The sequence below is a fragment of the Eutrigla gurnardus genome, assembly GCF_963514095.1.
Source record: "Eutrigla gurnardus genome assembly, chromosome: 15".
In the NCBI taxonomy this organism is placed as follows: domain Eukaryota; kingdom Metazoa; phylum Chordata; class Actinopteri; order Perciformes; family Triglidae; genus Eutrigla; species Eutrigla gurnardus.
Window position 1 is genome coordinate 19,606,572 of NC_139938.1, and position 471,695 is coordinate 20,078,266.

At 42.5% G+C, this 471,695-nt stretch overlaps 5 protein-coding genes across 13 annotated transcripts in view; 1 reads left to right on the forward strand and 4 right to left on the reverse strand.

Annotated features, from left to right (window-relative positions):
• tecta (tectorin alpha) overlaps positions 1-3,780 on the reverse strand; it is a 19,519-nt gene extending 15,739 nt beyond the window's left edge. The window contains exons 1-5 of one of the 5 annotated variants that reach the window (XR_014598440.1): positions 3,375-3,780; positions 1,373-1,437; positions 1,145-1,281; positions 779-1,066; positions 1-120 (exon numbers count right to left, since the gene is read on the reverse strand). The exon at positions 1-120 is cut by the window's left edge and continues 18 nt beyond it. Coding sequence is in view for 4 of the 5 variants with exons in the window: in XM_084029329.1 (XP_083885455.1) it covers positions 1-120; positions 779-1,066; positions 1,145-1,281; positions 1,373-1,436 (609 nt within the window). In the remaining variant the exon portion in view is untranslated. Of the gene's footprint in view, positions 121-778; positions 1,067-1,144; positions 1,282-1,372; positions 1,438-3,374 lie in introns of those variants that run through there. The other 4 variants (XM_084029329.1, XM_084029330.1, XM_084029332.1 and 1 more) reach the window with 4 other exon arrangements.
• Positions 3,781-7,387: 3,607 nt separating this feature from the next.
• Positions 7,388-17,878, reverse strand: LOC311026039 (tubulin-specific chaperone cofactor E-like protein). Its single transcript, XM_084029346.1, has 8 exons — positions 17,802-17,878; positions 15,324-15,466; positions 15,109-15,248; positions 14,830-15,011; positions 13,589-13,845; positions 13,370-13,496; positions 13,173-13,289; positions 7,388-10,264 (listed from the first exon to the last, which is right to left on the reverse strand). The coding sequence occupies exons 2-8, from the start codon at positions 15,454-15,456 to the stop codon at positions 9,919-9,921; spliced, it is 1,302 nt and encodes a 433-aa protein (XP_083885472.1). The 5' UTR covers positions 15,457-15,466; positions 17,802-17,878; the 3' UTR covers positions 7,388-9,918.
• Positions 17,879-19,353: 1,475 nt separating this feature from the next.
• On the forward strand, positions 19,354-31,353 carry plekhb1 (pleckstrin homology domain containing B1). Its single transcript, XM_084029347.1, has 6 exons — positions 19,354-19,599; positions 21,008-21,160; positions 21,637-21,739; positions 22,396-22,435; positions 22,511-22,601; positions 31,197-31,353. Exons 1-6 carry the CDS (start codon positions 19,563-19,565, stop codon positions 31,328-31,330), a joined length of 558 nt encoding a protein of 185 aa, XP_083885473.1. The 5' UTR covers positions 19,354-19,562; the 3' UTR covers positions 31,331-31,353.
• Positions 31,354-32,174: 821 nt separating this feature from the next.
• sc5d (sterol-C5-desaturase) lies at positions 32,175-36,165 on the reverse strand. 2 transcript variants are annotated; one of them, XM_084029461.1, is made up of 5 exons: positions 36,108-36,165; positions 35,370-35,588; positions 34,450-34,582; positions 34,241-34,341; positions 32,175-33,822 (listed from the first exon to the last, which is right to left on the reverse strand). In XM_084029461.1, the coding sequence occupies exons 2-5, from the start codon at positions 35,577-35,579 to the stop codon at positions 33,358-33,360; spliced, it is 909 nt and encodes a 302-aa protein (XP_083885587.1). In that variant the 5' UTR covers positions 35,580-35,588; positions 36,108-36,165; the 3' UTR covers positions 32,175-33,357. The 2 variants fall into 2 exon arrangements, with proteins under 2 accessions (XP_083885587.1, XP_083885588.1); XM_084029462.1 differs by having other exon boundaries at positions 36,136-36,154.
• A 23,239-nt stretch (positions 36,166-59,404) lies between these two features.
• cadm1a (cell adhesion molecule 1a) lies at positions 59,405-389,573 on the reverse strand. Of its 4 annotated transcripts, XM_084029343.1 has the most exons (12): positions 389,428-389,559; positions 158,782-158,799; positions 139,515-139,661; positions 127,264-127,416; positions 126,247-126,384; positions 120,071-120,229; positions 114,631-114,727; positions 109,585-109,757; positions 99,919-100,005; positions 89,029-89,061; positions 66,601-66,729; positions 59,405-64,255 (listed from the first exon to the last, which is right to left on the reverse strand). In XM_084029343.1, exons 1-12 carry the CDS (start codon positions 389,498-389,500, stop codon positions 64,137-64,139), a joined length of 1,326 nt encoding a protein of 441 aa, XP_083885469.1. In that variant the 5' UTR covers positions 389,501-389,559; the 3' UTR covers positions 59,405-64,136. The 4 variants fall into 4 exon arrangements, with proteins under 4 accessions (XP_083885469.1, XP_083885470.1, XP_083885468.1 ...); XM_084029344.1 differs by lacking the exon at positions 158,782-158,799 and having other exon boundaries at positions 389,428-389,573; XM_084029342.1 differs by lacking the exons at positions 89,029-89,061; positions 158,782-158,799 and adding an exon at positions 319,859-319,954 and having other exon boundaries at positions 389,428-389,557.
• Positions 389,574-471,695: the final 82,122 nt, after the last annotated feature.

A 471,695-nucleotide genomic window follows, 5' to 3' on the forward strand; every position in this document is an offset into this window, starting at 1 on the left:
CAGTCCCGTTAACGGATCGCCGCCGCTGGCCGTCCCTGTGCTCCACGTGATTTCTCCGTAGTTGAACATGCTGAAGGACGCCACGCCATCTGAGATTAGTACAGTTTGGAATGTGTTCACCTTTTAATTAAAACAAGAGGATGAAAATCATTTTAAAAAGAGAAAAACGGACATTAAAAAAGAAGAATGCAGTGATAGAGACTAATCCTTTTATCTGATTTAATTGTATTTTGTAGATCTGGTCGCTGATATTTTTAGTTTGAGTGTTTACAAAAGTAAAAACAAGGTTGTTAATGTTATTTTAAATGCATAAGTAAGATATAATTGCTGCTTCGACAGCGTTTTAATAACTATATTTCAAAGTGTATATCAAACCTGCCTCTGAAATGTAGACAATGGAATATTAAGTAAACAACTGTTGTAACTTTGATGTCTTAAACAGTTCACAAACTTCAATTATAACTCAAAATATAAAATGTCTTTGGACAAACAATTAAAATCAATGACTAAATGCTTACTGGGCCAATAGACAGATGTCTGTGATGTTTTTCAGCAACCTAGCATAGCATTTATAGATAACGACCATTGCTATGCTAGCTTGCGGGTGTAATATAAATTGTAATAGAGAGAGGTAGAATGTAAATTCTCTTGTTTAATATGCTTCCATTGATCAAACAAGGCAGAAATAAAACAGATTTAGAAATGTACTTAGGCTAGCAGTTTCCCCTACTCTGTGCTAAGCTAAGCTAACAATGCGACTGTGTGGAACAGAGTTTACCGGGGTGGTCTGGCTTCCTCCGTAGAAGGTGACCTGGTGCCATGTTGCGATAAAGACCCACGTGGCTGTGAAGGTCGGCGTGCTTTTGAAATACCTCCGGACGTCCTGCGTCGCCCGGTCCAGGATGTCCGGTTCGGTGGACTCCCGGTAGAACACGTCTCCACGGATACCGTTGTGCACATCGGCCCAGAGTGGAGCGATGAAGGATCTGCTGTCGCTCAGGGGGAACGCCTCGGGTGTGAACTGGCTGACCTGCACGTTGAAGGAGATCACGCCGTTGTTGTTGACCTGTAGAAAGACAGCGTTGCATTTTCATTCAAATAGATTCTTTTAAGATTGACGGATTACTTATTAATCAAGGCTTACATAGATGGAGCGGTAGGGGACATTGAAGAAAATGAATTGAATGAGCAAAGTGATTTCAGCCGAACTCCCGTCGTCCATCTTCGGGGTCTCCAGATCCCTGTGGCCGGATCCATACGGATACAGGATATCCTTACTAGCTAAAAGGAGAATAAACGATCAGAGCTCATTAAATGGAGTTTTCCCTCTACCCTAAAAGATGAAGGACTAGATGTGGAGGATGACTCGTACCTCTGGTCTGAACAAATATGCTGAAGAGCTGGAGCAGAATGAGTGGACAGCCGGGCCTGACCATTCTAAGAAAAAAATAGAAACAAAATTAGATTTCTGAGTCACAATAGCGTATCGCATTTTCCTTAAAGTGAATGAAAATGCAGGAAGACATGAGTCATAGGAAAACTTCTTTGACAACGAGGCCATTAGGTAAAAGTGGAGAGGAAGGAGAAACCATCAAACCAACGTCACGTTACTTCTTTAAGATCCCGCTCCCAGGGCTCCCTCGAGGAGACCTGAAAAGGGCCCATTATTCACCCCGGAACAATGCGTCGGGATCACATTTTGCCTTTACGGTCCCATGTGAGCCGGCAACAGTGGACTACGGAGGCCTCTATGTGCCTCGATTCCCCCGCAGGTGACCGAAGTGGCCCGCTCTGCTCCTGAGTCTCCATGTCTGAAGCCGCGAGACCCTCATTACCTCTTCTGTTTGGGATCCGTCCATGCCTTGTTGGCGAACCGGGGAGAGGAGCGTACAAACACCGGGGCACTAATGGCTTTACGTGAGTTGGTTTGAATTGCCCGAGGTCCTTGGCAGTGGCCCCTTGGGGACTGTTCAGTTCTTGGCTTGGCGAGCTGCCTATCGGCAAAGTGGAGTGTACAGCCAAGTTGGCAGATTTTTCCAGCCACCATAGCAACATTTATGTGATGATGTGATGTGATGAAAAATAATTAAACTTATAAGCTCTGGATATTTCCGGCCTTGTGAGAGATTCTGCCTTTCTCAATGTGCATTCTTGTCAATCAGTGTGTTATTTTGGATTTGGGAAAGTGTCATTAAAGGACCCCAGCAGTATCCCAGCATGCATTTCACACCAACCGGTGGTTAAAAGTGGAGCCAAACACATGGCATTTTCGTTTTCCATTCCATTTCGTTTTTGTCTTCTTATATGTAAATAAAGCGACACGTGTATAGAATTTTCAATGAGAATGAACAAAGGCAGCGTATTGCATGATGTTATTTCTCATTTTATTATTGTTCGGATGGCCAGCCATCTTTATTCTAAATAATGATCAACGAAATACCGTCAAGTTTCCTATATTTGAATTGTCTTCAATACTGTTGAAACATAAATCATCACTAATGTTGAATGCCGTTCATCTTGATGGTAAATTGTGTTCAGGTGGGCCGACGTTGGTGAGCGCCGCTGAGAGAGGTCTGCTCTCATGTCGTCAGACTCTCATCACACATTGTCAACAGAAAGATTAACACAATTGCCCTTTTGACTCTCGTAGCTCACCATCTTATCTGACTGGCATTAACTTGGTGCCCTTTTAGCGAGGCAATTAAGATAAAGCCCCCGGGACTTAAAAGAGGAGCGAGCCACTTGAACATGTTCATCTCTGGGGGGGTCAGGCTCAAAGAGAGACAACTATTATGTATCAGGTTAGCCACACAGTTAATTAAACATTAATTTACTCTGTGAAGGACAGTTATTTCATTTAGGTAATTTTTTTTTTTTTTTAGTTTAAGTCAATTGTGCTGTCAGTGGATTTCTTAAAAATGAAGAAATTACATTTAAATAGTCTATATTATTTCTTTCTTTGTGTCTCAATACTAAAATTAGTCGAAATGTACCTGCATTAGTAGACCTAAACGGATCCTCAGAAACAAACCAATCTTATTGTTTATTTTTCTCTTTTGTGAAAAATGAAAATCACACGAAAAGAAACATTATTTGGTTGAGCTGCTCATAGTTCAGATCCCCTTTGTCAGGGGTCAGAAGTGGACTTTTACTGAGTTTTAAAGGGTTTGTGTTAGATTATATTAGCACAAGCAATAGGAACATCACCAACAACAGCCTTTATAGCAGATCATGTTTTCTTAACAGAAATAACAATTATATGACCTAAAGGAAGCATCAATGCATTATGAGGAATGTTCAGGGTTCTTTTACTACACAGTCCGGTCAGAAATAATGAAACTACTGATTAGAAGAGGAGGAAATGAGGCTCTCACCTGCCTTCAGAAGATGGACATCTAGTTGCTCAATAGTCTGACCTGGCAGTTAGAGCAGCGTCCCATCCAGCTGAGGACCATCCACAGGGCGGCGGTGATGGAGGGAGTAAAACTAAGCAGGGGGGGTGGGGGGTGATGGTTGCCGGAGTGATGAAAAAAGATGAGGAGATGTAGAGGAGCTGGATGTCCAAATAATTCTGCCCCTAAATCCAGCTCAGCAGGGGTTAACCAGCTGACACGAAAACAATCCAAAAGATTTGTGTTTGGGTGTTTAAATTGTCCTTTAAGATGGGAAAAAACAAAAAAGTGAAGATTGAAACCTGTTGAAGCTGTGGAAGGAGCGTTGCCCAAAGAAGCAGGTGCAAACTTTTACCTGGGATACTGTTCAACTTAATCTGAGATCAGTGTTTGGAGGACGGGGGGAGGTGGGGAGGAGAGGGAGGGCCAGCACAGGAATCTGAGGAAGAGAGAGGGAGTGGAAACGGAGCAATGTGTAAGAAGGGGAGGGGGGGGGGGGGGGGGATGATGGAGGGAAGTGGAGAACCCAATGAGAATTACTGACGTGTTTTTTAATGCAGGAGATAAAAGGAATGTTTTGTACAAAGAGAGGCTCTCATGCAGGATGAATGTGGAGCCTTTTGGGCAGGAGCCGTCATTTACACCTGCAAAGTGCCAAATGATGATAAAATATGTCTCTGGCGGAAAACACTGCCGCCTTTATTTCTTTGTGGAACAAAAAATGTTTGAATGCCACAGTCTCATTAATGTCTCAAGCAGCGTCTGAACCAGTATTTAAAATATTTGGGGATGAAGTTCTATGGGAATGGACCATGCTATTTTATTTGTTTGACGTCTCCTAGCAAGTATAAAATAGAGACTCTGCCTTTGAATTGGGCCTCAATTGTGGCAAAGACTTTGCCAGGGTTCATTCGGTGCAGGTAGGGCAGCCTCAGGGCACCTGATCAAAAAAAAAATGTTCCGAAGTAGTACAGTCTCACTCTGGGGCATTTATGGACAAAAACCAGAAACGCACACACAGTCTGAAACCTTGCTTTTCATGCTCGGTGGTAGGTAGAGTTACAGAATTAACATCAGTCACTTTGGACACTGTGTATCCCCCCTTAAAAAAAAAAGAAAAAAAAGAGGAACAGCCTCATTCACAAGGTTATACAAGACACTTTATTTCCATAGATGCTGGAGAGATAGCGTGGTGAAATCTCAGGTGGATCCACACCGATAGGGTCTGGGAAGGAAAGGGCAGTCAGTCGGGTCTTTGTTGCGGGAGGACAGTGAAAGTAATTGGAGAGGCGGGGAGCAAGATGTGTGAAAGGCTCGGGGGGTCTGAGGGTCAGGCCCCGGGCTCCCATTAAGTAGCGGGGAGGCTCTCTGCGGAGGCTTCTTTTATACCTCCCACGTCTTGTTGTGTAAATGTTCACATACTTTAACCAACCTATGAAAGAAGCGTCACACAAAGAGGGACCAAAAGGAAAAAAAAAAAAAGAGATCGACAGTTACAGGTGACCGACTGGGCCAGGGGGTCTTAACGATGGGGGGGAGTTCGTGTTTTGGGAAATGCATAGGAAGGAGAAGTGGGAACGAGATCGAGATGAGCCGATACTCCTGATATCTCGCACTTGTCCCTTCAGTGAGCCTCAAAACAACTCACTGGGAACAGAAAACATGACAGGAAGTCATGATGCTCTCTTTTTCTTCTCAATACTTGGGTGGTCGACTCAAGGAGTCAGGTGGCAGAAACTTGCCACCTGAGTCTTCAGCGTAACGGAGCCTTTTAGGCTACGCTTGGACAACAGGAAAATCCAAATTGTTGCCCAAATCAGATCTTTAAGACGAGATGCCCTCTCATGCTGCCAAATTGCGATACAGGTCGGTTGGGTATCTCGTACGACTTGACTTCATTCGCATCATTTCAACCTGAGTATGTGGTTTTTGTCTGGGGGTCTGTTGGTTGTTTGGCCAAAGCAGAGATAACAGTGGGAGCGGGATGGACATAGGGATTTGTGCTCAGGGTATAGTTCAACATCAAGAAACAACCTCTCAAGGAAGATACAGGGGGATGTCAATGATGCTGCAATGTCAAGAAGGGTATCAAGGGTTTTGAATCCTGGAGAAGGGGCTACAGCAGGAACAGATGAAACTAAGTAGTAGTGAATGGATTGCCTCATCCGAAAGGGTCGTCAAACCATCGGATGCAACGCTAGGCTGGGTTTCAATGCAGCAGTGACACGGATGGGCAGAGAAATGGATAGGTGGGGAATATGGAAAACTTGGAGGAGCTTTGAGGATGTTCGTTTGCCATGAAGAGAAACCCAAATGTTTTCCACATCATAATTCCACGTCATCTCACGTCCTTACGGAAAGTGCAAATTCTACCTTTTAAAATCGTTTGCAAGTGAGACAAAATATTACATAGTTTTCTTTATGCATCCAGGAGGGCACCGTGTGGGAACAGGGTCAAAGTATCCATCGTCACATGTTCTGGAGAATCCATCAAGCTTGACCTTCACAAAGAAGGTCCTGGACTGGATACCCGCCGAGCTCTGTTCGGAAGTCACCCAATCCATGGAGTGGGCCACTCTAATTCAACCCTTATGCCCAGCGGTTGGCTGTGCCCTGCCCTCCTCACAACGGTCAACCTCCTTCCAGTAACCCAAACCTTCTTACCCCGATGACTCCTTCACCTAGGCACACAATAGGCCCCGTTCAGTCCACACCCCCCTGCCCTCAACCCCACTTCATAGTGCAATGGGGCAGATCAAGGGGCAGATCAGAATACCAACTGTGCAGCCGGGTCCCGTTTATGCAGCAAGGTGCAAGGTGTGATCTAGCCCCCATCCAACTTCCAACCTCAGTCTGACCTTGACTTGAGAGTCTGTACTTTGGCACAATGGTGCTTTAAGCTAACATTAACAATGTCAATGCTAGCATAGTATGTCCACCATCTTAGTTTAGCATGTTAGAATGCTAACACTTCATAATTAACACTCATTAACGTCATTAGTTTTGCAAGTATTTGATCACAAACCAAAGTATTGGATGAAAATTCATGTTGGTTCCGAGGTAACATGAATGTCCGAACCATTGTCGTGACAATCATTCCAATAAGTAATGCCAACCTGTTGGAACCACTAGCTGAAAAGTTAGGGGATCACCAAAGACATGGTGATACTGTGATACTGAAAGAACCTCAGTAGTTACTTGAAGGGGAATTTCAGATTTTCCTTATTCCAAACCAGGGGAGTCACCAAGGTAAGACAGCGTATACTATATTTGTGTATATCAATGTTCAGAAGCTGGTACTTGATACATTCCAATAAAATGTGAAGAGACACAAATGTGTCTCTTCACTACCTTTCATTACCAAACCCTGAGAGGGGGGGTGGGGGGTCCTGCTGATGACGGTGGTTGGTGGCATAGATATCCCACACAGGATTAAGGAGTCATGCTGCTGGAAGCGGAGGAGGGGGGTAAATAAGAGGGAATGCCCCAGAAACACAACACTGCCTGACACGTATGGAATGGACTCGACTCAATCACGCTTGCCAGATTGAGAGAAGATCTGCAGAATCCCATCTTCTCCACGGCCAAGAATTCAGCCGGTGAAACGGAGCCGTGCATTCCGAACACGTACATTCAGCCTGTAACGTGATCGATGCCCCGACTCCATACCTCGGCTTTCAATCAAGACTCTGAAACGGTATACTGTCGTCTACACAAGGTGCTTTATACAATACCTATTGGAACCCCTTTCGACTATGTTTTAACTATGCAAATACATCCAAAAATTGATTTAAGGGGGTTATTGGGTAGCATTTCGAGGCATTTATAAGCAGAAATGGAATATAGTATTCATAATATGTTTTCATTAAGGTATAAATCAGCTGAAAATTATGAATTGTGTTTTCGTAAGCTTTGAATGAGACAGTAGACAAAAACTAGTGCGAGCCTCTCGGGATAAATAATTAATAATAAAAATGCTGGGATAAAAAGAAATATTTATAATTTATTTCTTAAAGAGGACGAAAGCACCATCACACAGTACAGGTGTAGATATGGCAATATGATCTCAAGAAGACAAGAATTAATCAAGAATCAAGATACACATTAACGGCACGAGGCAAAGTGTATTACAGATTAGCAACTATCTTTTATATTTTTTTCTTTATCTGTAAATATTCTTTGTATTTGGTTTCACTGAAGGATAAAAGTGAGGGTGAAAGAAAAAAAAATTACAAATTCCCATAAACAACACTGTTTCCCTGAAATAACAACAAACATATCAAGAAATATCAGAAAATGCAAACCACCATTTTACCACAATATCACTTAAAAAAAAGAAAATGCGTTATGCTCATCCCCGTACTTCCCATGTAAGCAACGTGTGTTCCGATATACCAATTTTCCCTCTGCATTCTTCTAATCCGCATTTAAAAAAAAAAAGTTGAACTGGTCATAATTCCCTCTTTAATTTCTATTTTATATTACTTTGAAAACATACCTTTCAAACACCTGTATTTATTCAAGTTTCTAGCCAAAAACAAAATTTTACATGATTACGTTTGAACACATCGTAATAGCGTTTTCTAATTTTTACTGAAAAGAGCTTGAAAGCATTGTGATGTAAAAGCTAACGTTAAGAAGCTCTCCTGTCGATTTCAACACAGATTAGTTAACAGGGTGCATGAGAATGTTCATGTTGTATTGTACTCATAATTTAGTATAACGCACGTAGGTCAAGACAGAAAAAAACGCACAACATATCTCCAGTTATCGACTACACACTGAGTAACTTTGCGTCGGAGGAGCGATCCACACAGGACGACTGCGCCTCAATGCATTATCACACACTTTCAGAAACACGGGAAAGCTCATCTTTCCTTATGTGTTCTTTACATTTTTTATCCTGGATGCTCACTTCACCCAACGCAATTCAAACAGCACTCTAATATTTAAAACACATGGGTTGTACAAGACGTGTACTTTTTTGCCCCTTCAATTTGGCAGCATTTGCCACTGGAAAATATTTAAGTCTAGGTAATTCAACAGTTCTATGCCATTCGTTCTTTGTGGAATCGGATCGATACTTGCTATCGGCCGATACGCAAGTTCAGGGATCGGAAAGGACGAAATGGTATTAGAACATCTGAACAGGAGGCGATCCTCAAGTTGTGTAGAAGTTTAGAGATACCTCACAAGGTTCATGGAAGTTTCAGGTTATTGGCTTTCTGCAGTGGAAGAGGTTGTTAATTGCAGATGGATGGTAAATGTGCTTTTCTATCTATGGTTTGATGAGCCAACGGCGAAGTTCAGGACCTTTACGCCCTGTGAAACGGCAGACAGAAGTGTCAGGTTTCGCCAGACGGAAGTAAAGGAGAGAAACTGAGGTGAGAGGGTGAGGGGGGGGAAGGGGTGAGGACCTATTGTAAACCTAAGCGGAAGTGTCCGTGACATGGCGGCTGGTGTGTGGTTACCACACCGACTGGGCCTCGGCGCTTCTCGGCTGCCTCTGCAGGGAGCGAGATAGAGCTGCTCCATTCATCATCCGGACAGCCAGAAGACCTGCAGTAACTTGAGCAGCAAGTCCCAGACCGGAGCTCACCTCAGACCCGAGCTCACCTCAGACCCGTCTTTCTGCCAGCGTGTCTATGCAGCGGCAATGTTATCCCCAGCACAATGCATTTGGGATTCCAGCTCACAGGGGTTATCTCAGGGTATTTCACTGCTATATAAGAGTCATGGAGAAAGATTGCGATGGGAAGAAGCAGGGAAAAAAATCCGTGTTACTTTTTCCAAAACACTCATGTTCCTGGAGGAGAACATTCTCCTGGGAAAATCTAGTCGGCTTTAATTAAATTAAAGGATCTGAGCCTGAAAATGTAAATAAAATCTAAATAATTCACCCCAACATGATAGTTATTATTTAAAGGTCACGTGTAGACTTTGTGTGTGTTCCAGTCAGGAAGCACGACACTAATTGTTTTGGCATCGTGTTGGCTTTTATGGAGACAAATTGCATTATTTTCACCCCAAACAGCCCCCCCTCCCCCCTGAGCATAAAAAGTTGCACTGTTCACAGTAAACAGGCCTCAAATGAATACGTCTCATGCGTGGCGCAAGCACCTTTTCATCCCAAAATCTCAAATCTTATCAGAAAAACACATCAATTTCACATCAATATGCCATTTCTGCATTCAAATTGGTATTCACGGCACCGTTGTTTTTTTTTGTTCTATCTTTCTGCAAACTATTTGTGCAACGTCTGGTTTTGCATATTTGTCACATGTGAGATGTAAACTGCAGTCTCACCTCAAGCGAAACAGAAATGTGAAGCTTTGTGAATGTGGAACTCCTATGTGCAAATATACTATTATATAGATTTTGTTCAATAATGGAGGACAGCAAACATCTTTTACATTCAAGGCTGAAATACTGCTTCCTCTTTAAATCCAAAAAAGAAAAAAAAAGGAGGCTCAACTAAGTACGTGTTCATGCGACACTCCTGAAGGTCCCGTCGAAGCCTTCCGACTCAAATGTGCGAGGAGCTGCAACGACTTTTGACCCGCGGCACCACCAGGATCTCGTCGCCATCGCGGATGCTGTAGGAGTGGAGGGCCCGGCTGCCGCACCTCAGCTCCTCCGGCCCCAGCATCTCCGACATCTCCCGGTTGATGTAGAAGAGCCGGACCCCGTTGGTGGGCAGCTGCAGCAGAGCGCGCAGGTGCTTCCTCAGGTCGCCCACCGTCTGCTCCAGACGGAGGCCGACGGCTTCCACCCTGTCGCCCCAGCGGATGTCCACCATGGTGCAGCGGGGGCTCAGGTCCACCTCGGCCAGCGGGGCCAGCGGGCCGTACTTGGAGACGAGGATGTGGTACCTTGGGTGGAAGCATGTTCACGTCACTGAAGGGCTTTTTGTGAAGGTAATAAAAAAGTAAGTACGGCCTGTGAGTTGACCGACAAAGCCAACGGGCCACGAGAGGCGACGACCAGACTCTCGCTGGATACACAGACAGGAAGTCTGGTATCTCGTTAAGCTCGTTATGGCCCAGTTATCAGCATGTGTTCCGTCTACTGCCACTAGTGTACGCTATTAGCTGCGTTTCCATTCACATCATTTTATGCACATTTTTGTTATATGACATGAGAAGTGCTGTATGAAAAAGGCAAAAAAAGCTTGAGGTTGATTTTGCCTTTGTTAAAAAAGAGTTGATGGTGCCGAGGACGTTTTTTTTTCGAACCGTTAATTTACACGACTGATTGCTGTCTTCCTAGCTTAGCTAAACAAGTAGGAAGACACTTCTATCCTGGCTCTCTACAAAGTCCAAAAAGTCAAATAATACACCTACCACCACTTCTAAAGTTCCACACATAGCAAAGGAGAGAATGCTAATGCTACATACGAGTAGCATGATGTAATGTGTGCATAGCTATTCATAAATACAATACAACATGCTAATCAGTGAGCTTTAGGTGTTGGTATGTGTTTTTTTTTTGTTTCATGTACTGTTTTTTGCTAAAATAATAAAATGGAAAAATTACATGATTTATTAAAAAAAAGTCTCTTTCCATCTGCCATTATTACGTCTCCTCTTTTCCAATGAGCCAACGTCTCCACTATAACTCAGATCCTTCCTTGAATTTAAGGCATTTCCAATCAGGTTGAGCATAAAAACGGGGTAAATCTAAACTCACCTTGTGTGGCGTCTGAGAGGCAAAAAGAAAACACTTCGAGTTCTCTGCCTCTTGCCCGCCGTGAGAAAGCTTCGCAGACACCTCAGGGGAACGGGTTTTGAGATAAGGACCCAGGAACGATTAAATAAAATCCAGGAGGGGAAAAAAGGCCTGCGCTTTCAAAGCTACTGTAACAGCTGGGCCAATCAAAGCGATTTCCCTTCCCTCCCCAAAAACTCCCCATACAAAGCCAATCCCCTGGTCTTTGGGGGGGAGGGTTCTGGCAAAACTAGTGGTCCACCCTGGGAATTCTCCTCTAAGGCCACAGTACACAAAGTGCCATTCTAAAAGAAACCATTTAACTGAGAGGCTTCATTAAATGGATTTAATGGAACTGAATAATGCTGCAGGTGATAACCAGTCAGCTTTCCAATTGTGTTTTCTGGCATTTTTCGATAATGGACCGTAAAGTAGCCGAAGAGCCGGTTTTGGAGCTGGCACAGACACTATCTGTGTTTCATCTAACCTCATTCTCTCATTTCCCAGTCCTCTAGTTGAAATAAGACCTGCTTAAAAAGTGAAAATGTTGATTTCCCCCTCTTACCTCCCATACAGGCCCTCAAAATCCACCATCCCAGTCCCCCTCTACCGGATTCTCTCATTTCTTTTTCAACCTAGTTCTCTCTTTCCTTGCAACTAATCCTTCCTGTGCAGCCGACACTTCTTTTATATTTGTGTTTCCTCGTCCCACAACCCCTTTAGCCCTTTCCCAGATTATCCCCAATTCTCTGCACCTCCGTTAGAGATTACTGAGGTGTATCAGTCGAATGTATGGTTCGAGCTGCGTTTATAGTTACTCAAAGCCGGAGTCAGACTGCGACCCACCCAGCGGGGCTCTGATCCCTCAGGGTAGCGAGAGTCACGGCCCCAATCCCGGAAAGGTAAGGGGATAGTGGTGCGTTCGCAGCTCACCGAGTGTGTCCGACACCCTCATAGCACCCACATGCAGGTCCCTAACCTCCAAACTGAGAACCCAAATACATAGACGTTCCCAAAGCAGGAAGTGGGAGGTGATATGATGGACATGACAGGAAGCCTGATATGGTTTAAAATATGCACAGCATAATCAGCAAGCGCATCTTTTATCTTGAAATGCAAAAGAGCGCCTTTACTTTGAAATAATTAGGAAGCCAGGAGATCTATTCCAGCTCCGATGACATCAGAGATGAGAATAAAAAAAAAAAATTCTCAACTTAAGGTTTGAGGTTGACAGTTCAGGTGTATACGTAAAAAAAAAAAAAAAAAAATCAACCTGCTGCTACCTTGTGTATCACTTTTCCCCAATCAGAGAATTTGCAGCACAAAGGAGTCATTGAGCAGGGAGAGACTGGATGCATTGTCTCACAAAAGGTTAGTTTCCCCCAGTCAGAGACTACACCTTCCTTCACAATCCCTCCGCAACATTCGGCTGAGGTTAAGTGGAATGCAGTTGGTGGAGAGCAATAATTTCACTGAGGAGTTATTCAAAATATTATGTCAAATATGTGAGGACAAAGAGGAGGGTTTCTTATGGATATGAGCTATGAAAACAACTATTATGGCGTAAAATACCATCAAATATGTGTTCAGAATCATGACACCTAATAACAAGGTGCATAAAGTATTATAAGCTCAGCATTCATAACGCTTTATACCTCCAAGGATAGTGTTTATTGTCCCAGAGGGGCAATTTGGTTTGCAGTAGTCAACACAGCCAATACACATCATAAAATAATTATAATAATAAAAAAAACATAAATACATATAACATACAGTCGATGCCATCCTGATAAAATTGCAATGGGATATGAAGCACTAAGAGTCCATCAGTCCTCATTAAAGTGATAGTTATAATGTGAATAAATGCATTATAATGTGTTATAAATGTGCTTATGATGCGTTACATATACACGACCTTCATAGAAAATATTCTTACTGCAGGTTTATTGTGATTTTACTGCATATTTTAAATCATATTCCTGATATTCGACTCTCGTTAATGTGTTAAACTTGTAATGTATGCTATAAACCGGCGTGTATTATAATGATAGTATACTGTATGAGTCTGAGTACCTCTCGGGGAGTTCTTGTTCGGGACAGTCCTGGTAATACCGGATGAAGAGCCTCTCAGCGTCCTCCCTCTCTCCATTCGACACTGTGCTGCCGTTCAACATCACAACGGACGGCAGCCTGCGGGCGCGCACATTTCGTCAGTATAAATATAATATATATAATATGAATAAGGACTTGATGCGTGTGTTTATACTCACTGTGCTAAAAGGAGGCTGCGTCTCTCGTGGGAGGTGTAAGGCTCCAGTAAAGGAATCCCCTTTGCTTTGACTTCCTCCAGCTTGGGGAAGAAGTTCAGCCTCTCGATGTCCTCCCATTTACTAAGCCCTGAATGAACAACGACACCACAGATGAGTTTTAGGAGCCACAGAGATGTATGTACGCAAATAAATCCACAGCACAACGCTCCTCTCCCAGACCCGAGTTGTTGAGGTTGATGCTGCGCAGGTCGGGGAAGAGCCGCTGCAGCGTTTCCCGAGAGTCGACCACGCGGTCCAGGCTGTTGTTGGCCAGAACCAGGGTTCGCAGACTCGGGTACATCCGCCCAAACTTCCTGACCTCGGTCCAGTCCTGCAGCCGGTTGTCCGTGATCTGCAGCAGGCGTAGCGACGGACAGGAGGACTGGGACTCGGACACAGCGTTGTAGCCGTTCAGGCACAGGAAGAGCTCCTCCAGCCTGGGAGACGAGGGGGAGGAACATAAAGCATCTTTAATACATATCTTTTTTTCCTATCTATAATCTCAACATCTTTGCAAACGAGGGAAACCTCAAATATTCACACACACTGTTGACCAGTGTGTTTATTTATCATTTCTTGTATTCTACTATATTACCTTTTTTTAACTGTTCTGTACATTTGTGTTATACTGTGTACATAATCTATCATTATTGTGTTTTGCATCTGCTGCTGATGCTTTTGTTATCTGCACTCCCCTTTTGCTGCTGTAACCCTGCACATCCCCCCACTACTGATTAGGATTATCTTATCTTATGCTTTCGAGAATAAATAAAGGTTTGAAATTCAATTCAATCCTAAGGCTAAATCTGCATCTTATGACTTTGTTGCAAATTCATAAAAAAGGTGATTTCCTGTGCAGTTTTCAGCAGATATTATTTAAAGTTTACAAGAAGGAACTTTAATTTTGTGTTGTTTTTGGCGACCCCTGTGGACAATATTGGAAGTGTTTCAGAGCGCCAGAATCCCTTCAGAAAACCTGTTACAGGAGCAGGCTCCTTAAGTCTGCCCTGTGCAGTCCTGGTTCTGGTTCTCCCACGCCTCCCTTCCCATCAGCGGACCCAGTGGGGACCAGTTGAGGCCCCGATGGGATCTGAGCTAAAGGAGTTTCTGAGGAGCCTGAATGATTTTTTTAAGAAATCTGACAAGGTGGCACTGATGGCAAATATTAACAATAACCACATAGAAAAAAAGTCAAATTGTCGCTGATGGGCTTGGTTTACTTATGGAGGCATCAGTATTAATTTAGCGTCTCATAACCAGGTGAAAGAACGTTTGGTGTTCTCGTGAGTTTACAGCAGCAGAGACTCCAAAACGATGCTGTTTTTCTATCTTTGACACGATCCTCGCCATAGAACAAACAAGGGAAACACATCGGCTGTCCACTGGTCTCCATCTGTCCCGCGTACGCCTGCATCACTCACTCCGGCGTGTGACGCGTGAGCGTGTGCACGCTGTCCCAGCTGATGTGCGTGTTGATGAGGACGAGTTGTCGGATCCTGGAGAACACCTCGGCCATGCTGGGCTCCAGCTGGATGCTGCTCAGAGGGTTCATGCTCAGATTGAGGAAATCCAAGTGGGGGATGTTGGAAACAATGGCACTGATCTGGCAACGAAGGAAATAAAAAAATAAAAACGTTTGAGAGAAGATACATTTGATTTTGTTGCACAAACGAATGCATGAGTCTTTGCAGGAGCCTGACCTCGGCCCAGTCGTTGAGCTGATTGTGAGACAGGTCCAGCTCTATCACGTGAGCACAGAAGGCTGCGATGTCCGACCGGTCTCCAGCTTTAACGATTCCAGAGTCACTCAGCACCAGGATGCTCGGCATGAACAGGCGATCTGCGAACAAGCCGGAGTTAAGTTGAGCAGACGTCACGCGGCTTTTTAAGAGAGTCAAAGGTTCATCTCCCTCACCTTTCACGGGGGATCCCGGCGGGCTGGGCATCACCATGACTCCTTGGCCGTAGGGGAAGTTATCGGGGTTATATTTCTCGCTGAGGACTTGGACGAAAGTGCGCACCTCCTCTTCGTCAGAGGATGACTCCATGGTACCAGCCCTGAGAATTCAAGGAGAGAAGAGAAGTTGGTTAATTTCGTCACAACAATTACTGTACACACAGAGATGGGTTATTGTCGACAGCACTTCCCTGTTAGACTGAGCCCTTAAAGACTTTTCTTTAAACGGGTCACAAACGTATGGTTTAATTTTTAAGGCTGAAATCATTTATTTTTACCTTTAAAATCTCTTCTCCAAGGGAGACCTGGCCAAGGTAGCATCATACAAAATAAACTGTATAAACATGATATAGAAATAATTCTCAAATAGGAATAAAAATGGGACAATATTTTTATTTTATTCCATAGCAACAGCAAGTATTTGTCAAATTTGTTACCACACAAATTTTTGTTGCTGTGATAAATAAATATGTTTATTAACGGTGCAATTTTAATGAAAGCAATAAATAGCGTATTTGTGTATTTAATATGGAAAACAAGTCATCATTGTTACATATAGACGTTTATACAGGGCATAAAATATGTATAAATTAGTTCAACAAGCCCCTCCCCCCCCTCCACTGGGTCTTGTTGGCAGACATTTTCCTTCTGTGTCGAGGTCTAAAAATAACCCATCAACATTAGAATAACCGAGCAGACACAGAAGCAGAAACGTGAGCTGCAAAGCCAGAGCAGGTGCACAGTTATCACCTCTGCAGCTTAACCGTCTGACCCATTGGTCAATTAAGAGATTATTGTTTTTTGGTGGTCGATCTCATTGATCATGTTTGAAACAATTATTTTAGTAAGGGCTGGGGAGCATTGCTTTTTGATGCTTTTGTTTCGGATTTTAATATATAAAGAAAACCACTGGGGAGCTACAGAGTTATAAATGCACCCTCCCTTTAAGGCACAATAAGGACTATTATAACTCCAAAGATAAATAATTAAAGTACGGAAACCTTCCTGTCAAATCTGGCAACCATTTCTAAAACTCATAACTTCAAATAGCAGCTAAATAAATGTAAAAAAGCATAAGTGATGGTTATTACTGCAGCCTCAGTTTCATTACTAATAAGTAGTACGAGGAGCAGTAGTAGTACTAGTATCAGTAGTACTTTAGTCCAGTTTAAGTACCCGATTGAATGCATTAATCAATTAGTCATTAGATGTTTTTATTTTATATTCAGTATGATTTTGTGATGACATCATTCATAGCAGCACACGACCTGGACCTTGCAAGTCCACAATCCAGCACCCAGGACTCCATTCAACCCCCCATCAGCCCTATCGGTTTCAGACAAACGGGGTCTGACCATCTTATAAAAAAATAAAAAAAACTCAGGTGTGTTTTTGCAAAACGTCCCAAGCGTTGCGTCCGGACTCTGTCTGATGTTTCTGTCACAGATAAGTTTCTCGTTTCACAGATCTCGCTGATTCATCATACCTCTGATGTAGACCAAAGGAAAGCCACACATCAGATCTCCTCCAGCCGCTGAGAGAAAATGTTGACGACAACTTTGATGAAACGAGCAACTGAGGGAGGGGAAGGGAGCTAAAGTGGGGTTTGGGAAACCAGAGAAAACTACACTCTTTACGCTCATGCAAATATAAAACGTCTTCATGGTAAATGACACACTTTGCTCCACTGAGGCTTGCTTTATGTGTGAACATATGCCAGACTAAAAAGGTGATATTTAACATTATAGAGACGCCTACCCATTTAAAAACCCGTACATACTAAGTTATAGTTCTGAGGTCATCAATTCAACTCCCAGGCACTGATTTTTCTTCGGGCAAACCGAACAAAGAAAGTTATTTCTCGTAATAAAAGTTGAACTATTTAAAAACGACTCGCTGCTGCCCCCCGCGGCAACAACGCGAAACCGAATTTAAGTTACACTTTTACACCGAGTAACGAATAACGTTTAATTGCCGTATTGCGGCCGAATTGATTGGCGACCCACAACGATTCGAAAATGATCGAGAATATCACCGTGTCTCTTATATACACGCAGTACCGTTAAAATAGTGGTTTCGTTCGACGGGGTTAGGCGAAACATTCTTCAAGCAAGATAAGCACGGCACGTTAGGGGGAGGGAGGGGGGACGACCGAGGCCTGGTTCTTCAATGTCGCTCATGAAAAAAAAAGGGAAAAAAGCACAAAATAACGTATTTAAAATTGTCATTTATTCGTTTTACTGCAACACACGAGCTGTCGGGTACAAAGGTGTGCAGACGGTGCATTCACCCTTTAGATAAGATAACGAGACTCGGTTGCTGCTGGATTCGCGTCATTATCACGACTCCCACGTTATGTTTTTGTTGCTATTGTATTTTTTCCGTTTTTTGTTACAACACATACGGAATATTACGTCGAGGACATATTGCACTCACCGTCCCCGGAACCCCCTCGCTGGCCGTGTTTGTTTTTGTTGTTCTTCGGGGGTGACAGTTTAAGACACGCCCACTTTTCCGGACGTGACGTTGTTTAAATGTCTTGTTTTGTTTCCTCGTCAAAAAGCCATGCACAAAGAAAAAATAGTTCGGGAATGAACGAGTCACATGTGAAATTTAGTTATACGCTGACAAAATAAATATACAAATGAGAGTTTAAAGTTTAATTTGAGTTAGATAAATACAATACTAATAATAATAAACACCAAATTAAGGCGTATTTATATTTTAAGTTCCATGCAGTAATGGGAAGAAACCAATTATTTTTAGGTCATAAACCTCAAAAAGCGTCTGTCTCTACATGTTGGCCCTGTGATAGACTGGCGACCTGAAACAGTTCACAATGTGACATTTCATAAACATATTCGCTGTATATTTGTTTCTTGGCTCCTTTTCTTTACAATTTTGAGAATGTTAAGAGTATTTTTTTTAGTATAACAGCCAAACCTACTGGGAGGAAAAACCTGTAAATGCTGATCTGTGTCAATACTGCTCATTTAAACTCAAATAATCAGAATAAACTCAAATAATCAGAATAAACGGCGGCCTCTATTGCCATCTAGTGGAGAGATGAGAGCACTGCAAGAGGGGAAAGCATCCAAATTATAAAAGGTTAACTAATCTGACTAATCTGGATCATTTTGCTGTGTAAAAACAAGGTAATGTCTTGGACACGTTCTTGTTTAGTGACCACAGAATCATTTTAATGAAATAATGTGACAATTAGAAACTAGAAACACGCTTTTTTAATCTACAGAAATAAACAATTCTAGTTTTGAGATTACAAATTAGGTTAAAACATAATTTCATGCGACTGACTTTCTGAAATTACTGAATATAATCTCCCCATCGCGGGATCAATAAAGTTGTTCTTATCTTATACTGTATATGTATTATGTATATCTTAATTATTTCACCCTGCTGTCAAAATGTTTGCATTATCATTTTATCCATGTAAAAAAAAGGTGAAAAATTTTCATCACAATTCCAAGGGCTCAAATGTAAGAAATCTTGTTTTGTTCAGAGATTACCACATGCTGCCACCAGATGTCACTGTTGTGCACTGTGTAGCAATAAACAAGAGAGTACTACTCAATATATGTGCAGCGTGTGAATCCGAATATTTTCCAGTATATTCCAGTGTTTTCTCTAAGCTATAAAAAGGAAATTATGTCACCGGTGTATCACAGGCCGCCATGATGTGGCGGTGACGACTCATAACTAACCTGGTGACAATTAGGCTAATCCTCACGTTGTTATTCAAGTGCTGGATTAACTTGTGTAACAGCATGCTACATATGTGTGCATCAATGGGACAAAATCCACCTGAATTTATGAGCTTGAACCAAAAAATATCCAACAATACCAACAAGGTGTAGCAGAGAGTCAACAGGAGAAATCAGTCCAGAAAAAGAGTGAGGAAGAGGAGACGGGATGAAGGGGGGAGTGGCCAAACTCTCTCCTAATCCAGAATGTTCCAGTGAGTCAACCTTAGTCCACATTAATCTGCCAGGACGTCAACGTCTGTGGGACGGAGGGAATTATAAACAAAGAGGAAGAGGAGTCCAAAACCAGCCGCCGGATCTTTTACGTCTTCTAAAAAATACGTAAAACTTTAATCTTGCTTCTCCTGGATTATAATTTGTATTATTATTATCATTATTATCATCATCATAAGGACTGGAAGGGCAGCCGAGACACATGGCGCTCCTGAGGTCAGGCTGGCTGTGGCGGCAAAGTGAGTAGTAGACTTATTTTTTTAATGTTTTCTTCAAATAGAAGGACGAGATTTTATAATAAAAAAGGAGCACAATTCCAATTTGTGGATTTGAAGAAACAGCGCTTTCTTGTTCTCCCCACTTTTCTCTCATGCGATTGTGCCAAGTTTTAACAAATATATACAGTATGATAACTGTTAATATTAAATCAGTACTTCTTTAAAAAAACAAACATATTAAAACACATGTTTATAGACTTGCTTTTATGTGGTGTTTCTAATTTTCCTAATTTCTAATTAGAATTATTAGAATTTCTGACATGACTGGACTTTCAATGGGTTCACTGAGCATTTTCTATTCAAAAGGTCAAATCTGTGGAGTTGAGAGGTTGCAGATTGCAAACCTCTCTATAGAGAGCCAAAGTTTTGGTTTGTCCGTTCAGGGCCACTGTAGGAAAAAAACATGGCGGGTCAACACACTGTTCCTTTAAGTGAAAAGTGGACCAGTTATGAAACTCCCAACTTTCTGTTACTTCTAATCCTCCTTTCACGGTCATGTCTTTAAATTGTCTAACGCAGACAGTTAATGGGATTGTATCTGCCGGGGAACAAATCTACACAACAAACACACAAAGCCTATAATGAGACAATACGACGGCGTATCAGGGCTGCTGTAGGGAAAAAACAGAGCCAAAAGAGGGGCAATATTCAGAGAAAAAAAGGGCAAATATACGAGTTTATTACGATGCTAAGAACCAGCATGTATGCTAGCTAACATGAATGTCACATTTATGTTTCTAATGAATCCAATGTGTGACAACGCCTCGTTAAGGTCCTTAGGGTGATGATGTTAATGCTTATTGTTGTTTTTTATTTATAGGCTATGAGGCCAAATTGTCATCTTATGGGTGTTTATTGATCAGGCGGTTTGGCTAAGATGCTAGCGGTATCTAGCGTGCAAGATGCTTGTTACCGCTAAGATGCTAGCAGGAGTTAAAGATGCTAATTGTAGCTAACGTCTTAGCCCTCAAATCTGTGACTTAAACTTGCAAATTTGCAACTTTTTTCTCTGAATATTGCCGCCCCCCCTACTCCATTTGTTTTTTACTAATCTTACTCTTTGATCTCTCTCTCTCTCCCTCTCTTTTTCTGTCTCCCCTTTCTCTCCCTTTTCCCTCTCTCTCCCCTATCTTTCTCTCTGTCCCCCCTCTCTCTCTCCCCTCCCCTCTCTCCCCCTCCCCTCTCTCTCTCCCCTCCCTCTCTCCCCTCCCCCTATCTTTCTCTCTCCCCCTCCCCTATCTCTCTCTCTCTCTCTCTCTCTCTCTCTCTCTCTCTCTCCCCCCTTCTCTCCCCCATCTTTCTCTCTCTCTCTCTCCCCCCCATCTTTCTCTCTCCCCCCCCTCTCTCTCCCTCCCTCCCTCCCCCCCAGCTTCTGTCCTAAAACGCTGGAAGTTGAACTGGTGTGACCTTTGGATCGATGGGAGTCTTTGCTTCTACAAGACAGACAGCAGGCGAGAGCTGGAGCACCGCGTCGGCCTGAAGACGGCGTGTATCGATGTGAGGTCGGGCCTGGAATGTGGAGGTAAAGTCATGAAAAATACAAAGAAAAACATTTAGTTCAAACTCACAAAACCCACGACTTCTTCTTTCAAACGAGAGTAAAGAAAACAAAAATACACATTTCATGTCCGTTTACTTCTAGATTTCTCCTGCAGGCAGAATTAGTTAATGCCTCATTTGCATATTCAAACACAACATTTCAGAAAACCTGTACGACAATATAACAGTTGTCTTAATGTTATATCTATTCGTTTTTTTTTTACTCTTTTCAATTTTAATAGTTTGTTTGTCTATTCATTAAATAACTCGTTGCACATATTCTAAAATATTAATTTCTTATGCCTTTAAATATGTTTTCAAAGGTGAGCATCCACACGTTTCACTGTTTATGTGGCTGATTCTCTGTCGTAATCAGATATACAATATTTTATATAATTAAAATGCACTATTTATTGTGTATTTCTTTGAGGTTGTATTTACCTTGTGTTGGTGCCGTAGGTGTGACTCCACCAGAAAGTAATCCCAGGGAGAACCTCATCGTGGTCCAGCTCACAAACGGGTCCACGGTGAACCTGTGTGCCAACAGCGAGGACGAGTCCATGTAGGTGCTCGCCTGGTTGCCGTCACTACCGTTGCATTGTGTATCCAGTGTTTGCACGCTGTAATATTTTAGTGGAAGTAGTATGCAAAAAAACTATTCGATTGCTATTCAGAGGGCCACGAGTCGATTATTAAACGATTCACGTTTGCATTTTGAATTTAGAATTTTTCCTTCAAATCTTTCAAACCAGTTTCTATTTGTATGATACAGTTGAACTGCCATTACTTATATTAAATGTGGAAAGATTAAGATTACCCCCCAAAAAATAAAAAATACACTTTTTTATCATTAATAATAATAATAATAATAATAATAATAATAATTGATTATTAACTTTAATACATTGATGCAGAATCGTTCAACAAAGCGATGCATCATAGAATCTATTATTTCTCCCACCTCTACTCTTTAACTAAACTTTTTTAAAATCCTGAGTAACGCGCTGCTTTTTAGACTTTTTAGAGATATGGAGATAAAATATGATGATTTTTTAGAATATGATGCACTGTAGATGAAACATCACAATAGCATTGATAAAATGAGTTAACATTAGCACAACCTTAAACATCAACAGCAGTTAAATGCAACATCAACATTAATAGATTAACCAACATCATGTATAACAGTAATTCATTCCCTGTTTGTGTGTTTTTCAGAGCGTGGAAGCTGACCCTGCTGGACACCCGGAGAAACCCGGTGAGTGACCCTGAGGCACGCCGTTGTTCACGCTCGCCTTTGTTCGTTTGCTGAACGTGTCCTTTTTTCCTGCAGGTGTTCACGTACGACCCGTATGACGACTCGTACCAGGCCGTCCCCATCAACAGCTACCACACGGTCTACATCACACCCGGAGCCGGACCAGGTACAGAGGTTCTCCATGGGGGGCCGCTCTACCACGGCCCCCTTTTTGCTCAGGTCATGTAGGCTGGTACCAATAATATTAATATTTTGTGCATGGATTATTTTGAATTTCATCAGGGACAGAAAATGTCCCCCAATTCTGGAATGTTCCATTTATGTTTTTATTTGTATTTTTTTTTATCTCTAGTCTGTCAGCTCAAAAAGCCCAGTGCATTCTGGTTGTTGTAGTTTTTCTACCTTTTGAGCTAAAAAGGAATACACAGCCATTTCTGCTCAGGTCAATACAAATATTTGCACTTTTCTTCCGCATAGTTTTATGAAAAGACCACATTTCCAAGAATGAAATAACAAAAACACATTTTAGAGTTATATTTGGTGCAATCTGGGAATTTAAACCTCACAACCTCAGTATTCCCTAAATCCTGGCTACGGCCCTGCTAGTCATCAGTAATCTGGATGCAACAACATTTCCTTTAAACATAAATATATATATATTTATACATAGCATTCAACCATTACCACCACCGCGGGTGTTGCATTCATTTACACGTTAATCAAATACAATCAACAGAAGAACCCAGACAGCAGAAGTAAGTCTGTAAGTAAGTAAACTAGACCGCTGCCAACAAACAAACACACACACACACACACACACACACACACACACACACACACACACACACACACACACACACACACACACACACACACACACACACACACACACACACACGAACCGGAACTCTCTGCAGGCGGATCCCGTCCTCCCCTGGACCTTCCGTTCCAAAAACTCAACAAAAAAACTCATTATCCATCTGCTGTTTCTTCTTTTCCACCGGTACTCGCTTTTTTACAAATCCTTTGCAACACGCATCAAGGTCTCCTTCTTTCCACGTAGTGTTACCTTCACACACCTGCAGGGGGCGTGGCCTCATTAAACTCTGACGCGTTCGATTAGAGACACATGGAGGAGCTCGCGGGAATAAAGTAGAAGTAGAATTAAAACTGCGAGCAGTATCGTGACGGGCCCGAGCTCATATGCGGTCGTGGAGTGCCTGCGGTCACAGGGCAGTGTCGTGGACGCTGCCCTTGGCGCGGCCGCCTCTCCTGGCGCAAGTCGAGACACAAGCGATTTGACACCGAAAGGCATCCGTCTGTCACGTGCGGTCGTGGAGTGCCTGCATTCACACGCGTGGCAGCCGCCTACCTGTGCAGCAGCCACCTCCTCGTGGCGCGAGTTTAGACACAAGCGATTGACATTTAAAGCCATCTGTCTGTCACATACACACATGTTCATGCCTTCCTGACATCTTTCCTCCTCCCCCTAGTGTGACCTCTCCTCCTCACCCTGTGTCCTCCTTGCAAGGTGAGATGAGAGGAATTAGTTATAAAAAAAATCAGGTGTGGCTTTAACTTGGAAAAAATGACTAAATCAATGACATTTCCTGTCACCAGTAGGTGGCGCTCTGACTGTGAGTGAATATCACAGTGCAGATGTGTTCAGGAAGGAACTCTTATCAGGTGTGCAAAGTTTGGAGCAGATCAGAGAAGAAACACTGAAGTTATAATGTTCATGGCAGAGTTCAACTGACAGCTGTGTGTGGTGCATGTGAAGTGTGACCTCTCCTCCTCCCCCTGTGTCGTCCTTGCAAGCTGAAATGAGAGGAATTAGTTATAAAAAAAATCAGGTGTGGCTTTAACTTGGAAAAATTCACAAAATCAATGACATTTCCTGTGGCCAGTAGGTGGCGCTCTGACTGTGAGTGAATATCAAAGTGCAGATGTGTTCAGGAAGGAACTCTAATCAAGTGTGCAAAGTTTGGAGCAGATCAGAGAAGAAACACTGAAGTTATAATGTTTATGGCAGAGTTCAAGTGACAGCTGTGTGAGATGCATGTGGAGATGTGTGCCATCTCTCCTCCTCTCTGTGTCCAGGCTGAAATGAGAGGAATTTAAAAAAAGGAATTAAAAGTGGCATGACTGTTGATCTGGTGTGATCCAAAGTGAAACTACATTTCAGTCACAGAGCTCACACACATGTTCATGCCTTCCTGACATCTCTCCTCCTCCACCTAGTGTGACCTCTCCTCCTCTCCCTGTGTCCTCCTTGCAAGCTGAAATGAGAGGAATTAGTTATAAAAAAAATCAGGTGTGGCTTTAACTTGGAAAAAGTGACTAAATCAATGACATTTCCTGTGCCCAGTAGGTGGCGCTCTGACTGTGAGTGAATATCAAAGTGCAGATGTGTTCAGGAAGGAACTCTAATCAAGTGTGCAAAGTTTGGAGCAGATCAGAGAACAAACACTGAAGTTATAATAGTTTTGGATGTTAATGACAGAGTTCAACTGACAGCAGTGTGAGATGCATGTAAAGTGTGTCATCTCTCCTCCTCTCTGTGTCCAGGCTGAAATGAGAGGAATTTAAAAAAAGGAATTAAAAGTGGCATGACTGTTGATCTGGTGTGATCCAAAGTGAAACTACATTTCAGTCACAGAGCTCACACACATGTTCATGCCTTCCTGACATCTCTCCTCTTCCACCCAGTGTGACCTCTCCTCCTCTCCCTGTGTCCTCCTTGCAAGCTGAAATGAGAGGAATTAGTTATAAAAATAATCAGGTGTGGCTTTAACTTGGAAAAAGTCACAAAATCAATGACATTTCGTGTCACCAGTAGGTGGCGCTCTGACTGTGAGTGAATATCAAAGTGCAGATGTGTTCAGGAAGGGACTCTAATCAAGTCTGCAAAGTTTGGAGCAGATCAGAGAAGAAACACTGAAGTTATAATGTTTATGGCAGAGTTCAAGTGACAGCTGTGTGAGATGCATGTGGAGATGTGTGCCATCTCTCCTCCTCCCTTTGTGTCCAGGCTGTAATGAGAGGAATTAGTTATAAAAAAAAATCAGGTGTGGCTTTAACTTGGAAAAAGTCACAAAATCAATGACATTTCCTGTGGCCAGTAGGTGGCGCTCTGACTGTGAGTGAATATCAACGTGCAGATGTGTTCAGGAAGGAACTCTTATCAGGTGTGGAAAGTTTGGAGCAGATCAGAGAACAAACACTGAAGTTATAATATTTTGGATGTTAATGACAGAGTTCAGCTGACAGCAGTGTGAGATGCATGTAAAGTGTGTCATCTCTCCTCCTCTCTGTGTCCAGGCTGAAATGAGAGGAATTTAAAAAAAGGAATTAAAAGTGGCATGACTGTTGATCTGGTGTGATCCAAAGTGAAACTACATTTCAGTCACAGAGCTCACACACATGTTCATGCCTTCCTGACATCTCTCCTCCTCCACCTAGTGTGACCTCTCCTCCTCCCCCTGTGTCTTCCGTGCAAGCTGAAATGAGAGGAATTAGTTCAAAAGAATCAGGTGTGGCTTTAACTTGGAAAAAGTCACAAAATCAATGACATTTCCTGTCGCCAGTAGGTGGCGCTCTGACTGTGAGTGAATATCAAAGTGCAGATGTGTTCAGGAAGGAACTCTTATCAGGTGTGGAAAGTGTGGAGCAGATCAGAGAACAAACACTGAAGTTACAATAGTTTGGATGTTAATGACAGAGTTCAGCTGACAGCCGTGTGAGATGCATGTAAAGTGTGCATCTCTCCTCCTCTCTGTGTCCAGGCTGAAATGAGAGGAATTTAAAAAAAGGAATCAAAAGTGGCATGACTGTTGATCTGGTGTGATCCAAAGTGAAACTACATTTCAGTCACAGAGCTCACACACATGTTCATGCCTTCCTGACATCTCTCCTCCTCCACCTAGTGTGACCTCTCCTCCTCCCCCTGTGTCCTCCTTGCAAGCTGAAATGAGAGGAATTAGTTATAGAAAAAATCAGGTGTGGCTTTAACTTGGAAAAATTCACAAAATCAATGAGATTTCCTGTGGCCAGTAGGTGGCGCTCTGACAGAGTGAATGTCAAAGTGCAGATGTGTTCAGGAAGGAACTCTAATCAAGTGTGCAAAGTTTGGAGCAGATCAGAGAACAAACACTGAAGTTAAAATAGTTGGGATGTTAATGACAGAGTTCAGCTGACAGCAGTGTGAGATGCATGTAAAGTGTGCATCTCTCCTCCTCTCTGTGTCCAGGCTGAAAGTACAGGAATTTCAAAAAAGGAATTAAAAGTGGCATGGCTGTTGATCTGGTGTGAGACATGAGACTGCAGCTGCATGTGAGATTCACAGTTCCCCATGTGTCACTGATAGATCTCTGACTCCATCTGGTGGTCGCTGTGCGCCTGTGTCTCTCCCCTCTATGCTCCCCGAGTGAAGATTGAGTGAAAACCTGGCTGATTTACACACTTGGCGAAAAACATTTTTTTTACCTACTTTATCATGACTTGAGGCGGTGGGTCCAAGAGGCTTTTTTGTACAGCTCCACTTGGGCTATCTAGGAAAAAATATTTTATGCGTGTACGCCCTACCTAGAGGGGGGGCTGTTGCTGAGAAGATGGGCATAAAATCGGTCACATTTCATTTTGCCATTAGGTGGCGCTCTACCTGTCAGTTAAAATTGCAGTGCAGTTGTGTTCAGGACGTGACTGTTGACAAGCATGAATATTTTGGAGCAGATCGGAGAAGAAACGGTGAAGTTATAACAGCTTTGATGCCAATGGCGAAGGATGAAAATAGTAGCGCAGTCATGACGTCGGCGTGGCCACGCCCCAATACTTTCGGAGCATCTTTAACTTGCGTTTTCTCCTTTAGGCCTTTCCAACCACATATCAAATTTTGGTATCTATCAGATCAACGGTATAATGATTTTTTGATTTTGTGTGACCCCTGTGAATGGCCAAAAACAGGCAAAATCAACCAAACACTGCAATAATTGGGATTTTCTGGAAGTGGCAAATATGACTCCATTTAGATGAAACTTGACATACATGTTCTTTCAAGCGATGTCAACATAGGTTTTGAGTTTCGTAATTTTAGGGGCAAAGGTTATAGAGTTATGCTAATTGCATTTTGGTAGCCACACCCTCTAATGTTCATTGGCCGATATCTCCTGATTAAATGCATATTTTCAAAACCTTTTCGGACCATATCCATAGCTAGGTCTAAAGAGTATGCGTACCGAATTTCGTCCAAATCGGACCAACGGTGTCCGAGAACTGCGCAACGTCCTGTTTTTCATAAAATCCAAGATGGCGGAAAAATTCGGTAGGCGGACTTTGGTACTCCAAGAGGATTTTTTGTAGGGGAGACATGTTTGCACATGTGTGCAACGTTTCATGTCAATCGGAGTTACGGTGCGGCGGGGCTGGCGATTCTCCACTCTAGGTGGCGCTAGCGAGCAACTTTTTCGTGGGTGAATGCGAAGACGCCAAATTCTCAAATTTTTCGCCAGACCCTATAGACACTCCAATTTGCGTTCGTTTCCTTTCAGGCGAACACCCCTAAAACGCAGCTCGAACATGTGTAAGAATAATAATAATAATAATAATAATAATTAAAACTGCGAGCAGTATCGTGACGGGCCCGAGCTCATATGCGGTCGTGGAGTGCCTGCGGTCACAGGGCAGTGTCGTGGACGCTGCCCTTGGCGCGGCCGCCTCTCCTGGCGCAAGTCGAGACACAAGCGATGGACACCGAAAAGGCATCCGTCTGTCACGTGCGGTCGTGGAGTGCCTGCATTCACACGCGTGGCAGTTGCCTACCTGTGCAGCAGCCACCTCCTCGTGGCGTGAGTTTAGACACAAGCGATTGACATTCAAAGCCATCTGTCTGTCACATACACACATGTTCATGGCTTCCTGACATCTCTCCTCCTCCACCTAGTGTGACCTCTCCTCCTCTCCCTGTGTCCTCCTTGCAAGGTGAGATGAGAGGAATTAGTTATAAAAAAAATCAGGTGTGGCTTTAACTTGGAAAAAGTCACAAAATCAATGACATTTCCTGTGGCCAGTAGGTGGCGCTCTGACAGAGTGAATGTCAAAGTGCAGATGTGTTCAGGAAGGAACTCTAATCAAGTGTGCAAAGTTTGGAGCAGATCAGAGAACAAACACTGAAGCTACAATAGTTTGGATGTGAATGACAGAGTTCAGCTGACAGCTGTATGAGATGCATGTAAAATGTGCATCTCTCCTCCTCTCTGTGTCCAGGCTGAAATGACAGGAATTAGTTATAAAAAAAATCAGGTGTGGCTTTAACTTGGAAAAATTCACAAAATCAATGACATTTCCTGTGGCCAGTAGGTGGCGCTCTGACTGTGAGTGAATATCAAAGTGCAGATGTGTTCAGGAAGGAACTCTAATCAAGTGTGCAAAGTTTGGAGCAGATCAGAGAAGAAACACTGAAGTTATTATGTTTATGGCAGAGTTCAAGTGACAGCTGTGTGAGATGCATGTGGAGATGTGTGCCATCTCTCCTCCTCCCTTTGTGTCCAGGCTGAAATTAGAGGAATTAAAAGTGGCATGGCTGTTGATCTGCTGTGATCCAAAGTGAAACTACATTTCAGTCACAGAGCTCACACACATGTCTCTGCCTTCATGACATCTCTCCTCCTCCCCCTGTGTGACCTCTCCTCCTCCCCCTGTGTCCTCCTTGCAAGCTGAAATGAGAGGAATTAGTTATAAAAAAAAATCAGGTGTGGCTTTAACTTGGGAAAAGTGACTAAATCAATGACATTTCCTGTGGCCAGTAGGTGGCGCTCTGACTGTGAGTGAATATCAAAGTGCAGATGTGTTCAGGAAGGAACTCTAATCAAGTGTGCAAAGTTTGGAGCAGATCAGAGAAGAAACACTGAAGTTATTATGTTTATGGCAGAGTTCAACTGACAGCTGTGTGAGGTGCATGTGGAGATGTGTGTCATCTCTCCTCCTCCCTTTGTGTCCAGGCTGTAATGAGAGGAATTAAAAAAAAGGAATTAAAAGTGGCATGGCTGTTGATCTGCTGTGAGGCAGATTGAGCTGCATGTGAGATTCACAGATCTCCATGTGTCACTGATAGATCTCTGACTCCATCTGGTGGTCGCTGTGCGCCTGTGTCTCTCCCCTCTATGCTCCCCGAGTGAAGATTGAGTGAAAACCTGGCTGATTTACACACTTGGCGAAAAACATTTTTTTTACCTACTTTATCATGACTTGAGGCGGTGGGTCCAAGAGGCTTTTTTGTACAGCTGCACTTGGGCTATCTAGGAAAAAATGTTTCATGCGTGTACGCCCTACCTAGAGGGGGGGCTGTTGCTCAGAAGATGGGCATAAAATCGGTCACATTTCATTTTGCCATTAGGTGGCGCTCTACCTGTCAGTTAAAATTGCAGTGCAGTTGTGTTCAGGACGTGACTGTTGACAAGCATGAATATTTTGGAGCAGATCGGAGAAGAAACGGTGAAGTTATAACAGCTTTGATGCCAATGGCGAAGGATGAAAATAGTAGCGCAGTCAAGGCGTCGCCGTGGCCACGCCCCTAAATATTATGGATATGTTTGGCATACTTTTTGTCCGTAAGGCCTTTCCAACAACATATCCAATTTTGGTATCGATCGGATCAACGGTATAATCAGTTTTTGATTTAGCGTGACCCCTGTGAAAGGGCAAAAACAGCCAAAAACAGGCATAGCTGGCAATATTTGGGATTTTTTCGAAGTGGCAAATATGACTCCATTTAGATGAAACTTGACATACATGTTCTTTCAAGCGATGTCAACATAGGTTTCGAGTTTCGTAATTTTAGGGGCAAAGGTTATAGAGTTATGCTAATTGCATTTTGGTAGCCACACCCTCAAATATTGATTGGTTGATATCTCCTGATTAAATGCATATTTTCCAAAACCTTTCAGGCCATACCCCCAGCTAGGTCTAAAGAGTATGCGTACCGAATTTCGTCCAAATCGGACCAACGGTGTCCGAGAAATGCGCAACGTCCTGTTTTTCATAAAATCCAAGATGGCGGAAAATTTTTCCAGGCGGACTTTGGTACTCCAAGAGGATTTATTGTAGAGGAGACATGTTTGCACATGTGTGCAAAGTTTCATGTCAATCAGAGTTACGGTGCGGCGGGGCTGGCGATTCTCCACGCTAGGTGGCGCTAGCGAGCAACTTTTTCGTGGGTGAATGTGAAGACGCCAAATTCTCAAATTTTTCGCCAGGCCCTATAGACACTCCAATTTGCGTTATTTTTTTTTCAGGCGAACACCCCCAAAACGCAGCTCGAACATGTGTAAGAATAATAATAATAAACATTCGAATAACAATAGGGCTTCGCAGCCCGACTTTGTCGGCGCTCGGGCCCTAATAATAATAATAAACATTCGAATAACAATAGGGCTTCGCAGCCCGACTTTGTCGGCGCTCGGGCCCTAATAAAGGAAGCAACTTTTTTTTTTAGCAATGTGAAAGTACAATATTAGGAATGTTCATAAAACACAATTAAAAAGCAATGTGTTATTGTTTTATACATGTTCATAGGCCAACACCAACAATAGCAGCAAATGCCATTAAAATGCATCTTGTAGTTCATTTTCCAGTGTGATATTAAGCAACATACCTTTTTACACTTTAGCCACTGTTAATCTGGATTCTGCAGGGTTATTTCTCAGCTGTCAGGAAAACATGAGAAAATAGGGTAACGGTTGTCTTCCCTCCGTCTTTCCTGTCCAAGGAACCCACCAGGTGGTGGTTCAGAGGGACCCGTTTGATGGAGTGTTGGAGCACCTAGCGCTGGGATTACTGGCCGGCATGGCAGCCGGGGCCGCCATGCGCTCCTTCCTCTTGATGCCCTTCTTTTTCTGCTGAGACGATCTCAACGCTGCACACAGACTGGGAGGATCATCATAATGGAGAACGTCTGCTGCTTTTCTGTTTTTGTTGTTGTTGTTTTTTGCATATCAAGACTTAAGAAGCTGAACATTATTCTAATGTTATGATACATCCTTCCTGCTTGTACAGCACATTTAATCTACGAGTATTTGCAAACACCGGGATGTCGATTTTGTATGACTTTTCTTTAATCTGCTGCCTAAATTTTACACTTCATAGTTTGATCAAAGTGTTGCCTGTACGAGGAAATAAATGGATGTATTGAAATATAAGCAGGGATGGTGATTTTTCCTCCCCTTAAACACATTGCAGGGTCTTCATCCGCAGACGAGTCTCCAGATGAGTTTAAAAGTTAAGGATCCACAGCAGTTCATACACATGCTGATGAAAGCTCAGGATCAAAGGTCTTAACTGGACCTTGAGGTGGTTGATAGTTTTTCAAGGTCAGGAATGAACTTCGATGGTTTAACTTTTCAGTGAGAATTCTCAAAAAAAATGCTGTTAAAATGAGAACGGCTTCTGAGCTTCCTCGATTCGCTTGAAAGCTCCAGACAAATGAGTGAGTAGACCTCGATTTTCTTTGTCAAACTACATTTCTGAAGGTCAAAAGTGAACTTTCCCACCCAATACTTTGTTGAAGTTTCCATTGTGTGGATACAGAATCAAAGGAATTTAAAAACTTTTGGAGTAAGCATTTTTGTATTCATCATGTATTTCTACTTTGTTTGTACCACATTAATACAGTATCCAGAGAAAAGGTGTTTTATTCTCATACTAATGATGATGCAATCACCTAAACAGACAGAGAGAAGCCATGAAATGTGAAATTAATATAATCCTTTACATTTAAACTCCACAAATTAGAAAATATTTCTTTTTCTGTCAAAGCGGTCGTTGGTTTGCCATATTTTTCAGATTCAGTCAGAACTTCTTCTACATGTTAAATCTAAAACTGATTCACAGTCCGGCTATGTTCACACTGCTGGTCGGATATGATTTTTAAAATTTGGCTGCTCACATTATACACACATTGGACACATTTTTAAATGTGGTCAAATTCTGGTTCTAGTCTGAACAAGAGATCAATTACAGTTATGTAGAACACGTCGCATAGAAGAACGGTTTCAATTAAAGTTTCTCTAAGTTTTAATGTCTTTTTTATTTATTGATGTATGCAACGTAAAAAGTTACGTAAGTGCTGATATGGCAGAGGTCACACCTGTATCTGATTTAGCACCACATATGAGAGTGGCCCAAATCAGCCTTGAAAAGACAAGAGTCTATGTGTTCTGTGCGATGCACATTGTTATGAAAAATAAGAGATCTGAATCACATTTACACAAAAAAGAAAAACCCTTTTGTGATGCTCCTCAAGTCTCTTGGCTCTGTTGCCGGGCAGCAAAAAGCAAAAGCACATCTGGAATCACCGTATCACCTTGATTTACTCACAAGGACTTGCATTGCCTTCTCTACCGATTGGTACGTGAGAACGAGGCGACTTGTCTCCTAATAATGACCTCCACATATTACGAAAGTGCATTGTCAATTACGTTTCGGAAGGAAAGATATTTGAACTTTTTTGACGTCTCGGTAATACGTTTAACCAGGAAGAGGTCGGGGTGGATGGATGTGTCAAACACTCGACTTTCACCCAGGAGACCAACGTTCCTGTCCCATGTGAAACCAACAGGTAACGTACCTAAACAGTCATTTTCTTGGACCTGAACATAATTAACAATGCAGTTTCGAAAAGTGCCATAACACACTATAAACTAATTATAGTTCATAACCGTCGAGATTTCACGTATCTGTGTGTTGCAGAAGCTCACAATGCCAACATCGTAGTCCAGAGTCCAGAGGAAACCATCTTACATTCATCTCATTGACTAGTATTTGAAATCTCGCAGCTTATTTGGCAAATACAGGAACTCTAATTATGCTCCGATTTGTTTCCCAGCGAGCCATTGTCTTTACAAAAATAATGATCATCCTTTAAATTACTGTCACTCCTCCTTACAGGTGACTCCTCTCTGAGCAGGTCCACTTCTTTGCCCGTTGACCTTCGACCTGTCGTCTCCCAACTTTCCCTCGGCTTGAAGTTTCCGGATCAGATCGTGGGGCCCCTTCCCCATCAGGGCCGACGGGTGCCTGTAGGAGCCTCCCAGGCGATCCCACAGGGTGAAGTACTGGCCGTAGTTGTAGTCGAAGAAGAGGTGGTGGTCGGTGTGGTGGGCCGAGCCGTTGATGGCGCCCGTCAGGGTGCCGGGGACGCGGTAGTCGCCGTCGTGGATGGAGATGGTCCAGATGTTGACGAAAATGTAGAGGGCCAGGTAGAGCACCTTGTGGAGGGGGAAGAGGAAGGGGTAGATGTGGTACGGGAGGCCCTGCATGAAGCCGTCGACGGGGTGGAAGGCGTGGCTGGCGAAGGGGGACGGGATCTTCCATAGGTGGTGGGGTTTGTGAAACAGCTGTTTTTGTCAAAGTGAAGAGATGAAGTGAATGTGGGCTAACATTAAGTCCATAAATTGCCTGGGTCAATATCACCTGCTGATATTATTTGGTGAATATGTTTGCAGGTAATTGACAAGAAATTGCAGAATAGAAATAACACCTGGACAAATAAAGTGATCTGCATAACAAGATACGAGTTAAGTATGAAAATCTGTTCTCAGTCATTTTGGGTGAATTAACCCTTTAAACGTGCCTATTGTCTAAAGTGAATTTCTGATTGATACTATCATATAAGCAGCCAGTCAAAGTTTTAAAAAGCACGTATCTAACTTTCCATGATTCTACTGTATCAAGTAAATAAATGACGACGTTGAATTAATTGCACTATTCAGCCTTTCAGGCAGCTAACGAGTTCAAAGAGAGAAAAGAACCCACCTTGTATATAAGCTTATGATGGAGGAAGCGATGGATCCAGTAGATACACATGTCGGTGAAGAGCAGGAAGAAGGTCATACTCAGGAAGAGACCGGCCCACCCTGAAAGCACACGGACCAAGTCACCGCCACGAACGGATTTCATCTCCGTGGAAACCACGAGATAACAAGAAAAAGCTGAAAGCCGACGAGGTCGTTCCTTCAACTCACCCAGCGGAGATTCGTCGACATTGTCGTACAGTTTGCTGTATCCTCGGACTTCGGCGAAAAACAAGGCCACCGTTGGGAGGCTGATCCAGGGGAGGGAGGTCATTGCATACTTGATCTCCCGCTGAACCTGGTTCTAAAAGGAAAAAAAAAAAATGAATTCAGTCAATCAGAAAGGAGGGAAATGTAGAAACATAATAAGATATGAAGGTTGGCGACTGGCAGTAGTTGAGAGTTTCTTGTGTTTCGCCGAGTGCAACATCATGAAAGAATCGACTTCAAAGACATGCAAAACACGGATTTTGGAGAAAGATCAAGGAGGGGGGCTTTGACAGCAGGCTGTTCATCCAGCCTTCTAGTGTGGCGCTTCAGCACATTCATTTAGCCATAGTGAGACTCGTTAAAAGGTATAATATTCAAATAAATCTAACAATAAAAACAAAGATAATCCCTCGAGCGGGGACGTAAAGCCCTCAGCCAACAGCGTCCCAAGGCTCACAGGCCTGGCAGAGAGCAGACAGGCCAAGGGAGGATGAATCCTTCCTTCGGCTGCATTCATTCAAAATCAAACACCTTCCCACAGGTTTGTGAGGACGAGTGTGTGTGTTTTATTTGTGCTTTAGAGCGTAACCGCCATGAAACAATCAGAAAATGATGCTTCACTGTTTGCTCTCCATAACGACGGGCCCTCGTTTCATTCACTCTCTAGCTCTCCCTCCCTCCCTCCCTCTTGCTCGGCCGCTGAGCCGGAACGGAGCGGCACCGTTTGAATGCCGTGTTTTCAAACAGCAACCGACAACGTGACGACACGTTGCACTTTTCATTTGGACCTTAACAAGACGACCGAAAGGGCTTCACGTCGACACAAATAAACGATGTTTGTCAGGCGTGCGAAACGCACGGATAACGAAAATGGGATTCACCTCGAGGAAGTGTGGGTGTTTCATCAGATCGTGGTCGAAGATGAAGAAGTAGCTGATGGCCCCCAGGCCCAGGTACAGGACCGCGGCCCCCAGGTTGGTCAGCACCAGCAGGCTGAGGATCTGCCGCAGGGCCCCGTCCTCGGCCCACGAGGCCGGGTACACATACGGGCTGAGGACGTAATAGTCGGCCACGTTCAGCACCAGATCCATGGTTTTAATCTGGAAAGTACAAAAGGGAGGGAGCACATATTATTAAAAGAAAAAAATGATGCAAAGAAGACTACATTTCCCACAAGCCCTGTTGTTTGCCTGTTCATGTAACACTTGCCAAAGTGCTTTTTATGCATTTATGTCGTATTAGCATTTATTAAATGGTATAAAACACACACTATCATATATATTATGTTACACATATGATTTAATAATCGTTCATGTGATTGTTAACAGAGCTGTTAATGAATGATTGACAGAATATAAATGTCAAAACATTAGAAAAGGGGTCTTTAAGTGAGAACACGTCCATATATTCAGATGGAAGCAGGACAATTACGCTGAAATACGTGGACGTTACGTTGATTTTATAATCCAAATGAGACATTTATGTAACTTCCTGAACGACCGTCACGTTAGACAACTTCACGAGCAGTTACTATATCATTATCAGCGCACTGAATGCATTAAAAGACACCGCAGGCGTTAGCGAACAGTCAATATAGTCAATATGATTTTAAATCTTACATTTTTTAAACCGCAGGCTCTCCCGTACCTTGTGTTGGTTGCTCGTATTCCGGGACAACGGCGGAGGGACGCGTACTAAGGTGTGCGAGCGACCAATCGGCAGCTCTTGCCCCGCCTGCGTCACAGGAGGAGCATCCAATGAGCGCGCAGGGTTTCATCACGGCAGGCTTGTTGTGATTTCCCATTGGCCGAATCGGAGGATCTGATCATGGTGCTACAGGAACAGGTCTAGCGCCGCTTAAAGGGTCTGCCACAGCTGGATCAGGGGTTAGGAACGCCCCCCGACCCCCCCAAGATTGTGACACAAACCGAGTTGAGTCTCTATGCTGTGTTAATATAGCAGACTGTATATTCTACGGTGGTTTAGTATGCTCAGATACACTTAATTCACCAAACTTCCTTTACAAACGTACGAGTTTAAGGTTGTATTAAAAAAAAAACCGTACATAATCTAGGGAAGAAAAAAAAAAACGTAACCACACTAACCTTTGAAACCCACTCTTCAATTCGGCTGCTCCAAAAACAGCCAATATTGTTTTTTTAACCTTCGATAAAGCGTCTTGTATAATAGCAAGGCAAAGTAATTTCTTATTAGGCAATTACTTATTAAAAACAAAGATGCCGAATTTTCCAGAACATAATTATACATAAAAGAAGCCTTAAATTAACACCCTTGAGTTGTGTATTTTAGCACATCAGCATGGCAAACTTACTCTTGCAAGATTTCTGAATGAAGTTTGGCGTGCTGGTATACGACATTGGACTTTGACACAGCACGGATAGCTTCATTATTTTAATATATAGTTACCCACTGTTATTTGCATCTACAAAACTAAACGGGTTTGTTTTTAAACGGCAGAGATGTGACAAATTGCTTCGACTCTGCTGTGTATCTGATACCCAACCCTGCCACTAGGTGTCGCCAGCGCTCTAAAGTACGAGAGGGAGTCGCCTCAGCCTTTGACACCTTGCACTGTTCATATACAGACACCGTCATACATGAATATTAGTGTGATTCCACTGGAGATGAGATAATTAAAAACATAAATCTTATGTTGGACATTCTAATCTTTTAGGCAACATGAATATTAGGGGAATGTTATAATAGAGGGGAGGTTACAGCCCTCCATATACCCCACGATTTTATTCTATAGGTTTATAGGATTGATTTGATGATGAGAAGTCAGCTCAGCTCCAATGTAAGGATACTCATCTATGTTGATAAGCCACCAACAGAAGCTTTTAATTATTTGGCTCCTTCAGGATGTCACCTGTTTATTTTATGTCTCAGAAGGTATCTCATTTTTTTCAGATTCATATTTTTTTTTTTTTACAAAGTTACTCCACAGGTTGCTACTTCATTAGCTTGAAAATACAACATACAGTACGTTTTTTGGTCACGAACGGGGAATTTGCCCCCTCTGATTGCCGTATTAAATGAAAATGTTTTTTAATATATTCGTGGTCACATGCAATAACAAATGCATCGTCACTGGCGGCGATTCCCTTCCATGACAATCAGATCGGCTGCAGCTGCCCTTTAAACAGCATCAAGCTCTTCTCCGTCACTCCACTCGTGGCGATGCAAGGACGGCAGATGGCCACACTTTATGTTTATTGATACAAAGCTGTAGGCTGTCTTGTGTCATAAACACGACTTCCTCTATTCATGCACATCATGATTAAATGGCTGCGTTTACTGGGCTTTTATTCAAAGTGCCTTACAATATGTTTGTCATTAACCCGTTCACACACAGAGACACAGACTGTGTGCAACGATGCCACTCTGACCATCCGGTGCAGTTTGGGTTCAGCGTCTTGCCCAAGGACACGTGTGCAGAAGGAGCCGAGGATCGGACCACCAACCCTGTGATTAGTGGATTTGAGCCACAGTCCTGCACTGCGATTTGTCTTTTCTATGCAAAGGAAATTATAACTCAAGAAAAGGATGAATCTGAAGTGTAAAATGCAGCTTAATGAATACAACAATGTATATGAGGAAAAGCAGCGTCTCATAAGATTGCCATTCAATTAATTACATTAACAACACATGGCATACCATTCCTTCATTTTTCAGTCGGCATCACCTGCTTTGCTTGATTATATCAACGTGTTATTCACACTGAATGCAGCGGTAACACATCCTGTATCTAAAGAAACTGTTTCTTTTAACAGCGTTCGTTTGAAGCTGCTCGACTCAAACTTTCTCTACTTTCTAAAGAGAGTTGGTGATTTGAGCAGAGCTGTCTCACGGGCTGCGAAGGCATCACACACACACACACACACACACACACACACACACACACACACACACACACACACACACACACACACACACACACACACACACACACAATCAGGATATCTGCAGAGAGACAACCCTCATGCTGAGACCCAGATAACCTGCTGCTCGTCATCTCCTCAGTAGGCAACAACATTGGATGTGTCACTATGGGAAAGGTAATCATCAAAAAAAAGGTGGAGAAACTTGTCACAAGTGGAGACTGCTTCACTCCGACACCAATCGTATATTTGATGGACTTGTCACTGCGGTTGATGGGACTAAGATTAATATATATTATATTATATATATATATATATATATATATATATATATATATAAACCCAGGTTCGGTTTTACCTCCAGATTAAGTGATTTAGATACAACCTCATAATAAGCCTTGTTCCCATAGCTTTGCAGACATAGCATCATAACCAGTAATGAAAGCCAATTTCCCCTCCAAAATACAACATCCATCCATCCATCGTCTACCGCTTATCCTGTATTCAGGGCTGGAGCCGATCCCAGCTGACATGGCGAAGGCAGGGAACACCCCGGACAGGACGCCAGTCTATCACATGTAGAGACAGACAGCCATTCACACCTACGGGCAATTTAGAGTCACCAATGAACCTATCCCCATCCTGCATGTCTTTGGACTGTGGGAGGAAGCCGGAGAACCCGGAGAACCCGGAGAGAACCCACGCTCACACGGGGAGAACATGCAAACTCCACACAGAAGGAACCCGAACCCGACCCGGGAATCCAACCCAGGACCCTCTTGCTGTGAGGTGACAGTGCTACCCACTACACCACCGTGCAGCCAAAATACAACATATACTGTATATTTGTATATATACACACACACACACACACACAGGGTCGCCCATTGTAGGAGCCAAAATTAGTTTGTCTGCTCCTTTGGTTTCTATTATTTACGGTAATTAACACCCGGGTGTGGTTTTCCCTTTATTTACCTGTTCAGTTGCACTGCGGTGCTCTTTAGACAAAGAGGGTGAGCGAGGCTCCGATATTTTCTTTTCACCGAGTCGTATTTGTGTGGTTTTTTTTCATATTTTAACATAATTTGCCTCAATAAATACTTTACAGCTGACCTGGAGTGATGAATGAATTCAACGAGCGTGTCACAGTTAAGAGCCCGCTGAGCCTCTTAGCAGCATTAAAAAATTAAATAATAGTCGCTACACTCATTAAGTTATAATTATCACCCATAAAGTTTGCAAATGTCTGTTTTTGATAGCGCCAAAACAAATGTAATACGTGAATTAATTTCACCTGGGTAACTGTGACACAAAATTGAATCATTACACATGGTCAAAAGTGATTTTTATATATATATTTATATAATTTTATATAGCATGATAAGCTAGTTTCCCACCAAAATATGAGCAAAGCACCAATAATTGAATTTTACCCATATAAAACCCAAGCAGACTTCATCAGCAGCACCCGGCTAGGTATTGATATCGCCTGATGTGCATATATTGACACATTAGAGTGCTTTCTCAGCTGCACCCAGGAGTACGAGATCCAGGCCAACTCATCTCAGCGCTCACAGTTCAAGACCCGTCGGAATTGGACAAGATTAGCGGTTTCATCCCGGTCAATAGATCGGTCCAATCGCAGTTTCATCGTGCATATAAAAGCAGCCAGCTACACGAGAACCACTTCACCCTCCTCTTTGGATATTTGGATGCTGCTGGCCACAGCTGCTGTTGTTCAGTCGGTTCAGTCGGGGGTTTGGAGCTGCATCTGCTCATAAATAACACAGTCTCATCAAATTTCATGGATGAGAATTAACTCCGAGATGAGATCGTGTTGTATGAATACTGCAACACGTAACGTCCCTCTACCGTGGATGGCATTCATTCAAGCACAGGTCCGCTTTCCGGCGTCACGTCGGAGGTTCAGGTGAGATTTTTTAAAAGGAGCTTCGACGAAGAAACCCAGAGGAAACGTTGAGTCAAGCCTCCGCTCAGCATCGTTGAATATATCGGTCTTTTTGCTCGCTAGGTGTTTGACTGCTCATTTTTTCGGTCAGGAAACACATTCCCTTCACATTTAGCACGTTTTTCTGCACATTTTTGCATGTTTTTGTGATCATTTCACAAAACATTCAGACTGACTACTTAGTACACCACGCTGTGCACGAGATGGTGAGTCACATGACTTGGGACGACAGCAAGTTTATTTGAAAGTAAGAAATACAGATTGTTACTGAGGCTGTTTGTACTCTAGATGACGCACCACCTGCTGCATTATGGGTAGAGCAGCAGATGTATTATAAAGAGAGAGAGAGGGAGGAGTCAAACAAACACGGGACTTTTGTCCAGGAGGCCGCTGTTCGTGTCCCGTGCAAAAGTATTTATTTATTTATTTTAAAGTTGAGATTTTGTCACATCACTTACGTGACTTTTAAATGTGTAGTCTTTCTAAATATGTTCAGTCTTATACTTTAATTTAAAATGCAAATGCTCTTTTGATGTGCAAAATTATCTTTTAAATAGACAAACAGATGTGCAATTCTGTCGTCATCGACTACCGTATTTTTTAAAAACATGTTTTGGTGTTATGTTAGGGAAAGATGAAAGGGTTAATAACAAAAGTAATAATGGAAAAAATGTATTTTGCTGCGATTTCGCATGATAAACTTCAGTCGTCAGATTTTCAACGTCAGATCAGAATAGTTCAATATATAATTGGATGAATACCACATCTGCAAATCCAAATAGCCTAAATGTGACCTCCCACAATTTGAATATTTATTCATGTATTTTTTTTTAGGGAACTCTTCAGTGAGACAGTTTTGCTGCGATGAGATTTTCGCCCCTTAAAAAAAAAAACACACTGTGGAATTTAACAACTTAAAAAAAAACATATTAAAATGCAAATTGCCTTCTGGACACAACATGCTCCACCCATTCCACTTTGATGATTAAAGTTCACTCATCTCACAGGTGGCACCGTCGTCTCTTTGAAGCCGTCTATTTGTAGATCCTGCGCACCCCGAGAGCTGCAGTCTGATGTAACTCGTCCTCCAAGAGCGGCAAAAGAAAAAGGCCTTTTTTTGGAGGGGGGGTGTTGCTTTGGCTACTTCGTTCTCTTTGTTCTTCCTCATCGTTGAAGGCCGGTCTGCGGCCAAAACACTGTTTGTTTTTTTCACTCTGATTTGAATAAGCCAAAGGTAATAAAATCCTTTCTCTTTGCTTTTATTTCAGTTTTTTCTCTTCTTTTTAAAAATGTTTTTATTGCTTTTTTGATGTGTTGCCATGAAAATATCAAATTAAAAGTACCTGAGAGAACCATGCTAGCAGAGGTTCATGCTTGTAGAATGAATTGTTTTTAAATTGGTTCAAACTCAGCTTAGTATCTTTCCCCCCTCAGTACATATTATGGTCCTCATAAGTAATTGTCATGTTTATAGCAGCGACGCTGGTTATTATTTCTGTAACCGTGTTACGTTCATAAGTTGTAGTCAGGAAACTCAATTCTATGACCATTAAGATGTTTTAATGATGAATATTTGAGTTCTATGGATCATTTAATCATTTCGTTTTCCCAAAACTCCAGGGATATTATTTTAAAAATGCAGGAAGACCACTGACGCTTGAAAAATTAACTGTTTAACTTGATTCTGACATAATTTTGACCCAGAAATCCAAGATGGCCACCATCCAGTACATCCATACAGTAGGAGCAGTGGCGGTTTCTCATATGGGCAGTATGGGCAGCCGCCCAGGGCGGCATTCGTGGAGGGGCGGCATGAGCGCCCGCACAAAAAAAAAGGTGCGTCTGCTGATGCTGAGAGAGACTGGTTCACAGCCGCGGAAGCGCCACGAATAGGCGCGGCCGCCCCGCGCCGTGAAGCGATCGTTTCGGCTTCTGCTCTATTTTTTGCGCGTGCCGCGAGCGATCGTGTCAATTCTGGCAGGAAATCACACAAAGAAACACGAGACAATCCGGTCAATTTTCAAAATTAAAGCAATTTTCAAAATAAAATTATCATTATTAAGTGTATATAGTACAGTACAGTATGTATGTCCAGTTGAGTTTAGAATGTGTTCTCTACCAATTAACAATTTGAATTTCCTTTTTTCAAAACAAAAAACAAACAGAAAGGAACAGCTGAAGAAGAATCCATTAACTACAGCGACGCCTCGCCGACTTTTATTTCACTTTATCGTCGCCCTATACATCTTCACAGAAGCCCTTCCCTTAAAGAGGAACACAAAGGAAAACAAAGCGAATCCTCGCCGCTAACACATGAAACACATTAAACTCTCTCGTTGTCACGTGAACCGTCTCGGCCCACAACAAAAGGTCTGGAGATGAAATAGACTAATTTCGCTGTCATCGTGGCCTTTCCCCCAGTTTCACAGAGTGAAAGTTAGAGCCTTCTTTTGGTTAGATCTGTAATCACTATCCAATCCCCCCTTGAGGAGAAAAAGAAATTTAATTTGACAAGGAGGTAATGAACCCGTGCAGCCATTATCTTAGATAACCCATTTGAGAGACTGGTTGAGCACTGATGGAAAATTCTATTAAACATAGCTGGCTGATTTCTCTATTTTGTTCAGTGGCAGAAAAGCCTTTTTTTTCCTCTTTTTTTTTTACCCTTGCCAATTTACTTTGAACTCTCAGAGTTGCCAAGGATCATTATATCAAGGCGCTTCAAACACTCACCCCTTTACTTAATGATTCAAAGGCAACAACCCCAGACCGTGGGCTAATAACCTCTGTGATGCATACACAAGACACCTAGGCAAGCGCGAGAAATACTTCTTTTTTTTATACTTTAACTTTCTCTCAGGAGTTTGAATCAGAGCAGGACTGCAGTCTAAAAAAGGTGCAGCTTTTACAACTTTCTCCTTTTTCAAATCCACTTTAGCTCAGACTCGTCTCGGCCTCAATTAAATGCTGACTCTGCGTTTTTTTCCCCCTTCCAGTGAACTTCAGAAGGATAAATTTTCTCCTTGGTTTATACTTTAAGAGTTATTTTTCGGCATACTTATATAATTCAGTTATTAAGTAGCAATGTACACGGAGAGATCCGCCTCATTTGATGCCCACAGCATAAAGAGAAAAGCTGCTGACCGTCCAGATGTGGTCACTTCTGAACGACGGCGTATTAGGACAAAAAAAAAAAAAAAAAACGAGGCGGGAGAGGGGGGCAATATTCAGAGAAAAAAGTTGTGAATTTGCAAGTTTATAAATTTGCACATTTCCCACTTTATAAATATATATAGCCGATACATAAACAAGTTGCTTGGTTCCGATGTTTGCTGTTGCTATGACAACAAGTGAAAACGACCGCTAGCATCGTAGCCCAACCACCCCGATCAATAAAAACCCATAAGATGACAATTTGGCCTTTTTAACAAGATAGCATATTTAATGCTACTATTCATAGTGAATTTTGCTGCATTCCAAAAGGAGAAAGCAGCAACCATTTATTTAGACGTTGAGCGACATCTATGCTAATTTCACGCGGTATAATCATTCAATATTCATGCACATTTGCGAGGTAATGTGCATCGTTTAGGAATTCAGACGACGTCTGTCTGAACAAACAGATGTAGAATTCGACGTGTCCTTGATTACCTTTCATAAGACTAATTCGATGCAAGATCTCAGTAAATGAAGACTCATTTCAAACTGATGCCACCCCCCCCCCCCACACACACACACACGCACACGCACACGCACACACACACACACACACACACACACACACACACACACACACACAAACAGATGGAAGGAAAAACATAGGTTCTTGGAATGAGGATATAAAGAAATGCATTTAATGAACGAGTCATAATTAGATCAATCAGCTCAACGTCAGAGGCAGAGTTGGATTATCTGCTCTGTGGTGTATGTTTGCCTTTAGTGTGTGTGTGTGTGTGTGTGTGTGTGTGTGTGTGTGTGTGTGTGTGTGTGTGTTTGCATGGATAACGTGATGTCCAAACAGCGAGAACACACAGTTACCGCTGCTGGTGCTGTTCGTTTTTTATTCACATCCTCGTGAGAACGTGAAATTAGCCCTCAAAATGATCTATTTGTGGGCAGCCACACAAGAATCCTGCATTCAGGGAGTTTTAATACAGTTATGTAGGTTTTTTTTTTTAAATGTTTATAGATATTATATAATGAACAATGTATTATGTTTTTAAAGAGGCCAACCCAAATGTGAAAGGTACAATTATTGTTAAATTGTTAAAAAGGATTGCATTGTCCAAATATTCTGCCTCCTCGGGACGTTTGGGCAGGATTAGTCAGGACACGTTGTTCTGGGCTAAAAAGTTACAATTAAAATTGAAAACATTTGTGAAATTACTAAATTAATAAGCTATGAAATAGGGCAAAAAAGGTTGCTGCATGTTCCAGGCTTCACATTCAACTTATTAAAACATGTAAGGTGATTTAACATATTCATATTGAAAACAATGTCTGTATTTAGTTGGCATTAATAAGAGTTGCCAAGTGTCTGAAACATGACAAACTCATATTGATTATATACCCAAATCAGAATTCCAGTATTCATGACACCTAACCAAACCACAAATATGATGTTTGTGAAGAACTCCTCGTCTCTTCACATGGCTGCTCAACCTTATTTGAACCGAAGATTAGACCTCAGCTGGGGTGGTGGTGGTGGTGTGGGGGGGGGGGGGGGGGGGGGGGGGGGCTGTGTGGCTCACAGCATGAATGTTGAAATTGTGAAATGGTAAAAAATCATGAAGCCATGTGTGCTCCATTTAATATTTATCAGCTCCTGGATGCGTGTCAGTATTTATTTGTTCATTGCCTCCTTGTATATTCATGACATGAATAATGCCCTGTATGTTAATCAGATGGCAGACCAAGAGCAAGGGTTTCTCAAAGCATCCTTCTGGAAAAATCAATCATCTGCACGGCCTCCTTAGCATCAAACAACTCGGCAGCTCCCCAGACAAGCTCACAGCCGAGGAGAGCTGCAACCATCTCCTTCCCACATATTGCTGGACCGAACCACGGGCACTGATTAGCGGCATCCCTCCCCCCTGATATATGCTTTGTGCCTGATTTTAATGAACTGCTTTGCATTAGCGAGCCCCTTCTCTCCCTCTGCACTTGCCACTACTTGCTCTCTCGCAGTCTGGCAAAACCGAGGCCGAGCTCCTGTGGAAGAAGGGGGGGAAAAAATAAAATAAATAAATTAAAACAAAATTCAGTCAACACATCTTTCAGTAAGCAGCCAACCAGGCGCATTCTGAGCCAAGACAGAAATATTGACAAAATGTCTGCTAGCCATCTTATTATCTTGCCCAGGGTTGCAGTTGGCAAAATAGCACATGCTGGAGGCAGCGGCGGGGTGTGTGTGTGTGTGTGTGTGTGTGTGTGAGTTCCCATGTGTGTGTTCTCCGGGTAGAAAGAAGCCAATGTTTGTGGAGCTTGCAACCCCGACACCCTGTTGTTGTACCGCTGAGCTTTGAGTGGCGCGCCATCATCTGTGGTATTAGTGTTTCTGGCTTGCGATAGCGAGCTCCAAGCAAAATACCAAATGAGAACACATCTGATAATTGAGTGATTCACTCGCTACGTTCCTGCTCTTGGTTGGAGAGTCCATGGTGCGTCGCTGTGGCAACATTGGAGCCAGACACCAGATGCTTCGCACCAGTTGCTCGGCTGAGAACATCCAAGAAAAATCGAGAGAATCGGTTGGACGTTGAGGATGAGAGTGGAATGTTAACATCAAATCATTTTAAAAGGACACTTAAGGTTTTATCCAATCTAGTCATACAGCGAGACCTACAGTTATGATTTGTTATTATGATCCATAATAACACCGTACCCACTTCAGTTACACATGAAATATAGGAACAAGGCTACATCACTTTAACAAAACCAGAGAAACACAATCAGACAGATGATAACACTTATAAGACATGACCTCCCCCCGTCCCTGAAGAGGAAAGGGCTGACTGGCATCACATGCATCAGATGTCGTAAATGCTCGACATGGACAACATAAAGACCCTGGACAAAAAGAAAGATATACCCAGGATGTACAAATTGATTCAGTAGCTACAAGGTTAGAAAGCTTTCGAAGCGAGGGCCAATCACAATGTGAAAACGATCGAGACGAAAATGAAATAAAAAGGAACAACACTGTTTCTGTAAGGCCAGGTCTATATTCACTGTTAGTATTTAAGGTAGTATTTTAGGTATTTAAAAAGCAGCATGCCAACACTAGTTAATAATGTGCTCATGTGAGCTCCACAATCTCCTTCCAGCCTCTCAGGTAACTTCAAATAGTTGCTTGTGTAGAAGAAACTGAATTACCTCAGTTTTAATGGCATCTCATCCTAATATTCCGTTCTCTCGTACTGATCAAGTTCCCTGCTGATATCTGGTTTGATTGGGTTTAAACATTTTACTTTGATCCTGAGAGAGATCCCGGACCGACTCCGAGAAACTTCACACCTCAGCTATCTCACATTGATTCATCAAAGCCCGATGAGTGGCCACTGTTGTGACATTGTGTAGAGAAACCAGTCTCGGGAAGTCTCCTTCTTTAGAAAACAGATGGGTACGGAGTCAATGCGAATCCACTCATCACACCTTGCTGTCTTCTGTAAACTCCGTATGTAACTCTGGCAAGAGTCCCACTTTGTCAGAAAGGATTCTACAGCTTTGTTGTCAACTTCTTTCTCCACGCACAGTGATTCAATCTCATCTGAACCAGCCACAGAATTGGACTTGAAGAGTTTTTCTTCCACAAAAAACAGCCAGAAAATGCAGTCAATGAGCTACAAAAACACACACACACTGCAGATTAACACAAATTCATGACATGTAGAGACAGACAGGTAACCAGTCTATCAAAAGGCCTGACATGTAGAGACAGACAGGTAACCAGTCTATCACAGGACTGACATGTAGAGACAGACAGGTAACCAGTCTATCAAAAGGCCTGACATGTAGATAAAGACAGGTAACCAGTCTATCACAGGGCTGACATGTAGAGACAGACAGGTAACCAGTCTATCACAGGGCTGACATGTAGAGACAGACAGGTAACCAGTCTATCAAAAGGCCTGACATGTAGATAAAGACAGGTAACCAGTCTATCAAAAGGCCTGACATGTAGAGACAGACAGGTAACCAGTCTATCACAGGGCTGACATGTAGAGACAGACAGGTAACCAGTCTATCACAGGGCTGACATGTAGAGACAGACAGGTAACCAGTCTATCACAGGACTGACATGTAGAGACAGACAGGTAACCAGTCTATCAAAAGGCCTGACATGTAGATAAAGACAGGTAACCAGTCTATCAAAAGGCCTGACATGTAGAGACAGACAGGTAACCAGTCTATCACAGGGCTGACATGTAGAGACAGACAGGTAACCAGTCTATCAAAAGGCCTGACATGTAGATAAAGACAGGTAACCAGTCTATTAAAAGGCCTGACATGTAGAGACAGACAGGTAACCAGTCTATTAAAAGGCCTGACATGTAGATACAGACAGGTAACCAGTCTATCAAAAGGCCTGACATGTAGAGACAGACAGGTAACCAGTCTATCACAGGCCTGACATGTAGAGACAGACAGGTAACCAGTCTATCAAAAGGCCTGACATGTAGAGACAGACAGGTAACCAGTCTATCACAGGGCTGACATGTAGAGACAGACAGGTAACCAGTCTATCCCAGGGCTGACATGTAGAGACAGACAGGTAACCAGTCTATCACAGGCCTGACATGTAGAGACAGACAGGTAACCAGTCTATCAAAAGGCCTGACATGTAGAGACAGACAGGTAACCAGTCTATCACAGGGCTGACATGTAGAGACAGACAGGTAACCAGTCTATCCCAGGGCTGACATGTAGAGACAGACAGGTAACCAGTCTATCACAGGCCTGACATGTAGAGACAGACAGGTAACCAGTCTATCACAGGGCTGTTATGTAGAGACAGACAGGTAACCAGTCTATCACAGGGCTGACATGTAGAGACAGACAGGTAACCAGTCTATCACAGGCCTGACATGTAGAGACAGACAGGTAACCAGTCTATCACAGGGCTGACATGTAGAGACAGACAGGTAACCAGTCTATCACAGGCCTGACATGTAGAGACAGACAGATAACCAGTCTATCACAGGCCTGACATGTAGAGACAGACAGGTAACCAGTCTATCACAGGGATGACATGTAGAGACAGACAGGTAACCAGTCTATCACAGGGCTGACATGTAGAGACAGACAGGTAACCAGTCTATCACAGGCCTGACATGTAGAGACAGACAGGTAACCAGTCTATCACAGGGAGACATGTAGAGACAGACAGGTAACCAGTCTAACACAGGGCTGACATGTAGAGACAGACAGGTAACCAGTCTACTACATATATTTGTCAGGACTTCAGATTTCCGATGAAGCATCGGAGACAACCATGACTGAGCCTCCGCCTTCACAAAGAAGGTGCAGCAGAGATGCCCTTCATGCCCTTTCCATCATCAAGGTCTTCTTATTCAGAGCTGTAAAAACAAAATTAAATAAAAAAAGAAAGTCCCTTCCTCCTCCGTGACATCTCGCACATCACTTTCACCAAAACAGAGAAAAGCAGGAGCTGTGAAAGGATGAATGAAAGTGTGAGGTCTGCAAAAGGTCTCCAGAGAATCAATAAGAGGACAACGTGCACAAAACTAAAGAAAAATTGTTGAAAAGCTATTTTATTTTTTCCGCCGTTGATAAATACTTCAACAGTGTAACCCATAAGTGAGCGGGCTTAATAATTGAAAAGGTGGCAGCTAAGTTCAAGGGCTGTTTACACGCCGAGTGGATGAAAATATGAGTCAGAGTTCAATTCACCGACTGTGTTTTAAAGTATGAACGTGGAAAATAAATGACAATTAAATGTTTTTTTTGATAAATAAATACAGCAATAGTGATGAAGCAATAAAAACAAAAGAAAAACTGAGATTTTTATTTCATTTTCAGGAAGTTTTTAAGGAAGTGTTACTAAATGTCTTCAAAATTCTAAATTCTCAAGATGAAAGGTCAAACATTGGTATCAAAGCAGCTTTATTTGATTAATAAAAAAAAGTAAAGGACTTAGGGATCATGGATATTGTAATATTACAAATACAGTGTTGGTTGGTCCACTTATATTACAACTAATATTATTCACTGAATATTTTTCATATTCCTGCCATTCTTAATAACTGCCTATTCCTTGCAGAGATGAATGAATCAGTGGATGTTCGTATGAAACCAAGTCCTGGTTGATTTTTATTACTTCTTACGTAAACAACAGCTCCACAACGAGCATACTTGTTTTCCCTAAAAACGTATTTTACTGTATTGTTGTAGTTTAATTGCATTGTTAAGCACCTTGTGTTGCAATCTTGTATGAAAGGTGTATAAGCTATATAAATAAATAAAGTTTTAAGTTTAATATATTGTCTGTATTAATGCAAATACTTTTGTTGCATAAATACGTCTATTTTGTTCTCTTGTTTTGTATATTCGTGATATCCGCGTCCGTGACATGTCCAAAATAGACACTAGAGGGCGACCTAGAGCGAAAAAGTTGGGAGTAAAAATGTGTTTGTCAAGAAGCTTCCCATCGATACCAAGCTAATATCTGTGCTTTAAGCTGCACACAGGCTTTAATTAGCCTAGCTTAGCATTAAGACAGGATGCCTTATTAGCAGTTTAATGTTTTTGTGCTTAAAATAGCTCATAAACCTATGCATCTAGATGCCATGAGAGAAACTGCAGTCTTCCACAGTTTGATGCTTGTCAAATATCTTTTTAAACAAGAAGAAAATGTTTGTGCACCCGTCCATCACATTACTGTTCAAAAGATAGAAAAGATTAGATTAGTTCTTGTTTTGTTTAACTGACATACCAAATATTTAGCTTATAGTTTTCACATCGCTGCCTTTTTTTAATTACTGCATATTTCTCACAGAGATCAATGAATCTCTGAACAGACCATCTAATGCTCGCTGATGCCGTTGCCCTGCTGGAGGAGAACATTTCCAAACTGTCAACTCCTCCGTGTAACTCCTCGTCTTTTGATCCCGGATGAGGCTCTAGTGACTTTGAAGGTAAAAGAGAGAGAGAGAGAGAAAAAATAAAATAAAAAAAGACGGTAACTCCAGTTGATTTTAAAGCGGCGGAGGGAGGCAGCATTAATTAGGGATATGTTACCCGAGTGCTTCTCAGAGCTCCCATCCATTTTCTCCCTCGGACACCAGTCATTTGAGATGTCTTATGCTTTTTGGGACGCTGCCAAACACTTGGAGGGACTGATTCGATTCCCTGAACAATGTACGCATTCACCATCCGCTCTCTGCACGGCTCCGCCGAGACCGGAGGCCGTCAAGTATGTACAACAAATGCAATAAGACGAACAGATATTGATTCTCGTGTTGTTGCAACAGCTCCGGTGGTGTGATCCACACGGATGAAAGGAAACTACTACAACAAGATGACAGTTTCATACAAACTACAGCTGAAACTTGGAATGTGCCACCGAAATGACACCATCATTGATCACCTTGTTAGTAAATGCTAGCATGCTAACACACAATATTAGGCTACGTTACTTGCAAAAGCATTCAAGGGCTGCGGTCGAATAGTCCAAAAAATAGGTCCTAACGCGCCTTTTCCTTGACCTTGGGGGGGAAAACATCACAAGGTCAAGGAAAGGTGGGAGGAGACACTTTAAATGTTGCTCTCACAAGGGATTGTGGGGCGGCATGTTCTCCTTTCCTTTGGTTAAAGTGATGGTTCTGCAGTAGTACACATAGGGTCTGTACTCACAAAACGAGGCATTTGAAAGTTTGTAAGTACACCAGGAGTTTATTTAAAAGAACACTTGCCTGATAGCTTCTATCCTCGGCTACTAACGCTAACTAACGCTACCGCAGCATAGGCGCTAATTCCGTGTTTAGCTAGCCGATGCCGTGACACGAGTTTCACGCGAGAGTATGAAGAAGTTTCGCAGAATTTTTATAAATGCTTGTATTATCAGGTTAACAAGTGTTGACAAGTGTTGACCTTTCGCTGACCATCGCTAAAAATACTCCCGAGGGGGTATTTGGCTGGATGTCTTGGTGGAAATTTTACTCTGAACCATCACTTTAAGGAAGATCTGTTGTATCCGATGCTAAAGGAGATCTGAAAGGATCATTGGAGCTCCTTTCCTTCAAATTTAGAGAATTCAAATGGCTCTTATCATGGCTGCCACTTGCTTACTTCCAAGTCACTTCTTCAGTTAGGACTCTTCCGAAGAGAAGAAGACTATTCAACCACAGCCATAGTTTTCTTCTCTAGGTTGACCATATGTACAAACCCCCAAACAGGAAGCCTTAGGTGTAGCCCACCATAAACGACCAAAACACCGTTTATTTCAAATCTGTAAAGCAGTAAACACAACACCTAAGGATTGCATAGGTGCAATAGAATAATATCTTATACCATTTAAAATAAAACACAAGGTATCTGTTCGAGCGCCAGCTAAACGGATGACGTATTCCTTGTTTTCACCTGTGGGTACTTTACGGAGGAGGGAGCGAGTCTCCTGGAGCTCTTTAGGAAACATCAGCCTCCTCGATGGTATGACAGCCGAACCCCACACACACACACACATACACACACTGGTTGTGTCAGAAAGAGCCGCAAGCGTCATAGCAACAACGTTGACAACAACAGCAGGTTGATTGATTGACACACGTACGGACGTACGGAAGTGAGTGTTGAATTAAGACGTGCGGTGCATTATTTATGCTTTTATGTCGGTTTAGCTAATCATGAGTCGGGAAGAACTTGTTAGACGTCCAAGTTTATTTATTATTGTTTTTTTTTATTGTGGTGACAACTGGGATATTTGAGTTTTTTGTGGATACTTGCAGATTTTGGGACTCGGGACATGTATCTTTTTTTTTGCCATAATTGTTGAGGGTTTACGACTGCACTAAAAACAGCAATATTAAATACAAAATGTTTATATATATAGTATCATTTTATGGATTATGCATGACTGTGCAGTACTCCAAAGTACCCCTTGGGATACTAGTACCCCACATTTGAGAAACACTGCGTCATAGCTTTACACACCACATAAGTGTGCCTGATATAGTACCACATTACATCACAGACTCCAGACTACATTATATGCACTAATGTGTTGCCATTCTAGAGTAGTTAAAGTCCTTAAATGCCCTCAAATGTGTTTCTTTAGACTGAAGACTGTGCACATAGAGGCAACAGCACGAGCAGCGAGACATAGCTGCAGCTGAACAATTACCACCTCAAACAGTAATGGTTGTATCCCGAAGGCTTGAGGAATAAGCATCCGCCTGGAAAGTTGCCCGTTGAAATCCTCAGACTGACAGAGAGGCTCCGAGAGCAGAAAGTGAATGACTAGTGCTTTTTGTGTGTGTGTGTGTGTGTGTGTGTGTGTGTGTGTGTGTGTGTGTGTGTGTGTGTGTGTGTGTTTGCATAGAAGACAATACAAATAAAGCTTAGGATGAATTGGACCTACTGTGAAATTTGATTGGGATGAATGGACCTTGATGTTCTTTCTCTCCGTCCTCCAATCTCTTTTAATTTACTGGTGTTGTGGAGGATATGGTTCTCATCATTAATCAGCAAGACAAATGAATCCCCAGCTGCCTCGGCATGAGAGCGAGCAAGAAACAGAGAGAGAGAGAGAGAGAGAGAGAGAGAGAGAGAGAGAGAGAGAGAGAGAGAGAGAGAGAGAGAGAGAGAGAGAAGAAAGGAAGGGGGCGGGGTATATAAATCAAGTCTCCTTTGATTAATTCACCTTGGTCTAGAGGACATGGCTAATAAGATCCATTAGGTTGATCTTCTGGATTGTCATGTATTGTGCTGGATGTCAATAAAAAAGAGGCGAGATCATTCAAAATGGTTAATTATACTGAGCCCTAATTAGTAATGTTCAACTCAAATTACAATCATTTACAAAGTGGGTAATTATCTAGAAGTTCTGCTTTTTGAGTGGTGTGTGTGAAAGCAATCAATATGTCAGTCAATACGTCCCGGTTGGAGGTTTCATTGGAGATATGCATGCATTTAAGTGGGGAAACCGTCTATTTGTGACATCATGAAATTCAATATTTTCTTCCCCATGTTCCTTTATATGCTATATTTTTTGTATGGAAGAGCAGGGAATTGTTGTGCACTTTCTAATGTGGCCACAAGAAGGCGCTGCAGCACCAGTTTCAGAGGCCATGTGCAGTGTACCACAGAAGGATGGGGGATTCTGACGGGCAGAATTAGGGTTCAACATCTGAACAAAATTTGCATGTCTCAAAAGATAACACCGCAGTATCCAACACCAAACAAGAAGTCCAATTCTGCACACAAGTTTTTAAAAAATGTTTTAATTTTTTTTTTTAAGAAATACAGAATGCCGTGCACAGAACATATTCATGTACGATCAATTCACCTGAGGTTTCCACTTCTAATCAATAAGGGATCAATATGAGCCCAGCAAGATGAACATGAAGCGTTTTATTACTGATGCAAAATAATAGAAAACAGCTATGACTCTGAGAGAAAATCATTTCTGAATTTCCCCTTGTGTTAGAAGACACGTGGAAAATTTGACCTGCAGCACAAATCAAGAGAAGTCAGGAATGATCGTTTGTGTTAGAAAAGAAAAGAAAAAAAAAAAAACATCTACCATTATTAATGACATGCATTATTTAAAATCACTTATGGGAAGATAAACAGCTCAACATTTGCTTTTAATTAAAACAACGTGGAGTATATGTTTTATCTTCACAGCGTATTATTACTTGAATTATTTACATATTTAGCTGTTTAACACCGAGCCAATATTTCTAGAGGGCAAAAAAAAAAAGCAAAAACAAAACAGCACCGGGTCGCCGGTTAAAATAAATAAAATGAACTTTACAGCAATTAAGAGGTAAAGGGAACATCCTCATGAATAGGAAAGACGTATTAATGCTCCAAAAAAAGAAGGAATACAAAGTAATACATCTTTGGCTGGCCTTATGGCTTCTGTGCTCTTTTCTGGGGGGGCGACAGATTAGTCAACTTTGATCAACCCCTCGGGATTACGAGGGAGTCAAGGTTTGACCGGAGGTTAAAATACTGCAGGTCTCTGGCCCTGACATAAGCATGGCCGTGGGGCTTCCTCTCCGTAAACCCAGCACCGCCAACATGGCCGTTCCATGGACTTAGAAAAAGGTCTTCAACAGAGGCACAAAGGTCTTCACAGCCTCAAAGATATAGGAAACCCACAAGCAAAAGAAAGCCATTTAACATGGTGAAGACTTGGATGAAGGTAGCTCAAACACACAGAAGGTAAAGACGAACCACGGCTTCACTGACCGAAAGCCTTTGGCTTCATTTTAGACCTCCAGGGAGGAAGCACACATCTAACACAACACATGAAGCAATTGCATTCTCCATAACTGAAGTAATAACCCTCACCTGAGCCTACTTAGCTACCTAACGACGTGCACATGTGTGTTGATGGTCCAAAGAGTCCAATCGAGCTTCTCACGAGGCCCAGATCCGTCCTAACAACCACAAACAAGTCTGTCAGCACTAAAATCAGGAGACACCGTCCACTTCTACGTCTTTATTACTCTCCTAAAACCTGCAATGAACTCTTACCTGATCCAGACCGAGGAGGACAAACACTCCAGTCCACCTCATGGATACACTGAACCTCAACGGCCAACAGTAGGCGCCAGACAGTGAGGAAGTGACATCACACCAGAGCAAATCACCAGATCAGGGGTGGGGAGGGCTGGTGGGTGGCTAATGGTACATCCAATATAAGTCAAGTGAAGTGAATGAGGTCAATATTCTTCCTTCATTGTGATTAATCAGAGAGATTCAGCACCTTTTTCATGTATGAAACCAGATAAGAACCGTCTCTATGCCCCCCCCGACGAGTAATATCAAATCAACACGACAATAGTCAAAATGACCCGCTGAGCACAAATTGCATTATGAAAACTAAAACAATCACAACAAATGCTGAATGGCCACAGAGCAATTTCCTGATGTTTGAGGTGATGTTTTTACTGGTAAGTGGCTGCGTCTCTGGTTTCACAAATAATAACGGCAACTACTCCAGTGAAGGGATTCGTGGCTGAATGGAAGTCATGTTTTAACAAAAAAAACAAACAAGCATCTCTGTGACAGGAAGGTGTTGCATTAAAAATAATAGGTGATAGAGAGTTTTTTAAATTTTTTTATCCGTATTGGTGACAAGTTGAAATCTTTCCGGCCAATGGATTTAAAATAAAAAGTCACAAAAAGAAAAGGGAAGGAATGGAGTTAGTGTTTCACGGACATTATTGTAGCAGTGATTTCTATTGTTTGTCTCTTTGAAGGAATAAACACATATATTTATTTTTTGCTTGATACCCTGATTGACAAATTGTTCACTCTGTGGTTAAACTAGAGGAAAGAAATTGTTGCAACATCATTTTATTGATCAATGTGTTTTCTTTTGTTCAGTTTAACCAGAGAAATGTTGTCATTCCATGCACCTGTTCCACTGAGTTATTATGTCTTCCTTCAGATTACCTTTAATAATTTAGTGATTTACCCCAGATGTTCTAAATGTGTAGCATTTTGTCCTCAATCGGTTATTGAGATGCACTATTTAGAGGTTTATTTTACCCATTGCATGCTTTATGCCTGAACAGAGGTCTGTCCTTGAAGCAGACGAGCAGGACGATGTGATGGAAAGAAAGAAAAGAAATAGGGAAGTGAAGGTCTCTCTGGAGGACGCGAGGACGATGAATGGACGAACACTTCTTTCAGTTGTAGTTATGCAGAGATCATGGCCCCGCCGTTCAATATTGCAAAAGTCAAAAGTGACTTGAGCGTGAGAGAAGATGTGTTTACTCTGTTAACATTCATCCAGACCCGTGATCTCTTTCTGACCTTTCTCTGAGTCAGAATGCAAACTCTTTTCCCTCTCCTATCCTGCCAACATGGGATTTCCAAGCTTGGGTTTCTGCTTTTCAGCCTCTTTTTGCTCTCCAGGCAGATTATATTCAACCAACGCCTGTTCAATGCTCCTCGTACCAACTCGTTCTCACTCCCAACTTACTGAGGCTCAGTGGCCAAAAGCTCCAAGTTATAATGCTCAAGGCATCTCTTAGCGTTAGCGTCAATATAAGGCCGTATAACGTCTTTTCAAAATAAAACTTCCGTCTTCACCGGAGGTTTAGATTGAGGAAGAAAGGTCTGATTGCAGATCGAGGGCAAGTAGCTTAATTGTTGTACAGGTGTCCTATTTTCCAAAGCACTCTTAAGGGGTTGCCATAACCAGAGTTTTAATGGGTCTGCTCCCTGCTCCTTCCCGCCCCTTACAATCTCACAATCAATAAATCATTCATAATCACTTAGGCTGGTTCACCCATATATATATGCTTTGGCCATCTAATCTAAAAATATGTGAGTGGTAACAAGGAGAGTGTTCATTGGCTCAGGATCAAAAGACATGGCTAATCAAATAATAATGCTGTTGCCATGCACATGTAATGGATAAATACTATATTATTCATTTCATGGTACTGCAGCTTTGACTTTTTTCAGCTTGCAAGGTTAACACGCGATGGCAAGACTGCCTCACTGACCTTTTCGCTACCGGACACAAAACACACAACAAAATTATTACACTCTGGCTTTATTAAGAGCGGCCGTTTTTGTTTCTATCCGAGTTGGTCAAGAATACTGAGTAATGAGTCTATAGGAGTCCAACAGGCATGAACATTACTGCGTGAGCTCAGAACTAGGTCTTCTATGAGCGATAGCTCGCCTCGGGCCTTCACGTTCTAATCAATAGCCGTATCACCTTTACTTATTTAAGGTGTTGGCTCATTATGTACAGCACTTGAGGTATAATGAGAGCCCGAGGTGAAAATGTAATTAAAAAGATAATATCTTCCTCTACTCCAGTCATCTACTGAATACTGAATATTACAGATGTGTTAATGTCCACAGTAAAGCCTGACTCATGAGCGTTAAAGACATTTTTTTTGTCTGTGAGATAGCTCGCCCTCATCATGTCAATCCCATCTACTGGGTTGGAATCAATAACACTATCTCCCTTAATTTAAGATGTTAGTTAAAACGTTTCACTGCACTCACCAAAGCAGACGGAGCCGAGATTGATTTTCAGAGTATAATCCCTGTCGGATTTATTCAAGCTTTCACGGAGTTCCTCAAGGTATCACCCTTTATTTGTGTTAATTAGGAGCGCTTGCTTTATACGGCATGTTCACACTGGTTTATGGATGTCATAAAGATTTCATGACATCGGTGCATGTCAAGGTTCACTTTAGACGGGAAAAAAGAGGAGGAAAAAATCACTTTCAGCATCACCAAAGAATAAATCATGTGTGTGCGCGTGTGTGTGTTTATAAAATATATATACACACAGACACACTCCTGGTCTGTAATAATCATTATGCAAGAAAATGATGCCAATTTTTGTGATTGGCTCTTTTGCAGCCACCCTCACTTGAAAGCTAAATGCTGCAACCTCTTGCTACTCTTACTGCTACTGTCCATGAAGCATTTCACAAACACAACCTACAAGAAGGTGACGTTTTAATCCTTGCCGCGTAGCGTTCCCTTGCGAGGAGTTTCAATCAAAGCCTGATGACCGTAAATTAACACAATAATCCATCGTGAGAGACCGTAGTAAGGGCAGTCTGTTACATTTTGAGGCTGAGCCCAAACGCTTATTATAACATTCACACCAGTTATTTAAACCATTACCAGGTAAAACTTGAAAGCACCAGATACATTTGTAAATCACCCTCCATTCTTGTAAAAAAGAAAAAGGAAGGTTAATTGTACTGGTGAGGGACAGTCTACCAGAATATCCTGCTTTGGACATTTTCTAAAATTCCTTGAAATTTGTTTCAAAGCAGGAAGTACTTTGCTATTCTTAAGGCCTTTACAGCCCGGGGGTGTGACAAATGAAGAACATGAAAATTTAAAATACTCTCTCTGTACTACTATTCATAAAGCAGTGATGCATATTCGCAATTGTTGCAACACTCTGATATGAATGGATTTACACAAGCAAAGGACCAACAACTGAGATCCTATTGACCAGCAGGGTCTGATAGTCAGTCCGAGGTAAGTTTATTTTCTGTTTGCCAAAAATCTGAGATTTCTTTTAATTTATCAGAATCTGTAAATACAGTCGTGCTTCATCATCTGTAAAAGGTTACTGAAGATGAAAAATGTGTTGCTGTGTGTCGATAATATCTCCACGTGTGGTGCTTCACCATAATAACATTTGGAGTAAAAAAAAAAAAAACCAACACTGATTATTTTGGACATTAATATCTTTTCTTTTTTATTAAGACAAGAACTCTTCATTGTTTTTGTAAAAATGTCTGATTATGAACCAATACAAAATGTGTATGGGAATGTGGAACTCCTTAATCTCCATTAATACACATTAACATTTCCCAAGAACAGCAGAGAGACAAAAAATAATCGATCTAAAAACAATGACTGGTGACACAATGAAAACTTTTTTCGGGACTCAAACGTGCTTCCAAAAGGCGGCGGTGTGTTGAAAGTGGCAGTAGTAGTAGTAGTAGTAGTAGAAGTAGTAGTAGTAGTAGTAGTAGTAGTAGTAGTACGGCCACAACAAGTTTCTGATCCTGCTTCATTCCAATAAACAGTGTACTCTTTATGACCTATGTCAACACAAAGCAATACTTAACACATCTTTTACAGTGCACCAAATATTAAGAAACATACAGAAAACATGTACAACATATATGCAAAATACCACCAATTTTGCCTCTTGGGTCTAAAATTGATGGGTTGCGCTTGATTTCGATGAGGATGCATTGTACTTGCTTTGATGTCATTGGTGGGGGCCTAAAGTTTTGCATTCTACCTGAGATGCGGTCAGCAACGCATGAACCAGAGACAGGACATTATCAAAAGTTTTTTAATGTGGAGAAAACTACACCAGTTACACTGTAAGACCATTTTGACTTTACTGGGCATTTAATAGAAAATACAATTATACATACAGTAACCTAAAATATCATTCTGCTATTTATTTCAAATTGAATCCTCATTATTTTCTGAATATTTAAACCTACTTGAATGTCATCTTTATGTTGTTTTGCTCATGGTCCTTTTTTCATGTTGGAACTTTGGGAGAGCAAAGTGATAGTACAAGTAAAACTCCTGCCGTTCCAACACACAACAGATTCAATATGCACAAATAAAATATTAATGCATCAGCCTTAACGGAGAAGACAATACTCAGTTCTATTCCTTTATTGGCAAGTACATATTTTTGAAGTCTGATTTAAATGGAAGCTGCCCACATGTCACTGAAGCGAAATAGTGCTCACTGTAAAATACAAATCACACAATCTCAGTCTTGCAGATGAAGAAGTGGCATCTGCATTGCGATTCATAAAGCAACGATAACAAGTCAGTTAATAGTTTTATCAGACACCAGACTGTAAAACATCAAACCTAATCAGAACCCTTCCCCACCCCCTCCCATCCATGTAACAAACACAAAACAGTGTCATCAGCATACAGTGTTAACCTAGTGGTAATTCCTTTTTGAGTTCAGAACTTTTTTTAAATGAACTCAAGTTCTAACAGGAAAAAAAGAAATAACATTTGGAAAGAGTTGGACACATCATCTTTGATCTTTGTCTGCAACATCCCTCATGTAGCTCCCATCTATAAGTGCCATACCCAATGAAAAAAAACTAAACAATAAGTCGCCAGCTACCACCCAGCCCTCCGGCTGTCTTTTAAAATTACAGGAAAAATAAAAAAATATCAAACAACTTTAAAAAAAAAAAGCACAGATGTGCTCAGGAGAGTGAAAATACAAAATGCACTTCACAGGAACCGTCTCAACTCCCTTTAGACGAACGCCGTCTCGTATGTTCCCATACAACGAAACTGCACTCTCACTTGAGTTTCTGGGGAAACACATTTTTCTTCAGGATTACTTGTTACTTGGTTATATTTTTCAGCAACAAAACTACTTGGGTTAATATGCCGCAGTGTCCTTGGGCAAGAATGTCACCCCCCCTCCCCGCCAAGGCCATACCATCGATGTGTGGAGGTTAGTTAATCGTGATGGGCAGGTGGCATGGCAGCCATCACTGTATGAATGTGTGTGTGTAATGTAAAGCGCATGGTCAAAAAGACTAGAAAAGCACTATATAAAGGCCATTTAACATTATATTCCATTTCTGTTAATAAAGCCCCCTAATGGTACGTACTGTTCCTTTAAAACAAGAATGTTTGTGACATTATTAAAGTTATGCAGTCAGTTCGTCAAGACTATGATGAGAATGGTATTTGTGAAATATTAAAAAACAAATGCGATCCGGAAGAAGATACGTTTCCCTAGCAATGTAATTTACAGTGCAGTTTAAATTGTATGGGAACATCATTTTTCGGAAACCGGGCTGTTTTGACAATCTCAATATGGAAATACTGAATGTTGTCTTCATGCATGACTATGATATATTAAAGCTATCATATTTTGACGTGTTCGCACATTGACAAATTCCAATCAAGCATGTTAACATGGCAATAAAGTACCGAATCTTGGATAAACGTGTCCACACAGCAAGCAACACCTTTAAGTCCAAATGGTGACTAGCGATACATAAATTAAAAACAAATTAAAAATAAATATGGAACTATAACAATAGTCATTTCTCAGGGACATGGGAAATAGATAAACATGCTAGCACGTAAAATAAGCTTTTACGATTGGGCGCATTGCAATATCTCTAATAATATATGCATCATTCATTCAAATATTAAAGTTCATCAGTCTTTAGTGCCTTCAAGACATTTATGTTTTGTTCTGAACTTAAAGAATATCTTTATCCACATTTGCAGCCTGGTTCTCGTTGTATTACTTCATTTGCTAGTGTTGTTACTGCTTTGTTTTGGGTGCCCTGTTATGGCTTCATGCTTTAGGAATTCTCACTAACTTTTAACTGTTGATAACGCAGCTGAGTGCCTCTCTGACCCCCCCACCCTCTGCACCCACATTGGGGGGGATACCAGTTTGCCGTGTGTTCAATGAAAATACCTGTACACCTGCTCTGCGGCTCACTTTTGATTGTTTTGGATGTCGTGTTTTGCTAACCGCTAACAGCTAACGGGGCTACCAGTAGTGCATCGCTGCTAAGCAGTCAGCTAGGTGAGTTTGGTTCCGGCGAGGTCATATGAAGTCTATTTTACAATAACTTTTCGTGGGGATAAACACGATCATCGTCACTTGTTTTTGAGTTTTAATAAAATGTGTTTTATGTGGCGTCGAGATGGGGGGGGGGTTGTATTCACGCAATCACACAGCTCACGATTAACGATCGCAGCTCACCTGTGTAGATATTTCTAGATTACATTTCATCGTCTGTGTAGAACCGTAGAAGCTTAGCTGAAACATTTTTAGTCATTAACATTCATGCAAACAGTATAAATACACATACTTTTGATGTGCAATAGTTAAACTCTTTATTGTTGATGCAGCATCTATTTTTTTATCTTAATTTGTAAAAATGTGTTTCGGTACATCATGATATATTTTATCAAGAAAACATTCCAGTGAATCTTTCTTTTTTCTCTGACGATTTCATATGTTTGTCCAATTGATTCTAATTTTACTTCGGAACAATTTTGAAACTTTGAACAACCAGGACAACAAGCAGGAATAAGTTCCTTAAAAAATACACTGTTGCCTTTGATGGTATAAGTTTATCATTTGCATTTGTAAAATGTTCAAAATGATGCATCATTAATTGATCGATTAATGGAGCTGCTTGCTGCGTGAACACGAATGCCACAAAATAAAGCCTCGTCGCCATGGTAACCAGGGCATCCACGTACCGCACCCCAGAGCATAACATGTGTATTAAGTTCAGTTACTAACAATTAATTACATTTGGCATTCCTCACTGCTCCCCAGCTGGCACAAGCTAAAACAGATCCTCGTTCAGTTTTGGCAGGTGATACATAAAGCAAGACGGAGAAGCATAAGGAATGAGTTTTAGCACATACATACATGCATGCAAAAAAAAATTGTTTATGCACTCAAGCTGGTGCATCAAAGCAAAAGTGATGGAAGTGGAAAGACTGGCCTGTCTCAGAGCATTTCAGGTTGAATACATTAAACTCACAATGAGTGTGACACAATGAAATCCACGAGGGTACTTCCATCGTCATTCTAGTAGGTTGTAAAAAATACTTCTTAGTAAGGATTAGTGTACAATACAGCTGTGATTCCATTGGCTTGATTTACATTGGATCGTGTGTCTATGAGATAACAATGTCTTTTTTGTGCAGCTTACGTATTCCTCAAATCAATTTGAATGTGTTTGGTTGACGCTGTTTATCTTTTTCAGCATAGTTATGTACAATAATAGTGGCGTCTTTCGGCAGCTGGTTGGCCAATATTAATAGCAACTTTTTTTCCCCCCAACGCCTTTTTTTTAATTCATTGAAGCGTCTTGATTGAATCAAAAAAACAATTTTAAAAACAATTGACATTTTCTAATATTCTCGAGTGAGAGCAGATGGAAATCAATTGAATCACATCACTGCAACTCAATAAAAGCTGGTGGGGGAAAAAAACCAAAGCTTCCATCCAGACTCGTAGAAGACTAATAGTCGTGAACAGAGGAGGAAATCAAAAAGAATGAAATGGCAGCGCAGTGAGGAAAAGTAATGTACTACTTCTCTTTAATAAGAAAGAGCAAACTGAGGTGTGAATTTAAAACAAAATCATTTCATATGCTGCCATTCTTTTTGATTATGTTTTGAATGTGGTTATTGTGTTCTGGGGGGGGGGGCATATACAGTACATCAAACATGTTTCCCATGTATGTCCTTTGTACAATGATATGTAAAGCATTCCATGCAATTTTTGGAGCTGTCAAAATGTTGGGGAAGAAAAAACAAAAACAAAAAAAAGAGAGAGGGAAGTAATGGCTTGAGAGAAATCACAGTATACTGCACTGAGTTTTGTTGTGCAGAGGACGCGCATGTGTGTGTGTGTGTTCGTGTGTGTGACACATTTAGGGAAATTAATATAGTGGCTGTGTAATTTTACCCTCATACAAAAAAAGCCAACAGCACATAGATTTTTTTTTTTTTTTTTTGAGTGGGAGAGATGAAACGGGCGGGGGGAAAGGGGGACAACGAGGTTATGCAAATGAGGATCAACACAAATCCAAAGTATGGATAGAACAAGGCACAGAATTTTCTGCAAATGGTTGAACTAAATGAAATTCGTACCAGCAGTCAGGGAGGTGTCGAATGGTGAAGCTCTCTACAGTGATTTCTGGCAACGTATGGCGCACCCTTCCCACCCGCGATCCCATCCCCCTTTTTCTCTCAGTTTACCGAAAACCCCAACCCTCCCAATTTTTTATTCTTTTTTTTTTATTTGAATTTTTTTTTTTTTACACACAAAACATTCCATCTACATCTGCAGACTAGACTAAACAACGGCTTAAAACCAGGCCTTTCTTTTAAACTCCCGTTACTCTTCTACTCCGCCCTTTCTACTCACTAAAAAGTGATCCTTAAACAACTCCCCCCCACTCCCCCACCCCCAAAAAATAACAGCTTGGCGTCCCAAAGAGGACACTCCAGTGAAGGGGTCCTGTTTTTGATTAGATGTAGTACTCTTTCTTTTCGTCCGAGTTGGTGTGGCCTCCCTCTGCGTTGATGATGGCCGTGTCCGCGTCCGCCGCATCGTCTGCTCCTTTGGCTTCGTGTGTGAAGTAGGTACCTGAGTCGGGGGGAGCAAGGACAGTGTCACGGACCAGGTAATAGCCGGCTGCGTAGATGACACAAAAAAGATTCAAATGTGCCTCGACATCCCACAGCACCTAATTATGTAAATCCATCTCCATGTGGCCATTTTTACCCAAAAATCCAGCAAGCTGTAATATTCAGATTATACGTAATTTTTTCTCTCTCTCCTCCTTTTCATTCAAATTGGCACAAGAAAATCAGGGTTTTAAAATGATCTCGAGTGTTGGGAAGAGCATCGCTCACACCTTCAAATTAACCTTGTCAAGTTCAGGAGGAAGGGGGGGCTAGCGAGTCCCCTTCAAACTGAATTTACAAGATTTATTCACACGCTTTCACGGGAGAGGTTGATAACGAAGGCCACTTCAGACGCAGAAATAAAAGCACGAATGCTGCTTGAATAGATGGAAACAAGACGGCGCCGAGTCACATGGATGGCAACCTGGGATTTGTAAAAAGATTGCATGTAATAAAAAAAACAAATCCGACCCCCTCCAACCCCCCATGTTCAATGTTTCTTGTATTGAATCATACATTGTACATCCTCATTCATCATTTTACTGTCCAACAATTATTTGTTTATTGCTGATGAACAAGGATGGTGGGAGGTTGATCGGGTTAATGATTAATATCTCATACGTGGGTGTTTTTGTATTGCGCTCTCATCTATAATTACAATGTGGATGAAAAAGTTATTGCCTTATATGGATGGAATACAATTACAGATCTGTTGGAGATTTGAAGTTTTTGATGCGTTGTCGTAATTAAACTGTTTAAAAACAAATGAAAAGGTGTCAGAGGTTTTGCTACAGGTCACTTCAAGTGAGCATTTTGTTTGAATAATTAATAATTAATAATTTCAGATGTAGTTAAACACCCTGAAATTCTCTATATTTGCATCTTATTTTTGTGTTGAGCAATATATGAACAGGATGAATCCAGTCTATTTTTTTTGTAGTTTTGGTGATCATTTCTATCACAACAGAATGCTTGAGCATTTAAACAGTCAGATTACAGGATTTCTTATTCAAGGTTTAAAGTGTAGCTCTGCTTTAATTAACCACTGGCCACTTCACAGGTACACTTGTAAACTCTGAGGCAATCCAATCAACAGCTCTGTCATAAATCCTGAACATAACAATGTTCAGTTGATTAACAGAGAGGTATTAATGTTACTTTAGTACTGAGAGAGGTGTTTCTAAAGTTTTGCACACCACTTTACAATAATAAGCTTGCAGTTGCATTAACAGCTCCATGACAGTGTCAACAAAACTGAGAATTATCTTCTGCTAAATGTAGAATTCATGACACAATCGTGGTTTGTATTAAATTAAGTCTTGTTACGTAAAATAAGTATTCTTTTAAATAACTGTTAACCTGAATGTATGGACTTTACTAAACAATACTACAGTAAAAAGAAGATAATATAGACTTGGCTTCACATTGGACACAACCAACGGTCTCCTGGGTGAAAGTCCTGTGTTTGTCTAACCCGTCCAACCTAGGCTGACTTTCTTGCAATTTAAACTTATTGCTGTCTAATTAATCATGGTACGGTGTTCGTGGGTATCAAACACTGACGTATGGTCCTCCCTTCTGACATTTTAGAACAAGTGTTTTTCAGATCGGAATTATTATTTATTTTTTGAATCATCCAGCCTCTGAGAGGAAACACAGAGTTAAACAAAAGAAGAAAATGCCTCTTATACAGCTTAAAATTGCCTCATTTACAGTATTTCCTATTTAAAGTGGTTAATGTATTCAATTCCATTTCCTCCCGCGTAAGAAATATCAAAGTGTGAAATTTGTTATAGATTATAATTATTTCTGTTATGAGGGCAGCATACGAGATGCGTTTCAGCAGGGCTTCATGAACAATGTAATTTAACTCACCATCAGTAACCCGTAGCCTCAATAGTTCTCTATCCGTTTTTTTGGAAAGGGTTAAAAAAAAAAAAAGTGTTTGTCATGTAGTCTACACCGTGATTTCTGGAAGCTACCTGCTTGAGTTTGTAAAGTAGTGATGTATCTTGCTGGATTTTCAAACTCAATTTGTACATCCTGTCCCGTGTTGACGAAATAAAGCGGAAAAGTCGTATCTTTATAACCCACCCACCTCTGCTTTCCCGTAACTACGGTAACGTGGGTGCGTTGAGGTGGTGTGTTAATGTCTGATTGCACCACTTTACTGGCGCCCTATGAATGTCGTGCTCGCCCTCGGACGCCGAGGCTACCATCCATTCATTCGCTGTAATATGATAATCTTCCCTCATGCAGCTTTAGTCAGTAAAAATGAAATGCATTCGTTTTCAGGTGTGGTACCTTTGTGTCTTGCGAAGTAGCGCCCCAACACAATGAGTAGACAGAGCATGGCGAAGACGACCACAGCGACCACTCCCCCGATCACGGCGTGGTCCACCGTCCTGGGCGCTCCTTCTCCGGCTCGTGAGTCTGAAGGCAAAACGGGAAAAAAAAGTGACTCAGTTTGGATGGACAACTGTTCCATTATGGGATGTCTGTCAGCTAAATGTGTTGATGCGCCTGCAGATCATCACTTAAATGGACGGTTGAGGTGTTTTGTAATGGGGTTGTGTGAGGTACTCATCGATAGTCATTACCGACGGTAGGAATTGGCGAAGCTCCAGTTTTAGAGAAACAGACAGGAGTATCGGCACGGGAGCATAGTAATGTACTGCCGTGGTCGGGGGCAGCAGGGAAACGCATTTTAGCCAATTAAAAAAAAAAAATCTATATCAGTTTAAGTGTATGCTATATTTAGAAAAAAAAATATAAGATGGAGAACTGAACTGAAAGTTAATATCTTATCATACTGTTTCTGTCCGCTGGCTTTGAAGCGTAGATAAGTTCAGTTCGCATAAGATATAAGCGTACACTTAAACTGATGGTGACTAAAATACATTTTGCGGCGGCACCCGTAACCAGCTGTACGTTTCTTTGCTTCTGTGCTGGTTCTCCAAATCCACTATGAAAGTAGCTCATACAATCCACTTCAGAACATGAGAAGTATCCCTTTAAATGCAGCGACCTTGGATCGCCTAAAAGCTGCTGCTTTAACCCCTGAAACATGTCGACGCCATTAGCAGTACGGACTGAAAACATTTCTGACCGTGTGGCCGAACAAGCTTATAATCCACCTACTGCACCTCCACCTGCATAAAACCACAGCTGCCCAGTCCAGAGCTCCTCTACTCATGAAAATGTTCCAACATTTAATACATGGTTGGGCAAATATAAACTATATGTCACAATGCTTGTTCATCAAAGAGTACAATATCTTTGCCAGACAGACATATTCACATGGATCCCATCATAAAAAAGTGAACTTATCCTTCTCTTAAACCTAATTTTACAGGTTTATCCCTAAACTTATCCATCACAACATACAACATAACTTAACAATTTTAATTGCCCTGTAAGACAACATTCTAAGTCTAAGCATGTGGTTTAGTGGTCTGTACCAGACTGAACTTGTCTGGTTGTTGTTTTCATTAAAGTTTTTTATTAAAATGTTGTTCCTGATCTCATTCGTTTTTAGATTTTAAATGAACTCGGGTATTATGCTGCAGTATGTCTTCTTTCGGTATTGTTTGTTGGCAACGAGGAAGTTATCCTCGCGGGACCCATTTTGGCTCCGTTTTTACCTGGCTGACATTTTAATATCCACTCTGCAAAATTGCCATGACGATAACGGTTTGGATTGCAATCAGGAATTGATTAAAACCGAGCGGGATAAGAATGACCATATTCCTGCTGGGCTGTGAGAAATCACTCGGGGACAGATTTACTAAGAAAACGGCATTGCGTAAATGTGCGCCGTCTTTTTTTTTTTTTCCACATACGAGTCTGCAGCCGCAATCTGTGTGTATTCAGCGGCTGATTTACTACGGCAGCAGCAGCTCATTACCCAGTCAGCTTCTGGTACTGCCCTCCAGACGCACTGGGAAGGAGAGCTCATTGCTATTACTCAGAATATTACTCAATAAAATTATGATTTTGTAATCTCACTCTGTTAATTCATAATAGCTTAATTTCTTCCTGTATCTAATGATCAGCTTTTAGGCAAGGCGAGGCAGTTTCATTAATAAAGTAAGTTTCCTACAACAGAGGTAGAGTTATGATGATAGCTACAGGAACCTGCGAGGTCCAAACCTACCTGAGCCCGAACCCCAACATATATATTCACTTCCTGCTACCGAATGTTCTACACAGACCCCAAACTGTCATTGCCATATATATTAAATGTAGATTATATTGGATCTTATGCCATTTCTCCTCATTAATCTCATATGTCTTTTCTTAACAAAGGTAGGTTTAAAATGCTGCATAGAGAAATAAAAACGATATAAAACAAACCCAGCCCCACATTTTATTGTATGATCCATCTTCACTTAAATGCATATGCAATGAGGAGATGCAACATGCAAACTATGAGCCCGATGGGTCTGCTTGATATATACAGCACATGCCGGGCCAGAATGCATCACATCTACATTCTTCTAATAAATACACGGTGAATCCAACCTTTGATATTTTACCGATTTATCTATTTGTTTTTTTCCATCATCAGAAGCAACTACGCACACAACAAAACGTTGGTCAACTACTCAGTGCGTCAAATAAAAAAACAACAGGTTATGGTATCCATGACAACCAATAAGCACATCCATTTGTGGATGTGCTTAGCCCTTTGCATGCACAAAGGAGGAGCGCATCTTATCATCAACATGCTGTGGTGTAATGATCGGGGGATGGGTGGAGGTGGAGGTGGTGGAGGGAAGACGACGAGTGATGCATAGTATCTGATATAATGTATACATTACTAATGCATTTTGGTGCTTTTAGCTTATTAAGATACCATTAGGCCGCACGCTTAACCTTCGAAGCTAATGCCTTTTTTAAAGACAAGATGATGGGCAATGTCAGAAAAAAAAGAAAAAGTGAAGTCAGGACACCCAACGCCAGCTACATCTTAGCAATCGGTTCACATGGAGGAAACCATCAGCCCCCACCGTCCATTAGCTAGTAACTCACTAAAACTCAACACGCTTCTCCGGCCCCGTCTGATTCTCAAGGGATTTGCTGAGTGAGCTCCGGGAGAAAGAAGCAGCGAAGGGGCCACAATTTATTAACGGATAACAGAAACAGCGAAATAGAGAGGGAAACATCCCGGATAACATCAGCTGCCGCCCACCTCTACACCACCGTGCTATAACCCTGCAGGAGAGGGGGGGAGGGGCAGAGCAGTGTTACCCGTCAAACTCAACAAAACATTACCTGATGGATCTAATAGGTTATTTTGACTTCAGATTTTCTTTTTCAGTGCCGGGCAGATTCAATTAAACTGCGCAGGAATCCCTCTGACATCCAATTCGCTCTTGTCAGGCCCAACTAAAGCTGTGCTTTAACACACTTTCCTATTACGATGTTAATGTGGACTTTGGCTTTGGGGGCGGGGGCTAGAAATGGAGAGTGTGGAGAGGGTATCGAGGGGGCAGCGTGGACGATCGTCTATATATCAAACAGTCCTGGTTTAAATTCATAGAAGAGGGAGGGACCAGAATAAACTCTACGTTGTCGATTAAACTGCTTCTTTAGAGTCTCAACTGGTCATTTGGGCCGGTCTGGCCTGTTGGTGGTGCTAGAGGTCAGTAAAAGGTTGTATTATTCTGAAGGAGCATGAAAATACAACAGCAAACCGCAGGTTGCTTTATAGTTAGAAATACTTAGGGTGCCCTGGTACGACACCTGGGGATCACCTCTCATTTGTCAGTTTGAACATTGGCAACGTCAATGGAATATGACGGGTGGCACAGCTGCATCACCTGTCCGTTGTTTGGTTATAACTCACCACAATGTTTTATGATCTGTCAGATGAGCATGAAAACTCTCCTTTTAAGTCAATTCTGAAAAAAATGCGTTGCGCCCTCTTTTCTACGTCACAGGTGCTGAAACTCTCCTGTCTCCTGTCTCTTTAAGGAATTGAGGCATCCATCAAGACGGGAGCGCTGAGATCAATATCTGGATCAGAGGCATGAGGATGGAAGGGAGTGTAGACGAGGAGCGCCTGGTATCAAGGCTAAGTCCTTACAGCAACGGCACGGGTTCGATTCCTTTGCTGTATGTTATCCACTCTCTGCCTTTCCCCATCACTCTCTAAGCTATCGCTATCCAATAAAGCAGAAATGCCCCAAAATAAATCTTTAAGAAAAATCCTTGAGTCTGACAGCTTGTTCCAGCTCTTCATTGAAGTTATATGATGCGTACACTGAGAGGAATATTCAAAGCCAATGCGCTTCTTCTTTTTTTAATAACCATTCCATCAAAAAGATGTATTGTACATGTCGTTTTATTATTTTTTACCCATTTCGCCAAAATTCAGCCCGACTTGTTTGCTATCTTTGGGAACTCTGGGCTCTCCACTAGAGTTTAGAAAAATAAAGTTCTGTGAGTTTAGAGTGTGGTTTCTAAATTAGCTGGCAAGCTGATGGTTTGTGATGGCCAAATAATTGAACACAGTGAGTAGAAATAGTAACCCAATACAACTTTGTATGCTGCGATTGGAAAATAACTTACTTGGTTGGTTCTCATTAAAACTCAAGACGCAAGAGCAAAGTTGTTATTTAAAAAATAAGGATCCTTATGTTTCACTGTCAGGTATTTGTAATTTTGTTTATTCAATGTTGTTGCCTTTCTTCCTTTATTAACTGACTTACTGTTTGTTAATTTTCTTGGTGTGATTTGAATATATATTTAGAAATAAACCCTGAGTCTGGAATATGGGTGTTAATGAACCCAGCAGTTTTCCTACTCGCTTCATTAGAGCTGAACTTTTGTGCAAATGTTTATTTTTGTCGATTCGTGTTGCAGCTCTTTGTTTGTACCCGACTAAGAAATAAAGGTAACCTACATGTCATAACATGATTAAAAAAAGTACTGTTGCAATGTTCTCCAAATATGGAATATAGAGAAAACTACAAAAACAGTTTTTATTGGTTGTTGTCACGGAGATTTGTGTTTGTGTGGTTTTCATGTTGCATGACTTTAAACACACGGCGGCCGCTGTTACAGGAAACAAAGCGGTACATCTTCATATATTACAGTCATAATGTAACACATTATTTAACCAACATTTTAGTTATTTTTGCCAGATTTGAGTCATTTATGGTTTCACAGTAAAATTGGTGCTGCTAGGAACTCACAGGCCAAATGTCCACCCACGATACTCGCCTCGGGCTGCCCCTGCTGTCAAATCACTGAGCGCTACCGGGCTGCCTGGCAGATATTTTGAGCCTTTTATGAACATTTTCTGTAAATCAGCAGATATGCACACTTTGACTGAGGGAATTAACTACAAATCAGAGTGCTGTAACGTTAAACAAGGGGAGTACCAGGGGAGGCCCGGAGGCCTGACTGACTTTACAATTACTGGCTAACTCATCAATCATTTCATCTCCTTATTGGAGACGTTTTGACGAAATAAATAGATCAAAAAGATAATTTGACAATGACCATTTCAAAGCCCCTCGCAGCTTTTTCACACTCGAAGGTTCAGGGTTTAAGGCCTTCAAGGTACATTGGGACTGCTTCTAGATTGAGCCTTCCAGAGGAGTCGGCTGCCATCTTAGTGAAGTTTGACTGACTTGCACAAGGTGTTTGTGACCAACAGCTGGTTGGAAGCAATTACCACCAAACAAGCCAGTCTACCCAGCCTGCTGAGCCCGGTCTTATAGAGCACCATGGGGCCTTGGCATCCTCCATTTATCTGCCTGTAAAGCATGGAGCTCTTCAGTCATATAATCATACTGATCAATATTCATTGTGTTTATTGCTATTTTAATGTTATATTTAATATTCAACATGGCCAAAACCACCTGATCTACACTCACACAAGCAAACAGGTGCTCGATTATATTATTATATCCATTTCTGTCTGGACTTAACCCCCGACACACAGCTCAGTCTCCCCTTTGTGTGCCTGAAATATAAATGACCAATCTCAGACAGGCCTTCAGACAAAGTGTCCACGGGGCCAAACCAAAGCAGTCATTTTGAGAGTGGTCATTTTGGCGTGGAAGGGGGGGGGTTAGCAACGCTCACCTTAAGTGGTAACCGTGGAGTATCTCATTCTCAAGACATGTCGACAGTAGCCTGATTTGAGACGGAGGAGATCTCCTAATTGGATCTCCTAATCTGCTAATTAAGCATCCGTGGATTCGCCGGCGTTGCCGCGCTGCCTGCAGACGGAAGGACGAGCGGGGATACGGCGGGGCGACGCGGGTGGGGGGTGTCATAAGAGCGCGGTGGCTTGTCAAGATCCACTTCCATTGCTCACAACACTCTTGGTTAAAGAGTGAATGTAATTAAAGTCCCCATGAACCTATTCATTGAACCTATTTAAAAAATGTCAGTTAAATCCTCTGCCTCTCGGGGAAGCGTACAACACCGCTTACATACAGAGCGACTCGGGCCGTAGATTTATTGAGTCTTCTTCAAAAGCGTCAAAAAAAGGGGTTTATGCTTTGCAACGCTATTAAAAACAGCAGCTAAAGGGGTCAAATAAAGTTGAAAGTGAAATGATTAAAACCAATGTCATAAAGTTTTGACTTCAGCATTGATTTAAGAGACATCTCCGGTTTTGCTGGGCTGAGTCTGAAAAGTTGTAGTCTGTTATTTAAAGGCCTCATTACTTTTGATGTGTAACAGTGGCTGGGAAAAACAAAAAGTACAGCCTCTGCCTGAGGATCTAAACCTGACAACGTGATAGTAAAGTATACTCCAGCCATGAAGAATTGAACTTGTGTACATTTGGAGGGAACTCAGAAGACCGGTATATGAAGAATGGTGGAAATGATCCAGCATCTCAGAAATCTAAGTCCGTATTTATTTGGGCTCTAAAAATGATGAAATCTATATCCTTGTCCACTTCTTATCAAAGATAGGAAGCCTGATGATCATCATTATGTGGAAAGTTGGTGGCAGGCCCCATTATGATCATGGCAGAGGGATGATAATGTAGCATGAGGATAGATGTAACCAGACAGCATTATAACCATCGTATGACTCCCCCACTTCTATGTTCTTACCTGTAGCACTTTGACCACAGCACTGTTGTTCTTAAGGTATCCTTGCTGAACAGCTACTACTTTACTCAGATGAGGACCTGACACTTGTTTCAATTTTTTCGCTCTTACTTTATTGGCGATGATATGTTGAGGTTTCTTTCTTTCGATAAAATGTACTTATTGTATGTCGCTTTGGACAAAAATAAATGCCCTAAATGTAAATGTAAATTTAAAGCTTTTGGCCGAATGCAATCTGGGAACGCACCGATCTGGCCGTGTAAGTCTTCTATCAACTCACGTTTACAGACTTGAAACAACGAGCTGCAGACGTAAAAAGGAAGCAGTTTTTCCATTTGGTTACACCCGAAGGCTTATGGAGATTGCGGCAGATAAAAATGGTCACTTCACAGGGGCTTTATAAATACTTTAATTTTGAGCTATTAGAGATTTTGTTGGGAGTCGCGCTTCAAATGAGAGTACACACTCCTGCGGGTTGGGAGGTGGGCCGTGACACCATTTTGCCGTAATTCAATTAGACAAAGCAAAGACGGCGGCGACACTTCACTTCATTATACATTCACAAGGTTTTCATTTCATAATTATTTCTTCCTTTTCAGTGAAACGACAGTTGTAATTACAACTAGTATGTATTTATACTGAAGCTTTGTCTACTGAACGCCGAGTATTCAACTTCAGCTTTTCACTTTTCTGGCATGAGGTCCTGCTTCCTGCTTTTAAAATAACTCAAACACAAAAAAATACCTCTGGAAATTATATTGAATATTTGTCAGATTACATCTGGTATTTGTTCTTTTTGTGGTATTCCAGAGCCGCGTGCGTGTAATGAAACCTAATTTTGCTGCCAAACAATACGGGAGTAATATGAGAAGGAAAGCCAAATGTTCCATCTCCTTGCAGAAATAAGGCAGTAAAGTGCAAGAAACCCTGCACCTTGTTTTTTCTCTCTCTTTTTTTCTGATGGAACTATTCATCATTTATCTAATCACGTTCCAAAATGTAATATAATTATGGGCTATAACTGTTCTCAGGATATTAAGCTGTATCTAGGCCACGGCTAGCTCAATAAACACCTTCTAATAATGGCTTTTAGTGGTCTCAGGAGTGACTTATTCTAACACATTGAGGACTCTCTATAGCTCCCAAGGCCAAATGAGTTTGCAGCTTGTTGCAGAGATGCACATCAGTCCTGTTAATGGGGCCACTGTTTGCAAAGAAAAAAAAAGAAAGAAAGAAAGAAAAGAAACCCAGCAGAGCTTCGCCATCCACCAGACTGCCCTTTCTTCTCTCATGCGTGATTATCAAATCACCCCCCCACCCACCAAACGCTCTCCTCCCACCCCGCTGTCACCGAGCTGCCGTGGTCGAAAAACTGTGAAAAGGTACCCAGAAGCTCGGTTTGTGTTTCAGCCATGTTCTTCACTCACGTCTGCTTGAAAGCGTGATCTTTTTTACTTTAAAAAGAGATGAGGTCAAATTGAATGACTGACAATTGGGGATATAGTCATTAGAAAGAAGAAGTCATCCAAATAAAAACTGTTTGATCCAAAGACAAAAAAAGAAAGAAAAAAAGAATCTTGTCACAGTCAAAGTGACAGAAATGTAAGGGCATTGATGAACTCCCTAAGTCGTGTCCTGTGCCTCCTCCCCTGATCCCGGTTCAGTGATAACAACATCAACAACAGAGGAGACTGTTGTGTGTGTCTCGGTGTAGCGAGACAGAATAGTATCAGTGAAATTACATCGGGGGCTTTGTGTAGATCTGTGTACTCAGCGGAGACATCCACGGGTGAAGGAACTGTGCCAAGGAAATGAGGGGCTAATCCTGGAAAAGGAGCCTGAGACAATGGCTACATTAACATACAGGCAGTAAATAGGGACTGTAGTCAAGGTCATGCACGGAGACGATCTGCCTGCACCAAGCTTTCACATCTTACTTATTTCCATGAATCAACAAACCAAAGGGTGGTTGTGATGATTTGCAGCATCGGCAGACGTGCGTCGTGATTCTAGTTAGGAAACACGTAAGTAAATGATCAAATAAGCGCCTGATTCATAGGAGCATTTTCTAATCTTTAATCCAAGTTTATGTTTAAAAAGTCAAACTACATTGCTAATACCTGAAACAGTTAGTTCCCCCCCTGAGTTGATTTTAGGTTGGAACGAGACTCGGTTTCACCGACAAGGATTCATTTTTAAACCCGATTACTTTTTTTTGTTGTCTCTCTTTAAATGTCATTTTAGTTCTTACTAACTAGACTTAAACCTAGATCAAATTCGTTGCACCGAAGCTAAAATGTATACTCTTATAACTCTATACAACTTGATCCTGGATTAACTCCAAACTTTTAAAACAGCTGCCTTTTCGAGAAGAATTGATGATCATTATTGCTGCTAATGCTAAACTCTCTCAAGATACCAATTCACCAAGGAAACTGGACCTGAACACGAAGAACACCTCTTTTTTTTACTGAGTACAAAGAGTTTCTTTCTTACTGAACCATTTCCCAATGTTTGCCTTTTATGAGTTGACCATATAGCTCCATCAAGCCTGTTTTTCTCAAAGAATGAGAAATTAGAGTTAACTATCTATCTAGTGAACAATGTAAGGTTTTGTTAAGGAATACAGGAATTAACGATTGCGCTGCAAACCACCTTAAGGGGCTAACAAAACCACCAAAACCACCATCTTCATCCCCTTTATAGAAACACAGTAAAATACATTCAAATGATTCATGTGCAGCTCGCTGGAGTTGCTTGTTGCTGGATGCACAGCAGTACTAGCCAGACATGTGTAGCTACTGCCCACATTTCCCATCATGCAGTGGTGGACTGAGTTTTAAGCTTTCTGTTTTCTCTTATTGGTGTTAATTTTGAATTCTGACTCGTTTGCATGGCAAAACGAAGAAAATAGACCTTTATTTATCACATTTGAAAGGCCAGATTCCACTTGATACCCGCAGTCCAACACCACTTCTTCTGTTAAGACAAGCAGATTCATTCTGCCGTGCCACTTTTTTTTTTTATAGTTAGACTGTAGGCTAACTCTCTCTCTCACACACTGTGCATAAAGAAAGGCTGCCACCAGAGAAAACAGACATATGTAAACAACGTCAAGAAGTCTCAAAAGGACTATTATAATTGAAATTTCCATGTAAGTGGTTAATCACAGCTAAAATAAGAGTGCAGTGTCTGTTAAGGGAGGTTGTTAGCGTGCACACGGTCCTAATTTTACCCGAACTTGCACAGTGTGATTATTCAGAAGCACCGTATCAAAGGTCTCTGTGAGGTATGACCTTTTGTTGCACAAATTGCGGCTGCTTAGCCAAGAGAGAAGGAAAAAAATAAGTTGGAGGCCTGGCGGGATATTTTCCTTTGTTATCGTGGTCCCTGTTTGGTTGCTTTGACGTGCTACTTCGGGTGTCTTTGAGGAGCAGTGTTGTGGCACAATCTCCGCCAGGTGTAGCAAAGCAGACAAAAAAAACCCAGGAGCGATAATAAAATCCCTTAACAGGGCTGAGTGCATGGTGTCGGCCTCTAATCCGAGCCTCGCCTCAAAGGAAGTTCAGACCAGCTTACATGCATGGATGGCGTCGAGGGGGAAAGAAAAAGAAAGAGAGAAAAGAAAATCTGCTGTATTCCACTTATATAGCTCACATTATAGCCGGAAGGTGAATTTCAGCTAAAAGTGAGTAAAGCCAGAGAAATTGTAATGTATAGTTTATGAATAGATTTGGAAGCAAAAACAAATCCATATGGTTTCATGGAAGCGGAATTAGGAAAAACATTTACTCCCGTATTCTGCCAATACCCAAACCAATGAGAGAGTGAGCGACGCATGGGAAGGAAGCGTTCGCTGAGAGGAAATGAGGGGGAGACCGCGGCGACTCTTGCAATGGCAATTAATAATCAATTTCAATTTCCTCCTTGATGTGATTTTTATTCTGTTTCTGTGGAGTTGTTTCCTTGCAAAGTCTCATAATTGATTTATTTTGTCCTGTTTGTCCTCCGTCGCCACACTGGCCCGGGTAACTGAAACAATCTCAGAGGAAAGTTGCAAAAACTTCCGTTGCTGTCATGGAAACACTGGCTTTCTGAATCAGTGACCTCTTTGAAATTACTTCTTAAAACACACTGATGTCGCCCATTTTAACTTTTTATTTGTATTTTATTGTCTTTTTACCTCATCTCTACTAATGTGTTTATTGTATTTGTGTAACTGACCATATTTATAGTCAAAAGCACTTTGTCAACTAATAAAAAATAATTATCACCCAAGAAATGAATATAATATGAAACAAATTGGATCTTTACTTAATTCATGATGTCTGATAAATGTTTAACCATTGCCCTTCAGCCAACGATACCAAGCATCTAACTATTGGAAGGATTGCGGGGACGATTATGGTCCCCAGATGATGTATGTTAAAGATTACTACCACATGTTATGTGTATATAATTAGCATTGGTATTGCTTGGTACATTGTCAGCGAGGGCCTGTGAGAGAGAATGTGGGTGTTAAGACGTCAGCAGGTAGCAGAGCGACAGATGGGGATGATCGACAGACAGTATGTGTGCATCTGGTGGCTCGACGCAAACCGTTTTAATATCGGGAAGGACATTAGAAAAGGATACAGATTAGAATACAATGACACGACACTATTACCAATGAATTCGATATTAGATTATTTTGAACATCTGCTCATGAAAAAGCATGCTAGATCATTTAGGTCATTTAGCAGACGCTTTTGTCCAAAGCGACTTACAATAAGTGCATTTGTCAAAAGAAAGAAACCACAACATATCATTGCCGATAAAGTAAGAGCTAAAAAATAAAAACTAGTGTTAGGTCCTCGTCTGAGTAAAGTCGTGTAAAGTAAAGTTCATGTTTGAAACATTAATGCAAACGGAGGTGAATCAGTGCAATAGTTTTATATTTAGATTTTCTGAGACACAGTTTAATTAGAAGCATGTAGCATGATGTTTGGATGGAGGACGAACCCAGGATGTTGAGTCTGACATTTATGTCTGCTCTATGATGGCTGGTTAGCTCACATAATCAGATTTTAACTTCAACATGGTCAAAATAATTCACAATAAAACATTAATTATAAAAAATGGTAAAAATGTCCTTTAAGCCATGACGGACCGTTCGTCACCCTCATGTGAAGATATCCCCCAAAGACGGGCTCAAGCCACAGAGTGCCGGAAAAAATATACCAGAAAATAAACTAAGTTTAGAATACTTGTTTTGTTCTGCAACGTAATCTGCACAAATCAACACCACTTTTATGATTTTTCCAAACCTGAACGCTAGCTCCAGAAGCAAAAATGCGAAAGACTTTTCTATGGTTTCCAGATCAGTGAAAATTCGGATACGCTACGTAAACATATCCCGGATTTATGTCTGCCATTGAGTATATCTTCAGTAGCTAGCGTAGCATTAAACATGCTAATGCTAGTTAGTGATGTGCTAACTCTGCTAATGTTAGCGCCCAAGGTTTTTACGTAGAAACATGATGTTTTAGAAATGTATACTTCCTTCCAACCTCCCCAGATAACCATCAGCACCATTACACAAGGTTTTACCAGAACTACAGAGAAATCCACAAAACCAGAAGACGAAGAAGAAAATGCATGAGAGTCTATTGAGCAGAGCCGGATGGTTGGCAGACTTTGGCCGGAGCTCCTTCATGGATATTTATCATGAATTGACATCAGAGAATCTACTTTATCTTTATCTTCTTTCTATTGGGTTTATTGCTTTCCAGGTTAAACGAAAACAAAAGCATTTCATCGTCCTAAAAAAAAAAAGATTTTGTATGCACACAATCATCAAACTAAAGCTCCGGCTGTCAGAAAAACCAACCCCAAACCTGCCACAGTGTCCCTTTAACCTAGCAGCATGTCAGGCAGGCCGTGACGTCGGCGACGCCATCTGTCCCTTTGATCGTCACTCAGCCCCGAGATCACCTTGTGCGCCGGCGTTCTCCGAGGTCCTCAAGTCAAAAGGACGGCATTTTGGAATCTGGCCAAACCTTCAAACACATCTGTCCGTTTCCCCATGCACTTAGCACCAGAAATGCACATTACAGATGTGGAGAGCCGACATCTCTGCCCCTCGAGCAGCAGCGACCGAGAGCCTGAAGAAACAAGCGCTATATTTGCCGAACATCAATACCCCCGATTCAATACCTGATGGTAATTTGGCACACCGTGGCCCCGTCACTTAACGAGCGCCTTGTCTCTTTAATGACAACCAAATGTGACAGCTGAGTCCTTGGATTAAAGAGAAAGGGGGTCCCCATGCTTCAACCTGCCACAATCCCGCTGTGAGCAAAGTGGCCATTATACTGCCCGCGTTTCTCTCCGCTATGAGATCTCTCCCAAGCGCGGCTCAATTATCCCGCTACTTCCACGCCGCCCACTGACAGCCGCGTTTGGCAGGCGTGTCCTTTCCAAACGTGCTCACCTCTTCGGAGGGGAAATTAGTCAGAGCGGCTAGCCATCAAGGTAAGCAACTGACATCTTCCACCGGCGTGCCCTTTTCTGTAAGAGTGAGGAGAAGGAAGTGCCAGTGCAGACGCCGCACACGAATAATCCGACGCCGCCACGCTGGCGCCAAACTGGAACGCGTGTTTTTTTTTTTTAGAAAAATGACCTGCAGGGAGTTAATTTACCTCATTCAGGGTAACATGACAACAAAGGAAAAATCCTCCACAAAGCAAAGCCCTGATTATTTGACTGTGCTGTTGATGTCCCACAATGCAGCTGGACAACACTGACAACAACAGTGGAAAGTGTTGGCTCAGAAACACTAATACATCTTTTTACCAGCTACTTCTGGAAGTTTTACCTTTGAAATGTTGCAAAGTTGAGTAATTCATGTTGATGGTTTAGTGTACTGCAGTATGTAGTATATTATTGGAACATACTAATATTGAATTATTTTACTTTTATGGGTATTTTCTATAAAAGCTTCACACAAATCTGATTTTAAAACTTTTTTTCTGAGAGTATGATTTGTTGTGGAAACTTCCTGCTCAGCACCCGAAAAAACAAGTGCTTATTTTTTAAGGAGGCATTGTCATTGCTCCGATGAATTGGTAAGTAACTAAGTAAGTAAGAGAAAGGCTTTGGAATGGTTTGTTCTCTCCTTTATTCCACGAGTTGAGCTGGAAGAGCACATTATACCGTGTGGGCATCCTGCATTTTTGTTTCCAATGAGCATAAATCTGCAGGCCTCAAGAGTAAAAATGACTTTTGTACCAAGAAATCTGTGTTTATCCACGCGTGGAATAAAATCTGTCATTATGTTGGCATTTTTCCACATCGCCAGTCCGCTACAGCTCATCCCAGAACCTCTTCTTCTTCTTCTTCTCCTCCATGTTTAATTTGTTCCCCGCCTGCCCTCTGCGCCTCTTCTCCCCCTTGCCTGGCCTATTTTCGAGGGAAATGGACAATCTCGGCGAAGTGCCTTCGAGCTCCGTAGTGTCTCAGCCTCTTCCTCTCTCTCTCCTTCAGTCGCAACAAGCAGGGCATCGCCATGGCAACAGCCGTCCAGAGGGAATATATGGCGAGCCGGGCAGTCAGCGCTGATGCCTCGCTAACAGGCTGGTGTCACACGCGGAAACGTCGATGTGAATTAGACGCAGATTTTCTTGGGGAGGATTTGCCCTGTTGACACCCAAATTATGAGTGCTGGAGCCACGGCTGAGTGGAATGTTTTTAGTTTTTTTATGAATTTAATTAGCTGAAATCAGTCACAAAATGAAGTTTATTTAATACTGTTTGGGAGTCTTAGTGTTTAAACTTTAAGCCTTTCATAGCGAATTGTGATTTCATGAAAACAAACATTTTGGTTAAAAATGTCTTGACAACGTTAAAAAAAAGACAAAAAAACAAGATTTGAACAGGCCAAATGATTGGTTTACATCACGGTATATACAGTCTATGGTATCTCATTGGCTAACGGAGGACGCGGTCACATGATAGTGAATTGTGTTGCAGCAAAAGTTGTGCCAACAGCTCAGACTAAAGCAGTTAGGGTACAACAGTCTAACTCCTGTTGGGGTAAGCTCCTGCAGCAAATAAAACAGTCCTACCTTAAATGATGCTTTTACTTGTATGGCACTCAAACAGTGTTTTTATGCCCATACTTGTAACCTGGTTTCTCTGCATGTAAACAAAGTGTTGGTTATTGATATAAAAGTGCTTCACTCCGCCTCCAGAGCCACAGTGAGTATTTGTTTTAAATGTGTGGGTTGGACTATTGTTATTGGAACTTATTAACTTTCTCTGTATAAAACATAATCATCATTAGCTGCAGCTGCGTTTCCATGGCATCAGTGCTTTGTGAAATGTGAGCATATTTAGACATCTCACAGTTTGTATTGAGTTGTTTTTTGTATAACTTCCACAAGCCTACGTACACTGACCCTCTGTACCTCTGGGGACACAATGCTATTGTAATGTTTTTACCACTGCATAGTCACTTACACATGACTGTCGATAATCACTGAATCAGGGCTCGACATCCAAGTCATAACAAAACTGACTCGGGTCAAATCCATGAGGGTTACTGAACAAGCGTCTCCTCAGGACTGTGTGGGTGTCTGCAGCCTGTGCTTGATTGGTATTTATGGCTCTCCTTGTTTTAAACTCGCAATAACTGATTTTTTTATTTTTATTTACTGATTCTCGTGGGCAGCAGCATCAAGCTGTGAAAACGACGTTGGGGGGATATCGTCATCTTTAATGATGATAATTGAACTTGCTGGCAAACAAAAAGCAACATTCATTCAGAGTCGTGTTTCTGATCACCTGGTGGATCTAAGGCCGATAGTCGCTCTCTTTTAGCTCCACTTTTGGTCTCCACCTACTCCCGAGGGAAATATCTGACTGATAGGCTTATAAAAGCTCCACTCTGTTCACCGGCTAGCCTCTGACTGCGACTAAAAACAAAACAGAACCAAACCAAACAACCAGTAAAGCCGGACGTCTAGATAATGATCCAAAACTCACGATAAAACTCCTTGAAGTCGAGTAGCGCTGCAGATTTACCTGATAAAACTCGGCGGGGCGTTGTGTGAGGGTTTGGGCGTGTTAAGACTATTCAAGAACCCTACAAATATGAGAACATTGGCTAATTCATACAATAACAATGTAAATTATACAATATATCATTGATCACCGTCTGTTTAAGCTCTATGCTTAAAAGAAATGGCGGAGATACATGTGACTGTCTGATGTTTCAGTATAATAGACTGTTTTTTGTAGTGTTTTTGAACGCTTGCTTTTGGTGGTTGTAAATAGACCTTTCGGCCTTAATTCCATTTTGCCCCCACGGCAGCAGACGGATGAAAAATGACAGAGATGAATATTTTCTTTGATTTTGGATTCAGTTGCCTTACATTGTTGGTATCTAACCTTTCTGAGGTCATCGCCACGATGCTGTCCCATTGGTTCAGCAAATTTGGATGGTGCAACTTAGTCTAAATGACCATTGATTGAAAGCACAGTATTAAAAGGCTGATTTCTACTAACATAAGTTATATATGGTGATTTATCGGAGAAAACCAAACAACTCTATACTGAATCAATCATTTAGTACCCCCCTAAAGGCTGAATGGAATAACATCTTGTTCTCATAATCATGTTTTTCTGCCCCTGTGAGATTGGCAATCCCAAACTATCTCTTCAGAATGATGAGTCAAGTACTTGACTACTCTGGGAAAACTCTACGCTTCATTTATACAACTGGTTCTTTTCTTTTTGTGTGTTTTGGCATAAATTCAACATTGAGATATACACAGGATATATTTCTATTTGGTAGTTTGTATGTATATTTGGTTTGCTGAGTTGTTTTCATCATTCTATAGATTATTACTTTATATTTATGTTAAGATATTGATTACCGTTAATAGAATTTTCAATTAAAAATGTTTGCCATTGAAATAACATTTACACTGGTGTTATACATGCTGGTTTAAAGTGACACGACGTTAACTTCAATGTACTAGTAAATGTACGATCAATACAGTGAAAATAACTGAATGGGTACAAGGTTGCGTTTTCCAACCTTGGCAAGGAACAAAACGGGCTTCTGCAAAGAGAAAGAAGTCGGGTTGTTAAACTCAACGTTAACACTTGATCTGTATTTGATATTATATGTACGTCAAAATGCCGACCTTGAATACATTCAAAGTGAATGGCGTCTCGTCAACAGTCTTATTGTCACTCTCACAGTAAGATATTTGCTGTTAACCTCCATAGAGGAGCTGGATTTATGGTTTTTATGTCCCGGAGGGAGAAAAGGTGCGGGTGCTATTTTCAGAACAAAGACGTTTTTAACCTTCAAGGGAAAAATGAGCTGGAATAATTTGACGTCTAAATGGGATCAATGTGTTGTGAGCTCGTATTTAAGGTTATGCCTGCATTTAAAGAGATGTTTTGGAGGCTGTGTTTTGTTTTGTGCTTGTTTGGCATTTCACAGGTCAGAACGTGATTCATCAGCTGGTACGGAGAAAAGAAAAACGCCTGATTGCACATCAACACGAGCCATGTTGGCATAAGTGAGTGTTAATTATATTTAAATATTCAATGAAATTCACCTGAAACCTTTCACTGATGTTCATTCACAGAATTGTGTATGCACATTAGTGAAATCCCGTCGCTATCAATCCAGCGTGAAGACTCATTCATCTGGTTTAAGCCTGTGTTCTTTTGCCCTTTGCAAATATTTTACAAGAGCAATACTGTAACCGAACCTGCTGATGTACAACGCTCAGTAATGAAACATTAATTACATCTATTACAAACACGAGTTGTCAACCAAGTCAATCAAATGACCTCTACGGTGTTTTGTTACTTAATAATTCTCTTAAACGTCATTGTCATTTTTAAATACGAAGAACCTGTGAGCAAAGAGTTGTTTATTTCTACATCCAGCAGACGTGGAACAACATCAAATCATTCATTTGAAGTCATGTTTGTGGCCTCCTGGTTAATGTAAGTCTAATATTCAGTCGCTTCCAGCTCCGTTTTTTGATCTCTACCCAACTCCTTGGGGAAATATCTGTCTCTTCAGCTGTTAATGTTACACTATGTTTACCAGTGAGTGTGTCTGTCTGCTTTTTTTATTTATTTATTGAAAACAGCTTCCTGCTGTGGCTGAAAATGACATGTGACAGTGAACCTGAAGAGTAAAGTTGTGGACAGCAACAATGAGCCGGAGCTCACTGTGAAGCGCTGGCAACGAGCCCTTAAGTATATAAGTATAGGTATAAATATATAAGTCACCTGGAAGAAATTATGAATTGTTGTAGTCCTATTTAGAATATGGGGTATGGTGCACTTTAGTCTCTTGTGGCCGAAATTAGTATTACAACAACAAACACTATTCACTGGCTGCAACTTTTTTTTTCAACCAGTTTCACAGAAGCTTTTTTTTTTTTTAAGGAAATCTTAGAAAGATTATCCTGGCAAAACCAACTTCTCATCTGCTTTTACGTCATAAACACAAGAGAGAAAACTATTTAGGTCAGACTTGGAAAATAGATCAGCCTTTTTTCTCTCTCTCTCACTTCCCTCTCAGGGTTCGAAAAGATGCACATACAAGTTAATAAAGCATAAAAAAACCCTTTTGGATTCAATTGATTCTGAGCTGGAATGATCGATCCCAAACGCTTGATATGTTCAATGAAAGCTCGCTACACAACGAGAACTACTTTCTGCACCCAACGTTTGGTATTGGACGTCAATCACCCGATGAGAACATAACTACTGCAGTTTGAGACAGAGACCTTGGGAGAGAGCCTTCCTTTTACGAAAAAAAAAACACACATAAATAAGTAAGTTTCATAGTTTGCATTCTGAAGTTTGTGGGTAGAAGTGAAACTTTTTTATGTAAATCTAGGAAGTCGGTTGGATGGATGGCTCGTGTTTTATTAAAAATGTTTTGAAAGGAAAATCTTAAGATACCTCATGCAGCTTAATCACTGGCCTTGTGATATCCACAATCTTGATTTTATATCGCTGCTGTTTACTGCATAATGCCAACATTTCAAGTAAGATGTCTAGCTTATATACAGTAAATATATTCAATACGGCTCACTGAATTGAAATTATAATTTAAAAAAATGATTATAAGTTGAGGAGACACTATAGTGCAGCAAGAGAGAACCACATTTGATTAAAACTATCAAGTGTTTCTATTGGATATATCATAACAAAATATGCATATTGCAAGAGTGCAAACCTTTCAGCCCATGTTGGACTTCTTTCTGTGCCTGATGAGTCACTCCATGTGGGTTTACTCTGCAGGTGCACCGAGCCAATCATCTTGGGCTCCACTCAGCACACATGCAGCATCTCAAGTTATTACGAACACACCTGGACCACACGAATCCATAGCATTAACACAATCTCACACACTGATGTATATGCATGCAAATGTTAGCTTGTACACTGGGGGGTGGGACCGACTGGAAACAGGTGGTATCTAATTCTTCTACCTTGAAACACTGCATTGAGTGGCCTGAATGAAGAATTCAGTCTTCATGCGTGTTCGATCCCTTGATGATGGACTAGGGTCACCTGTAGAATCGGCCCAGGTGTGACTCACAGTGCATGTCTCTTCTTGCACTAATGAAAGTCCAACATAGACTGAAACATGGGGACCTTTGCACTCCATGCACATTCTCCCTGTCCAGCCCAGTGATGTATCTAAGAGAAACATTTTAAATCCAGACTCTACTCCGAACCTCTTTTTTTTTATGCATTATTTTCCTGACTAACCGCACCAGAGACGAAGACCAACCCATTTTGTTAAGGTGGTGAGATACAGTGTAACATCCGGAGCAACCATTCAAAACTTCATAAACGTTGAGAACACGTCATCCCAAATAGGAGAATAAAGCCAATCCGAGCTGCCAACATCGTTTACAGGGAGCCTCGCTACCGCTGCAGGCTAGCTGTCTGTTTGACACAAGAAGTCAACGGGAGTCAGGAGCCTGAACTGCCTCACATCCCACCACCATCACTGTGATTTATTAAACGTGCCATCTTTTTGCCGATTACATCATTAATTCAATTAATTCATGTATGAATTAGAATCTCTGAAACTCTCGTGAGGTATCAAGATTACTACCTTTAACCATATAAACAATGTGTTCTGATTCACTTTTGCATTTATGCAACAAGGTAATCTCCGTAACAGATTCTGCATTCATATGCATATCATACCAATAGCCAATGGATTCGGAGAGCGGCAACAAGGCGCTTCATAATTAAATCATCTACTCTTCGTTATTGCATAATAATGGGACGGGAAGATGTATTTCCCTCATACCGTTGCTTTGTCAGTGCCCATTGGTTGAAGCAGAGCCATACCTCTAGCCTCAAATTTGGCGCATTGATCCGTCAACTAACTCAAATTTAAACCCAGCCAAGTCATTATAAGACGCCAGAGTAAAAGAGCGAGACAGTCCACGTACACACAGGTGACCTCTGTCCGTGTTCTGTGTGCAATTTAGAGTCACTTTGATCAGTTGTTCGTCATGTTTTGTTGCATGAACCAAATTCCCTGTGAAGATGGAAGTTTTATTTTGAAAAGACACAATACATGTACTTGTATCAACGCAACCTAGAGGTTTGAAGCTTAGAGTCGCCGACCAAGCGATGGTATTTGCTGCTTTTTTATCACAAGATGGCTAACCAATTATAGTTGTTCTTTGCGATGTAAAACTATGTGCACCCACAGCTCCATTTAGCTTGTTGGTGAATCACTTCAAACGTAAATATCTTGCACAGGACTTGACCTTTCCATTCCCGTATCGCTCCTCATTAACAGTTCTAACCTGCAGACGCAGCATATTTAACTCCCACGATCTGTAGATCCAATACAGTCATCTTTCAGGGGCAAGAGATGGTGATCGCTAAAATTTGCCTTCATGTAACTGATGAAATCAATTCTAAATGTATGGCATTTAAACATAGTTCATAATAAAACAGTAAAAAATATCAATATAATACACTTGACTTGACTCTGACTGTAAAATTAAATGGATCACTCACGCACTCAGGCTTTAAATGCTAATTTAATAATAATAAATAATAAATCTGCAGTATTAGAGGCACTGTGACTCATGCCATGAATTGTAAAAAAAATAAAATAATAAAATTGCATAACAGCAAAAACCTGGTCATCGCAACTGCCTCGACTGCTTTTTTTTATAATTTAAAAAGATAAGATGGCTGCTTCTGATATATGTGAGACACTTTAGTTGTTTACACCTCAGCCAGCCCTGAGCCCATCCAGCCCTATCTTTCAGTTTGATTAAATCTGACCATCCGATGAAAAGAAGCTAAAAGAAAACAAAACAATTAAATCATGTAAATGGAACTTTCTGTTGCAAATAAGGCTGCATTATCATCCCAGAAAAATAGGCATTAGAAAGGGGTCTCCGGCCCTCAGGTGCCCCTAAACCTGCAAAGATTCTTTGTGGTCCGTGGTAATTTAATTAGTGTGGGTTTATTTCTCTTTCAATAGACATAATGTGATGCATATTTTTAAATACAATTGGTCTTAACTAAATAACCCAGTGGCACTGATTGGGTTTGTGATTTTCATGGACAGGATCTCCCGAGAGTCTCTGGTTTCCGGAACCCAGTTGTGTAACCGCTCTTTGCAGACGATGTGACTCTATTGACTCCATCAGACAGGGACCTTCAGCGCAATCAGGACCTCCAAGTCTGAGGTCATGGTTTTGAAGTGAGTCACTGACCCAAGCAAGGAAGTATGTCAGGGTTAAAATGGAGCATGAGATGAACAGGCGGTTTGGAAAGTCTCCTCGCGACCGACCCCAGATAAATGGAAATCAGTGGATGGATGGATAAATAACCTCAAAATGGGGTGTAAGGGGGCCCGGACTGTTTTTATTTTCTGCATGGGCCCTTGTAATTTGACATTTATAGCAAGTGAGGTCAGTTTAAAATGTCCTGATAAAGAAACCTGAGCTCAATAGCAATTTTGTGACCACACGTTCATGAATTTGCGCACTCAAATTATGAAACTGCTGCCAACAAAATAAGGAAAAGATGGCTCGTAAATTAGGCAAATGAGAAAATGATGTGTATCATCTTCATTCAAACTAATGAAAACCAGCAAATGAGGTCTATTTTTTTTTTTTTTTTGCCTCTGCACAGAATGATCTGGAATATATAATCAGTCCTGGACTCAGAGTGGGGTTTTTATTCCCACTGTGGCACCTTCAGGGTTGTGCCGTAATTGGCTCGTCGGTGCAACCATTTCACAAGTGCAGGTCTAGCCAAAAAAAAGGGGGAAGGGGTTGTTTATGTTATGCATGGCTCTATGCAGTGGTAGTGATATCAACATTATTTTGCAGCACAATCAATACAACAAAAAATCAAACGCAGCCTGTTACAGATCAGGCGCTGTGTGGCCTCAAAAGAACAGGTGAGTTGGATCAATAAATGGCTGACACACAGCTGATATTTCCTGGCTGGGCAGCCGGGCACAACTATCAACCGTGCAGCAGTGAGAGTGTAAGCATGCTGCAAACAGAGAAACACAGGTCAAAACAAATAAAAAAATAGACATAAAGAGGAAAAAAGTAGAGATACGAACCATGAGCTGCAGGTTCAGTGCTGGGCGCAGTGTCTGAGCACACAGGGAGAGGACATGGCAGTTGAGGAGGGAGGTGTGGAACAGGAGGAACAGCATGCAAATAAAAGGAGAAATGGGGGAGGAGGCAGGGAGGGAAGGGAGGGAGCGGGGCAAGGGGGGAGAAAACAAATGACACCCATAAGCAAGCATTCAGAAGACCAGAACATGACAAAAGACATAAGGCTTAAGGGAAATCAAAGGGAACCAAAGGCAGTGCAGAGATAAACATAAGCTTACGCACACACACAAAAAAATACACTTTGCACTGCACACACTGGACGTTCCACTCAGAGGGGGGTGGGGGGGTGGGGGGGCTGCTGCTGCTCGAGGAGATATGGAAGAGACTATTATCGTGTAGCTTTGGTGTGCAGAACTGGACAAACTATCAAGAGGGAAATCATTGTGCATGCTTGTCCTAATGTAGCAGTGTATGACTTGGAAAACATTTCACCATTCTTTAAAGGGGAGGGATTGTACAACGACGTGTTAGGGCCACTTTAGGAAAGAAAAAAAGTGGAGGTGAGAGAGGGGGCAATATTCAGAGAAAAAAAATCCCACATTTTTGAGTTTTTTACAATGCTAACAAACCGGCATTTATGCTAGCTAACTTCCCATGAATGTATGTTCATTTATTTCTCTAATGATTACATCCCAACGTGTGATAATGCCTCGTTAAGGTCCTTAGGGTGATGATGTTGATGCTTATTGTTGTTTTTCTTTATATGGGGCCAAATTGTCATATTTTGCGTGTTTATTGATCGGGCGGTTGGGCTAAGATGCTAGCGGTAGTTTTCACTTATCATAGAGGAAGTAAACAAGTTGCCTGACCGGATGTTTGCAGCCATCACCCTAAGGACCTTAACGAGGCGTTGTCACATGTTGTGATGGATTTACTAGAAAAATAAATGTGTACATTCATGGGAAGGTAGCTAGCATAGATGCCGGTTGTTAGCATCATAATAAAGTAGCAAATCTGCAACTTCATAATCTAGCAAATTTGTGAAATATGCCCCCCACCTCTTTTGGCCCAGTTTTTTTTTTCCCCCAACAGTGGCCCTAATGCACTGTCGTAGGATTGTGTTTCGTATGGCAACAAGTCTTTAACAAAATAAAAGTGTTTCGCATTGACTGAGATATTCCGACACATTCTCACTACCATGTCTTCAAATATAGCAGCTTGGTCAAAATACAATTATAACACAGGGTTTGCTTATGCAACAAAAGTACTAGGTTAGTTGAAGGCAACAAAACTACTTGATAGGCTTAGGAAAAGATTGTGGCGTTGCGTAAATAAGAACGCTAGTTACATGCCGTTGGTTAAGTATGGAAATAACAACACAATTCAGGTTATTTTAGTCAACTTGACTTGATTTTATCTAGGTGAAAGTCCTGTGTTTGTTTGACTCAGGTGGGTTTACATTGGAGGCAGTTGAAGACGGTGGAGAGGGGTGCTGACCAAGCTGCAGTATTTGTATTTATAAGTTGGGAGTGAGAAATGATGACCTTTTAAACACCTAGTTTTTATTTTATAGTCCCAGTTCCCTCTAATCTCAGTTGTGACTGTGTGCTGATGTCCACCAGACAGTTAAAAAACAAAAAAAAACAAAAGTGGACATGATTGTTTGATTGCGTGTTTGAAAAAAAAGAAAAAAGAAAACAGGTTTCAGATGCTGTTGGGTGACATTTGACAAGCACTCGTTTTCAAGCGTAGCCTCCCACTCGAGTCTAAAAACCTTCATGTCTCCATAGATGATGCTACATCTGTGCTGCTGCTGCATCTTCAAACTGCTTCAGCAGTTCTGTCAGCGACACAGCTGGGCAACAGGAAGGTATAGACTGCACTCATTTCAGTTTCTTTTAGGTATCTGATGAATCCTGAGGCTGGTATTTACATCTTGAATATTCAATGTTAAAACAATCAAATTTGTTTTTGCTTTTTGCTATCGTCGTAATAGAAGTTGCACATATTCAGAGATCTTTCAGATTAGATTCATCATCTTGAAATAGCTGAAGCTTTTTATTAAAATGAAAGAGTAACTGCATCTGTTTGAGACCCATCAGCTTGCCACAAATTGAGACTGGTCTCTCGATTAGGCTAATTTTCTATTAGATCAAACCAATGCACAAAACAGACATGAACCACAGTCAGCATGCATTTGCAATTCATCGCAGCTACAACTGCAGACTAATGCACTCCAAGGAAATAGAGGCAGGGATTGCACCTGAGACTGGAGGAAACAAATGCCTTTTTAAAACACTTCTAAGAGAGATGCTTGCCCATCGACAAATGGGGCTTATCCAACAAACAAAAAAACACACATTGCTTAAAATTTCAACTGTTTATCAAAGCGTTTGTGCATCCAAGTGCCAACATTTTAACACGTGGTAAAAGTGTTGAAATTCATTTGAAAATTTTAACTCCAGAATATGGCCATGAAAAACCCATCAAAACTCCTTTCGAATAGGACAGTTTCAACAGCTGCGATGTCATTTTCAAGAGGCTAAACGTACATTAGTGTGCCTCTGGTATCCTCGGCCTCAGCGGAGTCACAAGAAAGTGCCGGGAAGCTATTAACACACACACAGATAGATGTTTGTGTAAGAGACAGAACGGCATGCTGGGTATGGGTGATTGTTCAGGGAGCAGCAGGGCCGATGCCACACCTCGGGGGTGTCCATCTCAGAGTTAGGGAGGCCTCCGAGACCCGATTCAAGACACGGTCCTCAGGTTGCGGAGATGTGTCTGTGCTAAATAATGCCGAGGGTGATTTCTTAGGATGGTAGGGTTGCACTTTGTTAAGAATGATGATGATTTTGTACTTCTGCAAGAGAAGGTGTTGACAATAATAACTTTTGATGATTAATGATCTCAGGCAAAAAATAAATACTAAACAAAAAGTGGAACTAAAACTCAGAGGGGCAGCTTGTCATTTAGAGAATAACTATTCCACCTTAAAAGTTCAACCCCCCTTAATTGAGCTTGAGCCTTTGCTAACTTCAGGTCCTATATATATATATATATATATATATAAATCATCGGACTTTGTGTGCAAGATTTCTGTGCGTAACAAATTTTCTTGTTTGTTGGATGAAAACAAATTTTCTTGTTTGTTGGATGAAAACTCTACTTTAACCAGAAGGCGGCAAACGGGACACATGAAGTTGAGTTTTTTGGATTTATTCGCCGACAAATAAATATAATATTACCCACGCTGCACTGCTACAGCCTTACTGCCAACTTCAGACTCATCGTCACACTCATGCTTGCTCGCTCTTGACCGGCCGGACACTCGCTAACGCTACGCCGGGCTGCAATATGCTGGCTGAATCTCTCAATATGCCAGACAGACACACAGCTGACCACCTACTGTGTTCATGACATCACGGCTGCTAACTTTCCGTGGACTCGGTTGCCCGTTTTGCTTATTTACTTACAGCTGGTATTAAATAATGGATGACGTGCATCGGGTTATAGTTTAGTGGTATCACATGTCTAGCTCATTTTCACCTTAATAACCTTTGCCAAAAGGCTAATCGATATATAATAGACGCGCATTGTCTCTAAGTGCCAAGTCATAAAGATCAGACTGTGACAAGATTATAGATCAGTAATTACTTTGCTTTCCAACGTAATCGAGAGATGACAGAGTGTGAAATGTTTGCAGCGTAACAAAGAAACAGCTGACCGGTTATCAATAGCGGCTGTTTAATTAATTGCGTTGACATTCTTTGACATGTATTGGTTAGTTGCAGCCTATTTTATGCGGTCTTCAGTATAAGAAGCCACAAATACGATGAGGCTGTCGAACGATGTTGCCTGGAAGGATTTACGGCTCCATAGGAATTATAGATTCCGATTGTAATGCTATGAGACGTCAATGTCAACCGGTGATCTATTGAAGGGCTTGACTGTTTTCCCGATGATGACCATGCTCACCTTTATTTTTAGTCCATTTAAAAGTTTTTTAGATCCGTTGTTTAACTTTTAAGGCAGCAGGTTGCCAACGCTGCAGAGATGAGTTATTTAGCATACATCTGCAGGTATCCTGTATTCCTTTGTTTAATGTTATAATCTCTACTCTACACACCTGTTTACTTTGAGAGGTATCCCAGTTTTCCTATTGTGTTGAGGAGATATGCATTCGTCAAAGTTTTCCTGTCAATTTATAAAGCGATGGACTCGTATTGTACTACACAGTGATGTGTAATACTTTAAGTACATACTGCGATGTCGAAATAATGTTTGCGTTTTAAGGAAAGGAATGAAATCTGCACCGAGCCGTTTTGCATTGCTGCGGGAGCAGAGGTGAACAAACAAGAGACCAGAAGGCAATTAATTGGATACATATTGTTTCCTGCAGGAGCAAATAAATGCCGGAAAACAATCTCCTGAGTCATCTGCTTCCGTGCCCTTTTCCTCGTCTGTTTAACAACCACACCGCAGGAGTTCACCAAAATCTCACACCACGTCCCCGGGTCCACGTTATCACGAGTATTAACAGGAATGCTGATTGAAAAAAAAGTGTATTTTATGAACAACTGGGGGAAATGTACGACGCCGCATTAGGATCACTGTAGGAAAAAAATTTGGGCAATATTCAGATCATTCAGTTGCTTGACCGGATGTTTGCCGTTGCTATGACAACAAGTGACAGCCATCACCCTTAGGACCTCAATGAGGCGTTGTCACACATTTTGTTGTATTATTAAAAATAAATGAACCTGCTTTCATGGGAAGGTAGCTAGCATAGATGCCGGGTGTTAGCATCGTAATAAAGTAGCAAATCCGAGACATCTTAGCGCGCTAACCGTCGAAGATGCTAGCTTAAACTTGATGTCATAGCAACGGCAAACCGGTCAAGCAACGCGTTTCCTTCCTCTATGACCTCTATTATAAAGTAGCAGATTTGTGACTTTTTTTTCTCCGAATTTTGCCCACCTCTCTCAGATCTGTCCCCCCCCCCCCACAGTGGCCCTAATACGTCGTCGTAGGAATGACTGACTGGTGGGATGATTTTGGTTTTCAGTGGGATCAAACCTTTTTTTTCCACGGACCCGTCCAGCAGCCATGTAATGGCTCCAGCAGTGTTCACTGGCTTCAAAATGAATCCTCCGTCCGCCCTGCAAGCCTCGGTCAACAGTGAAGGCAGCGTGGCCTGGTAACCCTCATTACACTGTGGGTGGCAGCCATGTGGGACCATTCAATATGTCTGCCACTGAGTGATTGCCTGTCCTGTTTTTGAGCAGCCTCCTCCTCATCCTCCATCTCTGGCTTCACAGGTCAACTGAGACGTTGGCGGTGTCCTCGCTGACATTCACACACATGAGGGCGGCGGGCGGCCACATCGGCTCCATTACTAGCCGCCACGCTCCCCCCCGCCCCCCCTTTTTTTGGTTGGACTCGCTGCGACATGACATCCAGCTCGACACCCAGAGATAACTGCACGCCAATCATCATTGTATTGGCAGAAATGGATTAGGAGGAAACCCCGCGGTTCTGAAAAATACCAACGAGCTGCCGGGTGCCACCCGCTGGCAGCTAGATTACTTTTTTTGTGTGTTAGATCCATTTTCTCTAACCTGCCTTACCAACTTCCACTTTAGTCTGTGTTTTCCGAAACTTCCCAGAATTCCCTCACCCCAGAGCTCTGCTGAAAGGGAACAGTATATTTCTACATATTCTTCTAGAAAAACAGGAGGGAACTATTTCTGAGTAACTAACAACATGTATCGACTTATCAGTTCTGTTGTTATTGATTACTTTTTTTGCCTTTTACGTGGGACAGAGGCAACCTCAGCGATACAATACCTGCTACCTGGTATGTTTAGTTAGGCTGGACACCCTCAGGCTTACTTTCGCTGTTACATTGCCAGAATCTTTGGCTCCAATCAGAAACGGCCATTCTCTCCTGGCACGCTATTGGCCGGTGACGTGACGATGACGAAACATAAGCGACACGAAGCAGCAGTTGTTGTCCGGAAAGTTGCTCTGATTGGTTGTAGGACTATCCAATTGCGTACAGAGTCATTTGAACGATGCCCATTGATCCCGCCTCTTGAGCAGTAGAAACAAAGCGCAGCTTCCCCAGACTAATGTTTAATCTTAAAAGATTGACCTTAGTATGGTGAAAACCAGACTAATGTTTAGTAGGTCTCAGGGACAAAAATACAGATATTCACAATGAATGGTGGTGAGCCTCTGAACTTTCAGACCATCCTCATGAGTTTAAATAAAAAAAACAAAATGTTTTGGTGATTTATGATTACATAACTCCATAACTAATGACATTGCCATCAACCTCAGATGTGCACTTTTTGTTTAGTAGCAAATTTGAGCATGTTAAACTGTGGTAGTAACATCTTAGCATGCTGAAGCTTAGTATTGACAAAGATAATATAATAATATGTCAAATACAGGATTAAAACCATAGATTGTATAAAACATGGGGCTAGCTAGAAGCTTTAGTGTTTATATGAGTATGTGTGTAAATATGGAATCAAATGGTTGCAAATCTGTCGTTTTCAGATATATTATAGCCGATTACCTCCTGGCCTTTCTTAACAAGTTTCATCTCATTTCTGTTCATTGTGGAGCACATTCATACCTCCAAAAGACGACACACTTCCACATCAAGAACATGCATCGGCCTCCAGAGCAGCGTTTTCCATGATGCCGACTGCTATAATATCACCGATGCCCTCTGTAGAGGCTGCATGTCACATGAGCACTTATCCTGTCGCAATTGACCTTAATTAAATGACTTATAGCTGGCTGCTCTCATTTCAAAAACAAGACGAGGGGATGAAACGGAGCAAAGTGGGAACAATATCGCACATTATTTGCTCAGGCTGTTATGCATGGGGCAGGTGTATCCCACGCTGCTTTAATACTCTCCAATCAGGTCTTAAGCCCCAGAGATGGCGAGTAAAGACACAGTGGAGGAGCCGTCGGCACATCGAAATTCATAAAAATGTGCTAAGTCACAACACCAGATGGTGTTTGTGTAATTTAAGACCCGGACGAATGTAATAGATATTTGTTTCCCCCCCTTCCCTTCGCCTCCTTTGTCCTCCCGTCTATAGTGTGGGGTTAAATTAATTGGTTGTCAGCACCACTTATGGTCTTTCATCAATTAAAAGTAATGCTATCCTAGCCGTCTAATTGTTTTATTTGCACGAGGTGCACATTTATTATCTATTTTCTCTTCATTGGGGGGATTAAGCGGGCATTGTTCATTCGGCAGTGGGTTGCGTTCAGGCGGGATAAAAAATTAATCTTATTGTGTTGATGGCGGAGAGAGAGAGAGATAGAGAGAGAGCTGAGGTAATGAGACCGAGAGAGAGACAAATATGTGGGAGGATGAATGTGGACAGCTGTGTGTTTGTACTTTTTTGGGTTGGCTCACATTTCACAAACGACCACCGGTTGCCCCCCGACGACCACTGAAAGCGATAAGACTGTGTTGCCTTTTCACGGAAACATCGGAAATACAGAATACGGATAGCAAAGCACACAGGAGAAGAGACAGCGGGATACCCAGAGAAAAATCCTGGAAGTCGTTTGAAGAAACGAGAAGAAAAAAAAAAAAAAAAAAAAAAAAGACCGGAAATGGAAAATAATTTCCCCCCTAATTGCAGGAGCTGCTGGGCAAGATTTCTCCCATTAAGACATGTATTTAGTAGTGAAAATAGCAATATAGTCATTTCCCCATGTCACTTTCTAAAGCCTGCCAAAGCACTTAAGAGCCATGTGTTGGGGGGCGCTAATAGATTTTTTTTTAAGTGCTCTGTTCTGTCCCTCTAATGGGTAACTGTAAAAAAACACAGGGAAAAAAACCCTTCAATCCCACTCTGATAGATTCATTTGGCAGTGGGCAGCACGCTGCGGGTAAATGAAATCAACTGGCAGAGTGTATTATGGCCATATGAGTCTGCTGCCGTCGGTCTATATACACAGTCATAATGGAAAGCCCCCCGTAGTCGAAAGCAAAGAGAGAGAACATCTGGCAGAAACTGTAAGTGGGTTGTTTTAACCTGGAAAAAAATTGGCAATGAAGACGCAAGGTTCTTGCTTTATCAGGTGGAGCCCACACATCGAGAAAAACATGCCAACATACTGTACAAAGTGAGTCTTTGTACTTTACTTTACATTAAGTATGAAATTGGAGACAGAAACACATTTAATCACATCGCTCAAGGAAACTAGGATGTGAGGCTCCAAAAGCTACTAAAATGAACTATATTTTCTGTTTTCCAACATGCTCGAGCATTGAATACTTTAAAGACAGAGAAACGTTACATCTTGGCCATCGTTTCTATTCGTTATGGTAAACTGCATTTTGGCAAAGCAAACCGATACGTCCGAGAACACGGAAAACATCATTTAATTTGAAGAGTCAGCAAAGTAGTGCGATAAGCAAACAGAAACCACTCAGAGAAACTCATAATCATATTCCAATGCGTCACACCAGTGAAAATGCATTTTAAATGATGCTTATTGTTATAAAGTATGATGAATAGTTGTGATTGCTTATTACTATAATGAGCAGATTGTAGACATGAGCATTATAGAAAGTGTGACCAATATTTCTTATAAATAATTTTTTCCAAATGCAGGAATTAAAATGAGACAATGGTACTTTTTTTTGTGGCCACAAATGGCAATTACATTATAACGGAACTAATCCAATCAGGACCATCGTTATCTCAAATTAGATGACATCATGATCTACTGTCATACTACGCCAAATAAGGTCATAGCAGCAAAATGAATGAGTGAATAAAGTAAAAAAGTGCATCTTTTTGCTCATGAATTCAACTTTTTCTGTTTCTAATTCACAGTTTTTAGGAATTAAATACACGTGTTTGCTATTGTTAACGTAGCTATCAAGTAACTAAATGAAGTAGGATTCTCAGCAGGCGCATTAGGAATAATCAGCAGAGATCAGACCGGCTATAATAAGAACGGGCCTGCGCCGCTCCAGACTCCTTGATCTGAGGCAAAGAAGCTATCAATCAGTGTGCATAGATAGGTATTCTCTTTAATCCAATCAGATGGCATAATCAGGCACAATGCCTGTGATTTCTGCCAGCCTCGTGAGATTTGTTCCAATTGAGCGGTCTGTCAGAGAGGCTTTGATTGCATTTTGGAGCGTGCGGCGGGGCTGATTCCTGGGTTGAGGCATAAAGTGATGTTTTCTATCTGCACCCTTTGGAGATTTACGCTCACAATAGCCGCCCCGAGCTGTGTTTTCTGAAAGAGCGAGATAAAAATGTGCTTCTTTAAAAACATTTTTTAAGTAATTTTCAAGTGCTCACGTTCACTTATTGTTCATTCCAACTCTTACCACCACCTGGAGTAGGATGTGTAATGTACATAATAAATGGGTGAGGTGGTTCATTAAAAAAAAAGGCATCCGTGGGTCGTCATTTTGCAGCTTTCTATTGGTTTGCTTTGGTTTTTCCCATCCCATTGATTGGAGGGAAATAAAACAAACCTGTCATGAACCGATTCATGTTAAAAGTTAGTCCTCTAAAAAGAAGGCGATGGGAGTTTTGTGTCTTTAAAAAAACTATAATTAACTGCAGGGATTCAGGAATCCTGAATGCCCAGCCGGGGAAGAGTCTCTAGATTTTTATGAGATCAGGGAGGTGGTGAAGGAAGGGAGCCAGGAGTGTGCGATGTGGGATTGGGGTGAGTAGGGGGAGAGAAAGCTGCTAATGGCGGACGGAGAAGAGAAAGGAACCGGTGACGAGTGATGGTGATCGGAGGAAACGGCTTCAGGTGTGCAGGATGATTGACGGGGGGAAGGAAGTAGGTCAGCCACGTCCAGGCGGGTCACACAAACACTCAGACAACAGAGAAAACAGAAGAAACACTCGGGGATCCTGAATCCAGTATTGATGGGCGGCAGATTGCTCGGAGAGGTTGAGCTGGCAACAAAGCAATGCTGGCAATGCCTTGGCCTACTATTTGTCCTCTCAATCAAAAACTCCCGTACACACCCACACAGGGGTTTGAAACGCATCACAGCTCTGATGACTCATGATTCGTGACTGCGATAGATGAGGTTGTTTAATCGAAGTCTATTTTTATCCGTCATGTTTTTATGTTAACCAATATTTCACAGAACAGTTATTTTCGATAGGAATCATAACGAGCAAAGTCAAATCCAAAGTTTATACCTTATTGTACTTGCATTACTTTAATGAACAATTATAACAACATGATTATTATTATTATTAGATGCACTTACCAAAAGTGATTCTGTGATAATAGTTTAGCAAAAATGTTTTTATTAATAGTTGATTATACTTATAAAAGGCGCATTAAGTGAGATTTTCCTCATAAAAAACAACGTGTAGACTCATCCAACAGTAATCCCTCTTAACCATGTTTTTTGTGAGCTGATGAACTTAATCTCTGCCGATATTTTCTCTTTTCTTTTCATGTTGCTGCGTTTGGGACGTTTCTTGGCATCAACCTCTATAAAAAATGTAACGAGCCGGTTCAAGAACGTGAGGAAAGTACGGAAATAGTGGACAAAGCGCCGGGAAAAACAAACGCAAGTAAAGCGAGCATGAATGGCTTTTCGCCCACGGTCAAACACACGTTCCCGCCTCGGCCATTACATTTTAACCAGTTATACAACAGATAGAGTTTTGGAATTGATGATGGAAACCGGGTGACCTTCACCAATCATTGAAGGAACACATGAATAGGACCGCCACCGTGCCGTGAAGATGGATATACATGGAGTGATTCAAGGCTGCGTGGGTGGGATAAGGTAGCGCGCACACACACACACACACACGCACAGATACACAGGTTGTGTGAGGGTGATACTGTACCTGGATTGGCTCCGGGGGAGGAGGAGGTGGTGGTGGTGATGGTGGTGGTGGTGGCGGTGGTGGGTAGGGGGGTAGTGGTGGGAGCATCTGGATGAGAGGACAAATACATGACAAACACAGGGGGGAAACAAATGAGTATAAAAAGCCATGATGATAAAGTAAAAAAAAGTCACCGCGAAGCGATGGTATCGCCGCTTTGATGTATGACCGACAGCTCAATGCGGGTGTGTGTGTGTGTGTTGCAGACCTTTTGATGAATTGAAGTGCATTAAACACTGTGCACACAACAATGACACTGCAACACATCATCGGGTCTCACGCACCGACCGAGCGGATCAGACGCCGCGCTGAGAACTCTTTTAGCGGCTACTCGCCACAACGCCACAAAACGCTGAATATCAGCCCGGCGGTTTCGTTTCCATCGATAAAAAGCGTCCAATGACTAAACACATGTGGGCGTTGTTGTTATGCAGCGAGTTTGTCTCGATAAAACAAAACGTGTCGCCGCATTCTTAATATCTCCGAGGAGGAGGAGAGTATGACGTCTGTGAGGATGACGAAGAAAAAGCAAATATTTGATGGAAACAAAACTCAAACGTGATGACATGATACATGGCAGTGCACAAAAAAACAGAAGGAGGGTAATAGTACACACACAATACAAATAAAAAAATAGTTGCAAGATGTTTGTGCAGGCGTTCATGACATCATAATCACAAGAATAGGATGGATGTGAGGTGACCTTGACATTTGCCCTCCAAGAAAACAGTAAATCCTTCAGTCCAGGTGGATGTTTGCACCACATTGGGAGACATTTCCTCCAGGCATTCCTGAGGTAGAGGATGGAACAGATGGACGGATGGACGGACTCCCAGCTAACACAAAGCCGGCGGCCACAGCTGTCGCTGGCGCCACGGCATAAGAATAAATGAACAGGCATCAAGCGGGTTGTTGAGTACACAATCTTTGACCACCCTTTTTTTTTTTTTTTACTTCATTATCCAGGTCAGACTCCCCACCCGGACAATGACCAGAGGGAGATATCAAAAGTGACATTTTCCTTGTTGAAGTGGCGGCAGCACCGATATGAAGCAGCTGGCGGCGCCACTCAGTTAAAGACCTCCCCCCGTGCTGCTCCGATCGTAAAAAAATTGTTGGGGGTTATTGAAATGTGCCGTTTCTGGGCTGTTGATGAGGGCGAGAGTGCTTGAATGAAAATATGCGTGGAGATGAAGAAGGGGTGATGGTGATGTGTTTTTTAAACTGGACGGCTATAAAACTAAACACGCTGCAGCTGTAAGGCTTATTTCTTGCACGCGGCATAAATGACATAATTTTTAGCCACAATAACAGCAATGATTTACAGTTCTAACTGCTTCTACTTTTCAGGCCAGCGACCTGTAAGACAACAAACTGACTCACAGGTAGAAATCATAAAAAGAAAAAGTTTTCATTCCGGTTTCAGAAACTTTTGCTAAAAACCTGAGCCAGTGGAAAATGGAAGATTATATTTATGTTCTATTTTTAAGATGACCTTCTCCATTTTGCACAAGTGTACTTGCAGTTTAGAAGGACAGTACTGAAAGATGGACCAACAGATTCATTCTTCCTGGGATTTGTTGACTAAAATGAAAATCTTATGAATATCAGCTGTAGCATTGAACTCAATTGCCACTTAAGACATAATTCAAGAACTATATAATGGAATAAAAAATTGATTTTATATTTGACAAATAATAAACAAGTAATCCTATTCTTTATTGTGAATTCGTTTTTTTTATGAGCTCTACTTCGTTATTATTTTGAGAAATTCCATTATTAACAATAATTGAACAAAACACAATGTGGATACTCAATGTGAAAAAAACAGGTTTTCTAAGCACCGGTATGACTCGTCTGCTTCGACAGTCATATGTCACACTTATTGCTGTTACATTACTGAATTTATAGCAGTAATTCTGGATGTTTCAGGTGAAGGTGCTTCCTCTATGAAATCACTGCAAATTGAAAAAGCAACACATCCCCGAAGTCCCACTGAAGAGATAATAAAAGTTGCTCCGTTCTTTGTCGGGCATGATGTCTTCCCCTAAGGGCGCTTGGAGGTTGTTTATCACAAAAAAAAGGGAGTCTTCGCTAAGGGCAGAAGTTGTTATTGCACAAATGTATGCACAATTTTACTAAAGTATCCATTTCATGCACTTTAAAATTAAAAAATAAATCAAGTCATTTAAACACAAGGCAGAGAGGTCCGTGTAGCCCCTTAGAACTCTGCCTGAAGCAGATTTTTAAAATGCAAATGAAGGCCTTCAGGTGATCTGGGATCAGTATTCAACCTCCGTCGACTTATGGTATGTTTTTTAATCTATCAGCGATCCTGTTCTTTTAAAGACAACCTTGACAAAACAACGGGCCGACGTGCAGACGAAGGCGGGGAGGAAGGATCCGCCGGGGAGTCGGCTGGCAGACGACACACAAGCTGATGAGTTTCACACATGCTTGAGAGCCGCAACTTCAGCTCTGGGGTGGTGCCGTCTAATTGGTTTTCATCCCATCATGAACTGTGTGGGTCCAGCAGATGTTTGGGATCATCAGTGTCAACATCTCATTAAAAAACGTGGCAGTCCAAAAAATAAATAATCATACAAAATAAATAAAAGATAATTGTCTGAACGTACACTACATTTCTCTTCTTTTTTTTTGTGGATAGCCGGAGCAATATATCAAAGAACACTGGAGCTTATTGACTTTCAAATGTGACAGGCAGAATGTGTTTTTCTTCCCGCTGAGTCACCGGCCCTTGTTTACTGATGAGGCTCATGAATCAGTGTTTTCTGCTCTGATAGAATGGAGCAGGAAGACACTGCCTGACAGGAATCGTTTCCTGCTAAAGCCGGTGAGTTAAAGGACGTCATGTGACGACAGGATGAGAGAAACACTCCATAATCTGCCCGGCGCTGGTAATGACACCAAAAAATACAAAACTACCTCCAGCACAGAGGAACGAATACACGAGCAGAAGTATAACTTTTTAAAATCCATGAACCTACAACTCGTTATCCTATGATGCACCACACAATGACAACGACTTATTTATCATTTAATGGAACAAAGCCTACTCAAACACTTTAGTATAGTATAGTAAACAATCCTTTATGATGCTTAAGACTTAATCATTTGTTAAGTGTTATATAGTTATATAGTATAGTATTTCAAAGTATAGTGCAGTATAGTACAGGATTGTACAGTATCACATTTACATTTGTGCATTATTTTAATAGCATATTATAGTGCAGTATATAATATGGAATTATACACTAAAATATGGTATGGTATAGTATAATAAGGTATAATATGGTATAGTATCGTAAGGTATAGTATAGTATGGTATAGTTTACTATGGTATAGTATGGCAAGAAATAGTATGGTATAGTAAAGTGTCGTATAGTTAGGTATAGTATAGTATAGTAAGGCATAGTATGGTATGGTATAGTATGGTATAGTATGGTATAGCATAGAAAGGTATAGTAAAGTAAGGTATAGTATGGTATAGTATAGTAAGGTATAGTATAGTATGGGATAGTATATTAAGATATAACTATATAATTTAGTGCTGTGTAGTAAGGTATATTATAGCATTACACTGCAGTGTAATATAGTAGGATAAAGTGTTGTATAAAGTATTGTATTTAAGTATATAATACTTAGTAGTACTAGCATAGAGTAGAGCATGGCTATGTTATGTAATGTAATAACATGTAAAGGAATGTCAGAAATACTGTATATCAGCTTTTAGATTAAAGGACTACTTGGTTTCCTCTTGATATCTTTTTTAAATTATTAACATTACTCAGACTTATCTTGTTTTCGCTGAAGTTAAGATATGATGTGATCGTTTGGGGCAAAATACTTTAAAACACATTAAAATGAATGTGTGAGCATTAGAGAATCTGTGAATGGTGCTGGATGCTACCTGGTGTAACGGTGTAACCTCATCAGAGAGTATTTTCTCCTCTTTTGGCTTTGAGTGTTTCTCTGCTTTGTTTAATTTCTCCGACCTGCTTCATGCACTGTAATATTGATTTGCTGTTTTGTGTCCGTTTAGCGCCTCTTAGCCCTGCAAGGGGTTATCTGTATTTTATTCCTTCACAAGGTTTCTCCTGTATTTTCCTGCATTTTTGTTTGTGTAAGATTTTCCTTCCTTTCAGGAGGCGTCCTTGGCCCCCGTATAATCCGAAGCAGTGAAGCACCGACAACTGCTGTGATTAAAGGCTTTACATTGTGAATTTTACACGTGACTCAAAGTGACATTCGTGGACATCGATTTGGGGAAGAGTATGAAATATTGGCGTGTGGTGTTTATCTCTCAACTCTTGCCTTTATCAAGTAATAAATATCACGAATTAACATATGAATAAGGGTTGGTCCAATTTCCGGTTTAAACGGTTCGGTTCGGTGTACGGGGCTTAACCGGTTTAATTTTTGCAAACCGGTTGATTTGTCCTTATGAGACGGCATCATTGCACTAAATCAAACATGTATTTCATTAGTAATAGGCAGCAATAATGACAAGTGATTAAAATAATAATAATGCGTAAAGCGCTCTCAGGGAAGACACCGTTGCGGCGTTACGCCACAAAGAAAAGTTCTTTATAAACGGTACGATCGCGGCATATTTTTGACTCCCCTTTCCGTGATTACTGCGCAATATTCTGTGTAAAAAACTAATGTATCACTCTGGAGGGTCTGATATGGCGAGTGCGACGCTGGTTCGGTCTGGTCTTTGGCTTAGTGTCAGACTGGTTTGAAAATGTTCAAACTGGCCTGATGGTTCTTAATCGGCTTCCTGCTTTCTTAGAAATGTCGATCTACTGGGGTTTTTTCAAAATAAGATGCTGCTGGGCCTCATGTACATGTCCACAGACTTTTATTTTGGAAACAAAATTATTGTCTCCATAAAATATGTTTGGGATTATTTGAATACATTGGGGTCATTTTGAGTGGATACATTTGGTGTCCATCCATTAAATATAATATTGTGTAAAAAGTCAGTTACACTGCCAGCTGTGACATCATTCTTTACATGTGGTGATCAGGGAGATGATTGTTGGGTCCTAAAGTGATACATGGCAAAGAAATCCAAAGTGTTTAAAATCCATGAGAGAAATCAAATTCAAAATTCAAAAACGCAACTTCCTTGCAAATTAGTTGTGTTTTTTTGTGATGAATTAGGTTTTCCCTTCTCGTGGCATGTTGCAGCAGCAATTTCACTTCCACTCAAGTGTAATTTCAGCAAACTAGGAGTGCTCGCAGCTTGAAAAGGATGTTTTCTGGGGACACTTTGCACCTCCGGTAGGAAACACTGGATGCCACTTAAAGGAGCCGACGGAGAAAATCCCATGCGCTTTAAATGGAAAGAAGTGGAAAGTAAGTGGAAAGAGGACCGAGAGCGGTCACAAAGCATGCAGCTGGTGTGCAATAACGTAAGTAGAGGAAGAGAACCGGGTTATTGGGTGAGCAGCCGTCTGTAAACAACGGAGAACCCCTCGGCACCGTGAGGGGAAACCCTAATGTTAGTGTTTTCTTGCCCTGTGGAGCAGGAGCGGCAGTACAGACTGCATTCTTTTGGCTGTTAACATTGTTAGTGTCAGCCGATCTCACGGCGCTCTCAATCACTTCGGGTCACAATACTCGGGAACCAGATGCATTAGTTGAGGCCACGGCTGCATTTGTTTTGGCTGTCAAGCAGGAGAGTGGGGGTGGGGGGTACTTTATCATTAAATCACACTGCTCTACCATGCAGTTTGGGGATCTTGTGCTGGTATCTTGGCTTTTTTTTGTTATTATTTTGTGTTGGATAATAGTTCATATTCAAATTTGGATAATGACGATTTCACAAAGATATAGCAGCTGTATGTAAATTATACGTGAACATTTCAACGAAATCACTCTTGGAGGGGATTTTCTTATGATTATCATTATCCTTGCTTGTAGATATTAGATCAGAGTACAAGTACAGAGGTAACCGAGACAGTATTTGCACTACTTTGCCCGACTTTCTGAAATCGCCTCGTATGGTGTTTACATACATTTTGAGGATTAATATAAGTGTGTTTTCATTTGAATTCTGAGGCTATGGTTTGGTGCAAAGGTGCAGGCAGTTACAAAGTTTTACCTCTTCTACTCACTTTTAACTGAGTTAATATACAGAGAAAGAACACCAGCTCCTCCAGAACAAATCAAAATTACTCAAGTCACGTGGTGACGCGCATGTTACCATGGCTACCAAATGACTACAACTACAGAAGCTACTATAAAAACCACCTGCTTCTACGATCCCGTCAGATTAAAACGAGTTAAATCTCTATCGCTGATATGGATCCAGAGATTGCTTTGGTAACAGTTCTGGTGGAATTATTAATATTTAATGTATCTAGCCCTCACAGAATCAGAGTGGTTGGTGATTTTTTTGCTTTCTCACCTCAGGTTTTCAGACAGTCTAAATATTGGAGATCATCCGACGGCTTTCAAAGAAGCCCAAAATGAGTCACGGTAAAAAGGGGAAACTGCACCAGCGTTTAATCCAAACACATTAGCAGTGAAAAGCCCCCTTACAAGCCAAACTAACGGCACATCACCACTGCACCAGTGTACATGCCGACGCCTGTTCTGGTCGACCACGGCGGTGTGTGTGTTGTGGTGGTGGTGTTGGGGGGAAGGCTGGAACATAATGTGGGAATCAGCTTCTGACAACTCAGCCACAACATCCTGTCTTCCCATTAGCAAGGCGAAGGTTCGGCATGATTTGCTGTTAAATTACAGTCGGCATTAGTGGTGTGGGAGCCGCGGACACATCAAAGTCATCAAAAGACTAGCTCTAAAAGGACAGAGGCCTTCTGTGGTTTTAATGGCTGTTTTTTTTTTTCGTGCAAGGCTTTTAGTTGCCCACATGTTGCATTACCGTGTTTATCTTTGTCTTTCCTCTCACCACGGGTAGTTGAGGGGGGCGACTTCCATCCCTCGCTGTGGGATTTTGTTGTTCTCTTTTGGAGAGACAGACACGTACAAAAAGCCTGCTACAATTACCAGAAAAACTCACTTACTTAATTCAAAGTAACGTGGCTTTGTGTAAATACGGTCGGATTTTTTTTAATTACGTGTCCTGTAGTTTGATCTGATTCCAAACATCGCTTCTGACGTTAATACTTCCCCATTTAATCTTAAACCGTCACGTCATCGAGAGGACTTTGTGAGAAGACGTTTATTTGTTGTTTATCCTTTACCTCAGCCTAGCTTTTAATCCGAGTTCTGACTTTAGCTCAGCCGAAATCCTTTTCCCCTAAATTGCAGACTTACTCTTAAGGAAGTCAGTGCTGGAAAATGTCTTCAATCTGAGATCTATGTGTCAAACTGGTTCCCAGACACACACACACACACACACACACACACACACACACACACACACACACACACACACACACACACACACACACACACACACACACACACACACACACACACACACACACACACACACACACACACACACACTGAGGCTTACAGTGCACTGTTAGAATAACAGCTGTAATATAGCAGGTGGCAGTAAGCTGTTTCCTGATTTTCGACGGCAGCTCTGCTGTTTTATTGCACTCATCATTAGCACAGCAACTCGCTCTGCAGTAAATAACATCCATTCAGCTGGTGTCCGTCAGGCATTGAGTCCTTTTCACTCCGCTAATTCCCTCCCGACAAAAGCAGCCAAATAATTTCTCTGCGGGCTCGGGGTCTACCCAAAAAAAAAAAAAAAAAAAAGTGATAGTGAAGTAATTTTGGGCTGGGGAAAATGAGCACATTAGAGTGTAATGCCCTGCTCAGGGGAGGAAATGTTACTGGCATCAACAGTATAAGAGCATGTTGAGATAATGCTTATGAGGATGAGAGGAAAAAATGCAGAGGAAGAGAGTAGGATGCTTTACTACTAACGGGAAGCCGAAGAAATAAATCTGGCAGAAGTAGGTGGAGGCAGTTTCAGGATTACCTCAGGTTTGCAGGAGGCAGGATATTCACACACACACACACACACACACACACACACACACACACACACACACACACACACACACACACACACACACACACACACACACACACACACACACACACACACACACACACACACACACACTCATCTATTGATCCTCAGCCAATTTGTGTCTGTGGTGCAAAGACCAAACCGGTTTACACCATGCTGTTGGTTTAGCACGACATCCTTTGTCGATGTGACTGAAAGTGTCTTTTGCCCCGGGTATGAAAAGGATCGACTGCAGCCATCGTTTTGACAAATTTTTTTTACTACCTTAAAATGTATCAAATACCGATACAAGGCCAACTTGACTCACAGCAGCATGAATTACAATTAATGTGGAGCTTCTTTCCAGATTTACTTTCTACACTAAACTACACACCACGCCCAATTTGCCCTCACATCCTCTTTTCTCATCATCTATATTCACCTTTTTGGTAAAGTTTAAACTCTGGAATCGTCTAAATGGGATTTCTTTTTACCAAATTCACACCCTAAAACACAAGATGTCTAATGTTCCTACCTGATGAATGTTAATTCAAGGCCTTCTCCACACTGCCAGGATAAAACATAGATACAAAAAAAACTCTTTCATTTAAAAAAAAAAAAAAAAAATCTTTCTGAAATCCACAGTGTCAAATGTGCACGTAAATGTAAACTCCTCTTCAGGTCATTAATACAACCAAACAACACGCAGAGAGAGAAACAACAGCGAGGACACGACCTCCTCTTTGGTAGCGGAAAAATAGCTCCGTGTAAAAACATGTCAAGGAGCCTCGTTGGTGTGGGTGTGCTGCTGCAGGCGCTGCTGGGGAGATAAAATATAATCCAGTTTCGGAGTAATTGTAACAATGAGTTTGTGCACTTATCTGAGGCCAAAACAGTTATGACTGTATTTCTTTTTGTTTTTGTGTGCGTCTTAATGCAGCCTCAGGATGCCACTTTCCTTTGGATGCAGATTCGGTGCCAGGGCAGTCGAGCTAACAAAGTGGACAGAGCGAAGCCGCAAAGCCACGAAGCCATGAAGCTTTCTGGTATTGGCCCAAGATCCAAAAAAAAAAAACAGTGAGGGATTAAAAGTACACTGCAGCAGCTCCCTTATTTAAAAAAAGTCAGCCTGCATATTATGCTAATAGAGCCTCAGCCTTAGTAGGTGGGCTTGTTAATGTTTTAACGGGGGGTGAAGGACCCGGTTGGTTTGGGTCAACCCCCGGTGGAGCGGTGTCGGAGGCTGCTGATGTTTCAGAGTCACGGTCGGGGAGGGGGGGGGTTCAAAACCTCAGTCAGATAAAGGATCAGGCTGCACTTATTCAACATCTCTCTCTCTGGTACTACGGGGTCAAGAGGGGGAGTAGCAGGTTAACAATTTGGTCAATTTGCTAACAAGGTGAAGGAGGGCGAGCACCCCCCCCCCCCCCCCCTTGACCTCCGGTATGCTGCAGCTACTCGGTGCCAACAAGTCACCAATCTGAATATCATCACTCTCCTTCTGAATGATTCTAGTGTTTAAAAGGTGCTCTGGACAAGATCTCAGGGAATAAAATAGTTAGGTAGGAAGAGAGGGATCAAGTGTTGGAGCGGCGTACCATAGACGTAGAGGATGTAGTCGTCGAAGGACTCGCCCACCGTGTTGGAGGCCACGCAGCGGTACGTCCCGTTGTAGGACTTGTTGAGGTTTTCGATGTAAAGGTCGCCACCAGTGATGACGGCGTGGGACGGCACGTCGTCGTCCACCTTCACCCAGCTCACCCGCTGAGGCCTGAGAGGACAAACCAGAGCACCGGTTAGAGACATTCAAAATAATAACAACACAATGGAATCAGTTAACAATATTAACTATAGAAACTTTTCTTCCTCTGGGAAACATGGAGGTGTTCAGTTGGGGCAATTATCTAATTATATCACACAAAAGTTTGCATGCAAATTGTATCAAGAAAAGTCGATTTATCAAAATCAATAGGATTTATCCTCTAAGGTGGTGTTTCTAAAATGTGTTCTTCTTTGAAAGAGAATAACAAATTAACTCAAAAAATAAAAATAAACTCATACTAACAAGCATAACTGTCGGCCTTAGTTTGGGATGGGACGAAAGGTCAAAGGTCGGACGCTTCACACTTTAAAAATCCCTTGAACCTCTTTGGCAATGCTTTTTCTTAAAACACTGTCATGTTGTTGATCTCAGAACAAACGGAGGCTTCAAACTTTCTTTCAATCCGTCTAAATCAATATGTTTGGCCTCAACTTTTAACAAGTTGTTTTGTCACAATGTGAAGTTGTATGAAAAAAAAAACAAATGTTACAACAAAGGATGAACAATTTGTACCGACACTGACTCAAATAGCTGGATCGGCTATCTGCGACAATGGGGCCGATCAATAAAAGCTCTGTCAGCACTGTTTGCAGTTGTTAGCACTGTTAGCTGCAAACCCCCCATGTTGAAAACCATGTGGCGGCACTAGAGATGGTCTGGATTTTGCATTTACTTCCTACACAAAAAAAACTGAATTTCCAAGCTACTGTTTAGCAGATAAAAGCCAATCAAAGAGAGGAAAAAGTAAAGGACATAAAAAACATATTAAAATGACATCCGTCCCTTTGTGTTCAGCCAAAAGCAACAATAACTCTGCAGCAGCTTTGTCCTTTAAATTGCAGGCTTTCCGTGCTTGTATTGGGTGTTTTGCTGTGTCGACGGGCACCTATCTGAATTTGTTCCCTTTTCTACCTTGACTGAGGTTTATAGCGGGGTGACAGATTCTATTTTTATGACAATGAGCCCAGAGCCACTGGGGGTGACGAGAGAAAAAAAGAAGACAAAACACCTCTATTTTGCTGTGGCAACTTCCAACGGCTGCTGCCAGTGACTGTTATTTCCCACGAGCGCGGCGGCGGCGTGTGCTGATGGTCTCTCTTGTTGCATTTTGCCGTGGCGCTTTAACTTGTTTCCCTCCATTTGAAAAAACATTTGGTGTGGAGGGAGCGAGCAAATAAGGAGACGGTGGGGGGCGAAAAACAAAGATGATGTGGAAAAAAATCCAGGAAAGGAAAATAGGAGCTGGGTAGAAAGCAAACAAACCACCGCACTGTGCTGCGGTTGTGTTTGTGGCGGACGGCTTGAAAAGAGAACGCCGCGTCTATTACAAGTGGCTCTCCAGATGAAATGAAATGCAAATAAATAATAAATAAACAAACAAGTTGGAGTGAGAGACGTGACCTAGAAAAAAAAGGTGGATGGGAAGGTGGTGAGGAGGGGAAAAGTGAATGTAGAGGAGGAAGATCGAGGGAGAAAGAGGAGAGAGGAGGGGGGGGGGGGGGGGGGCTGCAAGGAGAGCGGAAGGGCAGGCGTCTGGAATACAAATGGCCGCCTGCAGCCGAGGCCCCCTGTGCTATCTGCTGGTAATGACTGCACAACTCTCAGCAGCTCTAATGAAAATGACTTCCAATTCCCGGCTCACTGTATTGATTGTGTTTTCATCTTTATAAAATGAATACGGGTAGTTAGCTTGTCTCCATGCCAAGTATGAAAGCTGCAGGGGGGTGGGGGGGGGGGAGGTCTGAAAGAACACGGCGTTTCGGTGCAATGCGTGTGTTCCTGCAGGCGAACTGAAAGTGAATGATTCCAACTTTGATTTAACGACGCCATAAGGTTTAAATTTGCCGTTTTGCAAACACACATAATCTGCCCGAACCTGCAGAGCTTAGTACGGGAACTGTCCCGTTAATGTTTGACCTCTGACCCCACCCATGAAGACATAAGCTTCAGTTTGCACCTCAATATATTTTTTCAAACTATATTTTTTGTTGCATTTATAACTCAGAAAGCAGATATTACAATCATATGCTGCATAATTCGGATTTTTAGGAAACAGATAACGGCATCATCCAATCACGTCGTGCAGAACGGATATTCGGTGTTAACACCTTACAGCAACACAGAGGCTTCATAGCCCCGAACCAAGACGGCAGCGTAGACCAAATCCACTCCTTTCATTCTCACCTTTCACAATAAAAGCTCTCGACGTATACACCAACTCTAACTCAAATTCCCTCGGAGCATTTCACGAAAAAGAATCTCAATAAAATAGCTTAAAGCAGATACGGTTATAGAATAATTTACAGACAAGACGACCAAATGTTGCTTCTGATGCAACTGCAAGATGGTATACATAGATTTAATATGAAACATTGGCAGGCCAGTGTTTATTCATCCATAACAGAGTGATCTGTATTGTGCGCTCAAACCTCAACAGAACTAAACACATTTAAATGACAGATTCAGTAATAATCAGTCATCATAACAATCACACCAATTTCCTCAATATTACGCCTCACAAAAAAAAAAAAAAACCTATGTTTTGAATTTCAAACACCTTTACATCCAAAGGGCTTGGAAGGTGGATTCTGCAAAGCTCAGCTCGCTTCAACTTCTGCATTCACAATAGTTCAAATGATTCCAAGTTTTATTTTATTTAAAAGTTATCACCATGTAAATTTAAATGTTTCTGTCCATTCATAAGCTGCAGCTGTTCCACATGAAGACGAGGCTACACAATAAGCTGTTATGTCACCTTTCGTAAACTACACTTGCAAACATCACTATTCATGGGTTGCCAATAAATCTGTTGTGGATCCAAACTTACTTAAGCTGTTTTGTTAAAAAGCAAAGTGTTTGATGCCAACAATTTTTGCCATGTCATGCCAATCGAATCGACATCTGTTGATGCCGATTCATTCTTTCCTTCTTACTTCTAAAAGGGACGGTCGTCATGACGACGACGTTGTTGTTTTAATGCCGGCTCAAGTGAATCAACGACTTTACCTCGGAGTTAGCCGGCTACAAAAGCTTGTAACGGCAAACGTAGACATTTAAAATGGCCGAAGCTCTGACGGCCATGCTGCGTTGATTTGCATATCGGCTCCTATTCTATTTCTAGGTAAAAACCTATTTTCTATAAGGTTGTCATTTACTGCCTTATTGACTTGAAAAACCCCCGCTGCAAGGCCACACCTGCAAATTGGTCCCCATCACTGTTCCTTATGTAATATTCATTGCTCCGGGGCCTCATCTGATGATTGTTTTGGCCTGTTCAAATTTGAGCTGCCTCGTCAACAAACTAATATGATTGATACCAACAGCACCGATGGATATCAGCGGGTCTCCGAGTCTGAGGACCCGAAGCTCTCTCACCCCCCACACCTCGTATCACAAAGAGCTGCCACCTATAGGAAGCAACACCGTGGATAACGGATGATAATGAGTGTTTTTGTGATGCTTCGGGGGCCAGAAATGTCACAGAGCTGATTAACACTGATTAAGGCCAAGGCAAGTTCATTTATCCAGAAGACGTCTTGGAGACGGTTCTTTGTGAACGGCTCGGCGTACAAACAATCTTTGAATCTGAGTCACTAACCCCGACTGCATCAACATACTCTCGAGTGTCACGCCGTCTCCTAGATACCATGCGAAAATTAGCACGTCATGAAAATAACACCTTGCCTATTCAACCTCGTTTCCTTGCTGCCAGATATTACCATTCTGCTCACTGTCGTAACGACCCTTTCTGCTCCGTCCCTCGCCTTTAAAAAGAGAGGGGTAATTAAACACCTGCTCAAAATATCACAGTACTTCTGATGTGTTTCATAATTACAAGCATGTTTCAAATGTCCTTTTTGAAATCCCTGCTAAAAGAAAATAGCAGTTTCCATTACGTTTATAAATATTTATATCCAGGAAATGTCCAGTTTTCTTTGCTACACACTGATTCAACAATATATTCTTTGCCCATTACACCATAACCCAGATCACCACCTTTGAGTTAACTTCTTTTTTAAATAAATGACTAAAAAGACAAGGGTCAAATCTATTGATATAATATTCATATTCACACCATAAAACTGCAATTAATAGTCTGGGCTTTTATTTTCTTAAATCACTGAACTCAACTGGTGTATATTTGGGACAGAGACTCTTTATAGGACAGACCTTTAACTCCTTTCTCCCAAAAAAACGGTGCTCAGCTATGATCAGATTGTTTATTTTCACCAGTACGCATTAAAGTCAGGCTTTATCAAACAAGGTATTAATTATGAATCATTCATTTAGCTCTGAAATGCTCTTTTAAGGTTCTTTTATCCTCTTAAAAAGAGCTCATTTGGCATTTCAACACGGAAAACTAAGAAGAAAGGTAAGAAAAACAAGTGTAGCAACGGTGAAGGAAGCAGAAAAAGAAATACTGTTTATGTGGGTTAAATTGCAGCTTTGTGTTCTAAGTGAAGTCAGCAGACGGTGAGCAACGGATTTCATAAGACAACATTCACAACTTGGAGGAATGTTACTAAAGAAATGCCTCGGTTCTTTGGATTGGTCGACCCGTATGGACTAAAAGGACTATAAATGATTGATGAATGGACACATATTCAGAGAGTCACCACTTTCTGAGTCTTGTTTCCTAGGAAATCAGAGCGAGACATCAGAGTGAGACAAAACAGATATTTGCACAAACAGCTGCAACAAGACGCTTCCATGCAGACAAGGGAGTGGAGGTATTCAGATGAATAAATAAAGGTCTTCCTCCACCCACGATACATTTGAATGAGTTTGAATGTGCGGCGTCGTGTTTGTGTGTGAGCCGTACTGAGGTTTGCCTTTGGCCTGACACGTCAGCTCCAGGTTTTCTCCTTCCCTGGTCAGACCCTGTGGAAACTCCACCACGATCTTCACCTCGGGTTTGTCTGAGAGAGAGAGAAAGAGGGGGAGGGAGAGAGGGAGAGTCAACAACAACTTAACACACAATGCGTCATCTATCTTCCCTCTGCTGTTCTGAAACATGAAGGTAGAAATGTTTGTTTTGGATGTTCAGCTGCAGAAAGTGGATTGTGAGGAAATACGCTAGCTACACTGCTACATTTCATAGAAATATTAAAAAAATTACTCTCCTACATTTAGTTTCTACATAATTATTTTTAATGGTAGCAACGTCAAGTTCTGAAACTTTCCCCGAGTGTTTTGCTTTCACGTCGTCACATCAGGCGCCGTCGTTCAGCGCAGCGGTTGAGTGAGTCATTAGCTGATTGGCGTCGGCTAATTCTCCTCCATCAGGCTACCTGCTGACGAGCAGCATCCAACCACATTCATAGCGGCGTACGGCACATTTTTAACCTCCATTGTTACTCAGCTGAAACAATCAGCAGATTACACACTACTGTGTGTTCTTCTTGGCAATCATCAGAAACTTATAATCACCTTATAATGGTGATTATATATAGCTTATATGAGTGATTATATGACTTATGGGTGAAGTATTATTATACTTGACCTTTAAAGTCATAAAAATGCTTTATAATGTGTTTTTTCAGAAAGCATTATGAATGAATGAGTGATTAAAACTATTATTACACTGGTATGAACAGATAATGCATAAGTACATTTATAATAGATTTTATGAGTGTAAGTGTAAGGGCAAATGCAAATGCATTTTATGGAATTGCTGTAGGTAAGTTAATATGCAGATCATTTGACTACAATATTATATATTATATAATTTCAGTACTTTCACAAAAAAAAAAAAAAAGCAACCATGATGGATCTGAGGTAACATGATGTTTTCCTACTACACCTACTCCCCAAACCTCAACCTGCTGTGTCATTGCATCAAACCACTGCTGTGGCGTTTACCTTAAACTTTAAACTTTTTTGATGGTATTTTTATGGTATTTTTAAATCACACCGAAACACGAGCCCAAGCTTTGGGGAATCGTAGATGCGTTGCAGAAAAACCACACGTAGCCCCGAGTGTGCCCGAAGACGTTAACCGATAAAGCTTCTACACACAACACCGTTGCAGAGTTGAGGCGGCTGAAAGGGAAAATGTAAGAATTTCTGTTTTGACACTCAGCGCCGTGCTTTGACAGCCACCGCTGTGCTATTCTTTGCGAGCGTGTTGTTCCTATTGTTCCCCTTGAATGTTGCCGGTGTTATCAAAGCCTTTTTCCTCATCGTGGTGCGAGAGATGATCCTTTATTCTGGACCGAAATGGAAAATGTTTTATTCAATCTGTCATCCGGTGGAGAGATTGAATTCGGTGTTGCACCTAAAATGTAAGACCGAGACGAAACAAGCACCACAAAGGTCTTTTTAAGGCATCCCGGTGGACAACGCAGACTGGCTAATCGTAGCATAGCATCTGCTAGCTCCGACCACTATCAGGCTCTTCGCCTTAGACTTAATCATTTCAGGTTTTCTTCAATTTCAGGCCACTTTAATGGATTTCAAGTATCCGGAGAGGTCGTTAGGAGATATGCATTTCTAAAATCTCATGTTACTACTCACTAGCTAAAATTAGCACGGAACGTGAGCAACGCTACGCGAGCTACAGAAGGTATACTGTATGTATACTCATGCTGTTATTCCTTCATGTTATTCTCTTCTGTCTTAATAATAATTATAATAATAATACATTGCTTGCACTTGCAGTGCACTTTTGATTCAGTGAATCTCATAGTCTTGAAGTCTGTAGCTTTAGCTAGACTTCTGTAGATCTTTATCTTTTTTGACGATGTTTAGTTGCTGCAGAATCAGTCATTTAAACTCAAATAGTAGTGTTTGTTGTTTGCTTCTCTCTCAAATTGCTCTTTTAGTTTTCCCTAAATCTTATGATTTACTTACAGTGAGTGCACTTAGTGACAGTGTGGGCTCCATGGTGGCTCTCACAGCGTGAAGGTCGGGCTTAGCCAATTGTGCATGTGTTAAGTGAATGCATTGTAAAAAATTTTTTTTAAAAAGCCATCGAAGATGACAGCATCCATAGTTTAATTAACCTGAAGACCACTTGAAGGCTTTAAGCACATTGTGCCCCATCTTGTCCATCCCCCCTAATGTTATCTTCTCCATCAGATGCTCTGGATAAACAGCTGAGTCATCTCAAACCAGACTGATTGCTGAGTCAGCATGATGTAATTATAGTTTTCCTATTGTTCTTTTGTTTTATAGCCTAAATGCAGAGTTAGGCGCTTGCATTTCTAATCAGCCTGCAGACTGAGCGAGAGAGAGCCTGAGTTATGATTTCAAAGCCCGGCCATAAAGTTTCACACCGCCGTCCGACCTTCTCGGCAACAAACAACACGTGTCTGGCCATCCATCTGTCTAAATCACACGCTGTCAGTGGCCTGGCTTTCAGTCTCCGTGATGGACAGCGGACGGGCAGAAAGCCAAGTCTTCTGCTCAGTGGGCATGCATGGGTTTCGACAGCAACCCTTTGGTTTTGATTCCACTCCAGGCGCTACAAGGCATCCTGCAACTTCTTTTTTCCCCTTCTTCACCCACAACGTCATTTGACCTTGTCATCTTGTAGCCGTAAACATGAAGGACGCCAGGCATCTGTAAGTTGTTTTGATAGCCTCAAGTCGTTACGTCTGAGCTTTTCTTGTCTCTGCTTGATGGATAAAACAACCACACACACACACACACTGGATGCCGCCACTTCAGTGGAAATGAAATAGTGCCTACAGTATGCAAGAAGGCCGTTATCATTATGCAAACTGAATTATTTGCTTTATTGTGGTGCCTCACCTTCTAAGCACTCGAGACGGAACTATCCATCTCTCTGCAGCCGGGATGACCTTAAGGCGGGAAAACCAACCAGGCGACGGAGCAAAAACAGCTTGCTTTGCTTATACACATAAACATTACAGGCTTATTTAATTATGCCATCCCCCGACAATGGCCTTTATGGTTTTCTCTTACTACACAATGCACTCCATTCCACTCCCAAATTGCCCATACGGGGAGTGATTGAACTGTCACTGTGTGTCATGGCGAAAGTAATGGCACGTCGTTTATGGTTTGGTGGAAGGGACCGGATATGTAACGGGAGTCATATGGGAGACCGCGTTATATCGGTGCTAATTATGGGACAATTTGAAACTGTGGATCATTCTGCTTCTGGGACCATTTAGAACACGACGTTCCCTTTGGTACGAGATATGAACCTTTTCACTTGAGAACCTCACTAAAGAGTGTTGTGGCCTGTTAAACTTTGCTTTAAGTCCTGTATGTATTACTTATATCTGACAAAGTCAAATAGAAAAACCAGATGCGATGTGAAATACCGTTTAGTGGACCAACATTTTTAAAAAATTTTAAAAGCTTAAACTGTAAATGTTGCACTTTGCATTTTAGATTAAATATGTTTTTGTAGTAATGTTGGAGCCTTACAGAAATAATAAATATGTTTGTGTGTAAATGTTTTCACTTCTTCTCCTGAAAATTACCGAACCGTGACCCCAAAACTGTTAAAGCCCCAGTCGGCAACATTTTTTTTGATCATATTCACTGAAGCCGACACTACGCTCCGATAGACCAACATAAATCATCCGGTTTTAGAAAAAAAGCGTGCCTCTACGTGCAGGTAGAGCCTGTTGTTTGTTTTGCAAAAATCGACAGTGCCCAGATCATCCTGTCCAATCAGCACGCAGGGCTGTGTTCGTGCACACACAGAGCCCCTCCCCCATCGGGTGGTACCACTATCACAGGGGGGAGGTGGAGGGAAGTAGCAACAAGCTTCCGATTCCTCGTTAAAAACCAAAACGAGGAGGTCCAAAACATAAAATAAAAAATAAATAAAATAAAATCTAAAAATAAAAAAATAAATTACAATGAATTGCTCTATTTTTAGTCAGTGCTTATAGAAAGGAATTTCCTTTGGACAACTAAATAAATCTTACTTGCAAATTACAGATTCATAAAATAAAGAGCGCCCCAAAGAGAGGTCAAAGAACAGCAATGTATAAATAATCACCTGTCATTCTCTGCTGATGTTGAACGCAGACCGTGTGTTCTTCAGTCAACATGCTCCAAATGTAATATTAAACGGAAAGAGAAGCAGCCGCGCTGGTCTGCCCGTTCCAGTATGCACGGAGCAAGACAGCAGCCGGGGTGGTGCATGTCAGCTCCCCGTTATCAGAGGCAAACAAAATGCCATGCTGCCTTCAGATGAGCTGATCTCCTCCTCTCGCTCTCCCAGGGAAAGGTCAGATAGCTACAGAGGAGCTTTTTTTATTTATTTGTTTTTTAAATAGAATGCTAGGACATGCCAGAGGCTAAAAGACATAAGGTTACAGAGGCATACAAATACATAAATTCTATCATTTCAAATCAATGAAAAGATCTAAAACTGGACATTACAAAGGCCTCGTCGGAGCAGTCGGTTCGGTTTCATTCCTCGATGTTATGGTAAGGATGGATCTGATACTCATCTGCGGTGGCTCATAAATGTGCTCTATTGCCAAATAAAGCAGTTATAGCCATAAAAATCACCTGACCTCCATTAACCTGTTCCACTCCTTGCAGAGGCCAGAGTCCTCGGCTGCCTTTACTGACTTCCAGAGGCTTTAGTAGGCTAGACCGAAAAGTGCAGGTATCATATAAAAACTGCAAGGAATCCACTGATACCAACCAGGTCAAGCGACGCAAGGATTTAAACCTTTAACTCAAACAAACATATTCATGGAGCCAAATGACAGACAATACTGTGATGATTAAATGAAATAAGAACATCTTGTCTGAATGTAACTGCAACAGAATGATTAGTTCTATTTTATCGACAGAAGTCTAAAAGAAACACGACGCCTTACGTCAACGTATTTCTCTAGAAGATGTTCATAAATGTGCATTTTTACCGCCTTGCACTCTTTATTCCTCGGGCACTGAGATCGTTTCCCTCCAACGACATTGCTGAAGTTTCGGTGGGTGAAAAATATGTGAAATTGATGTCATTTAATTAGTGGAGATGGAACTGTCTACTCTATTGCAGTTCCCTTTTTTTTTATTCATCATAACCTGTGCACGGAGATCATTTCCCTTCACTGGCACTGTCAAACAGCAAGGTTTAGTTACGGGAGGGGGAGAAGTAGTAAATTCATGCCATTTAATTAACGGGATGGAATAACCTTCTCTATATATCTAGTTCAATTTCCAACTGATTGGACACTTGAAAATAATTTAAAAAAATAATTGCATTATGCAGCTTAAATAGCCAATTCCAAATGTGTATTTCTTTACTGAGCAGAAATACTTACACTGCACCTCCAGGTACTTCTGCGCCTGGAAGTCCTTGACTGCAGGATGGTCGACGATGCACGCCACGGGAACGCCGTCGTCCTCCTTACTGACGGTGAACGTCAGCCGGCTGGTCACCGTGTACATCTTGTCGTAGGTCAGCTCTACTTTGGGTTTGCCTACGAAGGAAAAAATACAAGCAGACTTAAACTCTGGAACGGCCTTCTGATTATCTTACGCTCCGTGGCCTCTGTGGATGCTTTCAAACTCACCAGTTTAAAGTATTTGGAACGAGTTTCCATGAGTGAATTGTTGTGTTTTGTAAAGTAAAAGGTCCTTAAAAAGTTCACATAATAATACACCTTCCAACGAGATCGCGTTGAATCGGAGGAATGACTGAAGGTTGAAAAACACGGAGGCTGTTCTAGAAACATTACAGGCATCTCCATCCATCCATAGACACTTATCCTTTTGCAAGGTTGCCGGGGTGCTGGCATCTGTCCCAGCTCACAAAGGGGAACAAGGGGAACGTCCTGGACCCGTTTTGTCGGGCTGAGCGCGGGTTAAACACAAACACACAACCATCTTTCTTCCCTTTTTCTTTGGAGGCGCTGAATTCTGATCCATAAACTCTAATTTAATCACAGCACCACTTGTGGACTCACCGTAGTTTGTTCGGAGTCCTCCTTCAGGGCTCCATTGATTTGGTTTGTTTTCTGCACTAAAAGTCCTACGATGAAAACCCGAGCTCCAGAGGTCTACGCTATTGAAGGGAATAGGAATCCGCATGCATTGTTCACAACATATTTTTTAAAATATAACCAAAAGTTCATATTTTAGATTTGTTCAAAACTTTTCTTTTTGTGCACCGCTGAGAGTACTTTCCGAACAACTTTTTCTTTTTTTTGTTGAAGGGTCAGTCCACTAAGTTTTCCTTGAAAAAATAACAAAGCCGAAACCTTTTGGTGTTACGGCTGCCAGGGAGGGAAAAATATAAAATAAAAAAAATGTGATAAAGACAGCCATTGTTTGGCTGCGAGCAGAATGTCTTTCTTCCGCTGACCTTCCAAAATATGTAAAGTGGAAGTGAGGAGGGTGTCCTTGAGAATGGTCAGAGAAGGTGAGTCGGCTAACAATCGCCTGCTGTCAGAGGCTGCCGTGTGACTGTGAATCACTCATTAGGTTTTATGAAGCCAGATTTATTGTGTGGCCACATCTCGCCAGATCCGAGGCCGGCGAAAGTAACCCTCCTCTGATTAGTCCCTGCTTTGTCATATCACACACACAATATGTTCTCAGAAGCAATTAAGAAGACACCTCATCACAGTCATACGAAATAAGAGGGATGGCTGCGGACGGCACCGTCACAAAGACAGATTTATCTCTTCTTCTTTCTTTTTTACCCCTTTTGTCCTTCTCACTAAGTATGTTGCACGTGTGTGTTTGTGTCCAACACAACGGGCAAAAAAAATGTAAGAATCGGTCTTAATGTGAGCGGTTGCATCCATCAGCGGTTGCTGTTGTCGCCGTGGTGACGGGAAAGCCCAGCTGTGTGATGTGCCTGGTGTGAAAGGAACAGGTTGTGATGAATAAACACCACTGGAGGCTTCCGATTCATGAAAGCACACGTAAAGCTGGAACCTGAAGGGGTTCAATCGAAATTCAAGTCCCGCGTCTATGGATTCCATGATGAATCACAATACGCATCTACAGAAGCTGCACAAAGGTATTCAGGAAGACATGTTTATTCCCGCCCCCTTTTCCAACCAATTTCCATTACTAAGTATTTAAAAAAAAAAATTGGCACCCAGAGAGCGTGCTTCTGCTCTGAGAAACCGTGGATCTATAAAGGACACAAAGAACGGGAACCACAGTGGGACGGTGAATTCACTTCTCCTTTTTATCTCCTCGCCCGGATTGAGGTTTGGTCACATGACCACATGAGCAGCCTCTTGCTCACTATTCCTTTTAAGGAAGCCAGAGGAGACGGAGCTGTCTCGTAAGAGGGACATCTGACAGAACTCTGAATATGAATGCGTTTAAAACAATGACGCTCTTGAGGGAAACATGAAACAAAGATGCATCAAAAACAAGCCCACTCTCCGGAGGTGTAACACTGGGTTCATGAACATCGCAGCACGAGGAAACGCCCAACCTCTCCACGGGGTCGTGAACTGTTCATCCTAACTTTTGATTTTTTGTACTTCTGAACAAATATAATTGATGACACGTTATTATAAAAGTCTCCTTTTGATTTACAAAATGTGATTTTGAGAGGGTAAACGGTCCCAGAACGATTACACGTTCAGAAGAAGGAACTATAGGTGAAATAATATTAATAATTTATTCATAGAAATTCAGAATGTAATAGCGATTGCTGATAGCTCTTTAGGTTTACAAAATGTGATTTTTTTATGTCCAGAAGAAGGCAACTATAGGTGAAATAATACAAATTATTATTTATAGCAGGTTTTTGTCGTTATTTAAAGCCTAATTATAAAGTTCATAATTTATGTCAAATTGCATAGTTTAAAAGTAAAAAACTTGTAAAAAAAAAAGAATATTTCCTAATATTTGTATTCACAGTAGAAATTCAGAATGTAATATTTATTATTATTATTATTATTATTATTATTATTATTATTATTATTATAAATACACAAGTAGAACCAAAGCTTTCTCTTTTTGTTGCCGATCATTCTGGTGCCCTGGTTTTGATGATGAAGTATATTTCTGTAGAACTATCAAGTAGGTGGCAGCTGTGTGACGTTAGCGGAGCAGACCTCTTCCACGTGAAGTGTGTATTGATGTCATTGTGTGTCAAGAACACTCTGAGAGACGGAGTCTGTGGCGAGGCCGGCCGAGGTGAGCGGCTCTGAAAGGCAGCGGAAGGTCGAGTGGAAGTAAGTCAGCTTAAAGTGTTGTGTAGTTCCAAACATACACACTCTGTCGGCCATCTTTCCCTCCACGTTATCATTTAACTGCATTCTTACAGGGCGGGAAGGATGGCTAAATAAATATAGATGTTGCTTTACTTTGCCTAAACAATGTTCTATTATCCACCCATAGCGTCTCCGTGGTAACGGAAATCACACCAAGCTTGTCTCATAAGACTCGAGGCCAATGGCTGTTCTGGTGCCTGTCAGTCAATCAATGCCATCCCTGCTTGCTTTCCTTTTCCTTTTTTCCCTTCTTCCTTTCTTTGATCTTAAAACTTGCAGAACAGCATCACCTGGAAAGTTACATTTCCCTCTTTTAAGTTTAAGATCTGAGGGAATGTCAGCCTGATATCATAGAAATATGTGAAATGACCACTACCTTTATTTTACTGCCGCCAAAAAAATGACAAAAACAATCAAATAAAGCAGAAGTATTGTATTTTTTAAGTCAAAAGCCACTATTTTTTCTTCCTGGAAAATATAACATCAGCTAGTACTAACCAAATCTTGATTAAATCAAATGTCTGTTGCCTCAACCTAAAAATCTAACAACAGCATAATAAGTAATAATCGTAAAAGAAAAGAGAAGGTGAGAATGGTGAAATAATGGGTCTGTGAATATTAGGAGAGCTGGTTGGATTTATATCAGCAAGCATGACAATTGCAACCTTTAAATGATATTTAAGAGAGCCCGATTATCCCCGCAGGTAATTAAGTTAAATTCCGGGGACGTTTTAATTAGAAACAAGTCGAAGTCACGGCCGGAGGTAATTTAGGTATTTCGGTCCTAACTCAGCCATTTCCCTTTTCTTTCCATCTTTTTAATTTTCTTGCACTTCTTTTGTCTTTCACATTTTTTTTTCAGCAGCATCAGGTGTGTGTTTTCACAACGTTGCTGCGGCGTGAATGTATTTGCGAAGAGCTAGCGTTAACAGTATTTGCACAAGGCCGAGGGAGTGTTACGGCCAGCAAATTGCATCTGTCAGAACAACAAAGAGTGCCGAGCCTTTTTCTGTAAATGGCAATCCATCTGTCAGAAAACAGCTCGGGCGTCGGGGGTCGAGGGGTCGAGGGGCTTTGTACTACACCGTTTTCCTGCCGTTTAATACAAAAAAGGTGTAAATGAGGATTGTTTGGAAGCACGGTTAAAGAGCTGGTATAAAGAGCAGGAATGTTACTAAAAGCATATAAAGTCACTGAGCGATAAAAACACGGTTTCTGTGCGACGCAGTGCCGAGACCCCGTTTAAAGAAGAAAGAAGAGGTGAATCAGGATTTAACCAGCTCCCACTTCACTATGTTTACTGTGCTACTGTTCGCTTCCAAGGCTGCCTAAACACTGTTGAGTAAGCCATTCATTATAAGGGTTTATAGCTATATTTCTGTTGGGATTTAATGGCCATATATTCAGTTACTGGGTGTCGGGACGTTTTCACTGAACAGAATTATAGGGGACATTACAAATCTTGATCCTGGTGTTCAAAATATTTAAATACAAAATGACTGAATCCCTTCATAACTGAATACAGTCAGCCATACTTTAGATAGCTCCCCATCATTAAGGCATTTACTTACAGAATGAGAATCAGAAAGGAGTTTATTGCCAAACATTTTCACATACAAGGAATTTGCCTTGGTGTTGAGTGAGCACAATAATTACAAAGAAGAAACAATAAACCTGAAGTTTTGCCAAGAGAAACATTAACAGAACAAGGTTAAGTGCTCTCAGACCACACATGGGAGCGTCCCAGAGTCGAGCAGATCACCGTGGGTTTGAAGAGGTGAAGCTGCTCGGGACCTTCCACACAACTTCTGATTAACACCTTTGTTTCAAAGCCTTTACAAAAGTGTGCTGTTTGGGCTCCGAGGTCGAGCCGCCTGGCAGGAGGCCTGTTCACCCCCTCGAGCTCTGCTCACACTTCTGAAGCTCCGCCACCTTTGATGAAGGCATGAAAGTTGTCGTGGTGCCAACAGACTCCGGCCACCACTGCACATCTATGTTGCTTTAATGGAAAAATAGTCAAAGTCACAGCGGAGCTCCATTAAAATAAAAAAAATAACAGCATTGATGCGAGCACTAAATAGGGAATGCCAGCATGAAGGAAGCTGTTCCCTCATTATATACATGGCATGAGGGCTTAAAAGACGCACGCATGCAGAAACGTGTGTGCAAACAAAAGGAATTGCAACACCAGTGGCAACGTTAGGAAAATAAAAGAGCTTTTTCCCCAACAGATGATTTTCATTTCCCATGGCAAAAAAAAACAGTCTATACAATGATTTACGATGACCTTTTATCGCTCTAACAATTGCCTTTTCTGTTGGTTTGTTCAACAAACCGCGGACAGGATGACAGGCAGCCTATGAAGTGTGTCATTTGGTGCATACGAAAAAATTGCTTTCACCTATGTAGCAGATTTATTCATTTCCAGGTTTCTTCCCTCTGTGGAGAAACGTGAGGCGGACGGCGCTATAAAGGCGGATGTTCAGAAAGGGCATGGGGCCTCTTGATGCCCATCGGTGGGGCCTTTTGCTTTGCTGGTGTGTAAACACACAATTTGGTGTGATGGTTCTGAAATGGTTCGGCCCTTTGAGCCGGCCCTCTCCACATTTGTGTCTTATTGGTTTAGCGACTAGATATTAGGTTAGGTTCCACCTGGTCCTCCTTAAAAGGTGAGGGAAGCGGTATATTTTAGGCATCACTGGGTAAAAACTCCAAGTGGTCTACTAAAATCTGAAATTCTGCACATCATGTTGGCTCCATTTCCAGGCTTTATCCCGTGATATAGTTGGATCTTTGGCTAATCGGATGGTGAACGCACAATGGCAGAACGCACAATGGCAGAACGTCCTGCAGACAAAGTTGCTATTCTGGCACTGGCAACAACTAACTGCACCGCAAAGCAACCCAAAAAAGGAAGGTATGGGTTGAAACTCCTGATGGTCTAAGTCTTTATTCGAGCCAATGTGATCCAGGTCAGAATCCACCTCGTTGGTTTTATTCAAGAAGTGGGTTTTTGGTCAACTTCATGTAAAACATGCCGATTAATTTGCTTATCATCACTCACAACGGTTGAGTTAACAGGTGAAACTACAGGAGGAACAATCAGAAGATTTTCAAAGCAGACAGTACTGTATTGTCTGTACATGAGTGCATTTTATTTTGAAATTACCTTAAACCGCGACACCGTGTAACGGGAGGAAACACCTCGATTGGCGATCGCGATTACGTCTTTCCGTGTGCGGCACTGAACCCACCTGGAAGCTCTTTGTCTCCCTTCATCCACCGGATGGCGGCGGCGGGCTTGCTGCTCATGGCGGTGCAGGTCATCTCCGTCTCGTTGCCCTCGCTCAGGACCTCATCTCGGGCCTCGATGATGGGGTTACCTGGAGGAACTGTGACAGGACACAAACACGGCTCTGTAAACACGGGGAGGCCATGTAGTCCGTCTACAGCCGGAGCTTTACATGATGAGGAAACAGCCGAGCATGCTTTTAAAAAAAAGAAATATACCCTTATTTTTTTTTTCTAGTAGACATTTTAGTGGATCATATTTGAAGCCTACATATTCATTAATATCTTGATATTCAGGGATCACTACTGCTCACTACTAAAACCATATAAAATCCTACATATTACATAAATAATACATTACATTACCGTGAATCTATGCACACACTTGCAGTTTATTCCACATTTGAGGGTCTGGTTCATTATTACAGTTCAATACGGCTTCGGATTCTACACAACCCTACAGCAGAGCAGAGATCTTCAACAGGGGGTCTGGGACCCCTAGGGAGGGACTGCAGAGTCACAGCAGGGGGTCCCCAAAATGATTTTTTTCTCCCAAAATGTCAAATATGTCCAAAAATACACCATCTAATAAGCAAATATTAATGTTAATTGTTGTGTTAACGTGAAATTGTGATGTAGAAATGCCAATATAGAATTACAATATGTTCTATATTAATTAGGAACATTATTTATACAATATGTAATTGGGGGTCTCTATAAGACTTGGGGGTCCTTGGCCTAAAAAACATTGAAGACCTGCTCTACAGCATTAAGACAAGAATAATCGAGCACATGAAATCATGAGTTTCTGTCGGAGTCTCTTTGCAGCTTTCCGTCAGCCGTGTTGCTCAGCATGCGAATATGTGCCGTCTCCCCCCATCCCAACGTTTACCAACTGCCTCCTACCTTCCCCCTAAACTAATAACACTGAGTGTTTGTGTGCATCTTTGTGTGTGTGTGCGTGTGTTTTGCTGTCGTACTTAGCACGGTGATGTCGGCGTAGGCTTCCTGCGGGGGATCCGTGTAGAGCTGGCAAACATATCGACCCTCGTCTGACAGCGAGACGTTAGACAGCGACACCCGCAGCTCGTTGTCGGAGAAGTTCACCAGCTGAAAGCGAGCGTCTTTCAGTGCTGAGGGAGGAAAAAACACACATATTTAACACACATGTGTAATCACATGCAACGTTGACTGGGACATCACATCTGGATTGAATCAGTAAAACATGCACTCTCAGAGGTAATTCATGCAATCTCTTTATGTATTTGGACAGTCTTTCTTCTCTTGCATCATGATGAGAAATATAAATGGACCGACTGAACTTCATCAGAAGTCGATACTCGCCGTGATTGACTGTTTGAGGTCTTCGACCCGCGACATCAGATGACCCTGCAGTGCCGTACTTACTTCTACTTCTATTGGTTTCTTTTTTATTATTATTATTTTTTCTCAGTGTATCGAGGTCAGAACAGCTCACTTTTAACATTCTGACTTTTCTTCCGTCAACTTTCCTCGCAACCAAAATTCACCATTTTCCGTCGACCAAGAAATATATACGTTATATATACACGTTTTTTAAAAGTTGTAAAATTTCTGTGACGTGCATTGCAACTTTGAGCATCAAAGAAGCTTCCGGAGGGGGAAAAACAAACTACTTCAATCATTGGTCGGCAGCCAATCAGGGACACAGTATGCAGCGATGGAACAGAAGCATGAGACACAACAAGTTAATAACTCCCTTCCGTTTGAATCTGCAGAAATACGGTACATCTTAACAACATGCCGGTCGATCTAACAGTGGAATCGAGAACAAATCCATAAACCCCGTCTCGTCCTCGTCCGTAGCCTCTTCCATCTCCCCCTTACCTTGTTTGCCCATCTACCTAACACTCTCCGTCAGCCGTAATGTAGGATGACAACATGTGGCCAAGTTGAAAGCCGACCCGTCTCCAATCCCCCCCTTTGATATGCTGATGAATTCGGCTCTGATTGACGGTAACTCCGGGCTCTTTGCACTCTGCACTCTCCTCGTGGATCCGTGCACTCATCTTCTGATTTCTTTTTTTTTTTTATTCAAAGCTTAAAGCCTTGAACAGGGAAACGTCTGACACAGAAAACCTCATAACCACCACAAATAGATTTTGAAATGTTTTTTTTTTTTTAAAGGCACTAGGCTACATTATGTTTTCACAGATGACGAACAGAAGGACGATATGCTGCTGTATGGCAGAGCAGTATTTTTTGCATTTAATGTAAAGGGAGAGACACGGAAACAGGAGAGAGAAACCGGGGAGAGGGAGAAACTAGAAAACTCATCATCAAAATTGATTCTGTGCATCATTAAACATGAGCATCAGGCACATTATAAGTGATACCATAAGGCCGACTGGAGATGAGACTATTGTGTCACCAAATTAAGGAAAGAGATGTGGAAAGAAATCACTTTCTTTGGCTCCCGTCTCTAAAATACATTATGTAGCGGAAGGGTGGGGGTGATATTAGACCGGGTTCCTACACCTTTTCCAAAGTCAAATTCTTTTTCCAGCATTTCAAGGTGCATTTCCATGCTTATTCAGCACCTTCCAGCTGTGGTAAACTACATATTCGTATCAATACAACGCAGTATTCAGTCTATTACAATATTATTGCACTTGTTCATCGCATTAAATGAGATGTCATCATCCTATAAACAACCAACATGATGTTTGGAGACAGCTTTTTACAGAAGGACCACAAATGAAAGGAAAACTAATTCCACTAACAGATCCACAGAAATATAATCACCAACTATTTCCATCATCAAAAGTCATTTTTTCATACAGAAATGCCAGTATACAAAATGCTGTCCCTCAAATATGGAGATCTTCTTTTCTCTCCCAAACCTTGAAAACGCCACACTAAAATTCAAGTGTTTTCAAGGATTTCTAGCAACCGTACGAACCCTGATTAGAGTGTGAGTGAGTGAGTGTGTCTGTGTGTCTGTCCATGGCTAATCTTGCATTCTGTTGTAGCAACCTGCATACTATTTCTGGTGAGCAGTTATAGCTGCATGCTCCAGCAGCCTCTCGTGTTTGTGGTGACTCAACTTTTTCCAAAACACCTTTTTTTGCCTTTTATTTCTATTTCTATACCGTCATCAACTCACCTGCCGACTCACTCATTTCTAGGGGCCGCTGGCGAAAACCAAGCTGAGTGCATCTCCCACCCTTAATCACTAATCTGCAGCCAGAGACACAGTCAGGGGAAAAACGTTGACTCAATGTCTACGGGGTTCAAGAGTTTGCCCAATTTCTTATTATTTTGGACATGTTTGGCTATCGGCTAACAGCTAACGGAACGAAACACACAGTCGACTGCATCTGAGCTGCCAGAGACGCAAGTTATTCTCTGCCTTTCTATCGGGCACCGACCTCATGTCTGCTATTGTAGAAAAAATAGACTTCAAGTCACGGTTACACCTGTGAGACGGAGCTGAGAATTAAAATGAGAGCGAACCTGAACAGCGAGGCGTGGGTTTTAGCTGATCGTAGGTTGTATTTATTCAATCAAACATGAAGGCAGTATTCAACGTGGACACACCTGTAGGAGCTCTTCACACTTCTGAGCAGCTTTCTAGTTTAACTCTATAATTATTACTACAATCATGGCTACTACAATTATATTTAAAAGGCCCTTCCAGGCCGAGCAATGGAAATAAGTGGTGTTGGATTTATCATTTGTGATAAATCATATGATTTAATAATTGCTGCTCACTCACTGACACTTTTTTTGTATTATGTATAATGCATAACGATCACTGTAATGCATTATAATGTGATTAAAGTGGTTATTTTTTGACACAGTTACATTATAATTTTAAAGTCTTATGAAAAAGATTAGAAATACACTAAGATCTGAGCAAAATATGTTAAAACGTATGAAGTATTACGATTCTGGTGCTTATCTGTCACAGTTATTGCATTGTGAAAACTCAAACAATAATATAAGTGGAAGTACAAACATGGCGGGAAAAACTGAAATCTGAAAAATGCAGCGTATGAGTTGGTTATTTATCATGCAAACGTTTAATCTTTTCTACACACATCGTTCCTCGCATTAGCCCCCCCCCTTAAAAAACTTAAATGGTTGGTTTCCATTAGAGGGGCTATTAGATTCTTTTATCCGAGTACAATGAAGCCCTTATTGTAGCACATGAATAATACACCCCTAATTATTGTAGCTCATTCAAAAGCCTTGTTAGCCTTCATTAAAATGAGAGGTCAGACTCTAATCCTAATGATTTAATTGAATTATGAAAATGCTGCCAGATTAAAGCATACTGATGCTGCGGTATACAGATGCATTGAAGAGAGCGTTGAACCTGTTTTCAGAAGCTTCTTTGGCGGTAAAACTTGTGATGCTACCGCTTCAAAAGCTCCGTGGTAACGGGAACCTGCAGCAGCGTGAGCATCTTACTGTCGGTAGTTCTGTTATTCAAGGGGAAACAGTCGAATGGAAGGAGATAGAGTCTAGAACAAGCTTAAAAGGAGACGTACCAAGCTAAATTTCAGGTTCACAAACATGTGTTTACATGCTTTTAATATTCAACAAAATGATTTATACTGTTTATCTGATATTTGTCTGAAACGCTCCAATTTAGCACCTTTCTTTTAAAGCCTCCTGAATAAGTCTGAATGGCACATCTGGAAGGCTTGTTGGATCTAATACTCTGAAAACGTTTTTCATGACATATAACATATCAAAACACCAGAATCGTCGACCAAATCGGAGAAATCCGTGGTGATTGTGAGCTCTTGAAGCTCCAGAATATTTGAAAAAATGTCAAATATTATGCAATGTTACAAACCCCGTCCCCCCCAAAAAACAGTCCTTGGTCTGCAACTGGATTCAGAACAGCAGGAAGAACTCGTCACTTGTTCCTTCGCCGATGGCCTACCCTTCCATCAACTTGACAAAAGTCCTTGACAGTCAGACATAATCCATTCCACAAAAACCTTTTCTCAGGGATCTCCTAATCCTCTTATGCATCACTTCTAAATAAGGCGTTGTGGTATATGAGCATGAGCCGAATGAATAAATTCCTTCTAATAAACACTGAAGAAGAAACGCTGAGCCACTGTGGCAAGGACACCCCCCCCCCACCCCCACCACACACACACACACACTGTAGTCTCAAAGAGAGATACAAGGACGGGCGACGGAGAACAGCCTGGTTCACACAGCAGGACTCAACACAGTGTAGAACTACAGAAACACAAAAAATGTCCGTCCTGGCAGAGAGAAGGTGAACTATATATATATTTATATATTTCCCTCCTCTCCGTGTGCTTTGGACAAAAAGACGGTGACCTTTCGCTTCATGCCGTCTTTTGCCCTCTTCTTCTTCTTTTGTTCTATCGTATCTGATAGCAGGACGAGGACATCACAGATGTCTGACAAAAGGAAGCCGATTTGGAAGAGAAGTCCGTCCGAACTCTGAAAGGCTGCACGTTATCTGATGTGTGGAGTTATAGCGATGGAGCTCATTTAAAAGCAGCGATAAGACGTTACAGTAGGAGACATTGGGAGGCAGGTGACAGACTTGACGTCTCCCTATTTGAGTCACTGAAACGCCGTGTCACTCATCAGGCAGATAAACAAACCCTGAAAACCTCTGTGCAAATATAATTTCCTCCCACATTTTTTACAGTGTAGACGGAAGAAGAAAAAGACCGATATCTCTTTCCACGCACACTTAGCGTGTGTATTGTATTATAACGGACTCGAAAAAAGTCTCAGATGACACTTAGATGTTTGCATTAGAGCCGGCGGTCGTCTCATGTTACCAGCCGGCACTTAAAGGTAAAAAAACAAACACTAAAAGAGCACTCCTCAACCTGAGAAGGACAAAGTGCTTTCTAAAGCCTCTCATTCACCCACACACACACTCTGATGGCAGTGGAAGATGGCTACTCATCAGGGAGAATCTGAAGTCGAGTGTCTTCATAATCATCATCTCGTGTTCATAATTGAGGCGACAAAAAGAGGCAACTTTTCAGGAAAACAGGCGTTCTTTAAGAGTTTGACCGAATGACCAGCGCTGTGGAGACTTTTCTAGTGACTCTCCTTTCAGCACCGATCGCTCCCCGTGTTCAGCATTTCAGAGGGTTCTCTGCAGATGAAACCTCTCATTGCCCATTTATTGATTATTAACCTGAAACCATAGAATGAATATTCTGTGGTTATAACAAAAATGATGTGTTTTCACAACAAGACGATGTTCTGCACAATCTTTTTGAAGTTTAATCTCCCAGAAAACAAACTTTAATACAAAACTTAAGAGAGTTGGGATCACTACATCCTCTAATGCCCCCCCCCCCCCCCCCCCACACACACACCACCTCGTCTATATCTTGTGCTGAATGCATGATTTCATATTCATCTTGCATGTTCCGTCGCAACTCTTGATTCATTTTCGTTCTTTCTGCATTTCATTTGAATCTTTTTTTCCGAGGATGACCCCCAGAGAGAGAGAGAGAGAGAGAGAGAGAGAGAGAGAGAGAAAGGGGATGATGAGTGTGCCTCGCCTAAGTGTCAGCAATCAATTGTGATTAGTGGTTGCCGCTACTTTTTGAGAGGCTCCAAAGTTTCTTTTTGTTGTCGGGTGTCAGAGTGGGTGACACTGGGTGGGGAGGGGTTAATTGTATTCTTACAAAAAAAAAAACCCTCCTCCTCCTCCACCCTAGGTGAAGTCCAGACATCCAAATCCCTGCCTCGTCACCGAAACCCAAATTATTGGGACATTTTTCAGATTGCTGATCGTAATCAAAGTCTCTTTTCATGCTCCTGATATTTGGCATTATAACAGTTCTCTTCTTGATTTTAGTTCATTCTTCTCTGCACAACTTTTTCATTAAATAATCTCTCAACACTTGTTTCTATTGTTTCGCTCTTACTTTATCGGCAATGATATATGTATATGTGGTTCTTTCTTTTGACAAATGTACTTATTGTAAGTCTCTTTGCTAAATGCCCTAAATGTAAATGTATGTGTTATAATAAGTGTATATTGTACCAGCTCTGTTTACTTTATTCTGATCCCTTTCCTATTTGTTCGAGAGGCAGCATTTCCTCAATTATTTCCACACCAAGTTAGTTAGTCATGTTTTCATTCAACCGTCAAGCAAGGTTTTTCTAAAGTGACACTTCAAACGCAGCTTATGAACCGCTAAGAAAACACATTTCCTGCTGCACACTCAGATTTGGACGCCTGATTCTTCATCACGTGACGCGACATCCCTGAATAAAAACATCTCATGTTCAAAATCCTCTCCGTATCCTCACATTGTTCAATTAGCAAATCGGAGCTCCGGCAAATAAAAAAGCGCCGTGGGCGAGCGAGCTCTTCTGCTTTGGACGCCAACACATAGAGCGGCGTAGCGAGAGTGAGGGAGGAGGAGGAGGAGGAGGAGGAGGAGCAAGGCCAAGGACAACTCTGATGAAATTGATCTAATGAGACACGAGCAACATACATTTTAGCCACCTTTAAGAAAGGTCCACCTATGAATAATCAATATCAGTCTACGCTATATTTAGAATATTTCCAGCACTTTGCCACGAGAGAGCTGTGTCCATATATGCTACATATATATAGATATGTATATCTACATACAAGTAATATGAGCTCTCAGAACAGGGATCTTCATCTGAAACCTCCCCTTTAAACTCAGCTGGGAATCCAACCAAATTCTTCTCATATTCAAAGACGGACGCACAAGAAGAAGAAGAAGAAGAAGAGCCACTCCAAGCACTCGAAGCCAACGAGCGAGTTCAAAGGCTCGTCTATCTCGGCCATCTTCGTTCCAGCCACCCCCCCCCCCCCCCCCCCCCCCCCCTTCCACTTGACATTAACATGCCGGACCGCTTTTGAAGCACGCAGACGATCTGACACTGGAAGATCGTGCAGCCGCCGACTCAGAAAGAGCCAAACAACATGCTATTAACCGTCGGTTCGGGAAATGACACGCCACCGAGGCCAGTGTGCGTCTCCCTCGCTTTTTTTTTTTTTTTTTTGATGGTCCAAAGTAACACTGCCGCCTATTCATGACTCAACATTTATCATGATTGTGCAACAAAGCCACTGTGGCACTTCAATCGCTCTCAGATCAGGATTCATTTTGAGTGGGGCCGCCTTTGTACCCATACACTTGTTTATATATATATATATATATATATATATATATATATATATATAAAGTGATTTCAGTGATCCCAGTTCGCTCATTCCATTCCTTAAATTAATAATCAGTCTCACTTGGACTCTTTGCTTCTGCGGGTCAAATAGTGTCCTCCGTGTGGGGATATTTTTCTATAACGTATTATTATTATATTCCTCTCTGAGCTGCCTCATTAAGCTGTTTTCACAGAAACCCTTTGAGTGTAACCTTGCTGGCCTTCTGTGGACGGATCACCCACTGATCCAGGAGCTGCTCCTCCCTCCTCCACAGGAGAACGAGGGCAGGGTGGTGTGCGTCTGCTCAACCCTTCTGTTCCTCCCTTCATAAGTCGCCGTGGTGTGGCTTTTATTGAAGATACTTTTCGGTAGCGGCTGCTAAACGGAAATGAGCTCTGTTTGTATTAGTATATTAGTATAGATATATCTTTGTTCATACAGCATCTAGCAGAAAACAGTTTGCTATGTAAAGATGTGGTGGAGTGATGTCATCATGACCACTCGTTGTGTGATGTAATCAAGCAGTAAATCACTGATGCTGAGAAATGAACCCAATGCTGCAGTTCCACAAATGGCCTCTTGAGGCTTGCTCAATCCAGAGAGAGACCCCATGATAAAAAATAGAGAAAGAAAAAACATTACAGCTGAAATAAACTGACATTTACAAAAAAACAAAACATGGTTTTGTTCGAGCTAATATTAAAAAATATATTTTTATTTAAATTTCTGCTTTAAATTATATTCGGGTTTACAATTAGGCATAAATCAGATTAAGATATTATAGATACATGTTGGAATTTAGCACATTTAAAGATGCCATGAAGATATGGATGGTCCAAAATGTAATATATCCATCTTCTTAATCTCATCGACATTTAAACGTTGATTAAATAAAGTAAATGTATCATGGGAACTACTTTGTGCAGACGTGAAGAGCAACGGAATTGCGACCGATAGTGGAGTTTAGCCTGCGTGTGGAACTGCAGCCATTTTCAAAGCTCTCTTCCTCCCCTCTATCTCTTTACCCTCTCTCGCTCCACCGATCCACCGCTGTGGTTGCAGACGGAGATGGCAGATGTGATATTTTGAAGGGGGAGCGATGTTGTATGGAGGCTGCCTGGTGGATGCCATGTTGTAATGAAGCAGTGCAGCTGTGGCGGAGATGCCTGGGAGGGATCACAGGAGATCAAGGAGCCCCCCCCCCATCAAAGAAAAAAACACCTTGCCCTTGACAGCCAGCTTGTGGGAGTCGGCTGACTGCGGCTCGGCACAACGGCAGATAAATACCAAGCTTGGTTTAGCATAAGCATGGAGGCTTCCTGCGAGTGTGCCCTTGTATAGTATGTAGAGGGTGTGTTTGCGAGGCGGAGAACATGACTAAGGAGGGCTGGGGAGCGTGGAGGAGGGCCTGACACCCATCTCACCGGGAAGGGTGGGGGGGTCTCTTGTGGATCAGAAGGTGGAAAGAACTAAGTCACGAGTGCCTGCAGTCAAAACAAGTCAAAACATACAAAAAAGAATGTTCTCTGCCTGCAGACGGCGACGGTCGGGTGAGATGCAGTTTATGAACATTAATGTACAGTTGTATCAAAAGAATACAATATATTTTACTGTGGGGATTTGCATATTCAAATTGAATTTATAGTGTTTTGATGAGGTCAATAATGTGTGTTTTAGATAATTTTGTTCAGTTGTATCCATCAGTAAACTTATACCGTTTGGAACAAACCCAGCGATATATCCCTCCAGCTGATCGACTCATTCTGGATTATATGTTAGCTGCATACTTCCACATCCATCAGACATGGAACAACATTAGCATTAAGGGCTGATTATGCTTCCGCGTAGTGATAACGCAACGGCAACGCAACGGCCACGCAGTTGCTTGGAGACCGTGATGGTTCTGCGTTGGGTTTACGTGTCGAAATGCAATTCAAAGCCACACCGGTAGAGGGCGCTATGGTTTTTGTAAAGACTGACCGACCGACCGAGACTCTTGGCGTATATCATCGTAAGCTTCGTTATAGCGTATTTGTTTACTTTCCGGCTTTAAACGTCCACAATTTTTCAGAACTTGGTGTTTTATTTCTTTGTGCAAAAGCGAGAAGGTGCAAACAATAAAACGAGGTGAAAACAATAAAAGTAGCCTTTTAAAAGTTTAAATGGCGGTGTTTGTGAGTGGAAACCGGATATTGGTCTCCAGCGGATGTAGTTAGCGGACCAATCACAGCCAATGCCGCTGCGTTGCCGCTGCGTTGGTGTTGCGTTGCCTCGACGCGCGTCTAGGATTTTTGGGAGGTACACGTCAGGCCCTTGCGTTGGACGTAAGGGGGTCCGCAAGGACGTAAGGGGTCCGCAAGCCCCCTTGCGTTGTGTCGACGCGGAAGCATAATTCAGCCTTTATTTTAAACCTGTGTTAACTTGTGTACTGTCAACATTGCATTTTAGCTCTGATTTTGGTCTCAACCTGAGTTTTAGTTGGTTTTATGTGGAAATCAAAAGGGCGGCCGGGCTCAAAGATGGGTGTGGTGCGTTCAAGAGCCATGGACGTAGGAGAAGGCCCCCTCCCCACGTTATACCCCTGGCCCGGTTGTGTCACGGCCCTGTGATGCCTATTTTACAGAATTTCTGTTTTGTACTTAATGCATCAAGCTGACTACCAGTAGACACTTATTTTACTTTTTTATTTTTAGGTGTTTAGAATCAGATTAATATGATATTCTCTGGCAATGAAATTGGAATGTGAAAATTGCTTAAAAATTCTAAATAAAAACAGCTTTTACCCCCCTACTCTCATCATCTTTGCTTAGTCGTGCCAATGGGTGGGAGCACAAAGACACACACACACACACACACACACACACTGGATTTCCCTGCTCCTGCAAGGAACGTTTGATTTGCCGAATACATTTTGGAGGAAAAATGTGATTATGTCTACAGACGTCATTTGTTTACGAATCGAGGACTTTGTACTGAAGTTAAAAGAAGGATCTCTGGGGGGGTCCTGGTTTTGGCGTAGACAAGCACATGACTTGAGTGAGTCATGAGTCAGTGGTTCACGTCCTGTTTGGTCTTGGAGTCCCTGGTCCGAAATGGACACTACAAACTAGGTTTTTCCAGATGTTCTCACTATATTCAGGATCATCCACAGCTCTCTGTTTCTAATGCTCCGGATCTTTTTCTGGCGATGATGACTCACCGCTCCGCTCCATTAAAACATTTTTTGGGAAACAGACATTGTTTAACTGAAGTTTTTTCCTACTCAAGCAAGCCGACATAACAGAAAGCGCTCGCAGCCTATATTTAGATGCGACGGGAACTCTGCTAAAGCCGACAGAATAGCAGCGGGCCGGGAGTGGTGCCGTCGGCCACGAGCCCGGTGCATTCTGGGTGTTTTCCACAGCACTTTTGACATTATATTTTCTTCGTCATGAAGCACGGATTTCAACAACATGCTACTGTAAAGACAGCCTAGTTTCATATTAATAAAGAGCAGGTGAAATACTTCTTTCAAGGTCGGGAATTATTATTTTTGGGTTTTTTTTTTAAATGGAGTTGGGGTTAACTAGTATGCTATAACCTTTAAAGCCTTTATAAAAACGACTCCACTAATACAAACTTCAACTTAATATTAGAAAATATAATTTTCTTCCAAACCACTTGGTCTGATTATTTGTATATGAACATATTTTGGGGAGGCAGCGATGCTTAGAGCTCTGTAAACGATTGATAAAGGGATTCATGAATTATAGATTTTGAACTTAATGCTACTGTTATGTGGTCCTAGTGGTAGTAGTAGTAATACTACAGAGGTCAACAGTATTTATACTCAACATTTCACCCTTATGGGCTTCAAACATAATTAGAGAAAGCCAAACCTGGCCAGACAGTGAACACAACATAACAATTAGCGGCGTGACACGATAATTGGACAGGATAAGAATAAACACAACAGGTCATTAAACGTTTAGGGGATACGAGCTGCTTTTATTAAAGCAGACGTGCTGAAAGCGAGCGGCGTTCGGTTGACTGTGTTAACCTCGTCCCGTATTAATCCTGCTGCAGACATGTGGGTCAAACTTAATGCAGCTCCCTGGAAGAAGTGCAAGTAATGCCAGAGAATATTAATCAATGTTGTGCAGCCATTCACACATGATTTGGTTTTTAAAACTACACGTTTTATTTATTTTTTTATTTATCATATTTGTCTTCATTCATCAGCTTTGTCGTCAAACCGCGGCCACGACTTCGTTTTTTTTCCTCCCACCAAATGTAAATGATATGCCAAACGTCTGTCTAATTCTATGACTGCCTGCAAAATGAACCAGTGAAGCCGACATAAATAAATGCCTCACTGGGATTGATTTCCATGTCATCCGATCGCATCAAACCGCCGCAGACTATAATTAAACACATTCCATATCAATCACATAAAGACACCACGGAGCTGAATTCCTCTCTCGCAGCCGACAGAGTCGACTACCATCTACTTTATCCTCCGACAGCCTCATAATAACCCCTTAGATGAGGTATGATGTGGGTTTTTTCTTAAACTGTACTGTACATCAATCGCAGGAAGGTAATCTGCAATGCTTAATGAAATTACAACCGAGGCATGTCAAAATGTTAAGTTGCCTTTTCTTTTATCGGTTCAAAATGAATGCTTTTGGACTTTTATTGTGAAGGTTTCTTACTTCTAAATGGTGCATTCATGCCATGTCGGCAAAATGGCCGAAAGAAGACAGGCTTTCAGCATTCAGACACTATTTCAAGATGATTGGCTACCCCTGCAGTCACGCCAGATAGCTATTTAAGCCTTAACTGCCTCCATTTTTTTAATTGTTACATTTTGAACCCTGACCCTCATGTTCTGAACAAACAAAACGGACTACAAATCTACTTCTGGTGGGGAACGAGGCCAAACAAAAGCTGAAATCGGTCGCCTCAGTGACCGCTTTGAATAAAACAGGCGTTTAAATGACTTTGGCTTTGATTTAAAAGAGATTATTTGGCACTCACGTCTCATGTCTCTGAAGTAAATGGTCTGTCTGTTGGGGTTGAGCAGCTGGATGACGGAGTCGTCGTTGTTCTTCACCCGACAGCTGATGATTGCCATCTCGCCCTCCACCACCGACACATTGTCCGTCACCAGGTTCTGACTCACCACTGGATCAAGGACAAAGACAAGGGGGACACATGTGTTACCAGGAGGCCGTTAAAACTTGACACCTTCTGAAAGAAGAGAAGATATTCCCACATAGAACATCATTATAGGGACTTAGAAATGAGTACACATTGGATTAGAAGAAAGAAAGGTGAAAAGGTGTTTTTTTACTTGTCACAGTAGGAATAATAATAATAAAACAATAATAAAATTGGCAAATTGGGATGGAGCTGCTTTTGTTTCAGGTTTCTGGTATCTGCATGCTGGTTCGCCATCACACTTTCATTGGAACACCTGAACAGAACGGTGTTATTATTAACACCTGTGCTTTTCCAAAAAAAAAAAAGAAACTGTGAAAATGTGTGCTGTGAGTACAAAGACTTCAATAAACCATTGGGTCAGTTAATAATCTGCTTCAAAAGCATTTTTGTTATACAGTATGTGTTGACATTTGTATTCCATTCCAACAATCAATAAATCAAACGCTCTGACATAAAAAACATTCACGTTTGTAATGATAATGTGGAGGGAGGCCTGACGTGATGGGTCGTCACGGTTGCTGACTTGGAGGGTTAGGAAAGCAGAAACACTGTGCTGTTCATAAAGCCATTCATTCTGGTGTTGATCTGTTTTTTACTTTTTATTTTTAATGATTCAAATATAACGGGGGAACAGATCACAACCCTGCAGGCGATGCTGCGGGACAGAAGGACTCGGTGACCAGAGATAAACCCAACGAGCAGACCATTCGGTCACGGCTGTCATTGCTCATCGGCTGCAACTCGGATTGCTACACTTCCTTGTTTCCACAAACCACAACGTCTCTCTCTGCCTCGCGGAAAATGAAAAATGGATTCTCTCCGGCTCCACGCTACTTTGATTTGAGAAACTACAGTAATAACATCTCGGACTTTTGCTTTGGGGTTGCAGCCGCTGTTGCGGTTGATGGTAAGCCTTGAGTGGCTTTGGTTTATTTTTAATGATCGCTACAAAACCAACACCTGGCAGCTCGCCAGCGGTGGCTGTTAGTTATCGGTCCCGGCGCAATATATCACCGGCGGGAAAACAGCACACACACACACACACACACACACACACACACACACACACACACACACACACACACTCTAACACACACTCTAACACACATGCTCGAGGCTACGTGGAGCCACGAACAAACACAAACAGCCAGTCAAAGTGAAAGGTCAATTCTATAATTGTGGATATCAACTAACTATATTTGAAATGTTTATGCTCCTCGCTAACGAGGCAAAATACTGCACGATGCCTCGGACCGCTATACAGGAAGAAGCTGCTGTTCAGGTCTACATCTTATTAACATTAAAAAACAGTTTCAGTACATCCAGGGAAACAGCAGAAATGCTGAATCACTCTTAACAAGCCTTTTGTAGTACAAACTCCTACAAACTGTCCCGAGAGGTCAGGCTAAATAAAACGCCAAAATTTGTCCCGGACACCCTACAAATGCTAACTGATGATTTGTTCCAATGAATCTGAGAAGTCCTCATTGGAAACTGTTTGGAAAAGGGCAGAAATTGGTTGAGAAATCTGTCTCGAAGTACGAGAACATCTTTTTTTCACTGAGAAAAGCCTTCAGCAGCGTTCCCCTTGGGATTGTTGGGATACAACTGATGCTATTGAAGAATCTATGCTATTCTCTTAAGGAGCCACCATTGTTGTTTAGCATGAACGGCCGTCTCTCCGTCCCGTCTGGTACATACCTAGAGATGGGTTTTCCCAGGTCGGACAATTTCCAGTCTGATACGGTGTATTCTTGAAAATCCAATCCTTCATAATCAGGTGGTTCTATATGAAGTTCAAACGTATACTTGGGAGTTCTTGTAAATCACTTTTAAACGTGTTAAATTTACTCTTTATTCAGAGATGCAGGGTTACATAAAACACGTGGACTGCTAATGATACACCAGATCATGCAAACTATTTTGCCAAGCCTGCAATTGAGGTTGAGAGAAGAAGGGGAAAAAAAACGTATGGGTAAAGTCTTTGTAATTCCCTCCTTACACTCTCCTCCTACATCGTTACAAAAATAGCATCACAAATAACATCTTCTCAGAGAGGCTAAAAGGGCCGACTGAGGGGCGGAAAAGGGAAAGAAAAAACAGAAACTAAGAGAATGCAGGAAACATCAACTGCTAATTTGCATGCCTCAGTTGTCAAGCACCTCTAAATATCCCTGCCATTTAGGAGACAAGGAGGATGAGGTGGGAAGAGAGAAATTGCATCCTCTGATGCTGACAGATAAGGATAGACAGCTTAACAAACGAGATTCAAATGAGCATCCCTCAGTGGCCCGAACACAGCCCTAAATAAATGAACCTCGCCGTCTTTAATATTCAAGACGGAACCTCATTTTTCAAACATATGCAGAGGTGGGCGGCGAGGTGGGCATCTGGTTATGATAATCGGCTAACACGCTACAAAATGCATTTCAAGGCATCCACTGAAGGTTACAAGGCGGCAGCGGGGCGCCCGTGAGGTTGTCTGCCGGGTCTGGGTTTAAGGCCGGCGGAGGGAAGCGGGCGGACTTCCGACGGCGGCTGCGTTGTCAGCTGCTTAATTGTTCCCGTTGTGCTTAATAAACAAACTCTGACACTTCGGGAGACGGTGCCGGACTTTACACTAATTAATAGCCAACAACAACAACCGTGGGCTGCCGTGGCAACCTTGGCTCCTGTCAAAGGTGGAAAGAAAAAGCACTTCCTGGCGAAAGCTGTTTAAAGCTTCAACACAGCCTTTTTTTGTTATTAACATTTCAGTGTATCGGCTTTTTGGCATGAAATCTTGAGCTGTGTGTCGGCACTTTGAAAAACAAAGGAGACTGTTCCTAATTGGACGAACCCCTGTTGTCTATTGAAGATGTGACCAACCTACTACTACCGTTTTAACTGTTATATAAAGAATTGCTAATTCTTGCTAATTAATGCTAATTAAATATTTATCAATATAAATGTTATTCGTATCGAAAATGAGCAAAGATTTTCCTGCCAAAAGTGTGTGGATGATTTAATGACAGCGGCCATTTTTGAAGACTGCCTGCAGTGGAATGATAATCCACTAGAGGGCAGAATACATGTATCAGGTCATACAACAGGGTTTTAAGGAAAGTATTGATCATGTTGATAAGATAGAGGTCTCAGAAACTCGGGTACATATGATACAAATGGTTTTATAACGTTGGTTTGTTACTTTAACACAATATGGGTGTTGCTAATTCATTGTTTATTATATTTTCTTCATCATATGTTTCTTTAAACTGACAATTATAAGGGTAATTTAACTGGTGGTAATTAGTTTACTTGCCTTGGCCGCATTAATACTTTTTTTCCAGGCACAAAAATATCAAAAGCCATCCATTTGTGCCAAACGCAGCAATTTTGTATGGGATGCTATATGGATGATGACCTGCCATTAAAGAGAAATGGAAAAACTAGCAACAGGCAACTACACTCATTTAAAAGCTGCCTGTTGAGTTTTTGACCACTAATGGCACAATGGAGGGAAAACACAGGGTACCTCCAATGTTACAACCATGATCATATTTTAAATCGTATGAGCGTTTTGGTGAGAAGACGGCTCAGGGAGACGCGTGACAAGCGTCAGAGCTTCAAGTTTCCAAACAAACACACTCACGTGGAAGCTTTCAGCGAGACGGCTTGAGAACGACGGAAAGATAAACTCACATAACTGAAATGGACATTATGATAATGACAGATCAGAGATGGTGGGAGTAAAATATAATTGGCAGTCTGAGCTGCACTTAATGCATTTCCCTCCAAATGCTCAATTTGCCTTTTTATTTTTATATCTCCTCATTAGAAATTAGCTCGGGCGTTGACACACAGATACAAAAGGCACTTGAGGGTAGAAACATGACCATGATCTGCATCAGGTGACTCCGACACTCTCCTCCGCCGTAGGGTTGAGAAAAAGAAAACACTGACGCTTTGCCCGGCTTCCTGTTCACACAGGCAAAACAACCAGAGAGCAGCTGCTGGATGGTATTTGATTATAGGATAGTCAAGTCGCTGGACAGTTCTGATTCACTGACGATGACAAAATAATTGCTTCGCAAGGACTTTTTGAAGAACAGTTGAAATACACTGTAAGTGCTTTCGTGGATTCAAACTAAATTTGCAGTTTTGACAGCTTAACAATAAATTTACCGTATCCATGTTCTTTTACTCTTTGTTTACTGGATCGGCACATTTGCACAGCAACAGTTTCAGAGTCCGTATCGAATGGTAGGTATGGTATCAAAACAGTTCAAAACCACCCATCAGTGATTACAACAAGTCTTTCGTAATTTCATTATCACAACATACTGAAATGAATAAAACCACCATCTGAAAGGTAACAAAAATACCATTATCTTCCCTTACAAAGGGTGGATGTACCAAAACCGTCCGTTCAGCTCTATATGGTATAATATATTTATATATACAGTTTTCTTTCTTACTGGGTTTGTGGTTATTATTATTATTATTATGACCTTGTCATTTGCAAGTGCCTTCATCATTTCAAGTGTTAATTGAAAAAAAAAAAAAAAATTCTGTCTGTGCTTTTCCAATGGTAAATATTGTGCAGTTCAACCCTTAAGGCCTTTAAAAGGCATTTCATGCTTTGACATTTACAAACAGATATGGTTAAAAAATTGTCAAAGGGTAACATTTTAAGTTTTATTGCCGTCCACCTTTTTCCAACTTTATCCGATGGCCAGTAACATATTCAGCCCATGGCACTGACAGTAAGGGGGGGATGGATTTCAGCCTTTGGCTATCCATGTCAAAAAGTCGAAGCAGCCAATCGGAGATTAAAGTTGTCAGACAATGACACTCGGCAGCGCGGCGTACAAAGCTAGCCCGAGGCCCGAACTTCACTTAGGCTCGCAACGGAAAGGAAGAGCCACCGTGTCCCATTTGACGGAGCTAACAGCTGCATGTTTCCATTTGATTCAGAAAAAAAAAAAAGGATGAATAATCAGTCGGGTCACACAGATGGCCACCGTGACACTGAGGAAGATTTTCAGCAGGAAAATCAAAACCCGCTGTCAAAGTGACATCAGTTTGATTTTGTTAATAAAACATTTTTTTTTTGCTCAGGATTGAAGGATAAAAGAGTTGCGAAAGAATATTAAATATCAATCGGGGCACCAGTCTGTCAACGCGTCTCCCCGTGGTGTTATTAGTCGTAATAGCATTAGTGTTGCATTTTTCATAAGTTCTACTCTTCGACATACATTTATTCATACGGCGCCTCAATCACAAACATGATGCAACGCACAGAAATCTTACACGCTATGCTACATGTTCTTAATTGACGCACTTATCATCTGCGTGTCACGCGCTGCTTGTGATCACCAGAGATATTAATTTTCCCTTTTGACAATTCCAGGAACGCGTGTGAGTTCATGCTTCTTGAACAGCAGACAATCATTTTCTTGTTGGTGCGGCTCCCCGCTGATAAATTGTCAAATCTTTGTGTGCTGAGTGTTTGTGTGTGTCTGCTAGTGTGTGTGTGTGTGTGCGTGTGTGTGTTTGAGAGAGAGAGAGACAGAAAGCGAGAGTGACTGGTTGTGTTTCGCCAATGTCTGATTGCAGTCGGTGCTGTCTGATTGAATGCTTGTGTGTGTGTGTGTGTGTGTGTGTGTGTGTGTGTGTGTGTGTGTGTGTGTGTGTGTGTGTGTGTGTGTGTGTGTGTGGACTGCGAGCACGTTGATTTTGGAGTACAGCATCGTTACGTATCACGGGACCATTGTTTGCCATAATAACGGCTACAGACCGAGTAACGATGCAGTTTACGTAGAAGAATGCGCACACAAGAAAACAATGATATTAAATATGAATTATGTTTGCAGTCAAACTATCCATTATTAACAGTTTTTACACGCCCAACTCATCATATACGGACACTTTAAGCTTCTAACTATGGCGGTCCAGGTAACACTCTAGGGGCGGTTTTAGGCGACTCAAGGACGGTGCATCAGTATACGCCTACATGCATATTTTCAAAATAAACTTCCATCTTAAGAGGAAGTTAAATGGATGAACCAGCTTTTGGACTTCTCATGAGTCACGTGACGACTAGCGTTCCAAATGTATAAGTTTACACGTGGAATGCGAACAGCCATCACCTGGGTGAAAGTCCTGTTTGTTTACAGAACGGATAGCCAGACCTACAACAAGACCCAAGTCCAGTTATTCTTTTAGATGTATTAGAACGCCAACACGGAAATCTATGATTTTACTTTTAAATGACTGATTGTGATCACGTTGTTAAAAATAAGACGGAGCAGGAAACTCGAGCGGTCAGAGGAAAGGATTATTTAAAAAAAAAAAACAGCAGGTTGGTCAAACTTGTTTGCAGGACAAGACAATGCAAACTCATCATATATGAAGCTTTAACCTTCAAACTATGGCGGCCCAGGTAACACTCTCGGGGTGGTTTTTGGAGACTCAGGGACGGTGCGTCAATACGAGCTTGTTACATGCATATTTTCAAAATAAAGTTCCATCTTAAGAGGAAGTTAAATGGATAGACCGACATTACTACGGTGCTTTTCTAGTCTTACCAACCATTCAGAGGGATTTACGCTACATGTCTACATCCACCACATTCCACACCGATAGAAATCTTGGGTTCAAGGTCTTGCTCAAGGACCCTTCGACAAGTGGACTGCTTGAGCCAGAACTTTGACCAACCGTGCTTGCCGTAGTTGTGCCTCCACGTTGTCAGGTGTCAGCATTTTCATTATAGCTGACAGAACAGATAGCCAGACCTAAGACAACAAGAACCAACCACGGACATCTAGGATTTTGCTTTTTAAAACCATATTTGATGCATGACATGACCGGAGCCTTCAACCTGATATCTCTCTGAGAACAGAACAACCCTTCAACCGAGCTGCAAATGCTGCGACAGCTAGATGGAGCCGGGAGAGAAAAAAGGTCAAGATCCTTGTGTTGTCGGATCACTTCAAAGTAGAATCCCTCTTACTGAGGATTCGAAGGAGACGGATCAGTTCGGCTGTGTGGACTGTTCATAGAAACATAACATAGAAAGATAGCAACCTAGCTGTGCCAACGGTGTTATCCAAAATGAGATTATAACCAGATAAATCGCTATGTTACATATATTTAATGTGTTGCTATAAAAATAGATAGCAAATCCAGTTGGAGTATTAAGACGTGGCAGCCTCCAGCACCTTTGAGCTGCCAGAGCTGCACACAACACTCACAACTGAAGAAGTCGACACGGCATTTTATCTGTTTTCCAACATGTTTTTTTTACCTGTTCAAGATTTATGCGTTTTGTTGAGTAACCACGGTGATGTATTGTTCCATCATTGATGTTTTGTGTACCTAATAATATGTATTTAGGGGTTTTATTGAGCAGTGAACGGGTTTTTTTATGGAGCCCTGGTGGGCGGCACATTACAATGCATCATCCAACGACTGTTTAGCATTTTTGTCATTAACTGAAAACAAACAGCTGCAGTTTTTCAAATTCATAATCCTGAGTGCAGTAAATTAATCCTAACAACAATGGAGCCATTACAGAGGTGATTGAACATATTCACATTGCTGTGGCCTTGAAGTTTTAAAGGGTTTGTTGTCCAGTGATACATTGTGTTTTGAATTAATTTTCCCAGTTAGAGATATACAAATTAACCATGGTAGCCTACAAGTAGGTTTTAGGAAAAGAAAAATCTCTTTATTAAGAGTTTTGTTAATAAATATGAACACATTTTTAACTTTTGAATATGTTTTATTACGTACGATTACAAGCACATCTTTTCTCGCGTTGGCAGCGACGTGTTTCTGTCATCCTCCGACATGGAGGAATTTAAATAACAAATGTTTCCACCCTAACTAATAAAACATGTGAAGTACCAGCAGACAGGATTAAGATACGCCGTCCATCAACCGATAGAAGGCGCGCTCTAACATCTGCCAATGTTGGTCGCCGTAAAAGTTGTAATGAAGACGCTTTTTCAGTGTCAATATCCTCTTTTCCAGTGCGACGCTGCATTATTCAACCGTGTAATCCATAATAGACCAAAGCTCGAGCTGAAACCCCCTTTGAGATCCGCCTTGAATGTAAGATAATGCATCAGACTGAATTGCTTATAAACTGCTTTGCTTTAAAGTGTCGTGGATCCTGATGCCGACGGGTCACCCTCATGACAGTTATAAATATAAAGCTCTAGAAATATACTTACTTCCACAAATACACATAATAACCTCAAATATGACGTCAGATTTCTGAGCAGGCAACATTGGGGTCGATATTGGGGAAACATGCATTGGCGCTGGATGGGAATTCATGGGATCATCCTACGGGGAGCATGAATGTTTGTGTACAATTTAACGGCAGTCCATCTAATGCCTCGTCTCCCACCGCACGGCTCACTTTATGGCACCGGATCCTCTCCTCTGTTTAGTCTTCCACTGCGGATAGATAGTAAAACGCCCTCAGGGATCGCCATAGCGACGCCGCATGACTTGCTGAATCATAGTCTTGGAGATTATTACAGTCTGGACCAAAGTGGCGGGGATTAATAACTTATAGTCAGCACTCACTGGCTTTGAATAAAATAACTTTGCATTATTGTAGGAGACATTAATTAAAGCATCAGCAATGATAGCAAAGCTATATTCCAATAACCCCAACCACACACACACACACATAGACACACACAGCACCTCTCCCACTGCTGCTCAGCGGATTTGTGCCACCTTATGTAAGAACGGGGTGTGAAAAGCTTTATAGGGTGTTACATGTTCGCACTGAGCATGTAAGTGGCTTTTGTGCTACCGCTGCTGATGTACGCTGCACAAAAAAAAAGCCTTTATCTGTCGCCGGGCCTAATGAGTGCAAAAGCAAATTTCAACAATGCCAGTAAATACAACAAAAAAAGGGATTTTTTTTTACGGCTTTAAGTGGGCTGCATTATTGTGGTTTGTTTCTAAATGGCATGAAATAAAAATGCCAGCACTCCCCCAATCATCTATTCATTTGCATTATTTTACAACCTACGTCCGACCACTTTCTCCAGTTTATTTATTTCGTGTTCCCCCCCCACATCTCTGCAGCGATTTTCAAGCAGATTCCTGCGAGTTGTACAAACATACATTTCAAGCGTTGCAGCTTCATGCAAATAATCTCATTAGATAAGGGAAGCTGGAACGCCTGGAGTCAAAAATATGCACGTCAGTTAAGTCCAATGTTGCTCAAATGTAAATGAGTCTTTGGAAAATTAGGCAATTATAGAGCAATTATTGATAAATATGCAACAGCTGTCCCAGAATTTTTTTTTTTTTTAGAGGGTTGTTGCAAAACATAACGGCTGCTCTGAGGAATCGATTGGCTTCCAGAAGAAGCTAGTTAGAATGCCTCGCTCGCGCCCCCTAGAGGCTGCAATGTTTACCATGAGGGGTTGCACTAAGGACAGGCTAAACAATGATAAAATCAATAGAGTTCACACTGACACCATTCCACGGCATCCATTCAGCCTCAGGTAGTTTCTGCATGGGAGGGAGGTCCTCCTGTTTCCTGGTTCATATTCATATTCACTCCTATAGAAGCTCTGATAGCAGCAGTTAGCTGCGAAGCTGCATCAATTGTGCCATTTTTCTAGTTCTAATTTGAGAAGATGTCCTCGTCCTTCATCGTGCATCTTAAAGACTTGTATCCATCAAAGTGAAGCTTTGACCAGAGTCAGTCAAGGAGGCTCCAAAAACCAAAAGGCCATCCTCTGAAGACAATATCCAAACCAAACTTCATGGCAAAAAGTCAGAATTTGTTTAGATATCTTGATCTAAAATGTTAGATTAATTGAGTCATGCAGGAACCTCATTTTTAGCACATTTCACCCTAAAATTAAAAGAAAAACTAATTATATAGCGTTTAATGCCTCTAATTCCAAAATAATAAGTAATAAAAAGTGATTGTGATGATGTTAGTTCTCATTTCCAGCTACAATAAACCCATGTTTTATATTTTTGGTGAAATCTAAGCCGACGCTGCTTTGGCTCCAGATCAGTTTACATGCTCTCCGGCTCACCAACGAGCCACTTAACATCGAGAGTGCATGCTGTTGGAAACACAAAAAGCATATTTACAGCTCAGAAAGCTTTGCAAAGGAAAAGTACCCCGTTACGCTGGAGGAAAATGTCATGTTTATACCACTGGTGACTCGTTAGAATTAGCTGCACTTTAAAAGGCCCGGCATGTCGGATTCCAGGCTTCGTCACTGTGTTTCGTTCGTGTATGATCACCTGGAAACTAAGAGCGCTTCTGTTTTCTTATGAGCTCTTTGTATCTACATGGATGTTTCTACAGTGGCCCTTAAGGACAAACCAAAAAGTCAAGATGCTAACCGAGCTAGGACCTATAAGGCTTCTCCGCTACCAAGCATGCTCCTGGCTTTCTGAGGTCTGGTCATAGGTAAGCATGGTGGATAGCATGGTGGCACCCAGCAGCGGGAGACTGTTGTGCCTCGCATTGAATACGGAGACCTGGATCTGTTCTGGAATCCCGGATCAAGCCGGGATCAAGCTGCAACTCGGCGGGGGGACCAGAGGACCGAGCACCGGGGCGATTCGGTGGGTTTATACAACGATGACTAAAACAACGTTTCCCCGATGTCAAACGTTTAACGTTCCATTCTTGTTACCTGCCCCTCGACTCCAGATGCAAATTTAAAGGAATTGTTGCATAATGATGAGAAAATGCTCCTCGAAAAATCCTCCTCGTGGAGCTACGCTTCACCGTGGGGGGGGGGGAGGTACGCAACATCCTCCACTCGTCTCCTTCAGGGCCGTTACGTAAACCAGGTGAAACCACTTTACATACCATTTTCCTGCAAATTAACATCTAAAGCAGGCATTCCTTGCTTTCTCTCCCCCCCCTCTTCACCTCCCTTCAGGCTCCCCCTCTCTCTGCGGGGGGGGGGGGGGGGGGGGGGCACTGTGCAGGATTCGAATGAAGAAATCAAGAAGTAAACAGAGGAGCGGCGAGGGAGGGAGGCAGGGAGGGGGGATGGAATGCGGATGCTGCTTGGTGTCACTAATGATGAGGAAAATGGAGGGTCATGCGGGAGCCGTGTCTGGATGGAGAGAGAGAGAGGGAGCTGGCGTACTCGAGTCAAGATCACTTCAGGGGAGGGCGGGTGCTTTGTGTACATGTGTGTGTGTGTGTGCGTGTGTGTGTGTGTGAGTATCATCCTGCCGTTCTCTCTCTCTACCTGTTCGAGTCGTGTGCGCTGACATGTGCTTACATTACACGGCGGCGGTACATGCCTTTACTTGTGTGAAGTCAAAGCAGGTTATCCATGAGTGAGCGTGTGTGTGTGTGTGTGTGTGTGTGTAGGAGTGGAGGGGGCGGCAGCCAAGTGATTAATGCGTCAGAGAGGCAGCTGTGGTCTGGGCTCACTCATTTGGAAATATGTTTCAGGGAAGAAAGACAGAGGGGAGAGTGGTGAGGGGGTTGGGTTGCTTCTACATCCTTTGCCAGATAAACAAAAGTGAGCCGAGAGCCTTCACCGGGGTCGAACGGGGCATCGCAGGAGAGAGAGAGAGAGAGAGAGAGGGAATGAGAGAGAGGAGGCGGCGAGGTAGAGGGCACTGCAGCATCTTCTTCCACCCGTCAACGTTCATCAACGTCTCTGTGAACGTCAGAGCTTCAACCACGCAGACAGACCGTCCATTGACTTAAACAATACTACTATCAACCATCTTTACTCATTATTAGGAACGCAAAGTTAGTCTGTGTTTGTGGTAAACATTGCAATTTACGTATATTACGTATAATATAATATAAATATAATGTATATAATAATTATATATTATAACTTGTGCAACAATCAACTGTTAAAATAACATTGCATAACTGATAATAAGAAAACGTTATTAATTATAATTTTGTTTGTTTACAATACAAGCTATTAACCTAATTAATTAACCTTTAAGCTGTTGATTAACACATGATATTGTCAACAACAAATACAAATACATCTTAATAGTTTTTTTTCATGTTTTATCTGATTAGCATATTTTAATGTATTTGATTTAGTTGAGTAACGACCAGTTTTACAGATGCAAGTGTTGTATAGTAGGACTGCCCCTTCCCTAAGCCCCGCCCCCTGACACGACTCCGTCACGCTGTCACTAAATTGCATTGCCTGAAGAAATCTTTTCAGATTTAGAAAAACGGAAAAGGCAGTTTTGAGGGAGAAGCGGCCAGCAGGGTCCGGGATGTCAGACCGACTCAGCCACAACAACAGGTTCAAGGATGGAGACAGAAACCGATCCAGATCTCCAGAACCTGGCGAGACCAATTACAAGCAATCCAGGCCGACTGATTGAATTAGTCAAGTCTTCGGTAAGACAGCAAATGTCGGCGAGATCATTCAGTTTAACTGCCAGTTATGTTCCTGGCAGATTATGAGCTTTGAAATGAGTCCGAACACTTTAATTCTTGATTAAAATGAGGCTCGTATCGCCGTTGGCAACCGAAGGAGGTGCTCGAGTCCAACTTAGTGAAACTGGAATAAAGTCGAGCAGCAGAGTGTTTTTTTTTTTTTTTTTTACTTCTTCTCTGGTTAGTGAACACCAAAGATGCTCATCAGACGACGCAGGTGGAGAAACATCTGGTATGGGCTACTTTGCATCCCGACTCAGCGTTTTTTTTAAATGTGAGCGGCGAGTCGTGTGGATATTGTGCTGAGTCATGCAGCTGCCGAGCCGTGAGCGAGAGAGTGGAATATATCTCACCACGGAGGTCATCTCGGAGGTCCGTCTGACAAACATCATGACTAACAGGCTGTGTGATTACTTGAAGGAGCGATTGAATATGTAAATGAGTCACGCAGGGAGTTGAATAATTCAGACGGATTCAAAAAGGAAAGAATTAAGCAGGCGTCGAGTTAGTTTGCTGTTTGTTTGTGTTGCATTAGCACGCTGCTGGCTGTTTGAAGGAAGCTCTCTGTGAAATAATTGGACATTTTTGACTCGTATTTTGATATATTTCATATTTCACACCAGACCGGAGACGTCAGCAGCCTTTCAGCACACGGAGCGCTGTAGCAGTCTGCTGTAGTGAACATATTTGAGTCTGTTTCTACAGCAGGTTGAATTTATTGAAGTACTTTCCACAAGCAAGTTTTAATTTCCCAAATGTTTTCCCTTTTTATTTCTGCACTTCAGTCGTATTGCAGTGCCGCACACCGATTGGCTGCCAAAAAAGGTGAGGGCTGCTCACAGTCGTTTATTATTATGACAATTTAATTAGTACAAATAATTAAATCATTACAAAAATGACTGCGTGTGACCCTCTTTTGAGAAATTACATATTATTAAGTTTGCTAATCAATGAATGAATAATTTAATACGACCCCATACTGTAAATACCAGGCTGAGGTTGAATAATCCAAACCTATGATTAAACAGCTCCTATAACCTGATTTCATTTAAGCAAAATTAATCATCGTCACAGTGAAGCCTGAGACGGTTGAGGAGGGGGAAAAAAAGACACTTTCTCTGATTTCCTCTCGTCAGAAGCACTTTGCTGCTCAGAACAGGCTGAAAGCTCGGCCGGCGGTCTGAACCACTCGTAGAAACTTTACACTCGACCTCGGGTCCCGGCGATGCGCCTGCCATGACACGGCTGCATCACGTACCCGAGTCTCAGCGGACGCCGGTGAAATACACTCTGGTTGAGGTGAATAAAACCACCAGGGGGCAGACTTCACCAGGAGGCGAGGACGGAAATATATGAAGGAAAATAGTTTTAGTATAAATATAAATATATAACACAGCATTCCCGTGGATTTGCAAATTCTACTTTAATGCATGAGTGCATCTTGTGTCGACTACCTCTATGTTATCATTCATGAGGTCACGTTATGTTAAATTTAAGTTTAAAGGTGCAAGTGGCCTCGTTTTGATTGCCTCTCAATGGCTCTCAACATGGTGACGGCAACGGTGCTAACTGTGGCTACAAACAGAGCTAACGGTCTAAACATCATTGTCAGCTGAAAGTCACCCAATGAGGTAGCAAACAGGGAACATGCTTGCTCACATGCACTAAAAGTAAGCAAGGAGGAGCTCAGATAACAACACACACAGCGGGACAGCGAGGTAGACGTTGTTCCACTATATCTTTGTATAGTTGTTTGCTGCTATTAATTCTCTTAATATTAATATCTAAAGTATCGCTCGTTCAATCAGTCGCTCTCTCAAGGCGGTGACGGCGAGCACCATCGCAAATGTTTACGTATCGTTAACTGCCGAAAGATAATTACTTAATAATTACTTCACTGTGATTACACCTCGTCTGCTTCATGGAGACGCAAAGATTTGAGGGATGCATCAACACTGTTGGCTTTGGTCTTTTTATGGAATTTGTTGACAATAATTAAACGATTGTCAGCCCAATCTTTTAACAACATGTCAATCAAATAAATCAAAAATCAATAAAAAAATCGACCAAATGAGAAAGTCCTCTAACAAATTCTCTGTGGTGGACTCGTAGTGGACTCGGAGCAGACCCACATCACAGTGTGTACCCTCGTTACTGATGAGCGCAGCCCTGCAAAGTGTCATTTCACTAGTTATGTTTTAGGGAATGCAAGTTTCATCATCTTCTACATTTTTTTTATGAAACGCCTGAGCTCCCTTCCTCACATCACGCGGGAAGTTTTGATCGGCCACACTTTTGCTTTGTTAAACCCAAAAACCAAACTGTAAAACGTGGACCTTGACGAGTTTTAGGAGTCTAAAAAAACCCAAACGTCATTAATTATTTATCCATTTCCTCGCCTCTTGGTGACGCTCTCAGCAGCAGCACGTATTGACAAATGCAGATTGTAATGCATTGGACTGGGGGACTATTGACATTGCAATAGCAGAGACACATCATGCGGTCGGGAAATGTTCTTGGTGCAGAGAGAGAGATGACCTTGCTGAATACATATTCGGAGGACGGGCTGATAGAGCTTCAGTAGCCTGGGAAATTGAACCTGTGTTATAAAAAGGGAAAAGCATACAGGATGACAAGCAAACACTGTATGTGTGTGATTGATTTAGTCATTAATCTGAGCCGTGTGTGTGTGTGTTTATAGAGCTATTCTCTGTGCACACACGGATAAGACTCCTTGTGTTTAACGGCTGCGTCTCTCAGCCAACCTCCATCCTCTCATGTCTTCCATTCTATTGATTGGCACGCAGGAGGACAGCAAGGCTTGTTGCTGGTGGCGGGTCAACTAAGGAAGCACCGGAACCTCCGACTGGAAAAACACATTTTTATGCTTGCTGAACAGTTCTTTTTTTATTTATTTTTTTTAGTACGGACCGTTTTTAGTCTACTCCAGTCATGTTAAGGACATAAACTAGTTCTAAATTGAAAATGTACTACTACTGTACCACCACCACCACCACTACTACTACTACTACTACTACTACTACTACTACTACTGTTAGTAGTACCACTACGATTACTACTACTACTGTTAGTACCACTACTACTACTACTGTTAGTAGTACCACTGCTACTACAACTACTGTTAGTACCACTACTACTACTACTGTTTGTACCACTACTACTACTAATTTTATTACCACTACTACTAATTTTAGTACCATCACCACTACTACAACTACTTCTAAAACGACTACTACTTATATTACCACTGCTGCTACTAATGTTAGTACCACTACTACTACTACTGTTAGTACAACTACTACTACTACTACTGTTAGTACCTCTACTACTACTACCACCACTACTACTACTACTGTTACTAGTACCACTACTACTACTACTACTACTACTACTCCTCCTGTTACTACAACTACTACTACTGTTAGTACCACCACTACTACTACTACTGTTAGTACCACTACTACTGTGAGTACCACTACTACTACTGTTAGTACCACTACTACTGTGAGTACCACTACTACTACTGTTAGTACCACTACTACTGTGGGTACCACTACTACTACGACTACTACTGTTAGTACCACCACTACTACTACTACTGTTAGTACCACTACTACTGTGGGTACCACTACTACTACGACTACTACTGTTAGTACCACCACTACTACTACTACTGTTAGTACCACTACTGTGAGTACCATTACTACTACTGTTAGTACCACTACTAGAGTTTTTCAAAAACATGTTTGGCGCTTTGAGCACACAAGTGGTAGAAGAAGCTGGACTCATTCATAGAACTACAGGTAAGATGAAATACATGCGTTTTTGATTTTGGGGTGAACTGTCTCTTTAACAGTCTTGGACTTCGACTGTTTCCAGAGAACGATCAGCTGATTGGTCTGGTTTCATTCTCACCGTGTGTAAAATGACACTAAATCACACACAAACGATGGATCTGAATAAATGAACAGGGTGAGACAGCGAAGGTAGACGCTTCCGCACAGAGTACCAAGAATGATGAGAGTAATAATTTTGAAAATAACCATTATTCTGCTTCATTATTCGTTTTCTGGGCCATAGATCCTAAACTCATCGAGATGCAAGGCTGATTTTGGCTGCACATTCATAAAGCATATCCATTGGAAATATTGCATTTTTTTGTTTATATTATATCTTGTTGCTTTTATTAGTTTCTATTTCAGCTTTATTTACTGAGCATTTAGAAAACACACAGGGAGAACTCTCATTGGAAAGTGAGAATAAACAAAGATTAATCAAAAGCCAATGCAGTCCGAGGTTGGTTTCTATTTAAGAAGCTGTCTGAAACTTTTAATGCCTTTTTAAATTGCCCCCTAATTAAGTTTAAGTGCAGAATTGTGCCAGTGAATTTGCAGACAAACAACTGTAAATGTTAACATCTGTGTGACTGGACCAAAAAACGGCCATCATTAATCAACCCATCTTCATCCGTCCGTCAATTTTTCCAATGTTAATTTCAAACATATTGGATTTAAAACCTTTAAAAACAGGCTTCACTGCCAATATTGCAACATTTCTAACCCTCTGAAGTGCTGCAATCATTGGCAAATAGTTCAAAAGGGCTAAGAGAGCAATATTTGGCAGCCTACGCTCATTTGGCACATCCACCGTTTCAGTCCAACGCAACGGAGAGACGGATCTAAGACGAACCTGAGCACCGAGAAGACAGCTTATTAGAGCAACCCAGTTTGAACTAGTGAAATATTTCTTTAGTCTTGGCAGTTTTGGAAAAAAAGATAATACGGGGAGGACAAAACAATATTTTCTAAATCTTTCACAGCTGAGGATGAAACGTGAGCACTGATCTGGTTCAGGTCTGTGGCTGAGATCCGGCCTGTGAAGGACTGGGCTCCGTCCAATCGGTCCCCCGAGGGAAGATCTCTTACTGTTCAATTCTAATTCATGTTCTTATAAATATCTGTCACTGGCAGGGCTAATTGGATTAAAAGGCTCGGTGGAAGAGGGACATGGAGAGCGAAGGAAGCTAGAGAGGCAGACTTGATTTACAGCACACCATTATTGTTCCCGTAAGGGCAGCAATGGAAGCAAATTATGACCGGATAAATAATGTTTGTTTGTTTTAATTCAATTGTCATTGTTATCAATCAAAACCTTTTTATAGACCATAAAATCTCAAAATGCAGCCGTTGTTTTATTCACTTCAACTAGAGATGTGAAACAGGCTTAATCTTCATGACTCATTTTAACTGTTTTTACATTAATTTTATGATATTTTAGTAAGTTCCTGTTTCCTGAATATCTCAAATTGAATGTGTTCTCTGTCATAACCCCGCCTCCTGCAAAATCCCATGCAGCTAAACTGCAAACACGTCCTTGAGACTTGGTTAAGTTAAGAAAATAACATTTTAAAACATTAGGTTTTGGTTTAAATTCAAATTCATTACATTATAAGGACGTTTGTTAGAATAAGTGAATATTGACTTTGGGTCTCACACCAGACACTTACAGTGGTCTCCTGAGTGCAAGTCCTATTAATATGTCATTTCTAGAACTTCCACTTCAGAATGTTTGACACGCGTCTATTCCTCTCAGTCAGCCCAAGAGTGACTTCCACAAATGGGTTTAAACAAATGGACATCGTGGTCACTACAGTTACACTACTTTTAATTATACTCAATCCCAGCAGCATTTTCATTTTAAACGTATGCAGAAGTTTCCAGTTTAACTGACAGTAGCTTAACAGCCGAGGAGACGCTGCTGGAATTAATTAGTGGGAGAAAACAACATTTATCTCACAATTACAGATTTGAAACCGGCCATCGTCTATTTGCTGCTGTGTGTTTGTGCATGATGGACTAAACGGAGCTGAGAAGACCATAAGGATGCGTTCAAGCTCCCACTGTTTTTAGACCGTTTAGCAATTTCGACGGGACCACGTCAGCATTTCTAGAAGTGAGCAACACAATGAACAGACTGCTGGTTGTTAACAGGAGAAACACTTCCTGTACGACTTTGCTTCTCCTCCGAAAGCTTGTAGTGTTCGAAATGAACAAGTTTGTTACAAACATAGTAGCTAATTGAAATGACGGAGCGATGAAAATCAACACCAGAGCAGTGAAAGACACGCGTACTGCAATTAGACAACATAAACATTTAAAACTAGTAATTTAGACCATACAAAGTCAAAAGTGATTAGGAGAGAAGCAGGTCCAGCTTCTCATTACAATCTGACTCCTTCCTGCTTCACCTGCCAGAACGCTGGGTTGCCGTCCACTAAAAACATAATAAACAGTGTTTAAACCAGAAACTCCATTCCAGCAGTGTCATTCAACGTTTTGCCATTTTGACAAAAATGCTGTTTTGTTGTGGAATCAAACTCTTCGGATCATTGACTTCCAACAGTAGTGGTTTAACTGCAGTGCACACTGGGATGCTACAGCCAGTGCTGTTTACAACATGGGCAAGAACCAGTCAGCAGCAATAGGAGCAACGTGAGACGTAGAATAAATTATCTGTGGAGAATGAGAGAGAGCCTGATAGAAATCTAAAGAGAGAATGATACTAGATGCAGAGAGGAAATGTGTTCTGGAAAGCTGGAAGAAGGTGAGGAGAAGGACAGGAGGCGTAGAAGATGCTTACCTGGTTCTTGTGCAGCTCCTGGGTTGTAGAGGGAGGGCGGGTGTGGAAGGGATAGAAGGGAGGAAGGGGGGAAAACAGAAAGGAAAGTTAGCATTCAAAGCCCCATAGGAATCAAATCGTCCCATTTGCCAGTGCAAAGAGGCGCATGCATGTAAAGTACAGGAGGAAGGGAGGCAAGAATGCAAAGTCATTCATGCGGTTTTCCCTCTGCAAGAACAAAATCATAAAAGACAACAGGTGAGCTGAGAAACAGACAGTTTAGAGGAATGTTTTAACTCCAAAGGCACGTTCATTTATAAATGGACTTTGATATACATGTTTCTTTTTCAAGGTTACACAGAAACATTGTTGGTATTGATCATTTTTCATCTGTTTTAGGCTCCGTGCCACACGTCTACCGAATCACAAACATCCTCGGTATGACGATACAGCCAGACTCACACACACATAGCACACACCACAACAACAACGCTGCCACCTTCCATATATCGGTGGAATGAAGGAGGAAAAGTCAGCTCAAGTTAATAAGTGCGTGGGAGATGATACCCAGGCAACGGCAGCGACCACACAAACAGCAGAAAGCCTCCGAGCCAAGAGACAGGCGAGGACACGAGCCCCCCAAATACGACCACAGCATGCTTTCATATAAACAAAGTAGATACAACATGTCGAAGTGAGCTTTTGAGGTGCTTGTTCTTCAGGTGGATTTCTGAAGACCGGCTAAAACAGGCTCTGCATGTGCATCAAATCCAGTATCGCAGCGAGGGAGCAGCGGTGACCCTCGGTACACAATCTGGCATGCGTTTGAGGCCCCCGCTGTTGAAGAACATCTTTTTTTCCAGCCAAGAGAGCATCAGGATTCCAGCTACGCGGCAGCTTTTGATTAGAAAACCTATTTCCTCTTCAACTTTTGCCAAAATTCAATCACGGTGATGTTCTAATTACCATTATCCAGAGCAAGACGGAGAGGCAGAGATTGAGTGGGTGTGTGTAAGTGGGGGGGAAGGGAAGGCAGACTCTGCATGTAAGCCGGGAGAAAATCGGAGGGAAATGCGGTGTGAAACAAAGAGTAGAATCCTAGCTTTAACATCGTCGTGGTGTCAAAAACATCGAGGATCGAGCAAGATTTTTAAAATTAGCAAAAAAACTAACAAAAAAACCCCACAATGTTGCCATCTCTTTTCCAATGAGAGTAGCATCATTAGCACCAACAAGCAGAAATCAAACAAGAAATGTGCAGAGTTGGCAAAACTGCAGTGCATCCCATCCCAAATTTATCATTATGAACGTAAACATGTCATAGACGCAGGTATTGTTAGATTTTTTTTCCCCCTTATGTGTAGTAATATTGCTGTAGGAGAATGCAAAGAGAATTTCCACAAAATCAAAAATACATCATCCAGTCGAGCTCAGCTTGCTCCAACCACTCCAGACATAGAAGTCATCTTCATTTACGAGCTCCCGCATGAACGACCGTGGCCAATTCTAACACATGCAATTTGAATACATTCTGAGCAAATCTCTCTCTCTGTCTCCCCCCGAAATATTAAGGTTGATGGAGTTTGGCAGCCTTCGATTTCACCTGAAAAGCTTTTTACCAAGGCTATAAAAAGTGGAGTGCTCACCTGAAGACTAAAGAGTGAGTGGTAAAGTCTCCCGGCGGCGGTTGTCTCCCGCTTTAGCATTCAGCCTCAGACACCCGAGGAAGCAGCAGTAACAAAAGTGCTTCGGAGAGCCACACAGAGTCATCCCGGGCCACCTTCGAGTTCAGGTTCACGCGGTGTGATGTGGGGAGACGGGGGGGGGAGGGTTTGCTTTGGGGAGATTACACAGCAATAGACGGGTGCCGTGGAGCCGCCCCCTCATGTTAAGTAAATGGCGAGCGGGTGAAGAATAACTGCATGGTCGCTTTTGCTCCTTATGGGTCTTGTGGGAGCCGTCGATATTCCTCCTAGCGCGACCTACAACCTCCAGAGGTGAGGTTAAACGACGAGCACTGCACAGATGCATTAAACATGAGCCGTTTTTTGGACGTCAGACCACTCCAGAGATGATAGGGACATTAACCAAGGTTTCACCGGGGCCTGAGCCGCATTTAATGAAGGCCTCTACTACCTCCCAACGTCTCTCCTACATTTGACTCGCAGCCAGGAGAACAGTCTGAGATAACCCGGCTCCCGTCGCCCGAATGTCTGCCTCTTTCTCCTCCTACACGGTCATTCTCCATCTCCACTTGTTACAGTCAGCCAAATCAAACTAGCAGAGACAGATTTGCACTTTGTTCAATAGAATGATAGGAATACAATATTTATACGCATCACAAGCCCAAAATCACGTGACGTAATGTATAGCAACCAGTAACATATGATGTAAACTTGGCAACAATGCTGAAAAGAAGAACCAGCTGGATCCAGAAACTCCCCTCCTTGGATTCCCTGTTAAACATAATACTAATGCATATCACAGTAAATTGTTTAACATCTTGACATGCTGTGCCGGGAAAAAAATATATTACTTCAATTCAATTTGCTGTTAGGCTCCCACCATCTCCGCTTGGCATGAGAATAATGGAGCATATCCTGCCCGACCTCCCGACTTGTCAAACGCACTCCCAGAACAGCTAACTTCTAACAAAATGTGGAAAACCCCTTTCTTGAATATTTGTGAGTGCGTTTGCCGTTAAATATAGGGCTTTAAATCAAGTCTATGAGGCCTGATTTGGCCGGAGGAACACAGTTAGACGAGGCAAAGATGGAAAGCTATAAGATGCAGCAGGCAAAGCTCCGGGTTAACCAGAGAAAAAGGCGAAAGAGTGAATGACTACTCATCCGTCTACAGTCCAACACATTTAAGCCTTAATAAACAGAAACACAGTAAAGGCCAACACTGCTGATATAAAAGCTAATAGTTGGTTACTGCTGAAACTGTATTCCCCATTGATTTCAGTCTAAAGGGACCCAGAAGTGCAAAACAAAAAACGCTGATTCCATTCCTGGAGACTAAACATATTGATATGCTGCAGTTGAACAAGGCCTTTACCTCCTATAAATATCAACATGTTTAATTTGAAAAAAAAAACACACACATTTTGCATTCATATAATAATATCCATCCATCCATCCATCCATCGTCTACCGCTTATCCTGTATTCTGGGTCGCAGGGGGGCTGGAGCCGACCCCAGCTGACACTGGGCGAAGGCAGGGTTCACCCTGGACAGGTAACCAGTCTATCACAGGGCCGATATGTAGAGACAGACAACCATTCACACCTACGGGCAATTTAGAGTAATCATTTAACCTATCCCCATCCTGTATTTGGATTGGAAGCCGGAGAACCCGGAGAGAACCCATGCTAACACTGGGAGAGCATGCAGACTCCACACAGAAGGAACCCGAACACGACCCGGGAATCAAACCCGGGACCCTCTTGCTGTGAGGCGACAGTGCCTTTTGGAGCCAACATATATATATATATATATATATATACTGTATATATATAAAAAACTCCCAGGTGTTATGAGAGATGGGTTTACAAAAAACCCAGACAGAGCAGCTTTCATCTGTATTCATCAGGTGAGGGGGTGAGGGGGGGGCGGGCACTCTACAGAGAAACACAACAACAACAACAATGGCTTCCTTCGGCGTTCCACCGCAGCGCAGCACGCTTCCACGCGCGTCATCTTGAAAACCGCGGCTGCTGGTTAATGGCCCGGAACGGCCCATTGAATGTCTATCAAAGAAGGACGTCGCCGGGATGGATGCACATGCTGACAACCTCCCTCGCTCGCTGTGCGATCACACAAACACACGCTAACACTCTGTCGCCTTTGTACACTCCTACACACACACACACACACACACACACACACACACACACACACACACACACACACACACACACACACACACACCCCCTGCCTCCAGTCAGTTTAAGTATAGCAAGCAATAACGTGTTGATTAAATCTGTGATCAGCTGCCTAAGGGGCATGAAATTGGACATGATGAGTGTGGCACATTAAAAACTAATTATCAATAGCACCAATCCTATTGTCTTTTTCTTTTTAAACCAGTCACGGCGGTAAATCAAGTGTGGAGAATGGAACGCCGTGTGCTCTATCACAAAGAGCTCTGGGGTTACAACTGTACCTGGATTCCGGATTTTTTTTTTTTTTTTATAAAATATGAATCTATTATTCACTGCCTGTAGCACTTCCTCATTGTATTACAGACATTTTACAAAATATTCTGCCAGCAGGGAGTCATGCCTTTTCACCTGTAATGCTTCACAATTTTAAAGTGAACTAGAAATTAAAAAAAAAAAGAAAAAAACAACAACAACAAAAAAAAATCTTATTTGCGTTCTCCAATACTCTATCGTCCCTCTGGCGTGGGTGTGATTCAAAGTGTTACATGTTTTCTTTGGATGAATATGACTTTTTAAACTCGCCTACTCAATCCACTTCATCATTTGGCCTCCGACTAACTTTCTGGATTTGAGAGGTTCAATTCCACTTTGGAAACGAAGGACGAAGTTCGGAAATGTTGAGAGAACCAAAGTCTGTATGAGAGGAGGACGACGTCAATGAACTGACCCACCTCTATCTCCTTTTAGGTCTCTTTAGTACGTAGCCTCTTGTTAAGGATGCTCAAGACGGCACCCGATGCGGTTGCTAAGAAACGTGTAATGCAACTGCAAACACTACATTTCACTAACAACGTGCCGTGGGAATCCTTGCCAAAAGGATTCTGTCATTTGATGAAACCTATGAGGTATAAACCTCGCCTATTCTCCTTCTCTCCTTCCTTCCCCCCCATTTTTTTTTCTCTCTCCTTGGATGTTGCTCACCCATCCACGCTCCCTTTACCTCCGGCTGTCTCTGGGACCCGCCGATTAGAGCGCTGGGTGCCGTCCTGCTGATAAGGCTGAGAACCCTCCCTCCCCCTCCACCAATGGCTGTGTCCTTAGGGTGCAGGGGAAGAAAGAAAAAAAAAGGGAGTAATGTCCCTGAAAGCCTCAGTCCCCACCATTCACCGAGTCATGGGTGGTGGCGTCGTGCATCTCATGACTGAGCAGACACAAGCCAGCGATTTCTACGGCGGAGAGGAATGGGAAAACGTAAAACGGCTCATCATATGCATCCATTTATGAGTGAAACTCTACATTGTGGAGTGTGTGTTTACAGCACCATCTGGTCGACGCTGTACACACTTAGCATGGAGAATGTAGGACAAATGCCGCTGCTCAAATGTGGATTAGCTTCATTTCACGAGAGCCTCATTGTCTCAATTTCTATCCAGCTGCCATAAAAGAGGGGAAAACACAAACGTAGCACAGGTTCTTCACACTGAGGGTAATTTGATATCATTTAACACATTTGAAGAACTGTAGCTTTCCATTGTTAACTCTCGCTTCACTGTGGCGGATTTCAAGGATAACGCTGCAGCTTTTCTGTATTTTTGTTATTTCCAACAAACAAAATAGACTGGAAAAATCTTCGGCTCGGGCCGAGTGCCAAAGACTGCAGGGATGTTGGGACCAGTGTTTGGTATTTTAATGGGATGTGTTGAGGACATTTAAATATTGAACATTTTCATTAAACAACCATCACTAGACAGTCACTAAATTGCTCTGAATAAGAGAAAGATTTGTCCAAAAAAGTAAGAAATAGAAATATCTAATGACCACCCAAATATTACCATATACTCAATGATAGAATTGATAAGGAGATGGACACTGAATCCCTGTGGTGTTCTAGAAGAGGAAAAAAATAATGTAAAAAAAAAGAAGAAGACTTGACCAGGCTTACCACTGGGGTCAGGGAAGGTCCACAGCCATTAATTTTAAATGAGCGAAATGGATTTGTGGTAATAGAAACCCAATGGCTCCAGACACGATTGGGACTTGGTGGCGCGAAGACACCAAAACGACGGTGTGATAACGCGAGCGCTCGACTGTATGAAGCGGAAGGAGTCGAGAAAAAACAGATTCTGTTTTTTTCTTTTTTTCTGCCCTCCACGCACATCTGAAAGCCTTAAGAAGTAAATGCATTAGAAATCTATTTGGAGGCGTTCGAGTGTAACGGAGCTGAAGATGTCAGGTAAACGCTCTCTTTTTTCTTTTTCTTTTTGTTGGGTCAAAATTGCCCGTCTAATTTCATTTTTTTTTTGCTTTGGCTCACCTTTCATCGCCGTGGCAACGTTTCGCATCTGCAAAACAAGAGACCTCGTCCAGGTGGGAAAAAAAAGGAATTGCAGTTTTGGCAGTTATTAACGTAAAACTGTAAAGTTCAGGGCGTTTTTGGAAAATGGAGAAGATCTGGGATTGGTGTGGATCGGGAGAAAAGCCAATCTCTGGTGTTAAACTGCTCACGTCTCTGTGCTTCGACAAGGTGTGAGAAAGTAGTCCCCCCCCTCCGAAAAACATAATGCTGTTGTTGGAGTGTTGAGTTTAGACATGCTACTATGACACTTTCCACTAAAAGAAAAATGTAAAAAAGTTTTGCTCTCCATTATTCCGTGAACTTACGATGCAACACTAACGGCTGTTTTCCACTTCACATTTAACGCGTTCACACCTTGCAAACTGTGAACGTCGGGAAAAAAAAATATGTTTCACAGCGACAAATATTTCCCATATGCCACCGTAAGGCAGCCTTTAATCTGATAACATTTTGAGGCATTGTTTTGATATCCGACCAACACTTTGTGGTTTAACGTTAGCGTTCGGGGGGAAAGTGACGAACAGATGTTTCAAAATGAATATGACTAACTTTTTTCATATAAAATGGTATGAAGAGAAGACGCTGGTTTGATCCTGAAATGGTTTGTTGGTACATTTTTAGTTTCATGTTCTTTTTTGAATCCTTTCCAATAAAACCGGTGATTGAATTCCGACTGTAAACGTCCTAACACGGCTATTGCGTATCCATGGCAACACTGAGTGACATGAGCAGCACAAGTCCCAGGTGAAACGGAAGTGAGAGCGTTTTTAGCTTCTGGTTTCTGACGTTCGATGACTCGTCCTGCACTTTGGGTGTCAGGATAGTAAACGTAGCAGCAGGGGGAGAATGTGGAGGTGGAATACGTCCAATCGAAAACCTCGCTGACCTTTATCTGGCCGTGACGCCGCGGCGAGGGGAGCAGGAAGCATGGAGGCCTTTCGTCAGCATTAACTCCCACCCAAAATAATCAGCAAATTCTCCCTAACATCTCGTCTTCCTCCTGATCTAACAACATGTGAGAGTTGTGTGTGTGTGTTTTTGTGTGTGTCTATGTATCTGTTGCAAAGGCTCTGACGTGCATCCCTCTCGTAACCGCACGCGCTCAACTATTCTGTTTCCCTGTGAAACACATCACACAGCACTCTCATTCATCCGTCCATTATCTATTCCTGCCTTTCTTTTCACCTCCCGTTCAACATCACAAGGGGATGGAGGCAGTCCCAGCATGCATTGCATGAAAGACGGGACGGTCGTGGGCCTATTTTGTTGTTGTTATCCACAACGACGCCGAGTGACCAAGATCTGCACTGAGGCAGAAATTGCATGCTGACCCTTTAAAGTCGTTGGTAATGATTGTGTAATATATGTTTGTGTGTGTGTGTGTGTGTGTGTGTGTGTGCTGTTATTGCAGCAGTTTTCAAGATTAAAAAGCCCCAGTCCGAGCTCAGAGGCTATTACACCAGGCCACTCATTCCCTCCCACCTTGCTTTTGACTTAATTGAATCAGCCGCCCCCCCCCCCCCCCCCCCCCCCATATCAGATATTCCTTAACGGAATACTGAAACCTATCCACCCTTTTCCTAATACCATTAGGGGGATACGGGAGAGCAAGATGGATGCTTTAATCCTGCCGGTTCAGAGCACACAAAAGGAGAGCGTGCCCTGCAGTGAGACATTAGCCACAACATTCGCCGCTAAGCCACAATATTCCTCCTCCGAAGCAGCAGAAGAAGAAGAAGATGACGGCGTGCCCTCTCGCTGCCTGACTGAAAGCCACAATAACCAGAGCTCATGTCCCCGTACACGCAACAGCAACAGCAACGGCAACTCATTGCTCTGCTTGTTATAATAATGATGCAAAGACACACTGCAGCATGTTTGGGTCCCACGACTGTACTACAGTATTCTAACCACACGGGTCCGCCTGTGGGTGAAGCTGGCTCTCTGCAGGACTGCATGTCCGATCTGACATGACGGTGATGCAGATGAACGAGGGCCGGGGCGGACCTCCTGTCGCTGATGTATTGTTATTTCCCCTATCTATTTTTCCTGCTGTGTCAAACTTGAGCCCGAGAATGAGGTGAGGTCCATTATTCCTGGCCAGCTCAGGCACAAACTAATCCTCTTATTTGGGAGGTCAGCGCCGATCATTATACAGAGGGGTGCCATTACAGCGTACACTCCAGTGAGCAGATTTCCCTCTTACATAAATATATGACTCAGGGGACTGCTCTTACTCTCTCTAATTTATCCCTCCTGCTTCCACTTCTTAGCTCTCGTCTCCCTTTTTCTTCCCTTACCTCGTTTAAATCCCCCCTCGCTTATCGGCGGCCCCCCTTTTCCGCTTTATACCTTTTCACTTCCCGCTCATCCCTCTTTTTCCCACCCTCATTTTTTTTCCTTTCAGGATGTCCAGAGTGGCGTATGATTGAATCTGCAGGGAACGCATGAGCAGGAACAATTAGCTCAGTCATTCAGCATGTGGATGTAGACGTACAGTAGAATAAACATGATAATAACAATAATAATAGAAAAGCAGGACGATGAGCTGAACTGTATGAGCGCCGGGAAACAAAGTACACAGGATTTTGTTCCCACCGGCCTCTGGACAAAGACGAGATGCTCTCGCTATGCTCGCCAAAAAAACAAACTCATGACGGCGTCCACGTTAATGATCTCATGTGAGGATTCTATTGTCGGAAACTAAGTCACATCTAAGAGGATGACGTAAAAGTAGAATTAAATGGAAGTTGTTGAGGCGTTTCACTTTGTTCAGATAATCAAATTCATTTGGTTACGTCCCAAGAATGAATGAATTATTTTGCAACCTATCAACTATTTTGAGATATTTCTCTGAACAATGCTTAATAAACGACCTGCTGGCAAAGCTAAATGAAACATAAGTGGATGAACAAAGCTTTTAGGAATCTGGCAATCCACCCAACAGTTAACTTAAAAGTAAAAACAAGACACAAAGTCACCAACGTCATGGAGATTCATCCACTGTTTCATAGAAAGTGAGGAAGAAAGCCGATGGATGGACTCGCCACTGCTTAAAAAAAAGGCTCGGCAGATAAGGAGCCTTGCTGATGCATCCATTAGCAATAAGTAATTTATTGTTATTGTTTAGACGCTTTATGTGCACATTCAAAATGTCTTTGTGAGCGGAGGCGGTGTCTGCATCCCTCAAGTCGCTGCCACAGATGGGACGGCAGCCTGGTGTGAAACAATACATTAATAACAGCGCCTTGGACCTGCTCAGGCTGTTATATAAGTGCAACAAAGCATGACTCCGCTGCATTTATGAATATGTATTGGGCAAAACAAAAAGCAACACTGTTCTTCTAGGGTAAGGAGGACAAGGGTTTTCTTCTGTCCAATATATAAAGTATATTAACTGTAATATATATATATATATATATATATATATGTATGTGTGGAGGAGCTGACACTTGCAAAGAAGGACCATAAATACTTTATAAATACCAATTACCTCAAGAAGTAGGCATGAAGAGAAGAGCAGCTATTTCAGCCAATTATGAGGCTCCTCTCTCAAAGGGTGGAGGGAGATGACTCCTTCCTTTTAAGCTTCCTCACTGAAAGGAGAAACCTCCTAAATAATGTTTCCCTCCACCTTCATGTCAGGGATGAAAGGCCCCAAATGTCCCTTGAGTGAAACCCCCCAGAGGACTTAACATGCATCAATAACATTTCCATCCTTGAAGATGTTGGGGGGGGGGGGGGGGGGTGCGGCTACACGTTATCTTCCTCGCCGACTTTTGAGGCTCCGCACTTTTATTTACCGCCCATCTCAAAGGTCCTCCCTCCGTGCAGGCCGGAGATGGAGATAGATGCAGAACAGAAGAAAACAGAAGGAGGGGGAATAAAGGCACATTGTGGTCGGTGTGTCGCCTGCTTAAAAATAGGACAGCTGCCTCTTGAAGGAGCCATCAGTCTTCATAGGGGCAGCCTGTCTTCGTTTCCACCCTCGGCAAAGCACACGGGGCTTAACACACTTACGTCGGAGGATTTGCCGAACTTCAAGGTGGCAGCAATTCCCTGGGCTGCAGGGGAGGGGGGCAGCGTGAAACCACCCCGAACAAAAGCCGACTCCTCCGTCTGCCGGAGCAAACTTTTAGCCCCAGCAAGCTTTCGGCAGCAGTGTTCGTCCTACGTCTAAGTTTTGATGCATTTATTCTGAAAAAAAAGTGAGGAAGCGACACTTTTTATCCGTTTGTAAGATGAGCCATCATAAATGTTTTAAATTACAGTACGAGTCTGGACGAAGAACTGCTGAACAAGTAAGACTCTGGTGCGTTCCCAGTAGAACAAAGTGATGGTACAGTCAAAACCAGCACACATTTAGGGAACCGCTGGGAAACAGTCTAAATAAATGATGATTTTTTTTTTTTTGCATCTGCTTCTCAACAGTAGGACACATTCACGCAAGACGCAACACACTCGTACACAACAACCGCTAACACACACACACACTCAGTGTTAACAGTAATAGTCACCTTGTCTCCGTTGCAATTTCGCTAATAAACATTTCTGCTGGAGCCAGCTGTCAATATCTCACTTTGTTTTTCCACTCGGCGAGGACATCTCTCCCATATACAGATATGGTTCACCATTGATCCATGAAATATTCACCCAGAGTCCCGACCCGCGTTCCAACTCTACCAGAGACATTGTGTCTCGAAGGATGAGGCGAGTTGGAGCGTCTCCAAAGTTAAATCTTTATTGGCCAGCTTTTGCTTCCCCCCCCCCCCCCCCACCATGTTCAAATTAAACTTGTGGCATTCGGCTACGCAGCAGCGATTATGGAGAAAAGGTTAGCAGATATTGCATTGAAGTGACAGTGACTCATCTGCAGCCGGACGGCGTTTTTTGCACCAGCTAATTAAAGATATTGACCGCGGGGACGAGACGTGTTGCCAAAGAAGGCGGGCAGGGGGGGTTTTAAGCGCCACTCACATGTGGCAACGGTATAATTTCCATCAGGCCGCCCACGCAAACGGGCACCTGGCGCCCGCTTCCACCGAGAAGTGGAAACTTGGGATACTGAACCCAGAAATGCTTTCAAATTGAAGGGATGGCGGTCACTGTGATATCTCTTCAAACCAGACTGATAGAATGACCTAAAAAAGGAGGAGAGTTAAATAGCCGGGTCTTCAGAAGTCAATGGCTCTTTGAAGCGGAGGATATCAGTACGCCTACTATGAGGAAGGGCTAATTAGATCATTGACATTTTGCCTTGTGGCACCTGCTGGCATTAAGTGCACAAAGTATATAGCTAAAAAGCATTACTTAAAAAAAAGCCCCCAAAAAACACTTTCCAGTTCCACTTTCAGCTACACTTAGGGCCTCTTTGGTTGAAGCACCAGAGCAGATTAGGGGGAAAAAACTAAAATTTTTACATTCTGGCAACGTGACTGACTTTCCTAACATTTTCACAACCACACGACAAAAGAGAATAATACTAATCATAATAATAAGACGGTCCTAACCAACCCCCTTGAACACCATATTGGAAGGCAAATTACTGTTGAGAAGACTGAACTGCCAGATGTGCCTCTCACACTGCAGAAGCACAAAGAAGAGGAAGGAAAAAACGCCAGCATATGCTCCACGCCGAGGAGAACTTAACTGGTACAGACCTCTGGTAAGTGGATTGAGAGAACTCCCCAGACACACACACACACGGCCTACTTGGTACAATATGGCGAGCGTATGTTTGGACCGCGATGATGAGCCGACACGATGGTCTGTGATAAATTAGTTGGGCATCGATGGTGCAATAGATTCGAGCAGATCAAGGGAGCGGACAGGGAGTACGAGCAGATAGGACACGCTCCATGTTTCAACCATCCTTCCCAACGATGTTACAAGGATCGGATTTGTCTTGGGCAATAATATTTTAAAGCGTAGGTCGTTTTTTGGGCTTGTTTTTACAGACTGAGATCACAAGAAGCTGTTCTGGGGTGAGAAATTCAAGACCTGCAACCAGACGCTTGAGTGCACATTTCTGTGGAAAAGGACAAAACAGGGTACAAAGGCAACTGTAACGTTTTTCAGCTGGGATCCTAAACACACTCTCCTTTACTGGCGGATCCATCTATGACTTTTCTACCCTCAGACATGGAATTAATGCACTCCAGCTCTGCTGCTTATTTTTTTTTTTGTGAAATACAAATTCAGTTTCACCCCAACCCTTTTGATCACAACAGAAAGATTTGTGAAGATACAGGACACCTGCTGAAGTCGGGGAATCACAGGTCGACTATCAAAACTGAACCCGAACCAACAAACAAAACATTCCGACAGCCGAGTGACTCGAACAAAAGAAAGAGAATCTCGCAGATGGCCGATCCAAGGGAAATTTTCTTTAACACTTCCTGCGGTTGACTCAGCCTTTACCACGCACATCTGTCTTTTCTCTTCAGAGCTCTCGCACATTGTTTCTCACTTTCCCTTGTCATCCAAAAGCAGAGAGCGGCAGCATCACCAGACACGGTGCCAGCCCAAATACACATTGCCGTAACAGATGTTGCCGCTGACACCGGCCTCGTTGACGGATCTCTGTTCTCGATGCGCTTTAGGTGATGCGGAAATCTTTTTTTAAATCCAAGCAGATGTTTTTGATACAACTAATTTGGGGTTTTTGGATATTACTTGAGATATTGGTGGGGTTTGAGAAAAGGGGGTGGACGAATGGTCTTATGGGCCAGTCACGTCACGTTCAGGGTTTTTCAGAGGTTTTAATGGGGTTGGAAGAGGTTTCAACATGTTCCAGGGGGGAACTGGAGCACATAAGTGAGTGAGAGTGAATGTGCTTGCCCTTTTTTATCGTGTTGTGTCGGCCTGTCATTCAGTCGGGGTTTGAGTTCTCAGCATGACAAGTGAGAGTTGTTATTTCTGTACATCGACTTGCAACGAACCTGTACAGCCGTGTCGATCTCATCCGTGCTCGCAGACATTTTTAGCACATTTGTTCTCACGTGGTTGTGGCACTCTCAGGAAGGTGACTTCACTGTATATATACCGCCTACAAAGCACTGGTTGTTATTTCAACTGCGGTCAGTGAACACAGCACCAAGCCTATTTGAATCGCTAACTGCATCCTTCAGAGGACGCGTCCTTCTCCGTCTACGTCGGTCGGGTCCTCTGAAGACCAGTAAGGCCACACTGACAAAAGAGACGGTCTGGTCTACAGAGGACTTCCTGTTTGCATCACCTTTGCCGCTCCGATCGCCTAGCAACCAGCTGCGGTTGACTAGAAAGAGCATAGAAGAGGTACCTAACTTATTCTTTTTATTTGATATCATGATGGAGGAAATGCTTCACTGCCATCAGCAAATTGGTATATTTCAGGTGTCAAGAGTGCATTTTTTCTAGATTCCCCGCTGCCGATCCGCTAGCTTGATGGAAATCCAATCGTCACATCGTCAATCTGGTACAGAGCTACTGAACTTATCTGAAAGCAGTTCAGTGCCGAAAGAGTCCTATTGGTCGAGATGCGCTGTACCTGGTGTTTTTCCTTTTATATGAAACTAATGGACATTGCTGAGATATATTTTTTTTTAAAGTCCATTAACGAAAGTGTGTATCTGGCTCACTTAAATCCGGCGTTCCAGTAATTTATTTTTTTTGGTCATGCTGATGCACGCCGGTCAAAGAGATGTTGACTGGAGGCACTTAGTGTCGGAGCCGCAGCCAGAACGAGCAACGCTGGCTGTCACGGACACTGCCAATCTCCAGGCTGTCCTCGCTGCTGTACACCTGCCATTCTGGCATATTCTGCATCCTGCTCTAATTCAATTTACCACTCAAAGCCATTTCAGAGCCTGTCACACAGTCTCCCCCGGACACCAGGCAGTTGCATCTAGAAGGCCTGAAGGGCCGTCGGTAGATACTGGAAGCTATGAGGCGTGTGTGTGTGTGTGTGTGTGTGTTGCTGGGAGTTCAGGTGAATCTATTGAAAGAGGCCTTGGTTTCATTAGAAAACAGATTAAGAAGGATGGGGGGGGGGGGGTCAATATCCAACAGCTTTGGATTTACAGCCCTACTTACAAAAGGCATTAAGATTACAGGAAGTGATAAAAACCATACGATTCCAGCTTCTTTTGTTTCAGCAGAAAAAGAAGAGTTGACTACCGTAATTAGACGGGACCTCTGTGGGATTTTCTGGGGGGGGGGGGTCTTTGCTGGCGGGTTTGATTGAAGTTGTTTATGTGTTTTCTTTGTGCCCGTTGTCCTTATTGAGCGATTTGCTTTTATTCTGCAAATCTAATAAACCTTATGTACAAGATGCCTCGGGGTTTTGCACACACATTTAAAACAGATTATCGAAAATAAAAAGCACTGCGGTGCCTGAAGGCGTATTCTAGTTGTGGTCCTCTGTGATAAGGGGGGCACAGGAGGGGGGGAGGCGGAGGATGGGGGGGGGGGGCAGTTGACAGGCAGACAAAAGGAAAGAAAAACAGCCACTCAAAACCACTAGAAAACATACCAACATTATCTTCTCCTACCTCGCGCCAAACAACTCCAAGTCAAATATATAATCACATAGGTGTGACGGGACAGGCTATGTATCACTGTAAAGGTCAGCAGCAGCTTAAGTAACCCTCTTGAAGCAATATTTATCAAAGTATAACAGCCATATAGAGTGTATGTGTTTCCACTTACTCCCACGTACAACAATCAAAACACAGATGGAGGCCCTACCACCTTAATACGTCATTCAGAGTGTGTACAGTAGTGATGGGGGAGGAGAGCCGCGGTTCCTCCCAAACACCCGCTGAAGCAGATCCCCAGTGGATCACAGCCACGGCGCGTTGGCCTGACGAGCACTTAGCTGCCGCAGGCCAGAAAGCCTGCTTGCATCATATAGACTGCAGTCATATAAGATGTTTGAGACCGACGATCACGGTTATGGGAACTTAAAGATGAAGCTACATCCCTCGGCAATCCTACTTTACATACAATTCCCCAACTATTTCACTAAGTGTCAATCACAGCTGTCGATCATGATGTACAGCCCCTTCTTCTAAACCACTTTACCATCTTGACTAACGTGACATGTACTGCAAATAGCCACCAGGGGGCGATTGAGGTGTTTTTAGCTTTACTTTATTTTTATACATTTTTACTGCTTAATTATTGCATTATAAAAAGGAAGCTATTTGAAGTTAATTCACTTGAAAGTGACGGTTCACCCCCAAATGAAAAGTACATATTTTCCCTCTCACCTGTAGCGCTATTTAGGATTCTATTTATCAATATCTGCAGTCAGGTCTGGGGATTAGTAACCCCGGGTCATGATTTCTGGAAAGTGACATTGCCGTTGATTTTTTTCCACGTGTGATTTTTCCAGGTAAAAGGAAAACAAATATGATTGATTTTCTGTGCCTTTAAGCAAGAAAATCCAGATCTGAATGGTATTTTTTCCCCCACCTGTAGCAGCTTGGTTTAAACCAAGTCCTGTTTGTATCAATAATAATACATTATTATTAGTATTTAAGTATTTCTCGGTGCTGATGTGGATTTCATTGATTTTCGTCTGTTTTTATTCTCTATTCAGTTGTAAATGTATTTGGCAGTAAGTCTGGAGGAGCTGGGGGAAGACGTGTGTGAGGTGCATTGTGGGGCGAATCATAAGGGGAGCTTTGAGTTCTCCTGCAGCAGGGGGAAGGAAGCCCCCTTTTCTTGTGGGATTGCTGCAGTCACAAGTTAAGCCAAATAAGTCTGGTGGATGTTACCTTGAAGATGTCCTGAAGCTTCATAGCTCACTCATCTGTCACACTCCAAATCACTGGATGCCAGAGAGCCAGACGAGTCGATAGATTGAACCGAGTGTGATGGAACATCAACCTCATCCCCGACACGGCGCATTCGGAGAAGACGCAAACGCAGATTGACAGTACGCTCCGGGGTGACGGGAACCCAAGCGGTCCCAAGTGGATTTCACAGCATTCAGAGAGACATAATTCAGTATGTGTTTCTATGCAGAGTTCTATGCAATCCCAACAAACACACGTCAAGCCAGTATTAATCATACGCACTTTACTGCGTTGCGTGAAAAGTATCAACATGACAACTTGCTTCATTCAGACGATCCAAAAGGAGCAAACACATGACATGTGGGGTGAATTACCTGCGATTGATTCATTATATCATCATGCATGTCACACGGCATCGTGGGTACTAAATCAGAAGTGCAAAGCCGGATAAAAAAAACAACAAAACAACATCAAGCAATTTCTGCACGCTGATGTTGGAGGCACAACGTGCTTATTAAAAGCTGATTTTTTCGAGATTCGGCACACTGAACCAGCCGACTGACTAACCGGAGTGTTCAGATGCACAGTGTGACTAATCCATATTAATCCAACATGACAGCGGGAAACTCTCCAAAATCAATATCTCTGATTGATTGCTGTCCAACGGTGTAGTGCCAGTGCTCTCACGCACTCAGAGAAAAAATGACAGCCGACAAATTCAAAATAATTTTGCCGTATGGCGTGAAAGAGCCTCCGCACAAATAATCCTGTTAGATGGTGTAAAGGTAGACGTTTATTTTTATAGAAAGGCGATAATGAACAACCATCACGGGCCTTTGAGTGCAACCCCCGCTGAATAATGTAGGTCGGTTTAACATCACACGTGTGCTTTGAACTAAGAGAATGTGAGCTTTAGGGGGTTTCTGCTCAACACGATTTCATTTTCATGTGAACCTGGCAACCTGATCACATGATAGCCTTCCAAGGGTTCAATCCTTCCGGTGAAACGCATAATGAAGAAGCTTCGCCATTAGGACGGCTGTGATTTCCTTTCACGCCGAACCAAACGACGCAGTAGTTCATGTGAAATAGGCGTGACGTGTCTAGTGATACCTTTATTGTATAATAAGTTACAGAATCGCACTGCAAACGTCGGAGGTAAAATACCGTGAATAGATGAGTTCATTAAAGTAGATTCAAAGATTCAATGGAAGGGTAGAGAAATAAACGTAGTAAAAGTGGTAGTAGAATACATATTTCATACATTCTTAACATAGTAATACTGCATTATAATCTGCCTATAGCAATATATAGTACATCGAAAATATCAATAACAATAATTAAAACAAATAACGTTTTTTATAATGGCTTTGAAAATGACTGATTCTTGCTTTAGTGAAATTACATCTTCCAACTTTCTTTGTCTTGATCTTGCATGTATTCAATTATATTTTTCACTTTACTGAAAGCAAACAATAACCACTTAGGATATATATACTGTGTATATATATATATATATATATATATATATATATATATATATATATTTATATATTAACTATAGTTATAGAGTTCCTATATATTTAGATGATAATGCATTATAAGTATATTTGTAATGGAGACATGGGCATCATATAAAGCAAAGTGACACAAAAGTGGCCAAACACACACACACACACACACACACACACACACACACACACACAGCCACACAACTGCACACAGGCACACACACACACACACACACACACACACACACACACACACACACACACACACACACACACACACACACACACACACACACACACACACACACACACACACACACACACACACACACACAATGACCTCCTCTAATTTTCCTGTCCTTTCAACGTCTTCCTCGAGGTCTCAATCCGCCACCTGTCATATCGGTGTTCTGGCCTCTCTTGTGTGGTGATAAGAAGCAGGCATCACAATTGTCATTTCACATTTTCACCAACTATTTTTAGCCCTTTCAGTGCCCGACGCCGACGCATCTCCTGGTAAGGAGAAAAAAAAAGAAAAGTGTCTGCTCACACCCGTGAGTTGCTTTTGCAGTTATCAGAGCTGTCAAATCAGCCCCGGCCCGAGGCTATGGAGAGCTGTTCTGATGGATATGTTTGCCACATACCCGGTTCAGTTTGTTTGGCAGCTTTGGAAAGTGAGTTTGGTGTGCAAACACATTGTACCAATCATTCCCATTTAACTGGCAAAGCATGAAATAAGAGGCGAGGCCGTTCGGGGAGTCTTTTTCTGTTTGCAGGCGCAGCGAGGCTCCGCCACGCACAAGAGGATGCCGGTGGAGATTTCATCAGCGATTAGAAGCCACTCCATTTGTCCTTTTAGATGTTTTCCTATTTTTTTTTTTTGTATCCGTGGTGAGCTGATAGGTGTCTTGGTGTGTATTACGGCAAGTCTACTGAACACTTACACACTTCTAATGGGCTAAAAGTCACAGTAGATAGTCATTGTGCCCGCGCACTGTATCACACATCTGTTCAGCCAATGAAATGGCTCCTACCAGACCAGAGCAGGAAGCAAACATGCTGTGTTCAGCAAAAAATGATCAATGCTGGTTTAACTGAACCAAAGCACAATTGTATCTTTTAAGGCAGAGGTCTTGCAGAGACCATTTGATGAATGAGTAAGTGGTAAATTATATTTGATTATAGTTCTACATGCTTATCAAATCACACAATGCACAAGAGCCTGAGATCAAATCAGCAAAAACTAACAATTACACATGATGTCTACCTCTTGATATGAATGCATTTTTTATGATTCAAATGTTTATTTTCATGCAATTTTCTTTCGATTACTTTGACACAAGTAGTTGAGTTCAGTTGCCTTTTCTATTCTGCTCTGTTTTGTTGTGAAAGTGACGTGAAAGAAAAACATGAAAACATTAAATGGATTATTGGATCTGTTTGGCCAATGATGCACTTATTACACTGGCTTTGAAGGAAGAGTCTTACCATTTTAAGGTAAATTGGTTGGTTGAACACAATGTCAGCCAATTCATGGTCTCTTTTATTTCTTGGCTGCTTTTTTCCCTCTCTGCAGGAACACCTTTGTTCCCGCCATTCTGCCTCGCCCATATAAGGAGATTTAGCAAATCATATCTACTCATATTAAACCACACATCACCTTTGGTGTATCCAGGCAAAGATCATGGTTCAGGTGAAAACTAGGACGTTTGAGTTGTAAAATAAGTTACGTATGCAAGTTAAGTAACCAACAAACAAACAGGACACGGACGGCTGTTTGCTGGGTGAAAGTCGTGTGTTTGTTGACCCAGCCTTCCTCCACGTCATCCTCGCTATGCAGCCTTTCTCACTCTTTATATAACATCACCTGATGTCCAGATTACTTGAAATAGCACACGAGAAGCAACAATTGCAAAGCGACAACACGCAATAGCCGCATTCTGACTTCCCAATCGACCCGGTATCAGATTTACCAAATCATCTAAACCGTTCCAGCCATTTTCTCTGCCTGTTGCCTGTTATGACCTCCACCTGTGTTTTGGAGGTTGGGCTCTCCACCATAATCACATATTTGATACCTTTGCCTCATGTTTCCTACCTGTCTTTGGTCTGTTTTCAACCTTGAAAAAACCTGTTTCATTTCACCGGCCTCGTGTCAGAGTCGGCCTCTCGGGTTCAAACCTGTTTTTAGTGCTCGCCGACAAATAGAGATGAAAGTGAGGAAGTGTTAAACGACAATTAAGTGTGATTTCTGGCCCGTGTGTTGAGTCCACGGTCAACCGACATAGTTACCCACTGCTCCTCCAAACCAACTAAAGCAACTAAAGATTTCAAATCACGCCGTCCTCCTCGGCCTCGCTGTGCTCTCACATCCGACATGTGAAGGAGTGAGGATTGGCAGCTGCTGCTATAACACATATGCAGTAAATGTCGACGCTGCAAATGAGTGCAAGCCTCGTACAGCACGCAGCGCATTACACACTGATGTGTACTTTAAAGTGGCAGTAAAAAGTCACGTAATTATAAAAAAAAATCTGTCTTATCAGTCTCAAAAAACAAAGAGTGGTAACAAACAGATAAGTGTAAGCCCCTCCCCCCTCAGGTGTCATGCTATTGATTTGACCCGCCATCTAAATGAAAAACTGGTGATGATATCATCGCTGCTACGGGGTCCGACTCAGCCTTTCTGGGCCCCGATGGAGCCGTTCTGGGGCCCCTGAGGTTTGAGAAACATTGGGATTTGGATTCAAATCTGGCTACTACATTTTAATTCTGGCTGGTTTTAAAGAGGGTTCAGTCAGGTCATCATGAATGGTCTGATGTGTCATGATTGTATTTTCTATTTCTCTGTATTTCCCTGTCGTGCTCTCAGTTTTGTACATATTTTTTGTTGAGTATTATGCATTTTTAAGGCTCATCTACGGCCATGGTAAATTAGCTATGACTTCTTCACTTTATGCTCTGAACTTGTCCCCATAATAACAAACATTAAGTAAAGTAATAACGTCTCCTAAACTATTACATTCACATATAAGTAAACTGCAGTTTTCTGGCCAGATTATGGACACAGATTTAAACAGTTTGAAACACAGATCGACGTTGTGAGTTGAACCAAAACACACAAAAATAAGTGCTACAAAATTACTTCGTTAGGTTATAAACTATAAACAGCAGCATCCTGGTAGGAAGCCCCATTTTTATTTTGTGTCCAATCTATTTCATGGGAAGAGAGAAATAAGAGAGAAAGAAAACTGCTTGAGCTGTAACCGCTGAGTAAATATGAGAAAGGGTTTGTGAGAGAGAGGAAGAGGAGAGCGAAGCCGCCCCCTGGCCAGAGTCAATAGTGATCTTAGTAAACATAAATAGGCTTGGATCAGTTACATCCACACACGGACACTCGACAAGGAGACTATTGATCAAAAACCCACCAAAGGGAGAACTACAGGACGGAGAGGAGCGAGATTACAAACCAAACTTTTGGTGGATTGTTGCATAGTGAAAAGAAACAAAGAAAAAAAAAATTATGTCTATTCTCAAAGTTTAACCAGAAAACACATGCAGTGGAGTGGAATGCATAACAGCGTCCCACATACCGAGGTCGTGTTTCCTTCGCGATCTGAAAACCGTTGGATATGTTTTTACCCAAACTTTGTTTTTCTGGGTTCCCTGAGAAATACCAGACGACTGCAGCAGATCACATCAGGCTTTGGCTAATTATAAAACAGGATGAAAGACGGAAAAACAGAAACACCTGTGCGAGGAAGTAAACAAAACAAAACCGCACAAACAGAATTGAAAACTAAGAAAAATATGTAGTTACAAGCCAACTGTAAAAGTCAACATTGGATTGCGTGTAAAGTAGACGACCCTTCGATTGTTTTCCACATTAACTAACTCATTAAATGTGACCTCCTAACTGGTCTTCAGGTCTCTGATCTGGAGCTGGACCTCCTCATGACCCTATCAGACCCTTCAAAAGGAGCCCCCCCACCTGAGGGTGGCGACGTGACGCAGGGTGATGGAATCGGTAAATTACAGCGAAAAAGGGCGTTTGGATTTTTACATTCACGACCGCTTCCCTCGAAAACCTGGTGGCTCACAACTTGCAATCAAATGCAATCAGATGCAAGAAAGCCGCCTCACACAGGTCTTCCGTGTAGTGGGGTCTAATTAAAGCTTCGACCCGCGAGGTATCCTCTCCCACTTCTGCTGTGGAGGACTGCTGAGGGAGGGAGCGAGCCCCCGCTAGTGCAAAGACAAACAGACTTATTAAGTCAAACAGGCCTATGGTGCTGCTTGATAAATGACAAGAGAGACATGGGGAAAAGGAGGAGGAGGCTTTTTGATGGTGGAACAGAGGGGGGGAGAGAAAGTTCTCCACCAGGCAAAACCACTCTGGGTTTATAAAACTGGCTTATTAATGCTCAAAACGCAACGCCTGTATCTCCATTCAGATGCTCTCCCTAATGGAGGAGGGGAGGAAAGAGAAACACTGGCTCTCAGGGCAACACTCCGGAGAGGAGAATTCTCCGTCTAAGCCTCCTCGGCTGGCACCGAACCAACGCTGCAATTTGAGACTAAATCACAGAAAAAAAGGGAGGCAGAAGAGTGCACGCAAAATGTGCAATTTATTCTGTCGCGGTCGCTCCGCAGTCTCTCTGCAAAATAAAATTATTCCTCGGTGCCGAGGAAAATAGGCACACCGCCAGACATTTGTCTGCAGAATAAGAAGTCAGTGAACACAGAGCTTACTCCGCGCCGCGCTCCCCTGTTAGCCGTAATACTTTCGCCCCGCCGTCGCCCTGATTTGCCCCGGCCCGACACCGCCGTGAGTCTTTCAAAAAGTTCAATCAGTCATCCCAACTGCTTGCTGGTGACGGGCCAAAGAGAACAACATGGCCACAAATCAAAGGTGAGCCTGAGAGCCACTCTTACAGGAGCCGGGCCGGGGAGATGTATTGCTGGAGGCTTTGAAATGCAAAGGAGGAGAGGGATGTGTTTACATGATGACATTGTGTTTATCCATCAAGAGCAGATTGTGGAGAGAGGCGGCGTTGTTGCACTATTTGGAGATGGCGGATGACTGAGCACCGGAGAGAGGCCGGGTGGCACGGCAATCTCACAGCCGGGTCCCGCCGGTGATGGAGGGCAACAGTCGGATTTGGTGCCACGTCTTTCTCCGGCTCCGCGGCCGCTTTCCTTCATTTCCCACCGCCGAACAAAACAATATTCAGAGGCAGGGCTCCCTTTCTGATTTCTGCGCTGCTGTATAATCACACCCAGAACGGTTCACATATTTTAGCTATAGTATTGGAGGGAACACTAAAAAGAAAAAAAGTGTATCCGTGGGGAAAAACTGCAGATGAGGGGAGAATTTTCCTCCAGATTTCAATATAATTCCACAATTTCTGTGTTGTGGACAGAGTGAAGTATCTTTTGTTGTTGTTGTTGTTTCCTCAACTTAAAGTGCAGTTAATATACATATATAATTCATATATAACAGAAATATCAGAGGCTTCCCTCCCCGATCATCAGCATGCAGAGTTAGACACCAGGTGGTGGGAAGTATTCAAACATGAGACACATGCTTTACAGCTGGACTCCTCGCTCTTATTAGACAGAACCCGCCGCCTTAATATACCAAAGCCAGGATGATGAAACACTGAGTTATGACAATGATCTCAACACAAATGTGAGTGACATCATGAGTGAGAGCATAAAGTCACATATGATGGTGAAAATGCCGTTGACTATTTCACAGATAAGGTCGCTAGATAAGCTACGCCCTCTTGTCAGGTTTCAGTGCTGTTCACATATTCGGTGGGGTTTAGTATCCGGGCAGACCATCAGTTTATCTGCTCTGGAGTTTGACAACAAACAAATAGAGATCAACCGATTACAGATGTGAAAATCCACCAAAGTGAACAGACAGGCTGCAGTCGCCTTACAGGAAATGTAAACGACCAACATGCAACACATGCGGTTATTAGACATGTTGGATTTCCAATATGTGAACGGCAAAAGGTGATAATTTCACATGTGACACATTCGATTCCAACGTGTGAAAAATATACACATAAGCGTGAGCATGTGTTGTTTTAGGACTTCTTCACGTTGGTTTTTACACCTGTGAACGGCAGCATGTGTGATTATTTTATGTGTGACACAAATATTTTGTCATATTGTACACCTATTTAACAATATATACACGTTTTTCTTCATAGTCTTTACATCTAATAGAGTGTACTTCCTGGAAAACAGAATATGACGCGTGATTACATCATCTATAACTAACCGATAAAATTGTCACATCCATTAATCAATCTACAACTTGGGCCCTGCACAGAGCTAGAGGAGGTTGTGAGCTTATCAACAATCAATTCAACGTTACGAACCGCCTGCCGATCCGGTTTCACTAGGAAATGTGTTGCCTTATGGAAGGTATGTGACATTAAAAGGTGTTACATTTGATGTTCAATACATCAACATAGGAGCAAACAACTTGATTTTCACTGTGGAAAGATACAGTGAAGTAATGTCTACCTGAGCGGAGAAGGAAGTCACTTTCCCTCTGTGTGTGTTGTTATCTGCTTTGTTGACATAGGTTCTCTTCAATGCCGATAACGCCGACCCGACAGAGAGCGTTGATGCGTTAGCTTAGCACTCACCTTGCGGTTCCCCCGCAGTCAACCACCGTTAGCTCTGATACCACTTGTACTGTTGCTCGCACCGTTAGCTCTACAAGCTGCACATGTTGAGAGCCACCGAGAGGAGAGATGAACGCTTGCAATCCCATATTCAGCACTTTTAAATCCCCACTTTTGAGAAAGACACAGGTGAACCTGCAGGCGAGTGATTATTTTTCGTGCGAACGCGGTCACTGTTCTGAAACCGTGGAGAGGTCTGCGGTCGCCCGCTGAACAAGTTGCATTAGCGGGAAGAACAGATGGGCAAACTTGTCATGCAGCATTGGGTTAACTGACAAGCTACGCCAAAGTCTTCTCGGGGTGCATCGCTTTCCTTTTTCCACACCGTGCTGTGTAATGGCCTCATAGACGAGGCTGCTCTGCACAGACGCTGCTGACCTGATCACTCATCAAGGCGGAAATTAGCTTTCTGGCGGAGAGAGCACATTATGGGAAGAAAGTGGGACGATTAACAGGTTTACACCTCCAAACTCGGCAGAGTAAATATATGAAAGAGCTCAGCGAGAGATCACGGGCTAAACAAAGAGAAGTTTTCTAGCAAAAGCTTGGGAAAAATATCTTCCATTTTGTTACCTTTTGACACCTTTTATGCTTTCAGAATATCAGTGTAAAGTTGAAGATAAGCTGCCGTGGTGTTGAGGTGGGATTGGGGGAAAAACACGATTAGCTTTAGAAAATGTTGTGGACCAAGATAAGGACAAACAGAAGAGGGTTTAGATGACACTCCGTCTTGGAGTCTCGTACACAGCGTGGTGACCGAGGCGGTGGCAGTTTGCCGATCTCCCTGAAGGCGGTTCCCACTGAGAGAACGTTCTAGATGGGACTTTAATGTGGGAAGTAGCACAATGCAACACATTGTCCCAAAATTTAGATTTGGCCAAATAAAAATGAAAAAAAAAAAAAGAAGAAATGTGTTTGTTACCTAGCTACTTATGATTAAAGAGGCAAACATTTCTCTCAAGGCTGTAGACAGGTATTCTAGGACACACATGAACTTCATACAATCAAAAGGAGAAGAGAAGGAAATTGCCCGTCAATATTAAGTTACTCCTGGCGTGCATTCAACACCAAACACTATTTAGCAGCTTTAAGAGAGTGCATCTGTAGTTTTGGAGTCTCTCAGCTCTCATTTGCAGCGATCACAGATGATCCGAGCGAGAAACTTAAGAGTGTGAAACATAGTCGGCCACCTCTCGCTGCCATCTGGGCCCCTCCGCCGCGCCGGAGAGCCCTGGGGCAGCTGGGAAGCCGCCATCCTCCGCTCGCGTGTTTTGTTTTTGTTGTCGAGATGCTTCGTAAATGATACGACCACACAATGCACGGCTTTGTCACACGAGTCTGGGACTTGTGTGACAAAGCTTCATACGAGAAGTGTGATCGACTGTAAATGAATGTGACATTCGTGCAAACTTGGAACACACAACATGCTTTTACATACAGATAACTAGCTTATACATGCTGCCACGCTTGTAGAGGGAACTGTCCCTGGAGGCTTATGTGAGAGCATGTAAACGCATCAACATCCTTCCAGCTGGGAGAGAGAAAGAGTACGCCAGAGATTAGAGCTGCCATTCAAAGATAATTCCACATATTCCAGCCAGACGAGTTAATTAACGGAGGCCACGTCCATATTTGCCCACAGCGATAGGTAGAACACAGGAGATACACAACTACGCCGCCGTTGTTCACTTGACGACAGCGTTCGGCCTTCAAACAAAGGTCTCATTTTTGTATCTCGGAATATGTAATTACGTTGTGTTTGCTCTACAGGAACACACAATGGGTTTTATACGTGTGATGAATTGACAGAATTGTTTTTTTTTTTTTAAACCTGTCAAACAGTAGCCGAGGTAGTCACTAATCATGCAGGAGCATTATTTATTTTGTGTAGGTGCCATTTTGTCGACAACCCTGAAACCTCCCCAACACTAATTACATATTAAGTCGATGCGTCTGAGCGAAGGTATTCAACCCGCTCCTCTGAGGGCTAATGTAGTTTGTTGGCTTTGATTCCCCCCCCCCCCCCATGCGTAAAAGATGTGGAATCCTAATCATCCGTCTTAACTCCGTCCTCCACATCTTGAAGCTGGATGTTCGATCGGGTTGATGCCCAGATGAAGTCGTGGCTAGCTCACCCCAATTTAAAGCAACGGGCCGCATTCTCCAGCAAGCAATGAGGTAGGAAGAGAATACCTGATAGGTTGAGACAGGTTTAAAATCTTTGGCGATTGTTGCATAAAAAAGGGAGAGGAACATTTTTTCTCTAAATCCAATGTTCATATTCAGAAGGTACGTTTCTCCAGGATAAAGTGACTTTTAACAAATGTTAAGTGTGTATGTAAATGTTAAGTGAACCATTAATGAAAATTGCCAGGATACTATATTTTTGAAAAAGAAAAGGAAAATGTTGAGCAAATTTTTCGAATACAGATAAGGCACATTTTCATCAACTGCTTTAGAGTGAATTAGCTCTATATATGATGTATCACCAATTGATGTAGACTACACTTCAAGCATTGCTGTGATCCGCCAGCAAACAGAGCAGAAGAAGTACTGGTTGCAAACTTGCAAAAACATATAATAATAAAAAACCACCTTGGCTGATTTAGGAGAGAAAATGCAGAGAGGTGTTCAGGAATTTGTATCTTTCATGCTGTCTGGCGATGAAGACAATATACATCCACAAAGTTGTTCCAATAGGCTATTTAGAGCATGAAGTTGTTTCAACAAAGTCAAAAACAACTTAACATATGGTGCAATATTATAGTGTGAGCCTGCTACCTTAAAGAGTGTGGTATAGAGAGTTAACATCACCTCTTAACGTTAATCTGCCTCAGTTGAACACACTAGGCTCAATTTAACCCATCCAGGAATTTCTGCTGAGTCATGCAATGGATTTAATGATTTAAATAATGAGTAGTTATGAGCGAGCATCATCACTTTGAGATCCTCATCTGCAAGTAATTGCCCTGCATTCACACTAAAGTGGGTGTTTTGCATGTATTAAAAAGTTGTTTCACATTGTTCCACATTCACGCAGGAAGCACAACTTTCCTGCATCGTGAGATCATCAAGCTCTTCCTCGGAGGCTCTATTATTAAGTAGACCCTTGATCTCACCACTTAGTGGACGACTGAGTCAGCATGCAATGTGACCTCCATGATGCCTAGATGACTATCTGAAACTCTGCTGAATATCAAAGCGGCGGGGCGCAGCATGCTGCTCTTTGATGAGGGAAGGTGTGAACAGAGTGCATGAGTATGCATTTCCTTATTGCCAAGCTAATGCAGATGCACGGGGGCTGCTTGACCATGTTGACGTCATGTGACAGGAGGCAGTGTGCGGTAACCAGTCTATCACAGGTAGACATGTAGAGACAGACAGATAACCAGTCTATCTCAGGGCTGACATGTAGAGACAGACAGGTAACCAGTCTATCACAGGGCTGACATGTAGAGACAGACAGGTAACCAGTCTATCACAGGGCTGACATGTAGAGACAGACAGGTAACCAGTCTATCACAGGGAGACATGTAGAGACAGACAGATAACCAGTCTATCACAGGGCCGACATGTAGAGACAGACAGGTAACCAGTCTATCACAGGGCTGACATGTAGAGACAGACAGGTAACCAGTCTATCACAGGGCTGACATGTAGAGACAGACAGATAACCAGTCTATCACAGGGCTGACATGTAGAGACAGACAGATAACCAGTCTATCACAGGGCTGACATGTAGAGACAGACAGGTAACCAGTCTATCACAGGGAGACATGTAGAGACAGACAGATAACCAGTCTATCACAGGGCCGACATGTAGAGACAGACAGGTAACCAGTCTATCACAGGGCTGACATGTAGAGACAGACAGGTAACCAGTCTATCACAGGGCTGACATGTAGAGACAGACAGGTAACCAGTCTATCACAGGGCTGACATGTAGAGACAGACAGGTAACCAGTCTATCACAGGGCCGACATGTAGAGACAGACAGGTAACCAGTCTATCACAGGGCCGACATGTAGAGACAGACAGGTAACCAGTCTATCACAGGGCTGACATGTAGAGACAGACAGGTAACCAGTCTATCACAGGGCTGACATGTAGAGACAGACAGGTAACCAGTCTATCACAGGGCTGACATGTAGAGACAGACAGGTAACCAGTCAATCACAGGGAGACATGTAGAGACAGACAGGTAACCAGTCTATCACAGGGCTGACATGTAGAGACAGACAGGTAACCAGTCTATCACAGGGCTAATATGTAGAGACAGACAGGTAACCAGTCTATCACAGGGCTGACATGTAGAGACAGACAGGTAACCAGACTATCAAAGGGCTAACATGTAGAGACAGACAGGTAACCAGTCTATCAGAGGGCCGACATGTAGAGACAGACAGGTAACCAGTCTATCACAGGGCCGACATGTAGAGACAGACAGGTAACCAGTCTATCAAAGGGCCGACATGTAGAGACAGACAGGTAACCAGTCTATCACAGGGCTGATATGTAGAGACAGACAGGTAACCAGTCTATCACAGGGCTGATATGTAGAGACAGACAGGTAACCAGTCTATCACAGGGCTGACATGTAGAGACAGACAGGTAACCAGTCTATCACAGGGCTGACATGTAGAGACAGACAGGTAACCAGTCTATCACAGGGCTGACATGTAGAGACAGACAGGTAACCAGTCTAACACAAGGCTGACATGTAGAGACAGACAGGTAACCAGTCTATCACAGGGAGACATGTAGAGACAGACAGGTAACCAGTCTATCGCAGGGCTGACATGTAGAGACAGACAGGTAACCAGTCTATCACAGGGCTGTTATGTAGAGACAGACAGGTAACCAGTCTATCGCAGGGCTGACATCTAGAGACAGACAGGTAACCAGTCTATCACAGGGCTGACATGTAGAGACAGACAGGTAACCAGTCTATCACAGGGCCGACATGTAGAGACAGACAGGTAACCAGTCTATGGCAGGGCTGACATGTAGAGACAGACAGGTAACCAGTCTATCACAGGGCTCACATGTAGAGACAGACAGGTAACCAGTCTATCGCAGGGCAGATCTGCATGGGAGTTATTGTGAATATCTGTGGTCCCCAGATGATGATCCCTTCCTAATATGGACAATCCATGAGTGTTTTTCCCTCGAGAACCAACCTTTAATGTCAAATGCACTAACAAAATACGGTAACTCACAATCCAAAAGGCAGATTGACATGAATAATGGCATCAGACATAAGACTGGTGCCCTGCATCAACATGGATGCCCCTTCATATCCTTTTATATGCACTACAACACAGGGCTGACTTAACAGACATGATCCAATCAAGCAAGTAATATAAACCACAATGGTATCCAAACTCATACGACATCACCGGGAACATGGAGCTCTTTTCAAAAGGAAAGGAGCTCCATGAATGTGGCGTTCATCAGACACATACACACCTATAGTGAGCACACCATCTGGGTAATCAGCAGTCAGCATGACCTTCCCACTCCCACACATCTGACCATCATCACCCAATGCCGATCTGCCAGAACACCCGCCTTTACAACCACAAGCCTTTTGCTGCCGTCGTCATGTGGCGGCCCCTTCCAGTTCATTGAGTTACCCAGACAATAACCCTCAATATAACGCTGATATGAACATTTGCAACGAGATGCAACATCCTCAAATAAAATGCATTAGCACACATGGATGTCATCACAGCGTTCATAAGTGAGTCTCCCGTTTCCAGTCACACTTGACAAAAGCCGAGCTAACGAGAAGGAAAAAGCCAGCGGGGATGATGAAGGATGTCGGCCGCAGGTGTGGATGAATACTCGGCGCCGTTGGTTGGCGGGTGAAAACACGTGGGAGAGGTGCTGACACAGCATGAGCGGCGCGTTTGCAGGCCAATCTTAGGTGTGGAATGCCACAATTTCTAACAATGGAATGCACAAAAGATATTTCGGGGGAAAGAAAGAGAGCTCTCTCTCTCCGCCTTTGGTGATACGAACGTGACTAGGAAGCAGAGAGTTTTGGAAAACAGCAACGTGAGGTTGCATTGGGTTTTAAAGACTGAAGGGTTGATCAGAATTCTCAGAATCATCAGAAGGTTTTCACGCTTATTTTCATGTGTCACATATAAACACGTGTCCCATATTATTTACAATCTTTCTTCGTGTCTCTAGGTAGAAAAAAATCTGTATTTTCCTTCGATGTCAAGGCAGTGAGCTAATTTTCTCTTTTGTTTTCATTTTATTGATCCGTTCAGGCCATGCAGCTGCAGAACATGCTCAACTGTCTGCTACTAAGAAAACACGGCAGAAAAAGTCAATGTTATTGTATCGAAAGAGCAATTCTTTTAATTAGCCCGTTGCTCTTTCACATCGGAATTTATATATATTGGATTATACCTCATGTAACCTGTGTTGGCATTCATTTTATGAACTATGATCACTAAATGGATCATATCCTTCATCTGTGTCATTTATATCCTCACTATAATTATGCTAAAACACCTAACACAATGTAACATTACCACATTCATACATAGAAGAGAAAAAGCAAGACGGCCATTGCCACCTTTTTTAGAGAACAGCCTTAAAGATCTTGGTGCCGCTGGTTTTTATTTTATATGTAAATTATTCCAGTCAGTTGAACAGGAAATCTCAAGAAGAATCTCAAGAAAGTAGGGCCACTTTCTCATTCCTGTGCCGGTAACAAGCTCACGGTGGTAGCAAGTTGAGTGGGATCGCAGTATTCCACACACGTTGAATTAAACTGCATTGATTATAATAATTCACACCAAAAGAAATAAGAAGAAGTCACACCGAATTAAAAGTATTGGTGTGAGAAAGAGCTCAGCAACAGTGATGGCTGAGGATGAGAAATCGGGGCGTTTGCTCCTATCTGGCTTCGACAGCCAGCCAACAGCAGATACAATAGTGCAGGATTTTATAGACAGCGAGGCCTCAAAGGAGGGAGGCCAAATACCATTGATTTGTGAATGAAAGAGCAACTCAATTTGGCAACCAAAACGGCCAGAGGATCCTTCTAGTCGCACGGAAACAAAACCGATGTCCTTCTTCATTCAGGCCTTCTGGAGATTTTGGATTCAACTATAATGTGATGATTCGCCAACCCCAAGAATAAAATCTGCATGTTATCTGAAGAATTCCCTTGAGATCCAACAAAGCACACAATGGGGGGCAGGCAGAAGAACGCCAGGCCAGCGGTTTCTTTCAAACAGGTCAATTCTTTGTGAGAGTTCCTGGAGCGTTGAAACCTGAAAATTATCTTGCACCGACACAGTCTTAAGATGTGTGCTATGGTCGAGAGGTCATCAATGTTTTTCTTTGTAAGCTTTGAAAGATATGCGAGACAACGAATCAGAAGATGGCTCCGAGATAAGGCAGAAGTCCCTTCGGCTGCAGAAAGACAATAGATAACATTGTTTTTCCACCTTTGGTCATAATCCAGCAGTGTTGGCTACTCTCATGAGATCCCCGCCATGCATTCGAGATATAGCGCTGCTGAAAAAGGACAAAAAGTGCTTGGTTGCATGCTGCTCATAAAAGACACAAAAAGATGGAAAATAATGTTTATGTAACTACTTACTTTCTTGCCAAACCACTGTAGCAACAGCTGCTGTAAGATGTATTTCAGCAAAAAGCTGTTCAACCGTGTGGATTCAGACAAAACATACTGTGGTAATGCCATTTCTGGCAGGATAAGGTCAACATAATTATGAACTCATTTATGTACAGTTTTCAAACTCCCAATTGCCTTAAAGTTATGAAACATGCAATCTATAATTGAAAAAAAAAAAAAAGACGTAGGCTTGTTGCAACTGAAGTCAATGAACTAGACTAAATGTTTATTGTGTTCGTACAATTCAAATGGAAATTGGTGAATGCAGCACCCGTACAAGCCACAAGATTGGTTCTCTGTAGCTAAAGTACTTTGGTCGGTGGTGTTAAATTACTTTTCCATGTTCAGAAACACTTAAATGTTTTATTTAACCCCATGTTATGACTCGTTTTTATTCCACCGCATCGATTAATATCACAAAAAAGAAAAAAAAAAGAAAGAAAAACAGCGCTGTGATCGATACGAGTTCTCAAAGAAACCTGTACGATTCAGGATGCTCTTGAGGGTATTGATTAACCTGGAGTTGCTGCACTGCTTATCGCACCTGACAACCGCCTGTTACATCCTAATCCACACATTTAATAGCAAATAACAGCCCCGTTCAATGCCATGGATTCTCTCACAAGATAGTCCATCACCTCCAACACTGCTTCCATCACTAAATGTGAAAAGGGTTTTCAGACAAAAAGACCCCTCAGAGCAACCTTCACCAAGCCGAGCCCCGTCTTTCATTTAGCAACTGTTATACATCCCTGTGCATCAGCGGGTTCTTCCACTGGACACCCAGCCCTGGACGGAGGTATAATGAACAATGCCCGCTGCTAAGTAACACTAAATGGGTGGAACTGAATATTATTTTCCTTCTCCCAAGCCACTTATCCGTGACCTCCGATGACAAGGCTTTAAGAGAGCATGCAAAGGTGGATTCACAAGGAAGTGAAGAGAAGGGTATAGTGCTGAGATAATCCCATCTGAACAGATATATGCTCTTTCCATCAGCATTTTATTCAACAAAATATCACACAAAAGAGACGCTGTTCTTTCTCAGCACTCAGTTCACACATATCGACCATTCTGCGTAATGACAAATGTATAAAACAGTCAACCCGGTCGAGAACGTGTACTGGAAAAGGGCATCGGCAAACAGCTACAACTAACGATTGTTTTCATTATGGATTAGTCCGTCTTTTATTTGATTTTTTTTTTTTTTTTTTACGATGAATCCTTCAGTTTATAAAACATCAGTGAGAAAAATACCTGGCCCCACGTTCCCCGAGCCAAATGTGACATTTTCTTATTTCTTTTCTCCATTATCATATTTTCTGCCATCCAAGGACAAACGGCAACACGGCTTTGTTTCCTGTGAATCGTGCGTGTCCGTCCGTCCACGCAGTTTTTGTGGTGATTTTACATTTGGAAATCAAAGTATTCCACTGAGAATGGGCTCATGTGGATGGGTCGAAGACACATAGGACATGTACCCTGGGGACCAATGTTTGTGTCTCGTGTGAAAGTGCGTTGGCCTTAGTTTTGCTACGTAACGTAAGTGATTTCATGTTGTTTTGTTGGCTAAACGTAGTAGCTATTTCGCGCTAACATAAACCTAAAAATGAAGTAAACATATGTTGGAAGTGTTTTTTGAAAAGACACTTGGCATGGAATAAGTGGACAGAAGAACGATGCTAAGGAGTTTACCTTGAGCATCATAGTTTGACGCTGACCAAGCGACAGTATTTGATGAGTTGGGAGCCAGAACGTGTCGGACATAAATCAGGTCGCATATTCACCACAATCTGTCATTTACTACGAGGGTTCTTCTTTTTTCTTCCCCCCCAACAGCTTTGAGCTTTGGACCAGATCCCTCAGACAATATGAACTCGAGGCTGACGTAACGCCTTTCACACGTCACCTCGCCTTCCAGACACAACTGATCCGCTATTCAACTGGCATCTGAGTCTCAGAGTGCTTACTTAGCATTTGCTTCACAGTAGCTGCTGTGATAAAGTGTTGCGCTGCATTGATTTTGTGCCAGGGGTGGGTCTATTCTGGTATGCTTTAGCCCCCCCTCCTCCTCCTCTTACCACTACCACCCATCCTCCTGTGCTTTTTTTCTGCTTTGGATAGCACAAAACAAAGATGTGCAGCCTCTCACACCTTGCGTTGGGAGGTCACCCTTATCGGGCCCCTCCGGCTGTCTATAATTTTTACGAGCTCTAACTCACCGTTGAGAGGGACAGTTGACGCGGTGGTGAATGCTGCACACCCAACAAACCCTTGAACTCGCAATTAGTGCACGCCGATACAAAAATCCTCCTCTTTCTTTCTGTATTTCTTCTATTTGAAGGACGAATAATAAGTGTGTCTCTAAGCGAAAGATGCCTTCACACTTGTCGGGTTAAATAAACATATACGTGTGTCAGCATGTGATTATGAGGATTTTGCCTCATAATAATGAGGTCACAAGGGGTAAAAAGAGTCAGTTGTGCTTGAAGCCATTTTGGATTTGTCTACGTGTGGTGACTCCTTGCAGTAGTAGAAAGATGACGACTGAGTGAGCAGAGACCGGACCACAATGGAGGCTTTTGTTTTTGTCCAAAGACCACAGGTGTCTGAACACACAGTGCAGATAGTCGTGGGTGTAGCTGCCCATGTATGCAGAACAACAGGACGCCATGTTTCAGCTCGCACAAACAACATTAAACCTTTACCCAGACACCTCACCAAGCCGCGGCTCCAACCATAGACCCTGTTACGCCTTCACCCACTGGTTCGTATACTACTGTTTTTGTCTCGGCATCTCTGCAACCAAACCGAATGCCAATTGAGCAACCAAATAGGTTCCAATCAACTTTCATGAACTAAAGACACTGTGAAAGGGTTCAAGTTGAAAGAATAAAACGCTCTAATGAATAATCTGCTTCATGTTTGTTTTGTTTTTTTATCCAAGCTAAACCAGAATGGACTAAATGAACATCATGCTAGATAGATAGATAGATAGATAGAAGACTTGAAACTAGCGACTGATTTTTTTCGTATTTTTTGCGACCAGAGAAGTCACTTCACACTGGATATTAGATATGACTTTAAGGCGGAGGCTGCCTGTGGAAAAATACAAAGACGTGCTACTGCAATGAATATAATATTGTGTCCTTCAAGAACTACATTTCTATTAAAACGAATGTTATGATTGAACGTATTCATATTGCATTGAACACAGGATTGTTCATTTTCATTGAATATGCTTGAAATTTACTGGAAATGCATATAATACATGTATGACATGAATGCATGTTACATCTTGAGGGGAGCAAGGAGTTCATAGCAGAAGGAGAAAGGACAGACGTAAATGTACAGGGATGAAAAGAGCGGAGGGGGAGGTGGAGGATGGATGGATGAATGAATGGATGGGTGGACGGACAGATGGGGGTTAGGTAGCTGGAGGGAGGTATGCTACATATTGGCATCGATCCACAGGAGGGCCCATCAAAAGATAGAGTGACATTTATGGCGCGGCCGACTGTGCTGGCCCGCCCTCAGCGGCCGCCGCCGAGAGCCGTGACATTGTCAGCTGTGCTGGGAAACCTGTCACTGCTCTCGCCTGCTGCTGAGCCGCGGACATTTTCTCTATAGATCCGCGGGGTCAGAAGGCGGCGGGGTCTTGTTAGCTGCAGAGGGTGATATACTCGTTCTGTATTAAACATGGATTCGGAGCCAATGAAAAACAGCTGGAGTGCAACCTTTTTTACGGCTCCCATGAGAAGTTGCCATGCACGAGTAATGAGCACATATATTAAAAGTAACACCCACCGTGGATAACAAGGCGTCTTCAGGCTGCATCAAGCTAAAGCTGTTAATACATTTTTAACGTCAATGATGCTAATTTATGGGTGTGGAACTGACAAAAGGAGCTTGGTGTTTTCTTTTTTCATCAAAGAAAGATTTGCTCGTTTCATATTAGTACGTGTTTTCTGTGTTTGAGACTTTGGGGGTTTCTTTCCTGTGATTCCCTGAAAACCAATCTGATTTCATCATGACTTCTGCCAATCAATCACTTTGTTGCTGTCAATGATATTTTGGGATCCATCCATCTGGGCCCGGTTTCCAGATAACGTCCACTCTTAGCGCGCTACGAAGACTCCTACGTTATGACTCACCAAAGTTGTTTACCTATATAGTCGTGGTCTCTTAGGAGTCTTCTTAAGAAACACTCCTTACGTCGTACGAACACGGCGCTGTCCAGAAAGAAAGTGCTGAAATCGATTGTTCAGAGTTCGATTTTCCATTTCATGCGCAGGTGCATGACAGCACTCTATTATAAAATGTAGGCTATTGCAGTGTTTGCGAATAAAACATCACTAGAAATCCTTCTAGGCCTAAACATTTATTTAACCATGGTCGAACATACTACCATAGCCTATACTGATTTAAATAAAGATATAATAAATATAGAAACAGCAGAGGAGATTGAGCCAATTACATCCTTAATTACATGCATATTTGTTGCCGTTGTAGTCGAAACTTATGCAATATAGCCGCGTCGGTCAATATATCCATGGGATTGAAGTTGATCCCTTCGAAATTAGGTATTCCAACTAAACGGCTCCGAGGACGGCGACGTCTTTGGTTCAGGATGCGTTGTATCGCTGCCATAGTTTTGCCACCGTTCACAACCGTCACCGGCGTCCATTTATGCCATGCCTTGACATTGACTAGGCATAATGGGCTAATTAAATTACACTGTAATATACCTAGGCTACTTCTGAGGTTGAGGTAAAGCTTAGCCTTGTGATGAAATGCATGCACATTTTATTTTTATTTTCTTCATGAATGACTTAAAACCACTGGTGAAACACAACACTGGCAATGTGCAGTTCCAATGCGTAACGGGGATTTCTGGATTACCGTACAGTGGCGGCGACTAGCGTCAGGAGCTGAAACATCGCTACGGTAGAGCTAAGAAGGCTCTAAGAGTGCTCCAGACCACTCTCACCAACGTATGACGTACGAAAGAGATTCGTAGCAAAGAACGTTTCGGGAAACACGCGAAATGTTAAGTAGGAACTCTAAGTTACGAATGACGTAGCGTTAAGAAGGCTTCGGGAAACCGGGCCCTGGACCTTATATTCCCACATTTTGGCCTCTAAGTGACAAAAAAACGTAGAAAATGGTCCTGTATTGAAGGGGTTCATGATTTTCTTTACTGCTTACTCGACCCGGTCTGTTTGGTATTGTCCATCTCCATGTCCATTCTTCTCATGACACTGAGAAACTTCCACATTACACTTACTCTCCTCCTGACTGAGGATGTCTTTCAGTGGACGCACATCGACCGTGAGGAGCGATTACATCACAGCATGTTTAATGGCCGCCAGCTGCAGCATTATCCCTCAATTCTGGACTAATTTCAGAAAATGTTTTCCCCCAATTAGTCAATTAGACACAAAAAAACATCTGAAATAGGGTCTAGGTTAAAAAATACCAATGTCCCCTGCAAACAAGCTATTCATAAGGCAGTATTTCATTACGTCTAATGGTATTTACGTCTATCATCCTCAGTCCCTTAAAGGAGTCATCACCTGGTTTTATACGTATCCAGCCCCCCTTGGATCGCTTTGGATCAATTCGTAAAACTTATTAGAAAAAAAAAAAAAAATTTTAATCAAACATTGAGCTTGTTCTGACCCTTTTTCGTACCGCGATTTTATCACGCGAGATTACGCGCGAGGTTTTGACTGGTCCGGATGTGCATTGTATAATATGTAATGAGGCGCGCGTTGATTCGCCGCAGGAAGGACAGAGCCGGGGGGGCTTGCCTGCATGCAGACTCCAAAACATAATGGCGGCGCTTCGGCGATTTCAGGTAGCGGACGGGGCGGGGTTGGGTGGTGAAAGAGGGGTGGGCTTATGCAAGTAGCCGCCACGGTGACGTCACCGAAGGCGCAGAATCAAAATCTCGTGCTTTAGGAATGCACACCCTTGTGTGCTATTCCTGTTCGGAAAAAGAGCAGAAGCGAAAAAACGGCGCCACTTTCAAACTCCAGCCTTTCAGGCAAGTTTCAACTGAGGTCAAGCACAGATGTGCATGTTTTAACAAGAGAAATTGCGATTTCCAGGTGATGACTCCTTTAAGCCCCGGACACGCCGTGGAGGTTTAATCATAGCTAATATTTTTATTAACTTGCACATGTTTGTCTATCTTCTTTTGAGTGTTTCCTTTAAAGCCATCATCAGGTAGTTTATTTGTAATCCAATGGTCGCATCACAGCTGGTTTTAATCAAAAACATTCTGAGCTTCCTTCATCCATTACAACCAAATATGAGTTCTTATCCTTGGTCATTTTAAAATACACGTCTTCCTTTACTGTCAATCATATTAACCTCTAAATATCTAGAACCGTCTGTTAAATACCCTTGTCCTTGTGCCATCTTGTGCTGTTTCTGCAAATAATACTGAAAAGCTGGATTTAAATGTCTCTGATCAGGATGGCTGTAATCGTCCACACCTCGCTCTCGCTTCCTGTCTGGATTAAATCTTCCCGTCTCCACTCTTGGTTATTTAATTGCAACCGGTCAACTGGAAACAGTCTTAGCTGCCTCTGTCTATGACACTTTCTCTGCCAATTATGTATTAAATCAATTTTAAAGTAGACAATCGTTGATGACATTGCCATGAAACCAGCCAAACCCAAAGCCCTGCCCCGGATAAATGACCATACAAGAGATTTTAAGAGGCGATGTAAGAGAGCTGGAAGCAAGAAAAAAAAGAACTTAAAGCATCTGTTGATATCCCAAAAAAAGCAATTTAAAGTTATTTTTAGTCGTCATATTTAATGAGTACCTGCCATAAACCCCCGGTTGTCATTTCAGGCGATCAGCTGAGTGGTAAACGCTACTAGCCAGCGTATGGAAGCATCCACTGAGACTCTCTGAGCCGCTTCTCTTTTCTTTAATAAAGCAGATGACATTAGGCTCCAGATCACACGTATGACCACAGATTTTCTCATTTGCACTGAACCCCCATCCCAGTATGTCACACTTAAAGCAAATTAAAACGCTAGCAGTCAAGGAGCTAATCCCCCCTCACACACACACACACACACACACACACACACACACACACACACACACACACACACACACACACACACACACACACACACACACACACACTTAAATTACTCCACCTGTCAATTAGACATCACCCCCACTAGAGCCCGGAAAGCAGTATTTCACTACTAGTGACCCACAAATTCTCACCATTATCAACTGCTCAGTGTTGCCGTAAAGGCTGTAAAGAAAAGCTAACCTAACATTTGAGAAAAGTCTGTTTCCTCTAAATGAAGCAAAGCAACATCTTTGATGTATCCTTTATTATAAAGTAAGGTAACCAAATTTAATACACCAATGCATTCATTTCGACTAACTTCCCGTTCTCCTTTTGTTGCTTTCCTGGTTGCATCATCGCCCTCATCGCTGAATATGTTATGGTAAAGCCTGTCACCGTTTCTGTGAGCGTACTGAAGCTGGATTACCAGACAGGCAAAAGCATGCAACTACCCCTGGGAACCCAAAACCGCCAATGGCCCCCAAAAAGGCCCCCGGCTCTCAAAGCACAGTATAAATATCAAGTAAGGCGGGTCCCTGCATTGTTACCTGAAGAGTAGTCCTGCTGTGGAAACGAGCTATACTGAAGGTGCCACTGGGGAAAACTTTTAAGGGAAATGGCTTTACGGGTCAGTACATCATGAAATGGAATCATTTCTTGATATATCTATAAGAAGATTGTCTGTAGTACGTGTCCCTGCCTGCTGTCTCCAGCTGCCCATCAAAAAGGTTTCCCTGTGAAAGAGAATACACGGAGCCCGTTCAGCTGCATCCAGTCGATGTGGACCTTTCATGTGTTTTTCTGTCCTTCTGACCAACTGGAGGAAAAGAAAAAAAAAATGCATCCCTCCGAGGAGAGCATCTGGCAACCCCCAGGGAGTTACCTTGCAACCCCCTTGGGGGTCCCAACCCCCGGGTTGAGAACCACTGGGATAATGAGGGCATTTAGTGGTATCAGGTGTGTAAATGCAAAGGCAATTGATCTGTTATCATAATCCATATATGTTGCAAGTGATTATGAGGTCAAAATCCAGGGCTGAAATACTGATCTATACTATAATACTGACTTAATTGTCTGTGAAAATCTATGAAGCTTCCGTACAAATAGGACTTAATATCAGACATAAATACATGAAGCTCAGTCTTAGATACAAGGCATTATGCACACACACACACACACACACACACACACACACACACGCACTACTGTATGTGTGGGATCTGTGTTCTATCACTAGCAATCAGAAAATGATTGCAGGGAGAGAAACGGTGGATAACAAGCATCGCTGTTCAGCATTCCTAAGCAGCCTTGGCTGTCAAGGGCATTTATAGACTGCAGAGGTGGGCGCTCTCACACACACACACACACACACACACACACACACACACACACACACACATACACACACACACACACACACACACACACACACACACACACACACACACACACACACACACACACACACACACACACACACACACACACACACACACACACACACACACACACACACACGTTCGGTAAACTGACTTCACTTCAGTGCCGTACTGACAAAGTTTAAAATCCGCTGTGAGAGATTTACAGCGTTGTGTTTGTTTGTTTTTGTCTCCCCGACTCCTGTTTCTACATTTCAATATCTCAGAAGCACAAATATGTATGTTTTTCTTTTTTTTTTTTGCAAAGATCCTTTCAGCTTCAGGTCATCTGGTGCAGCTTTCCTCAAAATGAGCAACATGCTGGATTTTAGCATTGACAAAATACTTTCTTCACAGTTTCTCATTTCTCACAGATTATCAAAGAAAGGCCGAGCATCAATATTTCATTTGATGCCAACGCTGCCTCCGCGGCAGACACGCCGAACAAACAATATTCCAGCATTATTGTCAGTAAATTTGTGATGGAGGGATTCGGTTTCATTCACGAACAATAATCCCTGCCAGCTTCAACGGAACTTATCCGGAGGAAAGGAAATGATAAAGTGAGATGTCTTACTTATTGTGCAGCTGGAGCCAATACATTTGTGATTGCGGGCTTCTACGATCCGTCAATACAAAATATAGAACTGAGCCTCAGCGGCTGCAAACAGACACTTGTGTTTTCTGTCCAGACCTGCTTGATTACATATTGTTCTCGTCGACTCACAAACCAAGAATCCAGCTATCTAATATGTTTTCTAATCAATTAAGTTCCTTTCTTCTGTAGTATCATTAAATACATTTACATGCAAACTCATATTCCGTTATTCAGAATAATAATCTGAATTTTACATGTAAACATCATATTCTGCTTGGAGTCCAACAACAAGTCTGCCACCGGTGGAAAGCTTAAAAAATAAAAAATAAAAGCATAGTTTGATGCAAATTAGCAGCTTCTGCTGTTGGACTGGACAACATATTAGACATCAACCCATTTCAAACACAGCCGATATGAAGCAGTGCAGCTCCTCAAACGTAGGATGCCGGTAAGGACAACAAACTTAATCGGAATACGTCTCTGTGAGGCTGCCGTGACTCAAACTTCCTATTAAAATCACTTAGAGACATAAATATGACTTTGAGTGCTTCTGAAGTGTTTTCTTCTGAGCATCCGTCACTGGAAACTGTAATTGAGTGTTGGACCTTTTTACTCCACAGCATCAGTTATGTGTTCAGAAAAACACGAGCTTCTTATCCTCTAAGACTAAATCTGGCAGGAACATTACCGGTCAGTCAGGCTTGGCCCTGGAGACAGAACTGCAGCCAGATTGCAATCCCTCACCTTGATGCACAACTGCCCTCCCCAAGCCGGGGCCGGACCCCCCACCCATCCGAAGACGGCACCCGGAAATGAGTGATGAGACTCCGGTTAGGATCTGCGGGAGGGCCGGGGATTGAGCGGGAACCGGCGTTCTGTCACGGCGCCGCCGGAGGGGACCTTTGGAAACGGCGATGACACCTCATGAATATCAAATGGCACGCCCGTGCTTTTTAGCGTGACACACCTCACACTTCCTGGAATTAATTATCGGTGGATAATGTGGCGGCGACATGGTCGACCAGCGCTCCCTCGACTTTTCAAGGTGTTCTGAACAACTTTTTGATGCTCATGGACTCGGACAAAAAGGGAAGGATGATTTTCATTTCTCTCTCTTGAATTCCAGAGCTAACAAGCACATCAAACGGTTCCACGGCGGCGTGATCAAATGAGACGCAAATAGCAAAATGTGCCACAATTATCAGATTTGGACTTTTTCAAAAGAAAGACGGGTATATTGTCTTCGACGCATGTGTCCTTCTGCTTCAGCGGTGGACCTCGCTGCAGTTCAAAGATGAGTTGATTAACTTCCAGAGTGGAGTTACGCTTCCAACGTATTGGCAGGAAAGCATCCCCCCCCCCTCCCATCCAAGCCTGTGTATTAGCCAACTTCATTAATATAAAAGGCGTTAGAAGAGAGCAGAGAGTCACACCCTGGCCACTTCATCACAGCAAGGAGGGAGGAAGAGGGATAGTGTGTGTGTGTGTGTGTGTGTGTGTGTGTGTGTGTGTGTGTGTGTGTGTGTGTGTTGGGCTGCTTCAAAGGCAGCCTCTTGGACAAGATCAGTGCTGTGACCCTGTTCCAAGCCCATCAACAGGCTGTAGGCTGGCAGGTTTCTGGAGTGGAGACGAGCCTTTAATCTGGGACAGATGAGAGCGAGAGAGAGACACAGTGAAAGACACACACAGAGGGAGAGGGAGAGAGAGAGAGAACGAGGGGGGGGTATTGGGTGGGTCCAGCTAATGGAGGGAAGCCAGGTATCAAAATAAAGGTTTGCATGTAAACTATAGAGATAGGAGGGGACGGATAGTGACCTATGCTTTTATTGACTAGTACAAAAAAACATTTTGGTAGTTGTCACGGTAACCCACGCGTCAGTGACCGGGACTTGAGGTGGCTGGTTAGCTAGTTAGCTTGGGGAGTGATATAGAGGGACTGTTAGCATGGCAAAATCAGTAGGCTAGCAATGGATAGTTAGCTGCCTTGCTAATCCCGTCTCACTTTTAATGCTACAGAGGTTACAGAAAAATCAACCGACAACAGTAGGAATGTTGTTGTGTTCATAGATGTAGTAGCCTATATTTCCAGCGGCTGAAAGGTCACGACCCCTTCCGTGCTTTCAATGTGAAGGATCTGCAGGTGATGAGGAGTTTCATTGACAACATTTTAGGACTTTACACACCGGTAGCTTTTTTGTTTCAGCTGAATTATTTGCAAATTAATATTATTTCATGAGTACTTTCACACAAAAGTAAATATTAGACTTGTGGAAGGGGGGGGTTCTGATTTTATAAATATATATATAAATATATATATATATATTTCCACTACTTCCATAAAAGCCCTAGACTTACAATAATCACAGTAGTGTTTTGCAATTTCTTTAGTTTATTCTCCACGACCTCCAGCGTCTAAAAACCTTCACAGGGATTAAATGCGACTGAAATTAATTAGTGAATGAAAACAGAATTCCTCTTAAAGAAGAGTGAAGCGTGTTGCCCGGTAGGGCAGGAGTCTGTGCTCTGATGGATTGATTTAACACTTGCAATTGGATGTTATGTCGTTTCCATTCGGCCATGGTGCCATTGTATTTTTTTTTTTTTATGTCTAAAGACGAGGTTCTACGGGAAATGTCAGCAAGGGTCGAAACATAAACACGGAAAGAATGTTTTTGTGGCAGCGTCTGAAGGGTTGCCGGCCCCCCAACGAGAAGCCTGCTGCGAGGGGAAGAAGAAACCAGACATGTCTGCTGGAGAAAACACATGGAAACAGAGACGGGGGGTCGAGTACGATATGCTGGGAGATGAAATAAATAAAAAAAATCATTGACATGAGAATGAAAGCATGACAAGAATACAGAGAGATTTTTAAAAAAAAGTTAAAGAAGTGAGGAGGAGGAAAGGCAATGCTAAAGGAGTACCTTGTGTGTGTGTGTTTGTGTGTGTCTCTGTGTGTGTCTGTGTTTGTGTTATGACAGGACAAAAATAGAGATTAATGGAGAAGCAAAAAGCCTCCTCTGCCTCAGCAATCGTGACTCACAGGAGAGTCGGGGGCTCAGTGTGTGTGTGTGTGTGTGTGTGTGTACATTTAATGAACAATAACCAACCCTAACTCATGCACCATCTGCATTAAGAAAGGAAAGGGAAAAGCATTCACACACACACACACACACACACACACACACACACACACACACACACACACACACACACACACACACACACACACACACACACACACACACACACACACACACACAATGCATTTAGGGTGACAGGTGAGAAAGGGCGAGCGAGAGAGAGGGCGAGAGAGAGACTGACTGTGTGCAAACGCTGACATATTTCCACACGTTAAAATAGTATTTGCATTTGAAAGTGTAAACACATGAAGTATTAATGACGTTCCATCAAATATTCACACCGATGTGTGTGTTTGTTTTTTATTTTGTCTTCCTGCTCAGGATTCCGCTCACGTTTACACGGCATGTTTACACGGCTGCCTCGTCTACGTGGACAGATGTATGATGTCAAAATGTTCCAGGGAGTAAATATGCGTTGTGTAAAGTGTTCATACTATTCTTATGTGTCTGCAAGCATGGAGGGAGGTGGATGCTGTAATGATTAAAGGAAAAGTCAAGCTTTTGGGTGAGAATACAAGATGAATTCATCTTAAATCCATGTACAGAGTTTTGACTCAAACTGGAATTACAAATGCCTTTTTTACCCCTTTAGATTACATCATCATGCACCTATTAACAACAAATGCTGAACAACAAAAATACCGCCTTAAAAATATGATATCAAAATCCAATGTCTTATCCTTCCTGGAGAACAAACACCTGCTTACATCAGCTAGCACCGACTATCAAATGCCATTTCAGCTCCACTTTAACTCAGGAAGAGGTTAGCCTAGCTTAGCATAAATATTAGCATAGCTTAGCATTAAGACAGGTGGCTAAGACAGACAGCTATCCAACATGAAGATATGCCTCCATATGTTGAACCTATTCAACAAACCTAAAATAATAAACCTATTTCACATTGTTGAGGGTTAAATATCCAGTGTGAGGGGGTTCTTTATAAAACCGCAATGTCATGAAAGGTATAATCGTTGACCTTCCAATGAAAATGTAATATTGGGCAGTTAAACGTCAAGGATTTGGTGTTATTTATTTGAGAACAGATGTGGAAACCTACAGCGTGTAGACTTCCGAGTGTAATACTCCGTATGGAGAGCGCTGCACCTTCTGAATACTATAATTGGATGATGATAAATCAGTAGTTTTCACTCTACCAAAGGCTATTTTGGCTGCTTGACTTCTTCATAATAGAGTCATTTTTCAAAAAGGGGCCATGAAACAAGGATGTGTCTATTTAGGAAGGACCAGGGGCGTTAACAGTAAACAAATGCGATGGGGAAGCAGGTCGACCTTGTCTTCTCCATCTGGGTTTGCTGTCTGAATAGTTCGCTATTTGGGGGGTTTTTTCACGCCAACATGCCTCACTCTTTGTACAATGACTGCGTTACCACGAATCCCAAAATCTGATAGAAAGTGTAAAAGGTATGACAGGTCCAAACCTTCTGTTTGACATCTACAGTTCTGAGAAAGCCAAGAGAGCCAGGAATGGACAGGACACCTCCCTAAACTTCTATAGCATGAAACACTGCATTATGGAAGTGACCATAAAGTTGATGATCCACCATTGAAGCTCATGATCTGCTTGTTCACCTCGAAACAAGCAGAAAGTCGCATTTCAGACCAGCGAAGGGAAATGAAAGTAGCTGTACATCGTCACTAAACGGCGGTTCACTGGTAACTTGGAGAATTCAAACCTCTAAACCATGAAATAGTATCAGCTCCTTCCTTCTGGACTGGAAGTGGAACTGTGGGCAAGGAAGTGCCATGCGATCGGAGACGGACATCGGCTCCTCTCGTGTCGTGGTACTCTCTCGCCGGATCGACCGGTTAATATATTATAGGCACTTCTATCCTTTGTCTCAAAGCGTGCTAGGCAAACTAAATACAACCTACAGTCTGATTGGGTTGATGCTTTTAATGAACTTTGGGACGTTGATGAGTCAATAAGTATTTTTTTTACACAGCACTTAGCCCACTGAGGCTCACAGTCATGCGACACTTACAGCCTGGGATGTGTTTTATTCCCACCATTAACCGAGTTCTGCTTCCAAGTAGGAAACCACGATATTTCAGTGACACTTCCTATAATACATTATAAACATACTGAATGTGTTGCAATCTGCTTCATTTATAACTATCATAACACATTATAAAGCATTTTGAAATGAATTAAAAGTACGAGGATGAAAGTGCATTATAACTCCCATAGTTGTAATATAGCATATTATGTCTCTAATACATTATAATCACTGTTATATTACATTATATTGTTATTATAAGTAACTCTAAGTGACCACAGTTTGCTTTAAGTACAGAGAAAATAAGGAGATGTTAAATACATTTTTACTTTAATTAAGCAAAGAATGACAACTTAGAGTAACCTTTAAACACACTATTGTTATTAGTGATGCATTATTAAAGATTATAATCTATTACAACTATGGGAATTCTGAAACGGTGAGTTATGATATGTAAGTAAGTATTGTGATACTTGACTGTTTGTCATTATACAATATTTTATAATGTGTTAATATTATCATTATAGATGTGGGGGTCATAGACAGACTTACCAAACTACTACAAGCCCAACATCCCACCGCCACTAAAGCAGGTTTCCATGACTCTCTATCACGTCTGCTACTTAGTGACACCAAGCAGCCTCAACACAAAGATCTTCTCATCTCCATCCCAAACAGATTATTTCTACAATCCCCTGGTGCAAAGCTTGCATCACGACGGAAACCTTGGAGTATTAACTTCCAAGCGGAGAGCGGTATCTCCACCCGGAGAGCCACATTAATGCAGATATCTACCATTAAGCGCGTGGATGGCGTGCATAACAATGCGGTGACGTAACGACGTCAGTCAAGCCGGCTTGACTCCCGTCACACTGATGCAACCGCAGAAAATAGTGGTAGAGATGATTTTGAAAAAAGTACCCCACCCACCCACCCACCACCACCTCTACGGGGTGAAAACAAATTGGCATTCCTCCATGTCTGGGAAAGGAAAGGAAGAGGAGGAAGGACAAGAGAGTGAGGGGGAAGCTGCCTGCCACTCATCATCCAAGGGCCAGCGAGCATGGTTGAAGTCTGCAAGGCACAGGTCACCTGATCCATGTTTAATATGTGTGTGTGTGTGTGTGTGTGTGTGTGTGTGTGTGTCACTCCCACTATTGTGACTCATTCCTGGGCATCACTGCAGGAGCTGAGGATGTGTCACATCAACCACAGGCCAGTGAGCAAGTCTGGGGAATTGGGTTTACTAACTGTGTGTGTGTGTGTGTGTGTGTGTGTGTGTGTGTGTGTGTGTGTGTGTGTCTGTGTGTGTGCTCACAACATGGAAGACCTCCTATATGTCTTTTCCCATATAGAGGATGCATAATATCAGACTGTGATTGCCGTGTTTACTCACGGCGTGCGAAGCATGGCATGTGAAGGGTGGCATGTGAAGCGTAGCATGTGAAGCGTAGCATGTGAAGCGTAGCATGTGGTGGATCCTGTAGGGGGCGCCGACTGTGACAGACGGTCACTAATCAACTCCCCCACGATGACAGCATCTCCGTCTCAGCGCCGCCGCCGACAAACATCCTCATTTATCTCCAGACATTGTTTTCTCTCTTTTTTTTTTAACCGCCCTCTTTTATTAACACACATGCTTGATGTTGATTTTAAACACCGTTTTGAAGTTATAATGACATTGCTTCCACTGTTATTTATTCAAATAAATATATAAATAAAATGGTGATGCAACGCATCCTCTAAGCCCGTGGTTTGTTTGGTTGTGCTGCGTTCAGGCACAAAGCACTCAATTTGTTCCCTCGACGTGGAACATAATTGCTCCTCCTCATATTCTAGTATTTTCTTTCATATGAGGCTGGTGGTTTAACTGGATTGTTATATTCTCTAAGGTGCCACCATCTTTGTTGTAGACTTGATGAATTTTCACATCAGTGGTTAATTAGCCTTTGTGTCGTGCGTCATTTTTTTCCAGAACTTAACGGGTCGTCATTTATAATTCCAATTACATGAAGGCCATTTACTGGGAATTTTATCCATTTAAAACTTTTTTATAATTCATTAGATTTTTTTTTTTTTTTTTAATCAACTTATAGAAGACTTTATCCATCAAGAGGAGGAGGGAGGAGGGGAGGAGCTGGAGTCTAATAAGAGCCGAACAGACGTCCCAGGAGGAGGCTAATTCATTTAGACGCTGATGAGGATTGTTTGAAAACAATGCACACCTTCTCGACCAATCAAAACGCAGTATTCATCAGCGCTATGTGATAAACAATAGGTCACATTATTCTGGGTAAAAATAAATATCTTGCGAAACTAATATGAAACATGTTATTGACTATTTTCCATCGATTCAAATCGGCCAAAAACAACAGCTTTGTGTTTTTGTTGTGAGTCGGCCATGTTGTTGCGCTCTAGCAGAGCATGGCGAGCTCGTCTGTGATGAATGCAAAGCTGTAAAACTGACAGGAAACCGTGTCCACGCGCCGCTTTAAGTGTTTGTGTACCAAACGTGTTGCTGACTCATGTTAAAATCATGACTCAGCAGGAACTAAAGCACATAATTGCCCAAGAGCAGAAAAAAAAAAATCTTCAATTATTTATTCCGTTCGGCAGCAGATCCGATCTAATCCTGGCTAATCTTCTGGTAAAGCCATGTCAGCAGCATGTCAAATGTGGTGAGATCACTGTGCGTCTGCGTGTGTTTGTGTGTGTGTTTGTGTGTGTGTGTGTGTGTGTGTGTGTGTGTGTGTGTGTGTGTGTGTGTGTGTGTGTGTGTGTGTGTGTGTGTGTGTGTGTGTGTGTGTGTGGCATTTATAAGTGAATGCAGAGTTTTTCACCGGGTGCGTTACGACGAAGCCCGGCAGCTTTATAAGTGTCTGTATCGTGCACGTGATATGTTAACTCATAGTCCCAAACCATGACTGGCTTCTTCTTTTTTAAAATATTTAACAGAGCATATGCAGCAGACTGGGGACCCAAAGCCAATCTTATGTAATGAGAGCAATTTGTACTAAATGTTTATTGAATCCGAGAGTAAGAATCCCGCGCTAATTCCCCCCCATTGAAAAGTCTGAGTGAATGTCGCCGATGAACATGAATCCGACGCTCCTGCAATAACAGGAGGACGGCGGCGATCCATAATTAATACAACGTCAAGCACATGTTCAACCTTCAACACGAGGGGAATATGCTAGCCGACCTCCTACACATGCAGCAATAAAATGATATTTAATGTTCAGGCGCCTTTTTTTTTTTGCTGCTTTTTTATCGGCATCTATCTCTTAACTGCACGATTATGGGGGTTTTTATTTTCATGATCTTTGTTCATGGTTGTTACAGCAGTAAGAACAGATATGTGTTGTTATGGCTGCAGATAAAAAAGATAGCATCTTGCTAAAAGGGATTAATGTCCCTTTGGTGGTAACTAGAAAACATCAGGTGTAGCCAAAAAGAAAGGGAGTCCAACGCTAATAAAATGTTTATAATGAGGGCGCTTAAGCCGAGGCGTGAAGGCGATAAATGCATCTAGTGTGGAGGTGAGAAAGATAGTAAGTAGAAAGCCAAACTCCAGATCGTTCACTGCCACGGCCCTCTTTAAACACTCTCGCCCAGGAAGGAATCCTATTGATCAGCTGAGATGAGGGGAAAGCAAAGCAGCTGCTTTTTTTTCTCTCTCTCTCTTTTTTGGCTCCGGTACTCCATTTCAACCATATCGCAGACTTTTTTCATCATTTCCATAAAAAAGGTTTTTAGAAGCACATTTGTGGGATGCAATTTGATGCGAGGCCCTCGGTATGATGACTATGTGCTCATAAAATAAACTGTTTTACAAGTGTTATAATTGACCCCTGCAGGGCGTTTGAGGCTTTTACTGCATGTTTTTCTTGGTATTACGTACGATTGATTCGCACCACGCCGGAGTTCGCACATTAACGTTAACGTTTATTGACCATAAAGCAAACGCCTTCTTCTTTTTTTTTTCGCTCCTCCGTTCTGTCAGATTAGCATGAAGGAGGAGGACAAACAATCATGGTGAAACGGAGCTGTGTGGTATTCCAGGATTTAGCCAAGCCCGTCACCCAAAGCTCACATTTTGGCAAGCAGAATGCCGGCATACAATTAACTAGACCGATATTTGACTGAAAGCTTCTCTGAGAGACACAAACATGGCTCCGAGGTGAAGTTTTATTTATAAATGGCATCGAGTTCAGGGGCCGCCTGTCACTCAAAGTGGCCGAGCCCTTAATTATACATGACTTGATGTATAATTCAAATTGGTGAGTGGTAGAAGAATTCACCCCCATATACAGTTGTAATGTAGTGGGATGTTAGAGCAACACTATTTTTATTTCTACCAGCCTGTAAACTTTTTATTTCTGCTGTAAAGTTTCAGCTTCTATGAGAATATTTTTGAGTCGGCCTCAAGTGGCCGTTTGTAGAACTGCAGTTAGGACTAATTACTGAGCACCAGAGATGGTCGCTTCGTCTTTATCTACGTACATTTGTAGAAAAGAACCACCCAATCGCAAGATCTCAAGCCTCACCAGTCCAGCTTCCCGTTCTATCTTTTTAGATTTTGTCTGGGAAGCCATTATAAAAGGTATGTTTTCATCCACTCGTCTTAATGCACGTTATAAAATGTGGCTTAACATTCACATTCACCAACCGACCTCGACATGCCCAAGGACACTTTGGTACGTGGACCGGACGAGGTCAGGGTAAAGGCTGTGATAGCAGTGTTTCTGCTGAGAATGAAATGGAAGGGGTTTTTTTTCTCTCCAGTGAAAAGATGTTCTACTCCCGACGTCCTTTTGGCAAGAGTTCACAGAGGATTCAACCGAAAGTTCTTCCCCTTTTTACAAACAAGTTTCTCAGATGGTTCAATGTTAACAAAATTGGCGGTTCTGGTTTACCTTTACATTGCGTTTAATATGTCCGTTCATAACGTGATTGGTTGTCTATTTCAACTCAACCATCCAGACATCTCAGTGGAGACTAGTCGGTGCTAGAAAGCTCTCTTGATAACAGCCCGGTGTATTTTTGTGCCACACCAAAAGCTGAATTGACAGCATTCCACTTTTTACACAAAATACTGCATTCCCCCTACATGTGGAGCATCACGCTGTCAGCAATCTCTCCCCGTCTCACACACACACACACACACACACACACACAAAGATTCCTGCAAGTTCAAAAGATTGGAATAAGTAGGCTTTCAGATGTAGAAACAACTCTGCAAAGCAACGGCAAGAAAAAACACACGCACAAAAAAAGGGGAAGTGAAACCCAGTGACGCGCGTCATTTGGCAAAATGACAGCTCCTTAGTAAAAGGGAATTGGCACCGCTGTTTTAACGGGTTCCCCGCCGAATGTTATTGCCTCCGCTTCATCTCAGTCATTGTTGTTCTCAGTCACTTTGAGCCAAGTAATTGTCAAAGCTGAGCACCTTTCAGCCCCTGCAGAGAAGGTTGCACCGCCTTGTCAGTAAACAGCAGTGTACTTTGAATATCTAATGTCGTACCCCCCCCCCCCCTCCTCCTCCTCCAGATAAAGGGAGCGTTGCTGATGGTGGGTGGCAGCAGTAGCTGAAATAAATACAGGTCCAAATATATATATATATATATATATATATATATATATATATATATATATATATCCTAAAGCAGAGGTCTTTTTTTTCTTTCAGAAATAAGCATTTTATGGAAGTAATGTATTCCCACATTCTGGGAAAGAGTTTTAGATTTCTGTTAATCTTTGTATTATGTTCTAGAAATATATGAATCTGGCAGCCATTATTATTTTAATGGCTTCATTACAGAGTACATTTATACCTGGTGCTATAGGCTGCACATTATATTATAATTGACCCGGTTTAAGCAACACAATTTTATATGATATGTACTAGGGGGGGACTTTAGCCTGAAATGTTGAAGACCTCTACCCTAAACCAACCCACCCAACAGAAGCAACAAGTGGCCAGACTGATGTCTCACAAAGTTACAGGTTTTAACACCAAAGATGATGCTGAGGGATGAAGGGCCCTAATTCAGGATGAGAAAGACAGAAGAAAACACGCGAGAACATATCGCTGACCCCGATTCTAGTTCAGCAGGATGGATCCAAAGAGCTCTCATGTAAGATGCGATTTCTTGTAGACTATCAGGCAGAAATCTCTAAAGTGTCGGTCTCAGGGGGGAACGCAAGCCAAAGTTTGAGAAGCACTACATGTTACATATTCGGGGAGGCCTTGTGATCTCATCGTGAACCGACGCTCGGCGGAGCGGAAACTCAAGCGAGGTCGGGAGCGCCGCCTTCTCATCCGCCGCTTCAAACGTCGACATAAAAGAGGAGCTTCTTTTAGAAGAAAGCCATCAAAGTGATTCATCTGCATGATAAAAAAAAAACATAATTGATGTTGATGTATAGTGTTTGTAATGTCTTGTTGAAAAGGCACTTCATATTTCATATGTCGGTGTTTGTTTGCAGCTGCGATATTAGGTGACTGGTAATAAACAATGAGGCGTTCAGGTTCAGGTAAACGGGTTGGCGCAAATAGCTTTGTATTACTTTTGTACATAATGTCAGTGTTACGTGACATTTTGCATCTTTGCAGGCCGTGACTGGAACACATGCGACAGGAAGGCGAGGGCAGCCGGCGGGGTGCGGCAGCCAATATTGGCGCCCGCTGGTTTCATATACTGGTGTAGTCCTTCTCTCATTCTGTGGCTCATTTGCTGCCAGAATGCCGGCTCAGCAAAAAAATCAAGACCGTGTCAACTAATCCAGCTGGAAAGGGGGGGCAGGACCAGTGGCTAGCTCCCAGTTCACTACGTCTATAGATGTAGCCTTTTGTCAAGCTATATATCAAAATGACAAACACAATATATATATATATATATATATATATATATATATATATATATATATATATATATATATATACACACACACACACACACACACACAGGTAAAAAAAGAAAAAAAGACAATCTACCCCACGCCTGAAATATGACCATGGCTTTAAACCTTTGCACGCACACACAGAATGAAAACTGCCGACACAGGCAGAAATAGGAAGGGCCTGCTCTTTTTTTCTTGTGTACATTGATGGCGTTGTGATGAAATGCCGGCAATTAATGGCTGGAGGCATTCAACGGGACGGGTGCTGGAGGGAGACTGGCCAACCAAAGCAGCCGAGATGAAGCGCTCGACCTTAAGCTGTCATTTTAGGAAAAGCTAAGCAGGATGAGCATTATGTGAGACCCCAGGAGGAGGGTCACTGCAAAGTCAGGTTTTTTCTATTTCTGCAGGACTCCAAGGGGAGATTTGGGCCCAGATTCAAAACTGGAAGTCAAAGACAGATATTCTCCAGATATAATACTTCATAATGTTCTGGTCAAATTTGAGATTTTTGGTCTTCTTTCAAATGAATGGAAATAAAATACCTAAAAACACACATTTAGGTGTTGAACGTTGTCTGTTTACGTCGTTAGCAGTAGATCATGTCTCCTTTGCTTATTTTAACATAAGATAAATAACTGATTATTGTCTCAATCTAAGTAATCAATCAGGGAATTGTCATGGTAACATCTCTACATCTGTATATGCTTTTATGATTCATATATTTCTCCACTTCATTAGCACATTAGCACTACACAAAAAGTTTCATTCCCATCTATATTCTGAAGAAGTGTTTTCATACATCATTTGCAGGTTATTTATACTAAAAAACATGGCAGGATTTTTTTTTTTATGGCTGTTGGCAATATTTTCTGATTTATGTAGTGATAATAATAATAATAATAAAAAAAAGGAAAATTCCCTCTGTAATTTTTTTTTAAACCTGGCGTTATCCCATGTTCTGATAATTATTCCGTAAACGTACGCTCATCTGCATATATTTGACATGATAATGCCTCAACAATCGTCCTCATGTAAGTTATTAACTGGGGGAGCTCCATGGTGATACATATCTATGTCTGCCCTTAATTCTAATATGAATGATGATGATTCAGTGGGTTTTAATGTATTTAATGTGGTTTCCTGCGATTCAAACATTACAATCTTTGCTTATCAGCCGTCGTGTTCCGAGCTTCTTGTACTCTAGTCGATTATTCTAATCTGCTGGTCTTAAGTGAAAAAACAAAAAAAACAAAAAAGAGAGCCCAGCCTCTTTTGATTTATCCTGGTATCAGAGCCCTCCACGGGTCATTTATCAGCTAAATGGCTTTTTGAATCCATACTCTAAAGTTCATTACAGCGATTAAAGATTTATTCAGTCATAGTTATAGATAATTCATCTGAGGCCTATTAAAATGCCTTTTTTGTCGCCGCACCATGTGGTCGTTTTTAAAAGGGAATGGCAGATGCAGCCCCGGTGTCAGACGTGGCCCGCCTGGCTGTTTTTCAAACTCCTCCGTCGGACAAAGATTTAAACCTCAGTGGGGGGGGCGTCCCAATATGACACGCGGCTCTCAGTGAAGATGAAAAGTGTTTCTGGAACCTTTCAGCCCCCGAATTTCCTCAAGTGTTTGAAATCGTGTCAGCCCTCGTGAAGAGGAGCTCCTCATCAGCTTTCATTGTTAGCAGCAAGCACATTAAACATGCGCGACGGCGATACGAAACCAGGAATCAACGTGCGATATCCAACTGGAAAATTCCACGCGGGGCATTTGAAATGAAACTACACCCTCGGGACCGGCCTCAGGTGGAAAACACACCGACGGCGTGAAGCGTGTTCGCCGGCGAGGACGACACGAGCACAATGATGTAACCGTTAGCAACACTAAGAAAACAGCGATTAAGCTGTTAACATAATTCGATAACGTGACGTCTCCCATGATGACAAAAACAACCATCGAATACACTGTGTACTGCTTCCTTGCTGCCATTATTACTGCCACATGCAAGTAAAAAGGAGCTTTCTCATCCGTTCATCCAAGTTTACAGGTTTATACGTCCCACTTGACTGAGGCACCACCCAACCCTCACTATGACATCATCATCATCGCTGGTTTTATTTTGCCTCCTCTGACCCCCATCCGTCCCTGTGTACCAATAAAAGCATATGTTCATTTTGCCGAATCGATAACATTCATAAACCAAACCTGACGGCTGGTTATTTGTTTTAAATGAGATTAAATGACTTTTATCCTGCACACATGAAACAAATTACAGCAGAGATCTCTCCACAGCGGGGTCCGGGACCCCAAACTTTTTTTTTCTTCCATGAGAAATTTTGATGTAGAAATTCAAAAATATGAATCTGTCGACAACTATTATTTTAATATGTTAGCATAGTTTACATACATCGTAATAAAGTACTGTTATACATGGCATTATAGGCTGCACTAGACATTATTATTGGCCGGTTTAATAAGGAACACTATTTATAAGATATGTAATAGGTGGTCCCTCCACCAGGTCTCTAGGCCTTGGGGGTCCCTCCACCGGGTCTCTATGGGCCTTGGGGGTCCCTCCACCAGGTCTCTAGGCCTTGGGGTCCCTCCACCGGGTCTCTATGGGCCTTGGGGGTTCTTGGTCTGTAAAAACGTTCTTCTGAATTAGAGGAATAAAACCTTCCGGAGCTCATTATACCTCTACGAACATGCCAGCTATGAGATCATATGAAGTCCTCGGACATGTCCTAGGGGTCTACTGGTCCTTTAGCCACCGGGGAGGATTAAGACGCCTTCATGTCCACTCCCTCCAGGCTTCACACTGCAGAGGAGACCTTCAAGGACGCAAAATAGCAAAGAGGCTGACGGTTGAAGAGACAAACACATCGGCAGCGAGGAAAGGAACACGCCTTCACATGAAGATTATAAATCGTGATGCTCCCAGAGAATAAAAACTACCCCACAGTAGCCAACATAACAACCGCTCCTTCTGTGTATATCATGGTGGGAATGTGTAGTTTAGCCCTTCTTCTGCAAAAAAAGTTATCTCTGACATCTGACCTTTGGTGATGGTAATGTCAGCCGGAGCTGCAGGTCGGAGGCGATATCTCTCACCGACCACACTCCCAGCATGCAGCTCTCTCCCCAACATCTCCCGGACCTTTACTGAGCTCTGGTTTTTACAGCAGCAGCACGAGACAGATGTATGGAGTGGATAAAAGCAGACCTGTGTGTGTGTGTGTGTGTGTGTGTGTGTGTGTGTGTGTGTGTGTGTGTGTGTGTGTGTGTGTGTGTTTTAGCAGGGGAAAAAAGGGCTGTGGGATTATTATTAAAGAGATAAACAAGACATGGGTAAATAATCAAGCCAATATTCTGATGAAATCTCATTTTCTCAGCAGCCAGTTTTTATTAAAGATAAACTCTCAGATTTTATTTATAGAGTGAATTAGATCTTTCGAATGCCATGAACATAACTTCTAATGGCTGAGACCTGAGAGGAAATGTATGGGCGTTTGGGTGGGATCATGGGATCATAACTCAGCCAATTAGAGAGATATTCTTTGTTTGTGATATCTATCAATCTATCTATCTATCTATCTATCTATCTATCTATCTATCTATCTATCTATCTATCTATCTATCTATCTATCTATCTATCTATCTACCTACCTACCTACCTACCTACCTAGCTACCTACCTACCTATCGTTCATCATCACAATGTATAGTTATATCAATCGCTGACATCTTGTCAGATTTCAGCGATTGCACTCTAAATATGGTGTTGCCAGTTCCTGTGGATCTTTCGTGAAGCAGTCCTCCATGTAAACTGTGTGTTATGAGGACAAACATCAACAGTCTGGAGTTACTGAGCAATGATTCTTTCATTTATTTTCTTTAAAAGTTGAAAACAGGATTTTCGCCCCTTCAGTGTTAAATCTCGCCTCGATGCACTGTGTTGGCCAAAGCCAGTCCGAGTTATGGATGCTCGTCCACCAGTCTGCATGTTTCCTCTCTGTGTGTGCACGCCGTGTTTGTGTGCCATTCTCCATTAAAGCTGCGATTGCCCAGCAGGCATGATTTGCCACGCTGCTGAAACCCGACAGACGAGCCAGCAAAACCAACCGACACGAGTCCACACTGCTATCATTACACCTCGTAAAAAACACTCTGCTGGTGACGCGCGGACACTGCCTCTTCTGACAGAGTATTTCCCAAGGGGGGGGCTCACATACATCCATTAACTTAAAGGTACTGGGGTCTCAAGTGGGAGGTGTCACAGAGGTGCCGTATCTCCTTCAGTCATCCACCTCCATTCATTCTGTCTTCCTCCCCATCATTTCCCCACTCACCTGCCTGCACCAGGGCGAGAGAGAGAGAGAGAGAGAGAGAGAGAGAGAGAGAGAGCGAGAGAGAGAGAGAGAGGGCCCCCGAACACGGCTAGTAATTAGTGGTCTTGATAATGGGGCAAGGCCAAAGAAGGTTGCCAATAATCCGGCCTAATTGCTCAGATGTATGCCAAAGCATCCGTCTAGGACGCGGTGGCTGATAATGGCCTTGGCAGGTGCTGGCAGGGATGTGCCCCCGGTGACGTGAGCTTATAATGACCACCGGGGTGTGTGTGTGTGTGTGTGTGTGTGTGTGTGTGTGTGTGTGTACCCAAAACAAACACATTATACCAATACATCAAATCTCATCTTTACGGAATTGCAAATCCTGCCATTATTATTTCCCTTCCTCCAAAAGTTTCCTCCTCGACTAAAATCACAACCGGCGACGGAGAATGTTTGTGAGATTTAAAAAGCAATTAGACTACAAGTGGAAGGCTCTAGTAGCTCCTCGAGGCCGCGGTCGATGCTCACTAAACGTCACGATACGAGAGTGCCGATGTGTTCACTTCATGCTGAGGATTTTTGATGATGATCAGCCGTGTCCACGATTCAGCAGCCTTCGCAGACAACAAAGGCCGGGTCCTTTGAAGACTGCCAATGCCGGATCGAGCTGTATTGCTGATCCCGTCGCCATCAACCTGCTGCCGTTGAGAAAGGGTATAGAAGCGATGACTAACGTTTGATTTAAATGGAGCCAAAGTTCATATATTGGTCTTTTTATTCTATATTATGATGAGGATGTGCTTCCCTGCCATTCGCACACCATACATTTTGGGCTGGGAGAGTGTATTCTGCTGCATCTCCCGCTGCTGATCCGCTCGTGGACGCCATGTCGATTAAAATCCAATTGTCACCGGTACGTGACGAAACCTCAGGATGAGTTGGGCCGTGAAGGATCCATCGGTTTGATCCTCCAAATCCGGGGAAAAGAAGACCGCATTTGAAGGAGTCTTCAGACAATGGGCCGCTGTGATGTATTGGGTCTTCAGACGGAGCCTCTGAAGGATGTGGCCGCTGAATCGGGACACGGCTACGCCCATCATGTCTAGTTTGCCCTGGAACAGGCAGCGCTGCAGGCTCATTATAATTCACAGGGTTCATCCCGAGGCTAGCATGAATTATTTCTGGTTATGTTTGTACATTTTATTTCGAGGTAGAAACATGAATGCCAATAGGTAACAAGTTCAACTAAAAACTTCCGGATCAATCCTTTGCTGAGCGGGAACGCTTCATAAAAATGTTGTTTTGAGACCAAAATCTTTGACCTGATTGCAAGAGAGAGAAGGTCAAGGGACCTTTATGGGACGATGAATATCCAAAACACACCTGATTTAAATCCGTCCGATAGTCGTTGAACTATGTTGCTCTGTTGTTGAAGGGCAACTTTTATTCTATTAATTTAAATACAAATCCCTTTAGTGTTCATTTAGCCTGCAAGTCATGTAACATGGATTTAATCATGTACCATTTCTGCCACAAAGCACTTAAGCTGCTAATCTCCCACCATTTTCCCTCATTAATATACTAATTTATGTAGCGAGGTGATCCAACATGTAATCAAACGTCTTGTATTACATGGGGAGGGGGGGCGTTAGTGTAAACACAGATTGGACAACTGTGCCTCTCCGTTATGTACTAATTACTACACAAATATGTCGACGCACGCAGACAAATGGCGGCAGATCCCATTTATGGATTCAAGCACCGCAGTTTATCAGAAAAAGAAAAACTAGAGACAAATCAGGGCAGAAGTCTGACACCAAGAGATCTATAGAAAAGTGTGCTGACCTCTACAATACCTTCTACTCCTCCTTCCATGAAGCTGAAGTTCTGCTCGAAAACCCTTACTCTGCAACCAGATATCATAGAAAATGCATTTATACATAGCGTCCGGATTATCTCTGGAGATGAGGTTGATCCAGCGATAAAATGACAAGTTGCACTGATTGTGTTCTGCAACTCTACATACATCATGTACGTCAATGCCGCCGCGTATCTTTAGATTGGCTCGTGCGTCCTTAATGCAGGGGTGAGGCGGGAGAAAATGACATGTTTTTGCAATGCAATATGTTGGTTTAACCCCATCGGAGATAAAAAGCCGCTCGCTCTGTGCACCCGCAGAATTTGTCATTGTCTTATTGAAATATGTTGAAGAAGGTCAGAGATTTTCTTGCAAAAACACCCTCGAGAAAGCTGCTTAAAACCAACACAACAAGAATCCTCAGCGAGTGATTGGTTTCCATTTCCAGTCGGCAGTAATCAGTACACAGCCCACATTCTGCAGCAAGCACGAGAAGCTGGAGAGCCCCGCCACTGAATAACAAGTACCCCCCCCCCCCAAAAAAAAAAGAGAGAATAAAGCTTTCCTAAATACAGTAGCCGTCCGTTTCCTTGGAAGCTAACGGAGTCAACAGAGATCGAGTCAAGCCGGGACAATGAACGTTGGACAAAGACCAAAGCCTTCCGTCGCCAGAGACATTTGCTTTTAAGTCCACATACGTCTCAAGCCAACAACAAGCAGAGCTGCTTGAGGAGAGACCCTCCCCCCCCCCTGCATGGAGCCCGGTCTCTCTGGGCAGGCTGCCTTTTTTTTCCCTTCTTTGATCAAAATCACAGCAAAAAAAGGGGCAATCCCTTCAAACCTGTTGGTGGAATCGAACAACAGCGTGCGAGGAAAAAGCAAACGCGGAGGGACTCGGCAGGAGTTTCACAGCTGACTGGAATAATCCACACACTGTTGATTGACACTCACCTAAAGGAGAGGAGAGAGAAAAAAAAGAGAGAGAGAGAACAGAAACATATTAAATAATGGATTCCAGCTGCAATATTGACAAGACAGGAATCACAAAGAAAAAATCATGGGAAGGTAATCACTGTGAATGTTTGAGAGGGATGGGAGCGTGCAGCCGGCTTCCTTCAGCGAGACGGGGGAACTTGCTGACAAGTAAGCGTGCAATTAAAGCCCTGATTCTGGATCAGTATTCCAGGTTCTCTCTTGCACAGGTGTCACAAATTAGCCACCAGGGAGGGACGCTGCAGTTTGCTCTTATAATCCACATATAGGTTTGCCTAACGGGTCCCGGCTAATCCTCTCACCGCTTCCCGTTTGTTGAACTACGTTGCAGTGATGTCACCGCGTTGCCAGATCTCAGGAGTTATCAGAACAATGGTATTGAAACCAAGAGAACTGTTGACCAGTTCCTTGAAGCAAGGTTTTCTTTATTGAGTGATCAGAATCAAGCATTTTACCAGAACATTGTATATTTGTTTAAGCCTGGAAACTAGAATTCATGGATCTCGTCTGTTTGAAATAACAGGGGTAGATACATGGGGAAAAGGTAACATAAGGTAGACCATTCTAAAAACCGGCTTTTTTATTCTGGAATACATTATTTATAACAGTCTGTGAAAATGAAAACTCTTCATCTGCATATGATTCATGTCATCAAAACACTTGTGACTGATGGATCCTCTATAATCTGCTTGAGATCCAAATAGGGGTCAGGGTCTAAAACCTTTTTGAGATGTCATGAATAATATGTGACATCAGAGAGACGGTCTGGCTGGTACCGGGCGCCTTTGTTGGTTGGGTTGGTTACGTTTGGAGGAGTGAGATTGGTTAATGAATGTCAGGGTAAGCCAATCAGAGGCAGAGTAGGACGGGTCATGCCTTTTACCATAGAATAAAAGAAAAAAGATATAGCCGACGATGTCATTGTGCATAAAAAATGTGTGTTTGTTGTTTGTTTTTGGGACTTTCGTTGGTTTTCGGGATAACAAGCTGTCGGACAAATTGTCCATTTCTTTGACTGGAGTTTCTGAATAATGGGCGGCATGGCACCCACAGAGATTATCTTCATGCCCTTAGGGCACATACATGCTCCCTTCAAATACCCCAAAGTCAGAATATTGACCCGTTACGGTCTTTAAGGTCACACTATAAAACTTTAGAAAGGACAGCTAGTTTTAGAGAGTAGGTATTATTAGGGAAAGTAAGGAGAATAGTTCAAACTGCTCCACAGACCAAGGAAAAGAAGTCTGGACTCGGCTCACTGTGGCGGGTACAGACAAGAAGTGACCTTAGAAAACTAGCTGCCCTCTGAGGGGCTGGTTTCTTAAATTTAAATGTTCCTTCAAAGCGCAGAAGAATACACCAGAATTAGGTACCTCTTGGTCCGGGACGCTCCATTTACAGTACAAACGGGTGGCTGGCTTTTTATCCTACCTTCACACAAGCGCATGAATGCACCAACAACTATTCTTTTCTTTTTTTTTAAAAACTCGATCTGCTCTCGACCGCATTACCATACAACTTCAACACAATGTTGACAAAAACAAAAGAAGACATGCTGTTTACTGTGATGGATTACCTATATCAAGCAAGTTCTCGTCCAGGCAAGTAGATTTTTAAATCGTAATGAAATGAGGTGGGACAAGCACATTCATCAATCTGAAAACGCGACGCTCTGCTTCGGGGAAATACTCGTCTTTAAGACGCTCCAAGTGCATCCAAACGTTTGACTTTTTGAGACATTTAGCCGTCCTCGGGACAAAACTAGATGTGGAATACTTAGTCAAAATCCCGAAGGGTGGTATGAGATGAACCTTCACACTTGGTCCATATGGGACAATAGCTCAGCCTTTAGAGGAAGTTATTACATAGCATATCATAAGACGGACGCAGGAGAATAAAAACATCAGTCAGTTAGATTCATGAATCAAGTGGAGGGTGGAGGGATTGAAATCCCCCTGTAGTCCTGCAGGACTGGATGTGTTTCAGCCACTTCATCCATCCAAAGCAGGTTAATACGACGGAGAACTAGGGCCATTGAAGGTAAAATAAATAAATTATAACGGTGGCGGGGGAGCTAGCTCACGTCTCATTCACACATCACAACATTTCTTTTTTTTTCTACTTCAGGAAAAGTCTCTTTGTTTTAGAATAGCTGTTATGTGCTGGAAAAGGTCATCTTGGGCTCTGGGAGCTTGACAGGGAGTTTAGAAAAATATCTGCACATTTATAACTATATTTACCTCTCTTATTTGAAATCACCTTGACTCCTTCATCTCACGGGGATGTCAACAAACAAAAGGAGCTGGAGTCGGAGTGACTTCTGCTCGTTTTAATTTGTGATGAAAAGGTTTGAATTCAACAATGTTATGAAAAGATTTGAAATTATATATATATATTTTTTAGTCTAACTGGCTCATCATTGAAAACTAAATGTAATTAAAATCCATCTTATCCTGATACTGAGACCTTTCTAATACACGTATTCAAACTAAACACCGAGTTTCAAGGTGTCTTTTCTTATCCCAGAGGGGCAATTTGTATTGCAGCCAGCAGAACAAACTCAAAAATCAATGCACAGCATAACATAAACAACATAACCAATAAACAGTACATGCAATGTTCCATTATTAATAAGGCCAGTGACAGCAGGGACATTTGAGTTAACAGAGTTAGCTTCCAGCTAAGTTGGAAGTAATCTTAGCAGCTAATTGCATTGCTAGCTTGGTATCGACCTGTCAATGACAAGGCAGCCCCGCCCTGAAGCCCAACCTGCTGTATCGTCTATTTTACTCAGAATGACACTCGGATTTACTAAATGAACATCGTGCTGGATTGAAGGAGGCTTGAAACTAGCCTTTGATATCATAAACTTGTTTACAATGTTTACTGAGATAATAAATCAAGTGAGAATTCGGGTCATTTTCTGATAGACTTCCATGCAGACTTCTTTTTGGACGAGTCTCCCCCTGATGGCCAGTAGAGAAAATGCAAGTTTAAGGCACTTGTGCATTGGCTTCACTTTGAAAAAATCAGAAGTCGCCATGTGGAGAATTTCCTCTGAGGCTGTAATAATGACCGATGGGTTTACGCTGTAGTTACTTAGCATTAATGCATTGTTTACATTTACAGTTGCACTGTTTTATTATTGTTTTAGTTAAGCCTTGCATGCTGCCTTTAAAATGGCTTTGCTTTTGTACCATTTGTCTATTTTTATACTTTGATGTTACATTGTTTGGCATTTTGTGGACAGCAAAGGAAGAATTTCATCATACAGGAAAACACGTTTCTTTACTGTGCATAAGATAATAAACCCTTTGAATCTAAGAATCTTAGAAGGCTGGTGGAGCAGCAGCAGCAGCAGCAGCAGCAGCAGCAGCGTTCCCTTGAATGGGACCAGGCAGCCTTTTAGATTTACGACACTCGTAACATCAACAAGGGGAGGACGTGTGAGGTGAACGGAAGGCGTTCCTTAAAACAAAGCTCCTCTGTTCAACAGTCACATTAAGTGGACTGCCTTCTCTCTGTGCTGTCACATCCGTCACTCTCCTCATGTGATGCGTTGCCGTGAGAGAAGGCTGAGAGTTGTGTGGAAACAAGAAACAAAGACAAGGAGGAACCTCTGGCGAACCTCAAAGTCAAAGAAAAGCGGAGGAGAAAAGATATTTTCTTGCTCGACGGGGGTCACATGTCAACCTTTGGAAGAAGAAGAAAAAAAAAAGAGAATCACATCCTGTCAGGAGTGTGACACCGCTGGAACGCCGGCTTTGAAATTCATCCTCGGTGACAGGCAAACAAATGCTTAAAGGGGGCTGCGGCTGGGAACAGGTGTCAGGCCGCCCCGCGTTTATTTCCTGATCCGACTCGGTTCGTCATCGTGAACCCGACCGTATGTGGAGCTAAAAACCCTTCATCCTGGTGCAACGCCACATCTATGGCAATTAAACACCATCTAAATGTTTTTATGAACTACTGAACAGTGTGAAGACCAAAACACAGTTGGGGGGTTTTCAGCCAAGTTAAAAGGAGTCTAAAGGAAGGACCAGGAGACGATTGGCTGGATTTCCAGAGGATTATGCGACAGGATGTGGGAGGGAAGTAAAAAATCTGATGAACGCCTTCCAGATGACAATCATATATCCGCACGCACCGACTTCCTGAACGCGTGCTTTCATGGACGCCAGGAATAGCACCGCTCCGTGTCTCAGCAAGACTCGCAGCTCAGACTCTGCAGGGGGAAACCGAGCGGGGGGCTAAATTTATTCCTGCAGGAGGAGCCGTAGTGAATGTTGCATTTCAAGTGGTTTTTTTTTCTTGTTGCAAGTTTTGAAAAGGAGTGAGACTCAGCAAGGACGATGCAATCAATTTAAAAAAAAAAAAAAGTTATGATTTAATGTTAAAGCAGTGATTCAACTCCCATTAGTCTTACTCTGAAATATTTCGGGAAAATACTAACTCGCCAGCAGACCGAAGATTTATATTGAAAATAATAAAACAAAGCCTCTCGAATTAAATCATTATGCCGTCTATCAACCGTGAAACCGTCGTGCGGACCGACCTTCACATCCGCCCTTGACGACGGAGATGTTCTGTATCGTCACGGCGCCCCATCAACACTTCGGCGGTTCCACCTCACGCATCACGCTCTCTCTCTCTCTCGCTAATGAAACATTTGTGACTCATCGTTGTTCTTTGTCTCACAAGGTCGGACGGCCATCCAGTCACGGGGGGAACGCTCCCGGACCTCCTCACGTGTCTCCTCTCGTTTACATTGAAGGATCTGCGGGAGAAGATCCGGTGACTGCTAACCCTCAGACGTCCCTCATGTACCGTGGAGATTTTGAAGCTTCGTGATCCGTTTTTTTTTTATGATTCCTGTAACTGTTTATTGTGTTGTCGTCATTGTTTCCGTTTTGCCGATTGTGTTCTTGTGATCGTTTCTGGTCTCTCCAGGAAAAGAGACTCTAATCTCAACGAGACGGCCTGATTAAATAATTAAATGAAAATGCACCGGCGCTGGTACTGTTTGACCTTGTGAGTCTGTGTGTGTCACCACGATAATAATACAGGACTAATAACGTCTAATATAGGATGAGAGATGACGCTCCGTCTGTGAGCGGTCCTGTGCAGCGACACCGTTTCCTCTCCTAAATGAGGCCGCGAGCACTTCTGACACCACAACCTATTCAACTCAGCGGTTTCAAGGTGAATTGTGAAACGGCTGCTTCAGGATCTTCCTGCAGCAGAACGACTGTGTAACATCATCATCATCACCATCACCATCATCACCCGCGGTACCGTATTCCATTCCTCGACTGTCACATCTCTCTGACTAACTCCACAAATCAAGGACTTTTTACATCTACTTCAAATCCAGCCTGTCTCCTTTATTTCTCTCACAGAAAAGCTCCGTTGCTACCTGCAGTAATATGTTCTCATTTTTCTTTCTCTGCCCCCCCACAATACCAAATCTGACACTGCTAAATGTGTGCTGCGTTTACGTCTGATGAACTGCAACAGCAAGAATTAAAGCTCCACAGTGTGATCTTATTCTGTTTACTCGCGGGTGGCTTTTTCTTTTTGCGTGAATGTGAATGAAACGAAGCCCACAAATGAAGCAGAAAATAACAGAAGAAGCCCAGAGGCGGTTTTCATTTATATACATCCTGAACATCGGATCACTGCAGGTGACTTTGCTCCCTCTGGTGAACTATTAATATGCCTTGAAGTTCCCACCGGAGACCAAAGAGGTGCCGACATTAAGGGGTGACACCCTGGTGAACGGCGTAAAACAATGAATTAATAGATGGCTCCATGACTTCATCTTCCCCAGCTGATTACCTACATTTTATGGTTTTTTATTTCTCTCTGATTCACCGTTTCATTCTCAGTATGCTGCTCTCTCTCTCCATTCATTCCATAGCTCGCTCGACCAACGCTACTCCCTCGTGCTCAACTGACAGATGGATGATTTTAAACTTTTAAGACCTTTTTTTCTGCCAGGCTAGAAAATCTAGGTTTTTTTAGTCACATTAGAATCAAATTATTTTACAGAGGGGAGTTTGGCCATACATTTGTGTTATTCCATGAATCAGAATAATTCTAGGTGTCAATATGCAAATTAGTTTGTAAAGACACAAATAGAAGAAAGTCTAGCAAAATAAGCTTAATGTGTATGTTGGATGTTTCCAATCTCGTCATCTGACATCCTAAATTCAAGGTCATTCAAAAACAGTTCCCCAAACCGATCCTGTTTCAAACAGATTCAAACGTTAAAACTAAAACTAAAGGAAAGACAGCAAAAGTACTTCATATTGGGCAACAAAACCTATTGGTTATGTCTTGGAAACCAACACTACTACTTGGAAAAGAAGTACTTGGGTCACAAACAGCAGTGTTCTGGGTGAAAGCCCTGTTTCTAGACCAGTCCACCACCCGGACCTCATCCTGATCCCGACCTGGACTTCCACCTGAAAGCAGACGTAACCATGAACCAAATGAGTTTCCCTTTCAGGAGACGGAGCTGCTAATTCCATACAAACGTACGTACATTTATATTTCCCCCGCCTCCAAACAGAAGCTCCTTCACTGCGTCACAAACCGCCGTCGCTATCTCAGTGAGTTGCACGCCATGATTAAGGAACCACTCATAAATGTCCTTTTCACTACGAGATAAGATACTTAATCATGGCGGTGGAGCCGTGATATACGAGTGCTTTAATGCCGCGCACTCCGACTTCTACTCTCAGAGCTCAGGAATAAGAAGCACACGACTTCACACGCTCTGAAATGGAACGTGTCATAGCGGCGCCCTCCTTCTCTGCACGTTTTGTAGTCAAACACGCGTACGGATGGAGATATTAATTAGCGGTGTTGAGATTGTGCCACGGGCTTCAGGAGGTAGCCGTATATATGCAGGTTGGCAGCATGTGATCCAGCACGGCGTAGGAGACGTAGGCGTGAGGATGAAGAGTGTTTAAAGCTGCAAAACCCAGTCAGGATTAAGATGTCTCCCTCCTGTACAGCGTTCTGGCCCGAGGTCTCAACTCATTTATAGCCTGCTTTGGATTCCTGAGCTTTTCCTGCATGCATGCCCTGCATATTGGGTGCATAAGAAAAAGATGTACATATGTATTTATATGATCTGAGTCCCACAATCTCCAAATGGAAGAGAGTTGCAATAGAAAAAAGAATTTAAGCGGTTTAGTTGTTAACTTTACCAACACATTGATTAATAACACCAATTAAAAATATAATCCCTGATTGAAATGAACTCAAAATGAGCTTTTTAAATCTACGGTGCATGTTTGTGAAGGCAAAGCTTCTTCGGGTAAAGAGGATGGTGAAGGACATTTGGAATCAAAAAAAGAAGAAGAAGAAGAAGAAGAAGAAGTGAAATGACAGCGGAGCGAAGTGCACACCAAAGGCAAATGTCTCACAATGTGACACACATTTCATTTTATTTCCAGCTGTCACAGCTATGTGCCTTTTTTAAGAGCAAGGCGTGTCAGCACAGAGGTATTTGAAATAATAAAATGTCAGATGCATTAAGCGCATAAAGTTCAGTTGCTATTCACAGTTATTCAATTTAAAAAAAAAGGTACAGTTAACCCTAAAATCAAACATACGTCCAAGAGGAAAATATGTGAGAAGCTAGTTTGGACGTAGTAGACGTAGGCGTCTGACCAGAATATCAAAAATGTCACAAAAAACTGCGATCTTTCCAGAAATCCTGGTTACGCAAAAGAACCCACCGTCCTTTTTATGAGTAGTTTCATGAAACTGAAGACTTCTCTGTCCCTCTAAATGTTTCTTTTTCATCTTCAGTTTAAACAGGAATGCCTCACAGACTGTAAAGAAAGTCAAAAATCAGTTTGCTGTTGTGTCTTCCTGCTTGTGTTCCTGTATCAGCTGATACAACGTTGAGATATTGTCGGGTAATGTCTATGTCAAGTGCTTCCTGCTGGTTCGTGTTAACTTCAGGTTATTTTTCATCTTCCTGGCGTCGCCTCTGACAAACATCGTGCAGCTGTACATACTCTAATGTCTGCCAGCGCCGCTGCTGTGGAATAAACAGACACCGAGCCAATGTAATCCCCCACAGTTGAACCTAAAACTTGATTAAAAAACATCCTTTCCACAGAAAACCGCCACACTGTGATGGAACCCGCCTTCATCCAATTTCCTTCTTTTTTGTTTTGTTGTTGATATCGCCCACCGGAGTCATGAATTTCTAATACGAGCCAACATAAGCCAGCGAACATGACAAGAAGTGATGACAGTCATTACAATAAAACAATCAACTGTGTTTAGCATGAAACAGAAGTAGGTTTAGTATTTCAAATTAAAACCAGTCATTTTCTATGTGGGAGTTAAATGTGTAGGGAATGAAGGGGAAGCGACATCATGTCATTTTTGGGTTTCTCCCAAAACCACCTGAACACGCCGCAAAACCATCTGCCAACAAGTAGCAAGACAGGTTGCAGCCAGATTACTAAATATTGTATGGTCACATTAAATGTTGAGCCCTAAACAGCAAATGTTAGGAAGCAGAAATGCCAACCAATGCTTATTTTAGGGAAATATGATCTACGATTGAGATTATTAGCAGCAAAGCTTCCAAAATAATTGTCTTTAATTCACTTTAATAACCTTTTTTTAGCACTGTACGTTTACTGCAGACCACAGCTGAGCTGAATATCAATGTTTCTGCGCAAGAAATATGTTTAATTTCAGCATCATGTTTGCAGAAATGCACAATGTCACATGGTTAAAGGATATTTCACCGGTGGAAACATGAATCTGTATTGAAAGTGCATCATATATGTAGTAAAAATGCTAAATCAATTCAGAATTTGGTGCCTTCTTGACCGAGACAAGGCAGACAACAACTCCCACAATTCACAGCTCCGCAGGCCACTCCCACTGAGCAAGACAACGGATGATGCTTTTAGTTTCTGCAAGTGAGGTCCCACCACTGGTCTGAAACAGGTCTGTAGTCTCAGTGGATCCTGCAACAGGTCTGTAGTCTCAGTGGATCCCACAACTGGTCTGTAGTCTCAGTGGGTCCCACCACTGGTCTGTAACAGGTCTGTAGTCTCAGTGGGTCCCACCACTGGTCTGTAACAGGTCTGTAGTCTCAATGATACATGACCATTCAAACATACTACTGGGTTTCTTACGATACAAAGCTTCATGCAAATGCGTGAAGTATCCCTTTAACGTTGTCTACAGAATTGGTCAAGGTAGCGATGTACGAGCATGAATAAATAATAATCTACCTGAGCAGATATTCTTAATGTACCTAGGACATGAACACCTGGTTCCTGGGTGAAAGTCCTGTGTTTGTTTGACCGATCCACAACCACGCCTAGTTGACGTTCTCCCTCGTTGTGCATAACGAGGTCACCAGAGACCGAGCCTGCTCTCCATTACCTTCACTTACAATGCCAACAACGTTTGGGCTGCATTTTAAACACCGTATGACACCCGACAAACATTTTTCCAGTAATCCACGGGAGCAATTTTCCGGCTACCTCAGGATAAACTTGCACAATTCACCAATATTGGACACAAACAAATACAATGACAGCTGCATTTGTGTACACAGGAGTAAACAGGGGGTTTGTGGTGCAAATGATGCACCTGTCGCTTTGACTTAAGCCGGAGCGTGCATGGTCGGTGCCCTACTTCACTGCAGGTGATTGTGGGCGCACACACACACGCACACACGCACGCACGCACGCACACACACACACCCACACACACAAACAGTCGTTCCCTTCCGCCTGCCGCAGGTGGAAGGGCTCCTTGGCTGACCTTAAGCTGGACTGCCGCAGCTCGTTTGCATCAGATCCCGTATGGAGCAGACCGGTTTATGGCAGGTACGAAGACCGTTAAAAGGATGACATATTCCTGCGCAGCGATAAAAAAAAAAAAGCTCCCATATACTGCATCATTACAGGCAACATTATCTAGATGTGACCATTCACATTTTAAAGGTTTTCCCACGAGTAGCAGCATAAATAATATTATTCTATTATATAGTGTGTGTATATATATATATAGTGTGGGAGTCGGTGCTTGAACATAATACATAAAGTGAGAAGGTGTATGAACGATTCGGATGTGGATTTTTTTTGCCCAATAAAAGGACATTACGACATTTTTGCCATCTCTTTTTGGAAAGAGCCAAAACTTTCTCATTTCTCAAAGCACAAGATGCAAACAGATGAAACACGTAAGTATAAAAAAGGCAATAAACGAGGAGATATGTGCACCAACTATATTAACTAAATGCCCTTCAACATTTGCAGTTTTATTCTATTTCTTGAAGTCCTGTCCAGGGATGCACTGATACAGGATCAGCAACCAGTCTATAAAAACTCATCATAAAACATTATTATGTTTTTATAGTCCAACAAGTCTTGCACATTAACCCCCCCCCCAAAAAAAGGCAAACAGGCAAAAAGAATGATTACACGAGACACTCTTTTTCTTGTTGTTGTTGTTGTTGTTGTTGTTGCTGCAAGGATCGCTTACGCTCATGTTATTATCGGCTAAAATATGCTTTGCTGTGATTTAATCAAGGGCCTTGTTCTCAGAGCTAATGTGCCAGGACAGGCTGCTAATTATCTTCACATCAAGTGTACTTTATTGTACAGCCAGAGATGCGGGACGGTTTGATGAACGTATCGGTGTAATACAAAATGTAAATAAGGTAGTTGGATGTACGTCTTTGTTCCGAGGGGGTTTGAATTAACAAACCAGGTAAAAAAAATGCGTTCTGCGTATCTGGATCCGTTATCTCAATAATCACGACGTTGCATTTTAAACACAGGAAGCATTTTATTGTTATATAAACTCCCGGTGTGAGCCTAGACCACCTCCGGACGCGTTTTTTGTCCAATCCCATCCCATTCCAGACGCGATGGTTCAGAGTGTATTTACATTCACATGATCAGATAAAGATACCAGACACAGGCGGTGATACCTGGTTGGAAACTGGGTCACCGTGTCCTGGAGCTGCCGGGCACATGGGAGGAAGCTAGTAAATATCCAACTCTGACTTTTGCATGAAAAATAAACATATTGGACTATTTATTTCGGAACGCCGATATCAGCCTAGTTCTGATACCTGAACACCCGCACATAAAACCAGCAGAGCTTCAAGCTTGTACCCCCCTTTGTTGGAAGATGTGTTTTGCCCCCCCGCCCCCCGACTCTGACCCGGCTGACAGCTTCTGTGTTCAGGATCAAGTATGAGGCTGACGAGTGTGTCTGCGGGGCTAACTATGATATAGCACCAGGCTGTCAGAGCGCGTTGAGGAGCACATTTCTGCATGCTGGCCTGCGAGGGTAATTGGCTGTCGCCTCGTAGGTGTGCTGCTTAAATAAAACGGGCCTCATTCATCAAAGCAGTTCTCGACCATATTTTTAACACTGAGCGGTTTTAATATGCAACAAAGTCATTTACAATACACATTTAACCGTATCTAGGGAGTCATTAGGCGTGGGCGCAAGATGCATTGCCCTTTTGTTTTAATATTTTATTATGTATGGAAGTATACTGTCTGCTAATAATATAATTTGATCTAATTGAGATGCATGTGTGCGAGACCACTGTGTTCGACTAAATTAAATGAATAGTTTAAAAATACAATTTCAATTTTCCATTGGCCGAATATGCAGCCGGAACCAAAATTAAAATTAAAATTGATTTTGTGTATAAGCATAACAACAGCATAATTATTAATAAATTGAATGTTCAGATAAACTTGTTTTCCAACCAAACCTGAAAATAAACTCACAAAAGAGTTTAAGCACTTGAAGTTAAGTTAATTTTAGCGTGTTGCTAAAGAAAATAGTGTGTTAAAAGTGGAAATGACCATTTTCATAATGTTCTATTTAATTAAAAGCTGAATTTGACAGATTCGGGATAGGGCTCGGGGGCATTCCTGACATTATGGAAGATCCACTTAATTGCTATCAATATTTCATATTGATAATATTAACACATGTGCTGCATGTCACAGTGTTGATTAGATGAAATGTTACGGGCTGATTCATGGGAAAATATATATATATATATATATTCCATTCAAACCTCTACCAGCACATTTGCACATCATCTCCTTCTTCCCAATGCATTCTGGGAGGGGAATACATGAATGCAGCCTTGTCTCACTTCACAGGCCCATTTTCGATGCACATTGAGCCGTATGTCTGCATGCCAATGGCCAGCGGGCTGACACCAGCTTTTCCAGGCGTCAGATGCCCAAGCCGGTGACCCGTCCCGGCTCGCAGCTCTTCCATCCAATCTACCTGTCACTTCTGCCAATGACAAGACGCGCAGAAATGGATACCGAGACGCCGCCGCATACTGACAGTGGCAGCTGCAATTCACCGGCGAGGAGAGGCTTATCTCCGGCGAGCAGCTTCCATTTCCTCTACGTGAGAGAAAAGGGGAGACAGCCGAAAGACTGCAGTCGGAGACAACGTGTCCAGACAGTGCAGTCGGAGACAACGTGTCCAGACAGAAGTCTATATTCTGTCCTCACCTCTACTAACTCTCAGCAAGCGCATCATATTTGGTGACTTTAAAGGTCTCCTCTGGTAGCAAGGGTTGAAAGTTGTCAAAAAAAAAAGAAGGATCAACCTTGTGGATGGTTTTCATGTGGACCTTCCAAACATTCTTCGCATCCGTGTCAGAGGATGCAGCCGGTACCAAGTTTTACACCCAGTTGTTTTTTTTTTTATATTTCAAACCGCTTAATTTAACAAGTCCTCCACACTAAATCCAGAATCTGTACTGTGTAACTGCCTTCCAGCTCAGCAGTATTACAATGTACGTCAGTGTCTTCAGAAACTGTTGTGTAAAGATTCAGGTTAGCATTTACTGATCTTAAGTTTAGGCCCAGAAATGACTTTGTTAAGTTTTCGCTGAGGATTACACTTTGGCTTGAATGAACATTCATTAGATATATTGTTGAAAGTCAGTTGTAAGCTGTATGCTAAACATCATCCTACCTCCGGCAAACAATCATTTAACTTTGCTTAAGACTTTGAATTCCTTCCAAAATGCCCTTTTGGATTTCATAAAGCTATACCCCAGTTACCTGTCTTAAATGATGGGTAAAATGTTATCTAAAACCCCTGTATATATCACTGAAGACATGCAGTGGACATAGTCAGAGTGCCATCACCCATTTGTTTGTGGATAGGAATGTTGAAGCCTTGAATTTTGCCAGTCACCATCTTGGTTCTTGGTGGACCCTATTTTATCACTCGAAAAGGTTGAAGCAAGTGAATAAGACAATTTTAGGCAACATAATTGTTAAAATGCACTGAAAAACACACTGCAGAAATTCCACCCTACCCAGACGATGCAGTGGTGTCAACCTCAAAGCATACTCTGCTTTATCGTCTATTTTACTCTTAATCTAAATGGGACCATAATTCACTAAATAAACAATCAGCTGTATCGAAGAACACTTGGAAGTAGTGCTAGAGACTATAAGGTCATGTTTTCGATGTGCCTGATGAGATCTGATAAGAGTGATGGCCAAAAACTGCAAAAAACAAGACTCCGGTTGTGTGATAAAATAAAAAATAAAAAAAATCCTTTAAGAAGGATTAGTCTCTGAAGCCCAATTCAAATGAAATTGAAGATGAATGTGGGTCACAGTTCCAGATGGAGGCTGTCCTCTCTAGGCAACAACAACAACAACAACAGGTCATCTGGTCGAATGCTGAAACAACTGGGGTTGATGTTTTCCTGACTAGCGACCTCTTGCAGTCATGCTTATAATGACCGTCCTCTCCCAGTAGCAAAGGTGAAATAATTGTGACATGGCTGCAAAAAAAATTTATCACTATGAGGGGGATCAGACGGATGGTTGGGGTTTTCACTTGTACGACATCAATTCAAAAAAATCTGAGTTTGAATAAAGTGGTTTACACAATCTGCTCAGCTGTAGTCAACAGTTCTTCTAGTTTACCCAAGCTGAAAATCTTAAACAATAGGACATGTGAATAAATATGATGCGCTCTTCGAGAACCCCCTACGGTCATGGAACAGCCCTGTCTGTTTGATTTGAGATTTCCTGACTTTAAACTTAAGATGTGAAAGTTCTGCAACACATTTTTGTTTTTTCAGCTTCTACCAAAGGACGACCGCCACAACGCAGACAAGGAACGGGAAAAAACAATCTACCATTCATCGGCTGATAATTACTTTGGAGGCACACAAGTGACAGTATGGACAAAAGAGGGACAGTGGATGAAAAATGAAAAAGAAATCATGCATTCGTTCGTCCCTCAGTGATTCCTCACAGTGGGTGGCTAATCCTCACTGTTTCAATAGCGCCATGTTGCAATGGCAACCTGATTGATGTGCCAGATCCTCAGATTTTTTTACATTTTTTTTACTCCCACTGACAAATAACGCACAATTCCACTGCATTAGTAAGCCTCTTGTCATCCAAACAGCATAATACTGCCTGGACCATGGTATTATTTTATGACTTATTTATTAATATTCCTTAAGCTGCCGGCAAAGATAAAAAAAAATGAGCATGGCATCCTGTAAATATCGTTGCATGAGAAAAATGAGCATGGCATCCTGTAAATATTGTTGCATGAGAAAAATGAGCATGGCATCCTGTAAATATCGTTGAATTAAAGCCTGCAAGAAAGACACGACTCCCTTTACATCTTCCTTTGTATAAAGCAGTGAGGTCAGGTTCTTTGTTTTGTTTTTTCTCCCATGATAATCATATTATCTGCTGTGGGTTTGCGTGCACTTGCCAAGGTTGTGCTCTCAGGTAAATCCACAATTGATCTTTCCTCTTTTCCACCCTCCATTCATTCCTCCATCAGTCTACCTCTCTCTCTTTTTCTCTCTCACCCCCCGAACTCCTTCCCAGGCAATCATTCAGGCCTGCAGAGATGGGAGGGAAAAGGAGGGTCGGGAGGTGCATATTTAATCAACTGGAGTTAGCTCTGCTGGTGCCGAACAACAACTCCTATCAGAAGTGGGATTTAGCAAGTGATCAGCATGGGTCTACTCTCAGTTTGGGCCATTGATCAAACATCCCAGACTGAGGCGCTCTACTCCCCTAATGAGGCCAATCCACAGATTTAGAAACTCTTAGGTGAGGGTGGATACGTGGGCACGAGCTAATTAAGGGGGAGAATAGAAAATGTCCTCCTTTTTATTTTAGATTTCATTTCTAAACTTTACCCTACTTTCCTCCCGTGTCAAGGAAGCTACCTCTGGCTTCGGGGACAAATAGCTTCAGCCAAATGAGTTCAGCTTTGGACCAATTTAGCAGCAAGTTATCAGTAAGTCGTGAGGTTAATTGTATGTCTTGGATGGGGGGAAAAAGGTGGAGTAGATTTGGCAGAAACGTTGCCAAAAGAATGTCACATTGCCTACGAGTTACATTATATCCGGCGACCCCGCAGCCTCTGAGGTGTCTAACAGACTGGCACAGAATCCGGATCTTTTACACCATTCCTCAAGTCGGGGGTAATGCTAATTGAGCGCTACACTACAAAAAGATGTCAGGCCACTGTTGTGACAGGACCGAGGAGACAAAAAGGCAACAGCAATTGGCTCCCATGTTAATTGTCTCTTCAAAGCAGGATGGCACATATTTTAGCACAGTGTCAAACGGCGCTCGTCGCTAGGTTTTTTTTTTTTTTAACCCAATCAGGCCTCAGATGTCTTCCCATCTGCCAAGATCAAATGACACAATATCACTTTGAGACAAGAACAGAGCCACAACCCCTGCCTGTGTATCAAATATGGAAGTGGGATAATAGCATGCAGGGCTTTCATCTTAAAAGAAACTTGTTGAAGGGGAGCACCACTGTTAGCAGAAAGTCTACAGCTGTCAAGACAGCTACTCCCATCTAACCCGCCCATGTGTTATAAAAATGACAAAAGCTACAGACCTTAAGCCAAGGCAAATTGTTTTGTTGCAGTGCAACACGGTGACAAGGCGCAACTAAAGTCTTTATCTGTCAGGGTGGAGAAGAAGCGGCGCTTGGCAGGCTGGTCAGTCATGTGGACTTCCCCTTTGTCACAGTAACAACTCCGCCAGGCTCCAACAAGCCGGTGGATTGGGCGTTAGACACGTGGCTTAAAGGATAACAGCAGTGCAGCGTAGTTCCTCTGGGTCATTAATGTCTTTACAGTGAACGTACAAAAGAGCCGGCCACAGACCGAAGCTCCGCTCTCCTGCAGGTTTGCTTACCTCTGAGGAAGTATCCTAGTTTAAATCCATTAAAAAAGTAAAGAAATACTTTTAAAGTGACATGCACGACCCATAATAGTAAAAGAAAGACATGCTGGAGTTTTACGAGGGTTGTGTTCATGGTTTAACCCTGTAGGGTGTGGCCTGAATACAGTCGATCCAGAGCAAAACCTCGTCAACATTCATAGCACCCAATGGACGACTCCCTCATGATAATACCCTGAGACACATCTTTAAGTCCAGTTTGTCCCTTGGCCAACACCGGCCCAGAGCACAGGTATGGATGCTACCTTTAAACCAATATTACTTCTTGTGCCACGTACTTGTTGTATGTGCTGTACCACAACGAGAAAGCATGATGATAGTTACTGCCTCCCAGGAGAAAGATCTCTCATGAATTGGGCGATTCTGTGACTTATCTTTACCCCCCAACCCAATCAGCAGGGGAGGGTTGGACAGTGTCAGCTGGTCCAAACTAGGCAATCGCTGATTGCAGCACTTTTAAAAGGTTGCTGAAATGCGGGCCAAGTTTCCATGAGGGTCCAACAGCAGTAATTGCAGTCTCACTAGGAGCTGTACAGCACAGATGTCAGATGTGGAAAGGTAAGCTGAATTCTCTTTAATCGTTGTTTACATTGCTGATGAAACTTTTCCTGAGTGTGCATTTGTTGGACCACAAGAGAAAGTGGTGTATAGAGTCGGTATTTATTCGGTTCTAAGGAGCTGAAATTGGATTATGTGGAAAATGTGCTATACAGTACATGATGCTGTCACGAAGGATCTAGAACCACATTATTGGAGCCGTTATACGGGCCTGTTTGGTGTATTATTTGTCTATGGATCAGCAGAATGGCTGTATTCGTATATATAGTTGATATAGCATTGCTATTTGCATCATGCGTGTAAAGTATTGGCGTCTGGGTGTTGTTGTTGCAGCAGTGGTACGTTCCAACCAGAGGGGTGGCGGGAGTGCATGAGCCAGTCCTGGCTTTGGAGTAAACATTACGGTCTCCTGGGGATATGAATGGATTCTGCTTTTTCTGTTTTACTTGTGGCAGATTCGGAGAGCGAGAGAGTCCAGCTACATAATGGTAATTTCAGTATTCAGCACGAACCCGATGTGAACCGTCATGTTGGTTAAAAAAAATGAAATTACCATAGTGGTCTCATTTAAAAAATGATTTATCCCCGTTGGACAGTGCAGCTGCTGGAAGCAATGCACGTCTCTAAATAAGGTCTCGTGCTGCGAGGAACCGTCGAACAGCGTGACTGATTCCCACCATTTCACTTAAATACATGTTTCACAGCAGAACAAATGCAGGAACGTTTCATATCCGATATGATATCCACATGTTTGAAACGTGTTCTTTCCAGGCTTTTGGCCCCGACACTAACTTTTTGCTTCAAACACAGTTGTCATGTTTTTACGAATTCATGAAGGGGGAAGTAGGAAAAGGCATAATTATTTAATGACATGCAAAGACCATAGGGGACGTGTGGTAAAAATCCGGGGGGGATTACCCAATCCCCATCATTTCCCCACAGCCTTCACATGCTTTCCTGATCACATAAAGGATTACATGGCTTTGCGCGAACACATTTAAGCATTAGCTCCCCACAACGCACAGAACTCTCAAGGCCAAATGAAACATCTGCCTCTTCAACTCGGAAGGAAAAGTTGGGAGCTGCAGATGAATCCCTGGTTTTCCTTTTTTTTTTTTAATAATCGAGAAGCTATTTTACCGACTTCACGTTCATTCACACGATTGGATCACCTCGGGGCGTTTGTTGTGACAGGAAGGATACGCCGTGTGATTGCGATGTCAAATCCCCCTCCGGACCCCCGGTGAGAATGGAAGCAGCCATGGGCATTTTTGTCACGGTGTTAATCATCGGGGAACGGCGAGCGAGATCACGGAGGCTCGGCGCTACATTACACGACATGAATGGGAAAGGAAGGAGTGAATAAATATGAGGTCAACCTCGCGCAGGGCGACAAGTCAACCCTGCCGCACTCGGACAACGTGACACAATCTGCACACCAACCAACCCCCGCCCGCGCGCTTCACAAAGCGAGCTGTCACGTCCCTGCTCGCTATCTCGCCACTTTTTCCCATCCTCTCGAATTTTATGCACATTTTGAATTTGCACATAATAAATGAAATGGAAATGAAAGCTTTTACAAGAAGAGGTGGCATATTAATGGAGAGCAGACATTGTTAAGGGTGTCGGAAACAGACTTTTCAAACAAAAGACATCAGGAGGCTTTTTTTGCGTTTTCCATTCTTGTTCTTGCCGGCGTATCAATAAAGACGAGATGTCATTAAGGGCCGATGGAAGTGGAGGAAATACAAGCACGTCCCACCTTTGCTTGTTCTTACTCTTGCTATAACATCTGACTTTAGATGTTGAGTTTGTGCATCTGTGCTGCAATCCTCGCCGTTTCCAATCCCAGCGTTGGCGTCAGGACGCCGTGGACAGATACCAGGCAGCGCCACCTCGGTGACACACGGTGTCGCCGGCTGCTTTCTCTCTGCCAGTGAGGGGATTTAACTGGAGGGTGTCACACATGGGAGTGCCCCCCCTTTTCCCCTGTTGCAGATCCCGATGCACTCCTCCCACCGACGAGGACATAAACCCTCGCTGGCCCACAAACAATTGTGTTTGGTTGGATGGCAGCTCCCGGGAAATAAATCCCGTCCGTCTGTGTTGGTGGAGGATTGTGCCTCTGCCCACCGACGTGCTCTGCAATCGCATATTTCTGCCTTCAATGACAATAAAATAACATGAGTGTGTGTGTGTGTGTCAACTGAAGGCAACATACACTGTAATCCAGTGGGATGCAACAATCACACGCTGCGTTGTCCAATATTAGAAGTCAGTACAGCTGAGCATTTTGGGAAATACGGCTTTCATCATGTGGGCTATTTAATATATTGGTTTATGATGTGTTTAAGTCAAAGGAGAAACTTAAAATGAAGAAGCTTCTGAGCAGTTTCTCCAGCTGTAAAGCGGGTTGCCAGATACGATCGGGCAGGTGTTTAGCATCCGTCTCTGTGCAGGGAGAGTCGTAGAGACCTGGGAACCTCACTGTGATGGCGAGGCTGATGAAGGAAGCTGCACACAGTCGCCGAGCTGCAGGAGGCAACCAAAGAACTCACGGAGATAAGAAATGAAAGCTAATTGGTCGTTCTATCGGAAAAAAACATCAGTGCGCCGCAGCGGCAGAGCGACGCCTCCGCCGCTTCACACTGAAAGCAACTATCGTCAAAGGACGCAACAAGTAAAACGTCCGCCTACGAAGTGCTGCACAAAGTTATTTCTAGTCTCCTGTCATATATTGTGTATTCAACGAAACTGGCAGCAGCATTACAGGCAGAGCAGCTGACTGTATAAAGAACAAATAGTACCCTTTAGGTGAATAGGGTCAAACAAACACAGGACTTTCACCAATGTGGCCGATGTTCGTGTCCTGTGCAAAACTAAGTAAAGTTGACAATGTACTTACTTATTTGACTTTTTGCCCCAATAACCAGAGGAGGATGAAGTTAATTATGGACAGAGATGGAGGATAACTCCCTTTTAGGATTTTGCAAAAAACTCCAGAACATGGATGGACACGAGGTTGTACGCTGTGCGTTAGTTTATAGCCGACAACTAATAGTCTACGATTAAATTAAATGTATTGTCATTAGCTACCCGTCGATAGCAGGTCGTTTGTGAACATTAGTGAATGATGCAACTTTATGGACATATTGATATAAAATGAGCAATATGATTTACCTCAAACATGATTACCCCTGATATAGAGATGTCTCTTTAAACATCAATGGCCTCACACTTATTCCTTCTAAAACACACACACACAAACACACAAACTCTCTAGTCCAAAATAACACCAGGCCAACTGCTTCTGTCCTCTTTGATGTAACTTCCCCCAAATACCACAAAATGTCATTTGTTTTCCATTTTGATTTGAATTCCGAGTTTGTTTTCTTTTTAAAAAGCAAGATACAAAATGTCACTTTGTGAGCTCTCAGTGTGCTAAGCGCTAAAGCGAAAGTGCGCCGTGCGTAACAAGGTCAGAGCACAGATGCAGGATGGGAACTCTGCTCCGACACAAACAAACGCCTTTGATGTGCATTCTTCTTTTGCTTTCTGACGGAAATAACATTAAAGGCAACTCGGCGGCGGCTTGTTTATTTCCAGAGAAGCTCGTTCCGACACGAGACCGTCGACGGCGCGCTACGTGCGACGCGCGCGCACAAACAATTACTCCAGTGATGGATTGTGGCAAGACGCCTTTCACTAATTTAAGGGATTCACTTGAGGATAGAAAAAAAGTTAGCGGTGGGGGTAAAAAAAAAGAGTCATTTTTGGCATTCTACATCTGTCAGTCTGTGTTTTAGCCTGATTAGTGCGCGCTAATCGACTCCGCTAATCACACCCTCAGGTGAGAGAGAGAGAGAGGCGGAGAGGGATGAGAGAATGGGTGGAGGGTGATGGAGAACACTGTGAGCTGGGAAAAAAAAGCTGCAAAATGGTGGAACAGCTGCTGTGGGCTTTAATGTGGAAGCCTCCAGAGAGCCGTTCCACCGGGTGCAGGCGTCGGTTGCAGCGCGACAGTTTGCCGCAGGAAGACTCGCTGCTACCGCCTCTGTAGCTCATCTATCAGATCCGGCGCATTATTGTGAAGACCTTATCTTTATTATGTTTGGAGTGGGACACAAAGAGAAAAAGCTCTTCCTCGGCCCGGAGAGCCCCCGGGGCAGTTACTGCTGTATGCAACATCTGGAGCCAGATGTATAAATAATATCATTGACAGCGTTTCCCCCACACCGGTATTTACACTTGGTTTTCTCCAGCTGGAATGCAATGTAAGGTGGAGATGCAACATAAGGTTAAAGACAGAATCCAATAACTAAACTAAAACAATGGTTGATAGAATATATCACTGATTCTGTGTGATGTTTTTGTAGTAAAATGTGCATATTTAAGCTTATTTCTTAATATTACTTCTGTGTGGGCCCAGTCTTCATATTTTTTGATCCTACATCAGAGAAGAAATCATTGTATTCCCTTGTGTTTGTTCTTTTTCATATCATCTTTATTGTAATGTACTCAGTCTACAATAATTATTAAAGAAAAAGACACTTATTCCCTTTCGTATGTTTTATAGAGATGATGATGGGACAAAAAAGGGTTTTATTAATGCAAAAGGAACTTAATGATAAAGAAAAAGGTTGCAATGGATGTAAAAAGATTATAATGGATGTATTATTGTGCATTATTGTGAGTTATTTTTGTTGTGTATTTGTTATATTTTAATGTGATATTGGATTAAAAAATCTCTCTCTTCTTGCCATCTCAATCGTCAGAAATATAAAAAATGCATGTTACGCTATAAAGGAACTAAACAACGGTCACGTGACTTATACCTTCACCACTGAGCTAAAGGTGGACTAGTGGCAGGATGACATTTTGTATTCTCATTTAGCCACTAGTTAGCAGCCACCCTTAAATTTAAAAACGTAGAAATTCAAGAGTGTGGCATTTACTATTGTATTTCTATGTCGTAGAACAAAACGTTAAGCTCTTTTATACACGGAGCTTCTTTCAGACATCTAACCAAAACCCGTCTATAAAGAACAGTTCATTTGAAACAAACTATAATGCTATTTGGGGTTTTAGTAGGGCTGGGTATTGTTTAGAATCTCACGATTAGATTTGATTCGATTTCGATTCGTTGGGTCATGATTCGATTCAATATCGATTCGATTCGATATTGATTGAAATGCTTTGATATCGATTCAGTTTCAAGTAGAAATACACAAGTAAGAGTACCAGATCATTTTTTCAAATAATTTATTTAGTTTCATGCCTTATGAACAGCCGTGGTATAACTCATAGCATGATAAAACAGGACACTACTTAAACACTGAACTACAGTGCATGTAACGGGTTCACACCGGCCGCGGAAGCTATGGTAGTAGACAGTAGTAGTGCAGATATACCGTTGAAATGCACATATTTGTTTATCTACTCTTCACTCATTCATTAAATGTATTTTCTCTTCCTGTTTCCCAGTGCGAGTTGAGATACACAACTATGATCGCATTTGTCAATCGCGGTATTTTATTTTGAAAATTGCTTTTATTTTGAAAATTGGCCAGATTGTCTCGTGTTTCTTTAGCTGTGGCTGCAGACGCTGAATTGGGACACAGCTACTGTGTGATTTACTGCCAGAACTGACGCGTTCGCTCGCGGGACGCGCAAAAAATAGAGCAGACGCCGGAACGTTCGCTTCACGGCGCGGGACGGCCGCGCCTATTCGCGGCGCTCCGTGTCTGGTGTGAACGACACCATAGCTTAACAGGGGCGCCGAAAGGAAGCGGGCTCCGCTACGCGCCTATTCGCGGCGCTTCCAGGGCCGGTGTGTACTCACTCCGGTCGCCATATTGTAATGGTTTGGTCTAGTGCGGCCCCCGTCCGTACAGCGCGAATCACACGAGGGTGTCGGTCACAGCGCCCCCACTGGCCAGGGGCTTGAATCGATTCAGAAGATTGCTGAATCGATATTGAATTGCGGGGAAAAGAATCGCAATGCATTGCTGAATCGATATTTTTACCCACCCCTAGGTTTTAGGACTGATTCCTGCTTCCATGTATACGGGTTGGTTTGTAAAACAGTGAAATACCAACCGGCCATGCAGAGTCCCTGAGATGTTTGCGATGGCCAGCTTATATCAGAGAAAAGGGTAGAACGTGTGCGTCATCTGTTTCTTGCCTTGAGGTCATGTTTTTATTTTCCCTTGGTCTCATAGAGTCATTTAATAAATATGTCTATTTACTGCCCGGCATCCACCAATGATCCCGTCCAACTGCATGTGGGAATTGTTTTCCTTCCAAATGCACAGTTTGGGTTTTTTTTTTTGCCTGCCTGAGAAACTGCTTGTTGTGTCTCCGGGTGATGTTTAATACACCCACTGAGACAACTGAAACACTCTCAGGCAAATGGCTAATGAAGTGTACTGCAGGATTTCCAAAAAAGGCGGAGCCCTGGCATGACATAAATATACAGATATACAAGCACCTGTCTGTGCGAGATGAATTCTTCAAAAATGATTCCTTTGCAGAACCAGGACTTTAGGGCGGCTTCGCCGTGTGCTCACGCTACACTGAGCACTTCTTGTTTCCGATATGTTGGAGTACAACCCGACACGGGCCAGCGGGCGAGATCCCTTCCTCCCACAAGCCGAGCAGTCATAAAGGTAGCATAGGAGGAGGAGGAGGGAGGCCAGGAGGGTTGGTCGAATAGGGAATAGCGAGCGTGGCGAGTTTCGGCGAGGTTTCGAGCGGAGCCTCGGCGTCGTCTGAGGTTCCCATCGCACTTGACTACTCTTAGCTGCAGCCAACCGAGCATGGAGGGGCGTGGGGGATGGGGTTGTACTCTCTCTCTCTCTCTCTCTCTCTCTCTGGCTCTGCAGGGTCCTCTTAGCCGTTATGACCACATTCTCTTTCTTCAATCAATTTCAAGTGTTTGTGGTTTTACGATGAGGATTACTTTGTCCAGAACCGATGCTGCTAAAAACGCATCACGCGACGTTTTCCGTGACTGGACGCGCCAACAAATGATCATTGTAAGGCTTTTATTTCCTGAAAACCCCACTGTAAGTACAATCAAGCTGATGGATAAAACATTACAAACGGACAGAGAAGAGGTTCAAACGACGTTAGGAAATCCTGAGGCGGCCATTTAATCGCCTTTGAGACACCTCCGGATCTCCGAAAGTGTAATTTCATTGTTAATTGGTGTAATAAGAAGCCACTTTGTCTGCGCCTTCATCTGAATGACTTTCTGTCGGCAGAAGAGTAAACAGTGCAATATTCAGTCGGTTTGAGCAGTTATGCAGTCTGTGCCTTTTAACTTTTCGACTGATTCTTTAAGTGAGAGTGTTTCAAGCCTTGGGAGTGCCTTAATGCAGAAAACCAGCGGGACTTTCACTTCAGTATTGTATTCAACAGGGTTTTTATGGGTGCTAAAAATCCTTAAAAACACTTGAACTTTAGTGTGGCATTTGAAAAGTGCTAGGATTTAGAATAAAGTGCTTGAAAGTGCTTGTGATGTATGTGATGACATATGTGATATAACACAGAGAAAAGAAGATCTCCATATTTGAGGGACTGAAAACAGCATTTTCTGACATTTCTGCATGAAAAATGACTTTTGATGATGAACAGATGATGAAAATAGTTGGTGATTATATTTCTGTGGATCTGTTAGTGGAATTAGTTTTCCTTTCATTTGTGGTCCTTCTGTAAAAAGCTGTCTCCAAACATCATGTTGGTTGTTTAGAGGACAATAACATCTCATTTAATGTGATAATAATAAGTAGACTGAATACTGAGGATTGGATTGATACAAATATGTAGTTTACCACAGCTGAAAGGTGCTGGAAAAGCATGGAAATGCACCTTGAAATGCTTGAAAAGTGCATGAGTTTGACTTTGGAGAAGGTGTAGGAACCCTGATTAATGGGAGCTCCTGGCAGAGAGGAAACTGGTCCGGATAGTTTCCACTGCTCAGTCAGTCTTTTGCAGCGCTGTGTCTCCAGGAGACGATGAAATATACACCAGCGAAGGTTCTGCTTTGTGTGTTTGTCATCATTAAGTCAGTGAAATCAACAACAAAGTCGACCACAAAAACACTTGCTCTCCGCCCTCATTCGGCTTTTCAAAGCGTGGAACGAAACATCTGTCGGCGGCCCAGAGATCTAAAAGTCGCAAAACGCCAAAAAAGTGATATTGTATATATGATATTGTACCGGTCGCAGGTCCACCGAAAAAAAAAAGGGAAAACATGCAATTTGAAGTAAACAAAGTATAAACTCACTTCTAAGCCGGTGACCTGGGGTGCTTCTCTCAAAAGCAGAATTCCTTTGTTGAATAGGAGGAACCATCATTAGGGAAAAATAGCAATTCTCTGACTCTAACAACCAAGTCGCTCGGATGCAGCTGCAGCCTTGCCAACGCCACACATCTACAGTATGTATCTCTGACACAGATGATGTGTGAACTATTTTAATAGACGTGACAATAGTTATACATATCAGCGATTTAAAGAGACAGGAGACCGAAAATAAACAGATCATAACGAGCAAAACTGTGAAATATTAATGGTGTCGAAAGGTTTGATAGGAAGTCGTAAACAGGCTGCTGTTCAGAAAAATGAAAAAGAGGAAAAGGACTTGACCTCATGCTTTGAGTTACTGATACTTGGTGTACAAAGGCATCATGCAGGACTGTAACCAAAATGATTTCTAAATGTATAAATGACACTTGCAATAAATGCTTTGTTAAACGATTATGCAGTGATGGGATGGAAAACAGACCGTGGGCCCACAGAGTGTGGGAGGCTAGAGAGCCCGGTTCCAGACCTGTGAAGTGCCGTTCTCGTTGGTCTGGTGTTGTGCTCGGTGACGGCTGTTGCTCACGGTTGCAAAAAAAATAAATAAAAAAAGATTCTACGTGGATTGTTGCCAGCAAACAAAGGCAACAAAAATGACAATTATGACATGGCTGTGCAAGCTGCATTTACTTACTGATCTAACTTCTCTTAAATGGGGATTTTTCTAGAATCGAAGAAGACTTTTTTTGTTGTTTTTGTGTTTTTCTTTTGTTTCAATTTACAAGGTCAACCACGATTTCTTAAATAGAACAAACGACAAAGGTTTTGCTTAAAACAAAGAGTAACATTTAGCTGTGCGGCATGTTTTTTTGTTTGTTGGAGAAAGGGTTGTATATCGGTTGAATAGTCAGGGTTTAGGTTTAGAAAAAAAAACTCACTCCCCAGCTATTTAAACTTCTTTCCTCAAAATGTGAACAATGTTAGCAGCCTCCTCTACCAAAACAAAAACACTATACACACTTCCTGCGTGGGGGGGGGGGGGGGGTCGATGACTTACACCCCGCTGGTCAACGTATCTTTACTCTTCATATGAATGTGTGTATATATTCTATTCTACGCGTTTCTGCCCCATGCCATGATGGATAAGACTTCATAACCCCAAATGAGAATCAAAAAGCTAAACAAATAATTTGCATGATTGAACCTATGAATGAGCAACTGTGATCCTCTTCCCAGGGAACCGGAGCCTCCTCATTAATGTCGGCGTTGGGCCGTCTCTCATTTGTTACGTTTGGGGGGAAGTGACAGGGACTATTTGTCGAGCGGAGTTGGGGGGGGGACGGAGGTTAAAAACAAGGTACGCAGGGAAGAAAGATGGAGCAGATGGTGACGGTGTCAAGGAGTGCAGAACGAAGCATACCGTCATCCATCACGACACACACACACGCGCACACACACACACACACACACACACGCGCACACACACTAGCAGACTCTCAGGCCACAAAGCACAAATACTTGTACTTTCTGGTGGAACTGAACTCCCTCAGCAGTCAGGCTCTCTGGACAGCAGCTCCTCACTTATATGGAATACAGGAATGCAGATAAAGCGGCGCTGCTTACAGCTCATCCAGAATGTGCTCAAGGTAGTTTATAACGAAGAGACTTTTGTTGTTACGAAATCATCCTCGTCCAGTAAAACAGCATTTGTTAAAACACAATCCTCGTCCACACTTTTTTCTCGTCATAAATCAGAAAGAAATATGTAAATATATTTGTTGAAGTGCACAATGGTCATTTCCATTGTCACTTGTCATGCTGCAGAAAAACAAACCCTGCGGTGTGTTAACCATCGGGAAAGAAGTCGTAGTGAGTCTGACAGCAGAGATGGAGAGCTGCTCTACCGTCGACAGTCAACACATTTATGTATGATCTAAAAAACAGTATAGTATCAAAAAAAAATATATATTTTTTTAAGTGTAAACCACAAACAGAAGTCTCTGTATTTGCTTTCTCGTTCTCGGTGGAGAAATATCAGCCGCTTTTGTTTTCGTGAAGGTGAGAAGGACGGATGTGGATCCCGGCTGGGGAGCGCCGACACAAACATCGAGGATCCGGAGCTCCACCTGTGACCCGGCAGGATCCAGCTCGGTTTCTGGGTTCAGAGTGTGATGTAGAAACCGGCCGCCCCTCTAGAGCTGGGAAAACTGTCTGAAAACGCCTAAATAAACTATGAAAGCAACAGCGAGGGGGGAAACAGGAGACAGCACGGCCACAACGTTGTTTTTGTGAACTCTCGTGGCGGTTCGTCCAGGTTGTAACAAGATGGCGGTGGAGACGGCTGGAAGGGATTTTAAAAGGTTAGGCGTATCGAGCCTGTTTCTAGGGGTGCATTAGCAACCTAAATTGAGTCCCAGCACCCCCTAAAATATTGCATAAAGAAATGCAATATAAAAATAACAGTTGGTTAAACGCAAGTCTGTTTTTGACCATTTTAAATACGGTCAAAAACCAGACAGTACCCCCGTTATACCTCATTATCATTTCATTTTAATACAATTTCATTTGTACTACTTTGGCTCTTCTTTAAAGTAAGATTTCCAGATTTCACAGTGATTTCCCCAGAAGTCTGATGTTAGAATTATAATCCAAACTAACGTTAAAATGCAATTTTTGTTTAAAAAAAAAGGTACTTTTTGGGGGTTAAGCTGTTCCTAGGATCGCCCCTGCTGAAATGTATACATTTATAAAAAAAAAATGTTTTTAAATATGAGTAATACTATGAGTTTTCTACGCTCTTACATTAATAAACATAATATAATTTCCATCCAATCCACTCCAGCAAATATCCAGCGAGAAGGCCAAGAACCGCATATAGAAAATTGGGTGAATAATGCAGCGATTCTCTCCTCGTTCCTGCTCCCCACATATTGGACGGCGCCAACAGAATGGTAATGGAGTTGATGTCTCCATCCACCGGTTCACACTTATTTGTTATTTATTCATGAGAAAGTAGGCGGGGTGCCCGCCTTAATACAGTTTATATCATTCACTCGCTCCCGCTAGTCAAATTCCAGTATAATACGATCTCAGTTGGAAACTTCTCTCCCCCCCCTTGTGCTCCGAACACAACTTCATTCAAACTCATAAGTCAAAGAAAGTGGATTTCTTTTCCCAACAACAACCCGACAAGGCCGAGTGAAAATGAAATTCATTGACTTTAAGGAGAATTCTGTAAGAATTCGCTGCATTGACGTTAAATGGCTCCAGCTGTGGAGCTTTTTTTTTCTCCAATTTCTCCGTTTCACCTTTGTCCGTCCTCCGAGCAGCGTCTTGTTCAGGAATGTGCCTTTAAAACCTTTCTGCCCCGTGCAACGGACCTGAACCTGAACCTGAACTACCGTTCTGGTTCCAGGGATACAAAGTGACTATCTGCTTTAAACTTAGACCGGGCCTTTATCAAGATGACTACAGTGATGACAGATTATACAGTTTATATTAGAGGTGGGAGAAATAATCGATTCTAAGATGCTTTGTTGAACGATTCTGAATCAATGCAGGGAAGTCTATAATCAATTATTATTAATTTTTTATTTATTAAATTTTTTTTTTACATGTAGCACATCAACTGTATCATTATCATACAAATAGGAATTGGTTTGAAGGATTATCATTATATTTAAATCCAAAATAGAGAAGAATGGAGAATCGAATCTGAATTGTAATTGAATCTAATATATATATATATATATATTTATATAAACATCACGCACGATGCCCGATGATTGGTCAGGGACCGACGTGTAGTCCATCTCGACCAAGTCACGGCATCACATTGTGGATTCTTTAAATCGTCCTAATCGGTCACCATGGTAACCGAGACAAACGTGTTTGAACCAGAGATGACGGAGGTTAGCATTTCTCTTCATTCCGCTCACGCAGCATGGAGAAGTCCGGCGGCTAACCCTGAAACACAACGTTCTATCAACCTGCCATCTTGGATCAGTTAGGCTGGACTAGCTTACTAGTGTGCCCCCCCACCCCCCAAATCCTCCATGTTTACTTAACCTTTAGGAAGTCCTCATTAGCCGGCTGACTCGTCGGAGCCTGTTGGCTTGTCAGGCGGGAGACAAATTAACAGTGCGAGCATTGATTTGACTTACGCCTTAAGCCGGGATCACGTCGGCCCGGTCAGTATGCACAATGTAATTAGTTTATCAGCAAGAGGGAGTTTTCTTAAGTGACTAATCAGGACTGAGCTCTCCGACTCCAAAGTAAAAGCACGAGCGGCCGGTGGAGTGAAGGCCCAGCTGACTAAAAAAACAGACTCAATTTGTTGGACAAGTGAGCTCTTGTGATCATGTGATTGACGGCCGAGGAGTTTAAAATAACCTTTTCTTATTTAAGATCCTGAAACATAATTAGATCTTAGCTGTATAGGAGGCACATGGATTGTTTAGCATGTGGAAGATATAGTCTGTCGTCGAGGTATCAGGACTTTAATAAGTCAGGGACACAGATGCTGGATCTGAATTCATAATAGACAAGGTGGTGCCCCCCCCCCCCCTGATGTTTCGCCCTCTGAGGTGAGGTGATCGCTGGAGCAAAGTGAAACTTTTAAAAAGCTCCTTTCTGCATTCAGAGTGCTTTGTGCATGCGGAATCAAGGGAGTAATGTGGTTTATAATATATTAAGCATCGTTAAGCATCAAAAAACAAAAAGACAAGCCTCAGCAAATGCACTGCTAATGCTACAATGCCTGCAGCGAAAGTGCTTCCTTTTGCACATTTATGGGTGGCGGTAATGGGAAGGGGGGGGGGGCTGAATACCTGGGATTTAATCCCCTAGAAGACCATCGTTCTTTTAAACATCATATCGAGTATTTCCGACACTATGGCTGAAGTCACGTATCTACAGCAGAAAGAGACGCGTGTTTTTCTTTTGCTAAAAGCAAAATAAAAATCAGTCACGCAACACTTCTGCCAGCGATTGATTATGGTGATATTATAAACATACAGGTTCATTTTACAAATTAGCTAAGGCATTCCTACAATAGTAGTTTTTTTTAACTTGTTGCAGTTTTGCTTGCCAAGTCTGTTATTTGCAGGGTTTTTTGTTTATGTGGTGCTTGTGTGCAACACCATCTTGGCCCCGGACCTCCCTTGCAAAATTCAACGTCTCAATGAGATAGAATGGAGGTGGAATAAAGGTTAATTAAGATAAGATGAGTCTTGCCATCCGTGGAGGAGAACAGAGAACGAGCTTCACGTGTGAATGTGTAGCAGAACTGTGGCTTAAAAAAATGGGTGTGATGCCAACGGGAGGCGGGAGACGGTCCATGCACTCTATAGGCAGGAGATCAAAGGACTACCGTTTGTTATGCAGTTGCAAAAAATCCAGCTGCGACGGTGGCGGCGGCAGCACACGCGTGGTGAGTCACGGCATACGGAGGCACCAGGCGTGGGAACGGGAGAGGAGTCCAAGAAGAAGATAAGACGGAGGAGAGAGAGAGAGACGCTGGCTGCTGGGATGCTCTCACTTTGGTCCAATAATGGAATCTCATTACCAAAGTGAGAGCTGTCCATGCAGACCTAATGAAGGCCCACGTGGTGAAGGCCGGCCCCGCCACGCTGGGAGGACGGAGGGAGGGAGGATGGAGGGAGGACGGAGGGAGGGAGGAGGGAGGGAGGGAGAGAGAAGGGAGGCAGGATGGAGGGAGGATGGAGGGAGGGAGGACGGAGGGAGGATGGAAGAATGGAGGGAGGGAGGATGGAAGAAGGACGGAGGGAGGATGGAAGGAGGACAGAGGGAGGATGGAAGAATGGAGGGAGGGAGGATGGAAGAAGGACGGAGGGAGGGAGGACGGAGGGAGGGAGGGAGGATGGAGGGAGGACAGAGGGAGGATGGAAGAATGGAGGGAGGGAGGAAGGAAGAAGGACGGAGGGAGGATGGAAGGAGGACGGAGGGAGGGAGGAGGGAGGGAGGATGGAGGGAGGGATGGGGAGAGCGAGGGAGGATGGAGGGAGGGAGGATGGAAGGAGGACGGAGGGAGGGAGGATGGAGAGGAAGGATGGAGGGAGGAGGGACGGAGGGAGGGAAGGAGGATGGAGGGAAGAGGGAGGGAGGATGGAGGGAGGGATGGGGAGAGGGAGGGAGGATGGAAGGAGGGATGGGGAGAGGGAGGGAGGATGGAGGGAGGACGTAGGGAGGATGGAAGGAGGACGGAGGGAGGAGGGAGGGAGGGAGAGAGGAGGGAGGATGGAGAGGAAGGACTGAGGGAGGGAGGACGGAAGGATGGAGGGAGGGAGGGAGGGAGGATGGAGGAAGAGAAGATGGAGGGAGGGAAGATGGAGGGAGGGAGGGAGGGAGGATGCACAGAGGATGGAGGGAGGAAGGATGGAGGAGGGAGGGAGGGAGGGAGGGAGAACGAGATGACGAAGGCAGGAGACACATCTAATCTATACGTATACGGAGGAGAAAGTAAATAAATATGACGGGGTGAGAGGATGAATATGAGTAATCAATCAAAGATAAATGAGGCAGTGGAAAGTCCAGAGACTCTTATGGAACATCAATGCCTTTAGATCGACAGGCTCGTCCCTCTGTGGGGAAATAGTGTCTTTTTGGGGTTTTTATTTCTTCTAAGCACGCTTCACAGCTCAGTCGCTGTGTGTTAATTGGCCGGCCAAACCAAAGCCCACCCCTCCGGGTTCACTGTCATCCTGTCACTACCTACACACACACACACACACACACACACCCACACACACACACACACATAGTTTTTTCCTCCGCAGTAGGAAAGGTGCATGGCAGCTGCCTGCCCAGAGAAAACGGGAGCCGCGGCGGCCTCCCCAAGGGCACGTCGGCCGGCCACCGGCTTTCAGTCAACGCCGCTAAAAATACCCAGGAACGCCACTGTGCCATACATCCAGCTGGGGCGGGACATGAAACCGACCTCGCTGTCAGAAACGTACAAGACCACCTCAGATAAACCCATGAACCTGAGGAACAGTATTCCATCCTCCTGTTAATATTTTAACTGCCTTCACCCACATTTGGAAGATGTCACCTCGTCATACCTTCTTTACTGCTGACCGAATACAACGGGCCTTTTTAGTCCACGCAATATGAACGGTATAGCACTGAAAAGTAAAGTATTTAAATACATTTTCAGTCAATGCCCGTCTTACTATGGTATCTATGGTGCATGTGGAACTGAAACTGAAGTAAACTTTTTTTAGAAACATTGTTTTCCATTTCTTCCAAGCAGCCTTCAATCATCTTATCTTGCAACAATAAGATGATCCTTCACAATAAAAGCATGTGTGATGTTTACTCTGAGGGGTAACTTTTCATAGCATAGTCAATGTAATGCTAGCTTGTCTGTCAGTCAACGGGCTTCACTGACTTAGAGGGACAAAATAGAACTGAAAGGGGATCAGAGGACCTTGTGAAGTGCCGCTCGCCTGGAGGAACCGCGACAGAAGCGTTGGTGAAAACACAAGCAGGCTGATGCTTCTGAAACATGTTGACAGTGATTTGAAAGCAACAATATCATGATATTTTTATCTGCAATCTAATTTTACTGCGGTTTATAGTCATAATTCCAAAAACAAACATGTAAACCAAAAAACAAACAACAAAAAACATATGAGCCAACTTTGTCCTGCGTAATCCCCGATGGGAAAAGCTCTGTTATAGTTCTGCCTCCCCTCCGAATCCCAAACTGTCATACCAAAGCCATTTCTGCAAAATAAAAGTTAGAAATGTTCTCTCGACTAAATTATTATCTAATATGCTGCATAAGTATAGAGATATAGAAACTAGCAAAGGGCTGTTTTATTATATATTTTAGTGATGTAAGTCATAATGGTGGTCATTTCCACTAACCAGCTTTTCCAGACGGCAGTTAATGTGATCATTATTAACAGACATACTGATAAGGTATAAAACTGGGCGGATTCCAGTGAAACAAGCTCTCAGTGTCTTCTAGTCAAACGTACACAAAACCGTAAGCCTCCTTGTGAGTTAAAGCCTGAGTCAGCGAGACTGCCCCCCCCCCCCCCCCCCAAAAAAAGGAAAACCACATCATGTTGACCTGCCTTGGACTTGAACACAGCTACGTTTAGCTGGCATGGAGCCAAGTGTTCCAGACGGCGGAGGAAGAACTAAAAACGAGGTCTCGGGCCAACAAGAAGAAGAAAAGGCAGCGGTGGCACAAAAAATGTAATAATCAGAGAATAACCTCAACAATTGTGCTAAACAGCTGGAGATCAACCAACAAGGATCACATGGTTCAGACTAACTACAGCTGGTGGTCACATGATGCCACCATTGTTGGCTACTGTTCCTAAATTAACCTTTCATTCAGCAACAATGAACAGATAATACACTGCAGGTTCTACACTTGGACCCTAGGGGGCGCTTCATCACATTTACTCCACTAGAAGGCGTTTCATAGCAACCGGACTCCCCACAACACCCCAGTTTAATTTCAAAAGCCTAATATAGACCGTTGGCATTCATCCTCTTCATCATGACAGCTTGACAGTTTGAGGATGCACAACCCCAGACACAAGAAAAGGCCTAAGGGTGGATGCCTCACCTTGTCGATCCATGCAAAGCCGTTCGTGCCCAAAAAAAGGAAGTGTTGTGCAAATAATGAGCAAGAAAGTATTAATAAAAAATCATGTTTCATTTATTTGATGAATTGTGAGTCCATGCCACCGTTCACGGTGATAAAAACCTCTAAATTAACTTACGTACACGTATCTGTGTTTTAATCCCACTATTGAGATGGATGAGGTGTTGTCGCCATAACAACGGCAAACGTCTGGTACAACTCCGGAGCCATTGCTCTGAATAAGAGGTAATTTTCACCAGGTGTCAGCACTTTTGCACAGCCTGATTGCCTGAGAATAATGGCCACTTTGGCAACTGTCAATTTTCCTTTTTCAGGGTAAATTGTGGCAGAGCCGGTGCCGTGTGATCCACTGAAGCTGTCATTTCCCGGGCTCCTATTTCAATCAAGGCCACCTTGCTTACTTCATTACCGAGATAGGCAGACAACTCGACAGTGTTTTGACTCGCCGGCTAAATCCACCTCCCTGCGTTTTCTCATTCATTCAAGAGCCACGGCTTTGATTTCGGCTCTAAATGGAAGCGAGACTGCTTCAGATGCAGTTTGGTTATTTAGTCTGGAGTTGTTCCAATCTCGATACCAGTATTGGTAATTGTCTCCAGTGCAGCTTGAAATGCTGGATCGGGTATCACCTGGTGGACCGACAATATCATCATACCAGGTATCATTTCAGCATCATGCGTCACTCGCAGGGCCGGCACGAGCCTTTTGGGGGCCCGAAACAGAATTTGATATGGGTCGACCCCCCGCCCACCACCACAGAGTCACTTGCACTTGATGATTACTGACACAAATGTCACACTATAATGTTACATTATAAATTGGATTAATTATTAATTATATCACAAATCACATATCCTGTGATATTTATCTGAGGGGTCCCATTCAGACATAACCATTTTTTTATGATTTAAGGGCCCTATTAAATCAGAATGATCTTGCTTTTGAGTTCATACTTTGATGTTTAATTTTAAATAAAAAAAACACGATTGGGGGCCCCCTGGTGGCCAGCAGCCGCTTAGTCCACTTATGCTTCAGGCCGGCCCTGGTCACTCGCTACCTACTTCTGTTATCAGCAACACATAAATCAATCACTGCATCCATAATTGATGATGGAAATATACTGTAAATAATAACATGGGATTTAATATTTAAAAAAAATTAAGTGTCCTTAACACTTATTTTAAATAAGTTATTTGTAATTTCGTGTTGAAAATTCTGCCAAACTAATTGTACATGATTTGGATTCATTAAGACAGAATAAATTGCATAGGTTTTTGGGGCTCTCTTTTCCAAGATCAAGACATGTGCAGATCCGTCTTCATCTATTTGGCCTTTCATGTTGATTTCTGTAAACATGCCCGAGCAAAAACCAGGTCCAGCTGGAAGCCTCTGAAAGAGCAGCGGCCATTATTGTTGTGATTACTGTGATTATTATGCTGAGAACACTGATTAGGAGACTAGAATGTTTTACCTTTGTGTAGTGAGCAAATATGATCTTAGCTGCTCATTTTAAGTATTAAAAATGTAACTTGAATAAAACAACTTATGACCTTTAAAATTTTAGCTAGTTTCACATAAGAAGAAACAAATATATTAAGATAAAATATGTGAAAATAGTGAATGATGAATAATGAATTGATGATTGGATGTCATTATCTTTTAAAACTTTTGTATAATTATTACAGGAGTTATGTATTGGACATCAATCCATTGATTACTTCCTTAGTAACAAGTAACATTAGCCTAGAGCTGAAAAAAAGTCAGGTTGGTAATATTTTATGGTATCGGTAATTATGTCAAAATAGTCAAATTATTATTATTATTCTCTGTATGTATAAATTAATTTGCTTGACTTAAAACATCTTTCCCTGTTCAATATCACTCTATTTCGCTTCTATTTGGGACTGTCCTAAAAAACGAATATAACCTTCTTGATTCTGGGAACCATTTTGACTTGCTGTGTATGAAAGGTAAACCTTGGAGGATCAATCTGAGAAGAGAAGTGACTTGTTACAAACTTAGTTGCATTCTCAATGATTTATGTCTTTTGAAACAGTCGAGGACAAACCTTGGGCCGGACCTCTTGCAATCTTCTTCGGCGAGTCAACAAGAAAAACCCATTTCATGAACATTTCTCTGTCACTAATGAAAGCGAGCAATTTCCAGAGAAAGAACGGCACTGACGCATTACCTTTGGGCAGATAAAAGTCTCAACGTTTGCCTCCAACCCAAATGTGTTTGCATTAAAGCAAAGGTCAGCACTGCCGTTAATGCTCAGGGGGCACGAGAACTAATAAGCTTTAGCTAAAGGATGCTGTGAATTAGAGGCTCGGTATTTTCTCTCTTATCATCATTAGTGACTCGGATTCACATTCTGCCAAAAAATAGTCACAAATATATTCTGTGTGAAAGAATTTATGGGAAAAAAGCTGTTGGAATAAAAAGTAGATGGGTGAATTCATCGCACAACAAATGTCTGTGTTATCTACGACGGCGTATAAGGGCAACTGTAAGAAAGAAAGAAAAACAGAGCTGAGAGGGGGGGGGGGGCAATATTCAGAGAAAAAAGTGGCAAATTTGTGAGTTTATAAATATACATAGCGGATATATAAATAAGTTGCTTGGTTCCGCTAACACCGGATATTTGTCGCTGCTATGACAACAAGTGAAAGCTACCGCTAGCATCTTAGCACAACCGCCCCAATCAATAAACACCCATAAGATGACAATATGGCCTCATATAAAACAATAAGCATCAACATCATCACCCTAAAGACCTTAACAAGGCGTTGTCACACGTGATGGATTCTTTACAAAAATAAATAAATAATAAATGACATTCATGGGAAGTTAGCTAGCATAGATGCTGGTTGTTAGCATCATAATAAATATATATATATATTTTTAAGCTATATTAGTTGCTATATATCCAAAATCCATCAGCAACAGAGCTGCCATTCCCAGCTCCTTAGTTTCTAAGAGACGGCTTTAAAAAAAATGTGTTCAGGTATTTAATAGCAGGCTCAATATTTCATTGTTCATTAGCGTTGCTCATATCATGCGAGATTTAATCCTTCACTGACACCCTGCGTAGCGGTGCTTAATTGACTTTTATGGCACGTGCCTTTTGCAGACAGCCCAACCTTGAAATTACACATCTGAATACGTATTGCACATTTGGACACAAAGGGGACTTCCACGCTTGCACACGGTTAAAATAATACCGATTCCACGTAATATATAATATGCAGCCTTGAACAAGACGTCCACTCGGGGTTATGTGTGAAAATGAAAGAGCTATAAGCAACCTGCAGCCTTGACTCGTGTTGTTGTTGCAGAAACGATGTACGTCCTGTGCATTTGAAAAAGTTTGGATTTTCTTATTATCCTCAAGAAATACTTGCATCATTCCTTTAAACAGTTTTTTCTTTGTTTGTTTTAACCTTTAGTAAAAAGTAGTTCTAATTTACAATAAAGTCTGTTGATCATCCAAATCAAATTGTGGTTCATTTTTTAAATTCCTCAAGATTGTGGAACCATTGACCAAGACCCAGGTTCTAAAATAATTGGTCTTGGTCAATGGTTCCACAATCTTGAGGAACTTGAAAATGAATCACAATTTGTTCTGGATGATCAACAGACTTTATTGTAATTATATATTAGGTGTCATACAAGTCACCGTGACAACTAAAAAACAACGACAAAACACTTAAACACACTTAACTAAAACACTTAACTAATCCCACAGAGAATCTAAACAAGTGTTTTGTCGTTGATTCTTGGTTGTCATGGTGACTTGTAGGACTGATATCCTGTAGCATGATAGTGAGCAGCCGATGTTTCTTCTCTCTACAGAGCTCCTGAATGTTGTGAACTGATATATTAAAAATTAACATACAGAGCTGGAGAACAGACACTTCCTCACACCACATCGATGAAATGAATACACAAAAGCTTTGGATAACGAGTGGTGGATATGCAATATTTATATACAGATGTGTTTATTTTGAGTGCAAATATTTTTTTGTCTTCACAGACAAGCAGGATTACACAGGAGCCCTGTTATTCCTGCCATTAATACAAACATCCAACCCCCGCATGAACCAATTATAATCCGGGGGCTGATGACCTTGTGACTCCACGGCTGTCTCACTCCATATAATTAATTGATCAGAGGGTTTGATCCGTCGTGCGCGGGGAACTGAAGTAAACGGGCACATATGCTAACACATATGTTAAGGAAGAGGTTCGCTAGTCGGTCTGTTTTGCTTATTTACTCCACAGCTGTGAGGAGCTGAGAGCTAGATTTCAAAGTAAAAGCTGGACCAGAATCATGAGAAAACAAATAGAAGAGGAAGGAAACCATCTTAGGTCGGCTATCAGGACACGGTTCGTGCAATTAAGGCTTCAGAAGTAGCCCTGGTGGGCCGCACAGCCTTCAGAATAATGCACTGCCGTGTTCGTCGGTAGGTAAACAGCGGCGTCTCCGTAGGACGGACCTCATTAGCATATTGCACGGTGGGCTGCAGACCAAATTTCCACTGAGATCAATTATCAAAACCATTTAAGAGGAAGTCAGGTTCCAGGGCAGCGTCGCGAGGGACACATTCACCGTCCCGTGCTGAAAACGTGGACAGACCGGGCTCCTAAACGAAGGAATAATCTACTGGAGCTGCAAGAAATGTTTAAACAACAGCTGAAAGTCAATTGAATTCATGTGGCTGATAATTACTGCTACAATGAAGATACTAATAATTAGCATTATTATTATTATTACGTTATTAACCATCTGCGGAAAAAGATTCTCACTATCTTATAAATGAGATACACAAATTATTTACCTGTGAATATCTTTACCGTTAATTTGATTAATAGAATATTCAGTCTTGTGAAACCGGAAACAAAACGTTGAAAGTGGGCCAAATGTGGGATTGGTAGCAGCGTCAGTGTCCCCGTCCCTCCACTGCAGCGTTGTCGTCTGCCAGGATGTTCTTTAAGCCGAGTCATTCTCTTTGTCTGGCTGTTTTGTTTTCACTTGCAATTTAATACACAAGATTACTGATATTACAGGCATGAGAAAACAATTTCATTTGGAGCGAGGACAAGACCGTTGATGCACAACAGTGGGAGAAGATAACAGACTGTTGAAAGTAAAATTTCATTTTCAGATTAGAGACAAGCTGTGCAAAAGGCCTCTGTTAAAAAAAAGGGGGGAAAAGCTGTCTCGCCAGATGCCTTTTTTGGGGGGAAAATCCTTGATTTGATTAGCATTTAAATGTTGTTTAAAAAACCTCCACTGCACAAAACACAATTAGGCTTTCACATGTTGAACTAGTGATCCCCCTCTACAGCTTGATACCCGCCGGCTTATCTCCCGCTTTATTTTATTACAGTGGCAAACTATTACTGTAATTATACTGTAAATAGAAACCATAATTGGAAGGGAGGGGGCTATAATGTGCAGCAAAACAGTGGACCACTTGAAGGTGTGAAAGTCTATTAGGGACACGTGTATTTGTTTTACTATTATTTACATAAACAGATCTCTTTATGTTAATTATATAATACTCTCTCTGTATTGTTGCTTTTCATATGTAAAGCACTGCCTCTGTCTAATGGTTTGAAATAGTAAAACCTATTCCATAAAGTTAGATTTTGACAGTTTCAATGAAACTGCAGCGCAAGGCAACAGCTTGGGTTCATGTCTAACAGACAGAAACCAGGAAGTATTTCGGTCTGTTATATGTTTTTAAATAAGAACCTGCATTCTTTCCTCCGCTGCACCTCCAGGCTTCGACTCTTTTAGAAATGCTCACTCTGAAGACGACGGAGATCGGCTCATTTCCTGAAAGTCATCACGTCAGGCTACAAAAGCTCCAAGAGCCGCCACGCCATCATCGCGACATGCACCAATCCAATCAACGATCGGATCCGACTCTTTTTATGATCGATTTTAAATCGATGTGATCAATGAGTCGTCGTGGCCCTAAACTGTATCCCATAAAGGTCTAGAGAGGGCGGCTGGATGAGCTCAGTGATAAAGGCAAGAGAGCCATTAAAAAGGGGAAATGCACGAACAGACCCCGAAATGAATGCTGGGTAATTCTCAAGACAAGCAACATTAAAGCCTAGTGTGGACCGGCTTTAACTTCATTAAGTTCACAGCAAGAAGGGCTGCAGGGCGCTGCCAGAGTCCATTTGCTTTTATACCCCAAAGAAGGGTATTCAAATGCCCTGTTAAGGGCATTGTTGTTTGACCTTCATCCAATCATAATGTCCCATTGTCATCCATGTTCATATCTACGCGGCCGAGGTTTTATTATTATTACATTCTTTACTGGTTTTTCTTTCCACGTGTTTTCAGTTTAACACATTCTATCTGTGCAACACCACAGCAAGATACCTTTACAGCTCCGAACCAGACCTTCACTCACGCTACAGATTCCACAAGCATCAATGGATTGGTGGAGCATTATGGGTAAATTTACAAGCCATCCGCTCTTGTTTTGCCACATGGTTTTGACAAACCTCAGGGAAGAAAACATTCCAATTTTTATCCTTAATACTCAAGGCATGACGGAATCATTTATGTTTTTGCAAAGATAAATCTGTTCTCAGATACAGAACTAACCAAGCTGGTGTGGTATATGTGAGTATTTGTTGCAGGGCTACTGTGAAAGGACTCCGCTCCGCACTCCAACAAGCAACGTCTCATCTGATCTTATAGCACAGACCTTAAGAAGACATCTGCCATGTTCACTTTGTAACTCCACAAGAAACCATTTCTTCAAACTTCTGAGGCAATGTTCACAACTCTTATGTAAGTTAGCCTCTTTATTTCTTTTCTTTTCTTCCAGAGAGAAACGTGGAAGTGGGCACACTCTGTGATGCTTCATGTGCAGACAGACGGGCCAAATTGGACGGAATCAGAAGAGTTTCACTCGTCTCCCGCTCAGCATCTGCAGACGAACGCTGCTCTTGTCATCCGTTGCTTCCACTTTAAAAAGCGGCTGATTAACTTCCCACACAGACTCTTACAGCCCAAGCTCAGACGGGGGAAACTGTCCTGTAAACTCACACATTATCTTCACCTTTTTTTTTTTTTTTAACCCACATGATGAAATCTCAGCTCCTCTTAGAAATAACTCTTGTTATTTCCCCCCCGAGCTCTCCATCGTTTGGTAGCAGAGAGGAGACACTCATCACACGGCAGCATCACCGGAGATAACAATGTGCTTGATTTCACTTATGTCAACTTCTTCCACAACAACAACAATCCTCGACCCACAACTTCCCCCGTCTTCTCACCAAAACCACAACATGCGGGGCGTTTATCCCCGTTAGCACTCGGAGATTTATTTTTTGTTTCAGCTGGAAAGGTTAGTGCTCATCATAATGCGTAGGGGGGGAAAAAAAACGTATTAAGGCTTCCATAATCTGCCTTTTTCCTCAGGGAAGTCTTAATGAATGTCGGCGGAGGAGGTCGTCGCTGCCTTGCCTGGCGGGGCCGTCACATCGCATCACAGGTGATGCCGAATCCTTGTCAGGATTAAGGGTGCGAGACACCATCACTCAGCTGGAGAGAGGCGAAGGGCTTCGGCTAATGAGAGAGTTCTGAGGAAATCCAAACCGGCTCCCATCGTTAGGAGGCCCCACCATCCGGTTTTTACATTCACAACGGCTCCCTTCAAAACCTGTTTGACATGAAGGGGGGGGGGGGGGGGGGGTTGATATGGCTTTGTAGGATCATTCAAGGCGTCTTCCACTAGGGGCGCTGTGCTGCTTTATAAGGTATCTGGGGAAGGACCAGCTGGACCTGAGGGCAAATAAAGTGTTTGAATGTGAAGATAGGCACCTTTGTGGCTGCTAATGAGGTTAAACACTCATAATCACATGTCCTGCTCGTCTCAGAGGAAGTCTTCTAGACTTGGTGTGTGTGTGTGTGGGGGGGGGGGGGGGGGGGGCATATGGACTCGTGGCTGGGAAGACTGACAACAGGAACAGAGGAGGTTTAACCACCATGTAAACACATAGCGCTGGTAAACTGTCCAAGATCTCAAATACAGAAGGTCGGAGCAGCTGGGGTCGCTAAAGCCCGGCCTGCATTTGAAGATAACGGCTTCATGCAAAGATATCAAGTTGTGATAATATTTCATATCTGTCCACAATCTTGACATAATTTACGGAGCCACATGGGATCAGATAAAGGAAAAGGGGATGATTTAATTGTGGTCCTGGCTAAATGAAAACACCCCCGCTGTGAGGGGAAAACACTTATAATATTCTGGAGACTTCATGTAAAGTGAGAACAAACGAGCCACTGTTCAATGTGTTTGATTGTTAAAGCACGCGTTATAAGTGATATAATCTCCAATATCTCCGCTGTCCTGTATTGTAACCTCACGTTTAAATGATGCATTTACTGTCCAACATGTTTAATGCTTCTAATCCCCTTAGATATGTCATTTAAAGGCAATACAAAGAATGCAATTACAAGAAATGGAATAGAAGAATAAAAACACAAACTCAATTAAGAGAGCAATGCAACACTGACCCGGAGACAATCATAGGGATCGTTCCTTTTTGTTTGCCCACAATGAGTGTTTGTATTGGCCTTGGCTTAGTTGAGTCTGGTGGTCTCATCACGATACAACACAGCATTTATTCCATGGTAATACAAGAAAAATAAATGATATTTCCAGAGAACACTAGAAATAAACCCTCATCATAGATAATGGATTTAAAAAACTACAAGCAAGGACATTGATGAGATAATTAACAGATGACAAGATAACATTGACATTGCTAAGCAAGGAGTTAATGGTATCGAGAGAAAATGTTGGCCAACATGATCTGTTAAACTGTGGAAGTATGAAAAGTGAACTCTACTATTTCAGGGTGTTGGAAATACAGAGTCCTGGTCTGGGGGGGCGAGTGATGAACCAGCGAGGAGGACTTTTTCTTCGCTGCCTCGGGTCTGTCGCTGTCGAAGCCTCAACACGAACGCACCGTTTTCAACACAAGCATTCGGGTTGGGGCGGGGGGGGGGGGGGGGACCGCCGGCCATCTCCATCCATTTCTCTGCAGCTCGGTCAATGGAAGGATTGTGGAGTAAGACTGGGTGTCCCCGCGGACGGCCGGGAGCAGACATTCCACTGAAGTTTCCTTGGCAACAAAGCTGTTGAGCCTTGAGCTCTTACAGGACATTCCCATTTGCACTAAAGGTGAAGGTACAGGATTTGGCCCGACAGCGGGGGAGTCACTCGAGGCCTCGGCTATCGTGAAGCAATTTTGACAGATCAGCAGCCGAATCGTGTCATCCGGCCGAGACGCATCGATTCAAAATGGCAAAAAAAAAACCCTCATTAGTTGAGATGATGCAAATTACCCAGCAAGCATTTCTACATTTGTAACATCACATGCTAAATCCTTACAAATAAGACCTTGTATACATATGGGGCCAGTTTATGATATTCAGGGTCATGTATCTGGATTAAATCAAGATTGGATTAATAAGACTTGTTTAAACTACTACTACTACTGTTAATACTACTACTACTACTACTACTACTACTACTACTACTACTACTACTACTACCAACTGCAAATGCAGATGGAATCCAAGGGCCAGGTCTGCACAAGATTTCTGCCTAAAAGCATATTAAGGCAGTTTTTCTCGCCACTGTCGCTGACGTTTGCTCCTGGGTAATATTGGGACTTTGGAAATGTATTAACTCTGAAAATCACAAGCATATTCTAGTCCTGCACAATGTGTTAACACACCATCCGACCCCTCCAGGTACCAAATATCACTATTACACACCGTTTAACCACCATGAGCTGAGAACTATTGCGGAGCAGAGCTGGGTATCCATCGGAGCCTCGGCGAGGGGTGGGACGAAGCCAAGGGTCAATGTTTTTAATTAAAGGCTGCTTCTTTTCTTAACAATGTGCCCAGACAACTGCCCAGACGGTGCTACTCCTGGCTGAAATGTGCCGATCCATGTAATAATGATCCATTTGCAGCTGGCGTTGGCAGGTACGTCGTCCAGACACAGTTTGAATGGTATCACCGGGAGGAACCGCCGTCTAAACATCACAATAAAACAGAAAAACGGAAGCCCGCAGCTTTTTTTTTTTTCCAGGGTTTGTGCTTGTGTTTGATCTCCGTTCGTTTTGACCGTGATCCAATACCCACAGAGGCTGCGATTACCATATCACTCACCACAGTCTGCAGTTGGCTGTGTCCACAGCAAAAGCGTCAGCTTTAAGGGGGGAAATGAGCAAGGTCTTTACTGGCTCACAGCATACACGGCCATTATGTATCTGCAAGCGTTTGATAAGTTCCTGATAGAGATCTTGCCGAGGCAACGTGTAGAAGGAGATAAGCTCTGCGGGCGATGCACTTTCCACCGGTTGCCTATAGAGGTCATAGATTATAACGTCGCCTTTAACTGCCTGTTTATTCGCTTTGTAGTCGTTTCCTGATCAGAGCCGTGAAAACAGCTCGGAGAAACAAAGCAAGTAGATCCGTGCTCCATAAACGTCCATGCGCTTTTCTTTAATCCGTCAACGATCCGAAGCAAACGGTTACAAGAACTAGCGTCTTCCACGTCCCACGAGAGGACTAATGTTGTCTCTACTCATCAAGGTGTTTAGGGAAGGAGCCGGCAGAGGAACACGGGGGGAAATGGAGCCGTCAGCGTCGTTCCCCCCGGGCTGCACTACGCAAGCCAACCGGAGAGGAAATCACCAGACACATGCCGGGAAACGGGATGGCGAGCGTGACCCGAGAGGTTTTACAGTAAATAGGTTTCTGTTTTGATCAGCCGGCTTTGAAGCTCGCCACCATGCGACAACCTCACCTACCCCCGTTAATGGAGAAGCAAGCAGGCAACAACAGGATGTAGAGTGTGACTGCATATATATGCAATAATAATAATAATGTTTTTGAATTCTAAATAGTTATAGGATGGATGGATGGATTAAAAAAAACATGAAATATCACTTTAATTCATCCGAGCACCCTACGTGCTAGAGAAGCAGGAAACGTATTACAGAGTCCTCATCTATAATGCTCCTTATTAATTTGTTTGCCATATGCGAGCAGAGCGTGTTATGTGATTTAACTCCAGAGTAATTGATCATCTTTATTCCCTGATCCCAAAATGAGGGAGTTATCCAAACGAGAGATTAGAGAGCGGTGAGGAACTGGACTGGCAGACCCTCACGGAGCATCGCAGATTCCTTTGTACATTCTTGTTGACAGCACCTTTAATAATAGCAATCAAAGGAAAGATGATGGGAGCTCGGAATTCTGTTTGAACCTTCAGGTGTTCAAAAAAATAAATCTGTTCTTAATTCTCTTCACGGCTCAGAGCATGTGGGATTCATCTATAGCTCCCATTGTAACTGCCCATCTTCCAGGAGACCGTAAGTAGAGCTAAATGAGTTGATTCAACTAACTTATTGTTAGCCAACAACGTTCTATAATGAAGTGCTTGTTTTCATGTTTAAGTTCCGTTGTTGCCGTTTTTCTCAGTAGAAGGGACATAAGTTGGCTCCGACTGTGAGGTCAGCAGGCTAATTATGAGTGGATAGCAGCGTTGTGGGAGGTGGTTTCATTAAGAGGATGGAGAGACCTTGCTGCAAATTCAAAGGTTGGGTCAAGGATGTAAGTACGTAAGTAAGTAAGCATGCTTATTTTAAAGGACGCTGTGTAAATCACATGATTGGGCCGTTTACCAGAAATGCCACGTTTCCCTCCACGTCAGTATAATGTTGCTGAAGGAAACCGAACCTGAAGGCATCGTGAATCTCCCCATGAATCTAACTAATTGTGTATCCTGTAACATGCAACATGCCAGGATTTAATTCTCTGTGATGTATGAGTGAGCATGTTCGTGTGGCCTTCACCCAGAGGAGAGAGAGACGAGCTGTATTCTCATATTACTATTGGGGGGGAAATGCTCTCAAATTGTAAAACACAGAATTTAGAAAAATTCAAATGGAACTCACAGAATTTGGGAAAAAATAAAATGGAATCTGGAAAAAACAGATTTCATAGGGCCCTAATTTTGTTTTTCCCGAATTTAAATGTGTAACTATGAATGTGGCAAGTTCCTCTAAATCACTCATACAAGCCACTTAACATCAAATGTGTTCGTGGTTTGGTATGTTCCTACAAACTGTTAACTTCCATTTGCAAAGAGCACACTTCATTTAAAATAAAAGTAAGTAATGATAGAAGCGGGTTAAATAGAGTTGACACATGAATGGAGCCCCTACAGGGGAATTAAGACAACAAACTTTTTTCCTTCCACAAAGTTGCTGCTACTAGTTGCTACTATATTGGTGTTGTCCGTTTCCCTGACACTTATTTGATCAATGCTAAGAAGTTTTTCTGTTATTCCCTCAACAAAAGTCTATAGGTTTTGAGACTTAAGCAAAGTGTGTGTGTGTGTGTGTGTGTGTGTGTGTGTGTGTGTGTGTGTGTGTGTGTGTAGCACTCAAGGAGTGCATCAGAAGGCCCTCCAGCCAGTTTGGCAGTAAGACAACCCTGAGCTCCAGCAGACTTATCAGGACCGCAGGCCAACATGTGAGTCAGTGAGGGTCGGATTTAGAAAGAGGCGTTACTCTGGGAATAAAAGTGGCCAACACACACACACACACACACACACACACACACACACACACACACACACACACACACACACACACACACACACACACACACACACACACACACACACACACACACACACACACACACACACACACACACACACACACACACACACACACACACACACACACACACACACACACACTCAGACACAAACTACGTTAAAGTGCCTTATGGAGTCCAACACTTTTCTTAAATAATATGCAAACGCATTCAGTAAGGCGCTCACAAATCCAAATCCCGTCGCCGCTCGGTGGTAAATATAAAGATGCTGTCATGCGGATTGCTCTCGAGTTCAAGTGTTCAAAGACGCAACAGATAAACACGTTACATATCTCCATCTCTCCATATCCCGATTCCTCACCATGAACTCCGATGAAGCAAACTGACCAAACTGATACATAAAACATCCTCCGCACAGCAGCCTCCGCCGAAACAAAAGGACTCATGAATAATAGTTTAGAGGATAACAGAACACGGTGTATATTGCAACTTGTTGGCTATGAATTATGAACCATGATATGATGTGCATATTTGTATTTTATGAATGGAAACATGTTAAATAGAGGTATTTTTTGTTGTTGTGGCAGTCGTTGCCGTCACGAGAGCTGAAGTTCAGCACCAAGGACAGCGACAGATAAATCATTATGACAAACAAGGAGGAAATTAGTTGATTTTGAAAGTTATACCACACTTACCGATATCTATATTTAACACACTGAGATGTACTAAATACATAATGGGTAGTTAAAGACTGTGGCAGCAGATTAACGGTAATTAACCTGCCACCATAATGACAGCAACACTCGTAAAGAATAACTTGTTTCGTAAGAAAACTCGCCGTTTTTTTTCTATAGAGCACATACTTGGAAGTTTTGAAATGAATGTTCAAAATTCAGTGACAGTGTTGTGACAACTGCTCTGGTGTGCAAAATCCATTATGGCTCACAACCCTCATGATTGCATCGAGATTGAAAAGTTTCGATTAGACGTGACTTCTTGTTCTTTTCAAACCGACTTCTGCACACGGCGACAGGAAGCGGCGAGCGGGGAGGCGATGTGTGGTGGGGAGCGCGGCGATGCCGGGGAGAAAAAAACGCATCTGGGCAAGTTTAGTCAACTTAATTAAAACAATGTTGATTACTTTGTCAACTGATGGCAATTTAAAGGGCTGAAGGAGGACTCGGAATAAAAGGGAGATATAAGAGGCTTAGAACTCTGCTGATTTTCATTATTGCGTTAGTTCTCCATGAGCAAACAGTCAGCCAACAAAACTCACTCCCTCAGCTAATTGGTGGGGGTTTTTTTCTTCTTTTTTTTATAAATGCTTTAACACAGTGATGAGATGCATCGCTGGCCCAGGTCTTGACAGAATCCTTCTAGCTTCTATGCATGGTCTCGAGATTAGTATGAAGCATCCCGTGGATCCTCTGCTGTCCCACATCCCCTAATTGTGCAAAATCTAAAGGAAAATGATGACCAAGTTCTGACCGTCAACTAAAGTTGTCACATTCATATTAGCATTATCAGCATTTTCACATTTTGTGTCCCTTAATTGGCTATAGGAAATTAAACAAAGCTTGGAAAACCGGGAGTATATTTCTACCTTATATAGATACTATATACTTCATACATTACGTTAGTGCTAAAACAATGCCAAAGAAAAAGGGGGAAAATATTATAGTTTTCTTTGTTGAGTCTTATCATTTTGTTCTGTTGGTCAAAAAGATTATTTCGAAGATATGAAATACTAATAGATTCACTACATGGATTTATGAAATGATGAAAAAAACAGATCAATCCAATTAATCTTTTAACTTTTTAGAACAAAAAAAGTGATTATCTACACAGTTTTGATAATCAAGCATACAAATTCGTCAAAACGTATTATTGACATGATGAAGTCGTAACCTGGCTCGACTCGACTTCTAAATGAATTATTAAGATGAAAAACTCAAATCATAAAGGACAGGCCGAGTGGCCAGGTGGACCTTGGGGATACATAGATATCCATGTGTAGCAGGTTCAGTGCTTCCTCTGTTTCCTCCGTCCTCCAACGCCTCCAGCACTTTTCGGAGCATGTCAAAGACCCTGAGAGGTTAATTATTTGGCACATGATCCGTTTATTTATTCAACTCTGACCGCATTCCCACCGCTCTTATCTATTCCTTCGCAGCGTGTCAGGAAGTGCAGACTCCTAATAAACGGGATCCCTTTGCTCGGAGCTCCGCTATTAAAAGTGGTGCGGCGGCAGGTTTGGGAATGAGATATCAACCCAACACACCGATCTCCCGCTGTCACCATGTGAGACTTCAGAGGAATCCTGATCTGAGACCGACGCACACTATTTGGTAAATATGCAAAAATGATGGGTTTTCTTTATGTAAATCGAGGGAAATCTGACTGGGAATTGACAGCAGATCACGGATGCAATGCTTTTCTTTCACCGACACACAAACCTATTCAGTGTCACACAAAGCTGGTTCAAACTATGACTCAGGTGACGTTGGCTTCATACCAGTGTTCCACTCATCGCCTTCCTCTTGAGGTATACATGGCACTGATGGGAAGAAGGACAGAGGCCTGATCATTCCCCAACACTATGCAACGCTTTGCTCCAGCACCAAACATGGTGGAGTGTGTGTGTGTGTGTGTGTGTGTGTGTGATGCTTCTGGATACGCTTATAACAAAAAAATATGAATTCCCACTGCAGTTTCACATGTTGTCCGGTGCCAAGGAAAAATACAAGCATAACATAATGTAAGAATGCTATAGATGTCACGATGAGTCATCTCGCCTCGGACCAAACACGCAAGGTATTATGCAACGGTCACATTTGACGATTGTGCAGCCCACGATCGATTTTCAATGCCAGTGTCCATTAGCGCTGAAGGAAGCAGCATTCAAGCTTGAAAGTAAAGGGTGCATGGTGCGGGGTGATGAATGGGACTCTAGTTTGCATTCTGTCACAGACCAACAAACACTGCATAATGTTACCAAAAACACAGTAAGCACAGTTAGCTTACCGTCAGTAAATGTTAATGTCCAAAGAGAGACACATTCGATTGAGGGATTGCCTCCACATGGCTCTCAGCGTGGCGACGGCTGAGCCGGTGGCTAGCAGCCAACAGTGCTAACGGCAAGAACAGTGCAAACAATGGCGACAGTGTTAACCTGGAGGATCCTGGAGGGGGGGGCGCCGCCGCCATGGGTCAGGACGTTATCAGCTGTAACAGCTGTATGACCACAGTGCACAACAGGCGATGAGCTAGCTGGAGGGGCCACGGATTACAACGCACACAGAGGGGGAGCCATGTCATTCTCTGCAACGTAGCAAATAGGTGGTTGCTGATGTATGAAAACATCTCGAACATTAGGCAAGATTTTGATTGCCAAGGAGCACATTTGTGTGTTTTATTGCCTCAAGTGATTAAACATCCGATATGAATCAATTTTTAAAAAACTGCCTTAATCAGCCTGATCTCACACCAGTGGAACACCTCAGGACATCTGGAAGTAAACCAAAGACAGCATCAAACCCTGTGAGGAAAATGCCAAATTAGAATATTGTGTATTTCTATACCAATCAGCTGTGGTCCTTTGAACCGGGGGCCACACGCTGATATAACTTAACAGCCTACAAGATGCACCAGCCTTTGGCCTTTCATCTGACCCGCCTTCATGCTCCCCACCACCGTCGGGAGGAGAAACACTGACCGACGCCGACACACTCCCCGCCTCAGAGCTTCTCCAATCTCACGGAGGCCCTCCAACCTCGCTTTTGTTTAACCTCCAAACGCCCTCCACCATTGTTCACCCATGTGAGGAGCTCCGCACTGCTTTACTAGCTGATGCATTATAAATCAATTATATTCTGCTATGGAACCAATCTCTCTAATCTTTTTTTCTCTCAAACATCCCCTGAAATCATAATGACGAGAGAGCTCATTCATCTCGGCTCATGTGGAGCGGCGCTATCACCAATAGTATCAAAGTCCTCCTGTCAGGGTCCCGAGCATGGGGCTCGTATCTATTCTACATCCACAAAAAAGGGGGGAAAAAAGGATGTGGCAACTACGTGATATTTTGCAAAGAAGCAGCACAAATATACTCCTTTTATCAATCCGTTGACTACAATAGCATGTTATTGGAAATATAGAAATGGTAGATCAGTAAGCCAAGAGTGAAGCTTCATTTTTAAAGTCCTAAAACTGTTAGAAATTAAGAATCAGAACATGCCACGCAGTTGTTCTCCCCAAAGAAATTGTACTTTTATAGGAAACCGGGACAGCTACCTCGACAATTTATTTCACCGACAAAAAGAGGCGATGGTGATGAAGAGGCGTGTTGCCTCGCAGTAATGGGAAATGGAAGAAAAGCTTCAGGTTTTTGAACAAATAAGCCGATCAGTCAATGGGTACATGTCTACTTAAAAGCAGAGTTGAATTTGACACCTTTAACGGGCGGCGCGAACCGCAGGGATATGTATTGTGTTGGATTCACAAAGTGTGTGAAGAGAGATGGAGTTACCACCGTCATTTACAAAGATGAGCGTCGGGGAGTCATTAGGCCCGTCTTGTGTTTGACTTTGAAGGGAGTGGGATGTTTAACAACGCATGGGAGCCCGAGCAGGTGCCTGAGTGATTATCCCGCTGCCCTTTTAACCACAAGCCACATTTCTCACGTTAAACACACACGCGCACACACTAACCCACATTCGGCGATGAGATAAGATGTTATGTGTGACAGCTGTACATAATAAATACGATCAGCTTTAAAAAATAAAGCATCTTGCTCCGTTTCGTCCCCACAACCTTCTCACATCAAGTAAGAGTGAAAAAGGTCCTCCAGCCTGCAGCTAATTCAAGCTACGATGTCGACACTAAAAGGCACTTTGGTTAGAATATTTTCTCTGGAGGTCAAGTTGAAACATCGCATGCTGCAGCAGGGTAATGCTTTCATGCTACACACAAAAACAAACAAAGACACCCCCACTAGTACTCTATATTTACACTTGGAAGTAACTGTGTCATAATCAGTGCATTTCCATTCCCCCGATGTGCTGCACTTAATCTGCTTGGTTTACAGTCGACGTTATGTCATCCTTCAACATATGTAACTGAGGAAATGAAGCATTTATCTACGAGTCCCAACTGTTGCTAGATTAGTGTTTACAGTGTTCAGTTCAAATGTTGCATTCTGAAAAGCCACAGACTTAACCAAGATTTTACTAAGACTATAGGACATATGCACTAAAATAGTGATGGATAGTCCAACCACACTGAAAAGTGTAGCATATTGTCTGTAGCCATCACGACTCCGTCCTGTAGAACAGTTGGTTTGACTTTCTCACCTACAATGGAGGTCTGCTGTCTGGATGTTTGCTGAAAATGAGTGTACAACTCATTCTCAGGCCCCAACTAGTCATTCATATATATATATATATATATATATATATATATATATATATATAGTGAGTGAGAAAGTAACCTGAACTATTGTCCTTTGTTGCCTAAACCTAATCACAAATTGTAGTTGCATGGGGAAACATAGTAAACCTATACTATGCATGAAATAATAAGTTTACTATGTTCACCCATGCAACATAGTAAACCAATATATTGCATGTAACAAACGGACCTTCCCCGAGTCCAAAAGGTATTCGGCGAGTCGGGAGTGAGACTGAAGCCTTCACCTTTTGATTCCGAGAGACAACAAAACCTGTATTATTCATTTGCTTTTTCCTGCAATGCCTGGACCGTTTCTGCACTTTTCTGCTTCAAGACACCTCCGGCTGCACTACGGATGTCTTCCTGTCTTCTATTCTGAGGTAGATATCAGCGAAATCAGAAAACACAGAACACCATCAGAGAAATGGCCTAGAAATGCAAAGCAGTTTCCTCAACAGAGCTGCGTGTTTTCAGCACCTCTGTGCCATACAGCCGGATTATAGCAGGAAAATATGATGCAATTCTCTCTATAAGTCACGCCCATGACACCGGCTTGATCCATCAGGCAATCTATTGAATTTCCCTCGGGACAAAGCTGATTCTAAAATCCTATTTAACTCGGTGATAGCTTCACACCAAAATCAGATGCACCCCTGGAGATTTTCACTGTACTACTTCATCTGCTTTACGAGCCTTCTGATTGGTTAAGTATTCCCTGTCAGCAACCAGGGGGGGGCCTTTATCTAAACGGCAGCCACTTCTCTTGATGGCCTTGTTTGATTGATAAAAATAATTTAACCGGAGAGACGGGAGCCAATAAAACAAACTAGCAGGGAGCTGCGGCGGGGGGGAGGGAGGCGAGAGCACAATTGTTTTGTGATCTGCCGGTGATGAGTGAGGTCACTGGTGATGATTAAAGTGTCGGGGGTCCATCATGGCGACGCAACTTCTAAGGTGTTTTTTTTTTTTTTTTTTCTATTGGCACCTTGATGAGATGAAGGGCCGTGAGCATGCAGAACGGAGTGCCTCGCCGCACCTTAATCCCCGATTTACTGCCTGTGGCACTCATTGATTGAAAAGAGCAGCACATCATGGCTGACCTGCCTAACAAGGAATGGGTAAAGGGGAGATTAAAGAGTGAGTGTGTGTGTGTGTGTGTGTGTGTGTGTGTGTGTGTGTGTGTGTGAGCCGCAACCTACAGACCCAAGTCATCTAACTGACTGAAGGCAGACGAGGGGGAGGCTGAGAACGGAGACCGGGTAAACACGCCGATGGCGTGTGCTCTGCTACATGCTCCCCGCTGAGCTCCTGTTTACACACATAATGGCTGCCATGCGGACATGCGTGTTCCTAAAGAGGCTCACCCACGCGCAGGCAAGGCGCACACCATCACACGCATCCAATTAAGCAGGCAAGCTGGAGATAGGCATGCTTTAAAAGCTCACAATCAGAGAAGACCGACTTAATTAAGACTCCTACGTATCTCTGATGGCATTTCATCTCTTCTAAGATCCCGCCAGCTGCACTGAGCATCTGAGCTCACCAGGGACCTTTCAACAACTCGCAGCACCAACACATCAACTCCACATTCCTCGACGGAGTCGTGACAAGTTTTCCAACCCAAAAACTGCTAAATGTTTTATTTGGGGGGGAGGGTTTGTATGCTACATTGTTTAAAACACTGAATAACACCCCATGTGAGCAATCCGTAATTGCATGTTCAGACTTTCAAATGAATGCACCACCACAGGCAACACTGGCACAAAATAAAGGGAGGGGGTAACCTGAGAGCTCAGGAAGACCCGAGGTGGTCGAGCCCAGATGCTAATTGGTATCCCCCGAACTGATTCCCCAGCTTGGAATCTGATTAGAAGATACAGAATCTTTGGTCTTGGGCTAGAGTTGCTGCGCTCACTCATATTTTCTTTCCTCACACATGCACGCAAAGTTTCCCCGGAGAGGACGATAAAGGCAGCCACTTGGTTTCCACTCAATAATTTGCTCGGAGACCTAAATGAAAATGTAACACGACGGGGGAAGAACTGGCGGTGGCACGACTCAGCAGAAACGTTCCTCGACACAGATGCGGACGATAAATAAAAACGGAACATATTAAGACCTGAATGGAACAAGATATTTTACATTGGAAGCGAAACGGACAAATGAATGAGCTAAACGACTTCTGCAATTCTATTTTGTGGAAGAACAGCTGCATTAGCTGGTAATCTGAATACACCAGGAAAATACTCCTCTTTGGTCTACTGCACTGCCTCGTCTCGAGGGTGTGGGCTTAAAAGTCAGTTCAGTAAAATCTTCAGACAGTTTTCGAGAGCTTTAATATCCTCAGACAAACTACAATGAGATGTAAGAAGAGAAAGGACTTCACTGAAATGTTAAAATTAGACCTTAAAATCGAGAAGAAAGCCCTGGAACTATGGCGCGCTGTGAATAAAGTATGATTTTCCCAGTAAACTTTCTGAAAATGCATCAAAGGCATGCAGAAAAAGCTTGGCTAAATCAAGACTCTTCAAAGACGTTGTGTTTTATATATGACCTCAGAAGAATCCTTATATAATAATATAATTTGAAAATATGTGCGCTTTTGGAATGGCGTATAGGAGAACCGCGGGGACATCAATTTGTTTTTCGCATGCTCTTCACACGATAACGCTGGAAACTCCCAAGCAGTCAAGTGGTTGTCATAGCAATATAAACATGAAAGCCGCTTCAATCGAGAGGCACACTTTTAGCTTTTTCATCAAAAACTGTTTTTCAGGACGAGCTCAACAATCCATGTTCTTGGACTAAAAAACAAATTAGTCAAAGTACTGGTCCATCTGCTCAAGTGGGAGTGAATTGGGCCCTCGTGTTGAGTTTTAAAACTATCCACTCATCCACTCGGCTGTTGACAAAAAAAACCCAAACTGTGTAACCTCTAGCGGAGGACATACCTCTGTGTATTAAACACCTCATTCAACCTTTCCCACTTCATGCATTATGGGATTGCTATCTGATATCAAGCGTAGCTATACGCAACCAAGAAGCATGAGAACCCAACAGTGGCAGGCTTAGTTTCACACGGGACACGACGGGAACAATGGTCTCCTATGTTTGTTACCCAGCAACCACCCACTCCACTCTTAGTGAACATGTTATACTACATCAGTTCCAGTGGAAACAGGTTCAAACCCAGTTGCTCAAATACCCTCTGGAGGAGATTTAGGAATCCTTATGAAAACATCTCAATGATTAATTTGCTAAAGGATGAAATTCCAACGAGCTGGACAGGTGTAACAATCATATTAAAATTTGCATTTAGCTCTGCATCGTTTTGCTAGAATTTAACATAACTTAGTGAGGAAAGAGACAAAAAGTTAAATTCTAAAAATACCCATTAAAAAAAAAGTAACAGGATTTTTTCTCTTCACCTCAGCCATCATGGCAACGTGAATAGCAGCTTTATCTTAAACACTGAGTGCTTAAAAGGTGTCATCCTTCACCAATTACAGTGAAAGGAGCTGTATTCTGGATAATGAACGGGGTCAGTGGAGGGCCCGGGTGTCAGCGGCGACCACAGGCTCCGATCTGTTCCCCCTATTATCAAACACGCTTCCAAAAAAAGACCCTTAACACTTTCTCTTCTCCGGGAGTGTCACACTGACTGCGAGGCGCGTTCTCAGATCAGAGGGCGAAGAGGGACTCAAGCAGTGAGATCGTTCTTTGTATTTCCGATATTGTTAAAAGCAGACATTTCTGTAGTGTTTCTACAGATGTCTCTGCTGTGCAAGTAGAAATGTTTGGTCTAATGGCGGCAGTGGAGGTCAGGTCAGAGGTCATCAACACCATCAAGAGTGTACGACGTGTTCTTGTCCCTGCTGCCGTTACAACAGTGCATCATTACCACCGTGTCTTTGTGTGAGAGCTTCCTTTATATTTGACCATCATAACAATACTACTACTTCTACAAATAAAGACACACAATCTCTCTTTCAACACTGTGTTGATGACACACTGGGGTCTGAGCTAGTGTGTACCGACTACACAGAACCTCAGGATTAGGGTTTTGTGTTTTATGTTTAATGTTGACCCCGAAAGTCAGGAAGTCTGGGAGAAAACATACACATAGCAAATTTATTTGTATTACAAGTATTAGTTGTTATTTTTACATCATAGTAGTTGCTACACTAGCAACTGGATGGTCAGTTTGTCAGTCCACCACTTTGGTCCAGACTATGGCTGGGTATCGTTAGAAAGAAAATCGCCATCCCTAAAGGAAAAAAACTGCTGTCTAGTGTGTCTGATGAGAACTGAGCAATACAGATGAAACTTTCCCTCCTTGCCCCCCCGCATGGGGTGGAAGACTAAAAGCACCCAGCTGTAAAACTCCTCGACATGAAAGAACTCCTTAAGTTATTGGGAACAAAGGAGGGATTTGGTGCGAGGGTAGCCTTGCTACGGTCACCATGGAGTAGCTAGCAACCGGGGTGCACCAACAGTGCAGCTAGTTCACACACTCTTAACTGAGGTCATCGTAAGCAGAAAGCTTTCCTGAATGACAACGCCGGAGCGGTCCAGAGGCTCAAAGGGACCCTTCACCAACACCTTCAGCACCAAAGGCTGTTTCCACCGTGGGGAGGATGCATGCGGACAGCAGCCATTGCCCCCTGACCCCCCCAATTGCAAGAGCTGCTCTGCAAGAGGATGGCCAAAGACCGATCTGTCGCCAAAACCTTCTTGGCAGGAAGAAAGTTGCATGAGCCATCCGTCTGCCCACCAAAAACTGAAGGAATAGACCCAACTGGACGGGATAGGGGGTTTAGAGTCCCTTTCCTCACACCTTGAACCCTGACCACTTTACCTCGTAATGGGCATTGGTGGATCCTGCTCTTGCCACCTGGATGGTCTACACCTGTACAGTCCAGTCCTCCTCACTCAGAAAGCAAGCCCAGGGTGGGCTGCATGCCTTTCTCGTGAGACAGAGCCCCCCCTAAACTGGGGGATGGTCCTGCTCCAACATGTTGGACTCATCCACATCATGCCGATTCATTTTCCCTAAAAAAAAAATCACTATATGTATGCAGAATGTTTGTATTTCCCCTCAATCAAAACCTGTAAACCCATTGTGCGAATGGTGATCCGACTAAACGAGAATTGTGGTTTTAATGCCTCTCATTTCCACAATTGTAATTTGTTAACATTTCAACAAAACATGTCCTGTTGCATGTCCGCCGGCTGGTGGAAAAAGGAAATATGTCCTTCACATTTACGTCCACATTGTGTGATCGGTGAGAAATCCTGCGAGGATGTTGCCGGGTTCTACGAGGAAACGTACAGAAAGGTCAGAGAGTGGCCGTTGCACTAAAACTTGTGAACCTCTCTTGAAAGATAAGTGGATATCTTGACATTTCTGTATTTTCCCTTCGCCTCTGTATCTCAAACGCAGCGTGCCATCGGGTGAGAATTCCCACAGAAATGAAACTGATACTGACCTGCTGTTTACCCTGCTGTCAGTCCTTTTTTCTGCTTCCACAGAGCTATTTTTACTGGACTCATATAGCGGACACGTATACGCACCTCGGATGTAAGCAAAGGAATCACTGTCAGACGACTGGCATTCATAGTTTGAATGGATGATTAAACATTTGTTTTTCTTTCAATGAAACATAACACATACATGGTAAAATACATGCAAGCTCAGGTAAACATTACTCCACTATATCTTCAAGTAGCAAATAGTTATTATCCTTATAGGAACCATACAAATTAGAAATATTGTGCAACAGGCCATTTCATTAGTTGCTAGGAAACAGTTTGGGTTTTTCCTGTCAGATATCAAAATTAAAGAGCAATTATTAGTAAACCTGGCATTCTGGTTGCATGTTTTACATGGCATTTGTGTCTTAACAACTAATTGACCGTCTGACTGATGAACAGACGGGTCATTTACTTTCACTGGTTGCATTAAAGGTGTTTACAACCGCCATTAAGATATAGAGCACAACAGTTGTGTTGAATGATGCATCAATGTCCTCCCTGGGGATCTCCGGGCTAAGTACACTTACTACTAAGTGCTAAGTAAACATGGATTGTAATTGTATTCTATGGGGTGAAATGGCATGTGGCTCTTTGACTCCCACGGCTTGGCCCTCCCACTTTATTTTTCTTTTTGCTTTTATGAAATTACCTACTACGCCATTACTGGCCTCACTGTAATCACAGGACATTTGTAATTTCACGCTTTGTTTGGATTTAAACAAGGAGATTTTTTTTACATCGGGCGTCTGGTGTAAAAAAGCTATCACAATTCATTTTCCTGGAAATTCCCCAAATGAAGTTCATTTTAAAGACAGTAAAGGAGAGATCAACTAGACACGCTGCAGTAGATGCAGAAGCACTGCCCACTGAATAAAAGAGTCCAATAGTTGTTGTACTGAACACATTTGTGAGACAAATGAACAACAACAAATAGTGAAATACTCAGCTGTGAATATTTCGTATCAAGGGTATTCAAATTTGCAACAGTTGCAGCACTTTTTCAATAAAAGGTTTGAATAAATTTGCGAAGGCAGAGAACCAAATATTGACCCAGAGCAGCTTCTGGCAGTCTGCTTGAAGTTTTGAGGTTTTAGTTATGCTGTGAGCTTTTATTGTGAAAGGCAAAACATGGAAGGAATGGATCTGGTATGCAACGACTTTGTTAAGATAGAAAGGGTTAAAAAAAAAGTGCACTGTGGTGTATTTTTGAATATGGCCGTACCACAAGGTGCAATTAGTTGAAGCCTTTATTCATGTTGCAGAAGCTCAGAAAAATGTATCTAATTTATAAAAAAAAATAAAAAATAGCCAATGCCTGCAAAAAAAATATATATATATATATATATATCGACACACAACATTCACATTCAAAACACCTACATGTGTGAATTGATTGTTAAAAAACACAAAAAAAACTCTTCAAAAACCCCTTGGCCTAACGAATAACTTTCACGCTCACACATTTCTCATCATATTTCCTTCGGTATCACTAAAATCGGATTTAGTCCCGAACCACATTTCGGGCTCAGTCGGATTTGTTGCGCCGAAGCTCTCGCCGGGTGTCGGCGCTTCAAACCGGAGCACTCCATTCAGCGACAATAAACACACCGAATCAAAACAAATATAAAGGGAAGTCAGTCGGCGCTGTAGAGCTGCCACATTACGTTGTTAAAATGTCAAAGAAGAGGGAAGCAGTCATTTGGACACGGGATGAGTGATGAAACAATGGCTTCAAGTAAATTTAATGTGAAGCCGGGCAGATCCGTCACTGTCAACCTTCCTCTGCGTTTCCTCAACTGGATATGAGCTAACGCATTAACAGTCAGTGATACCGAAATGATAACTTCTGTTTACTCGTCTGTCTCGCTCGTCCTGTTGCTTTCACTTCCCCATTGATTCCAGTCGCCTTCCAAAATACTCAGTCCTTTGATTAGCACATTTACTTGAACGTCTCAGTAAACAGCTTTGATGAGAACGTCTCGTAAATGTGTGATTTTGTAAGTTATCAATGGCACAGTCTTTAAAAAAGATGTGTCAGGCCACGGATGAAACGTGGGGCCAGAGTCCTTTACTTAAATGCCTGTGCTTGAAAAAAAAAATGACACATTGCAAGTGGCTGTTATTATGTGCTATGTTTCTCTTTTCTTTTCTCTTTTTTATTGAATGCAAAGTGGAATGCTTGAAATGGAAAGATGCCCGTCCTGTTCGGCAGCACAATGATGCAGTGCACTTAGGATAATTATGTTCCATTGACTGTCTCCCAGATGAATACATCAAATGTGACCGTGCATATTCCTGTGCAGAAACGACATGCCATTGAGCACGCAGAGGGGAGGCACCACTTCAAGCAGCAAAGAACACCCAATATATATGGTTTGTTTGGGATCCATTGTTTGTTTTTAAAAAAGAGAAAGACGGTGATATTCTATATTTTCCTACTTTCCTACAAAAAAACAATGGATCCTGTAAACACGTTTATCCAGAGCCTGATGTGGCTTTAAAAATTATATTTTATATTGGTATACCATTATTTAAGATGTAGGTCTTCAGTAGGGACCAATGGTATTGAGAAACGATAGCTCATTGTTGGTTTTGGTTTGACAATAAGAAAGACAGCAGACACATCTTTAGTACAAGTACACACCCATCGGCCAATTACAGGCTAGTTAGGGTTTGTGGGGGAAAAAAACACTCCAAGTAGCTCATTTATTTTAGTTTTGGTAACCTGTCAAGCCAGCAGATTGGAGAACTTGGCGAGTGCAGAATGTCAAAACACATCATCTTCTAGATGCTGTAACTTGAGCATAATGGATGTGCTGCTCCTTGATGTTCATGCCCGTTTAGAATAGAACAACAACCATCAGCCCGGACCGCAAGTTTGCTCTTTTGTTTATATCATGTTCGCCTTTCAACACACAAATAACTGCCGCTTCTGCAGCTCGGCCATCATGAGCTGAGTTTTGGTGTTCGTTGGTGGGATTGAACTGTCGCGCCTATGAATACGCTCAGCTACAAACAAGCTCAGTGTCCTGTTTTTGTGTGTGGAACGGCAGAGGCTTTGTGTCAGTCAAGAGCTACTTGTCTTTATTTTTGTGCTTACTTATTTTTATTTTGCCTCGCCTGAGCCCGTTTGGTATTTCGGGGATATGCTGAGAGTTTGACAGCATCGGATCGGAGACGGAAAGATGCAGGTAAGGAGAATGATGGGAGTCGGGTGAAGTTGCACGGTGTACCGCAGGGTTACGGGATGACCCACATTTCAGCCAGAGCCTCCAAACTACACTAGCAATCCTACTCATGGACTACATCACTTTGGGCTCTTGGGCAAAACCACATCACCCCCTTATGCATAATCTTCCCAGACGTCCACATACTAGCTTCATCTGCATCTCATGGTCTTCATTAATAGATGGAGTTTTCTCCGTTGTCATGGAGATGGTTTTCATCAAGTGTCGAACTCTGGTGTTGTGATAACTGATGGTATGTGATGGAGAAGGCCGCGACCCTCCAATCCTAAACTCTTTCAACTAAAAGCGACCATAAGATGCGAGAAAAATAAATGAATGTGCCTGGAGGTACAAAGTTCGAAAGGCCAGCATGTAGCAGGTTTTTATGAGCAGAATTAGAATCTGCTTTCGGTCATTATCTTTATATCTACATCAAGAATTGGTTCTGTGTTATATGAAGGCTTTCCCTTCATATCAATGAGTGAAAACACATATTTATGGTGAAGTGGATCAGCGAGTTCCATCAAAGTATGTAAAAAGCCTCGTGACCGCCCTGATCAATGAAAACCCGGAACCCAGGACTCACTCTGACCGGCGCTGTGCACCACCGATCCGACAGAACGAGGCCCTTAATGTGAACACACCTTCAGATTCAAACCTTCCTTTCTTCTCCCCTCCGCTCTTTGTCTTCTGATGGCTTCGCGGTTACAGTAGTTGAGTGTGCGCTGGGTGGGGGTGATTCACTCCATTGTGTTTCGTACTGCTGACTTTGCCAGAACCCGGAGCTAGAAGCATCTCTGTTATGGGCGCACAGGCTCAATGCATCACCTTAATTACTCTTGCCTCACATTTCAGCTGCATGAAACCTTCAGCGGGGCTGACAGCAACAGGATGCACGCTCGGCCAATCCCTCCTTCATCACAAACACCAACGGAGAGCAAAGAAAGTGCTTACCTAGGGGGAAAAGACAAAGAGAGGGGGAGGCAGGGTTATTCAAATAGCAGCGTTGGAGTACGTTTCTCTCAGCAGCCGAACCGTTTTCACTTAGGCTTCTTCTGTTATGCTATAACATGCACAGTAGTATATATACATCCCCCCATGTCATCCTGATGATCAGCCATCATCTACACAAACATCAAGGGCTGACTTTAAAGATCAAATCATCTATCATCATTGTTCTTTACATTTTTTTCACTGTTAAATTCAGAATGAAACAGCTTCTAAAAAACCATGGTATGTCAACTTTTTAATAATAACCATCATCAACCAGCCTGTTGTGTGGGGTTCGGCAAACGGCACATTTCAAGGGAATGGCGATGCAATTTCCTCGCTGCCAATAGTGCTGAATCTACGTTTCTTCCATTGGGTGAATCCCTCCAGCTCTGAATAGTGAAGTGCCATCTCAGTAACGGCCAGCAAGGGGCAACTCACATGGTTGCAAAAAGAGGTCCGATTGAAATTCAACACGGTGTTCATTTAGTAAATTATGGTCCCATTTAGAATGAAATAGATGCTAAATCAGGGTATGCTTTAGGGCGTGGCTACTTTGGGATTGACAACTCTGGATCTGGTACTCATCTGGTTTTCATTTTACAACTTGAACCCTTTCAAACTGCGTTCTGCTGCATTAAGCTCCACCCTCTTGAGTTAAGGTTGCAAAGAACCAAGATGGCTGATGAGGCTTTAAAATAGCAGTCAACAAACCAATGGAAGACGTCATGGTGATTATGTCCGCTTCTTATGTAGAAATATTTTATTAAAAGATATTGTATGTTATATAATAGAAATGTGCTCGGGCATAAAATATCAATAATACAATTCCAAAATGGTAATGCGACCAAAGACATGATCTAAAAAGCCATGCTTTTCCTTTTTACAGCACCAAGAAATGAAATCTCATTTTCACCTTTGCCGGTTTATAATATATTCTCTACAGCAACGCAAGTCAGACATTATACAAATATATGTATGAACCATGAGGCAGAAATATATCAAATTGTCTTTTCCAGTCTCTATAAAGCCTTATATAACTCTGCAGCAGTATATATGCATTCAACAGATGGTGGGAGCATTTTAGAAATATTCTAATTATTATCTCCATTACCAACTTACATTCCGTTTTGAAAAAAAAGAAGTTGCTATGGGAGACCTGAGCAAATTAAATAAATAAGACAGGAGCGTAGACCATATGTCTGCATCTCTGCAGTTGCATAAATGATAAAGTTCCATAAACAAGCTCTATCCGTTATCTGCTCATACATAATTTAAATACATTGCTGGGTAAAAAGCGAAACATTTGGATTATTCTATTAGTGTAAAAAGAGAAACATGTCGACTGCTATTGAAATGTTACAGTGCCAATTTAATATCCAAATACAGTTTGGATGAACTCGATTGTTGGTGGAGTTTGGTGGCCTCGTCAACTCCTCCGCCTCTTTTTTACTCCTTTACTCAAGTTTCTCTTCTCTTCTGGCCTTGAAACATGTGCAGTGCAAAGGTTGTACTGTAAGCTGAAAGCAGTGATTTTACCCATAACGGAAGTAAAGACGGAGACAAATGCAGAGATAGTTGCTTTGTATTAAGGGTGAGAATGCCCCCTTAGTCACCAGAGATCTTCATTCTTATAATAACTATGGACATCTAGTTGGACATATATATATATATATATATACCCAAGGCCAGCACTGAAAGAAGCATTCACATTCAAAACTCTTTTTATGTGTTTTTATAAACCTTTATTTAGTCTCTTTTAGACTTCCTCACGCCACTCGAAAATCGATCAAGAGGATCAAGAGGATTCTTAAAAAAAGTATATATATTTTTATTGAAAAAAATGTAATGTTATTCATCAGACTTTAAAAAATAGTTTCAAACTTGGTCGTTCCCGTGTCTGCCTGCGTTATTGCTATAAAGTTCTGTTTGCTGGTAAAGTTTTGTCAATAAATGAATGGAGTCAGACTACATTTAAACTGAGAGACCAGGGAAAATTTCAACAGCTTTCCAAACAAACAGGATTTTAACATGAATCACGTCGAGCTCTCGTCTCACAGTCCGACTGGAAACTAAATCAGAACAGCCAGCGTGGCTAACTGCATGGAGATCAACATCTGGGGCAACTCGGACATCGATCACCTGGTATCGTCTGCACACGCACAGTAAGAACATCAGAAGTGCAACGGAGGGTCATCTACCGAGGATGATCACCGGCCATTTGTACTGTGATGGCCGACTGTATTTATTCTAACAGAGCCGAGGAGCTCCATCAAACGTCAGAGAGAAGACACGGAATGGAGGCAACAGGAGTGTCGTGAAAGACAATCTGAGGAAACTGGTGGTGTCCGGAGGCCGTCTGCAGCGCAGCGGGAGAGCGGTCGATGCCAGACTTAGATGTGTCCACGGATGAGAGTAATTCCAGCTGTGTTACCGAAACAAAGTTACTCGGTGCTCATCAACATTGTACTGTGTTTCCAGTCTTTGCAAAAGCAACCAGAAGAAAAAAAAAACACGTGGGCAGCTCTGCATACGGTAAGAAAAACACAGCGTGTGTGACCCGCCAGCAATACTTCAACATCTGGTTGTGTATTACCACCGGACCATGTATGACCCTTACATTAAGAAAAAAACTACGATACATTCATTGATGACTCTAAATGTCCCGGAGGTGTGAATGGTTGTCTGTCTCTACATGTCTCCCTGTGATAGACTGGTTACCTGTCTGACTCTACATGTCTCCCTGTGATAGACTGGTTACCTGTCTGTCTCTACATGTCTCCCTGTGATAGACTGGTTACCTGTCTGTCTCTACATGTCAGCCCTGTGATAGACTGGTTACCTGTCTGACTCTACATGTCTCCCTTTGATAGAATGGTTACCTGTCTCTCTCTAGATGTCTCCCTTTGATAGACTGGTTTCCTGTCTGTCTCTACATGTCAGCCCTGTGATAGACTGGTTACATGTCTGTCTCTACATGTCAGCCCTGTGATAGACTGGTTACCTGTCTGTCTCTACATATCAGCCCTGTGATAGACTGGTTACCTGTCTGTCTCTACATGTCAGCCCTGTGATAGACTGGTTACCTGTCTGTCTCTACATGTCAGCCCTGTGATAGACTGGTTACCTGTCTGTCTCTACATGTCAGCCCTGTGATAGACTGGTTACCTGTCTGTCTCTACATGTCTCCCTGTGATAGACTGGTTACCTGTCCGTCTCTACATGTCTCCCTGTGATAGACTGGTTACCTGTCTGTCTCTACATGTCAGCCCTGTGATAGACTGGTTACCTGTCTGTCTCTACATGTCTCCCTGTGATAGACTGGTTACCTGTCTGTCTCTACATGTCAGCCCTGTGATAGACTGGTTACCTGTCTGTCTCTACATGTCTCCCTGTGATAGACTGGTTACCTGTCTGTCTCTACATGTCAGCCCTGTGATAGACTGGTTACCTGTCTGTCTCTACATGTCAGCCCTGTGATAGACTGGTTACCTGTCTGACTCTACATGTCGGCCCTGTGATAGACTGGTTACCTGTCTGTCTCTACATGTCGGCCCTGTGATAGACTGGTTACCTGTCTGTCTCTACATGTCAGCCCTGTGATAGACTGGTTACCTGTCTGTCTCTACATGTCAGCCCTGTGATAGACTGGTTACCTGTCTGCCTCTACATGTCAGCCCTGTGATAGACTGGTTACCTGTCTGTCTCTACATGTCAGCCCTGTGATAGACTGGTTACCTGTCTGTCTCTACATGTCGGCCCTGTGATAGACTTGTTACCTGTCTGTCTCTACATGTCGGCCCTGTGATAGACTGGTTACCTGTCTGTCTCTACATGTCAGCCCTGTGATAGACTGGTTACCTGTCTGACTCTACATGTCTCCCTGTGATAGACTGGTTACCTGTCTGTCTCTACATGTCAGCCCTGTGATAGACTGGTTACCTGTCTGTCTCTACATGTCAGCCCTGTGATAGACTGGTTACCTGTCTGACTCTACATGTCTCCCTGTGATAGACTGGTTACCTGTCTGTCTCTACATGTCAGCCCTGTGATAGACTGGTTACCTGTCTGTCTCTACATGTCTCCCTGTGATAGACTGGTTACCTGTCTGTCTCTACATGTCTCCCTGTGATAGACTGGTTACCTGTCTGTCTCTACATGTCTCCCTGTGATAGACTGGTTACCTGTCTGTCTCTACATGTCTCCCTGTGATAGACTGGTTACCTGTCTGTCTCTACATGTCAGCCCTGTGATAGACTGGTTACCTGTCTGTCTCTACATGTCTCCCTGTGATAGAATGTGTTGGATGATGAACCCCATAAAAGATAGGTTTAATTAGGTGAAATAGGGATCTCCATCTGGGGCAACTGATTGACAAAAATGAGATCCTAAAGATGTGCTTGAAATTTTAAAAAATGGAAAAAAAGTTTGTGAAACAAACGCGATGCTTTTCGGACCTGATGAATACCCGACATCAATCTAGAAACAAACTCAGTATCAGTTTTAATAAAAAAAAAAAAACGTTCTGATGAATCTTTATCAAAGTGATTGGGAAAAAAATGCTAAAAATGTGCCACAGGAATATTAAATGGCTCCAACTGACACAGGAGTAATAAAGAGAGGCAGCTGAAATTGCCCAAGAGGGCCACTAATGTAGGAAGTGATGGGAATGGGGTTAAGATGTTTTAGTCAGTCAGCGAATGCTTCGCCTTTATTACTGAGATTCATTTATTCCAAAGGCTCCAGATCTTTGTCCTGAATAAAGATTGATGGATGGTAGAGCAGATCAGCGGAGGCCGGAGCTCGTCGAGCATGGGAGAAGGAATATGTGAGCATGACTAAAGAGCAGAGCGAGGCCGACACTGGGAGGAATACTGAGCGGTTTGGAAGAAAAGCCGCTCGTCTTTACATATCCCAAATGTTTTCCTTTTTCTCCTGAAAGAAAAGGTTTGTGTGTTGCCTGAAGGTAACTGTGGAATCTGTCACGGGTCACGGCTACTGAGTGTTTTTTTTTTTTGCATGCTAAATCTCGCTCCAGGAAGCAACTGAAAACATGGAAGGTATAAGTGAATGACTCATTATAGACAGCTGGTAGGAGGACGGCTAATAAAGAGAGTTCAGTGTTGCTTTTAAAGAAAGCTTTAACAGAATACAAAAAGAAATAATACAATCAGAAAAAGGTGCTTTTTATTTGTTTTTTTTTTTGTGTGGACATTAATATGTTAGAAATGTTTTTGTCCTAAAAATTCTCAGTTCCAACTCTTCAAATAGCTGCTTGGTCGGCGGTACATAGCTTCAAACTATGATGCTCTAGGTTGGCGTTAGTCTTATCTTTTCAAAATAAAGAAAAGAATAGGTTGATGTTACCTTGACCTGACAAGACATTTGATGAGTTATTGAAAACCTCCACCCTGGTGTTGGACAACGGGAAGGCTCCATAGTCCAAAGCAAGACGGTAAACTTTCACAAGGGCAGCACAAACAACATCCCACTCCACCACTCTCCATTCTTCTCTTTCACAATAAAAGCCCTAGACGACTGTTTACCAGAGGGAGCTCAAATGCACTCCCCGCATTTAGCTAAAAGGAAAATCTCGATAAAAGAGCTTACAGCGGCCTTGGATGTACAACAATTATGTCGGGCAGACTGTTAGACGCTGCTTTGGGTCAATAGGATCCCCTTAGTTGGGCCTCTACCTGTGCTAATTTATTGGAACCTTTTATTGAAAAAGTTTAACAAAAGTCAAAAATCGTTGCGTGTCTGAAAAGTTTCGATGCAAACTATTTGCAGGCGAGTATTTTTTGTATGCATTTTGGTGTTTTTCCATCTCGCCCCTGGAGTGTAAAGCCTTTAAGAGTGAAAATGCAATGAAATATACAGATACCGAGTCAAATGTGTGTTAAAAATTGAAATGTCAATAGGTGCCTTTAACACGGCTCTGCTTGATGGAGGCAGCGGTGGAAACATTGAGTGACAGCTCCTTCCTGTCTCCTTTGTCCACATGATGTGTTTCTCTGCTCTGTTTGCGATGCATTTTCCTCAGGGACTAAACCTTATCAGATGAGCTCTGTGTTCAGTGAAATACACTTTTTGGGGGGGGTTTTTGCCTCACAGATTAAACACATGTTAGACCTCCACAGGTTTCCTGATTGGTAGTGCAGACAACCTCTGCAATCTTATCAAATCACGGGCGGAGCCGAAAGGTATCAAGGCCGTGTACCGGTCCCTATGCAAATCAGGCTTCGGGGGAAAACCTGCAATGATATTGCCTTCGGAGGGGGAGAAAAAAATGAACATGTCAGGCAGAGTGCTTGTCTTTCAAAGAAACAATCTCCGACGGATTTGGTAGATGGAGCACCGGTCCAGATTACACCTGACGGGGAAGGCAGCCAATTAAAGATCACTGCCATCTGCCCCGTTCACTGCCCACGCCTCGTAGGCTGCTCCCTTAAAGTGGGGCCGCTTCAGTCACAAATGATTTGCAAGAGAGGGAAACCTGTTAAGAAAATGACGAGGAAATTTATTTCTGAACTGTAAGCAAGCCATTAGATAAGGGCCCGAACCCCCCTCCTCTAAAGACAGCAAATGGCTGTCCAAATGTTAATTTGCTGAGCAGCCTGCAGATGATGCAGAACATGGCTTTCACCTTCTCCTGCCATACATAATTCATGCTATTGACTGGTGAGGCGATGCCACTTTCATGCACCGAGCTCACAAAGTGGTGCCACTTTCACACGCCGACGCGAGCCGATGAATCCACGCCGACTGTGCGGTAATGCTTAGCGCACAATTGAGGTTGGCGTGAAACGTCCAGACAAGATACAGGCGTGCTCACATTCTCGGATACCGGCAACAGAGAGGAGGGTGCAGAACCACAAAGAGAACCTCACAATGTAGATCAGAAAAAGGACCATGCTGTTAATTTCTGGATAATCTCCAAGCTTTGCAGGTCACGCAGTGTATGTATGCATACAGGAGGCACATAACTGAACACTGCCATCGCCTACAAAGGATTCTTCATGCTCTAAAGCATCAGTCCCACAGGGAGCATTAAATATACATTTCTGTGTGCCGCTCAGTCTGACCCACTTTGGAGGATCCAACAACTGCTGCCACAGAAGCGGCTTTTGGCTCCTCAGTTACCAAAAAAAGGACTGCTGCCTCTACAAAGCCCCCCCGCCAATCCCCCCTTTCATTAACCTCCCTGCCAAAAGGCAACGACCATATGACTCGTGCGTTTTCGCTGGTTGGACAAAGACCGACGACAAAACGCTGAGAAATTAAGTAGCCAAGAAGAAGGACAAAATGTGGACAAAAAAAAAAATCGCATTTCAACACAGATTTTGCCCACGTTGAACATGTTCCCAAGTTCCGGGGTCCGACCAGATGGCCGTCATCACAGGAGTGAAATTTAGCTCTGGATTGGGAAAGGAAGAAGGGAAGAGGGGGACTTGGAAACGATTGCACCGTCGTAAACATTCGCATTCCTGCCTGCGGGAGCCAAAAGCGAAATGAATTATTTAATCAAGTGGCACGATAATGTGACACGCTGGAGATACATCGGAGAGCACGGGGCCTCTTCTGTAAATGCATGGCTAGTTGTGTCATCTATTCTTGTTACGAGCTCTAGTAATGGAGTCGTTTCATCAGAACGGCGCCAAAAAAGAGAGATGAAAGGGAGAGAACTCGACAGAAGAGTTGGACAAGAAAATGAAAATGTTGTTTAATGATGACGTTCTAATTTTAACTAGCTCTGTTGTCCAACTTCATGGGGAAGCGCAGAAGGACGGGAACGCTGTCTTGTGTTGCAAAAGATGATTTTCTTTAAAACTCACTGATGTCAGAATCCATATTTTTTTTAAAAAAAACCTCTATCATTAGAAAGCAGGGTGGTCTCCTGTTGTTGGTCTTTAACCTTCGCCACCTGACCGAGTGACGGCCGACACATTCTACATCACAATCAGGATCGGGAACGCTCAAGCAACTCCTTCTTTATAGCGATCGAATTGAGAGGATGACTTACAATACAAGAGGAAAAGTTTAATTACTATGAGGCAAGGTCTCCAGTTGGAAGGAGCTCTTTTCAGACTAAATTCTAAATGGGGTAATGAATCTTTTTAAATCGATGTACATCGGGGACGGATTTGATTTCCTACCCAACTAACTTGTTGCCTGAATCTAACTTCCTTGAAGACGGAATTTTATTTTGAAGGCATTAAGCATGAAACGAGTGGAGACTGACGAAAACCGACCCCAAAAGGAGGAACCTAGAGCGTCGGAGTTCGAGGCTTAGGGGCGATACTCGACAAGTTGGGAGCGGGAATGTGTGGATCCCTACCAGAGGCAAGAGTAGGTTCTGAAGGGTGACGCATGGTTTCAAAATGACCCCATCTAGACGATGATGGGTTTAAAAATACAGACATGCTGCCTCCATCTCATCGTTGGGTTCAACTGGGATCTCTAACCCCTGAAGATGGGGACTAATGGGTTTTATATAAAGACCGCTCTGATGGAACCATTGCCATTTAAAATAACCTTTGACCTTTTAAGCGATTCCAAGTACTAGTATTTCCATGGATGAACCACAACATGAACTATTACCAGGTAAGGGAGGGGGGGCGACTCATCCTTGGACAAGCCTTACATAAGATGATAGCACGGGGTTCAGAACGTGACCAGGTGACAACACCACAAACTACGTTCCCGGGGGACAACTTATTAATTAAAAGGCTCATTAAAGCATCGTTTAAATGATTCACATCGGCCAGTCAGGAAAAAAAAAAATCCAATTTAAATTTCTTTTCAAAAAGCTGCCATGACACTTTGGGATTGTCCTTATCTCGGGCTGCAGTGCACCGGCCCTCAGGAGAACTTTAAGAATCACACACCTGACACCTTGCCTGCTACTCCTCGTGTCAGTAGCTGTCTCTGTCTCTGTCTCTGTCTCTGTCTCTCTCTCTCTCTCTCTCTCTCTCTCTCTCTCTCTCTCTCTCTCTCTCTCACTGAGAGCAAATCTTAAGACAAGCGGTTTGATGTTCAAAGCAAAAAAAGGCTTGGAAGCTTTTCCGCCAACCACCCAGACTGAAGACCCCCCCCCCCCCTTCAAAGGAAAACATAAATTGTCTCAAGAAAAAAAAATGTATTCACACTGGACACAAACACGGCCATGCTTTTCCCCCTACGGATGGAGGCAACTCATTGCATATGACACAGAAGCATCTGCAGCTGTAGAGCCTCCGCTTGTTGGGATGAACACAAGTGGGCTAAGGGGGGGAAATATGAGTCATCACACATAGCTTCCTCCTCGCCCTCCAGAGTTTATTCATTCTTATTTGTGCCATGGAAGTGAACTCAGTATTGGAGGTCTTTGCTTTCACAGCCCATGCTGATGTACAAGACAAACTATGAATATGGAGGAGTTTATATAAGGATGGTTGACAAACACACTACCTATTAAACAACTTCATTCTTGAATTAAACTGCTATTATGGAAATCAAAGCGAGTGCTCGGATTCTGCAAACACCTTTTTAATCGTGAAAACATTTTTTTTTTCAAGGTCCAGAAAATTAAATGAATAACCTCAGTTTGTTTTTTCAGCTGATTGAATAGCAAATTGCGGAGCTACTCAACTCAAAGGCAATGGCACGTGTAAAAAATAAAAAATATTAAGTCAGTAATCACTCTCCTCCTGTTAGCATGAAGATACTATGAGGAAACGAGATTAAAGCCCGAAGTCTGCTGGTCCGCCTAAAGGCTTCTCTTCATTACACCACACTATAAAAAAAACAACACACAGACACTAATAAGTGTCACAAAATCACACTCCAAATAAATTACAATGAAAAAATGCATAAATAAAAGTAAGAACATGTAATAATTACAGTGTTATGTTGGAGTGGTCATTCCCTTTCCTCCTAAACATCCAAACATCCCCTGCTGGCTTCCCATTTATGTTTAAGGCGCTACACAGAACATGAAAGGGAATCAACGCTTTGTTGTTAATAAATCACATAAGGATATAGCTGGTGAAGTCAATGCAAAGCAAAAAAACAATGGCGAGGTGTGAATTTCACATTAGCCGCCGGCTGCGAACATCACTGTCAGAATTTGTACGGAAAGATGGAGTCAAATAAAAGAGGGCTTGTGTGTTGAAGCTCAAAGCATCCGCCGCCGCCGCTGATTCCACCTCGTGCTCCTCCACCTACTGTGTTCTGCAGATTAATGGTGACTTCCACTATATCATAAGAATATCATTAAAATCACTGCCAACCTAAAGCTCTCAAAGAGGGTAGGAACAGAAGCGTGTCTCCTTTCATTCAACGCAACGTGTCCAATAAGAAAAATATTCATATAAACCTTCTGACTGCTCGCTCACAACGTTTCTACAGAACGTTTCCACAGTTAGAGTGACATTGTGATGAGATATCAGAGGATATGGAAAGGATCAGCCAAGAAATACAAAGGAAAGCTTGAGAGCACAAGTGTTACAATCAAATAATAATTACACTGGTACTTATTAAAACTTGATATTTTGCTTTTTCTTGTTATCAATTGTCCAAATAAAACCAATAAGCCCAATAATGACATGTGGTCTTATAGTACAGGCAATATCTGGACCTCCATCTGTGATTATGGATGTTATCCCAAAGGAGTCTCCACATTGAATAATTGGCCCACAATGTAATTGGTAACTTCTCGGCAGAAATTTAATAAACTAACCTCCATGACATTGTTTTTTGGGAGTTTTTTTATATAAAGATTTTGTTATTTTGCACAGACAAAACAAAATCCAATTATTCGCCACGCGTTTTGTATTTGCGCCAGCAGAATTTCGGGAGGACTGTCACCGCCGCTGGAGAGCACCCAGCAAAACTCTTTCCTACTACTTTGTCCCGATAGAACTTTGTGAGTCGCTCTAATGAATGTGGAAAGAATATAAAGCATTCTGACTGGTGGTGTGTTGGTAGCCAAATAATTCAATTGCGATATTTAATAGGGAAGCCATTCAGGATGTAACCAAACTCAGGGTGATGTGAGATAAGAAAGAATTGAGCCTGGAGCCTGGCGCTGGTCCAGTCCTGGGCCCCGGACGTTACTTAAGAATTAACTAGATGGTCATCAGTGGTAAGAGTTTTATAATGCAGTGCATCCCCTTGCTCCATTTCTGAATCATTACCTCCGCAACAGCTGTGTACTGTACATCACAGAGAGGCTGGAAAAAACAACTTCATCATCGTGATCTAAATGGTTTGTCCATTATTGTGTACCGGAGCCCGGTGGTTTTATGCAACAAAAAAAAGCTGCTTTGGAGATAACAAATCCTTTCCTGGCCAGCGCCGAATCGGCTAGTGTTCAAATCTGTCGCTCAGCGGGTAATTGTTTAGCCCCGTTACTCATCAGACCCAATCATCCCGGGTGCCTGGGAAGACGTGGGTGAATGTGGGCAGCACGCCATTAGCTGTATCAGAATCTCAATGCCATTTCAGTCCCCTCAAATAGTTTTTTCATCAAAACGTCATTGATTATCGGCCCCTCTTCCTGTCGCCATGGCCTCGGAGGGGAAAAACAGCAGCAAATCCTCAGCACCATGGGGGGATTTGCCCTTGGACTTTTTTTCCTCTGTCCCAGCAGTAGCAGGAGGTCAAGAGTGACAGGAAGCGTGGGCGTGCTAATCTTCCCCTCGGTGTGATTTTAAAACTGGACCTCTATCAGCTCATGGGGGCATTTCACATAATAGATGGGTGAAGAGATGAAGGAAGATGGACACCCCCACCCTCAGCAAATGTCAGAATTTTCTAGAGTGCAGCTCTATACTTAATAGTAATGGTTTAGAGATAAAGAATGGGGGGGGTTGAGAGTTGGAAAGCCATGGGGAGTAATGGTCATTGCGTCTAATCCAGATGACAGCGATGACCCCCATTGTCACATCAGGGAATCGTTGGCTTCACTTTGATTGCACTCGGTGGAACCACTTGGGGAAAAAATGTCTGGAAACAATTCAAGGCGTCTCTTTAAATTCACCTTTTGGGCAGAAAGGAGGTGAAGAAGTGTGAAACATGGTCATGTGATTCGGGAACACCCCCACATCTTCATTGAGGGCATCAAACCCACTTCAAAATCCAATTTAAGACCTCCCCATTTAAAAGAAGGAAAAAAAATGAATGTTGTCCATCATAAGCTAGAGGGCAGAATTCCACGACTTAATAAAAAGCCTGAGGTTTTCCCAGTTCCACTGCTACCTTCCCATTACATAAAATGCTTAATGGGCAGCAGCAGGCAGGAGGATTTTTTTGGCTTCAAATTGAGTCTCTGAGGCAGCGCTTCCTCTCAGGATGCACAGAAACCTGGCAGACGCCAACCAGGAGGCTAGAACTGGAGTGAGATGCCCTCTCGTGGTTTGGAAGTAGAACCAGCGCTGCAAATCATACCCAAGACCGTCGGACATCACGCATGTACAACCTTAATGCAGTCTGTGTCAGGGCAAATTTTGATGTTGTTAAAGCAATCACCAGGCTTCATCTTGCATGCACACATAAATCTAATGGTTAACATTCACTGTGCATGTAGCCGTCAAACGTCCTCTTAGTTTGAAGAAATAATCCGAGCCCTGCTCCGCTGTTGCCTGCATGCTGCTTTGAAATAAATCAAAGGGAGGATGATAAAAAAATAAATAAAATAAAAATGTACAAAGTTTTTGTTTTCCTTTGACTGTTGAAACCACATCTGGTCAGGTGGTGGATCACTGAAACATCACCGGAGGACAATTTGGATGCGATTTCATCACCATAGTGATGAAATCCAATTGCAATAAAATAAATAAAAAAAATGAGACACAGAACTCTAGCCTTGACAGACTCACTCCTCAACATTTACTTTCTATATAATTTTACCCTTAATGACTCCAATTGGCTCATTATTGTTTTTTTAAGTCTACAGTCGGTCTATAGTCTACAGGGCCTCCATTGGCTTCTGATTGAGGAGTAAAGAGTAAGGGATCTGCACGCTCCCCATGGAGTCGTTGGGTTTGACCCGTCACTAGGCAACAACGATGCCTCACAGGTAAACCAGCCTGAAGCACACGCATGACAGAGCATCAGAGCAAAACACGTACCGACATACAGTCTGATATTCAGTTTGAGGGTTTTATATATATATATATACATACATACATACACACACACATCTTCAAATGATAGATCACAATAATGATTATGAAACGACAGTTTCCTTGTGTAAGGTGCCGCTCAGAAGCCGACTGGCTGGCAAACGGCAAACAAAGATCAGGTGGAAATGAAAAGGCAGAGCAAAGATGAGAGGAGCACAGCGAGCGTTGGAGCGATGGAAACAGAAAGAGAGTCAACAGATGAGCAGATAAAAGCGGAGGCAGCCGCGCTGTCGACATTTAAAAGAGAACGATACAAGCGGAGACGCGGGCGGAGCTGCTAAACTGACAGCTGACAGCACAAACACGGTGGAGTTATGTAACTGACGGATGTCTCCTTAAGGGGAACAGTCACATGACTGTTTAATATGTCTGTCTGTCTGTCTGTCCTGGTGGCTGCGGGGCCAAACAGGGAGTCTGTCAACACCACGGTCACTCTGGGCCAAGTCAGGGCAAGTTAATGGACACGACAAGTCCAAGTCGAGTTAATGGACACGACAAGTCCAAGTCAAGTCAGCATAAATCATGGAAAGTCCAAGACAAGTTAATTTGAACAACGAAGTCAAATTCAAGGCAATTTAACGTACACATTGCACAAGTCCAACTCAAGGCAACTTAATGGCGAAAAGTCCAAGTCAAGTCAGAATTAATAGAGAAAAGTCCAACTCAAAGCAATTTAACATGCACAAGTCAAGGCAAGTTAATGGGAATTTAGAAGGAAGTCCTCGTCAAGTCACACGTCTTCATCAGGAAGCCTTTAAGTCATCCAAATCAAAAAATACTACCCATTACACGAAGGGAACATCGAGCCAATCAGAATAAAAGACATTTACGCACAAATCTGTCGTCTATGCAAACCTCCTAAACCCGGTGAAATCAAACCTCCGACACCCTGAACCACTTCCTGAGCCAGACATGGGCTTCGTTCACTGCAGTGTGTGGATAGTAACAACGCAATTACTTAACATGGGGTCAACAGATAATTTCTGCGCTCACTCCACCAGGTCATTAACGGCCAAATCAATCATAAAACATATTACACCAATTGTCTCTGTGCAGTTAAAGGAAAGCATTCAAATCTATCATTAGAGTCAAAAGAGGACACGGTCTGATGACGTGATCAAAGCCACAACAGGACGGAGCTTATCGATGGGGGGGAATCGATGCATTTCGGGATGTAGAACGCATGCGGTTGTTTGGTGAAGCGAGTGTGATCGCAGAACACGTCGGAGCTCATGCTGTCCGACTCGAAGAGCCAAGGATTCCTTCAACAAGCTGCCATTTTGCGCTAATATCCACAGAGGGGAAACGATCCGAGATAGAAGACATAAAAAATAGAGTCAGAAGATCCGTTTGTCAGTTGTTTTTCCTCCGTTAAACTAAGCAGTCAACTGGGGGCCTAGACAAGGGAATTCTATCCTAAAATTATAGGACACCACCATCAACTCCATCAATCTGATAATGTATTAGTGCCGCCGCCGCAAAATATATCAAATAAAAGACTATCTCTTACTCAGCTGACAGTTTAACTGCTTTCAGCTCTTACTCTTCAATTGTTAGTCGAGCTACTTTTCAGAGATTAAAGTAGCTCGTTCAAGCTGACAGTTTACGGAAACCTCGCACTCTTTCATCGCTTCACTGTGAACCGACACTTCAACGGCCAACGGTTCACACGCAACGCAGCCTGAGACAAGCTGATCTGTTTAAAGTGGTTATGTTAAAGCACTTAAGTGGCTCGTTGGCTTGATGACTGGAATTCCTCTGGTCATAAACCACTAATGTGTGTTTTAACTTTGGCAAAATCTTGGTTCGTTTTGGCAGAATTCTTGGAAAACATGTGATGCAAGCTTCAGAGAGCCGCTTCCTGGGGAAATTACCCCATCTCCTGCATTTAAGGACCCTATTGACATATCCCCATTCACATCAGAGTAGTTCCTAAAAGAAAAAAAACACGCATCTTAATGCAATATCAATCAGCACGCATTTTATCTCTACGCATTACAGCAAGCAGGAGATTGAAGGTGGTAATTTACCCCCATTTGATATGGCTGCTACAAACTTGAGCATCTTAATTAAAAGCCTGATTTGTTTAGCAATGATGACAATTTGAAGAGCAATCCAGAGACAGTTAAGAAGCTCGGCAGTCAGCAGCTAATTTGATACTGTTTTTTTTTGCTCTGGAGCTACTTGGCACAAGGAAATGCAATATTTCAGAAAACGAGAGATGTTCGGAGCGGTATGTCAACCAATCAAACATTATATTTTATTCGAGTACAGCCGGGAAGGGAGCGGAGCAGCAAACAGGCCGAGAGATCGTTCGAAAGAGCCGACACAGAGATTACATGAGTACCAGCTGTCAGAACGCCGGTGAATCAGCGCACTCTGGAATGAAAGCCGCAGAAAGTGACAACGGGGCTACAGTTGATGGACAAGCGTCGCCAGCGAGGCGCGGGAGGATACCAACAGTCCTCTGCTCTCTGGCCAAAAATAAAAAAACAGCCAAATTGGCTGACCTGTCAAGGCTCTGCACATCCATCCAGAAGGCTGGAATCATGTGCCAAGCAACTTTACCCTTTTTATATATATAAAAAAAGAAGAAAAAACAAGCCACTGAGCTGCTCCAGTTCATTTTCAGCATGTAGCCAGAATCAATGCGTAGCTGGAATAACCTCCACAAAGCAAAGGCTAGAATCCCCCCTAAAAACCCCACCTGCAGAAAGGTCATTTGTGGTTTTTACATTTAAATGTGGAAGACTGGAAGTAGAGATGATATGTGATTACACGGTGTGAATGTAAATACACCACCAAAACCCTTAACAAAATAACATTATATCCCAAACTCAGCCGCCCATCTGCTCACACACTCTCACACCCACCAGCTCTCCAGTCAACACCCAATACAGTTCACAATCCTCATCCATGACGGAGCCCCAACCGGTCCAAGCACCTGGACCTGTAGGGGGGACGGATCCTTCCCTATTGCTGCCCCCCTCCCTCTGGAACTCCAGCAACACCACAGACATTCTCCCTCACACCCCTCTTTCAAAACTGCACTCAAAACCAGCCTAACAGTAGTAGTAGTAGTAGTAATAGTAGGAGGAGGAGGAGGAATGATAATAGTAGGAGGAGTAATAGTAGGAGTGGTAGCAGGAGTAATAGTAGGAGTAGCGGTAGGAGTAATAGTAGGAGTAGCGGTAGGAGTAATAGTAGGAAGAGGAGTTGGAGTAGTAGTAGTAGTAGTAGTAGTAATAGTAGTAGGAGGAGGAGGAATGATAATAGTAGTAGGAGTAATAGTAGGAGTAGTAGCAGGAGTAATAGTAGTAGTAGAAGCAGGAGTAGTAGTTGGAGTAGTAGGAGTAGGAGTAGTAGGAGTAGGATTAATAGTAGTAGTAGTAGGAGTAGTAGTAGCAGTAGTACCGTTAGTAGTAGTTCTAGTAGTAGTAGTGTTATGACGCAACAAACAAGAAAAAATAGATTAATTCAAATGGATTTAATTATGAATCATTAATCAGTTTTTGCTAGATTTTTCCATTGCATAATCTAGATAAACATGTTATAGTATATTTTCAGTTAAATTATGAACTCATAACATGTATTCAGCCACAGAAAAAATGCTTGTGGGTTTTTTTTGTACACAGAATACTGGCAGGCATACTGATCAGCCACAATCAATCAATCTGGTTAATTCTCCAAAAACATTTATTTCTAACAAACACTGAGAACTGAGATCTTTGTTTTTTGGTATCATTTAAATCTGGTACAAGTTAAAACTGTCGTCTGCCCATGTCATCGGCCTCTCCTGCTCCAGCATTCAGACGAGGGGGGGAAAAAAGGTTGCCGGTGAAAATCTGCCTTTAACCGAATGGTCTCGGCTGGCTGGAGGAGAGCTTTCCTAATGTGTGGTGTACTTAGTATGGAGGGACTTGTGCCAATTTCAGCGCTTTAGAGTGTTCCAGTGAGTTCCAGAGACGCAGCGAGGGTCCTGAAGAAGCTTCATTTATTCTCAGCAGGGCAACAGAAGGGAAGTGAGTTCCGCCAGAGATACAAATGGTGTACCCATGTGAGACGACAGCGAGCGCTCCAACCAAAGGTCAGATTCCCCCAATTTCATTTCTTCTCCTTTTTTTTTTTGTTTTCCCCTCTTTTCCTTACAGTCGCTTTGACAGAAATATGAAATACAGACTCATGCCTGTCTCAGTCTGTTTTAATGGATGGCCACGGATCGAGGTTTTGTTTCTTGTGGATGCCTAATTTGTGGGTATGAAGGCAGGGAATAAAAATCCAGTACTTTCATCTCTCGCTTGTTATCTTTTTCAATATGATCTGTCTGCTAATGAATCCAACCAGAGAGCATGGTAATAGTACCTCATTTTAGTGAATGAAACATTCACCATGAAAATCTTTGGAGGGAGAATTTGGCTTCAGGGGAAATTCGGTTTACTGAAAGTAGGCACTGTAGCTATTCTTCCTACATATCCAGAGTCACAGTAACTCATTTGGTGGGTTCCTATGTATCTTTGTAGAGATTGAGGATGTGTTAGCTCAGGTAGCTTAGCCTAGCTCGGTTTAATTTAATCATCTGAAGTGTCACAGTGCTGCAGAGCCAAGACATTGTTAAACGTCCACATATTTACAGCAAATCTGTTCGAAAATCCTACAGATTTAGAGCCGGATTAAAATGAAGATGATTTTATCTGCACATTAGACACGGAAATACATGGAAAGAGAAGAATTGTGTTAAAGTGGCAATATATGCAGACAGAATGTGTAGTGAAAGCAAGGCTTGTGCGCGTAAGGGAAAGCAGCTGTATGTTTTACAATCGGCAATAACAACACAAGAATCTACCGTTATAGTCATCCATACAATGTGGTCTAGTCTGGACTTTACTAACATTATTAGAGTTGTAATTCAAACCCCCACTAAGACTCTGTAGAGACCCCCAGTTGCTCCTGGTCTCTGACCCTCCATCTGACCCATGCACAGCCTCCATTTGTGCTTTTGACGGATAACGTAGGCCGTCATTGTGGTCTTAGAGTTTTTGGGTAAGGTATTTGTATGCGGTTTGCATCTCAAGAATCCCAAAATTGCAAACCTGCTGAGGAGGAGGAGTCAGTGGAGATATCTGCCCAGAACCATTGGCAGCACATTTATGAAGTAGCAGATTGGCTGCAGGTCGTCTAGCCAGGCCATCTGAATTGGCTGGACGAGTCCCTGGAACAACCCATGCTGTTAATCCGGAAACCCTCTGATCAAATTAAAACGATGTGAGTGGATGAGACAAATCTGTAAAAACCGGTGGATCTTTTCCAGTCGTCTATAAAGGATTCTGTGCATATGTGTCCTTTCGTGTCATTTCTGGAGAAATCCTTGGGTGTGCGCAAATAGGTTTGATTTATTTTAATTGAAACGCAGGTAGCGGCGTCGACCGGATGCAATCCAATCCAATTAATATAAAATATGAAACGGAAGTACGGTAAGAACACTTCAGGGTACAATTTCTAGGTAATTAAACGAGAGAAACTGTAGAGCAAAAATACAGGACTTCAGTGAGTATTTTATAGTAAAATATAAAACAGAGTGACAGTCTATTTAATACGGCTGTTTATTTATCTTGGAATTGTATGCGATAAACCTTCTCAGTGGCCTGTAATGGTTCCATTACAACCTGGCATTGACTCTCAGCAGGTTTGTCACTTCTATCATTGCCCCAACAAACAAAACTAAAAGGGAATGGGAGGTTTGTTCTAAACCAACAGTAACCTCAGTAGAGCACCATTTAACCACGAGACAATAAGATGATGTGGTAGAGATGCTAGGCCAAAATGCATTGTAGGAAATGTAGGATGTCAGCAGAAAGACGACAAAGCTAAGAGCATTCTCAAGCCATGGCATTCAGGCTTAAACGGGCATTTACCCGACACACACAGACACATTTCAGTTGCCGGTTATCTCACAAGCCAAAACTTGACTCGTGACTCACCATGTCCCCATTTGCTGAAGCACACTTTGACAAATGTGTGTTGGGGGCCAATATAAGAAAGGCAGCAGAGTCCGCTTAGCCTTTACCGAGAATCTGAGGTAAAGAAATCCTCTTGTGGCCGAGAGCTAAAGCCTTGTGCTTTCCTGCTCCCTGTTGCACCAACACAGACTGTGAAATTAGCTGAAACAAATGAATGCCTTGCCGGGGAAACATGGGTGGCTGGCAAAAAGAAGAAGAAAAAGAAATGTGGTCTCGGTCAAAAGATATTTGGCCAAGCTCATTCTTGGCACATCTCCTTTGAGGAAGAGCCTGTACACGCTTTGTATTAGTCTCTTAAAAACCAATGAGACCAAAATCATTTTTAATCAAATACAGTAAATGGAAATGCGAGTACAAATGAGAGCAGGGCAGAGTGGGAAAAGATGCCGATGATGAAACGTCTGACCGTCCACGCAAGTGCAAAGGCTAATGATGATATTCAATAAAACTGTCAATATCTGGCCAAAGATACAGGCGTTAACTGTACAGTAAATTGATTGGAGTTTGATTCATAGTAAGAGCAAACACTTGGGGTTTATCTTTGCTTTTGCAGCTTCTTTGAAAAAGTGGGAGAGCGTTTGCAATTTAGCGGTATTGGCAATAACCTCCAGCAGTATGTATTCCGGCCCTATGGCCTGACCTTTAAGAAGCCCCTATAAATTAGCCAGCCCACAGTTATTCAACACAAGGCATTAAAGAGTAATGCGCTCTCTCCAGCTCAGAAGCATCCCTGCTGGGGAAACTGCAGGCGACGTCGACTCCCTCGGGTCGCATTTTTATTAACCGAGAGCTGCTTCCATCGGCACCTCATCTCACTCATCGTGTAAATGGGATCTGAAAGAGCTGGACAAGGGAAAGCACTCTGGTGTAAAGTCAATACAGTTCAATGTGGGAGCGAAACCTCATTAAAGTATTTTTAATGGGGTATTTTTATGTTGTATATCCCCCCCCTAACGTCTACTGTATTTGCATGTCTGTGTCAATTCATTCAAGCAGCCCCGAGCATTTATTTACCAAACAACAATTTGAGGAAAACAATTAAAAATTGATTATAACCTCTTGTATGCAAGTTTGGATCTATTTTGCTAGTATGTTTCAGAAAGAAATGGAAGATTAAATAGTTCAGTTTACACACTGAGAAAATGACTGTTTATCCTCACAGTTTGAAGAAGTCTCTCGGGGAAGGGGGGAAGGAAAAGAAAAGTAAGCCAGAGTGCCTTAAGATGCAGTACCACAAGGGATTTAATTCAAAAAGCCCCAAATATACTCAAGAAATACAAAGCCAATAAACGTGGTTTGCTCAAGAGGTTGGGCTCTCAATAGTTAATAACCTTTCTGCTAATGTGTGTCCTGGTAATATTTGAGAATCATTGGTATATTACGGAGACGTGGGGAGGTTTTGGGGTGTTTGCTTGATAGCCAGAAGCCTCGTGGTAACCATCAGCACTGTTCAGATATCTTCATAATATATGTATATAATAGATATATATATAAATGCATGTTATTTCCCAAAAAAAGGATACATTGTAGGTATCGCCTGACTGGAGAAATGTTATACTACTTGGTTCTGGGTTATTTCAGATGATACCCTTAAAAAAAGGTATTGAGAACTGATACCCAGCCCTGCTTGTCACAGAGAAAGCAAGTGAAAGGGAAGACAAAAGCAAACCGTTACAAGTCAACAGTCTGGAGTTCTGATCACACTTGCAATAATTGGGGTCAGAGATATTTCTCTGCTTGGCACTCGCCATGGATTCCGATGTTTACTTAAGTTTGTGTGGGTAAAAGTACATTAAGATCATAAAGGTTCTTGAAAGTCCAGTTGTTGTGTAGGTGGTGTAAGAAAGTTATGATACTTATACTTATGAGACCGAGCTGGAAAAAAAAAAGAGGGGAAGCCATCTGCTCGACGCATCGGGCTAATTCCTCCAGCATTTGTCTATAGACAGGAAGGAGAGCGCCGATGCGATGAGCAGCGACGCACAAGGAATTCATTAATGGACACTTGTGAATTCAAAGTAAGCCAGCATGTTGGTCCATCAGAAATCATCTGGGCCCTCCACCATCCCGCACAGTAAGACTCCCGGTCCTTTGCCGTAATTAGCTTGTTTTGGAAGGAAATGACAAGCAAACAAAAATATGAAAGGAAATGCGAGACAGACAGTTGGGGCGGGGTAGTCTAGGAGACCGCCGGCCGTTTCCTGCAAGAAACTAAAAGTTCAGGTTGGCAATCGTTTGTCACTAAGTCAACAAACGAGCGTCAAAAGAGACCGTTTTTACTGAACACTAACTCCGATCACCGGGGTGAAAGTCCTTTGTTTGTAACATGTTCTTACCATCCACCAATTCCACGGGAGGATTTACAGATTTTTTTTTTAAAAGCTCCATGCATCTATATCCGGCTGCGATTAAGAGAGCGATTAGGATAAAAGCAGCAGCACTAGTGTTGCAACAGTCAGGTGTAATGTCTCGCACAAAGCGGCCATTATTGCCCGCCTGTTTTCCCAGCACTCTCCTCTTTGTGTCTGAGGCTCCTTTACCCATCAATCATCTTTATGCGCCCAATAAGAAGATTTATTAGTCGGTGGAAGTTGGTCGGAGATGAGATTCTTCTCTGGCTAGAAAATAATGGGCAAAAAAAAAAAAACACACCCAGCCGCTTCTACACATAGGGCTGTATATAGAGGATGGCTTGTGAGTATGCAGTTATCACTGAGCCGTGACTAAATGTGTCCTCAGATAGCGATGGAAATAGGTTTCCTAGGAAGTTAGACAGACTCACATTGGGGGGAAAAAACAGGCGAGATGGTCTTTGCATTGACATGTAGGGCAGCTCATACGTCTTGTTGCGGCCTCGCTCTCTCACTCAGATGACTGCGTTACACGTTCGCTGGCTGCATCATCTCTCAGACGGGAGACGGCTAGACAGGTAATACGCGTCTCGGCAGGAATTGAACAGGACACTTCCTGTCTTCGGGAGACGGAAGTGCACATACAGTAGCCTCAAATGAGCTCTCTGACAGTCAACTTTAATAGTAAGGAAGAAAAAAGGAAAAAAGAGCAGCGCTGTGATGGTGAAACATGGCTGGAGGCAGCACTTAAAAAAAATAAAAAAAATAAAAATCTGGCATCTTTCATTGTGATACATGGAAAGCTCAATATGTCCAACAAAGCTCTGCCTTTAAATCCTCTCTCAGTGTGAGAGATAAGCACGCTGCAGCTTTTAGAGATGACAGCCAAATGTATTATGCTCTAACAGGAGGGAGAGAGGGAGGGAGAGGGAGGGAGGAAGTACGCCGAGGTTGACGTGTGCCGTTTTCACCGTCGTGGTAACAGATTTCCTCGCCTGCTCTCCATACTGTAGCGACATCAGGTTTTCATGCCAGGTTCGGAGGAAAGCCACGTGCTGCAGCCAGGAGGAGAGAATGAAGACTTGGTGGACAGAGCAGCTTTGCCACGAGGAAAGGAAAGCCTGATACTGGATTCCAGTCGTTACCTCGAGGCTTTTTTATATACAACGATGAAGGGAAATAAAATAGATCCAACTACTTAAAACTGAGTTATCGGTTAAAACGGTTTAATATCACATATCACATCGTCGCCAAGGTCAAACACTTACGAACAAACTTTGAGCCAAACTTCAATCTAGTCTAGTGCGCCACAAAATATGAAATCTATCTCAGCTTCACAGAATGATTTTTGAAAAGATGTTGAGTGATGAATTCCTTTTGCTTATAGAAAAATAGTCACATATCACTGCCATGAGGCTGCCGTCAGATCACAGATCACAAGTCCATATTCTTCACCGCTCCAGTGACGTTCCGGCTGCATGCAAACTCTGTAATCAATTATCAATCTATTGGTTCGTCGTATGAAATCGTATGAAATGTACTCCCGTCAGCACATCAGACGTGTGCATTAGAGACGTGCAGCTACATATGCACACAGATCAGGCTGCTCGGGTCACAAAAAGGGAACATCGTGATTAATAGTGGATGGATTGTGGGCGGAAATTCATGGAGGAAAATATTAATGGCGATGCATGGTGTTGCTGCCGTCCTGCGTGCATTTTCGCACAAGGAACAGCAGCATAACTTTATTTAATATTTCACAAGCTGAAAGTTTAGTTTTGTTTACCGCCGTCAAATTCGTTGCATTATTCATCATAAGCGCACGGCGGCTCGTTGCCTTCTGCCGGAGTCTTCCGCTCCGATCAGGAGTCACCAGGTTGGAGAGCACGGCAACCAAATGGCATTCATTCACCAAATAATACACACACGTTTTTCAAACCCATGGGTGTATGCATATATCTCTAGCATTGCATTTTCATCTATTTAATTGTCTTTTAAGTGACTATCAATGGTGATTGATCATGTGACCCACTAATTAAAGTGCTTGTACTTGCTGCTTTGCCCAGAAATAGGATCTCCGTGTCTGTGGTTGGTCTCCCAGGTGCAGCTACTCACAGAAGTATGCTGCATCAGCCCCGATATTAAACTTAACTTTTGTTTAATTTAGTAGTTTATTATAGTTGAATTAGTAGCTTTAACTTATACTATTCCAGTGCCATGAGGTTAAACAGTGTGTTCCCAGTCCACCTCTCTTTTCTGCTTGGAAAGCCACATCTTTGCCGTCTGTGGCAAAACAAAGTAATTGACCATGACCTCTGACCTTTGCCATTGTATTGTGCAAACAAAATAATTTCTTTGCCTGTTTTTAGACTCCTTCCTTAAGAAATGACTCAAAGCTCTGTTAGGAGGTAGTATTCTTATTTCTCACCAGGAAATCATACACCCATTTTGAATTCCTCCTCCATTGGTTCAGTTCAGCTGAATGTACATGTAGGATTTGCCTTCCTCCACTGTGCCACCGGGTGAAAACTGACATTTACAAGCCGAAGACAAAACAAGGGAAAGAAAGTGCTGGAAAAACGGCTCGGCGTGCTACTGCCGTTTGTATATCGTAAATACACGGCAATCCCGTTGCAAATAATTCATACGATTGCGCCGATCTGAGAAAGAAACACGTCTTCTCAGTCTTTTATTCTGAAAAGCAGGTCATCATACCATCAACACTTTGTCACAAATCTAGAACCTGCACTATTTTATTTGGATGATCTCAGCGTGCCTGCTTGCACATGGAGGCCTCATTATTTGGATGTAGTACTGTATTTCATGTCACACATCAAATAGGTACCCAACCCACACGGGGCTAACGAGGCACAACAAACATAACAGACATGGGGGGGGGGGGCAATAACATCACATAACAAGTGCTGGAGAACAAATACAACAAACTCCGTGCACGTCAAACAAAGAGTGTGCCTTTAACACATCAAACATAGACCTCCCACACAAACAGAGCGAGCTGTGAACGCAGCCTGCAAACGGTCCACGTTCATCAGATCGGGACATGGTGCAGATGTTTGGAGGGAAGGCCTGGATCTACCACCGTGACGTAATGGGACAGAAGAAGTGATCCCACAGGTGACACTTTCTATTATCCTCTGGAATAGAGTGGAAGCGGCGGGTCTCTGCAGCGCCGGAGGCGACGTGCCGCCCTCCCCGCTTCCTTATAAGTGATCAATAAAATATCACAGCAGGTTTTTAGGAGCGACTGGAAGCTGGAGGAATCTTATTGTAATAAAAGTAGAAGACCTATAGCTTTACATTTCACTCACTGCAGATGCAACAGTGTGTTTTCCTTTCTTTCTCACGAATAAAAAAAAACATCACCTTTATCATCACAATAACTAAATCCCAGGAGAAAGTTATATTAGACTCTATATAACCATATATTAGGTATTTTTCTCTCATTTTTAAACTGTTAAGACTTGGAAAAAACAAATTACACTAATGTTTACTAATTATGAGTGACGCTACACGTTGTTTCATATCATATTTATCGTCTCATATCAGATTATATTAGTAAATGATTTATAACTGTTGCAACTATTCAAACATTTTAAATACTAGTGTCCACAAAACATGCGTTCTCATCCTCATACTTTGAAAAATCACATTAAGTTTACTCCAGAAACAAAAACTAACTGCTTAAAATGCAAATATTAGGATGTCAGCAAAGCAATCCTACATCGAAATTTGAAAAAACGAGTGAACGCAAATAAATAAATATTCAACAACTACACGTGTGTCTGTTAATGACTGATACATGATGTGTTAACCTTTGAGAAATTGTAAAACATTTACTCATTAGCGATGAAACGATGTTAAAGGACATTAAAGATTTACAAACTATTTGGTAATTACTTTGTTTAGTATATACAACACCATGTGTGCAAAAATATACAACAAAATACTAATAATAAGTAAACATTAATAAACATATTTGTATTGTTTGTTATTGCAGTGTAATAAGAGTTTTCCCCATTTAATAATTCTGGATATTTATAACAATGCGGGTCATCAGGTCCCAACATTGGCTGCCGTTCTCGAAACGTCACACCAGTGAACATTAAGGAGTAATACCCGTCCTTCCACTTCCCAGAATCCCCCGCTGTGAAGCGCGGCTGACACCAATTCCCTCGGCGTGTATCTCATTTGCTAACTGCGGCTTCATGTCCTCTCATTTCCCCTCAACTCATCACGGAGACCTGCAGGCAAGTTGTTTGCACATCACACAATTCACCCCTCAAAAAGAAAATTTAATATTTTTCCCCATCGCGCTTCACGAAATGACTGTGCAACCGAGCCGCACTTTCAGTTAATTTCTGATTAAAATCACGAAGGGGCTTCTCCTTTCCCGTTATTGTGTTGTTTTTCTCCCCGTACGGAGATCAAATTAAGTGTAACAGTCCCAGAAATGATGTTTGGCTTTCGTCTAATCTGCTTATTTTCCTCATAATGTGACACATAACGGCTGCAACCGTATGACTTTCACTCAGCCTGTAATCCTTCACTGCTTATTAATTACCACCAGCCCAATGATATTGTACATTTAAAAAAAGGTGTGAGCCGACATCACCGTTGTGTCGTGTTTCATAGTTCATCACTCAGTCGACGACGTGCTCCCATTTCCCTTCGATTGGGAGCCGGCGAAGGGGGAAATGGGCCGGAGACCTATTTACTGAGCCATAATCCTATCAATTATTAATCAGCCGAGTCCTAGTGATCACATCGCCCTCACTCTGCTTTCGGATGAAAGCTTTTTCGATGTTGAGAATTCACCTCTGACCCCCTATTTTCGATTTTATATTTTCCCTCTCAAAGCTGGAAGATCCTCAGATTTTTTTTCTTCCATGGGGATCTAAACCATGCAATCTGCAACTTTATAGTGTCGTTTTCTTTCTTTTTCTTCCTGCCAATCTGAACTAATTGGCAGGATTTTACAGCACCTGACTTAATTGATTAAGATACCTCCAATCACAAAGACAGCTTTAACTCGGCGTCTGGTTAAGATGGAGGCGTTTCTTTTCGATCGGTGGAGCTTCGCCGTCTCTTTATCGAGCAAATCGAGCCTCAAAGGAGGAAACGGTGTGGGAAGGAAGAAAATCATAAGGAAAAAGTTCAAATCCAAAGAGAACATAAGTATCTGCCAGAATTACCATTAATGTGTCATCGCAGCGTACTCTCCCTTTACATTTGAATCAGATTTGTGCAGGTTTTATGTCTACATGGATCTTTTTTTTTTCTCTTTCTAAACTGCCACTGTGAAGGAGTAGTCATCAAAAGGCTTAGTCAAAAGACACACTTACACACACTAACACACACACACGAACACACACTCCCAGGGACTTCGTTCGCCCTCCACAGTGCCTCTTTGAAATGTGCCACTGTGCTCCCGAACAAAGGTAATAATGTCTCTCTTCTGCTGCTATCTGGGTCGAACCAGATCAATCAGTCTTTGGGCGAAGAATCAGCATGTGCATCGCTCTTTTGTAACCGTGTGTGTGAGTGTGTGTGTGTGTGAGGGTGGGGGGGTGATGTAAATCAAAAGACTTTCAGTTCAGCTGAGGAGACGCGGTTCAGACACTATCAGCCCGGCCATCAGTGACCCTCGGCCCCCGAACAATGGGTCATTAGGGGGACCCGAGAGGCCTTAATAGACCGACTGACGGATGGACTTGGAAAAGGTGTGTGTGTGTGGGGGGGGGGGGGGGGGGGTACGGTGAAATGTTTCCACAAATGGGAAGTGGCGAGTTTACGGGGTCAACAACTGAAGTGCAACAGGTGTAGTTGTTCGAACACGTTCTGTAGCTTTAAAACATACACATATACATATACATATATATATATATATATATATATATATATATATATATATATATATATTTATTTATTTTGTGAGAATATCAAGGCACGAGGCATATTCCTGAAAAGACGAGGGAAAGGGAGAACAGAATGGATAAGATAGGAGATATCTAAATGACAAAATATGGGACTATTTCTTCTCTAAAGTACGAAACACTGAAAAAAGGGAAAGCTTGAATTCCTCATCTAACGTTGTCCTTTCTGATAAGTTTGAATGCTTGAAATGAGCAGGAATCATACATTTTTTAGTTTTTTTTAAATTTCTTTTTTAGTTTTTTTTATATATTTTAAATTCCGGCCATGAATACAAGGAGGTGCATGGAATTGAGTTTGTGTTGCTCAGAGTCCTGAAAAAAGCGTTCCAGAAACAGTGTGCAGTACAATGGAGGATAGGGATAATCCAAAGAACACACATTTATTTCTAAAGGCCATGATTAAAATGTGGAAAAGGCATTAAACTCCATAGTAATGAAGGGGAGGCAGTAATCTCAGACAGATGTCTCCCAATCTGGACAAACGTAGATCAGCATCTCTGCTAACACCAGCATTGTAAACCAGGACCACAAGTCCAGATCTCACTCCGGCTAGTTCAGACTATATTGTGCAACCACCTGGAAATTCTTAATAGTAAACCAATAATATGTACTTTAGCATATTGGTTAGCAATCGGCAAGCTCATCGATATCTTAATTAGAGGAGAACCTGAACGGGGAGGTGAACTCGGCCGTTCAGATAAATGAGCTCCCACTCTAACGGTCCCTAAACTTGGGCTCCATTCCATTAACGTGTGGGAGGAAAGGGGGCCCTGGGTGGGAGCTCAGTCAGACTTCACCTCAGCCATTTAGCCCCACCCCCCCGCTGGTAGTGGCTTTGACAGGACGTCAATACAACCAGACATGTGCTAATGGTAACGGCGAAGACTACAGAGCTGCCGACAAACAATATGTGGCTCTAACGAAGTCAGGAGGTGCTGCATATGGTTTTTTTTCTTCTTCTCCTGGAACAATCGATAGATACAATGTGTCTCCGATAAGAAAGGAAAGTTAAATGAGGCTCCAGCGATAGGCAGACAGGATGCGAACTCACACATGCAGACAATTTAGAGATGCAAACAAAGTCGGGGAGCAACTAAATGGTGGTAAAAGCAAAAACTTCCATTAAAAACAAATAAAATAAATAAATATATCAAAAGCCCGCTGGGAATTATGGAGCAAGGGCGAGATAGCCTGTCACTGCGAGCAGCTCTGACTACACCCCCGACCCACTTTATAAAGCCTGAACAAACATGGCACCACACACCATCGTGTACTTGTGTTTGTTGCAGAGACTCCTCCCAGAAGAAATCCACGTATTCCCTCAGGAGTCTCATTTGGTGCCACATCAAGATATCCTCTCCCCGTTCTCTCGGGTAAACAAAGGAGGCGGCGGTGACTCGGTGCCGGCCGGACGGGGCACTTCGCCGCCGCTGTATGAAAGTTTCATCAAAAGAGCAGGAGGTACAGTCGTATCTCTTGGGGGTGGGGGGGCACGAAGCCACCGACCAGGAAGAGTTGGCAAGCGGGCTCATATCAAATTTAGAAGTCATTAGGATCGCTAATAAGCACCAGCCGATGCCGTGAGCCTTTTTTGCTAAAAATATTTTTGCTAGATAAACAACCGTGAGGCAGGATGGAGGGATATTTAATAACCGTGGCGTTCCTCGGCTCCCCAGGTGTCCACCCCCCCCCCCCACTCCGTGGACCCTCATGTCAATACAGGCTGCAGAGTGTTTAATCTGGAGTGATAAATTCCAATCATGAAGATTAAAATGCAGCGTGTGAAACAGGAATATTATCTTTTTTCTCCTTTTGGTACAATCGCCACTTAGAACCCCAGCAGGATGTGGACGGATGTAAGGACGACTTAGTGCAAGGTCAGCTGTGATCTCGTCTCAGCTTTTTGCCCGCTTATCCCAGATTTCTCCTTTCAGACAGCATCGCCACCAAGGGGAAACCAAACCCCCCCACGTTTGTTACATTCACACCAGCGTGCTATAAAGACAAACGGCCAATTTCCGATCGCGTTGAAACACTCGAGCACGTCTCGCGGTGCGGGAGGTGAACTCCCGAGTGGCCCTCCGAGGGTGGGGGGGGGGGGGGGGGGGGGGGGTTACGATACAAACCCACCGTGTGGAAAGTAGAAATCAGGTCAGAGCAGCCAAGACACACATTGTTTAGCAATTAGATGTTTTCTTAACACCTTCCGGAAGAAATTGGACCACTTGAGAACTGATCCCAGGGAAGAGGGGAGGGTGGGGGGAACGGCTCACCTTTCACTATGTGAAGATATGAATTCAACCGCGAGTAGCAGCAATGTTTCTCCCAATGGAAATAAATTATGTTTGGATCAGGTTTACTAGAAATGATACAGTCTGACAAGTTAACTACACATTTTACCAATATACCAACATTTCTTACAGTGTAGAGATTCCAGCTTTTATATTACTGTTGAAATTTGACGGCATCTCAATCTGTAAATACCTTTCAAAAGGTAAATTAATTTTTTTTTAAATAAAAACATAGAGCCTTTCATAAACAATTGCAATACTAGGTGCTTAACAATGCAGTGAAAATACTACAATTCAATGAAAATACAGCAATAAAATGAAAAAGAATACAATACAAAAACTAAATGGATGATTAAAACACAATAAGAAGTTGATTTGAGCCAAACCGGTGAATTTAAACCATGTCAGTTATTGAGGACGAGACTCTCTTGCAAAAACTATAAATTTAAAACTTACCTTTCCAGTTCAGCATTCTCTTAGTCATCCATTTTTTTTATTTAACATTACTATCTTATTCATATCCATTGTATTGCTGTATTTCCATTGTATTGTTAAGCACCTTGTATTGCAATTTTGTATGAAAAGTGCCATATAAGACACTTAAGTATTTATTTATGAATATATTTTTTGATGTCTAAAAGGAGGAAAAACTAAAAAGAAAAGGATTATTCTAAATGTGCTGCCGTTTCATTCTCTGAAATCCACTAATATGAGAAGTTGATTTGAATGCATTTAAACTGTGTTGGTTATTGGGGACGAGACTCTCTTGTAGCAGCTTTTAAAGCTTTTAAAGACAACACAGGCGGGGTTTGCCTAGTTTAGCATCGCTATAAAAACTTTGTAAATGAAAAAAGAAAAAAAAGTCATCAGAATGACTGACTAAAAAGTTGAACGGCACCTTCATCGTTCCAGAAAAAAAATAAAAAATAAAATAAATAAATAAATCGTACCTCGGATAAAAGGGTGATATAAGTGGAATAGACAAATCTGGTCCATGATGTGTGATAGTGACTAAAAAAAACGGCACGAGAGCGAGTCAGCACATTGTTCCACGTCGATCGCCAGAAACGCTCGAAGCGACTCGCGACACGCCGTCTGACGAGATGACAAAGGAGCAGCGGAGTAAAAGAAGCCTCATCAAACGAGATCCGATCAGCACTCTCGCCACCGCCCGCTGAGAACATTGTGTCATTTTTGAGAGTATTAATGTGTGCAAAATGATATCTTGGAGAACCTTTCAACACACAATCAAGTGGAAACTCTCACATCCAGCTGCGTTAATGAAAGTATCACCAGCGAGGTCAGATCTACCTTTCAACAGAGCGGCAACAACAAAACGCCTTGTGGCTGTTGCAAAACTTTTAATGTTCCCGGTTGAATTTCAGCTGAGTTGTACTGCCGGAGCCTAATAATTGCGTCGGCAGAACATGACAGTGCATTTTTTGTAGGCGAGATTCTTTGTTGTTCTTCAGCTGATCTCATGCTAGAGAGGAATCCGTGTAAATAAAGGACATACGAGTGTGTGAATGTTACATTATCATATATTTGAGATAAAAACAAACAAAAAAATGATGGTATAACTGCTGAGGTGTGGAAAATGCAATGACATGGCAGAGAAAGCAGTCAGACGGGGGAGGGAGAAACCAGCAGTGAGAATATTCTGAGAGAAAAAAAGGCAAACAGTAAAAAGTAATAACTAAAAAAAAAAAAAAATAACGGTTATAAATATCCCTCAGTTCACAAACAAATACTTCCTGCACCAACACTGACCTGCTGGATTTACCCTGGCTGTGTTTACAATGAGAGATCATTGCAGACTTTTCTGGCTGGTGTTTGCTTTCAGTGTACCTCCAAATAAAAGTGCTTCAGCCTTTTTTCCTTAACGGACTCTTTTCTATCAGAATAAATAGACAAGCCCTGGACTATGTGTCATGATATTTCACATCCTATTCAATGCAAAACAATAACAGAACAACGGGTCAGCTGCATCATTAATGCAAATAGTGAATGCAGGAAGTTGCATAAGGGATGATTTAAAACGCGTATCGTCTGCATATAGATGCATTTTACTTTTTTAACAGCCAGAATTGCCGATATCGTTACAGATATTTTTTGATCAATAGAATCAGCTTTTGTACTTTCATGTGGGCGAGAGCAGCGTTTCATGATTAATGAGGTGAGCGCGTCATCAATAAGCTAAATCAGATCACATCAACCAGGGGTTTAGATGATGAGGTTTCCACATTCATCCGGCTCCTCGTGTTTATCTCCCCGTCTGACTTCCATCAACGTCGATGTTTATTAGCGAGCGTCGTCACATTACTTACAAAAATAAAAACCTTCTCGCATATTCATTTTCATTTCTAAAGCGTTAGTGAAAGGCTCATTAAACCCCACTGTGGTCGAATTATGGATGACATTGATCGACGCCACCTAGGAGACACAGGAAGCACTCGTATGTAAAAGGTACAGACTTCCAACGCGCCATGATGCCGTTAGATCCTGAAGAGAAGGAGAGTCCGTCAGAAGCCGCCAAGAAAGCAAAGGAAGGATCTGCAGCGGCGGATTGAGCGTCGGTGAACGTCTACATGCTCACTACGGCATGGATGAAAAAATAAAAATAAAACTCTCCCTTTTTTTTATTGAGTTTATCTAAAACAACAAGCATCACGACCCCCCCCCGTTTAAAAAGCCAGTCGTTGTGATTATTCTGAAATAATCACCTGATTTCCATAAAGCCGATCATTACGAAGCGTTTGGAGGGATCGGAACAAAATAACAAACAGTGTGTTTAACCTTCCCGGGAGACTTCACATACATACTTAATGATAAGGCTCATTGAACAGGTGCATCCAGGGAGGTTCCCATAAAATTACCCATAATGCCTATGCGATTAGCCTATACATTATGTCCTACTAGCTCCCTGATTGCGGTGCGCGAAGCAATATACGAGGTGGCTGGATTCTTTTTAACTCGCTGGTATTAACGAGCGCCCCGCTGTGTTAAAATCCTCCGCTTCCACGAAGATCAGGTGCTAAGGAGGAGCTGAAACACGGTCATTTAGAGTTACAGTCCGTTAAAAAATAGTCACCTTTGACACCCACAAATTATCCTCAGAAAGAGCTTCCATTTGAATGTCATTAGCTACGTACAAAGGGACTGGAGCATGTTTTTCACATTCTGCCATGTGGTGAAAATGACAGAATTTGAATTTAAACTCCAGAATGGAGAGAAAATTACAGACATAGTACTGTTTGAGTGCATCACTTTAAAACCACGTGAAACTGTCTTTAACAGAATCACACTGCCGAACAATTAACTGCACTCTCGATAACGTTTGGAGGTGATTTTATTCCCTCCAGGTTCGCAGTCACAGTTTGAAAGTGAAATTACACCAAAGAAATTCTCCCAAAACCGTTTTTTTTTTTTTTTTTTCTCCGATCGAGGCGACGAAACTACTATTCAGTTATTGTGGGATATGGGAGATGGACAATGAAGATAGAAATAAGTAACAACATTGATGAAGGTGTTTGAATACAGACGGCAGCGTTCCGGAGTCTTACGCGGTCGCATCGTGCATGAAGTGATACGGCTGGGATATTTCAAAAAGAAAACATGGACGGACGCTTTTGCCTGTAAGAAAGCTGAAAGGGAAGGAAGTGACACATGTGATTGATGAGCAGCTGTAATCCGACATGTGCAGCTGTGGACAAGAGGGTTATTTGATGAATGCAGACCGCTTCAGCACCATTCACGCTTTAAATTCCTGACAATTTAAACTCAGGAAAATACTGTATTTCTGGAGAAGCGTCCTATTGGCTCCTACGTGAAGCGGTTGCGGACGCGCGGCGGCGCTGAGCTTCGTGGGAGGCTGGCGATAGTTTTGGCGTCTATCTGTGAGCAAATTTGGCACGAAAACACACCGATAATCTAATATAATAATTATAAATGACATTATATATGCCGTCATCACACTTCAAAAATGTATTATTAAAGCACCTTACTTCTTTAAAAATGTATTGAAATATTAAGTTTATAGGCAATAATGCAAATGATAATAATAATAAAAATACAAGATGCATATTATTGGCATAACAGTGGTCTAAGTTATTTACAGTTATTATAAATGTTAATATCTTATATGGCCATGGAGATACAAGGAACACTTATAGAAACAATTTGGCATTACACTTATAAATTATATTTTACTTCAGCCTTTCTTGCCCATCTATGTTAATGTAATTAATACGATAATAATGCATGACAAGCAGTTTACTTTGTCCTTACTTTGTCCTTCTTATCTTACACAGTCAGTAGGTTGCCGAGTTTCACAAAGAAGCGCTCCCCTCCCCAAAAGCTCCCATTTTTATGCATGCACATATGTTTCTCCTCTTCCCCAGGAAAAAAAAAGAAGAAAAAGAGAGAGAAACTATTTCAATTTTAATGCCTTCTGCTCATCCTTCAGATCCAGACAGCCGATCCACTTAGCCATAAAGTTAATTCTAATTCCTGTGTCCCGTCGAGAGGGCTAAGAGTCCCACCTCGCCTGCTAGAGCTCGGAGATAATATCACAGGTGGCTCGAGCAGCGGGGGAGCCCCAAATCTCTATTATCGGCCCGAGGGGAGCGACGGTGGAGGGAGGAGGCAGAGGAGACCGCAATATGGTGAGTTTAGTTTCACCTGGCCTCACAGTTTGACCTCTGAACCACGTGTCAGCTCCTCCAGAAGAGCTTAAAAATAATTAAGGCTCAAAAAGTGGATTGGGATAATGGCGTGCATGTTAAGTGCTCACAAGTGTATTAGGCACATTAAATGCACAGCGATACGGAGGAGCTTGTTAAATACTGAATCCGCCGTCAGCCACACGAGCAAAGCAACGTCGATACGAGATTCTTCTGGCAAAGCACGAATAAAAGGTGGGAACATTTTAAATATGTTCACGTCCCGACTTGTCCGTGCATTTTAAAGATCAGGTGAGGAAAAAAAAAGAAAGGCCTTATCTCCTTCCCTACCCACAAATAAATTGAAGTGGGCATTTGTCTTTATTTGTTTTTTCTCTTTGGAGCAGGGTAACTTCCCTAGAAGTTAAGGTCATGCGAGGTCACGGTCAGATATGAAAACTGTGCGACTGAATGGAAAAACAACTCTTTTTCTTTCCCCCACATGTGCTGAAATGTCTCACTGCACAGAGGTGTTCCCTTAAACCGGATTATTCGGGGGTTCATCCAGAGTTTAAAGCGACGTTCGGCTTCCTAACGAGTTGTTTTTCTTTCCAGGTTCAGAGAATTTCAATGTGCAATGCTTTGCAACATAAATAAAGTGTCTAATAATAGCATATATGCAATATGTTATTGCTTTTTTAAACCCGTATGAATTGTCAGAGTTTAAACAGGAAGTTAAAAAGAGTTTTATTGCACATCATTAGTTCTAATCCCTGTTTTTTTGGGGGGGTGGCTACTAGAACATTCTCTTCTGTTGGTCAGATGTTCACCCAGGTGAACCATAGGTAATGCCCAGCAGCTTCCAGCCTGGCATGGGCAGGATCAGTGCATCCTCCAGGGAGAGCAGACGGGAAGTGATGCCGCGGCAGAAGGACGGCAGAGAAACGCCACAGACAGGTAAGGGTTGAGATGCACCGTCCACATGCATGGAAGTACTGGTTTATAATTTAATATACCCATACAATGGTATATTAACAAAACTAACGGAGAAGATGATTAAAATTGTCTCAATATACAAAATGTCACAATTTCTATTGGTGTGAAAAAAAAGAACAAACTTGATTAAATACACTCTACATTAATTTCCCTGTGATGAAGTTTCTAGACTTTGTATAATGGGAGCTCCGGAAGCCGATGGAAGTAATAAAAAGCAGAGGAATATAGAAGCGAGAGACGGAGGTGAGAGGGTCGAAGTGTGAAAGCAAGAAGGAGGAGGGGAGAGAACAGAAGGCGGAAGGAGAGGAAAATGAGAGGAAAAAAAAGAGGAGGGGAAATGTCTCTTTTTTTCCCCGCTGACCCGCTTCCTCTGCTCCGCCACCCTCCACGCCCCCTTCCCCTCTGGGCAGCCAGGTGGCTGGGCTGGGCACAGACGGCCCTCCTTCCCCTCTCCATGCTGGCCCTGCTGGCCGCGTCCAAACAGCGAGCAGCGGCAGTGGGAGGACGCCGGCCAGACGAGGTACAAAGGGAGGGATGGGACAGGCGGCGTTGGGAAGGCGCTGGCACGCTCACGCACCTTCCACGAGGACAGAGGACAGACTGGCGAGCTCGAGGAGGCTTTCACCGAGCAAATGTTCTCAAGAAAAACCGACACGAGGAGGATGCATCCGACAGAGTCTTTTTGAAGCCGTTTAGAATTTCAGAGGCATCGGTTTATGTTTGAGTTATGTAATCTGTGCGGCAATTACTTTCTGCAAGGACAACAAGTGTGAAAATGTGTCCCGCAGGTGGTCTCTAGAAGCTTTCATGCTCATTAATGCCCCCAAATCTATTTAGGTCGTCACGATACTAGAATTTGAGTCGTCGATACCAATATGCAGGAAAATACTCAATACCTTTTTTGGAGAAAATTCATAAAAATTAAGCCGTTTTTAAAAAAAAATTAAGATTAGAACAATTAAACATCAAGGTGTGTATATATAAATATAATTTATATTATATTTGACAACCCTAAAATCTATTGGATAACACCATTTTATGTGTTCTTACGGTTCATACAGAGTCAAAGTGAATGAGAAGAAATGCGGACCCAAACAAGCAACGCGTTGCTAACTGAGGGGGAAAAAAATATTTCAATCATAGCAGAGAGATTCCTGCTTATTGTACGCTCAACGACGTGATAAGAAATGACGATTCTGATTGATCGTCAGTGATCCAGCACTATAACAGTAAAAACGTTCCTCTTAAACTACATCCTTCAAATAAAAGTCCTATGGTTTGGGAAAACAGAAACTCAATAACACTCTGACAAATGCAGTTAACACTTTTTACGGCTCCAAGCCCACAATCCATGATTATGTAATCACTGCAAATACACTGGGGGGGACTGCGGTGCGACGTGTAAACAATGTATTGCAGACAGGTAGATGTTTTCCTTGACATAGTACAACTTTATTATCATTAAATTATGACTATGTTGTGATGTTACTTTTTTTCCTCAACTTCTCAGAGATCTCAGATATGTGGGGAATGTGGAATGTACAGAAAGTTTGGAGCGGAAATTTTGCTGAAACACATTAAAGTTATTAAAGTCCAGGTGGTTATTAATGAATTAAAATTAATTCATGTATAAAGGCGCCATATAAAGATGTTCTCAGCAGAGTATTAAATAATAAATACATAAAAGAAAGAAATACAGAATGCCTGCTATATGCCATTATATTTTCATTCATATTTTGAATGGTTTTTTGAATGTTTTTCCATGAATAAAGACATTTCCACCATGAATATGATGCAGAAAAATCCCTGACATTAAGTGTCTTTTTCCCGGGCGAGGACACTGTATGTGTCCCCGCTGATGTAGAAACGAAACCAACGCCCTTTACGGCAGCATTATAGGTCACCGCTCTCTTGTAGGAATACCGTACGGTAATCAATCGTCCGCCCGCACCAACGACCGGAGGACGACTGCAGGAGACGTCTCGGTCAATACAGCTTACTTAGGTTGAAATCATATTTCTCAGCCTCAACAGGGTACAGTGTACCCAAGGCTACCATCTGCACTTCCATGGCAGATGTCTCAGCCACTCCATCATCTGGGAGTCCTCGGGCCCTTTAGGGGGCCACGCTGTCCGCATCGGAGTGAACACAGCAACCCATTGAGCCGGCGTACGGGAGGACGAACGGGAGGACAAAACTAAGAGGTCGTCTGTACGGACGTGAACAAAGCCCCATTCAACCACACCGCAGACACGCACAGAACTATGATGATGAATGGAGGGGGGGGGGAAAAAGTAATGTCGGACTCTTGTTTGGCTGCCAAAGAAATGAATGTGTTCTGCGTAATGTGACAAATGGCACAATGGACACAGGGACATGAATGGGCCGTGACGTGGCCGTCATTGACGAGACAGGAAGGGGGCTAGAAGGGTGATGCCGATGATGTGGCATCACTCGTCCTCGTGCACAAAGTCCCCAGCAGCAGCGTTTAACCTTCGCGGGCCTCGCGGTTAATTTGCCGCGCCGCCCTCGCCCCGCCACACAATCTCCCCGGCTAAAAGCTGCAGTCTGCAGCTGAAAAGGAATGACTTCGCAGGCAGAGCCACTCCGGCAGGGACGCGGCGCAGGCAACGCCAGCGATCTGAGGAAACCAATGTTCAAAAGCAGAAAAAAACAATTGCAGCCTCATTGCATCAGTTGGATGTCGGGTCCGCGGGAACATTGCTGAAAAATTCGTCATCCCCAAAGCCAACAAGGTCCTCAAAAGTTAAAACCTAAACAATGCTCTATGAAGTGATTGATCTTCGCGGCATAAACACCGCTCTCTCCCATTCGTGAAGAAGAAGCCAAACTCATTGTAATTCAAGAGACACGGAACCGACGGGTTCCCTCTTCTCCCATTTAGTGCACTGACTTAGCTAAAACACATTTCACTGGATTAATCTGGTCCGCCTGGAAGGTGAAGATAAAACGTACTTCAGGCCAATATCAGCAGGAAGGACAAGGGAGGGAGGATAATCACACAGAGCAAAACTCTATCAGACATTGTAATGATAATTATTTATCGTCCCCTGTCAAGGTCAGGATTCTTTCCCCGACTTGTGGAAACTTTTTGGAACTCAAATAGAGCGATGACATACTCTGCTCGCTCACTTTCCTACCCGGCTTAACGACTACATGGCTGAGAAAAGGTGCAAAGGAACAAAAAGGGACAAAAAAAAAAACCTACAAAAAGCACAAGGTCAACAAGATACTTGGCCAACGACCCAAATTAATAAAGGTCCAGATAAAGAACAATGATTAATTGGCTCCTGTGCATCGATACAAGGCAAGGGCGAAGCCACAATCTAACAGTCAGCTCTCCGCAACAGGAAAAGACAGCTTTCTAGCACATAGACAACAACCCCACCCCCCCTGAAAGACCACCGCTATCCTGTCACTGCTCATGCCAAATTCTCCCCGTTGCCTTGACATCATCCAGGCCTCTCTTGTCATCTTTTTACAACAATGTGAACGCACACTTCCATGCCTGGAAAGAGTTAGGGGCCATTAAAATGAAACAAGCTCACAGACTTCCCTTTCCCAGTCTCGTTTGAGGGTGAACAGGAGCCGGCTTAATTTCCTCTGACAGGGGGAGCAGAGGGAGAAGGGAGGAAGGAATATTTTTAACCAGCTCTGCTACCTATGAATCACCTCGGCACCCGCTATCTCCGGGGGACATTCTCTGATGGGTAAGGTGAGAGGTGCTTGTTCCAGGATGGAGGATGAGGAAAGCCCAAATGCACTTACCTAGGGAGAAAAGAGAGAGAGGGAAAGACGTAAATCATGTGGCATTTATGAAGATGTATAGCAGCAGCAGACCTTAAAACAAAGGACGGGAGAATAAAAGAAACAAGACACACATATAGCTGGGAGGGAGAGAGGCTTTTCCAACCATAAGCCTACTAGTGCTACAACATTCATGGACAGCGCGTGCAATGAAAGCTTATATAAAATGCAATAGATCCAACGATTTAATTATATTTTATGTTATTTATTTGCAAGTGACCAGATTGGGTTTCTGTATCCGGACATCAGCGACCTACCTACGAAGGACGCTGGTATACATGGCGATGTTCCGCACTGCAGCTTGTGTTACAAGTGCAGCAGACGACACTGAAATTCTATTTGAGCGTTCAAAGCGCACATATGCCACTGTAGACATCTGGATGGAAACGCTGTTCAATCCATCTCCAAATATGGTTTGGATCTGACAATCTGGATATGACACAAAAAGGGATTTGGGTTGGCAGTCTGAACAAGGCCTTTATTGCGGTTGCTGCTCTGGGTTAGTATTACGAGGTTCGTCTCCTGGTAGACGAATGCAAATCAAAGCACCTGTGTCACTTTCAGATTGGTGGAACTATCTTTGTCACAGCCAATGAGATTAAAAGGTTGTGAACAGCTGACGAGACGATGCGAACCAGATCCGAACATGCCAAAAAGGAGGTCTGTCTGCTGAAACTATAAAGCGTCTACCCAAGCCTTACTGGCAGCAAACAAGGCATTAAACCGACATAAAAAAAGAGCTAACTGCTTCATAATCTTTTAACTGTGAGACTAAAACATAAAAAAAGCAAAGTGAGGACTCTTTATTTCAGTGTTTTGGCAAACAACCAACCGGTAAGAAAGATGATTTACTCCGAGATCCACCCACGAGAAGGTAATCCGAAGAGATGATTCAATTAACTTTTACTGGTTAACAGCTGGATCATGGTCAGCATTGTTTGCTGTAATAACGTAGAAAACTACCACATTTCCTTCTCGCCTGATTGGTTGACAACAGATGGCAAAACTGGAAGTACCACCTTGTGGCTGTTTGCCTCCGTTGAGCAGTCGAGTTGCGGATAACATCCATATTCGTCCAAAAACGTCATCGCGTCATAAATTCATCCAATTCTGCGTTTGTGTTAATTTTGGAATTGATGATTATTCTTTGAACAGCAAATTCTAATGAGTTCAAGTGGAGGCTTGTGTCAATTTTGAAGAAATTCTCTCAGTCCTTCACCAGAATGGATAGATGACTGACGGACGGTACAACAAGAGAACAATATGCCTTTAGCCACGGCTGTTTGTGGCTCGGAGCCAAAATGAAAATGTACCACCAACATGATGCAATAAGCACTATTGTATTCACTGTTTATTGATAAAGAAGTCAAGACTTTTTCAAATCCTACCACAGTCAGAAGGTAGTCATATACTGTATTATAATATAAAACATGGTTGTCACCACTGATATTTCTTGATATGTCTCCTGTTGTGTAACTCCTCTTTTTCTACTCTATTTCACCAGGAATGTAAACGTAACAAGAGTGTGTTAACAGGTTTGAAAAGTCGACACTGCGGTATCGTACGACGACGACTCGGGAGGCTGTGTGTGTGTTTGTGTCTGCATGCCTTTGAATGAACAGGAACAGTCAAACAGAGGCGACGCTGTAGTGAAAAACACCACATCCTAACCCCCCACCGTCCCTCTCTGCTGACATAAATACTATCTATCCAATTCTAGCGCGTGTAAAACATGGTTACATCGGTCGTGTGGACATCTATCATGCTGGCAGCAACGTGACTGGTGGGTCAGAGACTGCAGAGCGACTTGACCCAGGATACCCAGTTAGGATTGCCGTCAACGGGACACGAACCGGTGCACACCAGAGGCCCCCAACGTCTTCAGGTTATGAGTGAAACAATACATTTTCCAACTGGGAGCGTTTAAACAGCTTGTGGCCTACATGTACATGCGGTAAACATATAGGTCAGATCACACTGATGGGACAACAAATTCAGCTTTCAACAGATAACGTGACTCCTTTAGGCCAAGACGTAGCACCTCACTAGGTGCAGGATGAATTAAATAATGGTTGTTTTATTGTTCAGGCACCTTAACAGATAAGGTGGTCCTTGGTCCCTGATACAGCTTCCTGTATCAGACACGAGGTCAGGACGTCGCGGGGAGCATTTGGAATCTGAATGTGTCTACGCAACCACACTGTACCACACGTTTCTCTGCTGCAGATATTTGTATTAAACTATACTATAGTAAGGACAACTGAGGCTCTACGGGTTTTCTTTATTCATCTTCAAGAACAATTATCAGCTAGTGCAAGATTTCCACAACAATTGGCATCGCGACAACAATTCCAACAAAGATGGACTCTGCGGGAGTAAAACAAGATAATGTCTTCTCCATCTTGCCCAGTTTGCCTCTTGACAGAACACACACCATTAAGGAAAGTGTACTAAATTGAAAATTGCTGGTATTCCATTGGCAGTATAAATATATATGTGCTTATGCAAAAAAGATAAACTGTATCTGCTGTGCTGAGAGCTTTAATAAGGCAGATAGTGCAGAGGATGGAAACTCCAACCAGCCCTCCCTGCAGGGATGCAGCTGTTGGCAGGGAGCTGCTCCTGTCTGCCTCCGCCTACCCACGGCCCGCGTTGCCCCAGTCAATCGCATGGCCAATCACTGGACAGCACTTATTTTCTCCAACAGATGGGAGGATACCCTTGCCAAAGTTTTCACAGTGATGCCCCTTTGACCTGTTGGAGCACTCTGAGAGAGAGCCCGTCTGCTGACTCCTGCTGTGGCCCTCTCCCGGGGTCATGTGGGGTTACTTTGCAGTGGACACGGGACAAATCACTGGCACAGGCCTTTAGTTACTGGAGTCCGTGGCGTGCAGCGCTCTCATGTACGGCAAATCTGTGGATGTCAAAGGAGCTCCGATCTCAGACTTGCACGCTTGTCAAGAAATGAACATGCAGATTTAACTCATTCACTTTAGTATTATTAACGTTTTATAAATGATATACAGGGCAACACATTATTTGTACATGACATGTTGAATCCTAGCTCATGAAATAGTGAGGCTTGGTCAGTAGCATCAGTTTTAGATGTGTCGGGGATAGTGTCTCTATATCCTTGTTGAATGCATGGTATCATTTTAAAAGCAAGTTAATGCACGTCGTATTTTGACATATTTACAGCTATATTTTGATATAATAGGAATGAAAGTAAAGCCATTTTAACTGTCAGAGCCTGGCTATGCTGTGTGTTGTAACTGTCAATTCTAAATTGCTCTGAAAGCAACCGGCAATTATTACGTAAAAGTAGTACTGCAAACAGTGTTTTATAAATCACTGGTGTACTAACCAAAGCTTGTGCATTATTAAAGAGAAATGCCAAAAATATATTGCAAAGTTATTTAATTTAGTCAGTCAGACAGACAATCGGAATATTGACACTCGGCCGGATTTAAAATGTATTTAGGGCTTAAAACACAGCCAACACATCGCATAAGCACATTCATAGAACAGTAAATCAAGGATCGGGGGTACAAAAGCGTGGACAAGTCAAAGTTTGCGCCCCCAAACCGGGAGGAGTCACTGCTACAGACGGCTGCTCGTGTTTAATGGGACCATATTTGATGGCGAGGGTTTCGTCCTAGTTTTGTGCTTCCTGCAAGGAATACAGAGCCACCGCAACACTGTTCATTTATCTTGCTTGATGGAGGAGTCAGATTGATTCCTAATGTAGTTTTAATAAGTCAAACTTTTCTGTTCCCATTTAAAAGCTGATGTCAAATTCAAGTTCTGGTGCCTACTTTCTGACTCACGGAATTACAAGATAATGAATTAAAGCAGCGGGACAAGAAGTTTGCCCACGCCTCACACCGTTTCCGACTATTCCGTGACATACCTGCTGATGTCCTCCTGCCATCAGCAAAAAGGTCTGCTTTAGTAAACCTGAACTCCACTTGTTAATCCGCTCCACTGCGACTGAAATGTCATTTCTGAATTGTAAATAGAGGAGGCTGATCCCTGGGAATCATCGCTACATTCCTGTTCGACTCCTCGGCACTCGGTTATCTTCCATCATCTTTCGTGGGCGACTTTCTTTTTAATAATGAAATTGTAATCCCTTTAAATTAAATAATAGATTTGAATGCTTTAATTGGTCTCAAACTTTGTCCCTGCAGAGCACCAAGACATTCAGACAGTGAGGTAATCCCAAACTAACCGGTGGCTCCGCATCAAACGGGCTCCTGATCGGCAGGGTATTGTACCGAATCCATGCAAACCAAGACTGGTTTAACTCCATACAAGTCCAAGTGTGGCAACCTCCCGTAGATGTGAAGTCACCAAGGAGGAATCAAGCTCCACCGTGCATCTACATCCAAAGAGATTTTCACTCAGCAAACAAGTGTCCTTGTCCATGAAGGCAGTGAAAAGTGTTTGTTTGCGTCCTGCGTGTCACAGGCCAGGGTCTACACCTTTTATTGGTTGCATCTTCCTTAACATTTCCCCAAGCAGCTGTTACAATGTGATGGACTGAAAAAAAAAAAATGTGCAGGGCAACCCACAGTCCTTGTAACACTGTGTCTCATAAACCCCATGGCCTAGAATAAAACTGCTGATTAATAGCTTGTGCACATTAAAAGCACGATCAGGTTTGAGAGTGCCAACTGTGCTTCTGGCCCCAGTGCGTATTGAAATGCAATGCCACGCTGAGCAGGAGAGAAGGGAGCAGCAGCAGGGCCGCCATGCAGCAAAGCTTTCCCGTGCACGCCGTTAATGAAACAGAACAGACTGTACAATGTTATCTACAGAACGCTCAAATATGAATTTCAAAAATATCGGACAAATGTAAATATATAAGGAGAATGAGAAAGATATGAAAGCCGAGGAGATGTTAAAGCAAAGCCCCCTGACTTCTTTTTCCTTTTCTTTTTTTTTTTTTACTGTGGAAATTATTTAGGCATGAGCAGTAATACCCTCCATTAAATTTTATGAACTCAATTACCTCGGAAAGGCGGACTTCTTGTAGTGACACCGCGCTAACCTCTGCAGATATACATAGGATTTCATTCTCCTGACAGCAGGCGTGCAGCCGAGTTTGGTTTAAATCCATTTCTAAGAGTTGTGGAAGTAAATGCCATCGGGGGAAAATTAGTATGTGTGGTTGTGCGTTTGAATGCAAGCGAGGGAAGATGAAATCAATCATTCCTGTCGTCTCCTAAAAATTACACTCCCGTATAATGAAACTGCATTGTGAATTATGTTTTTGAGGGGAAACGTGATTTGTCTTTTGCTTTTGATGTATCACAAATAACCCAAACCCTCTGCACAGGGAGGGGGGTCGGTTGGTGGAAGGGTCCAAAAACACAGGAGAGGGTACTTTTGTTGCTGTAACATAACCAAGGAATGTTGTTGTATTATATCTCAATTGGCAATGTTAAGGACATGTTTTCAAACTGTTTAAAACTACTGCCGTAATCCGGGAGAAGATACGTTTCCCCAAAAATGTGACTGAAAGTGTAGTTTAGTTGTATGAGAATGCAATTTTTTTCATAGTAGTTCCCTGTCTTTTCCATTCCTGTATAATTAGCAAAAAAAACAGATGAACAGACAAGTTAAAATTAGACCTCCACATGAGGCCCGGACTGCCCAAAACTTCCCCAACAGTGAAAACAGACTCTTTGTAGTGTCTTCAAATCGACACATTTGAGCCGGGGCCATTCATTATGAAAACACATTTGGGTTTTTTCTTTATTGGCAGCTGCAGTCTGGGAGGCCTTTAAGCAATGAACATGGCAGCCTGAGGCATGGATTGAGGGCTGAGAAACTCCCAACCCACTCCAGGAGGCTGCAGTCACCTCCAGCAGAATTCTCCCCGGACCGGAGCAGAGAGGTCACGAAAAGGTTCATAGCATTAACGGCAAGTGCCAGCGATGATAAAGTGCGCTGCCAAAAAGGAAGAAGAATTTCCAACATGGTGGACCCACGCTGTATCCACGGGGAGTAAATGAAAACAAGGTTAACGCATTCAGCTCTTATTACCCAGGCTGGAAGGGAGGCCATCAGCTGTGTCGAGAGGCAGAAAGGCAAGAAATCAAAACAGCCAGTGATATGCGGATCGGTATGCAACACAAAGAAATCTGTTAGGTCTTCTCCTTGGTAATGACTTATAAAGCATGGCGGAACAACCCTGTTTCCACGCTGTGCACCTGGGATGGAAGGTCTGCAATGATCGGTTCCTGAGGGAACTTATAATGGGGACGTTGACTGCTGTTTTCTGGCCGGCAACAATTGGCAGATTCACTGCAGGAAAAAGAATACCCCAAATTTCCAGATTCCCTGTTGGTTAGTCAACCATGGGCGATTGTTTCCAGATTACAAGAGTGCCAAGAAGCCCTCTGTGACCCGCAGTGTAATGGGATGGGTCTTTAATCTCCTGTTTTGTTCCCCAGATAGTGTTGTCTTAATAAGTGGCGTGTCTGTGTTTGGATGTAATACCCTCTCTAATAAGACTTAAGCTCCCTTCTCTTCGGATGCCAGCTTGGAGCTTCGTGCCTGCACAGTGTGAGGTCAGGCTCGCCTCCCAGCTCTCACACACACCGCCCAGATGGGCCACTACGACCAATTGCTCCGGTGTCAGTCTCGTTGACCTGTCAACGCCGGGCTTAAACAAGCGAGGCGAGGAGTCCTGCCGGCCAGCAGGAGGTCTGCGGATTCAGTATGGCAAATGATTCCTCAACAAGGACTGCTGGCTGCTGTCTAACGTGCCCGTTAGTCACATGGAGCCCTTAAACTCACATCCATACCGAGACAATAAAAGCAGAGCGCAAGCAACCCAACAGCCACAAACGCTGATGGATGGATGAGTTGTGACAGCAGAACTAAAAGGCGCTTTTTAAAGCGGGGCTAACAGAGTCCACATAAACTCTGGCAATATAGTCATCAATTGGTAGAGCAGTGTGTTGAACTGTGCTATATCAGAGGAAACCTTCGGGAGTATATGATCTACTGGAATTGTATTTTAATCCATATAGCAACGTGACTTTATGTAAGCTATAGACGTCATCTTTATAGACCTGTAGTATTTATTTATTGATCCTACGACAGGGTCATCATGATATTTTTTTAGTTAATAATCACTCTAACATAATTCAAAGCCAGTTTTCATGGTGTTTAATTCAGCTCTGCCCCCTTGCGTCTTTACTCGTGCCATAAAGAGACTTGGGGATTAAAATTGTGTTTTACTGTTTAATACACGTGTTATTGGAGCAATATTCCGCGGAGTTTTTGACTTACGTTTCCACATTATTTCTGTTACGAGTGCTTTTACATTGCTAGAAAAATGTCCCCTTGAAGACGATAAAAGAAATAAATAAATACCCAAATTAAACTGAATTGAATTCAAAATGAATTTATACGATGGTATTAAAGCCCCTGCTGCCAGTTAGGCCCATCAACATGTTAAACCCGGTCCAGCTATAAAGAACCGGAAAAAAAACTTAAATGACTGCGGAGGGAATGACCTCTTTACTTTTGCCAGCAATTATTACCTGGCCCATTTAGCACAATCTGCACAAATCAGTGAAAGTGAATTCATTTCCCCCAATGCTGCTCTTCCTATCAAACCTCCATACTGCCCCTCACCCCACCCCACCCTCTCACCCCAGCTGCACCTTGAAGACTGGGAACAAAGCCCATTATTGCTCCTCTGAACGCAGATGCTGTGACAGGTAAATGTTGTCTCGGAAGAAAATGTCCCGTGATGACAACATTCACTGCAGGGTGACTATTATCCCTGATTCATCATTCTCATATACTGCGGTGGTTTGCGTATTTCTTGCCTGCAGCTTATCAGCAGCAGCCATTCTCTCTCTCTGCCTTGTGCTCCTCTTTCTATCTTTCTCCCCTCTCCTGCCTTTTCCCCCCTCCCTCACTCTCTCCTGCTTCAGCAAATCCCAGCAGCCAAATGCTTTACCCCAGAAATCTAATGGAAGTGATTTGACTTCCGATTAATAGGGCTGACAGAGGCAAAACGCCGGGGCAGTGCGCTACTGTGCCTATTATGCTAAACACAAGCCGCATGGAAAGAAAGCCCGCGGGGCTTTAGACTGTTTGTAACTGTAGCTGGTAAGGTAAACACAAAACACATTTCTGAGCAGTGACACAAAAAATGTGATATCAATATTTCAGATGTTGTAATGGCAGCGTGGCCCTTTCAATTAAATCACACGTCTAGATGCAACAGAAGCCAGGATATTATTGCTTTGGGTCTTGATGCCTATTATTTCCACTATTCGGGGACTGCAGCAATGTTGCATGTTGATGAATGCCAATAAATGTGATAATTGTGCCTCTGGTGTGTGTCTTCCTGTGACACAAGGGTGTAATCCGATGCTCTGTGGTCAAACGGAAGATGTTACGATGAGGCTTCAGACCTTAGTAGATTAAATTTGTAACAGCTAAGTGAATACATGATACTGTTTGACATGAGTTCAAGTAAGTTCATAAGTGCGACACTGCAGACGATCAAATCCTGATTAAGAGGTATCTTGATTGGGTGGTCATATCTGGCATAGCATTAGACTGGTTTTCATAGAAGAAAAATAGAATGTGTCCGATTTGTGTCTTGTGGTGTTCCGCAGGGCTTCGTCCTGGGGTCCGTCATTCTACTTATATTTGCTTTTCAGGACAGATAATCAACGTATTTGATATTCCATATCATTTATATGCAGACGATATCTAACTTCAAGTTTTGAACTTAAATCTTCTCCCAAATCTTTTTGGGTTATCGAGGCTCCTAACCTGTTACCACAATCACAGCTCATTGCCGATGAGATGTTTGTTGCTCCAGAAAAGGTTGTCCCATGATCATGATCCTCCGCTCCCCTCTCCAACCAACATAAACTCTGGGTTATATTTGATCAAGCCTCGCCATTTGACGCCCAGGTTAAGCAGCTGGCTCGATCTTGGCTCGATTTTTACCACTTTAATATTCCTAAACAAAGATCCATAGTCGTAGATGAACTAGCGATGCTCATACACGCCTTCATCCCTCGTCGCGTTGACTACCGTAACGCCATTTTCTCCTCACTCAGTCTGTCTGCTCCTGTTTGTCTGAAGGCAACCCAGAGTGCTACCAGACTGCTCACTAGGCCGGGCTCACATAACCTCCAATACTCAAATCTCTTCACTGGCCCCCTGTAGTGTATAGGATCCACTTTAAAATTCTCAGTCCGACTCAAAGAGCATTGCACAGCCAGGCTCCTGCAAATGTGGCTGAACAACTTCACCCTTATTCATCAGCTCGCCCTCTTAGGTGAAACATATTACATTTGGCACTATAAGACCTGTGGTGATCAAGCTTTTAAGGCCATTGCTTCTAAACTAGTGGTCCGCGTACAAAACTGAGCTCCACTGATTCTGTGGATATCTTTTTTTAAATTATCTAAAGACATACCGTGTACAATTGTGTAATTTATTGTTTATTGTATTAAGTTTGGCAAGTTTTAAAAAACGTGGCCCGCGTGGTCACCTTACCTTGTGTTATTTCTCCTTGTATGCTATAATGCCCCAGTTAAGTACATATGACTTATGTCTGTGAAAAGCACTATATCAATTACTTCTCCGTCTACTCCTACATAAAGCCCGATCCCTACATTGTTCCATTCACACTGTATTAATATTATATTGTGTTTTCCAAGAATCAGGACATGGCTGCCTAGGGGACATTCTATAAATACAGCCTGACAGGCTACATGGCTTTTAGGGCCCTCTGTGAATTCACTGGGCTTGCTCGGAGTAAAAGCCTCTGTGTATCTGCAGCTCTGAGGGATGATCTGTGTGCACCAGCCTCACTGTGATTTCATCGGACGCAGAGGAGGGTGCTTTTTTCATTTAAAAAGTGTCAGCATGTCCAAAGTCCATCAGAAGTGGGAGTGGGAGAACGGGGTGAAGTCCTCGGCCAGGAGACAATCAAACAGAACCCCCCTCCCCCGGATCTGATATGGAAAATCACACCGACAATTGACCTTTCGCCATGTCCCGCCCTTGAACACATCGTGATTCGTAGCATAGCATCTGCTAGCTCTGACCCATTTCAGACTGGTTTTGTGGATCTTTAGCGAGTGACGGTTAATTATATATTATTTAGCACTTTATAAACTAGTGTTAGCACTGCTACACAAGCTAGGGAAGGTATACACATGCTGCTTTTCCTTTTTAATGATTGTAATAGGTACCTTCCCACCTTTACAGTACACCTAGCAGTGTTGTTCCTTTTTTTTTCCATGCTCAGCTGTTTCTGCCTCTGAAATCAGTTTAACATCTGGATATATCCCTCAAACACACATTGTAGGCCGACCAGAAATGATTTAGTATTCATCGATGGAGTGATTACTGACAGTGTAGACTCCACGAATGACCAGCAACAGCGGTGAATTGGGTTTGGCTGCTTGAAACCGTTTACATGACAAAAGTAATAGAGTATACAGTGGTAAGTAAAATGGTAGTCCAGCTTCACAACCAGCTATCTAGTACCGACATTTCAAGCAACAGTTTACATTTATCTACCAAAATAAAAGTTGACATCCAAGTGGGGGACTTAACATTCGGAAAGACAAAACCTATACAGCCGACACACACACACACACACGCCGCTTCCATCTTTTTAACGACGCCACGTCGTCCGAATAGTAGACAAATTCCACAGCACCGTGTGGAATATGCCAGACAACGATGCTAAAGATCAAAATGACGCATGAAATTCTGATGAGCAAAAGTCAAGGCGGCGTCAGCGGGCCCCATTCCCTCGGCTCCCTCACAAACTCACTTCACATCATTTTTATTCATTGAATGAGCACGCATGTCAAATCCCCTCTTAAAGTTCAAGTAACCAAAACAATTCAAATGCCATGCTTTTTTCCTTTTTTTCCCCCCAAGCAGGGAAACTTCCATTGCCACTGTGAATGGGAGCAATGTTACTTTTCCCGCTCTGGAAACCAAACTAGGAGGAAAGTCTCGCCTGCTCCACATGGCCGGTATTAGCATTATCTAAAACAAAACAGTCACTGGCACACGATCACAGCTCGCTGCATAGCCCCTCAAATCATTTAATTACGAGGCCCCAGTTGAGTATATATTTAAGCCATCATTATCTACCGAGTGTAATTGTTGTTCGGAGAATCTGCCGTGGCTCATAAAACAGAATTAAAAAGAATAGTTAAAATCCCCCTCCTTTTTTTCTCCGAACCTTTTCTGTGGCCCATTTATTTTCTGCAGCGCTAAAGTGGCTTCAAAGACTGTGATGAAGCAAAATGAAAAAAAAAACTCCGTAGTTATCTCATTGAATCCTAGTTTTGTTGATCCTGAGGTTTTCAATGATTTGGTTTCACTTTGGTTTCTCATGGTTTTTGTACTTTCATTTCTGCTTTTGCAGGTTTTGTTGTTTGAGTTCCAGTTTTTGCTCATAGAATTGATTTCAGTGAGTTACATTTTACCAAGACTTTCTTTGATTTACTTGTTTAACTTTGGTTTGAGACAATCTTGCACATTTTGGGGAAAATATTGGGAATTTTAAAAGCAATTTTGTGTTTTTCTTTAGTTGGTGTTTTGGTGAGTAAGTGTTAAAACTGGAGTTGTCGGAAACACCTCCATTACGGCTCAAAGCTAGCGTACAAGAGTTTATGCAAATATCTAACATCACAAATAGAATTGATCAATTATAAGCAACAGCAAGTGTCACGGACACCTGATCCGTACATCTCTGCACATGTGCTAACTAGTATAACACCCTTGTTTTCACCTCATACACCTACATTGTGAGAAAAAGAACAAGAAATTGGCAGGAGAACTAGCTAATGTTATCTGATAGGTAACCCTGCTTGGCTAAATAACAGTTAACTGCTAATGTAAACAGAAGTTGCATTGATACATTCAAGCTCAATTGAGTAAAACGTAATGGGCGAAGGAAGGGGAAAAAGGTATAGGAACTTTTCTAGTCATTACTTGATAAAAGATAAAACACAAGGTGTACCGATATACAGTCTTTGGATCCACGTGGATCATACTGCAAAGTCATGGCAATACAAAATATTCCATAGAATGTCAAAGTGCACAAGGTGTGCTCACAAGTCAGCAAGGAGTCTAGATCAGGTAGGTGTAAAACCCTGGTGTTCTTCCAGACCTGCTGACCTCAGACCCGACATGAGATACTGAAGTAGTGATGCATGTCGACAATCCTCCGCCCTCGAGAGCATCTCACTCGGTTCATGTATTGATGGAGGGAGACGCACTTTTGTTTCTGCGTGATCAAAGGCGACATAAAGCGAGACTTTCTGGAAGGAGATCGGGGGTGTGGTGGGGAGGGGGGCGAGCCGGGGGAAGGCTTTGACGTCACTGTTTTTTCCACCCACTGATGAGTGTGGCCTTTCAGAACAGGCTACACAAACGTCTGCACTTAGACGAGCCTCTCCATCCTGTCTAAGGGCCCGGACCAACAAAAAGAAGGGACGCAAATTAAAAAGTTCACTTGCTTCAAACATTGCTCTGAAAGGAGATTTTACATATTCACTGCAAAAATGTAATCGCCACTCAACAACTTCCTCGTCATCAGTTACAATTAACTGTCTGCCTATACTCATGGCTTCCGCAGTCTAATTGCCCAACGCTTTAAAAAAATAAAAAGGGGGGTAAATGGCAGTAATTATATTGAACTGTAAAGTTTCTGAATCCAGAGAGGACAGTATAGGTTACCATCTCAAGGCAGCGGTGTCTGCATGAATGTATGCTAATTACTGGGACTATTACATTTGACTCTGTGAAGGTTAGTGAGGGACAGGAAGTACACTGAGATCCCGGTTCCTGATACGCTCTCGTCAACAGCAGCGTGCCGGTCTTCAAATGGCACCACAGTTCTCATTCCACATCCACATAGTCAATCTTCTATACCTGTATACAGGGCTGGCCCAAGCCTTTTGGGGGCCCCTAAGCAGAATTTGATCACACTATAATGTTACATTATAAATTGTATTAATACAGTGATGGATTATGAACTACTGCCCCTCTGGGTATCGATGCATAAAGCCCACCCAATTTGTGCAGAAGTGGGTGCAAATGGGGGAGGGGGATCTGGGGGTCCTCCGCCAGAAAATTCTGAATTTGGTAGATGTGATTTCCTGTGTTCTGGTGCATTTTGGGGATGGCCAGCTGCTGAATGGCAACCCCTAAATTTGTATGCAACTTTAAAAACAGACTTTAGAAAGAATGCTGGCACACGGGTGAGTCAGTACAAGACTCCCTCACTGTGAACCTATGATGTAAGAGGTTGATAGCGTTGCATAGATCGGTAGATAAGGCAACAGAAGCGGTTTAAAGATCGGGGTAATTGAATCGGCTTGTACATCAGGAAAACTTGTACATCAGCAAACGAACCATCAAGTATACTAACTGACCACGGGAGCCAGATAGAGCAGCGTGTATTCTGCAGAGTACACGCTGCTCTAAATGCAGTCAGACACCGTTAGCGGCTCCGGTACCGAGTCGGGAGTGAGAAGGTTGGCAAACATGCCAATCCAGCGTGGTTAGCAAAGAGGGTGCCATTTATAAACGAGTCGGCGCTAATGATGAGTAGGAAATGACACCGAAACGCTAAAAATGAATAAAGTAGCACTAGACCAACCCCTGTAAGTGTTATAAGTTTCTATTCAGGAAAGGGAAATATGGAGTAAGATTTCTGATATCATATTTCATGGGATGCTGAACTTGTTTTTGAGGGCACAAGGAGTTTAATTATCTAAATGCATGAATGAGAACGTTACATAACGGCCTGTTTCAGCAAGAGGCTGCATTACGATTAAGAACGACGGCAGACCGAGAAAATACGTTGAAATGTTGCAGCAGTTTGTGGTGTTGAATCTGTTCTTCCTGTTCGGGGAAGAACTTGTTTAGTGTCAAAGTGTACATTGTGGAGTGAGTAGAACTGGGTGAAGGTATTCCAGATTGCATCACAGAGTGAGAGCTGTAAAAAGAAAAAAAAAATCTTTTGTACATGTCTCACAAAGCTGAGGGGGGATTTGGATGCTGTCCTGTTACACCGAAAGCCAACACAGCGGCAGCTCCTGCAGGCTGGATCGGCATCAGCGAGGACGGGTTTATGCAAAGCACATCCTCAGACTCTCCTGCACATATCTGAATCATTTATTCCCATGCACGACATCTTAATAAGGGCTCCTTATTCATTCCTGGTGACACGGCTTGATTGTTTATTCGTGGGTTTGGGGGTCCGCCTGCACATTTCCCTGCTCCCTTTGGAACAGTCCCGCTGCGATCCGGGAGTCAGGGACATTTTCCTGGCTGCACACCGCGGCATACCTTCAGTCTGGTGGAGCTTATTAATTAATCACGTAACTATGTTCCATAAACTGGGGATTACGGCGAGCATGAGTCCCATAACCATCTGTGCACTTCTTAAACCTCAGGGCAGGCAAACTCTTTGACTCGGAGGCTGAAAACATCAGAGCGAGAGGTTCATGCAGATTGCATCCATGCATGTGGGAGGCTGTGCTGAGGCAGTTGACCCATTCACCCCCATACGCATATTTTAGCCAATACAATATGATTTTAATATATAGTTTACGTCGCAGCATTGCCTTTTGTATTGCAAGTATTTTTTTCTGGAGTTCTAAAAGACAATTTGATGAAGAGGTATGTGTGTAAATAAAATATCGTTGCCACTTTTGGTATCTCGTCAGAATCTTTTGAGGGGTGGGGGGGGGGGGGCTCATGACCAATCCTGGCTGTGGCCCCAAAACATAATCCAACATTGATAGCATCTTGGGGGACTTGATATTTACTGTAATGGATTACATAACCGTAATGAATTCATGCCATTTTATGCTAAACGGAAATCAATTGTGACCCAGATTTGAGTTAAATAACTCTTTTCTTTGGTTTCTGACACCATGAAGGGCGTTGGCTTTATGATTTTATGTGTATATGTGCATATTCTTATCTTCTGCAGGCATTTTATTTATTTTATTTTATCTTTTTAGCGTGTACTTCTTGTGCTTCTATTGTGTTATCTATGTATTGTGTTTTATCTTGTTGTGCAGCACTTTGGAAAACCTTGTGTTTGTTAAAATCATGCTTTTTTTTTTACACATAAAGAGTTAACATTTTAAATCACTGCTTTTTTTAGATGGATTGAGCAACACAGTAAAGTTGCTCAAAGTGACAGATTTCACTTCTGAGGAGTTTGATGAATTCTCTCATGATTTCGGTTCCGTTAGCCAACTGTTCTAGAGCTGCTTTTTGAACTGGCCGTTTTTTCTTTTTTTCTTTTAAATAGTCAATTATTTGACCAATTAGCTCCATTAATTCAGCTAACGAGTTCTTTCTCAAAGGCGGAGGAATCATCATGTGTAGTGTTATGATATGGAACTGACCGTTCAGCCAGCTAGCTAGCACAGCAAAGGCTCTCCTCTTCATTAAAACCACGACACCAAACCCACCGCTACCTTGGGGAACATCGGCCGATTTGCATCCGTAGTGTGAAGTTCCTGCCGAGTCGTATCTCACACTCACTTACACACGACGCGGCGGAGGTTTCTTCCCAGCGTACGCTCGGAATACAGCGGAGACTTAATGTTTTCATTAAAAACAGGGGCGAAATGCTTATTTCAAATTAGTTCTTGGTTTAGAGCTCTGTCTTTTTCACATCATCAAGTGCCCTTGGGGAAGCAATTAAAAATAATATGAATGATATTGCTTTTCCCCACTGCACACACAATATGTCTTCACAGGCCATCTGGTTTTATGAATTGATCCAAGAATGTGAGAAATAAAAGGAGGTTTAATCTGTCTGCCATTAGGAGAAAAGAAGCAGAAGCTTCCACTGCACTGCAGCTCTGTGGAAGCGTCATGTCGTCTAACTTTATGTAACGGCGTCCGGGGCCCCCGACGGAGTGGTGGGACTGATTCAGGCGAGGCTTTCGGCTGCACTACAATGCCAACAGAACTCAGGGGAGGAGGGCTTGTGTGCATCGCTGGGTAAAAGCAATTGTGAGTTCAAAGGGGTCAGCGTGCGTTCACCCCGCTCTCGAAATCACGTTCCATTTCCTGGAAATAAATTAATCCATTAGTAATTGTAAAATTCAATTTGGATATCTGGGAAATTAAATAAAAGGGGAGCATCTTTGAGGCCACGGGCATTACTGCAGTAGGATGACGGATTAGGGTCCCATTACTCACGATTTGTTATTCAATAAATCATTAATGGGCTCTATGAATAGCAGAGGTGATGGACAAGAGTTGGAGAGCACACGCGAAAGGCAGTGTTGCTGATGCATCAAAAATCTGAGCGGGTATAGGCACCGAGCAACGCGATGCATAATGTATAGCTCCGGGGCTGTTGACGTGCTGCTGGATCACAGCTTCCTGACAGCTCCTCAGCTCACAAATGGGCTCTTTCAATCACTCTTTAATAAAGAGCTTTGGATTATTACTGTATGGGTTTCTTTTTTTTCCCTCCCCGCAATAAAAGAGGCACAAACATTTTGTTATAATGCTGACTCAAAAAAAAGAATGAAAATACACGAGAAATCTACAAATGTCAGCAAGTGGACCCTTGAGATTGCGGTTTTTGCAAAAGTCTACAATACGATGCAACAACACAAAACAGTGAACTGAGAGGCAGTTCTTCTGCTGGGTAGGAACGCCACGCTAGAATGAACGGGTATCTCCATTGTACGTTGAGTAGAGGTGTAACGATTAATTTGTCAGTCCCATCGATTCAACTAAATCCATCTGCTAAAATAAATAAATAGAATGAATCGCTTTGGCTTCACCAATAATCCATATAAATGCGTTTACTCATATGAATTCTTAATTATGATTAATGTTTTAATACCTTTAAGACACTCTCTCCCCTGCCAGCATGTAGTCTTCAGAAAAATGTTAAACATAACTGAGCATTACATTTTTGTATTCAGCATAAAATATTATGCAGGACTACTTTTATAGAATAAATATGTTAAATAAGTAACTCTGTGGTCTGTTTATTTTTTCACCTTTCAGAAGAATACAGATAGTCTCATGCATTATTGCATGTTTAAAAACAAATAAATAAATTGTCCTTGAATTGAATCGCCAACTACTGTATCGTTAATCGAATCGAAGTGAAGCCAATGATTCACATGCTAACGTTGAGGCATGGAGTCACGTGTTTCACCGGGATGTTGGGAGTTCTGGCCCGGTCGTATTGACTGACTGGATTCATAAAAGCCCGACCAGCAGTGGATCTAAATATCCAACATGAAGCGTTCTCTTCGGACCGTGAATATGCTCGTTAAACTTCATATCAGCATGTCTGTTATATTTCTGCACTACTGTACATTCTGCCCTGACAGTGTTGTCGGGTTAATGGTCAAAGAGTGAATATTTGGCTCTTGTGCAAAGAACTGGACGGACAAGAATCTGTCCATTCCAACCTAACCTTCTTAGGTTGAAATGGACAAAAATACTTAATGAATGTTTTTTTCTTCTGCAATATTGATAATTTATAGAACATCTGCTGTTATTCTTTTATTCATTTGTTTTATATAAAAAGGACTGACACAAATGACTCAAGATGAAAAATGAATAAATCTGCTCCTCTGAATTTCTCTCCTCTCCATCTCACTCCCTTTTAGGCTTGATGATGCATCGCTGTGGGAGTCTAGTTGTCACCCTGGCAACTAGCATGCTACGAGCCTGACAATCGGAGACAAAAAGCCCATCGGTTACTAACCCCTTCCCTTCCAATATCATTCATCCCTCTGTTCAGGGACCCTCACAAGACTCGTGTCACGTTACGTGCTCTGATTTCACAACAAAAACAAATAAGTGAATGTATGAGAGAGAGAGAGAGAGAGAGAGAGAGAGAGAGAGAGAGAGAGAGAGAGAGAGAGAGAGAGAGAGAGAGAGAGAGAGAGAGAGAGATATTGAGGCCAGGAGAACAAATTGCGAGCCGGGCCAAAGTTGAAAGATAGAAACGTCAACAAATTGAACCGAGTTGGGCCACGGGCAGGAAAATATCCGATCACCTGTGAAATTGGGCCACAGAGGCAAAGACATGCGGGGGGTGCATTTCTCTCAGTGAATACAGCTCACTCGTTATTGGAGGGGTGAATCTACGGGTATTCTCACCACTCGCATATTTAGAGCGCTTTATTCGGATCTTGATGCAGTTACTTCCAAAGCAAGTTTATTTGGAGAAGTGGGATGAAAACAGGTTTACTCCAAAACCTGGATCAGATGCCCAAAGATGTGGGTGGGACTCTTTTTTTTTTTTTTTACATAGACAACTACAACAGTGAAGAATCAGAAGATCAACACAAGAAGTATTTTAAACTTGAACATGATATTTGGAAATAAAAGCCCAGATTGTGACTCCACTACATCTATTGTTTAAATAGTCAATGTGTTGCTCCTCTTCGTCATTAACTGGAGGCAGGAAATCCAAATTTGGGGCAAAGACGACTGGATTCAAAAAGTAAATTACCGAGATGTCAGAATATAACGTGAACGAATGTGTAAAATCGATACCGAAACTGTCCATTTTACAGTTTGAAAGACTTTGCTGTACTGATGACGCCACACAACTGGCAAGCAATCCACAGAATGTTGCACGTTGATGTTGTCGTTTACACACATAATCACACCGCCGGTTTCCACGCGCCGTTGTGATGTATCGTCCGTTTCCTTGAGATGCAGTACAGTGAAGCCCCTACACCCATGTCTTGTGATGCATTGCTTCTCTAAAATCAACCATTCCTCACATTAGAAGCAGTTCATTTATTATTTTTATTCAGACCAGACCTTGTGGGTGAAACATATTTTGTGGAGCTAAGTGGGCGTTTAAAAAAAAAATACAAGTAAATACAGATATGTTTGGAATCAGCCCCTGGTGGCGACGTTGGGCCGAGCGCTCTCTGCAGCGGTGTCACCACTCGGTCACGCCGGCTGCAGCTCGGGACACATTAAAAGTGCCGCTGTGTGATCAGGGGGAGGATATCTGTGCAGCTGGAGCCTGCTGCCCATCGGACAGGCATGTTAAAACATGGAGTGGAGTCTTTGAGGCCGGAGCCTGGCACTCATCGGCAGTTAATAAAAACCTGCACCGATAACCGGAGAATATGCATTACAGTACCGGGAATCTGCTTAAAGACAACGCCAGGGCCAAAAAGAGAGCTTCAATTTCCGCCGTCATTAATCTGATATGAAATGAGAAACGATTGGATGAGCCCCCCCCTCCCTCCCTCCGTCATATTGAAGTCATACATAACCCCTTCACATGTGCATGCAAACAGGGGCGTTAGGCATCATAGTGCTGGATGAAGAGTAAGCGCTATTTGGCAGGATGCAAAATAAAAAAAGTATCCTTCATTTCAGGCTGGCATCAGATTGAGCCTTCAGACATACTCACTCACTTTCTCCAGCCTTTGTATGAAAATGCCTCTGCAGCAGCACTCCTTCACTCCCTCCCTCCCTCCCTCCCTCCCTCCGTCTCCCCTTTCTCCCTGCAGCCTTCCAGACAGATAAATGGAAGGGAGTCAGACTGAATGAGGTTTTCTCGAATGATCCTACTTCCACACCAGCAAACCAATTACCATGACTAAGATAAACCCCTCCAGCACCCCTTCCAACGCCCCCCCCCCCCACACAACCTCTCCACCTCTTTCCAGGCAGAAAGAGTCAGCCATTGTTGTGGCGATGTGTTTCTGCCGTGGCCCCTGGGGTTGGAGGGAAAGTCAAAAGTCAGCCTGTAGTCACTTTTCTGCCTCTCGAACATGCCACTAAGGCACACATGAGCGCAGAGCGCCACACCATCGAGCCTAAAAAAAAGAAAAAAAACTGACATTTTCCATCCAGCCACTTCATTAGCATTTCCCCCTCTGTATCTTAAAACTGAGAAATGTCACAAGCGTGGCTGCGGGCTATAAGTCGCAGCGCTGTGTGATGAGTGGGTCTTGTTTTGGTGCCAAACTTGGGGGCAGGGACCAAAGCAGCCTTTGATTTATTCCTCTCGCTATACTGCTACCGACTCCGTGATTAATGCCTCGTTGAATGTACATTTGGGGTTTCGACACAATCTTGAAAAGGAACCGGGACTGTATAATGGGGGGGGGGGGGGGGGGGGGGGGTAGAGACATGGATGCGGTTGTCTTCATTTTGTAATTTAGAGAACACCAAAAACAACTGTTTTCAAGGGTTCAACTACTGTCAGTGTTCATTCTGCTAAAGGCATCACACAACTAATAAGAATTTACTGCAATGGGTGTTCAGACCAAAAACAGTGTTGTGGTAAAAGGAAGATGACCATCCAGGAAGTCCAATGAGAGTAATACATTTACACAACAGGGAAAAGGAAGGTTCATCCTGATTGGCTGAAGGCATCAGAGAGGCAATTTAGTGACCTTCTTCAGTCTGACTCTGAAGGGTCTTTCACACAGGATGCACCTCATGCTGCTGTGTTCACGTTGCACCCAAAGGCCTCTGACGAGAAGCCGCCGTGGCAACCCATTGGAAAGAATGGGTTTCGGCACCCAGTGTAAATGCTGGAGATATTTTTTTCGGCCTGATGCTGGCTGGGAAAAGTCTAGGGGGTCAACATCCTCTTGGAACTATAAAAAAAAATAAAAAAATGAAAGTCACTGAAACCTGGCCTCGAGTTGTCAAAACATTTCGCTCTCTAAATCAAAATGATGGATGGGTGAACAAACCGCAGGTGAACCGAGATCGGCACCCTTGGGCGCCGCTGCCGGCGGGACAACAGGAGCGAGGAAACCTCATTTGACGCAGATACGTGGGTTCAGGTGAAGAACAGCGGCGTTGGCAGCGCATGAGAAGTTAAAGTTGTGCCACGTCACCTACGCTGGAAACGCTTTGCATCTGCGTCTGGAAGGAAAAACACTTTGGCTGCAGCGTTTCTGACTAAAGGCTAAAAAAACACAATTGGATCTCACCGACGATGACTGCTCATTGCAGTGCAGCCGGTTAAAAGGTGGCCGTGCCTCTTGGCAGGGTTACAGCTGCTTACTGTACTGATGCATCCCCCCGCGCTCAAGGTTAAACTGACCTGGAGACTCTACGTGGGCTGCTGGGCGCTCGGCCACACAGTGTTTGCAAAACATGAGGCCTGATAAATGAACTCATTCATCTTTGTTGAGCCCTGCCACATATACTTTGTCCCGGACGATGCAACCAAACAGTGTTAATTAAAGCAGCCTGAACAAAAAGGGGGTTCAAGTGATAGTTTTAGTTAACAACAATGACAATGATCCAGAGGTTTGATTAAGCACACACTGCGAGGGGTCATTTTCAAGACAAGGACAATAAAGATTATATATATATTTTTTAATCTCAAGAGAGCCTTGAGAAAAACCGGACTGCAAACCCATTTAGCTCCGTCCCGTCACACCTAATGTTTTAATATTTGGAAAACGAAGAAAAGGCAAGGACGGCACAACCGCACCGTTTAGTTTAAAAGGAAAACTGCCCCCCCCCCCCCCCAACACGGTTCTTCTTTTCCAGAGACGAGCCATTCATTTTATAGGTTGTGTTCGCAATTTAATCACCTGTGGAGATTTCAGAGGCAAGCACAAGATTATGATGGCATCCATTAGGGCAAACAAGATGAGTTATAAGGCGGTAATGTCGACAACAAAATTGGTTCTTTTTTTAGCTTTGCTTAAAGTGCTTTCTTGACAGTCTGCATGCTGTACAACGTGAACTATATGAACACACCGGATCCTTCTGAAGCTCTTGACATTCTGTTGCATGCAATCATATTAAGGAAGAGTTTGCCATCGGCTTATTAAAACGGGGCCTTGAGCAAACACGACGCCGCCGAACACACTGCTTGGGAGCAGCGAACACCTACACGTGGTATTACTCTGAAGATTTTCAGTATTTCTTCATTGAAAAACTACCATTCAGGTGATCCGAACGGGTGCAACAACAAGCTTGCAAGGAAGACTGCTGGCAAAGCAAAAACATGGGGACGTGAACCGATGCTCCGGGGTGAAAGGTCACTGGCGAGAAGTTGGTGGTGTTGCCAGTTTGACAAGTGGAGAAATTGATCATGAGGGAGTCCACTCTCCTCGTTACTCCCCACACTGCAAACCGGAGGAAGCTGCTGAGCAATCCAGGAAAAGAAGGCATCAGCAAGATTCTTTGCAATGCAGGCACTGTTCTTTGTATTTATACTCCTACTTCCTCCCCTTTCTTCCTTTCAAAAAAAATGGAAAACGGAAAGAAAAAGTGTGACCTGCTGTGAAATGGTGTAATCCAGATGCCGTGACAATGCTTTTGTCTGCGAACCACCAGAGGCATCACTTATTTTTCAAGGGAGGAGGGGGAAAAAAAGGACGTTTTTGATGAACTCAAAGTAGTTCTCATGCCGTGCGGAATATGGAGGAAAAACGCACGCATGGAAAATTATTTTGGTGTCTGGTGCAAAATCCTCCACCTGGGGTCTTGTTTCACATCATCGAGGAGGCAGTAAAGCTCCACAGCTGCTTTCCTGGCACCTGGAATATTCATTAGCAATTGTCAACATGATTTAGTGCTCGCCTGCCGCGCTTGCTTTCCATTTGGTTGATATCATAGTTTAGTAAGCGGGATATAGGCCAATCGAAATGCATAGACTTTAATTTGACAACAGCTCATAAAAGCCAACAACCTCGCTGGGTGGCACGGGGATTAATAAAGCTTTTTAAGAGTCCAGTCATGATGATTACTCAACTCCGTTCACCTTTAGACGAAATGTGTCAACAAAATGCTCGGACCTTGAAGCCGCTGGTCGTGATGAGCCAATCATTGACTGAGTCGAGGCTCGAAGAGATGGTTGGACGGTTGCAGATCCTACTTGTAACCTTGAAGAAAAAGTCTACTTTTTTTCTCCAATTTTCCCAAAAAAGGTATCTTTGCGAGCTGAAACGGCAATTCAAGACTGTCGAGCTACCGTATGGTGATGTAATCCTGAGTGAAACGTTTGCTTCTAGCTCTGTGATCGATGTCACAGTGTTATTGGCTGATATTGGTTAGTACTAGATTATGTAAGCATGATTTAGTTTCTAGGAAGAACAATTATATTGTTAAATAGGTGCACAGAACGGCCGTGGATGTGATCTAAAAGGGGTAAAAAGGCATTTTTCATTCAATCTTATCTTGAAGGCAAATGTTTGAGTTGGGTTATGCCATCCACCTCTGATGTAAATGACTTATTACTACTTTTATTAATACAAAAAATACAAAATTCATGACGCAGATAGGTGCTATTGGGTCAACCGTATATCAGCATTGGCATTGCAAGGTTCAGGGGTGATTTTAAATAAATCTGAACACCAGCATTCATGCCTTTCATCACAGTGCAGTCATATCATTTAGATTAGAGCTCAATAATATAGGTTGGAGTGTGCAGTACATCAGTGGACCTACCAGTTACACTGAGCCTCCATGTACAGCTGATGCTGCACCAAAGAGACGCCACATGCTTTACCGTCCGTCCTGTCGGTAATTGCTGTATCTGTCGGTTAATAACCGAGGGCAGTTGGAGCGACCTTGCTGTCTCACACACCAGCACTCCTCTACAGTGGCATCAGCAACACACTCCAGTCAACACGGTCCAAGGTGAAAGTCAATGCAGCAGTAGTGACTCAGTGTCTGCTGGCATCGGCGGGTAACTGGGGCAAAAATACTCTTCACTCTATGACTCCCTGCGGCTCAGTTTTTATTATCACAACTGCCACTCTTTGTCGCATTCCCTCAGCAGCGGCCGCATACAAGTACGCTTTAGCACTCTGACAGCATGTTCTGAAGCGTTAGGTAATCCATAATGTCCTCTGCTCCTTGTCCAAAATGCCAGTCTCAACTCTGATAGCCGTCTGAGCCGCAACGAGGCCCCCTCTCACCTACCTGACACATCGAGGGGGGAAATAAAGCATGTCACGTCCTCTGGGAGCAGAGTCTGGGACGAATGAGAAGAGATCAATTTCTCTCGGAAATAAAACACATCTATGCAGAGGAGAGGCAAATGGGAGGAAACGTGGACAACGGGTGGAACCGGAGGTGAGTTTACAGAACACAAAACAGGTGAAAGTCTAATCAAATGAGGGTTCAATTGTGGATCAGAAAAGGTTATTAGTCCACTAATCAGCCTAAGTCTGCATGATGAACTTCATCTGCCCCCACTGTTACCTCCACATCCATGTCAACGGACACTTCCCGTATACAGTTTAAACTAAATCTCCACTTAGAGCTCAGCAAATGCTCAAGCAAACGCAGGGAAAGTCCGCAGCACGGGGGCTGTGTTGGAGTAAGTAGGCTTGTGTTGCAGTAGCCCCCCAATTTCATTGGGTAATGTATCCCATCAATCCCTGTCAGAGGCAAATGCACAGTAATACATTTTGTATTGGATGTGGTCACTCTATTAGCCCCTTCAGCTTTACATAACCCAGCCATGCTTTGATCTGCAATGATGTGTTAGGGCGGACATGCATGAGCGACTGCTTCTGCAGGACTGCTGGGCAAAACGGCAGGAAAAGGGATGGAGGGTGGCTTTAACGGCATGGCCCTAGTGCATACAATCCCCTTTTATAGTCACGGAAATACACTGTGCTTTCCTTTATGCTCCCATTGGTTTTGAATGAGGTGTAGTTTGCACGGAAATTCATTCAAGAAATTCATTTCACATGAATTTCTTACAGAGCTCTCGTTGCTGAGGGGGGGTTCTGCATTGTGCTTCCTAGGTATTGGATGTTTATCAGTGGTTCCAATGATGCATTTTTGTATTGATGAAGGTAGAATTCACCAGAATCCCTGTACAAATAAGTAGATAAGAAAATATAAAGAGACGTCTGTAAGAAAAAAATTATTCTAGAATGGAAACACAGCAAAGATACCGATACGGTACCCCCACCCCCCCACGTCAATGCCTTCACATTATAACAGCTGGGACACTTTATCGGAATCCTGTATGCTATTTCGCCGACTTACATTACCTTTTTTTTCCCCTCAACCAGTCCATTGTTTGCCGACGTGCTAATGTCTGAATTGGATTTGTTCATCTATTGTCGGCGCGCCGCGGTGCTTAATGATTACGCCGCGCTTACAATACACCACATTATGCATATTTGGTCTTCTCAATTTAAGGAGAACAGCTCTCGCCCATTCACATGCAGACTCGTGATACAAGGATACATTTCATTGTCCTTGCTCGTCACAGAACACTAGCTCTCTATATCAACAATCACTTCCTGTCTTTAAAAACTGAGGAGCTGATTCAAATCACAATCAAGGCAATAATACACACAATCGTGGCCTTTTCAGGCTTTTGTAAACCTCCAGAAAAAAATGTGAATCATCCATTTTCTTTCATTTTTCCCCGCAAATTGCATCACTGCTTGCCAAGTCGCTGTCATGTCTTCCCTCTTTGTTCGCTCAGCTCATCGTGACACGCTCTGGGAAACTTTCACATCTGCCTTTGTGGTTTGGTTGAGTCCCGGCCAAACCCAAGAACTGAAGAAGCATTAAGTGCTCTGTAATTTTCATCACCTTCTATTCAAGACTTTGTCAGACGTTTCACTGCTCATTAGATTGGCAATGAAACGGATTCATTGTTGAGAAGAAATAAAACTTCACATTGGTATCTGAAAACCGTTTGCATGACTGCTTCAACTCCTGGTTTGGCAAACCCAAAAAGACACAATCTTTGAGGCTTCTTGCATGTCCTACAAGCATCACGATGCTTTCTGCTGCTCTGCACTGAGATGTTCTCAACACAATTTCACACCCGTTTCCTTCGTATGCATCAATACCGCCTGTTGTAATACTCAGCAAAACTTACAATGCTTCAAAAACCCCCCCCAAAAACCTCCCGTAGATTCCCAGACTGTTGACGAGTCCGTTGGACAAAGGGCTCATTCTCACGGAGCCTCTGATCGACGGCTCGTCTTTGAATCGCTGGTGGCTGCTCTTCGTCTAGCAAGAGTGTGTGCTCTCGCAATTATGATTACAGTCACCACCACATCTGACTTTCCCCATCATCTGTTCCACTGTGAAGATTTTCGGTTTACTTCATCGTTCATTTTGACAAAGTTGCATATTCAGAAAGGTGATTCTTGGAGGACATTGCTGTTGACTATGAGGAAAGTGTAGAATATCAGCAGCCTCTTCCTGGAGCGAACCAACCTGAAAACACTGCAGAAGCCTCAACTGAGCCGACTATAGTTATGCCAAGTGGGATTCCACTTAAAAACAAGAAGGAGCTTTCATTTCTTTTCTGTTTTTTTGTTGGTTGTTGTTCCATTTCCCCATGCCAACAATATGACAATCCCATTCTTCTGCCTTCACTGCCAGCTGTGCAAATTTGATTGTGTTTAATTTCGCTTAATTTTGCGGTGCACGGTTAGCTGGCAGTTATGGCATAGAAGTATAAAGATTTCATGGCGAGGAAGTGCTCATAGCAGCTTAATTACTACGGTGGCAGTAAAAGAAAAGAAGAAGAAGAAAAAAAGAGCAGACTTGCATTCTCGGGATCGCCCTCTGAGATGATCGTCTTCATTATGCGTTGCGTTTTAAAACCGGCACAGAGAAAATAGCTCTTCATGTGTGAAGGATTCACCGTCGACAAAGACGACAAGGTTTTTGTGTTCACGGAGGGAATTGCACGTTTAATGTAAACAATAGCAATAAAAGGAGATGCAGGCGAGAAGGGGGAACACACACACACACACACACACACACACAGACACACTTCATTTCTTCATTTACAGAATCCTACTGGGTGGGTGTTTTTTTTCTTCTCCGACTCACATCTCTATTCATTTAAAGTCCCGTTTGTTGGTCTTCACAGTGGAAACAGAGAATTAGAGAATTTTTGCAGAGAAAACCAAATTGTCACAATAATGCTTTATTGTAATAATGATTTGTTAATAACCGATTGTTATATAATTGTGTTATTTATCCAAGAAACATGTTACCAGAAAGTATTTTTGTCATATAAAAAGGAACTAAAGTAAAAAGTAATTACTTTAAATACAGAGTAATAGTCAATAGTCATATCATTCTTAAATTGTTATATCATGAGTAATACATAACAATTCATAGTGATAATGCCAGGAAGAGAATGTTGTTGTATCATATTTTTATTTTTTATGTAATCCACATGATTTGGTTTTCTTTGGTTTACTGTGGGTTGCGCAAAAATGGATTATTTGATTTTCTCATGTGGGTGTGCAGCTGGGCGATGGGGAGAAAATCAAATATCAAAATGTTTTTGAAAAGTGAATATAATGGCTAAGTAGGTAAAGATAAAAAATAGAACAGGTGGGGCATGGTGGGTTTAGAAAACTGTAAAACCAGGGGGAACACTTACGATGATATCCTAATTATACAAAATTATGAAAATATTTATTTAATATCGATATATTGCCCAGCCCTGTGTGGGTGGGACTTCAGCCGACGTTAACACAAGTTAAAATAAAGAGTTTGTCTGTTAATGATTCACACTCATAAATGCTTTAGATATAAATGGTGGAAACAAAGATGTTTCTGGATGACAATACAATTAAACAGCACCATAATACACGGCCTGCAAAATGAAGCGGTCCCATTAGAGCTTGAGTTTAGCTAATTTGTACATAAAAAACTGGACCAAGTCAGTTTCTATAATGTTCCTGCTGGGCTCCTCTCCGAGTGCTTGACCGCTCTGGTGCCACCTCATGTTAATATCAGCCATTTGGCAGTATGAGCCCCCCCACCAAAAAAAAAAAAAAAAAAAATCATAAAGTTCTGATCACCAACCACTTTCATTTGGGTGATATTTATCAGTGAATACATGAATATTAGATTGGCAATAAAGAAAGTGGAATTGCGGCGGTTAATCACGGCATGGGAACTGGACTGCCGCGGCTCGTTCCAGAACTCCTCTGTGAGTCTCATTGTAATCGCCGGGATGCCAGGTCATCACAAGTCGCAGACTAATGATCCGGCGTGCAGGCGGTGGGCCTCGGTGGCTTGGCAGTCCTTGACCGTTTCCCTTCTTATGTTGATTTACCCGATAAATTGCTGCTCTCGGCCATTTTGCATGCCGACACGAGGGCAATTAGAAATGTGCGGCGGGGAACCTTTGCTTCTCATTAACTTAAGATAGGCAATTCAAAAGAAGAAGGCGGGGGGGAAGCGCTGGGCGCCTCTCCCTTCTCCTGACAAACTCCACTGTCCCACTCCATTACAGCCCAGACGCGCCCCTTACTATACGGGGGTGCCAATCAATAAGCTATTGGTTTGGCCCAAGTGATGTTATTGCTTTAGTTGCACTCCCCGGACTTGGATGAAGATGATAAATTCGGGGGGGGACTGGAGGGTGTCAGGGTAATTAAGTCGGTTAAAGTAAGCTCAAGTGACGATCCCCATGCTAAACAGGAGAAGCGAACGACCTGAAATAACCCTCACACTGGTGGCTTTGTCCAGTGGGCTCGGGGGAAGCGCCTCTCAGGAAGTCGTCTCCGTGCATAACTTTCCCCCCGCAGTGTTACGGTAACGACTTTGGTGCGAGACGCAGCAGCACCTCGAGCGTGGCGTCAAACAAACAAAAAACTGAAGCACCAATTCCAGTTGCTCGCCCCGCCGGTCCGCAGACACGGGGGAATATTTACCCCGACAAAGAGTGAGTGACTGAAGCACGCGCCACACTAATCTCTCAATGCAATGACATGTTTTTCCCCGTGGCGGAATATTCCTCATGCAGTCTGCCGAGTTTTCAGACTAATCCACGCATATCATTCTGACCAAAATGTGCCTCTCAGAAAGTAGTTAGTTTGGATATGAAAAAAAAAAAAGCAGCAATCTCCACCTGTTTTTTTTGGTTTTGTTTTGGGGTTTGTTTTTTTTTCTTCCTACAAGAAGGTTCTCATTTGCAACCGTCACACAAATGATGCAGGAACCAGCATCATGCTAATGAAAGGAACACACAGGAGGTAAACAGCCCATTTTCTAAATAAAAGGCAAGCGTTAAAGAAACTGTAAATAATGCAAATGAGGAGAAGAAGAGGAGGGAGGGGTTGGGAACGGGTCGGTGAATGGAGTAACAGAGGGCGAGAGAGAAGATGAGTTTGACGTCAGGCAGCAGATGTTCGTCCTGCTACTGTACACGCTTGTCACTACTCGTTGAGGTTCACTCGCTGTCTACTTTGTCAAACGGAAGTAAAGGTTTCATTATTTATTCAAGTGAAGTAAAAGCACCGGCAAATCCCAGGACTTTTCTTTTTTCTGTTAAAAAAAAAAAGAATCAAACCAACAGAAAATCGTGTCATGTCGTCTGAAGCTATTTTAATGGTAATTTTATGGTGCGCTGCTTGGAAATAATTGCTGTCAAAAATGCCATAACAATTTAAGAAGAAGAGCTCTTTTTTGGGACTATGACCAGTGCTGCACGCTCCATCGTCACGCATTCCCAACACACAAAACAGCCAGGCGGGCGCACGCCACTGTGCGAGTCCATGGATGTGCTTAATAGTCGAAATTAAGGAGCGTTTTTTGGAGTAAGTTATGAGAAGACCACAACTATTTGTTAATTCCTGTCATTATTATGGTTTTGGAAAAGCTGTCTGCAGATAAAACAGCGGTGCAAAATGCTCTAAATCTGTTGCTTTCCCCACATATGGGTAATTATTTTCAGTGGCAACGTTCCAGTCGGTGCCTTCTAGAGTCAGTACCAAGTCTGAGGGCATGGTTCTCCGTAAACCATTGGATTGCGGTTCGGTCCAGCACCAGGGGTGGAAGAACTTGCAAATCTCTAGATTTATCAGTGCATCCAAGTCCTGACCCTCATCCGTGGTCATGAGCCATGTAGAGACCAGAACAATGAGACTGGACAGGCCATTGTAGGTCCTGCTGAAGTGGTTCGGGCATCTGATCAGATCTGATACCCCCCTGGACCCTTGGGTATATTTAACCAATTAACCAAACCAGCCACTATTTAACCTGTTTGACTAAAAAAACAACAAATTCTTAGCCAATCAACCACCAGAAGTCTTAAAGCCGGGCTCATTACACCCCTTAGGAACAACATTATGATGATTTAGCTATTCCAACACGTAGCTTGTTCGGTAGCTAATCCCCAAGCAAACACCATGGGGACAATAAAAAAACAAAGCAGACAGTGTGTACGGGAGCATAAATGCACTCAGCAAGTTTCATGGCAATCTGCTGATTAGATGAAGGTACGTGTTGTGTTCAAGGGCATGAATCACACTAATTATCTCATGAGTTTTAAACCTTTTTTTGTTTTTATATCTGTATATATTTGAGATTATAAATGATCGATGGCATGGGATTTACTAAATCTGGGGAACTGCAAAAGACCTTAAAAAAAGTATGACAATCCAGCAGCGATGATTATGGGTCAAGCTCCCAAAACATCCCCTTCCTGTTCTGTTTTATTGGTGGTTTTCACAGGCCGAGCCCTTCTACCCACGACTCCTGAACTGACATGACGTGCAAAACTGGCAGAGTTTTTCTTTAAGAGTGTTTAATGCAAAGCTCGCTACGCCAGCTGCTTCGGTCGGTTGCACAACATCGGGTTTCTTATCTACGACACTGAAGTAACGTAGCATACCGGAATTAAATTGTCAATAAATACATTCTCTCCTTGAGGATTCTAATCCATCTTTGGGGGGGGATCAAAACTGGAATGTAATCCCCCAGGAAGGAAAGGCTCCCATTGCCTGGGAACTTCTTCCCAAAGTAGCCTTAGCCTCCGACAGGGTCATGTTTATAGAGCTTTAAATAGAAACACCCGGCCTGTTCCCTTGCATTTCTTTTAGAGAGCTACTCCCAAATATTCTGCTTTTGGCTGGAAATGAAATATTAATTCTTTGGAGTAAGAATACAGGCTGTCTTGCCCCGGGAGTTTAATTCCGTGTCTACACTAGGCAATTTCTTTTCCTGCACCACTTGACATGTGCTCACAGAAATGTCCATGGTGGAGGACTTACCACTGGGAAACATTTAACCAAATAATTAAGGTGGAGAATGCAAAATGGATGCATCCTTGAGTATCTTAAATTAAAATGTTGCAATATGTGAAGTCCTAGGATTCTATTTCCAGGGTCGTATTTACCAGTGTCTGTCATTTTACCCAATTTACTACTAATTTAACATTCTGGGCTGCACGGTGGTGTAGTGGGTAGCACTCTCGCCTCACAGCAAGAGGGTCCTGGGTTCGATTCCCGGGTCGGCCCGGGTTCCTTCTGTGTGGAGTTTGCATGTTCTCCCCGTGTAAGCGTGGGTTCTCTCCGGGTTCTACGGCTTCCTCCCACAGTCCAAAGACATGCAGGATGGGGATAGGTTCATTGGTGACTCTAAATTGCCCGTAGGTGTGAATGTGAGCGTGAATGGTTGTCTGTCTCTACATGTCGGCCCTGAGATAGACTGGCGTCCTGTCCAGGGTGTACCCTGCCTTCGCCCAATGACAGCTGGGATCGGCTCCAGCACCCCGTGACCCTGAATACAGGATATGCGGTAGAAAATGGATGGATGGATTTAACATTCTCTGTGAATATTGTACAGAAGAAAACATACTTTTTTGTTTAATGTTTTATCAAGTAAAACTAACCTTTGTTGTGAGGATTTGCTTAGTTTCTCCATTTTAATATTGGAAGAATGTTAATCACTTTGTGTTTTGGACCGTCGGTCAGGCAAAACAAGCAATTTGAAGTGTAATTCTGGGTCTAAGAAAAAAAGTGAGTCTTTTTTTAATCTCTTGACATTTATAAAACAAACAAAATTCACTGGAAAATTAAAATTAAAAATCAGTGATGAAAATAACCTTGGAGTTGCGTTCCAAACGAACACCGTGATGCTTAAAAAAAAAAAAACAGATATTCGTCAGCTAACCTGGGGAAGAGGTCGAGTGATGTCATCGGATGAGTAAGATGCAGAAAGCAATTTGATTCTTAGCGCATAATTGAGTCACTCTCACACCACTTGGGTGTCGACTCACAAAGTCCACAGGTGGTAGATGACGGCTAAAAGCTACTTCATGGACCGTTTGCACACAAACATCTGTCAGTTGTCCTCAGCAGCATCCATTAACACCGTCTCTCGGCTCCCCTCCATCTCCCTTTAAAAACGAGACACTGGAGAACGCGACGTGGGCCGATGGCATGTTGCGGTTCAGGTGAAACGTCTATCATTTTGTGGTAATTATCCCCCCCAGTGTCGTGGAGAAGACCGGCCTGCCGTCGTGACGCCTTGCGTGACTGCGATCGGCAGAACGACACAACAGAGAGCCGTCGTCGTGTTTCCACCTCGGACAAAGTCTTACAAACACGGCTGCTGACTGCCACATGTCTCTGCTTCTATGTAAATGCATCACTAGAGACGATACTTGACTCTGGAAAAAAGTGGCATCTAGTCCTGCTTTTATTTGTCTGTGATTGCAACGTCTATATCTGTGATTGCTGCTCAGAGAAAGATGTGTTTGTTGTTGTACGATACAACTTTCCAATACTGTAATCACAAAATATTAAATTCAAGTCATCTTCATTGGTTGGCTTGGAGGCAGAAATCTAAAACAAAAAAGGATGTTTTATTCATAACATGAACGAACTGACCATTTATGACCAGCTGCATTAGAGTTCAGAACTGTAAAGATTTGAAGAATTTAGGAAAATAAACCACGCTGTAAATATCTCAACTTTATCATTAAAAGGATGAATATTTTAAATAAAATGTGCCGTAAAAAATATCTAGCAATGAGCCAGCGGTTTATATTTTACTCCAATAACAAAGACCATATTATGTAAATAAGAAACAGAAAAAAAAAAAAACCTGCCAAAAATGTATCCGTCGCTGTTTTTGAGACTAACGGAAATCAGCAAGATGTTTTATTTGGCGGATACTTCTTATCGCCACGGCGACACAAACGGTAAGGTGGTGTGCTTTTGAGCTACAGAGTACAAAGTGTAGCTCTGGCACGAAAACAAGGGAGTAGTTCAGTTTTACATGTTCTTCTTTGCTCAATTAAAGCAAAAGTAACCTTTAAAAAAAAAAAAGAAGGACGACATTTTAAAGTGTTGTCGACATGCTCCTGCCAGTACTTACTAAGCCTACTACTAATGACAAATCACCAAATTAAACCTTCTTATTAGGATGAAAACATCCCAGACTCGAGAGTTATGACCCGCATCTCTTGTTTCTATTAACATCTTATGTATTAGCATTGTGCATATCTAAATACTGAATGAGCCAACGCTCAAATGGGATGAATATTTATGCCACTGGGTTTATACACTGGAGACTTCTTGCCTGCTGAATGTTAAAGCGACTGTGAACCTACTTAAAGCTGCTTGATAACAGGCCAACAGCAATTTTCACTGGTCATTATCAAAAACTTATATCTGGACTGACATTTAACATCTGGCCTTACACTGTATTACCATATGGTTAAGGCTGACATTGTCACGGGAGAGCTTTCTGCATAGTAACGGTGTCATTTAAATGCTTTAGGTGTAAACAGCCTACAAGGTGGCCTCGGTGATACGTGGATAATGAAGAGCCAAAAGGTAGGGCCCAACATATTTGAATCCAAATACCTTCCAAAACAACAACATTAATGTTAGGTGTAACGTTGGTGCTTCCAAAGAATATCAAAACAATGAGATTTGTGATAAATAATCATCAGTAAAAGATTTGCAGTTTTCAGAAAATGATATCACTTTACTGTAGTGCAGCCTTTAAAGACTGGAAGAGACACATTACCATAGCAACAACTGTCCTATACACTGTATATATAACCCACCCATTCTGATAATTAATACTATTATATAATAAACAATAATTAATATTCTGGCTTCTTTAGGAAGGAGAAATCTAAAACTGTGCTGCGTTTATGTATGAAATCATCAACATGTACTTCTTCTGCCGTTACAGAATGTCATTTATTTTTCATCCTCTCCTGTTTTTCCCCTCGACTTCATGGGCTCCATTTGCAAAGAAATACAAAATTACAAGTAAGGGTAATTTTCCCAGTCACGGTCCGAGGCCCACTAATATCCCTCAAACTCATAAATGTCTGAATTACAGCGGAGCCAAATGTACCATAAAATACTCATTTCAAAAGCCAAACGCCAAAGTGTTGCATCCACTGCAAATTATTTATTTCTGACGGTGTGAAAACACACAGTGACAAAATGTAGTACAATATGGCTTTTTGCTGATATTTGATGGGCCAAACACCGGCGATATGTGAAGTGGGGCAATCATACCGAGGCTCAACATCAGTTATGGCACTGACCTTTTCCTATAATTGCAGCAAAAAGAAGTGCGAGTAGTTTCATTAGGGGCCGCGATATCAAACCCGTTTGGATATTTTACACTTAGTGGTGTGATTCGTGAATGATTGCTCCGTTTCCGACAAATGGAAAAGGTCAGCACTGAGGTCCGGGCTCCCTTTTTTTTGGGGAAATAAAGTGCTCGGCCAAGCAAACGAAACAAGACAGCAATGTGGAGTGGAGGCACTGCGGCGGGGCACTGAGACAGTCAGAGTGTTGGGATGCGGCGGCGAGGGGGTCGGTCCGGGCGTGAAGTGAGAAGACGAGAGCCGACATGGCTGGCCTTCGCTGTAACCTTGGCTTCACACCGTAGCGGACCGAGCCGTGGAACCCTTCCTGTCTGAGGAATCACTGAGATTCTTCACCGGAGAGGAGGACAGAGGTCAAGAAGACAGTTGGGCAATGCCTGTGCAATTTGTATGAGGTATCGTCCGCTCAGCGCTCGGGATGGAAACAACTACCGAAGCTAGACAAAAAACGCATTATGAGAACGCCACCTGATCAACGAGGAGCCCTCGAGGGGAGAGGAAAGGAGGCCAGCCATAGAACACCTGGTGTGGGGTTCTCCAGGCAGACCTCGAGAGACCCGGATACACCTGGTCTCGGATAGAAGATGACCTAGAACTCTGGAGGCCCCTTGTTGACTACAAGAGGGGTGTCAGGTAGAAGTAGTACACTCGGTACATGCTGCAATGCTGGTAGGGACTCGGTTTACCCTGGAACAACATGGGTCTCTGAATTCATCCATACATTTGTCATTTGAGGTTCAACCAATCAATCGTCCAACAAACCAGTATCTTCCTTTAACTGTATTATTACAGATACAAATGTAGTACATTTTAAATGTTAATGTATGCTAGTTACAGTTGACAGCACCTTTGTGGACAATAATTGTAGGAACATTGACACACTAAATTTAAAATTAAACCAATTTGACTAAATATCGTCATGAACAGACATGAAATGTACACTTCCCACCAGCACCAAGGTGAAGTGTGGAGTGTTTGCTCGGTGCGTTTGGACGGCTGCCGTGTCCTTTTGATTACATCCATGGAGTCTACCCGCAGCACTTTAACGGATCCTTCAAACTCAACAGCGTGGTCACATGTTTCTAATTAAGGTATTCAATCGTGAATGGCTGTGTTCTTGGCGGTGTAAAATGCATGTTTTCCGCATCAGACATCCAAATATGACTGTAAAGCCGAGCTGCTCCGCATCGCAGCATCTGTTCAGTGTAGCCGGAGGGAAGTCGTTGAGAAAGTTGCAAACTGTTTGTTGCCGTCGTGGGAGAAGTTACGCCGGTGTGAAATAATCCCACTGCGACAAGCCGACAATAATGAGACGTACACAACATCATGCATGTTACTCTGCTGCAGCAGACCTCGGGTTCTAGGACCCGCGGTTCTAGGACCTCCGGTTCTAGGACCCTTAGAACCAAGACGTCAGTAATTGTGATCTAAATGCCAATCCTAACAGATAGCCTCTTAATCATTTTAATCCTCAGTTATTTCATCTGCTTGTTTGATTGTTTTTAAATCACACTTTTACCGTTTTTATTACGTAGTAATGTCTTTGCCATTAAAGTATTTCTCCGTCTCTGTAAAAGCACTTTGAATTGCCTCGTGTATCAACGCTGCCAGCCGAACACGCTCGCTTTGCTTTGCCCAAACAGGATGGATATCTTCCCCACGACAATGCGAAGCGGCGCCTCTGCTCGGTCCAAAGCAACTTGCTGCTCTCAAAGCAACTTAAACGTTTGGTTCTGCTGAAACTCGCTGCAGAATCCTTTCTACCACTTTGCCAAAGAGAACCTAGAAGAAAAGCCTTTCCTGTCAGCAACCATGACGATGTATTGTTGTGGGCCTCCAGCGTGCTGTGATTTAAGAGTCGTGCTAAACCAGGTTTTCAGGTCCCCTGCGTTTCGACTGATGCTCAAAAAGTAGTCTTCGGAGTGTTTTCTCTGAAACGTCTCCACAAACTGTGACAACGGTGGATTTCAAGGCTCGAGTCGGTGCGTTTGGTGCGACAGGGGCTCAATTTGGTGATCGTCTGCAAGTCCGATTGTTCCGACTAACTACATTCTTTCAGCCTGTCTGATAAAAAAAATGATGGACTCTCAGGAAGACGAATCTCACAGCGTCTGTTCCCTCTTTGCCGATTCATTCGCACCACTTTGCTCAGTCATCAGTCAGCCAACGCTTTTGTATACATGCACAGAGGGAAAAAAAAGGTTTTCTTTCACTCCGAGTGGAACTACAGGAACGCATAATGTTGTGCATTTCTATGCCAAGAAGATTGATTGCTTTTAGAGTGTTCATTTGTTCCCGTCAAGCTCTGAAGAATCATAGTATCTGTTGGTCAAATGTATGAACATAAGATGTGATCAGACCAGAATTAGGCTTTAAATTGTCATTTGTATGACTTTCTAACTCGGATAATTTATCTAAACCACTCAGTCTAATAGTGACAGATGTGTATTTAACTACAGTTTGAAGAACTGGTGCTCTCCCCATTGTTGTACTGCCAAGTACAGCCTCTAAATGCTTGTTCCATTAATGCCCGACGACTCCTTCACCTCATCCTGTCGGCCATCAGCAGCCCGACAGCAGCCCGACAGCCCAAACCGAGTACAGTACAGCAGGTTTTATGTCCTCCTCCCCTCAATGCTCCAGTGTAAAGCAGTGGTTTGGAAAATCCGCTGACCCTTGAGTTTTCAGCCTCTGGAAACCGAGTCCAGGAGCCAGATTCCCCCTGTGCTCAGGCTTAAACAAAGAGCCGGGATGACGGCTGGAACTGGAGCATGCTAAGAAACAATGCATGCATCCTGACCTCCACGACCTTTCCACTCCTCCTCCTCCCTCCTCCTCCTTCCCCACTGTGTTGTGTTTGCTCCCACAGCATGAATGAGGGTCATTATTACCCTTGAAATGCTAATTGTCAACTTACCGCAACATCCAGTCATGAGTTTGTTGAGCCACTAAAGTTTTAGACACGTCTACTTCCAAACCCATGCATTATAATTCATTATCATTTACTCATGTAATTGATTTTCACTATAGTCTGACAAGGTTGTCTAGATGTTATGAATCACTATTCATTTCAACTTTTTATTTTCTTCTTTTTATATTGGTCTTATGTTAACGAGTCACATCTTGGTTTTTACCATTTTAATTTAGTTTTATTTCATTCTTTTGGTTTTAATTCACTCGTCTTGGAAATTGTAATAGGTTGGCTGCTGGTTTTGAAAAAAGTCTTGATTGTTTTAATCCTTATTCCTACTTCTTGATGGATTTAAGTCACATACACAATTTGGGTGTCTAGCAGGTTACCTGGAGCATCAGCAAGCCTCAGTATTTGAATAATTTGAGTGTTTCACACCAACAGCGCTGTGCAGATGGGTTGGCTATGTGAGAGGAAGATGTTAAAGTAAGTTTCCACTCGGCTTCACACCTTCCTAGGGATGTTAGAGATGGTGGGGATGGGAAAGATTGGATGACGACGGCAAGCTTGTGGGAGGGTTAAACCCACTACGGACTCGGGCCGACTTCAGGCCTCATTCAAGTTTCCTGGCAGTAATTACAACCTAGATATTAATGTCAAACGCATTTACATCTCGGGGAAAATGGTGTTTATGGCTCCAATATGGCATGAAGACGGCATCAGAGTTGCTCTTAGCAAATTGGAATATGAGCCGCAAATCTCAACGACCAGAATCTCCAAATCTCACCAAATGAAGCTTCAACATTATCCTATAAAATACATATTTGATGAAACCTTGATGGAGCAATATTTCATGTTGCAAAAGATAATGCTTTGTTGTATCTGAATGACTTTACAAATCTGTAATAAGCAATGAAACACAACTCCATATGTTCGAGGGTTTACCCTTTCAAAAATGCATTGCTGAAAGAAATTTCATATCGGGCAATTATTTGCTCTCTGGATGTACCCCTAATGCCTATTGGCATTCCCTTAATTGTAGATTATTGTTTTTTAAATTATACTCTCAAAATGTAATCTGCCGCTGCACTTTTGCCAGGATGAAACCGGGGCCATAAAACCGCCAATTACAAACCGTTTACTTCAGTTTATGTTGACAGGGATAATACACGGCGATTTATGACTTTCACTCACACAAATGCATAATCACCTTCCCGGTGAAAACATCTTAATTGTGGTCGCAGGTACATTAAACCTTCATCTGCAAAAGATTGTGAGATACCTACGACGATATTAAAAAAAAAAAAAAAAAATTTTTTATATATATATATATATAAAAAAGGCAGAAATACCATCATCAGACATAAATAAGAGTTAAGTCGCTCCAGGGGTTTGCTTCTAAACCTCCATGAGCCCTTTCCCCTGACTTAATTCATTTCTGAAATACGTTGCTGATTGCACAGCGAGGTCTCTGATTTACCTCCTGGAAGGCATTAGTGGATTTGATCACCACTGTTAAAGATGCATTACTGGTGTCATTCTGGTATAATGCTTACTGATAACAGGAGCCATAACTGATGTTTCAGGGTTTCAGCCCGTTATTTTCATTTCACTTAACCATTCTCCAAATATCATCAACTCGTTTTTTCTCACTGGTGTCACGTTTGGTTTCGCCCTTAAATAAATGTACATATCGCACACCAGCCAGCGATATCTAGATTTAGGAATGGTATGGAAACCAACGGTCAATTGTCGATGGCGTTGGACAGTTTAAGCAATTTTTAGATAAAACTTTCAAACCAATATGATGCTTTGAGAGAAAAAAAACAAATAGTGCATACATATAAGCTGCTGAGGTTATAAACCGATAGTTCTGGTATCAGCTCGAGTAGAAGCTACACTTCACCTTGAAGCGATGTAGCGATCAGGTGCTTCGCTTTAAATTAAAAGATACAGAGAAATTCTACGAAGAGCAAATGTGTGAAATGATTGAAATCACAGATGTATCTATTCATCCTCAGAGTTCATCAGCGGCAGGTACCCAGTGTCCTTTTCCTACATTGTTCTATTTCTTATTATGCAATTTGTTAAGCAGCTTCGCCATACCATGTACCAGAGTAGCAGGAATCCATTAGCAGGTCAACAATTCTCTTCTATTGGAGCTAATAGAAGAAGATATATTGACATTTAGACAAAAAACATGAATTTCAAAAGGCATTCAGTCAGCAGCCTCCATATAAATCACTGATGCAAACATAGAAAGGGGAGTTTGTAAGGCTTATTTCCTCACAGGACATGTTCTCGATTTACAACCAGCATCATGTAAACTAGGGCGATGGGGGGGTTTGTAAAAGTCAGCTTCCAGTCACGGCTTCCCTGGAGATATGCTATTAGCCCCCTTCATTCAGGACAGGTGTGGGGGGTTTTTTTTGCCCGACTGTAATCATTTGAAGGAGTGAAAAAAAAAAAAAAAGCTCAATTTTATTCTCCATAAAAAAGAAAAAATGTTCTGGGACATCATATTACAAGGAGCTCCCTCTTCAGTTTGTGTATTCATGCAATTTATGGGCTGTGCTTTCAAAAGTAAAGTGGTACTGAGTCATGTTCCTCAAGGAGGCTGCAAAAAAAACAAACAAAAAAAACAAAGATTCTTTCCTTCCACAGTGATGAATCACTTTAAAGCCTTTTTTTTCATTGCAAACTCATTTGTTTTATGACAAGAGTACTCGATATCATTTACAACAAAAGATATATGAAACTTATTTCCCCCCATTCTTTGTAGCTCACCTGGGGAAGGCTGGTTTATTAGAGAGGGGAAAAAAAGTCAGTAAATTAATATATGATGTTATAAACCTGAACTAAGTTAGAAAATAATAGAGTTGAAGAGTATGATATTATTAGTATGACGTATTATAGGTTTTTTCACCATGCAAATGTGTCAGGATCATAACCTGCACAAAATATTGTTTGAAAAAGTGAACAAAAAGATACATATCCTGCGTGTACGAGATCATAATTTTTGCACACAAAAAAAAGCTCCATCTTTTGAAATTTTCAGAGCTCCCCGGCTTCGCCAGGTTAAGAACTATTTTTCCACACGTGGGAGTCTTCGTCCCATATCTAATAGATCCCCGCTTAATATGGAAAACCATTTATTTCCCGACATGTTCACATTTAATATTCAGCTTCCTCCCGCCTACTTCCCACTCCACCACACTGCAGCACGTCGCCCGCTTCCTTAATACAACACATATGACTATGAACTTCAAAATAAACCAACATGGTATAACGCTATAGTAGAATTAAATGTTTACAAAAGGCTTCCAACTGTTGCATTGAACATCTGGGTTATTACATGTAAAGACCTCCAAAGCCAACGGCCCCCGTGGGCTTTTCACTCATTCCACTTCACAGGACTGAGAATGGAGCGAGTTGCATAAGAATCCAACTGGACAAATTAATATGTTTGTTAACATTATTCCAGCGGCATGCTGTTGCTCTCCGGTTTAATCACTACCCTGACAGTCGCTGTGCTGTGTAGCCGCTTGTTTTATTCCCTTTAAACCAGCTCTCACTCCTGGTGATTTGGCTTGTGTCGTTTTGTCTGTCATCCACGTGATGACGTTCCTCGGCTCTAACCTGCCTCAGGTTTTTTTCCCCCTCCCTTCTCTGTTGCGCCATTGTTATTTTACCTTTTTATTAAAGCTTTTTTTTGATACAACTGTGGATAATCGCTTTATAAAAAATGTAAAAAAAAAAAAAAATAGACAAAAAAGGTATTTCCTCATTGTCCTGCCCCGCTAATCTTTAGCCTTTAATACAAGCATTGTGTGCGTTTGTCTGACTTTGTGTGAATTTCATTTAATACCGCTGTAATGTGCTTATACACTGTTGCACCGGGGAGGCAGGCTGGCAGAATTTCACCCTCATTTGCTTTTTTTTTTTTTTTCGAGACAAAAGACGGCAGAGTGAAAAAAAAAAAACACACAGTTGCCAGGGGCAACGAGCCATAGTTCACTTCAAGACGGTCAGGTGGGTTTTTCCACCTTGACCCGCGCTGCCCTTCCACACTAGATGAGTCAATGGGATGCTTGGAGCGGTGGGCAAAGACCCTCCAAGTTGGTAAAGCTGTGGGTGTGTTCCTTTGTAGAGCCGGCTGAATGGCCAAGGTCTCTCTCTCTCTCTCTCCCTCCCTCCCCGGCTGCCTTTTGATGACCAAGGCCGTCAGCCGACCTCCTTATCTGACCCTTTGTACAGAGCCGCTTTTTCCATTCGTGGCATCAGAGCGAGGCCTGTGGGACGCCGATTCAACTTTGCGAACAAAGCCGGTTGGACAGAAGCAATGAAATACTTTACTACTACGTCCGTCAGAGTCCAACCAACGCCCGCTGGAAACCAATGAATGCAGGGAAATTCAACAGCAGAGGCCTTGGATCGCTTCACGACGAGTAAAAAACACCCGAAGCAGGGGCTCCGTGTCTCTGAAGTTGTTTATGTCGACCCGGGAGCTGCCAAAAACACACTTTGTCATTGCTGATTTAGCTCATTTTGTAGCATCTCCGTGTTCTCACGGTTCGTTACCTTTGGCATCTGCTGCCGTCTTTGACCTTCAGACAGACGAAAGACGGAAAGGCAGCTGGAATCAAAGTCATTGCTTCTGAAAACTACCGATAAGACCATTTATCAGGTTCATCTGTAGTTATGAGTTTATTCTTCAGCTTTGAAGAAAAGGAGAATGTTTTTAAACTCTTCAAATCTATCTTGTTATTGTTTTTATCGCCGCTTTGACCTAGCTCTAATACCACGGCGTATTTCTTTCACTGCTCATAAAACTCAACTATGGGGAAAAAAAAGTCATTGTAGGTTCTATTAAACATATTTTTTCAGAAAAACAAACTTTATTTTGAAGGAGAGACTCCGATGAACTGACTCAGAATTCTTCGTTTCGTCTTCGTTTTACACAATATGGAGATTTACCGTCTGAAAGAATAATAATCTGTACAACATATCTACCTGCAATCATTAGAAAGTGCCGTTATGCAATAAGCCATTTCCTGGTACTCCATTTAACAACCGGCAATACTATTTGCATTACATTATTAATTGGAAAATATGAATCCGTATAATGAAAAAATCTGTATCAATGTCAGAAAGCCCAGATTGGTTTATTCTCAGCGGAAGCAAAATAATACGCATCGGCCTCTGCTGTGCCGAGTCTGGCCCGCATCCAGTTTGCAGGATAAAAAAAAACTGAGGATGAAGGGGTTGGAGGGGGGGGGGGTTGCATGCTTGAATTAGTAAGGTTCCCATCAGCCCGGAGAGCGCTGGAGCGAGCTACCACACATACATACAGTACCGTCACAGGCCGAACAAACACCGCACACGCAAGCCGCCGACACAAACATTGGCACAGAATCACAGCACGCTACAGCTCTTCTTTTTATGGACACATTTAGACATATAGCATGCATACGGACACGCAGTTGGAAAAATGGCATCTATGCATTTGCTCTCACAGCTTCGCCCCCCCGAGCAGACTAAATGCAGAGGAACGCTTATGTAACTCCTGCCATTTCTACCGTTCAGTTAATACTCTGAGGAAGTGTGCGTGCACATCCAACGCTCGCCGCATTCTCGCTTTCCAACCTGGCGGGGAGCGACGACGCCCCCCCTGCTACCGTTGCCACAATTATACAGAAGCCTCCGTTTCATTCCTCTGCCATGTCGACTTCATGAATATTCCCGCGGCGATGGGAAGGCCCCGAACGCGACGCGGACGTATCAGGTTAACTCGGTGCTGGGTGGGGGAGAACACGAAGAAATCCCGAAGAAATCCCTGCTACTCTGGAAACTGAGGCAAGTCCAAACCAATGGGGACGACGCAGTGTTGTAACACGTGGGTATGCGCTATATGTGGCGCATAGGGGGGCTGCACCAGGAGCGATGGTATTTTCTCTATTTAGCTGCTGTTGTGCGTTTCTAAATCATTTCTACACTCCCTCTACACATTTTAGACTACTAACAGGCGCCCTATCACATCATAGAATTTTGACATAGAAGTATATACTATAACCATTTATAATTATGGTAAGTCTACAAGTTTGCACTGTCTATTATTTATGGTGAAAAGGCAAAAAAAATAATCATTGGCGTCCCTCCCATCACACACAAATACACCTATTTTACCTCTTCTCTTATATCCCCCTTTTTTGTCATGTCCCTCTCCTAAATATATATTGGGTTTTTGGGTCAATGCGCTGGGGAATATGGGGATGGAATGCAGATTTCTGCATGCACACAGGCGGTGCATAAGCAAACCAACACATTCTCACCTTAACTTGTCCGTGGCCTTACACTTCAAATGATGACACTCTAGACGGCCCTTTTCCACTCGTCACATGCATGCAGTTTATTTTCAAAGTAAACTTCCAGCGTAAGTTACCTGCGAAATGCTTGATTAGGAAGCAACAAAAAATACTTCGGAAAGGATTGTGGTTTTGGTTTGAAGTGCATTTGTGAGGGTAACGGACCTCTTGGAAGTTAATGGCGACAGAAGGTTGTACTGTAACATGGTATCAGAACCACATGTATCTACATTACTACCTCTTTGGAAATTCAAATGTTCATCCTCACCATTTAGTGCAGAGACCTGATTTCCTTGCAAAAGGATAGTACCACAGATGTAAAAACCACACCCAGCGCCAGAGTCTCCCACTATAAGGCTTAGAATGCCATAAAGCAAAAGAAAGGAGCATCAGCAGGGCTGACTGTTTCCTTTCAGACCCCAGCACAGGCAAATGACTGTCTTTTAATTGACCTTGTATAGGAAAGTAAAGTGCATGATTAGCTGGCATCGAACTAAGTCCTCTCAAGACACCCAGTGACATTTCCCCCTTTATTTTACGTGCTGCATTGCCTTCTCTTCCCTATTCTCTTCTTGTCAAGGCCTCACAGCTGAGTGAGCATGCAGCAGAAAGCTAATATCACCACACTAATGCAACCCTTCATCTCCCAGCTCCACCCCTGCTTTTTTTTCCTCTTCGCCCTCCCATGGCAGCAGTGCGGACTGTAAAAATTATGGATTTCCTCGCAAATGGAAATTTGAAAAATAAGCTGGGCAGGAAAAAAAAAAAGACAAGGAACAGAGGCCCTGGTTGACTTGAGTGAGACTGGGGGCCTCTGAAAGCTGAGGTCTTGGTTCTTTACAGATTAGAAGATCAGTCCTCCCAGCACTTCCCCTCAGGGCCGAGCAAAAGGAGAACGGTGGAGGAAAAGCTTTTTATTCCGACGCAGCTCTGCCAGCGCTTCCATCCCAGAGCTACGGATGCTCAATCTCCTCTCTGAACCGGCTCCCAAAAACAGGCTTTTCTGCTGTAATGCAGACTAAATCTCTAATTACAATTTTGGGCTTGAGTAGCAGAAGTCCTAATTATGGTACCTCTTATTATGCAAATTAATTGACTGATTCCAAAGAATTAATTGCCTCTTGTCCCAAGTTTGATTAGCAAATGAGCGTTTTCGGCCTCTATTTTGATTTGTTGTTTGGATTCCCCTTTTCTTCTGGCGCAAAGAATGGGATAACAAGGAAACAAAAGGTGATGCAGATGCAACGTACCGGATGAACGGGAAATTAACTGGAGGGAAATATTTACTCAGAACTACAACAGGTGAGGCTTTTTTTGAACAGGCAGCGTCTGCAGATATCAGGGAGTTGAAATCAGTTCCCTTTTCCAAGGTTTAATGGAAGGAGAGAAAAAAAGAGGAGAAGTTCATAAAAATATTAATTAGGTTTATATATTTGTTTCTAAAATGACAGTCAAAACTATGGGGAACCATATTACTACTACAGTATACAATATTTTTAGACAAAAAATATTATTAAACCAGTTTGGTGAGGACTCAAATAAATGGCCCCGACCTCAACCCCACCCAACACCTGTGGCTTGAACTGGATCCCAGACTGCGAGCTACTCCAAAGTCCAAAGGTTTCCAGAACTGGTGTTCTGGAACTGGTGGATTTGGTGTAAAGCCTTTGCAGATTATTGTTCATGGATTTAGGCATGATAAATCTAGCTATGGACTTTTTTTCTTAGCTGCACACATTTCGGAGCAAAGCATCTGTTCAATCACAAATCTCACTTAACCATTCGAGTCTTAAGCATGAGGCTTTAGCCGCGAGCTCCACACCGCCGCTGCGATGTGCCTCTAGTATGTATTCAAATAGAGTTGTATCACCTCACCCTCCTTGACATTTCCAGAGTTAGCCCACCTCCAAGAAAGCGTGAAACGAGTGGTCCTAATCCCTGCCTTAGCTCCGACTCACTGCCTCCAGTTCATCTCGAGCAGGATTCAAAACAAAAGGCCCCGGCAAATGAAATGCATGGGCACAGAGGCGGCGCACAATGTGGTCCACCTGAAAAGGCTGAAATGAACTAGTCTCGACAAAGCCACGGGGATGAGAAAGGGTCCCGTCAAAGCTCCGAGGCCTAATTTCCCCGTACTAAATCAGAAAGCCCTCGAAGCTGAGAAAAAGCCAGAACCTTGACTTTTTACCCGTGAGGCTCCTTAAAAAAAAGAAAACACGCTTCCCATTCTTCTCAGTCATTATCAATAGATTAGAACTGCAGCAAGCATTGACGGTCTAATTGGTTCTGTTAAACAGACAGAGACAGGCATTATAAGAATGATTGAACTGAATTCAATGAGCTGCCGTCTTCAGTGTTTGAACCGGTGGACAAGGTGAGCGTTCAAAATCTCAATAACGCAAGTAGTTGCAAAGACAATAGGTAAGTGCCCGAGCAATCCAATCCACATCGGCAACCGACCTCAGGGTCTGCTCCGCAATAAGCCTGCAGACGTCGTCAGCAGGCAGGGCTTATTATGTGGGCAGCAGTTCCACCACAGGATGAGTTTCCACACAACCGACCTGGACTTTTTTTTTTTTTTGTCTGACGGGCATTTGAATTCTTCCTTCCTATGGAAGATTACATGAGCATGCGAATAGCAATTAAATGCTGCTCAACTTTGGTGAGATTACACTCCTGAGGAAGACAGCCAATAAGAACAGGTTTATTGCCTCTGAGAAGAAAGAGGAGTCGATGTGGTGGAAAACAAGAATGTTGCGCCAGCTGCAATCGTACAAAAAGGGAGGAATTAAAACTTGGCGGTTTTGACACATATGCTCGCCTCTAAATTGAAATTGCTTCTTATCCAATTCAACACACACTATATGTACCAATTTGAATAACGGCTTAAAAATGAATAAATAAGTGATCCAGTAGACAGTATATCATATATACTGTCTGCAACTGGAGTTCTGTTAGTTGGACAATATACCGCAGCACATATGACATCTGGGGTCAGCTTTGAGCTAAAACAAGAGGCTCTTTACAATAACAGAGGCATATAATGCATAATTACTTACAACTTCAACAATCCACAAACTAAATGAGCAGCAGGAAGAGAAACGCATGCACATGGAGGGAGACTGGAAATACAATACGTTTTCGATGTATTGGTTCTTTTATTTATCTTTTCCTTTCTACACTAATTTATAGGCTATTGTTCCATCAACCTGTCCTGCAGGGGCTACAGGTGGAAAATAGCAATTTAATACAACCTTGCATAATGCATCTTTTCTCGTTGGACACAGTTAATGTCCTATTGTGCATTGTCCTGGTCTTGAAATATATAAATTACAAATCATTGTGCTATGGCCTGGCTCATGTTTAACCCTTTATAAAAACTATGAACAAATACAGGGAATCAACGCCATAAAATGATCTACTTTGATAGATTCTTGAAGTATTGCCACATTGCTGACATTTTGTTAATATCTGGCTTCATATGGCGATGTATTTCAGAGTGAACCAGGATAGGGACATAACGAGGAATTTGATTGTAGAAAATATTTGCTCCCAAACCAACTCTCAAGCCCAAGCTGCAGATTGATGATGATGGGATGTCATGATACCATTGCATGCACTACATTTTGTTTTCCAGGAAGCATAAAACATTGGATTTTGATATGAAATAAACAGATTGAGATAGATGCAACTCAAAAGCGAGATGGCCATCTTTATTGTAAACTACTTAAAATCTTATATTTCGGACAGAGTTTTCTTTCTCCGGAGCTGATTGTGGAAGTAGCTAAAGAATGAGCCATCTGGCTTCTTTCTCATCCCTGTAGAGAGATGTGCAGAAGGTAAGGTACACATGTTGTTGTTGTAGTTGTTGTTGTAGTTGTTGCTGTGGCTGCTGTTGTCGGGTAAATGAGCCGATAATGCGATATTGGATTGACGCATTGACTGTCGATACCCAATTCAGCATTTTAGGCTGTATCGGACGCGTATCCGATACTGGCGTCGGAACAACTGTAATCACGACTGATGATGTCATAGTGTCAGTGGTGCACTGGTGTAACAGCCATAGCTGTACAAACAATAAAATGCAGCTCCTCGGCAGACTTATATGAGATAGTAGCAAATTTCCGCCCCCATCACCCGTCATCGCCACACAACAACGCTGATATTACTCCCATGCATGTTCAATGACTATGATTGATATTCAATGCCTAACTGAAGGGGGAAAAAATCCATCTTTTTAAATTGCTTGCTGGTCATGCAGAAGCCGCCTCTATAAAATAGCACAATATTACAATACAGAACAACATGACAGCCGATAAGCATCTGGTAATCTGCTTTGAAGCGCAATGAAACTAATCACAAACACAACCGTTCTAGTAATCTCAATCTGATAGTGTGAAGTCTTTGTGATTCTGGACAGAAACCCGTGTATCAAGTGCTTTTCCCGGTCTTTTGTTTCAGCAGTGCAGTTGCTTTTCGAGAAAACAGGGAGTCACCCAAGTGTGCGTTTGGACAATACAGCTTGACAAATGGTTCCCTCTCAAGTCCATGTTTCATCTTCAGACGAATAGTAAGCAGGCATTAATATATAAATAATATATCTTCTTGTCCGACTTTCTATAACGAAACCACATGCACACAAGCACCGTAACCCCATCAGTCTCGGACCATGTTTATCCGAGTATTGCTGGTTGTCGTTTCCATGGAGATTTGGAGAAGTTCTTACTTGTGCAAGCTTTGTGTCTCTGCTTACAGAGACAAACTTGTTTCTTAGGGATTCCTACTCGATCTGAATATTTTAAAAAAAGAAATGTTTCTTGAAATGTGCTCCCAGTAGGCAGCAGATGACTGAAATGTCAGAGAAAAATGGCGATCAATGGTGTCATGACTGGATTTTCGAAACTATGCAAAGTCAGGGTTTTTTAAACTGTATTCGCACCAAAATGACTCGCTTGCTAAACCTCTTTGTTGCTTTCGTCTCACAGGGGGGTGGAAAGTGATCATGAGTCATTCATTTATAAGCAATGGCAGTAAATGAGATTCTTCTCTGTGTCCAGACAATGTTGCAGCAACCGCCGAGCCACCATTCATTTGATAGGATTTAAGGCCATCAGACTCAGTGGAGGCAGACAACAGCGGAGGGGAATGAGTATTTCTTTCGACATACCCCACTCTTTCACTTCTATTGTTTGTCCCTTACCTTTGAAAAGACGAGGCAATTTGCTGGGCATGTGCACAGAAGGTGACGAGTTCACTCACACAGATGGATGCGACATATGGTGGACTGAATTTCACGATGTATGAAAGAGTTGAAAGTCCAAGCCTGAACTGAGCGACATCGACCATGCTATATACCATTAACTCTTAAACAGAGGCCCTTTTTTCACCCTGACTGCAATTATGTAGACAGAATTTTTTTTTTTTTCTGTTTTGTGAAATGCCTCGTCTCATCATGCATTGCTTTGTGGACTGCGGTATTGAGGCCTCGAGTTCAGGATTTTGGCCGTCCCCATCTTGGATTTTGAAACCAGTGAATGGAAGTGATCAAATTTGTACCCTGGCAGAGCGACGGGAGGATCCGACTTACTGGCAGAGCAGCTTTCATGCAATCTGACTTCTTTTTGGAAAAAGATGAGTCGCCCCCTGATGGCCATTAGAGAGAATACAAGTAGAAGGAACTTCCACAAATTAAGTCTCCACATCAATTCCATCAGTAAACCAATTGAGAAATCAAACTCATCACTGCTTTGAGATTCTTTGATCAAGACATTGTGTATTCACTCAACAACTCATTGAAATGAGCTCAACTGCTCGGTTGTCATTCTCAGTGCTCATATTTCGAGTTCAGTCCTTTGGTTAAACTAAAATGCATACAGTGTTGATCTCACATGTTTCTACATCTTTCAACTTTTAATCACTTTTAAATAAAAACAACAAAAATAATGCTGTGATGTCATCAAATGTATGACTACCTAATATGTGTATTTTCATGCTCTGTGGATTTTCCACATTTACTTAAAGCCAATGGTGCTACAAAATCCCAGGCAGAGTCCAAGTCAGCAATTTAATTCAGCACTTCACCAAATAACTGTTTTGATGAGCACATAAATGCCACCTTGTTTTCTGCCCTACAGAAATCAGGCTACGAGGTGGGTATACCGTAATCATCGGACCTCTGCTTTTAGTGGTCTTGGTGCAACTCCAGCTCCTGTTAGGTCCGGATCAATGCATAGTCAATCCCTTCCCTGAGAGGATGTATTGATTGGGTTCCTCTGGCTGACCAACCTCTAATCTCTCGTAACATTGTGGTGCTCGGCCGGCTCTTTGGAGACACTGCCAAGGCCTGCACATCGAAAAAATACAACTATGTCAGAGGAATGTATTCACTGCTGCTTCAATGGTCTGTAATGTGAAATGTGTTTGATCTCAAATACACAGTGCCCCCCCCCCCACCCTAACCTAGTAGGGGTGGCTGCCCATCAATAGATTTTTTAAAAAGTCCATCTTCATCCAGTACAATGCACTTTCACGCAAAATTGGGGGCAAACCATGAAGAGTAAAAAAGGTATAGTCTTCAAGACGAATCGTCCTTTCTGAAATGTGTGTTTTGCCAGAGAAGTGATCATGTGCTTGATAACGCTGCCCTAAGTCAATGAGCTTGAACTAAATTAACATTACTGCTACTATTTTTAGCTCTTTTTCAGACACTTGGGTAACACCATTTTATCACATAAAGACCTTACTTCCATTGAATGACTGAGCTAATGTCTTCCAATGGGCTCATGAGGGGCATTTTGGAGGCAGACACTAGATGAGAGTGCAAGCTGCATCATGCTAATGAATGTATACATAGCACTCCATTTGGGTTGAGAGGGAGGGGGGATAAATTAAATGAGCAAGTGCTGAGCATCACAGCTCAGGCCACGTTTCTGTCAGCTGGGATAAGTTTACCACAGTGTGAACGAAGCCACAATGTCTTGGAGATGATTAATATTTGATGAAGGCTAAGTGCAGGGAGGGAACCATGAGGTTTAGTTTGCTGCTTGGGGAAGTGTGAGCAATCGTATGTGACTAGAAGAAAAGGTCAGCTTTGTTTGGCATCAGTGGAGGTCAACAAAGAGAATTCACCGTCTTTTGCTAATGGCTGCATTCAAAACAAGTGTCTCTTCGAAGGGTTATTTAAAACCTGCAGGGTTTCCTTTGGCCTCAGGCCTCATGCAAGGTTTTACAAGGAGGGCAATGCCAGGCGATCGTAGCCAACAAGTTCTAGCAGTAAAGCTCATTAAACTCTGATAAAAATCAATGAGGATTGGAATTAAGTTGCCATTTCGGGGCAGCATTCAAAAGTATTTTTTTTTTTACTGGGAGCATGCATGAATTTGATGTAAATAAAAAAAATACTCCAAATAAAAATTTAAGTACAAACTTGATTATGTAGAATAAACAAAAATCCAATGCATTTGACATCACATTGCCAAAAGTCCACATAATTTTGTGTTTTTGGAGCCATTTGCTATGGTCAGGGTAAGCCCCTTAGCTCCAATAAAGCAAAATCTTAAGGCTGCAGCGAGCATACAAGGTTATTTTAGACAATAGTGGGATTCAGCCCGATCCAGCACCCATGAAAAGAACTGGAACGTCCACTTCAATCCAGGCCATATCAGCCTACGTCTCCAAACACTCTCGGCTGAATGGGAAGGAGCCTCCAGCCAGGTTCCAACATATTATGGCTTCCCAGAAGAGTGGAGGATATTACAACAGCGTATTATGGTGCAGAAATGTCATGTTCAACGACCTTACATGGATGTCATTTTTGAATTTCCACACATTAATACTATGTGTACAGCGTAGCAGAGTATGCAGCCACTTTTAACTTCATAAGCCATCGCGGTGATCTATTATTTTCAAGCAACCCTCTTTTGGCTTTTGGTTGTGAAATATTAACCAATAAGGCATGAATGAATATTTAATGAACAATTTTACATCGTAACTGATGTAGTGTATTATTGCAGTGAAACACCGCAAAATCCAACAGACCTTAAAATAGTTCATTAGTTGCCAACAGTATGGAGCCCATTAGTAATAGATTAATTTCAACCTGGGGAGTCGAGGGGCCGGCCTAATCCTAGTCATGCACAAGCCGGGATATGTTCCCCCACAGCATGTAAATATGGAAGCATTAATTGCCTACATAATATATTTCCATATGGGCTAAATGCAGTTGTTGTTAGTAGGGATTCAAAGGGGTCAGATAACTCATTTATGGACTGATCTTTAAATGCACCGACTAGAGGGAAAAGTGCACCTAAAAGATGACAGGTTTCTGAGGAGACGGAGGTATACACTTTAGCTCGGGCCATGAACACATTGGTACGTAGGAGACTGCATGAGCACTCTTATATAACTTTGAATACTGAAAAGGTTAATACCATTGGGTAAGAACCTTTACCTGAAAAGCGCAAGCCGGGTTTTTCCTCTCTCTTAAGACAGCCACAGGGACTCAATCATGTGGACTGGTAAACAAAAACTACTTGCAACTGTTACAAGCTGCACATCTGTCTAGACTAGTGTTGATTCTCAGCGGGATCGGGAGTACTAAAAACTGTTTTACATCATCTAATACAATGTTAATATCATGAGGAGTCATAAACAAGTCAAGGTCTGCTCAGTGTTTTATGGTGGAGGCGCCCCTCTGGCACTAGCATCAGGTAAGTAAAGGTATAGAAAAGTATATACATAATATCAAAAGGAAAGTTAAACCATCGCCAAGTAACTGGAGAGACACCCTGAAAGTGACAACAATGTCAGTATTCCTCTTTTTTCCTGAATACACAGGCATCACAGAAGAAAATGTGGGGTCTGAGTTTAATCCAGGTTTGATATTCCATTGATATTATTAATAAAGCAAAGGCTTTTTTCTGTAAAATACAAGTAATGTCTCTATAGGCTAAACTTGTTAGTCACCACACACACTATTTATTTCATGCAGTGGCATGGTGATGCTAGTGATGGCAGTGCGAGTGGGGAAAATTACCAGTCTGCCTCTCCACAGGCCTGACTGATTATTCTCAAAAACTAGCCTGGGTGCACCATAATCCCCTTGTTTTTGAATGGGGGGGGGGGCTTCATTGTGCGTCATGTGGAAACATTAATAAAACACAAGTTCAGAGGGGGTAAAGCCAGCGGTTATGTAAGAACACACTTTTAAACATGCCAGGTGAAGAATTATGATAAAACCTTTCAGGACAAAATGTTCAAAAACAACATTCTATTCACACACATTTTCTTAAAAACATTATGTATTCATTGAGCTGTGACTTTTCACTCACAATGGTAGCACTTTTAAAGCATTAGTCGAGAATTTGCAGTACGTGTTATCTAAATTGTTCACCATATCCAAAGCCAAAGAAAATAGCAAATGCCAGTCAAATCATTTTGTTTTAATTTTCAAATCAAAAGACCAAATGTTTTCTCTTACTACAATTATTTTCGGGAAGGGGATTTCTTTATTTTTTCATGAACGAATGTCATTATTAACCGATGCTTCTTTTTCTGTAGTGCCTTCGGAAGGAACTTCAGAGAACAGAATAATTTCACTCATTGCTTTCTTACTGAATACAACCGTCATAATACAAGAAAATTGGTCAATTATTTCTCCTAACTCACTCATACAAGCCATTTAAAAGAGGTTCTTGGGAAGGAGTGGTTCTTGCATGGGGCCCCATATTTAGATTTTAGAAATACAGAGGCCCCCTCATCACAACCTCACACATCTCAGAACATTTAAACTGCATTTCATTTCATTCATTTATTCAGTGTTTATTCAAATGTTCTGTTCCGTTGTATTTGCATGTCAACGGCAGGTCTAAGTGATGTTTAAAAGCCCCTCTCCACACACCCAGCAAAATAAAGTCTAGAGAAATGCTAAAGCCTTTTACTTAAGTATGTTTTTATTGACCTAAAAAAAGGTCCCATTTTAAAACACACTGAAGAATCAAGTGTTTAATTCAGACTGTAAAGTCCTTGCAGATTTAGGAAGCAGAGGATTTCAGGTGTACTTGGGGAAGGTCATGGCTCCAATATAACCCGTCTATGCCCCTAAATTCACAGAAAATAAACAGTGAAATAAATAAAAAAGGAATTAATTGGGTTACATAAAACAAATAGTGAACTCATCCTTGCCTTGATAGTAGCTGTGGCCTTAAATGGCCTGCAAAGTTAATTACTGATGGTATAAGTAAAAGAGAGAGAATAACAAATCTTTGAAAAGCAACACTAATGTTCTAAAGAACGACAAGGCCAAGCAGCACCCACACATAATCCAATGCTCTCGTTCTAATTATGGCTCATGGTGCAGCAAGTAGTTAGCGGGCATCCACCAAACATCTTCAAAACTCCAACCTCCAACTCTGAAGGTCAACATGCCCCGCCTAACTGAACAGCAATGACAAAACAACCCGCTTACATTCTCCAAGATTGTTTGTTTGGGGGGTTGGGGGGGTTCAGCTAAGCCTTAAACAATGTCCATTTGTTCTAACTGCTCATTAATTTCAGTGGGGAACACATTGTCATTCTCTAAGCCATGGTAAATTATTCGCTGGCACAGACTCAAAATCATATAGGAAAGTGGCTGTGTCAGCTTTTGCACAAAAAAAAAAAAAAAAAAACACTGGTTCTTGTCCCAGCAGCTTCAATCTGTGTGGCACCGCAGGAGGCTCCATTTGACTAATGTGAACAGTGAGGGGGCATCCAGCTTTAGAAACTAATCAAACTTAAAAAATAAATTAAAAAAAAATGTTTTCCCATTCTGTTGATGAACAGAATGGTTGTCTTTGGAGATTCATAAAGGCTTGTCAAGATAGCGGGCCTGAATTGGAGATAGACATGCCAAGGCTACGTTGAATTCTTCATTCGTTTCGATGAATCAGCATTCATGGTCGTGGTACGCTGCTCATATTCTAGCAGAAATGTGGAGCGGCTACATGTACAGAGGTCAGGGCCCAAAAGGACCAATATTGAATTAATAAAAACATGGTTGTTCATCCTTGAACTTCTTGCACCCGCAAGAAAAAGTGATTTTTTTTAAAAAGAAAGAATATTCAAATTCCAAAGATTACATGTTCACTCTATAAAATTTTCATCTGCATCTCGTCGCATGAATGCCCGGGATGGCATCTGGCATTTTAGCACTTTAAAAAGAGAGCTCACAGTTTTGAATTATTAATCTGACCCCCCACAGGATTAATGGACAATAAGGTACGGTTCGTCTCCGTGTAGCAGGAGATAGCAGGAGATGATCAAAACCATAAAAATGGAGCAGCGCTGGACAGGCAGTCACACTCTACTACCTTTGCCATTTTTCCCCCCTGAAATGACCACAGATGTCATTTTTTCAAACATTAGTGAGACAAAATAGAAAGCAGACTGACACGGCTATCACACTCAGCCTTTGCTATTTTTGCTCTGAAATGACCCACCCTTGTCATCTTTCAGCACATTAGCGTGACAAAATAGGAAGGAGATTGAAGTGGCACCATCTGCGGGTGACAGAGGACGCAATGAATTGATTTTTACTGTCTGATGTGCTCTTTCACACTGTGCTGTCCCTTTTTTTTGGGGAGATTATTGACCAGCTCCAGAATATGTTACCAAATTAAAAGAGGAAAAAAAGTCGCCAATTGATTGCCCGTCAACATTTAACCCCTATGACACAGCCATTGCTCCAAAATGATTTTAATTATGCTACAACACTGTTCACATCTCCAGTGCAACAATTGGCCTCGTACGTTAACAGGCGCCACCATGGAAATGTGCTCCGGTTGGTTGCAACACACTGGCAGACACCATAAGGTTAAAATAGGTAGTGCTTAAACGGTCAATTGCTAAAAACAAAAATCAATACAAACCAATAAAAGTAAGTAAGATGGATGATATGGCGTGTGGAATGAACATGAATGTGATCCTCATTGGCTCTCTCAACATTCTCATTTTCTCTAAATTTTCTGCTAAATGAAGACAAATTAGTCAAGCCTGACCAAGGGCTTTTGTATCTATATTTAAATATAGATATTTATATCTATATAGTATCTAGTCTATTTGTCTGAGTGGACTAATATTTCTTTAGCCCACTAATTTGGTAATCTGATCATTATCCAATTTTCAAATTTGTTTGTTAATTTGTTAAATTATTCAGCTTGTGTTGGACAACTATTTTGTAGACTATGCAAACATCATAAAATATACTTAAATGTCAAATATGTGCAGTTTCTATTGTAATAAATACCAGTGCAGAAACAGTCTTGCTTCCTCCCCGGAAAAAATAAATAAATAAATAAAGATAACCTCCTACTGTGTATGAAGTGTAATGGTTCTATATGGCTTTCAACGAGCACTAATAGAACCTTCTAAGCATATAATTATCGCCCAATCATTCTGGTGTGGGAGGCGATGTGATGCATGTGGAGCAGCGCAGCATCCTCCACTAGCATTGTTCCACAGGTCAGAGTTAACACGGAGGATGCACAGTGACAGGAACACGCTAAGTGGCCGCGTGGGCGGCCGAGAGCGAAAGCATTGTCTCGGATTTCAGCTTGACGAACCGCAGGCTTGGATCATGAACCGGTGAAGTCGCTGTATGCAAATTCTCAAAGTCCATTTCGCCGGCGGTCAATTATGTTGTCGTGTACAACGGCCAAGTCTTCGTCCGCCGCCGCCGTTTGAGCATGGACTGATGCATGTCAAGTTTGATAATAGCTTCTTGAAACCATCGGTTAAAATAAGTGTACTTATGAAGCGCCGCACGTAGGCGATGGAGCCGACAACATTTACCCTCCTCCTACAATAAGTAAACATAATTTCATTGCTGATCAATTATTAATGGAAAACAACCGTGCCACCTCAAGTAAACTGCTTAAAAAAAAAAGGTTAGCGGCCCCTGAAATGCACAGATTTTCCTTCCCCTTCACAGATGCGGATGCCGTGTTACAGGTATTGTGTCATCGCAACTGGTAACCCGAAAAAGGGGGGGAAATGTTAAGATAAGCCGAGATTCTGTTCGGCAAATCAGCAAGGCAGAGGGAATTAGATGATCCTGGCGTGTCAGGTCAACTCTGCAACGCCAGACAACCAATCAATACGCAGACAGTTTGCTAGACTCGCGGCTTCTCATCCTCAAAAAATATTCTTATGCGGATTAACTGCTCCTTCACCCATTTTCATTTTCAGTCGAGAAGGTATTAATCTGACAGCCAAGTGAAGCCCAACAAATACTACACACTTCAAAGCAGCAGGAACTGCTTTAGGGAAAAAAACGAAGAAAAATAGAAAAAAAATAACAGCCGGTTTGAACCATTTCCTTTCATTCCTATTTTCAGTCTCAGACATATACCCTTCCCATGGTGTTTTAAACAACTTTCAGTAAACCCTGAAAAATAAACAGTAGCTTACTGATGTTCCAACGGAAACATTTCAGCTCACTTAAAGTTGGATCAACTGCTTAAGTCAAGTATGTTAGGACTGCGGGAGCCGGCAAAGCCTCCTGTACGTCCTCGAGACCCACAACACAAATACACCACTGTTCCATTTCTACCATGTAGATACCATCAATCCGTCACATCCACTTCATTATTAATTAATGGCTGCCTCATTTATTTCAAGTCCAGTCAGTGATGTCCTACATTTCACGGTGTCTTCCACCTCCTACACAGAGAAAAAGTGTCTTTTGGCCGCAGGACATTTGGTCTACTGTTAAAGGATGATCAGAAGAAAAGTACCAATATGATGCATTAAGTGTCGTTGCTATAGAAAAACTTCACAATGCCCACACACAGTCGCACTCCAAAAGAACTTGGATGGAAGGACGGCGGACAACAGCTTCAGCGTAACAGCTTGTCCCGAGGTCAAACTGCAGAAAGCCGTGCACTAGCAGGGGGACTCGGGTTCCAAGTGTTGTGCCTCCATAAAAGCTGTGTGGGAAGGCACTTTCCTTGTGCTCCCTTTTGGTGGACAAATTGGTATCTGAACCTCCCCGCAGGATGCGATTTCTCCCCGAGTGCTCACTCAATGCGACTGCTGGGCCTAAAGAAGTACTTGCTTTTTTGTGATTGCTACGGAGTAAAAACCAGATACAAGACAAGAGACGTATGGTCCGCTATCAAACTCCATTGTAGCTATTAGAACCTCTACATCTATCAATGGAGTTCTGTGGGCAAGGAAACAATACCAGCAGGAATGTACCATCCAATTGTGGGAGTATGGTTTTTTTCCAGTTGTTTATAAAAGGGATCTATTTAAAATATTCATAGTTTTTTTCAAAGTTATTGCATGCCTTCTTCAAGAGAGCACGAGAGGATATATACCAAGTGAACTGGATTCAAAGTCTGTCAGATCAGAGGCGAATGGAGAGCAGGGGGTGGTTCGCCCTATTTGCTGAAATATTGTTATTTCCAGGGCCTGATTAAATTTGTTCCGGGAAAATAAGCAAACCAAAATGTACATTTATTTCCAGGAAGAAACACAGGCCAAAAATAAAAGTAAACACTCCTAAGATCCCCCCCACTTACTGATGCAAAGCTTGTCTTCATGTTTTTAAAAACCTGTTCCCTTCCTCTGTTAAGACGAATCAGTGTGTTCTGCTGTCTGTTATCCAAAACAAGGTCAGGTCAAGTCTTACTGCACAAGTCGTAAAAAAAAGACACTGCTACTCATTTACAGTCAAATGCCCCGATACAAATACTAGATTTTATAAGGCCAAACTGCAGAGTCTTGGCTTTCAGTGCAAAGCCTCACAAGCACAGCATTTCATCAAAGGTGCTTTGTGAGTCAGGAAAAACCCTGAGTTCACATTGAACATCCTCTTTATAGTCCTCATCAATAAGGTGTCTGCTGCCAAGTCTTTCTGTTCTAAATGTTCAACAGACTCACTGGGCAAAAGAGCCCATTTCTGATGCCAACATGCCATTTCTGCTTTAACTCCGTTTTTCATATTGGGAGGCAACAGAATCTGACAACTTGATCAGGGGCTGGTCTGCGCTGAGGAATATTAAACCAGAAAGGCAACAGAACTACTATGCAGATAAATCAAGAGGGGTTTTAAATTGCAGCCGTTATTTTTCCGCTTTGGACGGGAACCTTTTATTACCTACTGTCACACCCACGGGATGCTAGCACTATGTAGAACTTCACAGGCTGCTGCGGCTTCGACAAATAACATGAATATATCAGGCGTTGTAGAGTATGTGTCAACATCACTTCTTCTGTCCTGAAGAGCACCCGGCAATACAAATATCCCAGGTACAACACACTGCGGAGGGTACAACTGAAACCTTACGTGGGAGAGACCAAAACCAGCACAGTCAGCCAGGTAAACGACAGTATTCACAATTACTTTAACAGGAATGTGCACCAGCTAGATTTGCCAACACTGTCCAGGGATCAGATCCGATGACATTGCAGCAAAACCCACTTCAACCAAGGGTTCAGGCGTTAAAATTTAGCTATGTCATTAGAATCAGGCATCATGCAAGAAGCACTCGTATTAACACTCGTTCCCAAGTGGCTTCTGCGAGTGATTTAGTAGAACTGTCTCTTGGTTACAAACACAATTTATGGTGTAGACGTGCACAAACCGGTCAATTTTCCCCCCCCGCCATGGTCGTTAGTAAATCACAATCAATACATATATCAAGAGGCAAGTGCCCACTATGTGCAGTCACCATACAGCCCTGTCCTCATTACTCTATAATCAGGAAATGCATTTTCTGCTTTGAGGTTCATCGTGGAGAAAAGGGTGAAAATTGTTGAGCACCACGGCCCCCCTAAAGCATGACTGAATGGTGGCGTCATGTGTGCAATTTCATGTGATTAGAAATGGGCGGCGGTAACCAATCACTGTAGGTCAAGTCAATGTCCACACCAAAAAAAATAAATAAAATGGAAACTGCTCGGGTAGACATCACGCCACTACACCATTACAAAGACAATATTGTCAATATTTTCACCCAATATGATGTACAACAGCTCACTTTTTGTCCCTAATTAAGAAATACACGGTCATATTTTCCCTGATGAATAACTAGTGAAAAACAAAATGACCCAGGACAATTTTGTTATTTCCTCCCCCCTCAAACAGAAGGGAAACAGCTTGCGACACTAACTGGAATTAAGTGGTGCTTCACGGCCTTACAATCTACGATTTCTGAACGAGGATGGGCCCCATTGCTCTGCAGCAGGTAAGACTTCCCTCCGCATCATCCAAGTAGGACAAAAAGAAAATGAGATGGTGCATTATTGTGCAGCAGTTGTCTGGCGTTGGTGCAAAAAGCATCAGTCAAGACGAGAGTTACAATAGATGAGACAAAAGGACGGGAACTGAGCACAGTGGGGAGAGGTGATCCAGTTCCATACGACAGTGGAAGCGCCTGAAGGGTCTCATCAGGAGCAAATTCACCAAAATGTAATACAAGCCGGAGTGTTGTGTAAAATGAAAAATGGGAGAGCCCAGATCACTCAAGCCTACCGTGCTGCAATGGCTGTTTCATACCTGCATTGTATTCAGAAGGGCATTCATTTCCCTTCAGATGATTACAACCGAATACCAGCTGCATTGTTTATTTGGTTGAAAGCACAAATGATATGCATTGATTCCTTATTCATTCATTGTTGAACTTGGCATTGTGTCTGTGAATGCAGACAAAATGGGCCCAATTACAGCTCACGCCGCCTCCCCGTGACTCCACGGCGGAGCAAGATGATGAAGGCCTCAAACTGAGAGGAAAAGAGCAATCAAAGGCCACTTGTTGTCTTTTGTAAATTCAAAAAGCGAAATGGAAAACATTTCTTGGTGTGACGGACAATGGCTCCCTCTGGACTAGACATTGGATTAGTCAAGCACACGCATGTATTATAGGGCTTCCACATCTTCTTACGTGCTTTACATGTCACTTATGCATTAAGGTGTTACGGTTTACATTTTTGACACAAGTTAATCAAAGAATCACCGTCCCTAAGTATGTCCATTGTGACCACTGGCACCTTAATAGTAATCCAAACAGCAAAGTGGAAACAATTAGTGAATGAAACAACAGGACAATACGCCTTATACTTAATCAAAATAACAGGCGAACATTGGGAAGCATTAACTGAAATACTGAATAAAATATAACTCAAGTTTCTAAATGAAGACCTGGTTCTCTGCAGATCTGCTGTAAATAAATGCCAGAGTTGAGAATTTATGGCACAGAGATTGTTTACAACAACTACACAACGACTTAATCTACCATGTATTCAGCCGGCGGCGCTATGAATGTGGGAAAAAATCTACAGGGGTGGGAATCTGTTCAGAAAGCAATGCATTTAAATGTGTCATTTTATACAAGGACTGTATTCATTTCAAGCATTACAGTCTCTCTCTCTCTCTCTCTCTCCCCGAGTCTTCAGCTCACTTTCTCAAACATTCTTAACATCCTCGAAACTAAGTCACAACGGTTTCTTGGGACATCGCATCTCTATTGCTTCTCTGCAGAAGGAAAATCGCCCAAAAACTCCTGCTGTAAAACCTGGTTAGATTCAGTAAATCGGCCGATGGCACCAAAATGAAAAGTGCTTACTGTATGCCACTGAGTGGGTTTTCGAGCTAAATGCTGCCGTGTATCGTGCTAAACTTTGCCACAAAATGACATCAAACAAACGATTCCTCCTCCGAGTACGAAACGCTGCGTCAGGCCTGAGTAAGATTTTCCGGCGCTTACAAAGAGAGATAAAGTATTTAGCTGGAGTCCGACAGTGTGCGGACCTCTGTGTGCTGCAGTTTAGTATTCGTTTGACTTCCATCCGAGTATCTCTGTCTGGAATGCACACACCTGGTCCCTCTTTGAAAAAAATATCATTCAAGACTTGAGGTAAAGTGAATGAGGAAAAACTGTAAAACAGTAGCAGTTAACAATTAGCATATTCATATCTGTAATGAAAATACATAGTTTTTCCTATAGTCACATTTTTTAGGTTTTTGATCATGTGTGTATGTATAAGTTATCCCAGTGTTTGGTCAGGATTGCTTCCATGTGTCAGAGGCACGGGCAGATCCACCTGCCTGAAGCTGCCCTCTGATGTTGCCAGGCCTTTCTTGGGCTTCAAAATAAAAAAGCCACAATTTCTTGTATTTATTATTTCTTATCGTTTCACCATGAGAGAGAACAAAATAAAACAAATCAAAAAACTCAAGTTGAGTGAAAACAATTTTCTTTAAAAAAAAAAAAAACAGCCCACTGATGAAATTGGATCAACAGTTGTATTGCCGATTGGAAAGGAGCCACCAATTTTAACTACCCCTGCCTCATACCATCTATTAAGTTTTTTTTTTTTTTTTTAAGTTACCCCATACAAAACACTGCTTTATAGTATGCCTGAAGCACAGCGTTCGTTGTCCTCGGGGTTCTGATGGAAGTACAAGAGGAAGGATTTGGAACCAATCAAAATACCCAAGAATTACGCTCCGGGGTTCATTAAAATCAACAACAAATAATCTGGCCTGAAGTTATCGACATAAAAGCAACCAAAGTGTCAACTAATTGACCCGACCAAAAACATATTTTAAAAATTCCAGATTTCAAATTTTTCTTTCAGACTGAAAAGCAAGAAGCAAGAAGCGAAGATGGCAGCATCACGGCCAACAGAGCATCACCAGAGAACACGCCGCCAATGTCTGATTTTGATTCGTTTAACCCGAGTCATTACAACGATCAACAGACAGCAAGATGTCCGCTGGCTGGACTGTCTTTGTCTTGACTTTCAGTCCCGTGTTTATATGCATGACGCAGCGCAGCCAATCGCTACACGCCTCCGACAGCGACAGCTGAGCCGTGGCGTTCCTGTAACACGGGCCAACAGGAGGGAAAAACCGGTGAGTGATGACTAAGAAAGGATTTGTTAAAAAAAAATATAAAGAAAAGTCAATTCTGTTCAAAGATGACAGCTGCGCCGACTTTATTTAGTAAAAGGTTCAACATATTACCAGGCTAATTTCCCTCTGAATGAGAGGAGCGGAGGCAGGAAGATGGGACTACTAAGTGCTGTATGCATTTAGCACAAATGACACTCAAACTGGAGATTTGACTCAGTTGTTTGAACTCATCTGGATTGTATTCTGGTCACAAACATGTCCGCCTCTGTGGCTACATAAGGGTTTCCACATCTTATACCTGTACGGTCTGCTCCATGCAGTTGTAGGACTACATCGAATATACAATTCCTCTGACAAGCCACATAAAAGAAATATACTTCTTGACAAATGAGAAGTGGTCAGAAAAATCTGATCAAAGCAGACGGTTTTGGGTTCAACCAAACCTCTCCATCCGTTGGCCATGTTTTGGCGCTACTCTACTGTAAGTCTAACCTGACCGGCCAGACGGTGTGGTTTGGCAAAGGGGCAGGCACTTTTAAAAAAAAACACTTGGCAGGTGGTTGAGTGAACCGTCTGTCAATCAATCTCTTGCCGGAGCCAGCCAGGAGAAGAGCCAAAGCATCTTTTCTGCCACACTATCTGCCAGGAGCTTCACACAGCTTCACACACTGTCTTACCGGACACAAACGCATTACTTGAAGCCTGACGATGGATTTTACTACGCAATCTCATCACATCTGGAGAATCCGGCTGCCGTGCAAGCTGCCTTCTGATGTCTTACAAAAGTTTGTAACAATTGCTTTTTTTAATAGAAATCTGTGTGTCAAAGCCCAAGCTGAGAACACCCTGAAGACGTCATCAGGGATATTCTCTCAGACTTGACAGAGCTCCTCCCGAGCCACGAAAAACATTGTACAGGCCTTTTCATGGTCCGTCTGTGCAGCACTAACCGTAGTAAACAGGTCTTGATGTGTTAAAAAAAAAAAATCACTGGAGTGCTCCTTTAAATTCCACTCGGCCGAGTGATATTTTGTAAATCTGGTCGTGACGCGAGGTGAAAAAGTACCGTGCACACGTCATGTTTACTTTAATCCCTGAGTAAAAGCATCGCGGCCTCGCCGTGTTTCAGCTTCTTAGACTCTCAATCCAACTCTGAAAGTGATTTATTTTTCAACAAGATTGCTAGATTGTTTTTAGTGCACACTTGGCTAGAGGCCTCAGCTTGACAGGCAAAAATATTTGCATTCACCTCAGTAGCCTTTTGTACATCAACATTATGGAAATGGGATCATACATATTCAAACGTCACTTCAATTTGACTCATTTCGCCTGTTTCACAGCCAGATTGTCCGCACTGCACAGCAGAGTCTAATGCGATGCCTGGGCCGATAGGCTGCTTTCGGAATAGCAGATTGCGGCCCACGCCCACCCCTTTAACCCCCCCCCCCCTAACCCTCAAGAGATTTGGAATCGGAGGGTGCTTACTTGACATCCCATCCGTCGGCGGCTCACTAACAAGTAGGCCATAAACCTTTTTTTTCCCCTCTCTTTGATTACACTAAGTGCACAGAGGCCAGATGCGACCCAGCCCAGTCATCTGTTGGCTTGCCAGCAGAGTCACTGTAGACGGGCCGGGGTAGGAGGAGGAGGAGGGGGGGGTCACTCGGGTCCCCTCCCTTCAGGAATAAAGCCATTGTTCTTCATTACAGCTGGAGAGGCTGCTGGGGGGGCACAGAGGGAGAACAAGTCCATTTCCACACCTGTTTTCCATCACCAGGGCTGCTACCAGCTTGACTCAGTGCCAAACCACACTGCACAGGGATCCAACTGAGCCTGATCATAGGCTTTCTTTGTATACAGAAGCTGCCCAAGACTAATGTGTTGTGCCGGAACACTGTGATCACAAAAACCATCTAAAGTTTGAACAAGGAAAGAAAGAAGTGACTCAGTCAATTATTTCTGTCAAAGTCTGAAATAGCTTCTTTTTTTTTTAAAAACAGATCATTACAGAACACTAAAACTCCAAGGGAACTCTGCAGACACGTCAGCACCGATACTGCACACGGTGTTAACACGTTAAATCGGTTTCAGACGCAACAGATAATTGTGATGAGATGCGATTTGGGACAACAAACACAATCGGCTGAGAGAAAACTTGGAAAGGGAGATGAGAAACGTTCGCACAGATTAGTGCTTCTCCTTTAAGGCTGAGAACAATTTCAGTTTTGTCCAAAGTACTGCCAATACAATACCCGGATTCTGGTTGGGAAACTAATACAATACTTTTCTCAACACCGGGCATTGAGGAATATAATTAATTTCCCCTCTGACAAAAGTAGTCATGCAAGAATTTCAACTTCTCTTCCAAATGTGCACCATCATACATGAGAATTCATATTAAACATCAAGAATCACCTTCTCATCTCAGCCCATGAATTAAGTAAACTTAGAAAACTTTAATTCCCTGCAGAAGCCAGAGAAACAGTGACAGTATGGCCAGACTATTCCAGAGAGAAGTGATGAATCACTTGTGTGGAGCTCAAGTGGGCAAGGGGGGGAAAACAGCCACACGAGAGCCGATCTTAAATGAGACTTCACGAGGACTGTGGGTGTAAACAATCACATCTGAGATCCATTATGTATTCAAGGTAAAGAAATACAACCCGACTGACTACAGAAATAAAACGCTTTTCAGGAGCGTCTTCATAGGTTTTCAGGACATTTCTTCAACAACACTTTACTCTGATTACGTGGCAGATGTGACATGACGGGATATTCGTACAGTTTGGAATATTATTAATCGTACAGACGGGGCTGAAAAACAAACAAAGGTAAAGAGCCATGTTGGGATAGTAAATCTACACAGCTCGCTTGTCCGATAGGGCGAGCGGTATCAAATAATAAAAACAAATTGGGGTTATTTTTATCCCACAGCCGTTAATGGAAGTAGATGAGGAGTGAGGCGTCTCATCTTTGTTGACCAAAACGGGCACTCGGGAGAAAATGGCGGTGGGTAAAGACAAAGTTCATGAGCTGAAGTGCAAAGCCAGCGTCTCAATTATCCTGGACACGGGAGTTCAGTTGGGTGGCGTTGGAGGATGTGGACACATTAAATTGACCTAAATGACCTGATGATTGCTCATAAACAAATAAAACTATTTGTAGAGGGGGAAAGTGAAACTTGACTTTGGTGAGGCAGCCAAGACGTCATCCACACTTCAGTTTACATGTTTCAGTAACAGTAAATAAGAGTAAACTGTAAACTTAAACAGAACACAAATAATGCTTTATTCTTTAAAATAAACATAATATAACAATACGCTGCAGCTCAGAAAGCAAATGTGAGGAGAAAAAAAAAAAAGGTGGATTAACTCAACACGTGTTGTACCACTTCAAAGTAATAGTATATCTACCTCTTCCCGCCTACTGTCCGAGGAGAGCGTGATGATTTTCACCACAAATTTCAGAATGGGAAACACGTTGGGATTATCTGGCGAAGCTTAAAAGAAAAATTCCACACGGTAGTCGTCTCTTATCTGCCGCAACGTCACGAAACGCAGATAAGAAACAAGAGTCCATCTTTTCCCACTTAGTCACCATTTCCCAAACCTACATTTATTAACTTGTCATGGTCGAGTCGTGTCAACACGCGCTTCCCCTCTGCATTCAACACGTAAACCGCGCCACCGCTCTCACCGTTACATAACTCCACAGAAATGAAAGCAGCTCAGTGCAAAGCTGAACGGGTTGCCAAACCACGTTTTTCAAGTCTCAGCAAGCTCGGCAGTGAAGAGCGTGCCGCCGCAGCGCTCTCTAGTAAACATGCCCCTGGTGTCCTACCGGCAGGATCGGCATTACCATTGGACGGATTTAACGGTTCTATACACAACCATGAAGGGGCCGCATAAAGGTGGCTAAATTATGTAATAACATACCGCCACTGTGCAGAAATCTATGACAGGATACAAGATATGCCTGCATGGCTGTTTTTAAAACACCAGGAGGTTTTTTCAGTCAGTGTTGAGTTATTAATGATTATTCTTCCATCCTTTTTTAAAAAAAAACAGGAGGTTATTTCAGTCTGTTCTTCCGTCCTTTTTTAAAAAAAGGGAATACATTTTATGAACATTCATCTAAACTGATGAAGTACTTTCACTACTATAAAAAAAACAAAAGACTACTGTATGATTATAACTTGATTAAAATACACAAATCTATACACCAGGTGTTCATTAATTCCAGTGAAATTATGCAGAGAAATGCAAAAATGTCACAACTAATCATTTGTGGAAGCCGAACTCGTGACTGCAATCAGACTATTATAGGATTGTTGGCAGACTTTATTGAGATTTCTTTTTTTTTAATAAAAGAATATGTGACAGTGCGTGCTTGTATTGTTACTACTGTTCTCTCCAATTACCACAACTCAATGTGATATCAGATTTCCTTCTTGTTTAGAGAACAGAAAAGGTGTTCACCTCGGCGCTCTGGTGGAGCCCTTCGTCTTTGAAGACAGAATAAAATTACCATGGCCAATTATCAATTCCTACTTACTTGAATATACAAGGATTGTGTGAAATATAACAAGCATTTTCCCTTTCTTGTCTAAAGAACGGTAAGGTGGCTCGCGGTGGAGCCCTTCATCTTTGAAGGGGGAATAACGTTACCATAGATGATTGCTGTTTAGTTGAATATTGCACGGATTGCGTCAACTACGATGAGAGCACGATTCAAAGCTAAATTCCAACTTCCTGTTTTTTGGTCACTTGAGGTTGCGCCTACACACCGACACCTGACATGCACTACTTATTAAGAGTATTTTCGAAATGGTTAATTAATTACTTCTCACCCTCACAACAGCCGACTTCCATTTATTCTTTCATTTATTTTCAGAGAAAACAAAAACAAAAAAGCATTCATCTAATGCTTTAGCACAATGTGAGCCTACACAGCATGCGCTGGAGGTAAATAATTGATATGCTTTCTGCAAGCCTGAGCTTTGTTTGAAATCAGTGGAGCCCCTTTTCCCACCACGACGGTACACCAGCACCACTGTGTCCACACAGCAACATTAGCTGTTTACCTGACATGTCACACGTAAAAAACAACAACCACATAAGCATTGGGCGCCCATTTTAACGGATAAAACGTAATGGATTAGGCCTGCTGGATAATCCACAATGTGATGCGACATCTGCCTCCTTGTCTCCCCAATAAGAGGCTCCAACTCAGCAGAGAGGGGGAGGAAAGGGTTATACCCTTATAAGGAGCAGCTTGGATTTAAGTAACTTCATGTCTGAAATGCATTCATGACGCAACCGACTTGACGTAATGCAACAGGATGAAGCCTGGGAAATACAACCGTGTAAGCTCTTTGAACTGGTTTCCAGTTTGTAACAGCATGCGCGTGCAGTGGGAGTGGGGAGAGGGAGGGGAGGGGAGAGGGAGGGGGTGGGGGGGCGTTGTTGCCCTGACTCGTATTATTTCTCCACATCTCCATCGCACCAATGCGCAACGATACACAAGTTCACGACCGAACACGTCGCTCTTGCAACACTGACTGACTTTCCTTACCGGCAACACTGTAGCCGTAACACCGCACTTGTATCTTTTTTTTATCCCGGTAGTCTGGGTAAATAAACGCCTGGGTGTCCGTTCCGCAGCCCGCCAACTCGCAACAATATCACTAACAACGTCACCGAACGTTTGGACGCCAAACAAATTAATGAAATGTCGCAGTTTTCACCCAACATGTAACAATAAAAACACCCGGTTGACTCGTGTAGCTTTCATGTTTCCATGCATGATGCTACGGAGAGAATGCAGCCCCCCCCCCCCCCCCCCCCCCCCGATTTCGCGGAAAAAACACACAGCCCGGTATCCCCGTTGGAAACTCTAGCAAATTAACATTATATCGTTCAACATGAAGAACGCGTATGTATTGAGAGGTAGTTTAAGACATCATTTGGACAACCATGAGGTAATGTTCACTTCGGCACGTTTTAAAAACACAGACAGACGTATGTTCCGTTGAAATAACAACTTTTAGAACAGGTTCGCCCGCCGTTCGGTCAGTCTGCCCAGCGAAAGCCGGCGGGATAAAACAGTGATTAAACGGAGAATAACTGCAGCTTCGTGGGAAACACTGTCGCCGAATTCATCAAAACAGTCACAGTATCTCGGATAGGTCCCGCGTTATATTCTACCGTGTGTAAAATCTCGGATTTAGCGGCGATTATGAATGGACGTAGTTTTTTTTTTAATGGACCTAGCCGTAGCCGTTTCCTCAAGCGGCACGTTGGCATTGGGTGCTGCTGCATATTCCACTTTAATGCACCGCTGTTTCGCTGTGATTTACAGCAGTCCGGGCTCCGCTCGCAACATACATGCACAGAAAAGTAACCGAGCCAGCGGACACGGACTCGAACCAGCAGCCGTGTGAAAAGGGGGGGAAATGCATCAAAAACACCACGCTATGAGGAATTGGCTTAGGTTTAATAAGAGTTGCCAGTTGTGTCGCGGCAGAAGCGATTTATAAATGGGACGAGCTGAACCAAAGTGATGTATTCTTAAAAGCAGCGTATTTGTATAGACCTGGCACACACAGACACACATTCTCCTCTGGAATTCAACTTTTTAGGGTTTTTTCTTACTTCCTCCAACAACACATCCAAATTGCTCTCCCAGGCAAAAAAAAAAAAAAAACAATTGCCCAGAACCGCTGCAGATAGTGGTGGTGGAGCAAAAAAAATAAAATAAAATCCTCCACCTACATCCGTGCAAATCTGCGGGAGGAAAAGTGTGCATTCCGTTCAGACAGCATAGGGGCGTAAAGGGAAAAAGTCCTACCTTTAAGAAGAGTCGCTTGGAACATGAATAAAAAGAGAATAGTCGCGAGAGAGCCGCTGCCAGCGTTCGCCATGTTGGACACCTGCTTCAGTATGGCAGAGAGAGGCGGCTTCACCTATAGCTGCGACGGGAGGCGGCTAATGAGATGCGAGGGGGGGGAGGATCAATCGCGTCGCTTATCGTGAATGTTTATTACACAACTCTTTTAATTCACTCAGAATGGAGGAGGGAGGGGAAAAAACGTTGTCCTGCAGGAGTGATGCGGTATTTTATTAATTCGTTTTTGTTTTTTTTAAATACTCACTTGTAGAGGGCAATATTTCAACATTAGCAGGGCCGGACATTATATTTATGACGCCTCAAGGGGGGCCCCCCCACCCACCAATGATCCTTCCTGGGAATTCGTAGCCTGCACTATATCGTCTTCAGGAACGAATAATAAGTATGTATTTGTTATGTTATGTATGTATGTATGTAAGTAAATAAAATGTATTCATAAAGCACATTTAAATACAGTTTACACTGACCAGTGCCATACATAGTGCACATTGCAGTCAATTGAAATAAAAAGATGAAACATGAGAACATATATGACAATATCTATGTCATCAACGGGGCAGGAAAAGCTGGGGAGAAGAGCCTAGATTTAAAAACTGGAGATGGAAGGAGCGTCTCTGATTCCATATAGGTGTGGAACCTATCGTAGTAGATCCTAACGAACGAGAGTCGCCCCCTTGAGGCCAAACGGAGACCGTTGTCATTCTCCTCGGCCCAAAAAGAACGAAGCCGACTGGTAATGTTCTACCTAGACGAATGCTACTAGCAGTGCAGGAACGTTTTTAATTACTTAATGTTAAAAAACAAAGAGTTAGCTAATTCGGGATCTGTAACTTGATGATGGACGATTTGGTCCTTCTGCTTTGATTGAGCAGGAAGCAAATGGGACGGAGCATCTTTCAGGGACCCTGAGTACTGGTCCGGAGCCAGACTCTCTCAAGACAAAAAAAATCAATATTAGTGCTACTTATTCCTTTATCTGCCCCACAAAGCAGTGCATTAAAATGACAAAATGTGTATTTTATCTACATATATATTTTATATATCTAAAACATACTGCTTGGTGAACAGTGAAGGTTATGGGTGAAGTCTTTTTGCTTTTATTTCTCACAAAAACTCACATTATGTGGAGTAGCATAAAGGAGTTCCCAAGCTGTGATGATGACTTTGCCATTCTCTCACTTATTGATTAGTAGCAATATATCCTGGCCACCTTAAAGTCTCAGATGCATGCGTTTGTCAGGCTGACGCAGGACGACGAGGATCCAGATCGCTTCCAGACACTTCAGCTTGTCAGTGGGCCATTTCTTTTCTTGTTGCTAAAAATAATACAGTCCCACATCAGAGAGACGAGGACCAGTCACGGCAGGTAAGCACAAACACACACACACATTATCGAGACGCTGACACATCATTTTGTTTTAATTAGTAAATCACCTCGTTATTTAATTGAGTACACAGAAAGCTTTTGATTGTGTTTTGGTTTTGCTTCACCACGTAACCTCAAAATCTAATTTATTGTGTCACGTCAAGTTTATTTATAGATGCAAAGTTGTAGCTGCGAAAGCAGCAGCAGGTCACGACTGTGAACGTAACCGAAGATGAGGTCAGTTAAAAAAAATACTTTTGGACGAGAAAAACAAAAGTGGTGCATTGATGTGGCGGGTTCTAAAATCTGAAACGAAAGAACAACAATGTACAAAAGAAGAGACAACAACACAAGGTAAAATAACTATCATTTTGATTTTGATTTAATCTTCTCTGATGGTGTGCACAAGCGATTCTTCGGTTAGTTTCACACAAAAGGCATCAACGACCTTCTGGCTAAATCCCAAGCAGCTCTGGAAAACATGACTCAGTGTTGTGTTTTTCCCCATACGAAGCTGAGCGACGGTGAAATGTCGGCATATCGGCTTGAGTTTAGAAATTTCCCACAACTTCACATTCACGTTAGCTTCACATGCAGTTTTGTTATTTAACTTTCGAGTTTCATTGTTATTCCTGAAGAAGTGAGTGCAAATCATTTGCTGCTTTTTAAATATTTATACATATTTATATTTTTTGTATCTGATTGAAGCCTGAATTTAGCAATTTTCCATAGAAACTTCATAATGCTATTTTGTTATTTAACTTTCAAGTTCCATTGTAAATTGGTTAATATAATCCTTATAATAATATTTGGAGTAAATTAACCCCCGAACGATGGAAGCAGCTGCTTATTTGCTTCCACGCATGCCGACTTGTCCTTTGAAAGTGAAGCTATATGATTCATTTCATCACTGCTGTTGACTCGACTGATTGGTCCCAAAAGGAATTAAAAGATCAAAACAAGCTTACGTACATCTCCGACTGGTCCAAACGCTAACGTTGTCATCCATCAGGGGCATTATGCTCACATATGTGCACTTAGGGTTGGCTACATGTCAAACTCAGCCCAAGGCATACGCAAACTAAGCAACTTGTGTGGCGATTAGCGATTATTTTTTCCCCTACATATGAAATAAATGAAACAGGTGTCACAAAATGGGTTAGGATGTCTGAATGGGGCCCCTCAGATAAATATCACAAGCTATGTGATTTGTGATATATCTAATAATTAATGCAATTTATAATGTAAGATTATAGTGTGACATTTGTGTCAATAATTATTATAATTATGTGTCAAATATTATTATCTCCGTTGGTGGGAGGGGGGGCCCTGAAATCAAATTCTGCTTAGGGCCCCCCAAAAGGCTTGGGCCGGCCCTGCTATCAAGTAATAAAATCAAAACATAATCATACTAATTACCAGTCAGACAATAAATTAAGTGTTTATTTAACCAGACTCATTGTTTTAAGTTTTCTCCCCCTCAGTGTTAACCATAACCAAAGGTGTAAATCCTTCTTCTGTTTTAGCTTTTGTTTCCAGTGGGCTAATTGCATTGTCAATCACTGCAACACTTTGGAGAAAGCTAGCGTTGTATACCACGTCTGTCGTGGAGGAAATAAGAAGTGTAGAAAAAAAGGGGAAAGCAGTGACTTCAGCTGGAGGAGGAGAAAAAAAAGTATTTTGATTGACAAATCTGCGGTCAGCTGAGGCAAATACCTGCACACGGCTATTAAACAGCGGGCGGACCACCGTGCCCCCTCCCCCCAGGTGAGATATGGGACGTTCCGCATCGAGCTGCTTGGGAATCCATGCGCTGATGACTGATGTCCTTCTCCAGACTGAACGACTGAGTGCCACCAAGCCCAGAGTGAGTGTGATTTAGGCCTCCGATTATGAAAAAAAAAAACCTCAGACCCCCAGCACACACTCCTCAGCATCACACTCTGCAAGAGCAGCTCAGTATATTTACTGTTATCAGCCTTATCGTAAGGACCAGTGTCGGCGGAGTCGTATTTAATGTCCCGCTCAGAGCTGTGGACACTTTTGTTGTTGTAAAGATTGCAGCACAAACTGAATAAAAAAACACTGCAAGCATATTCCTTCTTTACATCATTCATTTAGGACAAACAGATTCATTAAATCTTCTATTATTTCTAATCAGAGTTTAGTTATAGGTAAAAAAATAAGTACATCCATTAAATAAAGCAGAATCGCACAGTTAAATACCAATCTCTCTGTTTAGTAAATGCAGCTTTAAGTCCAAATGATATAAAGTGCAATCAATAAAAAAGTAAGAGAAACTCCAATTAATGACTGGAGCAAGACAATGGTGAGATAATAGAAGATTAAAAACAGCACAGTGAGGGGAAAAAAAGCTTTTTGTGAGAGAAAGTAAAAGAGAAAGAGTTGCCTCGCTGAACCGGCAGCGGCATCACGGAAACGCAATTAGGTTTCGAGTCCGCTGCATAACTTTATCCCAGGGACTTGATTATTATGGTCATTCCATCTGAAAGTGTGGGTTTAAAGTTGATCACATTTTAAATTGGAATCCAAAAAAAAAAGTTTGTGAGGACGGAATTAAATTTAATTTAGGTTTTGAGTAAAAACTAACGTGACATTTAAAAGAGAGGTTTTTAAAAAATGGAATATTTTGATATTTTAATTTAGTTTGAAAGTTTGATTCAATGTGATTTTTATAGTTAAACAAACTTTTTTTTTTACAGATGAATCCCCCTGTTGGTGTAACTCAGCCTTCATCCACAAATAATTACAAGGTGAATATGAGAATATCATCTTGAAAATGTGAACCGACTGAATTCAGAACCATGACATCATCATCCTCCTCCTCCGGACTGACTCGGCCGCCGTGACACGGGCCAACGGATTTATATTCTCCCCGACCCCTTGCTGCTCGACAGGTCAAGTCGAGTTAAAGAAGAATCCTAACTCTGCCCTCGAGGTCGGCCGGCGAAATGGACGGCGACGGTGAAAAAATGAAGGCGAGGGACTCGGCGGGGCCGGGATGTGGCGTGGAGGATAGTGGTTCCCGGTATCAGCCTCGCCCCCCAAAAGTGGGTGCATAACCTCAATCCACTTCCTGCTAGAAATGCCACGTCAGGGTTAGTGTCTTACAGAGAGGGAAAGATAAACACACACACACACACTGGTGGAGATAGCAGGGCGACTGAATGTAGGACACCGGTCCCCTACTGGCCTCTTTGTGTATTACAGCTGTCTTGGGCCAGAGCCGGAGTGGAGCCGGCTGCTAGTGAGCCAGACAGCACTAGTGTAGGACACCTGACAACAGCAGACAGGCCAAGAGTTTCAATTTGAAGGTTTCCACAGTCGGGAAGGAGGCAAAACACTCTTTCTCTTTTTTCCTATAAAGTAAAGGTAAGCACCGTCCCGTGATCCGAGGCCAAGAGGGATGGCGTGATGATGAGAGTGGATAAAACGTCGCGGTGCAGCCCCGTGATGATTTAACAAGCACTAATTAAAGGGAGGTGTCGGATTTGAAGCCATAAAAAGGTGGGAAGCGTTCTTTTGAGTGGGAATAGTCTGACAGCAGCGTTTTTACACTGAGCACTTAGACTAACAAAAGGCCACGCCACTTGTGTATGCAAATCTGTTAATTATTGGGTGAGGTAAGAACAGTTAACATTGGGGTCGGGGGCGAGTGAGAGTCCATAAAACACAGATGAGAGCAGGAATGGGAGGGGGAGGGGGGGGGGACAATGGGGATCAATGACGAGCAGAAGTCGGGATGTGGAGAGGAAGCTGAGGCTTTGGGGGGGGGGGGTCAACTTCTCCATCGTCCCCCCTGTGGCCGCTGTAATGGAAGAGGCGGAGGTGAGGAAGCAGCACCACTTTCCTCCTGATGATGGTCAAAGGGGGGTCCATGGTGGAATCCATCATCGTGGGTTCATGCACTCTGCTGCCACCTAGAGGGTATACAGTGCGGCGTCATGCAACCGCAACCCTGTCACATGATGTCTGTGTGTAAAAAGGCAGGAAATTGATGTATGCTAGCAACATACATAAAGTACAGTAGCTCATGTAGTTTACCATCAACTAGTAAAGTAGACTACTGACTGTATAAGAGAAGCTATTTCTTCTTTGTTTGCATTTCCACATTTTTGTCTTAATTTAGCAAATAATTATGTTTTGATTTCATTTATTTTATGAAGGATATCTAGAAAACAATTTAAAGATGTGAGTTTACACAGAGATGCAGTGTTTAAAACACAGCTGAGCAACAGTTAATATCAAGTAAATATTTCAGATGGATGTATAAACGTTTGAATTGTTTGTTGTATATTGTTGGAATAGTAACTATTAATGTCTTTTCTGCTCTATTAGAGCATTAGGGGAAAAATAAAAGAATAACAGAAAGTAAATTAGATTGGGCCGAGAATGTTGCATGATACGAAGCTGGTCGATTGATGGATGCTTAGTTGCTAAATTAGAATTCAACTAGATTACATGAACACACGTTTCACAGGAAGAACATGCGATTGAATTAAGATATATAAAAAAAATAATAATAATTTGTTTGCATATTTTGTTAAATTAGTGCACAATATGACCCAAATGTGATCTGGGAGGTTAGAAAAAACACTTAATGTTTGATTTTTCGAAGAAAAAAAAGAACATTTTTTATTCAGATAGTAAGTAAATATGAAAATAACACAAAACACAGTGCAAGTTACTCAACACTGCTGCGAGTCACACAGGTCCACACATTGGACATATGCTTTTGAATATATTTATAACGTAATAAAGGTAATCGAGCCGTCTTCCCTCCACGTGTAACCACGATGCAATGGCGGTCTTAAGTGTCCACAGATGGTAATAGCCAAAGACCTTCTGAAGAAAGATGTATTCGTGTCACAATAACGCCATTTCATTTCCAAGTAACCAGGTGCACACAATACCCCCCCTTGCAGCTGTCAGCCTGGTGGATGGCAGCAGTTAAAGAGCTCGGCTGCGTTTTGCCATTGTGATCAACAAAAGCTGCTCCACTGAGCCCGCTCCATTTGTGAGCAGCATGCACATTTTTATTTGAGATATTATATCGAGGACATATCTGTGCCTTTCTCACCATATTCCAAGTTTTTCCCCCCTTTTTTTAAGTTGATGTTGCAGATGTACAAGTTTGTGGATGAAGTGATGAACTGCATATTTTTAATTTCGCCAAAGGTTTGAAATGTGATGAGAGAGAGAGAGAGGGAGAGTGAGAGAGGATGCTGTCTTAAAGCCCCACAATACATTTACAACCCTATAAAACCGGGACTTCTCTCCTCTCATTTGTTGAAACTGATTTATGTTACCATTAGATCGCAGCGCTCCGTGAATGATTGCACGACTCAAAAAACAATGGATTCAGAGAAGTCAACACGTGTTTGGTTTAAATTCCTATAATTTAAAACAAGGCAGTACTCCCGCTATAAAGATATAACAGAGTGTTATTGTGAGTGTTATTACATTTGCAAGATTTAATTGAATTTCAACTGAAACAAAATGTATTAAACATGATTTAGGCTACATTCTTTAGCAGGATGTCTTCTAAATGATTTATGTAGAACCAAAAACAAAAAAAAAACAAAAAACAAAAACGAGCGCTTCAATAAACCAAAGCAAAACGACCCAATAGTCAAATATAATAATTGAAGGCTTAGTTGGTGGATTCTCCACACTAGTCACAGCTTTCTCATGAACAGAGAACGCAGCATGAACCTGTTGCTCAACAACTGAACTTTAAATAGCACCTGAATGCACCACCATAATTGGTAGAAACCAACACGCCCACCTGACGGGGGTTCCAGGACGGGGATAGAATAAAGCACAGACTTATATTCACTCCAGAAACCATCTGATTAATATTAATTTGAACAATGCTACATAATGACGGAGTCAGCGTTAAAATATCAGCCTTTATAACATGTTATCAGGTTAGCCCCTCCCCTCACCGTCACCCCGGAAGTAGTAGCGTCATTTAAACTCAAGCTAGCGGGCCGATCGCTCCTCTATACGGACGAACAAGTGAAAGACAAGGATTCGGTCACCAGTAAGACAAACTCATACACTTAATACACTAAACAGAATATTTAATATGAAGGAAGGTTGGAGCTAATTATCTTTACCACAATGAATGGGCGGTTGATTGATGTTTGTCAAGGTGCGCAAATTACCTGCAGGAGTGACGCAGTCTATTATATAGATGACGTATGATCCGGTTAGCACAGACAATAAGCGGGATATGAACGGAGAACACACGTTGTTTATTAACTTTATTGCTTCCTTATTTGATTCATGGTTCAATTGTTTGGGAAAATATATAAAAATATATTATTTTCTGTAAAAACTATTTTTGAGGTCGGCAACTCTCTCTACTAACTAAACATTTTGTCAAGGTATGACATAAACATTCACTGTTTGCTCATTTCCTCTACCAACATCGTTTAGCAACTTCTTAACATTAAATTCCCAATTTCATTCATATCATGTGAAACTGCAAAATCGTAGTCATCGAGAGCGCTGCGTTTTTAATGGATCGTCTATTGATTGGTTTCTACTGGGTTTGTGTGTCTCCTGTCATTTAGTTTATTGACAGGAACAAAGGGACATAGTAGCTCTTAGAAAATGTAAATATCACTATAACTGTGTATTAAAAACAGTTATTAATAGAAACAAGGACGAAATTTTGATTTCATAAGTGGGGGGGACACAAACTCTAACTCTTTCAGTTCACTGTGTTTTCTAGTAGTTCTTCTAGTTTTCTATTGCTAATTTTAAGTTTACTGTTCCCTTTTTTGGTTTGACTGGTTGTAAATCATGTAGCAAAACATTATCACCGAATTCTAATCCAATAGTAATAATAACAACAATAATAATAATACATTTTATTGATCAGATTATTGAGAGCTTTGTAGATGATGAGGAGGATCTTGAAGTGGATATGCTGCTTTATTGGGAGCCAGTGAAGGTGTTGCAGGACGGGTGTAACGCATTTCTTTGAGTAACTTACACTTTGACTTCTAAAGAAGTCTCTTTTGCCACTTTTCTTTTTTTAGACATCCTGGCTGCGTCTAATTACCAAACACACACGCGCGCACATACGCACACGGACACCAATTCAAACGTTAATGTAAATGAAACCTCTGATATTACAATCCTTCTAGCTGACGTGAACCAGGCAAAACAAACTCCCAATTTCCAGTAGCGGACTCCTGTAGGACTCCTGACCGCAGACTAGCAGACCGTCGGTGTGCAAGACGTAGTGACAGCGGGGACGGCCAATCACACAAGAAACGGCAGAGCCAATCGAGGAGCTTGTGGGCGGTCTAAACTAAGGGAAACAGGCTTCAGTTTGAGCGGCCGTTTTCCGCTTGGTCCTAGTGCTTGACACGTCTCTGTTTACTACAGCGTAACATTGTTTTTGGACGGTAAAAAGTGCAGGGGACTAAAACGGCCTTTTGAAAAAGTGCAGGGGACATGTCCCCTGTGTCCCCCCCCTAAATTACGTCCGTGAATAGAAATGAGAATGTCTCGTAACAGGGTGGACATTTGGCCTACATGTGTGAATAATTTGGAAAAAAATATAACAGTATAATAATATCCTTAGCTGGACCAAAAAACATTTCTTATAGTTTGAAAATCCCTCTTTGAGATGAAATGTTAAAAACATGGAACATTTTGTATTTTTGATAGAAAGTTAGCACGCTGAAATGGCACTGAATAGTAAGAATGACTGTTGGATTTCTTTCATTTTTTTTTTTTATCTCTTTGTTGTCATTTATTTATCTCTTTTTCGAGGGGCGGTCACTTGAATTCCTGTCACATTTCCATTTTATTCAATTGTCTGAGTTGTGTTTCTTCTATAACGGATAAAATAAAAGTGAGAAGAGGAAGAACCTCCTGACTCCGTCGTCTCCGTTAGCGGTGGAATATTGCGCTTCATTGACATTCTCTCCAGTTGATTGTGATTTCCTATTCAGGCCTTTGATGCGGGCCGGATTTAAACATTCTGTTTGTGAGGCGTCCATACCTTTGGTCTGTCGAGCGCTTGGCAGGACCGCAGGCTGACGAGCCAAAGCGGGCGTGGCCCCCCCTGAAAATAGCCGGGGGTAGTGTCGGGTTCACGGCGTTCAAAGCGCCGCTCTCCTCCTTCATCGTTATGTGGGATGATGCCAGCGCACCGATACGAGTGGAAACACACCTGCAGTCGTGATCTTCATATGCACGACTATAGCACCTTTAAGTTAGATTGAAGGTTTTACACTCGTATGTTCAGATGCAAAAACGATGTTGGGGTTTATTGAAATTAACTTGATCTCACATTTTTTTGGAGGGTATTGTTACAAAGCAAACATACACATGTTATGTTCTTCACATGTTAAATATTCATGCCAGTCAACCTAATGTGAGTCCCTCAGGCTCAGTCAGTTTTTTTGTGTGCAATTTTATCCTTTGGCTTTGTTTCATCCATGCTGCGTGTGTGTGTGTGTGTGTGTGTGCGTGTTTTTCATGGATATTTCGTAGTATTTCAAGTAATTGCATGCGTGTACTCTTGGGAACGGGGTAAAAAGGGCATAGTTCCCCTCCAAATTACCAGAGAGCTTCAGCGGTACCTACAGCCACCTTTGTAATATGGCTTCTTAAAATCATTTCCGTCTACTTTTGAAGGGAATTATTATGATTTTTGGGGGTTTTTAAACCACCAAAGGATTGACATCGGACATGATGGGAACGTTAAGATTTATTATATAGGTCTTTTGGGTGATGATGGGAAAATTACACCAAATCCAATTGTGTATATTGCATAATAATGTGTTTGTTAACAATGACACAATGTATAAAATCACAAACGAATGATTTATTTTTGCACAAATGAATTCACCAATTAGCGAGGAAGGTGTCTGTATTGTAAAGATGAATGTAGACATTCTTTCATTCAGTGTGACGTAGCATAGCAAGCCAGTTATTGAAAGTTACAAACAGGACTTTCACCCAGGAGACCGCCGTTCCAGTCCCATGTGACACAGATATCAACATTAACTTTAAGCTTGATGCTATTGTGCTAAAGCTACATAGCTAATTTTCAAACCTTTTTGCAAAGTTGTTTTGCCTAAATGTGGCACAGTGCATTCCTGCAAGTGTGATATGAGGATATGAAACATATTCATGCTACCTTTTGGTTCAGAGACGTGGACATTTAAGATTCCCCTGGTGTGCAGAAGTGCATAAATATAAATAATATAATAATATAACAATAACTGACATAACTAAATGTGATACAATTCACGCTCAATTGAATCATTAAAGTGTAAATAAAATGAACGGATACAAATTTGAAATCAGGATAAATAAAGTGCATATTTATTTCCGTTACACTATGATGCTAATGTTGCATAAGAAAGTCCACTCAGGGGGGCTTGCTATTTATTTCTGGTATAGTTACATTCTTCAGGTTGTTACTGGTTCAAGTTTTGTCTCCTAAATGTGATACTTTATTTCTGTGAGTGTGATATGAAACATATTCAGAGACGTCGACATTTAAGTTTCCCTGGTGTGCAGAAATATGCCAACATGTTTTTTTTCTGGCGGCTGGTTTGAGAGCCAATGTGTTTTCATCACCATCCGAAGGTGAAAAGGCAACGATGAATCTATTTCACGTTTTAATTATGTCCCATTTTACTTGTATCTCCATCCCTTTTATAATCGCTAGGGACGGGTAGGTTTAGTTGCTTTATTGATTTTACAATTTAATTGAACACTATTGACCTCATCCCTTCCCGTCACTGCGTTTTTTTAGTGGGAAATAATTGATTGCTGCAATTACAACAGTTACAAGTGTGAACTACAGAAACAAAATTGAAAAAAGCAAAACCAGCATCTGGGAAGTTTCCAAACCAGTTTCTTATGAGCTGTCATAGACACAGTCGGGGCCCGTTGCCACGGCAAAACGTCTGTACTGTCATTCACTCGCTCCATGCTGATCGCACAAACCTGTGTGGGAGCGAGTTGATAGCATGTACTCATTATCGCAATCCAATTTCGGCTTATTGTGTTTTTCATCACATTAAAAACACGACGCCGTTATGAATCACGATACACCCCGAAATTAAAACCTGGATCAGTAAGTTTGAGGGAAATGGCTCATTGCCCCGAAGACTCGGTGATTGTTGTTGTTTTATGATGGCGACAACCTGTTGTTTCCAGAAAAAAAAGAAAAGGCGGGTTTCTAAATAATGACAGGACGTGACATTGAGTCGCTGGTTTGATCCGAGGTTGTATCAGCCCAGCCTTTAGTCCAGAATCGGTGTCTCGTGTAGACACACTGTCTTTCTGTTGCACTGATGTACCTTTAGTGTCCCATTTATGGTGGACCCCGCCTCTTTAGCGGTGTCCTTTTGTGGTCCTAAATCTGGGATTCTCATCCTGGACCCCTCATACCTCTTGGATGTGCTGCAGATAGGTAGGTAGGTCGGTAGGTAGGTAATAGGAGGGCCCTCACCACTGATGTGTAGCATTATGTGTCGGTCAGGTTAAAACTGAGATATCGGTCTATGCTAGTGCAGGAAAATAAGCCGGACCTTCCCCTGGCGTGTTCACAGATAACATTATAAACACCGGCGTAGCTCCTTGGCAACATGTAATTAGCCTCAAACAACAGCCGATAACCGATGTCATAAGCTGCTCGTCAGGAGTTGCAGGCTGCTTCCACGGATGCCTCTAATTACGTGGCTTAATTCGAAATGTTGCATTGGCTCGATAAGGAGCCATTTTCCTTTTTCTAGGTTTTTTTTGTCATTGTTTCAAGAGCTGCTGCTGTCCTGCACCGGGTCGCCGAGGTCCTCCGATCGGGGTTTGTTGGTTGTTCCTTTCTCAAGACAAAGAAATGTCGCTTTTGAGGCTGTAGCTCTTAATCTTCGGATTTCTCTCCCATCGGATGTAGGATCTGTGGATACCTTTGGAAAAAAAAGCAGCTCAACATCCATTTGTTTAGACTTTCTTTTGTTTCGGTTCTGTCTTTTATGTTTGAAGCTTGATGTCTGCAGTTCATTTCATGTCTGCTTTTGTCTTTTGTTGTGAAGCCCTTTGTGACGTCTGCTCTTGAAAGGTGAAGTACCCTTTTTTTAAAGACTGATTGGATTGATGAGGCAAACTATAGAGAACATAGTTTCAAGCAATGTACTGTTATGTTAGCTGGCAGCATTTCCTGTTCACAACTTAACATTGGAGCCTATCAATTCACACTTAAACAATAACTGTGGAACCATTAAATGCATTTCATTGCTGTACATTTGAAGAGAAAATAACGAGTAAAACATGGGTCACCTTTTTTCCCCTATCTGTCAAACCTCATGAGGTGAAGGAGGGTGATATATGTGCTATGACATGATTTTCTGCCTCTTTGTCTTTTTAGTGACGCACAGCTTCCCTCCCAACTCTGTAACTGAAATATGACACACCTGCTTCCAAGCGAGCCGCAGAACTTAAAAGTAACGGGGAAATCCACCCTCGGATAATGTTAGTGCAAAAAATATTTAATCTAGAAAGAAGTTCTAAGTCTTTGATACCAAGGCCCCGACTTCTACCTTTGAAGTTTGACACAGTCGAGCTGGAAATATCTTCATGCGGTTTCACATCGTCATCGCTGTTTGGCTTTTTTTGACACAGAAAGCTGATAATAGAGCCATAATGGTAGTTTGTGTGCAAAAAAAAGAAATGCCACCACTGTCAACGGATCCTGTGCACCATTTTCAGCGCACTTTTTACCACTTTAAACTCACTTGGTTTGGGTGATTCATCACAGAACATTGCAGTAGATTGATCGTGGTGTGCTTTCAAAATGTATTGAAAATAACAATAATTACACGATTTGTGCTAGATGAGCTAAATTACACAAAAAACGCTAGCAGATGAAATGAGTTGTAGAGGTTGGTTCATGCCGAGCATCTTGAATATACTTGTTTCAACTTTAAAGTAAACCATGAGCATATGCAGTGAGGCATAACTTATGAAGAAATCTATTATATCAACATAATTACTAAACGAAATACTAACACTAAACGAGGAGGCCATATTTTAATGTAATTATTATTTTTCAAGCTCTATTTTAAAAGCATCATTGTCATTTTGAGGGATTATTTCCACAGCAGTTTGACAACAAAGCAATATAATAAAGACGTATGCATTGCTACGTGGGTTAAGGTTAGCATTATGCCTTGGCATCGTGAGAAAAGGTTGCAATCTTCCTTAATGAATCACCGGTTTAATGCACCGGCTGGCGAGCCGCGCTCAAATCACAAATCAAACACACCCACGGTGCATGCTACAAATAATCGTGGATCAAAAATAATGAAGTGATTAATGAGCGGGTAACACGAGGCTGGCATGCTAAAGCCTTTTCTTCTTATTCCTATTATACTATATAGCTATATTGGATAAAAAAGACATCTTAAATTACTTGAATCCATTTGAAATGGAGTCCCGTTGCACGACGGTCATTTATACCGCGTGGAACTACAAACAGCTGTGCGCCTTAAGACTCCACTCTGCGGTCCGTATGGATCGGGCTCCTCGGACCCTCGTGCGGTGTGCAAAACAAATGAGGAGGAACAGCAATCAGCTCCAAACGGCGTTTGGATTAAAGCGAGTCCCCACAGATGGGATGAGCAGTGTACAATTTGACCCCTGAACCCATAATAATGTTCTGAAATCAACCGCCGTAATCGACCACGAAGCCCGACAGTGTGTTGGATCAGCGGGGCTTTCTGGGAGAGTCACCGCGAGGGCTCTCCACTTAATGAAATCTCTCAGCCTCCTTATTGATTTGCCTCAGGTACTTTGCAGTTGTGTGCAAAACAGTGGGGGGGGGAGGGGGTGGTTATTCTATTTAGAGTAAACAACAATGCACAGCTTTGAGTGTGCGGACCGTCCGTGGGCTTTCCTTTACGTTGCACTTTGCCGTAATGTTTCACTGAAAGCCTTACATTGCGCAGATTAAATAATAAAAAAAAACACACGAACGGGAAAACTTGGAATAGAAATCAAGTTTGCAGAAATCTGATGGTTTGATCAATAAGGCCGAGCTTTCATCTGCAGAGTGGGAGCAATCCGACGACAACGTGGATCGCTACTGTTGCAAATTGGATTTTTTTGCTCATCTTCGCTCGACAGAAGGCCAGTATTAAAGCGTTGCATCAGATGAAATTATGTCTGGTGTTATTTCAGTGAAACATGCAAGTAGGGCTGTTAATGGAGTGTGTGTGTTTGTGTGTTTAATACAGGCTAACTTGTAGTATATTCGATATTATGTGATTCCATATTCATCCTCGGCTTCTCTCTGTGTTAGTGCGTACCTAAATAATTGATTCCACTGCCTATGTGTATTACAGTACACATTAAAGATGAAGCAAAGCCCACGATCCCATAACATATCTTTTGTTTATTCCCCTGACAACTTTATTACTATTTATTTCCTTGCCGAGAGCGTTGCCTTGCTTGCACTTGTGTTTTGCCCTTTTAGTTCCCGGCGTTGCAGAACGACAGTTGCTTCTCTCCACTCCGTCACCGTGACGACGGTGATGCAGACGGGAGACCGGCTCCAGTTACATAAATGCACGGAGCTGAAACGGATCCTCTTACGTTCCAGCCGGTGCTAATTGTGAACATTTTTTTATGAGGCAGAATCAATTATTATTAATACAGAAAGTTGTTTATGGTTAATCCTTTTGTTGCTTCAGACGAGGCAATCGGACGGATTCCGTTGAGTAAATACAAACTAGGTTTGCTTTACGACGATCAAGAGTGCGTCAATATTAGAGTTGACAGAGAGAACTTCGTTAAAGTGTGTTTAAACAAGTCGATTGGTGCGTGATGGAATAGTTTTTTGGGGTTCATGTGCTTTATTTTGAGACGAGATGTGAGCGAACGAAAAGCAGCTGCGGCGATGACTCACCACAGTGAGGTTGCCAGGTTTGACCCCATTGTGCATGTTTAGAGTCATATCTGGTAACCCACTCTGTACCTGGAGCTCAGGTGGCGAAACCAGGGCCCCTGCTGGGGGCTTATTCTAGAAACTATTAAATATATAAAAGAGGATCCAATTAAATGTTATTTTGTGTATTTAATTTCCTCCTAAAACCACAAGTATACATTTGTATTTGTGTGCTCATTTAACACATAAGACACTCTTATTTTGGTGTCTAAAAAAACACAATTAGTCATTTCAGTAGAAGCTGCACGGCGGAACGCCGGAAATCAAATATCTTTCATCAGCTGTGTGCAATCTCTCTTTGAACATGTCTAATGGTTGTGAGAAAGAACGAAGTGCCACGCAGACATGGCATCCTGTCAGTTGGCAGCTGTGGTTTTTGAAAAGCTGGTTGGTTGCCTCTGGAGGGGGTGGGGGGTGGGGGGCGTGAATGGGGCCCCATCTTCCACATGCGTCGCTCCAGCTGAGTTTGTGATCAGAATGATAGAGAACGAGGTGTGCCGGGGGAGAAGGAGGAGGTTACACAGCGGTGAATATATTAGTTGCAGCATTTCAGAGTGAGGAGAGTGAATGATGGAGATATGAGAAAAAAGCTGGAAGGCCACTTTCACTATTTGCATGCTCTCTGTGTTGCGCCCCCTCTTCTCACTAAAGTACATATTGGCTGCTCAAAAAACGGCTGTTGAAGTTGCCGAACGCTGATTTGCATATTGATGTCTTTGCCAGACCCCCGTGCTGTTTGGAGAGGAAGGGGTTACACAGTCGGACCATTGGTACACTGTGGTTTCCACAATTAGACGAACAGAGTCCTCCAGGATCGGGCTCGGCAAACCAGCCAAGACTGTGGGGAGCCCCAAATGCCTCAGATTAAAGATTCAAGCACTTTTTGGTCATTTAATCAATTGTTAATTTACTATGAAAACACATTGACATCTTATACAGAGCAGTCGTTCCCAAAAACACACAGGGGAGTCCCTGGAGATTTTATTGAGGGTCGCCAAAGAACTTTTTCCCATCGTCGTCTATTCAACAAGAGTTAGAGTTCAATGACTTTTGACCAAAGCACAGCCTTCTTTTATTATAAAATCATCGGAAATATTACGGCCAACATCTTAACAAAGCAAGAGTTATCTAATTTGCCAACCAGCGAGGTCATGGCATGGCGTCGTCCCGCTGCTGCATCCCATCTCCCAACACAACAAACCTAAAAACAAACCCGAGCTCTTTTCATCTGCATTCAACACAATTCAGTTAATCAGCCTGATTAACTGGTTTCCAAACGGATTCAGTTCCAGTTAAATCCGAACCTCGTTCTCTGGCACAACTCCTTTCTCGCTAACAGAATACAGAATGCGCTATTCTGTTCATGTCGGGACGAATGTTGGAGCTGCACTAAGGCTCTGTTTGCTCATCTAGACTTCAACTGCAGATTCCTGTCTGACTTCATAACATCACCCAGAGGTGCTCGGTGAATTGAATTGTATTCACTGTGAATAGCAACAGACACATCGGCTGGTTTACTACAGCAGTATGAACCCGAAACGGTTTTGTTGTGATTTAATTGCAATAAACGGTTTGAAATGATGCCGAAATAACAAAATAATGTTGACAATTTGTAAAAAAAAGACTAAAGTCAGGCTTTGTTAGACTGTCTTTAAGACGCTACACTAGTTTTCTAAATGGAGTTCAGATGGATCGGAGGTAGACTATGCTTACACTGTAGCTGCTCCATAAACACTTAAAATCACATCATCAATATGGCCAATAGTCGGTCTCTGGTTTATACATATAGTCTGGTCTGGTGTCTGGACTAATGTGATGTGCTTTATGAATTACATAACTGAGTAGTCAACACCATTAACCTCTAGAAACATGTATTGGCAAAATAAATAAATAATAGCAGCTATGCGAGAAGCCTGGTGTGCTTTTATAATGATGTTGAAATGAGAGGTTCACAAGGCACAGCTGGAGCTGAATTTAGACGCCTTTTGACACCTCTGGCTGAGTACTTTTTTTTTTAATTGCAAGTGTGTTAACAAATTAGAATCCAATGTTCACCACCTAAGATGACAAAAACCCTTGGAACCTTTTATTCCTCTATTGTTGGCGACAAGCACTTAATTTATCAGGAATCTGTCAGTCACACGATATTATTGCACTACTTTGACTAATGAATCTTCTCGTGTTCATTCAGCACAAGTAAGAATTACAAACCCGAGGTTTCACACGACGAGCTGACGCACATCTATTGTGTGGGACATAAGTACGGATGATTACTGTACACTAAAGCGTGAATAAGAAAAAAAGCTTCTGTGGAGCGGTCGCCATGAAAAGGATTGTCGATGAGTCACTGTGGGTCTTTCAGCAGCGATGGAAAGCAACAACATGGACGTGTATTTCTACAAAAACGCCATTGAATGATTTTGTAAACTGATGGGTATGTTTGAGTCATACTTTTACTGTTTACCTTTGTTATCCCTTTCACATTAGTGTGTTTAAGCCATGACCTTCTATTACCTTTTTACGATACCTTGTAGAAACCAGGTGAGCTGAGGTTGCCATTATCTTGTAGCTTGAAGGATGATGAGTCTGAAGCGAATGACATTTTGCTTTTCTCAAAGAAGCCTCTGTCAGTGTCGGCACTGGTTGTGATAAAAGAGTAGGAGAAAGGGAGGTATTATGTGAACAGAAATATTCGACACCAGATAACGGTGTGTGTTTGAGGTATTATCATTCAATCATGTCATTATTCTCGACAAACAGCATCATTAGAATGTTAGTATGAATTAATTAGTATGTTGTGGAGATGACCACATACAAAACGGCACCAGGGCCCCTAAGTCAGAGTGCTGCTATGCATTATTAACACTTTCTCACTCCCAGCTCAATGAATACCACCTTCTGTTCAGTTGCCTATACGCTTCACTAAGATGCTCTAGCTACCCATGTGGAATCAGGTTTGGAAACATCTCAGGGATTTCAGTTTCTCCTCATTAGCCTTATAGTGGCTTTTCAAAAGAAACTCCTGTGTTCGGTTTCCGCTTTGTAGAAAGTCCAATAAGTTTCTGGTTTCGGTCTACTAAAGGTCTACTAAAGCAACAAACATAAAGTATTTCTGTGTGGAAATCAACTACATTTGTTAGGTTATTAGTTAAGTATCGTTGCCTTATAAACCCTATTGAGGATCCAGCGTAGTTGGAGAGGAACCTTATTTTGTAGGAAGCGGGGTTGTAAAGAGGCACTACGCCAACTCCACACATTAAACTCAGATTAGCAACTCATCATCCCAATTTTGTGAAAACCACAGCCGATGACATCATCGGGATTACTCCAGATCTGTTGGCGTGTTCCCCCGCTCCGTATAGGAGATGACCTGCTGTAAAGTGCATTTCAACTGTAATCCGGATGGCTTCACATTACACTTGTTCAATATTAGTGTGCGTCGAGCTCGTTAGACGCTTGTTTGTGTCGATGCGTTCTCTCCTGCCGTTCCTTCCTGCAGACCCTGGAGCCGCTGCGAGCTGCCTCCCTCGGGGCTTAGCCAGATTGAGGCAGGCGGACGGTTATCTAGGATGTGCACGGCTTTGTCATAATTGCCCCACCAATCCCCCCCTCACCCCCATGAGCTCACCACTGCCGTTATTTCACACGCTAAACCCTATTAACGGCTGCATATGTTACCATGCCTCGTCTTTAGTGTGCATCTGCAACACTGGTTGCCAATTAGCCAGGTTCGCCTCCGCCTCTCTCCCGGTGACGGCATTAAGAGTGCGTCCTTGGAATTATGGCTCATTAGTTAATTTCTAGGTTTACTATTGACAAAAAGCCTTCCTTATTGGTGTGACCTTTTTCCAATTAGTCTCGAGGAGGGGTACTGTGACCTCTATAACTACACGAACCTCCAAACCACGCAGTGTTTACTTATTAGTGCTGCGACGAAATTCCAAATGAAAGATTGCATAATTGGTCCTGAGGTAATATCCAGAAAAACATCTAATAAAGGAAATGAAAAATGTTACAATGTCAGAGAGAAATACTGTATATAATCATGGAAAGGAAGCTGCACACCCTCCTTTAGTGAGGTTCTGGCTCACAGATGTAGCAGGAAATAGCTATATATTTGTAAGTGATGCAATATTTAATGCATCAATGTCTCTGAACAACTTGCCTTCTCGAAAGAGGCAAGGATTACACTTCTTGTCTTCCATGTTTCTCTCCTGAAGAAGACGAGAACCAAAAATAAAAAGATTGCATTGGGGTGAGATTACGACTTCACTTTCCTTTTTGAAAAAAAAGATACTAGTATAGTAGGTACAGCATCTATATACCCAAACACAATACACTTGATCACAGATATTCTTGAACGTAATTAATCAGAATATAAATGCATATAAAAATCAGAAGTTACAATATCCCTGGTATGTAGTTTTATTTGTATGTTTATAACTCGGGATGCATTTCAGACTTTGTAATCAGTTTGAAAGCCCAACGATGGACGAGAGTTGGAAATTAGCCGCGACCATAAAGTTGCTTTTCTCCGTTTTAAAGGGTGGAATGTAATTACGGTAATTGCAATAAAAACACAATTGTAATCAAATCAACAGTGAAATACATTCATTTGATACTAAATATCTGTGACAGTCTCACAAACTCCCGTTGTATATCGTCCTCACGCCCACGCTGTGGAAATATAGACCTATAACATCTAGATTGTGAGATTACTAAGAGGGCTAACGGTGTGAGGAGGGAATGAATGTGACAAATGACACGTCGAGTTGTCTCCTCACGCCGACCGAAGTGTGTTAACCTCTTCTGCCTCGGATGGCACCGTCCTCCGGGACAGCGTGTCGTCCTTCGGCATGCTGTGCAGTCCTTCGCTGACACACGGGTTCTTTCTGGGCATTGATCATGTGCTGGAAGCAGGACATTGCTGCGGTTTCATCATGCTTGCCAGACCCTGCTTGCTGCACCGGCTAACGCATCTGAGGTCATTACACCCTACAGTCGGGAGACCGGCCACCACTGTTCCTCGGGAGGATTCACTTTCCATTTTCAAACATAGAAACTTTGCCTTGTTATCATATATTTGTCTTTTTCCCCTGTGAGCTGCAGGTGTACAGTAAGATGTGAGTTGTGTACGACAGGAATTCATTCCCCCCCCCCCCCCACACACTGTTTGTCACCTTTGGAATTGCGTTGCAATGAAAAGAAACATAAAAGTGAACCTCGAGCCTGGTTATGGGGACGGTTAACCGTCCTGTCTGTCATCACTCTGGAAGTGTTGATGCTGGAAAACACTGAGATTGTGGCTGCATTGGCATCCGGACAACTCCTCCTACTGGGGAACACTTATTATCCCTGTCCATTGATTGATTTGAAATTAAGTAAATTAAGTGTAAAACTGAATATTTGTGTAGCAACCTCCTCTCACTCCGAACAAATCAAAATCCACCGCCTGATCAGTGCCCTTTGGTATCCGATTGCGATGCACAAAATACCCGTTTGTGTCGGTATGAGACGCAGTGGGCGTTTAATAAATGTAAACCACCTCCACATCATGATCAGACGGACGAGGAAGTCTGTATATGAGGTCGGAGAGGTCAAACAAACACGGCTTTCACACGGGAGACCGCTGGACAAGTCTCATGTCAAAGAAACCCCCCAGGTAAATGGGGTCAGGTTTCCAAACCTGACCCCAGAGCGTCTTAGTGAAACATTTATGTTTATAGCTCTTTTCTAGCTGCTAGCTGCTTTCTAGCGCTAGACAAGGCGCTTGACTTATTTTGTTTTTGATTTATAGTTTCCTCACTTTACCAGTTTCGTAAAGAACGAAAGAACGATACTTACTTTAACCTCGAGCACGATCTTTTCTTCAGCCTAACCAAGTAGTTGTGTTGTGTAAGTAAAACCTTATAAACGTAGACGTAAAAAAAACACTGACACCTCCGAAACGGATGCTAGTGTGTCACAGTTGGAAGGAACTTGCTGTATTTGGTGAGTTGGGAGTGACTTTGTGGTTTTGTTGCCTTAACTTAACTGTGGCTGTCTCAAGGTTAACAACGTAGCATGACATGCTTCATTGTCATGACCCCAGAAAGCTCCTAAACATTGGTGCTATTTATACTATTAGCTACACGTTCCTGTGAGATCCGGTTGGAGTCTATTCCAAAAACGCTGGAAAGACGGCCTGGAAATGAGACTTCAAGAGTGTGGTGATGTGGCTTCCAGGAGACAGACTCTCTTCAAGGCTAAACTTTCTTTTTGTCTACTGTCTGTCCAATTTTTTCAGGCAAAAAGGGAAAGAGAACAAAAAAGAAGATTATAGTGCTTTAACTGCTCACCCAACATGGCACAGAAACTGGAGAGAAAAAAGAGATTCTGAATGAGGTTTGCCTCGTACATTCAGTGCCTGCCAACGTAGCTACTTTTCCCAAGTTTATCCCCGTTTTTAATCCTTTCTCTCGATGTGGTACCTTGTCATTTCCCTCGTTAATCTCTTCAGGGGTAGTTCTTACCAGTGTTTAATAAGTGACTGTGGCGGTGCATGGGAGTTATTGTGGTGTTCTCCCTCAGCTCTCATTTGAGGAATCATGTAGTCGAGCAAAAAAAAAAATATTAAGAAATGTCTCGGGACGGACGTATCTGTTGTTCCCATGGTGATACGCGGGGGCCTCAAATACAGTACGGAACATCTCGCAATATTTCATACCCTTTTGTGGGGAAAAAGATTTTTTTTTTCTCAAGGTTGTCACTATTTTAGAGACTAAAGAAGCCATGAATCACATGTTCTTGCTGTACGTTTCTTGTGGATTTAGTTCCCTTTTATATCCTCTCTCCTGTGGGCAAAACTCCGACCTGCAGTGACAGGAAATTACACTGAAATTAGCATCTTTCTCTCTTGTGATAAAGTGACAGCAGAAAGTTAACACAAGCCGGCAGGTCAAAAAATAAATAAAAATGAGGAAATAGAGGCTGCAGTTTCCTGTGAGACAAATCTCTGAAATAAGTCAGTTTGGTGGTTGGGAGTTTTTCTAAATTTTCCAGTTCCATCTTCCTCCCGTCGTTAGCGACATAATGATTCAGGTTGAATGTTTGCAACGTGTCCATTTAATTCTAACTCGGTGCAGCGCAGTTATGGAGAATTAGCATCGGAATCGCTCTCAATCTCCGCAGTTATTAAAAATCATGGGATGTCCGGAGGTCCCATTCAAATAGGGTATTAAATTAGAATAATAGAGGTTTGATATTCGATTTATTGAGCTGCCGGACCGCCTGGAGAACGCACTCTCTCAATTTACTCTCACTTTGCATATCTGATCATTTTCACACGTGGCTTCGGTTTGGCATGTTATAATTCATATAGAAGTTATTTCAAATTATGGCTCTAATAATCCAGTCAATGCAATTATGATCTCACATTCAGCCAAAAGAAAAAGGGGAAAAGTAGCGTATTGGGCTGTTGTAATGACTGCAGTCATTTGGTTGTATAAGAAATTAAGGAGTTATTGCACTTCATCCCGGAGTCGCTCATTTCTACTGCAGTTATGTTTCCAGCTTCTACTTTCTGAATATCAATAGAGATGTTTAAACATTAATAAGTAAGAGTGGTTGTGTTGTTTGTTATTGTGATCTGTGAGTGTTTCTGAGAAGTGCTTTTACTTAACCCCTGCATGTTTCTAGGACCCTTTTTCAAACCATCGCAACCAAATTCACAATAAGCCTCATTTATAAGTATGTATGTATGCAAAATTACATGTTAAACACGTATATCCTCTTAATTACGTTTAATTTCTGCAGTTCCACAAATTGAATGCACTTTTAATATGAAGTAGGCTGCGATTATCAGGACGATGTGAACGTTGCCTCGTGTGGCTCAAAGCTGTACTGCAGATATAGATGTTGAATAAAACTCGCAGCTTGCATGTTCTTTGTATTTGGATCTTATTGTGTTTTGTATCACACAGATGTCAGTGCGTCCAGAGATGCTGAACAAGCCAGAGTTTACTTATTTAACCTTAGTTTTGTTAACTAGAACCCCAACCACAGTCTTTTCCTAATCCTTCCAAAAAATACGCTAATCAAATTTAATCTAAAAAAACAAAACAAAGGTATTGTGTTTATTTTGAGAGTATGTTGTCAGCTGATTGAGTGAGATGAGAGGGGACGCTTGCTTTACTTGCAGAGGAAATGGACTTGAGGGAGGCCTAACCCCGACTTGAGGTTTAGGAAGGATGTGGTCCAAAAAAAACGCTTTCAACCTGAAATGAGCAGCTGTGTCATTGCACTTCATAGTGAATACACAAGTATATACATTAACAGTGGATTCCATACTGTCGTTGCATTAGTGCAGTAAAGTCTGGCACAAAGTCTTGTTCTCAAGTCTTGTTCAAGGTCCAAATATTTCTGTATAGGATTTTAAACTTGTGTGTCGGAATAAAACCAGTTTGAACCCCTAAAAGCAAAAAAGGTTTGACATTGAAGTGCTCTATCTTGAGAAAACGCCCAGGTGTCTCCGCTCACTGTGCCACTAATAGATTTAAAGGAGAAATCCGGTCATTTTTGACCCCATTTCCGTTGTCCTCAGGGTCATCCCGACTTATTAGAAGCAAAAAACCCGTCAAAAATTGACGTTGCCTAGCCCGAGATCTGTACCTGCCTGGCAGCCTTCCAGACTCGCTCCAACGTTTTCGTTTTCGTTTCTGTGGTGAGTGGGAGGGACGAGCGCCCGGCACGTTACTAGCTGTAAGCTATCGTTGCTATGTTGTAACATAGTCATACATATGGACGTAACAGCTTCATGGATTACGGACAGGACGACTGCTCAGCTCGGTCGTTTCTTTATGGATACAAAATCAAAACTACGTGGAAAACGTTTTCGTTTCTGCGGTGACTGGGAGGGACGACAGGCGCCCAGCTATCTACTGCTAATGTCTACGGGGTGATTTGAGGTGAGTAACTCCATGCTAAAACACACATATTTATGTCGTTTTGCCACACTATTTGTGCTAAACGAGCGCCGTGGTGTCTCGTACGGACCCAACCTGTGTTGCATAGGTCTTGGAATTGTTTTCTGGGGCCCAGGAAAGCAGATATAACGTGCCCCAATGGGTTAGCATTGGAGCGAGTCAGGAAGGCTGCCAGGCAGGTACAGATCTCGGGCTAGGCAACGTCAATTTTTGTCGGGTTTTTTGCTTCTAATAAGTCGGGATGACCCTGAGGACAACGGAAAGGGGGTCAAAAATGACCGGATATCTCCTTTAATCAGAGACTTCAAAGCAGGTGCTTTGCATGCTGTCAATCATCCCTCACCTGTGACATCACTAACTCGGGGGCGTATCCAGAAGTATTGAAAGATTCAGCCCATGTTGGTTTTTTATTATTTAATCCTCTCCCCTGCAGTTTCTTCCTCCCACTTTGGCGTACCTGCCTCTGGTTCTGTCGACCTGCAGAGGGAAGACAGCCGTGTGGGTTTTTTTCTCTCTTTTTTTTTGCACACAGCACCGTTGCGCTTATACCTTCCATGACACATGAGGCCGGATTTGCATAAGTGAAAAGCACAAGGCAGATTTGCACCGTGCCTTTCGTTTAATTTGCGGTTGCAATCTGTGTGTAATTAGCGCTTGAATCAAGGCAGCAGCTCACCACACGTTCAGCACCTGGGACCTCCTTCCAGCACAGCCTGGGAGTGAAGGAGAGCTAGGTGGGCGCCGTTCAGTTTGGGGTTGGGGGGGTTGTCTTGGTGCTCAGACAAGAAATAAAACTGTAGTGCTGCTGCAGAGAAACACTCGCTGACAAAGTAATGAGACTCTCTAAACCATTTACTGAGGCTGCAAATTAGTAGATATATCAAAAAATAACATGATAGATGAGAAATGTGGTTACAATTGGGGGGAAAAATAATAATAAAAACTAAATAAATACACCTCACTACCGAGTAAAGTCTGATCTGGAATCCACTGAACTTCACAGCAATAAATAAGTGTTTATGAACACCAACGTAAGAGCATTCAAGAGAGTTGGAAGAATATTAAAGACATCAAGGGGGTAAATATGTTGTCAAATTAATTAAGATGAGCAATGCATCGTGCTTTTATTGGCCTTGTGAGTTTAAGTCGAGGAATGGAAATTACCCGGTGTTGCCGAAATGGAAAAGGAAGCAGAATGGGCCCCGTGTTTGCAACTGTTTGTTTAATTCGCTTTTTTTCCCCTCTCCATGTCGTTAAAAGTAATTTCTCTGCGAAATGTGGTATTCTCACATCAGCGTGATATTGTTAAATGAATTCTGATAGCTCGGTAATTATCGTAAACAAAGAGCCAATCACCAAAAAGCAACGACGGGCCTCAAAGTCCAATTATTTCCAGAAGAAAGAACGCCGTCTTCACTGCGCGTCCGGAGCTGGAATCTTTGCAGACTGAACGGCCTTGAAGGTTGAAGTTGGGACTTTTTATTTCAGACACGTCGCTCTTTGACGGACGAGTTCATCCAAGGTTTGCATAATTTTTCGAGCATCTAAACCCCGTCGAGAGATTCTCCATTAGTGTAAACATAAAACTCATCACAAACATGAAATGCAAACTTCACTTCAAGTGCCTTATAATATATGTTCTGTACCGCCTGCAGGCACGAACTGCTCATCAAAGGTATGAAGCCTGAAGCACACTTGTTATCGACAGATGACATATTTTTTTTTTGGGGGGGGGGGGATGCGTGCGTCAAAGGTTGGTGAGGAATGAAAGAACAGCATCTTCATGAAAGTTCCTTCTTCACTTTTCACATGTGATTTCTGAGTTTTGCTGCTGCTGAGTCTTAGAATAGACCAAAGAGGAAGAAACACATCGACATTTTTTTTTTTATATCAACAGTGGATCAAATTACTGTGTGCAGCCGTGAAGGGGGGGGGGGTCGCTCTTGGCAACAAACCCAGGGAGAATAATCACGCTGCATTTCCCCTCACCTCGGCGGAGCCTCTCTCATCTCACCGAGCTCGTATCCAGATGCAGCAGACAGCTGTTTTAAAGCTCCGGTAAACCCACTCACCTGCCGCACCGCAAAATAGGGGGAAAATAAAAGTGAGTCCACCAATTGTCTCCCAACGATGGAAAGCTCGGTCTGTGGCCCCCCCATGGCGCCTGATACCGACTCACCCGTTACCATCTGCATGAAACGCGGCAGGCTTTCAGCTCCGATGGAAACTCATTCATGTCGTTATTGGACAGTCGGTGGAAGAGCGTCCACGTAGAGCCGTGGGAGAAACCAACACAGGACTTTCACCCAGGAGACAGCTGCTCGTGTCGTGTGTGAAATCTAGTCAACTTTGACTTATTTGAACTTTTACATAACTACCGTACTTTGCTAATGCCAGCTACGTAACAGACGTAGTTATTTTAACCCACATAGTGCTCGTGTTGCTTTAAACTAACCCTGTGGTTTTGTTGCTGGTCCAAGTTGTTTGACAACAAGTTTTTCAGGTAAATAATTATTATTATTATTATTATTATTATTATAAAGAATTATCAAGAACAGACTCCATGATAAAACGCTTGTTAATGTTTGTATTTGCGCCCAACAAAAGCTCTCATTTTAAAATACTCACTGTTTTTCCAGCTAATTGTTGTTAAATCTTAAATGTTAATCCTGGAATAGTATTACACAAGTTTCAGGTATCTTATGATGATCTTTCTTGCCTGCGTCTTCTTTGTCAACTCTATCCTCCGATCCAATCGAATAGTTTACTGGAAAATCATCAAGCTTATAATTTCAAAGGCAGACAAAAAGTCCTATTCCTGTTATATGTCTACTGATTTGAGTTAACATTTCAATGACATAAACTGTCAGTGACGTCGTCTGTGAAATCTCCCTTTCGGCGAGCTTTGGGACGGCGTCCCGATTCCTGTATATCCATCCATGTTGAAGAGCAATCTGCATACGCAACCTTATTAATGAGGATGTGGAATTTGGGACGTTTAACCCCGAAATCTCATCCGATCCCTGTTGATTACAATGGGATAAAGGAACTTAATACATACAATTAAGATAATTAATGATGCAAAACAGGAGGGGCGGAGCCCTAGCGCCCTCTATGGGCTGGCCGCCACCGGCAACCGGCCCATGGGACCTGACACACCCCGTGTTAAACTAAGTGGCCATTAGTTTAGTTTGTGTTCATTTAATTACTCTGCTGGAGAATATGGGAATATATGCTCTGCTAAATATGAGCTGCTTATTTCCCTGAAGTCGTGTCTTGAAGAAGTCAGTTTGTCCTGCGTGTTTGTAGGTTGCATAGATCTCGATTCATCCGTGTTGAATCAAACCGATACACAAAGCTGAGAGAATGGGAGCAACCCCCCTGCAATGACTTTTTTTTTTCAGCTCGTTCCCACGACAAGTGGCCCCAAAAAAATCCCATTCATCCAGCTCTTTGTGTACATAGTGTCTTTTCATTAAAAAAAAATATAAATATGGCTTGTTACCATGAGCTCCCTGCTCTGCATGGAACGATGACCTCATGATTTATTACAGAGACGCCTGGAAATATGAACACAGCGACTGGAAATAGCATTGCCATAAAAATTAACATTTTTCATTGCCGCCACATCAGTGGCTTCCTCCCGTCACACGGCGTGGACAACGGCCGGCGCATTCAGACGCACTTGGAAGTCATTTCCTTATATATGAGGCTCCTGAATGAGGAACATTCATAAATATAAATTCTTATTTTATCAAACTAATGCATATCAAACCGGTGTTACAGTCTGCCGTGCTCATAACAAAGAGGGCTGACTTGTTCATTTCATTTTATGGGCACTCAGTTCAACAGCTGAAATGAAAAATAAAAATTAAAAGTATCTTCACAGAAGCTACCCATGTGTTTGTAAAACCTCTCCCTGTGGCAGTGAAACATCTCCGGGGGAAATACTTATGTAAAGGTTGGGTTTTATGGAGAGCGTCATCATTCGGCTTTTCAAGTGATGACATCCGAGTCTGGCAGCGGATAAATACTGGAAATACTTTCCTGCGTTGCCTAAACAGCCAGATGAGTCATTATTCAAGAATTTAGCTAGCAGCCGATAGTTGGAAAGAAGAAGAGCTGGAAAAAAAGGGAAAAAAAGCAGCACTTCCTTTTCTACAGAGAAACATACCACCTAAATATTAAGTTAACCTGCACACACATCAACATATTAGTAAAATACTTGGAGGAAGGTTTTTAATCTCTGGAACGTTAAATGCCCTTCCTAATGTAGGTGGATGACTTTGGAGGAGCACTGATAAAGTATCATCACTCTTGAGAATTAATGCACTCATCACTCTGGGGACTAGTTTTTATTTCACCTACCTCATCCTCATTTCCTGTTCAGGTTATTGGGGAAAAAAATATTAATTCATCTTTCAGGGGTGGTGATGTAGATCATTCAGTCCGTCCATCCAACAGTCAAAAGTCATGTTCATGGTTGCCAGGCGATAAGATCTTTAATTCTAGTTCAAATTTGAGAAGAAAAATTCTACTCCAGTATCTCAGATTTCACAGTGATGAATCCTCAGTCTCTCTCAGATTTATTTATTTATTTTGCATGCATTTAAATATGTATTCATGATCTCTATTAATCTGTTTGTGTTGTGAAGCACGTTGAGTTAACATCGACGGCGAGGACGCTGTGATCTTCTCCTGATCCGAACCTCGCCATGTTTAGTTGGTTTTACATTTTAGCAAAGTCTGAAGTTCTCAAGGAAGATTATCTCCGTGGCGACCGAGGACGATACGAGACGGGGAGAGGGTTACAGATACAAAGTAAGCTACAAAAAATGACCCTTTGCAAAGATGAAGCTAACTTCTGAATATGATGTGTTTATTTTGGTGAAGCGTCTCCAGTACCTCCTCCGTCTCCCTGCGGAGACCGGGACCGCGTATATCAACACACAAGCTTTTCTTTCATCATCTAATAAAGTATCTCTCCGCGTGACTTGCGGACAAACGCAGCGAGGCGGTGACCTTTGAACCCGAAGCCTGTCGAATGCCTACGTTAGCGTTTGTCTTCTGTTTCCTGGCTTCCCTCGCGTTATTATGAGCCGGGAAACCGGTCACAGGCCACGTCTCGCTCGCCCCGTCCTCGCCGTGCCGTTTTCACGCTTGACCTCCGTGTTCTCGAGTGCGTCGTCCCTTCGGCTGTTTCCACACTCAGCGTGTTGGCGTTCCCTTAGTGTCAAATGCTGTAAAACTGGGGTTAAAATGAATTTAATTTTGCTGATGGAATTCAAGCATTGAAGCGAATGTGGCCTGTTTACTATGACATCATTATGCAGGATTTTCAACAATTGGCTTATGACTAACACAACAATTTCCTCAGTCATTGACTTAGTCCGACTGCTGCATGACTATAAAAGGGCGTTCACACCAAACGCAACAGGACCAATCAAATGACTTGTAAAGTTGATGCACAGATGCAACTTTCCACAAATTCGCTTGACGAGATTTCGGCAGAGAGCCGGACGCGATTGAGGCAACATGTGGCTCAGAGGTAGAGTGAGTTGTCCTTCAATCCAGTCTGCTTGCCGAAGTGTCCTTGGGCAAGATACTGAACCCCCTATTTCCCCCGATGCCGCGCCATCGGCGTGTGAATGTGTATGAATTAGTTAACGGGTAAAAGTGACTGAATGTAGTAGGTGAAGCGCCTTGACTAGCTAGTTAGCTAGAAAAGCGCTATATAAATGCAGGTCCATTTACCAACATTTTGATTGAATTTGTCAAATTTGCGTGTGACGCTCGGGCTCTACTCGACGATAGTATCACTTCATACCGAGTACAAACCAGAGCCCGTCTGTGGTCGCTGCCGTATTTATGCCAAGACGTTATTTTCAGTGGTTACGGAGCAGCTACGGTGTTAGCCTAGCCTAGCTCCGATCGATCCGCACGCCATTGCCCAACACAAGCATTTTAAAAGTTCTTTTATATCACCTTGCCAACAAACTTAACAAACAATGACAGATTTTTTTCCCAATCGTTGTTACTGACATCGGCATGATCTTTATACATTTATTGCAATTATTATAATTTTTTTTATTTCGGACCAGGCCAGGCTTGCTATTCACACAGCTCTATGAAGTCACGAGCACAGCTCTGGGTAAAGTTCTGAACTCAGAAGCCCCTTCATACATCGTGACTAATGTTGCGTATAATGTGAGATAGACTGCTAACGGTCGGCGGGTCAAACGGGCGTTAAGTTGTTTACGTACGTGTTTGACTTCGTTCACGCCGTTATTTTAAGCCCAACGATGATTCCTAACCCTTAACTGCGGTCGTTACCGTCGTTTGGTGGCCTAAACATAACCGTGGAGGTTTTTACGGTAATGAGAGTGATGTTAAGTGATACGCGAAACGCCGTTTCACAACGTTAAAGCCCCCAAGGCGTTTAAACGACACGCAAAAAAACCCCACCTCAAATGTGTAATGTCATGCTATTTATATGGCTTCCCGTGAGATCCTGGTGTGTGTGTGTGTGTGTGTGTGTGTGTATGTCATATATAATATATTGACTCTCACCCTCAGATCAGATCCAGCTTCTCTCTCTCTTCCGTCTGACGTCATATTATTACCAGCTATCAGAAATGAATATAGAAAGTGAGTTCACCATGTGCTTCCCGTGCAGATCAGCGATTCTGCTCTCAGTCGACAGTCATATAGGGCACGGTGATTTCTCTTTGTGCCGTTAAAGTCTCTCTTCTGTCATTTCGAACGCTCTGCGCTTCATTGTGTTATAACAGAGAGATGACAGCACAGCTCCATTTGCTACTTCAGAGGGGAACTACATCAGTCTTCTGCTGATGCCTCCGCGAGGATTAGAACTGAGGGAACAATTTCCCCCCAAAAGGACTCATGCTGTTTTCCCACAAGGAAAATAATGGATGCATGCAAAACGTCGGGGATATTTCTTTTCCTTCCCGCCGACAGCTGTGCTGCTTCAACGCAGCCAGGGAGCCAGTTAGTGCAGCTCGCAGCCGGAGACGGGAGGTGAATCCGTTTGAGTTTGGCTCCCACTGAACTGAAGTGTGATGATGCTTTTTTGTTTGTTTGTTTGTTTGTTTGTTTGCTTTCTGGAGAAGGGTGGAGGTCTCCATCATAACCGCCCTGACTTCAGTATCGCCGTCATTCATCCCAAAGAAATGGCCATATACATACATTGGTGCCCATACAGTTGGAATATTTTGTTTTTAGACACACTCATCTGTTTATTCCTATTTTAATGCGTCACTCATCACTTTTGACCAGGTGCAATGATTTACATTATGTGTCACTATCACACAGGTGAAATTAATTCATGCATCACATTTGTTTGGCGCTATTAAAGATAATACATTTGCAAATGATTCCAACTTTATGGGTGACCCTGTATATGAGGACCAAGAGACTGCTGAATGCTGCTTTACTTTAGCCAAACAAAATAATTTGAATGCAGTTTAGACGTACTCTTGTCGGAGGCAGGGTTGCATCTTCTCAAAGCCGTCAGCGTGGGATCAGCATCCTAACAGATCTGTGTGTGCTTTAGGTTCAAGACTAAAGTCTGTACACACAACGGAGATTAATATGTACACACAGGGGAAATGGAAAACACAGAGCAGATAAAAAGAATAATACCTTTTTAGCAGGAAAAAGCATTTCTAAAATATTGTTTCTGAATGTGTCTGACGGTAAAACACCCTCTCTTGTTGTAGAAAGAAACATCCACACATGCTCTTCAGCGTTACACTCTTCTTTGAGCAGCACCAAGTTTTTAGCAAAAAAAAGATTCTTATCGAGAGCAAATCTATGGCATCACCGCCCGAGGAACAGACGATGGTAAATTAGCCAGGGAGGAGGTAACAAATTTGGTTAATTGGTGTTCTGGTCCTCCTCAAACAGCATCCCAGTGCTGGATGAGATTTAATCACGTAAGGAAGGAGAGCCAGGAAGAAGCTGGCAGGGAATCCTAATAGAAGTTTGGTGAGGGAGTGGATGAACCCTCTCACCTAAAGGGTGGAAGATAGATGTTGACATTTCTTTTAAGAAACTGTGCAATTTCTTAAAAAATCGAACTGACATGAAAAAAAAATCCCAGAAAATAAAAATGACTCGTTTGCACAGTTCTGGTCAATACATAGACGTTTTGTTGGAAATTTAAATAGAGGTGAGATGAAGCAAGGTCAATATTTGATTAGAAGTGGCAAAATGGATAAAACGTAGTTTTTTGTGCTGCTTGTCAGCATGAAGACGAAGAAGCTACGTGTAATCCTTTTCTTCCACCTGAGGAGCCTCAGCTGCTTTAAGAGGAGTGGGAGTCGGAGAGCTGCATGACCGTCCTTTGACCTGCTATAGTACGTTTGTTACATGCAGCCCTGTGCTAAGTCTAATAATGGTGTTTGAGCATTATATATGTGTGTGCAAGGGTTTTAATGATACGATGAGTTACATAGGCATGCATGATTTGTATGGCCAACTCAACATGGAACATCATTTATTCATAGAGAAATGTCAAAATGTTAATATATACCACTAACAAGGGTACTTCCTCCCCCCCCCCCCTCTTAATAACGATAAAGATAATAGAGGAAACTAGCTCCCACCTTCGCTCACCACTTCAATGATTTTACACTTTGGCCAGTGGTTCATCATGTTTTATCTCCCTCCAGTAATTCAGCTCAATACGATGTGCTCCTCTTTCTGAAAATCTCTCAAAAATATTACAGAGCCCTTCGGCTATAGTCCATCCATGTTTGAAGCGTCTTTAGAATAGTCCGTGTTATTCTAACCGATAAGATATACTATAGGCTAAAAAAACTAAACAAAAAAACCCAAAACAAAACTCTTTAATTTTTGTCAAGGTTTTCATGGAACAAATGTGTTTTAATCCCAATACATCTCACACAACAGTGCCTGGACACTTTTGTCGTCTTCTGTGTCTCTTTCATTAGGGTGTGTCCCACAGGGTTCAGTTCTCGGTCCCATTGTGTTTGACATTTACATTCTCCTTTCTCTTCTCCACTCTGAAAAACGCAAATTATGTGAAGGTTGGAATCTCGGGATGAACTGCACGTACCTGTCATACTTTTAATTAACGTGGTAGACGAAAAACAAACTGCATATTAAGTGGGCGTGGTCACTGTGATTTATAGCCGAGCCATTTTGAATTAATGCATGTTTGAGGCACATTGGCTTCACTTTTAAGAACGGGAGTTTGCCGACTGATTTGAACATTGATCTGTACGTCGAGGTCAAGTTGTCAAATTACAGGTCAAATTACAAGAATGTTAGATGTTCTCGGTGACACTGACTTTAATTGAGGATTGTGCTGACGAGGTAAATCTGAAAGTTGACAGGATGTAGAAGTTGAACTTGTAGAAGCGGCGGTTTCTGAAGGATAACACGGCCGTGAGTCGAGTTTGTACAATGTAAACGTTTTTTAGGAGTAAATGAGCAGCCGTGCAACAGGGGAAACAGCAGCCATTAATCTGTGTTTAAGCTGCAGTTTTGATTTGATTTATGCAGGCTGATAGTGGGAGCATGCTGTGTTTTATAGTACTGAAAAGTAGCAAAGTCTTCAATGCATAAGCTGTTAATTTGAACGATAAACACAGAAAATGATACGTAGTGACAATTACAGCATCTTAAACGCATTACACTGTGTTCATATCTGCAGCAAAAACACACCAAGAGGTCCCATCGGTGTGGCAGCATTACTATCGGAGGTAACATATGAACCAGGCCGGTTTGAAGGCTTATCAGATGGCAGGATGGCGGAGTGCTTTATTGCCTACTCGCTTCAGGTAAAAAAAACTCCACAACTCTGTAAAATCAGAATTTTCTCTTCCATCTGGATGCGTGTGAGCGTCGGCACAGTGCTGCCCGGTAGAATTTACACCACTTGATATGTGCCCTCACACATATTTCAGTGGCCGGCAAAAGGGCATCGTGGGATGAATTACAGCCATCTTGTCAGGCCCACTCTGTAGAAAAAAAAAAACACCTTCAACAGTGGAATCGGCTCGACACTCTTCAGGAGGCAAAGTTCAACGTGATAGGATCTCGCCTCGCTCATCACTGGAATTAAAGGTGAGGGAAATAATTGCTTGAACTCACAGTCCGGAACAAACATGAAAAATTGAGGGTGTGTGAATATTTAACCGCAGAGAAAATCAATGTTTTACATGAATATACACCATTTCTAAGCAGATATTATCTGACTCTTTTCTTTTTCTTTTGCAAAACACGTTGGTATTTCTTGTACTTCAGTCTGTTTTTTGTCAGCAGTGCCTCAGTCCACCAAACCAATTACCTAAGTTATTATGAGAGTTCATTTTTAATGGCGCCACATAACATTAATTACGGGGAGTTGAATGGTCTATTGCCGTGCTGTCAACAAGGTTTCACACGCGACGAGGGAGAATGAATGCTGTGAAAGTGGAGTTAATGGGACGGAGCTGTGGAGAAGGGGGCCGTGTGACGGAGGCACAATGGAACAACGTTCCTTCAGGTCTCAGGACAACATGGTGCCACTCACACGGTCTAGGTGACGTCGCCATACACTCGTTACATGCATCTTTTCAACATCAAGGCAACAAAACCACTTAGTCAGGGTTAGGAAAATACCTTTGTTATTATGACTAACAACTAACGGGACTGATACTAATGAGTCTTGTGACTAAAATGTACCTTTCTTTGACAAACAAGACTTCTGTAGAATCATAGACAAACATTTGGGTTGGTTACCCTGAACAGTCCTTGTTCCGAGAGCCAAGGGCCAACGCTTTCCTTTAAGAGGTTCAGACCATGAATTAGCATTCATAGTTAATCCATATATAATAAGTGAAGCATGTTGCTGACTCCTGCAGGCCACGAGTTTATTAGAGACGGTGGCAACACTAATAGTACGAGTAATGGCCATGATATTAAAACGTAAGAGATGAAATGTAAAATGTGCCACGTGCAGTCATTTAGAAAAACTGAATCATTATACAACACCTGATGCATGCTGGGTCGTATTTTTACTGTTATTTGGAAGTATGACACTTACAGAATGCCAGTGGGATTATTGCAGAAAAGAAGCTCTGTGACAAACAAATGTTTATGATGCTAAGGCCGACAGGTTTTATTCAACAAGATATTCTTCACAAATAATTACCACTTTTATGGTTTTGTGGCATAATCGGCAGATTATGGCAGACTAGTCAGTGTGATAGTCTCATTTAATCATTAGAAACTGCCTGTTTAAGACACTTGGAAGCTTCAAAATCCAAAAGATGCATATTTAATATCATAGAATAAAATGTGTTAACCACAGACCTTATTTCAGGCATCTAACCAAACACTAATTTGAAAATGAAATCATTTTTTTTCTAGACAATGGAACCGAAAGTGCAAACAATCCTTTTCAGGTTCAAGGACTCTCTAGATTTCATTTCGTGGCGTCACAAAAGCTTATTGTTCGTGCAGCTCAGGTTCCGGGGGAGATATGGAGAAGTTGTGAAGGAAAGTGGACAACTTATGTAACCTTTCATTCTGAACGGCGCCCTGTTATGTGCAGAGCGATCTGCGATTTACTCTTATTCACAAACCGCTATTTACTGACGTCAATGACCTTGAGTACAAGTGTGATGCATATTAACACCTGGCCAACTGATTCAGTGCAAAGCATGTGACTCATCCCAATGGGGGGGATGCATTTATAATCATCTCCGATGACGATGCAAACACCTCTGCTTCATTATTAGACACCCAGAGAAAGAGTTTCACCTGGGAATCCGCTGTTCAGATCCTAAAGTTATGTTAGCGATGTTTGTGACGTATTAACTTCGATCACGTAGTTATTTTAAAATCCAACTATGATGTTTTTTCCTTGAACCTTAAGTGGTTTTGTTGCCTCAACCTATGCTGATGTTTAAATTCACAGCGTGAACCACATGTTTACTGCAACACCCAGCTATTAACCCCCAGTTCTTTTGTTGTAAGCCCAAGGATAAACCGGAGAACTCTTCAGTTCACAGATATATTTATTCTGGTCACAGATGAAGTATGGCAGCGCTGGGCTCAGAATGGCAGAACTCCCACAGGATCTCAGTCAGAGCAAACCCTGTTTCCGGGTGCTGGTCACATTTTATCTTCATGGGCTGGGTCTGCCCCGTACAGAGGGTGGACTTTCACGTAACAGTCTCAGTGGTCAGTTATCTCTGACGTGAACTTATAGAAATGTAATATGAAACATGTATGGGTGTTGTCCTTGAGGCGTGTATCTATTCTAGCAAACCTAACTGTAGGATCAAAGAGGGCCTTGAAGATTCAACGGGTTCCTGCTTATCAGGTTAACTGACACTGTTCTAATGAGCACAACCAGTGATTTATATGAGTTCAGTGAAAAAGTCTAAAGTGAACAAAGTAAAAGCCAATTCTAACGGTGTGCTGGGCTGCGACGCTGCTTTCAGTGACAAAGCGACAGTTCGTGTTGGGGTAAGAACGCGTCCTGTTACACTAACTGTCCTCATACGAGCTAATTACATCATAAATGTGAGCCGTAATCTGTCTCGAGAGCAGAAAAACAAGGAAGTCGTATCAGCAGTTTAAAGAAAGATTGCATGGGCCAAAAATTGCATAAAAGATGGAAATCAAATCGTGAGACCTTTTGATTTTAGCCGTTAAAACCTTGATGACATCTCACCCACATTGACAGAATCTGTCCGTGGACGGTATTCTCAGGCAGACGGGAGGTAAATATATTCGTTCATATCTGTTTTTGCACCTAATTTGGATGTAAAGTCTCAAACAGACTCGGTGTTCGTCAGAGAGAATGTCATCCTGGCTTTTTCACGTCTCGATTTGATCAGAGATTCACCGCTGCCTAGTTCCCTTTGGAGGGATCTGTTGATGTTCACAAATTTTGATTTAACAGTCTCACATCACAGGAGTCCGTATGTGAACTTTCGCTTTGAGGTGGGAACATTGCAAAAAAGCACTGCAGGGCTGCGAGTCAATAATTCTGCGAGGGTATGCATTCGATTTGATGTTGCACCGTGTGGGGAGAGCTGTGATGGTTCAACTCTTTAATGTCAGGGCACTGTTTCCCATGGATTTCTTCTTTTTATTTTTAAAAAACAAAAAAGTTTATAATGTTTAATAGATATTGCTAAAAACCAATACACACAATAGCTGGCTTTAAATCGGTCTCGGGAGGTGCATATCCAGCGATGCTGATTCTGGGCATCGGCTCTTCTGCCTGCGAAAAACAAACAAACATATTCTCCCTTTTTTAAATAAATAGACGGTTATCATAGAGGCTGGAATAAATCTGTCAACTGCCAAATAAGTCCACACTTGAACAACGGCGTGCCCTAACATGCGGCGATACCCTCAACGTGGAGAGACGAGGCCACTGTTTCCTCATTATGAGCCCGCGGGGAGGCGACGTCGTCACTTAGAGAGATAATGTGACAGCCCAGAACAAAGAGGCAGGTAAACAAAGGCAAGGCTTGAAAAAACACCCTCCGTCTCTCCCGAGGGACAGTGGGCGAGAGAGGGAGAGGGAGAGGGAGGTAGGGAGAGAAAGAGAGAGAGAGAGGCCTGCACAAAAATGGAGTGCCTTGATATTTGAAAGCCACAGTGTAGATAGACAATCAGATCGGCCGCCGGTAATCCATCTCACAGATTTTGCCCGCGGTGGCAAGGTTGCCGTGAATCATCGTGAGTAAAAGCACGGCCTATTGTTTGTATTTATCACTCATAATGTGCGCTCATGTTTGTGGGCGCGTGATTCATATAAAACGCCGGCTTCCGTATTTCACAAGGGCACGGTGTTCTCAAAGGGGCAGCCCGGCGTCAAAGAGATAGCAGGGGCGTTGGGACGCATCGTGATTTACAATCCCGGCGCCGATGTTCAGTCCCGATGCCAAAAGGTTTTCGTCACACACATGGGCGTCGCCACCATATATTGGGACCCCTACCTTTTTTAAAAAAGTCGTTTTGATAGGCCTATTTCATTCTCATTTTCATTTCTAGCAACAAGAGACATTAGATACGGAAGAGACATCTTCTAAAAACATGTTAGAATGCACCAGAATGTGGGAAATCTACTTAATTCCAAAATGTTCTGGGGGAGGACCCTCACACCCCCTGCCTAAACAGGACCCCCACACTGTAAAGGGTGGTTGGGTTCGTAGCACGTCCAACTTTCATGTTGGAAACCATAGTTTGTGTCCACGGAAATAACTCATACCAGAGTTTATCCAAGTATTTTAGTTGCCAACATGTTATAAAACCTGAGAATACGCAGAAATATTCCTAGTAGTAATGTACAAGCATGAATACTTGTTTTGCAGGCCATAGTTGGATGTATGTGGAAGTACTTGAAATACCCGTCAGACAAATATGAACAAATAGGTCTTCAGGATTTTCCTTCCAAATTACAATTTATAGATGCAATTTTAGGGATTTTAAGTCACTGATTGGACTTTTTTTTTTTTCATGGAAAATCGATATCAGACACACATTATTATTCCAAGAGTATTTTTTATGTTTTTAAATTGGCTGAAGAAGAGTTTTTCACCTCACAAATTCTTCCTCATCAAGTTTTTCTGACTTCAGTGAAAATGAGGGAAATTGGAAAAGTTGCATTTGCAAATATATCAGATTTGTGCAAATGGACAGAAGCGACCATTTGTCGTTACTTTCGGTAGCAGAGGAAGAGCTTGCTTTGACTGGCTCATTATGAACAATGCTTTCATTACGAAGTAAATATACGAAGCGTGGGGAACACTAACAGGCAATCATTTAGAGTCATGTGCCACAGCAGAAACACCCATCATTATGTTTACCAACGTGTTGATGAGGTGATGATAATCACTTGACCAATTAAGCTAATTAGGAGAATAGCTAGCAGCCGGAGTGTCTGAACAGTTATCCACAAACAGTGGCACTGCATGGCGGCTCCATGCCAACGGGAAATTCCTGTTATTGTTCAAGTCGAGGCTTTAATGTTTAATTAATGCCTTCCCATTCCAGCTCACTTAATGCTTTTACCCCCCCTCCCGAGGCTAAACTATGGGCGAAACACACGGAAGGGAAAAAGTGCTACAGGAAAGATGATTCATTCAAACTGGGTGTGGAATCCCAGTCTCATTTAACTTTCTTCCACTTTCTTTGGCACAGAGAAACCTATTGTCAGTCACTGCGAAAGGCTTTTCATATCCACCCTCTCAAGCCGCAGTTTGAATTATGGCTCTTGGTTTATCTGCTGCCTGCAAATAGCCAAAGCCACTCCATGGTTACATGTCTGTGGGGGGGGGGGGGGGGGGGGGGGTGCTGAGTCAGCCAACAGCAATGGGAAATGTAATGAGACATGCTCAGAATGAATGGTTCTGACTATTGAGCAGGTTTTACCGACAGCATGCAGTGCAGCGCTGTTATTCTACCACAGCTGGTCAATAATGTGATCCTCTCTGCTTGGCTTTCCTCATGTATTACTTTTTTTTTTTTAAGGCAGACAAACATTACTTGCCCTGTGTGCTACAGCCTCGTAATAAGATGGTTGTGCTCCATTAAAAAAAACAAAAAAAACTTTGCTTGATATTTTTACCTCATTACTTCAATGGAGCCTCTGCTGACAGATGAGGTTAGAAGTGGCTTGAAACTGGGCTACCAGATTGGCTTCAAACAGGGCTACTACCAGATTGGCTTCAAACTGGGCTACCACCAGAGTGGCTTCAAACTGGGCTACCAGAGTGGCTTCAAACTGGGCTACCACCAGAGTGGCTTCAAACTGGGCTACCAGAGTGGCTTCAAACTGGGCTACCAGAGTGGCTTCAAACTGGGCTACCAGAGTGGCTTCAAACTGGGCTACCAGAGTGGCTTTCGACTGGGCTACCAGATTGGCTTCAAACAGGGCTACTACCAGAGTGGCTTCAAACTGGGCTACCAGAGTGGCTTTGACTGGGCTACTACCTGAGTGGCCTCAAACAGGCTTCAAACCAGAGTAGCTTCAAACTGGGTTACCAAAGTGGCTTTAAACTGGTCTACCAGAGTGGCTTTAGGGCCTGTCCACACGAAAAAGTTTTCAGTGCGTAAACGCAGAAGTCTTGCGCGTTTCACCCTGCCGTCCATACGAATCCGGCGTGAAAACGCACTTTTTGAAACCAGCTCTCAGGGTGGAAAAGAAAAAAAACGCCACCCCTCCGTTTCGTGTTCGTTTTTGTGTGGACGGCGAAAACGAATACACTGACGTCATCGCCCCGCTCCTCAAGCCTGACTTCTTCCCCCGCGACGTCTCGTAACAACAACAAGAACGGCGGCCTCCGTGCTCGTAGCAGATATTCTGCTCGTCTGTACGACGGCGTATCAGGGCCACTGTATGAAAAAAAAAAACGGAGCCGAGAGAGGGGGGCGATATTCCGGGGAAAAAGCTACTTTATTACGATGCTAACAAACAACCGCTAGCTAACTTCCCATGAATGTAGGCATTTATTTGTGTAATTAATCCATCCCAACGTGTGAGAACGCCTCGTCAAGGTCCTTAGGGTGACGGCTGTTGATGCTTATTGTTGGTTTTATTTATACGGGCCAAATTGTCATCTTATGGGTGTTTATTGATCGGGTGGTCGGGCGGAGATTAGCCGTAACTCTCACGTGTTGCCATAGCAATAGCAAACATCCGGTCAAGCTCAGTCTCTTCTTCTGCGTTTTTGTAGCAGAAACAGCGCCTGGAATATGTACTACAGCGTGCTGAGTCGTTTTCAGTGGATTCGTCTGGACGCGGATTTTCTTGAAACGACGCCAAGGCAAAACGGAGAAAAAAAGTTTGTTTTGCTTCGTCTGGACGGCCCCTTAAACTGGGCTACCAGAGTGGCTTGAAACGGGGCTACTACCAGAGTGGCTTGAAACACAGAAACACAGGTGTTTCCATGCAGTCGAATCATGCACTATAACACACTTGCACTGCACTTAAAAAAATTGCCAAATCACTCATTTAAGTAGCAACAAACAATTATGGGAAAATTAAAAAATCAAAAAATGTTTTGATAGATGTTGAGATCATGCATATTTATCACCATCATTTGTTGATTTTAGGGACCCAATTTCTTTTTATAAAGCACTTCCATGTTGTGCTACAGTTCCTGCTAATGCACTAAAGCAAGATTGCTCCTTATTTACAGTGCGAAAAAAAAGGTACCAAAACCTTTTTAGTCCAAATTAAATCACCAGAGCGCTGCTTTCGCTCACGTTGTGCTACCGAGAAGCAAAATAATATTCAAATTTTTTTTTTTTTTACCCAGAATTAAATCAATGGAACGCTGCTTCCTCTTTAAAGTTGTGCTGCATTCCTGCTATGGACAAATTGAAGACTTAAAATAAGTTTTTTTGCCTTCGTGCTCTCTATATAGAAGAGAACAAACGGACATAATGAACAACATATAGTAGAGAAGACGAGTACACACAGAAGAATGACAACTCCCCAATCCAAAATCAGCATCAGATTTGTATGTATGTACATTGCATATCCTTCATTATTATCATTATTATATAATTATTATTATTGTTATCATAATATACCAGGTGGCTCATTGGTGATGAAGGGGGTGATAAGAATTGGGAGTCTAGTCCACGAGCCGTCGCATAGTTTTTATGAAATATGGAATGTGTAATGCATTACAAAACAGATGCATCTGTTTAGTCCAGTGTTTGATTCAAGACATTTTCAGTAAATGTATTCCTTTTTTCTCCATGAAAAATATCAAATGATAAATTATGGTACAATGGTGCCTTGAGGCAACAAGCTATTAAAAGATAAATAAATGTAAAAATAATCAAAAACTGTATATTGGTATTGTGTCCAATTTAAGGCAGGAAAAACACCCCGAATATTTTTTTCCTCGTTATCATCATAATACGTACCATAGAGGGTTAACTTGACTTCTTTACAGATTTATACATAACGTCCTAATATTGTAAGTGGGCACTTAGGCCATGCGCTGTATTAGCATCGAAATCTTGAATTCATTTAAATAACATTTAAGAGCAGCGGATAGTGACTCCTTAAATTGTCTCTGATAAAATAACGTTCGCAGCCAGTTAACGTTTGGTGGTTCTAAAAGACCTAAAACAAGCTATGATTCCCCTCTGAGCTCTAAACGCTGAGTGAGTGAAGTGGACGCATGTAAAACGAATAAAAGGCCGCTTTGTTATTATCCAGATGTATTCCATTTAATCCGTCCATAATTACAAGCATTTCATTTTATTCGCTGTTTTCGCGATTCCAGTCCCGACAGTGTGCAGTAACTTCCTGCTACACTCAGCGCGGTGTTACCACATATTTATAGACCCGTGCATCGATACTCCAAGTTTCTGAACTTGTAGAAAGAGTCGTACTGTCTAGTTAACATTCAGTTCGAGGAGGAGCAGGAACGAAGACCAGATGGAGACTTAGGAAAATCAATTGCACTGTGAAAATATTTTTTTACACATCCAGTCAGGCAGAGCATATTTGAAGAGTGGCTTTACTTGTTGGGGGTATTGAACTGCACCGGCCCACCAGGGAATCTCTCCAGCATCGAGGTGCTGCAAACACACTACCCACGCATCGAGCAACGCAGCTGGGCCAGCTCCTCGTTGTCTGACGGTTACATGATGGGTGGAGCAACTGACGTGGTATAAATATGAGCGTTTCCAGATGAGGTGGTCGGGAATGGGGGTGGATGGGTCACACAAACATAGGGGTGGGGGGTTTGGGGGGGGGGGGCTCTCCTCTGGGGAAACTCAAAGAAAGGTTGACATTTTGTCACATCATTGGTTAATTACAGTTGCTTTAAACCTGGCAATTGTATTTGTATAGCACCTTTCATCATTAAACATTAAAAGCATTCGGAATCAAACATTAAAACAAGCAAATAAAATAACATTTAAATAAAAATAAGAATATCAAAGGGATAGAAATTACAGTGCAGAATAAGAATGGATGTTATTGTTTACTGAGAGGCAAACAGAAAAGTCTTGATTTAAAAGAGAGCAGAAACCTAACTTCCTAACTTTTGAAAGGACTATGCATGTAATGCACGTATATTGATCCCTGACCCATGCAGAACTGAGGAGGGGTTTTATGATGTCATAATGTGAAGCTTTTGAAGGCCATGTTCTTGTTTTATGACAGCTATTGATTTTCTGAGACTTACATGGTCATATGACAGGTCATTACATGCAGATGGCAGGTGGTTTCTCCATATGCTGATGACATGCATATATGTATATATACACACCTGTGTCAATATTGGCAACGTTTTTTTTCTTGGCCTTTTCCAGGAAATTGCCCACACATTCATTCAGCTGCTCATTCAGTGCTATGTGCTCTGCATGATAACGGCGTGAGATCACTCTGCGTATGATCGATTTCCTTCAAATGTCTCGCCGTCGCTGCGTTCTCTCTCCTTGTCGCCGTGTCCCTGCCCGTTGCTTCATGTGGACATATTGGAGTGTGCAGCGGTGGGCGGTTTATAAAGCAGGCCACATGGCTCTATGAGCATGTTAGTGCTGTTTTTATTTTGTTATTTAACTGCACCTTTATACCTCCAGTTCACTGTTAAGAGAGAGGGCACGTCTGAAGCTACAGCCTCCCGGCAGGGAAAGACCACTTTACACCACTTTTCATGAAAGGTGGTCTGGTTTCTGCCACCGCAGAGAGAGAAGTTTAACAGTGGATTGTTCATAATGTGAATTTAAGTGATGGGCTGTCAGTGGTGAGAATATGTAATGCTTCATCCAGCCTCCTGCAGGGTGCAAAACTTTACTACGGTAAAAAAAGAACAATTTAAAAATATACAACTTCATATTAAGTCTTTATTCTAAAATGATACTAAATATGACTTTAAGAAGGCTTGTTGCATTAACAATGTTTACGTTGCATTTTTAATACTTAGACTAACACCTTTGCAAAGCTAAACTATAATTTAATGCTGTGCTAATTTGTATTTAATCAAACCATCATGCAGGAAATCAGGGCTATAGAGATCATTTCTAATATTTCACCATGGAAAGATGGGAATGTATTAATAATGGACCCGCAGCAGTTTGATGCTTGTTTAAATGTTTCAGTTGCCACACAAAGTAGTTTCCTGCAGCGCGTCGACGGCAGCGTGGCTTAATATCACTGACTGTTCTCACTGTGAACATTTAATGTACTTTTCAGAATGTTACATTGCTGCCACCATTTGGACGCTGCGTAAAATGGTCCGTCAATTTGGGCTTCAGATCTAACCCGCCCGAGCACATTAAACTCCACGGAGCGGCCCGATTTACCTCCGTACCCGCTCTGCTTCAGTGAAGCTGAGTGTCTCGGCTGGACTCTCCTCATGATCCTAAATGCAAGTTTCCTACCTTGTTATCCCATAAAATGAAAACCCACGAAGTGACGCGAGGCTTGACCTTTATCCACTTCCCCCGATCTCCGTGCCGCCTTTATTCCGTACCCCGCCGTATTAATGGCTGGCTCCTTTTAACAGCCTTTGCATGACTAACTCCCCTAATTACTGCCACTGTCACTTTTTCCCAGTTGCTCCCTGCTTCTAATAAGAAACCAGCCTATTGTTACACTGTTATCATTTCCTCTCTACCTGACCGTGTCCCCCTCTCTTTTGCAGCTTTCTGCAGCGTTCACATGCAAAGAACAATGTTATTTTTCTCACAAATGTCATGCATTTTAGTGAAGACGGTGCATTGCCAGTTCTCTGCCACAATATAAGCCGTCTTAAATGTATTATTGTGTACCGCAGCCAGGAAATCTCTCCAATCTTGAGTGGCAGTCCGCCGTTTGACTTGTGCTGCCTTATTCCCGATCAAACCTGAAATCGTGGACGGATTGGAAAGAGAAGGCAGTCTTTTTACCTTTGCTATCTGTCAGCTTAATCCCCACAGAGCATAACTTCATTTTCTCTCAACACTGTTTTGTCAGCCACCCTTGACTCCTTCCCCCCAAAACGCTCTCCGTGTTTCATCACTCCTAATGATTAAAAGTTTCTCAAATCCTTTCCCCTCTTTCAAATCCTTTCCCATTGGAAGTGGAAGCCGTTTCTTTTTCTTCTTCCATTTTTCACACTTACAATAACACTATTGACATATTTTCCTTCTCAAATAAGGAGAAGAAACGCATCCATACCAGTGTGTTGGTGCTAGTATGCATGCAGAGCTCGAGGAGGATCACAGGAGGACTGCAGTGTTTCAGCATCCTTCTCTTTATTCAAAGAGTGTAATGTGGAAATATCAACAGGGAGAAATACATCTCCACAAAGCTTTCGAGGGGCAAAGGGGAGGCAATATTAGTGGAAAAAATGAAGAATACTTCTCCCTCAGACATCGATACAACAATACAAAAGAATCAAATGAAAGTGGAGACGTGATATTTGGGGTGGCAGGAGCTAACTGGGTAGCGGGTCGTCCTGTAACTGGTCTTCTCCAGGATGCTGCTTTTGCGTGAGTTATATGCAGAGGGCAAATTTCTTATGTACATGATAATAAGGTTTACATTGTATGGAGTAAGAACGGCCTGGCAGACATTGTGTTTCCTACAAAGGGTAAAGGTATTTTGGATGGAACATTGGTAGCATATGAATGTATTATTATGGAGATGCCTCCCTGCGACCCTGACTGAAGATGACTTTGTCTGACGATGAGCGACAAATCTAGAAGCGGGAACGCATTTTAAAAAGCTAGAAAAGGTTTAAATCCAGTCCTCGCCCTTCTGATCACAACGGCTTAAATCTCTTATTTATCCAACATCAACGTGTCTATAATATTGCTTCGAGATCAACGCTAATTGTTGCGAGCGCGACCTCCCATGCACCTGATACCAGACCAGCTGTTAACCAGCTACATGAAGGAATTGTGACTCTTTAATAGCCAGGTCACTCTGCCACACACACACACACACACACACACACACACACACACACACACACACACCGATTTCATGGTTCCACAGTGCAATTCACAAACAAGAGGTAACCCTCACATGGGATTTGAATACCGAAGGCAGCAGCTTCCTAAAAAGCCTTAATACCCTGTCATGTGAACACACAGCCTCTGATGATACCCCCCCTTCAGCTCGGAGGTGGTGACTGTAATTAAAGAAGGGAAAGGAGAAGGACTAAATATGAACAGTGGTCAATTTCAGAGTTCTCAACCTTTTAGTAGTTTTAGTTTAAAAAGAAGCTAAAGGGAACCCTGGCTGCACATTTGTGACATCACCTGTACATGAAAAGTGCATCTGCGGAGCCACATCCAAGTCAATTAGCTGCTGAAAACATCTGGACTCTAATCTAAACAGGCAGCCGGTTCCTCCCAGAAGAACAGCTTTCGCAGGCTGAAGGTCGCCTCACACGGTTGCCCCCTTTTTCAACGTGTGACACATGGCCGTTTTTTTGCATTTCCATGGTTTATGTGGGCTCTTCTTGGCCAGATATTTCATCATGGGAAATAGTCCATTTCAAGTGCCAATCAAATTACATCACGCATACCTTTTTTTGTAAACGTGCGAGAGATGATGCAAATAAAAACCGGGTCCTGTCAGATATCCATGTTCCATTTCTGTCAGTCACCCGTCTGTGTTTTACTCGACGCTGATCAGAAGCTCTCACAGTAAGCGCTTGACTTTTCTTTTTTTTTTCCTTCTCAACCCACTGCGTTCATAGCGGTGGCACCAGCAGCTGTTGAGCCTCTCAGCATCGAGCTAGCTTAACTCACACATTTCTCATTTGATTGAACATGAGCAGAAAAACAATATCTACATCTATATATATATATATATATATATATATATATCAGACAGCCTTTTGCTCAGGCCACCGTCCAGTCTGATCCGTGACAAAGTTATAAGTCGCTCAAACATCTCTGCCCTCCCAACATGTTCACTGCAGACGCCCGAGGATGGGGGTCTTTGAAGAAAGAATGAAGCGGGCTCGCTTAAGACTCGAAACCCTCTCGGGGGATCTCTCACCCTTCCCTCTCGGTGCGGGGAGTGAAACCTAAATGCTGTCATTTGCATATATTTCGCGTGGAGAGCGGAGAGAAAAGCGAGAGACACTTTGGGGAGCATTTTAAATTAGGAATGTGTTTATTTCCCGGACTGGCCTGTTTAGCATTAAACGAAATCCAATCTCTGTTTAGACAGCAGCAAATTAGGCACAATTAATTATTTTTTGTTGTCCTGGGTATTGGGATTAGTCCAAGCTGTTTATATCCATCCCTTTTCACTGATGCTCTAAAGTATTCAAAAAAGGAGGCTGAAATGTTAATGTGTGCGCTAACAGATTTACTGTATGGTGGAAGGGGATTAAACACGTTCGGCATGGCTGGGCTCAAGAAAAGCCAAAAAAAAGAAAGAAGAAGCCTCACACATCCGGAGTTCATTATCTCATTGAGGTGCTTTTCCTCAGGAAGCACAGCAGTGTTTTCACTGCAGTACACTCGCTGTTTCCTTCATTATCCGGCTCCTGCCTTGAAGAGGGGGAGCTAAGGAGTGCTCCCGAGCAGTTGTTAACTTTCATTCTCACACACATAGAATCAGCATCAATTATTTAAAGATATAGCACACGGTGCAGGAGTATCTTTGCTGGCTTTGCACATCTCTTAGCACAATCAAGAGTTGGTGTTATCGTTTCTTACTGTACAGGGAATGGATATATATATTTTTTTGTGACTGTACCTGCTGTAGTTCCCAGTGTTATGCATGGAGGCGTAGAATCTAATAAACTAGAACAGATAGTGAGGTTGCACTTGACTGCAGCAGATGCAGGAAACAAAAAAGTTTTATTCCCACATAAAATCGAATATCCCTTTTTCTGTGAAGAGCCACAAGCTTCGGCTTTATTCTCACGGATAAACACACCTGCCTTTTGCAATGGGTTTACAGCAGCTCAAACCATTGCAGCGGGATCCCCAGCTCTGCATTTTAAACACACTTTCCACAAAGAAACCAACAACAAAGATGTCTCTTGATATCGCAGTGCTGAAGCAATATGTTCGGCGTATGTTTTGATACATTGGTTGTGACATTTCTATTCCTATTCATTAAAGATCGGCACAGATTATAGGCTTGGTGGTCTTTCGAAAGGTCTCGGCCATCTTTAAACCTGACAGGTTGGAGTTCACCTCGTGGTACACATTGAAGCAATGTTTATAGATCAGCAGCCACTCACGAGTTCAGTAGCTGACCTAGTTATGAAAAGAACTGTTTACCAAGTGGGGATTGTGGATCACAGCACCGGCATATGTTGTATTGTAGTGGAAGAGTGGATATTCTTCACTGAATCACTTTCCGCAAGGCTAAGGGTAAAAGGTGCGCAGCTTCTTTAATAAATGATAAAAGCTGAATCAAGGATTTTTAAAAAAAGGATTCATAAATGAATTCACTTTGCTAATTTCTTTTTCTTCCAATCAATCTTTTTTTATGAAAAGGTAGTCTTCACAACACATGATAATTAATAACAATGAAAACAAACGCAGGACTTTCACCCCGGAGACCGCTGTGTGTGTCCCGTGTGAAACCAAAAGTCAACGATGGATTCTTTGGAGCTACGACCTGAAGTTATGTAACAAACCTGCTTATTTTAATCCACAATCTTTCCCTCAGCAAACAAATACTATCTCTGTAAAAATATAGTGAACTAACGATGTCCAGACCAGAGAATTAAGTCAGGCTCCCGCTGTGTGTGTTGTTATCTGAGAGTCTCTGTTCTGAGTCCCTCCCTTTTGAAACTGTTAGCCCTCCCTGCATTCGTAAAAGCCCCAAAGACAGCAACCTTCCACACCGACAAGTAAAAGCAGGATGGCAGAGTGCAATTTGACGCGTTCAGCTGAAGGCGACCTTCCTGATTTTCTGTCAGCAAAAGAATTATATTGCACGGATTCAGGTCTGCCAGCAGATCGAAGAAATATCCACTTGCCAAGCTGAATATAGTTACCGGTGTTCCTTAAATAACTGTAGAAATCAATATTCCAATACAAACAAAATAACAGCCCAGATGTAGATCTACAAAAACACATGCATTCAATGTAATGTGGAGTTTAGTAGCATCATGCAGTATTGACATTCTTGTCTGGAGAAGCTCGGCAGACACTTGTCGGCCTCTCATGAGATGAGCCTAATATCCTGCATTTAAAGTCATTATTTCCCATGTCAAATTGGAACAACGCAGTCCATCCAGTTGCTTACTCATGTATGAATAATGGGGCCACGATTTGCATTTGTTCCCTTCATTATGCAATTGCGTTCCTTACTTACTCGGCGGTCGCTGACAGTCCCTGCCGTGCCTCTAGAGTAAAGACAGCGTTGCAAATATGTGGAATTTAGGAGATTTTCTAGGATTTTTTTTTGTGAAAAAGGATTTTCTCCGATTGCTTGTTTTAACAGCCTGGCAGGCTGCCTCCCCTCCCCCCCCCCCCCAGTCCCATGATGAATCCCTTCCTCTTTTCCATGATACCTTCTCTCCTCTTTCATTCCTGTGATGCCTCCCTCCTCTGACAGAGATGTATTCTATATTTGATAAACTCAAGGGGTTTTCAAAATGACTTCATAAGAATGGTGCGATTTTCTATCCATTTTCTAGCTTAACAGAAAATGAATATGATTTAAGCGTTGCATATCACAGCTGTTTGCTCTGGGATCTCCCTGCACCAAGTGCAACAGGGGGGGGTGCTTTAAAAGGATATTGCTGCATAAGCTATTGTACCAGTTTTTGGCCACGGCATAGTACAAGAGGGGAGGTGGGGTGACACAAAATCAGATGTACATGTTTTAGGACCAATATTATAGTCAAAATAGCGACTTGCCAATTGTCAATTTGATCGTGTACATCACATCGCATTGAAGGGATCAATGTAAAAGTAAAGCCATCAGAAATGTTTGATCCTGTCCCAAAAATCCTATACTATGCCTTGCTTTGATATGTCCTCCATTTAACTGTTTCAATAAGAGTTAAATATAACATGTAATGTCCTGAGAGCAATTTCTTTTTCACATGTCTTTGGCTGTGACACTATTTCACCTCAGGACTGCATTGAGATGATTAGAAAAGTGGAGGGCAGTCCCTCCCAGTACAGGCAGCAGGTCTTTGCCAGTGGTCTGCGCCGGGAAGTCAGTTCAACACTGCCTGGCCTTTTTGGGCTCCACTGAACGTTGCTTATCCTGGATAAAAGGGATCACAAAGCTCTCTTCCAACTGGCTCGGGGAAAGGAAAAGTCCGGGATCTTATTTTCATCGTTGTGGCCATGACTTCTATCGGTTCTGTTGGTCCACTACTCGGTTTAATTGGTCCTTTTTCTAAGCCACAATGCTGCTAGGTAGGCTGTCAGAGCTACCCTGGAGCCCACACTGTCTCTAACTGCTCCATCTGAAGGACCACCACGACTGAGACAGAAGACAGTCAAATCATTTAAATCATTTAAAAGACAACCAGCATGCATATACATTCACTATTACTTGGGTAGCTTGTGGAGCACAGAATTGCTAACACTAGTTAAACAAGTGCTATCAAACTTTAGCTTCACAGGTTTAGGAACGTATATCTCCTGCTACCCTCTTTGGCTAACGATTGTTATAATTACACTTTAAATCACGACTAGCAGGAAATCCACGACACCAGCCTGAAAATGAGAGTCTCTGGATCAGATCCAAAGAGTTATTGAACCCAGGTCAGAGCTGGATGATGCTATTCTATAATTAGCCATTTTGGGTTTCGAGGGGTGCGATCTCGGCTGGTTTATAGTGAGCCTGAGTTGCCCAAAGTAAGCAGGTTAGACCCCAATTCTGGTTCAGTGACATCCTGTGAGGAGCTACTGGCAGCATGTTTTAAATGTGTGTGATGTGACAGCACGGAGGGGAACTGTCTGTAGCGACTCCTCACGAGGTTAGCATGGAAGCTGCAATAGCATCCGTTATATGAGAACTGGAGAGCATTTCTCCATTGGGGGAAAAAAAAGAGCATGTACGGCACTGAAGGCTTTTCTCAACGGACATGATGCTTCTCCCAACTGGTTAAGAGGGTTTGACAGATGGTTCATCCAATCCCCTGCCAAGTATTTTTGAAAATTGCCTTCCCTTTTCCCAAACAGTCTCCAATGACAGATTCTTAGATGGTTCTGTGCAAACAAACAGGCTTGGCACGTCAGGTTAGCTTGTTTTCTAAATAGAACGTTGATTTAGGGTTTTGTTATCTTCTCGGTTTACATTGATTATTGATAGCAGACAATGTTGTTGTTTGTCAGAATTATTAATTATCCACATGGCCATAAACAGATGCTTCAACACAGTGATAGTGTTACCTATTTTAGAGCCATACACAACTATTATAAACTCACTGATGCAGCGCCTCTTAAGATTTGCCAATGTAATGAATATGAAGAGGTAATAATTTCTAAATGGAACCCCTAATCCACTTTAAATCTTCATCATGACTGTTTTGAGTATAATCTTAAAAGTAAATTGATCCTTGCTAAACCCTCCCGCTCTTAAGAGAATTATGGTCTGGCTGTGTTGTACCCACATAACAGCGCTAATCAGAAGTTAGATCTTAATTCCAGGCCCTAAATTTCTCCCTTGAAACATTTTCTTTCATGCCGCTTGAAGAAATTGATTCAGATAGAAAGTCATTTTGTATTAAGTGCCTTTTTTATGTTGTCTTGTGTGTTTTGTAATAAAATAACATGAAGCGTCTCCATGCCACTTTGACATCACACAAAGGTATTCGACCCGTTATCATATAAGAATATTGATTTGCGAAGCTTTAAATAGCTGTAAGTGCAACCTCTCACCACCCCCTACCCTTGTTTTGCCACTTCTGTGTCCATGCGACGTCCCCCTGCTGGCTCCCCGAAAGGCAAAGTGGGACTGAATGTGGCCTTCTGAGCAACAACAACGTTAAAAACATCACAATATTTGTGGAAGCGCAGCATCGATCTTTTGTGTGCAATACATCACAACAAAGATCCTCTTTTTAACAGTAGAAGCTCTACGGCAATACACACAAAGTGCGTCACGGCAGAAGCAAACAATAGCCCTGATAAGACATAATGACACAGCGGCAATAACGATATGGATTTAAAATGGTTTATTCCGTCCTGAAAGATGGAGGGGAGCCATAACGACGTGGGAGGGATGGATTACGGGTTTGGGAAGGAGGATGAGGAATGATTGATCGGGTGAAGGCGTGAAGGGATTAAGGGATGAGGGTCGAAGGGTGATGGATGACGGGTTGTGGGTAGAGGGATGGAGGGAGGAATAAGGGTTGTGGATGGATGGGTGATAGTGAATCTGGGACGATCTCCACTTTTTACAATTGTTGCTCCGAATGTGATATTGAATGAGGTTGCACTAGAAAGTGACTCACAATGAAGTACACTTAGAATGGACAATAGAAACCCTTTGGTTTGAATGTGTTGCTGATGGTTACGTTTGTTTCACAATGCAACAGGAATGAACGAGACTCTCAAAGCATGGATAAAGAAAAATAAACCATCCTGATCCAACTGTAGATGTGATGTGTTGGCTGAGCACACAGCTAAAGGGGGTGAATGTCCTCTGACATAATTAGAACCAGTGGATAGAGAGAATATCAACAAACACAGAGGCTAAACCAATAGACAGTTGTTATGTACACCTGGTAGCTAACGGATTTTAGCCTAATGAACAGAATTCTTCATTTTTTGACTCGAGCCAGGCTAATTGTCACATGTGACGCGTGAGGAAGTCGCGGCGTCGCTGCTTCCACGGCAGGTGGTGAAGTGAGAAAACAAGCACACAGCTTAGCCAGACTAAGCTCAGCACTTTATTTGGAGGTATAAACATAAGTGAGGATACTTAAAACGTCTTGCACAAACGCACACTTTTTATTGTTAAAAGCAGCAAATGTATTATCCTTTAACAGAGGGAGAAAGGTGATTGCCAAGAGGATATTTTACTTTAATGTTTTTATACCTCAAATTATTTTCAAAGAGGCAAATAAAATCCTGGATACTGGAACCTCAGTGAACTCTGACATGCGGACTTGACCGTTGACCGATTGTCTTGACAGCGCTGACCTATGATGCCAAGGAGCGGACAGTCCAAACTGGAGGAATTATTTTAAACTTATCTACAAAAAACATTTGCATGGTTGGCAGTCGACGTGAGACGAGAGTAGGTGGTATAAATGTTTTCTTGAGCGAACCGGAATCATTTATAAACCACGTCACGTCGTATCAAAACTTCTCCAGCCAAACCTTACCTAATTGATCCTTTTGTGCCCAGATCTAGAAAAAAGAAGGGACTATTTGTATATTTTTGTTCGCAGCCAGCCACCGGCTAGCAGGTAACAGTGCTCTATTGGTATTCCCTGTAACGTGACTGGTGTTGGTACTGACGTGAATTTTTTTTTAATCCATACCCAGCCCTACTCCCAAAGTTTCCAGCCCCACCTATGTTACAACAACTCAGAAATATATAAGGCCGTGCCTGATACAACTAGATTGAACAATACTGTGTTCCACATGTACAAGGGGTTCAGGGGGCTCTTTGTATTTATGGGGCCTGATGTGCCCTGCCCCCCCTTTCCCTCCACCTCCAGACCAGCGCTTGACCTCGCCTCCTGTCTTATTACCTTCCTCCACCTCCTCCTCCACCTCCTCCTCCTCCTCCTCCTCCAAAACACACCGAGTTATAAAAGAGATATTTGACGGAGGCATGCAAGGACAGAGAATTGATCAATACTTCTTGGGAGGTCACTCCAGGGTCAGTTGGATGAAGTCCAGCAAGGAGTGAGCGAACCACTGTTTGCTCCATGTAAGAATACCCTGTTGGTGAGAAGAAAGAACGGGGTCTGGAGGGCGAGGGAGAGGAAGATCTGTAGGCAGAAACCTCGAGTGACATTGCTTTAGGCTAGTGAAGGTAGGGACTGGGGATCAAATCTGATTTGAAAGGAGAAAAAAAGCATCAGCATGAAAGAATAATTTATAAATAAATCTGAGATTGTCTAAGGTTATGACTGGAAAGGCCTTGAGCCAAGAAAGAGAACGAAAGTAAGATGGAAGAAGTAAAATCTCACGAAAAAGAACTCTGGCCAACAAGGAGAACTTTTAGAGCAGCCAATGTTGCACCGCTGTTACATCCGGTCACCGCGGATTGTTCTCATACGTATCATACCTAAGGTAGTCCTGCTGAAGTACAATGCACTTAGCAGCAGATCAGCAGAGCGGACCAGCTCTGTGTATGAAAGCGGCTCCCTTTGCTGCGGTTAACAAGTCATAAAGATTTATTAGTGAGTAGGCCCGAGAAAGAGCTGTTATTGGATGCCGGGGAATAGCAAATGCAAGTAGACATAGGCCTGTAATTTATAGTCCCGACAGAGTTAGACTTCACGGCTCGAGATATAAAATTATATTACGATCTGACAGTCAGCGGCGTCATGGGCATAATTTAAAATAACCTGCTCTATATTTTTTTTCTTCTTCCTGCAACGTGGGGTTTGGATAGCATCAGTTTCATCACATCCTATGTACTCTTCTTTAGTTACTGATTTCAGATCAGTCCAGAAGTGTTGGCTGTCAGCAGCGTGCCCTGGGATCTTTTATTTTCTCTGTTCTACATGTTCAAAAAGTGTCCTGGGTACGTTTGTCTGAGTAGCAGAGACACTATTACTGGAGGTAATGTGACCCATCTGTCCCGTTTGGGGGGGTTTATTGATCAGCTTTAGTCACCATGATCTTTGTCAGTTTAGGTGGACGCACCAAAACGGATTCATCACATTATGATTATTCCTCTTTCAGAGAGCGTTTAACCAGGAAGTTCAATACTTACTGCTGGTGACAGTGAATGGAAGTGCTTTCAGTCACTATAGGGGGCGCTCCAATCCAGAAAGCCACCGTTTCGGCCCATGATACCTGATATAAGGTGATACCTGTCATCTTCACCAAATGATCACAGGATGGTGTTAAAGTCATTATTGGCTCAGTCCGTCTGGTTCTGTCACATAAAAGTTTAGCTTGTTAGTTGTAGAGAAAGAAAGATAAACTTGGACTCTTAAGGTGAGACGAACACAATTTTTCATGCAATTATGATTTTGGACAATTTTGCCTCCATAAGAAATCATCCTGAATACACATTTAGGTATTAAAGTTGCTACACTTTGTCTGGTTGCGTCTATATTGCGTATATGGATGAATAGACAGATGAATGGATGTCTATTCATCCATATACTGCATTTTACTTAACACAAAGATCCACAAGGACACTTTTAAGATACAAGTTTGACAAACGAAAAGAAAAGAAACAAAAGAATGTCGTATATGTAGAGAAAATGCCGTGCTTGGCAGGCTTGGGGGAACGCAGCCTTGTCATACAAGAATTCCATTGGCTCAGAGCGTCCCACTGAAACGTGTTCCGACATGTACGATCTATATCACATTTCTATTCTCTAAGTTTACTCTAATGGCCGTCATTGTCGTATGAAAGCTCCGGGCTGGTGTTTCCGTTGTTTGGCAGCCCACCTGCAAGACGAAGGTACGGCATTTTCTAACAGAATAAGAACATTTCCAGTGTGCTCACGATGTAAATTTATGCTGCAAAAATATCAGCGTTTGCTGCCAAAATAGGCAGCAGAAGAATGAATATTATTCTTGCCAGAGACTTTTCAATAGACATTTTGCCTGGACTTTGAGTCTTTGTAATGCTAAGACGTGAAGTGTTAACTGACACATCGGTTTATTTATTCCCAGCCAATGTAACGTGTATTGGGTCGGGCTGTAGGAAGACTGTAAAACAGCGGTGCAGGTTCCTGGCTTCAAGGTCGCTTATTTCACCGAGAAATAATGATTTGAAAACTCACTCAACAATATAATGATCCCGTCAAGCACTCTTTATTCTCATATTACACAATCATTCCTCCGATTTGAGCTTTTACCCTTCCCTAGAGGAAGAAACAACGTCGTTTTCCAACCATTCGAAAAATCAACCTTGATCATTTCCCGGTTTTGTTGCCTCAACCTCACTTCCTGTGAAAACAGAAGTTCTCCTCCAGGAGAGTCTGAGCAGGAAAAGCCCAATACTTAAACACCCCACATGGGTATACCTACATCATCTAGTTAAATAAGAAGCAACAAGGGCTCCGCAGCTCGTTAACAGAGTAATCAGATTTACTGTAATATTGATTGTGAATGTGTGGCCGTAATGCATTTGATGCGCCATGTGATGTCACGATAACTTGGGAGGCCACTCCGTCACTGTCACGGTTAGTGGGCGGGAGATTCCGTGTTGCCGTGGCAGCCGGACGGACGCGTTACTGACAACCGTCTCGTCTGCTGCATTTACAATTCTGAGGGAAGATGAAAAGGTTTATGAGGTTTTTCAGAGGGTATGATTGAGGGGAAAAAAGCCGACAAGTAATTGGTGACAAAATATGTCTCTCTGGAAAATATATTTTATTAGAAGTGGGAAAAAAAAAGAGAATTTACTGTTTTAGAATATTAAGCCTGAGCTCTCAAAGCTTCTGTACGTCTCACAAAGCAAAGGAGTGTTTCCCCCAAATCAGCTTCCTGTGTTTTATGGGCCGTTTTAAATTCATTCCGTGTTGTCAGAGGGCTGAAAGCGTGCATTTCCATGACTTTTGTTCGAGTTGTTCCTTTGCTTGTGTAGTTGGACAGCAGCGCCTCGTGCTCACTGAAAGGACATCGAGCACTACAATGGAGTAATTATGCAATTTTGAACACAATCAGTGTTTATAATGTTTAAAAGAAAAAATCACGAGGCAAGTTTAATTAAAGGGGGGGGGGGGTATTTCAAAGAAGAAACAAGATTATCTCTCTGTGGCTTCTGTTGTTGGAGTGAAATTTCCCATGCATGCACTGTATAATTGATTTAGAATAACATTTACTTATCCAGGATCTCGATGACGAGGGAAGGGAATACTGACGGGCATGATGGGTAACAACGAGAAACAAAGGAAAACATGCACCTCTTAGATGCACACGGGCGGGCGTGAGACGGGCGGGTGTGAGACGGGCGGGTGTGAGACGGGCAGGTGAGAGACGGGCGGGTGAGAGACGGGCGGGTGACTCGATCTGGATTCCTAACGGAACAACACACGACATGAGGGAGTGTCTGTTTGAGTTTAAACGTCGCCACGGCAACATCCAGGTTGGTCTACCTGCTTCACATCCAGGGTTGTGCAGTCAGTCACTTTAATTAGCCATCCGTCTCTCTTTCTCTCTCTCTCTCACTCACTCTCTCTCTCTCTCTCTCTCTCTCTCTCTCTCTCTCTCTCTATATATATATATATATATATATATATATATATCTCACATGTGAAGAGAGGAGCCTGCTCGGAGGGCTAGTTGTTAGCGATAGCAGCAGCCACGGTGGGGCTTGTAGTCGTCTGTGAGCTTTCAGGCAGGCAGAAAGTGAGTCACGGCTGGTAAAGTGAACATAATTAACCTCGAGGGAGCAGGACGGGAGGCGAGAGCCTCAGCCCCCTGATCTCCGGCCTGGCAGCTTGCAGGGTGAGGAAGCTCGTAAAGATCGGCCTGTGTGTGTGTGTGTGTGTTTGATTTCTGTTATTAAATCTGTGTAAATCATTTTAATTTGCACTGTGGATTTAGGGATGAAGGTATCCGTTAGCAGACAGACCAGCAGGTGTCTTTAAAGTCAGCACATGTTATTACAGGAGCATGTGACTTCTGGAAAGTTCAAGGATATGTCATAGTCACTGTTTATTCCCTTTACAGGCACTGATACATTTTTTATTTACTTTCGAAAAGTGTTTTTTTATTTACTTTACTTGACTATTTCCATTTTTATGCCACTTATAAGCTCCAAATATTTCTGATACTTACATGTTTTTATAAAGCAAAATAAACTTTAATGCTTAAATCGATCTTCACCATATAGCAGTCAAACTCAATATCATCCCGGGGCCACATCAGCATAATGGTCGCCCCAAAGGGCCGTATCTAGTCTCCATCATATTACATAATTGCCTCTGCGTTCGATTATTATTGGTTTTTCGGTCATAAGTTAATTCATAATTAGCTCCACATGCAGAAGCCTAGGAAAAATAATGACAAGCAGAAACTCAGAGTTGTACAATTAATTTAAAAATGTGTTTTGTTAGACGCATTAAAGCAGCATACAGTTGAGTACACAGTAAAGCTACCGTAAACCGGTAATGGCGACAATTACTGACTCGATTGTTAAATGAATACAATACAGTGTCTAACAGTGTGTTGCTGCGTTTTCAGATTTGTGTTTTACATCATGAGATTATAAAAGTGTTGGTTCATTTCCTTTTTGTTTCGTTCTGTTCAAAGATTGGTAGACAAAGCCGAACAAACACTCCTCTCTGTTCGTGGACGGATTTTCAGTGAACAAGATGAAGACAAAAACCACATCTAGCTCCTCTCAGACTGAATAAATACATTTAATGCTCTGTGGAATAGCTGCCATGTGTGTATAAATGTGGATGCATCTGATGTACTTTATGCATATGGTGTGTATATATACATGTACACACACTTATGTATAGCAGGTCCTTTCTGTTACAGCCACTCTAAATAAAAAAGTCACAAACAAAGAGACTGAGCATATGATGACGCTGAGACAGAAGAGGGAACCAAAGTTTACGAAACGTTATCAGGGTCCCCAAATAAATGAGCACAACTTATCCATAGTCTTTAATTTAACGTTATATCTGCAGTTCACCTTTGAGCCACATGAGGGAGCCTGAATGTTCATATTTATAACATTGAATCTAACACGAAAAGCCAGCGTACGTTCTGTTTGTGAGGGGGAACTCCATGCATTTTGGTCATTTATAAAGAATTGAACATGTATTATGTTTACAATAACACGTGCATGAAACAGAATTGTGATTTATCAAACGTATATATCTTTGAAATGGCTGGTTCACCTGTTCAAGATGATATGAGGTGATAGAGAAACGGCGGGAAAGGTGGTCAGGAAGGTTCGGCTGCCGGACTCGGCTGCCGGACAAGAGTATCACAGCCGACATAATGAGTGAGCATTCCTCCCGTAGATTCGGTATTCTCCTCCACCGTCGACTCACAGAGACGTAAAGCTGAAGCCGATTCATCATTGTGAACTCGCGTGATCCTCCGTCTCTCTATATGTTGCTAAATGATGCTACAATGCTATCGATCACAGCCGCCCCGTACTCCATCACGCTTCCTCTCCGTCCTGCAGCTTTTAAAAAAGAGCTGCTTCTCTTAGTGACAGATCAGGGCCTCCACGTTGTTATTCTTGCTCGTGTGACCACCATCAGACTTGTTTATGTAAATGACCAGGGGGAGGGGGGGGGGTAGTGTATGGACACCGTGCCCAAGTGTAGACGGCGGCAGACAGTTCATCAATTCATCACTAGATGTATTCTCTCCAGCAGACATGCCTGGGTTCTGTTCCCATATAAAACACCCATCTGTCAGCTCCCGTTTCCCGTCACACAGGACGAGCCCCGGGACGATCTCAGTCACCGTTTCAAACAGCAGGATTCTTTCTTTTTTCTCTCTTTTTTTTTTCCAATACACCTGGTGGATGTCACGTTGCTTTTGTGAAGCAAACTGTTATTTAGTGATGTGCGATACCACTGATTTCCTTTCCGATCCCATAGTAAGTCAAATTCAGGCTGGTATCGACGAAGCTGATCCGATATCTTTGTACAAAATGTTAATGTGTTTATCTCTGAATATTTTAGCCAATGTAATCCACTTTAAAGGCTCTACTCTACAGGCAACTTTAGCTGATTACATTGAACATCAATGTTTGCGTTCAGCCATCGTTGTCAACTGGACTGAGTGAGAAGAAGTAGTTCCTATACCAATATATCAATTGGAAGGAGGCTAGGCAGAGTCCAGGGTCCATGCTAGTCAGTTAGCATGACTCAAAAGCCAAAAAGGGGCTGTGTTTTGGATTTGGTGGCATCTCAGGCCTGGTTGCAGATTGCAACCAACTCAACACACCTCTGCATCAAGACTGACGTGAGCCGCAGAGTTCAAAACCATGGTAACCTTTACCATAATGACACTACTTAAGGCTTACCGCGGTTTCTACGTTGGTCTCCAGGGACCTTAAAAAGGTGAAATGCTCTCTCTAGACCCGGTGTTTGGTTTGTTTGGTCTGAGCCACCGTAGCAACACGGCGAGTTCGTGAAGAGGCCCCGCTCCCTGCGTAGATATGAATGGCTCATTCCGAGCAAAAACAAAGTCTTTCTTTCAAGGGGATTTTTTTTTTACACTAATGAAGACATACTTATGAATATTACATTCCATTGCTTCTAATAGATGCCCCGAAACGCTACACACAGGCCCCTTTACGAAGATCTAAAGTACCAGGTCCACAGGGAACGCATGTCTGCTGCCTTGGTTCATGAGAATTTATGCACAATTACGCTCAATGCTCAGGTGTTTTCACACACACCCTCGAGAACTTTGCTAAAAGACGTTCATTAAAGTGTCTTCAAAGCAAATTCATTAGAATCTTTATTTTAGAAACACAAGCTGCACTTGCTCTTCCTATCTCTCTCTAACCGCTTATTTTCCTTCATCCAATACTCCTGCATGTTTTCAGGGTTTGGTGAGCAAATGTTGATGACTCAAAGCAGACTATTTTGCCAAGAAAATAATAATAGGAAATGGAAAGAAGAAGGACAAAACATGTTGATCCGGTCCCAACGTGTACGGTCCCGTCAACATCGGTTAAAAAAGACGATGTCACCAGACTTAACGGAAATTACAGAAAAACGACTCTTGTAATCGAGCTCCATTTTCTTGCAAAAATGCCTCGTTTCTCATCTGCCACGGTGCGTTCAGGTGCACGGCGATGCAGACGCAAAAGACAGGAGATCATCGCCTTTGAAGTTTTCACCGGAGGCAGAAGTGAACGTGTGAAGACGGCGTCGGACAACAAGTAGATAGGTGTTTACCCTTCAGAACGACGGGGTGAAGTATATCAGATTAAAAAGGGTCATTCCAGTAGTAACTCAACAAAAAAATCATTTTTTTGCTTTCGTTTGTCGTATTTGTGATTGCTTGCAGACTTGTTGAGGATTTTGGCCTAAACTGGTCACGTGATCACATAGAGACTTGACATTAGACAACAGCAACGTACATATTACAAAGCAGTCATCTTTGCATTGTACCAAAGACACTAGATATGATTAATTCTATTGAACATTGTTTTTAGAATTATTTGGTGGATGGAGAAACGTGGCTAGAGCTCGTCAGGCTTCCCAGTTCTCAGGTTGCTACGGGACATAAAAGTGCTCGGCAACCAGGGATCGGCTTGCTGAAACTGGAAATATAGTCGCCTTTTTTTAGTCACCTTATATTTTGAACTACTCTATATTTTTATGTGTTAGGAAGTAGCTGCCACTGATGGCAATCGAAGGCCAATAATTGGTTGCACATTTCTCAAAAGCAGTTGCCGGAACTGTTGCTGGACTTGATTTTGGCAGTAGAAGGACAGTAGGAGTCCAGTCGGTCATAGTTCAACCCAGAAGATGTTCAACTGTGATTGATCACCGTGGTGATAGTGATTGATTGATTGATGGTTACAACAGTTTGCTAATAATTAAAAATTTTTTGAGCACATTTCACGCTCTGCTACGTTGGCTTTATGCAACAGTTTGTCTGCAACGCCGTTGAACAGAGGAGACCTAACTCCAGGTGAAGTGCGTAACGGATGTCTTACATTTAATTGGAAACATAATTGTGCTAAACGACCTCTCTGCTATTACCATGTTCGTCTCTTTCAACATTCGCCGCTTCACATTTTTGTAATAATCCTGATGAAGCAACATTTATCGACTGCAAACATAATTAACTAATTAACTGGAAAATGAAGTCCTCAGGATCAAGAACGCACACGCCGCCCACTCCTTCTCCGGTTCTGTAGAAGACTAACTCACACAGCTGACAGGCCTGGTTAATCCGGCAGTCAGAGCGATGGCTTTGAAGCTGTCGCCCTGACATGTTGTAATGCAGCGCCCCCTAGTGGGGCATCGAGGCTACTGCGGATAGTAATCTTGGGTGATGAGGGGAAAAGGGGAAATCATGACACAGCAGCACACTGGAAACATTTTTTTTCATTTTGGATTATTATTCTTCTTTTTAGTGGGATTAAAACATCTAATATAGACATGAAGGTTTTTTAATGCACTTTTTCCAAAAGTTAGTATAAGACATAAGATCTTTAAAAATGTGTAATGCAGGAAACAAGTGTCTTACTGCTAGTATATATATATATATACTGTGTATATATATATATATACAAGGCTCTTTTTTTTTTAGACTCTGAGCCAGAAATCTCCACTTCAGTAGCACTTTGCTTCATTCATCTCTATATTCTGAAGGTTGTTACTGAGGGGTTTGTTCATATATCATTCATAGCCTGATTTATGCAACATTTTATTCAACAAAAAAAAAACACGCCATACAGTGTTTTTTTGTGGCAGTTGACAGTATGATCTGATTTATATAATGATAAAAAGTGATGTAAAAGATCCACTCTGTAAAAAGCTTTCACTTTAGTCAATCAACAAAATGAAACACGTATTTTCATCCTGGCTTTTATCCAACGATTTCTGTTCAGGTTCAATGACAAACGAGTTACGTCTACCGATTCTGTGAAAGCTTTCAATGATATCATCATATTTGAAGGTATTTGTCAAAAAATAATGCACATTTGCATGCGTGATAGATGTCCTTTGTTACAGTGGTCTGGACTGAGGGGGTTATTAAACTTGCTAATAAATGTATTGATATCAGAAACAACAACACCAGGCTACCAAACTAAAGATTACATAAATCAACCGAAGCACATATGAACATATCAGTTTATAAATATATAAACATATTCTGAACTTGCCTTCATCTCTCTCTGAACATGTAAACATACAATTTACATTCTGCCTTTTTGAAACAAAAAGGTATTTTCTGTGCATCATGTCACTGTTGTAACAGACAGATGTAGAATATTAACCCCCAGGAGTCACACAGTTACACTCCATACAGACAGACAGGCAAAATAAAAAGAACAAACTTTATCCTGCATCACCACCTAGTGGATGTTTTACGAAACAGCAGGCTGTAATGTAGAGCTGTGCGGCCTGTGGATGTTGATGACGACAGATGGAAAGAGAAGAGATGCAGCAGAAACACAACCGTGCTCCAAACAGGTGGTGTTGTAAATGACTTGAGTGTCATTGTTGCATGCAGCTACAATTTAAGTATGAAATCATTTTTTTAAATGTATTTTATAACTTCCTGTTCCTCTTGCCATTTCTGTCCGCCTGAGTGTCAATTTGCAGTTTTTTATTGCTTCACGATGGTCAAAATTATATTTTGAATCAGTTTGAAATGGAAAATAATGTCCTTTATATTAACATATACAGCCAATGTTCTTGCTTGTTCAATCCCCCCTGAATGAAGAAGAAAAAATAGAATCAAATATGGGCATTTAACCAAACCTGAACCTGCTCATGCTGCCTCATCGGTCCAACTACAAATCTGATAGGAACATCTATCAAATTAAGTTCTTCAATGTCCATGTTTGTGTGTGTTGTTTACTAGTTTTAATAACCAGATGCACATGCCTAGATTGAGGGTTTATGTGCTAACAGCTATTCAAGTATTGATTGATTGTTATTCTCGTCTATTGATATGAAGTTGCCTTGTGTTAAGTGCTAAAAAGCCCTTTTAGAATTCCTAATCTTTAACCAAAGACATGTCAACCATAAAACAACCTGACAGTTCAATCTACAGTAAAACCGTTATGGTTACCATCCTTTCCTCTGGTAGAGGGGCTTCTATTTTTTTTTTAGCCACGCCCCCTTAGAGGGGGTTTCCAGTCCAGTCTATCAGTCCAGTTCATCATCAATCATAAAATAAAGAAAAAAGCCAAACAGGTGCATAAATGAGTCCTTAAAGCCTGCAGGCTGACTGGAATGTATTGCCAGTTAATTTTCAAAGACGGAGGTGAGACTCTCTCCTCTTTATTCTGATTGAACTTTGACCTGCAACGTGACGAGGCTCCGGCGTCCAAACGGTTCGGGTGGGAAGGATGGACCCTCCGTGGGGATTGTTGCAGCATCTTGTTTGTTAAACCGCCTCCAGCAGAAGAGTAGGAGGCGCTCTGCAGGTGTGAGGACAGAGGAGACGCTGCTATTTATACATCAACCGTTACACAAACAAGGGTTCCTGTTGTTCTGAATCGAAATCTCCACTCAGGTTACCACGAACTAGGCGGTGGATTTGAGCGTCCGTGATTTCATCAGCATATTGAATTGGATGAAATGAAAAAGGAAAGAGGGGAAAGCAAAAACAGAAATAGACAATGAGGTAATGTAGGCCACGACACAAGCAGCAGGCCCTCCCCTGTGACCCCCCCCTGTGACCCGTCATCCCCCAGGATCACGATGCTTCACAAGTGAAAATGATCAACAACAAGCACTGATTATTCATATTGCAGAGGTAGAACAAGTAACAGGTATTTTCTTCCATCATTTTAATAGTTTTCAAGCTTAAAAAGCTGAGAATATACAGAGAGCTATTAAAAAACAATGTTTAAATAAATATACAGGTCTGTTTATCAGCCATAATTATCAGACATTTTAAAATGTCATGCTCATGAAAACCGAGTTGACCCGTTCTGAATGAGCAAGATAATATTCAAGTGAAGATTTTTCATCTAAATAATATTCATGAAACCGCCGTGGTTATGGCACACGGAGATCACTTCCACCCTAACGGCATTGCTCCGGACAGAGAGCTTCATTAGTCCACGTTTGATTCAGTTCTGTCGATTAAAGCCAAGTCTGATCGCTTTTGTGTTTTGGAATTCGTTCATCGCTTTATCGTTTATTGCTTCATGGCGACGCTGTAATTGTGTCGTAACAATTACAGACAATGTGCCAATATTTTCTCCAGAAATCACGGGGCTCAATCCCAACGTCTTGATGGGGAAACTGCAATCAGCTTCGAGTGGAGCCGAGAAAAGGTATAGAGAGTCGAACAAATGAGATGCAAAGCTTAAAGACTTTGATTCTTTACAATAAATCTGGATACATGATAAAATCAGTCTCCGCTTATAGCAGAACACCTCTGGAAGTTCTTGAATAACCTGTGTTTCCACTGACTTCTGCCGGTGAAGACGAGCTTTGTGTTCTTGTCGTGCCTGCTCACTAAAGATAGCGCCGTCGGTCCAATCTTGGCCGTGGTCGTCGCCTCGTTATCTCAAGTGAACAAACAAGTGCAGAGAGTGGAAGCTGCAGTGGGACCGTTGGGGTGGGGTTCCCCCAGAGCCGGCCAGCCTTCCAGCAAGGTATCGGGGGGGAAAACAGGCACTTGCATGTATTCCATTGGCGCCATGTCGCCAACACATGATGAGATTTGCTTTTATTTATCTCCATCATGTTTGTGATTGTGTTGGGAGGGGAAAATCAATGCTGCTTATTTTATATGAGCTACAAAAATACACTCTAAAAAAATTGCACTGGCTCAACTTAAAAAAATGTTGTTTGTTATTTTTAAGTAATTCCAACTAAGCCATTATTGAGTATTTCCCATGACACTTTTATAGCTGTACTAACTCAATTAGTTTAGTATAACCAACATGATTTGTTTTTTCCTCTACACGCTTAATTATGTTGAACCAACAATTTTTATATCAAAGTTTTAGTGTGGTCATATTACTCTATTTAAGTTGCTATAACTCCTTTATTTAACTTCCCTTCTACTCAGAAAAGTCCATGCAAATTGTTACCTGAATTTTTATTGAGTATAAGTAATTTATTTCACTTAAGTTAGAATAAATTAGACATGGCAATTCAATTTTACTGTCAAAATGTATTTATTGTAACCAACTTCAATATCAATAACAATTTTATTGCAATCAACCAGCAATATCATTGACAATGACATTGCTGCAGATGCGGTAAACGCTAAAGCCCTGCCAAAATATCCTGTTTCAGTGCAAAATATGTCAGCACTGATCAACATTCACTCAATTCACCTTGTGAAAAATATACTTACAGTATAATGTACTTAAGTACTACTTGAGTATACTTGAAATGTAAAAATTGTGATGAAATTGCACATTTTACAAATCGTTTTCTTCTTTGTGTGATTATATGATATAAATGAAATGAATAATGTTGTATTCTCTTTGGTATTTGTGTCATATAAAGATATGCAATGATGGTTGCTTGGTAATATAGATGATGTCTATGTGATCATGTGATGAGGTGATACCATGAGCGGTGGCAATCTTCAATATTAAGCATTAAAATGAGAAAGGATCAATAGCTTTCGGACATTTAAGGTAAAATCTTTTCATTTGACCTCAGCTCGCCTTTAGTGTGTGTTTCCTCGGGTCAGGACTTTCTCTTCCAGTCAGGGTTGAGGTCTGGACCCGGTCCCAGTGCTGCCTAGCACCGTAATGACCCGTGGTGGTGGCACTAATAAGGGGTTGGAGGAAGAGATGAATTTTTAATGAATCACTCCCCAAATGATAATGGTTTCCCGGGGACTGTCATTAAATAGTTTAATGATGACTTCGACCACGGCCAGCCGCGGGGGGAAAGCGGATCGGTCCCTATAAGGGAAGCCTGTCATTATGGACGGATTTGAGCCATGAATGTGGCTACGTAGCAAACATCCCATCCTATGATCACATGTTAAATGGCAAACAGGTCAAGTCATACTTTGCTTTGTGTGCATACATATCTGAGAAAAAGAACACAAAAAGAAGATCAACAAGAAAAAAGTTTTTAAAAAAATCCAATTTGCACTGAAAGTCAAGATTAATTAAAAAAAGAAAACTTTTTAGAACCCTTTTACCTCCGATTGTATTGTGCAGTTATTTAACGATACGTGCAAAACAAATCAATGTCTTCAAAAATCTCAATCCCATCACCTTCTCTTCCCGTAGAATACAAGATAAAATACGACATGACTCATCAACTCGCAGACCAATGTCGTGACATCCATCCATCAATGAAGCTGCAAATTTAAGTGACAAGAGAGGTGTGTGTGTGTGTGTGTGTGTGTGTGTGTGTGTGTGTGTGTGTGTGTGTGTGTGTGTGTGTGTGTGTGTGTGTGTGTGATAGACCTTTTTTAGCGGTCCAATCAAATGTGGAGGATTTGATTTAAACCCTAGTAGCTTAAACACACCGCTCAATCAGGTTGTAAACAAGCAATCAATCCCATTTCTACCTGTGGCAAAGTTCTCTGGTCCACCTGACATGATGTGTGTGTGTGTGTGTGAGAGAGAGACAGACAGTGTGTGTGTGTGAGAGAGAGACAGACAGACAGACAGAGTGAGAGAGTGAGAGAGATTGACACCCGGAGAACGGAAAAGCAATATCTTCTCCCTGTAAAAAACCTGGATGCCCTTGTCAGGCCGACTCAGATCAGCACCTTGGGGGGGGGGTTTTGGGGGGCGAAGGAGTTACAGACTCACTTGGTGACAGCATGTTGACAAGCTTCAGCTGCAGGCCTCAGATTCAGCTCCGGGGAAGCTGCTGGGCGAGTCTGCCATGCGGCACGCTTCGGTTGGTGATGCCTCTCCAGTTTCTGCATGCCAGCTTCATTTTGCAAGTCTTTTATTTTTTCTCCTTCGTATTTTTTTTTGATGTGTTCACATAGGAGTAAATATTTACAAATTGCCAAATGGGAATACTGTAAGCATATCAGCAGCTGCACGCATCAGCGAGTCCTAAATCAACTTGTTTTTGGGTGGAATCGCCCGTCACTGTAGTGATTTCACATCTTTCACATCATTCTGAAACATGAATATTTGTGTCAATAACTAACAGCAAACAGCATGTTTACTTTTCCCCTCTGAGTGCCAGATGAGATCCATTCATTTTCTCTCATGTCAGCTTATGAACAATAATAATAATAGAAATAACAGCAGTAATAATAATAATAATCTTGGAGTTTATTTACATATTGAAACAAACAGCCGACACAGGGAGTTTGCACTCAGTTGTAAAGCTTCTGAAGTAATATTATTCTAATGTGGAGTTATAATAGAAATAGTAAGATACATAAAGACAGTACAGAGAGAACGTATTCACCCCCTTCCCCCTTTTATTGTTTTATAAATGAAATCATGGTCAATATAATTTCACCATTTTTGAAAATAATTTACAAAAAAACACCTCTTTAATATCAAAGTGAAAGCTGAATTCTACAAACTAATGCCAATGAATTAAAAATGAATTGACAGCAGCTGACCTAATTCAACAGATATCCGATAGGTGCTATTTTTCTCACAATTAGTGAAGCGGAGATCACCTGAGTGCAGTAAATGTGTCGAGTGATAATGAAACCACCTGGACGGTCCGGTCGCTGGTTAATCAGTATTCCTGGCTCCAATCACACCGCGAAGACAAAACGAAGCCTCCAAGCAAAGATAAAAGCTTATTGAAAAGTGTAAGTCAGGGGACGGATGCAAAACAAATGTCCAAGTCACTGAATTCATTAAGAAATGGAAGAAATACGTGTAAAGCTGCCCGGAGCGTCCTCACAGCCCGGCCAGTGAGGGAAGTCCACCGAGACACCCCCGACTCCTCTGAAGGAGTTAAAAGCTTCAGCAGCCGAGATGGGAGGGAATCTGCATGCAACGACTGCTACCCGGGTTCTTCACCGGCCAAAGCTTTATGGGAGAGTGGCAAAGAGAATGCCACCGTTGAGGAAAGCTCATATTAAATGTAGAGTTCGCCCAAAGGCATGTGGTAGAATCCAAAGTCCACTGGAAGAAGTTTCTCTGGTGGGATGAGACCGAAATGGAGCTTTTTAGCCATCGCACTAGAAGCTATATTCGGCGGACACCAAACACTGCACATTGCACAAGCTTGTAAAAGTATAGGGGCGAAGATGGATGCAGCAAAGTAAAGGGGAATCCTGGAGGGACAATCTGATTCAGTCTGCAAGAGAACTGCGATTTATTTTCCAGCAAGACAGTGACCCGAAGCGTACAACGAAAAGCTTCACAGAAATGGTTTAAAGGCAACAAGGTGGATGTTGTGAGGAGTCAAAGCCCAGACCTCCATCAGATAGAGAACTTGTGGCTGGACATGAAAAAGGGCTGTTCACGCCCGATCGCCTTGCAACCTGACCGAGCTTGAGCAGTTTTGCAAAGAAGAATTGAGTTAAAGTGCAGTGTACAGATGTGCAAGCTTCACTGAGACCGATCCACACACATTCAGTATTGAAGGTGCACTTGAATGGGGTGAATATGTATGCAATCACTTATTTTACATCATATATATTGAATTCATTGACATAACTTTACTTTCACTTTGACATTAAAGAGTTTTTTTTTGTAAATTATTCTCAAAAAAACGATTTAATTTATAAAAGCAATAAAAGGGGAAAACATCACTTTTTATAGGCACTGTATTATGGATGGTCCACCAGCCACCATTGATGTGGCATGCTGTATTGTGCAACAAAAGTGATGTGTCTTTTTCATTGTATAGATGGGTCTGGGCATCATAATATCAGTTTTAAAGCTGAATTACCGCAGATGTGATGGATAGCCCTCGTTCTGGGGGGGAAATGAGCCCCTTCAGGCTAAACAAGACTCGACCAAACCTGATACACATGATCGCTTGTTTCTTTACTCTAAAGTATAAGTGATATCAAGTCAATCATACGCCTCATACATATTGACTGGGCATTTAACGTTGAAGAGGAGCAAACATCCTCCTCCTTCAACGGAGACTTCCATTCCCATTTAAGCATTATGATTTCCCAATAAACACCAGAGGGGGGGGGGGGGGGGGGGGGCAGCTGTCGTACGCCTCGCCCCCCCGTAATGTTCTGCCTCGTAAGCACTCTATACTTGAATCACTAAAACTAGCGGCCCAGAGTTAATTCATGTGCTATGTAAATGAGGTCTTCCCGCCCCGCCGCAGTGTAGCAGCTCTAGCATGTCACATTTAAGACTTTGATTTGTTCTCGTCTCCACTGTTATTTTTGCCTGACAGTTCTCGTAATCCCCCTCCTTGAACCGACACCTTACCGTGGTGGAGGGGTTTGAGCACCTGAATGATCCTAGGAGCTATGTTGTCCGGGGCTTAATGCCCCTGGTAGGGTCTCCCAAGGCAAACAGGTCCTAGGTGACAGGTCAGACTAAGAGCGGTTCAGAAACCCCTTATGAAGAAAAACCATAAAAGGAAGTGTACGTCGCCCGGATTGGCGTCACCGGGGCCCCACCCTGGAGCCAGGCCCGGGGTTGGGGCTCGCAGGCGAGCGTCTGGTGGCCGGGTCTGTGCCCACGGGACCCGGCCGGGCGCAGCCCGAAGGAGCGACGTGGGCCCGCCCTCCTGTAGGCCCACCACCCGCAGGAGGGTCCATAAGGGGCCGGTGCGGTGGGATTTGGGTGGCTGTCCTGGGCGGGTGCCCCGGCGACCCAATCCCCGGACGGTGACTCTAGCCATGGGGACATGGAATGTCACCTCACTGGGGGGGAAAGAGCCTGAGCTAGTGCGGGAGGTAGAGCGCTACCGGCTACAGGTAGTTGGGCTCACCTCCACGCACAGTCTGGGCTCTGGAACCCAACTCCTTGAGAGAGGCTGGACTCTCTTCTACTCTGGAGTTGCCCGCGGTGAAAGGCGCCGAGCTGGTGTGGGCTTGCTTATAGCCCCCCAGCTCGGCCGCCATGTGTTGGAGTTTTCCCCAGTGAACGAGAGGGTCGTCTCCCTGCGCCTTCGGGTCGGGGATAGGTCTCTCACTGTTGTTTCGGCCTACGGGCCAAACGGCAGTGCAGAGTACCCGGCCTTCTTGGAGTCCTTGGGAGGGGTACTTGAGAGTGCTCCAACCGGGGACTCCATTGTTTTACTGGGGGACTTCAACGCTCACGTGGGCAATGACAGTGTTACCTGGAGGGGCGTGATTGGGAGGAACGGCCTCCCCGATCAGAACCCGAGTGGGGTTCTGTTATTGGACTTCTGTGCTAGTCACAGTTTGTCCATAACGAACACCATGTTCAAGCATAAGGGTGTCCATCAGTGCACGTGGCACCAGGACACCCTAGGCCGGAGGTCAATGATCGACTTTATGGTTGTGTCATCTGACCTCCGGCCGTATGTCTTGGACACTCGGGTGAAGAGAGGGGCTGAGCTGTCAACTGATCACCACCTGGTGGTGAGTTGGATCCGCTGGCAGGGGAGGAAGCTGGACAGACTTGGCAGACCTAAACGTGTTGTGAGGGTCTGCTGGGAACATCTGGTGGAACCCCCTGTCAGGGAGGTCTTCAACTCCCACCTCCGGGAGAGCTTTGACCAGATCCCGAGGGAGGCTGGGGACATTGAGTCCGAATGGACCTTGTTCTCTGCTTCCATTGTGGATGCGGCTGTTCGAAGCTGTGGCCGTAAGGTCTCCGGTGCCTGTCGTGGTGGCAATCCCCGAACCCGGTGGTGGACACCGGAAGTAAGGGATGCTGTCAAGCTGAAGAAGGAGTCCTACCGAACCTGGTTGGCTCGGGGGACTCCCGAGGCAGCTGACGGGTACCGGCAGGCCAAGCGTGCTGCAGCGCGGGTAGTCGCTGAAGCAAAGGTTCGGGTCTGGGAAGAGTTCGGGGAGGCCATGGAGGAGGACTATCGGTCGGCCTCGAGGAAATTCTGGCAAACCATCCGGCGCCTCAGGAAGGGGAAGCAGCCCTCCACCAACACTGTTTACGGTGGAGGTGGGGAGCTGCTGACTTCGACTGGGGATATCGTCGGGCGGTGGAAGGAATACTTCGAGGATCTCCTCAACCCCACTGACACGTCTTCCATTGAGGAAGCAGAGGCTGGAGACTCGGAGGTTCATCCACCCATTACCCGGGCTGAAGTCACCGAGGTAGTTAAGAAGCTCCCCGGTGGCAAGGCACCGGGGGTGGATGAGATCCGCCCTGAGTACCTCAAGTCTCTGGATGCTGTGGGGCTGTCGTGGCTGACACGTCTCTGCAACATCGCGTGGCAGTCGGGGACAGTGCCTCTGGACTGGCAGACCGGGGTGGTGGTCCCTCTATTCAAAAAGGGGGACCGGAGGGTGTGTTCCAACTATCGGGGGATCACACTTCTCAGCCTCCCCGGGAAAGTCTATTCCAGGGTACTGGAGAGGAAAATTCGGCCGATAGTCGAACCTCAGATTCAGGAGGAACAATGCGGTTTTCGTCCTGGCCGTGGAACACTGGACCAGCTCTATACCCTCTGCAGGGTGCTTGAGGGTTCATGGGAGTTTGCCCAACCAGTCCACATGTGTTTTGTGGACTTGGAGAAGGCATTCGACCGTGTTCCTCGTGGCATTCTGTGGGAGGTACTTCGGGAGTACGGGGTCGGGGGCCCTCTGCTAAGGGCTGTTCGGTCCCTGTATGACCGGAGCAGGAGCTTGGTTCGCATTGCCGGCAGTAAGTCAGACCTGTTTCAGGTGCATGTTGGACTCCGGCAGGGCTGCCCTTTGTCACCGGTCCTGTTCATTATTTTTATGGACAGGATTTCTAGGCGCAGCCGTGGGCCGGAGGGGATCTGGTTCGGGAGCCACTGGATTTCATCCCTGCTTTTTGCAGACGATGTGGTCCTGTTGGCTCCTTCGAGCCAGGACCTCCAGCATGCCCTGGGGCGGTTTGCAGCCGAGTGTGAAGCAGCCGGGATGAGGATTAGCACCTCCAAATCTGAGGCCATGGTTCTCGACCGGAAAAAGGTGGCTTGCTCCCTCCAGGTCGGGGGGGAGTTCCTGCCTCAAGTGGAGGAGTTTAAGTATCTTGGGGTCTTGTTCACGAGTGAGGGAAGGATGGAACGTGAGATTGACAGGCGGATCGGTGCAGCGGCTGCAGTAATGCGGTCGTTGTATCGGTCCGTCGTGGTAAAGAGAGAGCTGAGCCGAAAGGCGAAGCTCTCAATTTACCGGTCAATCTACGTTCCTACCCTCACCTATGGTCATGAACTTTGGGTCATGACCGAAAGAATAAGATCCCGGATACAAGCGGCCGAAATGAGCTTCCTCCGCAGGGTGGCGGGGCGCACCCTTAGAGATAGGGTGAGGAGCTCCGTCACACGGGAGGAGCTCGGAGTAGAGGCGCTGCTCCTCCACATCGAGAGGAGCCAGTTGAGGTGGCTCGGGCATCTGTATCGGATGCCCCCTGGACGCCTCCCTCGGGAGGTGTTCCAGGCATGCCCCACCGGGAGGAGACCCCGAGGAAGACCCAGGACACGCTGGAGTGACTATGTCACCCGGCTGGCCTGGGAACGCCTTGGGGTCCTCCCGGAGGAGCTGGGGGAAGTGTCCGGGGAGAGGGAAGTCTGGGCGTCCCTGCTCAGGCAGCTGCCCCCGCGACCCGGTCCCGGATAAAGCGGAAGAAAATGGATGGATGGATGGAGTTCTCGTAATCCATTTTTTTTTTCTCGCAAGTATTAATCACTTTAAACCGAATCAGGCTGCTTTAAGAAAAGCTTTGCTCTCACCTCCTGTGGATTAGCCTCTTTTCTCCATGTCACTCAATGATCCAGTTGTCTCTCGCTGTTAGAATTCCGCTTCTCCATGCGTTTTTTCATTTTGTTAGTGATATACATCCACGAGTTGTACTGACAGACGAGACAATGAGTTTGAACTGTTGCATTTCACATGACGTAGTTTATATGACGAGAAATGCTTTGTTTCTTATCACATCTGTTCCTGCAGTTATGATGAATGTGGCTGATACCATAGATGAGGTTAGAGATAGGTGTAGGTTAGAAATCCTGTGCAGGCTCAGAAAGAGGCCATCAACCTTTTCTGTAGATCCTTTATTGCTTTATTGTTTTTCGCTCTGAGCCACTTCATGCTGGGATGAAATCCTGCAGAGGCTTCAGAAAATGGATTGTTTACAACCAACCAGCCTAAAAAGACGATTTTTTGTTCTGTATTCTAAGCTTAAATAGCAAGAAGTCAACGTAGTCACCAATACCTCAGCATTGATTTGTATGCTTCCTTCTTTTTGGAGCCAGAAGTGACCATGTTTGGCAGAGTAACCAGCTAAGGCTAGCGCTAGTTAGCTAGCATGGTAAGCTAGGCAGCTCCGTCAATCACGTTGACTGTGACTTTAAACGATCCTTCATTAAATCCCGCCCCTGAGACACATACTGGTCAATCATGGCGTAGCTAGGGTCTGACTACTATCTGGTTCTGCTCCATTGATTCAATCAATTTAGATGTTCTTCGTTCCTGCTTCATTAGCTCTTTTTACTCTAAATTGAACCATTTATGAATGAATGAATGAATATTATATGTCAAAAATCATAAATCATGTGTTGAAAAAGACTTGAAACAAGCGATTGAGACTGTAAATGCATAAGAACTGGTGTAATAAATCAGGTGAGGAGTGTTTGTATTACACTTCTATATGCTTAAACTGGTTTTTGCAAAAAGAGGAGTTGCCCCCTACTGGCTATTAGGAAGAATGCAGGTTTTAGGCTTTTCGGACACACAACAGAGGTTTGCTTGATTGTTGATTTCTTAAAAAATAACAATCAACTTAATTATCGAATACATAAAAGCAGCCTGACAGCTGTTGTTTCAAGGACAATGACACATTAATTTGTTATAAGGTGTAGGATCCATTCATACGCATGCTGACATAAGGCAAATGAGTTTGAGGTGGCGTGAATTGGACTGTTTCTGGAAAGCTCCATTTATCCTTTTGGCATGAAAGAGCGTGACACGGTGCCGATCGAAGGACACAACAGAGAGGAGAACATGGCTTTTCACAATTAACCAGCTTAATGTGAACGCGGTCTTGGCCTCCTCCATCATCGCTGGCAGAGCAGCTCGCCTCGTCTACACCTATTCTTCAAGCATGTGAAAGAGGGAACGAATGTCACAACCTGCCTGAATGACACATGAACCAAATCAACAGACAAACCAGTATGCCAGGCCATTACTCTATATTGCTACAATTAGTTTATCGTAATCCCACAGATGGAAGCTTTGCACGATTGACTCCTCAGCCAAGCGCGTCCACCGAATCTGACTGAACGCCTCTGAGAACTGCTGCGAAATCCCCTCAGATGATCTCAATCTGCTGCAGCATTTTAAGTCTTCAAATCTTCAAGTCTCCTCTCATCTATGAACCAAAACCAAGAGGGATCATAAGATGTCTAAATTTTCGTATTTTGGAGCTTTTTTGCAGCTTATTTTTCCAAACTCACCTTTCTAATAAATAATAAAGCTCCACGCCAAAATGCCCCTCCAAATCTCACACTTATTTGTTATTTTTTATTTTTAGCATGTACTGCAGCTGCCCTCACAAAGTACGTCCTCTTGCATGAGGAATGCAAACAATCGTGACAAACTACTTCATCATAGCATTGCGCCTTGAACTTTGACCCTCCGTCGTCTTGAAATCTGCCACTGAGGCTTCTTTCAGAGGATCGCAGGTCACCATAGTTAGGAAAGCATGCTGGCCTGTTTACTACAACCACATACAGTGGTGCAGCCTGGTATTTTTAGCAAGTGTACGTTTAAAAGGTCATGCTCTGGTGTAGGATTCGGACTGCAATGCCAGAGATAATGAAGTAAACAAACTTGAAGCCTATGGACGCATATGTAAAATTATAGACACTAACGGCATATATCGCTATGCTTGCCACTTTATAAATATATATATAGCCGATATATAAACAAGTTGCTTGGCTCCGCTAACGGCAGATGTTTGCAGTTGCTAAGACAACAAATTAAAAGCTACCGCTAGCATCTTAGCCCACCCGCCTGTTCATTAAACACCCATAAGATGACAATTTGGCCTCATATAAATAAAACCAACAATAAGCATCAACTTCATCACCTTAACGAAGCGTTGTCACACGTTGTGATGTATTAATTAGATAAAAAAATTACGTTTATTGGAATTTAGCATAGCTGCTGGTTGTTAGCATCGTAATAAACTGGCAAATTTGCCACTTCATAATCGCAAATTCACCACTTTCTTCCACCTAGAGTGGCCCTAATACACCGTCGTAGTTGAATAGTCCTTGTGATTAGTTCAGATTCTGGGTTTTTCTTAAAGAATCGGGTGTTTTTCTACCCTTCCAAAGCACGGACGCTCTACCTGTGGGACACTTTGGATGAGTCATGACAGTCGTTAACTGCTAATTGGTGTTGTGTGAGGGAGTCTTCTCACTCACCGGTGAAATGTGAACATTTGGCTGTTTGTTTTTTTCACCATCGTGTTCCACGGGTCTCATTCCAGGTGGCAAAAAGAAAAACAATATTTGTGTGCATTTTGAATTTGGGCCAACAAACCGGTAGACGGTTCAGTGCAGTCGCTACCTTCACTTATTTTACTTTTACAGCCAGAAATGTTACGTCAAACTTCAAATCGATACATACATTCATTTATGATATTATAATATTTCATTTAGGGGACTCATACTCCAGATTGGCCAATGTTTAGTGCAAACAAATGTTCCATTTAGTTATTTATTTGGGTATATGTGGCTTTTATGGTAAATGTGAAGTCCCCTTTAAACGAATTGCCAAAGGGTAAACTGACCAGTGGAATATAATCATTTTTGGTCCAAAGGTTTTGGCCCTTTTTCTGCAGCTAATATGATTAAATGCTAATTTTCTTGGGTCTTTGTATTTTGCTCTGAAACGGTACGACCTCCGACTCACTAAATCTTATTTGTATAGTATTCTTTTATATTTAGCACGACACTGGCTTTCATTGTTCAACTTTAAAACTTTATAGGAGTTGGGGGGAGTATTCTTGGCACCCTTAACACTTGTCCATCCATGCTGCCAGAAGTCTTGGTCGTGTTGTTTCTTAATGGTGACCCGGGTTTTGAACCTGTTTCTTCCAACACAGTGTGTATTCCTTTGGATGTTTCACTCTTCTTCCTCCGACCGGACTTCTGGATCTGTCTCCTCGCCGGCATTAGTCAAAGGTCTTCTTTCTCGCCTTATTTTTTGCGATCAGTACATCAGATCGCTGCAACCTTGGCTTCGCTCCACTCACTTCCTGTTAAGCAGATACATCATTTGAAGAATTTAGTTATCACCTAAAGTGCATTTGGGTCTGAACAATGGACAGACCTTTATAATGCCATTCCTGGCTGTCCGAAATATTAGCTTACGACGGCAAACCCGCGTTTTAAGTGTCAAATTGAGTTGGCTTGCAGAGCGCTATGAGCACTATTTGTCTTTTTAACGACACAGAGCTTGAGAAAGACCTACCCGAGCCAGCCCATCTTATTTTGTTCCATTATATTTAAGACTTTTTTAAATTAGGGGTGCCCATATTGTTTTGATTGTGGGCCATATCAAGAAAGATGTGAGGAGTCAGGGGCCCCAACAGCAGTGGATTTGTAGTTTTCATTTCCTATGAAATATAATTACAGTCATTTGTGACCACGTATTACACAATTATGTTTAACTACATAATGCTCAAGAATAATATGAAGAATTTGCGGTGGGTTTTAGTCTCTTTTTTTTTTTAAGCAGAGATAAGCTGTTCAAGGAACAGAATCAAACTACAGAGGATGTCCTATTTTCTGAGACTGTGCACTAATTAGGCAGATGATTGAAGCATTTCTTCAAGCCCACAACCTGAGAATGATTTCGTCAAGGCTCCGGCTCAGTTCTTTTACCCCCGACCGAAAGGAATCACTAATATTTGTCAGTTAATGGTCCCGGATACAAGACATGTAAAACTCAGACTGTTATATTTCCCTGGGGGTAATCCTTGTGGGCTACACGGTGGTGTAGTGGCTAGCCTGTGTGAAGTTAGCATGTTCTCCCCGTGTGAGTGTGGGTTCTCTCTGGGTTCTCCGGCTTCCTCCCACAGTCCAAAGACATGCAGGATGGGGATAGGTTCATTGATGACTCTAAATTGGCCGTAGGTGTGAATATGAGCGTGAATGGTTGTCTGTCTCTACATGTCTGGCGTCCAGCACCCCATGAATACAGGATAAGCAGTAGACAATGGATGGATAGTAATATTTGGTTCTATCGATGTTGTGTTCTGGGTTTTCCTGAGCCATTACAGTTTGATGTATATTTACAAAGTTTGAGAAGAAGAGAAACGTTTCTTACCTGAGTTAAATGGTGCTTTCACATTCTCCTTGGATTGTCCCATTTCTCGTGTTGGGAAGTAGTTCTGTGTTTAGTTTTAAGCTGCTCGCTCTGTTGAGTTAGCGACAGCAACTCAGGTTCAGCTCAACACTCCTTACATCGTGGTCTGTAATTTACCTTTCCACATGACAGTTTAATTTCAGGTATTTTGCCTGATTTTTAGATACTGTTTCACTAATCGCATATGAAACATACACTCAACAAAAATATAAACGCAACACTTTTGTTTTTGCTCCCATTTTTCATGAGATGGACTTAAAGATCTAAAATTCATTCCAGATACACAATATTACCATTTCTCTCAAACATTGTTCACAAATCTGTCTAAATGTGTGATAGTGAGCACTTCTGCTTTGCTGAGATAATCCATCCCACCTCACAGGTGTGCCACATCAAGATGCTGATCTGACATCATGATTAGTGCACAGGTGTACCTTATACTGCCCACAATAAAAGGCCACTCTGAAATGTGCAGTTTTGTCTCACAGCAAAATGCCACAGATGCCACAAGCATTGAGGGAGCGTGCAATTGGCATGCTGACAGCAGGAATGTCAACCAGATCTGTTGCTCGTGCATTGAATGTTCATTTCTCCACCATAAGCCGTCTCCAAAGGCGTTTCAGAGAATATGGCAGTACATCCAACCGGCCTCACAACCGCAGACCACGTGTAACCACACCAGCCCAGGACCTCCACATCCAGCAGGTTCACCTCCAAGATCGTCTGAGACCAGCCACTCAGACAGCTGCTGAAACAATTGGTTTGCATAACCAAACAATTTCTGCACAAACTGTCAGAAACCGTCTCAGGGAAGCTCAACTGCATGCTCGTCGTCCTCATCGGGGTCTTGACCTGACTCCAGCTCGTCGCCGTAACAGACTTGAGTGGGCAAAATGCTCACATTCGATGGCGTCTGGCACGTTGGAGAGGTGTTCTCTTCACGGATGAATCTCGGTTTACATTGTTCAGGGCAGATGGCAGACAGCGTGTGTGGCGTCGTGTGGGTGAGCGCTTTGCTGATGTCAATGTTGTGGATCGAGTGGCCCATGGTGGTGGTGGGGTTATGGTATGGGCAGGCATCTGTTATGGACGAAGAACACAGGTGCATTTTATTGATGGCATTTTGAATGCACAGAGATACCGTGATGAGATCCTGAGGCCCATTGTTGTGCCATACATCCATGAACATCACCTCATGTTTCAGCAAGATAATGCACGGCCCCATGTTGCAAGGATCTGTACACAATTCTTGGAAGCTGAAAATGTCCCAGTTCTTGCATGGCCAGCATACTCACCGGACATGTCACCCATTGAGCATGTTTGGGATGTGCTTGACCGGCGTATACAACAGCGTGTACCAGTTCCCACTAATATCCAGCAACTTCGCACAGCCATTGAAGAGGAGTGGACCAACATTCCACAGGCCACAATTGACAATCTGATAAACTCTATGCGAAGAAGATGTGTTGCACTGCATGAGGCAAATGGTGGTCACACCAGATACTGACTGGTTCTGAGTCCCCAGACCCCCAATAAAGCAAAAAAAATGCACATTTCAGGGTGGCCTTTTATTGTGGACAGTCTAAGGCACACCTGTGCACTAATCATGATGTCAGATCAGCATCTTGATGTGGCACACCTGTGAGGTGGGATGGATTATCTCAGCAAAGCAGAAGTGCTCACTATCACACATTTAGACAGATTTGTGAACAATGTTTGAGAGAAATGGTAATATTGTGTATCTGGAATGAATTTTAGATCTTTAAGTCCATCTCATGAAAAATGGGAGCAAAAACAAAAGTGTTGCGTTTATATTTTTGTTGAGTGTATATATTACATAGACCTATATTTCATCCCCTAGGTGCTACTCTCAAGTACATTTGTGTTTGAACCCACCTACTATAAAATGTTTGATAGAAATATTAATGATTTTGCCATGAATATCAATTAAAAAAATTGAATTATAGTTATTATATTTTCCCACATTTTAGGAGCTCGGGGTCCCTTTAAGGTTCAAACTGAGTCGGGTTGTTGAACCTAGCCATTCTCCTAGCAACAGTCAGAGGGTTCCCTGAACCACAAGGCAGACCGTGGACAGCAAACAACGAGACCCAGGTTGGTGATCTGTTTTTCTTTTGTTTAGTGTTGCAAAAGAGCTAGATAGAAAAGGTTAATCTCTTCAACTTCTGCTTGCAAGTGAAATTAATTACACCCAGTCCACAGAGAAAGTTGGATTTGCATCTTTAAACAACCGTCACACTGCATGTTTGTTTGCAGCATTGGGTGGATCGTTATTCACCAGAGTGGCGGTGGAGTATCTAGAAGTTCAGCAGAAGCTAACGTGAGGCTTGATCAATGTTTGTGTCGTGAAATCGAGTGGCATCTCTCGTGTGGGTTTTTAAGTACTGTTAGCTGCTAACACTTGTGTTGCTCTTAAGTCGACTGCTCCAGCCAATAACTTCACCACCAGCGTGTATCAGCATTTAATTGGTGTTCAGGTTTGACACATTTTATCAAACATCTTTTTATGCGACATTCTATTCACCTTAGTATGAAAGCAGAATTTGTGAAACACAGACTATTAATATCAGACTATGATGTCCAGAGGTGCTAACACCACAATAACAGAAACAGGAAGGAAATCACATGATCCTTCCACGTCATCAGCAACAGTGTTGCCCTGGTGACTGACTGACAGGCTGCAGGTTGTAGAGATGGTTTGATGGATTTTATTTGAATGTGTTTAACAAAATAACCGTTGAGGTCGAGAAGTTTATCTTATCTGCTATTAAGTGCATTGACCAATCAGGTTTCTCCTAGTCTTGTTTGACAGATTAAGGACTCAACATTCAGTTTAATACAAACGCAACTTCATATAAGAGATAACTGACACAAGTGGACTAAGTGCAACCAAATGCTGACTAAGACATTTAAGACAACATAAAAGCTAACAATTAACTGAAAAACAACGATGAAAGGGTTAAAGATGTGAGATGAAAACATGGACGGGACCTTTCAGTCCCAAGGTGGCTTCACCCTAACGTACACTCTGTTTTATTGGTCTATTTTACTCTAAATGCAACTATAAATGCCTAAATGTTCATTGAAGAAGACTTGATGAAGGCGATTGAGACCATAAAATTATATTTACAATGTTTACTGATATGTCAAGAGAGAAGTAGGGTAATTTTCTCATAGACTTGCATCCAATTGGACTCCTTTTGTCAACCGGAGTTGTCGCCCCCTGCTGGTGATTTCAAAGAGCATAAGATTAAGGCACTTTGACTTTGGCTTCACTTTTCAGACCCGGAGGCAACACTGATGTTGCTCTCCACTGAACTGGCTCGATGTGTAAATGAGACCGTTTTTGTAAACTTTGCCGTATTAACTTTACAAGACGTTTGTCAAGTTTTATGTCAATGTTGCGTTTACTTCTTGTTGTTTTTAGATGATGCGGTTTCTTCAAAGATATTATTTGGAAACGCTGCTTATGAATGGCACAGAATTAAGAAAAAAGGACACAATTTGGTAAGATTTGACAAACAAACAAATGTTTGCTATAATTTCCCCACATAAACGAGTCTACGCATTTTTCAAATGTATTATGTGATTTTAAAAAAAAGAAGAAAAATAACAATGTAATTAATGTGGATGCTGGCCTGGTGTCAGAAATAACAGCATATTTAATATAAATAATTGCTATATATCATGAGCC

Coding starts and splice junctions, on each gene's coding strand:
- LOC311026039 (XM_084029346.1), bottom strand. CDS start 15,456: ATGGAGTCATCCTCTGACGAAGAGGAGGTGCGCACTTTCGTCCAAGTC. Junction 13,497..13,588: donor CATCAACCTCAACAACTCGG/GTCTGGGAGAGG, acceptor TTGTTCATTCAG/GGCTTAGTAAATGGGAGGAC. Junction 13,290..13,369: donor CGCAGCCTCCTTTTAGCACA/GTGAGTATAAAC, acceptor GCGCGCCCGCAG/GCTGCCGTCCGTTGTGATGT.
- plekhb1 (XM_084029347.1), top strand. CDS start 19,563: ATGGCGCTCCTGAGGTCAGGCTGGCTGTGGCGGCAAA. Junction 21,161..21,636: donor GTCGGGCCTGGAATGTGGAG/GTAAAGTCATGA, acceptor TTGGTGCCGTAG/GTGTGACTCCACCAGAAAGT. Junction 22,436..22,510: donor TGGACACCCGGAGAAACCCG/GTGAGTGACCCT, acceptor TTTTTCCTGCAG/GTGTTCACGTACGACCCGTA.
- sc5d (XM_084029461.1), bottom strand. CDS start 35,579: ATGGATCTGGTGCTGAACGTGGCCGACTATTACGTCCTCAGCCCGTAT. Junction 34,342..34,449: donor TGTCGACGAATCTCCGCTGG/GTGAGTTGAAGG, acceptor GTGTGCTTTCAG/GGTGGGCCGGTCTCTTCCTG. Junction 33,823..34,240: donor ATCATAAGCTTATATACAAG/GTGGGTTCTTTT, acceptor TGACAAAAACAG/CTGTTTCACAAACCCCACCA.
- cadm1a (XM_084029342.1), bottom strand. CDS start 389,500: ATGGCGAACGCTGGCAGCGGCTCTCTCGCGACTATTCTCTTTTTATTC. Junction 120,230..126,246: donor GGGAGACAAAGAGCTTCCAG/GTGGGTTCAGTG, acceptor TTTCCTTCGTAG/GCAAACCCAAAGTAGAGCTG. Junction 66,730..99,918: donor CTCCCCCGGAGCCAATCCAG/GTACAGTATCAC, acceptor TTTTGCCTTCAG/ACTCACGAGCCGGAGAAGGA.